The sequence below is a fragment of the Homo sapiens genome, chromosome 13, assembly GCF_000001405.40.
Source record: "Homo sapiens chromosome 13, GRCh38.p14 Primary Assembly".
NCBI classification, from domain to species: domain Eukaryota; kingdom Metazoa; phylum Chordata; class Mammalia; order Primates; family Hominidae; genus Homo; species Homo sapiens.
The window spans coordinates 20,536,907-21,112,296 of record NC_000013.11 but is presented as its reverse complement, the minus strand read 5'-3'; the positions used below and the strand labels follow the sequence as shown (position 1 = coordinate 21,112,296).

The window sequence follows — 575,390 nt, the reverse complement described above, 5'->3', positions numbered from 1 at the left end:
GAGACGGATCTTGCTGTGTTGCCCAGGCTGGAGTGTGGTGGCTATTCACAAGTGTGATCACAGCACACAGCGAACTCCTGGCCTCAAGTGGTCCTCCTGACTTAGCCTCCTGAGTAGCTGGGATGATAGGCTCATGCCACCACACCTTGTTTAGGTTAAGTGTATTAAATGCATTTTTTTTTTTTTGAGACGGAGTTTCACTCTTGTCACCCAGGCTGGAGTGTAATGGCACGATCTCAGCTCACTGCAAACTCCACCTCCTGGGTTCAAGCAATTCTCCTGCCTCAGCCTCCCAAGTAGCTGGGATTACAGGTGTGCGCCACCATGCCCAGCTAATTTTTGTATTATTATTAGAGATGGGGTTTCACCATGTTGGCCAGGCTAGTCTCAAACTCCTGACCTCAGGTGATCCGCCCGCCTCGGCCTCCCAAACTGCTGGGATTACAGGCGTGAACCACCGCGCCTGGCCTTGCAACTGGGATTCATTTGAGAATGCGTGGGGCCCCAGGACAACAGGTGTAAATGGGGCTTGTTCTATGCAAACCAGGTCCTGGTCAGGCTCTCTGGTCACCCTTGCCATAGCCTGGCTCAGGGCTCCCTCCCTCCTGCCTGGTGGACAAGTTTCCTGCCTGGCCTCCCAGGTCCCAGGTTTGCCTTCTCCCTTCCAGTCTCCACACTACAGCCCAGGCATCTGCTTAATCCATCAAGCTAATCATGGCATTCCTGGCTCCAAACCACTCGGTGCTTCTTGGTCATCTTAAACTTTCAATTACATCATTGTCATCACGTCTTAAATCATTAATTACTTTTGCTGTTTGTATTAGTCTGTTCCTGCCACTGTAACAAAATACCTGAGACTAGGTAATTTATAAACAACAGGCTGGACACGGTGGCTCACACCTGTAATCCCAGCACTTTGGGAGGCCGAGGCGGGTGGATCACCTGAGGTCAGGAGTTCAATATCAGCCTGGCCAACATGGCAAAACCTCGTCTCTACTAAAAATACAAAAATTAGCCAGGCATGGTGGCGGGCACCTGTAATCCCAGCTACTCAGGAGGTTGAGGCTGGTGAATCGCTGGAACCGGGGAGGCAGAGGCTGCAGTGAGCTGAGATCGTGCCACTGCACCCCAGCCTGGGTGACAGTGCAAAACTCCATCAAAAAAACAAAACAAAACATAAAAAACACCAGAACTTTATTTCTCACAGTTCTACTTTTTTTTTTTTAACCAATACACTTGATGTCTCAAACTCGATTTCTCACAGTTCTGTGGAGGCTGGGAGGTTAGATCAGGGTGCTGGCAGGTGTGTGGTCTCCGAGGGCGACTCTGCTCCCAGATGCCACCTTGTGGCTGCATCTTCTGGAGCAGGCGGACTCTGCGTCCTCACATGGCAGAAGGCAGAAGAGACAAGACTTGAATGCCATGTGAAACCTTTTTAATAGGGCTCTTAATCCCACTCATTAGGGAGGAGCCCTCATGGTCTAATCACCTTTTAAAAGGCCACCTCTTAATATTATCACATTGGCCATTAAATGTCAACACCTGAAGTTTGAAGGGAACACATTCAAACAGTAGCATTGTTTTAGTTTAAATTATGTGAAGTTCTTCGTGCTGTATCAGTAACCTGTGGCTTTTGGCTAGGTGTGGTGGCTCACACCTGTAATCCCAGCACTTTGGGAAGCTGAGGCAAGAGGATCACCCAAAAGTTCGAGACTAGCCTGGGTAACATAGTGAGACCCCCATCTCTACAAATACTAATAATATTAAATGTTGGCTGGGTGCAGTGGCTCACGCCTGTAATCCCAACACTTTGGGAGGCCGAGGTGAATCACCTGAGGTCAGGAGTTCGAGATCAGCCTGGCCAACATGGTGAAACTCCATCTCTACTAAAAATACAAAAATTAGCCGGGCATAGTAGTGCATGCCTGTAATCCCAGCTACTCCGGAGGCTGAGGCAGGAGAATCACTTGAATCTAGGAGGCAGAGGTTACAGTGAGCCAAGATCACACCCCTGCACTCCAGCCTGGGCAACAGAGAAAGACTCTGTCTCAAAAAAAAAAAAAAAAAAAAAAAGGCCAGGCGCCATGGCTCACGCCTGTAATCCCAGCACTTTGGGAGGCCAAGGCGGGGGGATCACGAGGTCAGGAGATCAAGACCATCCTGGCTAACACGGTGAAACACCGTCTCTACTAAAAGTAGAAAAAAAATTAGCCGGGCGTGGTGGCGGGTGCCTGTAATCCCAGCTACTCAGGAGGCTGAGGCCAGAGAATGGCGTGAACCTGGGAGGCGGAGCTTGCAGTGAGCCGAGATCACGCCACTGCACTCCAGCCTGGGCGACAGAGCCAGACTCGGTCTCAAAAAAAAAAAAAAAAAACAAAACAAAACTTAGCCGGGTGTGGTGGTATGCACCTGTAGTCCCAGCTACTTGGGAGGCTCAGATAGGAGGATATCGCTTCAGCCCAGGAATTCCAGGCTGCAGTCAGCTATGATCATGCCACTGCACTCCAGCCTGGGCAAGGGAGAGAGACCTTGTCTCTAAAAAACAAACAAAAAGACCAGAGTGGCTGCACCATTTTGCATTCCACCAGCAGTGAATGAGAGTTCCTGTTGCTGCACATCCTCTCCAGGTCATAAGTCTGTGCTCTGGATTTGGGCCATCCTAATTGGTGATGTTGATAGAATTAAACTTTGACGATGTCTCTGAAAAGCAACCTGACTCAGACTAGATAAAGGCTGGTAGAAACCTCAGAAAAGGCTGAAGGGATCCCACAGCTCAGGGAGCCCAGAGCTCCTCAGGGCACAAGGGTAGTACAGAGGCCGTGGTAGGTTGAGGCTCCCGAGCATGTGACCCGAGCAGCCTCGTGCTGTCCTGCACACCCTGCATGCCATGGGGAGAGCGCCTGAAGGAGCCTGGGCCCCGTGAAAGGCATGTGGAGGTGGCTGAGAGAGGGGCCTTACGATAGGGACAAGAAGGACTCAGAAAACAGACACTTGGCCAGAGCCCATGGTGGAGCTGGGCTTCCTCTGCTAGGGGCTAGGAACAGAACAGTGAGCAAGACTTAACTCAGGGCTGATGCCTTCTGGTCACAGGGCTGGCTGACCTCCTCAGAAGACATCAAACAAGTAGACAATTGTCATCGGGTGAAAAGCGCTATGCTAGGGAAGTTCAAAGTGTGGGGTTGGGGGAGGGGAACACCAGGGCAGCTTCATGGAATAAATGATTCTACATCGAGACTTAAAGGATAAATAGAGATTGCTGGGGGAAGGTGTGCAGGGCTGGCCTTCAGACAGAGTTGAATATATGTGCAAAGGACAGAGGATGGAATGCTTAGGGGGCTGGCTACAGAGGAGAGTTGGGGTTGGCGAGTGAGCAGGAGCCAGTTATAAAGAACATAGGAAGTCCCAGTAAGAAAGTTGTATGTTATCCCGAGGGCACCGGGAAGCACTTGAGGGATTTATCTATCATCTATTTTTTAAAGTTTCCTGGTTTATTACTTAAACCTACAATGAAACTGCCAATGAAAATTGTAAGATATAAACTAACTGTAAAAACGTGGGCCAGGCGCAGTGGCTCACGCCTGTAATCCCAGCACTTTGGGAGGCCAAGACGGGCAGATCACCTGAGGTCAGGAGTTCAAGACCAGCCTGACCAACATGGTGAAACCCCCATCTCTACTAAAAATACAAAATTAGCTGGGCGTGGTGGCACATGCCTGTAATCCCAGCTACTGGGGAGGCTAAGGCAGGAGAATCAGTTGAACCCAGGAGGCAGAGGTTGCAGTGAGCTGAGATCGCGCCACTGCACTCCAGCCTGGCCAACAAGAGTGAAACTCCATCTCAAAATAAATAAATACATAAAAATTTGCTATATCAAACACCATCAGTTTTTTTGTTTGTTTTGTTTTCTCCTTTTTTTTTTTGCAGAGATAGAGTGTCTCACTATGTTGCCGGGGCTGGTCTTGCACTCCTTGCTGAGCTCAAGCAATCCTCCCATCTCGGCCTACCAAATTGCAGTGAGCCACATGCCCAGCCAACAGCCACTTTGGAAGACAGTTGATGGTTTCTTAGAAAACTAAACATACTGTTACTATACAATCCAGCATTTGTGCTTCTTTGTATTTACCAAAATAAATTGAAAACTTATGTCCACACAAAAACCTGCACATGGAATACAGCAGCTTTATTCACAACTGCCAAAACTTGGAAGCAACCAAGATGTCCTTCTGTAGGTGAATGGATAAACTGTGGTTCATCCAGACAATGGGATGTTATTCAGTGTTAGAATGAACTGAGCTATTAAACCATAAAAAACATGGAGGAACCTCAAATGTATATTGTTAAGTGAAAGCAGCCAATCTGCAAAGGCAACATACTGTATGATTCCAACTCTGACAACCTGGAAAAGCCAAAACTATGAATCACACAGAAAAGGTCTGTAAAAAATACACAAGAAAGAGGAATCTGAGTCCCATCAACAAGGATGGAGAAAGGAGGCGAAGCTTTACCTTCTTCCCCTCTGTATTATTTGAGTTGCTTTTTACAATGGGCATGTAATATCTTTTTCCTGTTTTAATTAAAATTAAATTAAAATTACATTTGTAAGCTGATTTATTGCTTACAACATATTGTGGACATATGCATTTGTAATGGGAGCAGGGTATTTCATCCCAAGGATGTACCAAAAATATTAACTTAGACTCCATTTGATTTGTCTCTAATTTTAAAAATTTCAAATAAGGTGGGAGAAGTATTCTTTTTTTTTTTTTTGAGACAGAGTCTCGCTCTTTCGTCCAGGCTGGAATGAAGTGGTGTGATCTTGGCTCACTGCAACCTTTGTCCCCCTGGGTTCAAGTGATCCTCCTGCCTCAGCCTCCCAAGTAGCTGGGATTACAGGCATGCACCACCGTGCCTGGCTAATTTTTGTATTTTTAGTAGAGACAGGGTTTCACCATGTTGGCCAGGCTGGTCTCGAACTCCTGACCTCAGATGATACACACACCTAGGCCTCCCAGAGTGCTGGGATTACAGGTGTGAGCCACCATGCCCAGCCTGAGAAGTATTCTTTTACATAATCTCTGCATACTGAAACCTTGGTTCTTATCATGGACATTTTCAAATATATGCAAGAATAGAGAGAATAGTACTATGACCCCACAGGTATCTCATCAGGCTTCAACAAGTATCAAGTAGCGGTATGTCCTGGTTCATTTCTACCCCACCTACTTTCCCAATCCCAGATTATTTTGAAGAAATCCCAGAAATAATATACTTTTATCCATAAATATTTCAGTGTCACTAAAAGATAGGATTCTTCTAAAAACATAACCAAAATACCATTATTATACATAATTTTTTAAAACATTAATCCCTTGAGATTACCAAATTGGAAATCAGTGTTTAAATGTCCAATTGTCTCATAAAACTTTTTTAGTACATTTTTTTTTCTAATCAGGATCCAAATAAGAGCCCTATGAGTCCTGGTTGATAAGCTTCTTAATTAGTTTTTTTGTAGCAGCTTGATTGACGTATCATTTCTATTCCATAAAAGTCACCCAACTTAATTTTCTTTTAATCCATAAATTCGCCCTCTCTCTCTTTTTTTCCTCGCAAATTTTCAGATGAAGAAGCCAGGTTGTCTGTCCTGTGGAGTTTTTCGGCTCCTGGACTTTACCAACGGCAGCCTCACTTCAATGCTCACTTGGCAAGTTCCCTATATTTCCCAGAAATTGATTGAGATGCTGCGTCAGATTTAAATTTAAAACTTTTACAAAAACACTTCACCAGTGGTGGTGTGCACTTCCACACAGAACATCTGCTCGGTTTTGTGTGCTTTGTGTGTGTGTGCCATTGGGTAGATCTCACACAAGGGCGGCACGTGGTGGTACTCTCATTTTTCTGTTCTTCATTAATCAGCTGGATTACTTTGTAAATAGGAGCTGCCCCTCTGTCAGCTCTCTGATTACCCAGTAGTACAGTTCATATTGGAAGCACAGAATAAATACTTAACTGCTTTCCTTTTATTTGCTGGTTTTCAAAATTAAACGTTGGTTCCTAGCATTCTTCAAGGGTGAGCAACAAAGTTGTGGTCATCATTGTTTTTAGTCTCTTTTTGAATTCACAGATTTAGAAATTTTCAAATGTTTCCTTAGCCAGTGGCACTTTCAACTCCAGCCAGGGACTCACTGACATGGGCCTGTCAGTGTCTGATGGCTTCCCTGCCGCTTGGCACAAGGAGTTGTTCCAGGCTCATTTACACCCACTCACTCTGAACCCCAATGTGTCACAGACAAAAGAAGGCAGAGGGAAACTAATAAATAAAATTAAAAAAAAAAAAACCACAGCAGCTTAACTGGAAAAAGCACTGGAGCAGGAGTCAGAATTTCTAGGTTTAAGTTCTGACTCTCTAACCTGTTAAGTATTTCATTTTAGATAATTGGTAAACTCTCTTCCTTTTTACTTTTTTCCCATTTGTACTGTTCCAACAGCAGAAACAACACAGCAGTAATAATGATGACACCAGCCACAGTGGGGTTTTGTTGTTGTTGTTGTTGTTTTGTTTGTTTGAGACACAGCGTCTTGCTCTGTCGCCCAGGCTGGAGTGCAATGGCGTGATCTCAGCTCACTGCAACCTCTGCCTCCCGGGTTCAAGTGATTTTCCTGCCTCAGCCTCCTGAGTAGCTGGGATTACAGGCGTGTGCCACCACGCCCGGCTAATTTTTATATTTTTAGTAGAAACAGGGTTTCACCATGTTGGCCAGGCTAGTCTTGAACTCCTGACCTCAAGTGATTCGATTGTCTCGGCCTCCCAAAGTGCTGGGATTACAGGCATGAGCCACTGTGCCCGGCCCCAAATCTCCTTTTTTTTTTTTTTTTTTTTTTTGAGACAGAGTCTCGCTCTGTCCCCCAGGCTAGGTGCAGTGGCCGCGATCTCAGCTCACTGCAAGCCCCGCCTCCCGGGTTCATGCCATTCTCCTGCCTCAGCCTCCCGAGCAGCTGGGACTACAGGCGCCCGCCACCACGCCCGGCTAACTTTTTATTTTTAGTAGAGACAGGGTTTCACCGTGTTAGCCAGGATAGTCTGGATCTCCTGACCTCGTGATCCGTCCGCCTTGGCCTCCCAAAGTTCTGGGATTACAGGCGTGAGCCACTGCGCCCCGCCCAAATCTCCTTTTTAAACTATATTGGCTAGTGCCAGTGAAAATAAGACTGGTGAAGATGGATTTCTGGACATAGCACTAGAAAGCATGTAGGGAAACAGGCACACCCACAGAGTGCCGTGTGGAGGGCAAATCAGCATGACCTTCCGGAAGGTCACTAGACAACTGTAGCAAACTTTAAAAATGTACATTCTGGGCCGGGCGCTGTGGTTCATGCCTGCATCCTCTCTCTTCCTCGCACTTAAGCTACCTGGTGTGTTTGTGGATTGACTGTACTCTGTTGCCTGACTCCTCAAAGCCGAGGCCTCTGTTTGCTGCACCGCCCCTCCCTGGCCTCCAGCGCGGCACCTGCTCCATCAGAGATTTGCTGAATGGGCAAATGAGTGCACAGAGGAGTAAGTCTCTTGGTGGTAGCACCGGTGATTTTCCTTTTCTTCCTTCTAGAAGGAAGTGTGTGCTCCAGTGTGAATGTTTGTGTGACCCCAGCCCCATTCACGTGTTGAAATCCTAACCCTCAGTGTGATGGTAGCAGGAGGTGGGGCCTGTGGAAGGTGATTAGGTCATGAGGGTGGAGCCTCCATGAATAGGATTTGTGCCCTTATAAAAGAAGCCCCAAAGGGCCACAGCTTGCGAGTCGCGGCGGCAGGGTCGAGTGGGTGGCGGCAGCTGACAGGCACTCCTCTCCCGATGGCAGTGGCTGGTGCCCAGCGAGGCGGGCAGCCACCAGCTCGCGTTCCCGCGCCCCAGCTCGCGCTCCCGCGTCCCAGCCCGCGAGGCGCCAGGGCTGCGCCAGGGCATGGAAGAGGGGCTAATGGACGCGAATTAATGAGGGTACCTACCACACGTGCAGCGCTGTGTCTCGCTGAGTTTTCTGAAGTTTCCTCCAAATAGGAAGAAGACCTCGGAAGAGATATTTCAGCACCTGCAGAACATAGTGGACTTTGGCAAAAATGTCATGGAGTTTTTGGGGGAGAACTATGTTCATTGTGGGGAAGTTGTTCAGCCACCTTTAGAGTTTGTGAAACAGCTTCGTTTAAAGATACAATCTGGGCCGGGCGCGGTGGCTCACGCCTGTAATCCCAGCATTTTGGGAGGCTGAGGTGGGCGGATCACGAGGTCAGGAGTTCGAGAACAGCCTGGCCAATATGGTGAAACCCCCGCCTGTACTAAAAATATAAAAGTTAGCCGGGCGTGGTGGTGTGTGCCTGTAGTCCCAGCTACTCGGGAGGCTGAGGCAGAAGAATCGCTTGAACCCGGGAGGCAGAGATTGCAGTGAGCCGAGATTGCGCCACTGCACTCCAGCCTGGGCGACACAATGAGACTCCATCTCAAAAAAAATTAAAAAATAAAAATAAAATAAAGATACAATCTGAAAGACCAGAGTCTCACTGTGACAAGGACCTGGACACTCTCAGTGGTTACAGTATGTGCCTTCTCCATTTAACCAGACTTCAGACCTACCACTTTTCAGAGCACCATCGGCCGATTCTGTGTGTAGAGATTAAGCCAAAACGTGGGTTTATTCCTTTCTCGAGTGATGTCACGCATGACTGTCGTTACTGTGACAGACCTTTTTTTTTGGAAACCGAGTTTCGTTCTTGTTGCCCAGGTTGGAGTGCAGGCTGGAGTGCAATGGCATAATCTCGGCTCACTGCAAGCTCCGCCTCCCCAGTTCAAGCCATTCTTCTGCCTCAGCCTCCCAAGTAGCTGGGATTACAGGCACCTGCCACCACGCCCAGGTAATTTTTGTATTTTTAGTAGAGATGGGGTTTCACCATGTTGGCCAGGCTGGTCTCGAACTCCTGACCTCAAGTGATCCGCCCTCCTCGGCCTCAAGGTGCAGCAGTACTGCATCACCATGACTGCCAAGGACTGCTCCATCATGATTGCACTCTCTCCGTGTCTGCAGGATGCCAGATCTGATCAAAGGCCTGTCATCCCTTCATCAAGGCCCAGGGTTGCTTTCTCCATGTCTGTGGTGGACCTTGACCTCAAGCCCTACGAGAGCATTCCCTATCAGTATAAACTGGATGGCAAGATCATCAACTACTATTCAAAGACTGTACGTGCCAAAGACAATACCATGATGTCGACTCGGTTCAAGGAAAGTGAAGATTGCACATTAGTTCTCCACAAGATCTAACTTTTTCCCTGCAGTGTCTTTGAAACTTGAACATAGAATGTGAAGGTTGAATGATAGAGCTATTTTCTGTTGGGTTGGGTGACCTTTGGTTGTGAATGTTTTTGCTTTTAACCCCTGTTGAGGTGGGATTGCCTCTTGGAGACATGCATTTGAAGAGCACTAGAAACATCTTCCTGGAAAAGAAATGTAGGACATGAGTGCTGTGTCCCAGGAAGCTGCTCTCATTCTTAAAATGGAAGTGTCCGTTAAGCCCTGGGAAGACCTTCTGGGTAGTTCTTCCTTCCCAACCAGTGCTCGTCTCTGATTATCTAATGCGAAAAGCCTTATTCTAAGACCTAAGGTTTGATCTGCTACCACCAGACTCTTAACATAGAAAACTTGACTTGTCACATACATTTTACAGTTTGGACTTTTAAGAAAACATGGATACTACTGGAACTTTCCCCAGCTGAGTTACATGGTCACTTTTTCAGTGCAAGCCACATATCAACACAGGTTTTTAGGTGGTACCTTGCTGCAGAGCATGACCTCACAGTCATGCAGATGCCAGTTCTGAGCAATGTAGACTCAGGGTCCCTGTGGAGGTGCTGAAGCCCACAGCTCCAGGTGGGGCAGCAGGGAGTGCGAGACTCAGGTCAGGATGGACACCACTCATGCGAGCATTGACCAATTTTTTTGCTTTACGATTTTATCTTTCACATGAGGGGGAGATGAGGTGTTCTTTCCCACTGGAAATTGCTGCTGTAGAAGCTGGAGGTGGAGCTGTGACTGGCTGAGCTGCTGTGTCCGGGCAGGACAGTGTGCCCTGACAGCTCACTGCTTTCCTGACACTCCGGTGTTTGGGGTGGTTGAGGAGCTAGTTTTCTCTTCCTCCCAGACCAAGTTCCTCCCTCAGGTTTGCCTTGAAACAAGTTGCGTTTTTGGGCCCCATGGCCTCTCCCTGTCAGGCTGCCACAGGCCCTGCTTCCGGAAGGTGAACAGCTCCTGTCTGCTGCCGAGAGGTTTCTCGTTGGGGTCACCAAAGTGTGCCCGGCTGCTATGAAAAACGTTGGGAAACTTGGTTTCAGTTTTTTACTCTAGGCTAGGTTGTACAGACTGATTATTTATATCATCGTTTTGAGGGACTAGTGGAGGCTTATTGTAACATATAATATTAGTGAAACCATGGAATTATATGAAAATGATACATGAGAAATAAGGAAGCTATTTTGCTGACTGTAAATTTGGGGGGGGGGATATTTTGTGATAACTTGAGAATTATACTTGTTTGAATAAATAAAAAAAAAAAGAGGCCCCCAGAGACCCTCACTTCTTTGGCCATGTGAGGACACAGTGAGGAGAGGGCTGTCTAGGAACCAAGAAGTGGACCCTCACCAGGCATGGAATCTGCCAACCAATGCCTTGCTCTTGGACTTCCCAGCCTCCAGTAATGCCAGAAATAATTTTCTTGTGTTTATTTTGTTATAACAACCAAATGGACAAACACATACTTTCCTTCATTTTCCGAAATGTTTTACAATGATTATATATTGCCATTATAATAATTTTTTCAAGACAGAATAAAGGTACTGTTTGCCTGGGCTGCGAGAACAAAGTGCCATTGTACACGAGGTAGCTTAAACAACGTTTACTTCCCCCACAGTTCTGGAGGCTGGAAGTCCAAGATCAAAGTATGGGCAGGGTTGACTCCTGCGGCTGGGAGGGGAATCCGTTCTAGGCTTCTCCCCCAGCTTCTGGTGGTTGCTGGTAACCTTCGGTGTTGCTCAGCTTGTACAAACATCACCCTGTCTCTGCCTATCTTTGTCCAGATAGCCTCTTTTTTTTTTTTTTTTTTTTTTTTTGTTGTTGTTGTTGTTTGAGTCAGAGTCTCACTCTGTTGCCCAGGCTGGAGTGCAGTGGGGTGATCTCGGCTCACCGCAACCTCCACCCCGGGGCTCAAGCAATTCTCGTGTCTCAGCCTGCCAAGTGCGCCACCATGCCTGGCTAATTTTTTTGTATTTTTAATAGAGATGGAGTTTCACCATGTTGGTCAGGCTGGTCTCGAACTCCTGACCTCAGGTGATCTGCCTGCCTCGGCCTCCCACAGTGCTGGGATTACAGGTGTGAGCCACCGTGCCCGGCCCAAATATCCCCTTCTTATAAGGACACCAGTCATATTGGATTAACCTCATTTTTTCTTGATTACCTCTGCAAAGACCCCATTTCCAAAAGAGGTCACATTCTGAACTTACTGGACGTTAGAACTCCAACCTTTCTGGGAACACAGTTGAATCTCTAACAAAGATATTTCCTTAAATTGAGAAAAAATGATAGATTTCTGACATTTAATTGTCAGAAATGTGTGGAATTTTAACCCGTGCATGAAAATAAGACATTTCCCTGGAAACATGAACAAGTTTTCTTAAGACTGATGCTTTCACTAATGTCTAAAGCTGTCTGAGAAGATTTGGGTCACAAATTCAGGACAGCATGACAGGAAAGCACATCTTTTCAGAAGACGCTTTTCCATTTGCTTTAATTCTCCACCACTGAAGCATCCCGTGCCTGCGGGATGGGCCTCGCTTTCTCTGAGAAGAGCTGAGCCAGGTCACCACCAGAAGGGCCCTCCTGTGCCGTGGGGGCATCAAGGTGTCCAGGAAGCTGGGAGTCCTCAGCAGTCAGTACTTGTCCCTGCACCGCAGCGAGGAGAGGCTTGCTCTGGAAGAGCTACTTGACCTTATTAATGCTTTCCCAGCTAGGGCTGCTGGGAAAACTTTTCTTTTTTCCCTTAGAAGATGCTTTCATTTTCAAGAAAATGTCCTTAATATTACATATATACAGACACAGGCACACATGCCGGTATCTATCTTGAAGTTATCAATACATGCATATTATCTATTTATTTATTTTTTAGAGATGGAGTCTTCCTCTGTCACCCAGGCTGGAGTGCAGTGCCACAATCACGACACACTGTGGCTTCCAACTCCGGGGCTCAAGATCCTCCCACCTCAGCCTCCCAAGTAGCTGGGACTACTGGCACGCACCACCACGCTGGGCTTATTTTTTATTTTTATTTTTTAGACACGCGGTCTTACTTTGTTGCCAGGCTGGTCTCAAACTCTTGGCCTCAAGCAGTTCTCCCACCTCAGCCTCTCAAAGAGTTGGGTTTACAGGTATGAGCCACCGCTCGGCCTTAAATGTATAATTTTATATAATAAATAACATACATATATAACCTTTTCTACAAATATAGAATGAAACTAACTTTTGGTAATCTCCTTTTTAAAAAACTTTTCTTTTCTTTTCTTTTTTTTTGAAACGGAGTTTCGTTTTGCTGCCCAGGCTAGAGTGCAGGCAGGAGTGCAATGGCATAATCTCGGCTCACTGCAAGCTCTGCCTCCCCAGTTCAAGCCATTCTCCTGCCTCAACCTCCCAAGTAGCTGGGATTACAGGTGCCTGCCACCATGCCCAGGTAATTTTTGTATTTTTAGTAGAGATGGGGTTTCACCATGTTGGCCAGACTGGTCTTCAACTCCTGACCTCAAGTGATCTGCCCTCCTCAGCCTCCCAAAGTGCTGGGATTACAGGTGTGATTAAAAAAACTTTTCATTAGAGTATAACATACTACAAAAATAAAAATAAAAAATAAACATAATAACCTCCTTTTTACACAATATATAAAAAACATTTTGGGGGTTTTGTTTGTGTGTGTGTTTGTTTGTTTGTTTCTTTTGTTTTGTTTCAGACAGGGTCTCACTCTCACCCAGGCTGGAGTACAGTGGCACGATCTCAGCTCACTGCAACCTCCGCCTCCCACCTCAGCCTCCGGAGTAGCTGGTACCACAGGCATGCACCACCACGCCGGACTAATTTTTTGTATCTTTAGTAGAGACGGGTTTCACCATGTTGCCCAGTCTGGTATCGAACTCCTGAGCTCAAGCAATCTGCCCAACTTGGCCTCCCAAAGTGCTGGGATTACAGGCGTAAGCCACCGCACCCCTCCTAACAAGCATATTGACATGTCATTAAATCTGCTATAGCATGATGTTTTATAATTCTGTAGTATTCCACTTTGTGCACATACCACCTCTCTAGGCTTCTTCAATTGCCTAAGGTCAAACAACTTTCTGAACAGCCGCCATGAATTTCATTTCATCAGCTGGACCTGTGGCTGAAGGTCCCGTATCTTCTTCCACACCAGTGTATCCAAATTTGTGGTTCTTAGGACTACCTGTATCAGGATCACCTGGAACTCTAAACAAGCATGTAGATTTTTGGGGTTCCCACCTGAGCCTTATTGAACAAGCATGCCAGGGTTTGGGACCCAAAAATCTTTATTATAAGCAAATGTGTCTTGGAAATTCTTATGAGCATTAAAGTCCACTGGCCTTTTGGCATTTTCATGTGAGCATTCCTCCTTGGGGTCTCACCATCTGAAATGATTGAGGTGGTGTCCCACTTGCTTTCATGTTCCTCAGCAGCACCTAGATTGAAGGGTCTCTCTGTCTAATGGGAGGTTGTGTGGGAAGAGAAGCTAGGCTGTAACACCTACTGAGCATCCTTGAGCAAGCCACTTTCACGCCACAGAGCCTTAATTTTCTTATGGCAAAACCATGATGGTGAAAATAATGATCTTACAGCAATACTACAAAGACCACAGGAGAAATGTCTATGAAAGTCTCTCTGCACAACAAAACTTGCTCTAAAATATTATTCTTGTTGTTATTGTTATTACTCACAGCCCAACCCTTTCCCCTCTCCACTAAGGGGGTCCTGGTTAATGGTTGCTTCTAGACTGATGAAGTCTCATATGATAGCCACTAGCCACGTGCCACACGTGGCGTTTGTTTGCTTAAAATGTGGCTAGTCTGGATTTTATTATAGATGTGCTATAGGTTAAAATATATATCAGATTTTGAAGACTTAATACAAAAAACAGGAAGTAAATTAATACTTTTTTGGATATTGATTACATGTTGAAATGATAATTTAGGTTAAATAAAGTATATCCCTAAAATTAATCTCACTCTTTTTCTCCTTTTTAAAAAATGGCTTAATGGGCCGGGCGCAGTGGCTCACGCCTGTAATCCCAGCACTTTGGGAGGTCGAGGTGGGTGGATCACCTGAGGTCAGGAGTTCGTGACCAGCCTGGCCAACAGAGTGAAACCCCATCTCTACTAAAAATACAAAAATTTGGCTGGGCGCGGTGGCTCATGCCTGTAATCCCAGCACTTTGGGAGGCTGAGGCGAGTGGATCATTTGAGGTCAGGAGATCGAGACCAGCCTGACCAACATGGTGAAACTCCATCTCTACTAAAAATACAAAAATTAGCTGGGCATGGTGGCGGGCGCCTGTAATCCCAGCTACTCGGGAGGCTGAGGCAGGAGAATGGCTTGAACCTGGGAGGCAGAGGTTGCAGTGAGCTGAGGTCACGCCACTGCACTCCAGCCTGGGCGACAGAGCAAGACTCCGTCTCAAAAAAAAAAAAAAAAAAAAGGAGAAGGAGAAATGTGTTGACTTGAAGGAGAAATTGGTTCAAGAGAAGGAGAAATAATTGGTCCAAGAGAAAGGGTAATGTTATGATTACATGGGGAGTTTACCTAAATTTCAGGCAGCATGGCTGGCAACCCATGGAATTATAGAAAGCATTTGCCCCAAGAGTTACTAGGAGAGGGTGGAGAGAGTATACAGAGTGCCAGGCTGCATTAAGTCATTTTAAGGAAATCACAGGCTGCAGAGTAGCAAACATCACCAGGGAGCAGGGAAGGTGAGAGGCAGGCTGTGACTAAGGCCAGAGTCCAGCACATGGGCATTATCATGCCAACAGGTGTGAAGATAGCTGTAATTTACTTCATTCATTCATTCATTCATTCATTCATTCATTCAAGGCAGAGTTTCACTCTTTTGCCCAGGCTGGAGTGCAGTGGCATGATCACAGCTCACTGAAGCCTTGACCTCCTAGGTTCAAGTTATTCTCCCACCTCAGCCTCCTGAGTAGCTGGGACTACAGGCATGTACCACCATGCCTAGCTAATGTTTAAAAAATGCTTTATGGAGATGGGTCTCACTATGTTGCCCAGGATGGTCTTGAACATTTCTCCTGCCTTGGCCTCCCAAAGTGCTGGGATTATAGGAGCAAGCCACCATATCTGGCCTTGTAATTTACTTTAAAATATTTCAGTTGTCCAGGCATGGTGGCTTACTGCTGTAACCTCAACACTTTGGGAAGCTGAGGGGGGAGAATCACTTGAGCCCATAAGTTTGAGGTTACAATGAGGTATGATTGTGCTACTGCCCTCCAGCCTGGGCAACATGGCGAGACCCTGTCTTAAAAAAAAAAAAAAGGCTGGGCACGGTGGCTTATGCCTACATTCTCAGCACTTTGGGAGGCTGAGGCAGGAGGATCGCTTGAGGCAGAAGTTCAAACCTGCCATAAAGAGGTCTCTAGAATCAAAATATTTTAAAAATAAAAAACGAAATAAATAAAATACTTCAGTCAACCTTGTGATATCATGTGTGTGCCAATCGGATTCAAATTTAATTATAAGAAGTTCTAACTAACAGTGTGCTATCAGCATAAAAGGAATGAACTACAGATACACACAGTAACATGCCTGAATCTCAAAATGCAGTACGCTAAGTGAAAGAAGCTAGACCCAAAAAGCTACATGCTGTATGATTTCATTAGTATGACATTCAGGGAAAGGCAAAACTATAAAGGTAGAAAACAGATCAGTGGTTGTCAAGGGCTGAAAGTTGGGGCAGTTATTTACTACAAAGTGGCGTGATGGAACATTTTATTTATAAAGCTGTAACATTTAAATATCCTGATGACAAATGGCTTTCCAGAAAGGTAGTCCAAACCTTCAGGACTAACGTATGAGAGTGGCAGCCTCATTTGCCAGCATTAAATGTTCTTCCTTGTTTACAAAAATTACTATATTTTGTTAAATGATTCTTTTTTTTTTTTTTTTTTGAGACAGGGTCTTGTTCTGTCATCCAGGCTAGAGTACAGTGGCACTATCTTGGCTCACTGCAAGCTCTGCCTCCCAAGCTCAATCAAGTTTCCCACCTCAGCCTTCCAAGTAGCTGGGACTACAGGTGGGCATTACCACACCAGGCTGATTTCTGTATTTTTTGTAGAGATAGGGTTTCACTGTGTTGCCCAGGCTGGTCTCAAACTCCTGGGCCCAAGTGATCTGCCCACCTCGGCCTCACAAAGTACTAGGATTACAGGCATGGGACATTTTTTATCAAGGGAAATGCTGTGTGTCTTGATTTTGGTGCCTAACAGTATGTATTTGCCAAAACTCATAGAATTATATGCAAAAAAAGTGAATTTTACCATATGTAAATTATATTTCAATAAACTTTAGAAAAAGACTGCACAGTCCACTGTTAACAGATAACTTTTGGCACATTTAAATTTTAGAGTTTATTTGAGCATTCATCAATTCATGAATTGGACAGCATGAAACCATAAGCGGCTTAGCATTCCCCTGGGAGGGGTGGCAGAGGAAACCTCTATAAAGTGTTCCAGGAAGCAAGACAAAGAAAGCATATCTGATTGGTTAAAGTGTAAAGGCCCTAGTTAGAGGTTAGTTGGTGGTTTCTGATTGGTTAAGTCTCTAGTTCTCTTTCACTCTTTACATTGGGCTTCTGTTTGCTTAGTAGGAACTTAAACTGCTAAGACCCCTCCCCCCCACAATCTAATGGCCTCCCAATTAGAACATTTTTAATACCACATTTCACTGTAGGTAAATTTTACCCCAAAAAAAATCCCGGCCGGGCGCGGTGGCTCACGTCTGTAATCCCAGCACTTTGGGAGGCTGAGGCAGGTGGATCACGAGGTCAGGAGTTCAAGACCAGCCTGGCCACATGGTGAAACCCTGTCTCTACTAAAAATACAAAAATTAGCAGGGCATGATGGCGCATGCCTGTAATCCCAGCTACTCGGGAGGCTGAGGCAGGAGAATCCCTTGAACCTGGAAGGCAGAGATTGCAGTGAGCCGAGATTGCGCCACTGCACTCCAGCCTGGGCGACAAAGCAAGACTCCATCAAAAAAGAAAAAAAGACTGATGAATGGGTGGATGGAGGGATTAGTGGATAGATGTGAGATGATATAAATACAGCAAAACCAGAACCAAGGTCTGCAGTTTTCAAAGTGATGTGCAGGAACCAACAGCATCGGTATCACCTAGAAACTTACTAGAAATGCATTCTTTCCCTGCCGCTGCCGAGTCAAGCGGAGGCGGAGGCTTGGGTGAGATCAAGATTGGGCTTCACCGGTAACCCACCGCCATGGCCAAGGAAGGCATTGCTGCTGGAGGTGTAATGGACATTAATACTGCTTTACAAGAGGTGCTGAAGACCACCCTCATCCACGATGGCCTAGCACGTGGAATTCACGAAGCTGCCAAACCCTTAGACAAGGGCCAAGCCCATCTTTATGTGCTTGCATCCAACTGTGATGAGACTGTGTATGTCAAGTTGGTGGAAGCCATTTGTGCTAAACACCAAATCAACTTCATTAAGGTTGATGACAACAAGAAAGTAGGGGAATGGGTAGGTCTCTGTAAAACTGACAGAGAGGGGAAACCCCGTAAAGTGGTTGGTTGCAGTTGTGTAGTAGTTAAGGACTATGGCAAGGAATCTCAGGCCAAGGATGTCCCTCGAAGAGTACTTCAAATGCAAGAAATGAAGAAATAAATCTTTGGCTCAGAAAGAAAGAAAGAAGGAAGGAAGCTAACTAACTTACTAGAAATGCACATTTTGCCGCGTGCAGTGGCTCATTCCTCTAATCCCAGCACTTTGGGAGGCTGAGGTAGGCGGATCACTTGATCTCAGGACTTTGAAAGCAGTCTGGGCAACATGGCGAGACCCTGTCTCTACCAAAAATACAAAACATTAGCTGGGCATGGTGGTGCGGGCCTGTGGTACCAACTACTCAGGAGGCTGAGGTGGGAGGATGGCTTGAGCCTGGGGAAGCAGAGGTTGCAGGAGCCAAGATGGTGCCACTGCACTCCGGCCTGGGTGGCAGAGTGAAACTCCGTCTATCTCAAAATAATAGTAGCAATAAGAATAATAAAACTTCAAACAAAAATGCACATTTTCAGGTCAGACCCACTGAATCAGAGACTCTGGGGGAGGCCCAGCAATCTGTGTTTTGACCAGCTTTCCAGGTGATTCTGGTACTAGTTAAAATTTGAGAACTCTTGATGTAGCTGGCGGCATATTGGTGTTCATTGTCAAGTTTGCTGTTGAATTTTTGTAATAAAATGTTGGGGCAGAGAGAAGAATGCATAGTGCAGGAGTGGTCAGCTAGCATCTCATCAGAGGGAAGATCCTTTTCAGGTGGTTTTGACTGGTCCCTCTGTTCTCTGTCTCCATCAGCAACCTCAACTTCTCTAACAAGCATACTAGGTATCAAAAATGGGCTTTTATTGATGAAAATAGTGTCTTGTTATTTGGCAAGATAAATGATAGAAATAGGGCACCATTTGGTGAAATTAAAGACATTTGAGTATGGATTGGTCTCTTGCAAAGAGTGGAGAGGCCTGCAAACTGTACTTTTGGGGTCTGGCCTGAGTTGTGAGGGTTACTCAGCCCAGGGGCCAACCTTTGCATCCTAGGAATGTTGTTGCAACTACCACAGCAAGGGTCTGGACAGAGCAACAAAAGAGAGAGAGTGCTAGAACTTCTTTAAGCTTACAGAATAGGTTTTATGAACTGTTTTGTGCTTGCTTTGCTAATAAATGTCTGTCTAGTAACTATCTGTGTGTGTGTGTCTGAATTTGGGCTGAGACTTGCTTTCCTTATAAGCTGGTAGTGAGATACGGGAGAATAGGTAATCCTAATCACTTCAGAATTCTTTGGCAGTTACCATTACCTACCAAAATGAACCTAGGAGCTCTAGGATCTAGATAAGTCAATTACAACAGTAGAAAACAGATTATTTGATATCCAATTAGTTTTGGAAAATTCTTGTGGTTGCTTCACCAGAAGTTCAGCTGTTTACTGCTACTACTTTTAAAATCCGTGTTGTTGTTGTTGTTGTTGTTTTTGACACAGGGTCTCGCTCTGTCACCCAGGCTGGAGTGCAGTGGCACAATCTCAGCTCACTGCAACCTCCACCTCCTAGGCGATTCTCCTGCCTCAGCCTCCCAAGTAACTGGGATTACGGGCACCCACCACCATGCCCGGCTAATTTTTGTATTTTTAATAGAGACAGGGTCTCGCTATGTTGGCCAGGCTGGTCTCGAACTGGCCTCAAGTGATCTGCCTGCCTTGGCCTCCCAAAGTGCTGGGATTACAGGCATGAGCCACCATGCCTGTCCTAAAATCCCTTTTTAAGCATTGACTGCAAAAATATATGGCTTTGGGGGTTTTCTGTTTTGTTTTGTTTTTTTTTTAATCTGGTTAGGATTTATTAAAGCTGTCTTTTGTTAGCCAGACTTCTCCTTTTTTCCAAATTTTTGAAAAATATTTACTGATTACTCCAGAAATGTCATTGCATTTGGAAGGAAACCAAATGACCTGCCATATATTGTAATCATGCCTAATATTCACTTCTACATTAAGCCTTTTACCTTGCTGCCCCTTCATGAAAGGGACACAAGTCTAGGGATTTCTAGCTGAAATTCAGCATTCTCTTTTGTTATGAATGTAGGCAGCACATCCAAGTATATTAGCAGTACCTGTGACTTTGTCTCCCAGAGAAATCGTAGATATTTTCATATGACATTATAATTGTTGTAGTTATTCTTCAAATACCATTTATGGTTAATCTTACTTCAAAACTATGGAAGTTGCTAGATCTCCCATCAGATCCTAATGCATGAATAAAGAAATACACACACACACACATATCACTACATAACCAGATTTTTAAAATGTATGAAGATATGGTTTGGCTGTGTCCCCACCCAAATCTCATTTTGAATTGTAGTTCCCATAATCTCCATGTGTCCTGGGAGGGACCAAGTGGAGGTAATTGAATCATGGGGGTGGTTTCCCTCATTCTGTTCCTGTGATAGTGAGTTCTCACGAGATCTGATGGTTTATAAGGGGCCTCCCCCTTCGCTGGAACTCATTCTCCTTCCTGCCACCCTGTGAAGAAGGACGTTTTTTTCCCCTTTCACCGAGGTTGTAAGTTTCCTGAGGCCTCACCTGTCATGCTGAACTGTGAGTTAATTAAACCTCTTTCTTTTTTAAATTACCCAGCCTCAGGTATGTCTTTATGGGCAGCGGGAGAATGGACTAATACACATGGTCGTGGTTATTTCAATAACATTGGTTTCCTTTGTAATCATATGTATTTTATTTTATGCATTAGAAAATCTTCTGAGAAGCATCCACAGACTTCCCTGGACTGTCAAAGGGGTTCATGGCTCAGAAAAGATTCAGAATCCCTGCCTAGCCAGACTGAGAGGTGTTTTGCTGAAATTTATTTCAGAAGCATGTAAAGATTGGAAACTCCTCTTAAGGATCTGCCAGACAGACTTCAGCAATTATTTTGAATTCAGAGGAGTTGGATGAAGGGATGATGGCAAAGTGCAGGACAATGGAAAACAACAGTTGCTCAAGAAACCAGACCAGAAGAGGAGGCATCTGCCTCAGTTCTTTTCTGTCACCTCCTTCAATGTTCCACCGTGCCTCCCATCTGGACCTGGTGATTTGCTAGTATTTCGTTGTTACAGTAATATCCTTTTCTATTAAAAGAGAATAATCCTCAAATTCCTCACTTTTGGTATGAGCCTCAGTATTTTTGTGGTACCAAAACAAGAGTAGATTTTCCACAAATGTATTGCATGGTTTTCACTGAAGTTCACCTTAGCCGATCACACAGAAATGCATGATAAACTGCTCCTGGGCTGGGCAAGGTGGCTCATGCCTATAATCCCAGGTATGGGCTTCGGGAGGCCGAAGCAGGAGGGCTACTTAAGCCCAGGAGTTCCAGACCAGCTGGGGCAACATAGTGAGACCCCCATCTCATTTAATAAATAAATAAACCCTGCTTCTCCTTTGCTGGCTGTACAACCTAACTGGAAGCTTTTCCACGCTCAAGAGGAACATAATGTGTGTAATAAAAGGAAGGAGAGGGGAGGAAGAAGAGGAGAAGAAGAAGAAGGAAAGAAAAAGAGGCCGGGCGCGGTGGCTCACGCCTGTAATTCCAGCACTTTGGGAGGCCAAGGTGGGTGGATCACTTGAGATCAGGAGTTCGAGACCAGCCTGGCCAACATGGTGAAACCCCGACTCTACTAAAAATACAAAAATTAGTTGGATGTGGTGGTGGCGCCTGCAATCCCAGCTACACGGGAGGCTGAGGCAGGAGAATTGCTTGAACCTGGGAGGCAGAGGTTGCAGTGAGTCGAGATTCTGCCACTGCACTCCAGCCTGGCCGACAGAGTGAGACGCCATCTCAAAAAAAAAAAAAAAAAAAAAAAAGGGCCGGGTGCAGGGGCTCCCGCCTGTAATCCCAGCACTTTGGGAAGCCGAGGCGGGCAGATCACAAGGTCAGGAGTTCAAGACCAGCCTGGCCAAGAAACCAGCCTGGCCAATATGGTGAAACCTTGTCTCTACTAAAAATACAAAAAGTAGCCAGGAGTGGTGGTGGGCGCCTGTAATCCCAGCTACGCGGGGGGCTGAGGCAGAATTGTTTGAACTCAGGAGGCAGAGGTTGCAGTGAGTGGAGATCGCGCCGCTGCACTTCAGCCTGGGTGACAGAGTGAGATTCCAACAAAAGAAAAGAAAAGAAGAGAGAGAGAGAAAGAAAGAAAGAAAGTCCTGTTAACTTTATTAAATGCATTTTAAATTAAAGGTGCTTGCTGATTGACACCCTCTGATTAACTTTTATTTACTATAGTAAGAACATTTAACATGAGCTGTACTCTTAGCAGATTTTCAAGCATGCAATACAGTATTGTTAACCACGGGCACAATGTTGTACAGCAGATCTCTAGAACTCAGTCATCCTGCATAACTGAAACTTTATACCCTTTGAAGGGCAACTCCACATCTCCTCCTCCTGCAGCTCCTGGCAACCACCATTCTACTCTCCACTGCTTTTTTTTTTTTTGAGATGAAGTCTTGCTCTGTCACCCAGGCTGGAGTGCAGTGGCACAATCTCACCTCACTGCAACCTCCGCCTCCTGGGTTCAAGCGATTCTCCTGCCTCAGCCTCCCAAGTAGCTGGGATTACAGACACCCGCCACCGGGCCTGGCTAATTTTTATATTTTTAGTAGAGACAGGGTTTCACCATGTTGGCCAGGCTGGTCTTGAACTCCTGACCTCAGGCAATCCGCCTGCCTCCGGCTCCCAAAGTGCTGGGATTACAGGCGTGAGCCACCGTGCCCACCCCTCTACCCTCCACTTCTACAAGTTTGACCATTTTAGATCCCTCATGTTGTAGAATCATGCCACATTTATCCTTCTGTGACCAGCTTGTTTCTCTTAGCTTCATGTCCTCAAGCTTCATCCATATTGTCATACATTGCAGGATTTCCTTCTTTTTAAAGGCTGAGTGATATTGCATTGTATGTGTGGATCATACTTTATTTATCCATCCATTCATTGATGGACATCAGGTTGTTTCCACATCTTTTTGTTGTTGTTGTTTGTTTTGTTGTTTGTTTTATTTTTGAGAGAGGGGTCTTGCTATATTGCCAAGGCTGTTCTCGTCCTACTGGGTTCAAGCAATTCTCTGGTCTCAGCCTCCCGAGTAGCTGGGATGACAGGCACTGGCCACCATGCCCGGCTCTTTCTCCATCTTGGCTTTTGTGAATAGAGCTGCCATAATGTAAGAGAGCAAATATTTCTTCAAGATCCTAATTTTAACTCTTTAGGATAAATATCCAAAAGTGGAACTGCTGAGTTATATGGTGGTTCTATTTTTAATTTTTTGAGAAACTCCACATGATTTTCCATAGTGGCTACACTATTTTACATTCCCACCAAGAGTGTGGAACAGTTCCAATTTCTCCACATCCTTGCTAATACTTATCTTTTTATCTTTTAAAAAATAGACATTTTTAGCCAAGTGCTAAGGCTCAAGCCTGTAATCCCATCATTTTGCGAGGCCAAAGGAAGAGGATAGCTTGAGATCAGGAGTTCAAGATCAGCCCTGGCAACATAGTAAGACCCTGGTCTATACAAAACAAAAGAAATTAGCTGGGTGTGGTTGAGGCTGCAGTGAGCCAAGACTGCACTACTGCACTCTAGCCTGGGCAACAGAGTGAGACCCTGTCTCAAAAATTAACATAAATAAATAAATAAATAAATAAATAAATAAATAAATAATAAAATAGCCATTCTAACAGCTGCCAGGTGATATCTTACTGTAATTTTGGTTTTCATTTCCCTGATGATTAGTGATGTTGAGCATCTTTTTATGCACCTGTTGGCCATTTGTATGTCTTCTTCGGAGAAATGTCTATTCATGTTTTTCTGGCCATTTGAAAATTAGGTTATTTGTTTTTTTGTTATTGTGTTGAAGATGTTTCTTAAATATTTTTTATATTAACCCCTTATCAAATACATGGTTTGCAAATATTTTCTCCTATTCCATAGGTTGACTTTTCACTGTGTTGTTGTTGATTCCTTTGCTGCATAGAGGCTTTTTAGTTACATGTAGTTCACTTATTTAATGTTGCCTTTGTTGCCTGTGCTTTTGGTGTCATACCTCAGAAATTATTGCCAAGACCAATGTCATGAAGATTTTCCCTATGTTTTCTTCTAGAAGTTTTACAGTTTCAGGTCTAATGCTTAGTTATTTAATCCACGTTGAGTTAATATTTGTGTATGATATAAGTTAAGGGTTCAGTTTCATTCTTTTGCATGAGGATATCCAGTTTTTATAGTATCATTTATTGAAGAGACTATTATTTCCCCATTGTGTATTTTTGGCATCCTTGTTGAGAATCAGTTGATCCTATAAGGGTGGGTTTATTTACAGGCTCTCTATTCTGTTCCATTATACTATATTTATGTCACTATGCTAATACCATGCTATTTTAATAATTGTTTATCTAAAATATATTTTGAAACCAGGGAATGTGATGCCTCCAGCTTTTTTCTTCCTCAAGATTGTTTTGTCTATTCCAGATCCCTTGTGGTTTCATAGGAATTTTAGGATTTTTTTTTTCTAATTCTGTGAAAAACACTATTGGGATTTTGATAAGGATTGCATTGAATCTGTAGATTGCTTTGGGTAGTATGGACGTTTTAACAATATTAAGTCTTCTAATCCATGGTCATGAGATTTTTTTTCCCATTTATTTATGTATCCTTTAATTTCTTTAATCAATGTTTTATAGTTTTCAGTACACAAATCTTTCACCTCTTTAGTTTATTTCTATTTTATTATTTTTGATGCTATTGTAAATGGCATTGTTTTCTTAATTTCCTCTTAAAATAGATCATTGTTAGTGTATAGAAATGCAATTGATGGCCGGGTGTGGTGGCTCATGCCTATAATCCCAGCACTTTGGGAGGCCAAGGCAGGCAGATTACTTCAGGTCAGGAGTTCGAGACCAGTCTGACCAATATGGTGAAACCCCATCTCTACAAAAATACAAAAATTAGGCTGGGCATGGTGGTGTGCACCTGTAATTCCAGCTGCTCAGGAGGCTGATGCAGAAGAATCTCTTGAACTCGGCAGGCAGAGGTTGCAGGGAGCCAAGATCATGCCACTGCACTCCAGCCTGGGCGACAGAGCAAGACTATCTCAAAAAAAAATAAATGCAATTGATTCTTGTATGTCTATCTTTTATCCTTCATCTTTATAGAATTTATTAGTTCTACAGTTTTCTGTGTGTGTGTGTGTTGTGGGTGGGGGGGGGGCCTTTAGTGTTTTCTACATATAAGATTACGTCATCTGCAAACAGAGATAATTTTACCTCTTCTTTTCTAATGTGGATGCCTTTTATTTCTTTTGTGAAGTCCTAATTGCTCTGGCTAGGACTTCCAGTACTATGTTGAATAAGAGTGAGGAGAGTAGGTGTCCTTGCCTTGTGAATTTGATGTTCACTGTGGGCTTTTCATGTATGGCCATTATTATATTGAGGTAATTTCTTTTGTTCTTAATTTCTTGAAAGTGTTTATCATGAAAGGTGCTGAATTGTGGCAAATGCTTTTTCTGCCTCTGTTAAGATGACATGCGGTTTTTACTCTTCCCTCTTTTATTGTGGTATATCACATTAATTGATTTTCATGTGCTGAACTATCCTTGCATCCTAGAGACCAATTCCACTTGGTCATGGTGTATGGTCCTTTTAATGTATTGCTGTATTCAGTTTGCTAGCATTTTGTGGAGGATTTTTGCATCCCTACTCATTAGTGATATTGTTCTGTAGTTTTCTGTTTTTGTAATATCTTTGTCTGGCTTTGGTATCAGGGTAATGCTGTCCTTATAAAATGAAATTGGAAGTATTCCTTTCTCTTCAATTTTTTGGAAGAGTTTGAGAAGGTGTTTATTCTTTAAATATTTGCTAGAATTCACCAGTGAGGCCATCTGATCCAGGGCTTTACTTTGATTCCGATTCACTCTCCTTACTAGTTATAGGTCTGATCAGATTTTCTGTTTCTTCATGGTTCAGTCTTGGTAGATTGTATGTTTCTAGAAAATTCTCCACTTCTAGATTATCTAATTTGTTGGCATATAATTTTTCATAGTAGTCTCTTATGATTCTTTTCATTTCTGTGGCATCAGTTGTAATGCCTCCTCTTTCATTTCTGATTTTGAGTGTTCTCTCTTTTTTTCTAATTTAGTTTAGCTAAACATTTGTCAGTTTTGTTTACCTCTTCAAAAACCAGTTCTTAACTCTGTTATTTTTTCCATTGTTTTAAATTCTCTGTTTCATTTATTTCTGTGCTATTCTTTATTTTTGCCCTGCTTCTGACTTTGGATAGTTTGCTCTTTTTCTATTTCTTTGAGGTATAAAGTTACGTTGTTTATTTGAGATAGTTCTTCCTTTTAACATAGGCATTTATTACTAAAAACATCCCCCTTAGTACTGCTTTTGCTACATCCCATAAGTTTTGGTATGTTGTGTTTTCATTTTCTTTTTTTTTTTTTTGAGACAGAGTCTTGCCCTGTTGCCCAGGCTGGGGTGCAATGGCAGGATCTCAGCTCACTGCACCCTCTGCCTCCCAGATTCAAATGATTCTTCTGCCTCAGCCTCCTGAGTAGCTGGGATTACAGGCACGTGCCACCATGCCCAGCTAAATTTTTTTGTATTTTTAGTAGAGACAGGGTTTCACCATGTTGGCCAGGCTGGTCTTGAACTCCTGACCTCATGATCCTCCCTCCTCGGCCTCCCAAAGTGCTGGGATTATAGGCGTGAGCCACCACACCAGGCCTCATTTTTATTTGTCTCAAGATTCACCTGTTAACTTTGTGTGTCTCAAGATTAATTTTCTAATTTCCCTTTTGATTTCTTCTTTGATCCATTGGTTGTTCAGTAGTATGTTTTTGAATTTTCATACATTTGTGAATTTTCCAGTTTTCCTTTTGCTGTTGATCAATAAATCATTGTGGCTGGAAAAGATACTTGGTTTTCTTTCTTTCTTTCTTTCTTTCTTTCTTTCTTTCTTTCTTTCTTTCTTTCTTTCTTTTTCTCTTTCTTCTTCCTTCCTTCCTTTTTTCTTTTCTTTTTTTGCCAGGGTCTTGCTCTGTCTCCCAGGCTGGTGTGCAGTGGTACAATCTTGGCTCACTGCAACCTCTGCCTTCCCCACTCAAGCCATCCTCCCACCTCTGCCTCCTGAGTGGCTAGGACTACAGGTGTGTGCCACCAGGCCCATCTAATTTTTTTGTGTTTTTCATAGAGACGGGGTTTCACCATATTGATCAGGCTGGTCTTGAACTCAGGTCATCCGCCCACCTCGGCCCCCCAAAGTGCTGGGATTACAGGCATGAGCCACCACGTCCAGTCTTATTGCTATTTTTATATACTTTTTCTATACATGTTTATTCAGATCTTTATGTTTTAATTGGGTTATTTGTCTTTTTATTGTTGAGTTGTAAGATTTCTTATATATTCTGAGGACTAATCCTTACTAAATATATGATTTGCAAATATTTTCTTCCATTCTGTGCTGTCTTTGTGCTTTCTTGACACTCCTTTGATGTACAAAAGCTTTGAATTTTGATGAAGTCTAATTTATCTATGTTTTCTTTTGTTGCTTGTGCTCTTACTGTCATATCTAAGAAACATTACCAAATCCAAGATCACAAAGATTCACCCTTCTGTTTTCTTCTAAGGAGTTTTATACCTTGTGATGGTGAGTACCAAGTGCCAACTTGATTGGATTGAAGGATGCAAAGTATTGTTCCTGGGTGTGTCTGTGAAGGTGTTGCCAAAGAAGACTAACATTTGTGTCAGTGGACTGGGAAAGGCAGACCCACCCTCAATCTGGGTGGGCACAATCTAATCAGCTGCCAGCAAGGCCAGAATAAAAACAAGCAGAGGAACATGAAAAGACTAGACTGGCTTAGCCTCCCGGCCTACATCTTTCTCCCATGATGGATGCTTCCTGCCCTCGAACACTGGACTCCCAGTTCTTCAGCTTTGGAACTCAGACTGGCTTCCTTGCTCCTCAGCTTGTAGACAGCCTATTGTGAGGCCTTGTGATCGTGTGAGTTAATATTCCTTAATAAACTCCCCTGTATATATACATTTATCCTATTAGTTCTGTCCCTCTAGAGAACTCTAATACATAGCTTTAGCTCTTATGTTTAGGTCTTTGATCCATTTTGAGTTAATTTTTGTACATAGTATCAAGGAAGGATCTAACTCCATTTTTTTGCATGTGGATATGCAGTTGTCCTGGCACCATTTGTTGAAATGACTATTTTTTTCTCCAGTGAATTGTCTAGGTGCCCTTATGAAAAATCAATTGGTTGTCCAGGCACGGTGGCTCATGCCTGTAATTCCAGCACTTTGGGAGGCTGAGGCGGGCGGATCACAAAGTCAGGAGATAGAGATCATCCTGGCCAACACAGTGAAACCCCGTCTCTACTAAAAATTCACAAAATTAGCCAGGCGTGGTGGCACGCTGTAGTCCCAGCTACTCGGGAGGCTGAGGCAGGAGAACTGCTTGACCCCGGGAGGCAGAGGTTGCAGTGAGCCAAGATCACGCCACTGCACTCCAGCCTGGGCAATAGAGCAAGACTCCATCTCAAAAAAAAGAAAAATCAATTGGCAATAGATGTATGGATTTACTTGTGGACTCTTAATTTGATTCCATTGATTCTATTCTTTGTTTGTTTGTTTGTTTTTTGTTTGTTTGTTTTTTGAGACGGAGTCTTGCTTTATTGCCCAGGCTGGAGTGCAGTGGCTCGATCTCAGCTCACTGCAACCTCCATCTCCCGGGTTCAACCGATTCTCCTTGCCTCAGCCTCCCGAGTAGCTGGGATTACAGGCAGGTGCCACCACACCCGGCTAATTTTTTGTATTTTTAGCAGAGACAGGGTTTCACCCTGTTAGGCAGGATGGTCTTGATCTCCTGACCTCGTGATCTGCCCGCCTCGGCCTCCCAAAGTGATGAGATTACAGGCGTGAGCCACTGCACCTGGCCCATTGATTCTATTCTTATGCCAGTATCATACTATCTTGATTACTGTAGTTTCGTAGTAGAGTTTGAAATTAATAATTCAACTTTTTTTCTTCAAGATTGTTTTAGCTATTCTGGTCCCTTGCAATTCCATATGAATTTTAAGGCCAGCTTATCCATTTCCATAATTCAAAATTTGGAATTTTGATTGGGTTGCATTGAATCTGTAGATCAATTTTGGAATTACTTTCATTGTAACAATATTAAATTATTCAATCCATGAACAAAGATGTATTTCCATTTATTTAGGTCTATGTACTTTAATTTCTTTCAAAAACGTTTTGCAGTTTTCAGTGTACAAGTCTCATGCCTCTTGCTTTAATTTATCCCTAAGTATTTTACTCTTTTTGATGTTATCAGGTGGATTTTTTTATTAATTTTATTTTCAGATTTGCTATGGTTTGGATGTGGTTTGTCCCTACCAAAATTCATGTTGAAATTTGATTCCCAATGTGGCGATGTTGGGAGGTGAGGCCTAGTGGAAAGTGTTTAAATAATGGGGGAAGATCCCTCAGGAATAGTCTAAGGCCAGCTTATGGGAGTGAGGGAGTTCTTGCTTTCTCAGGAATGGATTCATTCTTATGAGACCAGGTTGTTATAAAATGAGGTTTCTTCTCCTGTTTGGTCCCTTTTCCATACAAACCTCCTCTCCCTTTGACTTTCTACCATGTTACGGTGCAGCAGAAAAGTCATCACAAGAAGCCAGTGCCATACCCCTGAACTTTCCAGCCTGCAGAATCATAAGCTAAATAAACCTCTTTTCTTTATAAATTACCCAGTCTCAGTTATTCTGATATAGCAACATAAAATGGACTAAGATGAGATTGCTCCACTGCTAGTGTATAGAAATACCATTGATTTTTACTTATTGCCTTTCTATCCTGCTACTGGACTCATTTATTAGGTCTAATAGTTTTGTGTGTGTACATGTGTATTATTTAGGTTTTCTATGGAGAAGATCATGTCACATGAAATCAATATAATTTTACTTCTTCCTTTCTAATCTGGATACCTTTTATTTTTTAATGTCCTTATTTTTTAGAAATAAATACTGAAATACAGACAAAAATGATATCTGAGATTTGCTTCAGAATAATGGGGCAGTGGAGGCAGGCAAGAATCATCAGTTGTTAATTGTTGAAGCAGGGTGATGGGCATGTGGGTTCATAATATTAATCTCTTTACTTTTGTGAATGCTTTGAAATTTCCACTAAAGGCCAGATGTGGTAGCTCATGCCTGTAATTCCAGCACTTTGGGAGGCTGAGGCGGGCGGATGCCCTGAGGTCAGGAGTTCGTGAGCAGCCTGGCCAATGTGGCAAAATCCCGTTTCTACTTAAAAATGCAAAAAAATTAGCCGGGCGTGGTGGTGTGCACCTGTAGTCCCAGCTACTCAGGAGGCTGAGTTAGGAGAATTGCTTGAAGCTGGGAGGCGGAGGTTGCAGTGAGCCAAGATTGCATGGCTGCACTCCAGCCTGGGCAACAGACTGAGACTCTGTCTCAAAATAAAATAAAATAAAATAAAATAAAATAAAATAAAATAAAATTTTCACTAAAAATGAAATGGACCTGTCTGGAGCCATCACATTTTTTTTTTTTTTTTTTTTTTGAGATGGAGTCTCACTCTGTCACCCAGGCTGGAGTGCAGTGGCGCAATCTCAGCTTACTGCAAGCTCCGCCTCCCGGGTTCACGCCATTCTCCTGCCTCAGCCACCCCAGTAGCTGGGACTACAGGTGCCTGCCACCAGGCCCAGCTAATTTTTTGTATTTTTACTAGAGACGGGGTTTCACCGTGTTAGCCAGGATGGTCTCGATCTCCTGACCTCATGCTCTGCCCACCTGGGCCTCCCAAAGTGCTGGGATTACAGCCATGAGCCACCGCGCCTGGCCCGAGCCATCGCAGATTTTGTACTCAGAATCTCTGAGATAAGTGATTAAGGAATGTGCTTTTTTAACAAGCTCCTCCGACTATGCCTACAGACAATACCGTTTGAAGATTCCAGCCCCAGTCTGTGAATTACAAATGAACAGAGTTTCTCTTATCCCAGTCTAGGATACAATCAAGGTTTTCACCACCCTGGTGAAAGGTGCCTTTGCTGTCTCATTTGTCAGCTCCCTTTGGGTGAACCCAGACCTGTGTTCAGGAAGTGATGATGAAGCCTTTCCCTTCACCTTCACAAAAAACTGTGATTTGGCACAGTGTTATTTACATATTAACCTATTGTATATTTTGTTTGCTGGGAATGGTAAATTTTATTAATTTACCAGTCAATAATTAGACCACTTCTACAAACAAACAAACAAGGCTGTGAGGTCAAGCATAAATCGTTGAATTGATTTTTAAATTCATATTCCACTTGTTCATACCTTCTGTCTTATCGCTATCAAATACCACAACCTTAAGTGGTAATTTGTCTTCAAACCAAATATCAGTTAACTGTGCAGTCACACAAACTGATTTTTTTTTCTTCTTACCAATAGCAGTTTAACAAAAGCATATTTTTCTTTTTAGAATTCAATAAGAAAAAATATTTATTTCTGCCTTCCAGATTTTGGGGGTGAAATAGCTAGCTCTCTGAAGCTAATTTTTGGGTTGCTATTTTAAAATTATGTTTCCAAGCCCAGGAACCATGCAAACTGTCCACCAGAGCTGCCCCTGAGTTCCTCGTTTGTGATTTCTGTACAGCTGGCCCCATTTGAACTTTAGATTCCAATGGAGCGCTGGATTTCTATATGATATCCTCTGAGCACTTAAGCCCTTGCTTTGTCAGCGTATTACATTGAGTTTCTTGTTGTTCTGTTGCTCTATAAAAGGCATCCTGTCATTACCTCTCTCCTATGGGGGGGCTCTCTCCATCAGTCTATTCTGCTCGTTCACTTCATAGTACAAAAGTGCTCAGTAGATGCTATTGGCTGACATCCAGTCCTAGACAATCTTATTAACTGGCACACCTACAGAAACTAACTATTATATTATTATGGGATCTTGAAGGCATTTTAAAGAACACAGCAACTATATGCCAAAGAGGCTAGGAGAGCTTTCACCCAAATGGCTGTTTTATTACCCCTGCGTTGCCCAGATTTATGCTCAGCATTTAGCACAGAGCAATGAACGCAACTTTAAATACGAGATTTGTTTTCAGCTGAGCAGACAAGTGTTTGTTTTCTACACAAATGAAAGCCCGTACGTCAGTGTTTTGTCATTTGTGCTTTTTTGTAGAACTCACATGTGATGACTTCATTGCAGATTAACGTCCAGCACTGCCAGGGAATTTTCAGGGCTGAGCCCCTCGAACTGTCATTTGTCCTGGGTCAGCCCACTGGCATTTGTGATAATGCCCATTAGATAGGAGGACTGTTTCCTGAAGTGAAAGAGCAAATTCCTCTGAGCATTCTCCGTGGTGTGAGGAATTGCTTCTCAAGGAAGGAATTGAAATCATTTGACCATTTCTCCTCACCCATAGTCTCAGTTTCCTGACATTCTGAGTTTTGCAGTGACACATTCTTTTGGGTATGTGAACTGACCAAACGGGATGTTGCCTCACAGAGCATGTTGCAGGGAGCTGCCTGCCTGAACCACTCTCACCTCTAATTTCCAGCGGAGAGAGAGGCCGTCGTGCACACACACACGTGTGTGTGTGTGTGTAGGTCTTCTCTTGACAAAGGATAGCATGAATTTGATCAATTCAGTTAATTACGTGATGGATGTAAAAACAAACCTCCAAAAAGGGTGAAGTGGTAACATAATACATGGGATACCAGCAAGTTCAAAGTCATCTTCTCGTATTTTCCAGTCTAACCTGTAAATCCTATGTTTCTTCTCTTTGTATGATAGCGTTAAAGAAAAACTAGGATTATCCCTGAACCAGAACCCTGAATTTCAGAGATCCTCCATAATATATTGCTCTATTCTCGCCAAACAAAACACTTTCAGGCCCTAGAATGGCTTAGAATTAATTCCACAGTTGGCAGTGGTGATGTTCAAGTTGTGGTGTTCCTTCCTAAGGTTAGGGAAATTCCATTCAAAGTCCCCAAATTCTTTTAGATTTCTGGCATGTACAGCATGCAGAATTTAATATAGCTAAGTAGTTTTATTTTAAAAACTATTCAATATCAGCGGGATGTTTGTCACAACTATGCCTTACTTAAGATCATCATAAATGCCTTTTTTTAGATGTTCTGTTCACAATCCTAGGAACGCACAGCTATGGGCTTTAATTGGCAGCATATGGTGCCATTACCTTCCGTAGAAATGCATTTCCCTCCCCAAATTTGATGTTAATAATTTGATTCACTAGACTTAAAATTCACAGAAAGGTTATTGGCTTTATCTTTCCTTCTAAAATAATCTTTTCACTCTGTTGATACTTGGTAAGCTCCAGCTCTTCCCAATTTTTCTTTGGATAAAAGGTTTATTTATTCAATGAACACCTACCACATGCCAGGCACTTCACATGTACTACCTCATTTGATCCTCGTATCACTAAGAAACAGATATAAATACCTGCTTTACAAATGAGAAAAACAAGGCTTTGACGTTTTAAGAAACTTGGTTAAGATCTCACAACCAGCGAAATGTGTTGGCTCCAAAGCCCGGGTCTTTCCCAGATGCTCAGCTGCCTCCCAGACCAGAGGCCATATGCTTGCAATATAAGATCAGGAAAGGCTTCCTGAAGGAAGTGGCAGGAATGGGAGGAGTTTTAAGACAAGAGCAATGGGAGCTTTCAGAGCAATAAGTGGGAAAACTATTAAGAATCAAAACCATCTGGAAAATAAACAGAAACACATACACAGCATTCCTGGGCAGCTGAAGGAACCATGAGTTCACGTCACTTGCCTGATTGGTTCTTTAGAAAGTCATTAATTTCAATTGTTCTATCACATTTATTGATCACCTCCTACTTGCCAGGCCCTTTTCTAGGTGCTGGGATGGAACCAAGACTAAAATAATCCCTGCCATGGAGCTGTTGTCAAGTAGGAGGTAAGGCCCTCCGTCCCTCCCCCGCTTCCTTCCCTCCCTCTTTCCTTCCTTCCTTCCTTCCTTCCGTCCTCCCTCCCTCCTTCCCTCCCTCCCTCCCTTCCTCACCTTCACTTATTAATTCATGTAGACTCCCTTTTTCAGTAACCGCAGAAGAGCGTCCTGGAGAGAAGGTTCCAGAGAAGCCTGGCGCAGGTTCCGGCCTGGCGGAGGCTCCCCGGGGTCTTGGAGCTGCGCGTGGGCATCAACACCTGGCTGTCTGTGTCTCCAGCCTGGGTCCAAGATGTGTGGGCCGGGCTTGCAGGCAGTGGTCCAGAGAGGCTGTTGGGAGATGACCATTTCCATCTGAAGGGCTTCGTAGTCTCTGAGGTACCTTTGCTTTCTCATTTGTCGGCTCCCTTTGTTCAGAGTCCGGTTGGCCCTGGGCCTCCGCCTGATGCTGGGCTCGCACGGAAAGCGCCAGCTCGCGTGTTGGTCCCCACCACTAAACCTATGCAGAGAGCACCGCACGCGAGAGGCTGGCTTACTCCTCTCCTGCGGCTGCACACAGGCCGGGGTGCAGGAGGGCTGGATCCGGTTTGAGGGAGAAGGGAGAGCTGGGCCTGGGAACCAAAGGAGGGGATGGCTAGAGAAAGTGCCAAGGCTGCATCCGGAAGACATTCAAAAGGGAAGGCGGGGCCAGGTGCGGTGGCGCGCACCTGGGATCCCAGCACTCAGGAGGCTGAGTCGGGAGTATCACTTGAGGCCAGGAGATAGAGGCTGCAGTGAGCCGAGATTGGGCCACTACACTCCAGCCTGGGCAACAGAGCAAGACCCTGTCGAAAGCGAGAGGGAGAGAAAAGAAAAAGGAAGGAAAGGGAAGAAAGGAGAAAGTTACAGGGAGAAGACAGCAACCAGCCAGCCAGGTAATGCCTGAGATGACCAGGAGACGTCAAGCTAGGAGAAAGGCCTGAAACAGATCCTCCCTCGGCCTCACAGGAGCCCAGCCTACCCACACCTTGGTTCCGGATTTCCAGCCTCCATGAGTGTGAGAGGAGTGAACTCCTGTTGTTTAGGATCCCGATGTTGGCAGAGCTTTCCCTAGCTGACTACCAGGGCCTGCCCTGAGAAGCCCTCACCCTCGGTGCTCAGCTGCCATGGGACCTCGGCTCTGTCTACTTCCGCTTGCCTCTTCCCCACAACTGCTGCTCCCACTCAGTAGCCAGAGTGCGGTTTTGGGGTGTTTTTTTTTTGCTGTTTTTTTTTTCTTTTTACAGGTTCTGGTTCTGTCGCCCAAGCTGGAGTGCAGAGCGGCAATCTCGGCTCCACTGCAGCCTCAACCTCCTAGGCTCAAGCAATCCTTCAGCCTCAGTCTCCCAAGTAGCTGGGACCGGAGGCCCGCACCATCATGCCCGGGGAATTTTTGTATTTTTTGTAGAGATGGGGTCTTGCTATGTTGCCCAGGCTGGTCTGAAATGCGTGGCCTCAAGCGATCTGCCCTCCACTGCCTCCCAAACTTCTGGGATTATGGATGTGAGCCCTGCCTCAGCGTGCTCTTTATTTTATTTATTATTAATTTATTTTTGAGGAGCTTCGCTCTTGTTGCCCAGGCTGGAGTGCAATGGCGTGATCTCAGCTCACCGCAACCTCCGCCTCCCGGGTTCAAGCGATTCTCCTGCCTGAGCCTCCTGAGTAGCTGGGATTACAGGCATGAGCCACCCTGCCCGGCTAATTTTGTATTTTTAGTAGAGACGTGGTTTCTCCACGTTGGTCAGGCTGGTCTCGAACTCCCAACCTCACGCGATCACACCGCCTTGGCCTCCCAAAGCGTTGGGATTAAAGGCGTGAGCCACCGCTCCCGGCCACAGCGTTCTCTTTATAACATCAAGTTTCGCCCCCTTAAGCCTTCCAGTGACTTCCATCCTTCCCTTCTCACAGGGCCTGGCTGGGCCGCCCCCCCACCCCCGGGCCTCCCCTCTCCTCCCTGCAGCCTCAGCCACCGCCCCTCCGCCCCTGCACTGTGCGACGACTGCAGCCTCCACGTGCCCTTCCTCCTGAAGATGTAAGTGGTTTCATGACTTAGTGTCTAAAGGCGAACATGACCCAGACTGGAGTTTTTATTATTATAGATTCAATGTTATCACATTCAATTATTTATTTTGATTTTAAAATAAATGAAAATTAAAACGTTTCCCTGGGCCGCTAGAAGCACCGCGGGCCCAGCACTGGCCTATGGGGAAGCCGCCCGGGCAGGTCCCCACCCCGGGGCGAGGCGGAGGGGTGAGGGTGGAGGAGGGGTGTGGGGAGCAGGGGCCGGAGGGGTCGTGGGGGGGCGCAGAGGGGTGGAGCAGGCGGGAGCCGGAGGGGTGAGGAGAGCGGGGGCGGGGGGAGGAAGGGTGAGAGGAGCGGGCGGGGCGGAGGGGTGAGGAGGGTGGGGGCCGGAGGGGTGAGAGGAGCGGGCGGGGCGGAGGGGTGAGGAGAGTGGGGGACGGAGGGGGGGGGGCGGGGGCCGGAGGGGTGAGGCGAGCGGGGGGCGGAGGGGTGAGGAGAGTTGGGGACGGGCTGGGTCCTCAACTCGCCTCAGCCGCGCAGCCAAGCGGGCAGCCTTGGGGAGAACGCCGCCGCCGGGTCTGCAAAGGCAGCTCGGGGCAAGTCCCCACTCCTCGTCCAACCTAATTGTGGCCCTAAATCACTCCTGCCAGAGCCACCCAGAGGGGGATTTTTGGGCTAAACTATGGGGAGCCGTCCAGCAAGAGCGGACTGGCTCAGGCGTCCACACCGCTTTTGTGAAGCTGGCGCAGGCTCCGCGCCCTGGACACCAACAGCGCGCCCCGCCCGGAGTCGCCGCACCGGCCCTCCCTACGCGCGGGGGTCTTCCGCCACAAGGCCAGTCTCTGCTAGGGGAAACAGACCGCAGGGCACTTCCTACTGCTTCGCAGCAGATATTCGTTTCTGTGATTATTTTATTAGTCTGTCTTCTTTAAACTTTAAGTTTTGTGACGACAGGGTCGTGTCTGCGTTGCCCACCACTATGGTCTCCATGGCTAGCGCTATGCCTGGAATTCAAAACATACGTATTGAATGAATGAATGAAGAAAGGAAAAAAATATACTTATAATTCCAGAAATTGCACCGGAAGAGATTCAGTCCTTTAAACCTTAAAGGCTTTATGTCTCCTGAGGTTCCCTGAAAAATACAAATACTCAGCGGTTATAGTTAAGAGAGAAAATGTTGCCCAGGATGCGGTGGGGACGTAGGAGGAAGGAGGGCTCGATCACTGTTTCCTGCGGATACCATGCCGGGCCAGCCCTGTACTGGGGATGTGGTGACATGGCCTTACCTTCCGTGAAATGATGCCAGGACACACAGGGTACCCCCCAGTCCCTGCTCTTACTTTTGACTCCTCTTGGGGACCACAAATAAAAAAGGAACTGTGCTTGGGAGACTGTGATCTTACTCTATTTTTAACTGTACTCAGTTATTAAAAAATTAAACTGGAGAAGGAAATTGAGAAATCTATTGCCAAGAACCATTCTACGGTAGCAGGGTGGGCGCCCAAAACCTACAGGCCTCTCGTCGCAGGAGCCTCCATGTTCTTTGGTTTCTTCCCCTGCTGGGAGCTCAGCGCTCTCTGCCAGCCCGTTCTGACTCCTTCTGCTCCAGCTGCACGTCTTGGCTTAGCCCTGTTTTCCTGCTTCTTCTTCCCTTCCCAGCCAGACTTCTCCAGATTTCTCCAGCTAAGTTGTGTTCAACATTTGAATAGTTGCACAGTCATTAGGGAGATCTTCAACTCATACACATTTTGAAAAATAATTAGTACACGATTTGTCAGATGGAAGGGCCATCTGCGAGTGTGATGTGGATGCTTAGAAGACAGGCTGGGAAAAACATCTATCATGTCCGATCTCCCCTTAGAAAACGAGCCTGTTAGTTTCACTCTTGAGTTGTGATTTTTAGTGTAGTTTCAGTTGTTTAAAATGTTTAACAAATATTTTCTTTTTGTCTTGACTTCTTAAAGTTCTTTTTTTTTGAGACAGGGTCTCACTCTGTCGCCCAAGTTGAAGCTCACTGCAGCCTCGACTTTCTGGGCTCAAGCAATCCTCACACCTCAGCCTCTATCCTCCCCGCACCCCATCCTCTCCAGTAGCTGGGACTACAGATGTAGGCCACCATGCCCAGTTTTTTTTTTGTTTTGTTTTTGTTTTTTTTAGTAGAGATGCGGTTTCACCATGTTGGGCAGGTTGGTCTTGACTTCCTGCCTCAAGTGATCTGCCCGCATCTGCCTCCCAAAGTGCTGGGATGACAGGCGTGAAACACGCACCCTGCCATTCTATTTATTTTATTTTTTGAGATGGGGTCTCATTCTGTTCCCAGGCTGGAGTGCAGTGGTGCCATCTTGGCTCACTACAACCTCCGCCTCTCAGGTTCAAGTGATTCTTGTGCTTCAGCCTCCTGAGTAGCTGGGATTACAGGCACCTGCCACCACAGCTGGCTAATTTTTCTATTTGTATTAGAGATGGGGTTTCACCATGTTGGCCAGGCTGGTCTCAAACTCCTGACCTCAAGTGATCCACCCACCTCGGCCTCCCAAAGTGCTGGGATAAAGGTGTGAGCCGCCATGCCCAGCCACAGGCATTCTTTTTTTTTTTGAGACAGAGTCTCGCTCTGTCACCCAGGTTGGAGTGCAATGGCTCAAACTCGGCTCACTGCAACTTCTGCCTCCCAGGTTCAAGCAATTCTCCTGCCTTAGCTTCCTGAGTAGCTGGGATTACAGGTGTGTGCCACCACGCCCGGCTAATTTTTGTATTTTTAGTAGAGATGGGGTTTCATCATGTTGGCCACGCTGGTCTCGAACTCCTGACCTCAGGTGATCCATCCGCCTCGGCCTCCTAAAGTGCTGGGATTACAAGCGTGAGCCACTGCGCCCGGCCAAGCAGGCATTCTTATTTATTATTAATTCCTTAAAGTTCTAAGGTCCTCTTCTTTGGAAACACATGAAATATAACTATGTGACAAGAATAACATTTCTTGTTAACAGGAAGTACTCAAATAATTTTGGGGCCACAGACAATAGATAGTAAAGAAATGGCTTCTAATTTCAGAGATAAAATAATAATAACTAACCTGTGGGAAAAGAGAAGAGAAAGGTTGTACCAACTATAGTTATTTTGTTTCTGCCGTGTTTATGGAGGCTTCCATTTGTCCACTTTTTTATGTAAAACACAATTTGTTGAGTGGCTTCTATGTACTAGGCAAGGGGTTGGATACTGTGGCAGCTACCATACCTGCCTACATCCTAACCTCTTACCTCAAAGAGCTAAAACTCTAATAATATGAGACAGGTCTACAAGGAATCATGACACCAGACCATTTCTCAGGGGGCAGAAGTCCCACAGAGCTCCTGGGAATTCAGGAAAAAGCAAAGGGGGCTGTTCCTGGCTAAGATCAAGAACAACTTCTCAGAGACACTGAGTGAGAAGCAGGCCATGAAGGATGGTGTAGTTGTTTCCTGTTGCTGCCGTAACAAATACAGTTTTCCTTCCTTACTTGCAGGGGATACGTTCATCCCCCTGTGGATGCCTGAAACTGCAGATAGCCCTGAACCCTATATAAACTATGTTTTTCCTATACATACATACCTATGATAATTTATAAATTAGGCACAGTAAGAGATTAACAACAATAACTGGTCGGGCACGGTGGCTCACGCCCTGTAATCCCAGCACTTTGGGAGGCCAAGATGGGCGGATCACTTGAGGTCAGGAGTTTGAGACCAGCCTGGCCAACATGGTGAAACCCCGTCTCTACTAAAAATACAAAAATTAGCTGGGCGTGGTGGCGTGCACCTGTAGTCCCAGCTACTCGGGAGGCTGAGGCAAGAGAATCATTTGAACCCAGCAGGCGAAGGCTGCAGTGAACTGAGATCGTGCCACTGGACTCTAGTCTGGGCAACAGAGTGAGACTCCATCTCAGAAAAAAAAAAAAAAGAAAAGAAAAAAAAACTAAAAATAAAATAGAACCATTAACCATTATAACAATATACTGTAATAAAAGTTATGTGAATTTGGTCTCTCTCTCTCCCAAAATATCTTACTGTATTGTACTCACCTATTTTCTGACCTTGGTTGACAGTAGGTAACTGAATCTGTGAAAAGCAAAGTCACAGGTAAGGGGGGACTACTGAACCACAAACTTAGTGGCTGAAAGCAACATAACTTGATTATCTTATAGTCCTGTAGGTCAGAAGCCCAATGTTGATCTTGTTGGACTAAAACCAAGGAGCTGGAGAGCTGCATCCCTTCCTGGAGGCTCTAGCAAAGGGGCTGTTCCTGCTAGTTGGGCTTTTAGCCTAATTCAGGTCTTTGTGGTTTTAGGACTGGGGAGTGTTTCTTGCTGGCTGTTCTCAGCTTCTGGAAGCTGCTGCATCCCTTGACTTGTGGCCTCCATCTTCAAAACTAGCAGCAGGGTCAAGTCCTTCTTTTGCTGTTGCATCTTTCTAGCCTCCCCTTCTGCCTTCTACTGCTTTTAAGGACCCATTTGACTACGCTGGGCCCCACCTGAATAATCCAGCATAGTCTCCCCCGTTTAAGGTTTGTAACCACAACCACATCTACAGCTCCCCCTTTGCCAAGTCAGGTAACACAGTCACTGGTTTCAGTCATTAAGGCATGGACATCTTTGGGGGTGGCTATTATTCTGCCTACTGCAAATGAGAAGGATTTCAACCAAAAGAGAAACTGGGGAGGGGACATCCAGGCCTGGAAAGGCACAAGCAGGGTATGGGGACAGATCCTATGCAGGAAATAGCCATTTCATTGGACCTGGGCTCAAGTGATCCTCCTGCCTCAGCCTCCCAAGTAGCTGGGACTACAGGCATGTGCCACCATGCTGGGCTCTCCGAAATAATTTTTACAGCTTACTCCCCAAGTATTTGTTTGACTGTACATAATCGCAGAGCTGTGCCATCTCATCTGTCTACTTCTTTGTTTACTTCATTTCCCTATTTCTCTAACATCTTCCCTGCTCTCTCAGAAGTCCATTATCTGCATGCCTCAAATACCAGGCTTTCTCTGTGACTTTGTTCTGTCCTTTTCTCCTTCCAAGTATCTTTACCTCAAACATTAGTTCTTCCTCCCACCAATGTCTTTCTGAAGGCTATTAGCTCTAGGACATTTTTCGAGTTCCAACCTCAAACCCAAGAACTCTTTTTGGCCTGGGGTTACCAACTATCAAATACGATCTGCAGAGACTGCATCCTGATTTGTGTAGATTTCCCTTTGCTCTCTGAAATTTGGCAGCCTCTTGGTTACTGGCCGGCTTCCACTTCTGCAGGTGAATCACCTTATCATAATCTCATCATGGTTTTCATTATCAAACCCATTTATCAAGCAGGCAAAGATAACTCATTCGGTTTTTATTTATCAGCTCTGGTTGATAAAGCAAAATACTGAGGGTTTTTTTTTTTTTTTTAGGAGACGAGTCTCACTCTTTCACCCAGGCTGGAGTGCAGTGGCATGATCTTGGCTCACTGCAGCCTCGGCCTCCCGGGTTCAGCAGTTCTCCTGCCTCAGCCTCTGGAGTAGCTGGGACTATAGGCACACACCACCACACCCGGCTAATTTTTTTTTTTGTATTTTAGTAGAGACAGGTTTCACCATGTTGCCCAGGCTGGTCTCGAACTCCTGAGCTCAGACAGTCCTCCCACCTCGGCCTCCCAAAGTGCTAGGATTACAGGCGTGAGCCACCTCGCCCGGCTGATAAAGCAAAATACTGGTCTTAAGGTCAGGCATGGTGGCTCACGCCTGTAATCTCAGCACTTTGGGAGGCCGAGGCGGGATCACAAGGTCAGGAGATCAAGAACATCCTGGCTAACACAGTGAAACCCTGTTCTCTACTAAAAATATAAAAAAAAATTAGCTGGGCGTGGTAGCGGGTGCCTGTAGTCCTAGCTACTCGGGAGGCTGAGGCAGGAGAATGGCGTGAACCCGGGAGGCAGAGCTTGCGGTGAGCTGAGATCGCACCACTGCGTTCTAGCCTGGGCAACAGAGCGAGACTCCATCTCAAAAAAAAAAAAAAAAAAATACTGGTCTTAAAAGGAGCTGTAAAATAACAACCAAAACAACATTTAGTAGTTAATTTTAAATTCAAAGTTTAAAAACATATCATGAAAATGTTTCCTTTACAGTTACACAATTAAATATGTATTGTCAATTTAGATTAACTCAGATGACTTTGAAAATATTAGTTTTGTTATGGAAATGGATTCTTGTTGAGATGAGAGTTTGGGCCTTACCCTGTTGCTCCTAAAGCAAGTTTTACCAATGTTTACTGCAAACGTTTGATAAAAAATTTAAATGGAAGGTTTTGGAGCATATAGAATTAAAACTTCACCTTTTCAATGGGATGTTTCTTTTAATTATAGACAAAGCAGCATTCTGCTCAGGTCTGCAAATGAAATGGAAGTTGCAGCCAACTGTAAACGTAATGAGAAATGAGTAAATAGTTGGTGTTGCTGTCATAGCTCACTCAGCAGACAGAGTAAGCTTTCGGGGGACGTGGTAAGAAAAAAAATTGTTTTAGCAATTCTTCTCTTACTAACGTAAGTGTCAACACAAGAATTCTGTAAATGCAGAATGTGATTTGTATCTTCATAGTGTATCTTTGAGCTTTTCTGGGAATGAATCTTCTCAAATTATTGAGCAATTCTGACTTACGCAACCACATAGTTTATTACTCATCTGAGAAGCAGAGTGGCTATTTGGAGAATGAAGCTACACTTGGAGTCTCTGGAGGTGGCTGGAAAGGGAGGTCTGCGGGGACTGGTCAGGTGGTTGCCCTGGAAAGTTGCTGGAACCCTGGGCCTTCCCTAACTATGCATTAGAGGCTGTTGCTGTATTTTCCTGGAGATTCAGTTTTCCAAAATAGCTAAAAGCAAAGCAATTAGAAATAAATTAAAATCAGAGGAAAATGTACAGTCTCATGATTTTAATATTGGAAAACATGAATAAGAATTGAAATTTAATACTGAAGATTTTCTCCCCTGGTACCCAAATTGTTTTCATAATTGTACAAAATGAGAATTTGTAATGGTTACAATGGTTAAAATGGTAAGTTTTATGTAATGTATATTTTACCACAAATTTAAAAATACGATTTAAATTAAGAAAGAAAACTAGTGGCAAAACCTATTAAATAAAGGCTTTTTAAAAATACAAAATAGGCCAGGTGCGGTGTCTCACACCTGTAATCCCAGCAATTTGGGAAGCCGAGGCGGGTGGATCACTTTGAGCTCAGAAGTTTGAGACCAACCTGGCCAACATGGCGTAACCCTGTCTTTACTAAAAATACAAAAATTAGCCGGACGTAATGGCGCAGGCCTGTGGTCCCAGCTACTCAGTAGGCTGAGGCAGGAGAATCACTTGAACATGGGAGGCAGAGGTTGCAGTGAGCTGAGATTGCACCACTACACTCCAGCCTAGGTGACAGAGTGAGATTCTGTCTCAAACAAACAATAATAATAATAATACTCGTTGGGCGAGGTGGCTCATGCCTGTAATCCTAACACCTCGAGAGGCGGAAATCACCTGAGCCCAGGAGTACGGGACCAGCCTGGACAACATAGCGAAACACAGTGTCTACAAAAAATACAAAAATTAGCCAGGCGTGGTAGCATGCGTCTGTAGTCCCAGCTGCTGGGGAGACTGAGGTAGGAGGATCCCTTGAGCCTGGGAGGTCGAGGCTGCAGTGAGCCGTGATCATGCCACTGCACTCCAGCCTGGGTGACAGACCCAGACCCTGTCTCAAAAAAGCAAAAACAAACAAAACAGTAATACTCCACTTTTCCCTAAATCTGACGTCCAATATTATAAACTCTGTGGAAAATGTCTAGGAAATGAGGGAGCAAAAGGTCTTTTGATAGTTGAAATAGCTGTCAGAAAGTTCTGGTTCTCTGCATAGAAAAAAAGGTTTTAAGGATAAGAAGTTCTATTAGTTTTTACTTTACATATAATTTTAATAAGCTAAGCAATGTTTCTTTGCTAATAGATTAAAAGTTTAAAATTAATAAGGTATGATATATTACTAAAGACTGGATTCTTAATAGCAGAGAAAAAAATAGCTGATTACCTAACAGAGACAAAACAACTCTAAAGAAAAAACCAACTGAGGCAAAAGTTTTTCCTTCTACATTCACATTCAACACTCAACACACTTCTGGTCACCAAAACGTGTGGGTTTTTCCCATCACACACCAACTGGGTGTCCTAGAATAATTCAGTTCAATTCTGACACTATCTACCTGGAGTTAGTGCAGACCCCATAGGTTAAGGGCTCAGTCCTAGAATACTGCCCCCATTTGGGATGCCAATAGTAGGTTGTCACCTAAACTGGTAATCAACTGTCTGTAAATCACTTTTCACTACCCCTTCTCAGGTTTTATTAGTTTGCTAGGATGGCTTATAAAACTCATGGAGGCCGGGTGCAGTGGCTCATGCCTTTGGGAGGCCGAGGCCAGCAGATCACTTGAGGTCAGGAATTTGAGACAGCCTGGCCAACATGGTGAAACCCCGTCTCTACTGAAAAAAAATTAAAAAACAACAAAAATTACCCAGGCATGGTGCCGCACGCCTGTAATTCCAGCTACTCGGGAGGCTGAGGCAGGAGAATCACTTGAACCCGGGAGGCGGAGTTTGCAGTGAGCTGAGATCATGCCACTGCTCTCCAGCCTGGGCGACGGAGCGAGACTCTGTCTCAAAAAAATAAATAAATAAAAATAATAAAACTCATGGAAACACCCGCATTTACAGGTTAATGACAGATACTATAAAGGATACAGATGAACAGAAGAGATACATAGGTTGAGGTCTGGAAGAGTCCTGAGTGCTGGGCTTTCTGTCCCCATGGAGCTGGAGTGTGCCACCCTCCCAGCATGCAGATATATTCATCATCCCAGAAGCTCCTGAACACTGCAGTTTATGGAGGCTTTATGATGTTGGCATGATTATTAACTCAATCACCAGCCCCTCTCCCCTTCCTGGAGGATGGGAGATAGGGCTGAAAGTTCCAAGAGTCTAATCATGACTTGGTCTTTCTGGCAACCAGTCTCCATCCAGGAGCCACCAACAGTCACCTGATTGGAACAAAGATGCTCCTATCGCCCAGGAAATTCTGAGGGATTCAGGAGCTATGTGTCAGGAATTGGGGTCAAAGACCAAATATTAGAACAGAAGATTCTCCTAGCGCCCCTACATACAAGGATATTAAGAGCTCTGTTTCAGGAACTGGAGGCACAGACTAATAGATAAACATTTCATAATAACTAACCACAACAACAACAACAATTCCTCAAAACACAGACAAAGCCTGGTGCGGTGGCTCATGCCTATAATCCCAACACTCAAGACCAGCCTGGGCAATATGGCAGAATAACATCTCTACAAAAAATACAAAAAAATTAGCCTGGTGGGATGGCATACGCCTATGTTCTCCCCCACCCAACAAAAACGAAAAACAAAAAAAAGGCCAAAAAAAAAAAAAAAAACAAAACCCAAAACTGTTAAATTGAATGTATTAAGTGCAATTTTTTTTTTTTTTGAGACAGGGCCTCTGTCACCTAGACTGGAGTGCAGTGGGAGCAATCATGGCTCACTGCAGCCTCAGCCTCCTAAATAGCTGGGACCACAGGCATGTGCCACTATGCCCAGCTAATTTATTTGTATTTTTATGTAGAGACAATGTTTTGCCATGTTGCCCAGGCTGGTCTTGAACTCCTGGACTCAAGTGATCCTCCCACCTCAGCCTCTCATAGTGCTGGGATTACAGGTGTGAACCACCACACCTGGCCTTGAATTTTACCATTAAAATGTTCTTTACATATGGTTTTTGGGGGAGAATATCTTCTCTGTTCTTAAGGAATGCATAATTTAGTTAAGGACATAAACTACTGTATATGGATATAAAACGACTCTAAAACAAATGAAACAAGTCGATGTTCCGTTTTCTTCTCGGTTGTCTGGGTCTTGCATGATCTGATCCTATTCTATTTTTATGCTACTGCCCATAGAGAACATTCTTCTGTAGTTAGGCAGATTTTATTTTATTTTATTTTGAGATAGAGTCTGGCTCTGTCGCCCAGGCTGGAGTGCAGTGGCGCCATTTCGGCTCACTGCAACCTCCACTTCCTGGGCTCAAGCGATTCTCGTGCCTCAGTCTCCTGAGTAGCTGGGATTACAGGCATGTACCCCCATGCCTGGTTAATTTTTGTATTTTTAGTAGAGAAAGGGTTCCGCTACGTTGGCCAGGCTGGTCTAGAACTCCTGGCTTCAAGGGATCCGCCCGCCTCGGCCTCCCAAAGTGCTGGGATTACAGGTGTGAGCCACCGTACCCAGCCATAGTTGATATTCTATAGGAGCCTTAGGGAGAGAACCCCTACACTATCCTGGCTTCACAACTGCAGAGGCCTCACAAGCAAGTGGATTCTCTGTGTCTGCTAGGCCTGGAATCGTTCTCTGCTTTGGTTGAGGCTGGAGACACAAGTCTCTGAGTTCCCCTCTTCCTCACTCCACAAAGTCCATTCCCCTTTCAGAGGAAGTATAAGGGAGTAATTTGTTTTCAGTTTCCTTACTTATGAGTATGTTGTAATCATGTGCCTTTTTTTTTACTTTTTTTTTGAGATGAAGTCTTGCTCTGTTGTCCAGGCTAGAGTGCAGTGGCTTGGTCTCCACTCACTGCAACCTCCACCTTCTGGGTTCAAGCAATTCTCCTACCTCAGCCTCCCGAGTAGCTGGGATTACAGGTGCCTGCCACCACGCCCAGCTAATTTTTGTATTTTTAGTAGAGACAGGGTTTCACCATTTTGGCCAGGCTAGTCCCGAACTCCTGACCTCATGATCCACCAGCCTCAGCTTCCCAAAGTGCTGGGATTACAGGCGTGAGCCACCATGCCCAGCCTCATGACTTCTTGAGATTATCTAGAGAGGGCATTATAATTCAGTGTTTCCAATCTCTGGAGTTAGATCTATGAAGGTCTGAATCTCTGCTCTTTGATCTTGGACAAGTTACTTGAGCCGTCTGCATTTCAGGATCCTTTTTTATAAAATGGGTTGAATAACATGGTCGTTTTGAGAATTAAATGATATAATATACAAATTTAGAGCAATACTTGGTATAGAATAAGGACACACACATACACATATGTATATACTATGTCAGTTAATTTATACACTCCAATTTTGTTACTACTGTCCGCTCTATGCTCAGCTGGTCTTGTGTTGTCTCTTTTTCTCCTCTTCTCAGCTAGATACATTATGTAGATGTGCTTATTTAACTGATTAACTTTAAAACATTTTCTGGACCAGGCATGGTGGCTGAAGCCTGTAATCCCAGCACTTTGGGAGGCCAAGGCAGGCAGATCACCTGAGGTCAGGATTTCGAGACCAGCCTGGCCAACATGGTGAAACCCCATCTCTACTAAAAATACAAAAATTAGCCGTGCATGGTGGAGCATGCCTATAATCTCAGCTACTCCAGAGGATGAGGCAGGAGAATTGCTTGAACCCGGGAGATGGAGGTTGCAAGGTTGCAGTGAGCTGATATCTCACCATTGCATTCCAGCCTGGGCGACAGAGCAAGACTCCATCTCAAAAAAAAAAAAAGAAAAAGAAAAAAAGAAAAAAAATTATGTTAACTATCCTACTATAGAAGTATCAGGAAGTATAAGACAAAACCATTCAGAATCACTACACTACATCCAGAGACTACCACTTTTAACATTTGGCTGTGTAATTTTCTGGGCTTTAAAAATAGTTTAAAAAATATACATGTGTACATAGTTTATTGTATATACATATAAAATAAACTTATATTGTTGCTGTTTTTCCTTTCTTTTTTTTGTTTTTAGTAGAGATGGGATCTTACTCTGTTGGCTAGGCTGGTCTCGAACTCCTGGCCTCAAGTGATCCACCCATCTCAGCTTCCCAAAGTGCTGGGATTACAGGCATGAGCCACCATGCCCAGCATGTGTTTTTCTTGAACACCTCTACCTCTACCACACTATAAACCCCATCAGGGGATAAATCTTATGGTTTTGCTTACCATGTTATCCCAAGTATGATTTATTTTAGCACATGGCTCATAGCAGGTACCAATAACAAAACAAAACAGAAACAAAACAAAACAAAAACCCAAACATGGGTTTTTTAATTTTAGCACATGGTTCATAGCAGGTACCGATAACAAAACAGAAAACAAAACAAAAACCCAAACATACAACAACAAACAAAAATGAGAAGGAATGAATGACTGCATGTTAATAAACACAAATCGTTAATCACAACATTCTTCCATGTGAGCGTGTCAGCTTTCCCAACCAAGCCCCTATCTTGGAAACTTGTTTCCAATTTGTCTGTATTCATATATATATATAAAATTTAAAATTTTTAATGTTTTTTAAAAAAGGCACAAAGAATAGTATAGCACACATTATTGAACCCAACCTCCCAGAACCAACAACTTTTAAGATTTTGAGTTTTATTTCCGTTTTTTAAATAAAAGAAAGCATTGTAAAGTTGAAGTCTTCATTTTTTTTCTCTGCTCAATTTCCCTCCTTCCCTCTAATATAAACAACAGCTGTCATGAATTTGGTGTGTGTGATATTGCATTCTATGTCTATACTTATATAAAGTATGTGATCATTTTAGGTTCTGTGGGATTTTGATTATTTATAAATATGGTATCACAGTGTATATATATAGTTCTGCAACTTGCTTTTTTTCACTCCACAGTGCTTTTGAATTCTTTCTACCATCATTTATCCTTTACAACTACAGAGCTAGTTCATTAACTTAGCTACTGTGTATATTCCATCATTTGGATATCTACCTTTCATTTTCCTACCCCTTGACTGGACATTTGGGGTTTTTCTCAATTTTTCACTACTGCAAACAATGCTGAAATGATCATTGTAACTGCAACATTTTTATTAGGTATTTTATGCACAAATTTTAAGGTCCATTAAATCTATTTTATAATATTTTTCATTCCACAAGTGTTTTAAAAATTATTTTTACATCTTTGAAGGCAGAGCAGGAGCAGGATCTTTAAACACACAACAAAAAAAGATTAGCAGCCATGTGGCTTGGGGTTGGGGTGGAGAAAGTATAGTCAGCTTAAGAGTGAAAAGAAGGCCAAGCATGGTGGTGTGCGCCTGTGTTCCCAGCTACCCTAGAGGCTGAGGCAGGAGGATGGCTTGAGCTCAGGAGTTCAAGGCTGATGTGGGCTGCAGTAAGTTATGATTGTGCCACTGCACTCCAGCGTGGGCAATGGAGTGAGACTCTGTCTCTAAGAAAAAAAGGAAAAAATGTGGAAAAGTACATAGGTAATGCCAGTAGGGCTCAATTGCAGAATATTGGCTGGAGACTTATTTTGCTCCCAGTACTGTGCAAGATATCTGGGTAGCATACAGGATACTATCGAAAAATTAAATTGAATTCTAAGCTGCACGATGATGGTTTCTTTTTTTTTTTTTTGCACACTTCTGCTGGCAGGAAGGGATTACGGTTTGATTATCAGAGCCCAAAGAAGAGAGAAAACAGAGATCTGAGAAGATTCCCTGGAAGAGCTGAGGCCTTAAGAGATTGAAAGAGAGGGAGGGGAGGAGGATGAACCAGGGACTGAAGGCTGGGTGAGACTGTCAAAATAGTGCACAGATAATGACCTTTACTACTGTTTCCCATGAGAGTAAAATTTAAAAATTTCACAAGAGTTTGTCAATTAAAGAGGAAATCGAGTTGACTTTAAACACTATATTGACCCTCAGCATCACTTGCCACAGATATAGGTGGTAGGAAGTATGATGTTAGGAGAGCCAGAAGTAGACTGAGGATTTGGCTTCCAGTCTATTATTTCTACTGTGAATCTTTGCACCATCCCTGCTTCTGTCCCTGTACCAGATCCACAGTCCTCAAATGGATAGTGAAGCTGTTCAAAACCCACGACCTCACTTGCTGGTATATACGGTACTATACTATTCCCTACACCATAAAATACTTCTCAGAAAGAAAATATACATGGGGAGGGGAGGTTGATTAAATTAAATCAGGTTAAATTTGGGTGTGCATCAGACGTTCTTTTTTTTTTTTTTTTGAGACGGAGTTTTGCTCTTCTTGCCTAGGCTGGAGTGCAATGATGCGATCTCAGGTCACCGCAACCTCCGCCTCCCGGGTTCCAGTGATTCTCTTGCCTCAGCCTCCCGAAGAGCTGGGATTACAGGCATGAGCCACCACGCCTGGCTAATTTTGTATTTTTAATAGAGACGGGGGTTTCTCCAAGTTGGTCAGGCTGGTCTCGAACTCCCGACCTCAGGTGATCCACCCGCCTAGACCTCTCAAAGTGCTGGGATTACAGGCGTGAGCCACCGCTTCTGGCAAACGTCCTTCTTAATTGTTTGATTCCACTGTCCCAATAGCCGTCTGTCCTTTTCTGCCCCTATTTTTAGTGTCCAGCCACTAGTTGGTAACTTGGTGGCTCCTTCAGGCCTGCTAACTTTTTTTTTTCTTTCACCAAGACTGGTATGAGATACTTAAGAATAGTGGCTTTAACGACAGTTACCAACTTTTAATACAAATGCAGTCGAGAGGGCAAATACTCAAGTTTGGGGGCAGATAGCAGCCAGTCAAATAGGTCCGAGAGGCCCTGGCGAGCTACCGCAGGCCAGCAGGGAGGCCGTGGGCAGGTGGCGGTCGAGGCCGGAGGCAGGAAGCACGGCCGGGCGGGGCTGGGCGGAGCGGCCGCGGAGGAGCAGGGGCCGCAGGCGCCCCGCCCGGACTGGTATGCGGCCGAGAGTGACGCGGGAGGCGGGGTCACGTGACGCCCGTGGAATGCCAACAATGTAGCGAATGTCCCACTTGGGTCTGCGCTTTGGAACCGCGGCGTGAGCGCCCCGGGAAGATGGAGCAGTCGCCGTCCACGCCACCGCCGCCGCCCGGGGCTCCCCCGTCCCTGCGGGGCCAGCAGCAGCTCCAGCCACCAGTGCCCGGTCTCCCGGCGCGAGAGGCCCGGGAGCCGCCGGCCAGGACGCCCCCGAGGGTGTAGACCGCGCCCCTGGAGGTGAGGGGGCTGGGAGCTGGGGTCGGGGCGGCAGCTCGGAGGGTGGCGAGAGTTTCCGCGAAGCGGTCGAGCCCTGCGGCTCCGCGCACCTACTGTGGTGCCGAGGCTCCGGGAAGGGCGCCCGGCGGGGCGGCCGAGGAAGTTTGTCCGGACGGAGCCCTGCGCCCTGCCCCCACGGTCCGCGCCCGCCCGGAGCCGCCCCCGCCCGGCGGCTCGTAGTCCAGGCCGTACGGAGCCCGCGGAGCCGGTTCCAGAGGAGCCGGGGAAGTTGGAGGCCGGCGTCGGGCGGGGGCAGCGGGGCTGCGCCGCTTTGTTGTGCGGCGACCGGGGCGGCCGGGATCCCGGCGGGGCAGGGGCGGCGCGGGCCGGGGGCGGTGTCCTAGACCCGAAAGGCCGTAGCGCCGGGCGCGCCTCTGCTTCCGCTGTCTCCGGGGGATCGGCTTTTCACTAGACGCCCGGCCGGGCGCCCCTGACAGCCTCGGGACCCCCGGTCCGGCGGCGCAGCGGTCCCACGGATCCGGGGCCATCCTCCCGGCCGCGCCATCGTCCCACGGGCCAATCAGTCCTTCAGAGCCCGCCCTGTTGGCCCCCGCCGGCCGCCCCGTCGTCCCGCGAGCCGACGGACCCACGGCGGTGCCGCAGTCGAGGCCGCGCCGCCCCTCAGCCCCCGGTGGCTGCGCCGCCTCACCCACTGCCGCGCGGTTCCCACCCCGTTCCCCGCGGCCGCGCCGCCGGCTCACGGGCCAGTCAGCCCCTCAGAGGCCACCGGACCCTGGGGGCGCCGTTCCTCCCGGGCTGCGGGCGGCCAGGCCCTGCTCGGCGTCTCCCGGCCGGCTGCCGCGCCAACTCTGCGAGTTTGCTCACGGTCTTGGCGGGACGCGGCCCGAGGCGCAGGAGCGCTTTCGTGGCCACGCGAACGGCGGCCGTTGCATAACACGCCATTCCCGTGCCCTAGTTTAGCGACGTGTGGGGGGTTTGGCTTTCTCTTCTGATGTAAGCTCACCTGCGCTTAGCTCCCCAGCCGGACTCTGGAGATGGGGATTCTGACATCATTCACATCTTGCCATCACATCCTTCAGCCCAACTCCAGAACTTCTGGGGAGCTTTCCCTCGGGGATGGAGTGCGGCCTGGAGCAAACCCGTTTGTGAAATGCAAGTCTCCAGTGTCCCGAGGGTTGGGAACGGGGGGCGAGGCGAGGAATGGACCCTGAAGAAGGTAAAACCCACCCGACCAGGGCGCCAAGCAGCCGGTAACAGGGTCCCGAGTTAGCTCGGCGGCTGGCGGCTGTTCTGAGGCCTTTGGATGAGAAATGCTATTTTGCGAGGATCACCATGAAAGAACTTAACTTGCAGATTTTTTTGACAAAAATGTTGTTATTTTAAGACAAGATCTCGCTCTGTCTCCCAGGCTGGAGGGGAGTGGCGCGATCTCGGCTCACTGCAACCTCCGTCTCCCAGGTTCGAGCGATTCTCCTGCCTTAGCCTCCCACGTAGCTGGGATTACAGGCCCGCGCCACCAGCCCAGCTAATTTTGTATTTTTTAGTAGAGACGGGTTTCGCCGTGTTGGCCAGGCTGGCTCTCGAACTCCTGACCTCAGGTGATCCACCTGCCTCCGTCTCCCAGAGTGCTGGGATTACAGGCGTGAGCCACCGCGCCCCACCTGACAAGAATTTTGAACAAGAACTTTTACATTTTCACGCTTCTCTAGGATGGATATGAGTGTTTTTTGTTGTTGTTGTTGTTGTTTTTTGAGACGTTGTCTTGCTCTGTCGCCCAGGCTGGAGTGCAGTGGCGCGATCTCGGCTCACTGCAACCTCGCCTCCTGGGTTCAAGCGATCTCCTACCTCAGTCTCCCGAGTAGCTGGAATTACAGGCGTGTGCCACCACGCCCGGCTAATTTTTTGTATTTTTAGTAGAGACGGGGTTTCGCTGTATTAGCCAGGATGGTCTCAATCTCCTGACCTTGTGATCCGCCCGCCTCAGCCTCCCAAACTGCTGGGATTACAGGCGTAAGCCACCGCACCCAGCCAAGAGTGTTTTTAATGTAATAGCATTAAAAAAATTATTTCACCTTAACTACTAAGCCATAGAGTATACATTTGGCCGGTAAAAAATTCAAATTAATAGCTGAACAGCTCTTTTCACAAAGTATTCAACAAATACGTACATTTTTAAAGGAAAGTTTGCCCGTATTTTAATAAGAAACAAATATACTGAAATTTGAATGGGAAATCACAAAAATGTGTGTGATCTTGCACAAGTGTTTTGCTTAAAATTTTAACTTAGAAGATGAGGGGCCTTCCCTTAATCATGGAAAAAGTAACTCATGGCTGATTATTAGGAAATTTGTGCTAAATCTTGTTGTATATTTTTGGTAAGCTGCTTTGTATGTTTTTTTTTTTTCTGTAACAACCGTTGTAATAAGGTAGTAACAGAAAAAATATTCCAAAATGAGAACGTATAAACTGTTTATGACGTCTATTTAACTGTAATTAACAAGTCAGTGTCTCACAAAATTTTGTCTCATGCAGGTATAGAAGGCACTGAATATAATAATAGTGTAATGAATATACCAGCATTCCTTTGAATATAAGTTGGTGAACATTTAATAACTTTCCAAATCTCAGGCAGTTTAAGGTATCTGAGCAGAGGCTAGCCTGTCTTGCAAAATTACCAAGGTGAATTACTAGAATCATTGAATTATAGAACTGGAAGGGATTCTTCTGGCTTCTCCATCGAGTTTGAAATAGTTTAAGTGTAAATTGGAGCTGTACATGTTCCTTAGCAAATCACAGGGTTGGTGGGAGGGGCTTTCTTTTGGTGGGAGGGGAATGATTTTACAATAAGATTCCTTGTTATTTTAAATGCTATGTTGTAAATAGCCAGCCTTGGGCTCCTAAACTCCACCAAGGGGTGGGGTAGGGTGGGGATTGAAGCTGATAAATTGACCATAAACAGAGGAAGGATTTCGGGAAGCTGGGGTTAGGGGAGAGGTGTTCTTTTTTGTATTGGAAAAACCATACCAACACCATTTTCGAAAAGCTGCTTTTGTATTTTATTTTGTAGTTAAAATCTTGTGAAACTTCTGAACAGTATTTCTTACTGACTTTTTAAAAACAGTTGGTGTGAAGAAATACAGAAGGTAAATTCAAATGCATTGACTCTGTCTTGACTAAATCTGTTCTAAAAAGTACCGAAATATTCTGATGATCAGAAAGAAGGGTAAGGCTTGATTGAAGTGACTGACTTCTAGCTCTAAACATTCTCTGAATCTTCTTCCTTTTAAAAAGTCTATTGCTTAGTAATTCCTCTAGAAGGAATCGGCCTTCAAATTACACAAGTCCAGGGGCATCGTTCCCATTGTATGCTAGGTCACTGCTGCTCTCTGTAATGGGCTTTATTACATAGAGTGCCCTGTGATGGCCCCAGTGTGAGGGCAGCCCTGCTTGGGATGTTCATTTCACTGTTAGCTGTTCTCTCAGTATTTTAAGGCTAATGTTACATAATGTTACGTGATTTTTATTTTTCATTTTTTTTTTATTTTTGAGATGGAGTCTCGCTCTGTCACCCAGGCTGGAGTGCAGTGGCACAATCTTGGCTCACTGCAAGCTCCTCCTCCTGGGTTCACACCATTCTCCTGCCTCAGCCTCCTGAGTAGCTGGGACTACAGGCGCCCGCCACCATGCCCAGCTAATTTTTTTTTTTTTTTACTTTTAGTAGAGACGGGGTTTCACCGTAGTAGCCAGGATGGTCTCGATCTCCTGACCTCGTGATCCACCCGCCTACAGGCATGAGCCACCGCGCCCGGCCTGTTACGTGATTATTAGTTTTATTTTGAAAGTATGAAAACAGCAAGGTAATATTGGAAATAAAGACATTGGTTATGATGTTAAAATTAGAATGGAAATTTGGCATTGTTTAATGTTTGCCGTTCACCCTGGGAAGACTTTGTTGGTTATCATCTAGATCATGTCAAGTTAATTGTGACAAGTGTTTTAAGTTAATTCACAAATACTTTTTGTTTGTGTGACAATATTTGACATACATGGGAATTTTTCTGGGAGAAAAATGAAAAAATCCCATATTTTGTAGCCATGGTTTGTATTTCTTGTTAACACTGATTGTTAGAATCTTGTAGTGTAGTTTAGATCCTATAGACCCTTGATCAGTTAGGATGGTAAGGATCTTAAGAATGTAAGCTGGATTTTGAAAGGAGTGGGCCTCTGTTTGGAATAGTGAGCCTCCCTGCCTCTAGGCAGTTATCTTGAGCAGGAATGCTAAGGGCCAACATGGTTCATTACTAGTTAACTCCATTCTTACTCGGGAGTCTCACTCATTTTTCTCATTAAATGTACCCGGACGACACCTGCACCCTCCCCAACATTTTTTGGCTGTTTTGTTCATCTTTCTCTCCCACGTTTGAGCCTTTTCATTGGAAGTTCCAGGCTCCAAGAATAGCTTCACACTTCCTCCATCAAATCATAGCCCTTCCAGTCTTTCTAATTTTGGTGAAACATCCCTTTCTCTAAGATACCTTCTCCAAATAATCTCAACACCTTCCTGAAGAATTGTGCTCCTCCATGGAAGTAGGCAGGGATTCTTTGGACAGTCACAGTATTTATTACTTCAGTCCATAGCAGTGATTCTCAAATGGGAGGGGTGTTCTAACTCCCTAGCTGGAGCGTATCCAAAACTTGGAGGGGTGCAGAGGAGGCAAGGCTTTCTTAACGATTGAGAACCCCTGCTGGGCTATGAAATTGAATATAAGATGGCCCATCCTGTTGGGTCGCTTGCTATTAGGAAAGCTGCAAAGAACTAATAATGTATCTGCAACTTGGTCACTCTGTTGTGATATCTTGAGTACAGACTTCTGTAGCTCAATTTTTTTATGCCATTTATATTTGCATAATGTATATCATAAAAATATAATGTACAAAGCTGTCTAATAGAGAATGTGATGGTGTCTTTTTCCCCGAGACTGTAAGCTTATGTAGAAGTGATACTCTGGCTGGGCATGGTGGCTCATGCCCGTAATTCCAGCACTTTGGGAGGCCGAGGCGGGGGGATCACTTGAGTCCAGGAATTCGAGACGAGCTTGGGTGACATGGCGAAACCCCATCTCATGGCGAAACTCCCCCTCAGATCTTGCCACTGCACTCCAGCCTGGGCAACCAGAGTGAGACCCTGCCCCCCCCACCAAAAAAAAAGACCCAATTCTACCTAGGTGAGACCTTATAGTGTCCAGCACAATGCTCAGTACACATATGGCAATGCCAAATTCTCTGAGGCCTTGTGATGATGCTGCTATTGGAGAGTGGGAATTCTTCTAAAGTGTGTTTTCCTGGATCCCCAGAGGAATGCAATCACTGCCTTCCTCAAAGACCCTCATTATGAGAGGTAGCCCTTGGCCTGTGGCTTCCTGGCTTGACAGTGCTGGTGTGGTACATCCACATAGTGGTTTATGATTCTGACATTTAGCATCTGGCTGGAGGCCTGGCCCGTCTGCCTGATTTAGTTTCAGCTTTGCTAGTTAATTATAGTAGGGATATGATTTAAATAATAGCTGGAATTTTAGGTTCAAGAAATCCTGCTTCAGAAAATGCCAACATGTGTCATTAGCGCAGGTCCCATGAGACATTGGTTTGGTTGGTTCCTTGGTTGGTGCTTGATGTGTGTTTGGCAGCCAGTGTGGGTTTGTGAAGCACTAGGATAAATTAGAATAAAAATTCTTGAACATCTGATAGCATTTTCCAGGATTGGATTGAGGGTTGGAATTGGGTTTGGTAGGACCAAATTAAAGGCATGCTTAAAATTTTGCTCTCACATTGTTTACACAGGCCACCTATATTAAGCATGGGATTTAGTAGTTGTCTCAGCTCTGGATTTAGAGAATGAGGTGTTTTTGTTTTGTGAGTTGTTATGGTTTTAAAATTCCAGTGTTTGTAGTTTGTTACTTAAAATGTGTGTGAATCAATTGGTGATGCCAAAGAAATTTCCAAAGTTAGATTTACTTTGCTTGATATCCCCATTTTTTTTAAAGTCCACATCCATGAGGGTCATATTTATAAAACTCTTGATGAAAGAAAAATTTCCCGTATGTGAAGTCTCATTAAAATGGTATAGTAATATGTCAGAGTTGTTCATTTCCAGCTGCAGTCTTGACTGATGAGTATTCTCATGAAAATTCTTTCAAAAGTTCATAATTTGGCCATGAAATCAACTGTCTTCAAACTAAAGCTTAAAATACACTGTCTGAAGCTGAAAAAATGCTTTCATTCTCTATGAAACTGAAGGAACGTTTCATCCTTTCTAAAGTACTCAGGCAAGAACACAGTTTATCCGTAGGTACTATTTTTTCATATTCACTTAAGACAGGGACAGCCCTTGTGGTATCCCTAGACTAGTGCCTCACTATGGTGGGAGATGGAGAAAAAATCAGAACAGCTTGTGGGGTCCTCCCCCTCCCTCCGTACCAAACAAAACCAGGTGGTAGGTTTAGGGATGTCACTGAATAATCCTCTCAACCTTTTTGTATGTTTGACATTTTTCATAAGCAAATGTTGAGGGGGGAATGGAAAAAGAAAGAAAAACCAGGACTCCTGATCTGGCTAGGGACACGGCCACTTAGTATTTCTTTGCTCAGGTATAAACAGACATCGACATAGAAATGTCCAGTCTCGACTGCCCTGGTTGATTTTACTATTTGAATGTTTGTGGCACCCACAGATGCTTAACACCCCAAGTGTCTCTAGGAGCGTGGCTCTGCTGTGAGTCAGTGTCCGTGTGGTGGAGGGCCAGTGGGGTGGGGAGGTGCAGCTGCCCTAGGGTTTGGACTTCACGTGGAGACTTTGCCCTGCTATATCCTACCCAGTCCCTAGGTCCAGTCTTCTCATTGTGTAGCTATGTTTATTTATTTATTTAAATTTTTTTTCTTTTTGAGGTGGAGACTTGCTCTGTTGCCTAGGCTGGAGTGCAGTGGAATGACCTCGGCTCACAGCAGCCCCCGCCTCCCAGGTTCAAGCGATTTCCAGCTAATTTTTGCATTTTTAGTAGAGACAGGGTTTTGCCATGTTGGCCAGGCTGGTCTTGAACTCCTGACCTCAAGTGATCTTCCTGCCTTCCTGCCTCCAGCTCCCAAAGTGCTAGGATTACAGGCATGAGCCACTGCACCCAGCCGTGTAGCTATGTTTAAAAAGGGAGCCATTGTTCAAACACGAGTTTGCTAAATAGGAGTAGTTAGGAGACTTTTTTCCCCATTTTTAAAAATTGAGGAAAAATATACATATTTATCCTTTTAACCATTCTTAAGTATACAGTTCAGTTAAGTGGCATTAAATGCACCATTACTGCAAACATCACCACTGTCTATACATAAGACTTTTTCATCATCCCAAACAAAAACTGTACCCCTTAAGTAAAAATTCCCTGTTCCCCTTTCTTCTGGTAATCTCTCTTCTTTCTGTCTCTATGAATTTGCCTGCTGGAGGTAACTCACATAACTGGAATCATACAATATTTCCTTTTTGTGTTTGGCTTATTTCACTTAGCATAATGTTCTTGAGGTACATCTTTATTGTTGCATATGACAGGATTTCCTTCCTTTTTATAGCTGAATAATATGCCATAGTTCTGCGACTTTTGTTCTGTGTGAACCTCCCTTGGGCCCGTTTCATTTAGACCTGCATGTTAAACTTCAGAGAAGGTGCTGCTGTTGACTGAGGCTTCGTTCTCCTTTATCACCTTAGACCTTTGGGGTGGCACTGGCAGGCTTTGTCCTCAGTGTGGAACTGAGGACGCAGATTCGGTGCTGAGTGACTACCTGTGTCTTTCAACAGATGTTGCGTGGGCCTGTGTGCACATGCCTGGGAGTAGATGGGGGTAAACCAAACAGGATGCTCCTGCCCTCGTGGTGCTATCAGATTCTTCAAGAGGAAGCACACCAGCCAGTGGTGGTGCTGTGGGAAGGGCTGGGAGTGAACATGTATGGTCCCTTAGATTGGGGAGGTCAGGAAGGTCCTTCTGTGGGAGGGGTTCTGGGCTGAGGTTTTAGGAGTAGGAGTGAGCCAGGCAGGTGGGGTTGAGTTGGGCTTTTTTTTTTTTTTTTTTTTTTTGAGACAGAGTCTCACTCTGTTGCCAAGCTGGAGTGCAGTGGCATGTTCTCGGCTCACTGCATCCTCCGCCTCCCGGGTTCAAGCGATTCTCCTGCCTCAGCCTCCCTAGTAGCTGGGACTATAGGTGCGTGCCACCACACCCAGCTAATTTTTGTATATTTGGTGGACACAGGGTTTCACCGTGTTGGCCAGGATGGTCTCGATCTCCTGACCTCGTGATCTGCCTGCCTCAGCCTCCCAAAGTGCTGGGATTACAGGCGTGAGCCACCGTGCCCGGCCCAGCGTTCGGTTTTTCTAGCTGAGAGAAAGGTTTTGCAGGTTGGGGAGGACAGGAAGCATCGGTGCCTTTGACATACACAGGATCACAGAGTCAACCCAGACCTGCTGTTTGAGCCGCAGTCAGCATCTTGAGGCTCAGATGCTGCTCAGAACTGACCAACCTGGCACCTGGCTGCAGGCACGTTTCAGAGAGGAAAGACTTAAGCTTTTCTTCTCTGTGTTTTTCTGTCTTTACAGTTAAAAGAAAGCTACTTTAACTTTCTAAGCATCATTCTCAAACACTGATTTAAAGAGGAGTCACTCGGCTGGGCATGGTAGCCCGCGCCTGTTATCCCAGCTCTTTGGGAGGCTGAGGCAGGTGGATCACTTGAGATCAGGAGTTCGAGACCAGCCTAGGCAACAGGGTGAAACCCCCATCTCTGCTAAAAATACAAAAATTAACCGAGTGTGGTGGTGCACGCCTGTAATCTCAGTTACTCGGGTGGCTGAGGCACGAGAATCACTTGAATCTACAAGGTGGAGGTTGCAGTGAGCTGAGATTGAGCCACTGCACTCCAGTCTAGGTGACAGAGTGAGACTCTCCCAAATAAATAAATAAAAAATAAAGAGGAGTCACTTGGAGCAAGCAACCTGTTTCTGTGTTCAGTTTGGTAATTTTTCCGTGGTCTTATCTCCTGGCCTCATTAAACCTTTTTTGCCTAACTTATTATAAATCTTTAATTAGTAATGGTGATAATTGATCAGTATATCATGCATTACAGATTGAGCCTGCTGTCACACACAGCACCACTGTGATCCTCAAGGCAAGCCTGTCAGGTAGACAGTAGCGGGTGTTAGACCCTTGGTACCGTGCAGGAGCTTGAAACTCAGCAAGGTTAAGTGACAGGCTCAGACCACACGCTCAGTGCCAGAGCTGGGGAAGGACCCAGGCCTCCCACCTCCAGCCACTTTAGCACTGCACACCCAGTTTTCAGTGAGCTTCCCCTCCCTGTGCTTTTTAAACAGGGTCTTGCTCTGACTCCCAGGCTGGAGTGCAGTAGTGTGACCTTGACTCACTGCAGCCTCTACTTCCTGGGTTTAAGTGATTCTCCCACCTCAGCCTCCGGAGTAGCTGGGACCATAGGTGTGCCTCCACACCTGGTTAATTATTTAATTACTTTTAGAAATGCCGTCTGCCTCTGTTGCCCAGGTTGGTCTCCAGCTCCTGGGCTCAAGCAGTCCTCCCACCTTGGCCTCCCAAAGTGCCAGGATTACATGTGTGAGCCACTGGACCCAGCCTGCCCTGTGCTTTTTCACCTTTGGTCACTGCCTTCCTCCTCCACCACTGACACTGCTCTCCTGGTGGGCCGCATTGCCCAGACAGGTGAGGTTTCCTGGCTCAGAGAATGGCACCACCACTGGCCCCATTTTTCAAACCAGAAACTTGGGCTCATCTTTCATATCAGTCCTTTCCAGTGAACATTACTTACTCCTATGGGTTCTACCTCTTAGTGCTGTTGAGTGCACCCACTTTTCTCTATCCTGTAACTGCTCTCTATTTCAGATCCCCATAATTCTTTGGGCAAACTTTCATTGTGACACATACCCTATAGTGTATTTAAATAATTGATTTTCTCCTCTGCCTTCCCATCTTGAGCTATGAGCTCCTTAAAGTCAGAGGCAAATCAGTCTTTCTGCATCCTCAGGACCAAGTAACAGGGTCACCTTGTGTGGGTGTTCAGGTTGTGCACTGCTCAAGGGCCCTACATATAAGAGGGCTTGTCTCACATCACATGTATACACATTTATATGAGGGCATGTGCAGTCTGCTTGGAGACTTTTAGCCACTCACAGAAGACCTGGGTGGCAGTAGAGACTCACCTCCCCTGACACGGCGTATGCGTCACACATCTTCTAGAGGGCAGACATGATCACCCTTCTCTGTGACTTGCACTAAGACCATTTCTTTCTCTCCTATGCCTCAGAGGTCCCGTTCACGCCTTCCATTTGACTCAGCCTTTTCCTGCCCCCCCTCACGTGGCTGTGGTATCATGGCATGTCTATGCGTGGGCCAGGGCCTCTTGCCCACAGGGCTCCAGAAAGCTCCCCAGGGAGAGTTGTTGGTGCTGTACAATAATATAGAAACAAAAAACTTCTTGAGGAAGGGGTGCCTTTTTACAGTCTCTCCAGGGGCTCTGCCAGTCGCTCTTCAGCGTATTTGGCACGGCGATGGTAAGCAAGGCCTTGAGCCGAGCACCCACGCTGCAGCTCCTCACAGCTCTGGGCCTGGAGCCATGGCAACCTGAATGGCAGTGGTGCCATTTGTAATAGCCCAGACCAGGAGTAACCTAAACGTCCATTAGGTAGAATGGATGCATAAGTTATGGTGTATTCATACAAGGGGATATTACGCAGCAATGACAACTGACAGGCTTCTGCTATATATATACTACGTGTATGAATCTGCAAATATAGTGTTGAAAGAAATGTGCTAAACTACAGAGTAGAGATTGCATAATTCCTTGGATATACAGTTCAAAAACTGGTCAGACTAATCCTTGGTGTTAGATGACATGAAGGTGGTTCCCCTTGGTCTGTGGGGGCCTGGAGGCTTCTGGGGTTGTGATAATGATACACTTCTTGATTTGGATGCTATTTACAAGAGTGTGTTCCTTGGTGAACATTTGTCAATCTTACAATCTGTGCAGTTTAAAAAATATATGTTAAATAAGTGGATTGCCCCTACCCCCTCCACCCCCAAAAGCCTTACTGTTCCTCCTGGCTTTCAGCAGCTTTCCATCTATGTATGTATGTATGTATGTATGTATCTATCTATCTATCTATCTATCTGTCTATGAGACAGAGTCTCCCTCTGTCGCCTAGGCTGGAGTGCAGTGGCACAATCTCAGCTCACTGCAAACTGCACCTCCTGGATTCAAGGGATTCTCCTGCCTCAGCCTTCCGAGTAGCTGGACTACAGGGGTGTGCTGTCACACCTGGCTAATTTTTGTATTTTTAGTAGAGACAGCGTTTCACTGTGTTGGCCAGGCTGGTCTCAAACTCCTGGCCTCAAGTGATCTGCCTGCCTCGGCATCCGAAAGAGCTGGGATTATAGGCATGAGCCACAGTGCCCGGCCAGCTTCCCTTCTTTAGAGCAGATTCCAGAGAGAGCTTTCCAGCCTCAGAGTCAACCAGGACCTCCTTCAGCCACCCCCAACTCCCTTTGCTCTGCTCATGTGATGGGGGAGAGGACATCCCTGCATCCTGGCTTTAACATGGAACTTTCTCATGGTTCTTTTTCTTCAGTCTGCAGTGTCTCTTGTGGCTCTTGTCCTTTCATAGCTGAGTGAAAAGCAGCTTGCCCCTTCTGTGCCCTGCTAATGTCACTGCTGGTAAAAAGAGACATATCACAGGTGGCTGCTCCTGTAAGGAATGTGAGTGAGCCGGGAGGGCCTCAGCCATCCACTCACCTGGTAGCTCCATTTCATGGCTGAGCAGGCAGGCCTCTGGCCGGGCAAATGTCCCATATGCAGATGCCAGCACCCCTCCCCACCATCCCCCATCTGTGCCTTTCATTCCAGACCTGAAACCCCTTCCCCTTGCTCCCCGGGGCTGCTGCTCCTCACCCAGAAGTGTTGCACTTGTCCCTTCTAAGCCCACCTTCCACTCAGGCCGTGTCACTCCTTAGCTGAACCATAGGCAGTGACTGCCCATCCTCTGCACTGAGTCCAGACTCAACATGGCTGGGAATTGAGCCTCTGGATACCTCCATGGTTTCATCCCACGAGACACCCCCACTACCCCCGAGTCCTTTGACCTCCTATGTCTCCAGGAAGAGCCTGCATTGCACAGACCTGAATGTGGTGGGTGGAGCCTAAAGGCTTCTTTGCATATGCTGTTCCCTCTAGCTGGAATTCCATTCCTCCTGACACTCAGGTCTAATTATTTCTAGAGCTCTTTCTTTTTTATTCTCCAGGCATCTCTCTTTTTTTGAAGTTGTTTATTTGCCTGCCTCACCCCAGCTTTCACTTGACAGTAAACTTGCTGAAGCCAAGATTTTGTTTTCATTTATCCTATCAGTGCCTGAGATTCAGTAGGTTTTTTTTATTTTTATTTTTATTTTTATTTTTTATTTTTTGAGACGGAGTTTCGCTCTTGTTGCCCAGGCTGGAGTGCGATGGTGCGATCTCGGCTCACTGCAACCCCCGCCTCCCTGGTTCAAGTGATTCTCCTGCCTCAGCCTCCCAAGTAGCTGGGATTATAGGCACCCGCCACCATGCCTGGCTAATTTTTTATGTTTAGTTAGTAGAGACAGGGTTTCACTATATGTTAGCCAGGCTGGTCTCGAACTCCTGACCTCAGATGATCCGCCCGCCTTGACCTCCCAAAGTGGCTGGGATTACAGACGTGAGCCACCACGTCCAGCCTTGAGTAGGTATTTAATAAATGTTTGTATGGTAGGTAGAGGGTGGATGGGCTAGATGAGTAGATGGCCGAGTGAATGTATTTTGAGCATGAAGAAACTCTCTGCGTATTGTCAGGCCCTCCCTTGCATTGATTGTTCTTGTGAAGATAGTATGGCTGTGTTTTCTCTATTTTAGTTTTCAAAGAAAGGGAAGAAAACTTAAGATTGGAAACAAAGTGATTTGTGTGAATTCCTATAGGAAAAGAAAGAACTCTACTGCCTCTTCCCAGACATACCGAGTCACTTCTAGGATCCTCCATACTGCTTGGCATCACCTTGAGAACCTCTCCGTTTTTGTCGGAATGTGAAGTTACGGTTTTACAAAGTTAGGTATTTCAAAACAGATGCTTAGAGCACAAAGTCACTGAAATGAGTGTGGCTGCAATATGCCCCATTTTACACCAATTAAGCAGAGCTCTAGGCTTCTGATATGTGGCCAGTACAGGCCCCAGGGGATCTGGGCTGTCCCTGGATCTAATAGCTCAATGTCTGCACAGTCTTACAGTCATTTCAGTGACTTTACTATATTATATTGTGTATTAAAATAGGGATTTCATGTTGAGAAATTTATTTAGTCTCTCTCTTATCTTCTAAATGGAATCTTCTCACAATTACATTGAGAAAGGGGATAGTTAAAACGCTTACAATCCCCTTCCCATCTAAGCAAGGACTAGGAATTCAAATGTCATCTCTTAGTGTTTGCTATTGCATATGGTTGTGCAATAGATCTATGTAAATTAATTCTTTGAACCGCACCTGACACATAGTAAGGCTGGGTGAATATTAGCTATCCTTTTTTTTTTTTTTAATCCACTTGAAAAAGTCTGTGAAGCAGGGTCGCGGTTTACAGTTATAAAGTTCCTTACGGAAGCTAAACATCCAGATCCCTCTGCCCATCCCCGTTTAGAGGGTACTCTTTTTGGATCAGTTGTTCTTCGTTTATTAAAACTCAAAATGATTATCCTTCGAAATCTGCTCATTGAGTTCTGTGGAGTAAGGGGGAGTGGGTGAGGGAAGGGGCAGCCACTAAGGGCTTTGGCACGGTGTGGGGTGCTGGCCCTGCCTTTCCCACCAGCGGGCACCTTCCCTGGGTTAGAGCAGCTGGTTATATAAACATTCATCACGGGGTGAAGAATAGGGAGGATGTTGTGTGTTCCAAGTACTGCAGGGCCTGGTACCCTTGTCATCTGACCCGGTGCTCACCACTGTCCTAAGCATCCGTCTCTATTACATAGCAGGGAGTGGGGCTGAGGGAGGCGAAGGGACTGGTCCAGGGTCACCCAGCCTTGTGACAAGTGACCTGTGCTGGCTGCTGAGGGCGGTGTTGACTTGGACTGGATTTTCCTTTCTGAATCAAAGAACAGCAGAGTAGGCCGTGAACGAGGCCTGGGGTAGGTAGAATTTACTATTGGAAAATGCCTTTGTGACATCGCGTTCCATGTAACGAGGCCATTTCCATGCTGCAGTTGTAGTTCTGTAGTAATAACTCTTACCCACATGATCATTTGATGTTCATGTGGCCATGGTGCACTCTGAGAAGTTGCCTACATGCTGTTACCAGTCCCCTTCCATGTCAGTATCAATTGCTACAAGAAAGATATTTTAATTTTACTATTTAGGTCAAAATGCTGGTAAGTGGCCACCTTGTAAAAAACAAAGGAAGTAGTTACCTTCAAAGTCTCATAATGTGTGTGTGGAAACTGCAATTGAAACATTTGCAACATGGGACAGTTTTAATGTGACAGGCTTTGTGGTGTCTTTTAGGAAAATTGGGAGGGTTTTATAAGGAAAAGTTCAGAAAGTTTTCTAAAGATATGGAAGGACCACATCTCATGTGAGGGGGGAGAGGTTAGTAAAGCCATGGGGATGAAGGACAAGGAGTGGATTGGTTATTAGGAACAAGCCAGAAATCCAAGATCCCATGTAGAAAATTTAAATACTCCTCAAGCTGTGGGTTTCAAAATAAAATTTTATTATAATGAAGTATTTTAAATGAGCTGTCAGTTGTTAATACTACTGTTCTTGCCCTGAGTTGAATATTTATAGCAATTTACTTTATTGCAGATTACGTATTACAGGAAGCATTTTGGGACAGCCGTAGATGTCATGTGCTCTAACCATGGTTGAACAGTATTTTTGTCATTTCTGAGAGGTGATGCGTTCTTTCTTTTCTTTCCAAGCGGTATATTTCCACGATCACTGTTTATTTCTGAAAAGTAGCATTAACGTTGCGTGAAAATGACAAATGAACATTTCTCTCCCATTTATTTTCTTTTTCAGAGAGTGATAATCTTCAAAATGAAGACTTTGGAAAATTTTAGGTTCTCTATAGGAACTACAAAAATGGAAGGAAAGAACATTTTCAAAAGGAAATTATTTTGAAAGTATGTTTACAACAAACTGATACTATTGACAGTTTTTTTTTTTAAATAATAAAACACTTTAAGAAGATTGTATTTATGGTAAAAGGAAACTGGACTAACAATGAGGCCAAAGACTTTTCCTGCCACGACTTATTCTGGAAATAGCCGGCAGCGACTGCAAGAGATTCGTGAGGGGTTAAAACAGCCATCCAAGTCTTCGGTTCAGGGGCTACCCGCAGGACCAAACAGTGACACTTCCCTGGATGCCAAAGTCCTGGGGAGCAAAGATGCCACCAGGCAGCAGCAGCAGATGAGAGCCACCCCAAAGTTCGGACCTTATCAGAAAGCCTTGAGGGAAATCAGATATTCCTTGTTGCCTTTTGCTAATGAATCGGGCACCTCTGCAGCTGCAGAAGTGAACCGGCAAATGCTGCAGGAACTGGTGAACGCAGGATGCGACCAGGTGGGTACAGACCTCTGCAGGGCCATGTGCAGAGGCAGCTATGGGACAGCTGGGGCAGTCAGAATGGTTTGGCAACTACTTGAAGGCTTTGAATTGGTTACTACTTATACAAGTGTTTCTAGGTTAAAAACCCAAGGCCCTTTTAACACATAATTGAACTCACAATTGAAGGTTCTCTACCTTCTCTCTAAAATGGTCTTTTGAGCTGCTTTTCCTTTTCAGGCAAGTTCCAGAAGTTGCTGAGGTCTCCTGAAATTGTAATGTGTATTTTCTGATCTGTTCTTGTGGAGATGAAAAGGGCTTTCGTGCTTAGCCCCTTTTTTTGGTGTTTATTCGGGTTATTCTGAGCTATCGTGGAAAGAGACTGGCTTCCCTTTTCTTGTTTTGGTTTGTGCATTTTTTTTTTCCTAGAAATGGGAGGGTTGAGCAACATGCATTGGCTATTCTCTGACTCGGTTTTCTCCTATTTAACAATTAGTGTATATGCTGTTACAGGGGGTGTAACTATTAACATGTTCAGGAAATGGGAAAAACTAGAAAGAAAAAGCTTGAGAAATCGTCAAAATTGTGGCAACACAGTCTCACTTTTCAGTTGTTTAGGATTAAAGGATACATTAGTGGAGGTGGCACCAGTTATACATTAATACACAGCTTACAGAGATGAGTGTGGTGGCTCATGCCTGTAATCCCAGCACTTTGGGAGGCCAGTCAAGAAGATCACTTGAGGCCAGGAGTTTGAGACCAGCCTGGACAACATAGCGAGACTCCCCATCTCTACAAAAAATAAAAAGCTGGACGTGGTGGTGTGCACCTTGTAGTCCCAACTACATGGGATGCTGAGGCAGGAGGGATCGCTTGAGCCTAGGAGTTTGTGGCTGCAGTGAGCTATGATAGCCACTGCACTCCAATCCTGGTTAGCTGAGCGAGACCCTATCTCTATTTAAAACACACACACACACACACACACACACACACACACACACACACACACACACCCCTACACCTCATAGCCATACATTTATGATCTCTTAGCAATTCGTATACCTGAATACAATCCAAATTGAGGGACAGGACCATATAAAATGGAACTAGTGTCCAACCAGGTAAAAATGTAATTAGTGAAATGTAACAAGTAAAACATAATTGCATTATGAAATGATTCATGAAAGCCAGTGTTTTATTACAATCTGTCATCTTAAAAATTACAGTTGCATGAAGCGGAAATAAGCTAAGTATTTTTGGTACCTTGGAAAAGTAGTAAGATTTCATGCTCAAAGCACATCAGAATGGCCTGAGCACTTCTGGTTTCTTAGAAATAACCTAATTACATACTCCTGGTGTTGCAGTCATAGGAAAAGGCTAACAGTGTTATTTGTTATTTCCAAAACCACTCTCAATCCTCTTGTAGTTTATTACCATAGACCTTAAATAGAGAATTTACATTTCTCAGAGGAGATGTTTGTGAAATGAATCCTGCTGTTTTATAGAGGGCTTCCTTGATAATTTGGGCCATACTGGGATTAACTTGTATATAGTGAGGATTGTTATGTCGAGCTGCTTTGATAAAGCACAGGGTTGTGAGTAATGTGGTGCAGAGTGTTTCAGCAGTGAAGCTGACAGCAAAGGCACAGACATTCTTATTGTGAAAGCATGAAGTTAAATATGCTGCCAAGCATTATCCCTTGACGTACAGAACCCAGCAGTTTTGAAAGTAGGGAAGGAGCAGTCCTGGGGAAATCTGGAGTAAGATTGCAGAGAAACTTTCAGGCCAACAGCAGAGCTTAAAATCTTCTCCTGTAAATCACTTGCAGACAAAGGAGGCAAACCAAGCCCCTGTGTTCTTTGCGGTTGTGTTTCAGCTGTGAGAAAAAGAAACAAGTCAAGCAAATAATCCCAAATACAGGTGGGATCTTATTAGGGTAAAATCCATTAGTGATAATTATAGTGCAAGAAGTAATAAAGCCAGTGCTGTTTCCAATACAGAAACACAAATACACTAAAAGTAAGGATCATGACACCGATGAAGTTTCCATCAACATTTAATTTATGTTAATTGCTAGCAGAAAGGCCTCCATTTACCATATTTAATGCCCTTGAAATAATTCATTCAGTTTGGTGTGTGGTGTTACTTTATAACTTAAAACAGCTGTGCCTCCACCTTTCCCCTCCAACTCACACTTTTCTTGGCCTAGATAAAAAATGTATTTGCGTTCAGAAAATTCAGGTAGGAAAGTCATTATGTGAACCCAAATAATAAGAGAAAAAGATAACCGTACCTTTAGAGTTGTATGCATCAGTTTGTTAAAAAGATGATTTGAATTCAGTATAATAGAGTTCTTTTTTTTTTTTAGACGGTGTCTTGCTCTGTTGCCCAGGCTGGAGTGTGGTGGCGTCATCTTGGCTCACTGCAACCTGGGCTCCTGGGTTCAAGTGATTCTCCTGCCTCAGCTTCCCATGTAGCTGCGATTACAGGCACGCAACACCACGCCTGGCTAATTTTTGTATTTTTAGCAGAGACGGGGTTTCACTATGTTGGCTAGGCTGGTCTCAAACTCCTGACCTCAAGTGATCTGCCTGCTTCGTTCGGCCTCCCAAGGTGCTGGGATTACAGGCGTGCGTCACCACGTCTGGCCGAGAGTTCTTATTGTTGCAGCTTTACCCCTTTCACTCCTACTGTTTTTTGTTTTTTGGTTTTTTTTTTGAGACGGAGTCTCGCTCTGTGGCCCAGGCTGGAGTGCAGTGGCGCAATCTCGGCTCACTGCAACTTCTGCCTCCCAGGTTCAAGCAATTCTCCTGCCTCAGCCTCCTGAGTAGCTGGGATTACAGGCACCCACCACCACGCCCGGCTAATTTTTTGTATTTTTAGTAGAGACGGGTTTCGTGTTAGCCAGGATGGACTCAATCTCCTGACCTTGTGATCCGCCCTCTTAGGCCTCCCAAAGTGCTGGGATTACAGGCGTGAGTTACCATGCCCAGCCACTCCTACTGTTTTGTCTGTTTAAGAGGGTTTTGCTCTGTTGTACAGTCTGGAGTGTGGTGGTGAGGTCAATGCTCACTGCAGCCTCGACCTTCCAGGCTCAAGCAATCCTCCTACCTCAGCCTCTGAAGTAGCTGGGACTACAGGCGTGCCACCACGTCTGGCCAGTTTTCAAAATTTTTTCTAGAGATGGCATCTCACTATGTTACCCAGGCTGGACTGGAACTTCCAGACTCAAGCGGCCTTAACCTCCAAAAGTGCTGGAATTATAAGTTCAAGCCACCACACCCAGCCTTAACTTTTAATTAAAGTAAAATTTACTTTAAAAGTGCACAATTTCTAAGCACACAGCATAGTGAATTTTTGCATATTAAACCCACCCATGTAACTAGCATGTTTGGGTATATTTTTAATTAAAATACTTTAAAATGGAAATTTCTGGAAAAAGTAAAAGACTCAAGGGTATTTTCTGTGTAAGGATATAATGTGTATGTCAAATGATATGTTTATTAGTCTTTTGCACATAAATTACTGAAAACTTACAAAAATTCCTGTAGAAAAAAACTAGGCCACTAGATTAATATTTCTTATGGGAGGAGCTGCTCTTTAAATATAGATTTAAGGAATTGGAAAGGTAAGTTTTTTGGTTATGAGTATCATATTTTGAGCATTGGATAGTTATTGGCATAAGTGATCATTTAAGTTTGCATTTAAATATGCAAAATATTTCTGTTCTGCGGAAGCCTGGGACTTGTTTTCTCTCTGGTTGCAGTGGGTTATAGGGGGAACATCTGCATGGTGTGGGTAGGTGGGGGTGTCGTCAGCTCACTGCACTCACTGTTCTTAATTATAGCACTCAGGATGGTGCCTATGAGTCCTGTGAGGGTGAGGTTCCAATTCAGTAACTCCCAGGGGAGGCCCATGGCCCCCTGGACCCCTTAGAATAGCAAAGCACTTTATCACATGGTGTCCCCTCTAGGAAGACTTATGTGAGAACTTTGTTTGGATGCGAGTGCTAGGAAAGGGTTCTGCTTTCCTTGAGAAACTGGCATGGGCTTTTTCTCTGTGGATGACCTGTATCCTGCCTGTCCACCCTCCCTCTGATCTGCTGAGGGGTGCCCAGTCTGTGGCTCAGCATTGATACATTTTCCTGGTCCTGAATATTGTGTCAGCTGTAATTTCCTAATCCTGATTAATCCAGTTCTTTCCCCCCACTTTATCATGTTTAAGTGATTTAAAACTTTAATGGAATGAGGTTAGGGAAGAAATGTAAACAAACAAACTGATAAACTGATTATATTAGATCAAATAAGGAAGGGCATAAAGAAGACAGCCAGTGGTCAGGATGTGCACTGAGAGGCAGCCTTCCTGAGAACAGTGTCCACACCAGCTGCTCAGTGAATCAGGGGCCATCTGCTTAATAAGAAAAGGGAGTGGGCCAGGCGCGGTGGCTCACACCTGTAATCCCAGCACTTTGGGAGGCCAAGGCGGGCAGATCATGAGGTCAGGAGGTCGAGACCATCCTGGCTAACATGGTGAAACCCTGTCTGTACTAAAAATACAAAAAATTAGCCGGGCATGGTGGCGGGCGCCTGTAGTCCCAGCTACTCTGGAGGCTGAGGCAGGAGAATGGTGTGAACCCAGGAGGCGGAGCTTGCAGTGAGCCCAGATCGTGCCACTGTACTCCAGCCTGGGCGACAGAGCGAGACTCTGCCTCAGAAAAAAAAAAAGGTGAACACATGCCTCAAGGGGGAAGTAGAATGTGATTGTTCTCTCAGTTTAATGTCTCTCTGGGCCTAATAATTTAAAAGGACTCAGATTCCTCAGATAAGAATTCTTTTCTCATTTCCATCCTCATAGGGGTTGCTTCTCCTTTCCCTCATGTCTGTGGGGCATGGAGTTTATCAGGGTCCCTCTCCCCTCCTCTCATTCCCTGGGCATCCATACATGGCTGCCCCCCACGTCCCTGGCAGCTGGCCAGCCTGACTCCCACCTTGGCTCTGCTGCAGCTCCTGGGGCCTCCCAGACCCTGGTCTTATCCTCCCCACATGCTCCCCTCTACAGAGGAGCTCTCTGCAGTGTCTCAGCCACACAGCATGGCCTCCCAGACAGCTCTTCCCGCTTGCTTACTTTGGGTCTCTCTGACATATGATTTCGTTGGTTGGAAGTATCACCACCTATCTGGATTCTAGTAGCTTCTGTGATTCCACTCAGATTCCTTTTTACACAGGCTCTTCCTGGTTCTTCCACCTGGATCGAGCTGTTCCTATTCAAACTTCCACAGCAAAGACATTTCTTTCTTTTTCTTTTTCTTTCTTTTTTTTTTTTTTTGAGACAAGGTCTGTCGCCGAGGCTGTAGTGCAGTGGCGCAATCTCGGCTCACTGTAGCCTTGACCTGGGCTCAAGCAATTCTCCGCCTCAACCTCCAAAGTAACTGAGACCACAGGCGCACATCACCATGTCTGGCTAATTTTTCTATTTTTTGTAGAGACGGGGTTTCACCATGTTGCCCACGGTGGTCTTGAACTCCTAGTCTGAAGCGATACGCCTGCCTCAGCCTCCCAAAGTACTGGGATTACTGGCGTGGGCCACCATGCCTGGTCAGAAATTTCTTTCTTTCTTTTTTTTTTTTTTGAGATGGAGTTTCGCTCTTATTGCCCAGGCTGGAATACAATGGAGCTATCTCGGCTTACTGCAACCTCTGCCTTCCGGATTCAAGTGATTCTCCTGCCTCAGCCTCCCAAGTAGCTGGGATTACAGGCATGCGCCACCACGCCCAGCTAATTTTGTATTTTTAGTAGAGATGGGATTTCACTATGTTGGTCAGGTTGGTCTCGAACTCCTGACCTCAGGGGATCCACTCACCCTCAGCTTCCTAAAGTGCTGGGATTACAGGTGTGAGCTGCCTTGCCTGGCCTCAGAAATTTATTTCTAACCCCAAGGATGCTCCATGCATTGGGCATTGTGTTGGCAGATTGTCATGTTCCCGTCTTGCTCTCCCTGTCTTAGGCAGTGTCTCTGGAGGCCTGGATCTTGGGAGTTTATCCCTCTGTGCCCACAAGGCCTCCCATGTTGCAGAGCATGTGCTCAATCAGTGCTTGCTCACCAGTGAAAGTTCTGTGTACTAGTCCAGCCAAAACCCTCACCTCAGTTGTCAGACACTGGAAAAGATGCTAACCAGAAATGCAGATCTCCTCGGGATATTTATTTGGCTTAATTCTAACAATATGCATCACCAAAAAAGCTATAGAGAAATGGTAACACTAATCTCCTAGCCCTTTGTCTTGGTGACAAGATCCTGCCACAGGATTCTTCATTGTACTAAAGATATTTTGCTAATGAAAAAGATAAAAGGAATTTAGATAACATGTACATTTCCTCTTTCTCACTTCCTCTTGAAAGGGAACCACCGTTTGGTGTTACTGAACACGCGTGCTGAAATATTAATAAGAGGAGAAGGAAGAAAGAAACACTTAAGTTTAGGAATGTCGGTCATGTAACAGGAAATTGTATTACAATGGCTTTTGGGTGTAGCAGTTCCTTGCCTTTTCCCCTTTTTTTTTCTTAGTGGCTTTCAAATTAAATTTGGCTCTTCCAGAAGGCACACCACATACCTTTTTAATGTAGGAATTTAAATTACTTTGACAAGACACAAGCAAAGCATACCCCTCTGTGTCATAATCCCCTCTCCCCTTAAGCCTTGCTCCTAGTTTTTGTTTTTGTTTTCTTGAGATGGAATCTCACTCTGTGCCTAGGCTGGAGTGCAGTGGGGTGATCTCAGCTCATTACAACCTCCGCCTCGCGGGTTCAAGCAATGCGCCATGCCTCAGCCTCCCGAGGAGCTGGGATTACAGGCATGCACCACCACGCCCGGCTAATTTTTTTGTATTTTTAATAGAGACGGGGTTTCTCCATGATGGTCAGGCTGGTCTAGAACTCCTGACCTCAGGTGATCCGCCCGCCTCGGCCACCTGGTAAGACTGCTGTTAACATGTTGGTATAAAACTGCACAACTTTTTTCTAATTACAAAAATAGATAAAGCTTTGCACAGTGGCAGTGTCATAGCCAATGAAGTTTGTCCAAGGTGCGATTATTGCTAATTGGAAACTTTCCAATACCCCACCATAACAACTTGAAATGTAGTCAGCACTGGCGATTTTTGACAGTCTCTACAGAGACTGAAAAGAAAGAGAGAGATAAAATAGGTGGGGTGCAGTGACTCACACCTGTAATCTCAACAGTCTGGTCGGCTGAGGCAGGAGGATTGCTTGAGCTTATAAGTTCAAGGCCAGCCTGGGCAACAGCAAGACCCTGTCTATTTTTTTAAATTAAAAAAAAAAGATGGAATTATATATTAAACTATATAATACATATACCACACACACACTTTTTGTGTAACAGAATTGAGGTCCTGTAGCCCATCAGATCACCCCAGTCAGTTCTCCTCGGAAGCACCTCATGCACTGGCCTCTCCTGCCCCCGGTACAGGCTCCACCTTTGCTCCTGGGATCTTGGTGGCTCCTGGTTGCCCCTTCTGCGTCTTTCTCCGGCCTTCCCTGCACAGTACCCTCCTCAGTCTGATTTGTTTTGTTTCGGTTTTTGAGACAGGGTCTTGCTTTGTCACCCAGACTGGAGTGTGGTGGCATGATCATGGCTTACTGCAGCCTCGACCTCCTGGGCTCAAGCGGTCCACCCAGGTAGCTGGGACTACAAACGTGGGCCACCGTGTCTAGCCCCCCTCATTCTGAAAAGGGAAGATTCTGTCATTTCCCTTCTGGAAACCTTTTCTCTGGCCTCAGGATGGTGCCTGGGAGTTGGCGGACAGGACCCACCTGTAGCTGCAGGATCCCAGCTGCTGGCAGGCCCACCCTGGCCCTACCCGCCCTGGTCCTGACCACCCTGGCCCTGCCCACTCTGCCTGTCTCTCAGGCTGCCCAGTGCTGGCCCTGCTGCGGGACCAGGCCCACTTCTCCCTCAGGGCTCATCTTTGGGTCTGTGATTCAGAAAAGCCTTTTCTGAGCCTCCAGTCAAAATTAGGTCCCTCGTTCTCTCCCGTGACACCATAATTTTCTCCCCCAGTGTTTATCAGAATCTGCTGTTAAGTAGTTTGTGCGTCTCCCTTTGTAGATTTTAAGGCCTGTGAGACAGTGGCTTTGTTCTAGTCGCCACTTTCTAAGACCCAGAACTGTGCAAGCTCTCAAAAACACCTAACAGAGAAGCACAGAGACAAGCATTACGTCATAAACATTTTCATTCCATTGAATAGTCTTTTAAAATATGATTTTTAAAATTATTATGATTTTTGAGATGGAGTCTTGCTGTGTTGCCCAGGCTGGAATGCAATGGCATGATCTGGCTTACTGCAACCTCCCCCTCTGGGGTTCAAGCGATTCTCCCCCGTCAGCCTCCTGAGTAGCTGGAATTACAGGCACCCACCGTCATGCCTGGCTAATTTTTGTATTTTTGTAGAGATGGGGTTTCACCATGTTGGCCAGGCTGGTCTAGAACTCCTGACCTCAGGTGATCCACATGCCTTGGCCTCCCGGAGTGCTGAGATTACAGGCCTGAGCCGCCACACCCGGTCCTAAAATATGATTTTTAACATTTGCATTGTATTCCATTGTTCAAATAGATGTCCCATAATTTATTGTAAAGAGCTGGTCATGAACATTCTTCTACACACCTTCTTATGGATATTACTGACTTCCTTAGAATACATTTTAGGAATGGAATTACTAGCGTAAATGTTGAGAGCATTTTTACCATTCTTATTTGTATTGCCAAGTGGGTTTTTAAAAATCATTCAATTGAATTTATACTTCCAACCCTGCTAACGATGAATATTATCACTACTACTACTAAAAACTAGAAGCAACTGTCAGTTTAATAGTTGGCTTTTTTGTTGTTGTTTTTTGTTGTTGTTGTTGTTGTTTTGAGACGGAGTTTTGCTCTGTCGCCCAGGCTGGAGTGCAGTGGTGCCATCTTGGCTCACTGTAACCTCCGTGTCCCAGGTTCAAGCAATTCTCCTGCTTCAGCCTCTTGAGTAGCTGGGATTACAGGCACGCGCCACCATGCCGGGCTAATTTTTGTATTTTTAGTAGAGACGGGGTTTCACCATGTTGGTGAGTCTGGTCTTGAACTCCTGACCTCGTGATCTGCCCACCTCGGCCTCCCAAAGTGCTGGGATTACAGGCGTGAGCCACCGCAAGGGCTGGGCTTTGTGTTCTTAATTGCAGTAATGGATGTGTGTGATAATAGAAAGTGGTAATAGTTCTCCACTTTTAAGTACTAGAAAGCTCTCATTTTGGCGGTGAGTAGGGAGGCTCTTATTAAGTGCCTGAGACTGGACCCACTTTCCTGTTAAAATGGGCTTTTGGCCAGGCACAGTGGCTCACACCTGTAATCCCAGCCCTTTGGGAGGTTGAGGTGGTTGGATCTTGTCAGGTCAGGAGTTTGATAATAGCCTGGCCAACATGATGAAACCCTGTCTCTACTAAAAATACAAAAATTAAGCCAGGTGCGGTGGCTCACGCCTGTAATCCCAGCACTTCGGGAGGCTGAGGGGGGTGGATCATCCGAGGTCGGGTGTTCGAGACCACTCTGGCCAACATGGTGAAACCCGTCTATTAAAAATACAAAAATTATCCAGGTGTGGTGTCACACGCTTGTAGTCCCAGCTACTCAGGAGGCTGAGGCACGAGAATCACTTGAACCTGGGAAGCAGAGGTTGCAGTGAGCCAAGATCGTGCCACTGCACTCCAGCCTGGGCGACAGAGCAAGACTCTGTTCCCCGAAAAAAGGGGAAGGGGGCTTTTGAGGAAATGCCTTTTCTCTGCTCCCTGAATGACTTACCTTTGTGAGTGGCGCAGGTCCTAGGTGGGCTCTAGGAATCACTGGCTACTTGCGTGCTGTGGTGTTGGTCCCTGCAGCCCTTTGGGAGCTGGGTCCCTCCACTGCGAGCAACCTGCTCTTCTATCCCAGTGTGCAGTACAGATATTAGCATTTTTTATGTGGGCTATAATGTGAAAAATATTGGAGATCATAAATATTGTTCACTTAATGCCTGTTGTGTCACACCAAACGTTTACTGCTGAGATTATTTGCTGTCATGTGGTTGTAGAGATCTAGGCGGGAACTCATGTACAGTCTAGATTGATGGTTTTTGTTGCCTGGAACCCCAATTTTGCCTGGCTTGATGGATGGGGCCCTGGGAGAGGGGCTCCGAGTTCTGGGTCTCCAGTCTGCATGCAATTCTGTGTGGGGGCTTCATTTAAACTGTTTCTGTCATTGCCAAACCATTTGTGGATGTAAATAGAGAAAACCAACAAGGATGTAAATAGGGGAAAAACCAACAAGGAAATAGAATGTTTTATGGCATTTAACAATGCTCTCTTTTAGAACTATTTTTACTAGGGTTATGATGAATTTCAAAATTAAAAAAAAAATGCCACATCCATTATCATAGTCACTACCCAGCTTCTCTTTATTTTGGCCTTAAAATTTACTTGCCAGAAATTCATAGCTCTTGAATTAAAGCCACATTCATCATGCAATTTTTTATATATTAGGTTTTACTCGTTTTAGATTTCTTTTCTTGCTTTTTTGTTTTGTTTTGGTTTTGTTTGGTTTGTTCTTGTCAATAGAGATGGAGTCTTGCTATGTTTCTCGGGCTGGTCTGAAACTCCTGGCCTCAAGTGATCCTCCCGCCCTGGCCTACCAAAGTGTTGGGATTACAGGCATGAACCACTGTGCTCAGCCCCATCTTAGATATATTTTGTAGTAGTGTATTTAGAGGGGAGATTTTTTTCATAGTTAAATTTTTACAATTTGTAATCTTCTATAATTGACTTATTTGTTAGCGGATGCCTTTTTTTTCCTAAGAGTTCTTGATGACTTTCCTGTACTGTGGGAAACGGCAGGAAATTCTTCTCCCCTCTGTATCCTCCCCCAGCAACGAGCCTAGCTGTGTAGGCTCGGCAGCGGCCCCAGGTGTCAGAAGCAGACAAGCACTAAATCAAGCTACTGGTAGCTGATCCCACTGCAGAGGCCTAACCCCCAGAGGCAGAGTAAGAAGGATGCTGAAGATGAGCAGGCTGTGGTGGCACGGCAGTCCACAGTGTCATCAGGAATAGGCACCTTCTCTCTCTATCTGCCACCCTTAGCAAGTGACTCCGTCTTGGCGTGCACCAGACGGCACCTCTGCAGTGGTGTTCCAGGTCTGAGCCAGGGAAGGACGTGCCGGCTCTGGCTCTGGCTCTTTTGTCAAGGAGCTTCCCCAACACCTCCCCGGTCAGGACCCAGTTACTTGGTCATGGGGGTTTAAGCAGCCTTGGAAATGTGTACTTCACCTGGGCACGTGGCCACCCCAATGCAACTGGGCACTGTCAGTAAGGAAGAAAGGGAAGCTGGACCTTGGTTAGAAAGCCATAGTGTAGCCATGTGTCACCTTGGCTGTGTCAACCAGGGCATACCATGCACCTTCTGAGCCTCAGGAGTCCTCATCCACACACTTGGGATGATAATTGCTCCTATGTTATGAGTTTTCCCGCTGACCAGAAAGAATGTAAAGTAACTGGCCCGTGGTTGGTATGCAGAGGTGGCAGTCTGACCACAATGCCATGTGTCATTAGTGCTCAGAAACTTGTAAAGTTGCTGGAGAGCTGGGCTTCCTGGTGCTGTGACGTGCTTTACTTAATAATAAGATCGTTGTCCTACCAGCCTGGGTGCGACTGGTCCCCTGTCCCACAGAAATCACATGGAGAAGATTTGCTCAAACTTGTGGAATGTGTGTGTCCTTGTGGTTTTGATATATATTTGGGTGGTTATGACATTAGAAGAATTATTAATCATGTAATAGAAATAAAGGTTGTTTTGTACAAAAGTAAATGATTAACAGTGACAAATTTCTCCAGCCAAGAAGTACACATTTAATGTAAATTGGAAGCAACTTCATTTGGCTTATAAAAGCTGTTAGTCAGCAGAGAGCTGTTGTAAAGCTAGTGGCATTTGGCATCTAGTAGGCCCAAGAATGTGGCCAAGTGTAGTGGAACAAATTGTACTCTGTGCCGTCTGTCAACCTTGGAGACGCTTACAAGAGCCTTCAGCGATACCGTGTGTGTCTGTCACCTTCTCCATGCCAAGTGGCTTAATTCAACTCTCCTGCTTTGGTGTTTCCACTATTTTTCTGGCATTTTAGGCTGGAACTGTTAGAGTAAGAAGCCCCACCCTGTGACTGGGTATTTCTGTATTGAACTCGGTGTGTTTGTTTCCAGTCTTCCCGTGCACATCTCTACCTCTCTGTCTGAGGTCACAGTAGAAAGAGAAACCAAGTCAGCAGGGACTCAGCTGACTCCTCCTTTCAGGATTTCCTTGGTAGTTTCCAAATTCTTTCCTCTACACCAGGAGCGTGTGTTCTCTCGCCCCTCTACCCCCTATTCTCTCCCATCCTCCCTGTTTCTCTTTCTTTCTCAACCAGGTCTGGTCTAACAAAGGTTCCTAGCTTACATTGTCTTTGGCTCTAGGCTCCACTTCCAGTCTTTCTGTTAATGAGTACTTTCTCCGGTGGCCTGCTATTTTTTTTTTTTCTCTTAAGTGTCTTTGCTGCTAACACCCTGCTCTACTATACCTGGATTCTCCCTGACCCAGTAATTCCCCGGGTGGACTTTTCCTGAATGGCAAGTGTCTTGGTAGCCACTGTCTTCACCATCCTCTTCCAATCTGATCTCCACTTATTTCTTGTACCGGCCCAGCCTTCCTGTTCTCATTGGGTCTGCCCTCTGCACCTCCCCTGCCACCAGGCTATGAGGTTTTCTCCCACACTGGGTTCGCTCATGCTGTCGCCCCCTGAAGTGCATTCCCCAGCCAGCCGTGGTCCACCCTTCGAGTCCCACTTCCACGACCCATCCTTGTGGCCTTCTACGGCCATTCATCCCAGTGCCCGCTAAGTTCTTTCTTTTCTGAATTCCCATTTGTGTCGGTACCATCCAGGGAACCATGGTAGGCCTCTCAGGGTCTTAGGGATTATTTAGGGGTGTCCAATCTTTTCCCTGGGCCACATTAGAAGAAGAATTGTCTTGGACCACACATAAAATGCACTAATACTAATGATAGCTGATGGGCTTAAAAAAGAACGAAAAAAAAAGGCTGGGTGCAGTGGCTCACCCCTATAATCCCAGCACTTTGGGAGGCTGAGGTGGGCGATTGCTTGAGGCCAGGAGTTCCAGACCAGCCTGGCCAACATGGCGAAAACCCGTCTCTACTAAAAATACAAAAATTAGCCAGACGTGGTGGTGGGCGCCATAATCCCAGCTACTCAGGAGGCTCAGGCAGGAGAATTGCTTGAACCCGGGGGAGGCAGAGGTTGCAGTGAGCCAAGATCGCGCCATTGCACTCCAGCCTGGGTGACAGAGCGAGACTCTGTCTCAAAAAATAAAATAAAAAGTGGTAAGCCATAAGAACAGAGTAGAAATCAGTTTGTATGTGAATTTAGTCAAATTGCAGCACATAGCTCTTACCTATAAAACAGAGTACCTAACCCATTAGAATGCAGTGTTGCTGCAACGTATTATCAACAGTATTGTTTTTATCCATCATTACTGCACATGGTAAGAAAACGGAAAGTGAAACCCTTAGGAACTAAGGCAGTCAATAGCACCAGGAGGAACCAGATGTTGGCTTTACCAGACAGCACATTTAAACAGCTATCATGAAATGGTTAAAATGACAAATTTTGTTAGTTTTTTAAACAATTTTTAAAAAGCTATTACAAATATATTCAGACAATGAAAGGGAAATGTGTCAGAATTAAGAGAAAATACAGGGTTAGTGATGCACAGACAGAAAATTTTTTTTTAGTCGAGGTCTTGCTCTGTCACCCAGGCCGGAGTGCAGTGGGTGCCATCACAGCTCACTGCAGCCTTCCCGGGCTCAAGCAATCCTCCCATCTCAGCTTCTGAAGTGGCTGTGACTACAGGCACACTTCGCCACGCTCAGCTCACTTTTTAACTTTTTTATAGAGACAGGGTCTCACTATTTTGCCCAGGCTGGTCTCGAACTCCTAGGCTCAAGTGATCCCATGCTCCCCCTCCCCAACTTCCCAAAGTGCTGGAATTACAGGCATGAGCCACCACACCCAGCCCCAGACAGGAAATCTTTACAGAGAAATGGAAACTACAAAAATGGAAACTCTAAACTGAAAAGCAAAATAGGTGAAAAAATTTTTATTGGCTACATGGTCTCAACATAACATTAGGTACGGCAGTAGAAAGAACCAGTAAACTGAAATATAAATTAGTAGAAATTACCCAATCCAAAAATCATAGAAAAAAATTGAACAGAAATCTCAGTGACTTGTGGGATGATATGAGGTTGTCCAGTATATGTGAAATTGAAATCCAAGAATAGAAAGGAAATACCTAAACATTTGACACAGTAATAGCTAAAAACTTCTCAAATGTGGTGAAAAGCATTCATGTACAGATCTAAGAAGCTTAATAAACCAAGAGCAGGATGAACACAGAGGAAACAACTCCTAGGCCTATCATATTTAAGCTAATGAAAGCCAAAGATAAAGACAAAATCTTGAAAGCACCCAGAGAAAAATGATGTTACATACAGAAGAAAGATAAGATTAAAAGCTGACTTCTCATTAGACAGTATAAATGCTGCATATATTGAAATGACACAAAGTGCTGAAGAAAAAAATACACCGAGAATTTTATATCTAGCAAACTGTCTTTCTGAAATGAAAGTGTCGTAAAGACATTTCCGGGGGAACAAAAATCTGAGAAAATTTGTTACCAGGGGACCTGTATTAAAAGAAATATTAAAGGGGTGGGTGTATGGGGGGAAAAATGCTAAAGGATATACAGGAAGGAATGAAGAGCACTAGAAACAGTAGATATCAATAAGTATAAAATACTAATTTATTTTTTATTTTCTTTCTTGTAATCTCTTTAAAAGACATCAATATTTAAAGTAAAAACAATACTTTATTGATAGGTTTATCATACCTATAGATCTGATATACAACACTATGAGTTGGGGGAGTTAAATGGAAATATATTATTGTAGAGTTCTTTTTCTTTTTTTTTTTCTTTTTTTTTTTTTTTTTTTTGAGACGGAGTCTCTCACTCTTGTCGCCCAGGCTGGAGTGCAGTGGTGTGATCTCAGCTCGCTGCAAGCTCCGCTTCCCAGGTTCACGCCATTCTCCTGCCTCAGCCTGCCGAGTAGCTGGGACTACAGGCGCCCGCCACCACGGCTGGCTAATTTTGTGCATTTTTAGTAGAGACGGGGTTTCACCGTGTTGGCCAGGATGGTCTCGATCTCCTGACCTCGTGATCCACCCGTGTCGGCCTCCCAAAGTGCTGGGATTACAGGTGTGAGCCACCACGCCCGGCCAGCAGAGTTCCTTTTCTAGTGTAACTCAAAATTAACATTTAAGTAGATTGTTGATATAGTTTGGATATTTGTCCCCACCCAAATTTCATGTTGAAATGTAATCCCCAGTGTTGGAGATAGGGTGTAGGGCATGGTGGGAGATGATTAGACCATGGGGGTGGATTTCTTTTTTCCTTTTTTTTTTTGAAGTAGAGTCTAGCTCTTTTGCCAGGCTGGGGTGCAGTGACTCAATCTCAGCTCAGTCCAACCTCCCCCTCCCAGGTTCAAGCAATTCTCCTGAGTCAGCCTCCTGAGTAGCTGGGATTACAGGTGCATGCCACCATGCCCTGCTAAGTTTTGTATTTTTAGTAGAGACAGGGTTTCACCATGTTGGCCAGGCTGGTCTTGAACCCCTGACCTCAGATGACCTGCCTGCCATCTCCTGACCTCATGATCCACCCACCCTGGCTTCCCAAAGTGCTGGGATTACAGGCGTGAGCCACTACGCCCATCCCCAATATCTTTTTTTTTCTTTTTTGAGACAGAGTGTCGCTCTGTTGCCCAGGCCACAGTGCAGTGGTGCAATCTTGGCCCACTGCAACCTCTGCCTCCCGGGTTCAAGTGATTCTCCTGCCTCAGCTTTCCGAGTAGCTGGGACTACAGGTGTGCACCACCACACCCGGCTAATTTTTGTATTTTTAGTAGCAATGGGGTTTCACCATATTGGCCAGGCTGGTCTCGAACTCCTGACCTCGTGATACGCCTGCCTTGGCCTCCCAAAGTCCTGGGATTACAGGCATGAGCCACCGCACCCGACATTCCAATATCTTTTATAAATGCAATATAAATCCAAACATCCTTACCAAAATATTAGTAAATGGCATTTGGTAAGAAGATGATACATCAGGATCAACTGGGATATATCCCAGATATACAAGGTTAAACATTAGAAAATCAATATAATTAATCATATCAACAAAATAAAGAATAAAACCATTTCATCATCTCAATAGATAGAGTAAGCATTTCAGAAAAATCCACCAGCCATTTGTACCAAAAGCTATCACCAAACTAGGAATAAAAGGCAACTTCCTCAACTTGCTGAGGGGTACCTCTGTAAAATCCACAGGTAACATCAACATGTAATGGTGAAAAACCAAATAACTTGCCTCTAAGATTAGTAATACAGTGTGATGTCCTCTTTCATCTTCTGTTGGAGGTCCTAGCTAGTGCAGTAAGGAAAGAAAAAAGAAATAAAAGTACACAGATTGGAAAAGAAGTATAACAATTTGCATTTGACATGATCCTTTTTATAGAACACCTTAAGGAATCTATTTTTAAAAGTTACCAGAACTAATAATTTCCTCTAATAATTTAGCATGGTCACAGGATACAAGGTCAGTATGCAAAAATCAGTAGTTTTTTTGTGAACTAGCAATGAACACTTGAAAGTTGAAATTTGGCCGGGTACGGTGGCTCACACCTGTAATCTCAGTACTCTGGGAGGCCAAGGCGGGTGGATCACAAGGTCAAGAGATCGAGATCATCCTGGCCAACATGGTGAAATCCCGTCTCTACTAAAATACAAAAATTAGCAGGGCGTGGTGGTGCATGCCTGTAATCCCAGCTAATTGGGAGGTTGAGGCAGGAGAATTGCTTGAACCCGGGAGGCGGAGGTTGCGGTGAGTCAAGATCGCGCTACTGCACTCCAGCCTGGTGACAGAACGAGACTCCAGAAAATTGAAATTTAAGATGCAGTTTCATTTACAGTAGTATTTAGAAATACAAAATACTTAGGGATAAATTTAACAAAATATGTGCAAGATCTGTACACTTAAAACTGCAAAGCATTGCTGATCACATTAAATATCAAAATAAATTACTGGGTATATACCCAAAGGACTATAAATCATGCTGCTATAAAGACACATGCACACATATGTTTATTGCGGCACTATTCACAATAGCAAAGACTTGGAACCAACCCAAATGTCCAACAATGATAGACTGGATTAAGAAAATGTGGCACATATACACCATGGAATACTATGCAGCCATAAAAAATGATGAGTTCATGTCCTTTGTAAGGACATGGATGAAATTGGAAATCATCATTCTCAGGAAACTATCGCAAGGACAAAAAACCAAACACCGCATGTTCTCACTCATAGATGGGAATTGAACAATGAGAACACATGGACACAGGAAGGAGAACATCACACTCTGGGGACTGTTGTGGGGTGGGGGAAGGGGGAGGGATAGCATTAGGAGATATACCTAATGCTAAATGACGAGTTAATGGGTGCAGCACACCAGCATGGCACATGTATACATATGTAACTAACCGGCACATTGTGCACATGTACCCTAAAACTTAAAAGTATAATAATAATAAAAAATAAAAAATTAATAAATAAATAAATGGAGAGAGTATGTTCACAGATCAGAAGACTCAATACTGTTAAGACGGCAGTTCTCACAGTTATCTGTGGATCCAGCAGAATCCAAATACAATCTCAGCAGGTTTATTTATTTTTTTTAATTGAAATTGACAAGCTGATTGTGAATTCATATGGCACTGCAAAGTACCTAGAATAGCAAAAGCAATGTTTTAAAAAAGAACACAGGTAGAGTCCTTAAACTACCTTACTTTCAAAACTGCTAGACCTGACTTTGGACCAGACTATTGTGGGTAGTCTCTAAAGCTAAGCAAGACAGTGTGGCATTGGCATAAGACTAGATAGACAGGTAGTGGAACAGAGTACAAAAATAGACCCACACTTACATGGGACTTACTACAATTGATTTTCAACACAAGTACCATGAAAATTCAATGAGGAAAAGGGCGGAGGTTGAGGGTTTTTGTTTGTTTTTTCAGCAAATGGTGCTGAGACAATTGGATAGTCTGATGAGTCAAAATTAACATTTACTCTGACCTCACACCATTCACAAAAATTAAGTCAAAATGGATTGTAGAACTAAATATAAAACAGCTAAAAACTTTGGGGAAAAAAGCATAGGATAAAATCTTGCAACCTTGAGAAAGGCAAAGATCTCTTAGATCCAACACAAAATTCATGGGACGTAAAAGGAAAACTGGTAGATTGGATGTTTACAAAATGAAAAGTCTTTACTCTTTAGAGGACATTAAAACAACAAAACTCAATCCACAGAATGAGAAAAAATATTACTGATACATATATCTGACAATGGACTCACATTTGGAATATATAAAGAACTAGAATTCAATAATAAAAAGGCAAACCTTTAAAAATGGGCAAAAGATTTGAGTAGACACTTCACAAAAATATAGAGGAATGTCAAATAAGCACATGAAAAGATAAGCAACATCATTCATCATCAGAGAAATGCAAATTAAAACCACAATGAGATACTACTATATACTCATTAGAAAGGCTAAAGTATAAAGGTCTGATAATACTAAGTAGTGGTGAGAATGTACAGCAATTGGAATTTTCTTAAAATTCACATAGAATTGTAAAGCAGTTTATTTACTAATGTTTTTTAAATTAAAAATTGACATGAGGTTTTGCTATGTTACCTAGGCTGGTCTCCATCTCCTGGGCTCAAACAATCCTCTTGCCTCTGTCTTCCAAAGTGCTGGGATTATAGGCATGAGCTATGGTGCCAGGGCAAAACAATTTAAGTCAAACATACCTACCGTATGTCTCAGTCATTCCTCTCCTATATATCTACTTAAGAGAAATGAAAACATGTCTACAAAAAGACTTGTACACAAATATTTATAGTAGTTTTATTTGTAATAGCAAAAAACTAAACAACCCCAGTGTCCATCAACAGTTGAATGGATGAATTTTGGCACATCCCTACAATAGAATGCTACCAACCAAAACAAAGAAACCCGAGGGACCACTTATACAACAGCATCAATGGGCTTCAAAATCATGCTGCACGAAAGATGCTGAACACAAAAAGTACATACTGCACAGTTTTATTTATTTAGTAGTTTAGAGAATGGTTAACTCATAGTGACAAAAAGTGGATAATTAGTTACTTAGGGTGGGGTGGAGGGAGGGAGTACTATAAAGGGGCACTAAGAAAATTTGGGGATTGATGGAAATATTCTGTATCTTTGGTGTGATGGTGATTTTACTGGTGTATACATCTTTCATACTTGAACGGTCCAGTTACAGTGGATGCAAATAATTCGTTTCCTTCTCTTCTTTCTTATGCCTAGAGGAGGGTGGGGCATCCGATGGGTATTCCAGGGATTGGTGTTGATTTCATGGGCAGCCCTCTTTATGGCCAGTGCTTTCAGAGGTGGCTTAAAGATGGTCAGGCTAGGTCTTGGGTGGAGAGTCTCTTGCAAAACATCAGGCAAAATCAAGGCCAAAACCAGGCTGTACTTTAAACAAACCTTATAACAGGGGTCCCTAATCTAGTCCTAGTCAGAGAGTCACGGTTGGTGAAAAAATCAACCCAGACGTACAGGGCCGTATGGCCATCAGTAGCATCTCCACAGCTCTGCTTTTTTCTAGCCTGGAACACTGAGGGGTCACAGCAATAATTTCACTTCCTCCTCCGTGCAGAGGACAGGAGACCTCACCATGTATGAACCAGCTGACCAGCATACATTTAGTATGTCCAAATAATGTTGTGAGCAGTGTCAGGCAAGATCTGAACCTGTCTGGGTCAATGAGTGCAGACCTAATGACGATGAGACAGAGTTTCATAGCATACTACCTCACGTGTCATGAAGAGGAATAAAACCTAAGTGATCCATCCTGCATGACACCAAAAGGTAGAGTTATTGAATAAGCTGGTACTGTTCCTTTCAAGAAACCCTCCACAGGTCTTCCAGAAAATGATCCCATGTCCGTGTCCGACCCCCTCAGGTGCCAACCAGAAACTCTTCCTCACTCATGACCATAATTTTTTTTTTTTTTTTTTTTTGGAGACGGAGTCTCACTCTTGTCGCCCAGGCTGGAGTGCAGTGGCATGATCTTGGCTCATTGCAACCTCTGCCTCCCGGGTTCAAGCGATTCTCCTGCCTCAGCCTCCCTAGTAGCTGGGATTATAGGTGCTTGCCACCATACCCGTCTAATTTTTGTATTTTTTTTTTTTTTTTTAGTAGAGACGGGGTTTCGCCATGTTGGCCAAGCTGGTCTCGAGCTCCTGACCTCAGGTGAGCCACCGCACCTGGCCCCGTGACCATAAATTATACCTCATTAAAGGTGTCTTACAGACTTCATGGGAGTAGCAAGTAGTAGATCAGCCATAAAGGAATACTGATTATAATTGATAGTAACCTGTTAAATATATAAAAATCAATGAATCAAAAAACAAAACCAGGCAAAAAGTTATGGGGGAAGCCTGGTCTGCAGGGCTGTACATAAATGTGCGTGTCTCTGGGCCTGGCTGAGCCTGTGGGGACAGCCCCAGGCCATGCGTGGCTTTGGAGGCCTTGAGATGGGGCTCATCTCAATTGAGGTGTGCAGTGAGTATAGGATACACACCCGATTTGGAAGACATAGTGCAAAAAAGAGAATATAAAATGTCAGTATTTCTAACATTGCTTACTTGTTGAAATGTTAATATTTGGATGTATTGGGTTGAAATATACATCTTTTAACATCAGTACTTTTTTTTTTTTTTTTAATGTGGGTATAAGACAATGGAAAATTCCACATGTGGCTCGAGTTACATTTCTGTGGGACAGCACGGTGCTGGTCAGTGATGACCGTCAAAGTGAGATGTCATCCGTGAGGCGCTATGCAGGAAGAGCTCCCGCAGGGCCATACTCAACTTTTAGATATGCCCTGGCGAGAACCGCCACTGAACCCCACTGAAAGTCCAGCCAACCTAAAAAGGGTTAACTTTTATATTATTTATTATCATTTATTATTATTATCATTCAGAGTCTCACTCTGTCGCCCAGGCTGGGGTACAGTGGCGCGATCTCGGCTCACTGCAACCTCCGCCTCCCAGGTTCAAACAATTCTCCTGCCTCAGTCTCCTCAGTAGTTGGGATTACCAGGCATGTGCTACCACACCCAGCTAATTTTTTTTTATTTTTAGTAGAGATGGGTTTCACCATGTTGGCCAGGCTGGTCTTGAACTCCTGACCTCAAGTGATCCCTCCCCCTCAGCCTCCCAAAGTGTCTGGATTACAAGTGTGAGCCACTATGCCCGGCCCATTCCTGTTATTTTTCAAGCTGTTTTTTCTTTTTCTTTTTTTTTTTTTTTTTTTTTTGCACAGCGAGACACTTTAACCTTTCTGGGGAAGGTCTGTAAACTCCCTGGGGGGCCCTTCCCGAGGATGCCTGCTTGTTTTCCAAAGCCCCCTGAGTTGTGTTTTGTTTTGTTTTTTCTTGAGAGGGAGTTTCACTCTTGTTGCCCAGGCTGGAGTGCAATGGTGCGATCTCGTCTCCCTGCTACCTCTGCCTCCTGGGTTCAAGCGATTCTCCTGCCTCAGCCTCCTGAATAGCTGAAATTATAGGCATGCGCCACCATGCCCAGCTAATTTTGTATTTTTAGTAGAGACGGGGTTTCTCCAGGTTGGTCAGGCTGGTCTTGAATTCCCGACCTCAGGTGATCCACGCGGCTCAGCCTCCCAAAGTGCTGGAATTACAGGCGTCAGCCACTGCGCCCGGCCGAGGTTTGTTTTTTTTTTTTTTTTTTTTTTTTTTTTTTTTTTTTTAAAGCCAGTCATAGAAAATGTGTCATTTGGTGGACCTCCCTCCCATCCTTTTGAAATCCTAAGACCTTGCTGTGTTATTGACCATCAATCTCAGACACTGTCTGGGCTCTCCGGCAGCGTGGAGAGTCCTGGCCCCGCCTCGAGAACAGAGGCCAAGGACGGGAAGTGCAGGGGTCCGTGTACTTGCAGTTGGGTTCTATTCTACCCACACGGTGTCTTACAAGTTTTTTAAAAATGTCTTTCCAACTTTTAAGAACCAAGAGCTTTCACACTGAAAATTGGGCCTGGAGAGGGGGCGAGCGCCTGTGGTCCCAGTGTGTCAGGAGACTGAGGCAGGAGGATGGGACGTAGTGAGACCCTATCTCTAAAAAGAAAAAAAAAAAGGAATTAAGAAAATTGGGTTTTTAGCATTCCTAGAAATGTAGAAGCCCTGAGCTGCGTCTCCTGTGTGGGAGCTGGTCCCACTCCCCGGCCTTCGGAGCCCTCGGAGCCCGGAGCCCTCGATGCAGCGCTATGGATGCCGGGAGCGATCTTTGGAAAGGAGTCCCCGGCTCGAGCGACACTGCCCCCCTGGGGCTCTGCAGGTGCATGCAGTGGGATTGCTGGGCTGGACTAGAGGGTGAGGGTGGCTTCCCCCACACCCCCTTTCCTGGCTAATCAGAGAAAATCAAAACACCCTTGCCCAAGCGTCCAGCTGGAGAGTGAAGAAGGGGAGTCTATTGCTTATTTGTATATGATGAAGATTATAGATGTGTTCTAGGAAACATGATTATTTCCTTTAAAGCAGGAAATAATCTGCAAAATCCCTTTATGAACATAATGAGGATCTTTTATTCTCTCGCAGGGTGGATAGCTCTGTTTATACCCACTCCAGTATTATAAAAACACATAAATCCCCACTCTCATATCTAAATTGGCCTTGTGTGTGTTTGCTTCATAGTCCTCATCTCTCTCCCCCTTCAGTATTACATTTCTGTGGCTCAGGCAGTAAACGCGGGATTCCTAAAAGCACTCTGACAATAAACAAAAAGCTTTCCTCTGACTTTGGTACAGTTCATTTGATCTTTTCAAACATTTTGAATGAGGGACAAGGTGTGTTTTGCGTGGTTAGAACAAGGGCCAGTGGGTCCAAGGTCCACCTGGACCAATCTTTGCAGGATACAGGAAGAACCTTCTAACCGTGCAGTACAAAAGTGAGATGTCAGGGATTTTAGGCTTTCGGGGCTAGTGGGGGTTGTGTTTGAGGAACTTGAGGCCATCTAGGTGCATGCATGGCCTTGAGCAATGGTTCTCAGTCCTGACTCAGTACATGCACTTAGGCATATACAGATATTCACACACATGCACACTCACACACACATGCACATACAAATACATGCACACGCACATATGCATACGTCCACACACATAGGCACACATGCATGCACATATTCACACACTTACGTAGTTGCACACATGTACACATGTATGCACACACAGGCATACATACACATCTGTTAGAAGTTCTGATTTAATTGGTCCAGGGTGGATTCTGGGCATTGGTATTTTTCAGAGCTCCTCCACAAGTTTGAGAACCCACGAAAATAGTCTTTTCTCCTATTTCATCTTTCTATTTCACCCAGGGCCCACTATACTTTCAGTTCAGTCACAAAAAAAAAATCAGCTCCTCTAACGAAGAAAGTGTGGAAACAGATAGTCTAAGTAAAGATTTTTGGTTTTTCTCTGTCAGAACAGCTTGAGAAGTCTGAGGAGCTTTCACCCTGTGCTGCTTGGTGACAGAACTGGTCTCTGTGGCACTGTGAAAGGTGCCCTGGGGCTCTGTGAGGGCTACAGTGCATAACTGCAGTGTGGACCCCAGGAGCAGCACTGTTCACAACAGACTGGACCAAGGGCATGCTCTTAGCCTCGCTGTTCTCTGCAGATTCACTTCATTATCTTTAAGCCACACATCAGTGGTTGGGAAGGTGTCCTCAATTCTTCAAAAATTAAGCTGCTGACCATGGGCAGCTTTGAGCAATGCTGACAAGAAACCTGAACGTCTTAACAATGTGAAATTTAAACACACTGGAGTAAGAACTTGGCAAAGGGTTTTGTTTTCTCCAGAAACTTAAACGTGCATATCAGAAATGCCTTTTACAAAGCTTTTTTTTTTTTTTTTTTTTTTTTTTTTTTGAGACAGAGTCTCACTCTGCTGCCCGGGCTCTGGAGTGCAGTGGCACAATCCCAGTTCACTACAACCTCTGCTTCCCAGGTTCAAGCAGCTCTCCTGCCTGAGACTCCTGAATAATTGGGATTACAGGCACGCACCACCACACCCGTCTAATTTTCCTATTTTTAGTAGAGACAGGGTTTCACCATGTTAGCCAGGCTGGTCTTGAACTCCTGACCTCAAGTGATCCACCTGCATCAGCCTCCCAAAGTGCTGGGATTACAGGTGTGAGCCACTGCACCTGACCAAGAAAGCTTTTAATTATGGAAAATGTTTAACATATTCACAAGTAAACAATGAAATAATGAACTCCTAGATACTCACTGACCAGTTTTGACAGTGACCCACACACGGCCTGTCTTGTTTCATCTATAACCCTCCCACCTCTCTTCCTCTCAGACTCTTAAAATAAATCCCAGACAGCATATCAGGAGATGCCTTTTGATTTTTGAAGAATCAAGGACACCTTCCCAACCACGGATGTGTGGCTTAAAGATAATAAAGTGAATTTGGAGAGAAGAGAAGGCTAAGAGTGTGTCCTTGGTCCAGTCTGGCGTGGCTACACTGCATTGTGACGTAGTAGGTGTGCTCATCTGTGCCACATGACAGCAGGGATGGAGGTGCCTTTGGGAGAGAGGCCTGCTTGCATGACGGGGTTGCCTGTTCCATGTAGGGTAGTTGTCAGCTTATGTCCCCACAGCCTTCCTAGTGGAAAAAAGCCATTTTCAACCTTTTAGCCCCTGGACAGTGTCCCTACATGGAGAGAGGCAGACCTGGCCTGGCTGTTTGATGGATGGCAGGAATTCTGACTACATGCAGGCAGTCTGAAGTCCTGTGTTTTAAGCAGGACAACATTTATGGCCATCTAGCTGTACTCGAGAGGAATTAATGTGATTTTTTTCCCTTAACATTTCCTTAGTAAGTAGATGTAAGGTCTTGTAAATTAAAAATGCTATTTTGGTTACAAAAGTTTACTTCCTGGCCTAACTTTCCTGGGTAAATTGCCCTGTGCCTAGAGGCAGTGCGGTGAGGCTTTGGCTTTCTTTCTGGTTGTATTAGGTTGGTGCAAAAGCAATTGAGGTTTTTGTCATTACTTTTAATGGCAAATAATAGGATAATAATAGAATTGTTCGTGCAAGCTCTGAAAGGGGGCGTGTACTTTCAGATATTCACTTGGCTGATGTAGTGGAGAGCTAGACTTGCTCACGTCAGAAGCTCCTTGCTTTGATGAAGAATCTTGCCAGGCTTCCCTATGTCACAGTGGGAATTGGTGTGTTTTCAGGTATATTTTATGTGAACTGACTGACTTTAGGAGCTGTCTAGAAAGGAAAGGATGTACATCCACTCTCCTTCAACCACTTTCGTAAAGTGGGGAGCCATTTGCATGAAAATGTGTTCCCTGTTCTCTAGAAAAGTATGCCAATGAGAAGACAAATGAGTTTAGGGCTTTTTTTTTTTTTTTTTAGATGGAGTCTCACTCCTGTTACGCAGGCTGGGGTGCAGTGGCACGATCTCAGCTCACTGCGAACTCCACCTCCTGGGTTCAAGCAATTCTCCTTCCTCAGCCTCCCGAGTAGCTGGGATTACAGGAGTGCACCACCACCCCCAGCTAATTTTTGTATTTTTAGTAGAGATGGGGTTTTGCCATGTTGGCCAGGCTGGTCTCGAACTCCTGACCTCAGGTGATCCACCCGCTTCGGCCTCCCAAAGTGCTAGGATTACAGGCATGAGCCACCACGCCCAGCCGCCTTTTTTTTTTTTTTTTTTTTGAGAGATTAAAAATAATAACAAATCCAGCTGGATGCGGTGGCTCACACCTATAATCCCAGCACTTTGGGAGGCTGAGGCAGGCAGATCACCTGAGGTCAGGAGTTCGAGACCAGCCTGGCCAACATGGTGAAACCCTGTCTCTACTAAAAATACAAAAATACAAAAAAAAAAAAATTAGCTGGGCGTGGTGGCGTGCACCTGTAGTTCCAGCTACTTGGGAGGCTGAGGCAGGAGAATCGCTTGAACCCGGGAGGCAGAGGTTGCAGTGAGCTGAGATTGCGCCACTGCACTCCAGCGTGGGCTACAAGAGTGAAACTCTGTCTCAAATAATAATAATAATAATAATAATAATAATAATAATAATAATAACAAATCCAAGTGAGAATACAAAGTGATTTAATATGTACAGTTCATTTTTTAAAACCTTTCAGCTGTATGTTGTGACTATATAATAGCTAACATTTACTGGGTGCCTACCAGGTAACAAGCACTGTCTTACGTGCTTAAGATGTATTAAAAATTAGGTACACGGGAGGAAATGGAAATACAGAGTAATTAGGGAACTCCCTTAGACCACATAGGGAGAAAGCAGCTGGTCCAGGATTCAAACTTAGGATGTCTGGTTCCCACGTACAGAGCTACTGGGCCATTTACAGGACAGGGGCGTGAGAGAGTGGCTGCAGAAAAGTAGAAAGGAAAATTAGTCGTAAAGAGGGACTCGGGTCCAGGCACAGTGGCTCACACCTGTAATCCCAGCACTTGGGGAGGCCAAGGCAGGCGGATTATTTGAGGTCGGGAGTTCAAGACCAGCCTGGCCAAAATGGTGAAACCCTTTCTCTACTAAAAATACAAAAATTAGCTGGGCATGGTGCTGCATGCCTATATACTCAGGAGGCTGAAGCAGGAGAATCACTTGAACCCAGGAGGTGGAGGCTGCAGTCAGCCGTGATCGAGCCACTGCACTCCAGACAGGGCGACAAAGCAAGACAACGTGTCAAAAAAAAAAGAGGGACTCTGAGAAAAGAAGGCTCGGAGAGTCTTGGTATGAAACAGCATGTCACTCTCAGGCACCTGGGTGAAGGACATCAGGGAAGCGACCACAGTCTTCCTGGACCTGCTGCGCAAGCAGGGTGTGGTCTGCCAGGGTGGTCCTGCTTGTCCTTTCATCAAAGGCCAGGTGGACCCAGCTGGAGCCAGCCCTTCCCCTTCTGAACTCTAGCTGCCTCATGCAGTACTTTTCATCTGCCCCAGGGCAGAATTTTGTTTTTCCATGTCAACCCTTGTCTCCTCATCTTGCCAGATGGACAGTAGCATGCCCCTCAGTATTGCCACATACCTCGCCCAACACCCACGTCACAAATGTCCTGTGTAGGGTAGTGTGGTCTGTCCCAAGTCTGAAGGAAACTTGCCTTCACTTATTTTCATACAGTATTTTTTAATTAAGTGTTTACTTTCTAAGTGAATTCTAAGTATTTTACACCTGCCTGAAGGAATGCCTTAGGTTTTAGAGACCTCCTTGAACTGTCAGTTTACATGTATTCTACCTAAAAGTCTCAGATCAAAACTAGCCAGTGATCCTACGTGTTACTGAAGCTGAGTGACATTGATTCAGAAGAATGAAACTAAATTGGCCTCACATTTCCCACTTCCATATGGTAGCTTTAAATTTGGAGGATATAAAGAAAACCATGGCACCTAATTGAAGGGATAGTCTCACATTATTAGTATGAAGAAATGAATCAGGCTGGACATGCTGGTTCACGCCTGTAATCCCAGCACTTTAGGAGGCCAAGGCAGGCGGATCACCTGAGGTCAGGAGTTCAAGACCAGTCTGGCCAACATGGTGAAACCCCATCTCTAGTAAAAATATAAAAATTAGTTGGGTGTGGTGGTGGGCGCCTGTAATTCTAGCTACTTGGGAGGCTGAAGCAGGAGAATCACTTGAACCCCGGAGACGGAGGTTGCAGTGAGCTGAGATGGTGCCACTAACCCCAGCCTGGGTGACAGAGTGAGACTCCATCTCAAAAACAAAAAAAAAAAAAGAAAGAAATGAGTCATCTTTTGAAGGGAAGGCACTGGTTGCTGATGACACCCAAGCATTTTTTAGTGAAGTGGTTTTCAGACTACACAGTAAGATCCTTGAGTAGATCAAATAATCAGTTTTGTGGGTTGCACATAACAATGTAAAGAATCATCCAGGTGTGGTGGCTCATGCCTGTAATCCCTGTACCTTGAGAGGCCGAGGCTGGTGGATCGCTTGAGGCCAGGAGTTTGAGACCAGCCTGGGTAACATAGCAAGACCCCATTTCTACAAAAATTAAAAACAAAAAAAAGAAAAAGGATTGCATCACCTCTATGTAAGGGAAGTGTTTTTATGAAATTGTGAGTCATAGTACAAAAGAAAAAAACTACCAAACATCAGTAAAACACAGCTCTAGATAGAATGCTAACTTTTTCTGCACAGTTGGATGATTAATGGCTATCGTCCGTTTTATTTCACTGTGCTGGCTGCCATTCAAGTGCCAGGCGCTTTGTTCATGGCTGGTCACCTCCAGTAACCACCACTGGGATGCTTCCCAGTCCTTAGAAATCTGGGTAAGAAGCACTAATGAAGATGAATTTGTTTCCGGTTCTGCCATATTTTCCTCTGTGGGAGTTGTTATGAATGTTTTTTTCTCATAAGTGATTTGATGCTGTAATCCCTCTTATGTCTGAGAACAGATGCATGGCCATGGATCGGGCAAGTTGGTTTTACTTATCTTTGGGGAACCGGACTTAACAACAGGAACAAGGTAGGCAGTTAAGGACTCTGCCGTGATAAAGAGAGTTAGTTCAGGTGTTGTGTGGAGTTTTATTAGTGAGAGGTTTTCTGATGAATTTCACAGTGGGAAATTAACAAATCAGTTGCCTGCCCTTGGTTTGGAAAAGCACTTGGTTTTTGCTCTGGGTTGCCTGAGAGGCTGCTCTTGGCGCCTTGGTATTTGCAGCAGAGAGCTGCTGTTTCCTGGGGGTTGGCTGGGGTGAAGTGTAAGAAATTTCATATCAAGTCTCTTAGAGAGCTTTCTGGCCGTTTTTAAAGGAATGAACTGGCTGAGCATGGTGGTTCATACCTGTAATTCCAGCACTTTGGGAGGCCGAGGCAGGCAGATCACTTGAGGTCAGCAGTTTGAGACCAGCTTGGCCAACATAGTGAAACCCTGTCTCTACTAAAAATACAAAAATTAGGCATGGTGGTATGTACCTATAATCCCAGTTACTCAGGAGGCTGAGGCAGGAGAATTGCTTGAACCTGGGAGGCTGAGGTTGCAGTGAGCCGAGATCACGCCACTGTACTGAGCCTGGGTGACAGAGCAAGAGTCTGTCTCAAAAAAAATAAAAATAGGCCGGGTACGCTGTCTCATGCCTGTAATCCCAGCACTTTGGGAGGCCAAGGTAGGTGAATCACCTGAAGTCAGGAGTTCAAGACCAGCCTGGCCAACATGGTGAAACCCCGTCTCTACAAAAATAAAAATTAGCTGGGCATGATGGCGAGTGCCTATAATCTCAGCTACTCGGGAGACTGAGGTGAGAGAATCGCTTGAACCCAGGAGGCGGAGGTTGCAGTGAGCCGAGATCATACCACTGCACTCCAGCCTGAGTGACAGAGTGAGAGTCTGTCTCAAAAAAATAGGCCAAGCGTGGTGGTTCACGCCTGTAATCCCAACACTTTGGGAGGCCGAGGTGGGCAAATCACCTGAGGTCAGGAGTTCAAGACCAGCCTGACCAACATGGTGAAACCCCATGTCTACAAAAATACAAAAATTAGCTGGGCATGATGCTGGGTGCCCATAATCCCAGCTACTCGGGAGGCTGAGACGAGAGAATCGCTTGAACCTGGGAGGCGGAGGTTGCAGTTAGCAGAGGTCGCGCCATTGCACTCCAGCCTGGGTGACAGAGTGAGACTCCGTCTCAAAAATAAATAAATAAATAAAATGAGGGATGAACTGATATAAAGAGGTAAATGGAGCTTTTTGCAAACTGCTGGTTGTAAAAAATCAAATTAATTTTTCACAGTTCCCCAAATCCTATTTAAAACAACTACCTAGGAAACTTTTAAAAGTTGGGCATTAGTGAAGCCAAATTATTTTGCTTATCTTCTTATGACAAGTTTATGAGTAAGTTTTCCTTGGGTTTTGTGGTGAATCAGTGTGTGTAGTATGGATAATTATACAGTTAGCTGTTCTTAACTATGTATTGGACATGTCTTTAAATACACAGCAGAAATTGTGCCACAAGGGAGTATGATGTCCAGTCCCCACTAGGGTCCTGGTCCTTCGTGTGTCTGCAGTGTGAGCCTTCTTCCAGGGCAGGATCCTGACAGTCACAACAAAACAGCCCAAATCCCACTCACACCAGAGGCTGATGGCAGAACCCTTCAGAAAAAAAGATTTGATGATGGAAGAAGAGTAAGAAAATGTGTATCTAACCATTCATGAGAAAGTACAGGATAGCTCATTTCAATAGGAATCTAAATATTACTGGACCAAGAGAGTTATACAGTTTCCCTGGAACACTGTGCATGTGACACTCAAGAAGAATTCTGTATCAGTGTTAGTCATTGCCTCAGCCCACACGTGAGTGCCAGCAGTGCCAGGCCATGTGTTGGACCCCAGGGATACGGCGGTGAGCGCACTAGGCCTGGCCTGCCCTCCCGGAGCTCACAGTTGAGGCTCATCAACCTGCCAACAAACATGCTGTCAGTACCTCCTTTCAAAACTAACGTGTCATAAAGCAGACAAGATCTTAGAATAGTTTAAATCATCCCAGCTGGAAAAAGAAGGTTGCATGGTATTTGTGAGTTTTGAGAAAGGAGTTTCCATTTGGTTGAATCTGTAAACTTAAACCACTCAACAAACATTCTTTTTTAAAAAGGTATCATATTTCTTCTTTCCTTGACCCTGTGATGTTTATTTTTGTTGCTCACATTGGACTTTCAGGCTGATGGCAGCAGTGCTGGCTGCATAAACAGATTTTTCCACTTCAGTGAAATCAGCAGAGCTTGTTTCAGTTGCTGCATGGATGGTCAGCGTCGTTCCTTCTCATGTCCTCCTAGCATCCATCCTCAGCATTGCCATAAAACCTTCCTGGTGTGTAGTTTTCTAAAAAAATATTATCTAGCATATACATTTCACTCAGAAATACTTCCTTTATGGCAGTTCCTTAGCCAAGGCCGTGCTTTATTCATACTTCAGGATCAGCTAAGCCAAACCACGGTGGCAGTGAGGAGTGGGTCCTTTGGTTTGTTGACCCTGGTTGTCAGGGCTGTCTTTGGCTCATGTGTCTCTGTATTGAGATGTGGTTTAGCCTGAGAGAGTGGCCGGCTGCAATGCTAATTGTCCTCCCTGGTTTGCTGGCATCTGTGGGAGAACAAGAAGAAAAGGCCTTGGGTTTGGGAGAGCCCTGTCATCCATCTGGAGTGACCTGGGAGTGACCTGCGCGCCTTTCCCCCTGCCCCCGACTCATATTACCCTGTTCTTGTTCTTTTTAAAAATACTTTTATCTGTTTTTCCTACATTCTTTGGCATTTTAATCTCCCTCCCTTCCTTTCCTCCTTCCTTCCTTCCCTCTCTTTGTTTCTCTCTCCTTCTTCCTCCTCCTCCTCTTCCTCCTCTTCTCTTCCTCCTCTTCTTCTTCTTCTTTCTTCTTCTTTTGTTTTCAAGTTGGGGGTCTTGCTCTGTTGCCCAGGCTGGAGTACAGTGGTGCAATCATAGCTCACTGCAGCCTCAATCTCCTGGGCTCAAGCGATCCTCCCATCTTAGCCTCTTGAGTAGCTGGGACCACAGGCATGTGTGGTCACACCTGGCTAATTCCTTTTTAAATTGTTTTGTAGAGACGGGGTCTTGCTGTGTTGCCCAGGATGGCCTCAAACTCCAGGCCTCAAGTGATCCTCCTGCCTCAGGCTCCTTAAGTGCTGGGATTGCAGGCTCGAGCCGCTGCACCTGGCCCTTATTTTATTTTTAAGTGATCTGTACAAATTTATTGGGAGGACAAGAAAAAGGACATTTCAGAGAGTAAATAAAGAGAACGTTCCAACATAAACGGGAAAGGGATGTAGATAACATGGAACTCTGTCAAGCCCTTTAAACAAAGGCCAGGACTTTCTACCTTGCTGTGTGCAGCCTTCCAAGTAACCCTACCATTGCCTTTCCTGGCCGTTTGGATCTTCTCTACAGAAAATTGGACTTTTTCCACAGACTCTGGAATCAGCAAACACTAATTTTTACTTTTATAAGGTATAATCATTAATATTCCCTCATGCACATTAGTCATAGTCCAAGAAATGAGATTATTATTAGGCATCGAGCCAGGATAAGTACTGAGCCAGGACAGCTGTCAGGTCCAATTGGGCAGAACATGCAAGGCTGTAACTGGTGAGCAGCTGTTGGTAACCTGGGAGGCAGCCTGCTTCATGGTCACCATAGCGGATGGGCCTAACTCACCTAAGCAGGCAAGCACATGAGAACCTTCATATACAAGAACCTACCCCAGCACCAGGGTGGCATGCCCATGAGCACAGGGATGTTCATCTGCTCTGTCACCACTGCATCCCCAGTGCTTAGAACAGAGCCTTACACTGCTTGGTATTCCTCAGCACTGAATGAAGGAAATATTACATCAGAGACCATGAAGTTACTGAGTTGGAAAAGGTCTCAATACCTTAACTAATTGCTTTGCAATAGAAACAAGTACTTGGAGCATTTTCTCTTCCCACCTCCTTACCTCTCCTCTTTCATCCATGTTATCTTTGTAACTTTAGGTAAAAAGCTAATCTATTTTAGCCTCAGTTTGTTCATCTTTGAAATGTGGTTAGGAACCCTTATTTCCTAGGAGGTGGGGGGGGGGTGTGATTCACCCAATCACCCACAGCTTCTCGCACAGCTCCCGCCCTGTGCTAGCGCTGTTCATTCCATCTTCCTCTCTTTCTGCTCGTTCCCTTAAAAAATCTGCAAAGCGCTTATACCATACTTGTTTACCATCCAACAAAGCCATGAATAGCATTTTCTAGGAGAAAAGAATCATAAGATAGGAACACTACTAGGTAGAAAATTTGACTAGAAAAGGTCCTAGTGAATGAAACACCTGGTAATAAATACAGTCAAGTGCCGCATAACGATGTTTCGGGCAACCACGGGCCACATGTATGATGATGGTCCCATGAGATTGTGATGGAGCTGGAAAATTCCTATTAGCTAATGGCTTTGTAGCTGTAACTTCATAGTCCAACTCTTACTTACGCATGTGTGGTTTATGTTGGTGTAAACAAACCTACAGCACTGGGCACTGCTGGTCTTTTAAAGTGTCCAGTAATGTCCTAGGCCTTGACATTCCCTCACCACTCACTCACTCACTCACCCTCCACAACTTCCAGTCCCTACAGGCTCCATTCATGTTAAGTGTCCTATATAGATATGCATTTTTTTTAATCTTTTATATGATATTTTTACATTATCTTTTCTATGTTTAGAGATGTTTAGATAAACACTATTCTGTTACAGTTGCCTACAGTATTCACTACAATCTCAGGCTGTGCAACAGGTGTTTGAATAACATGCTTCATTTAAGATCATTTTGTTATAGCGTTGATGAGAAAAAAAAATGATTCCTGGCCAGGGCCACTGTGTGGAGTTTGCACATTCTCCCTCTGTATGGTAAAATTGGTTTTGTTAGACATCATTTTGCTTAAACTTGCAGGTTTCCAAGAACATAATGATGATGTTAAGTGAGGACTGTACTGGTTTGTAGCCAGGAACAATATGCTATACCATCTAGCCTAGGTGTGTAGGGGGCTGTAGCATCTAGGTTTGTGTAAGTACACTCTATGATGTTCACACAACAACGAAATCACCTAATGATGAATTTCTCAAAAGATATCCCCATATTTAAGGAATGCATGACTGTATTAATACATTCTATCATTTTTGAAACTCTGTTAAGTCTACAACAGCCAGCTGGTATTTTGCCCCTATATTTTCCAGAGTCAGGAAAGAAGCAGAATAGATTTTTTAAATTCCTAGGCCAAGGCAAAGTCTCCACCAGTAGCATGTGATGAGAACACTGTTCAGTCATCCATCACATGGTGTCACTCAGCCATGCAAAATTACCATTTTCTCAGAGAAAGTGTTGCTGGACCTGAGGAACTGTAAAGTATATTTTCTGCTTTTTAGTTTCCTAGCTCTCTGCCACTTGTGGGTACAGTGACCAGTTTAAAAACAGGAGTTTCCTAGCATGAGAAATATATGTCTAGATCATTTGTAGCAAAGTATCAGAGTCCAGATTTCATGGAGGTCTAAGGCCTGTGGATTGGGTGGAGGGGACCTGCGGATCCCAACTTTCATCCAGAAGTTGATACATACTCACCTTCTTTAGTAGCTAGTTTCAGTTTTTGATTCAGGACAAGTGAGGAAAAGCAGGTATTTCAAAATACTGCCAAGAAAGAGATGAGAGGAGGTAGAAACGGCCATGGTCCTGATATAAGATGATTTGATGGTTAATTGGCATGCATTTCTGCAAAAATCAACATGCCACCATCACTATGAGGTAGCTACCATTACCATGTTGATATATGTGTGAACAAAAGTTTTCTGGAAAGGAATTTAAAAAGACTTTACTCCAATGAGCAGTTTGCAAACCAGGGAGCTGCAGCCTTCAATGTAAACTGAAGGTACATTCCAGAGAATCTAAGGAGTGTTTGTGTTTTATAAAGTTTCTGTCCATGTTCTCACTCAGGTCCATTTATGCAAATGAAGGAGTCAAACTTGCTTAGTTCTGATTGGTTGATGTTTGCTGAGCTCTGATTGGTCAACATAAGTCAGACCTTATGATTGGTTCAGGCAGGGTAAACAGGAACAGGCAGCTATGAAAGTCCCCAAGTTAAGCAGAGGTATGGGTTTTCCAGGAATTCAAAGTACATGTGTGACGACTAGTCAGCAAATGGCCACTTGGTTCTAATTTCAACTAAGGCCCAGTTGGCTGCTCAGGATTCATCTTGAGGGATTGGCTCTTCCAGAGTTCACAGTGTCTTTGACAGTGCTTTTTTTACTGATGTAATTTTATGAAAACACAGTCATGTTATTTGCACTATTTGATTTTTTGTTTGTTTGTTCCGGCTTTGTTTGGAAAACTTCCTTGAATATTCAGCACTCTTGGCTCTTCATGTTTGGGAGTGATGTACTAAAAGCTGATTGGAAGGACTATAGGGTGGGGCCTGTAGAGTGGGGGCTTTGCTGTAGGGTGACCAGGTGGAGGACTGGGGGTTTGTCCCTGGGGCCTTTCGGTTTTACCAGAAGAGATCTTCAGATCTGCAGGGTGTGTGGGGGTTGGCAGGGGAGGAGAGTTGAAGCCAGTGTGGTTGATTTAGTACTTCCATGCTCACTTAACTCTCTGTGTTATTCCTTTGTGGGTTTTTTGTTTGTTTGTTTGTTTGTTTTTTTGACAGAGTCTAGCTCCATGGCCTACTCTGGAGTGCAGTGGTGCGATCTTGGCTCACTGCGACCTCTGCCTCCCAGATTCAACCGATTCTCGTGCCTCAGCCTCCCGAGTAGCTGGGATTTCAGGCACACACCACCATGCCCGGCTCATTTTTGTATTTTTAGTAGAGACAGGGTTTCATCATGTTGGCCAGGCTGGTCTCGAACACCTGACCTCAGGCAGTCTGTCCACCTCGCCCTCCCAAAGTGCTGGGATTACAGGCATGAGCCACCACGCCTGGCCCTTCTGTGTTATTTCCTTGCTGTCTGCTCTCACTGTGTTGTAGTCTGATTTGGTGTTGGGGCGGGGGCCTGGGGACACCTAAGGACCCAGGTGATCTCATATAGACCTCCAGGGAGGCCTCTTTTTCCACCCATACCTCATCCTCACTGCCCTGTGGGCTCACAGCATGTACTTGGTGTATTGTCGTCTGTTATGTGGAGGTAGCAGCTGTTCCTCCATCTGGTTTCTGTATTTTAAAAGGTATTGAATTTTCTTCTTATGCTGTGATTGTTATGTAACAGCTATGATGAAAAATTAAGAATAGTAAGAGTGATTTGGTGTGGCTAATGCACCACATATACCTGGAAATCCCACATATATGTGTTTGTTACCTACATTTTTGTTGTTGTGTTTTTACTTAACAGTCTGTTAATTGTTTTAGCTTACCCTTAGGATAAGTATAAATTCCCAGACATGACTTGCTGGGCCCAAAGAGTATGGGAATTGTTTGGGACCAATGATCCAGCAGCAAATTGGAACCAGTTTGCAGGAATAGTTTCTGCAAAGCTTCTGAGAGGAGAGGAGAGGAGCAGGTGTCGGGGAGAGATGGCTGTTCAGCACTTTGCAAAGTGCTCCAAGGCTCCGGGTTGAATGTGCAGCATGCTTGCTCCTGCCTTCCAAGAGCTGACCACGTGGTGGGGGAGCCAAGGCACAAAAGAGCTGTACCTTTGCACATCTGCTTCTTTATTCATTCATTCATTTGTTCGTTTGTTCATTCATCACTCACCACACGTGACTGAGCGGTTCCTATTTGCCAGACACAGTGAATATGCACTCAGTTCTGGCCCAAATCGCTGGCAGGACAAGGGGGCAAGACTGTGAAGAAAGAGCATGGGCAGTGGGACGAACAACCTGGGCCTTGTTGTACTGTTAAAACACTATACAACGTGATTTTGCAACGTGCTTTTTTCATTCATTATGGGTTTTGTGATTTCCTGGTGATGGACATTTAGATAGTTTCCAGTTTTCCCCTACAGACATAAGTACAGTGAGTATTCTTTTTTATGTCTCCTCTTGCAAAGGTGGGGAACTTATCTAGGGGGTGGAAGTGGAATCTTGGTTGTAGGATTTCAGCATCTTTAACTTTACTAGATATGGTCAAAATATTCTCCTGTGTGATTGTACCAATTTACACACCTTTCCTCAGTTTATCAAAATGCAGCATCTCTCTAACTTTGCCAACACTTGCTGTTGTCAGATATTTAAAGTATTTGTCAATCTAATGGGTGTGAAGTGCTCTCTTATTTTTTCAGTGAAGTTCTATGATTGCTGGTGACATTGGACTTCTTGTGACTATTTAAGTTTTGAATTCAGACTTTACCACTGCCTTTATGAACTTGGGAAATGTTCATAAATGTTCATAATGTTCAGGAGACCAAACCAGTCTCCTGGTTTGGTGAAACATAAATACCTACATTTAGCGTTATTATGAGAAGGAGGGACCACACGCATGGCTCCTGGCTGTTTGTGTCTCAGTCTGAAGTCATTCTAACAACACCACCCAGCGGGCTGCCCCTCCCCACTGAGGAGACCCCACCCCACCCCACGCCCAAGGCTGTAGTCTGGAGCAGCAAGAGCCAAAGAGGTCCTGTGAGAGCAGGGGGTGCCTCTTGAGAACCCCAGCAGGAGTCCCAGGAGAGCCGCCCACCCCTGGATGCGGTGCCCGAGTGTCTGTCCTACAGTAGTAGCTGGCAATGCAGCAGCGAGCACCACTGCGCCTCTGTGCCATCCTACTGGCCTGTCAGCTCCTCGTCCACCTCTGCCCTCATACCTGGCTCCCCACGGTGGAGCCAGAGTGGGCCTTTTAAAACAGAAGTCAGGGCTGGGTACGGTGGCTCACGCCTGTGATCCCAACACTTTGGGAGGCTGAGGTCGGTGGATCACTTGAGGTCAGGAGTTTGAGACCAGCCTGGACAACATGGCAAACCCTGTCTCTACTAAAAATACAAAAATTAGTCGGTTGTGATGATTCGCATCTGTAATTCCAGCTACTCAGGAGGCTGAGGCAGGAGGATCGCTTGAACCGGGAAGGTGGAGGCTGCAGTGAGCCAAGATTGCGCCACTGCACTCCAGCCTGGGGCCACAGAGCAAGACTCCATCTCAAAAAAAAAAAAAAAATATATATATATATATATATATATACTATATATATATACTATATATATATATATATACATACTATATATATATATATACTATATATATATATACACACTATATATATATACACACACTATATATATATATATATATACACTATATATATATATACACACTATATATATATATACTATATATATATATATATATATATATATATATATATATATATACTATATATATATATCCATCCCCTACGACTAACTACTCCTTCCCTTATCCTTGGCTCTGATTGGAAGAAACCTGATTATTGGCCGAGCCTCCTTATATCTTCTCAGTGCCTGGAAAACAGGCTGTGGTCTGTAGACACAATTTTTGGCATTTAGAAAGAAAATGCCTGTTGGTTTATAATCAGTATGGAGGATGCATGTCCTGACATTCCACTGTCAGAAACATGGACTAAAAGAAGAAATTCCAATTGGTAGGGTAACAGCCAAGTTTTAAACAAAATGGTTGGATTTTAAAGCATTGTTGGAAAATGGAAACTTGTTACAGAGATTCTGAGCCTTTGGAAATATAACTTAAAAATTAAACCCATAATATGTATATATTTCAAAGTTACACTGTAACTTTTTCAGAAAAATACATAAAAACTGCATAGCCAGGGAATTTCAGTTTTTGCTACCATACTTCATAACTAAAATATTTGTATACTTTACCGAATTACCTTGTCAGTGACTCTTTGAGGGCACTTTGTGAAAGTAGCAGATTACTGTCTTCCTTCTTGGGTGAACCTATAATTTGCCAGATCTTCCAACCTACTTGACAGCATTTAAAAAATAACCACAGGGAAGCAAGCTCTGTTCAGTCTGCATCCAAATGTCCCTTTCCCTGGGCACTCACGGGCTGCCTGTCCCCAGCAGAGCGAGCTGTGGGAGGCACGGAGAGCCCCAGAGCCCCCAAACATGCACAGCTACTCTCTTAAAAAGTCCCAAACACACACAGCTACTCTCCTAAAGCCCCACAGTCGGAGACAGGTGTGTGCAGTGAGGCACGCCTATGTGCCATTGTCGAGTAAGTGGATCTTTTTGATGGAGACAGCGGCAGAATTTTCCAGGCAGCCTTTGTCTGGAAGTGAAGAGCAGAGTCTTCACACATATTCAGCCTACTTAATTTCAGGAGCCAGGAGTGGCTTGGAGCCCAAACAGAAAAAGTCTGCTCTTCCGGAGTCACATTTAATCTGTTCATGCTTCAGCTCTGATGATCTGGCTTATTTTTTGGCTATTAATGCTCAATTGTGGCACAAGTTAGTCCTTTATAAACTCAGTCTCATCATAGCATATAACTTAGGTGCCACAACGAGTCTCCGCAGGGCTAAGCTGGCTGTCTGCTCACTTTTTTAAGGGATGTACACAGTGGGCGCTGGGGACCAGGGCCAGAGAGTGGCCACCTGTTAGAGCTGCATGTGTGTCTTGGGCCTGGTCTTCTTTCTCTGCTCACTAATGACAGCTGTCCCAGCCTCTTGCAGGCTCTGGCCCACCACCTTGCTTGCTGTGATTTTTTTTTTTTTTCCTCACACATGATAAGCTGAGGCAGAAAGTGAATCCTTTCCTTTTTCCTTTTCTTTCTTTCTTTTTTTTTGAGATGCAGTTTTGCTCTTGTTGCCCAGGCTGGGGTGCAATGGCATGATATTGGCCCACCGCAACCTCTGCCTTCCGGGTTCCAGCGATTCTCCTGCCTCAGCCTCCCGAGTAGCTGGGATTACAGACATGCGCCACCACTCGATTACAGACATGCGCCACCACTCCCGGCTAATTTTGTATTTTTAGTAGAGACGGGGTTTCTCCATGTCAGTCAGGCTGGTCTTGAACTCCTGACCTCAGGTGATCCACCAACCTCGGCCTCCCAAAGTACTGGGATTAATAGGCGTAAGCCACTGCGCCTGGCCTCCGTTTTTTTTTTTTTTTTTTTTATAGAGTAGGGGTCTCACTCTGTCACCCAGGCTGGAGTGCAGTGGCACAATCATAGTTCACTGCAGCCTCCAACTCCTGGCCTCATGTGTTCCTCCTGCCTTGGCCTCCCAAAGCACTGGGATTACAGGTTTTCCTTTCCTTTATGAAGACCTTTTTCCTCCTAAGGTAGTGTTCCCAGCAAGAGTGCGAATTAAAACCCCAACTAATTCTTTTCTTAATTCTGCTGCTAGAGCTCCAGCAGACAGGGCTTTGTCTTACCCATATCTTATTACTCTTCCTGTCAGAAAAACACTGGAAGTTCAGAATGAAGCTTGCAGAGGAACTTGGCAAGCCCTTTTTTGACCCTGGACCTGAACCTACCTTGGAAGGCAGAGAAAGCCCCACTTCTGCCTGGGTCAGTGTAGCCCTGGCCAGCATGAGCCCTGCCCAGTAGGAGTGCCAGAGGCCGGCTCTGGGTCCCAGCATCCCTCTGGCTTACGCTACACCCTGTCAAGGTCAAGTGATTTTCTTTCTCTGATTTCTCTGTGTGCAATCTTTTCTGTTCACCAGACAGTTTTTCGAGCCTCCTTTTGAGTTCTACCCCAGCCCCAGCCCTGACCATCTTCAGCTCATTCTTTTAAAGTGGGTTTCTCTCTAACTTAGTGTTGGGCTGCCTTTTTTGTGTTGGGAAAACATGGGCCTCTACCTAGTCATGACACCAAGCCCTCTTGACTAATGGTTCCCAGATTTTTCCTAGAATTGCATCTTCTGTGGGACCAACATGGTCCTTCCCATGAAGTGCCCCATTCCTGTGCTCTCTGCTGAAGGCTTCCTGGCTATGCTGCTTTCCCCAGGCATTTAGAACGCCGGGGCTGGTCTCTGTCCCTTGGAGTCATGCTCATGGCCTGGCACATGATGACTCCCCCTGTGGATTTTGTGTAATTACTTATTTTCCTGGTGACTTGTACAAACCAAATTTTAGTGTACCTGTTGTCCTTAAAAACAGCAATGTCTTGGTTGGTGTAGGTTTTAGAAGGAGACAGAAAAATCTTTCCTCATGAAGCTCTTTTGCAGTCTCACATTGGGCTTGGCTCTCAGACCCCTTGGATTCGGGATACTGTTGAACAGCCCCATGGTGCTATTAGAGCAAAGCGCTTCCTGCCAAAGCAGATGTGTGCCTGCCAGGTTGGAGGCAGGGGGCCAGGAAGCCCACTGCATTGCTGGTTTCCTACGCCCAGAACAGCATGCTGTGTGCACTCGCAAGTTCATGCTGACACACACGTGTGCTGGTCAGTGCCCAGTAATGCTATACAAAACACTAGGACTGAACAGGATGTATACTGTTAAAATTTGATTCTCCCTTGCATTACAGAAGCTTTTTTTTTTTTTTTTGAGACAGTGTTTCGCTCTTGTTGCCCAGGCTAGAGTGCAATGGCGCAATCTCAGCTCACTGCAACCTCCACCTCCTGGGTTCAAGCGGTTCTCTTGCCTCAGCCTCCCGAGTAGCTGGGATTACAGGTATGCACCACCATGCCCAGCTAATTTTGTATGTTTAACAGAGACGGGGTTTCACCATGTTGGTCAGGCTGGTCTCAAATCCTGACCTCAGGTGATCCACCTGCCTTAGCTTCCCAAAGTGCTGGGTTGGTGAGGCGTGAGCCACTGCACCCAGCCACCGTTACAGAAGCATTTTAAAGTGCTTTTGAATGTTATATTCTTTTGTATGTTATATTCATTTTAAAGTTCTTTGTGTGCTGCTTTTTAAAATTGGCGTATGTTTTTCTCACAGGGAGATTTGACCTAGTAATGATAGCCATAGCTAAGAGTTTAGCACACTTTAAGAACAAAAGCATTTAAACATTAATAAAAGTAATTTTGTAGTCAAATATTAACCCAACCAATTATTTACTTTAGGGCCTTAAAAGATATAAGATTATTTAAAAAGACACTCCTGGCCAGGCGCAGTGGCTCATGCCTGTACTCCCAGCACTTTGGGAGGCTGAGATGCACAGAGTGCTTGAGCCCAGGAGAGACCAGCCTAGGCAACATGGTGAAACCCTCTCTCTACCAAAAAGACAAAAATTAGGCCTGGTATGGTGGCTCTCGCATGTAATCCCAGCACTTTGGGAGGCCGAGGTGGCTGGATCACTTGAGATCAGGAGATCAAGACCAGCCTGGTCAACATGGTGAAACCCCATCTCTACTAAAAATACAAAAATTAGCCGGGTGTGGTGGCGAGGCACCTGTAATCCCAGCTCCTTGAGAGGCTGAGGCGGGAGGACTGCTTGAGCCCAGGAGGTGGAAGTTGCATTGAGCCAAGATTGTGTCACTGCACTCCAGCCTGGGCAACAGAGCAAGACTCTGTCTTTAAAAAAAAAAAAAGGAAAAAAAAGAAAGACAGACAAAAATTAGTTGTGTGTGGTGGCGCACCTGTAGTCCCAGCTACTCAGGAGGCTGAGGTAGGAGGATCGGTTGGACCTAGGAGGCAGGGTTTGCAGTGACCAGAGATTGGGCCACTGCACTCCAGCCCGAACTCTGAGCGATAGAGCAAGACCCCTCTCAAAAATAATAATAATAAATTTAAAAATACATATTTATTTAGGTTCTCAAAATTCACTGATCACACCAGCAATCAATAATGGAACAGTCTCATTTTTTGAAGAATTATTATTTCTAAGCATTTTGTTAAATCTTTGTGTTAATTATTGTCATCTTACCTATTTGAAAATTTACCTTTTCAGAAAACTTGATGATCTTAACAGCAATTGAGTTTATTTGGACAAAAACTGAGGAGACCAAACCATTCAAATTTTAAGATAAAATAGGCCAGGTGCAGTGACTCATGCCTATAATCCCAACACTTTGGGAAGCTGAGGTGGGGAGGTTTGCTTGAGGCCAGGAGTTTGAGACCAGCCTAGGCAATATAGTGGGACCCTTTCTCTAAAAATGAAAAAGAAATTAAAGAATAAAGTTAGCCAGGTGTGATTGCCTGCACCTGTAATCCTAGCTACTTGGGAGGCCGAGGCAGGAAGTTTGAGCCCAGGAGTTAGAGGCTGGAGTGAGCTTTGATTGCACCACTGTACTTCAGCCTGGGTGACAGAGCAAGACCCTGTCTCTAAAAAATAAATTATAAATTAAAACAAAAAAATAGCCAGGCACCATGGCTCACACCTGTAATCCCAGCAGTTTGGGAGGCTGAGGCAGGCAGATTGCTTGAGCTCAGGAGTTCCAGACCATCCTGGGCAACATGGCGAAACCCCATCTCTACTAAAAAATACAGAAAATTAGCTGGGTGTGGTGGTAACGCACCTGTAGTCCCAACTACTCTGGAGGCTGAAGTGGGAGAATCACCTGAGCCTGGGAAGTCAAGGCTGCAGTGAGCTGTTTTCACACCACTGCACTCCAGCCTGTGCAACAAGAGTGAGACCCTGTCTCAAAAAAAAAAAAAAAAAGTTAATTAATTAGTTAGTTAATTTTTTAAAAGATGGGCATATTTGTCCAGATTATACATAGCAGACAGCAAAGTAGAACCAGTTATCAATTATCTACTGTTGTGTAACCAACCATCTTAGACCATCCCAGAATTTTTAGTGACTTAAAAATAATGGCTTTTTGGCCGGGCGCAGTGGCTCACACGTGTAATCCCAGCACTTTAGGAGGCCAAGGTGGGCGGATCTTGAGGTCAGGAGATCGAGACCATCTTAGCTAACATGGTGAAACCCCGTCTCTACTAAAAATACAAAAAATTAGCCAGGCATGGTGGTGGGCACCTGTGGTCCCAGCTACTCAGGAGGCTGAGGCAGGAGAATGGCGTGAACCCAGGAGGCGGAGCTTGCAGTGAGCCGAGATAGTGCCACTGCACTCCAGCCTGGGCGACAGAGCGAGACTCCGCCTCAAAAAAAAATGGATTTTTAAAATTTGTTATTATTTTATTATTACTATTTTTTTGAGACGGAGTCTCACTCTGTCGCCCAGGCTGGAGTGCAGGGGCGCTGTCTCGGCTCACCGCAACCTCCATCTGCCAGGTTCAAGCAATTCTTCTGCCTTAGCCTCTGGAGTAACTGGGACTACAGGCACATGCCAGTGAAATAATGGCTTATTATTTCTTATGGCTCTGTGGGTTGGCTGTGCTCAGCTGGGCAGTTCTTCTGCTCCAGTGGTATCTGCTGGGGTTCCATGTAGCTCATTCCACTGGGAACTCAGCTGGGGCTGAATACCCAAGAGGGCTTCACTCATGGGTTAGAACTGCAACACAGTTAACTGGATCTGTCTCCAACCATGGTGCGATCTGAGGACTGAAAATGGAAGTAGCCAGCCTTCTTGAGGGTGAGGCTCAGAACTGGCACAGCAGCACTTCTGCTCATTCCATTGATAGAGAAAATCACAGGCCAGCCAATATTCAAGGGGAGGGGAAGTAGATTCCGCTTCACACTGGGGGCTGCAGCCCGTACATACAGGGATGGGAGAAATTTTTTAGTGCCCATTTTTTGGTAGCACTGTTACACATGAATAGAAATATAGGATCCAGGACCCCTGAAACCATGCCATGTGTGTGTACTAATAGGGAACTTTGAGTATATTAAGTTTCTGTGGAATGTGCTTACCTCTGTTCACCTATCTCCATTGTGACAAAAGTCTTATTTTAGCAAACATTCCTCAAAATCCTGGAATTTTACAGATAAAAGGAACTTTGGGATTAGCTTGTATATTCTTATCTTGCCATTTTATTGGACACAACTGTGATCTGGAGAATTTTTGTGATCTGTCCACAATTATGTAGCTAGATAGTACAGGCAGTTTTGTTTTAATGGAGTCTGATACATGTGTAAGCATGTTATTGTCATGCTCTCTTTAACAAATCGAAATTACTGTTCTTTCAACATAAAATTAAGTCATACTTTAATTTTTTTCATGTTCTAATCAAGCCCTTGTTCATAGGCATAACTGATTTGTGTACATAGTTACTAAGAGACATAACATTTTATACAATCAGCATTTTTTCATGTTGTTTACACTATTGAAAGTTGCCTGTTTTGTTTTTGCTTATTTTTGCTACATACCATCTAGAACAGTGGTAGATTTGTTAGAGTTTTACTTATAGAAAGTATTATTTCTGGCTGTGGTAAGTGTATTCTAAGGACTATATTAATTATAATTATAGTTTAGTAGTGGCCATGTGGCCTCTAACTCCCATCCCACACTTTCCTATTTGAGGGGCTGATATATTATACCTAAATCTGACAGACATCATTATGGAAATCAGTTTTTTAAAACTGAATTATTTTAGCCTGAGGATAAATTTCAAGAAGTAAAATCATTAAATCGGGATAAAAAAAACTTAATAACTTTTGATAATAAATATTCACCCCTGAATATTTTTGGTTTATACATGACCAAGAATAGTTTTACCAGCACATTTATCTTTATTATTATTATTATTATTATTATGACAGAGTCTTGCTCTGTCACCCAGGCTGGAGTACAGTGGTGCAATCTCGGCTCATTGCAACCTCCACCTCCTGGGTTGAAGTGATTCTCCTGCCTCAGCCTCCTGAGTAGCTGGGGCTACAGGCGCATGCTACCACTCCCGGCTAATTTTTTATATTTTTAGTAGAGACAGGGTTTCACCATGTTAGCCAGGATGGTCTCGATCTCCTAACTTTGTGATCTGCCCGCCTCGGCTTCCCAAAGTGTTGGGATTACAGGCGTGAGCCACCACGCCCGGCCTATCTTTATAATTTTTTATTTTATTTTGGTGCTAACAATAGTTGTAAAATGCTCTTTATTTTATCAGTGTTTCTTTGTTTTGTTTTGTTTTTGATGGAGACTTGCTCTGCTGCGTGATCTTGACTCACTGCAACCTCCGCCTCCCAGGTTCAAGTCATTCTTCTGCCTCAGCCTCCCTAGTAGCTGGGACTATATAGGTGTGTGCCACCACGCCTGGCTATTTTTTTTTTTTTTTTGTATGTTTAGTAGAGATGAGGTTTCACCACATTGTCCAGGCTGGTCTCGTGATCATTGGCAAGGCCAAGGATTTTTCATGTTCATTTTATTTTATAACAAATTTAAGGCCAGGCACCCTAGCTCATGTCTGTAATCCTAGCATTTTAGGAGGCTGAGGCAGGAGGATGGCTTGGCCTCCGGAGTTTGAGACCAGCCTGGGTTACAGTGAGAGCCCATCTCTACAAAAAAATTTTTTAAAAAATTAGCCAAGCATACTGGCTCCTGACTACAGGAGGCTGAGATGGGAGGATTGCTTAAGCCGGGCAGTGCCAGGCTGCAATGAGCCCTGATCGAGCCACTGTACTCCAGCATGGGTGACAGAGCAAGACCCTGTCAAAAAAAAAGAAAAAGAAAAAGTGCTCGCTTCTGCAGCAGATATGAAAATTGGAACGATACAGAGATTAGCATGGCCCTTAAAAATACACAAAACAAAAACAAAACATTATGCCAAATTTCTTCTTCATTCGTTTCAAAAAGACGTATGGTTTGTACCTGTATGTGCCGAGCAGGTGTCTTCCGGGCGTGTGTCTGGTTTACCAAGGTTCGGGGGCCTGCGGCGCCACCAGCGGTCGGAGGCGGCCACGGCTGGGGCTGGAGCTTCTGCTGCATCCGCGCAAGGTGGCGACTCATTTTCTTCAAGCACACAGACATTTAAACTCCAAAGGCCACTACTTCCATTTGTCCTCCACCTGTTTTCCAGTCATAATTGGCTCGCACACGGCACGTGCTGCGCCTGCCCAAGGTCACCGGGGCCCCTGCCTCGCGTGGACAAGGTTGTGGACCAGGTCGCCAGAACCCCCGCCCTGCGTGCACAAGGTCGCGGGGATCCCTGTCCTGCGTGGACAAGGTCGTGGAAAAGGTCACCAGGGCCCTTGCGCCGTGTGCGCAAGGTCACCGGGACTCCTACCCTGCGTGGACAACGTCGCCAGGGCCCCCGCCCCGCGTGCACAAGGTCGTGGACAATGTCGCAGGGCCCCCACCCGGCGTGCACAATGTCGCTGCGGCCCCCGCCCCGTGTGGACAAGGTCACGGGGCTCTGCCCCACCAGCCCAAGGTTGTCGGGCCCCGCCCCGCCTCGCCCCGCATTGACAAGGCCTTGGGGCCCCACCTGCCCAAGATCGCCGGGAGCGCCGCGCTCAGGGGAGGGGCACGCAATGGTGGGGCGGTTAGAGGAGGCCTGGGCCCGGAGGGCCTCATTCTTCCAGGGGCCTTTCCGTGGGGGTGGGGTTGGAACACCCTTTGGAAATTCCAGCTCCTCGGCTCCTGTGTTCTCATAAAAAAATCTAGGCCTTTGGGTCAGAGATTCTTTTGAAGACCACCCTGCTGGCAATCCTCCAAGCAAGCACAGGATCCCGCCAGAGACAGTGCAGCCTCCTCTGCCAGCCAACTGGCCCCTCTCATCCTCTTCTCTCCCTCAGTCTTTGTTTTTTCTTAATTTAATTAATTAATTAATTTTTGTTTGTTTGTTTGAGACAGGGTCTCTTGCTCTGTCTCCCAGGCTGGAGTGCAGTGGCATGATCTCAGCTCACTGCAGCCTCCACCTCCCAGGTTCAAAGTGATTCCTGCCTCAGCCTCCCATGAAGCTGGAACTACAGGCACCCACCACCATGCCCAGCTAATTTTCTCACTTTTTACAAACATGCGGGTCTTGCCCAGGCTGGTCTTGAACTCCTGGCCTCAAGCGATCCTACCTTGGCCTCCCAAAGCCCTGGGATTACAGGCGTCAGCTACAACTTAAGTGGAAGTTACCTGAGAAAGCCTGAGAGACAGGCAGACACAGACAGAGGCCCACGCAGACACGATAGGGCCAGAGTGCTCCGTTTCTACTTTTTCAGCCAAACCTCATAGTTGGAATGTTAAAACTTTAGGATATGGTTTTGCTAAGGCTTGAAAAATGCTTCCTTACCAGGAAGGGCTGAGTGGGGGAGGATCTCCATAGGAAATTCCTTCCCTCATACATAATAATTGTCACTGCATTTAAATTACTTGCATTCACATGGCAATGCACGTGAAATACTTCTGCTGCTTAGACATTGCAAGCCCAGCTCCTGCCTTGCTAAGAGCTGAGCGGTAGATTGAAGGAGTGTCTTCCAGTTCCCACCCGTCCTCGTAAGCCCTGTGCTTAGTAGAAGGGGACCAAGCCAAGAGAGCAGAGGGTGTGTCAGGAGCCCATGCTAGGCTGTCTGGCAGCTGGTCAGCAGCTGGAGAGCTGGGTGAGGCCAGCTTCCCCGAGGGACAGCAGAGAAGATCATTAAATGGTGATGTACCTGCAACAGAGGCCTGGACCATCCCATGGGGAGGTTTGGAGCTGGGGTGTGGTCCTTGCAATTGAGAGGACCAGCCTCAAGATACTGGCAGGGCCTGATACTGGCAGGTGTCCCACCCCTCAGCCACCTCGCCGTTTTGTTAAAGTGCCTCTTTTGCAGTCCTTTCTATATCAGATAGCATATGGGCAAATCTCACATTTTCCAGGCTTCGTAGTGGTTAGGTCCAGTTTTAAGCGAACATCAATTTGTTGACAAAATGTAAGAGGAGAAATCTCTTGGGAAAGATACCTAAGGTACAGATGTTCAAAACTGCTTTATTCATGTGTAATTCACACACCTAAAGTGGAGTTTTACAAGAGCTGTCAGTAGCAGCAGTAAACCAGTGAAACCTCAGTTTGTCTTGCCCTTCTCAGTCCCTCCCCAATCTCTTAGTTTTAGCCATGAGGCAGAAAACCTCTTGAGGAGCTCTGCTTTAATGGAGTGGGAAGAATTCCTTCTATCTGGTCCAGGGCCACCACCCCAAGCTGAGACTAGCCCACTGCAGTGCATGTCACCGCTCTCCAGAAGAGACGAGGCTGCCAGGCCCCTCGGGGTGTCTGTCCTTTGTGCCATAGTATTTAGCCCTACTAGCTTCTATTCTACAGCCAATCTGACAAAATAATTTTTCATTTAATATTTATGAATCTGCAAGAATAGCCCAGAGGGTAGCAGATAAGGGCTCCAGGTAAGAGCCCGTCAGACTCTTATTTTGTAACCATTGTGGCTCCCCAAACTGTGAGGCATAGAGTTTATGCCATGTCAGGTTTTGCTGAATTTGATATGGAGTGTGAATAATAGTATCAGTTCTGCCTTCAAAGTATCCAGAATCTTCTATCAGCCCAGGCACGGTGGCTCACACCTATAATCCCAGCACCTTGGGAAGCTGAGGCAGGTGGATCACCTGAGGTCAGGAGTTCGAGACCAGCCTGGCCAACATGGCAAAACGCCACCTCTACTAAAAATACAAAAATTAGCCAGGTATGGTGGTGGTTCATGCATGTAATCCCAGCTATTCGGGAAGCTGAGGCAGGAGAATTGTTTGAATCTGGGAGATGAAATTTCAGTGAGCCAATATTACGCCACTGTACTCCACCCTGGGGGACAGAACGAGCCTCTGTCTCAAAAAAAAAAAAAAAAAAATCTTCTACCACTCTAATGTAGGTAGAAAAAAAATGCTTCTGGACTGGATGTGAGATGTGAATGAAATCTCAAAGTCAAGATGCTTCCAAGGTTGGGAGCCCTGAGAGAACTGGTAAGTTAGAGGCAGGAGATTGGGTTTTGCACATGTTGAGTCATCTTACTCTTGCAGCAGGTGGCATGGAGTGGTCACTGATGAAGGAAGTGTTGAACACTGCAGGTATCTTGTGCCAAATCTGGTGCTCATATGATGGCTTCAACTCCAGCATTGAGATCTGTCTAGAAGAGAAGGCTTAATTTATGGGCGTGGTAACCAACTTCAATGGATTAGCATCCTTTTTCTATGAGACATTAGCCCAATCCTAAATTAAGCTTTCCTAAATTAAGCTTTCTTGAGGGTTTTAGGAGAAAAATTTAGTGTGTGAGGGATTTTCTTGTTGCACGTGGCTAGGTGACTGACACAAAGTCATCAAAGTCTTGTTAGCCTACCACATTACTCTGTAAATAATTAGTAATTGGTAAATAGTGCATGATACACACATTCAAAGAGCATTAAGATTTTGTGAACTTCTGTAGAAGAGGCTGTCCTGAAGAATGGCACGTGTGCAAACTAGATAATGGAGTAAAACTTGGAAGTTGCTGCTGTTGATAATGTTGATTTGAAATTCCCTTTAGCCTGTGCCTTGGTGCATCTCTGCTGTGTACCTTATCTCCATCTTCCACACACCAGGGCAGCCTGCCCAGTGGAACAGACAGTATCTTCTTACTCCCTGCTTGCAGCTCTTTCTTCCTTTCATCTATCCTATGTCACAGTCTAACTCAGTCACTCACTCAATCATTCATTGAACAGATATCTGCTGATCTCTTTCTACACGCTAGACACCAGAACACATACCTGAACTGTCCTCGCCTTCAGTTGGCTTGCAGCTGAACTCTTGCTTTGGGGCAGGGCTGCTCACCCTTTCCACATCTTGGCATGCATAGACGTGGATAATGTTTACACAGCAGCCTGAGGTAAGCTGGAAGAGACTGGAGGTGTCTATTGAGGCTTGGGGAAAAGAACTCATTACATTTCTTTGTATAATTATTGTAAGAAGAATACACAGTAAAACATTAGAGCCATTAAATATCAAACATGCATAAAATCTACAATTACAGTTTTTATGTTTTTTTTTCCCAGAAACACATAAGATACCTTTGTGAACTGTAACAGCTAACCCTTAAGTGATGCTGATGCCCAAGCATGACATCTCCTTTCATCCCTAGAGCAACCTATTAGCCTTATTTCCCAGATGAGGAAACGGGCACTCAAAGTAAGGAAATGATTTGCTGAAAGTTACACAGCTGCTAAGCAGCAGAGGGGAGGGGTGAACCTAGGTGTGTGGCCTCCCTATCTGCGCCCTGTACCACTGCGCCATCCTGCCATCTTTTGGAATAGCCACCTACGATTCTAGATAAGGACCCTTAAATGATGATCTTTATACATTCTTCTTTTAAAAAATATTTTATTCTATTTTTTTTTTTTTGAGACACATTCTTACTTTGTTGCCCAGCCTGCCCTACTTCCTGGACTCAAGCAATCCTCCTGCCTCAACCTCTTCAGTAGCTGGGATTACAGGCATGCGCCATCAACACCCAGCTATTTTTGTGTAGAGACGGGGTCTCACTGTGTTGCCCAGTCTGGCCTCAAACTCCCGGGCTCAAGCAGTCTTCCTGCCTCAGTCTCCCAAAGTGTTGGGATTATAGGCATGAGCCACCACATCCAGCTTGGTCTCCATACATGCTTAAGAAAGGAAGGTGAGTGGCCAAGCTCCTCGGCCAGGCTTCAGCTGCATCTCTCTGACACACTCCTCCCGCATCCTGGCTCCGACCTCTTGCCATTCCCCCGACTGTGCACTTGTCTTCACTCTGTGACTCTGCATGTACTTTGTGCCCAGAGGCCATGTATTTCTGATGGATTTAGAAGTGGATTCCCATTTCCTTCAGTGTTTAAAACATAGCTCTATGTATATGTACAGTAGCATCTTCTGAGATTTAATGTACAGATAGGAAGTACTTACTTGCTAAAGAAGGGTTGATGGACAGATAACAAGGGCAAGCCTCAAAGGACATGGGTTATTTGAAGGGTTTATTTATAAACAAGCCGGCTCATGAGTACGGTTCACTTTTAGGACTTGAAACTCCCTTCTGAACATGAGTCTTCACTTGTGGTCTCCTTGCTGATTTTTCTGAGTTCCTAGATTTGATGCACAATAAACATACACATCTTGAGTAGTGGGTGCTCCATAAACAGGGAGGGAATTTGAGAACATCCACATTGACCTAGTCTGTCCTGGAGCTGTCCCTTCCTTGGCAGTCAACAGGTACTGGGTTAATGAGCACAGGCTGGTGATTCACCCTGCAGGAGACAGAGCGTTGGTCACGTTTCAGATGAAGCAATTGAACGGTTAGTGCTGATGGAAAGGCTTGTGGTTAGAGTCAGCCCCAATTGGCACATTTTTTTAATGGGCGCCAAAAGCTCCAGGGTGATCCCACAAAGATGTGGTCTTATATCGTGTCTTCCTCCAAGCTGTTGAGTCTTCGTAGACGTGATCTCATCGCATAGCTCCCGAAGTAGGCGGTGGTGGGAGTCTTATCTCCTGTCCCAGGTGGGGTCAGGAAGCACTTCCCTTCTGAACCACCGCTGCCTTCTCTCTGCAACTCTTCCAGGTTGTAAACACTTGCCCTTTCTGGTAGTCCAGGCGCCACTTTAACAAACAGGTCTGTTCTTATTACCATTTTCCAATCTGTCACTTCATGTCCCATGTCCCACATGGGCAGGCAACATGGCCTGCCCATGTGGCGGCACCTCCCCAGGCCTTCCACCTCGTGCTCCTCTGCAGCCCCTTGCCTGTCCCTGCCATCTTGCCATGCCCACGCCTGCATTGCTAAGAACACAGTTTACAGCCTGTGTTTTTTGTGCTGCCATTCTGCTGGCATATGGCCAGGACTGGAAAGCTTGATTCAGTATTAGACCATCATATATGGACAATAAGTGCTTAATTTGTTCTAGGCACTGTGTTAAGGGGGCAGAAGCAACCATGAGTAACATGGATTCAGGCCCTGCCAGGTTCTTCTTGTCCTAAGGGAACCACAGACACACAGCTGAGTGCGATTCAGATCATGGGCACCACAATGCCCTATCCAGAGGTGGGGGACACTCAGTGCTGCATCTCTCTCTGCGGAGTGGCTCTGTGACCATGGCCAGGCTTCCTGCTGCAGAGCAGCCCTGCACGGCCTCCCCCACTGTCCGGGGTCTTTCTGTATCTCCACCCCCCCATTTTTTTTTTTTTTTTTTTTTTTTTTGGAGATGGAGTCACACTTTGTCGCCAGGCTGGAGTGCAGTGGCGTGATCTCGGCTCACTGCAGCCTCCACCTCCCAGGTTTCAAGCAATTCACCTGCCTCAGCCTCCTGAGTAGCTGGAACTACAGGCACACACCACCATACCCAGCTAATTTTTGTATTTTTAGCAGAGACGGGATTTCACCATGTTGGCCAGGATGGTCTCGATCTCTTGACCTCTTGATCCACCTGCCTCGGCCTCCCAAAGTGCTGGGATTACAGGCGTGAGCCACCACGCCCAGCCATCTCCACCCCTTTCTTCTCTGCTGTCTGGGTAACTGTGGACTCCTTTCCGGAGCTCCCCGTTCTACATTTTCAGTTTCCTCCTGCCTGGTTGCCCTCCTCGTTGACCTTCAGAGTGCTCAGCCTTTCTTCTTCTGCTGAAGCCCTTTTTGTGGCCTTTGCCTGTTTTTGCCCTTGTCCCACAGCCAGCCTCAACGGTGTTCTTTTCTCTCTGCTCACCCTCCCTGTTTGCCTACAGCTCTGCGGAGCTGTCCTGAAAGGTGAAGGGGGCGCCTTCATCAGAGCCTCACCGCCCCGCGCCACTGGGCTGCATCTCTTCGGTACCCTCCTGCCTATTCTGTCTCCCCCATCTGAGTGCCTCCAGCTCTGCACCCACAGCCGCCCCCAGCCTGACCTGCTGATGCCGTATGTCCCAGTTTGAAAGCTTCCTCGAATGCCTGCAGACAGGAGCAAAACCCTGGAGAGCCTGGCCCCCATCTGTGGGTCCATCCCCCCATCTCCACCTACCCTTGCGTGCTGCTGCCATGGGCCCATCTTTCCCCAGGCTTCTGCTCTGGCTGTCCCATCTGCCAGGAATGCCTTTTCTCTCCCAGGGCTCTCCACCTGCCCAAAGTCTGGAACAGCTAGCCATGCCACCACCTCATCTTTCGGGTGGAAGGAGGCTTTCTCCTGTGGCCCTCATCCATTTTACCTGCCCTCTCCCGTGGTGGCCACCAGTCCCTGTGTTCTTCCCACAAGCAGTTTGAGCTACCTGTCCTGGACCGGTGTGGCTCCATGGGCCCCTGTTTTGTCTCCTTTCTTTCTTCTACGAGTCAGATCTCTAAGGGCCAGTCCTCCGCTGCTATAGCCAGCATGGGGCATTGTAAACAGTAGGCGTGTAATATATGACTCTTCGGCAGCTGCACCCTCTCCCTGGGGACAGGTTTCCTAGTCCCAGAGTTAGCCTGGAGGTGAGCTGAGGTTAAAGCCAGGTTCCCTGACTCCCACAGTTCTTCCCCTTAAATGTTTCTAGTTTTAGGTTCATCCTGAACTCACCAGTCCAACCACAAAAGTTTTCTGAGGAGAAGCAGAATTTAAGTCTCTTTCAGGCCCATCATCAAAATTCCCATATGTCCTTGACATAAGGCTAAATAGTCTATGGTGTGGCTTGTGCTAGGCTTTTGCCATCAGGTACCTGCAGGGCACACAGCCACCTGCACTCATTCTGAGGGTCTCCTGCAGCATATCGCAGGTTCTCAGCAGTACAGAGGCGAAGTGTCCCAGCACAGTCCAGCACGGAGTGGGGATGGGAGTCTTTGGTGGCTTTGTTTTAGGATGACATGCACTTACCTCTCCTTTACTTCCCTCCCAGGAGATGGCTGGCCGAGCTCTCAAGCAGACTGGCAGCAGGAGCATCGAGGCCGCCCTGGAGTACATCAGCAAGATGGGCTACCTGGACCCGAGGAATGAGCAGATTGTGCGGGTCATTAAGCAGACCTCCCCAGGTGAGCCCAGGCCTGCAGCATAGTGGGCAAAGATGGTTTGTGGCTTAAGGACAACAAAACCACGTGCAGAGGGGTCCAACCTGGCCTGGCCTGGCCAGAGCCAGTCTCCTGGCACATTGCCTCATTCAGTTAACAGGCAAGCTGAGCCTGCCCTGCCCTGACAGAGTCAGGCCCTGGCGGGAGCAGCCCCAAGTGGTAGACCGTGGGACACGCCTGGCGCTTGCCCCATCCAGCCTTGTCTGAAATTACCTTAGTACTTCCTACCTAGGGGAAGGTGTGTGCTTGTTTTATGAAAGATCAAAAAAGTCAGCAAAGCGGGCGTAAAAATGGTCTTTTCACTTTCTCTTGGGCCTGTGGAGGGATCTTTGACAAGGGTGGCTTCTTTCCTCAATTCTAAAACACACCTCTCTCACATCGTAGCTTCTGAGAGTGGGGGTTCAATGGCAGGCAGTGTGGGCAGAGCGCTGGGCCCCCCTCAGCATCCCCTGTGATGGGCCTGAGGCACCGCACCAAACCCCTGCTTTTTACTGGCTATGGATGAATGTTACTTTCCCAAGATGGAGCACATGGGCCCTGTGATTGGTACCTGAGGCCCCTGGGGTGTGATAAAGGATTCATGGCCAGGCGCAGTGGCTCAAGCCTGTAACCCAACACTGTGTGGCCTGGTTTTGTTTTGCTTTGTTTTGTTTTGTGTAATCCCAACTCTTTGGGAGGCTGAGGCCAGAGGATGGAGGCAGGAGTTGGAGACCAGCCTGGGCAACAGAGGGAGACCTCGTCTGTATTTAAAAAAAAAAAAAAAAAAAAAAAAAATCCTAGTAATTAGCAAGAGTTTTCCCTATTTTGTGGAAGACCTTGGATAAAACCTACTTCATGTGGGTGAGAAAAATCTCACCTTTGTAAGTTATATCTCCATTGTTAAAAGGACACACATTTTTGTTTTCTTCTTAAGAGAAGGAACTTCCTTAAATAGCCCCCAGCTGGCCATCCATGTCAGAATTCTTCCAGTTTTGAGGCCTTAGAGCACAGCTCAAAGGGAAGGCCAGGCCCATGTTCCGTGCTGATTTCCCTCTGCACTTGCCTTTGGTGTGTCTCTTCACTGACGTCTTCTGGGCCCAGGGAAAACAAAGCCTTGGTGTGCCTGTGACCTTTGTTCAGTGCCAGGCTGTCAGGGCCTTCACTCTGCCAGGTATCGGGGTGGTCTTCCTGTGGGCAAGGCCCAGCCTTTCCACCCTTCGGCACCCTCTGCTAAGCCGAGCCAAGTGGAGCAGTTGGCCTGAAGAAATGAAAGGAACCTTTGTCCTTCCTTCCGGTGTCTGTTTCAGATGAGATGTACAAAATGGAGGTCAGGATTAAGGTAGCAGCAGATGAAATCAATCTGGATATTTGTAGAGGGGTTTTGTGTGGTTTTTATTATTGTGTATATATTGCTTTGTTTTAATATAGACAAAAAAAACTAGAAAGTCTTTTAATTTGGAAAAGAGGTGAAAGAGAAGTGGAGCAGCTGCTGCACAGTGGATACAGTTCTGCCCTTTCTGTGAGGGAGCAGCGCTTTGGGAACCGTGTGTCGGTAAACTCAGCCCCCCACAATTTGGGCATGATAGGGTTTTGAAAAAGCAAAGCTGGCTATGCAGACGGCTCCCTAGCCTGACAGGAGAGTGACCCCAGTGTGGTCCCCAGGGGGCAGGGACGCACCTCGGGATGTGGACGCAGTCTTCTCTTCTGCCCTTGGCCCTCCCATGTGCCCTTCAGCTTGTCTCCACTCTGCTAACACATTAGGGCAACTGGTCCTGCTGGCAGGGCAGAGGGGAGTCCACTGACCCTGTGCTGGGCAGAATGCAGCACGTCAGGGCCCAGGGTTCAAGACCCTCAGCCCCGAGGGCAGCGCTAGAGTGGGGACCAGCCTGGAAGTGCCAGAACCCACTGATCACACCCACTCTGATGCTGTCTTCCTGTTTTTTCCACTGCAGGAAAGGGGCTCATGCCAACCCCAGTGACGCGGAGGCCCAGCTTCGAAGGAACCGGCGATTCGTTTGCGTCCTACCACCAGCTGAGCGGTACCCCCTACGAGGGCCCAAGCTTCGGCGCTGACGGCCCCACGGCGCTGGAGGAGATGCCGCGGCCGTACGTGGACTACCTTTTCCCCGGAGTCGGCCCCCACGGGCCCGGCCACCAGCACCAGCACCCACCCAAGGGCTACGGTGCCAGCGTAGAGGCAGCAGGGGCACACTTCCCGCTGCAGGGCGCGCACTACGGGCGGCCGCACCTGCTGGTGCCTGGGGAACCCCTGGGCTACGGAGTGCAGCGCAGCCCCTCCTTCCAGAGCAAGACGCCGCCGGAGACCGGGGGTTACGCCAGCCTGCCCACGAAGGGCCAGGGAGGACCGCCAGGCGCCGGCCTCGCTTTCCCACCCCCTGCCGCCGGGCTCTACGTGCCGCACCCACACCACAAGCAGGCCGGTCCCGCGGCCCACCAGCTGCATGTGCTGGGCTCCCGCAGCCAGGTGTTCGCCAGCGACAGCCCCCCGCAGAGCCTGCTCACTCCCTCGCGGAACAGCCTCAACGTGGACCTGTATGAATTGGGCAGCACCTCCGTCCAGCAGTGGCCGGCTGCCACCCTGGCCCGCCGGGACTCCCTGCAGAAGCCGGGCCTGGAGGCGCCGCCGCGCGCGCACGTGGCCTTCCGGCCTGACTGCCCAGTGCCCAGCAGGACCAACTCCTTCAACAGCCACCAGCCGCGGCCCGGTCCGCCTGGCAAGGCCGAGCCCTCCCTGCCCGCCCCCAACACCGTGACGGCTGTCACGGCCGCGCACATCTTGCACCCGGTGAAGAGCGTGCGTGTGCTGAGGCCGGAGCCGCAGACGGCTGTGGGGCCCTCGCACCCCGCCTGGGTGCCCGCGCCTGCCCCGGCCCCCGCCCCCGCCCCCGCCCCGGCTGCGGAGGGCTTGGACGCCAAGGAGGAGCATGCCCTGGCGCTGGGCGGCGCAGGCGCCTTCCCGCTGGACGTGGAGTACGGAGGCCCAGACCGGAGGTGCCCGCCTCCGCCCTACCCGAAGCACCTGCTGCTGCGCAGCAAGTCGGAGCAGTACGACCTGGACAGCCTGTGCGCAGGCATGGAGCAGAGCCTCCGTGCGGGCCCCAACGAGCCCGAGGGCGGCGACAAGAGCCGCAAAAGCGCCAAGGGGGACAAAGGCGGAAAGGATAAAAAGCAGATTCAGACCTCTCCCGTTCCCGTCCGCAAAAACAGCAGAGACGAAGAGAAGAGAGAGTCACGCATCAAGAGCTACTCGCCATACGCCTTTAAGTTCTTCATGGAGCAGCACGTGGAGAATGTCATCAAAACCTACCAGCAGAAGGTTAACCGGAGGCTGCAGCTGGAGCAAGAAATGGCCAAAGTAATTTCACACTTCATTTTTACTATTTGTTCCCGGCTCATCCCTCTACTGGCAATAGGAAGCACGCACAATCCCTTTTCTGTTTCGACTGTATACCCCTTATCATCAAAACGGCTAATGGGCGACAGTCTGGTTCTGGGGCCAACAACTTGGAGAAGTTGCAAATGGTGTGACCTCCCTTTCGCCTTTCCCCTTGACTCTTCTGAAGAATCAGAGATAGCTGTGCATAATGTAGCCAGCGTAATGTAGGTAATCTACAATTTACATTGTAGGTAAATTAGCAAATTAAGTTTTAGGGTATGTCCTCGCTTAACAAAATTCATCATGGATTAATAATAGAACATTTGAATGAGTAGAAACAAAGTTTAAGGTTTTGTAAATTGAGATTGTGGGATTTTGGAAGAAAAATGTATCTAGTAGTGATTCCATTTATTCTTTTAAGTGTTTAGTTAGTAACTAATGATTTAAATATACCTTAGTTGACACTGAAGTGCTGAAGAAGGTAATTATTGATGAAACTATTTAAATTAAAATGTAACAGATTTAAATCACACAAAGCCAATAATTCCAAAGCCTGAAAACCAGATTTGTGTTCTTTTCAGTGTCCCGTATTCACTGATTTTTTTACAGATATACTTTTCATTTGTGTTTTTTTTATTTTTATTTTTTATTTTTTAATTTATTTTTAGACGGAGTCTTGCTCTGTCACCCAGGCTGGAGCGCAATGGCGCGATCTTGGCTCGCTGCAACCTCTGCCTCCTGGGTTCAAGCGATTCTCCTGCCTCAGCTTCCCGAGTAGTTGGGGTTACAGGTGCCTACCACCACGCCTGGCCATTTTTTTGTGTTTTTAGTAGAGACGGGGGTTTCGCCATGTTGGTCAGACTGGTCTCGAACTCTTGACCTCAGGTGATCTGCCCACCTCGGCCTCCCCAAGTGCTGGAATTACACGTGTGAGCCACCACACCCAGCCGTTTATTTTTTATTTATACATAGTATTTGTAGATTTGTGGGGAACATGTGATATTTTGTTACATGCATAGGATATGTAATGATCAAGTCAAGGTATTTAGAGTATCCATTGCCTGGTGTATTTATCATTTCTGTGTTGGAAGCATTTCAAGACCTCTCTTCTAGCTATTTTGAAATATTGAATACATTTTTACTAACCATAGTCATACTAGTTAGAGTTTGTTCCTTCTATCCAGCTGTATGTTTGCACCAATTAACTTCTCATCTCCCCTCAACACACACACACCCTTTCCCACCTCTGGTAACTATCATTCTACTCTCTACCTCTATGAGATCAATTATTTTAGCTCCCACATATCAGTAACAGTGTGTGGTGTTCTAACCGAACTTCTGTTCCTGGCTTATTTCACTTAACATAATGACCTCCAGTTCCATTCATGTTGCTCCAAATGACAGGATTTCATTCTTTTTTATGGCTGAATAGTATCCCATGGTGTACACAGACCACATTTTCTTTATCTGTTCATCAGTTGATGGACACTTCAGTTGATTCCATGTTTTTACTGTTGTGAATAGTGCTGCAATAAACATGGGGTGCAGGTATCCCTTTGATATACTGATTTCCTTTCCTTTAGATAAATACCCAATAATGGGTTTGGTAGATTGTATGGTAGTTCTATTTTTAGTTTCTTTTTTTTCCTTTTTGATAATAGTCGTTCTAACTGGGGAGAGATTATATCTCATTGTGGTTTTCATTTGCATTTCCCTGATGGTTAATGAGCATCTTTCCATGCACCTCTTAGCCATTTGTGTATCTTCTTTTGACAAGTGTCTATTCAGGTCATTAGCTCACTTTTTTTTCTTTTTGAGACAGAGTTTCGCTCTTGTTGCCCAGGCTGGAGTGCAATGGCACGATCTCAGCTCACCACAACCTCCGCCTCCCGGGTTCAAGTGATTCTCCTGCCTCAGCCTACCGAGCAGCTGGGATTACAGGCATGCACCACCACGCCCAGCTAGTTTTATGTTTTTGTAGAGACAGGGTTTCACCATGTTGTTCAGGCTGGTCTCAAACTTCCGACCTCAGATGATCCACCTGTCTCAGCCTCCCAGGGTGCTGGGATTACAGGTGTGAGCCACCGCGCCTGGCCTTATTTTATTTATTTATTTTTTAATTAAGACGGAGTCTTGCTCTATTGCCCAGGCTGGAGTGCAGTGGTGAAATCTCGGCTCACTGCAACCTCTGCCTTCTGGATTCAAGCTATTCTCCTGCCTCAGCCTCCTGAGAGCTGGGACTACAGGTGTGCGACACCATGCTCAGCTAATTTTTGTATGTTTAGTAGAGACGGGGTTTCACCATGTTAGTCAGGCTGGTCTCAAACTCCTGACCTCAAGTAATCCGCCTGCCTCAGCCTCCCAAAGTGCTGGGATTACAGGCGTGAGCCACCATATCTGGCCTTTTGGCTTACTTTTTAATGGGATTATTTGATATTTTTTTTGCTGTTGAGTTGAGTTCCTTGTATATTCTGAATAATAGTCTTTTGTCAGATGAATAGTTTGTGAATATTTTCTCCTGTTCAACACAGGTATCCTCTTTACTCTGTTGTTTCCTTTGCTCTGCAGAAGCTTTTTAGCTTAATATAGTCCCATTTGTCTACTTTGGGGTTTTTTTGCCTGTGCTTTTGAGATTTTAGCCATAAAAATCTTTGCTCAAACCAATGTCCTGGAGTATATTTTCATAGCCTCTGGTCTTATTTCTAGGTCTTTAATCTGTTTTAAGTTGACATTCCTATATGGTGAGAGATTGGGGTCTAGTTTCATTCTTCTGCATATGGATATCTAGTTTTCCCAGCATGTCTCTTTTTCAGTGTACATTCTTGGCACCGTTGTCAAAAATCAGGTGGCTGTAAATACGTGGACTTATTTCTGGGTTCTCTATTCTGTTCCATTGGTCTATGTGTCTGTTTTTATACCAATACCATGCAGTTTCAGTTACTCTAGGCTTGTAACATATTTTGAAGTCAGGTAACAATTTTGTTCTTTTTGCCTAGGATTGCTTTGAGTATTTGGGCTCCCTGTGAATTTTAGTATTGTTTTTTCTAGTAATGTGAAAAATATCATTGGTATTTTGATAGGGATTGCATTTAATTGGTAGATTGATTTGGGTAGTATGGTCATTTTAACAATATTAAATCTTTCTGTCGGTGAACATGGGATCTCTTTTCATTTGTTTGTGTCCTCTTTAGTTTCTTTCTTCAGTGTTTTGTAGTTTTCTTTGTAGAGCTCTTTCACTTTTTGGTTAAATTTACTCCTAGATTTTTTTTATAGCTGTTGTAAATGGCATTCATTATTGGTGTACAGAAATCCAGATATCCATATGCAGAAGAATGAAACTAGACCCTATCTCTCACCATATACAAGTCTATCTAATGTATGCTACTGATTTTTGTATGCTGATTGTTGACTTTTCTTCCTGCTTTCCCATTTTCCCTGAGTTACTGAAAGATTAGATGGCTCTTGGAGTTCTAGGAATGCTGTGGTCCCCTTTTCCACAGATTTGTGTTAATAGAAGTTTCCCTTAGTTTTTAGAGCCAAAAGTATCCTAGAGAAAGAACTTTCTTTTTTATCTTAACTTTTCATTCCATATTCATGTCTATATATGGATATAAAAAAACAAAACTGGCCGGGCACAGTGGCTCAAGCCTGTAATCCCTGCACTTTGGGAGGCCAAGGTGGGCAGATCACCTGAGGTCAGGAGTTCAAGACCAGCCTGGCCAACATGATGAAACGCTGTTTCTACTAAAAATACAAAAATTAGCCAGGTGTCATGGTGGCGGGCACATGTAGTCCCAGCTACTCGGGAGGCTGAGACAGCAGAATCGCTGGAACCCAGGAGGCGGAGGCTGCAGTGAGCTGAGATTGTGCCACTGCACTCCAGCCTAGGCGACAGAGCGAGACTCTGTAGTATATGAGACCCATTCTTCTCTGTTCTCCTTTCTGTAAAATGAGCTAGGTTCCTCTCAGTTCCAGGGCATCCCCATCCCAGTCATTTGTTATCATGGGACTTCTCTAATGTGATTCTTCCTCCTTCCTTTTCCTTCTACACAGGCTGGACTCTGTGAAGCTGAGCAGGAGCAGATGCGGAAGATCCTCTACCAGAAAGAGTCTAATTACAACAGGTTAAAGAGGGCCAAGATGGACAAGTCTATGTTTGTCAAGATCAAAACCCTGGGGATCGGTGCCTTTGGAGAAGTGTGCCTTGCTTGTAAGGTGGACACTCACGCCCTGTACGCCATGAAGACCCTAAGGAAAAAGGATGTCCTGAACCGGAATCAGGTGGCCCACGTCAAGGCCGAGAGGGACATCCTGGCCGAGGCAGACAATGAGTGGGTGGTCAAACTCTACTACTCCTTCCAAGACAAAGACAGCCTGTACTTTGTGATGGACTACATCCCTGGTGGGGACATGATGAGCCTGCTGATCCGGATGGAGGTCTTCCCTGAGCACCTGGCCCGGTTCTACATCGCAGAGCTGACTTTGGCCATTGAGAGTGTCCACAAGATGGGCTTCATCCACCGAGACATCAAGCCTGATAACATTTTGATAGATCTGGATGGTCACATTAAACTCACAGATTTCGGCCTCTGCACTGGGTTCAGGTGGACTCACAATTCCAAATATTACCAGAAAGGTATTGTCTGAAGTGTGCCACATGCACTTTCTATGTGTAGATGTCACTAACCCCATTGCAAGCAACTAAATTTCCCATCCTAGTGGCTCCTAATCATTTTGAAATTTTTATCTGTCACTCCATTATTTTATAAATTGGTGTGACATCCTTCCCTTCCAAAAGGAATAGTGTGATATGCATTTTTTTTTAAGGTAGTGGATTTCAGGTTTACTTTTTTTTTTTTTTTTTTTTGAGACAGAGTTTCGCTCTTGTTGCCCAGGCTGGAGTGCAATGGCGTGATCTCGGCTCACTGCAACCTCTGCCTCCTGGGTTCAAGTGATTCTCCTGCCTCCAGCCTCCCGAGTAGCCGGGATTACAGTCACGCACCACCACCTCTGGCTAATTTTGTATTTTTAGTAGAGACGGGGTTTCTCCGTGTTGGTCAGGCTGGTCTCAAACTCCCAACCTCAGGTGATCCGCCTGCCTCCGCCTCCCAAAGTGCTGGGATTACAGGTGTGAGCCACCGTGCCTGGCCTACTATATTTTTAAGACAGTAGGCTACAAGGTGTCACGGGGCCTTTGTGGGGAACCATCACCTGCCTCATTAAAGCAAGCCTTAAAAAATAAAAGATTTGGCTGGGCATGGTGGCTCACGCCTGTAATCCTAGCACTTTGAAAGCCCAAGGTGGGCGGATCACCTGGGGTCAGGAGTTCGAGACCAGCCTGACCAACGTGGAGAAACCCCGTCTCTACTAAAAATAACAAAATTAGCCGGGCGTGGTGATGCATGCCAGTAATCCCAGCTACTGGGAGGCTGAGGCATGAGAATCGCTTGAACCCGGGAAGCAGAGGTTGCGGTGAGCTGAGATCGCGCCATTGCGCCCCAGCCTGGGCAACAAGAGCGAAACTCTGTCTCAAATAAAATAAAATAAATAAAAGAGTCACAGCCTCCCAAGGAGCCCTCTCTTATAGCCAACCTGCATCTATGTAGTGTATCATTGAACTCCATTTCCTATAGTTCTGCCATTTGGAAAAGCCAAAAACAGCTGATTATTATCTTCTTTATGGCTGAGATTCTTGAAGTAGTTATTTTAATATCATCACTTAGTCTTTTTTCTCTAACTCAAAACTAACTCTAAATCATTTAATTCATTCTCATTTTCTGGCATTGAAGTAACCTTTGTTCATGTTGTTTAAATCCTCCTAAGTTTTCCATGCTCATCTTAAAACATGTGTCAGGCAGTTGTTACCTTTTGATTATGGCCTAAGCGCTAGGAGTGCTGTCCCCGCAGTTCTTCCAGCCTCTCCTGCCTGCAGTGCCTTCCTGCCAGCTCAGCACGGTGCATGGTGTCCTGTGATTCTTCACCGTCATTTCTACCTTGGTGCTAGCGCCAACCTCACCACGTGTGTCTCCAAACTAGGAACAGCAGGCTGCCCCTATGGAGCAGCTCAGCGGGGATTCTCTGTCCTGATATGTCAGGAGCTGATTGGAATGACTTTGCTGTTTTAAGCTGTGGATCTGTTGAGTTATTGAAGAGTGAAAATTCACTTTATATTTTGTTCTTTTCTTTCACTATCCCTGATTCCTGGGTGAAGGGAGCCATGTCAGACAGGACAGCATGGAGCCCAGCGACCTCTGGGATGATGTGTCTAACTGTCGGTGTGGGGACAGGCTGAAGACCCTAGAGCAGAGGGCGCGGAAGCAGCACCAGAGGTGCCTGGCACATTCACTGGTGGGGACTCCAAACTACATCGCACCCGAGGTGCTCCTCCGCAAAGGTACATGCGCCATGGCCAGCCACCCCGCAGGAGGTCTCCTTCCCTTCAGACGTGAGCTGAGTCTCGCTGGCTCTAGCTTTCCAAGGACCTAATGCTTCCAGTCATATTTTTGTCCTCATAGAAGCCTGAAAGCTACTAATTTCTGCAACATACAAGCCTCCCTCCTGTCCTGGAAGTGCTCTTGCTTCAGGGGGTTGGAAGACATGCACCATTAGACCAGTGTCTGCTGGCCCTCGGGCTCTACCTAGACCCAAGGGAATGACTCCAGCCCTGATTTTCACAGTCAGATGATGGAAACCACTCTGAGGGCCACAGGACCTCTGCTCAGTCTGCCCAGACCACACATTTCCGGGCTCTAGCTTTAACTTCTGTCTCAGGCTCCTGGCTGAGTTGTGCCGTGTGCAGCTGGGTGCTTATGTGACAGCGTTGGAAGATCCTTTTTCTCTCATTCTCCCTGCTAGACCATAAGCAAAAGTGGCAGGTGCCAGTTGTGTAAAATGACTAGTGCTCATAACATTTGCCTCCTGGATGGATGCTTCATTCTGTCAAATGCAACATCTGGTTCAGTATAGGAGGAATCCTTCAGTGATCCTGCATGGTCCACAGTGACAATGGGGTGTAATTAATCCAGAGACAGGCAGCCCCTGCCATCACATGTTGTTTAAAGTCCTTTGGAGCCAGCCAGACTCAGTTCAAGTCTGGGTTTTCTTTGCTAGCTGTGGTAATCCAGCACAAGTTACTTAACTACTCAGACCACAGACATAGCAATAACGACCTTGAGAGGTTGTGAATAACCTTGGTGCCCAGTGAAGGTCTACTTCCCTCTACCACGTGCAGCATTCTCAAGAAACCATTGCTTGGGGTTTTTCTGCAGCCTCTGTTGCCAAACTTGGACAGGAAGAGGTGGGACGGAGAGATAGCAGAGGGGCCTGAGGGGGCTACCCTGGCATATGCAGCTGCAGGCACCCGCAGACTGACCTCTTAACATCCCAGTTTATACTTAGCAAGGATTAGGTGACATGAAGACGATCCTGGCTTGATGGGTCATGAGGCTCTGAAGGAAAAGTGGGAGAAAATAAGAGGTAAACGAGCCTAGCCTACAGCCTCCCAGAGGCCAGCCCTGACCCAGCACAGCTGGGAGCCCCGTGAGGAAGGCCCGGCTCCGTAGGGGCCTCACACAAGGAGTGTTTGGCTTACAGTGAATTGTCCGGTGGGTTTTGCCCACCTCCTCCTCATCTCCGTATTCTTCAGCTTCATCCAAAACTGACTTAGAAGCCTCCCTTGACCCTCACCTGACTATTCACAGGTTATAGCACTTTATGTTTTTCAGTTCTGTTATTTTAATTGGTGCCTCTGTTTGTGATCTTTAAGAACATAAAATTCTGGCTAGTAACTATTTGCTAACAATAAAAATAATCTTTTTAAATTAAAAAGTATTTTCTTATTACAATGATTAAAAATACAAAAACCTAAGCGGCCATGGCCACCGCCCCCCACCACCCCACCCAGTAGTATCCAGGTACTTACATAGGTCCATCTTGCGCACAGTGCGATGCTTCAACGCGCTTTCCCACTTAACAGGAAATCTGTATGTTCAGCATCTTAATGAAATTCACCTCGGAGGAGAATTCATGCCTGTGTAGGGATTGAGTGAACTTTGTCTTGCAGGGTACACTCAACTCTGTGACTGGTGGAGTGTTGGAGTGATTCTCTTCGAGATGCTGGTGGGGCAGCCGCCCTTTTTGGCACCTACTCCCACAGAAACCCAGCTGAAGGTAATGTGAGAGGAACCACGCATCTGCTTGCTGTAGACATCTGATTTGCTCATGTACCCATGAATCTTTGGTCAGCATTTGCCCTCTTATTCTGAGTAGGGTAGGAATGGCAGTTGTATAGGATGGGATTTTTAAAAATAATCTCATTATTTTTTAAATTATCTATTTTTAAATTTTCTATTTTGATAAGCAAAGCCATGGAATTGGACCCATTTTAATATCTGAAATTCTATTAAACCCTTGGCCATCTGCCACCTTGCTATTTCCAGGCAAGAACAGTGAGGATCAGCAAAGGTGTGCTGCTGATCCACTGTCTCCCCCACCCACACCTGCCCTGCAGAGAACACACGGAACTCCAGGAACTATAGTTCACCCCTCAGCAATGAGGGGTTTGGGGTGCCAAACCCCCTGCACAGTCAAAAATCTGCATAACTTTCAACTCCCCAAAAACTTTACTAATAGCCTGTTGACTGGAAGCCTTACCAGTAACATAGCGTCAATGAACACATATTTTGTATTTTATATGTATTAGATCCTGTATTCTTACAATAAAGCAAGCTAGAGAACAGAAAATGCTGGCCAGGCGCAGTGGCTCATGCCTGTAATCCCACTACTTTGGGAGGATCATAGGCTGGGCGCAGTGGCTCATGCCTATAATCCCACCACTTTGGAAGGCCAAGGTGGGCAGATTACCTGAGGTCAGGAGTTCAAGACCAGCCTGGGCAACATGGCGAAACCCGTCTCTACTGAAAATACAAAATATTAGTCCATCATGGTGGTGTGCACCTGTAATCCCAGCTACTCAGGAGGCTGAGGCAGGAGAACCACTTGAACCCAGGAAGCAGAGGATGCAGTGAGCCGAGATCACACCACTGCAGTCCAGCCTGGGTGACAGAGTGAGACTCTGTCTAAAGAAAAAAAATCATAAAGAAGAGAAAATAGGTTTACTATTTTAATAATTGAAAGTGGATCATCATAAAGGTCTCCATCTTTGTCATCTTCATGTGGAGTGGGCTGAGGAAGGGGAGGCATTGGCCTTGCTGTCTCAGGGATGGCAAAGGTGGAAGAAAATGCTAGTGTAAGTGACCCTCAAACTGTGTTGTTCAAGGGTCAACTGTATCTAAAGAAAGCAGTTTCTTTATTTGGATATTATATCATTGTTCGCAAACTGTCAGCTATGTGGTCAGGCTAGTTGTGCATATTCCTAATATTCATTCAAAGTAGTTAAATAATTGTCAGTCATTTAATACTAAATTATTAGTTTTAAAATGACAGCCATTTGCTTTCTGAAATGAGTTACTAAGGGTTGAACTGAGAATTGAAATTAAGAATCTGCAGTCTTCTGTGGACATACCAACTGACACACAGTCCTTGGAATTTTCACATGCCCTGGTGGTCATGTGAGCCACCAGGGCATGTGGTTATTAGGCCAGGGAGCCTAAATTAATAACTTTAATTAGAAAATCTGTCTAGTAAGGTTGGGCGTGGTGGATCATGCCTGTCATCCCAGCACTTTGGGAGGCGGAGGCGGGCAGATTACGAGGTCAGGAGATCGAGACTAGCCTGGCCAACGTAGTGAAACCCCGTCTCTACTGAAAATACAAAAAATTAGCCTGGCATGGGGGCGGGCGCCTGTAGTCTCAGCTACTTGGGAGGCTGAGGCAGGAGAATCGCTTGAACCCAGGAGGCAGAGGTTGCAGTGAGCCGAGATCACGCCACTGCACTCCAACCTGGATGACAGAGCGAGACTCTGTTTCAAAAAAAGAAAAAAGAGAAATCGAAAAACCCTAAAGTAAGGCTTAGTTTCACTCTAGGAACAGTAAAATTGGAATCTGGCATTATCTGCGCCCTAATTGAATGGCTGAGCTACTCACTAAATTGCCCACATGATAATTCAGATTTTTTTATTCTGGTAAAATATACATAACATAAAATTTACCATCTAATTATTTTAATGGTAAATTAAAATTTACCATCTAATTATTTTAATGGTAAATTAAAATTTACCATCTAATTATTTTAATGGTAAATTAAAATTTACCATCTTAATTATTTTAATTACCATTTATTTAATAATTATTTTAATTATTTACCATTTTTAATTATTTTAGTGTATAATTCAGTGACATTAAGTACATTCACAATATTGTGCAACCATCACCACCCTCTATTTTCAAATGTGTTAATCGTCCCAAACCCATTAAACAGAAACTCCCCACTCTCCTTTTCAGCACCTGCTCGCCTCTCTTCTGCTTCCTGTCTCTGTGAGTTTGGTTATGCTTAGGACTTTTTTTTTTTTTTTTTTGAGACAGGGTTTTGCTCTGTATCCCAGGCTGCAGTGCAGTGGCACAATCTTGGCTCATTGCAACCTCTGCCTTCCGGGTTCTCATGCCTCAGCCTCCCAAGCAGCTGGGATTACAGGTGCCTGCCACAACACCAGCTAATTTTTGTATTTTTAGTAGAGATGTGGCTTCATCATGTTGGTCAGGCTGGTTTCAAACTCCTGACCTCAAGTTATCCACCCACCTCAGCCTCCCAAAATGTTGGGATTATAGGTGTGAGCCACTGTGCCTGGCCTCGGGACTTCTTGTAAGTGGAGTCATGCAGTATCTGTCTTTTTGTGTCTAGTTTATTTCACTTAGCGTAATGTCCTCAGGGTTCATCCATTGTTGTAGCTTCCTTTTTAAGGTGGAATAATAATTCCACTGTATGAGTCCCTGCTTCCGGTTCTTTTGGATATAAACCAGAAAGTGGGTTTATATCCCACTGGATTATATGGTCGTTCTGTGTTTAACTTTTTGAGGAACTCCCAAACTGTTTGCCATAGTGGCTGCACCATTTTACATTCCCACCAACAGTGACTGAGTGTTCAGTTTCCCTACATCCTCAATAAGTATTTTCCTGTTTTTGTTTTTTTTAAGTAGTAGCCACCCTAGGGGATGTAAGGTGGTATCTCATTGTGGTTTTGAGTTGTATTTCCCTAGTGTTTAATTATATTGAGCTTATTTTCATGTCCTTATTGGTCATTTGTATATCTTTGGAAATATCTCCTCAAGTCCATTACCCTTTTTAAATCAACTTATTTGGTTTTGTTATTGTTGTTGAGTTGTAGGAGTTCTGTATTTTCTCTGGGTACTAACCCCTTTTCAAATACATGTTTTGAAATCTGTTCTCCCATTTTGTTGCCTTTTTGCTATCAGTAATGTCCTTCGATGCACAAAAGTTTTAAATTTTTATGCAGTCCAATTTATTTTTTCTTTTATTCCCTGTGCTTTTGGTGGCATGTCTAAGAAATCATTGCCAAACTCAGGTTCATGAAGATTTCACCCTATGTTTTCTTCTAGGAGCTCTACAGTTTTAGCTCTATGAAAACAACTACTTAGGTTCAAACCAAGCCTACCACCCACACACCCACTAACTTCCATGCCTTATCCGCTGTCCCATCACCCCAGCTGGTAGCCAGTCATGTTGGCCTTGTTTCCTCCTGATTCTAAGTGTAAACAATAAAGAAGTCCCCTAGGTTTTGTCTTCACAGTAGACACATCTCTACAACAAGTGCATTTACTGAACGTCCAGATGGCTGGTTTGTGCAGTTGAGCATGTAAGGTCACATGGGGTCAGTCAGCTTTATTCTTCCCTATGAAGTTTTTCCTGTTTGTTTTTCAAAACCCCAGTTGGCCGTTTTTTGACCGCAATAAGTATTTGAATGAGCGTCATGATGGTTTGCAGAAAGCCATTGCCATAGCTAAAGAAATAACTTTAGCTGATCACCTGAGGTCAGGAGTTCAGGACTAGCCTGGCCAACGTGGTGAAACCCTGTCTCTACTAAAAATACAAAAATCAGCCGGGTGTGGTGGCAGGCGCCTGTAATCCCAGCTACTCGGGAGGCTGAGGCAGGAGAATCGCTTGAACCCAGGAGGCGGAGGTTGCAGTGAGCCAAGATCGCACCACTGCACTCCAACCTGGGCAACACAGCGAGACTCCATCTCAAAAAAATAAAAAGAAAGAAAGAACTTGTAGACCATCATTCTCTTCATTTTTGTGGAAAGCACAAAATTCTTTGGCTAAACAGTATTTCTGATAGAAGAAAATCAGTATCTTTTTGTCTGTATTTGACTGGTCATCCTGGCCTCAGGCTGTGAGCCATCGACTGAAATGACACTGACTTTTTGTGGCTGCTGAGATCAACAACTGCTGCTTGTGTCTATTCTAACTCCTCTCCTATTGTGAAACTAAACATATTTGAAAGTCACGTCATCACACGCTGTCCCAGAACTGCCCAAGATGTGAGGAGAAACTAACCTGTTGGCTCTGTTGTTTCCTCAGGTGATCAACTGGGAGAACACGCTCCACATTCCAGCCCAGGTGAAGCTGAGCCCTGAGGCCAGGGACCTCATCACCAAGCTGTGCTGCTCCGCAGACCACCGCCTGGGGCGGAATGGGGCCGATGACCTGAAGGCCCACCCCTTCTTCAGCGCCATTGACTTCTCCAGTGACATCCGGAAGCAGCCAGCCCCCTACGTTCCCACCATCAGCCACCCCATGGACACCTCGAATTTCGACCCCGTAGATGAAGAAAGCCCTTGGAACGATGCCAGCGAAGGTAGCACCAAGGCCTGGGACACACTCACCTCGCCCAATAACAAGCATCCTGAGCACGCATTTTACGAATTCACCTTCCGAAGGTTCTTTGATGACAATGGCTACCCCTTTCGATGCCCAAAGCCTTCAGGAGCAGAAGCTTCACAGGCTGAGAGCTCAGATTTAGAAAGCTCTGATCTGGTGGATCAGACTGAAGGCTGCCAGCCTGTGTACGTGTAGATGGGGGCCAGGCACCCCCACCACTCGCTGCCTCCCAGGTCAGGGTCCCGGAGCCGGTGCCCTCACAGGCCAATAGGGAAGCCGAGGGCTGTTTTGTTTTAAATTAGTCCGTCGATTACTTCACTTGAAATTCTGCTCTTCACCAAGAAAACCCAAACAGGACACTTTTGAAAACAGGACTCAGCATCGCTTTCAATAGGCTTTTCAGGACCTTCACTGCATTAAAACAATATTTTTGAAAATTTAGTACAGTTTAGAAAGAGCACTTATTTTGTTTATATCCATTTTTTCTTACTAAATTATAGGGATTAACTTTGACAAATCATGCTGCTGTTATTTTCTACATTTGTATTTTATCCATAGCACTTATTCACATTTAGGAAAAGACATAAAAACTGAAGAACATTGATGAGAAATCTCTGTGCAATAATGTAAAAAAAAAAAAAGATAACACTCTGCTCAATGTCACGGAGACCATTTTATCCACACAATGGTTTTTGTTTTTTATTTTTTCCCATGTTTCAAAATTGTGATATAATGATATAATGTTAAAAGCTGCTTTTTTTGGCTTTTTGCATATCTAGTATAATAGGAAGTGTGAGCAAGGTGATGATGTGGCTGTGATTTCCGACGTCTGGTGTGTGGAGAGTACTGCATGAGCAGAGTTCTTCTATTATAAAATTACCATATCTTGCCATTCACAGCAGGTCCTGTGAATACGTTTTTACTGAGTGTCTTTAAATGAGGTGTTCTAGACAGTGTGCTGATAATGTATTGTGCGGGTGACCTCTTCGCTATGATTGTATCTCTTACTGTTTTGTTAAAGAAATGCAGATGTGTAACTGAGAAGTGATTTGTGTGTGTGTCTTGGTTGTGATTGGATTCTTTGGGGGGGGGGAACTGAAACATTTGTCATATACTGAACTTATATACATCAAAAGGGATTAATACAGCGATGCCAAAAAGTTTAATCACGGACACATGTCCGTTTCTGTAGTCCGTATGCTCTTTCATTCTTGGTAGAGCTGGTATGTGGAATGCCATACCTCTGACCCTACTACTTACCTTTTTACTGACAGACTGCCCACACTGAAAGCTTCAGTGAATGTTCTTAGTCCTGTTTTCTTCTGTTACTGTCAGGAAACTGAGTGATCTAATGGTTCTCTCACTTTTTTTTTGTTCTTTTAGTGTACTTTGAAGTATCAAATCTTAACTTGGTTTAAACAATACATATTCCTAACCTTTGTAAAAAAGCAAAGATTCTTCAAAATGACATTGAAATAAAAAGTAAGCCATACGTATTTTCTTAGAAGTATAGATGTATGTGCGTGTATACACACACACACACACACACAGAGATAAACACAATATTCCTTATTTCAAATTAGTATGATTCCTATTTAAAGTGATTTATATTTGAGTAAAAAGTTCAATTCTTTTTTGCTTTTTAAAAAATCTGATGCTTCATAATTTTCATTATATTATTCCACATATTTTTCCTTGAAGTTCTTAGCATAATGTATCCATTACTTAGTATATATCTAGGCAACAACACTTAGAAGTTTATCAGTGTTTAAACTAAAAAAATAAAGATTCCTGTGTACTGGTTTACATTTGTGTGAGTGGCATACTCAAGTCTGCTGTGCCTGTCGTCGTGACTGTCAGTATTCTCGCTATTTTATAGTCGTGCCATGTTGTTACTCACAGCGCTCTGACATACTTTCATGTGGTAGGTTCTTTCTCAGGAACTCAGTTTAACTATTATTTATTGATATATCATTACCTTTGAAAAGCTTCTACTGGCACAATTTATTATTAAAATTTTGAATCCAAATCCCGTAGTTGGTGTCATGTCTTACTGGAGTTTGTAAGTCCTTGCCTCTCTCAGCATGTTGTAACTCCCCCATGCTTCCCCTGTGACACATGAGCCAGGGTTGCACAGCACAGACAGGGCTGTCTCAGGAATGTCTTGGGGTGTGGAAAAGTAGGCTTTCCAGGTAGACACATGAAGTCCAAATCAGGCTGTGGTTCTGTGACCAACTTGCGTAAAATGGGAACAAAATATGCCTCATTAGGATTACTGAGTGGCTTAAGTGGGATGTCAAATAAATATGGTGGGTGATCAAGTAAATCATGAATAAGAGCTAATTCCCCAGCATAATATGTTAAACTGAGAGGACAGTTAGAGCTCCTGACCTTGCATTTTAAATTGTTGATGAGGCCTGGTGCGGTGGCTCACACCTGTAATCCCAGCACTTTGGGAAGCTGAGGCTGGTGGATCACCTGAGGTTAGGAGTTCAAGACCAACCTAGCCAACATGGCGAAACCCTGTCTCTACTAAATAACTAAATATACAAAAATTAGCTGGGTGGGGTGGTGGGTACCTGTAATCCCAGCTACTCGGGTGGCCGAGGCAGGGAGAATTGCTTGAACTTGGGAGGCAGAGGTTGCAGTGAGCTGAGATTGCACCACTGCACCCCAGCCTGGGCCACAGAGCAAGACTCCGTCTTAAAAAAATAGACTGGGTGCAGTGGCTCATGCCTGTAATCCCAGCACTTTCAGAGACCAAGGCGGGTGGATCATCTGAGGTCAGGAGTTCGAGACCAGCCTGACCAACATGGTGAAACTGTCTCTACTAAAAATACAAAAAAATTACCGGTTGTGGGTGGTGTATTCCTGTAGTCCCAGCTACTTGGGAGGCTGAGGCAGGAGAATCACTTGAACCGAGGAGGTGGAGGTTACAGTGAGCTGAGATCATGCCACTGCACTCCAGCCTGGGAAGAAGAGACAAACTCTGTCTCAAAGAAGATAGATAGATGATAAAGATTGATGGTATTAGAAATCTGGAAAATATAAGAGTTTGTATACTTTAAATAGGTACAGTCACATGGTTTAGAAATCAAAACATACTGGCCGGGCACGGTGGCTCACACCTGTAATCCCAGCACTTTGGGATGCTAAAGTGGGCAGATCACCTGAAGTCAGGAGTTTGAGATCAGCCTGGCCAAAATGGTGAAACCTCATGTCTACTAAAAATACAAAAATTAGCTGCACATGGTGGTGTGCACCTGTAATCCCAGCTACTTAGGAGGCTGAGGCAGGAAAATCGCTTGAACCCGGGCGGCAGAGGTTGCAGTGAGCTGAGATTGTGCCACTGCATTCCAGCCTGGGAGACAGCAAGACTCTGTCTCAAAAAAAAAAAAAAAAAAAAAATCAAAACATATAAAAGTGATATACAAAAAAAGTCTCCTTCACTTCCAGTCATTCAATTCACCTCCCCACAGACAACAAATGATATTATTAACAATATACTGGGCATTCTTAGAGGAATGAAAGTTTATGTACAAGAAAAAATATATATGTGTACCTTTTGCCTCTTACAGAAATGAGGGAATATTATGCATATTTTTCTGCATTTGTTTTCTTCACTTGACAATATTTCTTGGCACTCTATATAGCAGCACATAAAGAAATTTTTTTATTCTTACTGCATAGTATTCCATTGTGAGGGTATTATAATCAAACTGGTCCCATATGGCTAGACATTTAGTTGTTTCTGACCTTTTCCTATTATAAACAATGTTAGAATAAATAACCTCTTATAACCATCATTTGTGTAAGTGAAAGTAATTATGTGGGACAGATTCCTAGAGGTGCAATTCTTAGGTCAAAAGTAAGGTGTATTTGCAAGGTTTATTGCCACATTTCCCTGTGCAGATGTGAGCAGTTTCTCCCCAGCTCCCTCGTGCACACTTTGCTGAATATGCCAAGAAGGCAAGGCCTGACTGCTCTTTATCTGAGCCATTTCTCAGGATTGGATTTGTAGTGAGCAGCTTTAAGGGGTAAGATGATGTCTCTCTCCAAGACAAAGAGCAAGTTTGCTTGCTGCTTGGTATCAAAAAGATTCTCCAAGCTTAGTATACCTCAGCAGAACCCATCTGGGTCTTCCACATTGCCCCGGTGGGACTAGGGAACAAGGGGAAACTGATGCAAACATGCTGCTTGCTGTGCTATGAAAAATAAAGTCCTTTGTCTCTGATCCAGGAATCTTTGTCTTAGTCCAGCATCCATTAAAGCAGGGGTCCCCAACACCCAGGCTACTGACTGGTACCAGTCCATGGCCTGTTAGGAATGGGGCTGCACAGCAAGAGGTGAGTGGTGGGTGAGTGAGCATGACTGCCTGAGTTCCACCTCCTGTTAGATCAGCAGTGCATTAGGTTGTCATAGAAGCACAAACCCTATTGTGAACTGCACATATGAGGGATCTAGGTTGATCTCTGCACTCATGAGAATCTAATGCCTGATGATCTGAGGTGGAAGACTTTCATCCTGAAACCATCCCTTCCCCGTCCATGGAAAAATTGTCTTCCACAAAACTGGTCCCTGGTGCCAAAAAGGTTGGGGACCACTCCACTAAAGAACAGGCTAACTTATTGCCTTGTAAAAGTAGGGAAGGCCAGGCACCATGTGTCATGCCTGTAATCCCAGCACTTTGTGGGGCTGAGGCAGGCGGATCGCCTGAACCCAGGTGTTCGAGACCAGTCTGGGCAATATGGGGAAACCCCATCTCTACTAAAAATACAAAAATTAGGCCAGGCGTGTTGGCTCACACCTGTAATCCCAGCATTTTGGGAGGCCAAGGCAGGTGGATCGCCTAAGGTCAGGAGTTCAAGACCAGACTGGCCAATATGGTGAAACCCAGTCTCTACTAAAATACAAAAATTAGCTGGGTGTGGTGGCACACACCTGTAGTCTCAGCTACTTGGGAGGCTGAGGCAGGAGAATTGCTTGAACCCTGGAGGCAGAGGTTGCAGTGAGCTGAAATCGTGCCATTGCACTCCAGCCTGGGCTACAGAGTGAGACTTCGTCTAAAAAAAAAAAAATTAGCATAATAAAAAAATCTTCGATATTAAGTCAATATTCGTAAGTAGTACTCTGCTGGTTTTTTTTTTTTTTTTTTTTTTTTTTTTTGAGAGGTTCTTGCTCTGTCACCCAGGCTGCAATGCAGTAGCATGAACATGGCTCAGTGCAGCCTTGACCTCTTGGACTCAAGTGATCCTCCTACCTCAGCCTCTCAAGTAGCTGGGTAGCTGGGACTACAGGTGTGCACCGCCATATATATATATATATATATATATATATATATATATATATATATATATATATATATATTTTTTTTTTTTTTTTTTTTTTTGTAGATACAGGGACTCCCTATGTTGCCCAGGCTGGTCTTGAACTCCTGGGCTCAAGTGATCCTTATGCTGATATTATTAATCCTGTTAAATCTTTTTCCATCAGTAAAAAAAGCTTTTCCTTTGTAAGAGAATTTTCCATTTCCAGCAGAAGCCTACACTGAATGGACAAAATGAGCTTATTCACCTTAGAAAAGAAAAATCTTATTGGACACTGGGATGAAGTGCATATGGGTCATTGTGAGTTTTTTCCTAAGTTCACATCAGATGAGTCATGTGCCAATGTAACAAAGTTTGAGGGAGGCACCTCCCATATGAGTGTGAAAACCCAATGGTCATGCTTAAAAGGTACAAAATGATTGGAGGCTATTGTCACAGAGTGAAAACCACTCGAATGGTTTTCTTTTTCAGTGTTGTTCTTTTTCAGTTCACATCAGACACATAATTTTTTTGTTTTGACTATCAAACATTTAAGAAAACTCAAGAGAAGGAAGGTCTGTCATATTAACTGATATTTTTGCTTACCATGTTCTTTCTTTTCTTCCTGATGTGCTAAGGCTTTTTCTTTTTATCTTTTTCTTTCTTTTTAGAGAACCTCCTTTAGCCGTTCTTTTAAGGGAGGTCTATTGGTGACATTCTCTTAGGTTTCCTTCACCTGAAAATGTCTTCATGTCCCCTCCCTTCCTGAAGGGTATTTCCACTGGCTACAGGATTCTAGATTGATAGTTTTCTTTCAGCACTTGAAAAATGCTGTGCCACTTCCTCCTGCTCTCCGTGGTTTCTCAAGAGAATCTGTAGTCATTCTAATGATTTTCCCCTATGGATAGATAAGGTGTTTTCTCTGGCTGCTTTCAAGCTTTTCTCTTTGCATACTTTTCAGAAGTTGAATTAGGAGATTCTTGGCTTAGATTTATTTGGGTTTTTACTGTTTGTGGTTCACTCAGCTTCTTGAATCTGTAGGTTTATTTTTATGGCCAAATTTGGGATTTGGGGAGTTTTCAGGCATTATTTCCAGAGCTTTTTCATTCACACCTCTCCTTTCGAACTCTACTTCTATGACTCTACTGATACAAATACTAGATCTTTTGTTATAATTCTTACGCTTCGGCTCTCCCACCTCCACATTCCCCTCCATTTTTCTCTGTAAAAATGGATACATCTGTTTACATTGGATAATTTCTATTGTTCTAGCTTCCAGTTCACTAATTCTTTCCTTGGACCCTTTTATTCTTCTCTTGAACCCATTCACTGAGCTTTTCATTTCAGTTACTGTATCTTTTAGTTTTTTAGTTTAGTTTAGTTTTTTTTTTTTGAGATGGAGTTTCCCTCTTGTTGCCCAGGCTGGAATGCAAGGCGCAATCCCAGCTCACCGCAACCTCCACCTCCTGGGTTCAAGCTTTTCTCCTGTCTCAGCCTCCCAAGTAGCTGGGACTACAGGCACATGCCACCACACTGGCTAATTTTTTTTATTTTTAGTAGAGTTGGGGTTTCATCGTGTTGGATCAGGCTGGTCTCGAACTCCTGACCTCAGGTGATCCGCCCACCTCAGCCTCCAAAGTGCTGGGATTACAGGCATGAGCCACCATGCCCAGCAATCTTTTAGTTCTAAAGTTTCCATTTTTGGAGCCGATCGTGGTGGCTCATGCCAGTAATCCCAGTACTTTGGGAGGCTGAGGCGGGCAGATTACTTGAGGTCAAGAATTCGAGATCAGCCTGGCCAACATGATGAAACTCCATCTCTACCAAAAATACAAAACATTTGCCAGGCGTGGTGGTGCGCACCTGTAATCCCAGTTACTTGGGAGGCTGAGGCACAAGAATTGCTTGACCCAGGAGGCAGAGGTTGCAGTGAGCCAAGATGGCATCACTGCACTACAGCCTACGCGATAGAGTAAGCCTTAAAAAAAAAAAAAAAAACAAGAAGAAGCCAGAATACAGGAGTTGGGGTAGGTGGGAGGAAAAGCAGTTTTAACTGGAGAGCCAGCAAACAAAGAAGATGGCAATAGCATTCTAAAGTACCGGCTTAAATTTTAAAATTTACCACGGGGTTTTCAAAGGGAAACTTGGTATGGGAAACATGCGGGAATGGTGCAGGGTGCAGGGTCCTGTGTGTCTTGTTCTGGTGGCTATCTTGGGTAATCACCTGTCCAAAGGTATGATTGGCGTTATCTTGACTTCAGCCTGGTGATGGTGGACTAATTGTCATGACTCCCCCTAAACGGGAGGATTCTGCAGTGGGGGCTTCATGCCTGGTTTGTTTGAGATTAGCCTCTGGGATTTCTTAAGCAAGAATGTAATTAGATAAACATTCATTGCCAGAGGGGAGTGTAGAGAGGGAAGGAATGAAGGGATGAGAGGGGAAGGAAGGAAGACAAAGAAAGTGAGTGATTAAAATATATTTTTAAAACTGAGGTACTTGGTTACGGGGGATCGCTTGAGCCCAGGAGTTCAAGGCTGCAATGAGCTATGATTGCACCACTGTACTCCAGACTGGGCAACAGAGTGAGACCCTTTCTCAAAAATGAGACCCTTTCTCAAAAAAAAAAAAAAAAGTAAAATTTCCATTTATTCCTTCTTCTAGTTTCTGTTTCTTTGCTGGCACTTTTTATCTTTTGTATCAGGAGTGTTTGTAATTGCTCATTAAAGTCTTTCTGTTATGGCTGACTTTAAATTTTAGATAATTCTAACATCTCTATCATCTCAGTGTTGGCTTCTATTGGGTTTTTTTTTTTAACTTAGTTTTGAGATCTTCCTAGTTCTTGGTGTGATGGATGATTCTTGATGGAAACCTGTATATTTTTGATCTTTTGTTGTAGCTGACTTTTGTTGACATTGCTTTGGCAGGGAAAGTGGACATGCTGCCTCATTATTCCCTAGGAAGGTAAAGTCCCCACTCAGCCTCTTTGGATGTTCAGGGTCAGGGGAGGCTGCTTGTTAATGCTGAGCCAGGGTAGGAGTGCCTGCTTTCCATGCTGTGTTCACCCCATGGGGTGGCCTCATTGCCAGTGGGCAATGGTCAGTGAAGTCCTGACTCTCCTAGGCCCCCTCTGCTGCTGCCCTAGCAGTGAGTGGGAGGGGCATCTCATAGCTACCGGGTAGACTAGAAGTCCAGGCTCCCCACAGGGCAGGAAAGATATCACCAGCCAATGGGGAGGAAAATCCCAGCTCCCTACCAGGAGTTCTCTGACATCACTTAGGCAGGAACATCGGGGTGCTTCATTGTAGCCTTACAAGGATGGAATCCTACTCCTCACTCAGTCATTGCTGGCACAGGTTGGGTGGAGCCACAGTTTTCTCTGTGGTGATTGCCTGGAGTACAGTAGTAATTGTCCAAGAGCTGCCTGGCTACTCTACCTCTTTCCTCGTCCTTTGGCTAGAGAAAGTCCTTCATGGGGACATTTTTGTCTGCTTGTTGCTATCTCTGATTTTCCAGTTTCTCTATTCGAAGTCTGGGATATTGAGGTAAAAAGAAATTACACGGTGGAGAGTGTTCTAGAAGGAAAACTCTCCACCATGTACTTCCTTAGCTACTGAGGTTCCTAAATGGTCTGCCTTCTCTCCACCTTTCAGTGAGAGGTTTGTCTTATATGTAATATCCAGGAGTTTTAGTTGTACTTAGCAAGAGAAATAAGGAGCAGTACACGCACTCCATTTTCCTGGAAGTGGAAGTGGGTCTCAATTTCAATTTCAATGGCAATTATTAATAATTAAAATTCAAAATTCAGGCCAGGCATGGTGGCTCACACCTGTAATTCCAGCACTGTGGGAGACCAAGGTGGGTGGATCACTTGTGGTCAGGAGTTTGAGACCAGCCTGGTCAACATGGTGAAACCCCATCTCTACTAAAAATACAAAAATTAGCCAGGTATGGTGACGCATGCCTGTGATCCCAGCTACTCAGGAGGCAGAGGTAGCAGAATCGCTTGAACCCAGGGGGCAGAGGTTGCAGTGAGCTGAGATCACCCTCCAGCCTGGGCAACGAGCCAGACTCCATCTCAAAATAAATAAATAAATAAAATAAAGGCCAGGCATGGTGGCTTACGCCTGTAATCCCAGCATTTTGGGAGGCCAAGGCAGGTGGATCACAAGGTCAGGAGTTAGAGACCTGCCTGGCCAACATGGTGAAACCCCGTCTCTACTAAAAAATACAACAATTAGCCAGGCGTGGTGGCACTCCAGCCTGTAGTCCCAGCTACTTGGGAGGCTGAGGCAGGAGAATTGCTGGAACGCGGGAGGCAAAGGTTGCAGTGAGCCGAGATCGTGCCACTGCACTCCAGCCTGGGTGACCAAGTGAGACTCTGTCTTGAAAAAATTAATTAATTAATTAATTTAATTTAATTCAAAATTCAATTCTTCAGTCACACCAGCCACATTTTACATGCTCAGTGGCTACATGTGGTAATGGCTACCATATGGGATAGCACAGGTATGGGAGGGTAATTGTCAAGTTTTGCATGAATCCTTGCACTGACAAACATCTTGCTGAATTCTGGGACTCATGTAAGTAGTCTTCATCTCTCCCTTATGTGTCATGTTACGCTTGGGCAATGGAGAGAACACTGCATTCCTTAGGGATCAGAGTCGGCAATACCTAGGATGTGTCAAGCACTGCTGGCTCAGCAGCCTCACTGCTGTAGTCCTTTCCTGCCTCACTGCTCTGACTCTATGGTACCTACTAGAACCACCTGTTTCTGATTGTCTCTTTAGGCTGGTGACTAACGCCTCCAAAAAGATTGTCTCAGTCTGTTTCACACTGCTATAACAAAATACCACAGACGGGTCAGTTATAATGAACAGAAACTTGTTTTCTTATAGTTCTGGAGGTTGAGAAGTCCAAGATCAAGGTGCCAGCATCTTGTGAGGGCTTTGTTGCTGCATCCTCCCATGGTGGAAGGCAGAAGGGCAAAGGGGCCAAAGGAGACTGAACTTGCCCTTTCATAAAAGCATTAATCTCACCCATGAGAAAGGTGCCTTCATGGCCTAATCACCTCCCAAAGGTCCCACCTCCTAAAACTGTTACCATGGCAGTTACATTTCAACGTAAGTTTTGGAGGGAATGAACATTCAAACAAGAGTCATGACTGCTTATAGATTTAACAAGAATAGCAGATAGTGGTATGCCTGCCAAAATGCCTCCTCTCTATTAAGACAGCAGCACTCAATCAAGGCACACATTCTGGCTGAACCCAGATTCAGCCTCAAAATCTAACTCAGCACATCAAGCAGTTCTTCTCAATTGATCAAGCTGAGCATTTGAGATAAAACCTACTTGCTACTCCTGGCATAATCATGCCAACTTGTTAACTTTCTCTCTTCCTCCTGTGACCCTATTATCTCCCATTTCCTGTGAAAGCCTCAACTTCTTTTCACTTTCCCCGACTCCTACACCAATACGATCAAAGGTACCCATATTTGTCCTGTCCCTTAGTTTTCACTGACGCCTTTGTCCCCTTTGTTTTTAAATTCCTGAAGCAGAACCATATAAGAGAAAAAGTCCCGGATGAGGAATCCAGGGCCTTGATTCTAAGCCCCACTTTGCACAGGTTGAGTGCCCCTTATCCAAAATGCCTGAGACCAGGCCAGGCGTGGTGGCTCATGCCTCCCAAAGTGCTGGGGAGGCCAAGGCAGGCAGATCATTTGAGATCAGGAGTTCAACACCAGCGTGGTCAATGTGGTGAAACCCCGTCTCTACTAAAAATAGAAAAAAAATGAACCAGGCATGGTGGCGTGCGCCTGTAACCCGAGCTACTCAGGAGACTGAGGCACAAGAATCGCTTGAACCCGGGAGGCTGAGGTTGCAATGAGCCAAGATGGCGCCACTGCACTCCAGCCTGGGTGACAGAGTGAGACCCTGCCTCAAAAAAAAAAAAAAAAAGAAAAAGAAAAGAAAAGGCTGGAACCAGGAGTGTTTTGGATTTGGGCTTTTTCCCCCCAATTTTAGAATATTTGCATCATACTTGTTGAGCATCCCTAATCCAAAAATCCAAAATCCACAATGCTTCAACACTCATTTCTTTTGAGCATCATGGCTGTGCTCAAAGAGTTTCAGATTTTTGGAGCATTTCAAATTTCAGATTTTCGGATTTGGGATACTCAACCCATGTAACTTTGGGTAAGTTCAAACTCATGTTGGATTTAGTAGCTACAATGGGGGCAGAGGGAATCTGAATAGGTTAATCTTCAGAGTTGGTGGTTTCTAAGAACTTGGGGGATGCTGGGGTTGAGCTGTGCTCTTATTCTATTAATACATAGATTTTCCTGGGGGGAAAAAGCATTCCGCTAACAAAACAAGTTTGAAAACCATGGTTTTGATGATTGGTATGTCTTTTTTGTTTAAATTTTTTTTTAATTTTATAAACATAATAAATATACAGTTTTTTCAAGTTAGATTACTAAAAAAAAGTAGTCTCTGTGCATCCCTTGCCATTTCCTGCTCTGCAAACACAAACACTCTCATCTCTTCAGAGTTATTTCTTCTGGCATCTTCACTATAGGCATTTATTGATATTTCTTGATTTACTTATTTTAAATATTTTATATTATCTTCATATTGTGGTCATTCTCTTTTTTTTTTTTTTTTTTTTAATGAGACGGAGTCTCGCTCTGTCACCCAGGCTGAAGTGCAGTGGTACGATCTCCGGCTCACTGCAAGCTCCGCGTCCCGGGTTCGCGCCATTCTCCTGCCTCAGCCTCCCGAGTAGCTGGGACTACAGGCACCCACCACCACGCCCGGCTAATTTTTTGTATTTTTAGTAGAGATGGGGTTTCACCGTGTTAGCCAGGATGGTCTCGATCTTCTGACCTCATGATCCGCCTGCCTCGGCCTCCCAAAGTGCTGGGATTACAGGCGTGAGCCACCGCGCCCAGCCTGTGTTCATTCTCTTATATTCCCTGCCCCAAGTTCATTTCCCTATGTAGTTCTATCACAATTTTTAGTTAAGTCAGTTGTCAGTGTAAATATTATTGACTATGCTAAAGTACTCTTTGAGCCAAATCATAGATTGTGATTATAGTTTCTCATTTGTACAAAATTTGTTTCCTCTTGGACTTTTTACCTTATTTCTTATATATTTTTTTTTTTTTTGAGATGGTGTGTCTTGCTCTGTTGCCCAGGCTGGAGTGCAATGGCACAATCTCAGCTCACCACAACCTCCGATTCCCAGGTTCAAGGGATCCTCCTGCCTCAGACTCCCAAGTAGCTTGGATTACAGGCGCCCACCACCACGCCTAGCTAATTTTTTTGTATTTTTTAGTAGAGACAGTGTTTCTCCATGTTTGTCAGGCTGGTCTCAAGCTCCTGACCTCAGATAATCCACCTGCCTCAGCCTCCCAAAGTGCTGGGATTACAGGTGTGAGCCACTGCGCACGGCCTCCCTTATTTCTTTCATTTGCTTTGTTTTCTTTTTTTTTTTTAGAAACTGATGTTTATTTTCCATCAACCATTTTTCCATGCTGCTTAAGAGCCTATGCAAGAACAGCTTAAGACCAGTCAGTGGTTGCTCCTACCCATTCAGTGGCCTGAACAGTGGGAGCTGCAGACCAGTCTTCCGTGGCAGGCTGAGCGCTCCAGTCTTCAGTAGGGAACTGCTGAATAGGCACAGAGGGCACCTGCACACCTTCAGACCAGTCTGCAACCTCAGGCTGAGTAGCAGTGAACTCAGGAGCTGGAGCAGTCCATTCACCCTGAAATTCCTCCTTGGTCACCGCCTTTTCAGCAGCAGCCTGCTCTTCTTTTTCAATCTCTTCAGGATCTCTGTAGAAGTAGAGATCAGTCATGACCTCCCATGGGTGTTCACGAGAAATGGTGCCACGCATGCGCAGAACTTCCCGAGCCAGCATCCACCACATCAAACCCACTGAGCGAGCTCCCTTGTTGTTGCATGGGATGGCAATGTCCACATAGCGCAGAGGAGAATCTGTTACACAGAGCAATGGTAGGTAGGTTAACATAAGACGCCTCCGTGAGAGGCTGGTGGGTCAGCCCTGGGGTCAGTAACCACAAGAAGCCGTGGCTCCCGGAAGGCTGCCTGGATCTGGTTAGTGAAGGTTCCAGGAGTGAAGCGGCCAGCAATTGGAGTGGCTCCAGTGGCCGCAGCAAACTTCAGCACAGCCCTCTGGCCAGTATTCCTGGAGGATATAACACTGACATCAGCAGGGTTTTCAATGGCAACAATAGCACGAGCTGCCAGCAGAAGCTTCTCCCAGGTCTTCTTCAGATTTATGATATAGATGCCATCACTTTTCCTTTTATAGATGTACTGTTCCATCTGGAAGTCAAGATTGGTGCCACCTAAGTGGGTTCCTGCTGCAAGGAACTTAAGGACATCCTCCTCCTTCATTTGCAGGACATCAAGGGCTCCGGACATTGTGAAAGTTTCCCTTTAAGTTACGACCGGAATCCAGAACAACGCCCTATGGACCCCTCTGTAGGTAGCGCGGAAAAGCGCTTTGTTTTCTTTGAACCTACAGAGGTTTTTTTCTTTCTATTTTCTGCAGTGGATCTGTCAAACACCAGGCTGTTTGTTTCCTGGACAGCAAATGCCGTCCGCCCTCTCCTGCAGTCTGGACTGGCAGCTCTCCAAACCTGACAGACAGCTGTCACCTTGGGAGTTCTCTTTGTCACTTTCCTGTATTGGAGTGCATTTTTGTCAAATGCTGTATCTTCCTTTTTCGTGATTTGCTCTTGGAAACATTTTGAGTTCTTGCTTGTATGAAAATGTTCCTCTTCTACTTGACTGAAAATATGAGAGGGCATAAAGTTCTAGGATAAAAACTAGCCCTGCATTTTGAAGTTACCAGTGCTTTACTTACCTGCTTCCAGTGCTTCTGTGCGAGTCGAATGCTGTCCTGACTCTCAAGCCTGTGTGAGCGATCCCCCCGCTCTTTTTTTTCTAGAAGCAGTTAGGATCGTTTCTGTATACCCAGTATTGTACATTTCATGATGATGTTCCTTGATACAGTTTGTTTTCATTTATTGTACTCATCACTCTCAAAGCTTTCAACCTAGAGACTTGTGGACTTCAGTTCTGGGAAATGTTCTTCTATTACTTCTTTAACCATTTCCCCACACTGTTCTCCAATCCCTGTCGGTTATATTGGATCTCCTCAATGGACCCGCTGGTATTTGTTTATATCCTATCATCCATGTCTCTTTTTATTCCACTTTTTGGAAAGTTTCATTGACTTTTTCACTCAGGTTTTTTTTTTTTTTTTTTTTTTTTTTTTTTTTTTTTAGACAGAGTCTTGCTCTGTCACCCAGGCTGGAGGGCAGTGGCATGATGTCGGCTCACTGCAAGCTCCGCCACCCGGGTTCACACCATTCTCCCGCCTCAGCCTCCCAGTAGCTGGGATTACAGGCGCCCGCCACCATGCCCGGCTAATTTTTTTTGTATTTTTAGTAGAGACGGCGTTTCACTGTGTTAGCCAGGATGGTCTCGATCTCCTAACCTCGTGATCTGCCCGCCTCTGCCTCCCAAAGTGCTGGGATTACAGGCGTGAGCCACCGCGCCTGGCCTTCACTCAGGTTTTATATTAAACTTTTAGGTGCAGGCATTATCTTCTTAGTTCCCAAGAGCTCATTCTTGGTCTCTAATCAATCTGTTTTTTTATGTCTTCAATATTTGTCTTTATTTCTCTGAAGTTATTATTTCAAGAGTTTTTTTTCCTTCTACTTCCTAAATTGTACTTCCTCTGGATTGCTTTTTGTTATCTTTGTTTTTTCTGCTTGTTTGTTTCAGACTTTCTCTTTCATGTTGCAGGCTTTCCTTAAGTGACTCTGACCATATTTATTTATTTACTTATATAATTTTTTTTTTTTTTTTAGATGGAGTCTCGCTCTGTTGCTCCAGCTGGAGTGCAGTGGCACAATCTCTGCTCATTGTAACCTCTGCCTCCTGGGTTCAAGAGATTCTCCTGCCTCAGCCTCCAAGTAGTTGGGATTACAGGCGCCCGTCACCATGCCTGGCTAATTTTTTTTTTCTTTTTTTTGAGACGGAGTTTCACTCTTGTTGCCCAGGCTGGAGTGCAATGGTGTGATCTCGGCTCACTGCAACCTCCGCCTCCCAGGTTCAAGTGATTCTTCTGCCTCAGCCTCCTGAATAGCTGGGATTACAGGCACCCATCACCACGCCCAGCTAATTTTTTGTATTTTAGTTGAGATAGGGTTTTACCATGTTGGGCAGGCTGGTCTCTAACTCGTGATGTCAAGTGATCCGCCTGCCTCAGCCTCCCAAAGTGCTGAGATTACAGGCGTGAGCCACCGCACCCGGCTTATTTTTATTTAAATAATAGTTTTATTGATATTAATTCACATATCATAAAATTCATCCATTTAAAGTAATACAATTCAACAATTTTTAGTAAATATAGAGTTGCACAATCTAGAACAATTTTAGAACATTTTTATCACCCTGAAAGAAATTCTGTTTTTCTTTTTTCTTTTTTATTTTTAGTTATTTATTATTATTATTGTTGTTATTTTTTGAGATGGAATCTCTCTCTGTCGCCCAGCCTGGAGTGGCGTGATCTCTGCTCACTGCAACCTCCATCTCCTGGGCTCACGCCATTCTCCTGCCTCAGCCTCCCGAGTAGCTGGGACTACAGGCGCCCGCCACCACGCCCGGCTACTTTTTTTGTATTTTTAGTAGAGATAGAGTTTCATTGTGTTAGCCAGGATGGTCTCGATCTCCCGACCTCATGATCCGCCCACCTTGGCCTCCCAAAGTGCTGGGATTACAGGCGTGAGCCACCACTCCTGGCCCGAAATCCTGTTTTTCTTTAACAATCACTCCTCATTGTCCTGGCACGGTGGCTCATGCCTGTAATCTCAGCACTTTGGGAGGCCGAGGCGAGTGGATCACAAGGTCAGGAGATCAAGACCATCTGGCTAATACTGTGAAACCTCGTCTCTACTAAAAATACAAAAAATTAGCCGGGCGTGGTGGCAGGCACCTGTAATCCCAGCTACACAGGAGGCTGAGGCAGGAGAATCACTTGAATCTGGCAGGCAGAGCTTGCAATGAGCCGAGATCATGCTACTGCACTCCAGCCTGGGCAACAGAGCAAGACTCCATCTCAAAAAAAAAAAAAAAAAATCACTGTTCATTTCTTATCCCCACCCCTATTGTCCACCTTAGGCAACCAACTAGTCAATTTTCTGTCTCATATAAATAGAACCATATTCTATGTGGCCTTTTATGCCTGGCTTTTTTTTTTTTTTTTTTGAGATGGAGTCTTGCTGTCTTGCCCAGGCTGGAGTCCAGTGGCTTGGTCCTGACTTACTGCAGCCTCCGCCTCCTGGGTTCAAGCGATTCTTGTGCCTCAGCCTCCTGAGTAGCTGGGATTACAGGCGCCCCCCACCACACCCAGCTAATTTTTGTATTTTTAGTAGATGTGGGGTTTCACCAAGTTGGCCAGGCTGATCTTGAACTCCTGACCTCAAATGATCTGCCCGCCTCAGCCTCCCAAAGTGCTGGGATTACGGGCCTGAGCCACCGTGCCCAGCCTCTGAGAGGCCTGGCTTATTTCACTTAGCACAATGTTTCCAAGGCTCATCCTTGTTGCAGCATGTGCTCACACTTCATTCCTTTCATGGCCAAATAATATTCCCTTGTATGGGTATGACACGTTTTATTTGTCCATTCATCAGTTGATGGACATTTGAGTTGTTTTCACTTATTGGCTATTATATTATTTTTTGGCTATATTATTTATATGTTATATATGAGTAATATTGCTTGAGAATTCATGTCCAAGGTTTTGTATGGACATATGTTTTCATTTCTCTTCGGTATATGCCTAGTAGTGAAATTGCTGGGTCAAATGGTAACTCTATATTTAAGCTTTTGAGGAACTGCCAGACTGTTTTCCAAAGCAACTACACCATTTTACATTCCTACCAGCAGTGTATGAGGGCTTCAATTTCTCCACATCCTCACCACACTCGTTCTCTTTTTTTTTTTTTTTTTTTTTTGAGATAGAGTTTTGCTCCTGTCCTCCAGGCTGGAGTGCAATGGTGGGATCTCAGCTCACTGCAGCCTCCGTCTCCTGAATTCAAGTGATTCTCCTGGCTCAGCCCCCCTCGTAGCTGGGATTACAGGCATGCGCCACGACGCCCAGCTAATTTTTGTACTTTTAGTAGAGACAGGGTTTCACCATGTTGGCCAGGCTGGTCTCAAACTCCTGACCTCAAGTGATCCACCTGCTTTGGCCTCCCAAAATGCTAGGATTACAGGCATGAGCCACAGTGCCCGGCCATAATTTTTATATTTTTAGTAGAGGCGGGGTTTCACCATGTTGGCCAGGCTGGTCTCAAACTCCTGACCTGAAGTGATTCACCCGCCTCGGCCTTCCAAAGTGCTGGGATTACAGGCATGAGCCACCGCTCCTGGCCATCACACTTGTTCTTATCTGTCTTTTTTATTATAGACGCCCTAATGGTTGTGTAATGATATTTCATTGTGGTTTTGGTTTGCATTTCCCTAAAAGACTAATGATGTTGAGCCTATTTTCATGTGCTTATTGGCCATTTTTGTATCTTCTAAAAAAATGTCTCTTCAAATCCTTTGCCCATTTAAAAAATTGGATTATTTGTTTTTTGCTATTGAGTTGTAAAAGTTTTTGTATATATTCTGGATATAAATACCTTATCAGAAATATGGTTTGCAAATATTATCTACCATTCTTGGGGTATATTGTGTTCTCGCTGGGTTTTTTTTGTTTTTTTGTTTTTTTTTTTTTGAGACAGAGTCTCACTTTTTCACCCAGGCTGGAGTGCAGTGGTATGATCTGGGCTCACTGCAACCTCCAGCCTCCCAGGTTCAAGAATCAGAATGGCTTTATATTTAACACTACAGAACAATAAAGCAAGGCCTTAAAGATGTGTAAAGTTAATTGTTTTTGACTCAAAATTCTATACCCAGACAAGTTATTAATTAAGCGTGAAGGTAAAATAAAGACATTTTCAGACATTCCAAAATTCAAAACATTTTCAGGAAGCTATTGGAAGATGTACTCCACCAAACTAAGAGATTAAACCAAGAGGCTTTTGCAGATGCCAGCACCACCCAGAGCCCCCTGTCAGCAGTCATGGTCAACCCCACTGTGTTCTTTTTTTTTTTTTTTTTTTTTTTAAGACAGGGTCTCACTATGTTGCCCAGGCTGGTCTTGAACTCCTAGGCTCAAGTGATCCTCCCACCTTGGCCTCCCAAAATACTGGGATTAGAGGCGTGAGACACTGCACCTGGCCAACCCCACTATATTCCCAGGCATTGCTGTCAAGCCCTTGGGCCTCATTTCCTTCGAGCCGTTTGCAGACAAAGTTCCAAAGACAGCAGTTCCAATGATATAAGGAGAAAACTTTCGTGCTCTGAGCACTCGAGAGAAAGGATTTGGCTATAAGAATTCCTGCTTTCACAGAATCATTCCAGGGTTTATGTGCCAGGATTTATGACTTCACACACCATCATGACACTGCTGACAAGTCCATCTACAGGGATTTTTTTTTTTTTTTTGAGACAGAGTTTCGCTCTTTCACCCAGGCTGGAGTGGCATGATCTGGGCTCACTGCGACCTCCACCTCCCGGATCACCTGAGGTGGATGGATCACCTGAGGTGGGGAGTTCAAGACCAGCCTGACTAACGTGGAGAAACCCAGTCTCTACTAAAAATACAAAATTAGCCGGGCGTGGTGGTGCATGCCTGTCATCCCAGTTACTTGGGAGGCTGAGGCAGGAGAATCACTTGAACCTGGGAGGCGGAGGTTGCGGTGAGCTGAGATCACACCATTGCACTCCAGTCTGGGCAACAAGAGTAAAACTCTGTCTCAAAAAAAGAAAAAAAAAAAAGAAAGAAAAGCTAAATAACAATCAACAAACAAACCAAGCTGGAGGAAGACATGAGGTCCAAGAAAGAAATGGTATCCAAGAGAAGAGGAAAGCATCCCGATGGTGCTGTGGGGGCAATTCAGAATAACAGCTTTGCACCTCTGGGAGGTGGCGAGCCATTCACATACGGTGTGATGCAGGCTGTAGGAGAGAACGCTTCACCAAAAGCATTTGGTGATTTCACCAAAATTATGACAGCACTATATTAGGAAGACAGAAGGATGGGAACAGCAAGCTCGAGTACTGGGGGCAGAGGGTTTAAAAGTTAAAGTTGGCCAGGCGTGGTGGCTCATACCTGTAATCCCAACAATTTGGGAGGCTGAAGCGGCAGGATGATTTGAGCCCAGGAATTCAAGACGAGCCTAGGGAACATAGTGAGACTCTTGTCTCTACACAAAAAAAAAAAAAAAAAAAAAAATTACATGGGTGTGGTTGCATGATGTGCCTGTGGTTTCAGCTACTAGGGAGGCTAAGGTGGGAGGACTGCTTGAGCTGGGGAGGTCAAGGCTGCAGTGAGCCGTGATCACATAACTACATAACTGCACTCCAGCCTAGGTGACAGAGTGATTCCCTGTCTAAAAAAAAAAAGTTAAATTCTTTCCTCGTATAGTGGGAGACACTGTAATGAGATCATGCCTAAGATGGAAAACTCAACATGTTGCATTACCAGCATGCAAGTTGAATACAGGTTCTTCGTTAGATGCATGTTTTGAGACTATTTTATTGAATTTGCTTAATGATATCTTTTAAAGAGCAGAAGGCTTTGATTTTGAGGAAACTCAATTTATTATTTTTCTCTTTTTTATTTTTTATTTTTTATTTTTTTTGAGACGGAGTCTTGCTCTGTTGCCAGGCTGGAGTGCAGTGGCGCGATCTCAGCTCACTGCAACCTCTGCCCCCCAGGTTCAAGCGATTCCCCTGCCTCAGCCTCCTAAGTAGCTGGGACTATAAGTGCACGCCACCAAACCCGGCTAATTTTTTGTATTTTAGTAGAGACGGGGTTTCACCATGTTAGCCAGGATGCTCTCGATCTCCTGACCTGTGATCTGCCCGCCTTGGCCTCCCAAAGTGCTGGGATTACAGGCGTGAGCCACCACACCTGGCCCATTTTTCTCTTTTACAGTGAATGTTTTTGTGTTCTTGTTAAGAAATCTTTTCCTACCCTAAGATGATGAAGAAATTCTCTTGTGTTTTCTTCTAGAAGATTTTTGGCTTTTGCTTTTATATTAGATCTAAGACTCATGTCTAACAAATGGTTGTGTTTTGTGATCTTTGTTAACTGACGTGTCTTACTTCTCATCAACTCCCCAGTGCCGAGCGCATGGTAGGCACCCATAGTTTCTGCTGAATTCTGTGTTCCTCTCCATGCTCTTCGAGCCAGGCCTGTGTGTTCCAGACATTTGTTTTCTTCTCACTCTTCCCATCACTCAGCGCCCAATGCTATGTTATACATAATAATAACCCTCAGTAAACAGGTGTCCAAAGATGGCCAGGTGTAGTGGATCATGCCTGTAATCCTAGCACTTTGGGAAGCAAAGACAGGTGGATCACTTGAGGTCAGGAGTTTGAGACCAGCCTGACCAACATGGCAAAACCCCGTCTCTACTGAAAAAAAAATACAAAAATTAGCCAGGTGTGGTGGTGGGCGCCTGTAATCCCAGCTACTCGGGAGGCTGAGGCAGGAGAATTGCTTGAACCTGGGAGGTGGAGGTTGCAGTGAGCCAAGATCGCGCCACTGCACTCCAGCCTGGGCGACAGAGCAAGGTCTCCATCTCAAAACAAAAACAAAACACACACACACAACCAAAAAACAAAGAGGCTGAGAGCAAATGCCACTACCGTGTTTCCCCCTCGCGCCTGTGGAGCCAGAACGAGGCTCTCTGGACCTGGAGGTGGGTTCCTGCAGATGAAAGGAGGGCCTCGCCCTGCACTGGCGGCACGCACCGGGAGCCATGGGACGCGGGCCGACGTCAGCCTTCTGGTCCTGTCTTCCTGGGATCTTGCATATTGCCCAGAGAAACTCATTGCTGCTGTTTGTTTGGCAGGCTCTGAATTTTAAAGGCAGTTTAGCCTGTAGGCTGAGGCCATTTCTTTTCTCCCTGGGAACCCTTTGATCTTAAATCTTATCTCATAGTCGCATGGAGTGTCTTTTCAAAGTAAACACCACCTTGCTTTGGGAAGGACACACAAAGTCAATAATTAGTTGGACACAAACTTTTTTTTCCTTAATCTACCCAAATACCAGGTAAAAAATCAACTACCATCATGTGATGCAGCCGTCAGCTTCCTGCTGAGAAAAAACAAACAAACAAACAAAAAGAACACATATCCTTTGGCTCCCGTCACAGCTCAGCAAGGACAGGAATTGGAGGGACACCGAGGCGGAGCCGGGGAGCAGACACAAGCTCTGCCACACCCCTGGTGTCCTTGGGACACTGGGAACAGGGGACTCAGGCAGGCTTGCAAACCACTATGTGTCCTTGTTTGGTGCCTCTTATTTTCACCTCCTGCAAGAAGACACGACAGGAGAAACCCCAGGAAGGAGCATGGGGTCTCCACGGTGTGGGGGTGCTGGGCCGGGGGGCACTTGCTCCGGGGCCCACAGCTGCCTCCTCCACTGCAGGCCCAGCTGCGTCCCTTCTTGGGACTGTTGCCCCAAGCTGAACTCCTTTTGCATTCCTTCAGGAAACAGCTCCAACTTGGGCAAATCAGTCCCGATAGATGACTTCCGTGGGGTTCCAGCGCCTAAGAGGTCAGGGAGCAACTCCTCGGCCCCGCGTTGGTGCCCCGCGATCCTGCTCCAAGTGCCTCACCTCGGTGGCATCTGAAGCCTGAAGGTGTGTGACCTTGGGAGTTTTTCTTAACCAGAGGCTCGGTGTTCCTAATATGAAATGAAGACAGCAGGCGAGGCTCGGTGACTGACACCTGTAATCTCAGTGCTTTGGGAGGCCAAGACAGGAGGATTGTTGCCATAGCCCAGGAGTTCGAGACCAGCCTGGGCGAGACCACCTCCCCAAGCCCCGCCTCACAACTGTCTATACTAAAAATTACAAAATTAGCTGGGCTGGTGACACACACCTGTGATCCCAGCTACCAGGGGGCTGAAGCAGGAGCATTGCTTGAGCCCAGAATTTCAAGGCTGCAGTAAGCTAAGATCGTGCCACAGCATTCTCGCCAGGTGACAGAGCAAGACCCTGTCTCTGAGAGAGAGAGAAAGAGAGAGAGAGAGAGAGAGAGAGAGAGAATACAACAGAAGCATTGTGAGAATTCAATGAACAATATAGGCCAAGTGCTTGAGACATCTTAGACGCTCCACCACAGGGAGTCAGCTTCCCTCCCTTCCATCCCCTGCCCTCTCCCACACACCTGTGCTCTCGTCCATCAAAATAATTCAGCAATCCTTCAGACTCCCATTCCTCTGCATACGTTTTGCATACGTTTCCTTCACCTCAAATACTGTTCCCTCCACTTTTTCACCTTGAAAACGTCTGCATGCGCTTAGACATGCAGCTCAAGGGCTGTTTTGGAGACGAAGCCTCCCCATCCATCCATCCCTCAGAAGTCCCCCCCCGCATGCTCAGTGGCAGCACCTGCAAAACACTAGTACAGCACTAATCACATTGCATTGAAATTGAGGACAAGCCAGTTGCTCCTCCTACACTGCCAGCTCTTTGGGGGCAAACATGCAGTTCTGTTTATGTATGTCCAGGATCTAGTACAGTGTGGCAGTGGGAGGCACTTGAGAAATGTTATCTGAATAAATGAATGAAAATTAATCATTGTTAATTGCTCCTCCACCCTAGAGTCAGAGAGGAGGTCCCAGCCCTTATTAAATATAGTGTTGGCTGGGCGCGATGGCTCACTCCTATAATCCCAGCACTTTGGGAGGCCAAGGTGTGTGGATCACAAGGTCAGGAGTTCGAGAACAGCCTGGCCAGCATGATGAAACCCCATCTCTACTAAAAATACAAAAATTAGCTGGGCATGTTGGTACTTGCCTGTAATCCCAGCTACTCGGGCAGCTGAGGCAGAGAATCACTTGAACCTGGGAGACGCAGATTGCAGTGAACCGAGATCACGCCACTGCACTCCAGCCCGGGTGACAGAGCAAGACCTTATCTCGAATATATATATGTGTGTGTATATATATATATTATATGTTATATATATATATATATATATATATAATCTTAATCTCTTTGCACTTCAGTTTTGTTATCTATACAATGGAGATGATAATAGTATCTATTTCATAGGTTTTATAGGTAAGGGCTAACTGACACACTACAGGTCATGCACTCAGCCAAGTGTCTGGCTCACTGTATCCTTTTAAACTGTTAGTGATGACCGGGCATGGTGGCTCACGCCTGTAATCCCAGCACTTTAGGAGGCCGAGGCGGGCGGATCATGAGGTCAGGAGTTCAAGACCAGCCTGGCCAACATGGTGAAACCCCATCTCTACTAAAAATACAAAAAAAATTAGCCAGGCTTGGTGGCAGGCACCTGTAATCCCAGCTACTTGGGAGGCTGAGGCAGGGAGAATCACTTGAACCTGGGAGGCAGAGGTTGCAGTGGGCTGAGATCACGCCACTGCACTCCAGCCCAGGTGACAGTGCGAGACTCTGTCTCAAAAAAAAAAATTTTAAAAAGTGTTAGTGACTATTACCACCAAATCATTTTACCATGGGTAAGTCACATAACTGGTCCCACCTCAGTGTGCTCCTCTGTAAAAGGACAGAGTAGGACCAAATCACTGTGACTCTAAAGCTATTCCAGCTCTCAAGGTTTTTTGTTATAAGATTCCATGATACTCTTGAAGAGACATTTGCATACCCATGTTTATAGCAGCACTATTCATAACAGCCAAGAAGCGAAAACAACCCAAATTTCCATTGACAGACAAATGGACAAACAAAATATGGTATATACATGCAATGGAATACTTAAAAAAAGAAATCCTGTCTCATGCTACACATAGACGAAACTGAAGGACATTATGCTAAGTGAAACAAGCCACTCACAAAAACACAAATACTACATGATTCCACTTATATGAGGTTCTTAAGTTAGTCAAAATCAAAAAGACAAAATGTAGAGACAGAAAGTAGACAGTCTTCATTCAAAGCAAACTAACCAATAAGACTGGTTACCAGGGGCTGGGGAAAGGGCGGGGAAGAGGAGTTGTTTAACGGGTTCGGTTTCAGTTTTGCAAGATGAAAAAGTTCTGGAGATTGGTTGCACAACAATGTAAATATACCTAACCCTACTGAACTGTGCACTTAAAAATGGTTAAGATGGGCCAGGCGCAGTGGCTCACGCCTGTAATCCCAGCACTTTGGGAGGCCGAGGTGGGTGGATCATGAGGTCAGGAGATCAAGACCATCCTGGCTGACACGGTGAAACCACATCTCTACTAAAAATATAAAAAATAGGCTGGGCACAGTGGCTCACACCTGTAATCCCAGCACTTTGGGAGGCCGAGGTGGGCGGATCAGGAGGTCAGGAGATTGAGACCATCCTGGCTAACACGGTGAAATCCCGCTCTACTAAAAAATACAAAAAATTAGCCGGGTGTGGTGGCGGGCGCCTGTAGTCCCAGCTACTCGGGAGGCTGAGGCAGGAGAATGGTGTGAACCTGGGAGGCGGAGTTTGCAGTGAGCCGAGATCGCGCCACTGCACTCCAGCCTGGGCAACAGAGCGAGACTCCATCTCAAACCAAACCAAACCAAACAAACAAACAAACCAAACAAACAAACAAACAAGGTTAAGATGGTAAATTTTATGGTTTTTTTTTTTTTTTTTTTACCACAATAGAAAAGATTCTGGCCGGGTGCGATGGCTCACGCCTGTAATCCCAGCACTTTGGGAGACTGAGGCAGGCAGACGACGAGGTCAGGAGTTGGAAACCAGCCTGACCAACATGGTGAAACTCCATCTCTACTAAAAATACAAACAACAACAAAAAAAATAGCCAGGTATGGTGGCACGCGCCTGTAATTCCAGCTACTTGGGAGGCTGAGGCAGGAGAATTGCTTGAACCCAGGAGGCGGAGGTTGCAGTGAGCCGAGATCACGCCATTGCACTCCAGACTAGGAAATAAGAGCGAAACTCTGCCCCCCACCAAAAAAATTTTATCTTTCTGCCCGTGGATACCACCAAAGAAGCATCATGAAAGCCTCTTTTCTCCCTGCCTTCATGTCTAAGTCAGAGTCTCCTAAAGAGCCTGAACAGCTGAGGAAGCTCCTCTTTGGAGGGTTGAGCTTTGAAACAACCGATGAGAGCCTGAGGAGCCATTCTGAGCAATGAGGAACGCTCCTGGACTGTGAGGTAATGAGAGATCCAAACACCAAGCACGCCAGGGGCTTTGGGTTTGTCATCTATGCCACTGTGGAGGAGGTGGACGCAGCCACGAATGCAAGGCCACACAAGGTGGATGGAAGAGTTGTGGAACCAAAGAGAGCTGTCTCAAGAGAAGATTCTCAAAGACCAGGTGCCCACTTAACTGTGAAAAAGATATTTGTTCGCCAGGCGCAGTGGCTCATGCCTGTAATCCCAGCACTTTGTGAGGCTGAGGCGGGTGGATCACGAGGTCAGGAGATCAAGACCATTCTGGCCAACACAGTGAAACCCTGTCTCTACTAAAAAAAATACAAAAAATTAGCTGGGTGTGGTGTCGGGCGCCTGTAGTCCCAGCTACTTGGGAGGCTGAGGCAGCAGAGTGGTGTGAACCCGGGAAGCAGAGCTTGCAGTGAGCCGAGATCACACCACTGCACTCCAGCCTGGAAGACAGAGTAAGATGCTGTCTCAAAAAACAAAAGAAAAAAGAAAGAAAAGAAAAAGATATTTGTTGGTGGCATTAAAGAAGACACTGAGGAACATCCCCTCAGAGATTATTGGTTATTTGGAACAGTATGGGAAAATGGAAGTGATCGAAATCACGACTGACCGAGGCAGTGGCAAGAAAAGGGGCTTTGCTTTTATAACCTTTGATGACTATGACTCCGTGGATAAGATTGTCATTCAGAAATACCATAACGTGAATGTCCACAACTGTGAAGTTAGGAAGCCTTGTCAAAGCAAAAGATGGCGAGTGCTTCATCCAGCCAAAAAGGTCGAAGTGGTTCTGGAAACTTTGGTGGTGATCATGGTGGTGTCATGGGAATGACAACTTTGGTTGTGGAGGAAACTTCAGTGGTTGTGGTGGCTTTGGTGGCAGCCATGGTGGTGGTGGATATGGTGGCAGTGGGGATGGCTATAATGGATTTGGTAATGATGGAAGCAATTTTGGAGGTGGTGGAAGCTACAATGATTTTGGCAATTACAACAATCAGTCTTCAAATTTTGGACCCATGAAGGGAGGAAACTTTGGAGGCAGAAGCTCTGGCCCCTATGGTGATGGAGGCCAATACTTTGCCAAACCATGAAACCAAGAAAAATTGTACTCTTCAGGTGGCTATGGCGGTTCCAGTAGCAGCAGTTAGCTATGGCTGTGGCAGAATATTTTAATTAGGAAACAAAGCTTAGCAGGAGAGGAGAGCAAGAGAAGTGTCAGGGAAGCTACAGGTTACAACAGATTTGTGAACTCAGCCAAGCACAGCGGTGGCAGGGTCTAGCTGCTACAAAGAAGACATGTTTTAGACAAATACTCATGTGTATGGGCAAAAATCCTGAGGACTGTATTTGTGACTAATTGTATAACAGGTTATTTTAGTTTCTGTTCTGTGGAAAGTGTAAAGCATTCCAACAAAGGGTTTTAATGTAGATTTTTTTTTTTTGGCACGCATGCTATTGATTGCTAAATGTAATAGTCTGATTGTGACCCTGAATAAATGTGTTTTTTTTAATGTGCAAATAAAAAATTTCCTTAAATGCCTACAGAATACAGAAAACAACTTTTCAGGTATTAACCTGATATAACTGGCCATTCGCTTTTATTGCAGAGAACTTCTCCACATCTGCTTCTACCATGAATTAACCAACACAAATCATATGTTCCATTGGTCGTAATGGCTGGTCACAAAAATCATAACAGTTTTACATGAGGTGAGATTTTTCAGTTTACAAATACTTTTATGCACATGATCTCGTTTTATATTTGCCACAAACCTGAAAGATAGTAAATATTGACATCTCATTTTACAGTTGAAAAACTCAGGGCTGAGAGATTTGCCTCATAAAACTCACATGCCACCTCTATGCTCTGAACCCAAATCTTCAGATTCCTGTTCATAGCAGCATCATTCACAACAGCCAAAAGGTGGAAGCAGCACAAGTGTCCATCAGTGAATGAATTATTACACAAAATGTGGTGCATCCATACAGTGGAATATTATAGAGCCTTTAAAAAGAAGGAAATCGGCCAGGTGCAGTGGCTCATGCCTGTAATCCCAGGACTTTGGGAGGCCGAGATGGGTGGATCACGAGGTCAGAAGTTCGAGACCAGCCTGGCCAACATGGTGAAACCCCATCTCTACTAAAAACACAAAAATTAGCCAGGTGTGGTGGCAGGTGCCTGTAATCCCAGATACTTGGGAGTTGGGAGGCTGAGGCAGGAGAATGGTTTGAAACCAAGACATGGAGGTTGCAGTGAGCCAATATCATGCCATTGCACACTCCAGCCTGGGCGACAGGGCAAGACTCTGTCTCAAAAAAAAAAAAAAAAGAAGAAGAAAAGGAAATTGCCCGGCATGGTGGCTCCCACCTGTAATCCCAGCACTTTGGGAGGCCAGGGTGGGTGGATCACCTGAGGTCAAGACCAGCCTGACCAACAAGGCATAACCCCATCTCTACTGAAAATACACAAAGAAGCTGGGCATGGTGGAGCTTGCCTGTAATCCCAGCTACTCGGGAGGCTGAGGCAAAGAATCACTTGAACCCGGGAGACGGAGATTGCAGTGAACCGAGATCACGCCACTGCACTCCAGCCTGGGCGACAGAGCAAGATTCTGTCAAAAAAAAAAAAAAAAAAAAGAAGGAAATCCCATTACATGCTACAACATGGATGAACCTCCAGGCCATTATGCTGAGTGAAATAGGCCAGTCACAAAAGTACCAATACTGTGTGATTCCACTCATATGCCATATGTAAAGCAGGCGAATTCATAGACACAGAAGTGTAAGTGTGATACGGCGCTGCGGGAGTGGGAACCGGGAGTTAGTGTTGAACAGGTGGCAGCTGCTGCACAGGCCGATGAAGAGTTCTAGAGGTGGACAGTGGTGATGGCCACACAGCGATGTGAATGCTCTCGATGCCACTGAACTGTGCACTTAAAAATGGGTAAGATGGTATTTAATGTTATGTCCTTTTTACCACAATTTGAAATAAAACAAAGAGCTCTCCAGGGGCTTCAGGTGTGTGGTCACATAGCCCGGTCCCGTGTCGCTGTTACCAGGAGACTTCGGTGCGGCGAGCTCGGGTGCCAGGAACCCCGTTCCGTGTCGCCCTTTCTGTTGACCGCTAACTGCGGGGGATTTCGCCCGTCCTGCCTGCCCCGTGAACGGCCAGGCCCTTCAGGAGCTGCGGACCGCCAGGTCCTACCGCAGCGGCACGGGGCGCACTAGCCTCTTAGGCGCCGGGTGCTCCAGAGCCTCGCAGAGGACTCCCGATCTCTTCACACCCTCTCCAACTGCACTTGCAGCCACATCTCCCCCTCCCTCCCCTCCCTTTGGTCTTGTGAGAACGCAGTTTTCCGGAGCCCTCCCCGTCTCTCCACCGTTTCTCCATCCCCCCGGGGTTCCTCTAGCACGTGCTGAGCCCGCATCCTCCAGGCTAGCTCTCGTGGTGGGTGCCTGAGTGAAGAGAGCATTTCCCCTTTCTCAACAAAAGTAGTACAAAAGACGTCAAATCCAGGATGTTGTGGTTCAAATTTTAAATCTGCCACTTGGTTCTATATTCGGCAAAATCCTATTATTATCTGTGTTTTTTATTTTTATTGAGACAAGAGTCTTGCTCTGTAGCCCAGGCTGGAGTGCAGTGGCGCTATCTCGGCTCACTGCAAGCTCCGCGTCCCGGGTTCATGCCATTCTCCTGCCTCAGCCTCCCGAGTAGTTGGGACTACAGGCGCCCGCTACCACTCCCGGCTAATTTTTTCTATTTTTACTAGAGACCAGGTTTCACCTGCGTTAGCCAGGATGGTCTCGATCTCCTGACCTTGTGATCCACACGCCTCAGCCTTCCAAAGTACTGGGATTACAAGCGTGAGCCACCGCGCCCGGCCTATCTGTGTTTATTTTACGAGGTTTTGAGGATCCTGTTAAAGGGCTCAGCATTCTCAGTTCGGTTCTACAAATGTTTAATGAACACCTAATATATGACTGGCACTATCCAAGAAGAGATATCTTCTCTCCCTTCCTCTGTTCCTTCATTAAATATATTTTGTGTACCTGCTGTGTGCCAGACACTGTACTGTGTATTGGGGATACCCGTGAAGAAGGTGGACATGCTTCCTTCTGCCCAGGACTCACAGGAGGGGAAAGCATTTAGAAAATTATAATACAATAGTCTCAAAGGTATGATGGAGAAGTGGAGGAAGCTGCTGCTGGAGCACCCAGGAGAGGACGCGATCCAGACTGGGGAGGTCATGGAAGGCAGCCCAGCGGAAGTGATGCCTACCTGAAACCTACTATTAGGCAGCAGAGGCCGGAGAAGGGGCACACATGGTGTGGGGGATGTCGCCATATGTCTGGAGCTTCACAGTGCCTGAAGAAGATTTGAGGCTGGAGGCACAGGCAGGGCCCAGGTAGCGAAGGGCCGTATGAGTCTTATTAAGGAAACTGGGCAAGATTAACCAAGTTGGTTATCTGTTGCTTGCAACTAAAGAACTCAACCAGACTGAAATAGAATCACAGAATCGTGTATTTCGAGTCTCGCAAGGAACTCCAGAGACAATCTGATTTGGAAACAAACCTCTGGACAGTTAAGGATTATCAGCCCTCTCTTGTAAGTGGGGTGGATCACTCAGGTTAGGAAACAGAAGTAACCCCACAGTGTCACAGTGAATATGTGCTAGAGTGAAAACACCCACACCTCCTGTCTCTCAGGGTGGAGGGGCGCATTCCCCACCACCTCTTTGTTTATCCCACGTGGTATCTAGTATAACACCTTGCTTTGAGAGAGAACCATTTTAGTAGAGATAATAATACCCAATTTAAGCATATCAGTTAAAAACAATGAGAAGGAAAAAGCTACATTAAGCTGGTAAGAGAGTAAAGGTGCCATATAGTACTTCTTCCAGTATTCAGACCAACTCTTTTAGATTTTTTTTACCAACCTCCTATGTTAAATATACTTTTTTTTTTTTTGAGACGGAGTCTCACTCTTTCGCCCAGGCTGGAGTGCGGTGGAGCAATCTCGACTCACTGCAACCTCCGCCTCCCGAGTTCAAGCAATTCTCTGCCTCAGCCTCCTGAGCAGCTGGGATTACAGGTACCTGCTGCCATGCCCGGCTAATTTTTGTATTTTTAGTGGAGAAGGGGGTTTCACCATCTTGGCTGTGCTGGTCTCGAACTCCTGACCTCGTGTTAGACCCGCCTCGGCCTCCCAAAGTGCTGGGATTACAGGCGTGAGCCACCACGCACTGCCAGTTCTATTCTTTCTTAACTTCCCTTTTCCTTGAAATAATCCTCCCCTTACCCAACTGACTCTTTTCTCCTCTTTTTTTTTTTTTTTTTTTTTTTTTGTTGTTGTTGTTGAGATGGAGTCTTCCTCTGTCGCCCAGGCTGGAGTGCAGTGGCATGATCTCGGCTCACTGCTACCCCTGCCTTTGAGGTTCAAGCAGCTCTCCTGCCTCAGCCTCCCAAGTAGCTGGGATTACACGTGCCCGCCATTATGCCCGGCTAATTTTTGTATTTTTAGTAGAGACGGAGTTTTGCCAGGTTGGCCAGGCTGGTCTCAAACTCCTGACCTCAGTTGATCCGCCTGCGTCGGCCTCCCACAACTGACTCTTTTCTTATGTTGAACAAAATAAAGTTTCCCTGAGTGCCCTGAGCAGCTAGGGCGCCATCAAGGAATGAAGCGTCCTGAATGGATCCTTCTAGAAAAGGCTGGGGGTGGGAGCCACCTGGTGGCCAAAGCTGTGCAGACCACAGCTGTGTAATGAGGCAAGTTGGTTTAAAAAAGGAACAGGCTGCAGAGCCGAAGTATTTGTCAAAGTAATAAAAACGTTTAAATGAGTCATTTGGTTTATAGCAACTCCTAGGAAACGCTTTTCCAAACAATTTAGTCTGTTGAGCGCACACAGTACTGGTTTCCGCTAGAGTCTTGTTCATGTAATTGAGAAATTCGCAACTTAGACTTGAGCAGCAGTTCTCAAAGTGTGGTCTGTGGACTTCAGGGACACACGAAGTCCCCCTTTTCAATTGTATACCTGGGGGGTGCTGGACTTCCCCATCTACTTCAAACAAAACATATGGTAACAGGTCAAATGTGGAAGCAGAAATAAAAACTCCACCATCTGCGACCGGATGCGATGGCTCACGCCTGTAATCTCAGCATTTTGGGAGGCCGAGGTGGGCAGATCACTCGAGGTCAGGAGTTCAAGAGCAGCCTGGCCAACATGGTGAAACCCCGTCTCGACGAAAAATACAAAAAATTAGCTGGGCATGGTGGCGCACGCCTATAAATCCCAGCTACTCGGAAGCCTGAGGCGCGAGAATCGCATGAACCCGGGAGGCAGAGGTCGCAGTGAGCTGAGATTGCACCACTGCACTCCAGTCTGGGCAACAGAGCGAGACAATGTCTCAAAAAAAAAAAAAAAGAGAATTCCACTATCTGATATTAAACCCGCTATTCAAGAGGTTTGCAAAATGTAAACCAATGCCACTGATGCCACTAACTGTTATTTTGGGAAATATAGTTATTTTGCATAAAACACATTATTTGTGTTAACATGTAATTGGTTTATAATGGCCACTTTTCCATCTATAAATATTCTTTATTTTTTTCCATTTTAATTTTTAATATGATAAATATTGATAGATAGATAGATATGGATATAGATATACCTCCTTTCTGTCCCCTCACTTCATATATATGAATTTGTCTGAAGTTCTCAATAATTTTTAAGAGTATAAAGGGATCCTAAGCTCAAAAAGTTCTAGAACCACTGGACTAGAGCAATGTGTCAGCTGAGCATTAAAAACAGTACAGAATTTGACATTCCCCTGGAGGGGTTACTGTGTGATGATTTGAATCAGGTACACTTGCAGATGTGTTTCCATCAACCTCTGTATTGAAGGCCCAGTTATCTCTACTTACCTTGTTGCTCGTGTAAACACCTCTTAAGTACCACTCCAAATCTTTGGACACCGTTGGACGCTTACTCCACCCTGCTGCCACTGCAGAAACCAGCTGTCTGTGGACACTGCCAGCTCCATGTGGCATCCCAAATGGCACCCACCTCACAGGACCCCTGGCCCCTATGCTTGAGAAACCCACAATAAGTCAGAGAAAAAAGTAAGTGCAGAGAAATTGAAGCTTGTGGGGCGAATCTTCAACCAATGAGCTTAGGAGCAAACAGATAACGTTTTTTTCCTCTCCTACCTGACACAGTGTGCTGAGATCCAGGCCCCTCCAGAAACAGTCCCAGAAGCCCAAACAATCAGTTGTCAGATGCCCAATGGTGACCAGCTCCTCAGCCCAAAACTCTAGCACTCCGTAAGTTAAGGCTATGCATAGTTTACCATTTCACCATATTCTCAGCATCTACAAACTATAAACAGCCTTCAAAGAACAGTAGTAGCATTTTCATAACATTTATTTTGTGTCTAATCCGACTCTATGTCATAAGAATTAAAGAAGTAGCTTCTAAAATCTCAGTCTCCTGAAAATGAAGCTTTAGAATTGTTTCCTAAAATAACATTATTTTATATTACCCATTACCATTATTAAAAATGGTAATACTCGACCAGGCATGGTGGCTCACACCTGTAATCCCAGTACTTTGGGAGGCCGAGGCCAGTGGATCCTGAGGTAAGGAGTTCAAGGCCGGCTTGGCCAAGATGGTGAAGCCCTGTCTCTACTAAAAATACAAAAAATTAGCCGGGCGTGGTGGCAGGTGCCTGTAATCCCAGCTACTCAGGAGGCTGAGGCAGAGAATTGCTTGAACCCAGGAGGCGGAAGTTGCGGTGAGCCAAGACTACCCCACTGCATTCCAGCCTGGGCGACAGAGCCAGACTCTGCCTCAAAAAAAAAAAGTAATACTCTGATTCTAGAAAGGTTACACTGAAATAGACACTCTCATGTTGTTGATAAAAATTGTTATAACTTTTCTGGAACAAAATTTTGTTTTGTTTTGTTTTTTTGTTTGGTTTTGTTTTTTGAGATGGAGTCTCCCTCTGTTGCCTAGGCTAGAGTGCAGTGGTGAGATCTCTGCTCACTGCAACCTCTGCCTCCTGGATTCAAGCAATTCTCCTGCCTCAGCCTCCCGAGTAGCTGGGATTACAGGTACGCACCACCATGCCCAGCTAATTTTTTGTATTTTTAATAGAGAGAGGGTTTCACCATGTTGGCCAGGCTGGTCTTGAACTCCTGACATCAAGTGATCCACCCACCTCGGCCTCCCAAAGTACTGGGATTACAGGTGCGAGCCACCGCACCTGGCTGGAACAAAATTTGGCAACAATTTCTACAGAAACAATTTAAAAATGGGACAAACAGTTATGCACAAAAGTATTTCCCTTAGCACATCTATACTATAGTATCTTTAAACGCAATTACACATTCAATACTATGATGACGGTTACAAATATTTTATGACTCTATGCCATACTGTCACATTTTATGTAATCAATAAAAATTCCATATTCAAAAAGTTTTTAATAAAAAGCAAAATTATCACTATATAATGTTAAGTAAAGGGTGAAGGATACAAACTGTACGATCTCAGTTTTTTGTAGCAAGAAAAAGAAAAAAATAAATATATCAAAAATTTTACATGTCTGAAAGGAAATACGGCAAAGTTTTAAAAAATGGTGACCTCTTGTAGGTGATACAATTGTGGGTGATTTTTTTCTTCCTGATTTTTTTTTTTTTTTGAGACTGAGTCTCAGTCTGTCGCTAGGTCAGATTGCAGTGGCGCGCGCCACCACGCCCAGCTAATTTTTTGTATTTTTAGTAGAGACTGGGTTTCACCATGTTGGCCAGGCTGGTCTCGATCTCTTGACCTTGTGATCTGCCCACCTCAGCCTCCGAAAGTGCGGGGATTACAGGCATGAGCCACGGTGCCCAGCCTTTTCTTCCTAATTTTAAACATCTTCTGTATATTTCCAAATTTTCTACAGTGTAAGTGTGATATTTTACAGCACGATTATTAGAAGGTAAAAATGGGTGAGGCTCTAGGATTTCGAAGGTCACTTTCAGCTCTAAAATTCCTTAATTCACACAGCTCTTATCACTATGGTTTGTTTGTTTTTTGACTTTCCACTGATAGTAACAGAAGAGTATATTACACATTTCCTAATAGCAATGTTATGCATGTCATTGCCTGAGATTCCTAAATCTTGTGCAAGATTTCAACATTATCTGTAGAACTTAAGTGCTAGATTGTGATCTTTTATGAAGTTTTTGAGTGTTGTCAACAGACTGAGTGTTCAGATGAAAATGCCGGGAGAGGACAATACTCGTAAATGTGCATTTCTACATTTAGATATAGCACATTAGTTAGTGCTTCATCATTCAAGAGACATTTAAATTTTACTACATTATAATAACATTCTTAAGAGTTTCCTTAAGACAAGGAGATAAACTCAGTTATTGCTAAGCAAGAATCTGCTGAAACAGTAAACAAACAGGTATAAACAAGTGCATTTGAGTGTGTGGCCACATGCCTGTCACTCCCAAATTCTTGTCCTTTGTTCCCAGCTGGGGAGAAGGTAAACAGAAATGGAGAATGAGGAGTCTCAGCTCCTGGCCTCCGGCCTGCTCAAGCGAAGGGGTAGGAGATCATCCCGCCACTTGCCAGGGATATTTTGGGGATATATCTGACACTGGGTCACATGCACTAGTTGGCCTGCAACAAATCTCAGTCTCCCAGCCAGTCGGCAGCAGATCAGGCACTCCTGTCTTTGAGCCACTGTGGAAGGAACTAGCCTGGGCAGCTCCTCAAAGGGGCTCTTGCTCACATCAAAGCTGGACAGTCAGCCCCTGGTGGGCTTCAGATTCAAAGACCCCTTCTGCCCCCCATCCTTGACTGTTGCCCCTCACAGTGGTCTCACTCTTTCCTTCTTAATCAAGTATGTGGGGCCCCTTTTGGGACAAGCATCCTGGATCAGGACCCAGGCTTTTGGTGACCCAATCCAACGATTCCTGACTCATCGCCTTCTGTCCCATAGGCTTGCATTCCTCCATGAGAAATCCCCTTTGCGTCTTCTTTCAGAACTAAACTTTAGATAACTCCTTAAAACCAGAACCCAAATCTTAGCACTATCACCCACTCCCCGCAAAGGGTTACTCTCTACCCCTGAGCAAGGATGGCTTGGTCGGGGGGCATGCCCCTTGCTTTATGGTGGATTGTTACTTTTCATGCAGGGAAAAAAATAAAACGAAACATTAGTGTTTTCATTTAAAAACAAGTTGAACAGTCGTCTCCTGTAAGAGAATCCTGGAGCCCCAGACACACCTAGAAACACAAGTCTGTGCAAAAATACAATGTGTAGATTTATGGAAATGCACATGATGTGAAAAGTCCCTAACGGATGTGTATAAAAATTCGACTTTTTTTTCTTTGAGTCTCACTCTGTCACCCAGGGTGGAGTGAGTGCAGTGGGGCAATCTCGACTCACTGCAGCCTCCGCCTTGTGGGTTCACACGATTCTCTTGTCTCAGCCTCCTGAGTAGCTGGGACTACAGGCGCACGCCACCATGCTTGGCTAATTTTTATATTTTTAGTAGAGACGGGGTTTCACCATGTTGGCCAGGCTGGTCTCAAACCCCTGACCTCAGGTAATCCACCCACCTCGGCCTCCCAAAGTGTTGGGATTTACAGGCATGAGCCACCACGCCCGGCCCAAGTCTTTTTATTCAACACCTCATTTTATTCTTATGCACTGAATGCCACATTGGTTTCTTTTTTCTCTCTCTCTCTCACTCAAAGCACTATTATTAAATCCATGATGCAGCTTACTTTCAACATTATCTTCAAATTTAGGAAATACCATTGTATCATAAGCAGTGGTAATTCCCGTCTGCCAGGTGTCTACCGGGTGAAGGGGTCTTGCTCTGTGCTGGGTGCTCAGAGCCATCCCTGCCCATCTTCGTGCTAATGCCTGGAGGCAGCCACATTAGCTCCACCTCCTGGCTTGGGAGCTGAGGCTCAGAGAGGACAACTAATCAGCCCAAGGTCCCAAGCTAATATGTGGCACACGGAGATCTCAAACCCAGCATGAGGTAGGTACTGTGACCCCTATTGCACAGATGAAAAACAGACATACCGAGATGACGGGAACTCACTCAGGGCACACAAATGATAAGTGGCAGAGAAAAGATTGGAATCAAAATCCTACAAAAATCCTACAAAATTGAGGTGAGGCACAGTGGCTCACACCTGTAATCCCAGCACTTTGGGAGGCCGAGGTGTGTGGATGATCACTTGAGCCCAGAAGTTTGAGACCAGCCCGGGCAACAAAGTGAGACCCCTGTCTTTACAAAAAAATTTAAAAATTAGCCAGATGTGGTGATGTGCCTCTGTAGTCCCAGCTACTTGGGAAGCCAAGGCAGGAGAATCTCTTGAGCCAGAGAGGTCAAGGCTACAGTGAGCTATGATCACACCACTGCACTCCAGCCTGGGTGACAGAGCGAGACTCCGTCTCAAAAAAATAAAAAAAGAAAAAAATAAATAAATAATTAAAAAAAAAAAAAAAAAAAAAGTCTGGGTGCGGTGGCTCACGCTTGTAATCCCAGCACTTTGGGAGGTGGAGGCGGGCAGATCACGAGGTCAGGAGATCGAGACCATGGTGAAACCCCATCTCTACTAAAAATATAAAAAATTAGCCGGGTGTGGTGGTGGGCGCCTGTAGTCCCAGCAACTCGGAGAGGCTGAGGCAGGAGAATGGCATGAACCTGGGAGGCGGAGCTTGCAGTGAGTCGAGATCACGCCACTGCACTCCAGCCTGGGCAACAGATCGAGACTCCGTCTCAAAAAAAAAAAAAAAAAGAAAATTTAGGACACTTTGAAAACACAGTGAACAGACACCTATAGTAATCATTTTCCCTGTCACTAAAACTCATAAAACAATGGCTTTGAATGGCTATATGATATTCCATTATGATGATATAGCCCAAATTAATTAACCATTTACTTGTTATTGGAAATTTAGGTTATTTCCTATTTTAAATAATTTAAAATGTAAATATACCTTGTAAATAACATCATATTGCATATCTTTATACATGATCTTTTTCTTTTCCTTGTATAAGCTTTATCATGAGTACATAATCTTTTTCTGCATCTTTAATTATATTCTTAAGAACATTTTTAATGCTCTTGTTATATATTTCCAAATTGATTTCCAGTGTATACTCCCAGGAGAGGGTTAATTTCATGGTTCCTCTTGTGAATGTTATCTTTATTTTATTCTTTAAATATTTCTTTTCTGTATTTTGAATAAATGTACAACAGAATGTTATGTGGATTTTCTTTTTTCCCATGTTCCAGAATTGCAGCTGAAACCAAAAGCCCTGGACAAAAAATGTGAAGTGTCTGGGAACCTTAGAGACCCCTCTGGGCTTTCCGAGAAAGGCAAGATCCGCAATCAGCTCTCCAGCCTTCTCACCTCCCCAGCCAACAGAAACTCTTCTGTCTCCTGGTTGGACTTGGGCTCAGCCTCAGCTGTTGATTAGGACAACTGTGTCCCCCAAGCAGGGGAAGAAACCTTGGAAGAGATGAAGAACAGGGAGTGAGTAAGAGCGTGTCAGTTGAGTGACCGTGAAGACAGTGGGAATGGAGGCAGCTTACCCATGTCGGGCAGATCCACTCCTCCCAGAACCCTCCCAAAAGCCCCTCCACATGCACCTATGGAAGTTCCAGTATTTGAGGGGTCGCCTCACATAGCCCATGTCAGTTAGCATTAGCCACAGAGGCAGGGACACTCACAAGAACCTTGCTGCCAGCTTTGCACAGGGAACTTACCATGAGGTGATGAAGTTTAAGCTCAGTGCCCTTCACCTGGATAATCTATGTTAATACTCAAAGGTGTCCAACATTTTTTTGAGACTAAGTCTTGCTCTGTCACCCAGGCTGGAGTGCAATGGTTGTGCGATCTCAGCTAACTGCAACCTCTGCCTCCCGGGCTCAAGCAATTCTCCTGCCTCAGCCTCCCAAGTAGCTGGGATTACAGGCACCCACCACCACGCCTGGGTAATTTTTTTTTTGTATTTTTAGTAGAAATAGGGTTTCACCATGTTGGCCAGGCTGGTTTCGAACTCCTAACCTCAAATGATCCTTCCGCCTCAGCCTCCCAAAATGCTGGGATTACAGGTGTGAGCCACCATGCCCGGCCTTTTTTTTTTTTTTTTTTTTTTTTTTTGAGACAAGGTATCACTCTGCTGCCCATGCTGTAGTGCAGTGATGCGATCATAGGTCAATGTGGCCTCCACCTCCTAGCCTCAAGTGATTCTCCTGCCTCGGCCTCCCAAAGTGCTGAAATTACAGGCATGAGCCACTGTACCTGGCTATTTTTTTCACTCTCTCTATTTTTTTTTAGACAAGAGTCTTGCTCTGTTGCCCAGGCTGGAGTGCAGTGGCACGATCTCGGCTCACCGCAAGCTCCTCATCCCAGGTTCACACCATTCTTCTGCCTCAGCCTCCTGAGTAGCTGGGACTACAGGTGCCCTCCACCACGCCCGGCTAATTTTTTGTATTTTTAGTAGAGACGGGGTTTCACCATGTTAGCCAGGATGGTCTCGATCTCCTGACCTCGTGATCCACCTGCCTCGGCCTCCCAAAGTGCTGGGATTACAGGTGTGAGCCACCACGCCCGGCCCTTTTTCACTCTCTTGCCTAGGCTGGAGTGTGGTGGCACAGTCATAGCTCACTGTAACCTCAAACTCCCAGGCTCAAGTGATCCTCTTGCCTCAGCCTCCCCAGTAGCTGGGGACTACAGGTGCATGCCATAAAGTCCAGCTAATTTTTTTTAGGTTTTGTAGAGACAGGCTCTTGCTACATTGCCTGGGCTGGCCTCCAACTCCTGGCCTCAAGTGATCCGCTTGCCTTCACCTCCCAAAGTGCTGAGATTATAGGCGTGAGCCACCACTCCTGAGCCCAACATTTTATACATATTTATAAGCTTCAAGTCTGGATCTTGGATGTGCAGTTGGCAGGCAGTCACATAAGACCTCTGTCTCCCATGCTCTTATTATCATTATTCAGGGCATACATGTGCATGTTTGTTACATGGATATAACGTGGAATGGTGAGGTTTGAGTTTCTAGTGCACCCATCACTAAAATAATGAATCTTCTATGCAATAGGTCATTTTTCAACATGAAATCCCTCCCATCCTCTCCCCCTTTGGAGTCCCCCAGTGCCTATTATTTCCCTTTCCATGGTTTTTTTTTTTCTTTCTCCAATACCAGAAATGTCAGGAAAGACGGAAAAGTGAAGCTGACACCTCCATCCCCTACTGCAGATGATAAGGCACTAGTGCAAATTGCATTGAAGGTTAAAGAATCTGCAACAAAATGTCTTCAGTGGACTGGCTACGCAATGGGAAAGGGTAGTTTGGGTTTTGTTTGTTTGTTTATTTCCCCTCTGCACAGTCCACTGGAAAGGGGTACTTTGATTGTAGAACATTTTGGGACAAAATGATTGGGGGGAACTATTTATGTCATGCTTTTTCACAATGGGCTGACTCCTCAGCTAGATTCAAAAGTTATAAAAAGTTATACAGCTGAGGTTCTCAAACTGTGTGCCAGGGTGGCTTGGGAACAGCAAATTCACAGGGGCACTGTGGGCTGTTTCAAATATTTGAGGGAAACAGCTATGTCAGTTACACACCACTCTAACTACAGTATTAGCACAATTTTGACATTAGAACACACTATATCCCTTGCATTAACATATTATCTTTGCAAAGCTGGGGATAAAAAGCATTGACTGTGAAAGTCAATGTGGAATGGGAAATGAGAGGGGTGGCAGCGGCCAATTTTTTTCCAGGGTTTGAGGAGTTGTGCAGTGCCCAACAGGCACACATATCCCATTAGCAACTGTGGCTATTTAAGAATGAAATAAACTGGGCACAGTGCCTCACGCTTATAATCCCAGCACTTTGGGAGGCTGAGGCAGGCAGATCACCTAAGGTCAGGAGTTCGAGACCAGCCTGACCAACACTGTGAAACCCCGTCTCTACTAAAGATAGAAAAAAAAATTAGCCAGGCTTGGTGGTGGGCGCCTGTAATCTCAGCTACTCGGGAGGCAGAGGCAGGAGAATCCCTTGAACCCAGGAGGTGGAGGTTGCAGTGAGCCACACCACTGCACTCCAGCCTGGGTGGCAGAGCGAGACTATGTCTCAAAAAAAAAAAAAAAAGAAATAAAAATAGCATTTTTCGGCTGGGCACGGTGGCTCACGCCTGTAATCCCAACACTTTGGGAGGCCGAGGCAGGCAGATCACGAGGTCAGGAGATTGAGACCATCCTGGCCAACATGGTGAAACCCCGTCTCTACTAAAAATACAAAAATTAGCTGGTTGTGGTGGCACACGCCTGTAGTCCCAGCTACTCAGGCGGCTGAGGCAGAAGAATTGCTTGAACCTGGGAGGTGAAGGTTGTAGTGAGCTGAGACCACGCCACTGCACTCCAGCCTGGGCAACAGAGCAACACTCCATTTCAAAAAAAAAAAAAATAGCATTTTTCAATTTATATGAACTTTTAAAAATGGCTATTAGGGGCCGGGTGCAGTGGCTCACGCCTGTAATCCCAGCACTTTGGGAGGCCGAGGCGGGTGGATCATGAGATCAGGAGTTCAAGACCAGCCTGGCCAAGATGGTGAAACCCCATCTCTACTAAAAATACAAAAAAACTTAGCCAGGCGCGGTGGCAGGCGCCTGTAATCCCAGCTACTCGGGAGGCTGAGGCAGGAGAATCGCTTGAACTCGGAAGGCGGAGGTTGCAGTGAGCCCAGATCGTGCCACTGCACTCCTGCCTGGGCGACAGAGTGAGACGCCGTCTCAAAAAAACAAAAACAAACAAAAAAAATGGCTATTAGGTATTTAGACACAAATACTTAGGTTGTAGATGTTGGAACTAGCTACATAATAAATGGAATGTAATCAGGAAGGTAGTTCTTTTGGTCTGGGTGCACCAAGAAAATATGACTGAGATACTACGAGCACGTGGACTGAGAAGGTCTGGGACCCTAGAGTGTGCAGTAGTAAGCAGGACTGTATCCTCCTGTCAGGGAAAAAGTATGCTTCCCAGTAAGCCCAGAGAGGTCTTGAAGGCTCCAGAAACACAGAATGTGGAGTTCTGAATGTCTTTTTCTAGAGCTGTGTGTCTCACCCACAATTCTGGAGCACGAAAAGAAAGAACACCTGCATGAAACATGTACATTTATTCAAAGTACAGAAAGGAAATAATTAAAAAATAAAATAGGCCAGACATGCTGGTTCACACCTGTAATTCCCAGCACTTTGGGAGGCCAAGGTGGGCGGATCACCTGCAGTCAGGAGTTCCAGACTAGCCTGGCCAACATGGTGAAATCCCATCTCCACTAATACTACAAAAATTAGCCGGGCTGGGTGGTGGGCGCCTGTAATCCCAGCTACTCTGGAGGCTGAGGCAGGAGAATTGCTTGAACGCAAGAGGCAGAGGTTGTAGTGAGCCGAGATTGTGCCACTGCACTCCAGCCTGGGCAACAGAGCAAGACTCTGTTGGGAGGCCGAGGCGGGCAGATCACCTGAGGTCAGAAATTCGAGACCAGCTTAGCCAACATGGAGAAACCCCGTCTCTACTAAAAATACAAAAATTAGCTGGGCGTGGTGGCAGGCACCTGTAATCCCAGCTACTCTGGAGGCTGAGGAAGGATAATCACTTGAACCCAGGAGGCAGATGTTGCAGTTAGCCGAGATCACACCATTGCACTCCAGCCTGGGGTACAAGAGCGAGACTTCCTCTCAAAAAAAAAAAAAAAGAATAAAATAAAGATAACAGGGCTACACAGACCAGTGGCTCACGCCTGTAATCCCAGCACTTTGGGAGGCCAAGGTGGGCAGATCATGAGGTCAAGAGACCGAGACCATCCTGGCTAACACAGTGAAACCCCGTCTTTACTAAAAATATAAACAATTAGCCAGGCGTGGTGGCAGGTGCCTGTAGTCCCAGCTACTCGGGAGGCTGAGGCGGGAGAATGGCGTGAACCCAGGAGGCGGAGCTTGCAGTGAGCTGAGATGGCGTCACTGCACTCCAGCCTGGGCGACAGAGCCAGACTCCGTCTCAAAAATAAAATAAAATAAAATAAATAAAATAAAATAAAATAAAATAAAATAAAATAAAATAAAAAAGATAACATTTTTCCCCTCCACTGAGGCAATCGTAGATACTAGTTTCTTGTATGTCCTAGAAATATATATTAATAGCTAAAATTGATTGAACATTTAGTTTGTGTCAAGCACTATTCTAAGTCCTTTGTACTTAATGAATTTAATCCTGTATGATGCAGTTGCTATTATTATTCCTTCTTTGTAGACAAGTACACTGAAGGGAAGAGAGGCTAAGTAGCTGCCCCAATCCACGCAGACAGTGGTGGCTTCAGGGTCTGAGTTCTTAAACCTACTTTATATTACCTTTGTGCAGAGTTTAGATATTATCTTTATTTATTTTATTTTATTTATTTATTTTTTTGAGACAGTGTCTCACTCTGTTGTCCAGGCTGGAGTCCAGTGGCGCGATCTCAGCTCACTGTAGCCTCTGTCTCCCAGGTTCAAGCGATTCTCCTGCCTCAGCCTCCCAAGTAGCTGGGACTACAGGCATGCATCACCATGCCTGACTAATTTTTTTATGTTTAGTAGAGACAGGGTTTCACCATGTTGGATAGAATGTTCTTGAATTCCTGACCTCAGGTGACCCGCCTGCCTTGGCCTCCCAAAGTGCTAGGATTACAGGCATGAACCACCACACCCGGCCTGCCTTTATTTTTTAAAATCTTTGTGTATTTATTTTTTTAGAGCCAGCATCTCACTCTGTCACCCAGGCTGGAGTACAGTGGTGTAATCATAGCTCACTGCAACCTCAATCTCCTGGGCTCAAACCATCCTCCCACCTCAGCCTCCCGAGTAGCTGGGACTATAGGTGCAAGCCACTGTGCCCAGCTTATCTTTAAAAACATGTCAATTTGAGGCCAGGCTTGGTGGCTCACACCTGTAATCCCAGCACTTTGGGAGGCCGAGGTAGGTGGATCACCTGAGGTCAGGAGTTCAAGACCAGCCTGGACAACATGGTGAAACCCCATCTCTACAAAAATACAAAAATTAGCTGGGTATGATGACAGATGCCTGTAATCCCAGCTACTCAGGAGGCTGAGGTGGAAGAATTGCTTGAACCGGGAGGCGGAGGTTGTAGTGAGCCGAGATCGCGCCATTGCACTCCAGCCTGGGCGACAGTGAGACTCCATTTCAAAACAAACAAACAAACAAACTAAGGCCAGGCATGGTGGCTCATGCCTGTAATCCCAGCACTTTGGGAGGCCAAGACGGGCAGATCACCTGAGGTCAGGAGTTTAAGACCAGCCTGGCCAACATGGCGAAACCCCGTCTCTACTAAAAATACAAAAATTAGGTGGGATTGGTGGCACACACCTGTAATCCCAGCTACTTGGGAGGCTGAGGCAGGAGAATCACTTGAACCTGGGAGGTGGAGGTTGCAGTTAGCTGAGATCGTGCCATTGTACTCCACCCTGGGTAACAAGAGTGAAATACCATCTCAGAGAAAAAAAAAAAAAGTGAAAAAACAGCCAGACATAGTGGATCATGTCTGTAATCCCAGCACTTTGGTAGGCCAAGGCAGGCAGATCACCTGAGGTCAGGAGTTTGAGATCAGCCTGGTCAACATGGTGAAACCTCATCTCTACTAAAAATATAAAAATTAGCTGGGCGTGGTAGGACGTGGCTGTAATTCCAACTACTTGGGAGGCTGAGGCAGGAGAATCTCTTGAATCTGGGAGAAGGAAGTTGCAGTGAGCCAAAATCGCACCACTGCACTCCAGCCTGGGTGACAGAGCGAGACTCTGTCTCAAAATAAATAAATAATAAAATGTTAAAAAACAACAAATGCTGGTAAGGTTGCGAAGAAAAAGGAACACTTTTACACTGTTGGTGGGAGTGTAAATTAGTTTAACCATTGTGGAGGACACTGTGGTGATTCTTCAAAGATCTAGAGGCAGAAATACCATTTGACCCAGCAATCCCATTACTGGGTATATACCCAAAGGAACAGAAATCATTCTGTTATAAAGATACATGTATGAGTATGTTCATTGCGGCACTATTCACAATAGCAAAGACATGGAATCAACCCAAATGCCCATCAATGATAGACTGGATAAAGAAAAGGTGGTACAGGCTGGGTGTGGTGGCTCATGCCTGTAATCCCAGGATTTTGGGAGGCTGGGGCGGGTGAATCACCTGAGGTCGGGAGTTCAAGACTAGCCTGACCAAACTGGAGAAACCCCATCTCTACTAAAAATACAAAATTAGCTGAGCATGGTGGCGCATGCCTGTAATCCCAGCTACTCAGGAGGCTGTGGCAGGAGAATTGCTTGAACCTGGAAGGCGGAGGTTACGGTGAGCCCAGATCGTGCCATTGCACTCCAGCCTGGGCAACAAGAGCCCAACACGAACTCCATCTCAAAAAAAAAAAAAAAAAAGAAAAAGAAAAAGAAAGAAAAGAAAAGAAAAGAAAATGTGGTACTTACACACCATGGAATACTATGCAGCTGTAAAAAGAAATGAGATCATGTCTTTGCAGGGACATGGATGGAGCTGGAAGGCATTATCCTCAGCAAACTAATGCAGGAACAGAAAACGAAACACCACATGTTCTCACTTATAAGTGGGAACTGAATGATGAGAACACATGGACACATGGAGGGGAATAGCACATACTGGGGCCTGTCAGTGGGAAGGGGCAGAGCATCAGGAAGAATAGCTAATGAATGCTGTGCTTAATAACCAGGTGATGGGATGAACTGTGTAGCAAACCACCATGGCATGGGTTTACCTATGTAACAAACCTGCACATCCTGCACATGTACCCAGAACTTAAAATAAAAGTTGAAGAAAAAAATAAATTAATAAAAACATGTCAATTTAACAGAGAAAAATCCCAGTTGTTTGGATATTAGTGAACTTAAACATTTTTCATATGTTAATCAGTCATTTATATTTATTCTTTCTATGACTTTCCTTCTATGTGAACATTTTTCAGCTTTTAAAATGTCACCATGTTCTAAAGTTGTCTCTACAAAATTAATGTGTTAATTATTTTGAAGCATCCAGTCAGGCAGAAAGGGTAATTATTGTGCTAACTGGAATCTTCTACTCTAAATTTTAGTAGGTCTATGGGTGCGGTGGCTCACGCCTGTAAGCCCATCAATTTGGGAGGTTGAGGTGGGCAGATTGCTTGAGGTCAGGAATTCAAGACCAGCCTGGCCAACATGACGAAATCCTGTACCTGCTAAAAATACAAAAATTAGCTGGGTGTGGTGGTACGCACCTGTAATCCCAGCTACTCAGGAGGCTGAGGCAGGAGAATCACTTGAACCTGGGAGGCAGAGGTTGCCATGAGCCGAGATCATGCCACTGCACTCCAGCCTGGGAGACAGAGTGAAACTCTGTCTCAAAAAAATAAAATACAGGCCAGGCATGGTGGCTCATGCCTGTAATCCCAGGACTTTGGGAGGCCAAGGTGGGCGGATCATCTGAGGTAAGGAGTTCGAGACCAACCTGGCCAACATGGTGAAACCCCATCTCTACTAAATACAAAAAAATTAGCCAGGCATGGTGGTGGGCACCTGTAATCCCAACTACTCGGGAGGCTGAAGCAGGAGAATCGCTTGAACTGGGGAGGCGGAGTTTGCAGTGAGCCGAGATCACGCCACTGCACTCCAGCCTGGGCAACAGAGCCAGATTCTGTCTCAAAAAAATAAAATAAAATAAAATAAAATAAATACATAAGTAAATTTTAGTAGGTCAAATATATTTTTAAAACTTTATAAGTTTAGGCCAGGTGTGGTGGCTCACACCTGTAATCCCAGCACTTTGGGAAGCTGAGGTGGGAGGATCAACTGAGCCCAGGAATTCAAGACCAGCCTGGGCAATGTAGGGAGACCCCATCTCTATAAAAAATATTTTTAAAAATTAACCAGGTGTGGTGGCACACACCTATGGTCCCAGCTACTCAAGAGGCTGAAGTAGGAGGATTGCTTGCACCCAAGAGGTTGAGGCTGCAGTGAACTATGATCGCATCACTGCACTCTATCCTGAGCGACAGAGCGAGACCCTGTCTCAGGGCAGCGCAGGGCAGGGAATCAATCTCACACTTTTACCTCATCATTTATAGATGTAAATGATATTTAGGAAAAATAAAAGAGAAAAATTTCCTTAGCTCATCAAAAAGCCTTATAACGTTTAGTCCTTGGACAATCAGAGATTTCAAGTGCTATAGGAATCAATGTGATTTTTAAATTTTTAATTACATTTTAAATTTAATTAATTTTAAGTAGTTTTTAAATTTAATTAAATTTTAAATATTTTTTAAATTTAAATTTTTAAATTTAATTAAATTTTAAATTTTTCATGTGATTAAAAAAATTTTAACAACAAGTGATTGTTTTTTCAAAGTCTGAAGAAGAAGCTAATGTTATGTGACATTTTCTTGTGTAAGTTTCAATGATGTTTACAATTTGTCTTTGATGATTGTGCTTTATTTCTCCACGTGGGGATCTTGTTCCTTATCTTAGTGAACTGAAAAGAGTTTGAATTGGTATTGTCAAGGCATAGATTTAGTAAACCCCAGCTTCTCAGTTCCAGTAGAGAAAGTGAGCAAATGAGGAACTCAATAACTGGTGCTAAAGATAAAAATAATTTAAAGAAATTTCCCTCAAAACATTATTATTTTAGGCCGGGCATGGTGGCTCATGCCTGCAATCCCAGCACTTTGGGAGGCCAAAGTGTACGGATCACTGGAGCTCAGGAGACCAGCCTGGGCAACATGGTGAAACCCCATCTCTACAAAAAAAAAAAAATACAAAAAATTGGCCAGGTGCGGTGGCTCACGCCTGTAATCCCAGGACCTTGTGAGGCCGAGGTGGGTGGATCACGCAGTCAGGAGATCGAGACCATCCTGGTCAGCACAGTGAAACCCTGTCTTTACTAAAAGTTCAAAAATTAGCCAGGCGCGGTGGCGCACACCCATAGTCCCAGCTACCCAGGAGGCTGAAGCACGAGAATCATATGAACCCAGGAGGCGGATGCTGCAGTGAGTTGAGATCGCACCACTGTACTCCAGCCTGGGTGACAGAGCAAGACTCTTGTCTCAAAAAAAGAAAAAAAAAGTTAGCTGGTCATGGTGGTGCACACCTGTGGTCCCAGCTAGTGGGAAGACTGAGGTGAGGATTGTTTGAGCCCAGGAGGTAGAGGTTGCAGTGAGCCGAGATTGTGCCCCAGCCTGGCAACGAGATTGTACTCCAGCCTGGGCAACAGAGTGAGATCCTGTCTTAAAACAACAACAACCAAGAAAACACACATACATTATTATTTTAATTTTTTTTTTTTTGAGACGGAGTTTCGCTCTTGTTGCCCAGGCTGGAGTGCAATGGCATGATCTCTACTCACTGCAACCTCTGCCTCCCAGGTTCAAGCGATTCTCCTGCTTCAGCCTCCCAAGTAGCTAGGATTGCACCACCATGCCCAGCTAATTTTGTATTTTTTTTAGTAGAGACAGGGTTTCTCCATGTTGGTCAGACTGGTCTCGAACTCCCGACCTTGGGTGGTCCGCCCGCCTCAGTCTCCCAAAGTGCTGGGATTACAGGTGTGAGCCATGCCCAGCCTATTATTCATTTTTTTAAAGAGACACTGTCTTCCTGTCACCTAAGCTAGAGTATAGTGGTGCAATCATAGCTAACTGTAGCCTCAATATCTTGGGCTCACCTCAACCTCCTGAGTAGTTAGGACTACAGCTGCACCATCGTGCCTGGCTAATTTTCACATTTTTTGCTAGAGATGGGATCTTACTATGTTGTCCAGGATGGTCTCAAACTCCTGACCTCAAGTAATCCTCCTGCCTTGGCCTTCCAAAGTGCTGGGATTACAGGTATGAGCCACCACACCCAGCCAAAACATTAGTTTTAAACTATCCAGTGGATGCCCATTTTTCATATAACAGTTTCCTCTTATTATATTACTGATTAATTCAGATAACTAACCTGTAGCACTAACAATAACATAGCAGCTGTTATTGATACAGGAGCTAGAAAGAAATTATTTAGGCAGATAGTGAGGGTAAGAGTCCTCAGCAAGGCTTTCCTTTTAATGAAAAGCAGCCCCCAAATCGTTTGTTTCCTAACAAAGAGCAGCCTGTAAAATTGAGCTGCAGACATAGACAAGCAAGCTGAAAGCTTGCACAGATGAATCCCTGCAGCTGTGCTAATAGGAGAAAGCTACCTGGGGGCCAGGCATGTGCAACATGGAGGATCCATCTTCTCTTTTCTTTGTCAACCATGTGTGCAGTAAAGAAGCAGGCAACAACGTGGTGCTGGCCAGGTAGAAACCTCATCTTCATGATAAAAGATTAGGGTGAGATGGTCAGCTTCTTCACACACTATGCTGATTTAAATGATTCAGAGATCATTTCAATTTTGCAAATGGCACACCTGGTTCAAGCAATCTCTTGTGCTTATGTTTGTTTGAGACGGAGTCTCGCTTGGTCGCCCAGGCTCGAGTGCAGTGGCGCGATCTCGGCTCACTGCAACCTCCACCTCCTGGGTTCAAGCAATTCTTCTGCCTCAGCTTTCCGAGTAGGTGGGATTTCAGGCGCCTGCCACCACGCCCAGCTAATTTTTGTATTTTTAGTAAAGACAGGGTTTCACCATATTGGCCAGGCTGGTCTCGAACTCCTGACCTCGTGATCCGCCCGCCTTGGCCTCCCAAAATGTTGGGATTACAGGTGTGAGCCACCGCACTCAGCCCTCTTGTGCCTATGTAAATCAGACATTGCCTCCTCAAGCTCGTCCATAAAACCCCACACATGGCCAGCCGCGGTGGCTCCCACCTATAATCCCACACTTTGGAAGGCCGAGGCGGGCAGATCACGAGGTCAGGAGATTGAGACCATCCTGGCCAACATGGTGAAACCCAGTATCTACTGAAAATACAGAAAAAGGAAAAAAGGTTTTAGAACTCCCTGAATGGAATTTAGTTGTTCTGCTCTCTTCCATGCATATCTTTTTCAGAGATCAGTTAAATTTTGTTGAGTAGATTTTTTTGCATGTTTCTCTTCTAGGTCACGGGAGTTTATACTATATAAATGTAAATAGATAACTGTTGCAAGTCATTTCTTTGCAATAACAGGTTACATGATCATAGTTGAAACAAAAACAGATACTAAAACAATAAGAGAGCATGCAGAAATATTCTGATGCAAATGTATTTGATGATTTGATTTCCTTCACTCTGGAATATACTACAGAATGTACTAATATAAATGTGCTTGCCTATGTCTAATCTAGAATATAATTATCCTGAACTCTACATGGTATTTTAGTCTAGAAAGTACTGTAGCTTCTCTGAGTTCTAAATCAAACCAGGAAACAGCAGAGGGCGCTGGTGCTGTGCTTTTGCAAGTGAGATGTGTGCTCATTTCAAGGGTCCACAAAATTTTCTGGCATGCTGTTTCCATGGAGAGGAAAGTAGGTGTTTTCTTTTTCTTTTTTTTTTTCAGTCAAGCCACCTGCAAACTGCAATGTGTTCTTTTAGTGATTTCTTTTTATATCTATGTTTTCCAGGAAGGTTCTGTTGAGCCTACGCAGTCACTTAGAAACAAGAAATATTTGAGAAATTTCTATGAAGTCAAATATGCATTATGTCTCCCACTCTCCAAAATATAACAAAACAAAACAAAACAACTAAACACCCTTGAATGGTATGGCTTACTCTGTTCTTGAACCATATGAGCACCTACTGTTTGTTGATTCCATGTTAAACCAACAAAAAGATACTGAGCAGGCTTATGTTCAATGTATGTATTGAGCACCATTTTGCGCATATCAAATGCTTGAAACTGAAGCTTGAAATGTCAGTAAACTCCACAAGGGGTCTCTACATAAACTTTTTTTCTTTCTTTCTTTTTTTTTTTTTTCAGATGGAGTGTCGCTGTCGCCCAGGCTGGAGTGCAGTGGCACGATCTTGGCTTACTGCAAGCTCCACCTCCCGGGTTCACGCCGTTCTACTGCCTCAGCCTCCCAAGTAGCTGGGACTACAGGCGCCCGCCACCACACCCAGCTAATTTTTTGTATTTTTAGTAGAGATGGGGTTTCACTGTGTTAGCCAGGATGGTCTCGATCTCCTGACCTAGTGATCTGCCCGCCTCAGCCTCCCAAAGTGCTAGGATTACAGGCATGAGCAACCGCTCCCGGCCTGGTCTCTACATAAATTGATCACAAGTTTTTGTAGAATAACAGTATAAAAAATAGTATAAAGCACATAGGATTATCTAATTCAGTTATGTTCTACAGGTCATTATTATATACATCCATCAAACTTGAAATCTATACGATTTACCTTCCAGATTTAGAAGAATTTTTTTTTTTTTTTTTTTTGAGACAGAGTCCTGCTCTGTTGCCCAGGCTGGAGTGCAGTGGCGCAATCTCGGCTCATTGAAACCCCTGCCTCCTGGGCTCAAGAGACTCTCCCACCTCAGCTTCCCGAGTGGCTGGGACTACAGGGATGCACCACCACGCTCAGCTAATTTTTCTATTTTTTGTAGGAATGAGGTCTCACCATGCTGCCCAGGCTTGTCTTGAACTCCTGGGCTCAAGCAATCCTCCCACCTCGGCCTTCCAAAGTGCTGGGGTTACAGATGTGAGCCACCACTTACTGGCTCAGTAACAAATTATTTTAAGGCTACAGAAAGAACATGGTGTTGCTTCAAATATGACACTTCCTTTTAATTAAAAGTGTAGTAACAGAGCCAGAAGAGCTGCTAAGGGCAGTCTCTGAGAAGAGAGAGGCTTGAGCTTTGTTGGGAGAGAAATCAGATAAAAATTCTTGCAGGAGGCAGGGATGGTGTCACAGGGTGGGGGCCAGAGTGCAGCTGTTGTGTCTGGTCTCTGGGGCAGTGGAGCCAGCCCTGCTGAGGCAGTGCTTGACTTCTGTAGTTAACAAGCAAATGAACGCGCTTTTGGCAAATGCCGTGCTCCTCACTAGATGGAAGAATCAGAAGATACCCTTCCAAGTCAATGAGCCGTCTGCTACAGTGGTTCTCAAAGGTTTTGTTTTGGAACTCCTTACACTCTTAAAAAGTAATAACAAGGGACCTACTGAAAGCTGAGCCTCTTTCTCAGCCTGCAGGTTATGCTTGGAAGCCATCAGGTCAGGTGGGGAGTTTTTCCAGCTTCTGTTCTGGGGGTCTTGTGTGGATGCCCAGGGACAAGCCAGGCAAGGAGGCTGCTTTTGCCCTCGCCCTGTGGCTGCCAGACTGACTGATCCCGTTGGCATCAGATTCACACTGAAGAAACTGTGCTTTGTCCTGTGAATAGAAAGCCATGTCCAGAAGGCTCTAGTGTGTATAACCCACTTTCCCAGGAAGCACTGCAAAAGATAAAGGATGTCAGGGACAGAAGAAGAAAAAGTAGAAAGTATCAGAAAATCTCTAAGAGTTGCCTAGTAGACACGTCATACAAAAAGCCTAGTCTGGGCCAGGCGCTGTGGCTCACGCCTGTAATCCCACCACTTTGGGAGGCCAAGGCGAGTGGATTGCCTGAGGTCAGGAGTTCGAGACCAACCTGACCAATATGTTAAAACCCCATCTCTACTAAAAATACAACAACATAAATTGATCACAATTTTTTGTAGAATAACAGTATAAAAAATTATAAAAAACAGTATAAAAAAAGTTAGCCCAGCATAGTGGCTTGCACTGGGAGTCCCAGCTACTTGGGAGGCTGAGACAGGAGACTTGTTTGAACCCGGGAGGCAGAGGTTGCAGTGAGCTGAGATCACGCCACTGCACTCCAGCCTGAGCGACAGGCCATCTCAAAAAAAAAAAAAAAAAAAGTCTTGTCTGTGTTGCAGGTCTGTCTCAGTGCCTAGCTGACCCAGTGGTTTTAAAAGGACCAGAGTATTTTGGGAAATTGGATGAAATAAGTAGAGTTGCCATCAATAGTAGCACACTATGTTCAGGCTAGCTGTTGTCCCCGTGCCCATACTCACATCATCTCTAGCTCTCAGGGCCACACTGTGTGAAGACAACGTGTGGAGATGGTGGAGCACTCAGGCATTTCTAGGCTCAACAGAACCCTGCAGCTGAAGATTAAACACCACCTGCATCTACTCAACTCACAGGTCAGAATGGCCGCTTCACAAAAGAAAAATCGCTCGCAGCTGAACACCAAGAATATGAACAGCAGCTACTTCAAGAATTCTATACATTAAATCCCAATTATCTCCATCTCTCCATGGGTTTAGATGATAGGAATAAGATCCAAATGATACCACTGCAGAGCCCAACTGACAAATGGCTTTGATTCTCCCAGAGTAGGGAGGAATGACAATTTCCACAGACATCTAACAGGGACAGACCTTCACCACCCACTGGTTTGCCCAAATCCAGCCCAGTCATTCCTGTCCGTTCATCTGGTCACAGTGAACAATTGCCTTCGGAAGGGGCAGGGGCAGAGTCACAGCTACTATTCTTGGACAACCCAGCCCTGTCCTGGATCCCCATGTCATCCAAGGACTGCCCCATACCACCAGACCCAAGCACCTCCTCCATCAGTCACTTGGCACTGTCATTCTCAAGCCATTGGACTTTGGTTTTTCTCAACAGCCAGAGGATGTGCTGGGCTTTGATGTCTTCGATGCTGTTTGGAAAGCCTTAGCAGGCCTGACTGAGATGGAGCTGCCAGGCCAGGCGTGAGCCTTCCCATCCATGTCTCTTCAGCAGGTCCTCCTCACACCCCACTGCTGCCCTTGGTCCAGGCTCTGAATTGCAGCCACCTGCTGCACCAACCAATGCCCACTCTTTCCACAGCACCCCTCCAGTCTTGCCACCGAGGCCCCCTCAATTCCAGCAGCACCTCACAGTGTATGAGTCATTTTTTTTTTCCAGGCTAGGCAACTCTTAGAGATTTGTGAGAATCTGTCTCAAAAATAAAATAAAATAAAATAAAATAATTTTTAAAAATGAAAAAGACTTTGAGAATCTGTGAATAACTCACACTGCCAAGTTGTTATGCCTGCAGGATTTGTCTCAGAAATATCTTAAAAAATGAGCTTGTTTATCACAAAATCAAAAATGTTTAATTTGATGGATACCTTACATTACTGAGTTTTTTGTTTGTTTGTTTTTGTTTGTTTTTCTGTTTGTTTGTTTTCTTGTGATGGAGTCTTGCTCTGTCACTCAGGCTGGAGTGCAGTGGCACGACCTCTGCTCATTGCAACCTCCGCCTCCCAGGTTCAAGCGATTCTCCTGCCTCAGCCTCTGGAGTAGCTGGGATTACAAGCGTACACCATCATGCCTGGTTAATTTTTGTATTTTTAGTAGAGACGGGGTTTTACCATGTTGGTCAGGCTGGTCCCGAACTCCTGACCTCATGATCTTCCCACCTTGGCCTCTCAAAGTGCTGGGATTACAGGCATGAGCCACCGCGCCCAGCCAATATCGAGCTTTATAAGGAAGGTAGAGTTTCACCATATTGGCCAGGCTGGTCTCGAACTCTTGACTTCAAGTGATCTGCCCTCTTCGGCCTCCCAAAATGCTGGGATTACATGCATGAGCCACCGCCCAGCCGGCATTCCCTTCTTTTTAGCAAGGTGGATGGATAGATTAGAGATCCATCAGGATTCTTGACTCTATTTCCCTTGTGACCCACAACATTGCATTGACAAAACGAGTAGCTGGGTTTAGAGTGTGTAGATTGTGGCTATAGACACAGTGGGATTATAACACTTGCTGGAAGGCACCTGATGAGGTGATGTGCACATGGCGGGGCTCACAATCACAGTTGCAGTGCATCCGATGATGGCAGCTGGCAGCCAGTCCCAAGTGGCTTTTTCCCAGGCTTTTCCTGCACCTGGAGTGACTTTTTTTTTGTTTTCTTTTTTGAGACGGAGTTTCGCTCTCATTGCCCAGGCTGGAGTGCAATGGTGCGTTCTCGGCTCACTGCAACATCTGCCTCCGGGGTTCAAGCGATTCTCCTGTCTCAGCTTCCCAAGTAGCTTGGATTACAGGCAGGCGCCACCACGCTGGGCAAATTTTTTTGTATTTAATAGAGACAGGATTTCACCATGTTAGGCTGGTCGCAAACTCCTGACCTCAGGTGATCCAACCGCCTTGGCCTCCCAGCGTGCTGGGATTGCAGGCATGCGCCACCTTGCCTGGCTGGGATCACATTTAATGTTCAGTTCCTGTCACTCCCTTTATTTTTCAAGAGTGCATGTTTCAGTATAATGTTTTGTTTTAATCATTTGAAAATGTGGCATTTTAATTATTAGTAAGTGCATCTAATAACTAATTTCAGCATTTAAAAAATTAAAATGGGCCAGGTGCGGTGGCTCACGCCTGTAATCCTAGTACTTTGGGAGGCTGAGGTGGGTGGATCACCTGAAGTCAGGAGTTTGAGACCTGCCTGGCCAACATGGTGAAACCCCATCTCTACTAAAAATACAAAAATTAGCCAGGCGTGGTGGCGGGTGCCAATAATCCCAGCTACTCGGGAGGCTGAGGCAGGAGAATCGCTTGAACCTGGGGAGCGGAGGTTGCAGTGAGCCGAGATTGTGCCACTTCACTCCAGCCTGGGCGACAGAGCAAAACTCCATCTCAAAAAAAAAAAAAAGAAAATTATGTTCCCCTAAATATTAGGGACATTAACAATAAAACATTAAATCAACTAAAATAAAAAAAACCCTCAGACTTTATTATGACCCTAAAGACTTTAAAAACCCAAACCTTATTATTACCCTAGAAGACTTTTCTACAGCATATGTGGATTTTATTTATTCGTACTTACTGTATTAAATAAAACATTTGAAATATGTTTTAATTCATAGAGTAAAAAACTGATTACAAGTTAACATATTTTTATGAAAATAAGTATTTTTAAAACAAAAAATTAGGGCAGGCTCTGTGGCTCATGCCTGTAATCCCAGCATCTTGGGAGGCAGAAGTGGGCGGATCACCTGAGGTCAGGAGTTCAAGACCAGCCTGGCCAACATGGTGAAACCCCATCTCTACTAAAAATCATACAAAAAATTAGCCGGGTATGGTGGCGCACTCCTGTAATCCCAGCTACTCGGGAGGCAGAAGCAGGAGAATCGCTTGAATCCGGGAGGCAGAGGTTGCAGTGAGCTGAGATGGCGACATTGCACTCCAGTTTGGGCAACAAAAGCAAAACTCCATCTCAAAAAAAAAAAGAAAAGAAAAAATTAGTGAGAGGAGCGGCATTGTTTCACATTTTTACAAATTTCTTAGTTTCCTTTTCTTTTGAGACAGAGTCTTGTTATGTTGCCCAGACTGGTCTGGAACTCCTGGCCTCAAGAAGTGATCCTCCTGTCTCAGCATCTGAGTAGCTGTAATTTTAAGTGTGTGCCACTAGCCTGGCTAATTTTTACAAGTTTCTTTAATATCTGTCTTCCATTTTTTTTTTTTTTTTTTTTTTTGAGACGGAGACTAACTCTGTCGCCCAGGCTGGAGTGCAATGGCGTGATCTCGGCTCATTGCAACCTCTGTCTCCCGGGTTCAAACGATTCTCCTGCCTCAAGGAGAATCAAGCGATTCTCCTGCCTCAAGGAGAATCAAGCGATTCTCCTGCCTCAAGGAGAATCAAGCGATTCTCCTGCCTCAAGGAGAATCAAGCGATTCTTCTGAATAGCTGGGATAACGGGCGCCCACCACCATGCCTGGCTGATTTTTGTGTTTTTTAATTTTTATTTATTTTATTTTAATTTAATTTTATTATTTTTTTGAGACAGAGTCTCGCTCTGTCGCCCAGGCTGGAGTGCAGTGGCGCGATCTCGGCTCGCTGCAAGCTCCGCCTCCCGGGTTCACGCCATTCTCCTGCCTCAGCCTCCCGAGTAGTTGGGACTACAGGTGCCCGCCACCACGCCTGGCTAATTTTTTTTTTTTTTAAGTAGAGACAGGGTTTCACCGTGTTAGCCAGGATGGTCGCGATCTCATGACCTTGTGATCTGCCTGCCTCGGCCTCCCAAAGTGCTGGGATTACAGGCGTGAGCCACCGTGCCCCGCCAATTTTTGTGTTTTTAGTAGACATCGGGTTTCACTATGTTGGCCACCCTGGTCTGGAACTCCTGACCTCAGGTGATCTGTCTGCCTTGGTCTCCCAAAGTGCTGGGATTACAGGCATGAGCTACCGTGTCCGGCATAATGTCTGTCTTAACAGAATGTCACTGAATTTTCATATGTGTCTCTACATTCAATCTATTGTGATATAACATACCATGTAGCCTCTGGAAAACTCTAATATTAACTGGAGAAAGAGAATGAAAAGGCCAATATTATCTTAGATTTATTATGAAAACATATTTTTCTTTCTTAAAACAATTTCTTTTTTCTTTGAGACGGAGTCTTGCTCTGTCGCCCAGGCTGGAGTGCAATGGCCCAATCTTGGCTCACTGCAACCTCTGCCTCCTGGGTTCAAGAGATTCTCCTGCCTCAGCCTCCTGAGTAGCTGAGGCCACAGGTGTGCACCACTACACCTGGCTAAATGTTGTATGTTTAGTAGAGATGGTGTTTTACCACATTGGCCAGGCTGGTCTTGAACTCCTGACCTCAAGTGATCTGCCCGCCTCGGCCTCTCAAAGTGCTGGGATACAGGTGTGATCCATGGCTCCCAGCCAATCCCCTAAATCATTCTGAAGTATGCAGTTCAATACTGTTAAGTATATTCAAATCGTTGTGCAGCAAATCTCTAGGACTTTTTCATCTTAGAAAACTGAAATTCTGGCTGGGCGCAGTGGCTCATGCCTGCAATCCCAGCACTTTGGGAGGCTGAGGCGGGTGGATCATGAGGTCAGGAGTTCAAGACCAGCCTGGCCAAGATGGCGAAACCCCGTCTCTACTAAAAATACAAAAAATTAGCAGGGCATGATGGCAGGCGCCTGTAATCCCAGCTACTTGGGAGTCTGAGGCAGGAGAATCGCTCGAACCCAGGAGGCGGAGATTGCAGAGAGCTGAGATCGGACCACTGCACTCCAGCCTGGGTGACAGAGTGAGGCTCCATCTCAAAAAATAAAAAAGGGGGAAAAAAAAAGAAAACTGAAATTCTACATCCATTGAATAACTCCCCATCCTGTGGATGGCAACCACCTTTCTACTTTCTGTTTTTATGAGTTTGACTACTCTAAGGGCGTCATGTAAATGAATGCAGCATTTTATCTCTATGTGACTGGCTTATTTCATTTACTATAATGTTCTCAAGGTTTGCTCAGATGTAGCATATGTCATAATTTCTTTCCTTTTTAAGGCTAATATTCCACTGTATGTAGAGACCACATTTTTCTATTCATCCCTCAATGGACATTTGGGTTACTTTTGCCTTTTGGCTATTGTGAATAGTGGTGCTGTGAATGCGAGTGTACCAGTGTCCTTCCGTTCTTTTGGATATATATCCAAAAGTGGGATTGCTGGATCATATGGTCATTCTATGTTTAACTTTTTGAGGAACTGCCAAAACTGCCCAGCTATTTGCCACAGCAGCTGCACCATTTTATATTCCCACAAATGGTGTACAAGGGTTCCAATTTCTCCACATACCCATCAACACTTGTTTTTTTATTTTTTCTTTTTTTGGGGGGATGGAGTCTTGCTCTGATGCCCAGGCTGGAGTGCAGTGGCGTGATTGTGGCTCACTGCAACTTCCATCTCCCGGGTTCAAGCAATTCTCCTGCCTCAGCCTCCGAAGTAGCTGAGATTACTGGTGTGTGCCACCACACCTGGCTAATTTTTGTATTGTGCATTTTTAGTAGAGATGGGGTTTTGCCATGTTAGCCAGGCTGGTCTCGAACTCCTGACTCCAGATGATTTGCCCTCCTCAGTCTCCCAAAGTGCTGGGACTACAGGCGTGAGCCACCGCGCCCGGCCAAGACTTTTTTTTTTTCTATTTTTTTCATACTGGCCATACTAATAGGTGTGACACAATAACTCATGTGGTTTCTTTATTTTTTATTAAAAATTTTTTTTAGAGATGGGGTCTCACCTTCTGCCTCTACCTCCCAAGTAGCTTGGACTGTAGGTGCATGCCGCTCTGCTCAGCTCTCGTGGGTTCGATGTGCATTTCCCTAATGATTAGTCATGCTGAGCATCTTATCATATGCTTGTTGGCCATTTTTATATCTTCTTTGGAGGAAGGTCTATGCAAGTCCTTTGTCCTTTATTTATTTATTTAGAGACAGAGTCTCCCTCTGTCACCTATGCTGGAGTGCAGTGGTGCTATCTCAGCTCACTGTAACCTCCACCTCCTGGATTCCAGTGACTTTCCTGCCTCAGCCTCCCAAGTAGCTGGTACTACAAGTGCGTGTCACATGCCTGGTTATTTATTTATTTTTTTTGTATTTTTAGTAGAGACAAGGTTTCACCATGTTGATCTGCCCACTTCAGCCTCCTAAAGTGCTGGGATTACAGGCGTGAGCCACAATGTCCGGCCTATTTATTGATTTTTTGATACAGGGTTTCACTCTGTTGCTCAGGTTGGAGTGCAGTGGTGCGATCACGGCTCACTGCAGCCTTGACCTCCTAGGCTCAGGTGATCCTCCCACCTCAGCCTCCTGAGTAGCTGGGACTACAGGTATGCACCACCACACCCTGCTAATTTTTGTATTTTTTGTAGAGACCAAAAAAACAAAAAAGGGCTTTGCTATGTTGCTCAGGCTGGTCTTGAACTCCTAGGCTCAAGCGATCCACCCACCTAGGCCTCCCAAAGTGCCGGGATTACAGGCATGAGCCACCGTGCTCAGCCCCTTTGTCCATTTTTTAATCAGGTTATATATTTTTTGTTGAGTTGTAGGAGCTCTTTATATATTCTGAATATTAACTGCTTATCAGACATATGATTGCAGATATTTTCTCGCATTCTAGATTTTTCACTCTGTTGATTTTGTCGTTTGATGCACATTGTTTAAACTTTGATAAACTTTGATATAGTCCAATTTATCTATTCACTTTTTAATGTTTTTTTGTGTGTCTTATCTAAGAAATTATTGCCAAGTCCAAGGTCATGAAACTTTCTCCTTACGTTTTCTTCTAAGAGTTTTATAGTTTTAGATCTTAAATTTAGGTCTTTGAACCATTTTAAGTTTTGCATATGGTGTAAGGTTAAGGGTCCAACATCATTCTTTTGCATGTGGACATCCAGTTTTCCCAGTATCATTTGTTGAAAACACTGTGATTTCCCCATTGAATGGTCTTGGCACTATTGTCAAAAATCACTGGACCGCCGGGTGCGGGTGGCTCACTCCTGTAATCCCAGCACTTTGGGAGGCCGAGGCAAGCGGATGACGAGGTCAGGAGATCGAGACCATCCTGGCTAACATGGTGAAACCCCGTCTCTACTTAAAAAATACAAAAAATTAGCCAGGCGAGGTGGCGGGCGCCTGTAGTCCCAGCTACGCGGGAGGCTGAGGCAGGAGAATGGTGTGAACCCTGGGGGGCGGAGCCTGCAGTGAGCCGAGATCGTGCCACTGCACTCCAGCCTGGGCAACAGCGAGACTCCGTCTCAAAAAAAAAAAAAAAAAAATCACTGGACCATGTATGTAAGGACTCATTTCTGGGCTATTTGATTCTATTGGTCTGTCTGTCTTTATACAAATTCCCCACTTTTATTACTGTAGCTTTGTAATAAGTTTTGAAATCAGAAGGTGTGAGACCTCCAATCGTGGTCTTCTTTTTCAAGATTGTTTTAACTATTCAAGATCCCTTGAGATTCCATATGAATGACAGGATAGATTTTTCTATTTCTGCAAAAAATGCAGTTGGGATTTTGATAGCAATTGCATTTAATCTGTATATCACTCAGGTAATGTTGACATTGTAACAATATTAAGTCTTCCAATCTATTGACATGAGATATCTTTCCATTTAGTTGTGTCTTCTTTAATTTCTTCCTGCAATATTTTGTGATTTTCAGTGCATAAGTCTTCCTTGGTTAAGTTTATTCTTTTTTTTTTTTTTTTTTTTTTGAGACGGAGTCTCGCTCTGTCACCCAGGCTGGAGTACAGTGGCGCAGCCTCGGCTCACTGCAAGCTCCGCCTCCCGGGTTCACGCCATTCTCCTGCCTCAGCCTCTCCGAGTAGCTGGGACTACAGGCGCCCGCCACCACGCCCGGCTAATTTTTTTTTTATTTTTAGTAGAGACGGGGTTTCACCGTGGTCTCGATCTCCTGACCTCGTGATCCACCCGCCTCGGCCTCCCAAAGTGCTGGGATTACAAGCGTGAGCCACCGCGCCCGGCCTAAGTTTATTCTTAAGTATTTTATTTGTTCTGATGCTATTGTGAATGTAATTGCTTTCTTAATTTCTTTTTTGTATGGCTCATTGTTAGTGTATAGAAACACAACTAATTTTTGTATGTTGATTTTATATCCTGAAACTTTGCTGAATTCATTTATTTGTTCTAACAGATTTTTGTGTAGGGTTTCCTACATATAAGATCATGTCAGCCGGGTGCAGTGGCTCATGCCTATAATCCTAGCACTTTGGGAGGCCAAGGTGAGCAGATCACCTGAGGTCAGGAGTTCAAGATCAGCCTGGCCAATATGGTGAAACCCCGTCTCTACTAAAAATACAAAAATTAGCTGGGCGTGGTGGCAGGTACCTGTAATCCCAGCTACTCCGGAGGCTGATGCAGGAGAATTGCTTGAACTCGGGAGGCAGAGGTTGCAGTGAGCTGAGATTGCACCATTGCACTCTAGCCTCGGCAACAAGAGTGAAACTCCATCTCAAAAAAAAAAATCTCGTCTTCTGTGAACCGAGATACTTTTCCTTCTTCCTTTTCAATTTATTTTATTTATTTTTCTTGTCCATTTGCTCTGACTAGGACTTCCGGTACTTTGTTGGACAGAGGTAGTGAGAGTGTGCATCTTTGTCTTTCTCCTGATCTTAGAGGGGAAGCAAGCTTTCGGTCGTTTACCACTGAGTATGGGGTTAGTTGTGGGATTTTTTCATATATGGCCTTTATTATGTTAAGGTAGTTTCCTTCTGTTCTTAATTGGTTGAGTGTTTTTATCATGGAAGGACATTGAATTTTGTCAGACACTTTTTCTTCAACAATTGATGTGATCGTGTGGGTTTTTTCCCCTTCATTCTGTTAGGTAGTGCATGACATTATGTTTCAGGAATAAATTCCACTTCATCATAGCATCTTTTTAACATACTTGAGTTGTTCGCTAGAATTTTGTTGAGGATTTTTGCATCAATATTCATCAGGGAATTGGTCTATCATTTTCTTTTCTTGCACTGTCTTTGGCTTTGGTATGAGGGTAATACTGGCCTCACAGAATAAGTCTGGATATGTTCTCACTTCTTAAATTTTCAAAAGAGTTGAGGAGGCTTGGTGTTAATCCTTCTTTCTTTCTTTCTTTTTCTTTCCTTTTCTTTCTTTTTTTTTTTTTTTTTTTTTTTTTGAGAAGGAGTCTCCCTCTGTCACCCAGGCTGGTGTGCAGTGGTGCAATCTTGGCTCTCTGCAACCTCTGCCTCCCAGGTTCAAGCGATTCTCCTGCCTCAGCCTCCTGAGTAGCTGGGACTACAGGTGCCTGCCACCACGCTCAGCTAATTTTTGTATTTTTAGTACAGACGGGGTTTCACCATTTTGGCCAGGCTGGTCTTGAACACCTGACCTCAAGTGATCTGCCCGCATCGGCCTCCCAAAGTGCTAGGATTATAGGCATGAGCCACTGCACTCAGCCTCTCCTTTCTTTCTTTCTTTTTTTTTTGAGACAGAGTCTCATTCTGTCTCCCAGGCTCCAGTACAGTGGCATGATCTTGGCTCACTGCAAGCTCTGCCTCCTGGGTTCACGCCATTCTCCTGCCTCAGCCTCCCGAGTAGCTGGGACTACAGGTGCCCAACACTGCACCTGGCTAATTTTTTTGTATTTTTAGTAGAGTCGGGGTTTCACCATGTTAGCCAGGATGGTCTCGATCTCCTGACCTCGTGAGCCAGCTGCCTTGGCCTCCCAAAGTGCTGGGATTACAGGCGTGAGCCACCAGGCCCAGCCTTCTTTTTTTTTTTTTTTTTTTTTTTTTTTGACACAAGGTCTTGCTGTGTCACTCAGGCTTGAGTACAGTAGCATGATCTCAGATCACTGCAACCTCTGCCTCCTGGGCTCAAGCGATTCTCCTGCCTCAGCCTCTTCAGTAGCTGGAACTACAGGCACACATCAGCATGCCTGGCTAAATTTTGTATTTTTTGTAGAGATGGGATTTCACCATGTTGCTCAGGCTGATCTCTAACTCCTGGGCTCAAGCAATCTTCTCACCTTGGCCTCCCAAACTGCTGGGATTACAGCTGTGCGCCACCATGCCTAGCGGGGTTCTCTCTTTTATTTTTATTTATTTATTTTTTTGAGATGGTGTCTCACTCTGTCACCCAGGCTGGAGTGCAATGTCGCAGTCTCGGCTCACTGTAACCTCTGCCTCCCGAGTCCAAGCGATTCTCCCACCTCAGCCTCCCGAGTAGCTGGGACTACAGGCACCTGCCACCACACCCAGCTAATTTTGTATTTTCGGTAGAAATGGGATTTGGCCACTATGTTGGTCAGGCTGGTCTCAAACTCCTGCCTCAGCCTACCAAAGTGCTCGGATTACGGACATGAGCCACCACGCCCACCCAGCCTATCTCTTTTTTATTCTTAATCTAGTTAAGTTTGTCAATTTTGTTGATCCTTTCAAAGAACAAATTCTTGGTTTTATTGATTCTCTCTATTGGTTCCCATTCTCGATTTCATTTATCTCTGCTTAATGTTTATTTTTTTCCTTCTGCTAGCTTTAGGTTTAGTTTGTTCTTCTTCTTCTAGTTCCTTAAGGTATAATGTTAGGTTGTTGACTTGACAACTTTCTTCTTTTTAAATGTGTTTGTTGTTGCTGTGGACCCTATCCCTGTTGGACTGAACAAAGGATGACGAACTTGGGAATAAAGATAAAGGCAAAAGAGTATATTTGGAAGAAGGGGTTGGGAGGAGGCGGTCCTTGCTTCTAGTGAACAAGGGCCCTGAGCTTTAGAGCCCTTCGCATTTTATTGAGTAAAGGACACAGGGAGGAGGCAGTGGTTGGTCAGCAGCTTGATTTACAGCTGGCTTGCAAGACTGCATTCTTCAAACAATAAGCTCTAGATGTCCCAGTAGATAACCTCAATGAGCACAGCACCAGGGAGTGATTGCCCTCAGCAAACCTTCTGGCGGTAGGCACAGTCGCTGAGTCTGCCCACATCCTGCATTCATGATAAACAGTTGGCTGTTTGATCATATAGCCTCCAGTGGAATGCTGAGTTGGTCACGATCCCTTTGGTCTTTTCGGCTCCCAACATTTATAAATAAATTTCCTCTTAGTATTGCTTTTGCTGCATCCCATAACTTTTGGTATGTTGTGTTTTTATTTTGATTTATCTCAGGATATTTTCTAATTTCCCTTGTGATTTCTTCTTTGACTCTTTGGTTGTTTAAAAGTGTGTCATTTGGGAGTCTCTCAGAGTCTATTCTTGTTTGGGGGCTGCCCAAGTTTTTTCTTTTTTTTTTTTTTTGAGATGGAGTCTTGCCCTGTTGCCCAGGCTAGAGTGCAGTGGTGCGATCTCAGCTCACTGCAACCTCTGCCTCCCGGGTTCAAGCGATTCTCCTGCCTCAGCCTCTGGAGTAGCTGGGACTACAGGCCCGCGCCAACGTGCCCAGCTAACTTTTTTTGTATTTTTAGTAGAGATGAGTTTTCACCATGTTGGCCAGGCTGGTCTCAAACTCCTGACCTCAAGTGATCTGCCCATCTCGGCCTCCCAAAGTGCTGGGATTACAGGTGTGAGCCACCATGCCCGGCCAGGGACTGCCCAATAAAAAAAAAATAAAAAATAAAAAAAAAGCAAAAAAAAGGGGAAAAAATAGAAAAAAAAGTTACAGTGTGTTGTTTAATTTCCACATATGTACTAATTTTCCATTTTCCTTATGCCATTAATTTCTAGTTTTATTTCACCATGATTAGAAAAGAAATTGTGTGATTTCAAATCCCATTTCCACCGGGTGCGGTGGCTCGCGCCTGTAATCCCAGCACTTTGGGAGGCAGAGGCAGGCAGATCACGAGGTCAGAGATCAAGACCATCCTGGCTAACATGGTGAAACCCCATCTCTACTAAAAATACAAAAAATTAACTGGACATGGTGGCGGGTGCCTGTAGGCCCAGCTACTCAGGAGGCTCAGGCAGGAGAATGGCGTGAACCTGGGAGGTGGAGCTTGTAGTAAGCCGAGATCGCGCCACTGCACTCCAGCCTGGGCAACAGAACGAGACTCCGTCTCAAAAAAAAAAACAAAAAAATAACAAATCCCATTTCCACTATTTCTGAAGCAAGTTACTGAACTGTTGTACACCTAAAAGTTTTCATCTGAAATTTGGGATAAATAGTAGTATTCATCTCACAGGGTTGTTGTGAGGATTAAATAAGTTAATAGATGAAAATGTTCTTCATATGGTAGTTGTGGTGTAAACATTAACTACCATTATTGTAGTAGTCTCAAACTGATTAGACTATTTACTATTTGTATCAACTTCTTGCATATACCAACAATCCATATGTTGGTGTGTGATTCTCTAAAACAAATGAATGAGTGTCCTACAGTTCAATTCAATTCTGACACTATTCACTGTTACTGCATACCCCACAAATTAAAGAATCAGTCCCACAAGACTGTCTTCAGTTCAAATGCTAGTCACAAATCCTGGGGAACACTCATACTGCTGATCCACTGGTTATAATTTGGGGGTTTCATGATCTCCTGCTTACATTTGATAATTTGCTAGAACTCCAGAACTCAGGAAGCTTAAATTTACCAGTTTATTACAAAGAATGAACAGGCTGATGAAGTGGTACACACAGTGAGGTCCAGAAGGGTCCCAAGTGCAGAAGCCTCTATCCCCCGTATTGGGATGTGTCCCTGCACATACATGCATTCACCATCCCGGAAGCTCAGTGAATCTTGAATCTCATTGTTGCAGTTTTGAGAACTCAGTCACCAGCACCCCTGCTGCTCCCCAGAGGCCAATGGGGCAGAAAGTTCCAACCGTCTAATCACTTGTGCTTTCTGGCGACCAACCCATTCTGAGGCTATCTAGGGAACCCACCCTAAGTTACCTCATCAGCTCAGGTATGATTGAAAGTGGCTTGTTGAAACTAACAAAAAAGATTTCTACCACTCAGGAAATTCCAAGGGTTTTAGGTGTTCTGTGCCAGGAATAAGGAATCAGAGACAAAGACCAATTTTTTTTACAGTACAGTTGGAAAAAAGTGAGGGAAGTAACAGAAAATGAATTAACTGCTATTCTTTTAAATGCATTAGTCTCATCTTTTCAACTAGAACTCAAATTCTCAGGAAGCAAAGGCCATGACTTCAATTCCAGTGACTCTTATAGCATCAAACACTGTGCCAGGTAAGTACTCAATCAACTGCCACACTATCATAACAGTATTACCTTGCATTCATAGACATTACATTTTTACAAAGTTATCTCAAGTGTATTATCTACCTTGAATCTCACGCCCTTGTGATAATTTCCACTTTATACAGGGTCAAACTGAGGTCCTGAGACGTTATTTACTCAATAAACACTGTTCATAAGAAGCAGAGATGCAATACAAATCCAGTTCTTCTGATGTGAATTCCAGCCTTTGTCCACTTTACCACAAAAGATGTCTAACTGCAAGACAGGTGACTGTCTTGGTCATGGATTACTTAATTTCTCTGGGTCTTAATTTTTTCATCTGAAAAACAGAATCCTTAATGTATTTTCAGTTCCAACATCTTAAGACTGTATCAGCTCTATATCTCTTCTAGTTTTAAAGTATCACTATCTGTTATGCACAACTGTTGGCTTTTCCTTTGTACCAGTATGTCAGCAGTAACTATATTTTTGTTTTACAAAAGTTCCTGGAGAGCCACTAACTTAGGAAAAACAGATAATATAAAGTTGGTTATAAGGCAAATCCCACTGGTTTCCATTTTAAAAGACCCACAAAACCAAACAACCCTATGTTTCCAAGGAAAAATATATAATATACTCACTCAACAGATCACTTTTTGTGAAAAATAAGTAGGAATGATTTTGGAGCCCATAGCATCACAGTTGTAAAAGGAATACTCCAAAAGCAGGGGGATCTATTTGTAAGATGTTCTTGTTTCAGGAACATTTTAACCAGGCATCTACCTTTTTCTAAACTATAAACATTTCTTTCATGCCTAGTGAGAAATTATTTGAATTTGAACAACATTCTCCTCCTCTTCTATTTTAGGATCTAAAGAGCACATGGGCCAGGTGTGGTGGCTCATGCCTGTAATCTTCACTTTAGAAGGCCAAAGCAGGAGGATTGCTTGAGGCCAGGAGTTCAAGATCAGTGTTGGCAACATAGCGAGACCCCATCTTTATTTAAAAAAAAGAACATATGGGCTGGGCGCGGTGGCTCATGCCTGTAATCCCAGCACTTTGGGAGGCTGAGGCAGGCGGATCACCTGAGGTCAGGAGTTCAAGACCAGCCTGATCAATATGATGAAACCCGGTCTCTACTAAAAATACAAAAATTAGCCAGGCATGGTGGTGGGCGCCTGTAATCCCAGCTACTTGGGAGGCTGAGACAGGAGAATCGCTTGAACCCGGGAGACAGAGGTTGCAGTGAGCCAAGATCACACCATTTTACTCCAGCCTGGGCAACAAGAGCGAAACTCCATCTCAACAAACAAACAAACAAACAAACAAGCAAAAGAGCATATGGCCAGGGCGCGGTGGCTCACACCTGTAATCCCAGCACTTTGGGAGGGCGAAGTGGACAGATCACGAGGTCAGGAGATCAAGATCATCCTGGCCAACATGGTGAAACTCCATCTCTAGTAAAATACAAAAAATTAGCCAGGTGTGGTGGTGCGCGCCTGTAGTCCCAGCTACTCAGGAGGCGGAGGCAGGGGAATCGCTTGAACCCGGGTGGCGGAGGTTGCAGTGAGCCGAGACCACACCACTGCACTCCAGCCTGGGTGGCAGAGTGAGACTCCGTATCAAAAAATAAATAAATAAATAAACAAAAATTAGCCAAACGCGGTGGTATGCACCTGTAGTCCCAGCTACTTGGGAGACTGAGACAGGAGAATCACTTGACCCTGGGAGGCAGAGGTTGCAGTGAGCCAAGATTGCGCCACTGCACTCCAGCCTGGCAACAGAGGGAGATTCCGTCTCAAAAAAAAAAAAAAAAAAAAAAGCGTATGACAAGGCTGCAATTACCCTCTCCACCTCTGCCCCAGGAGAGTGTTGTTATTGAATAATAAATCAAGGAATAACAAGAGTCAGGCATTGGAGGAAAGTTAACTGATAGGCAAATTCTAGGGTGTTTTCCAACATTGAGATCCTACAATTTCAGCTCTGCCCTGAAATTCATGGCTTCATTATGTGAGATGTCTATACCTCACTTCATAAAGTCTCAAAATTCAAAATACTGTTAATTTGAAAGGAAGCAAATTAATCCTCACATTTGATAAAAATATATCCCTTCCCTTTTATTTTTATTTTCATTTATTTATTTATTTTTTGAGATGGAGTCTCTGTCGCCCAGGCTGGAGTACAGTGGTGCGATCTCGGTTCACTGCAACCTCTGCCTTCTGGGTTCAAGTGATTCTCCTGTCTCAGCCTCCCGAGTAGCTGGGACTACAGGCGCCCGCCACCACGCCTGGCTAATTTTTTAGTAGAGACGGGGTTTCACCGTGTTAGCCAGGATGGTCTTGAACTCCCAAACTCAGGTGATCCACCCGCCTCGGCCTCCCAAAGTGCTGGGATTACAGGCGTGAGCCACTGTGCCTGGCCTTTTTTTTTTTTTTTTGAGATGTAGTCTCACTCCGTCACCCAGGCTGGAGTGCAGTGGTGCAATCTCAGCTCACTACAACCTCCGCCTCCCGGGTTCAAGCGATTCTCCTGCCTCAGCCTCCTGAGTAGCTGGGATTACAGGCACGCACCACCATGCCTGGCTAAATTTTGTACTTAATAGAGATGGAGTTTTACCGCATTGGCCAGGCTGGTCTTGAACTCCTGACCTCAAGTGATCCACCTGCCTTGGCCTCCGGAAGTTCTGGGATTACAGGCACGAGCCACTGCACCTGGCCTATTTTTTGTTTGTTTGTGTTTAGAGGCAGGGTCTCACTTTGTGGTCCGGGCTGGAGTGTAGTGGCACAATCACAGCTCACTACAGCCTCTATCTCCCTGGCTCAAGTGATCCTCCCACCTCAGCCTCCTGAGTCACTGGGACCATAGGCATGCACCACCACACTTGGCAAATTTTTTAATTTTTATTGTTTTGTAGAGATGGGGTCTCGCTATGTTGCCCAGGCTGGTCTTGAACTCCTGGGCTCAAGCAATCCTCCTGCCTTAGCCTCACAAAGTGCTGGGATTACAGGCGAGAGCCACCGCATCCAACACTTCTTTCTTTTCTTTCTTTTTTTTTTTTTGAGATGGAGTCTCTCTCTGTTGCCCAGGCTGCAGTGCAGTGGCACAATCTCAGCTCACTGCAACCTCTGGCTCCCAGGTTCAAGCGATTCCCCTGCCTCAGCCTCCTGAGTAGCTGAGATTACAGTCCTGTGCCACCTCGCCTGGCTAATTTTTAGTGGAGACAGGGTTTCACCATGTTGGCCAGGCTGGTCTTGAATGCCTGCCCTCAAGTGATCTGCCTGCCTTGGCCTCCCAAAGTGTTGGGATTACAGGCATGAGCCACTGCGCCTGGCCTTCTCTTTTTTTTTGAGATGGAGTTTCACTCTTGTTGCCCAGGCTGGAGTGCAGTGGCGCGATCTTGGCTCTCCGCAACCTCCGCCTCCTGGGTTCAAGTGATTCTCCTGCCTCAGCTTCCCGAGTAGCTGGGATTACAGGCATGTGCCACCACACCTGGCTAATTTTGTATTTTTTTTTTTTTTTTTAGTAGACATGGGGTTTCTCCATGTTGGTCAAGCTGGTCTCAAACTCCTGATCTCAGGTGATCCGCCCACCTGGGCCTCCCAAAGTGCTGGGATTACACACGTAAGCCACTGCACCTGGCCCTCTTTCTTAAAACACGTGTAGTTGCAAAGTTCTAATGTAATTGCACAAAATAAATACTTTGGAACCCAAGGCCCAATCTGAAGCATTATAAGCCTCAAACATTTACTGTCACAAACTGTTTATCTACATATTTGCACAATATCATTGATCTTTGGTAATTACTCTTTGCAGCAACTAGAATCATTTTGTAATTTTCTTGTAGATTGCTATACTTGGTCAAATATTTACTGAGTGCCTACTATATGTCAGGCCCTATGATAAACACTTAGTTACTAAAAAGGACCATTAACTGCATTTTGGCTCACTTTAAACTTCAGTAATAAAATAAAACTTACTTAGTTTCTCAAGCAATACAAACCTTGTTAATTCATTTTCTCTACTTCAAGTTGCAGAGACTTCAAGTACAAGAAACAACATATTTTCCAACGGAGCTAATAATGCAGTTCCGTGTGGCCGGGCACAGTGGCTCATGCCTGTAATCCCAGCATTTTGGGAGGCTGAGGCAGCGGATCGCCTAAGGTCAGGAGTTCAAGACCAGCCTGGCTAACATGGTGAAACCCCGTCTCTGCTAAAAATACAAAAATTAGCCAGGTGTAGTGGTGCACACCTGTAATCCCAGCTACTCTGGAGGCTGAAGCACGAGAATCGTTTGAACCCAGGAGGCAGAGGTTGCAGTGAGCTGAGATGGCACCATGGCACTCCAGCCTGGGTGACAGAGAGAGACTCCATAACACACACACACACACACACACACACACACACACACACACACACACACACAGACATTCTGTTGCAGTGACATAAAACCTCAACAGTATGGCTTTCTTATAACTAGGAATAAGAAACAGGAAGATTTCAACAAAAAATAAACTTAAAAATACTGAAACGAATTTGACTGTCTGTGTTGTTTCAGAAGGCTGAATAAGCACCAAAAAGAAGTTATAGGAATGTAGACCGTAGATGTCAGCTCAAAACGAAACAAACCCCTGATCCGAACAACCTAACAGCACTGGTTTGAATACTGAAACAGCTGTCAGGACCACTTGCGTGGAATGTCCTAGAGGCAACTGGAGCACCGGAGGGAAGGTTAATTACTTGATACTCTAATATGCCTTTCAACACGGATTCCACAAACACGACAATGCTGATTTTTGTCCTTTTTTTTTTTTTTCCTGAGACAGGATCAGCCTCTCACCCAGGCTGGAGTGCCGTGGTGTGATCTCGCCCCACTGCACTCTCGACCTCCTGGGCAATCCTTCCGCTTCAGCCTCCCGAGAAGCTCGGACCACAGGCGCAAGACACCACACCGGGCTTTTTTTTTTTTTTTTTTTGGTAGAGACAGGGTCTCACGATGTTGCCCAGGCTGGTCTCGAACTCCTGAGCTAAAATGAGGCCTGCCTTGGCCTCCCAAAGTGCTGGGATTACAGGCATGAGCCACAGCGCCTGGCCGACAAAGCTCATCTTACTGCATTTGAGAAGCCAGGTAGTCAAGGTCAGGCTTTCCTGTCCCTGCTTTCTCCCTCTCCTATGTGAGCCAGCCCTTAAAGAGTGAAAACGGCAAGAGCCAAAGACGGGTTTTCCTCCTAGGGTCTCCTAGCGACCCGCTGCCCAGATACATTTGGATGATTGTCCTGCAGAAGGCCAAAGCCCTCCATTATGAAAACGAAGCGTTCGGCCGGGGGCGGTGGCTCACGCCTGTAATCCCAGAACTTTGGGAGACCGAGGCGGGCGGATCACCTGAGGTCAGGAGTTCGAGACCAGCCTGGCCAACATGGTGAAACTTCGTCTCTACTAAAAGTACAAAAATTAGCCGGGCGTGGTGGCGGGCGCCTGTAATCCCAGATACTCAGGAGGCTGAGGCAGGGGAATCGCTTGAACCCGGGAGACGGAGGTTGCAGTGAGCCGAAATAGGGCCATTGCACTCCATCCTGGGCGATAGAGTGAGACCCTGTCTCCAAAAAAAAAAAAAAAGAAAGAAAGAAAACGAAGCGTTCTATCCTGGAATGTTCTCCCATGGCAAGAAGGAACAGAGAAGCAGGAGACAGAGATACTTTGAAAGGAGGTGCGCTCTGAGGAGGGGAAAGCGGGAAGAGCGATTCCAAGTTTAGGAAATCCTGCACGGCGCTGGAGCGTGGAAGGGCAAGGAGGAGCCAGGGGAGGCGGTGTGCAGGGCTGAGAACGGAGGGAGCGAACTGGCGTCGTGGATCTGCGGGTCCCCGGGCGGGCTGTACTAGGGTAGTGGGGAGAGGGCCGGGGGCACCGCGAGGCCGGGGCGCCGGACACCACGCATGCGCGGGGCTGGGAGCTTAGCGGGGCGCGCGGCTGCAGCAGTCTGGGCAGACCGCCTCGGCCTCGCCCGGTGCCGGCTGCGGCCGCCCCCGCCCCAGCGCGGCGGCCGGGCTCACACTAGTCCCCTCCCAGCCACCCGGAACCCGGCAGCCCGGCCAGACCCGCCGAGGCCGCGACGCCGGTGTCGACAGCGGCTGCGACGGCCCTGGGAGCGCGTGAGGCTCCGGGGTCGCGGCGGCGATTGGCCGGCCGCGGCGCCCGCTCCCAGAATGCAGCGCATGGCGCGTCATTGAAGAGAGACCATGATGGCGGCGGCGCTGGGGCCCCCAGAAGTGATCGCTCAGCTGGAGAACGCGGCTAAAGTTCTGATGGTGAGGACGCCGCGCCCCTCAGACCCCGGGATTCGCGGGCCCCCGGTCGGCCCTGCCACTCCAGGCCTTGCTGCTCGCTGGGCTGGCGACTGGCAAGGGCCTGCAGGGAGCCTGGAAGTGGAGGAGGAGGTGGCGGTGGCGTGGCGCAGGATTCTTCAGCCTACTTTCCTCCTGCCGTCGTCCCCTCCTTCCAGGAGCTGTCCCCTTCCCCTGGCTGCCCAGCACCCCAGTCGGGCGTGGGAATATAGTGGTGTAGCAAAGAGAATTTCTTCACCTTACACCCTGCCCCACAGACTGGGTCGCAGAGCAAGGCGCCGGGAAGGAGTTGGGGTTATCCCCGCAGGGCTTCGGTAGGGGAAATTTGTAGGGCTGTGTGAGCGCTCTTGGGGAGTTGGTGTCGGGAGGGATTGGATGGCACAGCCTGGGTGCTGTTAGCAACCCTTGTTTCCTGTGCATTCGCATCCTCTAGCGCTTCCCTGACATGCAGCCACCTCTGGAGTAATTGCAGCCGGCAGCACGTGGAAGGGCCGGGCCGGCTGGAGGGAGGGAGGGGAATCGTTGAGACCAAGGTCATTGGGGCAAAACTTGGTCTAGTGCTAAGCTCCTTAAAGCTCCCGCGATTTGGAGAACTGAGTCTATGCTACTCTTTGACTTCATGCTTACACTACAATAAGCAGTTTGATGAGATTGTTTACTAAGGGAATTTGAGAAGGCCGAGTCAAAGGATAAAAGTATTACATGCAAGGAGGAGAAGTAAGGATAAACTACGTTCAGTTAGTAAACAGTGTTTCTATTTGCTGGCTCAGCTTTGTTTTTGCAAATTATGACTTCGGTGTTTGTAGATGTTTTGGGAAGTTAGAGGTTCATTTGATACCTGGATTGATTCAGACTTTCTAAGAATTGGATACAGCCAGCTTTGTTACCTTTTTGGACTTTTTTCCTTTTGGTTTGGTGTTAGGGTGTTTGAGCATCACATTTGAGAATATTCGAACTAATTCTAGCGTAGTTTGTAGTTCTAATATTTTACACCAGATATTTTTGTTTCTTTAGAAATCGAGAAGTCTAATAAAAGCAGGATTTACTTGCTTCATTATGAATATTAACTTAATGTACGTTTTGTCACAAAACAGACTAGTGAAGGTTTTCACACTTTTGCAAATTAAGCAGAAGTAACTAGCTAGTATTCCCCTTAATAAAAGATTCTTAAAAATCCCTGACATAGAGCGTTTTGTAAAATTCCTGAAATTTTCCTAGGAGCTAGGGGCTCCGTTTTCATTGGATTCTGGAAGGAGTATGCCACCCAAAACACGGCTGTAGTTCTTACACTGATCAGGTAAAATCAGTGTCCTTCGTCACTGGCTTAATATAAACTAGTATTTGTGTTTTCCAATATCTTCCCTCTTCCCTGGCAAAGCTGCTTTTATCCCCTATAAGGAGTAGGTGAGAAGAATAGTAGTAAGTACCGTTTATTGAGTGCTAGATATTGGGCTTGATGCTTTACATACTTTACATATTTTATTAATTCTTGCAACAGCTTTGCTTTACAAGGTTGAGAAACTGTAAGTGGCCCGGGTTACACGATTACTAAATGGCTGAATTAGGTCTTGAACTCAGTTCTGTCTGGCTCTAAAGCTGTGTGTCTTTCCACTCTACCCCATCTGTCATATGTTGTATAAATAATTTGTCTAAATGCTTTTTATCTTTTCAGAGGAGAGTAGTATTGAAAAAAGTGTCATGTTATTAAAAACAGGAAATTACAGCCGGGTGCGGTGGCTCATTCCTGTAATCCCAGCACTTTGGGAGGCCGAGGTGGGCGGATCACTAAAGATTAGGAGCCCAAGACCAGGCTGGCCAACACGGTGAAGCCCCATCTCTACTAAAAATATAAAAATTAGCCGGGCGTGATGGCTGGCACCTTTAATCTCAGCTACTCTGGAGGCGAAGACAGGAGAATCGCTTGAACCAGGAGGCAGAGGTTGGAGTGAGCCGAGATCGTGCTGCTGCACTCCAGTCTGGGCGACAGAGTGAGACTTCATCTCAAAAAAAAAAAAAGGAAATGACTTTTTGGAAATTTCCACTTAAGTATTCAGAAATTTGTACCAAAGATGTGTAGAGTAGTTATTGTATTATTTCTTAATATGAAAGCTATATTCCAAATTATTAATAGCTACCATTTATTGAGTACATACTATGTTGGAGGCGCTGTGCCAAGCCCTTTACATATATTACTTTTTATCTCCAGTAACTCTGTGAGGTAGGTATTATTACTTTCATCTTCTTTTTTTTTTGACCAAGTCTCACTCTGTTGCCCAGGCTGGAGTGCAGTGGCACGATCTTGGCTCACTGCCACCTCCGCCTCCCGGGTTCAAGCGATTCTCCTGCCTCAGCCTCCCGAGTAGCTGGGACTACAGGTATGTACCACCACACCCAGCTAATTTTGTATTTTTAATAGAGACAGGGTTTCACCATGTTGGCCAGGCTGGTCTCGAACTCCTGACCTCGTGATCCACCTGCCTCGGCCTCCCAAAGTGCTTGGATTACAGGCGTGAGCCACTGCACCTGGCGTGTTACTTTCGTTTTCATTTTACAGGCTAAGGAAACTCCAACATGTAGATGCTAAGTAATCTACACAAATTTACATAGCAAGGGGTAGAGACTCAAACTCTGGTTTGTCTGTTACCAGTCTGTGGTTCTTAAGCTGTAGGATACTGGGACCAGAAAGGAGGTAAATTAATTCATCTTTGGCTAATTAAGGTTGTTAATGCTCCGTCAATTATTAAGCATTAAGCTACATATTTTAAACAGAGTGATCTTAGCATTTATCCATCTGTGGGTCTGAATATATCTTATGGAAAATTGCTGTATTTTAACTGTTAATATGCTTTGAGATTCAAAATGCAAATAGTGATGTATTTCATAATTATTTTTGCTTAATTTTTCATTAGGTAACTCATATAGTTGTTTTATGGAAATCAGCATAGAATTTTAGAACATAGAAGAATCTTAGATCTTTTGGTACAGAAGTCTTAGGGAGTCTAGGATGAATATCAAAAGGAAATTGTAACAAATTTTTTGGTGTAAATGTACATTTTTAGTAATAGGGTCTAGAGCTTTTATCACCGTCTCTGAGAGACTAGAAACTGAAAAATAAGAATCAAGTCTAAGCATTCTCCCTTCTATGCTACAGATGGGGAAACTGAGGTTCAAAGAGGTAGAAGTGACTTGCCCAAGGTAGGTCACAGAGCAAATTCATGATATAACTGATCCAGGCTGAGATCACCAGACTCCCCTTTCAAAACCTTTACTCTTTTTTTTTTTTTTTTACTTTTTTTACTCAACCATGTTGGTTCTTAGTCAACATATACTATAAATGTTACATTTTATTACTTGATGGAAAATGTCTAAATATGGTACATCTATATTCAATCAATTTAGATTATTGGATAAGCTGCCAGATAAAGTAGTACAGTTGTCCCTCGGTGTCCATGAGAGGTTAGTTCCAGGAACCGCCTCCACCCATGGACATCAACCGTGCATTGATACTTAAGTCCCCCCGATCCCCTCCCTTTCTTTTGAGACAGGGTCTCTGTTGTCCCAGCTGGAGTGTAGTGGCATGATCATGGCTCACTGCAGCCTTGAATGGGTAATTTTTTAAAAATATTTTTTTGTAGAGAGGATCTCACTGTGTTGCCCAGGCTGGTCTTGAGCTCAAGTGATACTCTTGCCTTGGCCTCCTAAAGTGCTGGAATTATAGGCGTAAGCTACTGTGCCCAGGTGAGTTTCTTACATGATATGGTATGGTAATTGTGTATGACCTATGCACATCCTCTTGTATACTAAAATGTAGGAGGTGTTTTGATTTTAGAGACAACATTATTGAAAAGTTTAGTGTTCTTATAGTATTGATGCCACATTCATTTGCAGTCCAAAGAGCGCTTTATTTATTGTCTTGAATTTGCTTGGTTTTGTTGCCCTGTCTTCATTAGGTTGTTTTGGATTGTCCTTAGTGATTGTGTGTAGCAATAATATAAGATAGTGCAGAGCACACATATTAACTGATACATTATAGAAAAGTAATTTTCATAGGTTTTTTTTTTCCTTTTTCTTTTGAGACAGTCTTACTCTTGCCCAGGCTGGAGTGCAATGGCACAATCTCAGCTCACTGTAACCTCTGCCTCCCAGGTTCAAGTGATTGTCCTGCCTCAGCCTCCCAAGTAGTTGAGACTGCAGGTACCTGGCACCACGCCTGGGTAATTTTTGTATTTTTAGTAGAGATGAGGTTTCAACACGTTGGCCAGGCTAGTCTTGAACTCCTGACCTCAGGTTATCCTCCCACCTTGGTCTCCCAAAGTGCTGGGATTAACAGGCGTGAGCCACCGCACCCGGCCCATACATTTGTTTTTAAACCAGGATGGATTTAGTGAGTGTAAATCCAACTTTAATAAACGAGATTCATGACTGGTTTTCATAGATTTTATTATAGTGGAATCTGGTTAATATCTTCTAAAATACTTGCACATCTGTAGTCCTATAGAAAAATTTTTGTCTTCATTCTCATATCAGTCCTGTGAAGTAAATAGGATGAGATATTCCTAAACCTTATAAATGAGAAAACCTGGCCAGGCATGGTGGCTCACACCTGTAATCCTAGCACTTTGGGAGGCCAAAGTAGGTGGATCACCTGAGGTCAGGAGTTCGAGACCAGCCTGGCCAACATGGCGAAACCATGACTCTACTAAAAATACAAAAATTATCTGGGCGAGGTGGTGCATACCTATAACGTAATCCCAGCTACTTGGGAGGCTGAGGCAGGAGAATCACTTGACCCCAGGAGGCAGAGGTTGCAGAGATTGTGCCATTGCACTCCAGCCTGGGCTGTAGAGCGGGACTCTGTCTCAAAAAAATAGAATAAATAAATAAATAAATATGAAAACCTGATATTCAGAGATGGCAAATGATTTGCCTGTTGTCATGTAGCTAGTTTGGATCTGGAATCCAATTTCTGGCCATTGATTTGTTTTAGAACATTTCTTCAGTATATAGAAACACAGCATGTTAGACACTATGCTGTGTATGCTGAGGAGACAGAAGAAGCACCTTCTTTTCAAGGAGTGGAGAAAGGCAAAAATATTAGCAAATGTTGGTTGGTAAAGTTATAATAGAAGTAGGTACAAACATCTATCTCAGGCTGAGATAGGGACTGAGAAAGGGCTTCTTGGAATAGGTAACCCTTAAGCTGAATCATGAAAAATAGATTAGAGTTTTCTAGTTTGATAAGCAATATCCCAGGTGGAGATATATATTTTGGGGAATATAGTCTGAGAGAATATAGTTTGGGGAAATACAGTGAGTTTGAGGAATATTTGAGCATTTATGTAGTAGATATTTCCTGAGACCTTCAATGTGTAAGGTACACTGCCTTTATTTTTTTGTAACCACAGTACACGTCATAAAAATGAAAATTTTAATTAATTGAACCTACTTTTCTTATTTGAAAGATGCATTATAGTAAGTATGCATTTTTGTTTATTTCAGCCCTGTCTTGTAGTACCTGCGGTGGCACTAGATATTAGAAAACTGGCACAGCATTCTTTTTCTCAAAAAAGCTAATTAATAGGAAATTTATGTTTCAAATTCAGTTCAATTAAATGTGTATTTGCAGTTGGACTTGTGTCACACTAATTGGAACATAGCCAGTGATCCAGAGAAGAAATGCAAAAAGGCATTTGAAATCATCCATAGATGCCTAAAAGGCAGTTGTTAAAATTTAACAGCATTTTATGATTAAAACAATTGGATAAACTAGGAATTGAAGGGAATTCTCAATATGATAACAAATAGTTATCTGAAACCATGTATTAAATGATGATATCCTCAGAAGTAAAACGGGAGTCCTAATATAACTGTTATTTAATACCTTCTGGAGGGTCTAACTGATACAGTAATACAAAAAATGGGAATAAGTGCAGATATTGGAAAGAAAGGCCAAAAAATGATTATTTGCAGGTGATATGACATTTCGGAAAAAAAGTTTAAGCAAAATAACTAAGACTGTTGGAACCATTAGTTCTTTGGAAAGATGACCAGATGTAAGAAAAATAAATGGGTTGCAAGATTTCCTTTATATCAGCAGTGATCAGCTTAAAATTGGAAAAAAGATCCCATTCTGTTAGAAAGAAAAACTGTAGAAATAAATTATAGGGCACTGATAAGAAACATGCACCATTTTTGTGAAGAACATGATACAGCTTATTTGCAGAATATAAAAGAGCTGAATTAAATGAAGGCTATGCTCCTTGGTCTGAAAGGTCAATCCGGTTAAGGTGGCAATTTCTCCCTCATTCATCTCTAAATTGAATATAATGTCAATCAAAATCTCTCTTTCCTCCTCACCCTTTTCTGAGGTGGGAGAAAAATTAATTGATTAGAAAATATATCTGGAAGTCTGTGAAGGGTTTGGGGACTTGATGTAGCAACTATTACAATGTATTCAGAAGCTAAAGTAATTGAAACATAGCATTGGCATAGGAAAAGAATAGAAAGTTAGAATAGTCTAGAAACAGAACTAAGAATAAAATGTTATTTCACATTGTAAAGGTATAGGGAAGTATGCTACAAGTTTTCGATACAAGAGCCTTCAATATATAGCTGACCCCCAGCTATTTCACTTCTGGCCATTTATTCAGTTTATGGAAATACTTGCTTATACACAAAGAATGTTTACTGTAGTGTACTTTGCTGTAGTGAAGATTGAAACAACGTAAATGTCCAGTTACACCAAATTGATTTAATATACTGGTATTCTTTATAATGGAATTTTATGGAACTCTTAAAAAATATGGTATATCTAAAATGTGATAGCTTTTTTTTTAAATGGGAAGATCTGAATGAACATGGAAAGATACTCAAAATAAGACGAAAAATTGCAGAATAGAATATATGATCCCATTTCTGTTTTCTAGAAAAAGTTCTGTATATATTTGTATATGCATAGAAACGGAAATGGAAGGCTTATACTAAACTTCTTTTTTTTTTTTTGAGACAGAGTCTTGCTCTGTCACCCAGGCTGGAGTGCAATGGTGCGATCTCGGCTCACTGCAACTTCTGCCTCTCAGGTTCAAGTGATTCTCCTTCCTCAGCCTCCCGAGTAGCTAGGATTACAGGCATGCACCACCACACCCAGCTAATTTTTGTGTTTGTAGTAGGGACAGGGTTTCACCTTGTTGGCCAGGCTGGTTTTGAACTTCTGATCACAGGTGATCTGCCAGCTTCAGCCTCCCAAAGTGCTAGGATTACAGCTGTGAGCCACTGTGCCTGGCCTATACTAAACTTCTAAGAATGGCTGCATAGGGAATGAGATTGCACATGGGAGGAGTGCTTAATATAGTTTTAATATAGTTTGAATTTTTTACAATATAAAAATTTAGACCATAAATTAATACTCCGTTTTAGTAAATTTGAATGTTGCATGCATTTCTATTTTCTTTTCTTTGAGATGGAGTCTCACTCTGTTGCCTAGGCTGGAGTGCAGTGGCGCAATCTCGGCTCCCTGCCACCCCTGCCTCCCGGGTTCAAGCAATTATCCTGCTTCAGCCTCTAGAGTAGCTGGGACTACAGGTGCACGCCACCATGCCTGGCTAATTTTGGTGTTTTTAGTAGAGACAGTATTTTACCATGTTGACCAGGCTGTTCTCAAACTCCTGACCTCAGGTGATCCGCTCGCCTCGGCCTTCCAGAATGCTGGGATTACAGGCGTGAGATACCACACCCAGCCTGAATGTTGCATGTGTTTTAAAAAAATCTACCTTTTTTTTTTTTTTTCTTTGAGATGAAGTTTCACTCTTGTTGCCCAGGCTGGAGTGCAATGGCGCCATCTCGGCTCACTGCAACCTACACCTCCTGGGTTCAAGTGATTCTCCTGCCTTAGCCTCCCCAGTAGCTGGGATTTACAGGTGCCTGCCATGATGCCTGGCTAATTTTTTGTATTTTTAGTAGAGACGGGGTTTTACCATGTTGGCCAGGCTGGTCTTGAACTCCTGACCCTCAGGTGATCCACCTGCCTTGGCCTCCCAAAGTGCTGGGATTATAGACGTGAGCCACCACACCCGGCCAAAAAAAAAATCTACTTTTAAAATCTACTTCCTTGAATGTCCTGCAATTATTTTTATGTTGAAGAATGTTCAAAGCTGTATCATGGTTCAGACTAAGACTAGGTTTGTGGTTTTGCATTTATAGACTTATAAATGCAAATGCAGGGCATTCCATTTCCACAGATTTGTTTAATCACTGCTAAGTATAATATAACCTTGTGAATAAATAAAAGGAAAAATGTCTTTTGAGTGAGAAAGAGCTAATAGAAAACTAATAAACTTTATTCTGAAAAAGAGATAGGGATTCACTCTTTCTCTGTTTGTAATTATGGGAAAAATTAGGTCCATTGTAATTTGACAATATTTTAGAGAAGGGTTTTTCAGAGTTTAGAACATGCATAACCAATCTTAGGGTGATTATTAAAACTGCAGATTTCTGGCTGGACACCGTGGCTTACACCTGTAATCCCAGCACTTTGGGAGGCTGAGGCGGGCAGATCACCTGAGGTTGGGAGTTCGAGACCAGCCTGACCAACATGGAGAAACCCTGTCTCTACTAAAAATACAAAATTAGCTGGTGTGGTGGCGCATGCCTGTATTCCCAGCTACTCGGGAGGCTGAGGCAGGAGAATCACTTGAACCCGGGAGGCGGAGAATGCAGTGAGCCAAGATCATGCCATTGCACTCCAGCCTGGGCAACAAGAGCGAACTCTGTTTCAAAAACAAAACAAAACAAAAAACTGCAGTTTCCTTTGCCTTACCTACGGAGGTTCTAATTTAGGAGGCCATGTTTCTTTCTTTTTTTTTTTTTTTGAGACAGAGTCTCACCCTGTCAGCCAGGAGTGCAGTGGCGCAATGCACGTTTAGGCTCATTGCAACCTCCGCAACCTCCGCCTCCCAGGTTCAAGCAATTCTCCTGACTTGGCCTCCTGTGTTCCTGGGATTACAGGCACGTGCCACCATGCCCGGCTAATTTTTGTATTTTTAGTAGAGACGGGGTTTCACCATGTGAGGGAGTTTCACCATGTTGGCTAGACTGGTCTCGAACTCCTGACCTCGTGATCCTCCCACCTCGGCCTCCCAAAGTGCTGGGATTACAGGCATGAGCCACCGTGCTTGGCCATGGAGACCGTGTTTCATTCCATATCCTCATCTTTTTTGTCTTTCTTAGTGGGTCTGAAGGGTCAGTATAGTGAGTGGGTGGCCTCTGCCTTGTATCCGAGCCATAAGACTGTTTCTGTCCACTGTCTTTGTTGTCCAGCCAGGGCTACCTACATAATTTGCAGGGCCCAGTGAAAATGAAAATGTAAGGCCTCTTGTTCACAAAAAGCAGGGGAAAAGTGCCATTAAGTGTTGTGAAATATAAAGCATTTTTCTTTAAAAATGTTTGCACCTTGTGAGGCTTTGGATAAGTTACTGCCTTTCCAGCTTCTGTTGACTCTTTTCCAGTCGCTTTTTCTCTTCATCAGCCACACTAGCTTTTTTGCAACCCTTCCCACTTGTGTCCTGTGTCCTGTCACAGGGCCTCTCATATACTAGTCCTTCTGTCTGGAATGCTTTTCTTCCCTGTCACTTCATCCTTCAGTTCTCTCAGTAGTCAGTTTCTCAGGGAAGCCTTCCTTAGCCTGCCTGAAAGGTGAGATTCACCTGTCCTTTTATAACAGTGTAGTTCTTTTATTTTTTTTTTTTTATTTTTTACTTTTTGGAGTTACTCTAAAACCCAGCTGGAATGCAGTGGTGTGATCATGACTCACTGCAGCCTCAAACTCCTGGGCTGAAGCGATCCTCCCCCTTTAGCCTCCCGAGTAGGTGGGACCACAGGTGCACGCCACCACACCTGGCTATGTTACAATGTTTTTGTAGAGACGAAATCTTGCTGTATTGCCCAGGGTGGTCTCAAGTTATTGGTAGTTCTTTTATAACACCTTATTTATGTGATTGATTAATGAACGTTGGTCTCTCTTGCTGGACTCTAATGTATATTTGTTCAGGGACCCTGTTTGCTTTTCCTTGATTATGTGTGTCTAGTACAGGGCTTGGCACCTTGTTGCTCAGTAATATTTGTTGAATGAAAAAGGATGAATAAACGAGGAAGGGAGTAGTGTGAAATGAGACTAGGGAAATAGAGGCTGGGTTATCTTAAGGTTTTGTTTGCTATAATAATTAGCTTGAATTCACACAGTATAAAATTTGGCTGGGCATGGTGGCTCACACCTGTAATCCCAGCACTTTGGGAGGCTGAAGCGGGTGGATCACCTGAAGTCAGGAGTTTGAGACCAACCTGGCCAACATGGTGAAACCCCATGTCTACTAAAAATACAAAAAATTAGCCAGGCATGGTGGTGCATGTGTGTAATCCCAGCTACTCAGGAGGCTGAGACAGGAGAATCGCTTGAACCCAGGAGGTGAAGGTTGCAGTGAGCCAAGATCGTGCCACTGCACTTGCAGTGAGATTGCACCACTGTACTGCACTTGGAGTGAGCCGAGATCATGCCACTGCACTCCAGCCTAAAAGAGCAAAACTCCATCTCGAAAAAAAAAAACAAAACAAAACAAAAAAAAACTTGTCAGATTTGTGGTTTTGATGTTCGACTGGCAGCAGTGTGAAACATCCTGTCTGTAGCTCCACTTCCCTGGGTGGATAAGGCAGAATTGCTTGAGTCCAGAAGTTCAAGCCTGGGCAACATAGCAAGACCCTATCTTTTTTTTTTTTTTTGGAGATGGAGTCTTGCTCTGTCACCCAGGCTGGAGTGCTGTGGTGCGATGTCGGCTCACTGCAACCTTCACCTCCCGGGTTCAAGCAATTCTCCTGCCTCAGCCTCCCGAGTAGCTGGGACTACAGGCATACGCTGCCACGCCTGGCTATTTTTTTGTATTTTAGTAGAGACAGGGTTTCACTATGTTGCCCAGGCTGGTCTTGAACTCCTGAGCTCAGGCAGTCCGCCTGCCTCAGCCTCCCAAAGTGCTAGGATTACAGACGTGAGCCACCACGGCTGGCCCAAGAGCCCATCTTTTTTAAAAAAATAGAGAAATAATAACCACTACCTCAGGGAGTTAGTGCAAAGATAAAATGATTTAACATACATTGAAAGAAAAGTGTTTAGTATAGTGCCTGGGGTATAGTAAGTGCTCTGTAAATGTTAGCTGCTATTTTGTACTTTAATGTATCAAATAACATGGCATCAAATCAAGATAACCTTATAGTAAGCACTTGATAAATACATGTTGAGTTAATTAGATTTCTTCTAGAGTAACACTAGCTGATAGAACTTTCTGTGCTGATGGAAGTGTTCTTTATCTGCTCTCTCCAATGTGGTAGCCACTTACCACATTCGTCTTGAGCTCTTGTAACATGGTTAATGTAAGGGAGCCACTGTGGTAGTGGCTACTGTGTTAGACACCACAAGTCTAGAGTGTGGCCGTTTGTTCTTTTTTTTTTTTTTTTTTTTTTTTTTTTAAATTGAGATGGAGTTTTGCTCTTGTTGCCCAGGCTGGAGTGCAATGGCTTGATCTTGGCTTACAGCAACCTCCACCTCTCGGATTCAAGCAACTCTCCTGCCTCACCCTCCCAAGTAGCTGGGATTACAGGCGTGCACCACCATACCATGCCTGGCTAATTTTGTATTTTTAGTAGAGACGGGGTTTCTCTATGTTGGTCCGGTCAGGCTGGTCTCAAACTCCTGACCTCAGGTGACTGGCCCACCTTGGCTTCCCAAAGTGCTGAGATTACAGGCATGAGCCAATGCTCACAGCCTGCTCCTTTTTTTTTTTTTTTTTTTTTGAGGCAGGGTCTCATTCTGTTGCCCAGGCTGGAGTGCAGTTGCGCAATCTCGGCTCACGCCATCCTCTGCCTCCCAGGCTCAAGCAGTCCTCCAGCCTCAGCCCTCTGAGTAGCTGGGGGTACAGACAGACACCAACCATACCCAGCTAATTTTTGTATTTTAGTAGAGACAGGGTTTCACCATGTTATCCAGGCTGGTCTTGAACTCCTGAGCTCAAGCGATCTGCCTGCCTCAGCCTCCCTAAGCGCTGGGATTACAAGCATGAGCCACCTTGCCTGGCCATGCTCTTTGCGTATTTCTTCTGATTTGTAAATACTGATTTCAATTTCTTTATTTCTTTTTTTTTTTTAGACAGAGTCTTGCTGTGTTGCCCAGGCTGGAGTACAGCAGCACAATAGCAGCTCACTGCAACCTCCACCTCCTGGGCTCAAGCAATCCTCCCACCTCAGCCTCCCAGGTAGCTGGGACTATAAGCATGGGCCACCATGCCTGGCTAATTTTTGCATTTTTTGTAGAGACAAGGTTTGTCTGTGTTGCACAGGCTGGTCTTGAACCCTTGGGCTCAAGCGATCCTCCCACCTCAGCCTCTCCAAAGTGCTGGGATGACGGGCATAAGCCACCGTGCCCAGCTCCTGATTTAACATTTCAAATAATTCTTATAGGTTCTAGCTCATTATTTCTGGTTGTTGCATTCCCACTGTCAAAATGCAATACTGATTTTAGATATTAAATGCATCCTTAACAGGTTTCTGTCTTCTTATTACTTCTGGTTCTTTTTCTTGCTCTAGCATCAGCAAAGCACAATGCTTTTGACAACATTGGTGGCACACAATATTGGTGAAGAGAAGATGAATATTCTTTGCTTTGTAGTTATAAATCATTTTCATTTTTAGATTTATAAATGGCAATTAGAGTCATCAAAACAGTTTTTCATTAACTTTATATATACACCTACCTTTAGCATTTGCCCACTTACGAACTGTATCAAGCAAATTTTTTACACACAAATCAAAGAAGATGAAAGAATGATATCACATGTCGTTTCAGCAAAACAGATTGTTTTGGATTCTTGTCACAGAATATTGGGTAATGATGTAATTCTCGTGTAATGACTGTCAATGAGATTACCATATTTTTTTCCTTGGAAGTATGTTCGTTCATTGATTGTTGAGTTGGAGAAAATTCATTTAGGGCAGGATTTCTCAAACTTGCCATTATTAGCATTTCGGGTGGATACTTTTTGTTGCTGAGGGCTGGTTCGTGCATTGTAGGATGTTTAGCAGTGTCCCTACCCTCTATCCACTAGTTGCCATTAGTGCTCCCCAGTTGTGGCAACCAGAAATGTTTCCATACACTGCCAGATGTCCCTTGGGGGACAAAATTACCTAAATTAAGAACCACTGATATAACATCATCATCTGAAGACTCAAGGTCTGAGATGACACTTACGTGATCCATTTTACCATGATTGACAGCATCTAGAGCAGTTCAGTCTGTAGAAACTTTCTGCAGTAATAGGAATATTCTGTATTTGTGTTTTGCAATGTGATAATTACTAGCCATGCGCACATGGCACTTGAAATATCCCTAGTATATCTGAGGAGCTAAATTTTTAATTAACTTAAACTTAAACAGTCTCATGTCTAGTGGCTACCGCATTGAAGAACACAAAAAGAGTGTCTTTTTGCCGGGTGCAGTGGCTCACGCCTGTAATCCCAGCACTTTGGGAGGCCAAGGTGGGTGGATCACTTGAGGTCAGGAGTTCGAGACCAGCCTGACCAACATGGTGAAATCTCGTCTCTACTAAAAATGACAAAAAAATTAACTGGGAACTGGGCATGGTGGCACACGCCTGTGACCCCAGGTACTTGGGAGGCTGAGGCAGGAGAATCACTTGAACCCGGGAGGTGGAGGTTGCAGTGAGCCGAGATTGCACCATTGCACTCCAGCTTGGGCAACAAGAGCGAAACTGTCTCAAAAAAAAAAAAAAGTGTCTTTTTGCCTTCATCCTCTGACTTATCTCATAATTGTGAATGTGAAATGTCTTTTGTCAGTTTTCTTCTCTTTGTCATTATGATTGGGAAATGAAAAATTTCTAATTCTCAACAGTATTCAATGAAACCTTTCAAAAAAGACCACCAGACTGGGTGCAGTGGCTCATGCTTGTAATCGCAGCACTTTGAGAGGCCGAGGCAAGCAGATCACTTGAGCCCAGGAGTTTGAGACTAGAGTGGGCAACATGGCGAAACTCTGTCTCTACAAAAAATAAAAAATAAAAAATTATCCATGTGTGGAGGCCTGCACCTGTAGTCTCATCTACTCAGGAGGCTGAAGTGGGAGCATCCATTGAGTCTGGGAGGTCAAAGTTGCAGTGAGGTATGATTACAACACTGCACTCCATCCAGCCTAGGTGACAGAACAGACCCTGCCCCAAACAAAACAAAACCCCCACCAGGTTTCTTTTATATCTTCTCAAAAGATCATGCCATATACTTGGGGCAATGTAGTAAAAAAAATTGAGGGTAATGTAATAGGGTTGATTTATTTAGTTATTGCCTCTCTCTTCCATATCATTTCATCATTCATTTTCTTATTATTTTAGTCTTTTTTTTTTTTTTTTTTGAGATGGAGTTTTGCTCTTGTCGCCCAGGCTGGCATGCAATGGCACAATCTTGGCTCACTGCAACCTCTGCCTCCCAGGTTCAAGCCATTCTCCTGCCTCAGCCTCCCGAGTAGCTGGGATTACAGGCGTACACTACCATGCCTGGCTAATTTTTCTATTTTTCGTAGAGACAGGGTTTTGCCATGTTGGCCAGACTGGTCTTGATCTCCTGACCTCAAGTGATTCACCTGTCTCAGCCTCCCAAAGTGCCGGAATTACAGATAGGCGTGAGCCACTGAGCCCGACCTCTTTTTTTTTTCTTTTCCTTTCCTTTTTTGAGACAGAGTCTGACTGTCGCCCAGGCTGGAGTGCCGTGGTATGATGTTGGCTCACTGCAACCTCCACCTCCCGAATTCGAGTGATTCACCTGCCTCTGCCTCCCAAGTAGCTGGGACTACAGGTGTGCACCACCACGCCAGGCTAATTGAAATTTTTTTATTTTGAGTAGAGATGAGGTTTCACCATGTTGGCCAGGCTGGTCTCAAACTCCTGACTTCAAGCGATCCACCAGCCTCAGCCTCCCAAAGTGCTGGGATTACAGGCATGAGCCACAGTGCTCAACCTTGTTTATTTTCTAATCTTAACTCTGTTTTGCATTTCTGGGATACCTAACTTGGTCACAGTGTATATTATTATCGTCATTATTATTTTTAACATCCATTGTTGGATTTGGTTTATGAAATATCTTTTTATTAATATTTTTAATTGACATAATTGCATACGTTTGTGGGGTATAGTGTAATGTTGTAATGTTTTAATATATATATACAACGTGGAATGATTAAGTCAAGTTAATTAACATATCCATCACCTCCCTTATGTGAAGTATCTTAAGATTTCTTCTTCTGTGTTCATGAGTAGGATTGATGTATAAATTTCTTTTCCTCCACTGTCCTCATCTGGTTTTGCTATTGGCATATTTATGATGATATGCTAGGCTCTTAAAATGGCGTAAGGAGTGTTTCCTGTTTTGTAGTCTCTTGAAGAAATCTGTATAGGATTGGAATTGCTGTATTTATCACAATAAATTTGTTTGCTATCCTTTTATTTATTTATTTTTTTTTTGAGACGGAGTTTCGCTCTTGTTGCCCAGGCTGGAGTGCAATGGTGCAATCTTGGCTCACTGCAACCTCCGCCTCCCAGGTTCAAGCAATTCTGCCTCAGCCTCACGAGTAGCTAGGATTACAGGCATGCACCACCACACCTGGCTAATTTTGTATTCTTAGTAGAGACAGGGTTTCTCCATTTTGGTCAGGCTGGTCTCGAACTCCTGACCTCAGGTGATACGCCCGCCTTGGCCTCCCAAAGTGCTGGGATTACAGGCATGAGCTAACACGCCCAGCCCTGTTTGCTATCCTTTTAATGTCTTTTTATTTTCCAAGGCATCTGTAGTTGCTTTCTCTTTTAATTCTTGCTTGTTTATATATTTGTGTTTTTCCTCTCCAATTTTATTAGTTATTCCAAATAAAGAACTTTTGGCTTTTTTGTTTATTGTAAACTATAGTTTTATTTTGTTTTGTTTTGAGACAGAGTCTTGTTCTGTTGCCCAGGCTGGTGTGCAGTAGCGTGACCTCTGCAGTCTTGAACCCACCGCATCTTGGGTTCAAGGGATTCTCCTGCCTCAGCCTCCCGAGTAACTGGGATTACAGGCATGAGTCACCACTACAACTAATTTTTTATATTTTTAGTAGAGACAGGGTTTTACCATATTGGCCAGGCTGGTCTTGAACTCTCAACCTCAAGTGATCCACCCGCCTCAGCCTCCCAAAGTGCTGGGATTACAGGTGTGAGCCACGCGCCCAGCCTGGCTTATACATTTTCTGATTTCCATTATGATTTTTTTTCATCCTTGAATTTTTCTAGTTTTTGTTATTGTTATGTTAAATCAATTTCTTACTTAATTGCTCTTGGTCAGGTAATATGTCACATACATACCAGTTATTTAAAATTTGTTTGGATATGCCTTACAGTCTAGTGTGTTGTCAGTTTTTGTTCAGTATGTGTTTGAAAAGAATGTGATATTCACTTAAAGGTGCAATGTATTTATGCTATTAAATCAAATTCATTAGATACTTCTGTCTCCTAAGCTAACAGTTACTGAGAGTTACATGTTAATCTTCCACTCTAGTGTATTTGTTGGTAGTTCTGTTTTGTTTTGTACGTATAAATTGTATTGCATGCCATTGTAGTTAAACCTTTTATAATTATGAGATGGCCCAGCATCTTTTAGTAATATTTTGCCCTAAATTCTGTTTTTCTCTGATAGCTACATCAATTTCATTAACTTTATTTTGATTAGAATTTTTTTCTACTTTTGTAAACTTATTTTATTTTTTCATTGTTATTTTAAAAATTGTTTTGTAGAGACAAAGGCTTGCTTCATTAACCAGGCTGGTCTTGAGCTCCTGACCTCATGTGATCTTCCTGCCTTGGCCTCCCAAAGTGTTGGGATTACAGGCATGAGCCATTGCATGAGGACTTTTTCCATCTTTGTGCTTTCAACCTTTCCATGCCCTTGAGTTTTATATGCATTTCTTATAAACAGCATAATTTTGGATTTTCTTTTTTATCCAGTCTGTCCATCTTAGTTTTTTATGTAGAGCATTTAGTTTATTACATTTTCTTGTCATTACTGATAAATTATAACTTATTTGTTATCTTACTGTGTGTGCATGTGATTTTTTTCTTTCTTGCCTTCTTTTAGGGTTTGATAATCTTTTGTTTCTCATTCCATAGTTTGTTGTCATAAACTATGTTCTTAGTTTTAATATCTTATTGACCACAGTAAACATTTTAACATGCATATTCAATTTAGTCCAAAGATAATATGTATATTCTGTCCCAGCCAGAGTAATACAAAGACTAGCTTAAAAATACCTCTCTCCTGGCTGGGCACGGTGGCTCATACCTGCAATCTCAGCACTTTGGGAGGCCAAGGCAGGCGGATCACCTGAGGTTGGGAGTTCGAGACCAGCCTGACCAATACGGAGAAACCCCATCTCTACTAAAATACAAAATTAGCCAGCGTGGTGGCGCATGCCTGTAATCCCAGCTACCTGGGAGGCTGAGGCTTGAACCCGGGAGGTGGAGGTTGCAGTGAGCCGAGATTGCACCATTGCATTCCAGCCTGGGCAACAAGAGGGAAACTCCGTCTCAAAAAACAAACAAACAAACAAAAAAACAAACCAAAAAAACCTCTCTTTTTACTTAATGCGCTATTGCTGTCCAGAGTTTTAATTGTCTTTTTTCATTTTCTCAAACTAATCTTTACTTGTTTTTGTGTTAAGAGACAGGGTCTTGCTGTGTCACCCAGACTGAAGCACAGTGGCTTAATTAAAGTTCACTGCAGCTTCAAACGTTTGGGCTCAAGTGATCCTCCTGCCTTAACCTCCCAGGTAGAATCATTTTAAAAATACAATACTTGGCCACGTGCAGTTGCTCATGCCTCTAATCCCAGAATTTTGGGAGGCTGAGGCAGGAGAATCACTTGAGCCCAGGATTTTGAGACCAGCCTGGGTAACATGGCAAAAATCCCATCTCTATAAAAATACAAAAAAATTTAGCCAGGTGTGGTGTCATGTGCCTGTGGTCCCAGCTACTCCGGAGGCTGAGGTGGAAGGACTGCTTGAGCCTGGGAGGTTGATGCTGCAGTGAGCCGAGATTGTACTACTGCAGTATACCCTGGGTGATAGATTGGATTGGATTGGATTGGATCGGATCGGATCGGATCGGATTGGATTATATTGTATTTATTTTTAAGAGACAGGGTCTCACCCTCTTGCCCAGGCTGGAGTGCAGTAGTGTGATCTTGTCTCACTGCACCCTTTGCCTCCTGAGCTCAAGTAATCCTGCTTCAGCCTCCTGAATAGCTAAGACTACAGGTGGAGGCCATCATGCCCAGCTATTTATTTATTTGAGAGACAAATCAATTTTTGAGACTGCCTTGTTGCCCAGGGCAGTCTTGAACTCCTGGGCTTAAGCGATCCTCCTGCCTCCGCCTCCCAAAGTGCCAGGATTACAGGTGTGAGCCACCTCACCTGGCCTTAGTGAACGTATTTAACAATATGTTTGGCCGGGTGTGGTGGCTCATGCCTGTAATCGCAGCACTTCAGGAGGCTGAGGCATGCGGATCACCTGAGGTTGGGAGTTCAAGACCAGCCTGGCCAACATGGAGAAACCCCATCTCTACTAAAATACAAAATTAGCTGTGTGTGGTGGCGCATGCCTGTAATCCCAGCTACTCGGGAGGCTGAGGCAGGAGAATCGCTTGAACCCAGGAGGCGGAGGTTGCGGTGAGTGGAGATCACGCCATTGCACTCCATCCTGGGCAACAAGAGCAAAACTCTGTCTCAAAAACAAACAAAAAAACCCAATACAATACGTTTACTCCATAGTCTTTTGCATTCAAGATCATTAATTTGGATTCACTTTACTTGAAGTATTTTCTTTAGAATTTTTTTAGGGAAGAGTACTTTGGTGGTAAACTCTCTTGGTTTTTATTTGTAGGAACATGCTTTCATTATACTCTAATCCCTGAAAGATCATTTTTCTAGATAGACATTTCTAGGTTAATAGTTATTTTCTTTCAATACCCTGAAAATGTTATTCTGGTCTCTCTTGTCTGACTTAACTTATTGCTCTAAGAAATACAGTTTAGTCTGTTATGCCTTACAAATATCTTTTTTCTTTGACTGCTTTTAAGGTCTTCTCTTTGAATTCTTCAGTTTCACTGTGATATCAGTAATACGATTTTTCCTCCTTTTCATTTAGTTTGGGATTCATTGGGTTTTCTGATTTTTAGTGTTTCTCATCAATTTTGGAATGCTTCTTTTCTTTAGCTTTGAGTCTACATCTTTCCTTTCTTTCTCCTCACCCATTGAAGCTCCATGCTGTGTCAGGCAAGGCCTGCCAAGAAACACTCAAAGGTGTAATTGAAGAGAGTTAACGAAGATAACTATTGACAGAGGCTTGGGGAGGGGTAAGATGTAAGGGAACCGCAAAGGATGGTAAAGCCATTCTCAGGGCCTGCAAGGGCAGGGCGGGATAGTGGAGAATTGGAGAGAGCTGTAGTTGTAGGGGAGAGCAGCCTTAGGGAGCTGTGGCTTTTGGTGGGAAAAAGGAAGCACTGGGACAGAGTGAGGAAGCCTGAGTCATGTGGTGTCTAGAGGTCAGCCTCTCGGGGCTCTGAGTACAGCAGAGAATGGATGGTCCCTTTATTCTCTTACACTCCCTGCCTTTTTTTTTTTTTTGAGACTGAGTTTTGCTCTTTTGCCCAGGCTGGAGTGCAGTGGCTCCATCTCGGCTCACTGCAACCTCTGCCCTACTGGTTCAAGCGATTCTCTTGCCTCAGACTCTGGAGTAGTTGGATTATAGGTGCCCACCACCACACCTGGCTAATTTTTGTATTTTTAGTAGAGATGGGATTTTGCCATGTTGGCCAGGCTGGTCCCAAACTCCTGACCCCAGGTGACCCACCCACCTCGGCCTCCCAAAGGGCTAGGATTACAAGCATGAGCCACTGCGCCTGGCCAATTCTCCTAGACTCTTTATGATGTGGTTTGGATGTTTTGTCCTCTCCAAATCTCATATTGAAATGACTTCTGATGTTGGAGGTGGGCCTAGTAGGAGGTGTTTGGGTCATGAGGTGGATCCCTCATGAATGGCATGGTGCCTCCCTCTGAGTTCACCGGAGATCTGGTTTAAAAGAATGTGGCACCTCCCCCCACTTGCTTTCTTTCTTGCCATATGATATGCTGGCTCTCCCTTTGCCCTCTGCCGTGATTGAAAGCTCTTGGTCTCACCAGAAGCTGAGCAGATGTTGGTACCGTGTGTATGGCTTGCAGAAACATGAGCCAAATAAGCCTCTTTTCTTTATAAATTACCCAGTCTCAAGTATTCCTTTATAGTAATGTGAAGGGACTATCATGCTTCATGTTTGTGCCTTCCTATGTTTGTAATAATTTCCCATATCTGTCTTCAGTTTTTCCCAATTTTCTTTTCTTTCTTTCTTTTTTTTTTTTTTTTTTGAGACCGAGTCTTACTCTGTCGCCCAGGCTGGAGTGCAGTGGTGTGATCTTGGCTCACTGCAACCTCTACCTTCCAGGTTCAAGCGATTCTCCTGTCTCAGCCTCCCAAGTAGCGAGGACTACGGGCATACACTACCATGCCCAGTTAATTTTTTTGTATTTTTAGTAGAGACGGGGTTTCACCCTGTTGGCCAGACTGGTCTCAAACTCCTGACCTCAGGTAATCCACCCTCCTCAGCCTCCCAAAGTGCTGGGCTTACAGGTGTGAGCTACTGTGCCCAACCCCTAATTTTTTCCCCGATGTATCTAATCTGTTCTTTGATCTGTTTAGTGAGTTTTTAATGTATATTTTATTGAAGTATATTAACACAAGAAAATTCACAAATCTTAGGTGTCCAGTTTGATGATGATATGTGATTGTGTGTACTCCTGTAATTACCATCCAAACCAAACATAGTAAGTCTATTGATATTTATATTTCTTTTATTATATTGCTCATAAAAGTTTTCTTGTGATATCTTGCTTTTAAAAAAAATTATTGGCTGGATGTGGTGGCTCATGCCTGTAATTCCAGCACTTTGGGAGGCTGAGGCGGGGGGATCATGAGGTCAGGAGATCGAGGCCATCCTGGCTAACACAGTGAAACCCCGTCTCTACTAAAAATACCAAAAAAATTAGCTGGGCATGGTGGCGGGTGCCTGTAGTCCCAGCTGCTTGGGAAGCTGAGGCAGGAGAATGGCATGAACCCGGGAGGTGGCGCTTGCAGTGAGCCGAAATTTTGCCACTGCACTCCAGCCTGGGCGACAGAGCGAGACTCTGTTTCAAAAAAAAAAAATTATTGTAAAATTCAACATAAAATTTGCCATTCATATTGTTGTGTAACTATCACCAAAATTTATCACTATCTCCAGAACTTTTCCAAACTGGAACTATATACCCATTAAATAGCAACTTCCCATTTCCTCCTGCCTCTAATCCCTGGTAACCATGATTCCACTTTCTATGAATTTGACTATTTTAACTACCTTATATAAGTGAGATCATACAGTATTTGTCCTTTTGTGTCTGGGTTATCTTACTTGGCATAATGTTTTCAAAGTTCATCCTTGTTGTAATATATCTTAGTACTTCATTCCTTTTTTTTTTTTTTTGGAGGCAGGGTCTTGCTCTATTACCCAGGCTGAAGTGCAGTGGTGCAATCATGTCTTATTGCAGCCTTGACCTCCCAGGCTCAAGTGATCCTCCCACTTCAGCCTGCCCAGTAGGTGGGACTACAGGTGCAAGCCACCAGGCCTGGCTAACTTTTGTATGTGTTCGTAGAGATGGGGTTTCACCATGTTTCCCAGGCTGGTCTGGAACCCCGGAACTCAAGCAATCCACCCACCTCAGCCTCCCAAAGTGCTGGGATTTCAGGTGTGAGCCACTGCCCCCTACCGCTTCATTCCTTTTTATTTCTGAAGAATATTCCATTGTGTGAATATACAATGTTTTGTTTATCCATTCATTCTTTAGTGAACATTGGTACAGTCTATTAAAGCATTGCTTTCAGTTCTTTTGGATATATAGCTGGAAGTAGAATTACCGGCTTATATGATAGTTTTATCTTTGATTTTTTGAGGAACTGCCATACTATCTTCCCTAGTGGCTGTTCCTTTTTTTTTCTTTTCTTTTTTTTTTGAGACGGAGTCTCGCTCTTGTCGCCCAGGCTGGAGTGCAATGGCGCGATCTAGGCTCACCGCAACCACTACCTACTGGGTTCAAGCAATTCTCCTGCCTCAGCTTCCCGAGTAGCTGGGATTACAGGCATGTGCCACCACGCCCGGCTAATTTTTGTATTTTTAGTAGAGACGGGGTTTCACCATCTTGGCCAGGCTGGTCTTGAACTCCTGACCTCGTGATCCACCTGCCTTTGCCTCCCAAAGTGCTGGGATTACAGGCATGAGCCACCGCGCCCGTCTGTGGCTGTTCCTTTTTTTGTTTGGCTGTACCATTTCTACATTTCCACCAGCAGTGTACAAAGGTTCCAGTTTCTCCACATCCTCATCAACACTTGTTATTTTCTAATATGTCTGTTCTCATGGATGTGAGGTGATGTCTTGCAGTTTTGATTTGTATTTTCCTAATGATTTGGTATGTTGGACATCTTTTCATGTGCTTCTTGGCTATTTATGTATCTTCTTTGGAGAAATGTCTGTTAACGTCCTTTTTGTATTTTTTAATCAGGTTATTTGGTTTTTTGTCATTGAGTTGTAGGAGTTCTTTATAGATTACAGATATTAATCTTCTATCAGATAAGTAAATGATTTATAGTATTTTCTCCCATTCTGTGGATTGCCTTTTCATTCTTTTGATAATGTCATTTGATGTACAGAAGTTTTTAATTTTGGTGAAGTCTCCTTTTTACATTTTTGGTTCTTTTAAATATTTTATATTCTGTTTCTAACATTTCCAATATTTGTGAGTTTCGTTTGTCTGATTCTTTAATTTATTGTTCTGTAAACTTGTAGTGGCTTATTTCCTCGTGTGTTTAGTGAAATTTATATGTTAACTCTTGGAAATGTTTATGAAAAACTCTGAAGCCTGGATTCCTCCAAGTGCCTAGGTACATAGACAACACAGGACTACTTTAATTTTATTGGCTTCAAGTTTTTTGGACAACATGGGTCCTGTTGTGATGGGCAAGAGACCTGTCATAGGCCTGCTTGTGGGTATTCATTGTCTGAAGTAATTTACGCTCTTCCATCTATTGTTAAGGTCCAGACCGGCAAGTTAATCCTTCCCTCCCTTCTCCCTTCTTTTTCTCTTCCCTGGTCCCCCTCCTTCCGGTTTGTTTTGTTTGTTTTTTAAATAGTTTACCCTTGCGCTGAGGATCCCAGCTTTATGTGGAGGGATATCTTGTTAGATCCCTACCTGAGATGGGCCCTGGCTTTAATCTCCTGTCTTCTTTATGCTAGGCAGCTGTCAAAATGGAAGTTCAGGGTCACTAGAGGTTGGCACATGTCTCCAGGGTAAACACATGAGTGCTTGCATTCATCTTTGGATCCCTGCGTTCGCTTCTGTTTTAGCTTTTGATGATTCCTTAATTTCTTGTAAGCTCAGTGATGCACTTAAAATTTTTAAGAAATTTTGTCCACCATTTTTGTCTTGTTTTAGCAGAAGAGTTGTTTAAGGTCAGCTGTACTATCGAGAATAGAAGGCCCACTTATTTAAAGAAATGCAAGGTTTTAAATGGACAGAAAAATGCATACAGTAATATAAATTACATTCATATGCCTACCTCCTAGATTAGCAAATGTTCATATAGATGTTTTGCCTACAATCTTTTAAAAATATTAAGATATCACAGATATAATTGAAGCCCCCTTTGAGTCCTGTAGACACTGTTCCCTGCCTCGTCGACCTCATTTTCCACAGAGGCCATCATGGCTTCACAGTTGCTTATCCTTCCTTCCGTGCTTTTATACTCTTCCCGCAAATGTAAATAACATACTATTGAGTTTTAAAAATTTTATATAAATGGTGTATTGTACATGTCTTGTCATTTGCCATTTTCATTCAGAATAATTTTCAGGGTTTATCTAGGTTGGTAAATATAGCTGTAGTTCAATTTTTACTGGCTTTATAAACCAATGTATGACTATACTGCAATGTATTCTCTGTTGGTGGAAATTTAAATTGTTACTTCTTCTTTTTTTTTCTATTATAATGTTGTAGGAACATCTTTGTGGCCTTTGTATGTATGTGGGAAAGGGGAGAAGTTCTCTGGGGAATAAATGTCTAGAAGGTGGTAGAAGTGGACTTGTGCATACCTTGCTGGTTGGGACTATCAACTTTTTCTAGATAAGTCTCAATTCTAAGTGATTGTTCCATTTTATATTACCATTAGCAGTTTATAATGATACCCCAAACTTCCCCAAACACTTGTTAGTTTTTTTTTGAGGTGGCATCTGGCTCTGTCACCCAGGCTGGAGTGCCATGATGCAATCTTGGCTTCAAGTGATTCTCCCAACTTAGCTTCTTGAGTAGCTGGGACTGCAGGTGCGTGCTACCACGACTGGCTAATTTTTGTATTTTTAGTAGAGACAGAGATTTGCCATGTTACCCAGGCTGGTCTTGAGCTCCTGACCTCAAGCCATCTACCTGCCTTGGCCTCCCAAAGTGCTGGCATGAGCCACCATGCCCATCCCCAAACACTTGTTTTTGCACTTAATTTTTATCTAGCCAATGAGTCAGAAATGATAGTTCCTTGTTTTAATTTGCATTTCCATGTGTTACTAGTGAGGTTGAGTGTGTTGTCATGTTTAATATCCATTTTTACTTTCTACTCTGGATTGTCTAGCCTATTGTTCATTGGCAACATTTCTGTTGCATATTTGTTTGGATTAGGTTTGGCAGCATGTAACAAAAAACTAAAATTACAGTGTTTTTTAAAAAGATAGGTTTAGTTTTTCTCACATAAAAAGTATGGAGATAGATAGATATATATGTATATGAATGGTTTAGTGGCTGTAGGATGTCATCAGGGGCTTACAATTCTTCTGTTTTTCTGTTTTACTATTCTTAGAGGATATCTTCAATCTTTTAAGTCTTCTCATGGTCCCAGATGATTAGTAGAACTACAGCTATCATGTCTACTTCTGGGGAACAGGAAAGAAGAGTGTTTCTAGCTGAGTCATCTCCCTTTAGGGAATCCCACCTGAAACTTTGCTAATATCTTATTGGCCAGACTTAATCCCATAGATCCTCCTAGCTAGAAATGGGTCCAGGAAATGTCATTTTAGGTGGGTGGGTGCATTGCTGCTGAGCAAATAAAATTAGGGTCTTGTTACTAAGGAAGGAGAGAAGAGTGAAGGCATAGTTGTCAGTTTCTGCTATAAATTGTCTTTTACTTACTTTTGTGAATGTTGTTATGTTCTGGATATTAATCCTTTGTTAATTATGTCCAGTGCAATTATTGCCTTCTTGAGAGGGGAAGCCAGCTGGACTTCCTGGGTCGAGTGGGGGCACTTGGGGATCTTTTCTGTGTCTAGCTAAAGGATTGTAAATGCACCAATCAGCACTCTGTAAAAACGCACCAATCAGCACTCTGTGTCTAGCTAAAGGATTATATATGCACCAATCAGCACTCTGTAAAATGGACCAATCAGCAGGATGTGGGCATGGACAAATAAGGGAATAAAAGCTGGCCACCCCAGCCAGCAGCGGCAACCTGCTTGGGTCCCCTTACACGATGTGGAAGTTTTGTTCTTTCTTTCTTCACAATATATCTTGCTGCTGCTCACTCTTTGGGTTCGCACCACCTTTAAGAGCTGGAACACTCACCCTGAGGACCAGGAACCCACCAGAAAGAATAAGTTCTGGACACATTCTCATCTGTGACTAGTCTTTCACTTTACTTAATGGTGCCTTTAAATTTAGGAGGTTATGATTTTAATATAGTTCAATTTACTAATTTTTAAAAAGAATTTTTGCTTTTTATTAAGAAATTCTTCCCTACTTTGACATCATACTTTCCTATGTTTTCTTCCTATTAAAGTTTTGCTTTTCATTTTTAAATCTTAAGTTCACCTGGAATTTATTATTATGTACAATATGAGTAACTGTCTACTTTTATGTTTTTCCTTAGAAATTGCCAGTTGTTCCAGCACTATTTAAACAGACTATACAGTCTATTTTTTTTCTCATTGATTTGTCATATGTCATAGGTTTGTTGCTGGGAATTTTCCCCATTCCATTGTTTTTTCTGCTCTAATACCGTTTTTCAAAATTACTATTATGTCTTCATACGTGTTTAGATTTAGTTGGGTATTACCCCCTTCTTATTCTTTTTTTTTTTTTTTTTTTTCCGAGATGGAGTTTTGCTTTCATTGTCCAGGCTAGAGTGCAATGGCGCAATCTTGGCTCACTGCAACCTCTGCCTTCCGGATTCAAGTGATTCTCCTGTCTCAGCCTCCCAAGTAGCTGGGTTTACAGGCATGTGCCACCACCCAGCTATTTTTTTTTTTTTTTTTTTTTTGTATTTAGTAGAGATGGGGTTTCACTATGTTGGTCAGGCTGGTCTCAAACTCCTGATCTCAGGTGATCCACCTGCCTCGGCCTCCCAAAGTGCTGGGATTACAGGCGTGAGCCACCTCGCCTAGCCTCTTTTTTTTAAATTAATTTGACCCTTTTGTGCCTTTACCCTTACATGAGTTAGGATTATCTTGTCATATAAACCCTATTGGGATTTTAATTGGAATCGTATTACTTGTTATAGATTAATTTTGGGAGACCTGTATGCTAGTGCAGTTCTCCTATCAATTATGAGATGAATTCATTAGCAGCATTTTGCAGGTTTCCCAACTAGTGTGCTACAGAAATGGGATTAGAAACCAGGTCTTTCTGGTTCTGTAGCCCTGAGATTGTGTAAAGGGGTTTTTGAGATAGGGCAGGCCTGTTTGTAAACAGAAGGGACCACTGCTAAGGACAACTTTTAAGATAAGAAGGAAAGGAAAGACAAAGAAGGAACCGAGGCTTTATGTGAGAGAGGAGGACATAGATTTAAGAGGCAGTTATGGAGGAGGGAATATTTTGCAAGAAATTGGAGAAGGTGATAGAGGAAGAACATTGGGAGGAAAAGAGACTTTAAAACGGAAGATATGTAAAGGAGCTTATACTAGAAGACTCTTTTTGAAAGGACATCTTTCAAATTTGAAAGGGTAGCTTTGCTAGGGAGACAGGGATTAGGGCAGTGACTCTCAAATTTGTTTTGCTAGAAAGGCCCAAAACCTGAAATTTATAGTACTCTTTGTGGAATATTATGAAATATTGTTATGGCAAATTTAATTTAACAAAATGTTTCATTTTGTGTTAATGGATTTAAATTTAGATAGGATCACTGGTAACCTCCAAAAAGTAAGGAAAGATTATGGAGGGAAAACTGAAAGTTGAGCAAATTTTTATCACTAACTTAAAATTTTTAGTGAATGAGTCAAAGACTACCAGTATTTATGTTTTTGGTTGGTACATCTATCGTTTTCTAATTAGACTATTAAACCATCTGTCTTAGTCAATTTTCTGCTGCAATAACAGAATACTACAAACTGGGTAATTTATAAAGAACAGAATTTTTTTTTTGAGACGGAGTCTCACTTTGTCCCCCAGGCTGGAGTGCTGTGCTGCGATCTTGGCTCACTGCTACCTCCACCTCCTGGGTTTCAAGCAATTCTCCTGCCTCAGCCTCCTGAGTAGCTGGGATTATAGGCACCTGCCATCATGCCCGGCTAATTTTTGTATTTTTAGTAGAGATGGGATTTCACCATGTTGGTCAGGCTGGTCTCGAACTCCTGACCTCAGGTGATCACCCGCCTCGGCCTCCCAAAGTGCTAGGATTACAGGCGTGAGCCACCGCACCCAGCCAAGAACAGAAGTTGATTTGGTTCATGGTTCTGGAGCTGGGAAGTCCAAGAGCATGGTGCCGGCATCTGATGAGGGCCTTCTAGCCGTGTTATCCTGTTGCAGAAGGACAAGTGAGCCATGAGCAAGAAAGAGAGAGAGAAAGAGAAATAGGGCCTAATTTAACCTTTTATCAGGACCCCACTCTTGAGTTAGTTGGCATTAGTCTATTAATAAGGGCCAAACCCTCATGACCTAATCACCTAATCGTGGCCCCATCTCCCAATACTGTTACAATGGCAATTAAATTTTAACATGGGTTTTGGCGAACAGATTTGAATCATAGCACCGTCTGTCTCTGTCAAAGATAAACAAGAAATTAAACCTAAGAAATCCTTAAATGAGCTCTATGATATGAGTTGAACATGTGTTCTTTTCTAGTTTTGTAGCTTATTTCATATCTACCAGTAATGCCAGATTTTCAGTTTGACTTTAATATTCTCACATTTTCGTGTTTTTTAATGGTCCTATAAATGATATGTATAGTAAGCCAAGAATATTATTCAGATTTCTCTACTAGGTATCTGAGAGATGTTAGTCTACCCAACTGTGTGTCGCCAGCAGTAATACTTAAGGAGGTTCAAAGCATGGGCTTTAATGTCATGCAGACCTAAGGTCAAATTCTGGTTATGATACTTACTAACTTTGTCATCTTGGGCATGCAACAATTTCTGAATCCTGTTTTCTCCAGATGTAAAAGAGGGGAAATAATTCCTACAGAGATGTTTTGGGGATTAAATGAGATAATGCATGTAAAGTATTTAGCCTTCTGCCTGGCAAATAAGTAGTAGATGTTGTTGTTAATAGTAGTAAAAAAGTTACAATTTTACAATTATTGCTGCCCAGGGAAAAGAAGAATCTAAAGGTCCTGTAGAAAATTAGCTGGGCATGGTGGTGCGTGCCTGTAGTCCCAGCTACTAGACGAGCTGAGGCATGAGAATTGCTTGAACCTGGGAGGCGGAGGTTGCAGTGAACCGAGATTGTGCCACTGCACTCCAGCCTGGGTAACAGAGTGACTCTGTCTCAAAAAAAGAAAGGTGCTGTGGGATTTGTAGGATTTGACAATTGGGATTCCTGACTGTTTTGAGGAAAGGATTAGTAACACGATAGAGGAAGAAGCCAAAATGAGTCAGTGCAGGCAGAAATTATAGACTCATGAATTATTTATGTGACTGTTTAGTGCCTGTGTTTCCTAATAGAATTCCATAAGGACAGGGCTTTTTCCCTTCCTTTAGTATCCCTAGTTTCTGGCATGGTGCTTGGCATATAGTCAGCCCTGAAAAATACTCTTTGAATAGAAACCATTTAGATATTTTGGTGTCTCTCTGTCTCTCCTTGAAATATGTCAGTTAATCTATTCATTAGTAAGTAATCTTTAGAGTTCTAATTTTGGATGCCCCTAGAACAGTGATCGTGTTCTCCAGATTTTGTGAACTGAAGGCAACTGAGCTGGGCTTGGAGGGTCATGCTGAGGGTTGGGGCTAGAAACCCCAGTCTATTGAGTTAGGAATTTGTGAGCTCCAACTCTGGAAACAAATCTCAGTTTTTTCCCATCCTTGTTTTTTTTTTTTTTTGAAGATCCTTGGAATGGTCACGGGTCTCTACTACCACCTCCTATTGCTTCCAATCCTTCTGATTTATGGGATTCCATCTCTGAAGTGTGAAGCCTTTTTAAGCTTTTACTGTAGTGGCAATGATGAGAACGTAAACAGGGAATTCAAAAAGCCCCTTTATTACTCTTTGTTTACTGAAGCTTCACAGGCTATGCAGAACACTTTAATGTCTGTATTGGGTCCTGGAGGAAAACTTTTAGGGAAGATTTTTTTCTTTTCTACCAGACAGCCTTAAGAATGATGAGTCTTACATAAATTTGAGCTATGTAAGTGTAGTTTCTGTTAAGAGTTAAGACCCTGGAGTCATACTACCTGGGTTTAATTTTCAGCTCTGCTTCTTACTGATAGTGTGACGTTGGGCAAATTACTTATTCTTTACATACCTCAGTTTCCTCATCTGTAAAATGAGGATAATAATATTTCCTCCCATAGAGTTGTTAGGATTAGTGAGATTACCTTCCAACTTCCCTCCTCCTTCCTGTCTTTCTTCTTTCTTTCTTGTGTATGTATCTATCTAAAATAATGCCTCGTATCCTAAATGCTCAATAAATGTTAGTTGCTATTAAATGCCTCTCTCTTTTGTATGTGGTAGGCCCTAGGAATTTAGAGAGAAATAAAGTCACTGGTGTCAGAGAAATAATAAAAGGAAGGGTAGGGGGCAGCAAATAAAGGTTTGTAGTCCATTATGCTAAGTTGGGTAATAGAGATGGACAAGCAACGTGTTATGTGAGATGAAATAGAGATGTTAGTTGTGCTTGGACAACTGGGGAAAGGTGAGTGAAGGTTGATGAAGGAAGCAGAGACGGAAGCAGATTTTTGAAGGGTAACTTAAGATTGTTGAAGGGTAAGGAGTTTGACAGTGGGGAGTTTTATGGGTCAGTACCACTTGGGGAACTTTGAGGGAAAAATGTGTATTTTTGGTTTTGACTCCCAGCCTGTTGAATCTTTTGGGGTTGGAAATCTATTTGCCAGTTTTAAAAGGTTTCCCGGACTGTCTGGTGCAGATAGCTTGCCATTTGGAAACCATTGCCAAGTAGATTTCAAGAAGGAATTTAAAATTCTGGTTGTAGAAAAACTAAAGTGACTACCATCCTGCCATTTAATATATTGACTTGATAATTTTATTGTTTGTATGATAATATTTAACCAGGTGGTTAATATAAATCAACTTTTAGATTATACTTTACTATTTCTAAAATCTGACATAAATAGAATATCATCTTCATTATATTAATATATTCAGACCTGTTCTTTCTAGTAGATTAAGTATATGTGGATATGAGGATGTCTTTTGGATTAACTTTAGACAATTTTTGTTTGTAGAATAACTAGCATATTAATTTGCACAATTATGGATATGTTGTGCTTTTCAAGGATGATAAGAAAGAATGTATGATCCAGAAATTGCTTGAGGAACTCATAGATTCGTATTTGTAGCAGTATAACATGGGTAGTATCGTTTACTCTATGCCATACAGAGAGTCAGTAATGTCAGCAGACTTTGGGATTTTGTAATCCAGAGTGCTGGGATTACAGGCATGAGCCATGGTGTCTACCCTCTACAAAAATTTTAAAATTAGCCCTGTGTGGTGGCATGCCCCTGTAGTCCCAGTTACGGAAGAGGCAAAGGCGGGAGGATCCCTTGAGCCCAAGAGTTTGAGGTTACAGTGAACTATGATCATGCCACTGCACTCCAGCCTGGACGACAGAGTGACACTCTGTTTTAAAAAACAAAACAAAAAAGACTGGGCACGGTGGCTCATGCCTGTGATCCCAGCACTTTGGGAGGCCGAGGCGGAGGTTGCAGTGAGCTGAGATCATGCCCCTGCATTCCAGCATGGGCAACAGAGTGAGATTCCGTCTCAGGAAAACAAAACAAAGCAATAAAACAAAAACCCCACAAACTCATCTTGTTGAACTAGAAAAGGTGGTGGGAATAAAAAAATTTGAAAATTGGCCGGGCACGATGGCTTACACTCATAATCCTAGCACTTTGGGAGGCCAAGGCAGGCAGATCACTGAGGTACAGGAGTTGGAGGCCAGCCTGGGCAGCATAGTGAGACCCCATCTCTACAAAAAATACAAAAATTAGCTGGGCTTGGCGCATGCCTGTAGTCCCAGCTACTGAGGAGACTGAGGCAGGAGGATTACTTGAGCCCTGGAGGTTGAGGCTGCAGTGAGCTGTGATCATGCTACTGTACTCCAGTCTGGGCAACAGAGTGAGGCTGTCTCCAAAACAGACAAAAAACACAAAAAGCAAACAAAATAATTTGAAAATGGAAAGACAAAAATACTTCTAGAATATAGTTTGCTGTTCAGTTTTTTTTTTTTTTGAGGCAGAGTCTTACTCTGTCACCTAGGCTCTAGTGCAGTGGCGCGATCTTGACTCACTGCAACCTCTGCCTCCTGCGTTCAAGCGATTTTCTTGCCTCAGCCTCCCTAGTAGCTGGGATTACAGGCTCCTGCCACTGAGCCCGACTCATTTTTGTATTTTTAGTAGAGATGGGGTTTCACCATGTTGGCCAGGCAGGTGATCTACCCGCCTTGATCTCCCAAAGTGTTGGGATTACGGGCATGAGCCACCGCACCCAGCCCTCACAGTTTTATTAGTAAATTTTTTTTTTTTTAATTGAGATGGAGTCTGGCTTTGTTGTCCAGGCTGGTGTGCAGCAGCGGGATCTCAGCTCACTGCAACCTCTGCTGCCTGGGTTCAAGTGATTCTCGTGCTTCACCCTCCTAAGTAGCTGGGATTTACAGGTGTGCACCACCATGCCTGGCTAATTTTTTTGTATTTTTAGTAGAGACGGGGGTTTCACCATGTTGGCCAGGCTGGTCTCGAACTCCTGACCCCAGGTGACCTGTACTCTTCGGCCTTCCAAAGTGCTGGAATTACAGGTGTGAGCCACCACACTCAAAATTCTTTTTAAAGAAGTGTTAAAGAATTTAACACAATTCTTTTTTTTTTTTTTTTTTGAGACTCCTTCACCCAGGCTAGAGTGCAGTGGCGCCATATCAGCTCACTGCAACCTCTGCCTCCCGGGTTCAAGCGATTCTCATGCTTCTGCCTCTGAGTAGCTGGGAGGTGTGCACCACCACACCCGGCTAATATTTTCATATTTTTAGTAGAGACTGGGTTTCACCATGTTGCCTGGCTGGTCTCAAATTCCTGATCTCAAATTATCCTCCCGCCTTGGCCTCCCAAAGTGCTAGGATTACAGGCATGAGCGACTGGGACCAGCCAACACAGTTCTTTAATGGAAATATTTTCATTTTTATTTAGAGAACTGTAGAGGGTGCTATATGATTAGGAATAGTAGTCTGAACTGGCTTTAGCTAATTATAAGAATTCTCTGAAGCCAGAGATTCACAGTAGTTAATTTTTCCTGGGTGAATAACTTTTTTTTTTATTATTTTGACTGAAATTAGTGACTAATGTTGCATAATTGATATAATTTATAATGAGTGTTGATCTAATATAATTGATTGTAACATTTTTCATCATCTAGATTATTTAATATAATTGAAATTATGAGTTGCCCTCTTTATTCAATGGTTTGAATAATAAAGGTTTATTTTCCTGCCATCTACCTCCAGCCCCCTTTCCCAAATTAAGTATTTGTAAGTCTTAATAGGTTAAAAGTTAACTAAACCATGTAACAGGAATGTACGTTTTAGGTAGATCTGGCTCAGAAGATTATTATCTTTAGAAGAACGATTGTTAACACCAAAATGGTATTTAAAAACTTGGTCAGACTTTAGAAATTGTTTTTGTTAAGAGAGAAGTCTAGATTTTTTTGAGTGATTAATTTATTATTCAGAAATACATTTCATAAATTCCAAACTTTAACTGTTCCCAAATTTTTCTGGTTTGATAGTGATTTTAGAAAACTTGAGGTGAAATAATATTTGATCCTGTGTCTTAAAGGATTGCTTTTGGAAACTGATTTTTAGTAACTTGGATTCAATATCCCCAGTATTGAAGAATTTTGAAGTTATTTGAACTAGGTCAAGTTAGTCCAAGTGGTATATTTTGGAATAAAAGGTGATAATAAGTCAACTAATTGTTAAATCCCCCAAAAAATGTTAGATAAGTATCTGTTTTTCTAAAATGCAGGTTTTTTAAAAACCTTTAAAGGATTCTGACCCAAACCTTGCCAGGAATTTTTTCCTTTTTTCTGAAACCATGTTTTAAACATTTATTATCAAGTTTTATACTATAATTCCTTAAAAAGTTAAGCAAGAATTTGTTCCTCTTGCCCCCCAAAAGTGAAGGCATTTTCTGTTCTTGTGGGTAAAAATATTGATATTATTTAAGCTTTGTCATTAGATAAGTGTATCTGTTCTTGTCTTTAACTCTCAAGGCACCACCTTCCATGGTCAATAATGAACAACGCCAGCATGCAGAGCACATATTCTTATCATTTAGGAAATCAAAATCACCATTTGCAGTTTGCAAGCATATTTTGGGTAAGTATTCACTTAAAAAATATAAAATATTTTGGCATAATCAGATCTGGGTTTGCTGTCTTAAACATTAGCTATTTTAAATTCCTTTTTAAAAACCTGGTTTGTGTAGTTACAATTATTTAAATTAATAATCATTCTACTGGAGTAGCTTTAAAGATATTCTGTAAAGCCAGACGGGAAACTTTGTTTTTACTTTGGATTTTTCCCCCCTAGATATAGTGTTCATAATTTGTTTTATTATTGACCATAACATGAAGGCTGTTAATAGTAAAGAGAAAAATTTAGTATTTTTTCAGTTTTCAAATGTCATTTATTACAGGGTATGTACTATAGTATCTTTTAGCCCAGTCTTAGTTTTAAAATTGAGATTGTTTTTGGAGATTTCTACATTTTCTTTTAGTTGTTTTCCATAGTTTTTTTTTTTTTTAACCATTTAGTTTGTACTCAGCTTGCTTAATGAATATCAGTCATTTCTGCGTAGGGTATCACTGTATGTATCCTAAAATAAAGCACTGATTTTTACTTTTGTCAAATATGTTTTATGAGTATCTTATGTCTGACATGTACAGAAAAGATTTCTTCTAAAAGAATCACAAGAAATATAACTCTTATCCAAAGATGGCATTTTCTAAGAGTTATATATGATGTGCCATCTGTCCCTTAGATATTTTTCAATAATAGTAAGAGAGACTTCATTGGTTATTGTTATTTTATAAGCTGATTACTGCTGGCTGATTTTTTTAGTGGGAGCCATCTTTTGTAAGGCTCTAGTAGGCTACTTGAGTCATCTGTGACCATAAAATTGGTTAGTTGAGTATTAGGAACTAGAACATCTGACTTTTATTCTTGTGCTTTTAGTAAGGCTTATCTATAGCTACCAATAGGCTGGTTTCCAGATTGAAATAAACTACAATTAAAGTTATGTGTTAAAGGTGCTTTACATATAAGGACTTATGGAAGAGAGTTGTTCGATTGTAGTGGAAAGAGTGCTGATGTAGCAACTATGACATCTAGGTGCCACTGGTGCACCTTGAGGAAGTCAGTTCACCTCCCTGGGCCTCTTTTTCATCTGCCTTATGGCAATAACGATACCATTTGCCTTAATGGATTTGCTATCTTAAATTGTTTCGTGAGGTGAAAATGTAATTACTTTTCATTATGTAAAAGCACTTTGTGAACAGTGAGGTAAATGTCATGGCCATATACTTGATTTTAAACAGCTTTTAAAAAATGTAATCGGCTTTAAAAATGCTGTGTTCTGTGTTTGCAAGGAACTAGCAGCAGTGGTGAAGGTGGCTCTGTCTCATTTAGGAGTTAGGTCTTAGCAGAGGAACAGGTTCAACAACTACCTTTTAAATTCTCACTGAAGCCATTTTAATTAATTTACTTATTTCAGTGGTCAGCTTTTATAGTTGTGTGGATTCGTTTCTGGCACTAAGAAGATTTAACATATACCTGTGGAGGATATTTAACTCAATGTTAAAGGAAGCAAAACTAAACGGCATAAAGAGTTTAAGGAAGCATTAATTCATCCTTACTGCCTTGAAATTGTTCAGCATTAATAGATTTAGAAAACCGTTGTGTTAAACTATTAACCTAAAATAATTTGAGTCTGGTTTTCATGGCATATGCCTTAACGACATTGACTAGGATTCCATCAGTGTTTCATCTGACTTTCTATTGGAATTCAGTGTCATTGTACACTAGTTGGGAAATAGTTGATCTAACTTACAAGTATTTTATTAGAGTGTATTTGTTTATACCATTCTTTCCTTTTTAGAATATGTATATTTTATGAAGTATTGTTGCTTTGTTATGATTGAGCTTGTTTTGGAATACTTTTGTTTTCCTGATAAAATTTTCTAAAGAGTAGTATTGCTAGTTCTGGCCATGCTTTTAAAATGAGTTTGGGTTTTGAGACACTGACTATTTAAAAGGTGGAGTGCATGTATTACAAGCATAATCATTAATGTACTGCAAAGCCCTGTGTTACATTAATGTTTACATCTAAACTTCACAGAAAATCTTTTCACTCCTTATTCAGTTGCCACCAGCACAGAAGGGTAAATTCCTCTAAGAAGACTTCTCATACAAGTGGCAGTCAATCGCAGTTCAGAATTTTCACATTCTTGTTTAGGGATTATGTGTCATTTTTATAGAAGGTCTGGGTAATATATTCTACTAAAGGGGAGACTTTCTTTGATGCTTCCCTTTTCTGGCCTCTTAAAATTCTTCCTTCTCACTTCTAACTTGAGTTTTATATGTTGCTCATTTTTCCTCATTTCTTTCTCTTCTTATCCTTTTGTTTTCATTCTAGTTTTTATTTTCTTTGCTCTTTTCTGTGTGTGTGTGTGGTGTATCTGTGCATGCATGTGGCATGCTTGTGCATTTTGTCAGAAGAGCACTTTTAGACTTCTTCACTTCAGAAGTCTTTGGCACTTAGTAATTTAAATTTTTTAGGATCAAATGTTCCTTTAAAAAAACAAGTGAGTTCTGTTCTTGTTAAAGAAATAATCAAGAACTGTGAGGGATTGGCTTACTTCTTCTGGAGCTAACTTTGTGGCATTCTTTTACTCTTTCTCAGGGAGAAATGGATTTCTTTCACTTCTGATCTCACAAGTGCCAAAACAAAACAAAATAATAAACCACCAAAAAGTCAGTTAAACTAGTAAACTTTTACACCTCTGGAAAATTGTTTCCTTAGTAGTGCTGTCAGTCACTGGGAATTAATAAATCATCTTCCATCTGAGACTTTTTGTCATTAGTTGGTGGGCATAGGTATCACTGAGTCAAAGAGTAGACTTGGAGCTTATATTGCCTGTGCTTTGGACAGAAATACTTAAGGCCAGAGAGTTGATTGTAGTAGCTGTATATCTGTGGCTTCACTACCGGGGTTTTTTCTTTTTTAAAAAAACTTTTTGGTCAGAATGTAGTGCTTTTCCTGTATTATTAACTTTAACTTTTGTCTTCATGTTTCTGTTTAGTTTCAGATGGCTGACAAAATTCAAATGAATTTTATTTACATAATTATTATTAAAGAAAGTTACTGTGGTAGCAGATGAAAGCATTTTGCTAAAGTGACCTAAAATAATTTATTCTCTGGACAGTGTCCTAGTCAGTGGCAGATCTTCCCAGAAGTAGTTTAGAAATTCTAGATGAGGCTGGGTGTGGTGGCTCACACCTGTAATCCCAGCACTTTGGGAGGCTGAGGTGGGTGGATCACTTGAGGTTGGGAGTTTGAGACCAACCTGACCAACATGGAAAAACCCTGTCTCTACTAAAAATACAAAATTAGCCGGTGTGGTGGCACATGCCTGTATTCCCAGCTACTCGGGAGGCTGAGGCAGGAGAATCACTTGAACCCGGGAGGCAGAGGTTGTGGTGAGCCGAGATTGCGCCATTGCATTCTAGTCTCAGTAACAAGAGCAAAACTCCATCTCAAAAAAAAAAAAAAAATGCTAGATGAATTGTGAGTTCTTCATGAAAACCCTGTAGTTTCAGGCATCTTTGTAACAGAGAGCGAAAGTAAAGCTCATATGTATTTGTGAAGTTCTAATTTCATACTGGTAGGCTTCGAGAGTACCTTCTAGCATCTCTTGCATATTTCTACTATGTATAAGTTAAATTTATGACAGCTAATAATGGTTTTTATGAGAAAGGGTAATTTATTAGTTTAGGAAAATTTCTTCTTTTAAATTAGGAATTTGGCTTTTTTTTTTTTTATTCCTCCATTCTTAGAGTCAGCTTCTTATGGGAGTAGTCATTTAGAGATCATCATTTAATACCATGCAGAGGTCTAAGAAAAAGAATTAAGAAACTTTTGTGTCTTGAAAATTTTGAATATTCATCTTCTATAACTGCCCCCTCACATCCAACACCCACCCACCTCCAAAGGGCAGAAAAAGGCTTGGATGTAAAAACAAATAGTTAGGAATGTTTCAGTGATCATTAACAATGAAAGTGCTTATTCGCTCTATCTTCAGTGGCATGTGTGTTTCAGGGTAGATTAGTATTGCTCAAGGAACATTTACCAGCCATGTGACCTCAGTTTCCTCTCTATCTCTTGGGGCATCCTTCAGCTCCTGTAAAATGGAGGAATTGATTTAGATGGTCTTCAGAGTTCTATAACTAAAATTCTTAGAGTACCTTAGATTTTGCTTCATTGTTGAAATCCATGGTTAAGGATTTCCGGTTTCTTGTCCTTAAAATTTTTACTATTGCAGTAGAAAATGAAGATAGGCAAACAAACATCATTTTCTTTAAGAAGAGGTTTATAATGAGAGATTATTTGAATTACCTTTATGAGACAGTACCATATTTCTCTTTAAGTGATCTAAATAGATGGAACTGGGTCCCCCTTTTTTTTTAACTCCTAGAGTTTTAAACACATCTTTTCTAATAGGTTCACATTTTTAGAAGCTATTCCTTTATTTTAATTATTTATTATATTTTAAAGTTTCTAAATTTGTATCAATTCTGATTATCATCTCAATTAGAGTTCATGTTAAGATAGCATAGAATAATCAAAACTTTAAAAAAAGGTTCAAATTGGTTTCTCTTAGTGGTTTTGGTATGATCAAAACTCCTGTGTAGTAGTCTAATACGATAGGAATTTATATAGGGTACACCTTTTCTCATACATTTTTATAGCTAAATGTGTCAAGAACACTTGTAAGATTTTTAAATGACCTGAGCTTGAATAGGAGAGAAAATGGTGTGCTTGACTGTATATATCTTCATGCTCTTCTGATATATTCTTGAAGGTGCCAGTCTATGCCTAGAGATAATTTCTCATGGCTTTCAGATATGCATGTCCAGTGATCTTGGCAAATAATCTGGAGTCTAATCATGAGCTTTTCATGGATTTCACATGATGGTTATTTTTTAGAGCCTCAGAAAATTTCTGCTTTTTCTTGACTTCATTTCAACTGTTTCTCCCTGTTGATAATGCTGTTTGGGAAACTGATTGTAGTGGTATTGGTGAATAAAGGAAAAAATAGAAAATTAATATAAAACATTTTTAAAGTGTGTTAATTTTCTATTTTTTCTCCCCTGATTTAGATTTTAGATCAGATACTATAACTTGCTAGCTAAGGCTGGGTCTTTCTAAGTGTAGCTTTGGGATTTTACTCAGTTTGATCAGTACTGCAATCAGAAAATTCACAAGCACTTCTCACCTTGTGTAAATGTGACTTATATTGTTTTTTATATTTTGAGAAAGAAAACCTAAACATGATTGTTTTTATTTCTGAACTTGCTATTGGAGATGGGTCATCCTGCTGAAAGCTTAATACTTAAAAATGAAATATTTTAACAGCATGGCTCATCACAGGTAGTAATGTTCAATGACTAGTTTATTAAAATGTTTTTCAGATACAAAGTTCTGTTTTGCACAGGGTGAGAATCTTAGGAAATTTTCTGATTGCTTTATATTTTTATTTTTATTTTTTTTAAAGCTGTGTTATTTTTTAGTTCTTCATGCTTTGGAAGTAACAGTTGAAGAGAGGTGAGGAAAGTTTGTGAAAATTGTGATCGGTGATTAGCTGCCACCTGCCTGAGGTGTCTTCTGAGAGGAACTAACCTCTTTGTGGTGCTAGAGCAAGGTCACTGGATAAAAAAAAGAACAGGTAACCATCTTATTCCTTGTCTGAAAAGTTCTGTTTTAAAATTAATAAATGCAAAATGTGCAAGGTAAAATGAATTATTGTTTAAATAAAGTTTTTAATTTTCTCCTCAGAAACTAGTAAAGTGGACTATGTCCTCTTTCAAGCTGCCACAGCCATAATGGAAGCAGTTGTCCGAGAGTGGATTCTCTTGGAAAAAGGTAGCATCGAGTCTCTGCGAACATTCCTTTTAACCTATGTCTTACAAAGGCCCAAGTAAGTACATGGAGGGGGACTGCTGAAATACTTTTGCTGAGCTTATGTGTATCTTTTTAGAGCTTTTTTTGTTTGCATTTTAAAAACTTTTGGGTGGGTATAGTGGCTCACACCTATAATCTCCACTTTGGGAGGCTGAGAGGGAGGATCTCCTTGAGCCCAGGAGTTTGAGATCAGTCTGGGCAACATAGTGAGACCCCATCTCTACTAAGTACAAAAAAAGAAAAAAAATTTAAAAAGCTCTAGATGTTTAAGGTTAAGTTTTGTGTGGGGCTCATATTTTAAACACTTGTATACACGTGATTGTAGGTAGTTTTGGTGCTTAATGAAATAATACCTTTTATTTAAGCTTTTGGTACTATGTTTTGTTTCTTTGAAAAGGTTGTGTTGGATATTAGTTTTTTGTTGTTGTTGTTGAGTTGTGAAGAACTTAGTTATAAATAAAAGTTGACCTTAGATTAGATGAAGAACCTTTATATTTACTTGTTCTTTTGATGCTTAGTAGAGGTGAAAAATGGTAAGTATTGATATAACACAGGTGAGTATCCTAAAACAGGGGAGAGGGAAGAAGCTAAGTACCACTAACAAATCAAATGTTACATATATGTGTACATAGAAATGTGCATAGAGGGCTGGGTGTGGTGACTCACACCTGTAATCCCAGCACTTTGGGAGGCCAAGCCAGGCAGATCATGAGGTCAAGAGATCAAGACGATCCTGGCCAATATGCGGAAACGCCATCTCTACTAAAAATACAAAAATTAGCTGGGTGTGGTGGCACACGCCTCTAGTCCCAGCTACTCGGGAGTCTGAGGCAAGAGAATTGCTTTAACCTGGGAGGCAGAGGTTGCAGTGAGCCGAGATCATTGCATCACTGCACTCCAGCCTGGTGACAGAGCAAGACTCCTTCTCAAAAAAAAAAAAAAAAAAAAAAAAAAAGAGAGAAATGTGCAAGGTTCTATTAAGAAGTTCCAAAATCTTTAAGTAGCTTCCATTGAAAATAGGATGAGTTTTGAGGAATGAGGTGAAAGTAAATTTTCTTTTTATACATATCTGTATTGCTTAAACATTTTACAAAATTATGTACATTTATTTCTTGAATGATTAAAAAAAATATATGAGGCCTGATGTGGTGGCTCATGCCTATAATTCCAGCACTTTGGGAGGCTGAGGTGGGTGGCTCACTTGAGGTCAAGGGTTCAAGACCAGCCTGGCCAACATGGTGAAACCCCATCTCTACTAAAAATACAAAAATTAGTCGGGCGTGGTAGTGCATGCCTGTAGTCCCAGCTACTTGGGAGGCTGAATCAGGAGAATTACTCAAACCTGGGAGGCAGAGGTTGTGGTGAGCCAAGATCGAGCCACTGCACTCCAGCCTAGGTGGCAGAGTGGGACTCCATCTCAAAAAAAAAAAAAAAAGAGGAAAACTATCAGCTACATAACTTTTGATTTACTATTTACCTTTTTTTGTTAAGTTCCCCAAAGACCATGTATTCTTTTAAGAATAGACAATGCACTTGTATGTTTACTGTTTGTGCAATTGAATACTTTAGATGTTCATTTCCAAAGTCATTAAAGAAAAAATTTTGTTATGTAATCAGAAATGTGTGTGCTTAGGAATGGTGATTAATGGCAATAAACATACACATAAAATTTTAATTTTAGAGCATACTGTCATGCATTTGTTTCTGTTGACTGTACCCTGGCAGTCTGAGTTAATAATATTTAATAATACTGACATGACTTTAGCACTTTGTTAACTGCTAACTGCCTTACATACAAAAAAAAAAAATACAGGAGAGAACAAAGGCAAAGGTTCTGTAGCCTATTAGTGTTGCAGGTTTAGTGGATAATGTGTCCTGTAGATAAGTGGATATACATGTTTGTGAGGAGGACATGGCTAATTTTTTTCTGGTTTTCATAGAATAAGGAAGTCTTGTCCCTGGTTTGAAACCTTTCTTTTCTCTGTCATGCTGGATTGATTGATTGGTTTTTGTTTGGTGGGTCCATTTGGATGTGATACTAGTTTGCTCTTTTGTTGTTTTTATTTGACCATATTTGCTAGACCTGACAGGACTGTTTGTCTTTTGACCCCTCTGTACATAAAGAAAGGTAAGTACAGGTGAGTAGAGGTCTTGACAATGTCAGCAAGTGCTTGTTATTTTGTTTGTTGTTTTGCACACAATGTAATTCAGACACATCAAAATTTATATTATCAATTGCAACCATGGAAGAGATACGTGTTTTGTTGAATTCTAAAATGATATTTGTTTTGGTATTTTTCTTTACCCTACGAAAATATTTTGAAATCAATTATGATAGTGTGCTTGTTGTTGAACACAAGTTGAGAAAACCTTCATATTTATTTATATTTATGTAATAAAAGAAAATAAGCCTTAGGGCCTCTGTGTTTATAGAAGTTTATATGTGGGAAGGTTAAAAAAATTGTTTTTGGCCTCTAGGCCTAAAATGTTAGCGTTTTCTGAAGAGCAGTCTATTTATGTGACCTTGGGAAACTAACATAAAGTCTCTTTAATATTCTGTTTTACCTGTAGATCAGGGACTTGGTACCCATCTCATATGGTTGGTGTCAGGATTAGATGAGATTGTTCTGAGCACAGTGCCTGGTGGGGAGTAAAAGCTTTGGCTGCTGCAGCTGTCATCATCTGGACCAGACTACCTTATGGAGTCAGGGCCAGCAGGGGAGCTTCAGGTCAACTAGAGCGGTTCTTTTTTGTGGAGCTGTTTAGTTGTCATAGCCTTTTCTCCCCCTTGTCGCCATTCCCCAACCTGAGAACCACTGAACTCTGGAGACCTTGGTAGACTTAAATGTGTAGCAAATTTTCATTATGTATATGTGTCTGGCTCTTATATTATCCAAAATAATCGCATTCTTTTTTTTTCCTTTTTATTTGTTCTTTTTTTTTTTTTAATTTTTTTTGAGACAGAGCCTTGCTCTGTTGCTAGGCTGGAGTGCAGTGGCGTGATCTCTGCTCACTGCAACATCCGCCTCCTGGGTTCATGCGATTCTCCTGCCCCAGCCTCCCGAGTAGCTGGGACTAGAGGTGCGTGCCACCACACCCAGCTAATTTTTGTATTTTTTTTGGTTTGTTTTTTGAGACGGAGTCTCGGTCTGTCATCCAGGCTGGAGTGCAGTGGCGTGATCTCCGCTCACTGAAAGCTCCACCTGCTGGGTTTACGCCATTCTCCTGCCTCAGCCTCCCGAGTAGCTGGGACTACAGGTGCCCACCACCACGCCTGGCTAATTTTTTGTATTTTTAGTAGAGACGGGGTTTCACTGTGTTAGCCAGGATGGTCTCCATTTCCTGACCTCGTGATCCGCCTGCTTCAGCCTACCAAAGTGCTGGGATTACAGATATGAGCCACCGTGCCTGGCCTAATTTTTGTATTTTTAGTAGAGATGGTTTCAGCATGTTGGCCAGGATGGTCTTGATCTCTTGACCTCATGATCTTCCCATCTCGGCCTCCCAAAGTGCTGGGATTACAGGTGTGAGCCACCGTGCCCAGCCTCCTTTTCAGTTTTTTAAATTGAGACAGGGTCTTGCTGTGTTGCCCAGGCTGGTCTCTAACTCCTGAGCTCAAACAGTCCTCCTGCCTCAGTACCCCAAAGGGCTGGGATTGCAGGAATGAACCACCGTACCTGGCCCAAATTAATCTCATTTTAAAATCATTTTGATAATTTAGAAGCTAAAGTAATTAGTTTGATTGTAGAGTTGATTGTAGGGTTCCACATTGAAATAGCTCACATATATATATATATATATATATATATACACACACACATATATATATATATTTTAATTTTTTCTTTTTTTGTTTTTTCTTGAGACGAAGTCTTGCTCTGTCACCCAGGCTAGAGTGCAATGGCGCAATCTTGGCTCACTGCAACCTCTGCCTCCTGTGTTCCAGCGATTCTACTGCCTCAGCCTCTGGAGTAGCTGGGATTACAAGCATGCGCCACCATGCCCAGCTAATTTTTTGCATTTTTAGTAGAGACGGGGTTTCACCATTTTGGCCAGGCTGGTCTCGAACTCATGACCTCATGATCCGCCCTCCTTGACCTCCCTAAGTGCTAAGATTACAGGCATGAGCCACCACACCTGGCTTACATACATATTTTTTATCTCAAACATTTTTTTTAAGAGAGAGAGTCTTGCTGTGTTGCCCAGGCCAGAATGTGGTGGTAAACACACCCTTTTTCCAGTAGAGGCTCAGTTAACATTTTGTCACATTTAATTTCTCTCTTATGTATATGTACATTTTTTACCCTTAACTATTCGAGAGTGCCACAGACATCATGATACTTTAGCCTTAAAGTTCTTGAACGTGTCTCTTCTGAAAGCATAATCTCAATACTCTTGATATAATTGGCATATTTATATGATCTAACAATTCTGATTCCATATTCTGAGTTTCCCAATTGTCTGAATAATATTTACATCCTTTTTCCTTTATACTTTTTTTTTGGTATTGCAGTCTGTCACTTCAGATCTATTAATATTTGCTTTATTTAGGTACAGTAGGTTTTTTTTTAATCTAGGTGAGCCAGAGATTGTACAGTGTATTTAGTCATGTCTCTTTTAATCTAGAATAATTGTGTGCTCTTTTTTGCCTTTCATGACACAGATATTTGTATCTTGTAGAATGCCCTACAGTGTGGATTAGATTCAAGTTAAACGTTTTTGGCATACTGCATAGGTAGAATACTATAGGCTATGTAGTAGACTATTACATAAATAATGTGTACTTCCCATTACATGCACAGAATTTTTTCTTTTTTATTTTTTCCTCTTAATTGAAATAAAATTTGTATACAGTGAAATGCACAATGTCCTTTATGAAAGAGGCAAGTGTAGCATAGTGGTCAAGAAAGGGATTTGCACCCTACTTCTGCCACTTAACTCTGCAGCATTGGGCAGATTACTTCTTTGTGCATTAATTTTCTGATTTGATTTTTTTGTTTGTTTTTGAGATGGAGTCTCGCTCTGTTGCCCAGGCTGGAGTGCAGTGGCGCAGTCTCAGCTCACTGCAAGCTCCGCCTCCCGGGTTCATGCCATTCTCCTGCCTCAGCCTCCCGAGTAGTTGGGACTACAGGTGCCTGCCACCACGCCTGGCTAATTTTTTTTTTTTTTAGTAGAGACGGGGTTTCACCGTGTTAGCCAGGATGGTCTCTATCTCCTGACCTCGTAATCCGCCTGCCTTGGCCTCCCAAAGTGCTGGGATTACAGGCGTGAGCCACTGCGCCCGGCCTTCTGATTTGATTTTTAAATGGAGTGAATAATAGTAGTAGTATCATGGGGATTAGATGTGTTAATATTTGTGAAACCAGTTCATATAAATTCTTGCATATAGTAAGCATTCAATAAATGGTAGCTATTATTTATTCTAATAATAATTTTAATTCTTGCCAGTAGAGATATTTAAAACTATGTTTGTGTACATTTGTAGTCATAGTCTTCAGCTTTATGTACATTTTCTAGTAGTAGTCAGTGCCTATGAAACTATTCTGTCCCCCTAAAAGTACAGAAATTCCCTTTGGCCAACTAATATTCTTATGCATAGTAGGATCTCTGCATTTATTTGCTTAATGAGTGAAAGATAAATGGTTCAAGTGTATGTTTTGAAGGAATGTTTTTTCACTTCAGTCTTGACGATAGGGAGACATATTTATTCATCTGTATAAATATCTAATAAATGCATGTTATGCAGCAGGTAGTGTGCTTTGCATATGCTAGTGTGCATAGAGTGGGTGGCTGATCTGGGAGCTAGTGAACCAGTAGTAACAGATATGTCCTGTCATGTGAGGGTGCCGTGGGAGCCCTTAGTAATAACTTTCTGGAGAAAGTGACGTCATAATCTTGGGAGAGGGAATAGAAGTTCAGAGGCCTGGAAGTCAAAAGAGTGTGGAGTGAGGAACTGAAAGGTCAATATGTCTGCAGTTGTGCGTGTGTGTGGAAGGGCAGAAGTCAAGGAGAGGAGCAGCCACTGGTGGCTATAGGTGGGTCTCCAAACTGGGACACTTTTGAGAGTGAAATAAAGAACGACTAATAATTATTTGGGGCAACAGGTGAATTGAGGCTGTCCCAGGAAAGCTAGAATGGTTCCCACTGCTTATAAGCCATGTTAAGGGGTTTGGGTTTATTCCAGGGGCACTTGGTGGTTGTATCTTTGTGGGATTCCAGAGGCTAGATTATAAAGTTTGGGATTATGTTTTCTGATCCTTATCTTTCAGAAAAGATTGTGAAAAGTCAATTAAGTTTCTGTGCCCTTGTGGTCAAATGGGCTTGGTAAAATGCCTCCACTTGGGATGGGTGCTTCTGTCATCACATGGAGGAACAGAACCTAGATATGAACATTTTGAATGTTTGTGTGTGTGTGTTTTACAATTTTATGTTTCCATAATGATGTATCTCGGATAGCTAGTATGTTGCCTTTTCACATTAAAGGGAAATGGGATTTAGGATTAGATTAGTAGTTGTAGACGTAGGTTAGATCAGAATTTATCTCCAGACTAGTGGAATCTTAATCTTAGTGATTTTTTTCCCTACAAATATTTAACAGGGAGCTGACTTACATCTGTTGAACACTTCCTGGAGCAAATAACACTTGTATAGTGCTTAGTATGTACTGGGCACAGTTCTAGGAACATTTAACCCTTATAATAACACTAGTAGTGTTATTCTCATTTTACAGATTGAAAACCAAGGCCCTGAATGCTAACTGTCTTGCCCAGGGTCATACAGCCCGTCCACAATGGAGCCTGGGTTTGAACCCAGGCCTCCTGGCTTTGGAGTCTGTACATAACCCTTTGGCTCTTCTACTCTCACATGTAAGCAATGTTATTAGTAGCTTCAGGCATAGAGAGAAGTTTGGGAGTATTCTTGTATTAGATTTAGGTAAATTTTTCACAATGATTTTTATGTTTTACAGCCTTCAAAAGTATGTTCGGGAACAGATTCTACTAGCAGTAGCAGTAATTGTAAAAAGAGGATCATTAGATAAATCAATTGACTGCAAAAGCATTTTTCATGAAGTCAGCCAGTTGATTAGTAGTGGCAATCCCACTGTGGTAAGTGTGCTATTTGTATTTATAAATATTAACAATTTATATTTTCTGTTACACAAATAGCATTATAGCAAGAGTAATGGATATCTACATAAAAATAGTGAAAAAGCTATCAGTCAAGCAATTTTCATTTGTTCAGGTTTTCTTCTAGTCTTTTTTTTTTTTTTTCCCTTGTGACAAGAGTTTTGCTCTTGTTGCCCAGGCTGGAGTGCAATGGCATGATCTTGGCTCACCGCAACCTCTGCCTTCCGGGTTCAAGCAATTCTCTTGCCTCAGCCTCCCAAGTAGCTGGGATTACAGGCATGTGCCACCACACCTGGCTAATTTTGTATTTTTAGTAGAGACAGGGTTTCTTCATGTTGGTCAGGCTCGTCTCAAACTCCCGACCTCAGGTGATCCGCCTGCTTCTGCCTCCCGAAGTGCTGGTATTACAGGTGTGAGCCACTGCGCCTGGCCTAGTCTTTTTAAATATATATGTACATAATATAAATGCAGTGTACTTTGCTTTTTCGTTTGATTCTGTATTTTCCATGTTGCCATAAATATTCATAATCATTATTTTAATTGTTATAAAATATTATAAGTTAATATGCCATAATATTGTTAGCCGTTTCTATTGAACTTTGTTTTGCCATTTCTAATAAACCTTTGACAGCTACTAGTGAATACAGAAGTGTTTGAATAAAGTAGAAAATATCTGACATGAAAATAATTAAAAGTTGCTGTCCTAATAGGCCATGGGACTTCAGGAGTTACTGTCAACTGAACAAATTAGGGGTTATTGTTCTTGGCTGAATTAGTTTGGGAAGCATGGTTCTCCCACCCTCTCCACTCTCCTGTCCACCTTTTAGAGAGCTGGAGTTGTGCCTGGAGAGTGGCTGTTTGGTTGTAATCACTCTGTCTGAGGCAGGAGGAGTTGCGGTTGCTATTAATGATTAGCTGTGATTCTTTGTTTAACCTATCAACTTTTATCACCTGAATGATATTTAACTCATATAGAATTGAGATTGGTAATACTTGGCCATTCTGAGTCTCGGATATTATTACATCTTTAAGTATTTTGGGTAGCTTATTACCTTTACAATTTATTTAATCATTTTAAAGATATCTATGTGAGGCTATGTACCTTATAACTGTTTGTTAATTCCTTTTGTCTTCAGTGGCCCCTCAGTTAATGGATGTGATTTTAACGATGTAGTTGATGCTTTGAGGTTGAGATGCTGTGGTGTATTTTAGGAGGGCCACATACATTGTCCCTTGCTTTCCACAATATCTTGGATCTCTTCTCTTCTGCCTTCCTGTCCATCACTTTTCACCGCACACAGCTATGCGCTCAACTCACTCTCCCAGCCATCTGCCTCCACTCTGCTTAGGACCGCAGACTGATACCTCAGGAGTCTAGACCCACGGAATCTGTAAGCAAGCTGATCAGGACTTTGGAACTTACTATATATACCCTACGTGTTTTTTGTTTTCCTTAGAAATTCATCAATGGTCTTGTGTTTGTTCTTTTTTTTCCTTAACTTTATTGAGAAGTAATTTACATGCATTACTATGTCTGTCTAAAATGCACACCTCGTTAAGTTGTGACTGTTGTGTATACCAGTAAACTCCTACCATAGTCAAGATACAGAACATTTTTATTTACATCTTGATTTTTGATTGTGTGATATTAAGTTTTATGCCATTTTTGTGGCAAATTTCAAGAGTAGTGCTGTCCAGTAGAACTTACTGTGTTGAAAGAAGTGTTCTATGTCTGTGCTCCCCAATATGTAGCCACTACACTGGCCACTTGTGGCAGTTGGTGATGTGAAATGTGGCTAGGGTGACTGAAGAACTGAATTTTCTAATTTTTTAAATTTTAATTTAAATTCAAATAGCCACACATAGTTAGTGACAAACGTATTGGATAGTGTCATTCTAAAGACCGATAATTTAATTTTATGGCCCCTTTACTTAATCTTAGTATTGTGAAATTTAATTTTTGTATAAAACTAATAAATTTGAAAGTATATATGTTTGAATCTTTACATTCTATAAGTCATTTTGATTTTATGAAGTGGGAATATTTCTTGAAAGAAGGGTTCATATTAAATTTTTGAGGTGAAAATTATGGGGAGCTACTTTTTTTAAATTTAAGAGACAGGGTGTAATGCAGTGGTGCATAGCTCACTTCAGCCTCAGTCTCCTGGGCTCAGCCAATCCTCCCACCTCCCACCTCAGCCTCTCGAGTAGCTGGGATTAAGGTACAGGCTACTGTACCTGGGTAGGAAGCTATTTTTTTTTTTTTTTTGAGACAGGGTCTCACTTGCTCTGTTGCACAGTCTGTGGAGTGCAGTGATATGATTACAGCTCACTGCAGCCCCGACCTCATGGGCTCAGTCTTCCCACCTTAGTCTCTCCTGAGTAGCTGGGACTATCGGCACAAGCCACCACTCCTGGCTAATTTTTAAAGTTTTTTTGTAGCGATGAGGTTTCACTATGTTGCCTAGGCTGGTCTCGAACTCCTGGGCTCAAGTGATCTCTTGCCTCAGCCTTCCAAAATGCTGGGATTACAGATGTGAGCCACCACGGCTGGCCATGGGAAGCTATTTTTACTTAGAGTAATATAAATTGTGGTAGTAGATATAGTCTCCATTTCTGATCAGCATGTCATGAGCTTTAGATAAATCAATTGACCGCAAAAGCATTTTCCATGAAGTCAGCCAGTTGATAAGTAGTGGTAATCCCACTGTGGTTAAGTGTGCTATTTGTATTTATAAATATTAACAATTTATATTTTCTGTTACACAAATAGCATTATAGCAAGAATAATGGATATCTACATAAAAAAAGTGAAAAGGCTCTCAGTCAAGCAATTTTCATTTGTTCAGGTTTTCTTCTAGTCTTTTTTAATATATGTATATAATATAGATGTGGTGTACCTTGCTTTCTCATTTGATTCTGTATTTTCCATGTTGCCATAAATATTCATAATCATTATTTAAATGTTATAAAATATTATAATCAAATATACCATAATATTCAAATATACCAAATATAATATTACCAAATATTATAAGATTTGTTCATGAGATGCTGATGCTTCAGCAGTGTCTACACGAGTTGTATAATGGTAATCTTGTCATTTCTATGAATTTGTTCGAATTTGCTTCCAAACTAATGGCCATGTGCATTATCCAATGTTGGTCATCATCGATAGCCTGGGGAAAAAGAAGTGGTGGATATACTTAGATAAAAATAGCAGAGAAAAGGTTTGCAACTGAGGCTGCTACTTGGAAATATTATCCTTGCCCCCAATGCCCTGAATCAAGTTGCACTTCATATTTTAGATTTCACTTAAGAACATCTTGTTTCATTTTGACAGTGTGCAGTAAAGGAGTCCAGCTCCTTGTGACAGACAGGATTTAAACTTGAGGAACATTACTAGTAACTCTGAGATCTATCTATTTATGACTAATGCCTTTCCCTTGTTAGTTTGGTGATCATTCCAGCCAGGATTTTGGTATTGGGGTAGAATTTATGCGGCCTGCCCTCACCCCCTACAAGTAGCTTGTTGGCACTGGGACGGCGCAGGCGAAGGGTCAAGAGTCCCTTGCCTCTCTCAGGAATGAGCACATACTTGGGAACTGAGTTCTCTGCTTCCTTTCCCCTTGGGTAATTTGACCCAGCACAAAAACTAGTCCCACTGCAACCTGGCAATTGGATTTTTTTGGAGCCACTGAAATAACTGATCTTCTGAGAATGATTGGAACAGATATAGCTGTTCAGTTAGAGAAGATTTTGCTCTCTTCATAGTGTGTACACTTTGAGAATAGTGGATAAATGTAATATTCTCATGAAAGACTCCAAAGTTTTTTTTAAAGTCAAATTTCTGTCTTTCTTTCTTTCTTTCTTTCTTTTTTTTTTTTTTTTTTTGTGAGACCGGGTCTTGCTCTGTTGCCTCGGCTGGAGGGCAATGGTGTAGTCTTGGCCTACTGCAGCCTTGACCTCCCCATGCTCAGGTGATTCTTCTACCTTAGCCTCCTGAGTAGCTGGGACTACAGGTGCATGCCACCACACTGAGCTAATTTTTTGTATTGTTGTAGAGACAGGGTTTTGCTATGTTGCCCAAGCTGGTCTCAAACTTCCAGGCTCAAGCAATCTGCCCACCTTGGCCTCCCAAAGATTATAGGTGTGAGCCAACCATGCCTGGCCTAAAGTCAAATTTTTAATACCAGGGCTGAGAACTACTGTAATAGTAGGAAATCAGTATACTTCAGTGGGAAGTAGAATTTAATTTCAGGATTGCAGGATGAAATTTATTTTGGTGACTACATTAAAAACATTAAATGTGAAAAATATTCTCTATATGGCAGGTTAAATGCATACACTGTCCCTATTTGTCCTTGCCCAGTAGCTTGAAACTAGCTCAATAGGAAGGCCTAAAAAATGAAGTTCAGACATTTTCTTATATCATCCTCTCTTCTTCTTGGACTGTTAAGAATTTGTAAGTGGTTCAAGAATTTACTTAATGTTTTCATAGTCTCAGATATAAATGACAGTGAACAAGATGATTAAAACCTCTGTAAGAAAGGAGAATGATAACTGATCAGAACATTGATTTAGTATTGGCTATAAACTTTCTTTATAAAGGTGACTTTTAAGAGAGATTTGAAAAGTAGAAAAAATTAACTAAAGGTTTTCTGTAGATGAAGAAAGGGTTGACTTCATGAACCATTAAATTAGATAACTAATTTTCCCCTCACACCTCTTCTAGAAGGACATTTCCATCAACCTTCATTGGCCAGAAACTGTATGTAGTCTGGCTTTTCCCCCTTCGCTTTTGAAGCATATTGGTTTCATTTGTTTGTTTTGTTGTTTTAGAAACAGGGCCTCGCTCTATCGCCTGGGCTGAAGTGCAGTGACATGTTCATAACTCACTGCTGCCTCGATCACCTGGGCTCAAGTGATCCTCCCACCTCAGCTTCCTGAGTAGCTGGGACTGTTGGTACGTGCCACTGTACCTGGCTAATTTTAAAATTTTTTTGTAAAGATGGGGTCTCACTATGTTGCCCAGGTTATCTTGAGCTCCTGACCTCAAGGTGATCCTCCTGTTTCAGCCTTATAGGTGTGAGCCACCACGTCCAGCCAAGAATTGATTTTTGATGGTCCATTTCCCTGTACTAGTCTCATGTTTGCATTTATACAGGTTTAGGGGCAGTGTAGTATAATAGAACACTGATTTTGGATTCACACTTGGGTTTAAATCCCAGCTCTGCCATTTATTGCCAACCTAACTTAAATTAACTTCTCTAGGCATTAGTTCACTAATATGTAAAATAAATGTGATAATATTCACTTCTATTCAGCAAGTATTTGTGCCGTCTCCCTAGTAGTCTCTCACTGCTTTCTTCATAGAATCTCGGGAAGTGAACTATAATAAATCATGTGTTTTTCTCTCAAACAATATTTTAAGTATGGAAAAGCAGAAGAAAATGTTTATGCTATGAGTGAAACTAATCATTTGTGTGTGGTTTTTGTTGAGACAGAGTCTTGCTCTGTCGCCCAGGCTGGAGTGCATTGGCATGAACTCAGCTCACTACAACCTCCGCCTCCTGGGTTTAAGCGATTCTCATGCCTCAGCCACCCGAGTAGCTGGGACTACAGGCGCATGCCACTATGCCCGGCTAATTTTTATATTTTTAGTAGAGATGGGGTTTTGCCATGTTGGCCAGGCTGGTTTCGAACTCCTGACCTCAAGTGATCTGCCCACTTCAGCCTCCCAAAGTGCTGGGATTACAGGTGTGAGCCACCACATTCTGCCAATTTGTGTGTATTTTTAAAAAATATAGGTAACCAACACATTAGGCTTTCTTTAAAGGCTTTCAGAAGTATCTTAAAGACTTGGTTCTCTACAGATAGTTTTATGGAAAGATTATATCTAATTTGTGTAAAAAATGATGTATTCTTAGTTAATTTATGCCTGTATGATTATTAAATAATGTTATTTCAAGCTTGTGGGCAGTTATGATGTTTTCCTTCCATAATTATAAAGGTTACGTGGTTATTTCATCTCAGTTTGCAGTAGTGTCAGACCTGCTGTCAGTACTAATTTGGGAGGGATATGGAAACTTGCCTTCCTAGGAAAGTAGCAAAATTTTTTATTTTAAGCTAAAATTTTAATCTGTATTTAAACATATAATTCATATTTGTCTTATTTCCTTTGAAAGCAGTAGGCATACGTTAAATCACTTTAAAGCTGTTTAATTTAGCATTTAAGTCTCCTTTCTTCCTCTTTGCCATACTAGAGAGAAGTGGGTGAGAAATTCACTTGTCTACGGCAGCCCCTGGATGTGATAGCCAAGTTAATCTCTCTTATCATAAGTCTCATTGATGTTTGCATAGAAGAGCAGCTGGAAGTCTGCTTTATGTATGGCAACCTTTCATAAAGTTTATTCTTGGTAATAAAGCTCCTGGGGTAAGAGCCAGGCTATTATAAGAGACAATCCTCTCTCTGAACAAGAGTATTTTATTTTGTCAGCTGGAGTTAGTGTTTGAGTATCTTGGGCTTGTGACAGTAAGCTGGTGAGTAAGGCAAGCTATCTCTGAAGGGCATTTTTTCACTAGCTTGAAATTAATGGCTTTTGCTAGAAATAAATGAGAATGCTGGTCTAAGACTTTCAATGTGAAGATAAGAGTTACTTAAATTGTTAGCCAGTGAATTAACTTGTGAATTTTCAGTACTTCAATGAAAGAAGACAATTAGACTTTTTTTTATAACTTTGACACCTCATTGCATTGTCTTCTACTTGTTTGACATATTAAAATTGTCTTGTAGAAATTTATAAACAACCAAAAAATAGGGAACACATCATTTATTTTCCAACTTCTGTTATGTTAACATAGTGCTGGGCATAGAAGTAAACACTGATTCATTAATCCAAACAGCATTTACTGAACATTTACTATATTGCTTTAGTGATACAGCTTCAGTTATAGCTCTGTTTTTTAAGTGGTGTAACACATTTAGTAATTTTAATTTTGCAGAATGTAGATCATCATCAAGGAATAGAATAAAGCTGAAATAGGTGGTTGTCATTTTCTATGATAATGATAAAAAATACAGCTGCTACTTTACCTTCTTGTAACCTGGTGTAATTACATGGTATTTTTAAGCATTATGCAATTTGAGCCTTAGGACAATTATGCAAATTAGGTATGGCAGAGGGTGGTAGCCCTTACTGTAGATGAGAAAGCTGAGGTCAAGGTACATGAAGGGCTTTGACCACAGTTATTTGAAGAAGGAAATCTTGGACTGTTAGAGCCCAGATTTTCTAACTGATTCAAACAACAGGATTCTTGTATTGGACTCCTGAAAGAGTCCTGCAGAATGTTTTTATTTATCATTTATTTTAGATGTAATTTTAATAAATTTTATTTGGTTTCTAACCTGTGAGCAAATGAAAATGATCCATTTAGAACTACCTGTTAGTGGCAGTCAAATTGCCAGCAGCAGTGAATGATAGACAACAACAAAGGATGATTGAGAAAAGCTATGAAGCAGACATAAATCAACAAGCATTGGGATCTGGCACCACGTTGCCAACGGGTGGAAGGCCCCTTATGTTTTAGTAGCTTCCAAGTAGTCACTTAAGTATAATATCATATAATTGCCATAGAAATAATTCCTTAAGAAAAATTTATAGGACGTTTCATTAAAAATGTTTGCTTGCTGCATTTACAAAATTAACATATTAACTTAATTCTTCATGATCTTAGATAAGTGAAGTATTGTTGTATTAACCTCTTAGAAGTCTTAAGATTTGTATTTTATACTGGGCAAATTCCTGTGTATTTTAGTATGGCAGTCTTTTATCAATTAGTTAGTTAGTCAACTTTGATCCGAATTCACTGACATTAATTACTACAGCTTTTGTTTCCGGCTGTCTTAAGTATCAGAGCCACTGTCTCTGATATGGAAAAATATCTAGCTCTGACTTTGACAAAGGCCAGAGAGGCAGCACTTGAAGATACTGGTCAGTAGAGGGTGAGTTAGGGGGTAGTGCACTCGGAATGCCCATTGAGACCTAACAGTCTGAAGGAGGCAGATAAGAACATTCTTTAAGGGTAAGAAAAGCTGAAGCTGGTGATCTCCTTTAGGCAGATTTGATGCTTTAATTTTTTTTCTTTCCTCTCTCTTTCCTGGGAAGAAGCTGTCCTCTGTTCTCCCTTGGGAGTTTTATTTTTGGCTTGCTTCCCTAGCTATCTTCATTACAACCCACAATGTGAGAGTAACTTCATTTTAAGGGGATTTAATCCATAATTAAATATTGAAAATGAGCAAACATATTTAGAAGTGAGTCCTAGACATTTAGTGATATGTTTAATTCCCCTATGAATAGGGAGAAATACTTTGTTGATATGTGTTGAAGTACTTTGCTCTCTTAATGTATAATCAATGTTTAATTATTCATCATTCCCCAGGAGTCTCTATTCATTTGGCACCTTTGAGCCAGACTAGTGTAGTATGATTAATATTTATGATGGTAATCTCATATTCCTACAGGATTTCCAAATTAAGGAGAGCTTATACTATTTGGTATATTTTAATGATGAAAATATCCTATTGAATTTTAGTTCTTTGGAAGCTGATAATCGTAGGTACAGTTAAAGCCAGAATATTTGATTTCTTGCAATACCTCTAACAATGCTGTACAATAATTTATTTTTATGTATTTCTTAAGTCTTTAAGTGGTATATTTAAATAGAACACATTTGTTTTTAAATTTTTTTCTTTTTATTTCATAGGTATAAAGTGGAAAAGTAGAATGTAAAACTATATTTGGGTTTATATCAATGATATATAAAAATTTATATCTGTGCATCAAAAAATTGGAAAGCTATAAATGTTACAGTAATAACTCCTGGATGGTAGGATTGTAGACAATTTTATTTTCGTTGTGCTTTTCTACGATTTCTAGTTTTTCTAAGATAGAAGTATATTTTTGTAGGATGAAAAAATTATTTAAAAACGAAAGATTCTTACGTGTTCAGGGGGCTAAGTCTATAAGTGCATTTTGTTCTAAATTCTCATCGATTAAGAATGTACTTGTTTTTATGGGTGAATTTGTACTTCATTAGTGTGGAAGTTTGCTGTTTTGGAGGGATATATTCATTGCCGTAACTAAAAAGCAGTTCCATGCCACTAGGGCTCCTTGTTTTGTCTGATGAAGTTTGTAGTTGCAGGAGTAGCTTTAGCAGGGCTTTCACCTGTCGTTGCCCTGCCCCTCTCCTTCACTCATTTGTTTCTCATCTTGACCGTAAACCACATGTTATCTTGGGAAATGTTTGTTTCATGTGAAAAAGTAAAGCTTTTGTGAGTACGTATGGCTGTGATCATTAATTAGAGAGATGTTCCTGAAAACTTGAATATGGTGATAGTTTTAAAATAAGCCATTTTGTGGTGAATGCAGTAAGACACAATCTGTGGAAAGCTGTAAATTACTTGTGAAAAACTAGTATAGATTATTCATTTGTAAGAGTAAGAATTTGTTTAATGAGTGCTTCTAGGTTCTTTCAGCTTGCAGGTTTTTATGTTATGTGTCAATTCTGTTTTTAATAGGTTATCTCATCTGAGATTCAGAAATTAATTTCCTTTTTTAGTAAGACAAGTTTTCTCAAACATTTAGATGTGTTTATAATGTTTTATTGACTAGAGTCTTAGAAAGGATAAGTGAAAAGCTAAGTGTCAATGAAAAATTGTTTTCAGGATCCTAGGATCTTGGGATTCATCATTAGATCATTGTGAATTAAATTTTTTCTCTGAATCTCATTAATTTGATTTAACATCTACTTTCCCCACCAAAGCCTAGCTGTGTTTAAAAATCATGTTTATAGTTGATCCTCATGTTATTTAAATGTATCTGTCTAATGTTAATTGCTGGCACTATAATCATTAATCATTTTAAAAGAAAATTTTTGAAAATTAACAATTTTGTTAACTAAAAAAATGAAGGGATTGTACTTCCTGAATTTTGAGATCGCTTTAAACAGTAAAATGACAGAAATATGTGATCAACTGTTTTTTTCTGTGAGAGGCCTTAGTGCCTGGCTTCTTTGTCTCCAAGTGCCTGGGGCCATACAAAGGCAGTTAAATGGGTTTCTTGAAGATTTTGGGAGGAAGGGACATTTTTATATTAAGTCATGTATATTTTGAAGTAAAATTACAAAATGTGTGTGTTTATGCCAAACCAGTAACATTCAGAGAACTTTTATTGTTGCAGAAGGCATCTTTGATCATACCCCTAGATTCGCTAGAGAATTTGCATTTACTTCCAGGTGTGGAAAAGTCTGAGAAACTTCTTTAACATATGGGGTTTTGTGCCTTTCATAAATATTAGCTATATAGTCACGCTTGTTTTAGTTGAGATTAAGAGGCAAATAGGAATTTAACTTTATGTTTACTCTTTTTTCTTTGAGACTTAGTCTTACTCTGTTGCCCAGGCTGGAGTGTAGTGGCGCGATCTCGGCTCATTGCAGCCTTCGGCTCCCAGGTTCAAGCGTTCTCCTGCCTTGGTGTCCCAAGTAGCTGAGACTACAGGTGCCTGCCATCATGCCTAGCTGATTTTTTTGTATTTTTAGTAGAGACAGGGTTTCACCATGTTGGCCAGGCTGGTCTCGAACTCCTGACCTCAGGTGATTGCCTGCCTCGGCCTCCCAAAGTGTTGGGATTACAGGCATGAGCCACTGTGTCCGGCCTATGTTTACATTTTTTAAAGAAAAATTTCAGACATATACAAAATGGACAGATAGTCTATTAGTCACTCATGGAACCATCAGTCACCTCTCACCTTCAACAGATATTTCCTGCCAGTTTTTAGGAATTTAATATCATTAAGTTATTTGCTAAGATTTGCCAAGATAAGTATCTGTAAGGTCAAGGTACTGACATCAGAAGCATTTCTGAACAGAGATGTTGCAGTTGGTGGGTGGGTATGACAGTGTTCAGCTGTTGGATAAGCTTGCATAAATAGTATCATCTTGACTTTAATCTTTCGGTTGTTCAGAGGTAGTGTGCATATTTCTGTTTAACTCCTGGAAAGTTGCCAAAATAATTTGTATCCTCTTTCCATCCTTTGTACCTTGACTGTTTTAGTCTGGGAATAAAATCAATGAGTTGATATTAGGAGCCTGTTGGATAGAACCAATGAGAAGAAAAATCTTCATTTTTCTATTTAAAAAACTTTTGGGTATTACCTGGCTATAATATTTTGGACACTATAAAATCTGTTTCACTTTTCATCTATTTGGGAATGCATTTTACAAACAGAACGGGGTCAAACATGGGTTGAAATCTCAGCTGGCCTTAGATAAGTACTCCAGGTCACTTCTCTCAAATGTAAAATGAGGATATAGGTTGTTCTGCGAATTAAACAAAATAATACCTTCAACATTTATTATTTTTAAATATCATTTGAATTCCACTATTGAGTAGGAACAGTGTGTCCTGAGTTCAAGTCTTAGATGGATTTGTATAACTGCATTTGAGGAAGTACTATTAACACTGACCAGACCACTTAGAAAGGAGAGCTAATATTTATTTTGTCATATCTGATTTTCTGACTAGTTGTTATAAGATCTAAAGATACAGTGGAAGATCTAAAGTTAGGGAGAAAATGTTCTATTATGTTTGAACAAATGCATTGAAACAAAGCGTTGAAACAGTAATGCCTCACAATTATTTCTTATCAAATAATTACAGCAAACTCTGGCCTGTTCTATTCTGACTGCGCTATTGAGTGAATTTTCAAGTTCAAGTAAAACTAGCAACATTGGATTGAGCATGGAATTCCATGGTAACTGCAAAAGAGTTTTTCAGGTATTGGTAGTTTTGTTCTTGAGTTTTAATTATTGGATCATTCACTTTTTACTCAATCTATTCCTAATGACATGAGAATATTTATTTTATGTAGTTGAATGGTAGCCTGTACTTCAGGATTTGTTTTGTGATTTCAAAGGATATAGTAAAATGATAGGTTTGGTGAATGTAGTTGATGGTTTAAAATTACTTGTTTAATTCTAGTCTTAAAAACAATACTTCTATAAAGATCTTTAGTTTATTATTTATTTCTTATTGTGTTTAGATATAACTAATTCAATTGAAGGGACTCTGCTGGCCTTAAAAATAGGTCTGGAAGAATGCCAGAAGGCCGTGTATTTCAAATGTTATTGCAGATGGTGCGGGCTCTTTGTCTTGTATGTATTGTTTGGCTCTGGAGTAAAGTTATGTGAAGGCATTGGCTTAAATCCTAGGGCTCTGCACTATAGCAACTGACTCCTCTGGCTCCGCAGTAGTTGTCAAAGACTCTCTTCTCTATGGAAGTAGCATTTATATTCAAGTAAAAGTATTCCATCTGGCGTCACTTGAAAGCATACTGCGATGTAAATTACAAGTAGAGGCCTAAAAATGGAACACGTTCTTAAGGAAATGGTGTTTTCCATTGGAAATTTTAAGGTGTTTGTTTTGTTTCATGATTCTAAAAGGGGATACATTTTGAATAAATTTTTCATATAAAATATTTGTGATTTATTGACTATAGGAAGAAGACCTTCGTCAGATCTTCATGTTAACTGTTGAAGTTCTGCAGGAGTTCAGCAGGCGGGAAAACCTCAATGCTCAGATGTCTTCAGTATTTCAGCGTTACCTTGCACTCGCCAATCAAGTCTTGAGCTGGAACTTTCTTCCTCCAAATTATATCCTTTTAACAAATGAATAGTTTATCTGTGGTAATTTTCATAGGTGACTTAATTACAGCTCGGAGTCTTTCACCTCTGCAGCTTTCATAAAACATATTGAAAGAAAATAAGATTTTTTTTAAGAAATAGAATTTAATTTCTTTATAATGCCAAAAGACAGTGGATACTAGGATAATACTAGAAGATTTAAAAGTATTTACTCCTTTGTAGAAGAAGTTTGAATACATAGAAACGTGGTGGATGACGGAGCTGTTGCTAATTCAGGATTAGCATTATTCTTTGGGAAGGAAAAGGAAACAGGTAGAAATTACCTTTTAAGAAACCGAATCATTTTTTCCTTGGACAAGTAATTATGTTTGATTTTTTTGACTGACTTAAAGCTAGTTTGGAGTGCTCTAATTTAATCTTTATGGATGGTGATGTTGTTCAAGTATAGGTAATAAGTTAGTAATATGTTTACTCTTCAAGGGCCTTTACCAGTATAAAAAAATGAGAATTTTGTTTTTAGGAAATTATTCAAAAGTTTAAGTGGGTTGTATTATCAATGCATATATCTGCTTTTTAAATTAGTTACTTAAAGTAGAGAAATTTGTATTTCATAAACTTTAAGGAACTGCTGTCTCATTTACTATGCTGGGACATCTGCTGCCCGTTGATAGTAATATACAGTGACTACCCATTTGTTGTGTAAAGTCCAATAGATCTGGATTCAAGGCTCTGCTCATCTTAGGCAAATCACCTGAACCTCTCTGAGTCTCAGCTTTTCCAAATGTAAAATGGGGGTATGGATTGTTGTGTGAATTAAATGAAACAATACATTTAAAACACTCAGGAGTTAGTTACTATTTATTGAGCTCTTAATAGCCTCCGTGAATTAAATAGTTCATTATATAACTAACTGTCTTTTATACTCTTCTTTGTTGAACTAATACGCCTCTGTGTGGTATAGGAAATTTAATGCGACCTGTTCTAGATGTTTTTAATCTGAGAGTCTGTTCAGGAGAAAAAGACTGATGATAAGCAGACAGGAAATAGATGTGAAATCAGATCAGAGATCTAGTATGGGACTCATTTTTATTGTAACAAGAGCCAAGAGGAGCTACATTTACATATACAGAAACTCGCTAATTATTTGTGGCTGGTAAAATTATGACATTTAAAGGAGTGTGGTGGGGTATAACTCCTTCTTCCATTTAAACTTAGTCTATTCACGTAGTAGAATATTAACTGTGAAGGGCTCTGTCAGGTAAAGTGAGTCTGACTCGTGAGCTCTCCAGGTTTCTTTCCCAAAAGCAGTCACTGAGCTGCTGCATTATGGGGCAAAGCTTACAGTAAGGTCAGTCACTGTTTCCTTTTATTCTTATTCTGTAATCATCTTTCTCCCAATAACCAACTTTTTATCTTTAATATATTAACTTAATTCTTTTTGGTTGTCAAGAGGTGGCTACTTGCTTAGGTTTGCTTTTTAAAAAATTTCCCCTTTCAGTGTTTCAATATTTTTGTTCTAGGTTTTTTGTTTGTTTGTTTTTTTAAATAAAGTTGGTAAGGCAGGCTTTATTCAGGGGAGCCAATGGTGATAGATGTGGGGACCACCACAACAGGATCTTGCAGTTGGGGAGAGAGATTGGATTCAGCTTCTTGCTCCAGTGTTTTCAGTGGGGAAAGAAAAGATATTGAAAAACCTTGAGACATATTTTAAAATTAGCAGTCCATATGGAGCTATCAAAATATTAATTATATATGTAGGGAAAAATCAACAAAAGTTACACTGCATATATTTTAAAGTGTCTGTTTTAAGGGAAAATACAGTTGGTAGAGAGTGACTATTTTATAAAAAGAAATAGTTCTCTGGGAGTTTGGAAACAAAGCTTGTCTAAAAGATACACACACATAAAATATTTTATAAAGTACTTAGATAAAGCTTTGGAAAATCTGTCATCTGAAAATGATAAGCAATACTGCAGTGTTGCCAAAGGAAATAATTCCTTGTTTAAAGAAAGTATATCTTGGTTTTTGACTTGAGGATATTTTGCTTCATGGCTTATGAGTGAGTTCTTGTGTGACCTTTTCATATAGTGCCATTTGTTGGCTGACTGCACTACAGCTAAGTATTCTTTGAGTGGATTAGCTTTAAGTGTGGGAGAAAGAACTTGGCAGTGAGATTAAACTAAGCTACAGATTTAGCACTCATTAGGGAAATCAATTTCAAGGAACTCAATTCTGACTAATTTCTAATTTTGGAAATTACCTGGAGATCTACCATTCAATCAGTAAGGAAAAGAATGGAATAATTATGCAGCCTTGTACCATGGAGAGGGTCTAAATAATCAAATTTAACTTAGTTTAAAAGTGTTGAATTGATGCCTTTTAAAAGATGGTTTATCTGCTGGGTGCGGTGGCTCACTCTTGTAATCCCAGAACTTTGGGAGGTTGACATGGGAGGATTGCTTGAGTCTAGGAGTTCGAGACCAGCATGGGCAGCATAGCACAACCCTATCTCTACAAAAAAATACAAATATTAGCTAGGTGTGTGGTGTGTGCCTGTAGTCCCAGCTGTTCGGGAGGCTGAGGTAGGAGGATTGCTTGAGCCTGGAAGGTTGAAGCTACAGTGAGCCATGATCATGCCACTGCACTCACCCTGGGCGACAGAAGAGACCCTGTCTCAAAATAAAAATAAAATAAAATAAAATAAAAGGTGATTTGTCTCTTAGGATAGACAAATAATAAATCATGGAAAATTTGTGTATTTAGTGTTAAATATTTTGATAATTTAGAATGGTATGTTAAATGAGGCTGTGTTAAATTATCAGTAACAATCCCCCATTTATTAATTTTTTCTAATCTGCTTTCTTTTTTGTATCTATATTTTATATTGAGATAATTTTATTTTTATTTATTTATTTATTTTTGAGAAAGAATCTTGCTCTGTTGCCTAGGCTGGAGTGCAGTGACACTATCTTGGTTCACTGCAACCTCTGCCTCCTGGGTTCAAGCGATTCTCATGCCTCAGCCATCCAAGTAGCTGGGATTATAGGTGTGCACCACCACACCCAGCTTATTTTTATATTTTTAGTAGAGACAGGTTTTATCATGTTGTCCAGGCTGGTCTTGAACTCCTGACCTCAGGTTGATCCACCCACCTTGGCCTGCCAAAGTGTTGGGATTACAGGCATGAGCCACCATACCTGGCCCTGACTAATTTTTTTATTTTAATTTTTGTGGAGATGGAGTCTTGCTGTGTTGGCTAGGCTGGCCTCGAACTCCTGGCTTCAAGTGATTCTCCTCCTTCAGCCTCCCAAAGTGCTGGCATTACAGGCATGAGCCACCATGCCCAGTCTCAATAATAGTTTTATTGAGATGTAATTCACACACTATACTATATACCCATTTAGAATGTATAATTCAGTGTTTTTTAATATATTCATAGAGTTGTACAGCAATAATTGTCAGTAGTTTTAGAACATTTTCATCATCCCAAACACAAGCCCTGTGTCAATTAGCAGTTAGTCTCCATTTCCACCTTCCCCAGTCCGTAGCAACCACTTTCTGTCTATGCATTTACCTATTCTAGACATAGCGTATAAATGGAATCATATAATATGTGGTCCTTTGTGACTGGCTTCTTTTTGAGACGGAGTTTCACTCTGTTTCCCAAGGTGGAGTGCCGTGGCGCGATCTCGGCTCACTGCAACCTCTGCCTTCTGGGTGCAGGCGATTCTCCTGCCTCAGCCTCCTGAGTAGCTGGGACTATAGGCACACACCACTACGCCCTGCTAGTTTTGTATTTTTTAGTAGAGATGGAGTTTCGCCATGTTGCCCAGGCTGGTCTCGAATTCCTGTCCTCAAGTGATCTGCCTGCCTCGACCTCCCAAAGTGCTGGGATTACAGGTGTCATCCACTGCACCCATCCTTGCTTCTTTCACTTAGCATAATGTTTTCAAGATTCATCCATTTTGTAGCATGCAGCATCCATCAGTTCTTCATTCCTTTTCATTGCCATAATATTGTATGGATATACCACTTTTTTAATCCATTTATCAGTTGATGGACAGTTGGGTTGTTTCCACTTTTTGATTATTATTAACAATGCTGCTGTGAGCATTCATTTATAATTTTTGTGTGGGCTTAGGGTTTCATTTCTCTTTGGGAGGCCGAGGTGGGAAGATTGCTTGAGGCCAGGAGTTTGAAGTTGCAGTGATCTATCATCACACCACTGCACTCCAGCCTGGGCAACAGAACAAGACCAAAATGTAATTTCTTTCTTTTTTTTTTTTTTTTTTTTGAGATGGAGTCTTGCTGTGTTGCCCACGCTGGAGTGCAGTGGCATGATCTCGGCTCACTACAATCTCCACCTCCCAGGTTCACGCCATTCTCCTGCCTCAGCCTCCTGAGTAGCTGGGACCACAGGTGCCCGCCACCACGCCTGGCTAATTTTTTTGTATTTTTAGTAGAAACAGGGTTTCACCCTGTTAGCCAGGATGGTCTTGATCTCCTGACCTCGTGATCCACCCATCTCAGCCTCCCAAAGTGCTGGGATTACAGGCGTGAGCCACTGCGCCCAGCCCCAAAATGTAATTTCTTATAGAAAGTACTGTATTAATTGTGACTGTAAAATATTGGGAAAACCAGCTGAAGCTGACTGAGCAGTGGCTGTAGGATGTGCATAGAGAGATACTGACAAAATAATGCAGAGTAAATATTTAGATATTAATATTTAAGGGCATTAATGCTATCATAGTTAATAGCTTGTATTACAGTGTTCTTAGGTCAAGATTTACGCTCATGCAAAGTTTCATTAATGAAATCATAACTTGGCTGGGCGCAGTGGCTCACGCTTTTAATCCCAGTACTTTGGGAGGCCAAGGCCGGTGGATGGCTTGAGCTCAGGAGTTTGAGACTAGCCTGGGCAACATGGCAAAACCTCATGATGTGGTTTGACTCTGTGTCCCCACCCAAATCTCATCTTGAATTGTACTCCCATAATTCCCATGTGTTGTGGGAGGGACCCCGTGGGAGATAAAGTCATGGGGGCAGTTTCCTCCATACTGTTCTCGTGGTAGTGAATAAGTCTCACAAGATCTGATGGTTTTATCAGGGGTTTCCACTTTTGCATCTTCCTCATTCTCTCTTTGCCTGCTGCCATCCATGTAAGACGGGACTTGCTCTTCCTTGCCTTCTGCCATGATTGTTCCGTGTGTCCCCAGCCACGTGGAACTGTAAGTCCAATTAAATCTCTTTCTTTTGTAAATTGCTCAATCTCGGGTATGTGTTTATCAACAGCCTGAGAATGGACCAATACACCCCATCTCTTACAAAAAATTAGCCAGGCATGGTGGCACACACCTGTAGACCCAATTATTTGGGAGGCTGAGGCAGGAGAAGTGCTTGAACCCGGCGGTCAGAGGTGGCAGTGAGCTGAGATTACGCCATTGCACTCTACCTCTAGCCTGAGGGATAGAGTGAGACTCTGTCTCTAAAAAAGAAAAAAAAAGGAGAAGAAAGAAAACAAATCATAACTCTTTAACATTGATTCTCAACTAGGAACAATTTTGTATACTTGGGACATTTGGTGGTGTCTTGAGACAATTTGGATTGTCACAACTCGGGAAATGCTACTGCCATCTATTGGGTTGAGGCTACGGATGCTGCTAAACATCCTAAACATCCTACAAAGCACGGGACAGCCCCACACAAGCAATTATTGGGCCCAAAGTATCAATAGTCATCCACACAAAAACTTGTACATGAATGTTCAGAGCAGTACTATATGAATAGGCTATTCATAATACTATATGAGTAGAAACAACCCAAATGTCCATCAGCTGATGAATGGATAAATAAAATGTGGTATACCCATATAATGGGAATATTACCTGTCATAAAAAGACATGAATTACTGATACATGCTACAACATGTGTAAACTTTGAAAACATACTGAGTGAAAAAAGCCATTCACAAAAGACCACAAATTATATGATAACATATTTATGAAATGTCCAGGATGGGCAAATCTATAGAGACAGAAAGGTTAGTGGTTACCTAGAACTGGAGTGATTGGAACAAAGTAGGAGGTGACTGCTAAAGCATATGGGGTCTTTCTGGTACCATGGAAATGTTCTCAGATTAGATCATGGTCGTGGTTGCACACATCTGTGAATATGCTAAAACCATTGAGCTGTACACTCAGTGGGTAAATTGCGTAGTGTGTGAATTATGTCTTAATGAAGCCTTTAAAAATACCCATCATGTCACGGTGTAGAAACCCACTTCACACAGGTCAACTGCACCATTAGTAGAATTATAGAGGGAGATTAGGGGTGGAGATAAAGTTGTGGGAGAGTGGGGCCATTGAAGTTAAGGAAATAGGAGAGGTGGTCCAAGAAGGAGCAGAGGATCCATGTCAGGACCTTTAGGTGCATCAGTAGTGAAAAAGCAGGAAGAAGCAAAAGAAAATAAGAAAGCCAATTAAGACAAGTGGATGGGAGAACAAGGCAAGGAGTGTTTGGAAAGCAAAGATAGATGATGTTTCAAGGAATCAGGTAGTCAACATCGTCTGTTACCGATAGGTAAGATGTAGATTGTTTTTGATCTACACCGAATATCAGTTAGAACATAGTTGGTCATATGGAAGTCTGTTTATGTGAATGACAGGGGCAAAAGCCGTATCTCAGTGATCAGGTAGTAATTAGTAATTGATGAAGTATAGAGTGAAGTACAATTGACCCTTGAACAATGTGAGGGTTAGAGACACCAACCCCCATGCGGTCAAAAATTCCAGTATAACTTTTTACTCCCCAGAACGTTTTACTAATAGCTTACTGTTGCCTGGAAGACTTACTGATAACATAAACGGTCAGTTGGTACTTATTTTATGTTTTATATGTACTATAATATATTCTTAAAGTAAGTTAGAGAAAAGAAAATGTTGTTAAGACAATTATAAGGAAGATAAATGATATTTAGTGTTCATTAAGTATAAGTGGATCAATCATAAATGTCTTCATCTTCGTCTTCTAGTTGAGTAGGCTCAGGAGGAGGAGGAAGAGGAGGGGTTGGTCTTGCTGTCTCAGTGATAGTAGAGACAGAAGTGGAGGAGGTGAAGGGGAGGTAAGGAAAGGAAGGCACACTTGGTGTAACTTCTAGTGAAAGTACAAGTGGACCTGTGCAGTTCAAACCTGTGTTATTCAAGGGTCAACTGAACTATATAGATATTTCGAAGAGCATCAACTGACAGCTCAAGGGAATGGGGGTTTGTGCCAAGGAAATGTTGTTTTATGCTTTAAGCTTAGATGAACCTGTTTATTGCTTGAGGGGAGAAGTCAGGATTTCAGAAAGAAAATGTGATATTGTGGTGTTAGGCCAATGACATAGATGTTGAGATAGCCCAGGGCGTGGTTGAGGTAGGCAGCCCTGTGGTAGTGTGAACTGCCTGCCTTGATGATCCATACTTCTTAGCTATTAAGTGCTGATTTGACCAGCTTTGTCTAGGTTTCTTTCAAAATGGAGGAACACAGTGGTAGAAGTCAGCATGAGGGAATTTTATTTTATCATTATTTTTTTAAACTGATAGAATTGCAAGGAGAGTGATGGAATTTTAAAGCACATATATGTAAAGCCCTTGTGAAGTATTTTCTTCTGTCCTCTCTTTTTTTGAATAATCAGTATTTCCTCCAACTATTGTCTATTTGTACCTGGCATTGTACCCTTTAAAAAGAAAGTAGAGGCAGCACATGGTGGCTAACACCTGAATCTCAGCACTTTGGGAGGCCAAGGCAGGAGTATGGCTTGAGCTTAGGAGTTCAAAGTTACCTTGAACTATGATTGCACCACTGCACCCCAGCCTGGGCAACAGAGGAAGACCTTGTCTCTTAAAACAGAAACAAACAAAAAACTAAGTTAAGTTTTCTGATTTTTAAAAATTATTATTTATAGAGATAGGGTCTTGCTCTGTCACCCAGGCTAAGGTATAGTGGCATGATCATGGCTCACTGCAGCCTTGACCTCTGAGTTCAAGTGGTCCTCCTGCCTCAGCCTCCCAAGTAGCTAGAACCACAGGTACACATCACCACACCTGGCTAATTTTTAAATTTTTTTGTAGGGCAGGATCCCACTATGTTGCCCAGGCTGTCCTCAAACTCTCCTGGGCTCAAGTGATCCTCCCGCTTTGGCATCCAAAAGTGCTGGGATTACAGGCATGAGCCACTGGGCTTGGCCTGGATTTATTTATTAAAGGTTTTTTTTTTTTATTTCTTTCAACACTGTTTTATAGTTTCCAGAGCAAAAGATTATTAAATTTATTCTAAGTACATTTTTTTTTTGAGACTGGGTCTCGCCCTGTTGCCCAGGCTGGAGTGCAGGGGTGTAATCATGGCTCTTGGCAGCCTCGACTTCTTGGGCTCAAGCTATCCTCTCAACTTCAGCCTCTTGAGTAACTGGGACTATAGGCACGCATCATGATGCCTGGCTGATTTTTGTAGGGGTTGAGTTTCGCTGTGTTGTCCAGGCTTGTGAGTATTTTTTTATTATTCAATTGTAAATTGTTTTTTAAATTTCATTTTCACACTATATAGAGAAAAATACAAATGATTTTTGTATGTTGATCTTGTATCCTGTAATCTTGCTGAACTTGCTTATTAATGCTAATGAATTATATACATAATTGTATTATCTGCAAACCATTATATTTGTTAAGGATTATTATATGTAGCTTTTCTATGTGCAGCAGGTGATTTATGAAAGTATCCACCTACCCAGACCCAGTGGTGCAAAGTCCACAGTTTCTGTGATTTGGTAGATGTTAAAAATCACTCTGTGGCCCAGAGAGCGAATTCCTCTGCACTTTGTAGCCCCATGTTACTCTGAGACTCTGGAGACAAAATTCACTTGCTTCTCATTCTGTTTTAGATCACTGTTGTGCAAAGAAAGTGTCCTGGTCCTGTGATCCTCCATCATACCATCATCCCCATTTGATAGTGGGCGCTGGGGTCCGGGGCGGTCTCATCACCACCTCCCTCTCATAGCTCTTCTGGTAGAGCTGCACTCACAGGCCAGCTTTCCTTCTACCTTGTTCCTTGCACACACTGCTTCTCTGCCTGGGTCCTCTCTCTTTGCCTGATCACCTAATTGTACTTCAGCCTAGACCAGGTTGGCTTTCTTTTGCTATTTTCTCCCTATGCATGTTGTATATGATTTTTTCCCCATTTGGCTCCCTTCTCAGCTGTAATTTTTCATTCCTTAGATTATTTAAGTACGGTTAGCCCTCCAGGTTTGTGGGTTCCACATCCTTGGATTCAACTGAGGATCAAAAATATTATAACTAAAAAATAACAATACAACAATTAAAAAAATACAAATTTTAAAAACAGTGCAACAATGTACATAGCACTTACATGGTATTGGGTATTATAATTAATCTAGAGGTGATTTAAAGTATATGGGATGTTTATAAGTTACATGCAAATATGATGCCATTTTATATCAGAGACTCTGGATTTATATCAGAGCATCTGTGGATTTTGGTAACCATGGGAGGTCCTGGAACCAGTCCCCCTCCGGATATTGAGGGACAACAGTAGTGTCTGTTTACCTACTGCGCGAAGCTCCGTGAAAGCATGGGCCATGCTTTTGCTCACTGCATTGTTGAGCCCTAGCACAGATGCTCAGCAAATATTTATTATTATATATTTATTATTTAATTATTGAAAGAAGCCCGTTCAGAAGTATTAGCTCAGTTTTCGGATGTTTGTTCACTATAAATATAGTTCGGCTAGTAGTTCACCTGGTGTTCATAAATGCTTAAGGGTTTTGGCAATGCTAATCATAAATGACAATATCATTTTGTAACAAGAATGTTTGGCAGGTATGTGTGGTATGTTGGCTTCAGTGATACTTCTTTTTTTAGTTTGGTTACACTGCCTTTTATTGGTATTCTATTTTTGTGGATCTGATTTGGTTTTGGTAAACTTTTTTTTTTTAACTTAATCTCTTGGAGAAAGCTAACTGGATTATAGAGTAAGTAATGGGATACAGAAGCTTTCACCTAAATTGGATTTCCAGTAAAGCCAACCTTTACTATTTGGAGGCAAGGCTTGGGAAAACATTCAGGTAAGGTCACTCATGTATTTCAAAGGATTTGTGGTTGCTTGGACTGTGTTGTCTATAAGACTGGGGTTGTTGGTTCTGTGCTGTGCCAGGAGAAGTAGCAGTTTTTGTTGTTAGAAAATTTAATAATGAAAGGGATTAAATATTTAAGAAAGAAAATGGTCTTGCTGTAGCTCCTGAAACTTTGTTTTACTGATGAAGTAGGGTAAAAAATAGTATGGAAAGATGAAGGGAGTAAAGCATTTATTACTTATGTGAAATGCCCATTGTTGCTACAAGATCTTTCTATATTGTAAAGTAATTATAAGAATAGGCAAAGGAAATTTTCAGATTGTCCATATTTGCTTGAAGATAATGTGTAGCTACTGTATGCCTTATTTAATTATTTTTTTGAGTGTCATTCACAATCACAAAACGATACCCTTACTGAAAGTGTTAGTGGATAAACTTAATTGCATAATTACGGACCTGTGTATTTCCAGAGATGATGTTTTCCCCACTACATGTTAAGATGTACGTATTTAATGACAATGCTGTTTGTTGTATGAGAACTTGAGACAGAAGATTTAGTAGGATTATCCAGTGACAGTCAGTACAGGGTGCGATTAAGCTGTCCTTCTGGCTCTTGGCCTGGTATATGTTTGTCTCTGGCCATGCAGTTACAGAATAGGGCAGGTGGCATGTTTATATATGCCTTTGATTTCACAGAAGTTGGTGAGCTTTCCTAAGTGGAGAATTTTAGAGCTAGATAGGATTGTTGTGGGAGAGGGGGCAGGGAATGGAGAGTTGATTCTTCACTCTTCTGTGGTGCAGTTGAATTTACATGTAGCTGGAACTGATTTTCCAAGGGATTATGATGGCAATGAGCTTAGAAGATTGGTTGGGTTTTAGCACTTCAGAATTGGATCCCTTGCCGGAACCCTTGCTAAGAGGGAGTGGACTTGTATTTGGTACAGAGACCAAAAAAAAAAAAAAAAAAAAAAAATCACTGTACTAAATGTCCTGATTCTTTAATTTGGTGAGAACATGGATGGGAAGGTAAAGTAAGATTAGATGTGTATGATAGATTTTTTTTAAGATAAAGGGTTAGCAAAAGACTGAAAGCAGCTCTGTTTGGCTTTCTTATTGATGGAATTGTGTTTTGTTTGGTTACAAATGAATTATTCTGATAAAAATATAAATTGCATGCATTCAGTATTTATTTTAGAAAAATATATAAAGCCATAGCCCAAGAAAATTCTTGAATTACACTCTTATTTGAACTTCGGTGAAGTAATAGCTATTTAGTTCCAATCTTTTGTGACTTGTGTGTCTCATAAAATTTGACTAGCATGTAATAAAAGACAGTTTAGTAAATAATCAGTTCATTGTCAAACTGTTCTTTCGTGGTGACATATTTGTTGTAAAAGATAAAACAATGTAATGTGCAGATATTATAAAATGCTAAAGTGGTGACTATAAACCAAACTTTTGAAAGTTTTAAAAGGAAACTATTGTTTTATTAAAATTATTTTTAAATGAACATCTTGCTTTATTTAACCTTGAAATTATTTTTAAAATATTGCTTTAAGAATAGTAGTGCTAGATTTCTGAATTCTGGTGGTACTGGTTCTGTTTGTTTTTTAAGTTAAGAATTTAAGAATTATCTGGGGTAGAAATGGTATTTTTTTTGATTTCTTATAAGAATTATTAAGAATTATCTGGGGTTGAAATGGTTTTTTTTATTTCTTATACATACAGATAGAAATAGTCATTTGAGAATACCTGATTAAAAATGAATTACCTTAATTCTTTATATTATTTTGAATGTAAAGATATGGTCCAGATTTGTGTATCATTATTCTGCCCACATTGTGATATGCTCTTCACTAGTTTTGTTTTTCAAATTGAAAAGTAATGCATGTACGTGAATAATAACAATATTTTAGGTAATATTAAACATTATACAATGCATAGTAAGCCTTTCTCCCATATAAAAGCCAGCATAGTCTGTTATTCGGGGCAGCAACTTCAGCAGTTTCATGGTACAGTCTGATAACTAAAACATATTTCTTGTCAAAATAACATTGTCTTTAAACATTTGTTCTGTATAAACATTATGATGCTGTTCCATATAAACGTTTATTATACTGTTCTTTTTGTTTCATGTTTTTTATTTAAATGCTTTTGGGAATAATTAATTTTTTTTAGTAGAGTGGGATATGATTTGTAGTTACAGGATTGTAATTGTGTCCTATGAAAAGTATAATATAGTACATGTGCATTTTTATTATGGTATATAATAGTGGTATTATTAGTGGTATAACCAGGCTGGCTGATAGAAGGTAGTGAAGTCTGCAGTGTTGTAGATTAGTTTTTCAGTGGAAGGTAAGTGTAGCCTCTTTGCATGGAGCATTACAAGTGTGCATTCTTGTTAGAAGGCAAACATCATGCCAGAGATAAAAATCCTTTCCAGGTTTGGAATTGGAAAACAAAAGTAACATGGAGTTTTGTAATAATTATGGGGAAAGGTATTTTCTGATAGATATTACATACTAACTCATAAATCTCCCATGCTCGTGGCCACGTGTAAGGAATTATAATCTTAAAACTATTCTGGTTACCAACACTTGAAGGAAATTGGCCATGGAATTGGGCATCAGGGACAGTGTGCTGAAAAACAGACCATGATTAGGAGAGGCTAAACCAAGATTTTAAAAAATCAGATTTCAGGGTTATTTTGAATCTGATGTTACATGAGCCATTGCAATGAATTCCATTTTATATCTGGGAAAAACCCTTTTTAAATAAAACTCATATCCATTTTCCCTTAATGTAAATAATTGATATCCAGAAGTATTAATAGAGTATATGCTTTTTATAATTTATAAAAAGATAGAGGAGAGAATTATATGAGAATTTTGGTTTAGGTTTAATAGTTTCCTTTTGTAAGATTTCTTCCTGTATTTTCTTACTGATACTTTTGTAAGATTTATTGAATCTTTAGCTTATCATCTCCCTCTTACCAAAACACACTGTTGCCCCCCTTGCTGTATTATACCTGGAGGGCATAATTAGAATGTGAGAGACTCTCCTCATTTCCTTGGAATAGAGTTTTTCATATATCCAGAAGTAGCAAAATTTATAAATATGATTCCCTTTGCTTCTGCCACCTGTATTCTTCCTCTGTACTTGAACTGTCTGCAGCTCTTGAAGGGAGGTTTGGGCTTTCATTCTCTTGCAGTTATAGCACCTGAAGTATTTGCCTTCTTACTCTGAGGGATCACACATCTGCTAGCTACTAAAATGGTAAATGGTCAGCTTTGGGGCCAACCATTTTATTATGGTTATGTGAACCCATTTATTTGTCTCATATCCTATATAATTTAAAAATAAAATCATGACACCTTTTATAAGCATACGAAATATTACAAAATCATTATTTTCCTAGTTATATTTCATTTGTTAGATTTGGCATATTGAAAATAAAGAGAAATAAAACTGGAAAACAGTAAGTGAAATACATTTAAATTTTTATGAAGTATGAAGAATTGGCCAGGTGTGCTGGCTCATGCCTATAATCCTTGCACTTTGGGAGGCTGAGCCAGGAGGATCACTTGAGCTCAGGAGTTCAAGACTTCCCTGGGCAACATAGTGAGACCCTGTCTCATTAAAAACAAACAAACAAACAAAAAGTACACACACACACAAAACACAAAGAATTGATTGCCTTACTCAGAACATTTATTTCATATACTATAGCCTTTGGCATCCCGTTATTGTGGAAAATTTCAAAGATACACAATAGTGGAGAGAATACCCAGCTTTAAACAGCCAGTCTTGTTTCATCTGTGCTCTGCCATCCCCAGAATATTTTGAAGCAAATCCTAGGTGTCAGATAAATCAGTATATTGTAGTATTGGGTGAAGAACACAACATTGACCTTAGACCATGATCGGTGCCTCTTAAGAAAATGAACTCACTCTATATTGTTAGCTCTTAGGGTTCACGGGCTGATTTTTTCCCCCTTTTTAAATTCGGGCTTCTTTCTTTTGGCTTTTTTGGCCTTCACCTCTTTCCCTGTACCTCCACAAGGGGGCAGATAAAGGAAGAGAGAAGGGAAGTTTAAATGAACCAGATTTGAGTTTCACTTTTGTTAATCAGTCGAATAGAGTTGCAGAAGATTTTGGGGGTGACTTTTCAGAAACAAGCAGTGATTTTTCTCCTTGAAACAACTCATAGTGCCCCTCCTTGCTCTTCAGAGACAGAATAATATTAGCTATTTTAAAAGGGGTTAAGCAATTATCTTAAAAAAAAGTTTCCAGAGCATTATTACAGCCTTTAATTTTCCCTGTGAATAATAATTTTTCTGTAAAAATAACGATTTAGACTTTACTCAAAATATAGTATTTGAATTTCTATCTACTTTTTTCAGACGATAGCTCTGGGTGATTATCATTAAGATTTCTCATTGAGTGATGTGAATGTTGCATAGTCGAAGTATTTTAGCTGGGCAATTGATTACCAATGGAAGGGGCATAACCACTGTTTTTTGTTTGTTTGTTTGTTTTGAGACAGAGCCTCTCCCTGCCACCCAGGCTGGAGTGCAATGGTGTGATCTCGGCTCACTGCAACCTCTGCGGGAGAGTGTTTTCAAGCGACTCTCCCGCCTCAGCCTCCCAAATAGCTGGGATTACAGGTGCCTGCCACCATGCCCAGCTAATTTTTGTATTTTTAGTAGAGATGGGTTTCACCATGTTGGCCAGGCTGGTCTCGAACTCCTGACCTCAGGTGATCCGCCTGCCTTGGCCTCCCAAAATGTGGAGATTACAGGCGTGAGCCACCGTGACTGGCCGAGTTTTCTCATTTCTTCAAAGCCTCAGTTACTGTGGCAGTATCAATGAATCGTATTCATAAAAACCTACAAATATATGATGGTTACTTTGTTTATGGTAAAACAGTATTCTGTTTGAAGCATGTTTGAAATTGAATGCCTGAACACCATATAAATTGCTTTTTAGTCTGTGGGAATTTTAAATAAGCATCTATAAAGTTTTTTGTCAATAGATTATTTCTTTGTCTTGATATTTAGATACTGTGACCTGTGGGAGTTTTTTTTCTTTAATATTATATGTGTTTACTCTTTTTGTTCTTTTGCTTTTCCAGTGAATATATTTCTTCTGGAAAAATGCTATTTTTCCAAGTAGACTATATGAAACTCACATTTTGTATATGTGGTGTTAATTGTTGCAAGATATTGGGGGAAATGATGGGATAAACTTGCAGAAATTGATTCTTTTTACATGAATTTTGGCATATGCTTTGCAGTAAGTGTATTTCCTTCTGTTGCCACCATTAAATTCTCTGGTTCTCAAAGTTTCTGTATGCCTACAGCATGACACATAATTACAATGAAAGCATTACCTTACATTCCTGTAACATTCTTTTTTTCCCCAGGCACTTAATGCCTTCTATTCCTTAGCTTCATGGATGAATTATGTAGCATATGTGAAGAGGCTTAAACTGTTACCATTACAAATTCTTTCTAGATGGCTCCTGTTATATTTAGGATATACTTATACTTTAGACAAAGTAAGAATGTTATTGTTGTTGACCTTGACACCAAATAACTGGGCAGACATTATATAGCTATGTTTGAATCCTCGCAAAATGTGCTGTTGAAGCCAACAGAGTCCTGGCGGGAGACTCTTCTGGACAGCAGAGTTATGGAGCTTTTCTTCACAGTAAGTTTTAGTCTTCATCTCTGGTAGCAAGAGCCATAGAAAAGAGGAAATGCCTTGGCGAGTTTCTTAAGTAAAACAGAACAGATTGCTTTTCTCCCCTAAAGTCTTGTCTTCTCATCAGTATGGCTGCTTAAACAGAAATTATTTTAAAAGGTTCTTGCTAATTTATAAAAATGTCACATGGTTATGAAGGGCTTAATATCCTGCAGCAGAAGTTCTCAAACTTTTAATTTCAGGACCCCTCTATACTCTTAAAAATTTATTGAGAACTCCAAAGAGCTTTTCTTTATATAGGTTATATTTGTCCTGTTAAAAATTCAAACAAAACTTTACAAAATAATGTGCTAAAAAGTAACAGTAAGAAACGATTACATATTAACATAAGTAACATTTTAATTAACTATATTTTTGAAAACGAAGCAAGTTTAATGAGAAGAATAGCATTGTTTTGCATTTTTGTAAATCTATAATATCAGACTTAATAGAAGACAGTCAGATTATCTTACCTGCTTCTGCCTTCAGTTAGTTGCAGTATCGCACATCGTGTGGCCTCGGGGAAATTCCACTTTTTACCTGTGTGACAGTGAGAATGGGAAACGCAGATACTGTCTTCATATTATTATGCAAATAGTTTTTTTCCTCACAGGCAACCTGACAGGCTTTTAAAAAGCTTCAGGGATCCCTGGGCCATAGTTTGAGAACTGCTATTCTAGAGTGTAGGTTTTATACTTATTATATTTATGAGTCATTGGTTAAGTTGGTATTATGGAATAGCAGTTTATCTCATGTATAACTTTAGACAGTCCTCTTTATTATTGGCTAAATATCAAGATGTAAGCAGTATGTTCCCACATTGGCCAGTGTGTATCCCCAATAAAACGGTCAAAAGCTGGAAAAACAATTCATATGTGTGTGTTTATGTGTTGGATGCTAATTTGCAGTTATAGGGGGAATATACAAGTTAATTAGATATAATGACGTGGACAGAAGCCCAAGTAAAAATCAATTAAAAGTAAAAAAGCTATTTTGCTTAATCCCAATTGTTAATTTTAGTTTCTTTTCATTTGTTGTAAAAATATAGATGAGCCCTTCAACTGCCTTTTTCTGATTGAACCATTTAAAATAAAGTAGTTATGTGGTATGTATTTTAAAATATCTAGAACAAGGTTATCTATCCATGGGTATATATAAAGGATATTTTCTATAGAAATATTCAGACTGAGCATTAAATCACCTTGTGGTTTCTTTTTAAAATCAGAGAAATGATGGCTAAAACCACTATCAAGATCAAAGAGATAATTGTAACTAAATTTTAAAATTCCGTTGCCTGCCTCATCTGACAGGAATTGTTTTGATACGAATCCAAGTCCAAGTCTTTGTATTATGCACTTGACTGAAAGTAGATTCCACTCCAGCAGTTTTTGAAAAGGTGAAAAACTTGCTGGCAGTACTGGAAACAACTCTACCAGATCTGAACAGCTGTCTAGACAAACCAGACAGCTGCTCCTGTCAGCTGTGAACAACCACACGCAAATAACTTGAATTTGAAAGTTAACCCTTTTTTGCTTTATTTGAACAATTTTTGTGTTTGTAGCTATTTTCACTTAAGCAGTTTATGAACAAGTTTGTTACTTGTTTTAAAAATGACAATGGCTAATCTTTTTATTTAACTTTGGTTAAATTTAGTTTTAGTTATATGAATTTATTGCCTACTTTAAAGCACTTTTCCACTGGATATCACTTGTGCTAGATTTGGATAAGCATCAGTATACTGTTGCATAAGAGCAAGACTTTAAATATGTTAATCATAAGACTTTAAATATGTTGGAATACTTTGGGTTGCATTCTGCCCTATAGAAGTTTACAAACTTCTTGATTTTTTTTCCTTCTATAAGGTCTTGGAAAAAAAACCCACTTTCATTGTGTTTTCTTCCTACCTTTTTGACCAGAGTCTTCTTGATCTCGCTTATGGTCTCTTCCTTCTTTGCTCATCACATAAATATTGGCATTCCTATCTTAGTTCTCAACTTTGCTGACTCTGTACACTTTCCTGTGGCTCTCTCTTTGACACGTAGGACTTCAGGCACCGGTTCCCAGATGACTCCTACATCTATATTCAGCACAGCCTGCTCCAGAGTTTCAGAGCCTTATAATCCCAGTGCTTACTGGATGTTTTAATTTGGATGGCCAACAGACATCTCAGATTTAACATGTTCCAGTAGAATTCGTCATCTTCCTTACTTGCTTCTCCTTCCTTGTCTTCCTTTTCTTGATGCATATCCTTGCCATTCATCTCACTGGGCGTCCTGCTGGGCTTTGCTTTCCCTTATCCCTCTGTCCCTTTTCCATATTCAGGTGGTGATTCAGCTTTCCGTTTTATGATACAGTTTATATTGAAATACATGTTCAGATATGGAGGAACTCTTTTGTAATGATGACATTGGAAGAAAGGCAAGAATTTATATTGTATAAAAATTAAGCATTTATTATTAGTTTTATGTGGTTTATATTTCAGGTAACATAAATTAAGCTTGAACAGCACACACCGTCTCGAAAGACAGTTATTTATTTATTTTAACTTTATTTTTAGTTATTTCATTAGCTATTTCATTGAGGGTATTCTTTCTTCTGATTGCTCGCTTCGAGACCATAATGAACATTCAAGATTGTGAGATGTATTCTTATTGTCCCAGATTACATTCTATCTGTTGACAGAATATATCCCTGGATATCATGCTTAAATGCTGATTAGATTCTAAGGCATCGTGACAAAAATTTAATTACAGATTTCGGATAAAGAACTTATAAGAGTGAGTTGTGTTCAGAAGTTTATGAACTAGACAGTGTGCATATATGAATTTGTCTATTGTACTTGGAATTTACTATATAAAACTTAAAATACATTGGAATATAGTTTGAAAAATATTTGTATTTTAGACCAAGGATTTGCAGACATTTTTTGTATAGGGCCAGATAGTAAACACTTTAGGCTTTGCAGGTCATATGTTCATATTCAACACTGCCATTGTAGTACAGAAGCAGCCATAGATGATACATAAATAAGCACGGCGGTGTTCCAGTAAAGCTTATTGATGGTCATTAAAATGTGAATGTTGGCCGGGCGTGGTGGCTCATGCCTGTAATCCCAGCACTTTGGGAGGCCAAGGCCGGTGGATCACCTGAGGTCAGGAGTTTGAGACCAGCCTGGCCAACATGGCGAAACCCCGTCTCTACTAAAAATACAAAAATTAGCCAGGCGCCGTGGCACGTGCCTGTAATCCCAGCTACTCAGGAGACTGAGGCAGGAGAATTGCTTGAACCCGGGAGGCGGAGGTTGCTATGAGCTGAGATTGCACCATTGCACTCCAGCCTGGGCAACAAGAGTGAAACTCTGTTTCGGGGGAAAAAAAAAGAATTCTGTGTAATTTCCACAGGTCACAAAATATTATTTTTATTGGTTTCCCCCCAACCATACAAAAATGGAAAAAAGAAAAAAACACAACCATTCTTAGCTCACAGCCATACAAAAACAGGCGGGGGCCAAATTTGGCTTATGGGCTGTGGTTTGTTCTAGTCCAAAGAGTATAGCATATTTTAAGCATGTCAGTAAATCAACTAACTTTGTAATGTTTAGAGATTACTTAGTGTTTTAAATTTCATTACTAGAACCTTGAGAAGTTCAGAGATTAAGGATTAAGGGACTCAGTGAACAAGGATTTATTAAGTGTTCATTGTGGCCCAGCATACCAGTGAGTACTTAAATGTTCTGACCTGAAGTAATTTAGAAACAATTTGCCTAGTCAAAGTGAATATAGCCTAAAACTATGAGTTTGATGTTACACAACATTTACAAAATAGAGAGAGAACTTTGTGTGGGAAAGAAAAGGGCTAGTTAAGTACTTCGGCAAGTACAAAATGGTACATCCAACAGTAAGTGTTGGATGGATTAAGATTAATAATGATCATATTCCTTCACTAAATTTTCCTTGGCTCTAATATGTCAGATTACAGAAATGAAACCTTTAACATCTGAGAATATTAATACTATAAAACTAGGGAGCAGTATTTCAAGAGCATTCCCTTCATACAAAACACTCTACCAGGTGTTTCATGTCCGTATTGTATCACTGAAGTAAAATATAGGTTAGCTTTAAATGGATTTAAGTATAATTTACATTTGGTATTCAAAATCTTTTAGCATTTATTAATAGCAATGATGTAGGTTAAACTGAGATTCAAACAAATTGTAAGCAAACTGAGAATTAATAAAAGAACGTGCTCATTATATTTTGGTTGAATGAATGCATGAATGTCTAGGGATTCAATGGTATATTGCTTTTCTAAGTGCACAACTGTTTACTTCCACTAAAGCAGCATCTATATACTCTTTATTGAACTTGTCTGCTAAGTTTAGCAAGAAGCTGTAGCTAGGCATAGTTAGCATAATACAGATGACTGTCATTGTTGCTGTTTTTAGAAGAAGCAGTATGTCTGACTGGCTGGCATCTGTTTCTCTCTTTGTCATAACATGCTGGAGACAGATCAATTTTCAAAATGTAGGTAGCCCTCAGTTAAAAATCAATTGATATGTTTAAAATAATGACCTGTAATGTAAAGTGGACTGAGGGACAATTTTCAATTTAGTTTAATTCAGGAATTAATTTTCTAGAAATAACCAGCTACAGTGAATTTTTGTCTTACCTCATTCGGCATGGTAGACACGTGACCCTTACAAAGGAAGAATTTATATTTATGGATTAGTAATTCTTTCTAACAGGTACATCGAAAAATCAGAGAAGATTCAGATATGGCACAAGATTCTCTGCAGTGCCTTGCCCAGTTAGCTTCTCTTCATGGACCCATCTTCCCAGATGAAGGATCACAAGTTGATTATCTAGCACACTTCATTGAGGGATTACTGAATACTATCAATGGGTAGGTATACTTGCCCTTTGCAGCTGAAAAAGGAGCTCTACGTTTTGTGTTTAACAGTAGAAGAAAAAAAGAAACTAGTTATTTTTTCCCCCTTATATTTTGAAGTAAAGTCATATGGGTAATTTGAAATTAATAAACAGAGACATACCTTTTAAAATGAATCAGTAACGATATTTGCTTGTTTGGAAATGAGTTATTATATTAATAATTTTTCTTTTACTGCCACTTAATAATACTCATTCCTTGGTTTTAGAATTGAAATAGAAGATTCTGAAGCTGTGGGGATCTCCAGCATTATCAGCAACCTGATAACCGTGTTCCCACGAAATGTTTTAACTGCCATTCCAAGTGAACTTTTCTCCTCCTTTGTTAACTGCCTCACACACCTCACTTGTTCTTTTGGGCGAAGTGCTGCATTGGAAGAAGTGGTGAGTGACTATTCTAAAGTAAATTGTGTCAGTTTTCACAAGGAAATTTGCGGTGCCTTTGGAACATTTCTCATGACAAGTAATTATTTTAAGTGAGTGCTGGCTATTGTTAAAGTGACTGTTTTGTTTAGATGTGCAAATTATTTGGGAAACATGACCTTTAAAAATTTGTGGATTAAAATAGCTTTAGTTGGTGATATTTACTGGTCTTAAGCATTTAATTTTGAGATAATTTAGTACCCAAATATAAGAGATGGAATGAAATGAGCTGTGGTTTGTTCAACACAATTTTTCATGTAAAAATTATGTCGAAGGCTCTTTCTAACAGCAAAAACATTGTTTACAGGGTGTTGCTGTGGTGTGGTGTAATTACGTGTAATTTTTTTTTTTTTTGAGAATTTTTTACGTTGGACTTATTTGGCAATTATGTAAACATAATTTGGTTCAAATCATTGAAACCTTGCTTATTTTGGTTAGACTGTGCTCTCTAATTTTTTGGATGATAATGCTTTAATAGTGTATCCTGGTAGAATTTAATTTACATTGAAATTAAGACCAATAACAATACTGAAGATGTTTTTTGGTACAAATTTCCAAATGTGTATTTTCCATATTTTATATTTAAATTTAGACGTCTACTAAAACCCCTTGAGGACACAGCTGCTTTTGTAACAGTTACTCTGAATAGCTGTATTAATCATGGAAAAAAATTGATTTCATTCCACAAAGTAGTGATTAAATTGTTGAAACTAATTTTTCTTTTTATGAGTCAAAATGTGAATCTTTCTGAAAGGCTGTAAGAGGAAAAAGAATGTAGATATTTTGTTAGAATTTCATGTTAAATTGTAAGTTGTGTTGGTTAGATTCTGCCAACGTGTATGTGAGTTTTTTCGTATCCCTTCAGAGGTGTTCAGAGAATAGAGAACTCGAGAATGATTATGTTTATGTAATCGGGCACTTTCATGATTTGATGAGGAAAGGAACCAGGTCAGACAAGTGTTTATACGGTAGAGAAAATGTAGTAACAGAAAAATAGAAGTTTAAAGGCATGATATGTACAGTTGAATGTTTCAGAGGGATACTTTACATTCTAAACATAAAAATCCAGGGTAATTTTAAGTATTTAACATTTTAAGTATTTACAGTTTACTCAAACCTCTTTCAAATGATCACAGATTCTGAACTAGTCAGGTTTTATTTAACATGAATTCCTTGCACTTTCCCTCTCCACCTTGGTTTATTTTCTCTTCTAAACCAGGTGGATTAAAGAGCATGTTGATCCTATATTTAGAAACTAAGCTCCTTTTAGTTCTGTTTGTGAGTTAAGCGTGTTCCTAAACGTTTTAAAGAATTGCTGGAAGATATATGGCATCCTTGGTTTGCAAATTTTAAGTGCAGAATTTATTTGAGGACACTGACATCTTGACAATTTTTCCTTCAAGATTTGACATAGGAGTGTTGGAATATAGAAAGCCTGCATGCATTTGCAGAGAAGCAGATGTGTGTTGTGCTTATTTCACAGCAGGCGTGCTCTAGTGAAGATGAACCTAACAGGTTTCATTCAAGAAAAGTATTATTTCTTTTCATTTATTTTACTCTTTTAATTAATTTTTAATTGAGCTGTTTATGATATTTAAAAATTATTTTTTAAAATAATTGGTCACCTATTGAAAAGGACAGAGGGAAAAGATCTGTTTAAAGTTTTGCATTAGTCGTAGAAACCAGGTTGGGGATGTGTGGTGAAGTTGAGGGCTAATGGGGTGGCCCAGGCATGGTGACTTTCTTAAGAGTAAACCTCCTAAATGTCATCTCAACCTCAAGCGGTTTCCGTTGTATCTTCTGTATGCTGGGAGTAGAGGACCAGGGGAGTATACAGCTAATACCAGAAATATAGGAACAAATCCAGCCAAACCAAATTGGACCTCTGGGACAGAAACCATTTCATCTTTTGTTTTCTTGGGCACCCAGTAATTGTAGTAATAGTACATAATACGTAGTTGTCCTGAGATGGAAAAGTATATAAAGACATGATCTTTTTTTTTTTGAGATGGAGTCTCGCTCTGTCGCCCAGGCTGGACTGCGATGGCACGGTCTTGGCTCACTGCAACCTCTGCCTCACAGGTTCAAGCGATTCTTCTGCATCAGCCTCCCGAGTAGCTGGGATTACAGGCATGCGCCATCACGCCCGGCTAATTTTTGTATTTTTAGTAGAGACGGGGTTTCACCATGTTGGCCAGGCTGGTCTCAAACTCCTGACCTCGCAGTCCACCCACCCCAGCCTCCCAAAGTGCTAGGATTACAGGTGTGAGCCACCGCGCCTGGCCAAGACATGATCTTTTAAGTAAAATTTGAAAAATTGAGGCATATTAAAGATATGAGTTTGGGAGTTAACATGGGATGAAAAGATGATGAACTTTTGAGGGAGACTGCACAGTTACAGGCCAGGCAGTCATGAAGAGCAAGAGTTCAAGCAAGCTGCTTCACTTTTTTTTGGAGCATGTTAGCTTATTGGTAAAGTCAGGGTATGAATTCCTTCTACTGCTTTATGACGTGGATTAACTGCATGAAAAGTACCTGTATAGGCCGGGCTCAGTGGCTCACGCCTGTAATCCCAGTACTTTGGGAGACTGAGGCAGGCGGATTGCCTGAGGTCAGGAGTTCGAGACCAGCCTGCCAAACATGGCAAAACCCCTTCTCTACTTAAAAATATAAAAAATTAGCCGGGCATGGTGGCGGGCGCCTGTAATCCCAGCTACTTGGGAGGCTGAAGCAGGAGGATCTCTTGAACCCGAGAGGCGGAGGTTGCAGTGACCCAAGATCACACCACTGCACTCCAGCCTGGGTGACAAGAACGAAACTCCATCTCAACAAAAAAACAAAGGGGAGGGGGAGGGGGACGTGTATAGTGTACAATAATTTATTACAAGCAATAACATGTAGAATAATTTTTTAAAATGAGCCTTTAAAATAATAGCTTTTATTGAAAACCTGTGTGCACTCTTACCACATAAGAACAACTGTTGAGTTTTGTTTGGTGCAAACTAATTATAATTCTAATTTTTTAAAATTATTTTTTAAATGATTTTTATAATTGTAATTTTGTGAAATATTGAAAGCTTCTTTTTCCAGTAGGAAAACAGGTTCCACATGTAAGACTTTGTTTTACTGTGAGAATACTTTTTTCAGAGCTGTGTTTGTTTAGGAATATATACAGATTATCATCTTTTTTAATAGCAATTCATGTCTTTGATGGTGGTAACGTTGTGTAGCAAGGGAAGAAGAGCATCTTCATAGGAAGAAGCATTCTTGATACCAGTGTGTGTTTTTGAAACCCATGTCATAAAGCCACCTTGCTGGGTGGCTTTAGCATGTGAGTGAAGAGACATATTTATGAGTACTCTGACTTGCAGTTAACTGAGAGTCTGTGTTCACAAAGAGCAATTCTGGTATTCAGCCAAGTTTCTCTGTGGCTGCAGAAGTTTCTTGATATTATTTGAGACTTTTTGGAGATAAGAATTTTTTCATTATACCCAGAAATCAAATTATTATCTATTGCTGAACTGAAGAGGTAAGAATGAATGTGGAGATGAAAAAGTATTGCCTTAAAGATTAAAATCCTGCTGGGCTTGGTGGCTCACGGCCGTACCTTGGGAAGCTGAGGTAGGCAGATCACCTGAGGTCGGGTGAGGAGACCAGCCTGGCCAACACATCGAAGCTCCGTCTCTACTAAAAATACAAAAATTAGCCAGGCATGGTGGCACACTCCTGTAATCCCAGCTACTGAGGAGGCTGAGACAGGAGAATTACTTGAACCCGGGAGGCAGAGGTTGCAGTGAGCTGAGATCATGCCACTGCACTCCAGCCTGGGTAATACAGCAAGGCTTTGTCTCAAAAAAAGATTAAAATTCTATCAATAATTGTTCATATTAATACAACAGCTGTTTTATAAAAGATTTATAATAGTAGATGCATTTGAATTGTTTCAGTGAAATTCAAGGAGAATATGACTAGAACTGTATACTCTAGTTTGTTTCTTGGTTTCTTTTATAATTAACCATTTTGAGTTCAGCCAAGTAGGTGAAGCTGTGCAGTATGTTGCTACAGGAACAGAGCAGCCTTCATAGCATTGAGGTATTTTGTATATGCATTTTGATGTATGTGTTGTGTATAAGGGCAATCGTGGTAAATAACAATTTATAAAGGAAGAACCTTACATCTAGTTTTAGTATATTTGTAGCCTAATCTCAAGACCAGCAGGACAAGGTAGTAAAGAAAAAGGTACTTGATAAAGTTTTTAGGAAGTTGATTATAGAATGTAATGCAATAAAATAAATTTGCAATTTGTCAAGTGAGTGAGTGTATTTAGAGGTCAGCATTCTTGATTCAGAATTTAATTTCTCTGGCTTGTTGGGTAATTACTTTGTAGTGAGGTTATGTGACAAAAAGGAAGCCATAAATTGAAGCCAAATTACAGATTGAGAAGTGGGGAGCATAAATTTTGGGATATCTCAGTGATAAGAGGGAAAACAATACTTATTCTCTGGATGGTTGTGTCCGTACAGTGTAACTGTGTAGTCTACCTTGCACCTTCACCCATGAAAGGATGGATTGTTTGAAGATCCTTGCCAACATCCCCACCAAACGGTTCTTGTAGCTATAAAAGAATAAACTGATGATACTGGAGAGAGCAAGCTGGCTGTCCAGCGCCCCCCACCCATCAAGCACATTCATTTCCTCTGCTTAAAAGATAGAATTAAATCCATGAGTATTTTTTAAAGCTTGCACATTAAAAGTATACTTTTTAGAAATAATAACAATAGTTTTAGCTCTACCAGGATATTTGGAAGAAAACTAGTTACTATTTTACCTTAAATACAGATTCGTATTAAAAGAAGTGTTTTAAGAATTGTTTTAATGTTTTAATTCTAATTGGATGATAACCATGTAATATTTCATGACTTGTATGAGTCAGCTCTGATTGTTTAAATCTGCTTTACCAATCCTAGTGCAGAACCAGTGTTAAGTTTCACAGAATTCTTGCACCTTTAGTGCAGTGGATTTAGAATAAAGCTTACTTACTGTTATAACTATTGTTCCATATCATATTTAAGTGATCTGTCTGTAAGATTTTTCTAACAGCTGCAATACTTGTCTACTAAATCCATTTCTCTTGGGGGATTCCAGAAACCAGGAATACTGTCAGCTGCATAGGTATTCTGAAGTTAAATTAATTCTGTATTTTAAGAACTAGCTAGAAAAAATAAAAATAACTAGACGTGGATTTATTTTTCATTTGACATTCAAAGACTTCTAAATTCCTACATTTTTAAGTGGAGAGTTCATGAAGTTTTTTTTGTGACATTTGTGTCACTATATTGTTCCCATATTTGCCTTAAATGATACTTCGCTAGGAAAGAATCTACATACCAATAGCAGATGAATAACAGCATAAACTAATAGTATAGCTCTTTCAGTCTTTAATCGTTCATATGTCCTTCTTAATGTTTTACACTGTGCAGCACAAATATTATTTGTGATTTGTTGTTAGACGTGGGGATTGTGCTGATGCCTGTAAATTTTAAAGTTATTGTGAAATGTTTCATTCATATAAAGTACTAGTTTTATGTTATAAAAATATAAAGAATAATGAAATGAACGATTATGTATCAACCACGCAGATTAAGAAATAGTATAGTATATTGATGGAGCCTTTTTCTGTTGTTTTTTAACCTGTGGTTTTTTCCTTCTCCTGTTATTGCATGCAAGTGTTTGGTACATTACTTATTTCTGCCAAGTGAGTCTATAAGCAGATGCTGCTGGTGAACTTCCCAGCCAGTGTTTTGGGCACTTTTTTGCAGCTTCTACAATCTCTGATAGTTGAAGCTGTTTTCACTTCCAAACTGTTGTAAAGAATAATATAAAAGGAACTTTTTGAAGGATATTCTGTAGACATAAGATTTTCTGTGAAAATGAATTGCCCATATTCATCTCACTGCATTTTTTGTCTGTGAATCACATATCTAACACGTTATTTATGTTTACATATGAAGATAATCTTGATGATCAACAGAAAAAGCTTTCCAATTTCATTGAAAGGATTTGGAGTTGTCATGATGATTAGTTGCTGTTCACAGGAAAACAAACTAACTACCTTAGCATGAGATTTAGCTCATATTTTTACAGTACCTGATATTAGATTTATATAGATAAATATAAATATAGATAAAGACTTTTTATATTTTAGAGCAGTTCTGAGTCCACAGCAAAAATTGGGTGAAAATACAAACCCCCTCAAACATGCAGCCTCCCCACCCTCACCCATCAACATCCCACACGAGAGTGGTACATTGTTACAGCTGATGAAACGACATTGACACATCATCGCCATCCAGAGTCCATAGTGTACATAGGGTTCACTCTTGGCATTGTACATTCTATGGGTTTGGACCAGTGTGTGATGTCCATCATTAAGGTATCATACAGAGTAGTTTCACTGTGCTGAAAATCCTCTGTGTTCTGCCTATTTATCCTTCCCTGCCCCTCACAACCTCTGGCAACCACTGATCTTTCGCCTGTCTCCATAGTTTTGCCTTTTCTAGAATGTCGTGTAGTTGGAATCGTGTAGTGTTGTTAGATTTTAATCTCTGAAATTCAATTTGATGTCAAAAAGGGGACAGATTTCATATATTGAAAGTTTTCTTTTCAAAGCTTCATTTGACAGCATTTTCATAAATAAAAGTAACCACTATTTTGGAATTATGTATTCAACATAATTACCAAAACGTAAAAGATTTTTTTCTATGACTAAAGGGTTGCAAATTTATTGCTCTATATACTTCCAAGGTAATTATGGGCATTGAGAGATAAGTGCTGATATCATAATTTGATTACCTTCTCCACCCTGCATTTCCAGATGGAGTAAAGTGGGGTCAAGTAGTCTCGTAAGCTCTAAGCCCCTCTCCAAAGCCTCTCTGGCAGCAGGCCTGACAATACCAAGGGCATGAGCACATAGTGTCTAGCTTGGTCTCCTTAGTCATCTCTGTGCACGTGCTGCTGCCTTGGCTGCTGGGTTTTGGCCAGAGTGGCCATGGAGCAGGGCCAGGGTATTATGAAAAAGCGCTAGGTTAGGTTTCAGTTTTCTGTGATTAGACTGAAAGATTTAGTTGCCAATTGTCAACAACCATATTTCTCACACTTTGCTCGATGAGTTATATTATCTCCAAAAGAAACCAGAAGGCTGTTTAGAAGTCCATAGTCTTACTGTAAATTGCCATCCAATGAGTTGAGGCTCTTGCAGTCTACCTCTGATCTTCTGTTCTAATATCAGAGTGTTAATAGGAGGGATTATTGAAAACTTTTTTTAATAATAGAAAGGCATATAAGACTTTTACTTTTTAGTTATACTTTTATGTATATGAATAATTAAACCACGATAACATGTGTTAGATATGTACCTAAAAAACAACCAAGATAGGTCTTAGAAAATATCCTGCTTTTTTTTTTTTTTTTTTGGAGACTGGGTGAGTCAGAGGATGCTATTCCTAAATTCCTCTTGTGATATGTTACCAGTCTGTTTATTTTGGCAAGATAAACTGTTAAGACTTAACAAATGATGGCTGTAAAGCACATGCTTTGTTAAGTATATAAACAGGCCACAGATGTTTCTATGGAAAGAAAGTATCTTATTCATCTCCATATTCCAGTGCCTGGCTCTTAGCGTTCAATAGATTTTTTTTTTTTTTTTTTGAGACAGCGTCTTGCTCTGTCACCCAAGCTGAAGTGCAGTGGCGTAATATTGGCTCACAGCAACTTCTGCCTCCCGGGTTTAAGCGATTCTTCTGCCTCAGTCTCCTGAGTAGGTGGAACTACAGGCATGTTCCACCACGCCTGGCTAATTTTTGTATTTTTAGTAGAGACGGAGTTTCGCCATGTTGGCCAGGCTAGTCTTGAACTCCTGATTTCAGGTGATCCACCTATTTCAGCCTTCCAAAGTGCTGGGATTACAGGCATGAGCCACCATGCCTGACTGAGAGCTCTCCTAAAGTATAAACCTAGGAGTGGAATTTTTTGATCAGAGAGTATGTAAATGTTCACTTTTAGAAGATAGTAGTGTCAAATTTTTCCGAAAGTGATTGGACCAGTGTATTACGTGTATGTGAGTTCTCAATGATCCATGTTCTCACCAACATTTACTGCCAAACTAGCAGGCATAAAATATGATCTTAATTTGCTTTCCCAAGTACCAGTAACATTGAGCATCTTTTCATATATTTAAATATGTAGTTCTGTGATTCCTCTTTTGAAATGCTTGTTTGTGTCCCTTGCCCATTTTCCTAATGGGATGTTTGTCTTTTCCTTACTGATTTGTAGAAAGTCTATATATGTTCTAGAACTAGTTTCTTGTTGGTTATATGGGTTTCAGATTGAGATGGTTTGGCTCTGTGTCCCCACCCAAATCACATGTCGAATTGTAATCTTGTAATACCCACGTGCCAGGGGCGGGGACCTGGTGGGGGGTGATTGGATTATGGGGGTGGTGGTTTCCCGCATGCTGTTCTCGTGACATTGTGTGGCAGTTATCTCCTCACTGTTTCCCTCCTGCTCTGCCATGCTAAGACATGCTTGCTTCCCCTTCGCCTTCCACCATGATTGTAAGTTTCCTGAGGCCTCCCAGTCATCCTTCCTGTTAAGCCTGCGGAACTGTGAGTCAATTAAACCTCTTTTCTTCATAAATTACCCAGTCTCAAGTAATTCTTTACAGCAGTGAGATAATGAACTAATACACAGATCTATTCTTTTTTATGGCTTTTTCACTTTTTTTCTGTATTTAAAATATGGAATAATTCTGTATTTAAAATATGGAATAATTTTAGGTTTACAGAAAATTTGCAAAGACAGTACAGAGAGTTTCCATGTGCCTTGTACCCAGTTCTCTCTTAATAGTATCATCTTTTGTAGCCATGGTACATTTGTCAGAACTAAGAAATTAACTTTGGCATATTATTAGTAACTAAACTAAAGGCTTTATTGGATTTCACCAGTTTTTCCCCCAATGTCCTCTTCCTGTGCCAGGACCTAGTCCTGGATATCACATTGCATTTTGACTTCATCATATTGTTTGATGAACAAGTGTTCCTCATCTTAATGTAGTTGAAAGTTTTTTTTTTAATGATTTGTAATTTTGGTTCCAATGTAAAGACGCCTACCCTTCCTGTGTTTTCTTCTAAATTCTTTAAAATTTGCCTTTCCTGACTTTAACATCTTAGAATTTAGTCAAGTAGGGATGCAAATTTTTTTTCTCCATGTGGATAACAGGTTTTTCTGCAACATTTATTGAATAGTCCTTCATCCTCAATGATCTGCCATACTGTAGTTTTTATATAAGTGTGGGTCTCCCCTCTGCCTCCCAGGTTCAAGTGATTCTCCTGCTTCAGCCTCCCAAGTAGCTGGGATTACAGGCTCCTGCCACCATGCCCAGCTAATTTTTGTGTTTTTAGTAGAGATGGGGTTTTGTCATGTTGGCCAGGCTGGTCTTGAACCCCTGACCTCAGGTGATTCACCTACCTCAGCCTCCCAAAGTATTGGGATTACAGGCATGAGCCACCATGCCCGGCTCCTCCTTATTCTTAATCAACATCTTCTAAGTGAATGCTTCTGGGTTTTCAACTTTAAAAATAAATACTTAGGTATCTGTGTGCTGACGATGCCCTAATTTGTATTTCCGGCCGTGATCTCTTTCCTAAACTTCAGACATGTATCAAACATGTTAATAGAACATTCCCACTTGGATTCCTATTTTGGATCTAAAATTTAACATGTCCAAAAGAAGAAAGGCCAAGAGGCCTTCATCACCCTGTATGCGTCATCTCACATTGCCCTGTCCAACACCCCCATCCTTCTGTATTGTAGGAATCTTCCCAGCTGTCAGGGTAAAAACCCAGGTGCACCCCCACCACTGCCTTGTTTTCTGTCTTGCCTCAGGTCATTTTCCAGTGTCAGCCCTTTCTCCAAAATCTGTACCCAGTTTGGCTGCTTGGCATCATCTCTCCCCTGGTCCATGGCACCATTATACTTTGCAGTGTAAGCAGTCTGATTTTCCTTTAAAGAATTATATCTGGCCAGGTGCAGTGGGTTACACCTGTAATCCCAGCACTTTGGGAGACTGAGGCAGGAGGATCCCTTGAGGCCAGGAGTTCGAGACCATCCTGGCCAACATGGCAAAACCCCGTCTCTACTAAAAATACAAACATTAGCTGGGCATGATGGTGCACACTTGTAGTCCCAGCTACTCAGGAGGCTGAGGCAGGAGAATCGCTTGAACCCAGGAAGCGGACGCTGTAGTGAGCCAAGATCACACCACTGCACTCCAGCCTGGGTAACAGAGCGAGACTCCATCTCAAAAAAAAAAAAAAAAAGAAAAAAGCATTCTATCTGTTTCAAGCATTGCAGTGGCTTCTTGCTGCAATTAGAAGAAAACCTAGTGTCCTTGTCATAGCCTGTCAAGGCCTTTGATCTGTTTCTTGCCTCCCAGCCCCCATTCTCACCCCATGTTATGTCAGGACCCATCACTCTCTGCTCCAGGTCCACCGGCTCTCTCTGCGATATAAATGCCAGGCTCATTCTTGCCTCCTGACCTTTGTAGATTTTTAAACTAGAGTGACCTTTTAGCCAAATGTTAGCTCCATTCAGGGAGATCTTGGACCACAAGTAACTCTGTGAAACAGCCTGGTGGTGTGCATAGTCATCCTACCTTTTTCTCTGATAATTTTTCTCTTCTTTCTCAGTGGTGTAGTTTTGGTGTAACACTTTAATTCAGTAATAGTAGCTAAATGAAGAAGAAAGAATAGGAAAGAGGACAATTAGGATTACAAGCTAAACAATTTCACTGAGACTATCTTGAAGCGTATACAGCCTCAGGGTTTCCTTAGTGGATCTCATACAGGTCTAGTTACATCCGGTACCATGCTTGTGGAGAGAGGCCTATTTAGCCAGTCAGAGCTTTGGGCAAGAAGAAGCCTGGCTTTTCCCTAATCTTATCTACTTGTCTCTTTTTCTAAGTTTCCCACATGTGTTTCCTTTGTAAGAAGAAAAACTAACTGCAGTGAACCAAAAAGATGGAGAACCAAGAAGAGGGAGAAATTTATTTCCACATTCACAAAGTATTTGTGCTTGTTAAATTTCTGATTTTTCTCTAAGTATGGGACACTTTTGGTATTTCTCTAATAATTATGAGTTGAGTCAACGCGTATTACATTTTTTTTGAAGACAGTGCTTTTCTACTGTATGGAATTTGCTGTTCTTTTTTATTATGAGTTATTTCTTGTTAAGGAGCACTGGTGGAGTTCTCCCCACATATTCTTAAACCTGCTGATTAAGTCAGTCTGTTTTCATCCTTCAGTTTCTCTAAAACCATTTTAAAGTGCGTAGGGTGTATACATTTTTTTTTATTTTAACAATTCTCTTCTTGACTACAGAAAATGTTAATATTATTTTTATTTGAAAAATGCATGTTCCACAAAACACTAAACAGCTGGTTTTAAAAATAAACTTTAATTCCAGATTGCCTAAGACTTACTTGAACTTAGAAAGATTTTAGAAAGTTCAATAAAAACTTATCAATAATTGGGAAGCTCTGTTAAAGGAAAAATTTAAACTATTTGTATGTATTTATATGACTGTTGTTATGCCAATTGTCGTTCTCTGGACATTTGTTTTATGAGTGTTCTTTTCTTTTAGCTTGATAAAGATGACATGGTATACATGGAAGCATATGATAAATTGTTGGAGTCCTGGTTAACTTTGGTTCAAGATGACAAACATTTCCATAAAGGCTTTTTTACCCAACATGCAGTTCAAGTTTTCAATTCCTATATTCAGTGCCACCTAGCTGCTCCAGATGGCACAAGAAATTTGGTGAGTTTTAAGCAAGATGGTAATTAACAGTCTATTTCATCATAGGCTATATTTTACCATGTTACACATTATATAATGCCAGAAATTTAGGATGGGTTCCCTCAGAAGATTTGCTGGGAGCAAAAGTGGCCTTGTTCTCTGAGTTCTTATTAAAATGGGATGTTGCCTATGTATATTCCTTTTCAATTTTCAGTTACCCACCTCTTTCTGTCTAGCTGTCAAGAGATATGAATAATTTGGGCCATGGATGTCTGGTTATTTCAGTGACAGAAGTTCAATTCTCCCATATGGGAGGTGGGTTGTGGGTGTGCAGTTAGTTGTGTTGATCACCATGGAGTGATTCCTGTACTTCTTGCTCTTGTATGTTTTCCCCCTTTTGATAACTACCACGGCTGTCAGCATTGTTAGAAGGGAGTTCCTAGATAGCTGTGCTCAAAGGTCGGCTGTGTCCCCTCTCCTTTTGCTATGCAGTGCTTAGCTATCTAAGCTATGTTATGGAGCCACAGAAGTGCACGTTGAATAGGCAATGCAGTTCCTCATTGTTTATTTCTTTTACTTGCAATAGACTGCCAATGGTGTGGCCTCTCGTGAGGAGGAAGAAATAAGTGAACTTCAAGAGGATGATCGAGACCAGTTTTCTGATCAACTGGCCAGTGTAGGAATGCTAGGAAGAATTGCTGCAGAACACTGTATACCTCTTCTGACAAGGTACACACAGTCCAAAGAAACCCCATGGAGCAAATATTCTCTATTCACAATTCCCTGGAGAGCACTTAAAGTGTTTAAAGACTTTAAACACCCCCACCCCGTGTCCCAGCACACTGGAACAAATGGACAGAAACATACTCATGATTGCGTTCCTTGGCTTAGACATTTGGAGCCCAGGCACTACAGCATAGATGGCAGAGAGATTATGGAAAACATGGTATGAGAAATGATTTGACCCATATCAGTAAAAACTTGGAATAACCAGTTTTCAAATGCCTGTTGTAAACCTTGATTGTTTGTAAAGCAGTGTTTTAATTCTATGTTATAAAAAATAAATCATAATTCCTATAGTGCTATGACAACAGTTGTGTACTATAATGTTTTTGTATATGTGTTTTTACGCTAACATTCAATTCATGTTGTCTAATATATGGAAGTTGTAAGTTGTTCCATGTCTTTGCTTATTGAACTTTATGAAGCTACTGTTTTCTTCTCTTTTAGTTTATTAGAAGAAAGAGTAACAAGACTCCATGGTCAGTTACAACGACATCAGCAACAGTTACTTGCTTCACCGGGTTCAAGCACTGTTGACAACAAAATGCTTGATGATCTCTATGAAGATATTCACTGGCTTATTTTAGTTACAGGTTGGTTGGTGGTTTCTTTTTAAAATGTAATTGCCAACTGAGCAATTTAAGCCTTAAAAGAAGCTTCCTATATGAAAAACAATAGTGTATATATAATATTGGATAAAATTTGGATACAGCCATTTTCTGTCATAGAACTATGGATGCATTTTTAAAAAATACTGGCTAATATGTATGCAGTGCCTATTGCATACCAAATGTTTCATGGATCTCATTCTACCCGCTGAATTAGTATTGCTAGGTAGTATTACTATTATCATCATCATCGTCATTATCCCCAACTAATAGATGAAGAAGCTGAGACTTTGAGAGTATAAGAAACTAGCCCATTGTCACACTGCTATTAATTTTTAGAGCCAGAATGTAAATCTAGGCAGTCTGACTCTTAGGATCTTCTTTTTTGACCACCATACTATTAGTGTTTCCATATTTTAAATAATAAGCAAAAAATCTTGACTTTTGAAAATGAATTCCCTAATATTGACTTCTAATATAGATAGTAGCAAAATTTCTATTAACTTTACAGAATACAGTACTGAAAATTATTTAAGGTAGTAGATTAAAAAGCCCCTATGAATTACAAAATTGGTGAATAAAACATTTGTCCTTTTCTGTAGTTTTGAGGGTTACTTATCTGAGACATAGAAAGTTTTTTTTGCATAAACTTGAAATTAACAGGTTAACATTTATAATTTACATCAATTTATATGATGTATATAAATCAAACTGAAAACATTTATAGTACAATTTGATAAATGTAGATTTGTTAAGTGTTCATTTTTAATTTTTTTTAAACTGAAGGCTACCTCTTAGCTGATGATACTCAGGGAGAGACTCCGCTAATACCTCCAGAAATAATGGAATATTCCATTAAGCATTCATCTGAAGTTGACATTAATACAACACTTCAAATTTTGGGATCTCCAGGAGAAAAGGCTTCTTCCATCCCAGGGTACAACAGAACAGATTCTGTGATTAGGTAATATAAACTCTATAGCTGTGCTCTTGTAATTTTTATACTGTTTTATAAATTCTGAGTTGATGGGTAGATGACTGGAGTGATAGGCACGTTGTAAATCTGATACATGAAAAAAATGAAAACTTGGAGAAGCCTTGAAATACACAAGGATGGCAAGTACTCAGTATATTTAGGCAGTGCCACTCTAGTGAGAGTTGACAGCTATACCCAGTACTGAAGAAAAGTAATGTCAAATTATTCTGAATACAATGAGACTTGGAAGGGACATTGAATGTAGTTAGGAACATAACGCCTGTCCATCAGAGAGCAATACTGATGCATGCAGGCGCCCTAAATGAAGGGAACCAGATGAACGTCAACAAGTATCGTTCATAAAAGCTAAAACTACGTTTCGGTGGCTTTCTCATGGAAAATGATAGATAAAAATTTGTATCTCGTAAAATGGAAATATGTATTCTAAATGTGAAACTTAAGAGCCCTGTTATAATACAGGAGAGTGCCTCAAATGAGGTGATTCACTTTAATCTTCCTAATACTAATGGCAAAATTTTCGTTAATTCTTAATGGTGAAATTAAGGAGGGATAAGCCTGTATTAAAAATGTTCCGGCCAGGCGCAGTGGCTCACGCCTGCAATCCCAGCACTTTGGGAGACCGAGGCGGGCAGATCATGAGGTCAAGAGATTGAGACCCTCCTGGCCAACATGGTGAAACCCTGTCTCTACTAAACCTGCAAAAATTAGCTGGATGTGGTGGTGTACGCCTGTAGTCCCAGCTACTCGGGAGGCTGAAGCAGGAGAATCGCTTGAACCCAGGAGGCAGAGGTTGCAGTGAGCTCAGATTGCACCACTGCACTCCAGCCTGGCGACAGAGCAAGACTCTGTCTCAAAAAAAAAAAAAAAAAAAAAAAAAAAAAAAAGGGTCCTGAAAGTGAATTTGAAAACAACATGTGAAATTTCAGTATCTTTAACTTTATTTTAAATGTAGGTTGCAAGCAGAGATGTCAGTAATGATATTAACATTGGTTTTTGTCAGCTGCAAAACCAGTAACTCAAACAGGATGCTGTCCCCTTCATTCTTTTTAGTATGCAAAAATATATGGATATCATTTAAACATGCAATAGAAAATGTGGCTTTTTAAAAAATAGTTGAAATATTAAGCTGATAACCAAGGAAATGTTGGGGAATTTATTTCCTTTATTGTTGCATTCTCTTGTTTGAAATGAAATCATACTTTATTGAAAAAGTTATATATTCATTTTAGGATTACCTTAGTCATTAGATTTAGTGTCTCTGGAAATCAGTGCTTTGCTCTGGTTTGGTTGGTGGTGAATGTTAATTTAAAAAGCAGTTCATTTCAGGGTGCTGTCATATTATATATTCTTTGTTATATTTTTTGCTTGGGCAGTAGCATCAGGAATGCTTTCCTTGTATTTTAAGTGCTTTTTCCATTTTTGTCAGATGTTAGTGTGGGAGCAAAACATTTTGGTATCTGAGAGCACAGACTATGGAGGATTGGGACCAAAAAAAAAAAAGTCACCATGTTTTTAATCCAAAGAATTAATATGAAATTTAATGTTATATGGTAGAAACATTTCTTGTTTCACTAAAAAAGCAGCTCACATTTCTTAAAACAGGTATCATTTGAGAAATAATTATTGACTGCTGACAACGTAACAGGGAGCCTTCGGGTATTTGAACAAAACAGATAGAAGTCACTTCTCTTTTAGAACTCTTTATAAAGGAGAGAGAATAAATAAGTAAATTATGCAGTATGTTAGAAGACAGCAAATGTGACAGGTAAAAAGCTAGAGTGAGTATCAGTAGGGATTGTTGTAGTTGTCATTAGTGTGATGAGTGTTGGCTTTATCTAGAAGGTGACTTGGGAGCAGAGATGTGAGGTTGGTAAGGGAGGCCATGAAGGTGTCTGGGGGGAGAGCATTCCAAGCAAAATAAACAGTGAATGCAAAGGCCCTGGGCCTGCTTGGCATGTTCAAGAACAGCAAGAATGCCGTGGTGGGTTGAGCAGAATGAGGTGGAATTTTTTAGGAGATGGAGTTAGGAAAATAGAGGGAAAACAGAGAAGGTCTTAGGCCTTTGTAACATCTTTGGCTTTTGTTCTGAATGAAGCAGCATGCCATTGTAGGGTTTTGAGCAGAAGAGTAACTTAAATGTTAAGAAGTTTACTCTGCTGCATTAAGAGTAAATGATGGAGGCTGGGCACTGTGGCTCACACCTGTAATCCTAGCACTTTGGGAGGCCAATGTGGGCAGATTGCCTTAGCTCAGAAGTTCAAGACCAGACTGGGCAATATTGAAACCCCATCTCTACTAAATACAAAAAATTAGCCGGGCATGGTGGTGCTCGCCTCCTGTAGTCCCAGCTACTCAGGAGGCTGAGGCATGATAATCGCTTGAACCTCGGAGGCAGAGGTTGCAGTGAGCTGAGATTGCACCACTGCACTCTAGTCTGGGCGACACAGCAAGACCCTGTCTCAAAAAAAAAAACAAAATGCAAAAAAACCCGAGAGTAAATGATGGAAGCCAGGAGACCAGTTAGGAGACAAATTGTAGTAATCCAAGAGAAAGATGATGGTGGCTCAGACCTATAGTGGAGGTTGTGAGAGGTTAAAGCTCTGTTTGATTTATTGTGCTGACTTTGGATTTATGACATACAAATGTAATCTAGGATTGACTTAGAAAATATGAGAAACTGAGTGCTGTTTGAAATATATTTGTAGATATAGTGCTTTAAGGAATTGAAGTAGGAATGGGGTATTAATCTTGGAATATCAACAACTTAAAAATATTTTGGTGTTTTTATGAGTTGTATTTCAACTCCTATGCGTGCCAGCATCTGAGGATACAGTTAGAAGTGTGTAAGGGTGTTATAGGAGCTCCTGGTTCCCCTAATCTACGGGCAGAGGAGAACCAGAGGGGGCTTCTTGAAACAAGAGTACTTTAGGCAGTGACAATAGCATAAGCAGCAATGTTATAGGAAAGGGGTCCCTGAGGGTTCTTGGATCTTGCACAAGAAAGAATTCAGGGCGAGTCCATAGAGTAAAGTGAAAGCAAGTTTATTAAGAAAGTAAAGGAATAAAAGAATGGCTATTCCATAGACAGAGCAGGAAGTTCCTGAAAATAAGAAATAAGAAAATAGGAGGAACACGTCCACCATAGGCACAATGCTTGTGTGTATGTGTGTGTGTGTATATATATATATAATGTGTGTGTGTATATATATATAATGTGTGTATATATATAGATATATATAGTGTATGTATATAGTGTGTATATATATATTGTGTGTATATATATAGTGTATGTATATATAGTGTATATATATGATAAAAAAGATGGGGAGATGGGCTTTGCTACAAGGGTTTGTGATAAAGGATTACTTTTCTTAATTACTGTATTTTGCAAGAATCAATATTACTATCTTTAAAGCAAAATTAGGAATGCCTTTGTTCTCCAGATGTCAGAATATCTGGACACTCCCAAGTCTGGGTCTGTTTAGTAAATCTTATTAATTTGTTCCCTTAACTGTAAACATCTAGAGAATAGGGAATGCCTGATTTTCTGGGAATGCAGCCGTCAGGTCCCAGCATCATTTTCCTAGCCCTCACTCAAGATGGAGTCAGTCTGGTTTGATGCCTCTGACAGTAAGAGAGCCCTGCTCAAGTGAGAAGAACTTAGGTGTGGCTGGTGTGTGACCCAGGAGGGCAGGGCGATAGCTTTGGTGGGGGGATGAGGGTGGAGAGGCAGGGAGGTTGCTGTGGGTGGGGCTGATAAAGTGGGAGTAAAAATACTGACAAGGATTTACAGCAGAGAAGTGAAGTGATCAAAATATTTTAGAGATACTATTCCATGGGTGATAAATTTAAAGGGTGACAAGGCAAGTTAGGAAGCATTTTCCTACGTAGTCTTGGGAGTGAAGATGGAGAAAGGTTCTTGGGTTATGAGAGGTATTTCTGAGGTAGAAGAAAGGCCCCTGGGTGCCTCCCCTGGACCTGCCTGACTCAGGCTGAGTGGTTCTTTCATTGATGTTTCTTCCACTTTACAAAAGAAAGGCCAAAGTTTTCACTTCTACCTCTGAACATGTGGATTGGCAGGTGTGTAAAACCCCACAGAGGAGAGGGACAGTTGCAAACAGTGTGGCACTGACTAAGTGACTGAGTCACTAGTGAGTGGACAGTTAGCAGGTTTCAGTCCTTTGCATTAAATAACAAGAGGACCTAATCACATCAACCAAGAGATGATTAAAAATAATTTTTGTTGGTAGATCTCTGTGATTTTTGGTGTATAACTTGGAAGAAATTCAAATAATTGGGGTACTCTGCGATTTTAAAAATAGGTTCTACTTATATGAAGTTTTCTCAGTACTTATATCTATTAAAGGAAAAATAGGAATCAAATCATGCTCCACTTGCTCATCTGGCAATAGGTAATATTCATTCAAAGATACGTGTACTAAGTGGGGAAAGAACCCTACTAAGTTAATCACATTAAGAGATGCATACAATTTTATGTTTGTGTTTATTCATGTTTAATAATTTATTCAAATTTATATTGTTTTGCTCAGTTGTCTAGTTTTAAGTATCATAATGATAATCCAGAAGACATTTTTAAACACTTAATGGTCTTATGGTCATTGAAAATGTTTAAAAGTTATCTTTCAATATATAGACATTTGTATCAGAGTATGTAGTATGATGAACAAAATACTGGAACATAAAAATTATATTAGGATAATGTTCTATGGGAAAATGAAATTGAAATAAAAATAAGGAAAATCTGTTTATATTTTTAATGGGTGATAGTGGGTATCAGAATATTGTGATAATAAAACTCCAGTGCATAAATTTAAAGTGTTAATGTAACCATTTTCTTTTGAATTTTGTTAGGCTGGAATAGATATTTAAAATGATTTAATCTTACCAGGAATTTTGACATATCTACAACTTAAATGTATTACTGTACTGGGAGATTGTTGGGGTTTTATTTGTTTGTTTTGTTGTTGTTCATATACCCCCTAAAAAATTTTTTTAAAAAACTCAAACGAGCACTGGTGGTATAGGAAGTGTGCAGACAGTGAAGAAGGTTGGGCATGGTGGTTTATGCCTGTAATCCCAACACTTGGGGAGGCCAAGGTGGGAGGATTGCTTGAGCTCAGGAGTTCAAGACCAGCCTGGGTGACATGACGAAACCCTGTCTTTACAAAAATTTTTTAAATCGGCCTGGTGTAGTAGTGTGTGCCTGTAGTCCCAGCTACTTGGGAAACTCAGGCAGGAGGATCACTTGAACCCAAAAAGTTAAAGCTGCAGTGGACCGTGACTGTGTCTGGGCATACTGCAGCCTGGGTGACAGAGCAACTCTGTCTAAAAAAGAAAAAAAATTAGAAGAGATTCTGGGGTGGAACCTTAAAAACCTCCTGATTTAAAGAAGAAGTTCAGGAGAAGAGGATGCTGCCATGAAGACTGGGAAAGAGGAAGCAGATGGCTAGATGAAGAGAGGAAGGGCAGTGACCCCAGGGAGGCTGCAGGAAGATAAGGGCAGTGACAGTGGGCCATCCAGTGGGGTAAAGAACTGAAACACGTGTGTATGATTTCATGATGAGATCATTTCAGGCTTCCTGAGAGCACTAGTAAAGGAGCATAAGCCGAATTTGAGTGATTAGAATCCTTTTCTCAGCACTGATATTCATTAGTGTGTAATGGGGTCTTTCCATTACCTCCTTTGCTTCCTTGCCTTTTGGCTAAAGTCAGGTTAAATATATATCACTTCTGATTATGTGCCCTCCTCAACAAAGACATTTCTGTTTGTCTGCATGTCACGCTATGTGATTGACACCACACGACCATATGAATTATGTAGTGTAGGAAAGGACAATATGTGTACTTACACAGGTAATCTTTCTAGCAAGAGTTTTATTTAAAAATACCATGAAGAATCAAGTTTACTAGGAAATATTGGATTTAAACAAGGCTCAATATTCAAAACTTTCTAAATAATTCCCAGATCTTGTACTGTAACATGACCATGATATAAAAACACAAACTATACTAACCAGGGTAGTTTTAAGTAGTGATGCTAAGTAGTACATGCTAAAAGAGTTTGGCATGTACTCTGAAGATTTAATTTGATGTATTTCTCCTGAAAATCTGAAAATTTTGAATCTGAAAATTCTCTTTAGCTAGTAATGCTGATATTCACACATGTGGTTACAACTTCAGCAGAAGGACATCTCTAGTGTTGACTCTTCCTTTCCTTATCTTGTCTCCTGCTTCGTGAAAGATCAGAAATAATATGGGACAGTTGTCTAAAACTCTGTAGATGAAATGTTCAAGTATAGCCTGACCTAAATCCAGAGAACTGAAAGACAAAAAAGGACTTTTAAGGAAAAAAATATGATTAGACAGCAACTAAATAAATAAAAGAATAAATGACTTCTGTTTTATACCTACAGGCTGTTGTCTGCCATTCTCAGAGTTTCAGAAGTTGAATCTCGAGCAATAAGAGCAGATCTCACTCATCTACTAAGTCCCCAGATGGGCAAAGATATTGTTTGGTTTTTAAAACGCTGGGCAAAGACTTATCTCCTGGTGGATGAAAAACTGTATGATCAGGTCAGAATGTAAAACTTAAAACTTCATTTGGATTTATGATGATAGCAGTTATAGAAGCAGGAACATTTTTCTTGGTGGTTTTTCATCAAAATAGAACTGTTTAAGAGCAGTTTAACATTTTCTGTGTGGAAGAGAATTATGTGACTGGAATGCTGTTTTAATGTGTTTTTGAGCACATCCCTTGATATCGTTTATTTTAACTGCTGTTGAAGATACAGATTATTATTTGGGAATAGATTATGCTTTTTTGTATTTGGTTTAATACTATGTTAATTTTTTAATACTATGGGAATAATAGAAGTTGACGGGAAAATCACACTGGAAAATGTGAGTGGATTGAGGATGTCTTTTTTTTTGACCAGTGGAAATGAGTACATGTGTAAAGTTGATGTGAAGTAAGCACTACTTCAGATTAGATACTAATTTCAGTTCGATTTTTCTCTGTTTTTTTTTTCTTGAGTTGATCTTTCTTGCTTACCTTAAAAAATTTGTTTCCTCTCTTAAGATAAGTCTGCCATTCAGTACAGCGTTCGGAGCAGATACAGAGGGTTCTCAGTGGATAATTGGCTACCTCTTACAAAAAGTCATCAGTAACCTCTCAGTCTGGAGTAGTGAGCAGGACCTTGCAAATGACACTGTGCAGCTCCTTGTCACTTTGGTGGAAAGAAGAGAAAGGTTAGCCCATTGTTGGAGGCTGACTGTGTGTGTATGTGTGTGGGTGAGAAACTCTTTTTCACTTCTTAGTGTAGTCCTTTGAACTGGCAAATGGTTACACGGTCCTAATTCCAGATAGAGCCTACATTTTTGGAGTAATGGGTTTTAAAAACTATGTCACAGTACTATTACAAATGCAAATGGAGCTTTCCCATCTTATAATTGAGCATTACATTGACTCCTTCAGGATTTGGCATCAAAGCCCTATGAGTAACACATTAGTAATTTATCGTGTTGCAAACACTTTTATGTGGAATATGCTCATTTGAATTTTTAGACATCCCCATTTTAAAGATTAAATACTGATATTTAAAATTTAATGTTGGAAAGTAAAATTTTTAGTGCTTTCTACAACAATTCTAGAAATGTTTTCGTTGTTCTTACTGTATAGGAGTATCATTGTTATTATTACCATTGTCATTGTCTGGTTTATTGAATTCTTATAATTTACTATGTACTCTTCTAAGCATGTCATAGGTAGTATCTCATTTAATCATTATATCAGTCTCAGCCCCAGGAGACTGTTATTATTCCTATTTTGCAGATTATAGAGAAGTGATGATTGATAGAGGTTAAATAAATTTTACATCACCAGACAACTAGTGGGATTTGAATGTAAGCCTGTGACTTCAAAGTCTATACTAAGTTTACTGTACTTTGCTTTAACAGTAATTAAATCTAGTTATTTTTTATTTTTGTTTTCTTTGTGTGTATATGTGTATGTGTGTATGTATATACATAGTAATACATCTTATGTTTTGTTATTTCTACCTGTAGGGCAAACTTAGTAATTCAATGTGAGAACTGGTGGAATTTAGCTAAGCAGTTTGCAAGCCGAAGCCCACCTCTTAATTTCTTGTCAAGTCCTGTGCAGAGGACATTGATGAAGGCTCTAGTCTTAGGAGGTTTTGCACATATGGACACAGAAACCAAACAGCAGTATTGGACAGAGGTAACAGTGCTGTCTATTTTGATTGCACCCTTTTGTGTAACTCTGTAGTTCCTTTATCTATGCGTTGCCGTAAGAGTCTCTGGAGACATAAATGTATCAGTCATAGCTTTTCTTTCTTTCTTTCTTTCTTTTTTTTTTTTTTCTGAGATAGGGTCTTACTCTGTTGCCCAGGCTGGAGTACAGTGGTGCAGTCTCAGCTCATTGCAGCCTCTACCTCCCAGGTTCAAGCGATTCTCCTGCCTCAGCCTCCCAAGTGGCTGGGACTACAGACTCATGCCACCATACCCAGCTAATTTTTGTTTTTTTTAGTAGAGACGGGCTTTTGCCATGTTGGCCAGGCTGGTCTCGAACTCCTGGCCTCAAGCAATCTGCCCGCCTTGGCCTCCCAAAGTGCTGGGATTACAGATGTGACCAGCCACTGTGCCCGGCCCAGTCATAGCTTTTCTGATATTTTTTCTCCTAATGAATGGGTTGAAGCTTCTTATTTTACAAATGTTGTCTTATAATTTTTCTGTACCTGCCTGTGTGTGATGACATTGAATATTATCAAGTGTTCTGCATTTTAGGCACATTTTTCACAACTCAGTCGAGAGCATGGACTGGCTTATTAAATTTTCATTAGGGATCAGGGAAATATTCTCCTGTCTTGAATAAGATGCAGATTAACCATGATATTCATTTCCTAGGGCTGCTCTAACAAAATACCACAACAGAAATTTGTTTTCTCCTACTTCTGGAGGCTAGAAGTCCAAGCTATAAGGTGTCCATGGGATTTGTTCTTTCTGAAGGCTATGAGGGAAAATCTGTAGCCTCTGGTAGCTTGCTGGCAGTCTTTGGCATTCCTTGATTTGTAAACGCATCACCCTGATCCCTGCCTTCATCTTCACATGCTCCCCCTGTGTGTGTCTGCATCCACACTTCCCCTTTCTATATCAGTTATATTGAACTAGGGGCCCACCCTATTCCGGTATGACCTCATCTGAACTAATTACATCTATGACAACCCTATTTTCTTTTTTTTTGAGACGGAGTCTTGCTCTGTCACTCAGGCTGGAGTGCAGTGGTGTGATCTTGGCTCACTGCAACCTCCACCTCCTGGGTCAAGCGACTCTCCTGTCTCAGCCTCCTAAGTAGGTGGGATTACAGGTGCGCACCACCATGCCTGGCTAATTTTTGTATTTTTAGTAGAGACGGGGTTTTGCCATGTTGGCCAGGCTGGTCTCCTGACCTCAAGTGATCCGCCCACCTCAGCCTTCCAAAACGTTGGGATTACAGGTGTGAGCCACTGCATCCGGCCAACTCTATTATCAAATAAGTTCATATCCTGGGGTTTGGATTTCCACATATGAGTTTTTGAGGAACACAGTTTGACCCATAACAACAACCATGGGCACATTATTTAATAGGCTTTAAATCAAGGGCCAAGAGTTGCCAGTGTGTGTAGGTTGCCAGCCTGCAGTCCTTGTCTAGAGGGCCCTTAGTGTTTGAGAAGGGGCACAGTAATGGAATTAGGCAGTTGTTTGTGACTTCAAATCCAGGGGAAACCAGACTGACTAAGTATTTTTATTTTAAACAATTGTATTATCATATGGACAACTTAAAGTCGAATTAAGATACTGTCCTCTTGAATATGAGTACTCTTATATACAGGGCAGGACTGATTATCTGAAGTTACGTTCTGTGCCAAGAGGAATTAGGTAAAGGAAAAAGGAAAAAAACAGACAAGAACTTTGAATTGGGCTTCACTCTGTAGAGGTCGGCAAGCTGCAGCCCATGGGCCAAATGTGGCTTACTGTCTGATTTTGTAAACAAAGTTTTTTTTCCTTTTTGACTCATTACTTGGAAAGAGATGGAGGGAAATGGCAGAATTCTTTGAATGGCAGGGAGACAGTTATGTCCCATGCTTTGGGTGTTCTGGCTTTACATGAGCGGAAAGTTAGGATGACCCTCAAAATGGGGAGTGTAAAGTCTGGTTTAGATATTCTTTGTTATGTGCTTGTCCTGCCTCCAACAATTAGAAATGTTTTGGAAAGTGAATATGTATCCAAGCAGAGGAAATAAAGCATGAGAACTGAGCTTTAAGAAAATTCCTGGTTTATTTTTATAGGTTCTTCAGCCACTTCAGCAGCGATTCTTAAGAGTGATAAACCAAGAAAACTTCCAGCAGATGTGTCAGCAAGAGGAAGTCAAGCAGGAAATCACTGCCACACTAGAGGCCCTGTGTGGCATTGCTGAGGCTACCCAGATTGACAACGTAGCAATCCTGTTTAATTTTTTAATGGACTTCCTTACCAATTGCATTGGATTGATGGAAGTTTACAAGAATACCCCAGAGACTGTCAATCTCATTATAGAAGTTTTTGTTGAAGTTGCACATAAACAGATATGCTATCTTGGAGAGGTAAGCACTTTCTAATTTTATCCCCTCAGGATTAAAACTCTTTGAAGCTGTAATAAAATAATAGATCTTTGCTTAAAATTTGATTAGTATTATCTTAAATAATATTTTTATTCCTTCAAAAGATTTTTAAAAAAGATTTTTGAAAAGAACTTATAATTTAGAGAAAGTCATGTTGAATGAATGTAAATTTTTTTTTTAATTTCTTCTAAAAGGAAACAGGATACATATACAGAACGTTCAGATTTGTTACATAGGTATATGTATGCCATGGTGGTTTGCTGCACCTGAATATAAATTCTTGTCCTAAAATTTTGTTAGAAAAGGGGTAAAATTAAAAAAAATATACTCTTAATATATGCTTTCTAGAAATTATTGTTTTAATGTAGTTTAAAGCAAGAATTATTGCTACTGTTGGAATTCGGAGTTAATTTATATAGATTATATTTTAAAATTTTTTTAATGTCAGTGTACCAAGTAGCATAATTTGTGCATTTTTTTTTTTTTCAGTCCAAAGCTATGAACTTATATGAAGCCTGCCTTACTTTGTTGCAAGTGTATTCTAAGAATAATTTAGGGCGGCAAAGAATAGATGTTACAGCAGAAGAAGAGCAATACCAAGACCTGCTTCTCATTATGGAACTTCTTACTAACCTGCTGTCAAAAGAATTCATAGATTTCAGTGATACAGGTAAAATGTAACGTGATGGTTTTTAAACTTTGTTGTTATCCTCCTTTTTATTAAATCAAAGGATTGTTTTCTGTAAGAGACATCTCATGAGGAAATTCAATTTATGGAATAAATGAAAGAAGATCTTTGTGGTCAAAGTGAGGGTGAGGACCAGTGGCCCTCCTGCTTGCCTTTCCTCTTGTAAGAATAATAGAAATAGTATCTCTCATTCATTGAGATCTTACTAAATGCCATGCACTGTTCTTACCTCTCACAATGGTATGAAGTCAATCCCATTGTTATTCTCACTTTATAGATGAGGAAACAGAAGCACAGAGAGCTTAAGTCACTTGGCCACAGATACTTAGCCAGGACTGGGATTCAAATCCCAGCCTGTGACTCCAGATGCCAGTCTCTTCAGAGTTACACTTCCTGACTAATCACTTCTCCATGTTCCTCACGGTGGCCACCCCAGAAACCCTAGCACTTTCCAGAGTGTGGCTTGGAAAGCCCTGTTGGTGTAGGAAGCACTCTCTCTGGAGTTAACAGCCCACACTTTGAAGACCTAGCCTAGTGTCTCACCTACAGTATGATGTGAGGGGAGTTGATTAGCCTACCTGTGTCTTTACTAGCTGGTCAAATGGGTATGATAATAAATACCTTTCAGTGTGTTTGAAGGATCAGCTGTAAAGTGTCTTTGGTGCCTAGCATTGTGTCTGACAATCAGTAGGTAAAAGATAGTTGCTGTTACAGGCAAGAACCTGATCAGTAATTTAAACCTCATATATGTGTATAGTTTTCAGTGCTGTAGAGTTCACTCCCCTCCTATCTCACTGCCAACCTTGACTTCAAACAAAATGGATCCTGTTTCATGACAGAAAAATGAATCATATCTAGCCTCTCCTATTATATGTTGTGCAGACACGTGTGGTAGTGGACATTTTTGGCTTCTTCCTTGTAAGATTCTCTTTCTAAGTTGGGTGCTATAATATCCACTTGACTTATTTATCCCAATCCTTGAGATTGTTCTGTTTCCTTAATTTTTTCGTATTCCTTATTCACTGGACCATGTCTTTTTTTTTTTTTTTTAAATTCTTGGGCAACGGTTTTTCCAATATCTGCCCTGAGCTAGGTACCATCAACTTCACAGTGTAGAAGGTTTACTCTTTATTTTTTTTGCAGTTAACTAGGGGTACCAAGGTGAGATAGTCTGAAAAGCACTGTACAAATTCACTTTTCCTCAGTGAATTCTTTCTGGTCTGTTTTTAGGCCCAGCCTTTCACCCAAGTTTTCTAACTTTCTTCAGGTCAGTTCTGCTTAATCCAGGAGTTCTTAACTTTTTCTTTCTTTCCTTGTTGTTGTTTGAGAGGCAGGGTCTCCCTCTGTCATCCAGGCTAGAGTGCAGTCGCATGGTCACAGCTCTGTGCAGCCTCAACCTCAGGCTTAAACTATTCTCCCACCTTAACCTCCCAGAGTGCTGGGATTACAGGTGTGAGCCACTGTGCCCAGCATTCTTAACCTCTTACTAATACAGTATTAGTTGGTTCATGGACTCCTGGAAACTCTTCTATACATTTTCCAGGTGTGTCAGGAACCCAGGTTAAGAATCTTGTCCCCAGAGGAATCTGTAACTAAATGTTAGGACCCAGAGCTAAAACATGTATATGTTTAGATGATTTACTGTCATGATTACTCTGTGTATCATAAATCAGCTCATTGTTTCAATTTTTTCATTTCTAGAAATAGTATCATCATTTTCTTGGATTCTTATTCTATGCCCCCACTCAGGCCCCATCGCAGACCTACTAACTCTAGAAATCTATATTTTGACTAAGTTTCCTAGTTGTTTCTGACATACTACCAGATTTGTCTTATTTTCAGAATAATTTTCCTAAAATAGTGATTCCATCGTGTTTCCTACCTACTTAAGTACTACAGTAGATCCCAGCGCTGGGCAGCGTTAATAAGAGAAAGGAGAAGGGACAGTCCACATTTCTAGAATATTCTATAATCCTATCAAAAAAGGAAGGATTATAATAGAAGTAAACATTTAGAGAAATGATTGTGGAGCTGTGGCCAGTTTTTAGAATCTTCCATCTTCTTCCTACCTTGAAGGCCCCTTTAGGAAATCAGAACTGCCTCTCTGCTTCCTTACTGGACTCTAGATGGAGGATCCTCCCCCAGCACAGCCTTCCTGAGTTTTTCTTTGAGTAACATAATTTCTGTACGACTTGCCCTGGACCCAGTAGGACTTGTACCAACAATAAGGGATAGCCATTAATATTTTTGGAATATTTTTTCACCTGGGAGTCTTCTTTGGTTAAGGGTGAAATGTTTCAGATCATTTACATTGAAAGGGCAGGGGATAAAAAATTAGCCAGGCATGGTGGTGGTGGGCACCTGTAGTCCCAGCTACTCTGGAGGCTGAGGCAGGAGAATGGCGTGAACCAGGGAGGCGGAGCTTGCAGTGAGCCGAGATTGTGCTACAGCACTCCAGCCTGAGTGACAGAGCCAGACTCTGTTTCAATCAATCAGTCAATCAGTCAATAAGAAAGGGCAGGGGGGCTATTAAGGTGTTTGAAGACAATCTCCCAGGTTTATGGTGCAGCTGCACTTCCTCCCATCTGCCATTCTAAGAACAAATTGTAGAGCAAACAATAAAGCTAAGCATTTGAAGGAGAGATTTTCAAAATAAAAGCAGCGAAAAGATTAAAGTCATAATAAGGTTAAGAAAAGAAATTGATGCTATAATGCTCAGGCTAGACAAAACAAAATAGGGGTAAAAAGAATAAAACGAGTATGTAGGGTTGAAATTCAGAAGAAACAAAAATGAAGGCAAAGTAGAAAATTATAAGGAAACATCTTTGGCACATCAGGCAAATGGATGGTAAAAAGGAAGAGAATATTTTATTTAAAAATAAAGATAATAGCTGAAACAAAATATAAAATATTCTAAATATTGTAAAACAAAGTTAATGGACTAGGTGAGATATTAAAAGCATAACTGCGCCGGGTGTGGTGGCTCACGCCTGTAATCCCAGCACTTTGGGAGGCTGAGGCGGGTGGATCACCTAAGGTCAAGAGTTTGAGACTAGCCAGGCCAACATGGAGAAACCCCGTCTCTACTAAAAATACAAAAAAATTAGCCGGGCATGGTGGTGCATGCCTGTAATCCCAGCTACTCAGGAAGCTAAGGCAGGAGAATCGCTTGAACCTGGGAAGAGAGGAGGTTGCAGTGAGCTGAGATTGTGCCATTGCACTCCAGCCTGGGCAACAAGAGCGGAACTCCAGCTCAAAAAATATTAATAATAATTAATAAATAATAAAAGCATAACTGGAAACTGGCATCTGACTTTTTTTTTTTTTTTTTTTTGTGAGACAGAGTTTTACTTTTGTTGCCCAGGCTGGAGTGCAATGGCGCGACCTTGGCTCACAGCAGCCTCCACCTCAGCCTTACGAGTAGCTGGGATTATAGGAACCCGCCACCAGGCCTGGCTAATTTGTTTGTTTATTTGTTTGTTTGTTTTTGAGACAGCGTCTCGCTCTGTCACCCAGGCTGGACTGCGGTGGCGCCATCTTGGCTCACTGCAACCTCTGCCTCCTCGGTTCAAGTGATTTTCCTCCCTCAGCCTCCCAAGTACCTGGGACTATAGGTGCCCGCCTTTTTTAGCAGATACTATGTTTCACTATGTTGGCCAGGCTGGTCTTAAACTCCTGACCTCGTGATCCGCCTGTCTCACCCTCCCAGAGTGCTGAGATTACAGGAGTGAGCCACCGTGCCCAGCCCAGGCCTGGCTAATTTTTTGTATTTTTAGTAGAGATGGGGTTTTGCCATGTTGGCCGGGCTGGTCTCGAACTCCTGGCCTCAGGGGATCTGCCCACCTCAGCCTCCCGAAGTGCTGGGATTACTGCGCCTGGCCTTGACATTCTTTAACGTGGTATCCGACCTGCTTTCTTGACTCCTTAGCAGAGCACATGGTTAGAGACTGAGCCCTCTTGGAGCCCATGATGGGTCAGCCTTTGCCGGCTCTGAGAGACGTGTCTTCTTGGCAGATACCTGGAGCAGGGAGTCAAGCTCTAGTACCAGCCTTCTGCTCCAGAGCAGGCTGGGGTTCCTTGGGTAGAATCCAGGCTTACCAGTATGATGTGCAGGGAACATTTGGTGACTCCTGCTTTAACACAGGAGATTCTTCCAACCAGAACAAAGATTCCAGGGGAGAAGTTCAGCGTTAGGCTTAACAAGTGGATTTTAAGTAGACACATATCCCTCATTTGATCTTTTTGTTGTTATAAGAAATATGCCCTTAATAGAAAAAAATTGTAAATATAGAGACAGAAAAATCATGCTTACTTTTGGACACCATCCAGAGTCAACTATACATTGCATTTTAGGAATTTCTGTTTTTGTTATTTTTGTCCAATTTTCTTTGTGATCGTGCTCTAAATACAAGTTTGTTTTTATTTTGCTTTTACTCCTGGCAAGCTGCGAACTAAATTCAATTTTATATTCTGTCGTTTTGTTTAATGTAGTGTTAACCTTTCCCTTGTCATTAGAATCTGTGATGATATTTTTAATGGTTATGTGGCATTCCACATTTTGGAATTTAGCCTGTTTCCTAATATTGGACATCTGGAATGTTTACCTTTTTCCTCTTATAAATGGTGATGCAGTGATCATTTCTGTGGACAAGGCTGTCTGAATTTCTGATTATATCCTTAATAGATAGAATTCTCAAAATGGTCTTAATATATTGCTTTTGAGGTTAACCACATTTCATCCTTACTGGCAATGAAATGTTATCATTTTTACAAATTATTTTTAATGTAATGAATCAGAAGTAGTATCTTTTTAAAATTTGTATTGCTTGATTAATAGTTGGAATGGACTGTTTTCCTTTAGAGTCAGACTTTGATAAACGTTTGTTTAGAGATGTTAATTTATCTGTTTAGGTCTTAGTATTCTCATTAATTTATATATATATATAATTCATATGTATTAAGAATGATAACCCTTTGTCATATTGGTTGTTCTTTTTTAAACTACTTTCTTTTTTATGTAACATTTTAATTTCTGTATTTCTCGCATTCCTTTTAAGCTTAGAAATATTATACACACTTGAAATCAAATGGATATTTCTATAGAAATTGTTTAACTCATTATGGCTAGTATGCCAGTAGATTTTATATTTCAAAACATTGATTAAGCATTAGTTTTATTTCTAGACTGTCCCCTGCTCTTAACCTCCCCAATACTTCTGTATCAAGTACTCATATCCCCTAATAAAACTCAAAAGGATGACACAGGGCTGGGGTCTCAGATCTTTTTTTCACCCCTGGATGTGCTGTCTCCTCCATCCCCTCACCAGAGACCAGGCAGGACGAGGTCAGATTCTTTATTATTCACTCATTGATTTATTTAGCCTCTAGGGGTGAGTTTATTTTCATAAGGGTAGAATACACACTTGGAAGATTTATTGATGTTACCACCATAAGCCTGCATCCTTTTATTTTAATAGATGAAGTGTTTAGAGGACATGAGCCAGGTCAAGCAGCAAACAGATCTGTGTCAGCAGCGGATGTTGTGTTGTATGGAGTAAACCTAATTCTGCCCTTGATGTCACAGGATCTCTTGAAGGTAATTAATGAAATTGAATGTGAACATACCACTATGTGTAACTGAAGTTCAAAGATACTTTAGACAAGAATATATCTGTGATTTAATTTAGTAGTTGTATCTGCTAAGTGCACATGAAGATACAATTTTTGTATTTTCATTAACGGTTACTTGTGCATGCTTCTCAGTAACATGGGCCCTTACTTAGTCTCTGTTTCTGCCCCAAAGTCCTGCAGGCACCCATACATTAGTGACTCGTTTTGTCAGGGAGTGCTACAGAAAGGAGCCTGTCCTTTTAGAAAGTACATTCTGTTAGCAGTTTTGATTACCTCATAATTTGTCACTAAGGGAATAAAGTAAGTTAAAAGTTTCAGTGTTTTCCTCTGATACTTTCTGAACATCATTCTCAAGTTAAGGGATTGAGCAAAGGAAGGCATTTTCCAAGGGGCACCATGTAAAAATGGGATGGTATGCTTCCAAGACTGATGCTGTTTTAAAGTTTTTGCACATTCTGACTACATTATGCCTTGGTTTTGTCAGTTAATATTGAGGGTGTGGTGGCGGTGAGGCAACTTTTTTCTACCATCCGTAAGTACCACAGAGGGAGGTCTCTTGTCATGAGTTGTCATAGCAGGATAAGGGTGGGGATGAGGACATGGGTGGAAAGGAAAGGAGGAGTTTGTGTGTGTATGTGCACATGTGCATGCATGCATGCGTGTGCACACACACACGAGATAAAGACAAGGAGTAGGAGGAAGTAAGATAGTAGAGGCTGGGCCGGGCGCAGTGGCTCACGCTTGTAATCCCAGCACTTTTGGAGGCCGAGGTGGGTGGATCACGAAGTCAGGAGATCGAGACCATCCTGGCTAACATGGTGAAACCCCGCCTCTACTAAAAATACACACACACACACACAAAAAAAAAGCCGGGTGTGGTGGTGGGCGCCTGTAGTCCCAGCTACTCAGGAGGCTGAGGCAGGAGAATGGCGTGAACCCGGGAGGCGGAGCTTGCAGTGAGCCAAGATTGTGCCACTGCACTGCAGCCTAGGTGACAGAGCGAGACTCTGTCTCAAAAAAAAAAAAAAAAAGTAGAGGCTGAGAAGTGTCCAGAAGGTGAGTACATACGAGAAGAATGAGTCCTGTTTGATTGCCAGCATAGCAGGATCTAACCGTGTGCTTCCCCCTCCTTGAGAGCGTCTCTAACTATTGGAAACAATGTTGATGACCCATGGCATTCACACAGCAGCCAGCCAGCAGGATGAGGAAGTTTAGTCAACTCTCCATATTGATTTGCATTTAGGGTTTGTTTAAACAAATAAGCCATTAAACATTTAAGTGTGTATTTTTCTTAAGTGTGGTTAAACCAGATTACTTACTTTTACCTCAGTTCTCTAGGATAGTACAACTGGAAAAATGTTTTTGGAAGTGTAAAGACCGAATACTCTGCTCTGTGCATAGTCTTAACAATTTGTATTAACCTTCTTGAATTTTTTCAGCATGCTTGAATGGAAATACATTTACAAAAAGGTTTTACTCCTAAGTTATTTAATAATTTTAAATCTGGCTGCCTTGTTTACTTTTTCCGGGTAAACACAGAATATCAGGAATTGACCTTAGATTTTATTAACTATCTAGAAGATAATTGTTTTGACTGTCTGTTACTTTGTTTCATAGTAGTTACTAAAATATGCCCTTTATTTGTACCTGTTTTTACATTTAATTTGGTCTTCATGTTTTCTATATCTTGTACATGTTTTAAAGAAATCATTATATTTAGAAGCTTGTCAGTTACTTTATTTTATTGCATTGATGAAAATAGAAATTGGATACTAATGAGCATCCAAATAATTGAATATTTCTTTTTCAGTTTCCAACCCTTTGTAATCAGTACTACAAATTAATCACATTTATCTGTGAGATTTTTCCTGAAAAAATACCACAGCTTCCTGAGGATCTGTTTAAAAGTCTGATGTACTCCCTAGAATTAGGAATGACATCATATCCTTTAAATGAACATCACTGTTACTTGTTACTTGGGGAAAAAGATCTTCCTTTAAAGAAAAGTTTTTTAAGTTTACATTTTTCATTTTTCTTTTATGGTTCAATTTTATTTCTTAAAAAACCCTGGGCCAGGCACGGTGGCTCACACCTGTAATTCCAGCACTTTGGGAGGCCGAGGCGGGTGGATCACCTGAGGTCAGGAGTTCGAGACCAGCCTGGCCAACACAGTGAAACCCTGTCTCTAATAAAAGTACAAAAAATTAGCTGGGCGTGGTGGCAGGTGCCTGTGATCCTAGCTACTCGGGAGGCTGAGGCAGGAGTATCGCTTGAACCCGGGAGGCGGAGGTGGCAGTGAGCCGAGATTGCGCCATTGCACTCCAGCCTGGGCAACAAGAGTGAAACTCCATCTCAAAAAAAAAAAAAAACAAAAAAACAAAAAACTGTCACCTCTGTAACTGCTCTATTTCTGTGTTTCTTTCGTTAGTTTGCCTCGTCCTGTCCTCCTTTCATAGATCTCTGAGGCATTCAGTCCCTGGTTCCAGAAGTTACCCCTTCATCAGGGTCCCATTAGTAATGTTGAGCTGGGTCTCTGGTCTTAGCTCTGATTGTAGAGAATAATATGACTTTTTAATAAGTTGTATGTATCGTAAACTGAAACAAGCTATACATCACCAGGCTCAAACCCAAAAACCTTATAGGCAATCTGAAAAACACTGGAAATCTTCTTTCCTTATATAACTCAGTGAAGATATTGCCCATGAGTCTACTTGTGTATCTGTATTCATTTCTAGAAACACTCATCCATTTAATACTAGCTATAATTTTTTTATCTTTTATAAATCGAATATATCCAATCTAGTTTGTTCTTTGACCTTCATGATCAGAATGAGTTCGGAGGTTTGCCAGCTTTGCCTGGAGGCCTTGACACCGTTAGCTGAACAGTGTGCAAAAGCACAAGAAACAGACTCACCACTTTTTCTAGCAACACGGCACTTTCTTAAGGTAAGATGTCTGTGCGGTAGGTCAGAAAATCAGCTACTTTCAAAAGTGTGGTCGGTGCACATAATTCTGCATTCAAATGAGGAAATGCTTCCATTCTTTCGGGGGCAAGGAAACCATGACTTCCTGTTCACTGTTTTTTTCTGGAGATCAGCTCTTCATGGACACATTCTCATCCTCTATTTTTTGTGTTCTTGGAAATTGATGTGGTACACATTGAGGGAATTTGATATTGTTGATTATTCAGATACCACAGCAAGTAGCAATATCTGTAAGGTATTTTTTTTAAAACATTAAGGAAAATTTCAGATTGATTTAATAAATAGAATAACAACCAACCCTCTCTTCTTCTTTTTTGGACTGGGGAGGGACTGGAGGATATATGATCATCCTATGTTTTTATTTAGAAGTCTTATGTAATTTCAGCTGGTTTTTGATATGCTGGTTTTGCAAAAGCACAACACAGAGATGACCACTGCGGCTGGCGAAGCTTTCTACACGTTGGTGTGTTTGCACCAGGTACTGGACATGCCTCTTTTCAGGGGACTCTTCTCATTCTATTTTGCAAAGAGATTGTTGAGATAGATGGTGGGTCATTAATCCCCCCTTATAGGATCTGTGACTCAGTGCTTCAGTTCTGTTTCAGTGAGGAAGTATTTCTTAGCTTCTTTATTAGCTTTCACATGTCAGTTTGTGTTTATCTGACAGCTGTTTGTCAGTTCAAAGCATTTATTTTTTGTCCTCCACCATTATGAACCATCCTTTGCAATGGTCACTGCCCCAAAGCCTGTCCTTAAACAACTGTGCTAGGAATGAGGAATACATAATGGGTGTGTGAAGAACTCATGGTTTTTTGTAAGGGAGACAGGATGGCAGACAAGGAAGAGTCTGCCTTCAGACAGTATGGAAGACAGTATTTTATTGCATATTATAGAAAACAGTATATTATTTCATTTTGTTGATCTTTTAAAGATTCTGAAGCATCACTGATAATGGGGTTAATAGAAGAGTTAGGCTAGCTTACCTGTCTCCCCACTTCTGATCGAATAGGTGCCTGTGAAATTTATGAAAAGGACCGTATTGAACAGTTTGCTGCCTCTGTTTCCCCTTTTCCTCTCCCATGCATATATATACACACATATATATGTAAGGTACATATATATATATATATATATACACACACACGTATATATATATATACCTCCCAGCATGGCCAAGAAGCTTTGGCGTTTTATTTCCATCTTTAAAAAAGGGTTTAGAGGAGGTCTTCCATACTATTTAAAGACCTCCTTTCTCTAGACTTCCCGTAACATCTGTGCCCTAAGCTGAAGGTGCCCTGGGGCTTCATTTCTTGCTCTCTGCCCTAGGCTGCCACTTCCTGCAGGTGGTACCTGCTCTCAAATCTGTGCCCTTTCTCTGTCATTTGTCTTACTTGTTGCTTACTAGCAAGGTAGTCGTCTTGTCTGATCCTTCCTTCCTTCCTTCCTTCCTTCCTTCCTTCCTTCCTCTCTTTTTCTTTTCTTTTTTCTATCTTTTTCTTTCATTTTTCTTTTCTTTCCTTTCTTCCTTCCTTCCTCCCTCCTCTTTCTTTCTTTCTCCCTCCCTCCCTCCCTCCTTTCCTCCCCCGTTCCCTTCCACCCTCTTGTCTCTTCCTCCCTTCCTTTCTTCCTTCCTTCCTTCTCTTCCTTTATTTCTCTCTCTCCCTCTCTTTTAACATATTTACACACTGCAGGAAAGAGCAGGTTTCAGGAATGGCCAGTATGATACTTGCTGCCTGGCCCCAGAGGCTCTACTATCTCGCTTTTTTTTTTTTTCTGAGACAGGGTCTCACTTTATTATTACCCAGGCTGGAGTGCAGTGGTGCAATTACTGCTAACTCCTGCCTCGGCCTCCTGGCCTCAAGCAATCCTCCCGCCTCAGCTCCCCAAGTAGCTGGGACTACAGGTGTGCACCACCACACCTGGCTTATTTTTTGTAGAGACGGAGTTTCACCATGTTGCCCAGGCTTGTATCGAACTCCTGAACTTAAGCAATCCACTCGCCTCGGCCTCCCAAAGTGCCTAGGATTACAGGTGTGAGCCACCATGCCTTGCCACCTCTACCATTTCTCATGAGTAGGGAAATGATAGGAGATTATACTTGGTCCCCTGTGAACAGGACTGTCCCTTTGATAAGGCAATTAGGGGAGCCACTCTGGCTCCATGGTTGGGGATTGGGATGCTGCACCTTATCCTTCTTTTCCAAATGTAATTAACATTTGGTTTCACCATTTTGGTCTATCATGATATCCCAAGAAGCCAATGAAAAATTACAGCATGCCAGGTGCAGTGGCTCATGCTTGTAATTTTTGCACTTTGGGAGACCAAGGTGGGTGGATTGATTGAGGCTGGGAGCTTGAGACCAGCCTGCTCAACATTGCAGAACCCTGTCCCTACTAAAAATTCAAAAATTAGCCAGGGATGGTGGTGCATGCCTGTAGTCCCAGGCTCTTAGGAGGCTGAGGTAGGAGGATCACTTGAACCCAGGAAACAGAGGTTGCAGTGAGACAGGATCTCACTCTGTTGCCCAGGCTGGAGTGCAGTGGAGCAACCATGGCTCACTGCAGCCTCAACCTCTTGGGCTCAAGCGATCTCCCATCTCAGCCTCCCAAGTAGCTGGGACTACAGCTGTGCACCACCACAACTGCCTAATTTTTAAATTTTTTGTAGAGGTGGGATCTCACTGTGTTGCTCAGGCTGGTCTCAAATTCCCGGGCTCAAACAGTCATCCCTCCTCAGCCTCCCAAAGTGCTGGCATTAAAGGCCTGAGCCACTATGCTTGGCCAGGCCAGCTTTTTTTGAGAGCTTACCTCTGTCCTGGTTGAATTTCCCTTAAGCCCACACCTTCTTCCACTTTCCTTTATAAGGCTTTATAATAGAGTATTAAAAACAGAAAATTTCCCATATTCCTATATTTACTAAAGTCCTCTTCCTGCCCTTTCTCTAAGAGCTGCTGGGCACAGTGCTGGTTTGGAGCTTTCAGAGTGCCCTGCTCCACTTGGAGAAGGCACTGGAATATATTTCTCCGCCCCGTCCTCCCAAAAGACTCCTGCCTGTCCTGTCTTTGTGCACATTGCTGTCCTCAGAACTGGGTGGACCAGATATCTCTATTAACCTCTGGGGAACTATTGCAGACTTAGATTATGTGTCAAACGCAACATAAATAGGAATAATGTGCTTTGAAGAGGCAGCACAACAAAGTTGATTATCACATGGGTCTTGGGGCTAGATTGGTGGACTCTTGCTTGATCTGGGCCATATCACTTCACCTCACTGAGTGTCGAAACCTTCACCTCTGGAATGGGAATAGAAACAGTACCTGTCTCGAAGCATTGTTGTAAATGATAGATGAATTAATCCATGTAAAAGGTTTTCAAACAGTAGTACTTAAATGCTGAATTATTCTAAATGTTAACTCTTAAAAATGTGTCCCTGCCTTTTAGAACCCCACAGTCCAGTAACTGATAAGATCTACTTGTATGATATTCTAAGGAGGATACTTGTGTATACTTTATCTCTTCAATAGGCTGAATATTCTGAACTGGTCGAAACATTACTATCAAGTCAGCAAGACCCAGTTATTTACCAGAGATTAGCAGATGCCTTCAACAAGCTCACTGCAAGCAGCACTCCTCCTACGCTGGATCGGAAGCAGAAGATGGCCTTCTTAAAGAGTTTAGAAGAATTTATGGCAAATGTTGGTGGTCTCCTTTGTGTAAAATAAACAACAGAACTTTATGCTTAATTTAGATCCTTTCTGCAAAGTGCACTGAATTGCTGAAAGTTGACTTGAGTCTTGTCCTATTCCTCAGTTCATTTGGCCATTTTGGATTTTGGAGAGCCTGAAACTTTGATATGTATGTAATACAGTGAAACAGGAGAGGTCAACTTGGCATCAGCTTCTGCTGTTAAGTGTTAGCCACAATCTGTCATATATATGTCTTTTAGATTCTGAATGGTGATTTAAAATTTTCAAAATGAAATTCCATATATGTGCAAACAGATATGGGCACCACGAAATACATATGCAGTGCCTTTTTTCCTTTTAACATAGGTGGCTAGCCAAAGTTTAGAATTTTTGTCATTAAATATGAAATGGATATATGCTAGGCAGTGTTTCTCAAAATCTCCATAGATCGCCTGCATCACTTGAGGAGCTGGTGAAAAGGCAGATTCTTAGGCCCAACTGTAGACCTTCAGAGTCAGAATGTCTGGTTGTTGGGCCCAGGAGTCTTCATGTTAATAAGCTTCTCCCTTTCGTCACCCCAAAAGTTTTGAATCAATGAAAGAGACATTGAAAACTCTTAAGAGGTTTTGTGCTTTCTAGCTTTTCCTCCCTTTGATGATTGGGTTTTATAATTCAGCAGGAAGGGGAAACATCACCAGGGGTTTGTTGGCTTTTTCTTAGCTTGCTTTCTTGCTTGCTTGCTTTCTTGCTTTTCTTGCTTTCTGTCTCTCTCTTTCTTTTCTCTCTCTCTCTCACATCAACCCAGTGCTGCAGGTTTTGTGTAATACAAGTCACTAATCATACTCTGATGCCTGAACTTGAGGAGGAAAATACATGTATATTTTTGTTCCGTAAAAATAACCTTAGGAACTGTAGCCATTTCATTGCCTTAATTTTAAGAGGAAAATACAAAAACAGCTGATTTGTTTTAGTAAGAAACCACGTCTTGATGCTTCAGAGTTGGTTTAGGGTGTTAGCTGCTATGAACCTGTTGCCCCTTTCGATCGTGTATTTATGTAGGTTTATCAGTGAAATGAAAGGCTTGTTTCCGTCTAGTCTAACTTTTTGAGTGTGTTTCTATCCAGCCACATAGCCCATATCTACTCTAAATGGCTTGCTTAAGCAATAATTATTTTAAAGGATGTGAATCACTGATTCACACAGACTATTGCACGTTGGGGCATTAGGGGCAATAATTCTTATCCAGACATGGGAGCCAGTGAATTTAATTTCAGAGATTAAAAATTCACTTTAGATCCTCTAGTTTGATCTCTTAATCAGGATTTTTATACAGCTGCCAGGCTCCCCTAATTCAGTGTGCCAGCTTACAATGTGGAAATGAAAGCTAATTTATACACAGCAGGCATATGAAACTCCACTCATTGCAGTACTTTCACAGCACAGTGACAGGTAGAGGACTCTGGCACAGGTGCACTCATGAAACTCTGCTTCCACCATGTTCCTGACACCTATCTATTAAACCATTCTGCAAATACGGTTTTTCTACCTGATTGCATATAGCATATGTGTCATTACATGTGATGCTGTGCAAAACTTTGTATAATTCTGTGTTATTAACAGTTAACAAAACTGGAGCATCTGAATTACATCCAACCTGTGCATGTGATGTTAGGTAGATGTGAATGCAGGGCCTTGGGCCATAACTTACATTTCTCTCAATTTGATTAGCTTTGAGTCACAATTAAGGGGAAGCAAAAACATCTTGAAAAGACTGCTAGGAAGGAAATTAATATCAGTCATCCAGAAGTACACGTTTCTGTATTTTAAAAAATACTTTGATGCATTTATTTTTAGGTGTTTTTTTTTTCCCCTTAAAAAACTTGAAGTGATATGCAGCAGTAATCTATTTGTTTTGCATTGTTCTTGGTGTTTTGTGTTTCCCAGATCCCTCAAGCTTTCTCAGCTGTTGTGAATTATGTGTATCTGTGTGTGTGCTAAGTACAGTCTCTTTACCAAAGGGCACTGAAACACACAATTGACTGGACAGGTCCACGCGCCATGACAAAACTATAATCAAGTTATTAAAACTAAAGAGGAGTGGGAAAGGAATGCCTTGGTAAGTAAAAAGGCATCTATATTTAATAACTTTTATCCAGATGGCAACATATTTGCAAAATTTGCCCAGATCCTATTACAATACTAAAAATAGAAAATTTCACCTCCATATTCCTGAGGTGTAATTTCATTAGACTAGTTTTAGTTTAAAAAGACCTTCTTCAGATTGGACCAAATAATACTTATAAGATCAGCAGAATGTTGAATATTAGCTCACTGGGGTGGGGAGAAGCCACTACCATTTTTTAGGTGATGGGGATGCCACTGAGTTGCAACGGCTAGACCTTTTCAGGGTGGTTGTGTCCATGTTTGCCTGATTGGATGCTTATTCACTTTGTGTTTTCTTTTGTTTTATTTTGTCCAATTTTGTCTTTAGCTGTGTTTATTAACTTCTCCGGTCTTGTTTTGTTTTAATGCTCTTGGCCCAGTGGGTGTCAAGAACACTGGCTTAATTCAAGTCAGTTGATTTTTTTTCTATTAAAACTGTTGTTAAAATATTTTTTAAAACAAAAACATTATTTGTGCCCTCTTTTATATATGTCAAAGGGACACTGTCAAGTATTTCATTTTTAGATTTTTGTTTTATAAAATTTCTGTTGTTCATATAGTATCCTTTAACCTCTAGTTTTCCATACATCCTTTGTTTGTTTCTCATTTTATTTTCCTTGACCCATTTATTTCCCAAGGCACAATCACTAAAGACTTTGTACTTTCACAGTCTGTTAATGTGGTAGCACCTGTAACTGTGTTCTTGTTCTGTTAAAAGGATTGATTTGCTTTTATAGTCCTTGTGCTGGATGAGTGGCTGCCTCAGTAGCAAAACTACCTGACAGTATTTGACAGTGTCCTTTCCAGCACCATTATTTGGGTCTTTCAGGGTGGCCATCTCTGTTAGAAGACAGTAGCATGTTAACATCACTGCATTGAGTTTTTGTCTGGTGTAAAGTATGACTTTTAATGTAAACAAACTGCAGGTTTTTTTCAAACTAATTTTAAGAATTTAGTCTTATTTCGTTGTAAACTGTGTATCTAATTATATTACATTACTCTGTTCAGATGGGATGGTTACTACCACTTGTCCATGATTTTCATTTGAAAAGCAAGTATCTATATCATTTCCCCCCAGTCAGCATTATTTAACACTCCCCTTAACTGTCTTTGAACTTTCTCTTTTAACAAAAATGTCAAGTCTTTATAGTTGTAATATCACCATGTTTCCCATTTCTGTTAATACTTCTATGAACCCCTAAAGTATTGAAGGGAACTAGCTGTCAGTTTCAAGGATTACAAGTTTGAGTCTCCTAGTATTCAACATCATTCTGAACCCTGAAATAATATTTTTCTCTGTTAAACAATTTTTATCTGTTTGCCACCTCTGTTGTTAGAGGTGGTTGTCAATTGACCTTACTAAGTTAGCTGTCTTTGATGAGGAATTATTGTTATTGGTTCCTGAATAAAACATTAACCTTTTAAGTCAGAAGGAACCTCGGTACTTCTTAAGGTTTGTTTGTGTTTTCTAAAACCAGAGAATAAGGAACTGATTTGGCTATGAGGTTTAACATTATAATTTTCTGTAAGCTTTCCCACAAAAAAACATTGTTGATTTGAGGATATAATAATGTTTTAATCTTTTTAAAATATAAGTGGTTATTCTCTGACTTGGTAACTATGTTCTGAAAACACTGCATTTAAGAATTTTTAAAAATTGGTTTTCTAAAATTAAAATGTCCAAATTAGGCATATTGCTGAGCTCAAATTGATGTGAAATGCCATGGTTCCAGTTGAATTTTAAGCATATTTTCATTTAGATATAAAATATATGAAGTATGCTTTGTTGATTATAGTGAGAACCCATGACATAGTTAACCAAAGAATATGTTTGGTTCAAATAAAAATAGAAGCTTAATACTGGGCATTCATACTTTTTAAAGAGAATGAATGAAGAAATCGGTTTCCTGCTGTAGTTCTCTATGGGTAAGTCTTAGTAAAGACGAGAATGCTGAAGTCGGCCGTGGCGATTCCCTCCTAGGAACTGGGAGGTGTGGCTTGCCCATTACCCGCTTGAAGCTCACATCTTTACCCTCCTCTCCCACTGTGGTTTGATCTTCACCTATTCCCAGGCCCTCCCAGCAATTGGAGAGGTGTCTTTTTTTTTGGTTTTGGTTTTTTTTCTCCCCGTCTGCATTCTTAGGCCTCTTAGCTATTAGGAACTGTCAGATACATACTAGTAGCTAATTTTCCTAGCCTGAAATTATATACTGCATCTGCACTATGTACCTACTAGGGATCTGACCTCAAGTGTTTTCTGAGCCCAGGCTTCCTGGTGTGGTGTCTTTTACCACATAAAATTATTACAAATTGCAAATGTTGGTATTGTGATTTGATTATCTGTACAAAGAAAGAAGCTCTATGCAGTGAGTTTGTGGTTTAATGGTCACAAAAATGTTAGCACTGCTACCACTCAGCACGTGTAAAATTTTTTAAATTTATAAATATTAAAATTTTAAACTTACACTAAGACTTTTCAGTTTTATTTAAAGACCCAGGGATGAGTGTACTGTTTAAATATTTACCTCTATTAACATAACTAATGAAGGTATAAAATTGCATTTAGTTTTTCAGAAGATGCTGCAATATGATTTTAGGAAATAAGGCTATGTATTGAGCCAGTTATAGGCTGAATATCAGGTTGATAAAATTTTATTTGTATTTTTAAAATTCATAAATGGGAGTTAAAATGTGTCTTTTCACTAAATATTTTTATTACATTTTTGTTTTGACCATGTGTGATTTGTTCATGGGTATTTAGCTAGACTCTTTTATGAAATGCATTGAAATGGTGCTAGTTTGTTTACCATTATAGGAAGATTGACACTGGGGACATTACACGGTCCTAAAATAATTTTAAATTTAAAAAAATGAAGACATCTGTACAGATAAAAATCAAGATTTGCATCACCTTCTGGGAGAACCCGTGGTACTCACAGAATATCCAGTATTAGAAATATAAAAATTTTGTCTATATTTTATAATATTTATCTCAGCCCACAGTCTTAGAAACAGTTTCACAGTTACTAGTTAAGTCATTATCTTTGGTGCATATTTAGTAAATACTTTTAGCAAGTCATTCTTTTTGGCCTTTCAGGGAAAGTGGTGAATTACCATATTACTGTGTGCTAGATAGATCCACCCTTTGCCCAGTGTTAAATCTTGTAAACATATGAAGTGAAAAGTTAATTTTTAAAGAAAATGCATCTTTAAAATGTTCATTTTTAACCTGAATTTGCTTTGAATATTCTTTGATTTGTAATGTTGTTATTTAGCTTATATTGAGATTTATTCCACTCCAAAGGTGGATAAAGAAAAGTTGTTTAAGAAAACCAATTAGAGTGTATTTTGAATTTTTGTTTCTTTCATTACCAAGTGTGGGGCCATACACACAGGCTAATCATCTGTCATTTGAGACCCACAGATGATTTCAAAGGTCCCAAATAAATACACATCTATAACTGTTTTTTAAAAGACATCTTTAATGGTGCTCTCCAAAAATACAATTCGGTTGCTTATGAGTGATGCCTTTGACAGGCTGATTAGATTATAAAACAGTTTTGTTTTTTTAAACATAGGGTCTCAGATTGAGTCTTGTGCATTCTATGTAATCTCAAATGGCAGTTCAGTTTGACTTTCTTTTAAAACTAAGTGGAAATGGTATATTTGGTGAAACTAATGAAAGAATCTTTTGCTGGGAAATTCCATACAGCACCCCCAGCAGCATCCTGTCTCAGTCTGGCGTATAATTCAACCTCCTACTGAGTGTCCCTGTAAATTATTTTTAATATATAGCATGAGAGTGAACTGAGGTAAGTCATTGATGTTTCCCAGAGATGATGAATGAACAAAAGCAAATAGGATCTGCTAAACATTTTTATTCCCACAGTAGTGAGCAGTTTTGTTCTTGTTTTGATAATGTTCATTTCTGCCTAATCTTAGGCTTCAAATACACCTTTAAGAAAGCCCAAGATGTATTGAGTAGTAGAACTTCTTATTTGTACACCTGTTTATAACTGCACTGCCCTGGATGTTATGGTTATTTCTAAGGACTGACCTGGTAAAGCTACTTGAACTGGTAGACTGCAGGGTAGAGGCAGACCTAGATTCAATGTCTAACTAAGCTGCTTAGGGCTTACATTAATTTCCACAGGTCTGTTATCCATATCATGAGTTTATAAGTGTTCCTCCCAAAGAAAAAATTTAAAAGTGATGGATGAAATATAATAGTAGATGCTCAATAAATTCCATTGTATTTAAAGATTATTTCTGAAAACAGATTTCATTTCATTAGACAAATGTATCATAACACTAAGTCTGATACCTAATAGTCAATTGCTTTTAAATACATGCTGTAATATCTTCATATTGATACTACGTTATAGCCCTAACCACAACCACCCTAGGGATATTGGGGTAGACTTCACCATATTATTTACTGTACTTTTTTTTAAAAAATGAGAAAATGGATCTATTTATGTTAACTATCTTAGTCTGTTCTATTTAATTCAACTATCTTACTCTGTGCTATTAGAATACCTGAGACTGAAGAACAGAAACTTACTTCTTTCATTTCTGGAGGCTGCCCTTTGACTTCCATCATGTGGAAGAGGCAAGCAAGCCATCACCAGATGGTGGCGAGAGAGAATCAACTCCCTCCTTCAAGCCCCTTTGTAATGGGACCTAATTTTATTCATTAGGGAGGAACTCTCTTGGCCTAATCACCTCTTAAAGGCCCCACCTCTTCATACTGGCACATTGGCAACAATTGAATTTTGCAAGGGAGCTATTCAAACCACAGCAACAAGGATTTTATTTTCTGCTGAATAGGCACCTATTATTTCTACAACAATGAAAAAATCCTGGCCGGGCGCGCGGTGGCTGACGCCTGTAATCCCAGCACTTTGGGAGGCTGAGGCGGGCGGATCACGAGGTCAGGAGATCGAGACCACCCTAGCTAACACGGTGAAACCCTGTCTCTACTAAAAATACAAAAAAAAAAAACAAAAAGCTGGGCGTGGTGGCGGGCAGCTGTGGTCCCAGCTACTCGGGAGGCTGAGGCAGGAAAATGGCGTGAACCCGGGAGGCGGAGCTTGCAGTGAGCCGAGATCGCGCCACTGCACTCCAGCCTGGGCGACAGAGCGAGACTCCGTCTCAAAAAAAAAAAAAAAAAAAAATCCTAACGGTGATTCCCAAAGTGAGTTTAATTAGTAATTTTTTAAAATAATTGTTGTTAAATAGTTTTGATAAATAAAACAGGTTTCTTTAGTGCATTAAGTTGAAGGCTTTAATACATTAATGCCTATGGTGAAACTCAGAAGAAGAGTTTAATCAGATTTTCCTCATTTTACTTTATACAGTCTTTTCTCAAAGTACCTTACAGGACTAGAAATCTAAGGAATGTCCTTTGCAACATGCTTAGGATAATTCGAATAACTCTGTGATAAAGCACTCAATGGAAGAAAAACAAACACCTGAATCTGTTTTTGTACTTACAGGTAATTTGTTGTTGTTTTAAGAAAAACTGAGTCTAGTGTGGTTTGTTTTGTTTTGTTTTTTTGAGACAGAGGCTCCCTCTGTCACCCAGGCTGGAGTGCAATGGCGTGATCTTGACTCACTGCAACCTCCACCTCCCGGGTGTAAGCGATTCTCCTGCCTCAGCCTCCCAGGTAGCTGGGAATACAGGCGTGTGCCACCACACCGGGCTAATTTTTGTATTTTTAGTAGAGATGGAGTTCCGCCATGTTGACCAGGCTGGTCTCAAACTCCTGACCTCAGGTGATCTGCCCACCTTGGCCTCCCAAAGTACTGGCGTGAGCCCTGCACCTGGTCCCAAGTCTGGTTTACTTTCTTTTTTACACCATTTCTGAAGAGAAGCAAGACGAACAAAAATCACTGGTGAATACACAAAAGGAATAATTCCTGAATTGAAGACATCCTTCATATCCAATTTAACTGGACAAGTAATTTCCCCTTTAATGAGAATAAGTACTCCTTTGATATTTTACATGTTTATGATTTGCAAAAACCATTAAATTACAGTGCATAGGTTTCACCAGGAAAATATGAATCTTACTGTATTACTCTCATGCTGTCTGAGCAATCAGGTCTAGTGAAGGTACAAAAAACTCTGACATCTGTGGTCACTTTCATAGTAAAAATAGTATATAGTAAAATACATGAAGATAACATGTCTTACATGCTATTAAAGCAATGTCAGCTTTGAAAGAAAATGATCTACTGTTTCAGACTCAATTTGACTGAATGTAAACTTCTGTTAAAGTAGTTATAAGCTAGGGCAGTCTTATTTACTGAACACCACCTCCATAAAAAATGCACTCATAAAAGTTGGTTATTGTTTCTCAGTTTGTGTTAAATTTCTTTTAGTTTTTTAAATATATTTTCTTCCTGTTCCTTTTCCAGAATACACCTGATCTTGAAATATTTGGTTAATAGACTTGTCATCAATTCAAAACAAAGTCAAAATGTAGCATGGGTTATTATAAACTGGAAACAGTTCTTAAAATAGAAATTATAGTACACCCAATGTTATAAACCTGTTTCATTAACTACTTACTGAATAGCATCATTTGCCAGCTGAACAGTTTATATCCTTACCTTATACCAGAAAGGATTTTCACATTGCTCAGCAGAATATATAAAATTTAGCAAGATCATGAAATTGGTAAAGAAAATGGAGGAAAGAGAGGGTAGAAGCATAATACAGATTGATTTCTTGGGGAATTGGAAACAAATACTTTGTATCACTTATAATTTGGTAGCTGCTAAAACGTAAGGGAACCTTTCAATAATCAGTGCCTGTATGTGCAAGATAATTAAGGTGTTGTTGACAAAAATCATACATACTTACGGCGCTTGATGTCTAAATACATATATTGACCAACTCATTCAAAACTGAAGACTCTGAAAGACTAACAAGTTTTAAAGGTTCCCCCCCGCTACCGCCAATCCTGTCAATTTTACCAAAGCCTCAATTTGATGTCAACATTTAAAGTCAACGATTTGATTTAAAAAGACTGAGCAGACAATCGACCAATGAAGCCTTGACTTTGAAAATCTACGTGACTCAGTGCAAAATAGTGGGTTTAACTTTAATTAGGATCTTAATTTTTTTTTTTTTAGATGTTGCCTTGCTCTGTCGCCCAGGCTGGAGTAGCTGTGGTGCGATCTCGGCTCATTGTAGCCTCTGCCTCCCGGGTTCCAGCGAGTCTCCTGCCTCAGCCTCCTGGGTAGCTGGGATTACAGGCGCACGCGACCACGGCCAGCTAATTTTTGTATTTTTTAGTAGAGACGAGGTTTCACCATGTTGGTAAGGCTGGTCTCGAACTCCTGACCTCAGGTGATCCGCCCGCCTCGGCCTCCCAAAGTGTTGGGATTACAGGCGTGAGCCACCGCGCCCTGCCAGGGCCTTCATTTTTTTTGTTGTTGTTGTTTTTTTGCTACCATTCTTGGGGGCGGCTGATGAGACAAGCGAAGGAACGACTCCAGGCTGGAGACGGCCCTCAGTGTTGTAAACGCGGGATTGAGACGCTGCGGGGAGATGGCCTGCCTTGCGCAAGGGCCTGGGCGGGAGGGCCTGCGCCTGCGCTAGCGAGACTGGCTAGCCACTCCCACTGCACACGGCGAGTCTGGGCGACTGCGCACGCGCGGCTGGTGAGTGGCGGGTTCGGGCGCAGCTGTAGGGTTGGCTGCGCGCCGCCGAGGCGTTTTGGACTGGGTTAGGTGCCTTTTGTGTGTTTGTTTCTCACCTTTTTTCCAGGGTGGTAGTGGTGGAAGAGTTTAATTAGCAGTGGCTGGCGGATTCCTGAGGGAAGGAGCTGGCGCCGGCCTGAGAGTGGATCCTGGTTGCTGTGTTAGGCGCTGTTGGGCCTCGCGTCCCGGTCGCCGGAAGGCGCCGCGTCCTGTGCCGCGCACGTTGGCGCCCGGGCCTTAGGCAGCCTTGGTGCTGACGGGGAAATTAACCCCCAGGCTACGGCAGCGCGTGGAGGCCTCCCTTCCCTCCGAGTAGAAACAGGACTCGGCCTGCTGTCCTTTTCATCTTTGCCCTCAGAAGTTCGCTGATGGAGTTTGCGAAATGCCCAGGCCTGACTGTCCGCTCCTGGAGGGCGGGCACCCGCGGCGCCTGTCGCTGGGGCTTCTGAGGCAGGTCCCTTGCAGGATGCGGGTGCTGCGAGGTGGAGTAGACTAGGACGCGGGCGGCTTTACTGCGAAACGGGCAGTAGCTTCGGAGGTGCAGAAGAAGTGCTGGGACGATAGCGGGTCCCTACCGGGAGGGAGCCACATGTCAGACAGGAAGGCCTTCCTTATAGGGGTTGTGGTTACATGGGGCGTACATCACAACGTCGCACTGCACACGTACGACCTGCATTTCATTGTAAGCATTACCTCCTTTTTAAAGTTAATTTAAAAACAGGATAAATAGAATTCTGGAAAGCAAGAAGGAAGGAACTGTTTGAGGCAGGGGGACTCAAAGATGAAAACAGAATGAAAACCTTTGGCCCTTTTCTGGACGTAAATTGGATTAAGGGGAGAATCATCCAGCAATTTATAAAAAGTATTTGGAGAATATCTAGGCCTTACCCATTCATAGAGGGAGCCTTGCTCTCCTGCGGTTTACTGGAGTCTGGGATGGCTCCTAGGTTAATGCTCTTTGCTCTGAATCACACTATCTTAACCTAATTTCACACAAGAATGAATGTTGAAATTACAGTATGGTGGTTTTGCCCTAAGTAAATTTGATAACATGGAAATTGAGTAATTTTATCCAAAAAGAGACTAACCACAGCCCCTGAGAAGCCAGCTAATCCCTGCTTATGCTGCAAGCTAACGTGTCCGCCCCTTTGCTCATGCTGTTCCATCTTTCTGAAGTCTTCACTCTTCATCCTTACCTTTTCCTGAGGCCGAGTTGAAGCTCCACCTGCTCTTTCACTCCTCTCCCCACTCAGGCCCTCCACTCTGATCCCATGGCGTGAATGGTGCTTCTCTATAGAGGGCCTCCACCTTACCGTTGGTGTTCGCCATGTGTCTGCCTAACCTAGAATTTCTCAACTGCAGCTTGTAGGGCGGGATACTTCTTTAATGTGGAGGGCTGTCCTGTGAATTTTAAGTTCAGCAGCCTCTACCCACCTGATGCCAGTAGCACCCTCCTTCCCATTTACGGCAACCAAAAATGTCTCTAGGCATTGCCAGATGTTCCCCTTAGCGACAAAAGGGCTCCTCATTCTGTGAGAACTGCTGATTTAGAGTCTGAGCCACATAAGGTCCAAGGTCAGCTTAATAATAATATAATTTCAATATAATCCATAGGTACAAGTTTTAAAATCTAAAGAAAAAAATTTTTTTTACTGCCACTTGTGGGGCAGGGCCAGCCATAGACAGTGTGCCCAGAGTAGCCAGAAAAAATTTAAAAATAATAATAATATAACACAGTACTTCCCAGCTCTTTTGGATTTGAAAAATCTCATAAACCCCCTTAGAAATTTTAAAAACAATAAAGATATGATAAAATAGTGATTTAAAAAATAGTTAAAAATAGGTTCATTTAATTTAATTTTTTTTTTTTGAAATGTAGTCTCACTCCTGTCATTCAGGCTGGAGTGCAATGGCGAGATCTCAGCTGACTGCAACCTCCATCTCCTGGGTTCAAGCGATTCTCCTGTCTCAGCCTCCTGAGTAGCTGGCGCTATAGGTGCCTGCCACCACACCTGGGTAATTTTTGTATTTTTAGTAGAGACAGGGTTTCACCATGTTGGCCAGGCTGATCCCGAATTCTTTACCTAAGGTGATCTGCCCGCCTCGATCTCCCAAAGTGCTTGGATTACAGGCGTGAGCCACCACTCCCGGCCATTTCATTTAATCTTTGATGTTTATCTTGCTAACAGATTTCAGTTTTCCTCATTAGAAGAAGTGATGCACTTTTGAACTCACTTTAACAATGTAGGAAACTTCTACGATTCCTAAAATTGCAGCCCCCTATGCTCTCCATGTGTTCCTCCATTAATCTTATTGTCATCTAACATTTATTTCATATGTATTGTTTTAGTCTGTCTTTTCCTCTCTAGAATGTAAGCTCCAAGAGAATAAGGACTTTGAGACTCATCACCAAGAACAGTGCTTTCTACAGGGTAGAAAATGATTATCAAAGGAATGGATTTGGTACTCTTTATACTTTCATTTTGGGATCAAATTCTTATATAGATTGGAATTTAATTGCCTTTTACAGCTATGAAAGGCGACAATTTTATTAAATTGCTCTTTGGAATTCCTTGTTTTGCATTTATAGTCAACTGGTTCCTTTTTGGTTTTCATGTTTTATTTCTAAGTGATTAACAAGTTACAGGCTGTTATTTAAAAGCCCTTCTTCAGTGACGCAGCTGTGGAAAGTACTAATAAAAATGGAATTGGCTGGGCATAATGGCTCATGTTTGTAATCTTAGCACTTTGGGAGAACAAGGTGGGTAGATCACTTGAATCGAGGAGTTCAGGACCAGCCTGGGCAACATGACGAGACCCCCGTCTCTACAAAAATTAGCTGGACATGGTAGTGTGCATCTGTAGTCCCAGCTACTCAGGAGGCTGAGCTGGGGTAATTGCTTGAGCTGGGGAATTTGAGGCTGCAGGGAGCCACAATCGCACCACTGCACTCCAGCCTGGGCAGCAGAGTGAAACCCTGTCTCAAAAAAAAAAAAAAATTTATATGTCAAGGATAAATATATATGCATATGTGTGTATGTATGTGTCTGCATATGTATATGGACACACTCATATACACACACAAACACACTTTTATTTTTCTTTCAGTTCTAGGCAGTATTGTGGTGCAGCCTTTTTTAAGGAACTTGTACTCTTCGATTTTGCCAGGCAATATTGGCTTTTACTAGTTGCCTGATTTTTCTCCTGAATGAAAAGAACTCACAGTTCTGAAATACCAAATTGAAACCTTTTAGTTGTTTGCAGATCATTTTGCCATGTTTTCTCAGTTCAGCATGCACACAAGCTAATCTTTGGAATTTTTACTTGGAAATTTTCCGGCCTGTTGGGTTCTGGTATGCTTTCCTGAAAATGTGTTTTTGTGCTTATGCTTATTGCAGTAAACTAGAACTATTCATTTCAAGCATTTGTACCATTCTTTGGTGGGACTTCTATAGACAACCCCGTGTTGACTGAAATTATTTTTAGTTCTAAGTATAAAAACCTTAAAAGTAGATAATCCATCACTTTTCATCTTATAAAACTGAACAGTACACCCATTAAACCCTATTCTCCCCTCCCCCCAGCCCCTAGCAACCACAATTCTACTTTCTGCCTCTCTGATTTTGACTACTCTAGATACTTCATATAAATGGAGTTATGCAGTATTTTTTTAAATGACTGGCTTATTTCACGTAGCATAATGTCCTGAAGGTTTATCCACATTGTAGCATATATCAGAATTTCCTTCTTTTCCAAGGGAATCATATTCCATTGTATGTATTTATTTCATTTTCCTATATTCATGCTTGCTGATTCTCTTCTGCCTGCTCAAAACTGCTTTTAATTCCTCTAGTTAGTTTTTCATTTCATTATTGTATTTTTCAGCTCCAGAATTTCTACTTAGTCTCCTTTTATGTTTTCTGTCTCTCTATTTATATTTCCATTTTGTTCATATGTCATTTTCCTCACTTTCTCTACACCTTTCTTTAGTTATCTGAGAATCTTTAAGATAGTTATTTTAAAGTCTTTGTCTATGAGGCCCACCATCTAGTCTTTCTCAGGGATGGTTTCTCTTTTATTTTTTTTTTCCTTTGAATGGGCTGTACTTTCCTGTTTCTTTGTGTGCCTTGTAATTTTTATGTTGAAAAATAAGTCATTTGAGTAATAATGTGATAACTCTGGAAGCCATATTGTTCTCCCTTCACCAGATTTTGCTGGGTTTTTGTTATGTTTTTTTGATTTTGTAGGCTGTCTTTTGCTGGGGATCAGCACGAGTTGTAAACTTAAGATCTTCTCAGGTATTTTCTGAGCCCATGCCTTTCCCTGGGAATGTGTAATGGCTTTCTAAATTCCCCTGTATATGCAGTTGTGTTTGAATGTCTCAGTCCTTAGATATCTGGCTTCCCGAAGGGATAAAAGAAAAGTAGAAGCATGGGGGAAAGGTGCTGGCCCTTTAAATCTGCTGGAGGTCACTTTAGCCAGAGGGAGAGGGGCTTGCAACAATGGCTGCCACCTGCATCTTTGGCTTTCTTATCAGAAGCAGCAAAGGGAGTCAGAACAGATTATTCCAATGTTTGAAAGACAGGTGGTTCCTGTAAGTTTTATGCAAGGTGTTTCCTGAATGTGTGCATAGCCAAGCTGCTCCTGGAACTATTCTGTGTTTACTTAGATTTTGTGTTTGCCTATTTGACATATATTAAGTACAGGGACAAACTAAAGGCTAAAGTTGTTTACATCATCCTTTTAAGCCCTCTCTCGTGGGTGCACAAAACTCATATCACAGACTTCCCAGTGACAACCATAGAATGTCTGTTTTTGCTTTATGCCCAACAGGGGACATCCCCACCTAGATCCATCCCACTGACTTAGCAATAAAGGCATAGTCTCAGGTCCTCTCTCTGCTTTGTGGTCTCTGCTTGTGACAGAGTTTCACGTGGCCCCCTGTGGCATGCCATGACCCTCATTTCTGGGGAGAATTGTAACATTAAACTTTCTTTTCAATGGCATTGATCTCTCCATGTCCTCTCTGTCACCTTTATAAATTAAGATTTAAAACAAGAATGCATGCATAGCTGCTTGTCAGGGGGCTGGAGGGTGAGAATGGGTAGCTGCTGCTGATCAGAGAGCTGAAATTCGCTGAAATTAAACACTATTTACCATCTAAGCCTTCCAGTAGACCCTTCAAAAGATTGAGGTGTCCAATCTTTTGGCTTCCCTGGGCCACATTGGAAGAAGAATTGTCTTGGGCCACACATAAAATACCCTAACAATAGCTGAGAATCTGGGTAGGCCAAGATGGCTAGAGTGGAAGGCTGAGTACCAGAGAGAATAGAGAAAGAACTCCAGGTATCTGCAGAGGGACCTCCTTGAGAAACTACTGGAAGATAGGGAAATAAACATCTGAAAAGATTTGAAGGAACAATACCTGACTCATTCAAGACCAAGAATAGTGTCTTTCTACCAGCTGGACTGGAAAACCTCATAATTTATGGGGCATTGGATAGAGTACTTCAAAGGGTTTTGCCTCCGTAGTGGGGTGTAATCAGTCTAGACTAAGTGCTGCTCTGCTCTTATCTAACAGTCTTAAAAATGAGACCTGAAAAGATCAAATTGTTTCCAAGTAATTAACCTGTGTTTCAGGAATACTTACATAGGAATACAGAAATATACAGATACAAGTTAAAATCCACAATGTCTGGCATTCCATAAAAAAACTATCAGACATGTGAAAAAGCAAGAAAATACAATCCATAATGGGAAAATCAGTCCACTGAAACTGACCCAGAATAGATATATGTTAGAAGTAGTGGACAAGGATGCTAAAATAAATTTATATCCTGTACTTTCAAAAAGCTAGAGGAAAATTGAACATGTGAACTGGAAATATGCAAATAAAGACTCATGTAACTTTTGGAGATAGGTCTGAGATGAAATGTCTGTGGTGAAAATTACACTGTATGGGATTAATAGATTAGACATAGAAGAATAGAAGATTAGTAAACTTGAACACTAGAAATAGAAGCTATCACAAATGAAATACAAAGAGAAAGAAGTTTAAAATGAAGAAAGCATCAGAGAGTTGTGGTACAATATGAAGCTACTAAATATATGTATAATTGGAGTCCCTGAAAGGGAAGGGCAGCAGAAGATTACTTGGGAAATAATGGTCAGAGTTTTTCCAAATTTAAGAAGCTCAATAAACACAAAATACAAGAAACGTGTAAAAAACCACACCAAGGCACATCATAATCAAATACCCAAAACCAGTAATAAAGAGAAAAACCTTAAAAACCATTAGAAAAGAAAGACATGAAGAAAAATAAGAATTACAGCAGATTTTATGTGTGGAAACAATGCAGTGAACAGACAGTGGAGGACTATCTTTAAAATACCAAAAGAAAACTTGTCAACCTCAAATTCTATACCCACAGTTAAACAGACATTATCAGAAACAAAAGCTGAGAGAATGCATCACCAGCAGAATTATACTACAAGGAATGTTCAACGAAGTCATTCAAGCAGAAGGAAAATGACACCAGCTGGAAATATCTTTTTTTTTTTTTTTTTTTTTTTTTTGAGACAGAATCTCGCTTTGTCGCCCAGGCAGGAGTGCAGTGGCAAGATCTAGGCTCGCTGCAAGCTCCGCCTCCCGGGTTCATGCCATTCTCCTGCCTCAGCCTCCCGAGTAGCTGGGACTACAGGTGCTTGCCACAACGCCCGGCTAATTTTTTGTATTTTTAGTGGAGACGGGGTTTCACCGTGTTAGCCAGGATGGTCTCGATCTCCTGACCTCGTGATCCGCCCACCTCAGCCTCCCAAAGTGCTGGGATTACAGGTGTGAGTCACCGCGCCTGGCCCACCATCTGGAAATATCTATACAACAGAATGAGGAGTTAAATATATGTATGAGTTTTTAATTTAACAATGTAGTGTGGCATTTATAACAAATGTAAAAGTAAAATGTATGACAACAATAACACAAAGGTTTGGAGAAGAGAAATGGATTTATGTATACTATTCTAAGCTTCTGTTTTTTTCTTTTTCTTTTTTTGTTTTTTTTGAGATGGAGTCTTGCTCTGTCGCCCAGGCTGGAGTGCAGTGGTGTGATCTTGGCTCGCTGCAACCTCTGCCTCATAGGTTCAAGCAATTCTCTTGTCTCAGCCTCCTGAGTAGCTGGGACTACAGGCGCCTGCCATCACACCTGGCTAATTTTTGTATTTTTAGTTGAGACAGGATTTCACCATATTGGTCAGGCTAGTCTCAAACTCCTGACTTCAGGTGATCCACCTGCCTTGGCCTCCCAAAGTGCTGGGATTACAGACGTGAGCCACCGCACCCAGCCATGTACCATAATTCTTAAGCAACCTCTTAAATAACAGAGTCACAGCTAGTAAGCTAGCAATGGAGAAAGAAATAGATTCATAAAATGTTTTCACTGCTATGTAGTGAATATATTTATACTGTAGGAATATACAACATTATATACTGTCTAATGGTTGGACATTTCAGTTGAGTTTAATTTTTTCTATTACATGTTTCTTTTTTTCTTTTTCTTTTCTTTCTTTCTTTTTTTTTTTTTTTTTGAGATGGAGTCTCACTGTGTCACCCAGGCTGGAGTGCAGTGTTGTGATCTCTGCCCACTGCAACCTCCTCCTCCCAGGTTCAAGTGATTCTCCTGCCTCAGCCTCCTAAATAGCTGAGATTACAGGCAGTGCCAACATGCCCAGCTAATTTTTTTGTATTTTTAGTAGAGATGGGGTTTCACCATGTTGGCCAGGCTGGTCTTGAACTCCTAACCTCATGATCTGCCCACCTTGGCCTCCCAAAGTGCTGGGATTACAGGTTTGAGCCACCACGCCCAGCCTCTATTGCATATTTCTATTTTGAGCATCTTTTCATATATGCCTACTTGATGTTAGACTTCTTAATTGCGGTCAATCTGGTAGGTGTATAGTGGTATCTCATTATGATTATAATTTGCATTCCCTCATGACAAGGTTGAATACCTTGTCATATGATGTTTGATTATCTGTATGTCATCTTTTATAAAGTGCCTGTTGAAATGTTTTTCCTATTTTGTCTTTTGGTATAAAAGAATTCTAAAAAAAAAAAAATTCAAGAAACATATATGAAAGCTAGAAAAGGAAACAAGAATTAAAACCAAGAGAAGAGGCCAGACGCAGTGGCTCATGCCTGTAATCCCAGCACTTTGGGAGCCCAAGGCAGGTGGATCACGAGGTCAGGAGTTCGAGACCAGCCTGGCCAACATGGTGAATCCCATCTCTACTAAAAGATACAAAAAATAGCCAGGTGTGGTGGCCGGCGCTTGTAATCGCAGCCACTGGGGAGGCTGAGGCAGGGGAATCGTGTGAAACTAGAAGGCGGAGGTTGCAGTGAGCTGAGATTGCACCACTGCACTCCAGCCTGGGCGAAAGAGTGAAACTCTATCTCAAAAAAAAAAAAAAAAAAAAAAAAACCCAAGGGAAGAAACAGAAAGCAAATAATGAAATAGGCTTAAGCACAATATATCAATAATAACATTAAGTGTAAAAGGTCCAGATGCACCAATAAAGGAGCTTATCAGTAAGGATTTAGTTTTTATTTTTATTTTATTTTATTTTCGAGTTGGAGTCTTGCACTGTTGCCTGGGCTGGAGTGCAGTGGCACGATCTCGCTCACTGTAACCTCTGCCTCCCGGGTTCAAGCGATTTTCCTGCCTCAGCCTCCCGAGTAGCTGGGATTACAGGTGCCCTCCACCATGCCCGGCTAGTTTTTTGTATTTTTAGTAGAGACGGGGTTTCGTTATGTTGACCAGGCTGGTCTCAAACTCCTGACCTCGTGATCCACCCGCCTCAGCCTCTCAAAGTGCTGGGATAACAGGCGTGAGCCACTGTGCCTGGCCAGGATTTTTTTTTTAGACGAAAACTATATGCTGCCCACAAGAAACTCACTTCAAAATTAGGGTGTGTGTGTGTGTGTGTGTGTGTGTGTGTGTGTGTGTTGAAAGTGAAAGGAAGGGGAAAATATATGCCATAGAAGCTTTTTTTTAAAAGCATGAGCACTTTTATTGATAGCAGGTAAAGTAGACTTATAAGAGTAAAGAAGTCACTAGGAACAACAACAGAATTACATAATGATAAAAAGAGTGAATTCATCAAGAACAAACAACAGTTCTAAGTATGTACGCACCAAACGAGAACAATTTAAATTACATGAAGCATGAAATAAAAACTGATAGAACTGAAAGGAAACAGACAAATCCACAATTACAGCTGGGTACTTCCATTCCCTCTCAGCAATCGATAGAACTACTAGATGGGAAACCAGCAAGGATACAGGGGACTTAATAACACCATTAACCAAAAGGATCTATTCACATTTATATAACCTTCACCCAACAACATCAAAATACACATTGTTTTCAAGTATTCATGGAATATTTCACCAACATAGACCATATCCATAGCTATTACACAAACTTCAGCATTTTTAAAAAGTGTTGAAATTATACATGCTAGAAAACCTAATAGGAAAATCTCCAAACACTTGGAAATTAAACAGTGTCCTTCTAAATATATGGGCCAGAGAGAAATTTAAAAGTACACTGAACTGAATGAAAATGGGTGAAAAAGGACAAAAATTTGCTGGGATGTTGCTAAAAGGGAATTTAAAGCACTGAACACTTAAATTAGAAGAAAGGTCTCAAAACAGTGTTCTAAACTCCCAGAACAAAAAGGTAGTTTAAAACAAATGCAAAGCAAGTAGAAGGAAGGAAATGAAAGGCAGAAATCAATGAAATTGAAAATAAAGTCAATGATGCAAAAACTTATTTTTTAAAAGAGATCAATAAAATTGATGAACCTTTAGTAAGAAAAAAGAGAAAACAGAAATTACTGACATTAGGAATGAAATGGGGGATATCAGTACAGATCCTAAAGACATTAGAAATAATTGAGGACTGCTATAAACATCTCTATCCAGATAAATTTTAACAACTTAGATGAAGCAGACCAATTCGTTGAAACTACAAACTACGAGAACTCACCCCATATGAAACTGATAATGTGAATAGCCGTGTAAGTATTAAATTGAATTTGCAGTTAAAGGCCTCTCATACAAGAAATTTTCAGGCCAGGCATGGTGGCTCATGCCTGTAATCTCAGCAGTTTGGGAGACCTAGGCGGGCAGATCACCAGAGGTCAGGAGTTTGAGACTGGCCTGGCCAACATGGTGAAACTCCATCTCTACTAAAAATGCAAAAATTAGCCAGGGTGGGTGGTAGGCACCTGTAATCCCAGCTATTTGGGAGGCTGAGGCTGGAAAATCGCTTGAACCCAGGAGGCGGAGGTTGCCGTGAGCTGAGATCGAGCCATTGCACTCCAGCCTGGGCGACAATAGCAAAATTCTGTTTCAAAAAAAAAAAACAAAAATTTCGGGCCTTAAATGCTAGGGATGCTATAACAAAATACCGTAGACTGGGTGGCTAAAAGTAATGGCAGAAACAGCAATTACCTTTGCACCAACCTAGCATCTCCAGATATAATTACAATGAGGGTTAAGGCTTTAACATATAAATGGGGTGCAGGGTGGGAGGGGGGTGGTGTGTCAATTGAATCCATAGCACATGATTTCACTGAAAAAAATTACCAAATGTTTATTGCGTTAGCACTGATTGTACACAGTCTTTTCCAGAAAATAGAAGAGGAGACATTTCTAGTTTATTTGATGAGACCAATATTACCTTGTTACCAAAACCAAAGACAATACAAAGACCGAAAACAATAGACAAATATACCTCATGAAGATAGGTGACGAAATCCTCAGCAAAATATTAGTAAATATGATTTAGCAATACATAAGAAGAATCAGTTAAGTGGAACCTATTCCAGGAATGTGAGACTGGTTTAATAGATAATCAGTTTAATTTATATCATGAGGTTAAAGAAAAATCACATGATCGTATAAGTTGATATCAAAAAGTTATTTGAAAATTCAACACCCATTCATGATGAAACTTGGCAAACTACTAATAAAGGGAATGTCCTCATCTTAACATAGAACATCTACACCCTGGGTGTAGTGACTCACACCTGTAATCCCAGCACTTTCGGAGGCTGAGGCAGGAGGAACACTTGAGCTCAGGAGTTTGAGACCAGCCTGGGCACCAGAGTGGGACCCCATCTCTACAAAAAATAAAAATGTTAGCCGGGCATGGTGGCGCATGCCTGTAGTCCCAGCTGCTTGGGAGGCTGAGGTGGAAAGATCACTTGAGCCCAGAAGGTTGTGGCTGCATCATATTTAATGGTGAAAGATTGAATGCTTTCCCACTTAAAATCTGGGACAAGTGTAGGATATCTGCTCTTATCACTCCTATTCAGCTCACTAGAAGTCCTGGCCAGGCACGATGGTTCATGCCTGTAATCCCAGCACTTTGGGAGGCCGAGGTGGGCGGATCACTTGAGGTTAGGAGTTCGAAACTAGCCTGGCCAACATGTGAAACCCCATCTCTACTAAAAATGCAAAAAAATTTAGCTGGGCGTGGTGGCAGGTGCCTGTAATCCCAGCTACTGGGGATGCTGCTGAAGCAGGGAGAATCGCTTGAACCCAGGAGGTGGAGGTTGCAGTGAGCCAAGAATGCACCACTGCACTCCAGCCTGGGCAACAGAGCAAGACTCTGCCTCAAATTAAAAAAAAAAAAAAAAAAAAGACTGATGAAATACATCAAAGATGAACTAAATAAATGGAGAGATGTGCCATGTTTTATGGATTGGAAGACCCCGAAAAATAAAGGTTCTCGTTCTGTTACCCAGGCTGAAATACAGTGGTATGATCTTGGCTCACTGCATCCTATGCCTCCAGACTCAAGTGATCCTCCCACCACAGCCTCCCATGTAGCTGGGTCTACAGGCACATGCCATCACACTCAGCTAATTTTTAAAAACATTTTTGTAGAGACAAGGTCTCACTGTATTGCCCAGGCTGCTCCTAGGCTCAAGTGATCCTCCTGTCTCAGCCTCCCACATTCCACCTGAATTATACACTTTAAATAGATGAATTGTATGGTATATGAATTAGATCTCAATACAAATGTTTTAAAATTTGCACATTTCACTTCAATAGGCATTTCAAAAACAACTACATGACTGCAAAGAGAATCCTGACTTCTCTGGCCACAGTAAACCTCATAGTACAGGGATTCAGTTCTTCATTTGATGAAACCCTCTTATAATGTATCATCATGAAATAAATTTTTTGATGTCCTCAAAATAAACACACTCTAACCATAAAATCCAACATCATACTCTTGAGCATTTATCCAGAGAAATGAAAATGAAAATTCCTATACATTTTACAGGAATGTTCACAACAGCTCTATTTGTAATACCTTAAAATTGGAAACAACCCAAATGTTTTAGTGGGTGAATGGTTAAGTGTGGCCATACTATGGATTACTACTCAGCAATAAAAAGGAATAAACTATTGATACACAGAACAACCTGGGTAAATTTTAAACCATGCTGAGTGAAAATGACAATCTCAAGTTATATAATGTATGATTCCATTTATCTAAAGTGACAAAATTATTGAAACGGAGAACAAATGCTTTCCAGGGGTTAAGAATGGAGATTGAGGTGGGAGAGGATGGGAATGACTTTAAAAAGGTAGTACAACTCATCTCTTTGGTGCTGGAATATTCTGTCTCTTATCCATGGAAGTGTTTTCATGAATCTACACGTGATATCATTATATAAAACTATACACATGTGCATACGCCTGCAAATAAATGTGTGTAAAACTGGTGAACTGCACGAGCTCTGTGGATTGTACTGTTCATTTCCTGGTTTGACAATGCACTGTAGTTATATAAGTTACTACCATTGTGGAAAAATAGGTGGAAGGATACATGGGATGGACCTTCATTATTTTTGCACATTCCTGTGAATCTGTGATTATTTCAGAGTAGAAAGCTTAGGAATGAGAATTGGTGTAGAAAAATAGAAATATTTATGTCCAAATTATCAGATTCTTTTCCAAAAGATTATGCCAATTTAAATTGTTATCTAAATTAGAGAGTATACCAATATCACTACCTTCTCATCAGCATTAAGTGTGTCCATTATTTTGATGTTTTATCTGTGTATTCTTTTTAATTTTTTAGAGTATGTATATTTTTAAATTTTAAAACATATTTTATTTTTAATTTTAGATTCAGGGCATACATGTGCAGGGTATATTGGGTGATACTGGAGTTTGGGTTTCTAGTGAACCCATCACCCAATATTGAACATAATATCTGATAGGGTAGTTTTTTTCAATCCTTCCCCCACTCTTCCCGGCTCCTCTCTTGGAGTCCCTAGTATCTATTATTTCTGTCTTTATGTCCACCTGTACCCATTGTTTAGCTCCCGTCTACAAGTGAGAGCATGTGGTATTTGGTTTTCTGTTTCTCTTTTAATTCACGTAGGATAATAGCCTCTAGCTGCATCCATGTTGCTGCAAAGGACATGATTTCACTCTTTTTTATGGCTGTGTACTATTCCATGGTGTATATGTAGCACATTTTCTTTATCCAGCCCATCTTTGATAGGACGCTTAGGTTGATTCCATGGCTTTACTATTGTGAATAGTCCTGCAATAAACAGCCTAGTACAGGGGTCTTTTTGTTTTACATAGGATTAGCTAACTTACATTCATACCCGCAGTGTATAAGCATTCCCTTTTCTCATATCCTTGCCCACATCTGTTATTTTTTGACTTTTTTTTTTTTTTTTTTTTTGAGACAGAGTCTCGCTCTGTTCCCCAGGCTGGGGTGCAGTGGCGCAATCTCAGCTCACTGCAAGCTCCGCCTCCCGGGTTCGCGCCATTCTCCTGCCTCAGCCTCCCGAGTAGCTGGGACTACAGGTGCCCGCCACCACACCCGGCTAATTTTTTTGTATGTTTAGTAGAGACAGGGTTTGACTGTGTTAGCTAGGATGGTTTCAATCTCCTGACCTCGTGATCCACTGGCCTTGGCCTCCCAAAGTGCTGGGATTACAGGCATGAGCCACTGTGCCCGTCCTATTTTTTGACTTTTTAATAATAGCCATTCCGACTGGTGTGAGATGGCATCTCATTGTGATTTTAATTTGCACTTCTCTGATAATTAGTGATGCTGAGCATTTTTTCATGTTTCTTGGCCACTTGTATGCCTTCTATTAATCATGTACTTTGCCCACTTTTTAATGCAATTCCTTTTTTTTCTTGTTGATTTAATTCAGTTTCTTTTTTTTTTTGTTTCGTTTTTTGTTTGTTTTTTGTTTTTGAGACGGAGTCTTGCTCTGTCACCCAGGCTGGAGTGCAGTAGCGCCATCTCGGCTTACTGCAAGCTCCGCCTCCCAGGTTCACGCCATTCTCCTGCCTCAGCCTCCCGGGTAGCTGGGACTACAGATGCCCGCCACCATGCCTGGCGAATTGTTTGTATTTTTTAGTAGAGACGGGGTTTCACTGTGTTAGCCAGGATGGTCTCGATCTCCTGACCTCATGATCCACCCGCCTCCATCTCCCAAAGTGCTGCGATTACAGGCGTGAGCCACGGCGCCCGGCCGATTTAAGTTTCTTATAGATTCTGCATATTACTCCTTTGTTGGATGCATAGTTTGCAAATATTTTTTCTGATTCTGTAGGTTGTCTGTTTACTTTGTTGATTGTTGCTTTTGCTGTGCAGAGCTTTACCATTGGTCAATTTTTGATTTTGTTGCAATTACTTTTGAGGTCTGTCATAAATTCTTTGCCTAAGCCAATGTCCAAAGAGTTTTTTCTTAAGTTTTCTCCTTGAGTTTTTATAGTTTCAGGTGTGACATTTCAGTCTTTAATACATCTTGAGTTAATGTTTCTATCTGGTGAGAGGTAGGCGTCCAGTTTTACTCTTCTGCAAATGGCTAGCTAGTTTTCCCAGCACCATTTATTGAATAGAATATCCTTTCCCCATTGTTTATTTTTGTTGACTTGATCGAAGACCAGTTGATTGTACGTGTGTGGCTTTATTTCTGGGTTCTCTATTGTATTCCATTGATTATGTATCTGTTTTTTTATCTGTACCATGCTGTTTTGGTTATTATAGCCTTGTAGTATAGTTTGAAGTCAGGTAGTGGGATGCTTCTAGCTTTGTTCTTTTTGCTTAGGATTGCTTTGGCTATTCATTCTCTTTTTTAGTTCCATATGAATTTTAGAATTTTTTTTAATTCTGTGAAAAATGATGTTTGTAATTTGTTAGGAATTGTATTGAATCTGTAGATTGCTTTGGGCAGTATGATCTACTCTTATGTCGACCATCTGTTTTTCATACTGAGGATATATAAGCTAGCCAAAATACTGATACTTGATTTATATGCCATAATTTGTTTATTGTATGTATATAAATAAAATTATTCAGAAGAAATTGGCTTTATATATTTTAAGGAGACATAAGACATCAATCAGTACATGTAAGGCATATATTGGTTTGGTCCAGAAAGGCAGGACAACTGGAAGTGGAGGGCTTCCTGGTCATAGGTAGATTCAAAAATTGTTTTGATTGGCAGTTGGTTGAAAGAGTTAAGTTATTATCTTGGAATCAATGGAAAGGAGTGTCTGGATTAAGATAAGGGGTTCTGGAGACCAAGGTTCTTATTATTATGTAGATGAAACCTGCAGGCAGCAGGCTTCAGAGAGAATAGATGCTAAAATGCCTCTATCAGACCGAAAAAGGTGCCAGACTCTTAATTAATTTCTCCTGGGTCAGGAGAAGACCTGGAAAGGGAAGGGGATTATCTGCAGTTTGTAGATTTTCTCCACAGGAGACAGCTTTGCAGGGCCATTTCAAAATATGTCAAAAAATATATTTGGGGATAAAATACTTCAACTTCTTTCGGGGCCTGTTACCTGTTGTGTGTACTATACTAGAGTCAGATTGGAATTTGATATCTTATTGCTACAAAGAGTCTGTTTTGTCACTCTTAAGATCTCTGTTTTAATGTTTATACTGGTCAGTTGTGTCTGAATTACAAAGGAAGGAGAGTATAATGAGACATGTCCTTCCCATCGTGGCCTGGTTTTTCAGGTTTACTTGGCCACAGAAGAGGGATTTATTCAGTTGGCTGGGGGGCTTAGAATTTTATTTTTGGTTTACTTGTATAAAACTCACTTCAGTTTGGATCCTTGCTGTTAAATAAAAATTTTTAAAAATTATTACTGGCTGGGAAGGGGAAACAAAATCTGCACAGAACATTTATTTCTTGATCTGCAGGTTATAAACAACTTGTGAAATGAGTGATTTGGAAGATGATGAGACACCCCAGCTTTCTGCCCATGCCTTAGCAGCTCTCCAGGAATTTTATGCTGAGCAAAAGCAACAAATTGAGCCAGGCGAGGATGATAAATATAACATTGGAATAATAGAAGAGAATTGGGTAAGTAAATGCATTTCACAGCCATCAGGAAGTATTGATGTGGAACCTACTCTGTGCATTAGTCCAGTGTTTGTCTGTCTCACCTAAAACCGGAATCTCTGTCACCTGTCATTTGGGATCTGAACTTCTCTATGGGGAGCTAAGACAGAAAGCAGTCAGTGAACATTTTAGAACAGTGTAACAGCTTTTCTTGAACAGCTGTTCTTGATTCTGACTATCAGGCTGGTTGGTGATCAGAAGATGGGGTTTTTCAGATAAGGAGATAATGATGCAGGATTTCTCCTCTTGGTCACTTTGCAAGCCGGGGACCCTCAGCTGGCAACACCCCTCCTGGGCCTTGCTCGGCCACGCTGGTGTGCCCCAGCTTGGCTGTGTTATAGCTCGTACCCACGTTCGGCGGTTCCCAAGTTCTTCTACTGCGTCCAAGAAGAATGAGGATATGAGGGACATTGGAGGGTGAAGAGGGTGGGGAAGAATGTTAATGAGTGATGAAAACTGCTTTCAGCAGAGACGGGATGCAGGTTTAGGGGATGGTTACCCCATGTGGTTGGGTCTGGGGCCCTTTATGGACTCAGAATGGGGAGTGTGTGCTGTTGGTTTGTGAGTATGCAAAAAAGGTAAAGGTGAAGGCACCACTCAAAGGTGGGCACAACAGTGTAGAAAAAACAAGTAGGAAAGGGTAAGTATATGTAAAATAGGTAAAGGGTGGAGAACAATCAGAGGAAAGTGTGCAAACAGGAAGACAAGTTCTCAATCTGGTCCAAGGATTTAACTTGTAGCTTGGCTTTCAGGCTTTAAACTGTCTTCATCTTGGAGGCGGGGTTTTACTGGGGACCCACCCCATCTGCCTAGGCATTTGTCTGCCTCTGTCAATAATACGTTATTACATCCAATACAAACTTCTGCTTCATTTTTGGCTACAGATACACCCCACCGGTTTTTATGGACCCCAGAAATCCTGGTGGAAAGAGAAAATATTATCATTGCCGGAAATTGGGGAACTGAACTTAAACATGTATTGAAAAATTGATGAGAAGGAAATTTAAAGAAGATACTAATAGTTTCTGGTGTATAATGTATATTTCAATTATATTTTTATCATCTGAATTACAATAGGGATTAGAAAAAAATGAGTTGAAGGAAACTCCTAACATGACCTGGAACCTATAATTTTTTTTTTTAAAGGAAATAGTTGGGAAACAGAAAAGGCTTGAAGTTTGTCTGTGACTACCCCTTGATAATAGGTGTATCTTCAACACTTTGCAACTGGAAGGAAGCTTCTGTATGCTTATCATTTTTTGATAGTCTTTAATATTTTTGTGTCTAGTTTGGATCTCTGAGTTATATAAACTTTTCCTATTTACCCTGTTTGAAACTAACTGTGATAAACATTTTTATTTCCATTTATTCCACATGTTCCACTTATTCTAAAGCCTCTTTCTCACTGTTTCCCTTCTTTATGTCTGTTTACCTTCTAGCTTGATGCTTCTGTAACTAACAAATATAGGAAATTTGAAGTACTGCATTATTCTTGAGGTGGTCTGTCTTTTTCTTTTTTCCTTCTGCTTAATTTTTAAAATACTATGTACTTTTTTTCTAATTATGAAAACTAGTCCAATCCCACTGCTTAGAATTAACACCTTTTCTAATTTTGAAACTTTGGTTTGATTATAAAATTGAGGAAATATAGAAAGCATAAAAATTGACAGACAAGATTTAGCCATGATGTCTGACTAGAGGTATTGGGTACTTGCCTCCTCCACAAATAAGAACCAAAATATTGAGCCAATAATCTCACTTCAAATAGACTACCTTAGAGAGAATGCTGGAATTCAACAGGGAAGTGACAGGAAACACCTAAGGTGAGGAAGGAGAGGAAGTGAGGCAGCCTGCTTGACAGGGATCAATTAGGATCCTGGAGAGGCTCCCCATTGTGGGGAAAGGCTAAGTGAGTGACTTCTAGCAGTTTATATTCCCACCAAGGATTCTGCAGTTCTAGCCACAGAAGAGCCCTTTTGGCCCATGAAGGCCCTGAGGCAAACATAGGGAACTGCCTGGAGACCACGTGATGGCTTTGCTCCAGATAGGGAGCACATGCCAAGTCCCACACAAGGCACCATTTTGAAAGCCCAGCTCCCACAAGACTGCATCCTGCCATGACACCCAGCAGCCCCTGCATCTCCACATCTCTGGAGCCCCATTGACTTCCCCCAGACTCAGCTGAGGTTGCTGTGGTCTGCTGCCACCAGGGCTGAAGTGTGAGCCATTGGCAGCAAAGCAACCCCACTGCCAGTAGTAGCAGGATCACTGCACAATTAAAAGTTCCCCTAGGAAAAGCTACCCTGCTTATAGCCATGACTAGAGCCAAAGTGTGCACTTCCCAACCTCCTGTTTATGGCTGCTGCCACTGAAAGCCACACCACCCTCCCTAAGAATAGCACAGCTACTGCTGTTCCCACCTGGAATCCTGAGTACAGGCCTGCTCAGCCTGGCTCCATCTTCCCCTACATGACGTAAAGGAAAACCATAAGTGGCCAATTTTTTTTTTTAATTTTCTTTTTCTCCGAGGCGGAGTCCCACTCTGTCACCCAGGCTGGAGTGCAGTGGTGCCATCTCGGCTCACTGCAACCTCTGCCTCCCTGGTTCAAGCGATTCTTGTGCCTACAGGCATGTGCCACTACACCTAGTGATTTTTTTTTTTTTTTTTTTTTTTGTATTTTTGGTAGAGACAGGGTTTTACCATGTTGGCCAGGCTGGCCTTGAAATGATCTGCCTGCCTTGGCCTCCCAAAGTACTGGGATTACAGGCAGGAGCTACTGTGCCCGGCTTTTAAAAATTTTTCAGGGTCCCAGAAGGCAAAGAGAAGACAAAAGAGATCGAAAACCTATTTCATGGAATAATAGCTGAAAACTTCCCAAGTCTAGCAAGAGATTAACACATCCAGATACAGGAAGCTTAGAGATTCCCAAACAGATTAAATTCAAAAAAGCATTCTTCATGCCACATTATTGTCAAACTGTCAGAAGTCAAAAGTCAAAGAGAGAATTCTAAAAACAGCAAGACAAAAGTGACTAGTCACTTAAAAGGGAAACTTCATCAGACTAACAGCATATTCTCAGCAGAAATCTTACATGCCAGGAGGGAATGGGGTGATATATTCAAAATATTGAAAGAAAAAAAAAGAAAAAAAAACTGCCAACAAAAGATTCTATACCCAGCAAAATTATTCTTCATAAATGAAGGAGAAATCAAGACTCCCAGACAAGTAAAAGCTGAGGAAATTCATCACCTCTAGACCAGCCCTGCAAGAAATACTTAAAGGAGTCCTATGCATTGAAGCAAAAGGATGAAATCTACCATCATGGAAATACACTAAAGTATAAAACCCACTGGTAAAGCAAACACAGAAAACCACCAAACCATAATGACAAACAATAAGAGAGAAAGAAAGGAACAAAGGATATACAAGGTAACCAGAAATAAATTAATAGAATGATAGGAATAAGCCCTCACATATCAACAACAACCTTGAATGTAAATGGATTACACTTTCCTCTTAGAAGATAGAGACTGCCTGAACAGATTTAAAGAAAAAAAAACCTGATCCACCTATATGCTGCCTACAAGAAACTCATCTCACCTGTAAAGACATACAGACTGAAAGTAAAGGGATGGAAAAAAAAAGATATTCCATGCACAAGGAAGCCAAAAACAAGCAGGACTAGCTGTGCTTATATCAGATAAAGCAGATTTTAAGTAAAAAAACAGTACAAAGAAACAAGGTTATCATATAATGATAAAGGGATCAATTCAGCTAGAGTAAACAATGATTCCAAACATATATGGACCCAACACTGGAGCATCTGAGGTATAAAGCAGATCTTATTACATCTAAAAGGAGAGATAGGCACGAATACAGTAATAGCTGGATACTCCAACATTAGATAGATCATCTACATAGAAAATTAACAAAGAAACATTGTATTTAAACTGCACTTTAGACCAATGGACTTAAGAGACGTTTGTAGAACATAGCATCCAACAGCTACAGAATATGCATTCTTCTCATCATCACATGGAACCTTCTCCAGTTCCATGTGGTTATGTTTGGACAGAAAACAAGTCTCAACAATTTTTGAAAAATTGAAATGTCAGATATCTTCTCAGGTCATAACACAATAAAACTAGAAATCAATAACAGGAGAAACTTTGGAAACTAAAAATACAGGGAATTTAAATATGCTCCTGAATGATCATTAGGTCAGGGATGAAATTAAAGAGGAAGTCCAAAAATTTCCTGAAACAATGGAAAATCAAAACACAACATACCGAAATCTATGGAATACAGCAAAAACAGTGCTAAGAGTGAAGTTTATAGCAATAAAAATCTACATCTAGAAAGTAGGAAGGTTTCAAATAAATAATCTAACAATGCACCTTAAGAAACTAGAAAAGCAAGAACAAACCAGTCCCAAAATGAGTAGAAGGAAAGAAATAATGAAGAGCAGACAGAACCAAACAAAATGCAGAATAAAAAATATTCAATGGATCAATGAAAAGTTGGCTTTTTGAAAACATAGGGAAAACCAGTAAACTACTAGCTAGACTAACCAAGAAAAAAAAACAAAAGACAAAAATAAATAAAATCAGAAATAAAGGGGACATTACAACTGAAGTCCAGGACCAGATGACTTTACTGCTGAATTCTACCAAACTTAAAAAGAATAATCAATACCAATTATCTTTAAATTATTCCAGAAGTTTGAAGTGGAGAGAATTCTCCCTAATTCATTCTATGAGGCCAGCATTATCCTGACACCAAAACCAGACAATAATGTAAGAAATAAAGAAAATTACAGGCCAGTATCCCAGATGAATATAGACACAAAAGTCCTCAACAAAATACTAGTAAATAGAACCCAATAGTACATCAAAAAAAATTACACCATGATTAAGTGGGATTTATCCTGGAGATTCAAGGAAGGTTCAACACCTGCAAATCAACAAACATAATACACCACATCAACAGACTGAAGGACAAATGTTATATGATCATCTCAATAGCTGCAGAAAAAGCATTTTAAAAAATTCAACATCCCTTCATGATAAAAACTCTCAACAAACTAGGCATAAAGGAACATACCTCATCATAATAAAGGCTATATATGATAAACCCACAGCTAACATCATACTGAATGGGGAAAAGCTGAAAGTCTTTCCTCTAAGATCAGGAATAAGATAAGCATGCCCACTTCCACCACTGCTATTTAACATAGTACTGGAAGTCCTAACTAGGACAATCGGGCAACAAAAAGAAATAAAAAGCATCTAAATTGGAAAAGAGGAAGTCAAATTGTCCCTCTTTATAGATGACATGACATGATCTTACACCTAGAGAAACCTAAAGACTCCAGGAAAAAACTTTTAGATCTTATAAATTCAATAAGATTGCAGGATACAAAATCAACATACAAAAATCAGTAGCATTTCCATACACCAGTAATGAACTAGCTGAGAAAGAAATCGAGAAGGCAATCCTGTTTACAATAGCTACAAAAAAAAGAAATACCTAGTAATAAATTTAACCAAGGAGGTGAAAGGTGTCTACAAGGAAGACTACAAAACTCTGAGGAAAGAAATTGAAGACACCAACAAATGGAAAGACATCCCGTGCTCACGGATTGAAAGAATAATCGTAGTTAAAATGATTATACCCAAAGCAATGTATATATCCAGTACAATCCCTATCAATACTAATGTCATTTTTCACAGAAAAAAAAAAGTCCTGAAATTCCTGTGGAACCCAAAAACAGCCTGAATGGCCAAAGCAATCCTGAGCGAATAGAACAAGGGTGGAGGCATCACACTACCTGAGTTCAAATGATGTTACAAGGCTGTAGTAACCAAAACAGCATGGTATCGGTATTACAACAGACACATAGACCAATGGAACAGAATAGAGAACCCAGAAATTAATCCACATATCTATAGCCAACTGATTTTTGACAAAGGTGCCAAGGGGAAAGGACACCTCTTCAATAAATGGTGCTAGAAATATTAGATATCCATATGCAGAAGAATGAAACAGGACCCCTATCTCTCACCATATGCAAAAGTCAACTCAAGATGGATTAGACGTAAGCATATATCCTGAAACTATAAAACTTCTAGACAAAAACATAAGGGACACACTTCAGAACGTTGGTCTAGGCAAAGATTTCATGGCTAAGACCTCAAAAGCACAAGAAACAAAAATAGACAAATGGGACTCTATGATATTTAAATGCTTCTACACAGCAAAGGAAACAATCAGCAGAATGGAGAGGCAACCCATTGAGATGTGTAAAATATTTGAAAACTATTCATCTGACAAGGGACTCGTATCTAGAATATATAAGAAACTCAACTAAAATTTCAAAACCAAATAATCCCATTAAAATGGGCAAAGGACCTGAATAGACATTTCTCAAAAGAAGACATACAAATGGCCAACTGGTATATGAGGAAGAGCTCAACATTACTAATCATTAAAGTTATGCAAATCAAAACCACAGTGAGATGTAATGTTATCCCAGAATGGCTATTGTTAAAAAGATTAAAAATACCAGGTACTGGTAAGGGTGTGGAGGAAAGGGAACTCTTATACACCGTTGGTGGGAATGTAAATTACTATAGCTACTGTGGAAAACAGTATGGTGATTTCTCAAAAAACTAAAACCAGAATTACCATATGACCTAGCAGTCTCACTACTGAACATTTATTCAAAGGAAAAGAAATTAGTATATCAAAAACGTACCTGCTCCTCATGTTTCTTGCAGCACTATTCACAATAACAAGGATAGGAATCAACCTGTCCGTCAATAAATTAATGGATAAAGAAAATGTGGTGTATATACACAATGGAATACTGTTTAGCCATAAAAAGTAGTGAAATTATGTCATTTGCAGCAAAGTGGATGGAACGGGAGGTCATTATGTTAAGTGAAATAAGCCAGGCACAGAAAGACAAATATTGCATGTTCTTATATGCGAAGGCTAAAAATGTTGATGTCATGGAGATAGAGAATAGAATGATAGATACCAGAGGCTGGGAAGGTGGGGTGGGGGTGATGAAAAGAGATTGGTAAATGAGTACAACCATATAGCTAAATAGAAGGAATAAGATCTGATGTTCTATAGCACAGTAGGGTGACTATAGTTAACAATTAGTGTATTGTATATTGCAATATAGCTAGCAGAGAGGACTTGAAATGTTCCCAACAGGTGATAAATACTCAAGGTGATGGATACCCTAAGTACCCTGACTTGATCATTACACATTCTGTGCATGTAACAAAATATCACATGTATCCCATAAATATGTACAAATAGGAAAGAAGACATTGGAAAACTAGCAGATAAATCCAGGAGGCTCAATATTCAACAAATAAGATTCCAGAAAAACAGAACAAAAAATGAAGAGGGAAGGAAAGCTTTAAAGAATATTAGAAATTTCCCAGAACTGAAGACCCTCATTAAGATACATGATTATGATGATTATGAAAATTCTGGATACAGATGACAAAGAACATCCTAGAGCCTTCCAGAAGAAAAACGGTCTCCTACAAAGTCTTCGGACTATGAGTTACATTGCACTTCTCAATAGCTTTATTAGAAACTTTTAAAAATAGAGTGATACATTCAATATTTTGAGTGAAAATTTTGTTCACCCTAGAATTATTTTTCCTTTTCTTTTCTTTCTTTTTTTGAAATGGAGTCTCACTATGTTGCCCAGGCTAGTCTCAAACTCCTGGGCTCAAGCAATCCTCAACTCAGCTTCCTGAGTAGCTGGGATTATACACATACTACCACACCCAACTGTAGCCTAGAATTCTATACCCAGCTAAACTATTACTCGTGTGAGGATAAAATAAAAACATTTTAGATATGACAAGTCTCATTACATTGACCTCTTGTGTACTTCTCAAGAGCTGCAGGAGGGTTTGCTGCAAGTGAGAAGAAAGAAGACATGAGCTCCAAGGAATAGGAAATCTGATGCATATAGTAGGAGAGGGAATTCCCAGGATGATGGTGACACAGAATGTCCCAGTGTAATGGTTGTGCTGCAAGTCTGGAGAGCAGCCAATCTACATTGTAGTAGGAGGATGGTGTGTTCCAGGACAGAGATCTTCAGGGGAAATACAAAAGTGATAGGATATCCAATATGTAGAAAATTGTATTGAAAGGCCAATAGAGGATGTTAGAAGAATTAGGGATAAATATAAACTAACCAAGCAAATGAAACAGTCATGCATTTACTTACTCTAGGAAAAACAAAAAGGAATTCTACTGAAAGGAAAAGCAATTATAGTATACCACTTGGCTCAATAATGAACACTGACACTTAATTCTAACTAACCAAAACTTGCTTTAAAACTACATTGGGGCTGGGCACGATGGCTCACGCCTGTAATTCTACCCACTTTGAGAGGCCTAGCGGGGTAGATCTCCTGAGGTCAGGAGTTTGAGACCATCCTGGCCAACATGGCAAATCCCATGTCTACTCAAAATACAAAAATTAGCCAGGTATGGTGGCGCGTGCCTGTAGTCCCAGCTACTTGGGAGCCTGAGGTGGGAGGATCATTTGAGCCTGGGAGGCAGAGGTTGCAGTGAGCCGAGATCATGCCACTGCATGCCAGCCTGGGTGACAGAGTGAGACTCTGTCTCAAAAAAAAAAAAAAAAAAAAACCAAAAAAAAACAACTATACATTAGGAGGGTGAAGAAAAGGCAAATGATGTGTATGAGAGAGCAAAAATCCTCATCTATCATAATAAATCCATAGTATATATAGGTGGATTATCAAGGGATAGCATTTAAAACGTAGTATTTAGAGATGTGGCAATAAATGATCAGAGAAAGAGCCAAGAATTGAAAATGGTTGCTTCTGAGGAGTGAGGCTCAATGGCAGGGGGTCATGGGATAGAAGACTATTGTTTTTCTTTATAAGCCTAGTAGTGCTTTTGACTTTTTTTTTTTTTTTGGACGGAGTCTAGCTCTGTCGCCCAGGTTGGAGTGCAGTGGCGCGATCTCGCCTCACTGCAAGCTCCGCCTCCTGGGTTCACGCCATTCTCCTGCCTCACCTCCTGAGTAGCTGGGACTACAGGCGCCCGCCACCATGCCCGGCTAATTTCTTTGTATTTTTAGTAGAGACGGGGTTTCACCATGTTAGCCAGATGGTCTCAATCTCCTGACCTCATGGTCCGCCCGCCTCGGCCTCCCAAAGTGCTGGGATTACAGGCGTGAGCCACTGCGCCCGGCCTGCTTTTGACTTTTAAAGCCATGTTCATGTAACATATTAAGGGCAGGGTTCTCCTCAGTTGGACAGGCACAAAGACGATTCTGGAAGGAACATCATGATGACTGCCCAAGGAGAGTCCCAAGTCCAGTTCAAACTTGTATTGGTTGGTGATGGTGGTACTGGAAAAACTAGATTTATGAAATGTCAGTTGGTGAATTTGAGACGTACATAGCTACCTTGGGTATTGAGGTTCATTGCCTTGTGTTGCACACCAACAGAGGACCCATTCATTGTATGGGATACAGCTGGCCAGAAGAAATTTGGTGGAGTGAGAGATGGCTATTATATCCAAGCCCAGCATGCCATTATAATGTTTGATGTGATATCGAGAGTTACTTACAAGAATGTGCCGAGATCCTGTGGTGGCTCACGCCTGTAATCCCAGCACTTTGGGAGGCCGAGGTGGGCAGATCACCTGAGGTCAGGAGTTTAAGACCAGCCTGGCCAACATGGTGAAACCCCGTCTCTACAAAAATAGAAAAATTAGCCAGGCATGGTGGCATGTGCCTGTAATCCCAGCTACTTGGGAGGCTGAGGCAGAAGAATCTCTTGAACCCGGGAGGTGGAGGCTGCAGTGAGCTGAGATCGTGCCATTGCACTCCAGCCTGGGTGACAGAGAGACACTCCATCTCAAAAAAAAAAAAAAAAAAAAAGAATGTGCCTAACTGGCACAGAGATCTGGTACGTTTATGTGAAAACATCCCCATTGTGTTGAGGGCAACTGAGTGGGTATAAAGGACAGGAAAGTGAAGGCAAAATCCGTTCTCTTCCACCAAAAGAAGAATCTTCAGTACTATGACATTTCTGCCAAAAGTTACTGCAACTTTGAAAAGCTCTTCCTCTGGCTTGCTAGGAAGCTTATTGGAGACCCTAACTTGGAGTTTGTTGCCATACCTGCCCTTGCCCCATCAGAGGCTGTCATGGACTCAGCATCAACAGTGCAATATGAGCACGATTTAAATAGAAGTTGTTCAGAGATCATCATCTCCCTGATGAGGGTGATAACCTGTGAGAATGAAGCTGGAGCCTAGCATCAGAAGTCTAGTTTTATTTGTCCTGTGATATCAGCAGTGCAACATTTATTATGTAGGTAACAAATGTGCCCATTTATTATGTAGGTAAGTGGAACGTGTGCTTCATCTGTGGGATGCTGGAGATGAATGGGCTTCAAAGTAAATGTCACCATTTTAAAAATACCTTAATTGTTCAGACTTGCATATTTAGCTGTTTTGGAATGCAGTTGATTCCTTCTTGAGTTTCAAATACAAGACTGCTACAATCACATCACAATGCTCAGTGGTGAAATCTTGTTTGTTACTGTCATTCTTATTCCTTTTCATTTAGAATCAGAATAAGGTTGTATTTCAGATATCTTAAAAAATGGAGTGGGACTCTTTATCTTTATGGAATGATATGAGGAGAGCCAAAATCTATCATTGTGCCCTGATGGTGTTGGAGTGAGGAAGAAGGGCAGTTCAGTAGTAAACCAGCAGACAACTCTTACCACTTACGGTGCATGATAGCAGATACTGTCTGCCACCTCCGAAATCAAGTGAACTCAAAGCCCTTCCATTCTCTGTATGCTAGGGGCTTTCTTCCAGATGTCCTTTGCAGAGGTAGAGGTCAGAGCTGCCATTTTTCCTGTAGATAAGAATGGATAGACATGGCCAGGCACGGTGCCTCATGCCTCTAATCCCAGCACTTTGGGAAGCCAAGGCAGGTGGATCACAAGGTCAGGAGTTCGAGACCAGCCTGACCAACATGGTGAAACCCCGTCTCTACTAAAAATACAAAAAATAGCCAGGTGTGGTGGCATGGACTTGTAATCCCAGCTACTTGGGAGGCTGAGGCAGGAGAATCACTTGAACCTGGGAAGTGGAGGCTGCAGTGAGCCGACATTGTGCCATTGCACTCCAGCCTGGGTGACAAGAGTGAGACTCTGTCTAAAAAAAAAAAATAATGGATAGACAGATGTAGATATGAATTAATACATATACCCACATGTATATATGTATATTTGTCTTTGGAAATATTTTAAACGTGGACTTATGAGTGAATATTCAATAAATAGCATGCAGACATCCAGATGGGAAATATTTGAAGCAATTCTCTTTTTCATTATATTCAGTAAATATTTATTGGTTTAAAGATGTGTTATTAATGTTTTCATTCATACCACGTGCCACTTTGAATTGTACCTTGTTTTAATTGTTATAGTCATTTTGAATGCCATCTTGTTTTATTTTTATTTTTATTTTTATTTTTTTCGAGATGTAGTCTCGCTCTGTCACCCAGGCTGGAGTGCAGTGGCACAATCTCGGCTTACTGCAACCTCTGCCTCCCAGGTTCAAGCAGTTCTCTGCCTCAGCCTCCCAAGTAGCTGGGATTACAGGCTCCTGCCACCATGCCCAGCTAATTTTTGTATTTTTAGAAGAGATGGGGTTTCACCATCTTGACCAAGCTGGTCTTGAACTCCTGACCTCATGATCCACCCACTTCAGCCTCCCAAAGTGCTGGGATTACAGGCGTAAGCCACCGTGCCTGGCCTGCCATCTTGTTTTGAGTGATTTAGAACCATTCCATATTAGTAAGACCATCCAGATAAACCTTTTAAAAGGTCCAATAATAGACAAGCAGAGAGCCAAATCATGAGTGAACTCCCATTCACAGTTGCTACAAAGAGAAGAAAATACCTAGGAATACAACTTACAAGGGACGTGAAGGACCCTCTTCAAGGAGAACTACAAACTACTGCTCAAGGAAATAAGAGAGAACATAAACAAATGGAAAAAAATTCCATGCCCTTGGATAGGAAGAATCAATATTTTGAAAATGGCCATACTGCCCAAAGTAATTTATAGATTCTATGCTATTCCCATCAAGCTACCATTGACTTTCTTTGCAGAATTAGAAAAACCTACTTTAAATTTCATATGGAAAGAAAAAAGAGCCCGTATAGCCAAGACAATCCTAAGCAAAAAGAACAAAGCTGGAGGCATCCACTACCTGACTTCAAACTATACTACAAGGCTAGTAACCAAAACAGCATGGCACTGTTGCCAAAACAGATATATAGACCAATGGAACAGAACAGAGATCTCAGAAATAACACCACATATCTACAACCATCTGATCTTTGACAAACCTGACAAAAACAAGCAATGGGGAAAGGATTCCCTATTTAATAAAGGATGCTGGGAAAACTGGCTAGCCATATGCAGAAAAGAGAAACTGGGCCCCTTCCTTACACCTTATAAAAAAATTAACTGAAGATGAATTAAAGACTTAAATGTAAAACCCCCAAATCATAAAAACCCTAGAGGAAAACCTAGGCAATACCATTCAGGACATAGGCATGGGCAAAGACTTCATGACTAAAACACCAAAAGCAATGGCAACAAAAGCCAAAATTGGCAAATGGGATCTAATTAAACTAAAGAGCTTCTGCAGAGCAAAAGAAACTATCGTCAGAGTGAACAGCAGCCTACAGAATGGGAGAAAATTTTTGCAATCTACTCATCTGACAAAGGTCTAATATCCAGAATCTATAAGGAACATAAACAAATTTACAAGAAAAAAACAGCCCCATCAAAAAGTGGGCAAAGGATGTGAACAGACACTTCTCGAAAGGAAAGAAGACATTTATGTGACTGATAAACATATGAACAAAAGCTCAACGTCACTGGTCATTAGAGAAATGCAAATCAAAACCACAACGAGATACCATCTCACTCCAGTTAGAATGGTGATTATTAAAAAGTCAGGAAACAACAGGCTGGCACAGCTGTGGAGAAATAGGAATGCTTTTACACTGTTGGTGGGAGTGTAAATTAGTTCAACCATTGTGGAAAACAGTGTGGCGATTCCTCAAGGCTCTAGAACGAGAAATACCATTTGACTCATTACTAGGCATATACCCAAAGGATTATGTCATTCTGCTATAAAGACACATGCACACATATGTTTATTGCAGCACTGTTTACAGTAGCAAAGACTTGGAACCAACCCAAATGCCCATCAGTGACAGACTGGATTAAGACAATGTGGCACATATATACCATGGAATACTATGCAGCCATAAAAAAGGATGAGTTCATGTCCTTTGCAGGGATATGGATGAAGGTGGAAGCCATCATTCTCAGCAAGCTAACACAGGAACAGAAAACCAAACACCGCTTGTTCTCACTCATAAGTGGGAATTGAACAATGAGAACACATGGCATGGACATAGGGAGGGGAACATCACACAGTGGGGCCTGTCAGGGGGTGGGGGACAAGGGAAGGGAGAGCATTAGGACAAATACCTCATGCATGTGGGGCTTAAAACCTACATGATGGGTTGATTAGTGCCCCAAACCACCATGGCATATGTATACCTATGCAACAAACCTGCACATTCTGCACATGTATCCCAGAACTTAAAGTAAAATAAAAATACGAGAAAAAAAAAAAAAAAGCACAAGGTCAAGTGTAGTGTAACAATAAATAAAACACTGCCCTTGCTCTCAAGCAAACTATTCTAAGACAAAAGTGATGATTGGAGCAAAATGGGGAGCAAAATGCAAGACACCTCCCCAGACTTTTGAGGTGGAGGGGAAGTCAAGGAAACCCACTGAGAGAAAGTGACAGATGTAAATTGAGTCCTGATGCATCCTAGATTTGGAAAAAAAAATTCAATCTTTATAATCCACACACAAAATTAAAGTCAAGGTGGATTAAAAAGCTAAACATAAAAATAATAAAAGTATTAGCCAGGCACGTTGGCTCACGCTTATAATCCCAGCACTTTGGGAGGCCAAGGCAGGCAGATCACTTGAGGTCAGGAGTTTGAGAGCAGCCTGGTTAACATGGTGAAACCTCCTCTCTACTAAAAATACAAAAATTAGCCAGGCCCAGTAATGGACACCTGTAATCCCAGCTACTTGGGAGGCTGAGGCAGGAGAATCGCTTCAATTTCGGAGGTGGAGGTTGTAGTGAGCTGAGATTGCGCCACTGCACTCCAGGCTGGGCAACAGAGTGAGACTCTGTCTCAATAAAAGTAAATAATAAAAGTATTAAAAGAAAATATAGGATAATATTTTATGATCTAAGGTAGAAAAACAACTCAAAACTAAGAATCATAAAGGAGAAGATTGATAACATTGACAAAATAAACGTATTGATAACAGAAGATACCATAAACAAGTTTAAGAGACAAGAGAAAGACGAGGAGAAAATATTTGTCTCATGCATGAGAGCAAAGGATTAATATCCAGATGTCCATGCCCACCAGCCAAAGATACCAGGAAACACACCTGTAGGCAAACAGAGTGGGGTCTGTTACTTGTTGCAACAAGAGAGGCTGAGGACCATGGGCAGCCTGTGGGACAGCTCAGTAAGAGGCAGCTAAGAGGAGATTATTCTGTGAGTTTGGCTTGCGTTAGGTGTTGGAGCAACTTTGTCAGAAAGCCAGAATAATTATTATGTAGGAGGTGGGAGGAATCAAATGGAGTTAAAGGTGTAATTGGTAAAGTATCAGCAGGCACTCATGTTACCTGGGAAAGAGACATTCATGGTCATTTTTGTGATTTGCACAGTGTTCTTGTTTTATCTGTACTCAGATGTGATTACAGAATGGTCATATTTTTATCTTGCCCCATCACAGGAATAACTCAGTCTGATGTTGGTGTTCTTTGAAATAGTTTCTGTTAAGTAGGGAACATCTGGGCCTAGGTCCTAGTTGCAAGCTAGTTCTATTTGACACCTGTCATTTTTTTTTTCTCAAAGACTGTATAAAGATCTTCTACAAATCAATAATAAAACAGTAAACCCAGTGGAAAATTAGGGAATGCTAGCAACAATTGACAAAATAAAAATAAAAATAAAAATTAAATATAGGAAAAGATACTCAACTGTACAACAGGGAAATGCAAATTAAGAGTAAAATGTTAGTAGTCATTTTAATTGGTCCAACCTTTTTGGAGGGCAATTTGGCAATATCTACCAAAATATTAACTGTATATGCCCTTCAACCACGAATTCCATTTCTAAAAATCTCTACACAGAGATTTTTATATGCACATGTATACAAAAAGGAATATTTAGAATACTCATTGTAGCATGTTTGTAACAGGAATAATTAAATCACTATCAAAAGGGAAATAAACTCTGGAAGGGTCAAGTGTAAGTTTCTTAGTTTTATTTAAGAAACTCAGCTATGATGTCTTACAATGTTAGGTTACAAAGTTAAGTCTGAAGAGGTAAAATTTGTGTACTAAGTAAGATTGTTACCTTCTGACTCAAGATGGTAGACTGGTCATATGAATGATCACTTTTCTCTTTCATTGAATGAAGAGTAAAGATGTTTTTAAAAAGTAATTACAGGCTGGGCGCGGTGGCTCACCCCTGTAATCCCAGCACTTTGGGAGGCTGAGGAGGCAGATCACGAAGTCAAGAGATTGAGACCATCTTGGCCAACATGATGAGACCCCATCTCTACTAAAAATACAAAAATTAGCTGGGTGTGGTGGTGTGCACCTGTAATCCCAGCTACTCGGGAGGCTGAGGCAGGAGAACTGCTTGAATCCGGGAGATGGAGGTTGCAGTGAGCTGAGATTGCACCACTGTACTCCAGCCTGGCGACAGAGCAAGACTCCATCTCAAAAAAAAAAAAAAAAAAAGTAATTACAATGTTAAAAAACAACAAACAAACAAAGGATGCTATTGACAGAAATTTCAGTAAATTTCTGGAAAAAAGAAAGAAAGTGGGTGTAAGATGGTCTATGGAACAGCAGAGAAAACTACCAGCCTCTCTGGGAACTGGAGCAAAGATGAGAGTCTGTCTTCCAGAAAAGAAACAGAGACTCTGGGTTCCAAACTCAGAACCTGTGAACATAAGTGGTAAAAGTGGCTCATGGGCCGATTTCTGCTTGAGTAATTAAAGGATGGCCTGCTGGCATCTTTGGGCCAGTTGGTCTCTTCCCCTTCTTCTGATCATATCCAGAAGGCATACATAGAATCCGAGGTACTCACCTCCAGGCTGAATCTCTGAGGATTTTTCACTAAACAAACTGGAGAATCTGCTTTGGGATGCCCTAATTTGGGTAGGAAAGCCAGAAAGAGACACAGAATAGAATCTAAGATAACTCCAGAGCTCCACCATAGCATAGAAAGAAGGAAAAAGGCAGCTCCATTCAGGAAGGAAGTACACAAAAGTCCTCCATACTCTGAGTAAAGCTCTCCTTATTTAAGCAGATCTCAGTTTTGTTGAGATATAATTCACATACCATAAATTCACCTTTTAAAAGTGTAGAAGTCAATGGTTTTTTTGTTTTGAGACTGAGTCTCCCTCTGTCGCCCAGGCTGGAGTGCAATGGTGCAATCTTGGCTTACTGCAACCTCCGCCTCCCAGGTTCAAGCGATTCTCCTGCCTCAGTCTCCCGAGTAGCTGGGATTACAGGCACATGCTACCACACCTGGCTAATATTTTGTATTTTTAGTAGAAGCAGGGTCTCACCATGTTGACTGGGCTGGCTCCAACTCCTGGCCTCAGGACCCTCCCGCCTTGGCCTCCCAAAGTGCTGGGATTACAGGCGTGAGCCACCACACCCGGCAAGTCAGTGGTTTTTAGTAAATTCACAGATAGGTCCAACTGAGAGGTGACAGTGTGCTGGTAGCCCTCGCTTGCTCTTGGCACCTCCTCGGCCTCAGCGCCCACTCTGGCCACTGTTGAGGAGCCCTTCAGCCTGCTGCTGCACTGTGGGAGCCCCTCTCTGAGGTGGCCGAGGCCGAAGCCGGCTCCCTCCGCTTGCAGGGAGGTGTGGAGGGAGAGACGTGGGCGGAAACTGGGGCTGTGCGTGGCACTCGCAGTCCAGCACGAGTTCCAGGTGGGTGCGGGCTTGGCAGGCCCCGCACTCGGAGCAGCCGGCTGGCACCGCTGGCCCCCAGGCAGTGAGGGACTTAGCACCTAGGCCAGCAACTGCAGAGGGTGCGCCGGATCCCAGCACTACCGGCCCACCTGCGCTGTGCTTGAATTCTCGCCGGCCCTCAGCTGTCTCCCCGCAGGGCAGGGCTCAGGACCTACAACCCACCATGCCCGAGCCTCCTCCCCCACCATGGGCTCCCGCGCAGCCTGAGCCTCCCTGACGGGTGCCGCCCCTTCTCTGCGGGGCCCAGTCGCATCAACTGCCCAAGGGCTGAGAAGCACTGGCACATGGCATGGGACTGGTGGGCAGCTCTGCCTGTGGCCCCAGTGCTGGATCCACTAGGTGAAGCCAGCTGGGCTCCTGAGTCAGGTGGGGACTTGGAAAATTTTTATGTCTAGCTAGAGGATTGTAAATGCACCAATCAGCACTCTGTATCTAGCTAAAAGATTGTAAACACACCAATCAGTGCTCTGTGTCTAGCAAATCTAGTGGGGACTTGGAGAACTTTTGTGTCTAGCTAAAGGATTGTAAACTCACCAATCAGCACTCTGTGCCTAGTTCAAGGTTTGTAAATGCACCAATCAGTGCTCTGTGTCTAGCTAATCTGGTGGGGACTTGGAGAACTTTTACGTCTAGCTAGAGGATTGTAAATGCACCAATCAGCACTCTGTGTCTAGCTCAAGGTTTGTAAATGCACCAATCAGCACCCTGTCAAAACAGACCAATCAGCTCTCTATAAAATGGGCCAATCAGCTCTCTGTAAAACAGACCAATCAGCTCTCTGTAAAATGGACCAATCAGCAGGATGTGGGTGGGGTCAGATAAGGGAATAAAAGCAGGCTGCCCCTGCTTAGCGGCGGCAACCCTCTTGGGTTGCCTTCCATGCTGTGGAAGGTTTGTTCTTTTGCTCCTCACAATAAATGTTACTGCTGCTCACTGTTTGGGTCTGCGTTGCCTTTATGAGCTGTAACACTCACCGTGAAGGTCTCCAGCTTCACTCCTGAAACCAGCGAAGTTACCAACCCACTGGGAGCAAAGAACAACTTCGGATGGGAGGAACTACCAACTCCAGATGTGCCATCTTAGGAGTTGTAATCCTCTTGGCGAAGGTCTGCAGCTTCACTCCTGAAGCCAGCGAGACCACGACCCCCCCAGGAGGAAGAAACTTTGAATACGTCTGAACATCAGAAGGAAGGAACTCTGGGCACACTATCTTTAAGAACTGTCACACTCATCGTGAGGGTCCACAGCTTCATTCTTGAAGTCAGTGAGACCAAGAACCCACCAATTCCGGACACACAACTATCACCACAGTCAATTTTAGAACATTTTCGTTGCGTCTAAAAGAAACCATATGTTTTTCAGCTGTCACCTCCTAATCCCTCAATCCTCCCAACACCTGGCAACCACTAATCTACTGTCTTTGTAGACTTGCTACTCGGGACATTTCATATAAACAGAATTACACAGTATGTGGCCTTTGGTGTCTGATTTCTTTCGTTCAGTGTAATGTTTCCAAGACTCATCCATGTAGCATATATCAGTACCCTGTTCCTTTTTATGGCCAAATAATATTTCATTGTAGGGGTGTACCACATTTTTTCTATCCATTAGTTGATGGGCACTTGAGTTGTTTCCACACAGGGCAGATTTTTAAAGCAGAGAACCCCCCAGTTGGCATGCCCCATGCAACTGGCTGCCCCGAGCCTGCCATTCAGGGAAGAGAGGCCTGTTGGAGAAATAGGTTTGTAGGATTGCAGAGGAAAACCATGCTACTTCTTCCATTAAACTCCTGCTTAATTTATAACTATGAATAGATAAAGATCACTAGAAATTTTTTAAAAATCACCAATCAGCATGAAGCAGAAGGAGCAAGATGAAAAACAAACTTGCCCCCAAGGGAAAAACAAGTAATTGAGGAAACATGCATAAGGTAAGATGAGGCTGTGGGCAAGGAGCACAGTCTGGATTTTGCTGATTGCATCCTCTGGTGTTAGTGAACTCATTCTTCCATCCTCTGTGTTTGTAATTCTCTTCATTGCTGGTTGAACCTAGAAGCTTAATCAGATTCAAGGTCTATTTTATTTTTTTGGCAAAACTCACACAAAGGTAGGGGTATGTTCTATCGGGAAAAACATTGGTTGTCTCCTTTTGTGGTGGTAATAGCCGTTGATACTCAGTGCCTAGATTTCATTAATTCATTAGGGGCTTGTATTAATTTAAAGTAATTTCGAAGAAAAATTAATTTTCAAAAGAAAAACTTTTTAAAAATATCTGTCCACTGGTATAGATTATATATAAATTAAAAGAACAAAATATCTGTCCACTGGTATAGATTATATATAAATTAAAAGAACAAAGCTTATGCCAGTTCTAAAATGCTATCAACCTATTTCTCGGTTACAGCAACTGAGCCAGTTTTGGTATAGTCAGGAAACTGCTCTGCAGCTGGCACAGGAGGCAATTGCAGCTGTAGGAGAAGGTGGCAGGTGAGATTCAAATTTTCTCTTTTTGGCATCTAATGTAATATTTTGAATGTCTTTCCTGGATGACAGATGGTTTGTAAGAAGTCTGAACTATAATCTGTAAATATTGTAGATCATGGTTTGCAGCATATGACAGATTAAGACCAGCTTCAACACTGAGTTTAGAGACCCACTCAGAAACCTATTCATTGTGGAATGTCTTATCTCTTCCTTTTAACATTTTCTAACCTGTTTCTTATCTTTATAGTTATAGAGCTCAGTTCAAAAGAGAATATCTTACCTTTTTGAAGTTTTAAGAATATAGATTTTCTTTTTTGTTAATTTGATATGTATATATGTATGTATGTATTTATTTATTTTGAGACGGAGTCTCACTCTGTTGCCCAGGCTGGAGTGCAGAGTGGTGCGATCTTGGCTAACTGCAACCTCCGCCTCCCAGATTCAAGCAATTCTCTTGCCTCAGCCTCCCAGGCAGCTGGGACTACAGGCACACACCACCATGCCCACCTAATTTTTGTATTTTTAGTAGAGATGGGATTTCACCATATTAACCAGGCTGGTCTCGAACTCCTGACCTTGTGATCCACCTGCCTCAGGCTCCCAAAGTGCTGGGATTACAGGCATGAGCCACCGTGCCTGGCCTGGTTTTTATTTTTATCAGAACCTTGCATGCATATAAATAGTCAAATGGTGACTGGGCGTGGTGGCTCATGCTTGAAATCCCAGCACTTTGGGAGGCCAAGGCGGGCGGATCACCTGAGGTTCGGAGTTTGAGACCAGCCTGGACAACATGGTGAAACCCTTTCTCTATGAAATACAAAATTAGCTGGGCGTGGTGGTGCATCCTGTAATCCCAGCTACTCAAGAGGCTGAGGCAGGAGAATTGCTTGAACGTGGGAGGCAGAGGTTGCAGTGTGCCAAGATCACACCACTGCACTCCAGCCTGGGAGACAGAGTGAGACTCTGTCTCAAAAAAAAAAAAAAAAAAAAAAGTCAAATGGTTCTAAAAGGCTTAATGTATTCTATATCCGTATCCCTGATTAACCCCCAAACTCTCTTGTCTAAATATCCTATCAGTAAGTTCAAACATATTTCAACTTCTTTTTTAAAAAAACCCTATTCCCAGGGCTCTGCAACCTGTCCCAGTGTGCATGGTCTTGCGCTGGTTTTACGACACCTCTTTTCTTGGTATCGCCCTTCATCATCATGCTGGAGTCCTTATACCTGTCTTTTGTTCTAGATTCCCTATTTCCTGTACTCCGATCCTTAGTTTACAGCCTTACCATGGTGGCATACCTCCTCCGATAGCTGCTACAGAAAAGGCACGTAGGAGGGAAGTTTTTAGAACCTTTCGTGTTTGAAAATGCTTTTTTCCTACCCTTCCTCTTGATTGTGATGGTTTTGTTGGACAGCACATTCCAGGTTTTGAAGGCGTTGCTCCATTGTCTCCAAACTTCCATACATGCTGCTGACAAATCCAGTATCATTCTGATTTCTTATAGGAAACTTGCTTTTTTCTAACCATGCCCACAGCAAGCTTAGGATTTTCTCTTAATCCCCGGTATTCAATGTGCCTCGCTGTGGAGTTTTTATCTATTGTCCTGGGTCCTAGAGGGCCCATTCATCCTCAACACACATGTCCTTCAGTTTAAGAAAATTATCTTAAATTATTTCTTTCCCCACTTTTTTTTTCTGTTCCTATTTTTGGAACTTCTATTCTTTGAATATTGGACCTGATCTTCTAATTTTCTTCTTTTTCTATTCATTGTCTACTTTCTGGGAGAATTCCTCCACTTTATCTTCTAAACTTTCTACTGAGTTTACCATATCTGCTTCCATGCTTGGAATTGTCTGCAGCTCTTTTTTTGGTCTTTGAGTATTTCTTTATTATTGTGTCTTGTTCATCCTTTTGAGGATATTATAGAATTTTTTAAAGTTCTCTTCTCCCTCCATAGTCTCTATTTACTCCAAAATGCTTTTTCTGTTTGTTAATTTCATATGATATATTTATCTAATCTATGTTCCTTAAATGTCTGTGGACATTGAAGGGTGGGGCACTCGAAAACTGGGAGCCTCATCTGCTTTGATCTCTACAGTTGGAGCATCTGAATGAGCCGTTCTCCTAGGGAACCCCCGTGTCTAAGACTTTTCTTGTAGTTTTGTCAGTGGTCCAGGGAAGATTCTCCTAATTCCTGACTGGAAGTTATACATCTAGTGGGCATCATCCTTGGAGGCATGTGACTGAAAGCCTGGAAGTTTCATCATCCAATGCGTTTAACTTAATCCTCCTAATTTCCACATGGTACATCATCAACCGCTGTGCCTGGCATCTTCCTTCCAAGCATCCCCCCCATCCAGACAACACTCCTCCAGTTTTCTGCCACAGTCATGGTGGGGGGCAGGCTTTGGGATATAGCAGAGAATCCTGAGAATGAATTGCTTCTTAAAATAGGCCTTTCAGTAAAACCTCCCAGTTTTGGCCCCACCTTCACCTCTGCTTCTTGAGTTACCGGGTTCTGTCGCATCCTGAGCCCTCGGGTATGCCACCACGTGAACCAGGGCGCTTCTCAGCTTTCCAACTGCCAGTGTAGGATTCGGCCATTGCAGGTCTGCCGAGCCCCACTACCCACCCATCTGCTGTTCCGCTTGCTCAGTGTGATTTCCTTAGTCTCCGCTGACATGCCCTTTGGTTTTTGCTCTTGTATTCCTAAATAAGACAACATGAAATTGCACTCTTGTTTTTAGTGGGCTTTCATGAGGGAGCAAATGTAAATGAATGTGTTCAATCTGCCATCTTTAGTGGGAAATCTTCCATTTTTCTTTTAACTGTTCTTTTTCTTTTTTTGATTATATGTAGTGGTTTAGTAGGTTTTTCTTAGTGACACTGCTTTTAGATATACTTTCTTTTTTGCCACTAATATGAGGGCCTTGGAAGCAACTTTTAACCTCCTTTGAAAGTCAACTTCAGTATTCATAGGAACTAAGTCATCATTTAAAGATGATACTCGGGAGGCTGAGGCAGGAGAATGGCGTGAACCCGGGAGGCGGAGCTTGTAGTGAGCCAAGATCCCGCCACCGCACTCCAGCCTGAGCGTGAGCGCGAGACTCCGTCTCAAATAAATAAATAAATAAATAAATAAATAAATAATAAAATAAAGATGAATGAGAACCGCATTTATTGAGTGCTTACTGTGTGCCCTCTCCTGTTGTAAGTGCGTTGTCAGGGTCATCTCATTCTATCCTCGTATCTCTGTGCAATAGTTCCTCTTACACGCTCTAGTTTAAAGACAGACACTGAGACCAGAAGTTCAGCCACTTGCAGAAGGTCACCCAGTGGGAAGTGGCAAAGCTAGGCTTTCAACACAGGTTCTCTGATCCCACTGCTGCCTGGTAACCACCACCATCCCCACCAGACCCACCGGTCTTTCTGCTCCCATCCCTTCTTGCATCCTGGACCACTGTCCTACCTGAAGTACATCCTTCAGGTGGATTTCTCAGGGAATGCCTGCTGGAGGCAATTTTGTTGTCTGAAAATATCTTTATTTCACCTTTTTTATCGGAAGATGTTTTCATAGTGTGCATATATAATCTTTGGTTGCAGTTCATTCTCTGTCAGCACAGTGAGGCTATAATCCCACTGTACTCCAGCTTCTTTTCCCCCTCCTACCGCCCTGATCTAGAGCTGCTGTGCAGGGAGAGTTGTGTCCTGCCAGCAGGGAAACACATGTTTCCAAAGAAACATTATGCGATGTCACGGGTTCTATTATCTGTTGCAGTGTCTTTGGGCTGAGAAGCCTGCTTAGCCCGGCATGGGTACCTAAGTAAGACGGGTAACACTGTCTCTGTTGGAAATGCGTCACACATTTTTAAAGCTGAGCGTAATTTTTAAATTAGGTCCTTTTTTGAATGACAGTGTATGCACATATAAAAATCCAAACGTGACAAAGGAATTGTGAGAAAAGGTCACTCTCTTCTCTATTGTATCCAGGTCCCCCAGGCACTCTCCCATGAGGCAGTCATGGTCACTGTCTCTTGGACACCTTCTAGAGGTCACCTGTACATCTATATGCATATATTCCCACTCCCATGAAAGCATACTTCACACTGTTCTGTTCCTTGAATAGATCTCAGAGATCATTCCTTATCAGCATAGAGAGGGCTGCTTCAGCCTTTTTTAAATGGCCACAGAACTTTCCATTGTAATAGGCATACCAGCTGGGCACAGTGGCTCACGCCTCCTTTAGGAGGTCAAGGCAGGCAGATGTTGAGCTCTGGAGTTTGAGACCAGCCTGGGTAAAGTGGCAAAACCCTGTCTCTATAAAAATAATTAGTGGCCAGGCACGGTGGCTCACACCTGTAATCTCAGTACTTTGGGAGGCCAAGGCAGGTGGATCATGAAGTCAGGAGTTCAAGACCAGCCTGGCCAAGATGGTGAAACCCCGTCTCTGCTAAAATTACAAAAATTAGCCAGGCGTGGTGGCGGGTGCCTGTAATCCCAGCTACTCAGGAGGCTGAGGCAGGAGAATCGCTTGAACCCGGAAGGCAGAGGTTTCAGTGAGCCGAAGTCATGCCACTGCACTCCAGCCTGGGCAACAGAGTGAGACCCTGTCTCAAAAAAAAAAAAAAAAAAAGTGTATCACAGTCAACTCAATAATTCCGTATTTAGGTTACTTCTAGCTTTTTGGCAGTTGGTTTTAACAGTTAACTCTTAAAACACTACCCATTCATAAACTGGGCTGCTGTAATGAGATAGATACTTTAATTTCCTTATACAAAAAAGAAGCAAAGCAGAAATTCAGAATAGCTTGTCTGCAGTGAGAGCACATTTTAATGTATCTTTATGGAAAACTGGAGTGAGTTGGGGAGTTATTTGGGTTTATCTTTCAAGATCATGAATATTACAAAATGACTTTATAGTATTTAGTTGGGACAAAAAGTATTTAAAATAAATATCAAAGGCCTAGCATGAAAATAATAGGTAAATTTAGGCTTTGGGCTAACTACATCTAAATTTTGTCATAATGTGTTCCTGATATTTTACATTTTTCACTATAAAAACTATAGCCTTTCATACCTCAAAATTATAAGCTATAGGCCAGGCGCGGTAGCTCATGCCTGTAATCCCAGCACTTTGGGAGGCCGAGGCAGGCTGATCACCTGAGGTCAGGAGTTCAAGACCAGCCTAGCCAACATGATGAAACCCCATTTCTACTAAAAATACAAAAAAATTAGCCAGGCGCAGTGGCGCGTGCCTGTAATCCCAGCTACTTGGGAGGAATAGCAGGAGAATAGCTTGAACCCAGGAGGCAGAGGTTGCAGTGAGCCGAGATCACGCCACTTCCCTCCAGCCTTGGCAACAGAGTGAGACTCCATCTCAAAAAAAAAGAAAAAAAATTATAAGTTACAGACTTTTAAGTACCAGATTCCTTAAAAGTGAGACACTATAAAGTTTTTTCTCAACATTAACTATTACACTAGTTTGCATTATTGTTTCCTGTAAGAAACTCTGAGCACTCGGACCCATGTATTGTTTAGTGAAGAAGTTGTTAACACCGTAATCTCTCTGTTAAGGATGTTTCATGGTGTGTTCATTTTGTCTCCTAGAATCGCATGTGTGAGTGCCCCTAGTGTTTACCAGAAACTCAGAGAGCTGTGCAGAGAAAACTTTTCGATATACATCTTTGAATATGACAAAAGATTTGCCATGTATGGAGAGGAGTTTATTTTCTATGATTACAATAATCCATTGGACTTACCCGAAAGAATTGCTGCACATAGTTTTGACATCGTAATAGCAGATCCTCCCTATCTTTCGGAGGAATGTCTCAGAAAAACATCGGAAACCGTCAAGTACCTGACGCGGGGCAAGATTCTGCTGTGCACAGGTAGGTGCTGCATTTCATATCTCATCAAAGTCACTGACAGTGGCTATTCAGGTCTTCAGGGTCAAGAAAAAATCCTGAGTCCACCACTTCCTGTGTGACTTGTGAACAAGTTATTTAACTCTTTGTGCCCTGGATTCCTTATCTGTAAACTAGGACTGATAATACTCTGCCATTAAGGGTCCTAAAGAATTAAGTGACACAAAGTACCCAACACTGGGTCTGGTGCATGGTGACTACTTGATGAATGTCAGCTGTTACTTTTACATACCATCATCAATACTATCGGTATCTTATCCAGCCTCTACCCTTTATCAAAGAGAAATTTGGAATCTATAGAGTTTAAGTGAATTGCCTGAGGTTACAGAGTAGACATTAGATTGGGTTAATGTAGAAGAGTTTTCTTACTGGCGAGATCGTTATACTTTTTTTCTCTCTGTAACCTCAAACCATTGGGCTAAGCCGTCCTCCCACCTCAGCCTCCCAAGTAGCTGGAACTTACAGGTGTGTGCCACCAAGCTGGGTTTGATACACTTAAGGCAGATATGGTAAAATTCAATAGAGTAAATCTGAGAACTTCAAGGTGGGAGGATTACTTGAGGCAAGGAGTTCTAGACCAGGCTGGGCAACACAGCAAGACTCCATCTCTACAAAAATTTTAAACATTAGCCAGGTGTGGTTGCATGGGCCTCCCCGCCATTTGGGAGATGGAGGTGGTGTGTCTGCAGTTTCTTCCTTCTGATCGGTTCTTGGTCTCACTGACTTGAAGAATGAAGCCACAGACCTCGTGGTGTTACAGCTCTTAAAGGCGGCACCTCCGGAATTGTTTTTTCTTCCTGGTGGGTTCGTGGTCTCGCTGACTTCAGGAAAGAAGCGGCAGACCCTTGCGGTATGTGTTACAGACCTTAAAGTTGGTGTGGACCCAAAGAGTGAGCAACAGCAAGCTTTATTATGAAGAGCAAAAAACAAACCTTCCACACCATGGAAGAGGACAACACCTGGTTGCACTGCTGGCTGCGGGGTGGCCAGCTTTTATTCCCTCGTTTGTCCCTGCCCACGTCCTGCTTATTGGTCCATTCTACAGAGTGCTGATTGGTCCATTTTTCAGAGAGTGCTGATTGGTCCATTTTACAGAGTGCTGATTGGTGTGTTTACAATCCTCTAGCTAGACAGAAAAGTTCTCCAAGTCCCCACTAGACCCAGGAAGTCCAGCTGGCTTCACCTCTCAGTGGGATGATTGCTTGATCTCTGAAGGTCGAGACTACAGTGAGCTCTGATGGTGCCACTGCACTTCAGCCTGGGCAGGGAGCAAGATTGTCTCAAAGAAAAAAAAATTCTGAGAACTGAAACCTTACCAACTGACCCGTCTCTTTATTTCTGGGTACCTGTGGTGTCCACACCCTTGAGTGCTGTTGTGGACGCTATACCCCAGTCCCTCCGGGCCGCGCTTGTCCCCTGGGCACCCTGCTGGGAACAGGGCTGGGCCAGGAGTGGAGCCACGGGAAGCTGTTCTGGTGTTGCAGAGCTGCGTGTGTGGGAAGGGGCGCTCTGTTCGCACAGATGCCGTGGTTGCCTGCACGCTTATTCACTCCGTTGCTTCCTTGAGCTCTCTGCAGTGCTCTGTGCACCAGCAGGCAGCGCTCTGGCCTCATGGAGTGTGCATTTTAGTTTCAGGGGATACTTTTAAAAAATAATAATAAAATAGACTAAAGGCTGGAAGCACTAACTCTGAGAAGAGTAACAGAGACCCAGGGATCTGCACTTTGCCCCAGGGACCTGAGGGGTCAGGAGCCACGGCCACAGCGGCCCGGGAGGGCAGAGTCGGGGCAGGAGGCCCCCAGTGCCTAACAGGGGACCGTGGGCATTGGGGTTTTCTTCAGAAGCCCAAGGCGACGGGACGCAACTTGTCTGAAGACGTAAGACGTTCGCTTTAACTTGACCGAGGTTTTGGGGCACGTGGACCTGGGCACCGCGGGCTGTTGCTGCACCCCAGGGAGGGCGGTGGCCTGCAAGGAGGGCAGGGCAGGGGCGTCAAAGAGATACTTTGAAGATGAAGTTGAGAGAGCTTGCTGTATTTGAGTGTGGAGGGGAAGAGAGGAGAGGAATCAGGGCTGTGGATGCCACCTCCTGTGGGGATGTCGCAGGGGAGCTGGCTGTGCGCTGTGGGCCCAGGGCGGGGAGAAATTGGGAGCAGATGGCAAAAGGGAGTGGCAATACATTCGCACCTGTGTTTGCAAGATTGGATATTACTGAAAAAGGCTCTTGGCTCAACGTTGGGAAATGTAGTTTTTAGTAATTATTTTTGCTTTCCATATGTGTGTATATATATATAGTACGTGTGTGTGTGTGTGTGTGTATAATCTGCTTCTAAATTTCTAAGTGTCTCGGCTTTGCAGAGGTAGGAAAATAATTCATTCAATAAAAAAGACATGGAAAAAAGTTGGTAAATTGCAAAAATATTGGAGAAGGTGAAAGGGAATGTAAAGAACACTCGCTCCCTCCCCCCACTTGTGAATTGTCAACTAATTGCCACCGGTGGTCCGCCTAGAGCCCCTCTCACAGCTCAGGACGCACTGAGCTCCGGCTGGGTTGTCACTCTCTGGATTCATTTGCTTTGTTCTCTTCAGGTGCCATCATGGAAGAACAGGCAGCAGAACTCCTTGGAGTGAAGATGTGCACGTTTGTTCCAAGACACACCCGGAACTTGGCAAATGAGTTTCGCTGTTATGTGAATTATGATTCTGGGCTGGACTGTGGGATCTGATTACAGACGGTGACATAACACAGGAAGGAACCCTGTCACATTCCTCTTTTTGTATTTTCGTAGTAGATTTAAAAGTTATAATCTCTTCCCCTCCCCCCAAACTGGAGCTGTCCCTGGCCTGGTTTTCAAAATAAAGTGTGCGATCTTCATTATTGTTTCCTTAGGGAGGGCGTCCCTAGAGCTCAGTCTTCTGCCAACCTGAATCCATGGAATTCGAGTTGGAAGAAACCTTAGAATCTGCCTGATCTTCTCTCCTCATTTAACATGTGTAAAAACAGAAGAACAGTTGTGTGGCTTGCCCAAGGGCTCCTGAATGAGACAGGACCTTGGCCTCTGCCTCGGGCCAGAGCAGTCTGGTAGCATCCTAGGGCTTGTGAGGAACCCCACCCCCATGTCCCACCCCAGCCCTCCAAGGAGACAGACTTGCCTCCATGCAAAAAGGCAATAATCCAGTAACTAGCGTCTGAATGCCTCTTAGAGCTCTCCTCCTCCTCCAGGTTCTAGGTGGGCTGCGAGGGATGACAGGTGCCCAGGTGCCCTCCCTGCGTGGCTCAGACTCAGCACCCTCCCTCTGAACTGCCTGAGAAAATGAAAGACCCATCTGTAAACCAAACACCAGGACCAAAAAATGGAGCTGGGACGAGTGTGCTAGATTCTCACCGTTCAGAAAATATTCCTCTGTACATACCCCAGAGGATGTCTCAACAATCAGAAGTGAACACACAGCATGGCTGGGTCTCGAGGGCATCACGCTGAGTGAAAAAGCCGCTCCGCAGAGGTCACACACTGGATGTTTCTAGGTATGACAGTCCCAGGGAGGAGAGATTCGTGGGTGCAGGGGGAGCATCAGGATGGGGCGAAGGGGATGGGCGGGCCACAAAGGGGAGTTCTCCTTGGTGGTAGCTTGTTCTTTATCTTGTCTGTGGTGGTGGCTTCATGAATCTGCATGTGGCAGCATTGCATAGAACCACACACACACAGAGATGAGCTCGCGTGAAACTGGTGAACTTGGAATGGGATCTGTGGGTTGAGCCAGTGTCCATTTTCTGATTGTGACACTGCACTATAATTATGTAAGATGTTACCATTAGATAAACTGGGTGTAGGGCATAAGACCTCTCAGTATATTTTTGCAATTTCCTGGGAATCTACAATCATTTCGAAATAAAAACTTTCCAAAAAATTAATGTCCTCCTTCTAGGAAAGGATTATACTTCCCCACCTCATAAGACTTGCTTTGGCCAACAAAATGTGAAAGGAGGCAGGGTGCTGTGGTTCATGCCTGTAATCCCAACACTTTGGGAGGCCAAGGCAAGCATGGATCACTTGAGTCCAGGAGTTCGGGACCAGCCTGGGCAACATGGTAAAACTTTGTCTCTACCAAAAATACAAAAAAAAAAAAAATTAGCTGGGCATGGTGGCACACTCCTGTAGTCCCAGCCACTTGGGAGGCTGAGGTGGGAAGATCACCTGAGCCCAAGAGGGCGAGGCTGCCGTGAACCGTGATGTGCCACCGCACTCCAGCCTGAACGACAGAGCCAGACCCTGTCTCAAAAACAAGAACAACAAAATCCCAAAATGTGAAAGGAAGTGATGTGTCATTTCCAACCTCTGGCTGTGAGTGGAGCAGGGCCACTGCCCATCTACCAGGGATGCGAGGAGAGCCAGGAATGAGCCTGTGTCATTGAACCATGGGCTCATTACCCACTGGAGCAAAACCCAGTTTGTCCTGACCGAGCCAGAGAGGAGGCCTGGGTCAGGGAAGCCTGGAGGACAGGCCTGGTCTTTCTTGCTGTTTCTTAGCCCTCGGCTGCCCGACTTCTGGACAACTTTTAATTTACTTTAAAAATCACTCTTTTCGGCGTGGTGGCTCACACCTGTAATCCCAGCACTCTGGGAGGCTGAGGTGGGCGGATTACCTGAGGTCAGGAGTTCAAGACCAGCCTGGCCAACGTGGTGAAACCCTGTCTCTACTGAAAACACAAAAATTAGTTGGGCATGGTGTTGGGCGCCTGTAATCCCAGCTACTCGGGAGGCTGGAGCAGGAGAATCACTTGAACCTCAGAGGCAGAGGTTGCAGTGAGCTGAGATTGTGCCATTGCACTCCAGCCTGGGCAACAAAAGCAAAACTCAATCTCAAAAAAAAGAAAAAAAAATCACTCTTTTTATGAGACATTGGTATTTTTATCAGTGTACAAGCACCTGGCCTTTGTTAAGTTTTCAATAAGTGTTCTTTAAAAAATAACCCCTACCTTATTATTTCCATATGTGGTTTGCTCTGTATGTAATTTGTTACATTGTAGTAACAAGTTATGTACAGAAATGCCATGTTTGACTTAGGACCTGTGGGAGAGTGGTAGTCTAGAAATGACAGACTTGTAGTTGTCCTATGAATCCAGCGGTTAGTTAAAGAGAAACCTTATTTTTTCACAGGAGGTGAGGGAGAGAAGGGACAAAGTTGGATTCCTCTCAAAAAATGTACAAACATTGTAAGTTAGGAGGCTTAAGCAATGAGGTGAAGGCATTTTTTGTTTAATAAGCAGCCAACGTGTTTCATGGCTTTGGACCCTGGTGTGATTTTGATTTTAGCAAACCTGTGTTCATATATGATCCACTTCTAGGTTTCATAAAAGGCCATCTATACCTCTGCAGCCTTATATTTTAAAAAACACACTAGGTCTGGTATATTCCTTTGGGCAGTTAATGAGGTGGGAGGCGTCGGGGCTGGGTGATACCCACGGTCAGTCATGCCGTCTGGAACCCCCAAGGCTCCCTCACCTCCTGTACCTTAGTAAAGCACTGCAGAGGTTAAAAGGAATGTTTTAATCCACGTCTTTTTAAGTCCCTCCTGATTAGTGGGAAGGGGTAGAAGAGTAATTTCTGTTTTGCTAACAAAATTCCAGCACTTCTCAGAAACTCTTCAGATGCGTGTCTGGGGTGAGGAGGGCCTGAACAGCAAGAAGAGATGAAAGGCAGGGGGAACTTTAAGACCCCATTTCAGATGGGGGTTCTGTACTCTTTCTCCTTTCATTCCTTCCTAAAATCAGAGCTGGCACCAGTTACTAAAAATGACCATTTCCCCCCTTTGCCCTGCTGGAAGAGATGCGGTAAGACATAATGAGATAACTGGCCCCTGACTGTGGAACTGTTGGTATTTGCAGAGTGTTTTTGGATTTCTGTTCCCAAATGATTCCATTTTTGTAGAACAAGTATATAATTGAAATACTGTCAGTTGGAAACGATCTTCAGTAACCAGCAAAGCACCTCCATTCCAAAGGTTGCCACAGAATCCTCCAGGTAGAATTCATGTGAAGGAAACATGCACTTTTCTGGGAGGAGGGGAAGAAGCTCTGAAATGTACAATATCATGTGTTGCCCCTCCACAAATCCTGGGAATGAAAGGCATGGAGGGAAATGTGTGAAATAAACCAAGTGGATCTGGGAGCAGGGAGGGAGATGTCACTGAACTTTGGCTGGCACAGTTTATCTAGCCAGTAAACCTCCTTATTTGTTTGATAAAACACAATACCAACCTCCCATCTCTGCAACACCCCCCCCCCCACCAAAAAAAACCCTTCAGTTTTAGCAAGAGAAAAAAATTTTGTCCCAAGAAGATCTTGTTATTCATTGAAACAGTACCTTCCCAAGCTTAGCCACCACCTCTAATTTCAACATACTGTATTTAAATGCTGCTGCCCAGTTAAAGTTCTAGATTTTGTTTTATTTGTTTATTATTTTACTTGTCAGTTATTATTATTATTATTTGAGATGGAGTCTTGCTCTGTCACCCAGGCTGGAGTGCAGTGGCACGATCTCAGCTCACTGCAATCCCCGCCTCCTGGGTTCAAGCGATTCTCCTGTCTCACTCAGCCTCCTGAGTAGCTGGGATTACAGGCGCCCACCACTGCGCCTGCTAATTTTTGTATTTTTAGTAGAGACAGGGTTTTTGTATTTTTAGTAGAGACCATCTTGGCCAGGCTGGTCTCAAACTCCTGACCTCGTGATCCACCCGCCTTGGCCTCCCAAAGTGCTGGGATTACAGGCGTGAGCCACCGTGCCCAGCCTTTTTTTTTTTTTTTTTGAGATGGAGTTTCACTCTTGTTTTCCAGGCTGGAGTGCAATGGCATGATCTCGGCTCACTGCAACCTCTGCCTCCTGGGTTCAAGTGATTCTCCTGCCTCAGCCTCCCAAGTAGCTGGGATTACAGTTGCGCGCCACCACGCCCAGCTAATTTTTTTGTATTTTTGGTAGAGATGGGGTTTCACCATGTTGGTCAGGCTGGTCTCCAACTCCTGACCTCAGGTGATCCACCCACCTCAGCCTCCCAAAGTGCTGGGGTTACAGGTATAAGCCACTGCACCCGGCCCAGCGATTTCATTTTAAACTTACCTTTCATACAAAAAAAAAAGTCACTTGTAAGTGACAGATGCCTCCTAAAGCGACATAACAAGTGACTTTTTTTTGGTATAAAAGATAAGTTTAAAATGCAGAAGGCTTAGCTTGATGTTTATTTTCAATGTGGCTTATGAATGACTGCAGTGCAATGATGTGTCCCTGTCCACACGTGTTCATGTGTGCCAGGCACTGTGCCAGGCACTTTACCAACAGTGTTGAATCCTCACAGGGTGGGCGCTGTGACCTCATTTCACACGGAAGGAAAATGAAGCTTAGTGAGGTGAAGGGAGCAGGTTCATAGAGCGGCACTCAGGTGCGAGGCGCTTGAGCAGCTTTGCCATTTCATCATTTTAGTGGAGGAGGGAGGCTGTCTCGCTTACTGCCGCCTTGCAGGAGCTGGGTGACTAGAACCAGGCAGGTGCCCAGTAGATAGTCACTAAGCGGATGAATGTACGGTACAGAGAAAAAACACAGGCTGCCTTTCTCGATCTTCAAATGGAAAGCTCATTTCTTCTGTTAGGAATGTGCTACCTTTTAGCAAGCTGAGGTTAAACTAATAATTAATGCAGTGAATAAAATCATGACATTTTCCCCATGCAGATAGTTTCCTCTCCTTGTGTGCCCTTCCTCCAACGCTTGCACTGTTTATATTTGAGGAGTGACCTGGAAAGTGTTACACAACAGCAGCGATGACGGAAAACACACCTAAGTTGCTGCTTTAAAAGGCAGTTCTGGGCCAGGCGCGGTGGCTCACGCCTGTAATCCCAGCACTCTGGGAGGCCGAGGCGGGCGGATCACGAGGTCAGGAGATCGAGACCATCCTGGCTAACACGGTGAAACCCCGTCTCTACTAAAAATACAAAAAACTAGCCGGGCGAGGTGGCGGGCGCCTGTAGTCCCAGCTACTCGGGAGGCTGAGGCAGCAGAATGGCATGAACCCGGGAGGCGGAGCTTGCAGTGAGCCGAGATCGCGCCACTGCACTCCAGCCTGGGCAACAGAGTGAGACTCCGACTCAAAAAAAAAAAAAAAAAAAAAGGCAGTCCTTTTTAATGTATGGATTTGTGTTGTTGTTGCTGTGGACCTTCTGGTTCCTGGACAGGAATGTGTTCTAGACTTACCACCACCAGAGGATCCCTTTTCTTCCCCCAGAGGTTGAATGGGGAAGTGTAGTCTGTGGAGCTATTCATAGCTACTGCTTTCCATTTTGAATTTTTTATTTGGACAGTGTGGATTTGCTCAGTGATGTGTTTTTCATGCACAATTTCTGTCCATTTTAGTGGGAGCTGAAAGTCTCTGAGTGACCCATTCATCTGGATCAGACCAAGGCTGCCAGTCGGTCTTTCTGTGGTAGCTGAAATTTGGGAGTGAAATGCATGTGAATAAAGGACATTTCCTGGTCTTGGGGGTGTCACAAAAGATCCAAGACATTGACCTTACCTGACTAGTTGATCTTTCTAAGACCAAATCAAATCTCGATGAATTTAAACCTCAAGATAAAGTGAAGACCTTAGGTAACATATGATTTCCTCTAACAATTAGTCTGGCCCATCAAGCAGAATTGAGATAAATACACACAGCCAGTGTATCCTTCAGCAAGCCTCTTTTAATGATTTAAAAAAGAACTACTAACTTTTACAAATAATTGTGTTCAGAGACAGACTTTCAATCTAAAGAAAAGATCAAGGACCTAGCTCTCGTGGCAGAATGCAGAAACAGAAGCCTCCAGATTGATCTCTGCAGATGCTAACGTGGCCCACTTTGTCCTCATATTCAGCCTGATCCTAAAGCCCTTACAACTAAGCCAATACCTGCTTGGATTCTTCTGACAACTGGCAAAGATGTCACGTTCCACTTCTTATCTCACCACCTCTTAACCACAAATTGGCCCCAGTGGCTTTCAAAAGGGGGAAAAAATTGTGCGAGTTTGAGACTGTTTATGTATTCATGACTAAAACCAAATCTGAGATCTTTGGAACTCTTAGCTGGCCCTGGGGCATGCGAGCCGCCTGTGCATCCCTTTGGTCCACCTGGAGGCCCGTGAAGACCTTCAGTGGAAGGAAGAGTGGGTCAGATGAGACGTGTCCATTTCATCAGTCAGCCATCGGTGACAGGCTGAATTCAGAGACCCAGGCCAGAGTGTACCAGCTACAAAATTTATCCAAGGATTCCAATTATGCTTTAAAAAATTCTACCAGAAGAAGTAAAAAACGATGTTTATATGTTAAGAAATGTAACAGAGTAGCTCTCATTTGATAATATAAAATAGCTCTGCCTCTATTCAAAACAGTTGATTTTAAAAGTAGGTATATAGTCGCTATACTTATTATTATTTTTAGATTGCTTTAAAAAGCATATGCGTCCCTATCTCTTTGGCAAGCACCCAGCGGTGAGTCACGCCCTGCACCCGCAGCAGCCGATCTGAGAGGCTCCTCAGGGAGCCTCCGTGAACTTTTCCAAACCCTCCATGCGGGCCGCACACAGGATGCCCGTGCCGGGTCGTTTCCCATCAGCTTCCAGCCACGCTGCTTGCTTGTAGCTAAAAGCAAGCCAGGGATGCCCGTGTCAGATGAAGCTGCTTACGAGTCTCCATGGAAAGGCGGCGCTGGTGCTCCGGCACTTGGTTTGCTCGGTGCACTCTCTTCAGAGGTCGCCGACCGAGCCCTCCAGGCGGCTCCAGCTTGGGCGCCTCGGGATGCGGGCCGGGGAGACCTCCCGGGGCAGGACCGGCCTCAGGGGCCAGCGGGCGCGTCGTTGGGGCCCAGCAGGAGCTTGGCGCCCTGTTTGTCGATGCTGGAGTTGATGCTGTCTGCGTCCTTCTCCGGCTCGGGGACGCAGGTGCAGCCCACGGGGATGGTGACGTAGGCCTCGGTGTAGACGGAACGGCCGCCGGCGCAGGCGGGGGTGCGGCGCAGGACGACGGTGGGCATGTAGACAGGGGCGCTGCGGAAGCGCACGTCCTCCTCGCCGAACAGCCCGGTCAGGCAGCCCCGGCACAGGCAGTAGGCTTCAGGCAGGTACCTGGGGTACCTCGCCGGGTCGTAGGAGATTCTGCAGGGAGAGAGCACGGGTGAGGTCACGCCTGGGGGCAGCCCCGCGCCGCGCGCTGAAATCCCTGGTTAGAGTCACCGGGGAGGGCCTCGGGGACTGTCCTGTCCTCCGCCTGCGGGCGCGTGCGTGCGAGGCCCCCCGCCGACAACAGATCTGCCCGGCGCTTCCTTACATTTGAAATGACGGCACATCTAGCCAGCCCTGAGCCAGGCCGGAAAACTACTTCCAGAGTCTGGGCTAATGTGCGCAGAAAAATAAAATCTATGCCGCCTGCACGGGTGCCCACAGGTGCCACCAGAACAGAATGAGGCGCCCTGTCTGCCTAGGGCCCCGGAGCCGCTGCTTCCCGCCGGCAAGGCTCTGCAGACCCCGAGGGGAGCGTCCACCTGGGGCCTAGGCTGGGGGCAGGTAGGGCGGGTTTCAAGGACAGGCTTGGGGCAGGTCTAGAGAAAGAGGGGCTGGGGGCGGACAGTGCTGACTGGGCCGGGAGCCAGAGGCCTGCAGGGCTCCCACGGGAGTGAAGGACAAGAGCTTTCTCCATCAGGGAGATTTGGTGCCAAGTGCCAGCTCTCAGTGGCCTGTGAGGTTCGGGGGCTCAGGAAGGCATAGGATCCTCTTCTTCCGTTTGTGTCTGAGGGACTAGAGCACGCCTGGGAGGTGAAGAGTCTAGAAATGGTGTGTTCTCGCCATTGGAAATGGATCCAGTGCCACCTCCGTGCCAGGACCTAAGGAGGGAGTCTGCCGGGGGAGGGGGGGGGGGGTTGGGAGGGAGGTGGTCTGGTGTAGGAAGAGCCCGAGGCCACCGGCCAAGCTGCCATCAGAGGAAGCCGGTGACTGACACAGGACTGCACCCAGCCACCTCTTGTGCTTGCGGAACCCCAGAGGGACATTTCCAAGCACTAGTCCACTGTTTGAATGTGGGGGATGAGGTCGGACAGAAAGTCAGCAATGACTCCAAGGCTTCCAGTCGGGGTGGCCAGAGGATGGGGCAGCGCAGGGATCAGGAGCTTGGCCAGGTGGCCTTGCTGGCAGTGGAGCCGCAGAGGTGGGAGCCCAGGGTGAAGGCACCGGAGAGGGCAGTGGGGACCGCCTGCAAAATGAACAAGTTGTCTCTGAAGCAAAAACAAAAAAGCACAATCTGACTTCATTTATTCATGCTTCCCTCCAACATACCAAATAGTTGTAGAATTTTTTTCCACAGGTCTCATGTCAAAGCATAGGGTCAAGGGACAGTCACCACTAGGAAGTACAACGAGAAAGAGTGTCCCTCAGATGGAATTTTAGAAAGATCCCTCAGACTATTGGGGGGAAGATGGGCTGGAGCCGCAGAGGGAGCTCTTGGCTGAAGGCAGAGTTTTAAGTTGTCCACCGATAGATGGTGGTTAAATAAGATGATAGTCTCCGGGGGCACATGGAGGGAGAACAAATAGAGGCAGAGGAGAGCAGAGTACACCGACTTCCCGGGGAGAAGGCTGATGGTGGAGACTGGGTGCATCCTCAGTCCACGAAGGGCAGAGGCTTGAGGGGGCTGGGTCAAACCTGAACTTGAACCTGATGGAGCCAGGCTACCAGAAATAGAGAGAAATGACACTATGAGGACGTGACCAACAAAGGACGGAATGTAGGAAACTTGATATATCCCGTGTTGTTCCAGGAGAAAAACAAGAGGGAGGGAACCTACACGAGCGCCTTGAGTAGAGGAACACAAGCCGGGGGTGTCCTGGCTGGGCCCACACCTGCCGTCCTGGCGCAGTGACATGAAGCCAGCCACTTCCACTCCCAGTATCACCACCTGCACAATCATTTATCAAACACATGCAACCCAAACTCGGGGACATTCCACAAAACGAGTGGCTGCTGGAGGTTGGATCCTAGGGCAGAAAGGGGCATTTGTGGACCCCCTAAAGAAGGCCTGCGGGGCAGATAATAGTGTCGTGTCTGTTCATTTTCCGATCTCAGCATTTTGCTGAGTGATGATGCTGACATTTGGGGAACCCAGGTAAATGGTATATGGGAACTCGTCCTAATTTCACAATAGTTGTGTTAGTTTGAAATTATTTCAAAATGAAGTATTAGAAAATAGAGAAAATCATTTATGGGACAATACAGAAATTTGACCGTGAACATGAGTGTGAGCATGTGTGTATGGCAGGTGTGTGGGTGTGTGTGGGCAGGTGTGTGTGAGCGAGGCAAGTGGGTGTGGTCAGGTGTGAGTGTGGGAAGCTGTGAGCATGGGCAGGTGTGTGGGCAGATGGGTGAGCGTGGGCATGTGTGTGAGTATGGGCAGGTGTGTGTGGGTGAGTGTGGGCATCTGAGTATGGGCAGGTGTGAGTGTGGGCAGGTGTCTGAGCGTGGGCAGGTGTGGGGGTGTGTGTGGGCATGTTTGGGCAGGTGCGTGTAAGCATGGGCGTGTGTGGTGAGTGGGCAGGTGTGGGTGTGGGCATCTGTGAGTGTAGGCAGGCGTGCGTGATGGGCAGGTGTGCGTAAGTGTGGATAGGTGTGTGGATGAGTGTGGGCAGGTGTGCGAGCATGGGCAGGTGTGAGCATGGGTAGTTGTGTGTCAGCATGGGCAGGTGTGTGTGGGCCAGGTGTGTGAGCACGGGTGTCTGTGTGGGCATGTGTGAGCATGGGCATGTGTGGGTGTGTGAGTGGGCAGGTGTGTCTGAGCGTGGGCAGGTGTGTGGAGGCAGGTGTGAGCGTGGGCAGGTGTGTGTTGGTGTGTGAGCATGGGCGGGTGTGTGAGCACGGGCAGGTGTGTGTGAGTGTGGGCATGTGTGTGGGTGAGGGGGCAGGTGTGTCTGAGTGTGGGCAGGTGTGTGTGGGCAGGGGTGAGCGTGGGCAGGTGTGTGTGGGTGTGTGAGCATGGGCGGGTGTGTGAGCACAGGCAGGTGTGTGTGAGCGTAGCCATGTGTGTAAGTGGGCAGGTGTGTGTGAGCGTGGGCGTGTAAGTGGGCAGGTGTGTGTGAGCGTGGGCATGTAAGTGGGCAGGTGTGTGAGCGTGGGCCTGTGTGTGGGGGGCAGGTGTGTCTGAGTGTGGGCAGGTGTGTGGGGGCAGGTGTGAGCATGGGCAGGTATGTGTGGGTGTGTGAGCATGGGCGGGTGTGTGGGTGGGGGGTAAGTGTGTCTGAGTGTGGGCAGGTGTGTGGGGGCAGGTGTGAGCGTGGGCAGGTGTGTGTGGGTGTGTGAGCATGGGCGGGTGTGTGAGCACGGGCACGTATGTGTGTGAGCGTTGGCGTGTGTGTGTAAGTGGGCAGGTGCGTGTGAGCGTGGGCATCTGTGGGCGTGTGTGTAAGCATGGACAGGTTGCGTGCTCACACGCACGCGGCATGCAGCAGGCTGGAGTCATGGTGAGCTATTCGAGAGGTGCACAGGAGCCCTGGAGACCACAGCAGTTAGTCTGTATGTGATCTTGCTCCTGGAAACTCATGAAGGGCACCGGGCAGCTGCACACACGTGAGATGTGGTTTTGGAAAGGCTGTCAGAACAGTACCGAGGATGTGCCGCAGGAAAACCAAAGGCGGGCGGGCGGGTCAGGCATTCCTCTGTGGACTCAGTCTCTTCACGGGTGGGGTGAGTGACGTGAGGGCATCGCCCGGCCCTCTGAGTTCTCGTCACCTGGGACTGGTCTTTCCGTGCCCTCGGTATGTAGGTAACTGCTCATATTTCACCATCGTTTGGGTTCTTCATGAACAACTGTCACTCAGGCGTCACCCCCGGTAGTTTTGTAGGTGATAACTGACAGTCACTTGGATGCGGTGAGGGTCAGAGTTTCATCCGCCTAAAAATATACAGCGCAGCCCTGCACTGGACTTGGGACTGAAATTGCCCCCGCCGCTGGGATGCCTCTGGGCTAAGTAAGGCCTCTGACAAGACACCTCCCCCCATGGCTGCGTGGGCCATGGGAGATCAGAGGCATGAACAGGGGCGGGTTTCAGGCAGTTCTCTCACAATGGGAAGGTGCCGCTAAGGGGGGTGCCGCGCATCTACCATGCCCTGCTGCCCAGGGCGCGGGGGCTTGAGGCCTGCAGTCCCAGAGAAGCAGAAAGACAAGGCCTGTGCCTTTGGAAGGATCCAGCGGGGGCCTGGGAAAGAGGTCATGAGAGAAGCCCTAGGGCCCTCGCTGGCACAGACTCAGAGCTGAAGTCCCTCACCCCAGCCTCCTGCCTGCAGTCTGGGGACATCAACAGCTAGGTGTGCTTTTCGGTTAAGGAAAGCTGCCACCAAAAAGAAACAGCAAGAAACTGCAACGGGAGCCTTTTCTCTTACCAAACACGGACAAGCAACCGAGCAGAGTTCTGCCCTGTGCCGCGCCTCCTGTGGGCAGTCATTCTTTTGTCTTCACATTTTCTGCGTGCTGCTCTGCAGAAGCTTGGCACCAGGGCATTCTTGAAACACATCAAGTTTTCCCCTCTGATGGGATCGCAGAAGTGTCCCTGGCCACGTGGGAAGCTTGGCTTGAGCGAGTGACAGGTGGCCCGGCTTAATCCAGGAACAAAGGACGAGTCCTCCAGGGATGATTAGAGGTGATGGAAACTGAGCTGGGAGAGGAATGTAAGTGACAGCAGAGACAGAAAAAGAGCCCTGCCCCTGGGGCCGGACGCGGTAGGAAACAATTTGAAGCGGCTCCGGAGCTCTGAAAACAATGAACACATTCCGAGGGAGGATCGGGCCACCTGATGTGTCCTCTAACTGATGCCCAAGGATAGCTGGGGCGCTGGTTGGCACACGCGCCTTGATGTGGCTCACCCTCCCACCTTGCAAAACATGAAATGATTTCAGAGCAGCAGGGGCTCAGGATGACTGTTTATCTCACAGCAGTTGAAAGACCCCATCCCAGGAACAAAGTGGGGGCAATGCCTTCTCCAATCTTGGCTAGAACCCACAAGCACCGAAATGTGTCCGTGGAGACAGCCTGCCTCGGTAGCGTGGCTCGCCAGATCCGAAGGTCAATGAGTTCAACCCAGCAGACTCTCTTAAAAGGGGAGGATGCAGCCATTAAGAGTCTGGGACCTAAAACTGTAGCCCAACTTAGTCACCACCCAGTAACCTTGGGCAGAGAACTCCACCTTGCCTGGTTCTTTGCAAAGTGAAGGAGATGGATTTGATGAGCACTTCCCACAATTTCCTAACGGCAGGACTGATCATGTGACATTTTCACCAATGTTTTATGCTTAGAAAAGACACTGGCAATACATTGAGTCTCTAAGGTCTTGGAAAATTCCAATTAATCTATAAAGTCAGTGCAATTCTAACGAAATCCCAGAAAGATTTCTCTGAGAACTTGGCAAGCTGATCCTAAAATTCATAGAGAGAGAAGAAAAGGGCCAAGAATACTCAAGACAATTTTGAAAAAGAAATGAGGGGGCAGACTCACGCCAGCAGATCTCAAGACGTTATACAACCATGGTAATACCAAGACATCCGCCGTCCTCTGGGGACACTGAGGGACATGTAGCATCCCTCTCCAAGAGCTGAGAGTCCTGTGAAAAACACTAACCTTTGCAAGAGATAAGAAGGCGGCATAAACAAGATTTCCAAAATGTGGTTTTCAGACCACCGGCATGAGGCCTATATGGGACTCCTGTTAAAAGTGTCGATTCTGGCCGGGCGCGGTGGCTCATGCCTGTAATCGCAGCACTTTGGGAGGCCTCTTGAGCTCAGGAGTTTGAGACCAGCCTGGGCAACAGTGAGACTCTATCTCTACAAAAAATACGTAAAAGAATAAAAATGAGCCAGGCGTCGTGGTGCGTGTCTGTAGTCCTAGTTCCTTAGGCTGAGATGGGAGGATCCCTTGAGCCTGGGAGGTCGAGGCTGCAGTGAGCCATGATCACGCCACTGCACTCCAGTCTGGGTGACAGAGTGTAACTCTGTCTCAAAAAAATAAAAACAAAAAAAGATGTATAGATATATCTATATTTCAAAATAAAACTTTTAAGTTAAAAAAAATTTTTAATGCAAATTCTCAGACTTAACACTACATCCAAGGAGTCGGAAGCTCTCCACACTAACAAGCTGTCCAAGTGATCTGTTTCACTCATTTAAGCTGGGGAGTCACTGATTCAAATGAATCAGCAGAAACCCATTTCTGGCTGCACAGTCAACAACGTAAGCGCTATCCCTAAAGGCTAGCTAGCCATTGGCTAAGCTCGGATCTATCTATCGATTTGCAGCTGATGGCAAACAACTGGATGATTGCATTTCCCAAGTGGGTGTGAATTTCATGACCATACCGGCCCAGGACTTCTACATTTCCTCTAATGAGTACATAAGGTCATTATTAACCCAGTAAGCAATCAGTGTTGCCAATGGGATGGCTTCCCTGGAGGCACACAAATGAGCTTATAAAAAATAGTAATCAGTGTCCCCCCCACCCCCAGAGATTCTGATTCAATTGCTCTAGAGTGGAGCGGGGGGCTGGTCTTTTTTAAAACCTCCCCAGATAATTCTAATAGACAGCCCTGGTATAGACCAGTTGGTCTCTATGTTTAAGAGAAGTAATGAGTCACGAAGACAGGTTTGTGTTAGCCTTCCGATCTCTCACTTTCCCTTTGGAGCAAGCCCAGCAGCTGGGAGGGGGAATGGTTTTGAGACCACAGGGGAAGGAAGGGGCAGGACCACCACATTGGAAGCACTATGTGCAGCCAGGACGGCTGTGGGGCCAGGGCCGGGTATAGTAGGGCTCTGGTGGCTGGCCAGGGAGTAACTGGAGACCACAAACAGCTTCCCTGTTGCCAAGCCATGGCCAGCAGACCCATCAGCTCCACCCTCCTTCCATGAGCTAAGGCCCCAGGGAGCCAAAGATCTTCAATATGTGCTGCCAAGAAGCTCTGAAAAATGCTTTTCTGGCCCCCACAAGAAAACATCAGTCGTGCATTTCTCATGAAACAGGACATGGAAAAATCAGCCTGGGATAGCAATGAGGTCTGCCCAGGGCACGGATCCCCACTGGCTTCCCCAGGCCAAGGAGAACTAGCGGTCAGTCCTGCCCTGTCTGGGTACTGAGGTTGACTTTGGTGCAATCCTGAACTTAACATCAAGGTCAGGGCTCCAGAATGAACCCGGCTCCTCTGCCAACTGAGCTGGCTCAGGGCTATTAGGAAAAAGAAGGCTTAGCCTGCCCACCCTCTCCTCTCACTCGTGAGGAAACTGAGGCACCAACAGAGTAGCGGACTTGTCCAAAGTCTTCCAGCTCTCCTGGGTTAGCCCAGCCGCCCGCACTGCCCCCCACAGCCAAGCTGCCTAAGCCTCACGGTAATAACAGATGCGGTGTGCGGTTTGTGGCTATTTAGCAGCCAGCCAGGCACTTGGTAAACAGTGAGGCTACAACAAGGAAATCCATTTATTCTGGGGAAATTCGTTCATCTGGGAGGTAGGGGAAGAGGAGAGAAAGACTAATGTTTTGGAAAAGAATTTGGAAGATAATTCAGAAAAAAAAGTTTTACAGAGGGAAAGGGAGAAAAAGAAATGAGAATGAGAACCCACATTTCTTGAAGGGTTTTATTTTGTCATGGCAAATGCCACACATTCATTGCAGCTGGGAAACATCTCTTCAAAGGAAAAACACGACTCATGCCCACGGGGTGGCTTAACTCTCCGCCCGGGGGAAGCTGCAGAATCTGGGTTCAGAGCCATCTTTGAAGTGTCTGTCCTTGGGGCAGGCGCCTGTGCGCACCAAGGGGGGAGTCCACCCGACCGCCAGTGAGTCAGTTGTCGCCACAACACTGGTTATGAGGAATAATCACTATCACAACATGAGCCTGGACTCTTTAATTCCGGAAGAGTTTCCGGTAGATTCTTTTCTCTTTGGCCTCTTATTTAGTGAGCAGTGTGCTCATTGCCAGTTTTTCATGTGTCACTTCTGGAAGACAGACACCATGAGGAATTTCACTTCATGGCATGTGGGGAACTTCCTGAATTTGCCCAAATCATTCTGTTGGCATTAGGGCACATGCATTTTATTCAGGTGAGGAGCATTGCAAGAGGCGCTGATGGAATGAAATATTATCATCATCCCTGGTTACTCTAAGAATGCTAAAGTAAAACCCAGGCAGTAAGGGGAAAATAACTATCAAAGCAAAACGAACATACCTATTTTCAGAACGAGAGACTTTAATCCCATAACAATGCTCCTGACAATGCTTTTATTTTTACCCTGTGAAACAGTGATAGGTGCAGTAGAGCCTGCTGTATTTTAAGAAGCTGGGGCAAGGGGGGAGTAGCGGGGTCTGTGCTGTACCTTGGCCAGTTCAAGGTCATTTAAGCATACAAACATTTTAGGGGGAAAATACCAACATTTCTTAAATAAGCTGCTTTAAACAATGAGTTTCTCTTTTTCTCCAAGAATGAATGAGGATGAACAATGTCCCGCCGGCCGTCTCACAGGCTGTGACTGAGACCTTCCCAGCCAGGCAGCAGAGCCCTCTGTCCTTCACTCTTCCTTTCTCTAACGCCCTCGTTTTCTCAACAAAGCGTTGTCATTAGAGGATGGCGGCGAAAGGACACTGCACCTGTGCTCATGTACTATGTGCAGAGACTCCGTGAAGGCGTGGCTTAGTTTGCTTTAAGACATTAGAAAATAACCCACAGTTTGGAAGCAGGGACCCAAGGAAAAACGTTATAAAAAAGAAAGAGGGAGGGAGGGAGGAAGGAAGGAAGGAAAGAAGGGAGGGAGGGAGAGAGGAAGGAAAGAAGGGAGGGAGGAAGGAAGGAAAGAAAAGAAAGGAAAAAAGAAAAAAGAGAAAGAAAGAGAAGAAAGAAAAGCACCTCCCATCCCCAAATTCCACAGACCACGCGGTGGGCCGGCCCGGGCAGCCAGTGCGCTGGGCGAGGACGCTGGCGCCGTGCTGCCCCCTGTCGGCCAGAGACGCCGCTGCAGACACCTTCGCCAGCCGGTGCTCAAGACAGTGGGGACGCGCGTACCACAGGGGTCTCAGCCTGCAGGGTGGGGTTTTTTTTTTTTTTTAGCGTCGGCACACACATTTGAAAGTGCATAAAAGAGAGACATGCATTTGTTAAAGGGGTAGAGGATAAATGGGAGTTTGTTTTTGAGACGTAGTTTTGCTCTGTCACCCAGGCTGGAGTGCAACGGCGCGATCTCGGCTCACCGCAACCTCCGCCTTCCGGGTTCAAGCGATTCTCTTGGCCTTAGCCTCCTGAGTAGCTGGGATTACAGGTGTGCGCCACCACACCCGGCTAATTTTGTATTTTTAGTAGAGATGGGGGTTTCACCATGTTGGTCAGGCTGGTCTTGAACTCCTGACCTCATATGATCCACCCGCCTTGGCCTCCCAAAGTGCTGGGATTACAGGCATGAGCCACTGCACCCGGCCTGGTGTCTTAACAAGAAGGATAGCTGTAGTGAGGATAACTTTCTCTAACATTATACTCCTAATCTTTCTCTAATGTTATAACCCCTTAGATAAATTTTTTAAAAAAGATTTGATGGAGAGAAAGTGATGCGAACAGTACCTTGTGACTGCAGGAGGAGTGTCAGGGTCTGTGGTTCCTGGCTGTATTCCAGGGGGCCTGCCCACCAGCCCCTAGACAATATTTGATGAATGAATGTGACCCTGGGTTTCAATATCGGTCAAGTGGAATAATTAATGGACAGCCCACATGGGAAACAGGTCGCAGTGAATGGGCCATTGCTGAACTGCCCACAGGTAACTGGAAGCTGAACTTGGGCACATTTAGTAAGTAGGGGATATCCTTAGGTACACTGAGAGCCGCCAGTCTTCACAGCTGTATAGCATTTTATCTGACTAGCTGCCTATAGGCGGTCATTCAGGTGACTTCCAGTCTGTATCCCACATCTGTATCCCAAGGTGGCGCTTTTCAAATGAAATCCCTGAAGGGAATTTATTTTCTTGTGATTTCCCCTCTTCCCCAATGTCATCTGCTGAAATTCTGGTACTTGGGTTCTCCACAGGAAAATACCGGCTTCCTTCAGCCGGGGTACCTGAACCGTACCTGCACTGGGCTGCTGGGGAGGGTCTCATGGCCTCTTCGAATGCCGTTGGTGACCTAGGGTGTCTATTTGAAAGTTACTTGACCTCCTGTCCCCTGTTCTCCCTACTCTCCTTTACTCTCTGCTATGGTCTGTGTCCCTCCAACAGCTCATGTGTTAAAAACTCAGTTGCCATGGTAACAGTGTGGGAGGCGGGGCCTTGAAGAGGTGACTGGGTCAGGAGGGCTCTGCCATCCTTGGAGGGGTTCCTGGTAAAAGGATGAGTTCCGCCCTTCCCTCTCTGTCACTTGCTTCCACCTTCCAGCGTGGGACGACTCTCACCAGATGCCAGCACCAGACCCTTGGGCTTTCCAGCCTCCAGAGCCATGAGCCAAATCAACTTGTACTTTTTTTTTTCTTTTTTTGAGACAGAGTTTCACTCTTGTTGCTCAGACTGGAGTGCAATGGCATGATCTCAGCTCACTGCAACCTCCACCTCCCCAGTTCAAGTGATTCTCCTGCCTCAGCCTCCCGAGTAGCTGGGATTACAGGTGTGTGCCACCACGCTCAGCTAATTTTGTATTTGTAGTAGAGCTGGGGTTTCTCCGTGTTGGTCAGGCTGGTCTTGAATTCCTGACCTCAAATGATCCACCCACCTCAGCCTCCCAAAGTGCTGGGATTACAGGCGTGAGCCACCACGCCTGGCCAACTTGTACTCTTTATAAATTACCCGCTCTGTGGTATCTGTGATGGCAGCAGAAAATAGCCTAGGACACTCCTTGTCCTTTTCTTTGTTTACCTCCCGACTACAGCTATCCATAGAGTTGTTTACTGTAAAATAAATTAGGTGTAGTTTCTTAAATTGTCCAGAGGAAAGGAGTTAAAGAAGAAAGTAACAAGGCCTAAAAATAAATTATTGCACATTATTCATAACCTAGAGAAAAGTTATCTTTAGACGACTACCAAAAATTGGAAAACATAAGCTGTTAAAAAATATTCAGAGTACTGTACTGGTAGGTGTTTATCTTTGGGGTTTCTTTTTTTTTTTTTTTTTTTTTTTTAGACAGAGTTTTGCTTTTGTTGCCCAGGCTGGAGTGCAGTGGCGCGATCTCAGCTCACCGCAACCTCCGCCTCCCAGGTTCAAGTGATTCTCCTGCCTCAGCCTCCCAAGTAGCTGGGATTACAGGCATGTGCCACCATGCCCGGCTAATTTCGTATTTTTTTTTTTTTTTTTTTTTAGTAGAGATGGGGTTTCTCCATGTTGCTCAGGCTGGTCTTGAACTCCTGACCTCAGGTGATCCACCCACCTCGGCCTCCCAAAGCGCTGGGATTACAGGTGTGAGCCACTGCGCCCAGCCTGTCTTTGGGGTTTCATCATAAATGAATGACGTATATCTTAAACTTCAATAAACCTCAGTGTTCTTACAACATATTTCTTAATATATCAATCTGACTTTTAAAAACTTGCTGAGCAACCCAATTGACTTTATTTTTGGCATTTTTGTTTTTAAAGCTAAAGAGAAACAAACATTATGCCACAAAGTAAGTGAAAAAATATTTTTGTATTCTGGAAGCTGAATGTTGTTTTCTAACAGCACACTGGGTGGGACTTGGGCTAGACGGAACCAGAGAGGTCCAGGATGACTCCTGGCTCTACTATTTCCTGTCTGTCACCTGGGGCCAATACCTTCATCTTTCCAGGTCTGGGCTCCTCACCAGGAGCACAAACCAGCCATGGAGTCGCAGGAACTCTGAAAATCCATCCAGATGTCTGCAGTGCCTCTTCAGGAAGCCCCAGAGCCTTTAAGAGCAAACGGTGCCCTTCAACCAATGCCCTTGGTATGTCCCAGGCTGTTGTTTGTGCTGAAGCTTCATTTCCTCAGTATCTGCTTTTTTCTCGTGGTTGGAGAAATTCCCTTTCTGCTCTCAACTTAAAAACTAACATGTCTTTGAAATAAGGAATATGTGCACATGGCAGAAAACTTTAACAGATACAAGAGTAAAAAGTAGGTCTCCTCCCCAACTCCAGCCTCCAGAGACCCTCATAAGACGCACACAGAACCCACGTTCTAAGGATGCCTGTGTGCGTGTATGTGTAGGCGCTGAACACAGAATGTGTCATATGTACATATTACGTCATATTTTCCCTTTTAACGTAGAAATGGCAGCATGCTATATACCCCTTTCCCCGCTTTGTATTGGTGAGTGATTGATCCACTTATGACTTTTAGAGCTGCCTCATTCTTCCTTATAGTGTATAATATCTAACTCGGTGCCTGTTGGTGGATGTTTAGGTAGCTTCCAATCTCTTGCCATTGCAGCAGTGAACACATATCCTTGTACACATATCATTTGGCACGTGGGCAAGTGTGTCTGAAGGGGAAATGCTAAGTTAAAGGGTGTGTGAATTTAAAATCTTGATATTTAACACCAAATCGCCCTCCATAAAAGCTGTGCTGATTCATACCCCTGTACTTGGATGAGAATGCCTTTCCTTCACAACCTTGCCAACGTAGCCTGCTGGGTGCCAGGAAAAAAAAAAAAAAAAAGGGCTTCTTAGTATAGTCTCCACATGCACTTCACTGATGCCTGATGCTAGCGTTGCTTTCTGTGTCAAGCGTTTGAGTCATTTGACCTTCCTTCCCCGGGAACAGTCCCGATCTTTGCTCATCTTTCCATGATGTCACTGGTCCTTTTCTTTTCTTTCTTTCTTTTTTTTTTTTTTTTTTGAGACAGAGTCTCGCTCTGTCATCCAGGCTGGAGTGCAGTGGTACAATCTCAGCTCACTGCAAGCTCTGCCTCCTGGTGCCCACCACCACTCCTGGCTAATTTTTTTTTTTTTTTTTGTATTTTTAGTAGAGATGGGGTTTCACCATGTTAGCCAGGATGGTCTCGATCTCCTGACCTCATGATCCTCCTGCCTCGGCCTCCCAAAGTGCTGGGATTACAGGCGTGAGCCACCGCACCCGGCCGTCACTGGTCCTTTTCTTACTGATTTGTGGGAGCTCTTTAGGAATGAGCTCTTTGTGACTTGGGTTGCAAACATTTTTTCCCAGTTTGCCCTTGTATTTTTCTTATTTTACTTTACCAAGAAGAAATGGTGTGTAATTATGTAACTTCATTTCTCAATCTTGTCTTCTGTGACTTTTGGGGACTGTGAGCAGCTAAATAGGGCCTCCTCCACTCCAAGATTATAAATATAATTGCTTGTGTTTTTCTCTGCTTTTGTGGTTTTTTTACATTTAAATGTTTGATTCATCTGGAATTCATTTTCACAGAGGAGTGAGGCCCAGGCTGTCCCAACACCATTTACTGAATGACCCAGGTCTCCATTCCATCCGTATGGAAAGCCACCTTCCAAATGCCTATTGTAAAACTTATCCACCTAAAGTGATCCTTGCTGTGCCCATCAGTACTCCTGACGTTCAGTCCATCTCCCTATCTGTCTTTCTCAGCATTCTCTCTGACTGCTGTGCCTTTAGGGCGTGGTGGCTTGGGCCTGTAATCCCAGCACTTTAGGAAGCCAAGGCAGGCAGATCACTTGAGGCCAGGAGTTCGAGACCAGCCTGGCCAACATGGCGAAACCCTGTCTCTACTAAAAATACAAAAATTAGCTGGGCGTGGTGGCATGCACCTGTAATCCCAGCTACTCCAGAAGCTGAGACAGGAGAATTGCTTGAACCCAGGAGATGGAGGTTGTAGTCTGCCAAGATCATGCCACTGCATTCCAGCCTGGGTGACAGAGCAAAACCCTGTCTCAAAAGAAAGAAAGAAAGAAATACCACCTGACCCTGTGCCCAGCCTGCAGGTGGGCACTCCTCTACCCAGGCCCCACCCTCAGACACTCCACCAAGGAACAAGCCCTGGCCTGGCACCATGGCTTACGCCTGTAATCCCAGCACTATGAGAGGCTGAGACAGGAGGGTCACTGGAGCCCAGGACTTCAAGACGAACCTGGGCAACAAAGTGAGGCCCCCATCTCTAAAAAACAAAACAAAAAAACTAGCTGCATGTGGTGGTGCGCACCTGTGGTCTCAGCTACATGGGAGGCTGAGGTAGGAGGATCCCTTGAGCCTAGAAGGTCAAGGCTGCATTGATCTGTCTGTGTCACTGCACTCCAGGCTGGGTGGCAGAGCGAGATTCTGTCTAAAAGAAAAAACCTGTCCTTCCACAACATCTTTTAGTAGAGGCTCCACACTTCCATTGGCTCACTATTTCTTTTCCTTTTTTTTTTTTTTTTTTTTTTTTTGAGACAAGTTCTCACTCTGTTGCCCAGGCCGGAGTGCAGAGGCACAATCATAGTTCACTACAGCCTCAGCCTCCCTGGCTCAAACTTCCCAAGTAGCTGGGACCACAGGCAAACATGACCACACCTGGCTGTTTTTTTTGTAGTGATAAGTCTCATACTATGTTGCCCAGGCTGGTCTCAAACTCCTGGGCTCAAGTGATCCTCCCACCTCCGCCTCCTGAGTAGCCGGGGATTTACAGGTGAGCCACTGGGCCTGGCTGGGTCTCACTTTTTCTAATCTTCCCAATAACCCAAAAGATGGTGAGAGGTGATTGGAGGGAGGAGGGCAGAGAGGGCTCTCCTGGCAGGAAAATGCAGGAGCAGCTTTGGCAGTCAGCAATCTGGAGTCCCAGCCCAGCAGCCATCCCCTGAAGACTGTCCTTCCTTCAGCAAATATAAGCCACCCACCTCCGTTTGCCCATGGGGAGTGATCTCATCACTGTTGCTAAATAATATGAAAAATGATGCACATGACACCTTCAGCCACCCTGCTGCAGCTGCCACTCCTGCTCCTGGGACCACCCAGCACTGAGGTTCCACATGTGGGCAGATCTGGGTGGCCCAGACCACGATCCCCGAACCCTGTGTGTCATTCTCATCCATAACCTCCCTCGGCTCCCAGATCCTGCCTGGGGCGACATAGGTGTCATCTGTAGCAAGGGCAACTCAATTTAACTTCCCACACACAGAATGCCAGTGCTGCTAACTCTCCATGTGTCCTCCAGCCCTGCTCTGTCTCCTGAGCTCCAACCAGTCATTGTCACCTGTACGCCTTTCAGGCAGGCAAAACTCAACAGGCTTGTTACTAAATTCATTATTTCCTCCCACAACACTTGTTCCTAAGTGTATTTTCTCATTTTGCTCAAATACCATCAACAACCCAAGCCAGAAACATGAGAGACATGCCTTTGGGAGGCTATATACTACTCTTAGGCCCTTGGCCCAGCCTGTGGGGAGCCACGGGTTTGCCTGAGAGTTCGAATCTGCTATAGAAAGCAGGGCCAGCAGCTTCTGTCCAGAGAAGTTAATCTCTGGTTCTGAGAGATTCCTTATGTGGCTTTAATCCTATTTGGTATATCAGAAGCATAACACGAGGTTAGAGAAAGAAGAATGCCGTAGTCCATCCCTTCAGGTCCTGGAAATGGAGGAAGAGAGAGGAAAAGCAAGAGCACCAAGATACCAGAATGAATGGCGCCATGTGTGTGCCCTGCAGGCTCCAGCTGAAGGACAGGAGTGAGAAGGGCGGGAGGGGTCCCACCCAACTTCCCCGTGGGCAGGGGCTCTGAGGGGGCTCTGCCACAGTGAGCTTGGTCCTCTGCAGAGTAGCCAGGAGGCAGGAGGCCCTAAAACTTGGCTTCCCAGGACAGCATAGGGGTCCTGTGTGTTGTTGAGTAAAAGGAAATCTCCCTACCCAGCAGCCGGCAGGGAGAGGCTCCAGGAAAGCCCAGATGCGTTTTAGACAAAATCATCACATTTCCTCTGACTCTCCACAGCACTTGTCTTCTTTAATGAGCATCTTTCACGCTGATCCTAGTCTCCCCTTCCCACCGCGCTGCCTGAGTGAAGCCCTAGATCCTTTGGATGGAAGTGCTGGAGAGCATTGTCCAATCCATGCCCCATTGGGACACCCTCCTAAACCAGAGTGGCTGTATGGCTTCCTCCATCTCAAGTGTCAAGACTTTTTTTCTCTTTAATTTTTATTTTAGAGACGGGGTCTCGCTTTGTCACGCAGGTTGGAAGGCAGTGGCGCCACCACAGCTCACTGCAGCCTGAACCTCCCGGGCTCAATCTATCCTCCCACTTAAGCCTCTGGAGTAGCTGGGACCACAGGCACGTGCCACCACACTTCGCTAATCCTTAAAAATTGTTTGCAGAAATGGGATCTCGCTATGTTTCCCAGGCTGGTCTCGAACTCCTGGACTTAAATCCTCCTGCCTCGGCCTCCCAAAGTGCTGGGATTCCAGGCGTGAGGGTGAAGCTCTGCACTGCTGACAAGGCGGGGATCCAGCTCCTGCACCTGTCTCCAGCCTTACATCGATGCCCACCCCACAGGCAAACACCTCGCCTACGCCCCCCCACCCCCACCGCCCCCGCTCGCCTTGTGGCTCTCCCCATTTTCCAAGCGCTTTGTTCCCGCTTGCTATCAGCTGTCCCTTCCCTCAGCACTGCCTTTGTAGGCGACTTGCTCTCCTCCATCAAGACTCAGCTCTTTCACGAAGCCTTTCTTGACCTCTGTGGCCCTGGGAGGCCTTGCCCCCTAGGGCAGCTCCTCCTGCTCCAGCTAGAGGGAAGACGGTCACAGGTGCCTGCTGAGGACACTGCGGCACCCTGCCTACACGCCCCCAACTTCTCCAGCCTTCCCCTTCTGCAGGCTGTCCCTTTCTTCTGAAATGACCTCTGTTCCAAGACCAAAATACTCTCGAAACTGTTCATGTCACTTCATGCACTGCCTGATGGTGTGGTTTCTTTCCCAATTATCCCCACTCCTTCCTTAGGCTATTAAACTAGAGGGGCTCAGAGGGCGCTTCCCAGGGCTCCACTCCAGCAGCCTCTGGACCACAGGGGCACTCAGGAAATATGTGGATAGTACCGCGCACCCCCCAGCAGCACCTCCCCGGGCCCCCTGTGCAGAGTACGGTCCACATCACTGTGTCCACATCACGGAAGGGTCCCCAGCTAGTGCCTTGCGGACCCATCCAACCTGGAGGAGATGAGGTGTTCAAGAGATACGTGTTGCATAGGAAATACTGGAGGGTAAAGAGAGGAAGCAGGACTCCTTCAAGGGAGGTGGTGGGGGTGGGCCTTCGCAGTTTAGGAATTGCCCCCCAGTGCTCCAACTGCCCCGCCCCACCCCGCCTCATCGCAGCGCCCCTCGCACCCCACCCCACCCTACCGTACCCTACCCTGTCTCGCCCCGCACCACCCCACCCCTACCTGCTCCGCCTCGCCCCGCGTGCCACGCCCCCTCCGCGTCGCCCCGCCCCAACCACCTCCCCTTCCCCGCCCCACCCTCCCCGCCTGCCCGGCCTCGGCCCGGCCCCACCCACTCTCCCCGCCCAGCCCTGCCCTCCCCACCTGCCGGGCCCCGCCAGGACGCGCCCGCGGCTCACCTGTAGGCCCAGGGCGACACGCTGCGCAGGTTGGTGGGCGGCCGGAAGCGGCGGTCGGCGGGCCTGCCCCCTGCCGGGCAGCTCGCGTTGCGCGCCTGCTCACGCGGCCCCAGCTGCAGCGTGTGGTGGAAGGCACTGAGCACGCCGGCCGCCAGGCGCCCGTACAGCTGCTCCAGTAGCTCCTCCGGCCGGTCCGCGCAGCCCCGCGGCCGCGCGGGGCGCCTGCCCGCCCTCGGGGCGCCCGCGGCCCAGCTCGGCGGCAGCGCCAGCAGGAAGCCGGCTACCAGCATCCAGACCTGAGGGACAGGCCACGCTCAGCGTCCGCACGCGCCGGAGGAGCCCGCCTGCGCCCCGCGCCCGTGTCCCGCCCGCGGCGCCCGGAGCCGGCGGGCGCCTCCCCTCGCCCCGCGGAGCCAGAGGCCGGCCCGGAGGATGGGAGCCGCGCGGGCGGGCCCCAGAGCGCCCTCCCCGCCTGCCCGCCGCCCGCGGGGTCCCCGGGGCCCAGCCCGGCGCCGGCCCGCGCGCCCCCGGCCCCCGCCGCCGCCGCCGCCCCGAGCCGGGGGCCGCACGGGGGGCGGGTGCGGGGCGCGCGTGCACGTGTGCGTGTGCCTGCCGGGTTGCTGCGCCGCGGGCTGCGAGTGCTTGTGACCCGCCGCACCCTCACCCCCGGGCGCGCCATCCCTGCTCCGCCGCCAGCGAGGGAGCCCCGGAGCCTAAGACGCCCGGACCCGCCGCCTCGCAGACCCACCCTTGCCCCTGCGCCTCGTCATCCGCCCGCCCCAGCCAGCCCGCGCAGGGTCCGCGGCCCGCTTTTCCGCGAGAAGCCCCCTGTGGTCTTTCCTCGTACCCGGGGACTCGGACCGAGAAGCCGACTGAGCGAGGTCGCCGCCCGGCCTCACGGACACAGAGCGACTCTGCACCTTTCGCCTCCAGGAGCTGAAAACATTTTGTCACTTGTGCAGTGTACTCACCAGTGCCCCCAACATCTTCTCCCCCGAAAGCGCTTTCAGATTCGCGCCGAGATGGGGCGACGCGGCGGCTCTTGAGCGGAATAACCCGAAGGGCCACGCAAACTGGGGCTTCCAGCCGCGAGCATGCGGCGGGGCGCCCAGGGCCTGGGGTCGCGCGCTCAGGGCCTGTGCTGCGCCACGCAGGAGGAGGAGAGGGCTGGCCCTGCCGGGCGCGGGTGCGGGCCCGACTGGCTGAAGGAGGAGTGGGGACTGGCTTGGAAGTCTCCGAAGCAGAAAAGTGGGGCCGACAGGATGGAATTGGGGGAGGCCGATTTTGGCTCAGAGAGATTTCTCTATTAAGGAAAGCAGTCCAAGAATAGGCCCCCTGGAAGAGGAATGCGCTCAAACCCAGAGGGATTCTCCTTAGAGCTACCTCTTGAGATTCTGTACTTCGAGGAAATTAGAGGTTTTTTTAAATCTCTATTTTTAATAAGGTGGGAGGAGGCTGTTGCTCCTTTCTCCTCAACAACATGAAATGATCCTGTGCCTCTATCCAACAACTCTACAACAAAGCACTGAATACTTCCCTGACTGGCACTTTCATGGCTGTTCATGGGCATCTCTTGGTCTATGACGACGATGTTGGAGAGTTCCTACTCCGTGATAACTCAGTTCTAAGTGCAAGCAGTCACGTGAAATGAGCCTGATAGTCTGCGAATGAAGAAACTAAAACGAACTATATTATATACTTCATAACACAAGACAACGTGCTCGTTTGTTCATTCTGCAAGTAAATGCTTAATGCTTCCTAGGTGGCAGGCTAAAGAATATGATCATTTTAAAGCAGTCATGCTTTGAAAATAAACAACCCATCCCAGCTGTAAGCTTTTTGAAAGTGTACAAAATATGTAATTGATGACTCCCTAAATGGTTTGCAGCTTTGGTATTTGACTGAATTGTAAACCATTAGTTAAACTACATTTCAGTTATGCTTTGTAGGAAAAACACTTTCCTATGCATTGAATGTTCTATAACTAAGGAGCTTAGTAATCTACTGCTAAAAATCTCACTGAAATCTCCAGTTTAAGCGATTTAAGCAATTTACAGCTCTTGGCAAATATTTGTTTTGGGTTATAAAACACTTTTTTTCTGACTAGTAAATTGTTCATGTTCTTTGTTTCCAGTAAAATGGGAATAAAGGTTTCAGTACTCAAATACTGCTTATTTTTTATTGGAAAAAAGGAAGCGTGGGAGGCTTTTAAGAGAGTATCATTATGAGGGTTTCATAGAAATACTCAGTCTGTCTCATTTCAGCATCCATTCCTATATGAGGTGACATGGTACCAGACTTAGTTCTGTATGTTATTCAACAAAGTATTTTCCACTGTCTGGTAACATGGCAGCTTCTCTCTTCCTCACCACCCCCCCGGATTACCTTGGAAGTGGGAAGGAAAATATTTACTTTCCAGCAGTTTTCATTTTGTGAAAGATCACAAATGACTGAAAATGCTCACCTATTTGGCAGAACAAATTTGATATTTGTGAGACTAATCAGTTGAGAGTCATAAATAGGTGCAAATGTTTATGAGTTCCCCTCAAATTTCAACATATTTGTGAAGATGCAAAATAAGCATGTTAGTAAGTTCAAACCTAAGACATACAAGTGAAAAAAAGGGAACAACATACTCAAAAGCAGGCTCATCGTGTTCCCTTAAAACCAACATATCTGTAATGTGGCCACGCAAGCTTCATTTGAAGCCTCTCCAGTCCCTCATCCCCTGGTTTACTCAGCACACCCAATACCAGCACAGCTGCAAGACTGCTTAGCATGGGGCAAGCTGTTGGGGAAAATCTTTTAAATCATCCTTAGGCACCGTAACTCCAAAAGCCGGTGTGTGGTTGGCTCCTTCCATACTAATAATCTTGGGTTACTGATGTTCGTATCTACCCAAACCTCTTTCTCTTCCTTAAAGAGCTGTCCTTGAGGCCGGGCATGGTGGCTCACGCCTGTAATCCCAGCACTTTGGGAGGCTTAGGCGGGCGGATAACGAGGTCAGGAGTTCGAGATCAGCCCGCCCAACATGGTGAAACCGGGTCTCTACTAAAAAAAAATACAAAAAGCCGGGTGTGGTAGCGCATGCCTGTAATCCCAGCTACTCAGGAGGCTGAGGCAGAAGAATCGCTTGGACCCGGGAGGTGGAGGTTGCATTGAGCCGAGATTGCACCACTGCACTCCAGCCTGGGCAACAGAGCTAGACTTCGTCTCAAAAAAAAAAAAAAAAAAAAACTGTGCTTGGATGTTCCTACTGATAGCGCTCTCATTGCTGTCACCTTGCTGGTCACTCCCTTGATTCACTGATTTTAGCACCTGGGTCTACCACTATTCCTGCTGATCATTCCTGGCACCTTAACCTCCACAGAGACAATTTAACATGCTGATTTCCAAGTGACTACGTTAGCCCCAATTGTCTTTATTTCCCATCTCATCTCAACTGTCAAGTCATAGGGTCATATCCAAGGTTTCGTCATCACCAATAACTGCAATACAGCCAAACATCTGATTTCAAATATCCTATTCCTTGACATAGGTGCCTTCTGTTTTCGCCCACTCCTGCAGTTTTCTGCCGTCATCCAGCCTTCTCCCACTTCTCACTAACCGTTCCACCCTTGAGTCCTTATGTCCTTTCTTGTCTAGTTTAGATTCACAGTTCGACACTGTCGCCACGCCCTTGCAAACACCCTTAATCCCTTTCTCCTTTTTTCTCTGTTGTAATTGCCTAGAATCCCAACTCTTAAAAATCATACAACTGAGCTGAGTAGACTCAGTTCTGAGTTATGACCACAAATCTCAGATTAACATTCAACATAAGTATCGTATTACACCTCTGCAGTTATGGTCTTCTTCCAGTATCACTAATCTACATATTCTCTTTCCTCAAGTCTCTACTGCCCAATTCGTTCCTCACACCTTCCACAGACCACAGATGAGAGCTTTTACATTTCTTCCAACCAGCAAATGCACTGACTTACTCCCACCCAGTCTGATGTCTCCCACCTTCTTTCCTGATGCATTTGATAAACCCTTTCTTGACCCCAGGTCCCACTTGACTCCCCTTTACAGCAAAGGTTCTGAATTTTTATTTTGTTTTATTTTTGAGGTGAAGTTTAACTCATTGCCCAGGCTGGAGTGCAGTGGTGTGATCTCGGCTCACTGCAACCCCTGCCTCCCGGGTTAAAGCTATTCTCCTGCCTCAGCCTCTCGAGTAACTGGGAATATAGACACGTGCCACCATGCTGGGCTAATTTTTGAATTTTTAGTAGAGACAGGGAGGGTTTCACCATGTTGACTGGGCTGGTCTCAAACTCCTGACCTCAGGCGATCCACCGGCCTTGGCCTCCCAAAGTGCTGGGATTACAGGAGTGAGTCACCACGTCCGGCCTTGATGAGCATTCTTTTTCTATCCTTTCTTTTTCAACCTATCTGTGCCTTTAGACAGTCACATGTCTTTTACCAACAGGGATGCATTCTGAGAAATGTAAGGTGATTTCGTTGCTGTGTGAACACCCTAGGTTGTATTTAAACTGAGTATAGCCTACTATACAACTCGGCTCTGTGGGGTGTAGTTTAGGCTACAACACATCTAGGCTACAAACTTGTACAGCATGTTACTGTACTGCATAATGTAGGCAATTGTAACACAATAGTAAGTATTTGTGTATCTAAATATAGAAAAGGTACAGTAAAAATTTGGTATTATAATCGTATGGGGCCACCATCATATATGTGGTCTGTTTTTGACTGAAATGATGTCATGTGGTGCAGGACTGCATTTAAAATGTGTCTCTTGTAAGTAACATATAGTTGAGTCTTGTTTTTTAATAGTCTGATAATCTTTGTCACTTAACTGGAATATTCTATTTACATTTGCTGTATTTTTAAACATAACTAGCATTTACTAATTATTAATGTAATTGAGTTTGCATTTTTATAATTACTAATGTAACGTAATTACTAATATAAATAGGTTTAAGTCCTGTCTTGTTGCTTGTTTTCTCTTTGTTCATCTGCTCTTTATTCCTTTATTTCTCCTTTACCTGCCTTTCTTTGCATTAATCAAGTATTTTTCATCATTACATTTTGTCCTCCATTAGCTTTTTTATTTTTATTTATTATTTTTAGGCACGGGGTCTTGCTCTGTCACCAAGGCTGGAGTGCAGTGGTGCTATCATAGCCCACTATAACCTGGAGCCCCTGGACTCAAGCCATCATCCTGCCTCAGCTTCTTGAGTAGCTAGGACTACAGGTGTACACCACCACACCCAGCTACATTAGCTTTAAAAAAAACTTTTATTTTGAAATAATTTCAGACTTATAGAAAAGTTGTAAGAAGAATATGAAGGAACTCCACATACCCTTCACTCAGTTCCACTATTTGTTCACATTTCTCCACATTGCTTTTTCACTGTGCTTTCTTCTGGACCACTGAGCCATCGAGTTGCAGAAATCAGGACCCTTTGTCCCACAGCACCTCAGTGTGTATTTCTCAGGAACAAAGACATTCACTTATGTAACCGTAGTGCAATTCTAAAAATTAAGACATTTTACAAATACTTATCTAATGTAGATGGTCTCCAGCTTATGATTGTTCAATTATGATTGTTCGACTTTGTGATAGGCTTATTGGGACATAACCCTATGGTAAGTCGAGGAGCATCTGGATTTAATGATAGTTCAAGCTATGATTTTTCATCTTTATGACTGGTATAACAGAGTAATAAATGTATTTTCAACGTGTGGTGTTTTTTAACAATGGGTTTATCAGGACACAGCCCCATCATAAGTTGAGGAGCATCTGTACATTCCTATTCCCATTTCACCAGCTGTCTCTTTAATGTCCCTTAAAGCAAAATTCCCCCAGTCCAGGATCTCATCAAGGATCATGCATTACATTTTGTTGACATGTCTCTTTAGTCTTCCTTCCTCTCCCCTCCCCTCCCCTTCTCTCCCCTTCCGTCCCCTCCTCTTCCCTCCCCTCCCCCCTTCCTTCCTTCCTTCTTTCTCTCTTTCTCTCTTCTCTCCTTCCTTCCTTCCTTCCTTCCCTCCTTCCGTCCTTCCCTCCCTCCCTCCCTCCTTCCTTCCTTCCTTTTTTGTTTTTTTGACAGAGTCTCACTCTGTTGCCCAGGCTGGAGTGCAGTGGTGCAATCTTGGCTCATTGCAATCTCCACCTCCTGGATTAAACTGATTCTCGTTCTTCAGCCTCCCAAGAAGCTGGCACTACAGGCATGCACCACCAGGCCCAGCTAATTTTTTGTATTTTTAGTAGAGATGGGGGTTCCCGCTATGTTGGCCAGGCTGGTCTTGAACTCCTATCCTCAAGCGATCCAGCCGCCTTGGCCTCCCAAAATCCTGAGATTACAGGTGTGAGTCACTGAACCCAGCCTGCTTTAGTCTTCCTTAATCTGGAACAGTTCCTCAGACATTTTTTTGTCTTTCATGGCCTTGACATTTTTGAAAAGTAGAGGCTAGTTATTTTGTCAAATGTTCTTCAGTTTATGGTATTTCTTCATGATTCGGTTCAGGTTAGTTTTTTTGGCAGGAATATTGGCTACGTAATCTCATATCTTTTCAGTGTCTCACATCAGGGGCATAAGGATTTTATTCATCCCATTATTGGCTGTGTTCACTTTGGTCATGATTAAGGTAGCACCAGGTTTCTCCAGTATAAAATTTTTCTTCCTCTTATAATTAATAAGTAATTCATGGGGGAAAACTTTGGGGCTATGTAAATACGCTATTCTCATCAAACTTTCCTTCACTTGCTTTAGCAATCGGTGATGATTCTTGCTTGGATTAATTTTGTGGTGGTTGCAAAGTGGTGATTTTCATTTTATTTATTTATCTATTAGTTATTATTTATCTATTTATTTTTAGAGATAGTGTCACGCTCTGCCACTCAGACTGGAGTACAGTGGTGCCATCATAGCTCACTGTAGCCTCAAACTCTTGGGCTCAAGTGATCCTCCCACCTCAGCCTCCTAAATAGCTGGGACCATAGGCACTTGCCACTGTGCCTGGCTTATTTTTTAATTTTTTGTAGAGACAGTGTCTTGCTTTGTTGCCCAGGCTGGTCTCAAACTCCTGCCTTCAAGCAATCCTTCTGCCTCGGCCTCTCAATGTGCTGGGATTACAGGCATGAGCCACTGCACCTGGCTGATTTTATCATTCTTTCCATATTCATTAGTTGTACCATTACTCTTTTAATTGTACATTCTGCAAAATACTCCTCATTATGGTCTAGCACTGTCTGAATGATATAAGAAACTTCATTTAATACCCAGTCCCAATCTTTGGACTAGTATTGTCATTATTTTATTTCTATGTATCTTAAAATTCCACAAGGCATTATTATTGTTGTTTTAAATAGTGAATATTCTTTCTTTTATATATCCCCATACCTTTCTGGTGCTTTTCATTATTTTTCAACTTTGTGATCAGTTTCTGTCATTTCATGCTTCTTTCTAGGATCATCTTCCTTTAGCCTGTAGGACTTTTTCTGTGGACCTAGTCTTCTGGTAATTAATTTTCTCAAATTTTATTTGTCTGAAAAATTTTTTTTTTTTTTGAGACGGAGTCTTGCTCTGTCGCCCAGGCTGCAGTGCAGTGGTGCGGTCTCAGCTCACTGCAACCTCCGCCTCCCAGCTTCAAGTGATTCTCCTGCCTCAGTAGTTGGGATTACAGGTGCCTGCCACCACACCTGGCTAATGTTTGTATTTTTTAGTAGAGACGGGGTTTCACCATGTTGGCAAGGCTGGTCTTGAACTCCTGACTTCAGGCGATCCACCCTCCTCGGCCTCCCAAAGTGCTGAGATTACAGGCATGGGCCACTGCGCCCGGCCTGAAAACTCTTTAACTTTAAAGTTTATAGGATATATTCACTGGAATATAAATCTAGGTTGGCAGACTTTTAATTTGTTTTTCAGCACCTTAAGGATACCATTTTATTGTCTTCTGGTTCCTTAGTTTTATTGAAAAGTTAGCCATAAATCTTATTAATGTTCCTCTGAAAGTACTGTGTCCTTGTAATTCTGCTTATCTTAAGGAAGTCGTGGGTTTTAGCAGTTTGAGCACAATGTAACCACAGCGTGGTCTTCTTTGTATCTCCTTGGTGCTCACTGAACTTCCTAAATCTGTGGCTTTATGTCTTTTTCAATTTGGGGAGATTGTAGACATTATCTCTTCTAATGTTAATTCTACCCTATTCTCTCTTCCACTCCTTCCGGGATTCCCATTATAATTATTTAAACTCTTGACTGTGTCCCAAGTGTCTCTTGTCAGCTGCTTTATTTTGCCAGTCTTATTTCTCTTTGCTTTAGTTTGGATATTTTTCTATTGACCTACTCACTAATCCTGACATCTGCTGTGTCTGGTACATTGTTCAATCCATCCAAGTAAGTTCATTTCAGATATTGTGTCTTTCAGTTTTAAGTTATTTGACTCTTTTTCACAGATTCCAACATTCAATTGAAATTTTCCATCTTTTTATCCATTTTATTAACTTAACACACTAGTCACAAAGTCCTTGTTTGTTAAATCCATTATCTGGATTTTCTAGAGGACTGCTTCTATTTATACTTTCTCTTGATTGCTGGTCATATTTTCTTGACTCCTTGCATTCTAGTAATTTTTTTTTTCTTGAGACAGAGTCTCGCTCTGTCGCCCAGGCTGGAGTGCAGTGGCGCGATCTCTGCTCACTGCAAGCTCCACCTCCTGGGTTCACGCCATTCTCCTGCCTCAGCCTCCCGAGTAGCTGGGACTACCGGTGCCTGCCATCACGCCTGGCTAATTTTTTGTATTTTTTAGTAGAGACGGGGTTTCACCATGTTGGTCAGGATGGTCTTGATCTCCTGACCTCGTGATCTGCCCGCCTTGACCTCCCAAAGTCCTGGGATTACACGCATGAGCCACTGCGCCCAGCCACAGTAATTTTATTACATGCCAAGCATTGTATATATAAGAACCGTAGAGACTGCAAATGATATTCTTACCATAGAAAGGTCCTCTTTCCTCTCTTAGGCAGAGAGAATTCAGGACTAATTACTTCAATCCAGTCAAGGATTGAGTTGAGTTGCAGGGTCTCCTTCTGTTGCCCAGGCTGGAGTGCAATCACAGCTCACTGTAACCTTGAAGTCCTGGTCTCGAGTGATCCTCCTGCCTCAGCCTCTCGAATAGTGGGGACTATAGGTGCATGCCACCATGCCCCGGCTAATTTTTTTATTTTTTGTAGAGACAGGGTCTCACTATGTTGCCCAGGCTGGCCTTGAACTCCTGGCCTCAAGCAATCCTCTTGCCTCAACCTCCAGAAGCACTGGGATTACAGGCATGAGCCACCTCACCCAGCCTGGGCTGCAGTTTTTGTATAAGGGTCAGTCCACCGTTGATTCATGTTTGTCCTTCTAGGCTTTTGATTAGGAGCCTAGATTTGTCTCCTCAGCTGAGAAAGATGGAAAAAGAGTCAAGTTGGTCCCTCCAGGTTTTGACTTTAGATTGTTAGCCTCCTGCCCCCATGCAGATTCAAAAAATAGCAAATATCTTTTTTTTTTTTCTTCAAGACGGAGTCTTGCTCTGTTGCTCAGGCTGGAGTGCAGTGGCGCAGTCTTGACTCACTGCAACCCCTGCCTCCTGTGTTAAAGAGATTCTCCTGCCTCAGCCTCCCAAGTAGCTGGAATTACAAACGAGCACTATGCCCAGCTAAATTTTGTATTTTTAGTAGAGACAGGTTTTTGCCATATTGACCAGGCTGGTCTCAAACCCCTGACCTCAAGTGATCCATCCGCCTCATCCCAAAGTGCTGGGATTACAGGTGTGAGCCAGTATGCCCGGCCCCCAAAATAGCAATTATCTTGAGGGTAGACTAAATAGCAAATATCTTGTGGAAAGCCTTTCCCCCTAGCAGGACATCGTCCCCTAAGAACTATGGGAGATTTAAGCCCTTAAAACCTCCATCCCAGTTCCCTAGCCTCCAGCATTACCCCAGCTGAAGCAGCACTCCAGCAAATGCCCCATGGTGGAAAGCCAGCCATACATTTGGGGCTTCTCTAAGTTTCCAGTTTGTCATGCCAACCCCAAATGACCACCTTAAAAGCTCTGTTAGTTTCTCTAGATGACGCCTTTTCCCTGAGGAAAGTGCAGTTCTTAGCCCATGCCTAGAACTGGTGAATGTCTCCAGAAAAACAGGCAGGATCAGCAGTTCATTTAGAAATGGCTCTTTTGGGCTGGGCGCAGTGGCTCACGCCTGTAATCCCAGCACTTTGGGAGGCCGAGGCGGGTAGATCACGAGGTCAGGAGTTCAAGTCCACCCTCTGGCCAAGATGGTGAAACCCCGTCTCTACTAAAAATATAAATATTAGCCAGGCATGGTGGCAGGTACCTGTAATCCCAGCTACTTGGGAGGCTGAGGCAGAGAATTGCTTGAACCCAGAGAATTGGGAGGCAGAGGTTGCAGTGAGCCGAGATCACGCCACTGCACTCCAGCCTGGGCGACAGAGGTTGCAGTGAGCCGAGATTGTGCCACTGCACTCCAGCCTGGGCGACAGAGCAAGACTCTGTCTCAAAAAAAAAAAAAAAAAAAAAAGGCTCTTTCCTCTCTGCAATTTTTAGTTTTATTGATTCCACAGATCTCCAGAGACTTTGAAGACATGATTTTTGCAATGATTTGTTTTTTTTTCCCAGCTGCTACGGAGGGCTTCCATGACCTACTGCATCCTTCTCAGAACTGGAAGTTTGAATCCTGAAACCTCCTACATCACTTGTTGCTCTTCTCAGTCTCTTCTGCTGAGCCATCCTTTTTCTCTGGTACTCACAAGCACATTGCTTATACTTCTTCTCTAGCCTCACTCTCAGACCTAATTGATCTCATTCAGTTTCATGGTTTTAAGTACGAAGTGTACATAGATGGATCCCACATCTCTACCTGTAGCCCTCACTTCTGTGACCTCCAGATTTTAAAGATTAACTGCATTCTTCGCATCTCAAATTGAATGCTTGAGACAAATTTAACATGGGTAAAACACATCTACTTATTCCCCCCCAAATCTATCTTACTAAAAAGACAACACTAGCCACTCCGTTCCTTAGCCACAAATTTTGGCATCATCTTTTCCTCTCTTTCCCTCACAATCCACATCCAATCCATTAGTAAGTCTCAGCTCTGCCTCCAAATATATGCTGAATCTGACCACTTCTCACAATTTTCTATTGCTAAAAACCTGTCTCAATTGCTTTCATCTCTTACCCAGGCTACTGCTAGTAGTTTCCACTCTTCCCTTCCATCCCACTTGCCCACTTCATCTTCATGGCGACCAGTGTGATGACTGGTTTCTAAAGGTTAAATGAAAGCACTTCACTCACCCCCCTTGCATGAAACCTTCTAGCAGGTGTTCTATAGTAACTAGAATAAGATCCAAACTGTCTTTATAAGGCTGTACATGCTCTGAACCCTGCCTACCTTTTGGATCTCATCTCCTTTCCCTTTCCTGCCCATGTAGCACACCACCCACACTGCTGGATCCCAAACCCTCTCACTATCACTGTAGCTCAATAACCCTGTGACACATCCAGATCATTCATTTTTCAGTGTGCGGCACTTGCTGCTCCTTCTGCTCAGAACACTGCTTTCTTCTCACCATTCTAGTGTTATTACCAAGGCCACCTCTTAGAGTCCCTCCTCTATAATCACTACCTATTGCATTACTCCATTTTGTTCTCTTAACTGTAATTAACAATATCTAGAGTCCTTTAAAAACATATTTTCTGGCCAGGCACGCTGGCTCATGCCTGTAATCCCAGCTCTGGGAGGCCAAGGTGGGTGGATCATGAGGTCAAGAATTCGAGACCAGCCTGGCCAACATGGTGAAACCCCGTCTGACTAAAAATACAAAAATTAGCCAGGTGTGGTGGTGCGTGCCTGTAATCCCAGCAACTCAGGAGGCTGAGGCAGGAGCATTGCTTGAAACCAGGAGGTGGACGTTACAGTGAGCCAACATTGCACCACTGCACTCCAGCCTGGGCGACAGAGTGAGATTCCATCTCAAAAAAAACCCAAACAAACAAACAAAATATATTTTCCATCTCCCCACCAGAATTTAAGCTTCTTGAGGGCAAGGTATAGTTCTTTTTCACTACTGTATCCCCCAAATTTTAATGAATTCTCTGCACATACTGGATGTTTACTGTATTTGTTGGCTGTCTCATCAATTAGAGCATAACCTACTTTGGGAGCAAGGAATGTGGTCTAGTTTTGGTTTTCCTCCCTCGCATCTAACAGTAGCATGCACGTTGCAGAGACAATGGTAAGTAAGATTGAGGGGTCCATTCTCTTTGGTATAGTGTTAGAGATAAGCCACTGCTTCTGACATCCTCGTCATTATAATTCCTCTGGAGACTCTAGACCAGCCAAACACATTGTTAAAGAAAAATGCAGGCAGTCCTGCCCCCAACCCACTAAGTCACAAATGGGAAAAGCCATCTTAGAGTTGTTACTGCTCTGTGCTATTGGTGCACACCCCCGGGCTGAAGTAGAAAGGAACTTCGGAAAGGAGCACTAGGGTTATGGTTTGGTATTTAATCCCATTACCCTTTATACTGCTTCCAAAACATAATTGTTTTAATAGTGTTTCTAATCCCCACAAGGCAAATCTTCCAAAGAATTTCCAAACTCCAAGCAATTTAAGTATGAATAGAAATTGTGCCTATGTCCACACAGCATTTTTCAATCTGCAAGCCATGAAATCAATGTAGTGGCTTCACTACTAGCACTTTGTTTGAATGAAACTATAGAAAATATTAGCATGTATTGCAATAATAAGGGTAAATTTTTATGACTACATACACATATATGTACTAGGTTGTGTTATGAAATTTATTTCTTCCTGTGTGTCAATGTTTTCAAAAAGCTAAGGAAGTCACTGGCCTAAAGTATTAGTTTTACCTGTTTTTATTCCTTAAAAGAAAAAAACAACTTAAATGCATACATACAGAATAGAATACACTTACTTAAGTTTTGACAGTGAAAAAAAATAATTACAGGTTAGATATTTAATCCAAGGTTTAACATGAGGATGATCTCATAAGGCAATTTCTTTCCTTTAATAAATATTAAAGTGAATATTATTCTGGAAGCAAATCATCTCCTAATTCTTCATCAGCAAAATCATCCTCATCGATCCTTTTCTTGGCTGCAGTTTTTGGTCGTTCTATTTGAGGGCCAAGTGGGTCCACATAGGAGGCATCTAGGTTTCGAAGAGATTGTCACGTTAGAGTTATGTAAACAAACAAAACAAATGTGAAACCAATCAGGCTCATAGTCAAAATGAATAACTCAGAGTGAACAGAAATGGTCTCCCAAGTCATTTTAAATTTTATCTGTAAATATCAAATTCTTAAGAATTCCCAGCAACACCTTTTGGCCATCTCACCATTCTTCTTCAGACCTGCTATGCCTGGAGGAACTGGGTGGAGAGTACTTGCCTATTTCTTTGTTACTGCTACTTTCATAAGGTTCATTTGTCCCAGGTAAAGCTCTGAGTCTGGCACTTAGTCGTTCACCTTTACTACTGGCACTATAGTTCTGGCCACTATCTGAAAACACGAAAATAAAAATGCATTTGTTTAATATGTTGAGAAAACATAAAACTACATTATGCATCTTAAAGCATACTTATTTGCCAAGAAACAAGCAGGTTGTTTAATTTGGAAGCCAGCTTCTTAGGGATATAATTCTTGTTTTCTGAAATTTAAAAGAAATATCTTGTGGGAATCTATAATATAGATAAAACATCACTTAAGAGTAGTCTGTATATGTATTCTTTCAAATGTGTGCTTACTTATAGGTTTCAATTTTATGGAAGAACTTAAGAGAAAGTAAGAGATCACCCTGACTCTTATAATTGCCCAAATAGGCAATGGCTGCCTTAGGAAAAAATGTAATATGTATCACTGAGGATTTTCAGATAAAACTGAACACTAACATTAGTAGGAAATGTTAGTAGTACTTTTTAACCAGAAATTTCTGTGATATTTTCTAAAAGTACTCCTCTAGCCCCACAGTTTTCCTTTCTTCCCCTTAGAATTCCTAGAGTGATATTTTTTCTATTATGTAAGCCTCACTTTTAATGAGAGTAGTCCACTGATAAACACACTGACCATTTCGTTTTTGAATATAGTTTGTCTTTTAGTTTACTGATAATGTCTCTGGGAATAAATCAGAACAAGATGGTCTTTAAAATCCCCACATTTTAAGATTGGCCAACTGACCCAAAATAGTAAGTCTTCTCTAAGGTTCTTATCCAAAACCTTACCATTTCCCCTACCACTGATGTTACGGGAAAATAAAGCTCTTTAGTGTACTGAATATGTCTACACACTTTAGTATATTTTACATTATTTTGTCCCTCTCTTTTTGTTAAAACAAAAGTTAATTTTTTCCATGCAGAAATGTATACGGGTGTCTTTTAAACTGCCTGAGTGAGCTCAAGTCAATAAAGTTTGAAAAACATTGCTCTAGGGATATTTCTTTTACTTTTTTTTTTCTGAATAATGTATATCCTACCTGTCTCCAAAAAGGTTTAAGATAAGCCACCAAATATATACACAATAACTATATAGCAATCTTTTAAAAGATGAATGAGTATGTGAGAAGAAAAGTTTGGGTGAGAAACATAAAACAAAGTTGGCAGGGAGTGGTCCAAACAGGCCTTCTTGCCTTAGGGTTTGCAGTCAACGAAGGGCAAGGGCATACACAGTTCTTTGACTCATGGGTACATAAGATATGACAACCAATGTCTCCACAAAAATGTAGGTGTTCTCATTACAGAGATAAGATGGAAATGCCTCACAGAACTGCTCACTGAGGAATACTGTGGAATGTCAGAAACACATCCTCATTAGTAAATACGACAACGTTATTTCACTTTTTACACAGATGTAAATTACCAACAAAACCCTGATAGCTCCCTCAGGCACCCAAAACCCTTCTGAAATCCAAATCCAAATTCCTAGCCTGAAAGATTCAAATTTTGTGGAAAAAGCAAACCTTTAAAAAATAAAACCTGGGGCCGGGCACGGTGACTCACGCCTGTAATCCCAGCACTTTGGGAGGCCAAGGCAGGCAGATCACGAGGTCAGGAGCTCGGGGCCAGACTGAGCAACATGGTGAAACCCCGTCTCTACTAAAAATACAAAAATTAGCCGGGCGTGGTGGTGCACACCTGTAATCCCAGCTACTCAGGAGGCTGAGGCAGAAGAATTGCTTGAGCCTGGGAGGCAGAGGCTACAGTGAGCCAGATCGTGCCACTGCATTCCAGCCTGGGCTACAGGGTGAGATTCTGTCTCAATAAATAAATAAATTAATTAATTAAATAAAAATAAAGTGCTTATATAAAAAATAAAACTTGGCTGGGCAGAGTGGCATGCACCTATTATCCCAGCTGCTTGTGGGGATGAGATGGGAGGATCACTTGAGCCCTGAAGTCCAATGCTGCAATGAGCTATGACAGCACCACTGCACTCAGCCTGGGTGATACAGCAAGACCCCATCTCTAATATAAATAAATAATAATTACAATATTTGTAGTCTTTGAAGATTGGACTCTATAGTTTCTGTTGTTGCTTACTCTTAGTGACTTATTTCCTCATGCATGCATACTTTTTCTTAACTGTAGGTTCTTATTCTTTGGAACTTAAAAGTGCATTCCTCCAAGGAGGATTTAAGTTTATTTCTTGTAGGCACCTTGTAGCCTCACCAACTGAAGTCCACTTTAAATCAAATTTTCAGCTTGGTGTTCTTCAGAACACACAGATATAATATGTATTCTAGCTCCAAAACTATGTGAGTGAAGGCTTACTTATGGTTAGGAATTATCAAAAGAGCTCTTCTTGTTTTCTACATTAGAACCAAGGTGAAAATCCATCATCTGTAGGGTGGCCTCTTTTCTTTTGAGATGGAGTTTCGCTCTTGTTGCCCAAGCTGGAGTGCGATGGTGTGATCTTGTCTCACTGCAACCTCCACCTCCCGGGTTCAATCGATTCTTCTGCCTCAGCCTCTCGAGTAGCTGGGATTACAGGCATGCGCTACCACGCCCGGCTAATTTTTTTGTTGTTGTTGTATTTTTAGTAGAGACGGGGTTTCACCTTGTTTGCCAGGCTGGTCTCAAACTCCTGACCTCAGGTGATGCGCCTGCCTCGGCCTCCCAAAGTGCTGGGATTACAGGCTTCAGCCACCGTGCCCGGCCAGAGTGGCCTCTTTCCGACTTGGCCTACTCAGAGTATTGCCAGTGAGAAGTCCTAGCTTTGTGACAGGGATTCTTTGATCCGACCTCTGCTCTGGCCTTTTTGAGGCCCCAGGCCTTATCTCTTGGTCCCCATGAGTGTCTATAATCTGAGGTTCTCAATCATGAGGGATTAGCTAGGCAATGCCAGCTCCTGCACATTGGATTTAAACTTTCTAGATCTTTTTGGCCTCCAAAGAATTTCCTTCTTTGCTACCAACTCAGCCGTGCATTTTTGAAGTTTTTTTCATTTTATTTTTTCCTCCCCCTTCTTCTTTTCTTTTTTTTCTTTTTTTAACACGCAACATATCATTTTTAGGAGAGCTATACTTGGAGTTTTCCTGAATATTTAGACTATCTTACCGTCAGACATAGATATTTGTAATAATTTTATAGCCAGTAGAAATATACAAAAATGTCATTTAAAAGGCTAAGTCTAACCCCTTTATTTTTCAGATGAGAAAACAGGCTTAGGATAGTGAAGTGAAGTGACTTGTTCAAGAGTGCATAGTTGGTGACAAGATCAGCACCAAAACCCAGCCTTCCTGACTGCCAGCCTGGTCCTTGCCTGTTAGACAAATAGTGCCTCTTTAGCAAAGGATCTGTGTGTAAAGTGTGGCACCTGGGCCTTATTCATATTCAGATTCCAAGCATATGCTATTCCAAGCTCAGCAGTTTGGCTCGCCCCACAAAATGTGGCTGTCTTAATAATGACAGTTAAGCATTTAAAGGAAACTCACAATCTCTAATCTCTTTTCACTACCCTGTATTTTAGACCCTTCTGCTGGCCCCAGAACAACCTGACCCCCTCCTTGCCTTATTAAGCAAGTCTGCAAAAAAAATCTTAACACATTTCTAGTTGGTGGCCGACTACATCCCGACTTGACCAATGTTTTTACAAGGCAATGCATACTAAGAAGATGACCTATTTGTAACATTTTAGAGTGACGTAGTTTTTAAATATGAGGTTTTTTTTTTTTTTTTTTTTTTTTTTTGGTAAGAAAGTGACTTTTAAGCTGGGTGTGGTGGCCTGAGCCTGTAATCTCAGCTACTCAGGAAGCTGAGGCAGGAGGAGAATTTGAGGCCAGGAGTTCAAGAAAGTGAGTCTTATAAAAGGCTCTATTCACAGAATAAATTAAGTAAGGTTAAGGGGCTAACTACATAAACTTTGGTGAAAATTTCTCTCCAAATAAAAATGAATTGTTTCCAAGGAAAGACAGTCTTTACTAATTTAGAAAGAATATGGTTATGAGCATAAAAATAATTTATAGCAGTAATAAACTTAAGATAGAAAAAATAACTGTACAGGGAAGATGAAAAGCAATGTCCTTCATTTTTGCTAATTTTCTAAACAGGTTGCGGCAGAGATTTTTATCATATTTAAATACAATGATTTTGTGAAACTGAGTACATAATACATTTATATAAGTAATGAAAATAAGAAAAAATGTATCAATTTCTTTATCTTTAACACCACCGATGCTATTTTAAATTCTGATGAGTGTTAACTGTGCTCCTGCTCAGTACCTTATGCTGTTCACACCCAGCAGAGGCAAAAGGAGATGCAGCCACTGCCTTCAGGAACTTTACAATCTGTGGGTGACTTTTACCTTAAGCATTCACTATAAATAATTTCCATGATGTCATACCTATAACACATTTTAAAGATCCAATAAAAGTACTTGCCTTTCCTGCATTTTTATTTTACTGATTTCTGTATGAACATTATTTTGCTTAGAGAAAAGTAAAAAGGAAACTACATTGTGTGATGATTATTATTCACTGCACTCCAGCTGCAAATAAGATTGTCTCTAGAAGTTATATCATCTCTCAAAGCTGTTAAGTGATCCAAGTCTATGGAGCTCCCAATGGCAACAGCATCCCCCTTAAAGATCAGCCAAGGAAGCTCGATGTGGGATCTCACCACAGTGGGGAAGAAGGGGCCTGTAATAACTGCTCCAGGGTGACACAACTGTGAAGAACATAATTCAACTTGGAATTATTTCCAGTTGAACATTTGGTTTATTCCCAATGTTTCTACCATAAATAATGTGATCAATATGTGTGTACAAAATTATTTCTTTAAAGTAAGTTCCTATCAAAGGTTATGGGCATTTTAATTAATTTATTTATTTTTTGAGATGGAGTCTTGTTTTGTCTCCCAGGCTAGAGCGCAGTGGCGCAATCTCGGCTCACTGCAACCTCTGCCTCCCGGGTTCAAACAATTCTCCTGCTTCAGTCTCCTGAGTAGCTGGAACTACAAGTGTGTGCCACCATGCCCGGTTAATTTCTGTATTTTTAGTAGAGTCAGGGTCTCACCATGTTGGCTAGGCTGGTCTCGAACTCTTGACCTTAAGTGATCCAAGTGATCTGCCTGCCTTGGCCTCCCAAAGTGCTGGGATTACAGGCGTGAGCCACCATGCCCGGCTGGGTACGGGCATTTTAAAGGGCTTGATGAATATTTCCAAACATTCCCAGCAGGGTGTGCCACTTAGAACTCCCCCCAGCAGAATTTAGTTAATAAACAGTGCTCATCTCATCTCATCCTTGCTACCCTTGGGAATTACCTTTTAAAAAATTCATTGCTAATTTTATAGGTTAGTTTGTGCTGGTAGCAAGCCCTAAGCCTGTCATAAACAGGCCTTAAAGAAACTGGCCATAAAAAGGATTTCTGCAGCAATGTGGCATGCTCGTGATGGCTATCACACACACTGCTAGAAGTCGTTGGTTTACTGGAGCAGGGCAAGGAAAACCTGGCCCCCCCACCCCCGGGAGCGGAAAACTGCTCTAGCCATAAACAATAGCAGGAGCAGCCTGTGTCTTAACAACGTGTTTTTGCTGCAGATAATCAGCCAGGGCCTGTTTCTCTGCTCCTCGCTAAAATTGCTTTGTTTCCCATAAGGAATGCTTCTAGCTAATCTATAATCTATAGAAGCAATGCTTAGCACTGGCTTACTGTCAATAATATGTGGGTCAGATTCCGTTTGTGGCTCTCAGCTCTGACGGCTGTCAGCCCCCTGATCCCACTCTGCACTCTATTTCTGTGTCTGTGTCTTTAATTCCTCTAGTGCTGCTGGGTTAGGGTCTCCACGACCGAGCTGGTCTCGGCAAGCGGTGCCCAACATGGGGGCTTGAACCCGGGTCGAAGGGTCGCCCCGAAGCGACAGTTGGAGAACGTGGAACTACGCTGGGGAACACCCGAGTACTCTTAAGCAATCCCTGTGGTGAGTAAGAAGGGGAGCTCGGAAGCATCAGGGTAACAATGGGACAAGGGTCGAGCAGGCACGAGGCTTGAGTCTGCTTCGGCATCTCCTCAGAAAAGGAGTGAAGGTTAGCACCAGCTGACTTATGCAACTTTTTAGTGTGGTAGAGAAATACTGCCCCTGGTTTCAGGACCGAGGAACTATGAATGTAGAGGTCTGGGAAAAGGTAGGCAGCACACTGAAAAAGGCATACAACGATGGTGCTGAGGATATTCCTGTAACTCTCTGGTCAGTGTGGATTGTGGTTTGTTCCACCTTGGAGCCTTTCTATATAGATGACAAGGAGGAGGAATCAGAGGAAGAAGGAGAGTGTAACGAAGTAACTAACAGAAGAGATGACAGAGCAGGTTTGCTTGCCAGCTAAAGAGACAAAGGAGGGAGAGGTTTGTCCCTACCCCTCTATACCCCCTCATTATTTTGAAGAAAAAGAGTGGCCTGACTCTCCAAATCTCTCTTTTCCAGAGGACACTGGGCAAAAAGTAGCTGCCCCAGTGACTGTTCCAGCAGTGCCTCGAGCGACCGCTCTCAGTTCCATTTAGGCAGGAATCCAGCAAGCTAGATGAGAAGGTGATATGGATGCTTGGCAGTTCTCTGTTAGAATATACTCACCTGATCAACAGGGGAATATTATGGCTACATTTGAGCCTTTTCCTTTTAAATTCCTCAAAGAATTTAAACCAGCTATTAATCAATATGGACCAGGTTCTCCTTTTGTAATGAGACTGTTAAAGAATGTTGCTGTCTCCAGTCAGATGATGCCAGTGGGGACGGTAGGATTACTTCTAGGTAGGTCTAGTTTAAATTTAAAAGGAGTGCAAGTACATACAGGAGTCACTGATTCAGATTACAATGGGGAAATTCAAATTGTTATATCTACTTCTGTTCCCTGGAAAGCAGAGCCAGGAGAGCGTATAGCACAGCTCCTGACTGTGCTGTATGTGGGAATGGGAAAAAGTGAAATTAATCAAACAGGAGGATTTGGAAGCACAAATAAACAAGGCAAAGCAGCTTATTGGGTGAATCAAATTACTGATAAATGTCCTACCTGTGAAATAACCATTCAAGGAAAAAAATGAATGAAAGGATTGGTAGATACAGGAGCGGACATTTCCATCATTTCTCTACAGCACTGGCCATCCGCATGGCCAATTCAACCCACTCAATTTAACAGAGTTGGAGTTGGTAAAACCCCTGAAGTATATCAAAGCAGTTATATTTTGCATTGTGAAGGACTCGATGGACAACCTGGGACTATCCAGTCAATTATAACTTCTGTACCTATAAATTTATAGGGGAGAGATTTATTACAGCAATGGGGAGCACAAGTTCTAATTCCTGAGCAACTATATAGCCCTCAAAGTCAGCATATGATACAAGAGATGGGGTACGTGCCTGGCATGGGATTAGGAAAAAATTTACAAGGGTTAAAGAAACTGCTTCAAGCGGAAGGACAGAATTCTCATCAGGGTTTAGATCATTTTTGATGGCGGTCATTGTTAAGCCTCCAGAACCTATACCTTTAAAATGGTTAACAGGTAAGCCAATTTGGATAGAGCAGTGGCCGCTGAGTAAAGAGAAACTGGAGGCTTTAGAGGACTTAGTTACTGAACAATTAGAAAAAGGACACATAGCTCCAACATTTTCTCCCTGGAATTCTCCAGTCTTTGTTATTAAGAAAAAATCAGGTAAATGGAGAATGTTGACAGATCTTAGAGCCATTAATTCAGTTATACAACTTATGAGGGCACTGCAGCCAGGATTGCCTTCTCCTACTATGATTCCTAAAAATTGGCCTTTAATAGTCATAGATTTAAAAAACTGTTTCTTTACTATCCCCTTAGCTGAGCAAGACTGTGAACGGTTTGCATTTACAATTCCTGTGGTAAACAACCTGCAGCCTGCTAAGCGTTTTCACTGGGAAGTGCTCCCACAAGGCATGTTAAGCAGTCCAACAATTTGTCACTTATATAGGACAAGCAATTGAACCTACTTGTAAAAAATTTTCACAGTGTTACATTATTCATTATATAGATGATATTCTTTGTGCTGCCCCGACTTGGGAAATATTACTCCAATGTTATGATCACTTACAAAACTCGATTTCTCGAGCCGGTTTAATTATAGGTCCTGACAAAATTCAGACTGCTCCTCCTCACTCCTACTTGGGGACCTTAGTAAATGTCACTACAGTAGTGCCACAGAAAGTAACCATAAGTAGGGATCAATTGAAAACACTGAATGACTTTCAAAAATTACCAGGGGACATTAATTGGATACAACCTGCTCTAGGCATTCCTACCTATGCCATGAGTAATCTATTTTCTATCCTTAGAGGAGATCCTAGTCTCACTAGCCCTTGTCAATTAACAAAGGAAGCTGAGGCAGATTTACAGCTGATTGAGAAGCAAGTGCATACAACTCAAATAAATAGAATAGATCCAACAAAGACTTTAGACTTGCTGATTTTTCCGACACAGCATTCACCTACTGGTGTTATTGTCCAAGAGCAGGACTTGGTAGAATGGCTTTTTCTTCCACATGCTAATTCACAGACTCTAATTCCTTATTTGGATCAAATTGCTACTCTGGTAGGAAATGGGAGAACCCAAACTGTTAAATTGCATGCATATGACCCTGGAAAAATTATTGTCCCTCTTACAAAAACACTAACACAACAGGACTTTATAAATAGTCTTGGCAAACCCATTTAGCTGATTTCGTAGGTGTTCTTGATAATCACTTTCCGAAAACAAAATTATTTCAACTTTTAAAATTAACTAATTGGATTCTCCCTGGAATAACTAAATCTAAACCAGCTGTAGGTGCTGAAAATGTTTTTACAGATGGGTCTAGTAATGGTAAAGCTTCTTATTCAAAACGTAAAGTTTTCCAGACGCCCTATACTTCAGCTCAAAAAGCGGAGCTTGTAGCTGTAATTGAGGTGCTGACTGCTTTTGAGATGCCTGCCAATGTAATTTCTGATTCTTCATATGTGGTTCATTCCACACAGTTAGTTGAAAATGCTCAGCTACAATTCCACACAGATGAACAACTGATGACTTTATTTACCCAATTACAAACCACAGTTAGGAACAGAATGCACTCTTTTTACATTACTCATATTGGAGCTCATACAACTCTTCCAGGACTTTTGACTCCAAGGAATCAAATGGCTGATTGCCTAGCTGCTACTGAAATATCTAACGCTAGACACTTTCACAATTTAACCCATGTTAATGCCTCTGGTCTCAAACGCAGATACAGCATTACCTGGAAAGAAGCTAAAGCTATTATCCAGCGATGCCCAACTTGTCAAATGGTGCATTCCTCATCTTTTACAGGAGAAGTTAATCCTCGAGGATCGGAACCTAATTCTCTTTGGCAAATGGGTGCCACCCATGTTCCCTCGTTTAGGAGACTAGCTTATGTGCATGTATGTGTAGATACATTTTTCTCACTTTGTTTGGGCTACCTGTCAAACAGGAGAATCTTCTGCCTGTATTAAACGGCATCTTCTGCAACGCTTCACGGTCATGTGCATTCCAGCTTCTGTTAAAACGGACAATGTCCCAGGCTATACTAGCCAAGCTCTAGCTACATTTTTCTCTATATGGAATATTAAACACATTACTGGCATCCCATATAATTCACAAGGACAAGCCATTGTGGAACGAATGAATCTCTCCCTAAAATGACAATTGCAAAAGCAGAAGGGGGAAACAGGGACAGTGATTATAGGACTCCACACATGCAACTGAATCTAGCATTACTGACTTTAAATTTTTTGAGCCTATCTAAAGGCCAGATGCTATCAGCAGCTGAACGGCATCTACCAAAACCAGCTGCAAAGATAGAAGCGGAACAACTGGTTTGGTGGAGAGATTCGATAACAACGAGTTGGGAAATAGGTAAAATAATAACATGGGGTAGAGGTTATGCTTGTGTTCTCCAGGCCAAAACCAGCAGCTGATTTGGATACCATCAAGATACCTGAAAACTTATCATCAGCCAGATGCCAAGGAAGAGATTTTGGGAGGAACCCGAGGACCCCCCGGTTGCAGCCATGTTGAGACTGACAATAAGGAAGACACAAGTGCTGGCGAGCAACACTGGTCGGGCACAGCCACCCCCCTGGGGCCAGATCAAGAAGTTGACACAGATGGCGGAAGAAAATCTGAAGAAGGCAGGACAACCAGTTACAATGAGTAATCTAATGGTAGCTATGATGGCTGTGCTCACCATCGCCATGAGTATTCCCCCAGTGACTGCTGAAACAAAAGACAATTATACTTATTGGGCATATATTCCTTTTCCACCACTTCTACAGCCAGAAACATGGTTAGACCCCCCAGTGGAGGTATACACTAACGAAAGTTTTTAGATGCCTAGTTCTATAGATGATAGAGGCCCGTCTAAGCCCTAAGAGGAAGGAACTATTATGAATATCTTGTTGGGATTTGAGGATTTACCTATTTGTTTGGGAAAAGCCAATAGGTGTTTAGCTCCCAGTCATCAATCCTGGCTGGCGATAGTGCCTGAATGTAACATCTCCATGACACAATTACATATGCTTTCTGGTCTTAGTATTTATCACAATTATTATGCTCCTGTAACCGAAGTTTACCACCCTCAAAAACCTATCTGTAAACTGGATTGGACATGGTCAGCAAAAATGAAGGTATTTGCTTGGGAAGATTGTGTCGCAAGGCAGGCAGAGGTGTTGTGTAATGATTCATATGGAGTCATTATTGATTGGTCCCCTAAAGGGGCATTTATGAGGCTCACCTCTCAATCTGTAGCTAATGGTCACCCTGCATATAAACAAAATAATCAGATGGTGGACACTATAAGAAGTACAGCAAGAGTTCCTATTATTTGGGCATATGGTGGTATAGTGGTACCTCAACCCCAAATGATATGACCTGATGTAAGAGCTAAACATAAGGAGTTATGGAAAATATTAATGGCACTGAAAAAGATAAAGATTTGGGAAGGAAAATATACTAAGCCAACCCAATATAATCCTAATTACATGTTAGAATTGGCTCACAACAGTTCAGTCTGGATACATAGTTGTGTCTGTCCGCCTTTCCTGTTTGTAGTGGGTGATTTAAAACTTGATCTCCCTAATCATCATATGACTTGTCAAGAATATAGATTGTTTTCTTGTGTGAATTCTTCCTTGTATAATACTGATCATTCTATTTTAGTAGTAAGAGCCCGAGAAGGCGTATGGATACCTGTAAAGCTTTCCCATCCTTGGGAAGCCTCTCCTTCTGCGCATATTATTACTGAAATTCTTCGATAGATTTTGAGGCACTCTCGGCGTTTAATTGCCACTTTAATTTTAATCATTACGGGATTGACTGCTGTCACAGCTACTGCCGTGGTAGCTGGAGTTGCTCTGCATTCCACAGTACAAACAGCAGACTATGTAAATAATTGGCAGAAAAATTCTACTCTGCTGTGGAATTCCCAAACTAATATAGACCAGAAACTAGCTAATCAAATCAATGATCTCCGACAAACTGTAATGTGGCTAGGAGATTGAGTAGTTAGTCTAAAATACAGAATGCAGTTACAATGTGATTGGAATACTTCTGATTTTTGCATTACTCCTCATCTGTATAATGAAACAGAGCACGAGTGGGAAAGAGTTAGGAGACATTTAAAGGGTCATACTGGAAATTTATCTTTAGATATTGTAAAACTGAAGAAACAAGTATTTCAAGCCTCTCAGGCACATCTGACGCTAATGCCAGGAACTGAAGTGCTTGAAGGAGCTGCAGATGGATTAGCAGCTATTAACCCATTAAAGTGGATCAAGACACTTGGAGGCTCTGTGATTTCAATGATGATTGTGCTTTTAATCTGTGTTGTCTGTCTTTGTGTAGTCTGCCGATGCAGATCCCAAATCTTGCGAGAAGTAGCCCACCGTGACAAAGCTGCCTTTGTCTTTATCGCTTTGCAAAAACGAAAAGGGAGACATGCTGGTAGCAAGCCCTAAGCCTGTCATAAACAGGCCTTAAAGAAACTGGTCATAAACAGGATTTCTGCAGCAATGTGACATGCTCGTGATGGCTATCACACACACTGCTAGAAGTTGTTGGTTCACACTGCTAGAAGTTGTTGGTTTACTGGAGCAGGGCAAGGAAAACCTGGCCCCTCCGGAGCGGAAAACTGCTCAAGCCACAAACAATAGCACGAGCAGCCTGTGCCTTAACAACATGCTTTTGCTGCAGATAATCAGCCAGGGCCTGTTTCTCTGCTCCTTGCTAAAAATGCTTTGTTTCCTATAAGGAATGCTTCTAGCTAATCTATAATCTATAGAAGCAATGCTTAGCACTGGCTTACTGTCAATAATATGTGGGTCAGACTCTGTTCATGGCTCTCAGCTCTGACGGCTGTCAGCCCCCTGGTCCCACTCTGCACCCTATTTCTGTGTCTGTGTCTTTAATTCCTCTAGCACTGCTGGGTTAGGGTCTCCATAACTGAGCTGGTCTTGGCAAGTATGCATTGTTTTAGTTATTGGTGAGGCTGTATATTTCACCACCATGTGTGAGAGAATAGTTTATATCCTCTTCTCTACCTCCCTGCAACTCATTCACTTCTTAAATCATTAGAATCTGACTTTTACCTCTAACAGTACACTGAGACTGCTTTCTTTAAGGCTATCAAAACTATCTTAGTTGAAAAATCTAATGGCCCTCTGTAGTCTTCAAGGCCCAATTATAATACGTATATAATCATTTTTCAACATTCCCCTTCCCTTAAGCTAGGAAGTCTATCAACTGCCCCTATTAGTTTCTTATTTTTTGAAAGTACTATCTAAAATGAAACTTTCTAAAAAATTCTGCCCATTCCTTTGAATGTGTTATGAATATAGTGGTTCTTACTTTTTCAAATCTCTTCTTAAATAACTCTCTTTTGGTGAGCTATAAATTGATTTCATTATCCATTAGACACTTTGTAAAAGCTTTTTGGTCTGTCTCTCTCTTCTATTTTTAAGAAGATGATATTCAATTTAGCCTCTATTAAGATGCAATAATTAAGATCTATTCTCACTCCTTAAGTATGAGGAAGTATTTGTTTATATCTAGAAACACTGAAGAGCATCAGACAATAACTTTGGGACCTTTAGGAGGCCTTTACTGACCAATTTACTTCTAGGTGCTCTGTAATCTGACTTGCAAATGGCCTATCCTCTTATTACCAGGAAGCTGATCTTCCTTTGCTCCTGTCCCTTTCCAAAGTTAAGAGGCAGCGCACCACAGCTAGGGATCCAAAGTACTTTCCCAACCAACAGTCCAAGAAAGTAATGACCTTATCAGCTCAGATGACATAATACTCTGATAATTTTACAAGGACCATTGCTTGGACCTAGCCTTACTCTGAGAATTTCAGCTCATTCTTACATTGTTACAGCTGCAATTCTCAGTTTGATTTCAACCCTCACCCCCTACTTCTATTGATCCCATTACATTATTACCCAACAAAACCTAACAGGAATATATTAAAATTGTAAAAATGAACGCCGATAGCTACTGTATAGGCAATACTCAAGTGAGGAGAGGGAGACTCTGGAGGGACTCAGTGAAGAGAACAAAGGAGGTAACATTATATATTTGTTATGTGGCAAACTTAAATACTTAATACCTAGCATATAAAGAGGATATGAGAGGTGAAGCTGGAAGAATGTTGGTATTTACTGAGTACTTATTATGGCTAGAAAACGTGAGAAAATGCTTATCTGTAGATAAAACAGCAGAAAGGTAGGAAGGGAAAGAGGGTAAAAACTCATAAAATGTGTGTTTGTATGTATGAGCACACACGTATATATAAAATACATGTGTATATATTTTACAGATAGGATATATGCATGCATATATATGTGTGTATGCATATATATGTATGTATGTGCATATGTATTTTGTAAAAGTTTTGGATTCAATTTCCTGTGCTTTTTGTAACTTGCCTCTGCAGGCAATTATAAAAAAGGAGTTTCACAAATGTTTTGATTAACAGCAGCATTACTGAAGTAAATATTCAGCTTTCCAAATTGGTAACTTCAAGAACCAACATTTATTTTTATTTATAAGCACTAGTAATTCTTGTTTAAAAAAACAAAATTCAACTCAACAGTGAGACAGGGGTACACTTGGTTACACTGCATGGATAAACATGACCCTCTTGTGTTAGGGAGAAACTGAGGCTCTCACACTCAGAGGTCACACACTGGCAGTGGTGAGAACATGGGCGCTGGCAGTGCAGTGGACACTGGTATTCCAGGCCCTGCCCATGCACTCCCTTTGTCAGGCGGGAGTCACAGTAGCCATGCTCACCCTTGCACATGCTTGCCCTTATCAGGAGTTTCTCTAAGAGCTTTCCACATGAGCCCATTTCCTCCTCAGCAACCCTATCAGGAAGGTACTGTTTTCAGTCTCATTTTACTGATGAGGAAACTGTGACAAAGAGATTTAAGTAACTTGTTCACATAAGATGTGATGAGTTCAGGAAGGTGGTCCATGGATGTTGAATGAATGCCAGGAATGGGATTATGACAAGGACTGAAAACTCAGGGCAACAGGCTAAGGGCGAGAGTTAAGGAGCATGTTCTGTTGAAGATACAAAATCTCATCATATGCTCTGTGATGTGTGTTGACTTAGTAAGGTGGGTGAGTTGTAAACAACTAAGGTGGTTTTAAGAGAAGTTCACTGATACAGACTTTTACTGTTCAAGCTGTATACCAGGATGAAATGGCTTCAAGCAGTGCTTTGATCAAAAGGATAATTCCCAGGCCCCACCTGTCATTACCAAAAGTATTCATGGAGACTTTGGCTTAGAGCAGGGATTAGCAAACTACAGTGTGTGGGCCAAATCTGGCCCACCCTATTTTTGTCTATCCAGCAAGCTAATGATTTGTACATTTTAAAATGGTTAGGAAGAAAAGCAAACAATAATAATATTTTGTGACATATAAAACTCATATAACATTCTAACTTCAGTGTCCAAGAATTAAGTTTTATAGAACACTATCACATTTATTCACTTACACGCTGTGTACAGCTGCTTTCAATACACAACAGCAGAGTGGAATATTCTCGGTAGATGAGACTTGGCCTGCAAGCCTAAACTATTTACTACCTGGCCCTTTACAGAAAAAGTCTGCACACCCCAAATTACTGAGAATTACTGTATCAGAACACAGACGACACATTGGCAGGTTACACCAGCTGGGTATACTGGCATAGGCAAACTTTTTCTGGAACTGTAACACTGAGACTACTTTGGTGCTCTGGTGCTGTTCACTATCTTCTAATACTTATTATTCATCAAGATTCCTTTGTGATACATACCGTATACAAAGTGGGCTGGATACTCGGGTATCCTGCAAAACTGTGGTCTAGATTTATGGGGTAAAGGGACATGCAAGTTGGGACTGAGGCTGACAGGCATGATCCTTAGAGAAGTGACAGCACCCGCCCCCCGGCCTCTCAAGACTCCCTCCCCACATAGATGTCCAGCAATTCCTTCTGTAATTGGCTGACTTGTGTCGGCCTGTCCTCTACATTTAGGCCTATGCACCTCCTCAGAGCGTACACTCCTTGTCTCGTCCTCCCTTGTGGGCACTGAGCATGACTTGTTCATTCTCTGCTTGTGACACCATCAGGCCCCAGCAAAACTGTGGAAAGGTGTTAATTAGCCATGCTCAAACTTGGACTAGAATATTAAAATATAACTGGCCAGGCGCGGTGGCTCAAGCCTGTAATCCCAGCACTTTGGGAGGCTGAGGCGGGTGGATCACGAGGTCAGGAGATCGAGACCATCCCGGCTAACATGGTGAAACCCCATCTCTACTAAAAATACCCAAAATTAGCCGGGCGTGGTGGTGGGTGCCTGTAGTCCCAGCTACTTGGGAGGCTGAGGGAGGAGAATGGTGTGAACCCGGGAGGTGGAGCTTGCAGTGAGCAGAGATCACGCCACTGCACTCCAGCAAGACTCTGTCTCAAAAAAAAAAAAAAAAAAAAATATATATATATATATATATATAAAACTTCAGTTTTTTTAAATAAAATATGTTTACAATGTGCTTTATAAAAGATACCATAAAGTGAATTTCTGTTCACTGAATCTTATCCTGATTTTCATTATAAAATTATTTTCAGTCTAAAATTGATCCATTTTCATTGGAAAAGTTTATATCCAAGACATAAAAATCAAACTAAAAAATGCAGAAAGCCATTAAAAATCACACAGGGTAAACCAAAAAGCACTTTAAAAATGAAAGCTTAATAACACCATACTCAAAATAAGTCACAAAATGCCACTATCATGCAAAAATAGAAAATGCCATCTAAGAAGGAATTCTTGTGTCTTGAGGACAGCTACACATGAGAAGCAGATGTGTTCTGTCAATTTCTCAACCTTTAACAAAATTCAACCAAAACAATGGACAGAATATAGTTATTCCCCTCATCAGTTTATCTGCAGAGAATATAAATACTGTTAACTATTAAGACTTTGAAATCAAAAGGAAGGAGAAAGGGAGAGAAGCCTCACAGCCTGGGTTTGTTCCGACTTCACAGCCAGGGCCAGCCTTGGAGTGTGGCCTGTGCTGAGAACTGGAGAAGGCGGACAGAAAACACGATTCCTGCAAAAGTGTCAGCGTGGAACCAGCTCAGCCACAGAAAGCAGCATTCAAACTGGGCTCCAGGATGAAATGAAAAAGTCTGGGATGATGCATAACTCGAGATGTCAGAAAATAAGGAACGAAAAGGCAAATGATGGGGGAAAGCACCCTAGGAAGGGACTGATGAGTGCTTTAAATTTGTGCCAGAAGAACCTAGTAACACGCAACCCTGCTTGTAAAATGCCTTGAGAGCACAGAGTTTGTATGCCAAAAGTCTCTCATGTGAGAATAAAGCTTATTTGTGCACTAGAACTGACTATTTGTGTTGGACTGAAATGGACTGGAAGAAAGAAAGGAAAATAGATTAAAAAAGAAAAAGCAGCAGTGGGAGGCCAGGACCAGAAGGGAACTCTTCAAGAGGAAGGCCTCTCTTTTATAGCACACAGGTATCAGATCTGGGGTGGCCCTACCTCTCTTCATTGTCAGTCCCTTCTTCCCTGACCGTGGAGGAGGTCCCTGGCCGAGTGAAGCCCTCTCTGTGCTCTAATGCCAGCATGACTGAAAGAGGGCTATGGGAAAGGTCACCAGGGAGGCTGGGCAATTCTTCATGTCAAAGGATCTGAACCTGCGGTGGCCTGAGGCACACTGATCAATCTGTTTCCGAGAGGCAGCTGTCAGTCTTCCTGGGGTTACTTTCTCAGGGGTGGGACCCCAGACACTGTCCCCTGGGCTCTGGGGAAGCACCACACCATTCAGCAGTTTTTCGGGTGTTCTATCACATCCCATTAGGAGGTACTGATGTTTCTGAGGCAGATTTTCAAAGTGATGGCATCTGGGAAACTAAGGCTTAAGTTAAGGGGAGAGATTTTATAAACTTACGAATTACCAGGGAAGGGTCAGAGAACTTAACATAAGGTTGTTGATGTTTAGAAGGAACTGGTTGGTTATTCTGAACTTAAGATTTTCAGAGAGAAATGCAGAATCCTTAGGGGATGGTGAATCCGGCCCTAGAATTTTAATACTTAATACTTCCTTAGGGGTTACTCAAGACAATTACTCCTTAAAGGGACAGTTATTTCCAAGAGAGCTGATATCACGTACTTCCTGCTTCCTAGGAGCAAGGATGAACAAGCAGCACTGTGCTGGTCTGGGGAGCTGTCTAGAGTTGCTTTTGACTGTTGCACAATGCCTAGTCTGTGGACTTCTTGGCTGTTAAGAACATTTTTGGTACACATCCATGACCCTCCATCTACAATTCCAAATTCCAAAGAGCTCTGAAAGCCAACTCTTCAGGTGGCAATATATAAACTTCTTGGGTATAGAACTTGACTTGATTTGAGGCTATTCATAGTCTTTATTTATCCTTAGTGTGAATATTCATGTTTCACTGAATTAATATGTCTGAGGTGCTCTCCTTGGGTAGTATGTGATACATGGCTAATACATCTTGCTTTCTAAACTCCAAAAGGTTCTGAATTCCACAACACACCTGGCCCCAGGGGTTTTGGGTAAGGAGCTGTGGGCTTATGGCTGCCTCTGGCTTAAGAACTGCTGGGCCAGATCTCTCTGACTAAATCCAACCCCAGATAGTCACACGGATCCATTAAAGTGGAGTGTGTGAGATATCTGGGGCTAGGGAAGAGCAAGGAGACAGGAGTAGCCATCAGGACCATGGTGGCTGAAGAGATGGAAGTGGCTACTCTTTGATGTGACAGACTGCCTTTGGTACTCTTGAGGCTTGGGCTCAATGCTGCTTTTACTGATTTCTCCAGCTCTGGGTAATGGCTCCTGAAGATAAACAGGCCAGCACCATGAGGTTTAGCTGGAGACGCTGGACTGACTCTTGGGGAATCAAGTGGCCTGGCTAGAACCCGATGCCACTGATGGCTGTAACTGCCTACTAAGTTATAAATTGAATTTGACTGCAATTGGGACGAAGACTCCTTGAATTTCAAAGCACAGCTCTGAATTCAAGGAGTCTTTGTCCCAACTGCAGTTTCTATCCCTAGGAAAGTTTGAAAACTCATGTACATTTCTCTACCATGGCAGCATCCACAGCACCATTAGAAGCTGTGTGTCTTTCCAACTAGATTCTAACTTCTTTGAGCATGGGGACCACGTCTTATTTGTTCCCATGTCCTTGGCTCTTAGCACAGTGTTTGGCACACAGTATGCATCCAATAAACACTGTGAATGGATGAAAGGCCTGCCTAACTAAGAGCTACATTTGTCTTTGTCCTGACTCCTACATCACAAACAGATATGACAGAATGCAGCTGGATAGTTACATGGAGCTAGGTCATATATGCATGAGAGTGCTGAGTATGGATAGGAGAGAATGTAGGTATATTTATAGACCCCAATTCGACATTTATTTTTAAAATTAGCTTCTTTAAAATCACCAAATTTGTACTAAGTTTAACTTACACTGCCTGCCTGAAGTAGAGAAAGAAGGTAGATTGTTGATGGGAAGAAGGGGTGGAAAACTCAATAAAATGTCTTATTATGTAATGATGTCACAAGGAGTAAAAGAATTTTAGAGATGCAAAGAACTTCAGAAATCACCAAAAGCCTATAGCATTTATGTGGTTGGTCCAAAGACATATATACATCGTCACGATCAAGACTGGGACTCACACTATGTCTCCTAATTCCTAGCTTGTCACTAATTCTACACTAAAAGTCAGACTAAAGATTTAGGGCTGTCAGCATTCCATAGGACCATCCTCCTTCTCGTGGCACTTCCTTCAAATGGAAATTTTAAAAATGTAACACAGCAAAACCTCATAAGTACGCCCATCTATGATAATCTGTCCAACCTGAGAGATTAATAAATGAAAAACTTGTTTATTAATCAACTAGCAAAAACAAGCATGGTTATTTAAGAAAATCTGTTAGCATTTACAAATACTCATTTACATATCAGACTGACTGCTTACCAAATTAATTAATGTGAAGTTTCACTGTGTATAGAACAAACCGACAGACACATAAGAACACTTTAGATTATTGCAAGATGTTTCCAGAAGCCCACATACTAGAAATGTGGAAACCAAGTTTTTCAGGGAAAGAGAAAATACTTACCACCGCTAGCACTTCCTTCTCTTTTGCCACGGGAGCCCCCACTGCCATCTCTGCCTGACTTTATGCGCTAGAGCAAAGAGAAGACAAGTTTAAAAGAATAAGTGCTATTCCTTCAAAGTTGAATATAGATAAAGGTGGATTTTAAAATTAACATTACTACATTACCCTTAGGACTAACCCATCATACCTGAGAGTTGATTCTATAGAAAAAAAAAAAAAGCCTGAGTTGTTTTGTAAGTGGAGGGTTCAAGCCTTCCCCTCTAAGGCTCTTGAGAAAACTCGTATAGCACTTTAATTCAAAAGTGCAGCGTAACCTTGGCTTACACAAACAACTCAAAACTAAACAGTATTTTCTTGATGTGAACATTCAGGGCTTAAACATGATCTTTAGTTTAAGGGAGGGATGGGTGAGGAGGGGATAAGAATCTACAAAAGGGCCATTTCTTGCCATTAGTCCTCATATACAATGGTTGGACCTGAACTATTTGAGGGTAAAAAAAAAAAAAAAAAAAAAAAGGTAAGCTGAGTTTTGAAATTCAATTTATAAAATAAAAGTATGATTAAAACCTCACAAAAGACCTAAGATCTGTCCAACAGTCTACTTTCTTAGATACAGACTCGCCTTCAAAGCCTAAGAAGTATCTCCACACTGTGGCATTGTTAGGTTTCTTTCTACATTTTATGGTTCTGTTTTGCCTAAGTATTAGAATTTTTGTATTAACATTGAATCTGCCTCAAGTCACACTATCAAATTTTCATATGTATAATGGTTCATTTACACAGCTACAGGATGATTAGTGAACAGAGACAGATGGCTTTTTATGTTTATAATTGAATTAAACTTCTTAACATGGGTGGATATTTTATTTAGATCTTTAATAATATAAACATAAGACATAAACATAATTTCATATTTAATTCAAAAGACAAATTATTTAACTCCTTAACCCTGACAACTTCCCAAATATTTATAAATTGTCAGGTCATGGATAAAGTTATTGTCTGTGGTTTGCTAGGAAGAAAGAAATTCTTTTCAATAATTAACTCATTTCTGTAAGATGAAATACTCTCTTAAAACTCAGGACTTCCAAATGTTTCATAAACATATCCAATTTTTTTTCCATTAAAAGGAAAAGCACTTCCCTTGAAATATCAACTTTCTCCTTGCCTTCATAGATGAAAGAAAATCTTAAAAAGATGTAGCAAAGTAAGAATTTAAACATCCATAATCTGACTTTATTTCAAAACTTGATTTTCATCCAACCACAGATGGATCATCTCCAGCATACCAAAAAGACCTCTAAATGCTGAAAATAGGCCCGGTGTGGTGGCTCACGCCTGTAATCCTAGCACTTTGGGAGGCCGAGGCGGGTGGATTACCTGAGGTCAGGAGTTCAAGACCAGCCTGGTCAACATGGCAAAACCCCGTCTCTACTAAAAATATAAAAATTAGCCGGGTGTGGTGGCAGGCGCCTGTAATCTCAGCTACTCTGGAGGCTGAGGCAGAAGAATCGCTTGAACCTGGGAGGTGGGGGTTGCAGTGAGCCGAGATCACACCATTGTATGCCAGCCTGGGCGACAGAGAGAGGGACTCCGTCTCAAAAAAAAAAAAAAATGCTGAAAATAAATTCATCAAGACAAATGTCCACATAGCTTGACAGTTTTTAAAACCACATGTGAAAACTTGTATCCTGTTTAAGTGACTAGAGGTTCAGAACAGGATATGCGAAGGTAAGTAAGCACTTCCATAATCACTACACTCTTTATTGCCTGACACCTGTTCCCTGCACTCATCTAGAATTTTCCAGTCCTCTGGCTCTCATCACTCTTCTCTTTTTAAACTCTTTAAATTCCTACTTTCTGTCCAGCCTAGAATCAAGGCCTACCACGTGCCATGACGCCACATTGGAACTATGGTCCTTGCCTCCTTCTTGTCTTTCTGCTTCACTCATCAAGAGAAACCTAAGCCTCGGTTGGTTCAGTGCCTTCCCTTTTTCCTCTCCTACTCCCAGGACACTGTGCTGGGGAAACAGCTCCATCAGTACAAAAACCAGGCAAGCCTCAGGGCTCCCCACTGCTCACTTAGATCCTCCCGTGTGCCCCATGCAGGCCATCTCACTTCTCGTAGACACCACTTTTTGTCCTCATCACTTTTGGAACTGACTGTCCTGCCTGCTTAGAGAATAAAAGGAAAACAGCATCTCCTTGGATATGCCAGCTGGCATGGACCCTGCATGGATGGGTCCGCTAATCCCTGTCTGCCTGCCCTCCCTCATCTTTTCAGCTATTTCCTCCTCCCTCATCTCCTCAGGAGACCCCCTGTGTGTCCCCTGGTCGGGACTGGCTCCATGTGCTCTCATTATGCTCAGGGTCCGACTCTACCGGTTTGTCTTTCTCCTTCATCATCCTCCTGTGCACAGAGAATGTGGTGTTTTTTTCCAACTGAATGCCTATTTGCAGTTGAGAATCAGTGAACTCCACCATAAGGAGTCTTGTGTACTAACCATTGTAATAGCTGTACCATTGTAATAGCTGTAGCAAGGATTTCTTGTGGAAGTTACAGAGAAGGCAACTTCAAAAGTAAAACCAAAACATTTATCAAAACCTTAGTTTGATAAAGTTCTAAGTTCAAAGAACTCTCTAAGAATGTGCCTATTATGTAAGAAAAAAAAAAAGAAATCTCAACTGTCAAGACTCAGTTAACTGCACATCTCTCATACCATTCACACAACAGAGCTCTGCTCAGTAGTGTTTTCAGGCATGATCTAAGTGCTTCCTTCGGAGATGCAAAGTAAACACCCAAGAGACAGAGCTGCTGCAGACAGCAATCCCACCAGGCAACAGGACAGACTCTGTGATGCCCCACCGGGTATTCCAGGGCTGGCCCAGCAGCTGACCTTGCCCTTTAAGAGTGTGATGGAGGTAAAGTGGCCTCAGTGCAGTGCAAAGGAACTGAAGGAAGCCAGGAGGGGTGTGTCACAAACGCCACATATACAGAGCTGCTGCTAAGTCAGGCAGACGGAAAGTTAAGAGTGTCCATCATATTGACTGCTATGTAAGTGACTAATCTTAGTGAGGGTAGTTTTAGCTGTGTGAATGGAAGCAGTCAAGGTTAGACTGATTTGAAGAGCACCTGGGAAGTGAGAAAATAAAGATCAAGTATAGATAAAGCACACTGTTCTTTGGCTGGAAGGATAAAGAATGGTGACAGTGGGGCAGATCCAGAATGTGTGGGGCCAGAAGCTTATACAGCTTGGGGGAAACTTTCTGAGAAAGAGGATATAAAACTGTGAAAATGGGCTGGGCGCGGTGGCTCACACCTGTAATCCCAGCACTTTGGGAGGCCGAGGTGGGCGGATCACAAGGTCAGGAGTTCAAGACCAGCCTGACCAACATGGTGAAACCCTGCCTCTACTAAAAAAAAAAAAAATACAAAAAAGAAAACAAAAACAAAAAACTGTGAAAATGAAATGAATGCAAAAATAAAAATTTATTAGAGGCAATGCAAATGAGGGCCTGCAGCTTAAGCTCCCCAACTCCACGGGGAACACCCTGGGCTGTGGGCACTGCTGCTCCTCAGGGACACTGGGCAGGGAATTCCTGCCCACACTCTCAGGGGCCCGAGGGTCCTGTCTCACACAGACTCATCTGACATGCAACCCACCTCAGATCTAGCACAGGCATGGGTACATTTTAGGAGCACAGTAAACACTTGTAAACATAGTGAAGACGACATTCTCATCATATGGTATATGAGGGCTCAAGTAGGAGACACACTTTTCAGAATTATTCCCCTCATCCTTCCAGAGTTTTAACACTTCATAAAGTTCACAGAAATTCTTATCACTTTGGAGTGGATGTGAGATAAGGCCTCATGGTAGGTAAGAGAGGAAGCATTTAAACAATGATTGACATAAATGATTCTTATCACTTCAACGCTAAGATGTGCAGGAAACAGCCATGTAACAAAATATGGAGCACAAAGTGACGGAAATCTGTATTTACTGACATGGGAAGTGGTCCATGTTATTCTGCGAAGTGGGTGGGAGAGGTTATAAAACAGTATTTTTTGTAAAAATCTCATTTGTGTTTTAAAAAAAGTCCCATTTAAAAATATATGTGTTGATATATGTTTGTATATATTTGTAAAAATGCCTGGGAAAGGGGAATGATAACAGTGATGTCTAAGTGGTGGGATAGGTGATTTTCACTTTTTTCTTTATATATTTTTGTTTGGATTAAAAATTATTTACAAAAGCAATTTTCCTGCATTTTTAAAAGAACATTTATTGTTTTCATAATAGGGAAAAAAGATGGGATTCCTAACCTGGAAAAAATATTATGTCATTCCCACTCTGGAAAAAAAATGAGAGAAGGCACAGAATAGAGGAGCAAAGTAGCCACAAATAAAATAAGTGAACAAATTAAGTGAATAAATGCTGGAAGAGAGAAAATAAACATTTTTTCCCTTTAAACCTACTCTTTATTATGAATCTGTGACCATAAACTCGCATGCTACTCTTCCGGGGACTGGAAGAACCATTATGAGCTGGTGGGTCCTATGGGTTATCCAGGATGGGCCACCCAGAGTGGGGTCTGGAAACCACTGATGGCCCACAAACTGCCACCTGTCCTCAATGAGATGAACAGAGGGCAAGTGCTTACAAACTTGCACAGCATCAAAATGTTGCTGGATGTCGGACCCTGCTGACATCCAAGTGCAGGATCATTTTTCTAGTAATGTCAGTGACAGACTGGCAAAAAATAATTTCACCACAGATAGTTTGAGAAGTTCAAAGCTAGAACGCTATCCTCATTTTACAGCTGATAAGAATGAAGTCCAGAAAGGTAAACATCCATTCCAGATCACACGGTTGACCAATGGTCATGTCAGGAAAAAAGTACGGGGTTCTGTCCACCATACTACGCATTTACTTCCTAAGAATTGGGTTTCGGTTCTATGGAACAAGGAGCAGTTACTTGTTACGTAGTTAAGGGTTCTTAAGAAGACTGGCTGACCGTAAATTCAAGAGAAAACAAAATTAAAAACATTCCTTAGTGGCTTCAATTCCAAAGGACCCATAAACGTGGCCTTAACTTCCTGTCCTCAGACCTCTGCCCACATTTTTTTCTCTCCACCCCAAACTCCAAGTGTCCAATCATGCCCACTCCAAACACAAGCCCGTCTGGGAACTGCCTCTGAGTACCTCCTCTCGGAGCAAAGACCTTCCCCTCTCGGTCCCACAGCTCTGCCTAGAGTGCCTCAGGCACCAGGGCCAACTCTTGTCCCTCACTGTGTCCTCCATATGCACGGCAGATCATAATCAATGTTTTCTGAGCGAAACAACAGAGAGGCTAACACAGGGCAATGCATGAGAGTATCTGAAATCAATGGCCTTAAAGAAATGACTGGTGATCTTAACCTAGAAAATGTAATCAACATGCAAATCACCATCAGTTTTGTACTAAGGATATATTCTGTTCAGTAGTTTTGTTGACTTTTGTCAATAATATATAAATTGTACAAGACATTCTTAAAGCCATTATTACACATATAGAATTTTTTAAAAATTGCATTTTTTAGTTTGGTTAATTTTAAAGCTAAATATGGGATCTTAATACTGGATCTCTCTCCTTTTAAGAAATATAACCAAAAGGGTTTCTGCTCAACTTGACTATACATTTATTTTCATTGCATTTTGGTAATAACTGGAAATTTGGGTATATGTACCAATGATATATTAATTTTGAATGTCACATGCTATTTTGTCAATCTGGCCAAAAGAAAGCATTTCTTGGCATTGTTTCCTGATTACTTTGGGGGAAAACTGGCAAATATTGAAACAGCATTTCTGTATTTGAATAGTCTGAAAATTTAGAAATTTGATTTAAAAATTGAATATATTTTTATCTTTAGACTAGCAATGAAAATATTCTGCATTTTTGTCTTTTTTTTTTTTTGAGACGGAGTGTCGCTCTGTTGCCCAGGCTGGAGTGCAGTGGCAGGATCTCAGCTCACTGCAAGCTCCGCCTCCCAGGTTCATGCCATTCTCCTGCCTCAGCCTCCCAAGTAGCTGGGACTACAGGTGCCCTCCACCACGCCTGGCTAATTTTTTGTATTTTTAGTAGAGACAGAGTTTCAGTGTGTTAGCCAGGATGGTCTCGATCTCCTGACCTCGTGATCTGCCCACCTTGGCCTCCCAAAGTGCTGGGATTATAGGCGTGAGCCACCGTGCCCAGTCTCTATTATTTCTTTATTTTCTTTTTCTTCTTAATAGTTTACCTTTATTCTCCAACCTTTTTGGTGTTTTGGCTGTTTTTCTCTTCCTTTTTCATATTTAAAATATTCATTCCTCAAGCCCTGCTCTTCCCATTTTGCTCTATTCCAAACATACACTCTTGCTTTGACAGACCTCTTTGTTTGTCTGCTAATGTTTTTCATGTTCAGTGAAGCAGAAAAGCAAAACATCTTTTAAAAAACAGCACTGCTACATGGCTTACAGTTTCCAGGGGCTGGTCCACACCATTATGGGGCTCACAGTGTTCAGGAATGGAGGGCTGAGAGTGAGTCTGTCTTGCCTGGCCAACAACCCAGTGCCACAATTGCTTCTTGCTGGCACTAATGAATGTACAATGTACAATGTACAATGTTTTCTTCTTACCCAAAAATGTGGATTCCCCCAAGCACAAAAAAGAGAACAGTCTTCCTTTCCATAATAGTTCCAGAAAGAGGACTAGTTTCTCTGAAAAATCATTTTAGATAAAACTTCTAGTTTTAACATTTTAAAACAGGAGTTAGGGAATCAGCAAGAGAAATTACCCTGACCCACATAAACCTGAATTGGTTTATGTTCCTCTCTTAAGTTTATACAAATCTTTTTCCATTTTAAAACAATTTAAGAAAATCCACTGCCTGATATATTTTATGTCTACTTTTTCACCTCTTAAATTAGCTTCTATATCCTGAGTTGGTATTTGATCAAGGTAACCCTTCAAGGAGCATAAAGCCTGAGTGCTTCTCAAACTTTGGCGACAATAAAAATCACCTAGAAAACTTGTTAAAGCACACACTCACAGATTCCATTGTTGCAGAGAAGTAACTGTCTCTCATGGTCCACAGGACTTTCCAATTAAAATTATGTCTTCAAATTAACCTGTAAGCTATTTCATGTTGTGGAAAATTATAATTATTTGTCTGTTAGTAGCTATCCACTAAGATAATATGAAATCTATTGCACTTCCTCTCCCTGGGAATCCACTTTTGCCAGAATTTTATCCTCAAACTAGAGTTTTAGTTATTCCTCCTATTATGTCAGAGCAGAAAAAAATTTCAACTCTGTTTTCTTATAGAAGCTCCTAACATCACACATTTGAGCTATAGAAGGCTGACATTCTAAAAATTAACAGACTGCAGTTTGGGGCCCATATGAGATACCTGTTCCCTTATTTCTTTCATTTTTTCCAACCTCTTCAGTTTTCTGGCATATTCTTGAGCATCTTTTAATCCAAGATCTGTGCAGAGACGAACTAAGAAACGCAGACCTAAATTGTAAAATATACATTTAGGAAAGAATATAGGCACAGTATATTTGTTAAAAGCTCAATAAATCAGTGAACTCAGTCTTTTGGGATACAGGTAGGAATGATGCTTACAAATAGTATTTTTCTCCTGAAAAATAATTACACTTTGCAATCTCTGGACCAGGGAGAACTGACTTCCTTGGAAGGAGGTTTAAAGGGTCTCTCTCCATGTGTCCTGTCCTCACGCTGCCAGAACCTAGAAGGAACATGGCACAGGACACTGCTGGCAGAGAACTTAGAAGGCAAATGTAACATTTGTTAATGTTCTATAGCAGTTTCATAAATACATATAAAGAGCTATAAGAGAGACTAGGCTAAAAAGTGTAGACAGTTTATACATATAATAATCATTACTAATGTTATTACTGTCAGTAAATTCATTTTTAAATTAAGTATTATTCACACTGTGCAAAGCACTAGGAAGATAAAAAAGATGTATTTTACAGTGGCTGGTCTTACAGTTGACATCAAATATATACAAAATAATCACAATAAAAAGTTTTGTGTTAATCATGTCTTGTATACAATAACAACAACAAAATCTTCGATCACTTTATACATATCACCAGATGACATATTGTTTAGTTCTGCTTGCTATTGGGTCTTATAAAAATGGTATTGTTCTGTATACAGTCTCCTGGAATTTGCTTTTTCATTCAAGCTTGTGTTTCTAAAATTAGCAACATTTTAAAAACATGCAATAGATGCTAAAAAACACAATAATTTTGTCTTTACATTTGTAAGAATGGCCTTTGCCATTTGTGGTCTAAATTACTTTAAAATATTTTTATTATCTCATTTAAAAATAATATTTTCCTTCAATACAACTGCAATGCAGGTCATTATAGAGAATTTGTAAAACATACAAAGGTAAAAAACAAAAAATAAAAGTTACTCATTACTCATCCTTCCAGAGACATAGATGTTCATCAGGGATATTGGTCTAAAATTCTCTTTTTTTGTTGTGTCTCTGTGTGGCTTTGGTATCAGGATGATGCTGGCCTCATAAAATGAGTTAGGGAGTATTCCCTCTTTTTCTATTGACTGGAATAGTTTCAGAAGGAATGGTACCAGCTCCTCTTTGCACCTCTGGTAGAATTTGGCTGTGAATCTGTCTGGTCCTGGACTTTTTTTGGTCGGTAGGCCTTTTTTTTTTGTGGGTATCCTTTTTGTTGATGTTGATGCTATTCCTTTCTGTTTTTTAGTCTTCCTTCTAACAGACAAGCCCCTCAGCTGCAGGTCTGTTAGAGTTTGCTGGAGGTCTACTCCAGAACCTGTTTGCCTGGGTATCACCAGCAGAGGCTGCAGAACAGCAAATATTGCTGCCTGATCCTTCTTCTGGAAGCTTCGTCCCAGAATTAATCATTTTGGCTCTATTAAATATCTTTCAAATACATCTCCCGACATCATCCACCAACAACATCATTGCATTCTGCCTAAATTCCTGCTGTACGATTTAGGTAGGGCATTTGAAAATCTAGCTGTATCACATCCAGACTTGCAGCCAACCCTCCTGTTTTCAGAAGCAGCCAGCACCCCTCCCATTTTCTGATGCCTCCAATTCCCGGGATTTCCTGGGGTTCTATGTCAAGAATTGTTTTGCTTCTGCTGACGTCTCCACTACCTACATACCTCTGCAGTTCTTCTAATCTGCTAAGCAGAAAACATTCCTAAAATTTAATTATCTCTTTGTTCTTGTACATTTATAATTTTTTTTTTTTTTTAAGATGGAGTCTTGCTCTGTCACCTGGGCTGGAGTGCACTGGCGCAATATCAGCTCACTGCAACCTCTGCCTCCTGGGTTCAAGCAATTCTCCTGCCTCAGCCTCCTGAGTAGCTGGGATCACAGGTGCCCACCACTATGCCCAGCTAATTTTTTGTATTTTTAGTAGAGACAAGGGTTTCCTCATGTTGGTCAGGCTGGTCTTGAACTCCTGGCTCGTGATTCGCCCGTCTTGGCCTCCCAAAGTGCTGGGATTACAGGCGTGTGCCACCGCACCCAGCCGCATTTATAGTTTTTATAAACTGTCTTTTTTTGGTTTGTAGTATAAGAAAACACATCTTCAATCTGCTACATTTTCCACAATAGACTACCTTTTGAAATAGACTCTGCATCCCTCTAACTCTGCCCTTACTAATGCTACTGTCTACCTGCAGTGCCTGTTCCTGCCTTTCCTTCCTGGTAAAACCCTCCGTACCCTTCAAGGCCACTTCAAATGTTACTTCCTCTGTAAAACCTAATTATGTCAATCGTCCCCTAGTTTGGGCAGAGTTAAGAGATCCTCTGTATTTTGACAGCACTTTGCACATTTTTCAGTTATCTCATTTATTAACCTATATCAGTTAACTATTTGTGAGTCCTAGGAGGCAGAAATCAAGTTGATATATCTGTTGTATCCCCAGCACATAAAAAATAGTTGGTAAAAGTTCTGGGGAACAAATGAATGGATAAAGAAACAGGAAAGTCTTAAAGCTAGTGAACACTCCATTTTTTCAAAAGTATTACTGATAATATATATAATAACAGAGCACAAAAATATGTGCTAAATATACTGAAATAAATTTATATGAAGATGGCCCCCAACTTCTCCCTAAGTGCCTATTTAATACATCCTCTTGGACATCGAAAAGGTAGCTCAAACACAACATATCTAAAAAAAGGTTTTGATTTTTCCCTCCAAAAGCTGCTTCTTCCCCAGTTTCCTACATCTCAGTGGATGGCATCCTTCCAGCTCCCAGAGCTATATTTGTGCAATTACCCTTGACACTCTCTCCCTCAAGTCTCACATCTAAATGGCCAGCAAGTGCTGGCACTGATACCTTTGATACATATTCAGAATCCATCCTGCCCACCTCCACTGCTAAATCATTAGTCCAAGTGAATACTGTGATTTTGCATTTCGGTACTGCCCACTCCAGCTTATTCTCCATACAGCAGCCAAAACAATCTTTTGATTTGGACCTCAGGTACAGAAGCTTGAGTTAATCACACTTTAGAACCTTTTGAAAACATATGTCAAATTGTATTATTCTTCCACACAAAATCCTCCAATGGCTCATCATCTCCCCAGAAATATAATTTGAAGCCCTGACCTAAGGCCTGTGAGGATCCACAGGTCCTGGCCCACCCACTCTGCCTCTCTCTCCCCATCACATCGTCCACTGTGCTTCAACCACATTGACCTCCATATCGTCATGGCTTGCTTCTGTCTATTCTTTCAGGTCTCTGCTCAAATGCTAATTTAACAGAAAGCCGTTCCATGACAACCCTGTCTCAAATACCAGCCCCTCCCACATTCTCTAGCTCCTTACCTGTTTTGCCTTCATAGCACTTATAACTACTGACATTATTTGTTTATTGTCTTTTCCCACTAGAAACAAGTTCCACGACATCAAGGATTTTGGTCTCTTTTGTTTTCTGCTACATCCACAGTGCTAGAACAACGTCTGGAACAGAATAGTCACTCCACTCCACAATAATTTGTAAATATACCAGCAATTTAAGACCATTAAAGTAGACCAGGCGCGGTGGCTCACGCCTGTAATCCCAGCACTTTGGGAGGCTGAGGCGGGCAGATCATGAGGTCAGGAGTTCAAGACCAGCCTGGCCAAGATGGTGAAACCCCATCCCTACTAAAACTACAAAAATTAGCTGGGCATGGTGGCAGGCACCTGTAATCCCAGCTACTTGGGAGGCTGAGGCAGGAGAATCACTTGAACCTGGACAGCAGAGGTTGCAGTGAGCCGAGATCGCACCACTGCACTCTAGCCTGGGTGACAGAGTGAGACTGTGTCTCAAAAAAAAAAAAAGACCATAAAGTATTGTAAAAGTTAATAGTATAAAGTAACTTAAAATGTCACACATTACTATAAAAATTGCATTTGCATATACATTTATATTAATAATTCAGAATAAGAAGGTAATTTGTACTTTCTGCAAATAAAGATTGGCTTAGGAATTTTTTTTTTTTAAGAGATTTAGAGATGCCCAGGCTGGAGTGCACTGGCACAATCACAGCTCACTGCAGTTTGGAACTCCTGGGTTCAAGCGATCCTTCCATCTCAGCCTCCCGAGCAGGTGGAACTATAGATGCACACCACCATGCCCTGATATTTTTTTCATATTTAGAAGAGTTGAGGTCTTGCCATGTTTCCCAGGCTGTTCTTGAATTCCTGGGCTCAAGCAATCCTCCGGCCTTGGTGTCCCAAAGTGTGGAGATTACAGACATGAGCCATCACGCACAGCCAGAAACACTTAATGTAAAGTAAAAATCATTATTTTTGGTGGATGTTCTCTGAAATTTAGTACATCATCTGTAACTCTGTAAAGCAGGTCAATTTTTGGTGAAGAATATGTTTTAAAACTAAATTATCCTGCTAGTTTTATCCAGAAAACTAGTCTTCTTAAAACAGCACATTCCATGGGTGTAAATGTTTTTTCTACAACTACAGTTAAGGTAGACTATTGATTACATTTGTTTTGAAAATTAAATAGGCCAAAGTTATCTTAGACACCCTCTATGGCATAGACAATCATTCATTTGATTCTTAGAGTGACTCATACTCTAAAGAAAAAAACCTGGCCTTCCTTGAAGACATTCGCTTTTCCGGTCCGGTGCAGAGGTGCTATGGTTACTTCAAGAGTTCTCAACTGGCATCAATTTTGCACCCCCAAGGGACACTGGCAATGTCTAGAGACATTTCTGGTTTTCATATCTAGGGGTGAGAGAGCTACTAGCTAATCTATTGGACAGAGGCCAGGGATTTTACCAAACATTCCATAATCCCCTGGATGGCCTCCCACAATGTGGAATTGCACAATCCCAAATGTCAAAGGTGCCAAGGCCGAGAAACTCTTGCCTAGCAGACTTTTGGGTTGTTCCACTTTCAAGAAAAGTTATTACTGCTATCTCTCATTTAATCTCTAAAGCACTAGTTCTCTAATGTGACTGAGATTAAGAATCACATAGAAAGTTCTTTAAACAGAAATAGGAAAAAACAGACGCCTGCATCCACTGTAAATCTAAATGAAAATCTTTCTAGGTAGGGCTAGAAATTTGTACTTTAAAAAAGTTCTAGGCCGGGCATGGTGGCTCACACCTGCAATCCTAGCAATTTGGGAGGCTGAAGCAAGAGAATCGCTTGAAGAGTGATTTTGTTTTTAGTAGAGCCCCCGTCTCTACTAAAAACAAAAATTAGTTGGGCATGGTGGCGTGTGCCTGTAATCCCAACTACTAGGGACACTGAAGCAGGAGAATCTCTTCAACCCAGGAGGCAGAGGTTGCAGTGAGCCAAGATGGCGCCACCGCACTCCAGCCTAGGAGACAAGAAGAAAACTCCATCTCAAAAAAAAAAAAAAATTCTAGAATTAATTCCCATGTAGCCTATTTCCTGACTGGTATTTGTGAAAACTACTGCTGTTAAGTTAATGAGTCTACTTCTAATCAGCATTGGAGAACACCCTGCTCCTACACTCCTACCAAAGACCATAACTGAGCTAACTGCTGTTGAGCTTTTTTAGAAAGCCAAATGGAGAAATATATTAATGAAGAAACACGTAGTACATCTAATCCTTGGCCATTAGAAAACTTGGCTCAGAAAAGATTTGTTTTTACTAAATTGTAATGCATTCTTTTGTGTTCATTGTCATTGAAGAACAAATTTATTTATTTATTTATTTATTTATTTATTTATTTTGAGACAGAATCTCGCTCTATTGGCCAGGCTGGTCTTCAACTCCTGACCTCAGGTGATCTGCCCACCTCAGCCTCCCAAAGTGCTGGGATTACAGGCGTGAGCCACTGTGCCCAGCCTTGAAGAACAAATTTTAACATGGTCGTTTCCAGCATATTATTTTATTTGCTATAGGGATGTTATTTAAGAAAGTATCTACTGTGTCTTTCAATGATTTTATCTACTGTATCTCTCAATGTCTAAACAGAAGTGAATTAAGAGTTGAAGAGATACTTCTTCTTCCCAATAAATTGCTTTATATTTCCACATAAAACAGTAAAAATTGTACAACTGCTTGTAACTTTTCTCTTTCCTTTGGCTGCAAGGCTATTCAGGGACAAATTTATAGTTTAGTGAGAACATGTGGCATATGACTGTGCTTACTTTATGTTTTTCTTGATTTTGTTGTTACTGCCATAATACTTCACATTATTACTGTAAGTTGCATCAATCCACTGTGCAACAAGATAGTAAATAAATGAATATCTTCTACAAAGATAACTTTACAACTGAGTACGCAGCATATTAACATAATGTTTTAAAATTGAAGTAACATTAAAAATTATTTGCCGCCAGGAGCAGTGGCTCACGCCTGTAATCCCAGCACTTTGGGAAGCCAAGGTAGGCGGATCACAACGTCAGGAGTTTGAGAACAGCCTGGCCAACATAGTAAAACCCGTCTCTACTAAAAATACAAAAATTAGCCAGGCACGGTGGTGCGCGCCTAGAGTCCCAGCTACTAGGGAGGCTGAGGCAGGAGAATCACTTGAACTCAGGAGGTGGAGGTTGTGGTGAGCTGAGATCACACCACTGCACTCTAGCCTGGGCAACAGAGCAAGACTCTGTCTAAAAAAAAATTATTTGCTATTGTATCAGCAAGATTATTAATGTTCAGTTTTTATAAACCCTAAAATTATTTTCTCAACCTTTAGAAGTTGTTTACTAAAATGGACAGTTAAAAATGTCTTTCCTATAAAATACCACAGGTTTACAAACTTTGAAAAATCAACCATAGGCCAAAATGCTTTCTTAAAATTCTATAGAACTCTGAAATATGTATTTTTTTAGTATTAAAGAAAATTCTGTGGTATATTTAAATCCATCAACAATTAGTTACATAAAAATATGTACTTGCATAGTCAAATTTTCTGATGCTATAAAAATATTTAAAATATGTATCACAAATTATAGGTTGGTATTTACGTATACAATTACTGTAGCAAAGGTAATTATATATTAGAACATAAAATATGAGAACTTATCACTTCAAAGTTACATTATGTAATGCCACTTACATTCGACATTTTCTGGAAATTTTCTGTGAGTATCTTTGTAAGTATCTAATGCTTTTTGGTAGTTACCTATAAACAAACAAGAGAAAAATATATTAGCAAATTATAGAAACTAACAGGATTCAGAAAAATATTAATTTTAACTGATATACTGGCTATTTAATGGTTTAATAGAAAGGTTTCATGTTTTATATACCACTTAATATAACTTTTAGAAGAAAATGTATAGATAAAATAAATTTGAAATAAGGCTGAAAGCAGAAGTAAATGGGTGATAGCTGAAATTTAGCTTCTTCCTTTTTTTTTTTTTTAAAGAGACGAGGTCTCACTCTGTTGCCCAGGCTGGAGTACAGTGGCTATTCACAGGCACAACCATTAAGTACTACAGCCTATAAACTCCTGAGCTGAAACAATCCTCGTGTCTTAGCCTCCAGAGTAGCTGGGACTATAGACGCACATTGCTGAGCCTGGTTCACTTTAAATATTTTAGTGGCAAAAATTAAGATCCATTCAATTTTCTAAAAAAGATTATTCCAGATGAACTGACAAATTTAAAAATAATCTAAGTTATATACTTACAGTAATGTCAATGTCATTCATTTAGTTGGAAAATATTTAAGATGTTTTTATAGTTTTTTTGGGCTGGGCGTGGTGGCTCACTCCTTTAATCCCAGCATTTTGGGAGGCTGAGGTGGGTGGACCACTTGAGGCCAGGAGTTTGAGACCAGCCTGGGCAACATGGTGAAACCCCTTCTCTACTAAAAATACAAAAATTAACTGGCCATGGTGGCACACACCTATAAACCCAGCTACTGGGGAGGCTGATACAGGAGAATCGCTTGAACCCAGGAGGTGGAAGTTGCAGTGAGCTGTGATTAGTGCCACTGCAGGCCAGCCTGGGTGACAGAGTAAAACTCTGTCTCAAAATGAATGAATGAATGAATGGATAAATAAATAAATAAATGTGTGGTTTTTTTTGTTTTTTTTTTTTTGAGATGGAGTCTTGTTCTGTCACCAGGCTGGAGTGAGTGCAGTGGCGCAATCTCGGCTCACTGCAACCTCCAACCTTCGCCTCCTGGCTTCAAGTGATTCTCCTGCCTCAGCCTCCCGAGTAGATGGGACTACAGGCGTGCACCACCAAGCCCAGCTAATTTTTGTATTATTAGTAGAGATGGGGTTTCACCATGTTGGCCAGGATGGTCTCGATCTCTTGACCTCGTGATCTGCCAGCCTCAGCCTCCCAAAGTGCTGGAATTACAGGCGTGAGCCACTGTGTCCGGCCTTTACAGTTTTTTAAACATTAGAAAGTTTATAGAAAGCAATTTATTTTATAACAAAATAATTTAGCTTCATGTAGCAGCCAAAATAGGAAAAACGAATTTGGGTCAAAGATCTTTCCTAAAATCTTAGCAAATGAGTTATAAATCTCTCTGGGCCTCTCTCTACAAGAGGGATGAAATAGAGACAGGAAGCATCTGACCCAAAGCCAGTTCTCAATGCTAGCTGCTGCTTCTATCCTGTACTTCCATAACTGAAGCAGGCTATGTCTTTAAATCATTTAGAATAGTTCATATGTATATATATACTTTCTATATGACTGACGTTGAAATGAACATAGGCAATTGAGAACTCATGTTGATATAAATTGAATGTATATAGTATAGTCATGTTGTACATTCAATAGGAATTACAGATCCCCCCTAAAATGATTTGAGGAATACACTGAGTTATGTATTAAAACATTTCTGATGCCATTCTGAAGGTGCTCACAGAGATAAAGAAGGAAACCTCCCCCGAAACTGGGTGAGAACAAACTGCCAACACTTTCAAAACTTGTGCTTCCCTCTTCCCTTAGATTGAATACTTTCTTTTCCTGGGTCATTTTTATGCTCTACAAGAGGGATTATAAATTTGTTCACATTTCTCTCCCAGCTTGATCTTTGATATTTTATGCATATTATTCACTTCACAGTTAGCCTAAAACTAATAGCATCTCTATCCTTCAGGATATGTGTCATCAGCAAGAATTTAATAAAAGCAGTAACAAAAACACAAACCAAGATAGCCAGTGATCTTTGGTATAAAAAACATATAGTCACACTTGTCTCAGTGTGAGCTTTTCTCAGGCTTCTCAAGTGTCATAAATTTGGCCGAGCACACAGGACATTTAGAATTAACTGAGTAGAAAATGGAAATATAATGTATACAGTATGCCTATTTTTTTCTGTGGCTAACTTGTGAAAATGATTACATGTTAACTTTGAGAAATAACAAATCTGTTTTTAAGACAAGTATTGGAATACATGATTAATACCCATTTTGTAAGCATAACTTTTTTGTATGTAGTAATTATTGTGTTTTTCATACAATGCTTTGAATTATGTACAGTTATAAAAAGTTAGTATTTTAATAAACAGATATGCAACTGGATCACATTTATATGCATAATTACCTAAAAGGAAAGAAGCAAAATATCTATAAAATGAATAAAACTAAAGCATTTACCACTTCTTCTGAAACAACTAGCTACCATCAGCTGCCATTTCACTTGTGTAGGCCTATAAAATAAATAAATGAGATGAAATTAGAGATAAAAAAATCTGTGATGCTCAGTTTTATAAAGCTATGTATCTACTATTTTACAATTACTTTTTGACCTTTTGTTAGATAATTTTTATTATTGAGAACAGCAGATATATAATTTCCCTCAGTATTGCTTGTCATATTTATATCAGGACATATAAATTTAAGTGTTCTTCAAAGTTCCTCTAGTTCATACCTTTATTTAGATATTCATATGAGAACCACTTAACCTGTTTGGTTAAAACCCACTGCATTCTACTTTAAACTTAAAGGATCATTACTTTTGCTATAATCTTTTATCATAATACTTACACTTGCTTGCAAATTTAGTACCTGAGAAGCGATTTTTGATCTAGTGTTTGAAGAATCAGGCTTCGACTAAACAGAGAGTAAAAAAAATTCTACTAATCCCTTTTTGTCCATTAAAAAGAAATCAAATTCTTTTCTAAAATAAATAACCAAAACCAGGATTTCTAAATACTTCTATTAAAAATATCTCAGGATGGCAAGATATGAAGGAAGAAACACCTAGGGAACAATTTATGCTCGCCTCATTTTTTTGAATCTCCTTTCTAAGTAGAAGCCTGATGGCTTCAAAGAAAACCTCAGTTCCTACTCGATTTGATGGCAAACCTACCTACTGGAATCAGATAGATCTGGCTTTAAATCACAGCCCTGCTACTGGGGCAAGTTACTTAACTTCAAATCCATTGCCTACACGGCCACCCACTGTGATCTAAATAAAATACACATCTAACCACATTACTTCCCTCCTTAAAACCTGTTACCTCCCTTCCACCTACATGCTAAATCCAAGATTCTAACCCAGTTTATCTACTTTCTAGATCTTTTCTGCTTCTCCAACTCATCTCCCACCGTGCCTTGCTTAACATTTCATGTTACAGCAAATTCACACAGGAGCACGGACTTCCCTGTATCCCCTGCATTTGCTAGACTTCTGGCTTTTGTATACACCACCATGTCTGCTTAGAGGCGCATTCCAACCTCTTTACTCTCTGCTAATGCCACATGGATAGACTGTTCCATATGCTCTCCTAACACCCTAGAATCACTTAGTGTTGCATTTACCATGTGGTATTATTATTTATGTTTCTGAATACATTACCTTCCTTCCTCTATAAAGGTAAGTATAATGACTTCTAATACTGTCAATCTAGCCTGTTTTTGAACTTTAAATGAATACAATCATATAGTATGTAACTTTTTTTTTTTTTCAGACAGGGTCCCAGTCTGTCACCCAGATTGAAGTGCAGTGGCATGATCTCAGCTCACTGTAACCTCCCCTTCCCGGGCTCAGCCTCCCAAGTAGCTGGGACCACTGGCACACACTGCCATGGCAGGCTAGTTTTTATTTTTTTTTAAAGAGAGTTTTGCCATGTTGCCCAGGCTAGTTTCAAACTCTTGAGGTCAAGCGATCCGCCTGTCTCATCCTCCCAAAGTGCTGGAATTACAGGCATGAGCCACTGCACCTGGCAGTATGTATCCTTTTATTAAGAGCTGAATTACTGAGATAGTCTTCATATACCATACAATTTACCTACTTAAAGGACACAATACAATGGTTTTAGTGTATTAATTCTTTAAAATTATGATAAAATATATACAACATAACATTTGCCAAAATTTACCATTCTTGGGTGTACAATTCAGTGGCATTTATCACATTCACAATGTTGTGCAACCATCACCACGATCTCCAAAACATTTTATGACACCAAACAGAAACACTCTGCAACCATTAAACAGTAACTCTTAATTCCCTTCCCCACAATCCCCAATAACTTCTGATCTACTTTCTATCTCTACAAATTTGCCCATTTTAGACACTTCATGTAAGTGGAGTATTTGTTCTTTTGTGTCTGGCTTCTTTCACTTAGCTAATGTTTTTAAAGTCCTTCCATGTTGTAGCATGTAACAGAACTTCCTTTGTATAGTGGAATAATATTCCATTTTATTTATATACTGTGGTCCCCCCTTATCTGTGGTGAGTATGTTCCAAGATCACCAGTGGATACCTGAAACTACAAATACTACTGAACCCTATATATACTATTTTTTTTCCTATACAAACATACCTATGATAAAGTTCAATTTATACCTTAGGCATGGTAAGAGGTTAATAATAATAACTAATAAAATAAAGCAATATACTATAATAGAATTATGTAGATGCGGTCTGTCTCTCTCAAAATGTCTTATTGTACTTTACTGAGGGTAACTGAAACCGTGGACAGCAAAACATTGTATAAAGGTGGACTACTGTACCATGTTTTGTTTATTCATTGTTGATGGACACCTAGGTTGTTTCTACCTTTTCGCTACTATAAATAATGCTGAGGCTACTTTTGACTATCATAAACTGAAAGCTGAGGCTCAAACAGATCAGATACTTACACAAACATGTGTAAGTATCTGATCTGTTTGAGCCTCAGCTTTCAATTCCTTTGGGTATATACTTACTATACACTGAAAACTATACAACATTGTTGAAATAAATTAAAGAAGACATAGATGGAGAGGCATGTGTGTGCTTGAATTGGAAGACTTAATATTTTTAAGAAAACAATACTACTCAAAGTGATCTATAACGTCAATGCAATCCCTATCAAAATCCCAATGGTGTTTTTGCAAAAATAGGAAAATTCACCCTAATATTCATGTGGAATCTCAAGGAACCATGAATAGCCAAAACAATTTGAAAAAGAAAAAAGTTGAAGAACTCATGCTTCCTGATTTTAAAATTTGCTTTAATGCTACAATAATCGAAACAGTGTGGTACTGCTGCAGAAGGACAGATATATACACCAACACAATAGAATCTAGAATCCAGAAATAAATCCTCATATATATGGTAAATTGATTTCCAACAAAGGTGCCAAAAGGTGCCAAGACCACTCAAGGGAAAAGGGACACTCTCTTGCCTTCATGGCTAAATTAATCGCTAATTATTTTATTCTTTTTGATACCATTGCAAATGCAATTTTTTTCTCAATTTCCTTTTTGGATTTTTCATTGCAAATACATAGAAATACAACTAGTTTTGTGGGTTAATTTTATATCCTGCAACTTTGCTGAATTCATTTATTATATCTAAGATTTTTATGTGGATTCCTTAGGGATTTCTACATATAAGATCATGTCATCTGTGAACAGGGTTAATTTTTACTTCATCTCTTCCCATGTAGATGCATTTTATTTCTTTTTCTTGCCTACCTGCTCTGGCTAGAACTTCCAGTACCATGTTGATCAGAAGCAGTGGAAGTGGGCATCCTTGTTTCTGATCTTAAGAAAGCAAGCTTTTGGTCTTTCACCATTCAGTATCCTGTTAGCTGTGAGTTTCCATACAATACTTTAACACGTTAAGGAAGTTCTTTCTATTCCTGATTGGAGTATTTTTATCACAAAGCGGTGTTGAATTTTGTCATACGCCTTTTCCGCATTAATTGAGCTGATCACGTGGGTTTTTTCTTCATTCTATTAATGTGAAGTATTAAATTGACTGATCTTCATATGTTGAACTATCTTTGCATTCTAGGAGTAAATACCACTTGCGAATGATGTACTTCTTTTAATATGTGGCTAAATTTGGTTTGCTAGTATTTTGTTGAGTATTTTTGCATTTACATTCACAAAAGATATTGGTCTGTAGTTTTCTTGTAGTGTCTTTGTTTACCTTTAGGATAAGGATAATGCTGGCCTCACTGACTGAGTTAGGAAGTGTTTACCTTCTCTTCAATATTTAGGAGAGTTTGAAAAAAAATGGTGTGAATTTTTCTTGAAATGTCTGGCAGAATTCACCAGTGAATCCATGTAGCCCATGGCTTTTCTTTCTTGGAATATTTTTTATTACTGATTTAATTTCCTTACTGGTTATAGGTCTATGCAGATTTTTATTTCTTCTTGAGTTGGGTTTGGTTGATTGTGTTTCTACAAATTTGACCATTTTATCTAGGTTATCTAATTTGTTGAGGCAAGGTTGTTTTCTTATAACTTTTTATTTACGTAAAATTGGTAGTGAGGCCTCTACTTGCATTTCTAATCTTAGTAATTAAGTCCTCTTTTTTTTGTTAGTCCTTCTAGCTAGAGATTTGTCAATTTTGTTGAGCTTTTCAAAGAATCAATTTTTGGTTTTGTTGATTTTCTCTACAGCTTTTCTATTCTCTATTTTATTTATCTCTGCTCTAACCTTTATTATTTCCTTCCTGCTGCTATCTTTGGGTTTAAAGTGCTCTTCCTTTTCTAATTCCTTAAGGTGTTTAGTTAGGTTACTAACTTGGGATCTTTCTTCTTCTTTAATGTACTTACAGATATAAATTTCCCTCTTAGGGATGCTTTTGCAGCATCTTGTAAGTTTTAGTACATTGTGTTTCATTTTCACTTGTCTCAGTTACTTTCTAACTTCCCTGGTGATTTCATATTTGATCCACTAGTTAAGAGTGTGTTCTTTAATTCCACATACTTGTGAATTTTCCAGTTTTCCTTCTGTTATTAATTTCTAGTTTCATTACATTATGACAGAAAAAGATAATTTGTATGAGTTCAATCTTTTCAATTTATTAAGTTGTGGCCTAACCTATGGTTTATCCTGGAGAACGTTCCATGTACACTTAAGAATGTACAATCTCCTGTTGTTGGGTTCAGTGTCTTGTGTATGACTGTTAGGTCTACCTGGTTTATACATTGCTTAAGTCTTAATTTTCTTATTTATCTTCCGTGTGAGGTTCACAGACGGTAACACACATTTTTAAAAGTATTAAGTCTCAAACTAATATGAGGTCTATTTCACCCTTTAATTATATCAATTTTTGCTTCATATATTTTGGGGCTCCTCTGTTGGGTTTTTAAGTGTTGTACATTCTTGCAGTAACGAACCTTTTACCAATATATAGCATCATTCTTTGGCTCTTGTAACCTTTTGTGACTTAAAGCCTGTTTTGTCTGACAATAATAAAGCCTCCCAACTCTCTTCTGGTTACCATTAATATTTGTTTGGAATATCTTTTTCAATCCTTTTGCTTTCAACCTCTTTTGTGTCCTTGTATCTAAAGTGCATCTCTTGTAGACAGTATATAAATAGACCCTGATTTTCTTATTCAATCTGCTAAGTTTTTCTTTTAATGGGAAAGTTTAATAAATTTATATTTAATGTGATTATTGACACAGAAGGATTTGCTTCTGCTATTTGTTTTCTGCATGTGTTATATGTTTTTTCTTCCTCAATTCTTCCATTACTACTCTTTTTTGGTATTTTGTTGATTTTTTTTAGTGTACTATTTCGATTTTTAGTTATTTTCCTAATACTTTTTTATAGTGTACTATTTGATTTCTTAGTTATTTTCCTAATGATTACCTTGGGTATTATAATTAACATCTGAAACTTATAACAATCTCACTTGAACAATACAAACTTATTTTATTTATTTATTTACTTATTGAGATGGAGTCTCGCTCTGTCACCCAGGCTGGAGTGCAGTGGTGCGATCTCTGCTCACTGCAACCTCCGCCTCCCGGGTTCAAGCGATTCTCATGCCTCAGCCTCCTGAGTAGCTGGGACTATAGGCACCTGCCACCACACCCAGCTAATTTTTGTATTTTCAGTAGAGACAGAGCTTGGCCATGATGGACAGGCTGGTCTTGAACTCCTGACCTCAGGTGATCTGCCTGCCTGGGCCTCCAAAGTGCTGGGATTACAGGTATAAGCCATCACGCTTGGCCAGGATACAGAATCCTTGGTTGACAGTTTGTGTTTTGTTTGTTTGTTTGTTTGCTTTTAAATTTCAGGACTTTACATCATTCCATTGCTTTCTGGCCTCCAAGGTTTCTGGTGAGAAATCTACTAATAATCTTACTGAGGGTCCCTGTATGTGATAAGCCACTTTTCTCTTGTTGCTGTCGAGATTCTCTCTTTGTTTTTGGACAGTTTGATCATAATGTGTCTCATTGTGGATCTTTTAGTGTTTTTCCTACATAGAATTCACTGGCCTGTGCAGACTTCTGGATTCATGTCTTTCCTCAAATTTGGGAAGTATGGCAATAATTTCTTCAAATAGTCTCTCTCCTCCCTTTTCCTCTCTCTTCCCCTTTTGGAATTCCCATAATGCATATATTGGTCCACTTGATGGTGTCTTATAATAACCATCATCACAATCAATATTAAAGAACATTACCTAATGCTGCTGAAGAATGGAATTACATTAAGTGGACCAGTCAGAACTAGGGTTTCTTGATATTTTAAGACATGATTTATGAATGTAAAGAAAATAAAACAACAGTTTATGCTTAAACCAATTGCCAAAACATCATATTATTAAAAACCATAAAAATCTAAGAGATACAGCAAGGCAAGGAGTTTCTATGGTAAAGAAATTTAATTTAATTCAACTATATGCCAAGTTGACATGTAAAGAATATTTAAAGAATATGTAAAGAACTATGTGACATAAGAACTAATACTCTCACTTCTCAAAAAGCCTACATTTTTATTGTAGAGGTAGAACTTACAGAACAAATCAAAGCTTAGCATGTAAAAAAGAGAAAATGTGAAAAATTAAGATATATGGTATAGAAAACAAATGCTCAAAAGAGATGTAATATAATGAATGTATATTGAATAAGTTTCTGTCACTGAGAAGGAGATAACAGCAGGTGCAAGTGGAAGTAAGTTTATAGAAAAGTAGAGAGAAATGTTAGGAAGGTTTCTAAAAAAGGCTTCTATATTCTGGGAAACCGAGGCATAAAATACATAGGGGAATTGAAGAGATCAGAGAAACAGGAGGGAGAGAAATACTTAAGACTGATGAGCAGTGCTCATATCACACAGATTTGTGTAGCATCAATTCACCTGGTTACATAATTTACCTTTGACAGTATTTCACAGCCTGTGTAAAGGAATGGAATCAATGGCTGGAATAACCTAAGAACTGAAATCTCTTGGAATAAATGGGGTAGTAAAGCGAGAGAGAGAGAGAAAAAAAAAAACAGGAATGTTAGCAAGAAAGGGAAAAGATGTGACCAATTAAGCAATCTAGTATGGATAAGCTCAGAATTAAAGTCAGAAGGAGGCTGAGACTGCAAGATAAGGGGAAGGTCAAGAGGGGAGGTCTCAATATCACCAAAGAAAAATGCACTGGAAAATAGGGAGTATGGAAGTTGGAAAGGTAAGAGGTTATGTTCAGACAGCTGGACATTGTAACTTAAGATTTTATTGGTGTAGGCTGGGCGTGGTGTCTCACGCCTGTAATCCCAGCACTTTGGGAGGCTGAGGCGAATGGATCACTTGAGGTCAGGAGTTCAAGACCAGCCTCACCAACATGGTGAAACTCCGTTTCTACTAAAACAAAAACAAAAACAAAAACAAAAATTAGCCGGGTGCAGTGGCATGTGCCTGTAATCCCAGCTACTCTGGAGGCTGAGGCAGGAGAATCGCTTAAACCTGGGAAGCAGAGGTTGCAGTGAGCCGGGATCACGCCACTGCACTCCAGCCTGGGCGACAAAGCAAGACTCCGTCCTCTGTCTCAAAAAAAAAAAAAAAAAGATTTTATTGGTGTAAATGTGTTAGTGATAATCACAATCAGATGAGTCAGGTGACTGAACTACAGAGAGGGTAAAGATCAATGGAGTTAGGGAGGTCAAAACTTGTGGGACTAGAATAGTGATGGAAAGAAAAGGAAGAATATAAGCTAGACTAGGTAAGGTAAGGGACTGACTGTTAATCAACATCTGACATTTACAAATAGGAGTTAAAAATGGAACAGTGGCGGACTGAGCCTCAAAGAAGGAAGAGTGTTGCATGAGCTAATGGCTAATGTTAGAGTAGTATTAAGTGTAATTAAAAAGCTTACAGTGTATTACTGAAATAGCTTTAATCTTAAAGATATAATTAAACTAAAACTATCTCCTCATCCTTGGTAATTAATTTTATAATTCTCAAAAGAAATTTATGTGAAATAAATATCACAAAATGAATTGCCTAATAGAAATTCCAAACAGAAATCATTTCACTTATTAAGCATTTCTTTATCATTCAAATTATTCTAAGGGGCATTTGTTCTTAAAATTCAATATGGCCAAATACAAAGCAGAAGATGATGTATTCCAATTATTTTTGAATTGTTTTGAATCAGATATGTATAACACATTCTGATACGAACTTAAAGACACTGAAAACATTTTAATTTTTCATATATATTAATTATAAATTGAAACCAACAAAACTGTCTTGTATTAAGACTCTTTTAGAGATGAAACTTTGTCCTAGGACTGAGATAAGTCATTTTCTGATTGATAAAGGAACAATAATTGTTTGCTGAGGTGTAAGAAAAATACATAAAGAAAAGTATCTTAAAGAGGATATTTAAAAAATTCTATGCAAAGGGAAATATATTTATCACAATAAAGACCAAGTAAAATGGAATAAAATATAAGAAAATAAAAATAATTTGGCTGGGCGCGGTGGCTCATGCCTGTAATCCCAGCACTTTGGGAGGCTGAGGCAGGTGGATCACCTGAGGTCAGGAGTTCGAGACCAGCCTGGCCAACATGGTGTAACCCTGTCTTTACTTAAATACAAAAAATTAGCCAGGCATGGTGGTGCGTGACTGTAATCCCAGCTACTCGGGAGGCTGAGGCAGGAGAATCGCTTGAACCTGGGAGGCGGAGGTTGCAGTGAGCCGAGATCACGCCATTGCACTTCAACCTGGGCAACAAGAGCGAAACTCCGTCTCAAACAAACAACAAACAAACAAAAATAATTTATGAATGTCCATCAACATCTGTTCTTGAATTTACTAGGTCTATCAGATACTAATTCTAGGGATTAAAAAAACTCAAGACATGACATTAACTAAACATAAAATCCTAATGATTACTTACTGTATAAGAGAAGCTCTTTCAAAGTACTGAATAGCTTTTTCCCAAAATTGGGTGTCAATGTAATAGGCTCCAAGCCACTCAATGACTTCAATATTACAAGGAAAATACCTATATGACTGTAAAACAAATATGGAATGTAACAATACAACTTCAATGGCAACATATAATTTACTTCTTGAATACTTTACCTATTGAATAAATTTATCCAATATGGAATTTCTTAATAAAGGAGTATGAACTGTCCTAAGTACTTTGTAAATTCTGAAACTATATAATATTTAGAAAACCTAAGCTTTGCTTGACACACTTTTCAATTATCTATACTTTTGATATAACAATATATGAGCTGAGTCCAATTTAAATATTTAAAAGAATAAAAAAGAGATGCAAATCGTGCCTCAAGAGAAAAATGAACTGGTACTTCTTTTTATTATTAATATTATTAATTATTATTATTTTAAGACAGTCTCGCTCTGTCACCCAGCCTGGAGTGTAGTAAATGCGATCTTGGCTCACTACAACCTCTGCCTCCCAGGTTCAGGCAATTCTCGTGCCTTAGTCTCCTAAGTAGCTAGGATTACAGGCATGCCACAACCACATTTGGCTAATTTTTGTGTTTTTAGTAGAGAGGGGGTTTCCTCATGTTGGCCAGGCTGGTCACATACTCCTGGCCTCAAGTAATCTGCCTTCCTTGGCCTCCCAAAGTGCTGGGATTAAAGGTATGGGCCACCAGGACTGTCCTTTTATTATTATTTGTAGAGATGGGGTCTTGTTATGTTGCCTAGGCTGTTCTTCATCTCTTGGTCTTAAGCAATCCTCTCACTCTGGTCTCCCAAAGTGCTGGGATTATAGACGTGAGCCACCATGCCCAGCCCTATTTCATTTTTTCATTAAAACAAGTAAAAAACTAACTTCAGGCCTGGCGTGGTAGTAATCCCAGCACTTTGGGAGGCTGAGGCAGGCAGATCACCTGAGGTCAGGAGTTCGAGACTGGCCTGGCCAAGATGGCAAAACACCCCTCTACTAAAAATACAAAAATTAGCTGCACGTGGTGGCAGGCGCCTGTAATCCCAGCTACTCGGAAGGCTGAGGCAAGAGAATTGCTTAAACCCAGGAGGAGGAGGCTGCAGTGAGCCGAGACTGCACCACTGTGCAGCAGCCTGGGCGACAGAGCAAGACTCTATCTCAAAACAAAACAAAACAAAAACTAACTTCATTTTCCAAGAATGCTTTATTTTAAATAAATCATTTTAAAACTGGTAAGATCTTCTAAAATTTTAAAGCCTTGCTGCCTTCTTTATAACAATTCATAAAATGCTAAAACACAGAAGGAAATTAAGATAACACACCTACCTCATAGTAATATTGAAATGCTTGAGATTTATCTCCTTCACGATCATATAATTCTCCTAGCTTAGATAAAACTTGAGGATCGGTTGGAATAACACTGACCACCTGCATTAGCCATTCAATAGCTTGACTGGGATTTTCCATTAATTCATATCTTATGCAATGTCAGTTAAGGAAAACATGTTTTCTAAATTCATTAAGCAATAAGCAAACTTAAAAAACATTACAGTAACAATATTTCTTAGCCTACAGTAATGTGCTATTGTATACTGTTTCCTCTGGATATCTCAGGGGTGGAGATGGAATGCAGCAGTACTGTGGAGGTAACACTCTTGCTCCCTATGTATATAGCCTGCTTTCCCTTTTCCTCCATTACTATCCACTAAGATCAACTCCCAAATTTCTGGTAGAATTATTCAAAGTATTGTCCAAAAATTGTCCTTAATAAAAATGTCCTGAATGTTGCATCCAGTTATTCTTTTTCTTAACATGTTCAGCATATTAAGGAAATTATTTCCATGTGTTTTTCCTGTGAGTTTTCCCTAATTAGATTATAAACCCAAGGACAGTGTTGTTTTTTTTTTTTTTTGTAGCTTCCTTTTAGTACCTACTAAGTCTTCGGTGTATATACAAATAATTTATTCATATCAGTACTTTTTGATTAATTACTATTTATTTTATACATATTAGATATCTCAGTGAAATGAAAATATTCCAATTCAAAGTTTATTGAAAAAGAAGCATTGTTTTCAATGGTGACAAGAGTGACACCAGAAGATCTACTGTTTTTAACGATGACAAGTGTGATACCACAAGAAAAAAAAAAAAGAAAATGTACTCAAACAGTCTCAAATACATCAGTTGCTTGACTGGATCCAAGCTGATCATGAACTGGGTGGTAAAAGATAATGACACTGGCAGTTTCAGAGAAATTAAATGAACAAAACAGAACAAAAAGACTAACAGGAGTAACTATGATGCTATCTGCTCTAAAACTAATTTTTTTTTGAGATAGTCTAGCTCTGCACCTAGGCTGGAGTACAGTGGCACTATCTTGGCTCACTGCAACCTCTGCCTCCCAGGTTCAAGTGATTCTCCTGCCTCAGCCTCGGGAGTAACTGGGATTACAGGTGCCTGCCACAACACCCGGCTAATTTTTGTATTTTTAGTAGAGATGGGGTTTCACCATGATGGCCAGGCTGGTCTCGAACTCCTGACTTCAAATGATCCGCCTGCCTTGGCCTCCCAAAGTGCTGGGATTACAGGTGTGAGCTACTGTGCCTGGCCTAAAACTAAAATTTTTCAATAAAATTCTTTATCAAAAGTACAGCAGATAGTACTTAAAATTATTAATGGTACACCTCACAACATATAAAATTTTCTAAACATATTTGTATAAAATTTAAACCAAGATAACAGTAAGTTGAAAATCTACCTAAGATGTTTAACTCTTCCCAATGTTGTGGCCAAAGCTTACCAAAATAAGGAGAGAAATTAAAAGTGCTTTTCAAATAGCATGAAAAGCATTAAAAACATTAACACATTTCTGCTTTTCTAACCAAGAGCAGGGCTTATTAAGAAAGCTAAGTGTTGTGGAAGAAACTGATATTAGCGCAACATTTTGTAGTTCTACATTCCCCTGAGTTTGAAACATAATACTGATACACATAGTATACATTCAATAAATGACTATTAAATGAACAGAATGAATGAGTTCATATGAAGAATTACATAATTTTAGAGGGTAACAGTCTTTGGAGACCTCATTATATCTACAGGCCAGCTAAAAAAGTAAGAAAAATTATCCAAATTCAATCAATAGTAATCAGTAATAAACAGTATTTTATTTAGTAAGTTAGTGCTTCAATGATACCCTACAAGCTTCAGAATTAATACAACGTTCTAAAGCACCAAATTGACTTTCAATGAATGGCTTATATGTACCGAAAATGTCCTAATTACTTCAGTTATTTTCAAAATTTAATAAATAATAGTTTTAACCATTAATTCCTCTTTCGATGCAAACTACATCTTAAAATAGGATTACTCAAATGATATTTATCACACAATAATCTGCCAGATTATCCTCATCACTTACTTCAAATATTATCCTCATCAATTACTTCATTAGTTAAACTTATTTAATAATTGATCTTCAATCACCAATTGAGAGAATTAATAACTGTCCCTAAGGTTTTCAAATAAGATACATATTTGCTATCTGGTAAAGAACTTCGGCACTGTTTCGTAGGATTGCGTGAAGTTTCAGGAAACAGTCCAAAGCCTCATCTAGCCGATTTAGTTTCTCATAGGTAAGGCCTTAAAAAAAGAAGAAAAAAAAGAAAATCTATAAGTATCATTATTGGTATTAATTTATTTAACATAACAGAATAAATCTCAAAATATATGAAAATATTTATCCAGAAGAGAAAATGAAGATGAACTCAGGTTTTTGTTTTTTGATACAGGGTCTCACTCCTGCTGCCCACACTGGAGTGTAGTGGCACAAACATGGCTCACAGCAGCCTCGACCTCCCAGGCTCAGGTGATTCTCCCACCTCAGCCTCTCAAGTAGCTAGGATTATATGCACGTGCTACCACGCCCAGCTAATTTTTTGTATTTTTAGTAGAGACGGGATTTTGCCATGTTGCTCAGGCTGGTCTGGAACTCCTGGCCTCAAGCGATCCACCTGCCTCAGCCTCCCAAAGTACTGGGATTACAGGTATGAGCCACCACACCCGGCCAACTGAGGATTTTTTTAAAGAATAATGTTAGGGTGGGGATTCTCCACTGGCAGACACCAAAAGATGCTACAAAGCTTCAGTGATTTTAAAAGTGTGGTAGGGGGCAGGAATAGACAAACAGACCAATAGAACAGAATAAACAGTTCAGAAATGCACTCAACTATAGAGTTTAGTTAAAGACATTTAAAATCAGTGGGGAGGAAAGTGCTAGTAATAAGTGGTGCCAGAACAACTGACTATACATTAATTTGTATTTATTTATTTATTTATTTATTTATTTATTTATTTATTTTGAGACGGAGTCGCTCTGTCGCCCAGGCTGGAGTGCAGTGGCACAATCTCGGCTCACTGCAAGCTCCGCCTCCTGGGTTCATGCCATTCTCCTGCCTCAGCCTCCTGAGTAGCTGGGACTACAGGCGCCCGCCATCACGCCTGGCTAATTTTTTATATTTTTAGTAGAGACGGGGTTTCACTGTGTTAGCCAGGATGGTCTCGATCTCCTGACCTCATGATCCGCCTGCCTTGGCCCTCCCAAAGTGCTGGGATTACAGGCATGAGCCACCACACCTGGCCATTAATTTTTTTAAATGTAGATTCTTATTTCATAAAAAATGAACTCAAAATTTTGAAACTCAACAGAAAAAACAAAGCTATAAGAAGAGTATGAAAAGAAAATACAGAAAAATGATTTATAATCTTGAGTTAAGAAGGGCTTCATAAAGCAATAAACAAATGAATAAAGCAATAACCACAATTATTTAAAAAGACAAATTTGGCCAGGCGTGGTGGCCCATGCCTGTAATCCCATCACTTTGGGAGGCTGAGGCAGGTGGATCACTTGAGGTCAGGAGTTCCAGACCAGCCTGGTCAACATGGTGAAACCCCATCTCTACTAAAAATGCAAAAAATTAGACGGGCGTAGTGGAGCGCACCTGTGGTTCCAGCTACTTGGAAGGCTACGGCAGGAGAATCACTTGAACCTGGAAGGTGGAGGTTGCAGTGAGCTGAGATCATGCCACTGCACACCAGCCTAGACGACAGAGCAAGACTCAGTCTCAAAAAAAAAAAAAAAAAAAAGACAAATTTTACTATATCAATAATAAAACAATTCTCTGATAAAAGAAATTAGAAACAAAGTTAAAATAGAAGCAATTGGGAAAGGAGAAATATTTAATAGTTACAAAACAAATAAATAAGGATATATCTAGGAAGCAAGCTCCTGCATGAAGACCTTTGTGCCTCTCTTCAATGCTCTCTTCCCAGATACCCAAGTGGTCATAGCCTCCCTTCCTTCTATGACTTGAAACATACATTCTCAATGAGGCTCTCCCAGACTCCACCTAAAATGGCTAATTCCTTCTTGCCTCCCCTATTCTTCAAGGTTGGCAGTAGGCCTTCCCTCCTCCTTCAGGCAGGAGATTAAAGAGTCTTTTCTGGGAGGAAAGATCCAATTGACTTATGGACAGGTCTCCAACTAAACAGACCAGACCAGACAGATGCCCTATAGCAGAGTGCCAACCCATCAATCTCTCTCATGGACTTAGAGACTCCACTCAGTTTTTAGCCACAAACTCCTGAATACCAGGAGACAGCCCAAAATCATTAGACATCTAAGTAAAGTCCATAACATGGAAAAGAGAATAAAATAAGCAAACCAAAGAAAGCAAAAAATACCTAGGCAGGGAGAAGAAAACTTCAGAAGAAAAGTTATTAATAATCCAAGAGACAAGACCCAGTACTGCATGGACATGTGTTTGCAATACTGAAAATTCATGCCCAGGGGTGATGATGCCCATTTCAGGCAACCGCTGAAAGGCAGGGAAGAGAATGTGATGGTGGTGAGACTTCATGGCTTGTAGTATTTGGCTTATTAAAAACAAAATCTGAAGTAAAGATGGCAAAATGTGAAAATGTGTCAAACTGGGGTGATAGGTACATGGGTACTTATTTCTTGTGTGTACTTTTGTGCATGTTTGAAATTGTTCATAATTAAAAAGAAAGCAAATGGGATTTTTTCCCATCTATGAACTTGGCAAAAGTTAAAAAGAATGATAATATCCAGTATTAGCAGAAATTTGGGAAATTAGTATTATACACTGTGATGGAAAAGCCTTTTTGGAGGGCAGTATGGCAAGCCTGATCCAAATTTTGCATGTGCATAGCTTCTGAATCATTAATTCCATTTAAAATAATCTATAATCTGAGAGGCAGTAGTCTTCAATTTTCCGTTAGAAGGAAGTCAACTCCTCCTCCTAATGTGTTAGAGCTCTTTAAGCAAAACAAAACAAAAACAAATACAAAGCAAATAAATAATTTAAAAAGCAATTTCCCCTTGTTTCACTTACCAATATTATAAAGTGCTTCAGTACAAGAAGAATCATTTCTTAGAGCCTCTTTATAGAATTCAGCGGCCTTCTCATAATCACCATTTGCAAAAACTGTATTCCCTTTATTAGTAAGAGCTGCTGGATTATATCTATCAGAGTTCACAGCTATATCTGCATAGCTGCTGGCTTGTGCAAAATCCTTTCCCTAAGTAAAATACATATACAAATTATTTGAATTTCATGAAATACCTTTTCTGACTGTTCTGAGATTACAGACATAATAAATAGACTTTCTGAGATTATAAATGTAATGAACAAAAATATTTTACATATCTTGGTCTTGATAGTCTGATTCTACATAGAGTTTTACTTATCAGGCTGAACCACCCAAGTTTCTTGTGATTGACTTCTCCACAGTCTCATGGTTAGAATAACAACACTATTTATATGTAGGTGGTTCCATACTCAACGCCCAAATTGCATGTCATCATTTGCTGCAGCACTCCCCCTCCCACTTGAAGCCCTGAAATAGCTGTCACAAAAGCACTACCCTTCTTGCCCCTAGCACACTGGCTGCGTCACCTACTAGGTCTCTGCACTTCTAGCAATCCATTGTTTTTTTCCGTCTCCATGCCAAATGCTCGGTCAGGGCCTTGCCATCATTCACGTGAGCTACAGGAACCTCTCTGTTCTTAAATATTGTGACCATCTGTGCCAGGTCAGCTTGGTTAAGCCAGGAACTACATTTCCAAGAAGCTCCTTCACTATTAGCCTCTTGTCTAGACTTGGCCAAAAGAGGAACTTGTGTGACATCTGGAATGCAGACCTGAAGCAGTGGCCTTTAGTCTCAGAAAGCCTTTTTCTTGTCATCAGATGCAGGTCTGACACAGAAGTGTCCATGGGTACCAGCTTCTCCTCACTTACTCCACTCCAAGGGCAGCTCTTCTTCCTGACTATGCTGTCCCTGCTCCAAGATAGGGTTTGGCTGTGGTCCCCAGAGGAGGCAGCTGCACAGAGGCATCTGCTTCCCACAGAACTCCCCATGAAGGCCCTCTGGGTTCTACTGTGGCAGCTAGATATGTGTGGCCACTCACTGACTGATGGTTACTCCTCCTCAGATCTCCAGCTCCCCTTCTGCACCTTCACCGCCATGGCTCCTTCACAACTGTATAACATTAAATTCCCATGCCCCTTTTCCCATAACACTCACAGTGACCGTCCCTCGTTAAACTTTTTAAAAAGTTTAGATATAACTTATATATAATAAACCTGACCCCTTTAAAATGTAGAATTCTGTGGCATTTAGTAGGTTCACAAAGTTGTGCAACCATTGCCAATATCTACTTCCACCCTCAAAAGAAACCCTGTACCCATCAATAGTCACTTCCCATCCTCCTCTTCCCCCAGCCCCTGGCAACCACTAATCTGTTTTCTGTCTCCTTGCCTATTCTGGACACTGAATATAAATAGAATCATAAAATATGCAGTCTTTTGTGTCTGACTTCTTTCACTTAGCATAATATTTTTAAGGTTCGTCCATGTTTTAGCATGCATCTGTGCTGCAATCCTTTTAAAGGCTGAATAATGTCCCGCTGTATGGGTAGACCACATTTCATTTATCCATTCATTGTTGATGGACACTTGGGTTGCTTCCAGGCACCTTTATGGTTACTATGAATAATGCTGCCATGAACATTCATGTGCAAGTTTTTATGTGAACTCTGAAACAAAAATTGGTACCGACAAGTGAGGTGCTGCTGCTTAAAAACTAAAACATGTAACATTGTCTTTTGGACTACGTAGCAGGCAAAACTGAGAAAAGCTGTGAGGGCCTGTGTTGGGGACTGGAGAGATGGTGAAGCATGAGTGAGCCTGCAAAGGCAGAAGGAATCATCAGAGGCTGGATAAAGTGCAAACCACACTGTCACCATGAAGCACTGACACAAGTGGCACCCACAGAGTGGGATGGAGGATAGGAAGTGCACCTCATAAATATGCAACATGTGGCCAAGGGGATTTCTAGGTAGGATGCTGAAGGGCCAATGAACTTATTTTAACTGGGTATGATTGATCAGGTATAGGAAGAGAAAAATGAGCTAAGGAGAGAACTGTTTAGTTTGCAGGTAGAATTTAGAGAAAATATAGAAGAACCAGGACTTGCTAAGGTAGAAAATAAAATTACTTCATGTCTCCAGTTTCTTGTGGTGGCACAAGATTCTCAGATGGTGGCAGGTTAGGGAACAATTCAAAGGTGTGGCTGTAACACCTTTTGTAAACATCTCACAAAGATTTAAGGTCATACCTAGCAGACCTTCTCTCCCAGGTAGCGAAGTGGGCTTCTAAGACACTTCAAGGCTCTGTTCCATAGCAGCCTACACACCTAGTGGGAAGGGGTCTGTCCTGAAAAGAATTATGGATGCAGCTGTTGAGACATGTGGGAAAGCCCAACAAGATTTAGAGAAAACCCTCCAAGTTTTTAGGGGAGTTGTGCTGACTGTTGCTAGTTTGGATTAAAGGGACAGATATAGTCCAAAATGAAAAAAGCCCTCTATGCCCCAAATGTCTCAGGGCAGAACACAGGCTGAGAAAGTTAATCAGCTGCAAACACAGGCTATTTCTTTCCTTTTTTTTTTATTTTTTACTTTAGGTTAAAAACAAACATGGGATACATGTGCAGAATGTGCAGGTTTGTTACATAGGTATACACGTCCCATGGTGGTTTGCTGGACCTATCAACCTGTCATCTAGGTTTTAAGCCCTGTATGCATTAGGTATTGGTCCTAATGCTCTCCCTTCCCTTGCCTTCCACTCCCCGACAGGCCCCGGTGTATGATGCTCTCCTCCCTGTGTCCATGTGTTCTCATTGTTCAACTCTCACTTATGAATGAGAACATGCGGTGTTTGGTTTTCTGTTCCTGAAACATAGGCTATTTCTTATACAAAAGGAAGATGCTCTCAGAAGGCCGAGCCAAGAGCCACAGAGGACAAAGAATTAGGGGGCCACTCCGAGGGAGCAGAGCTGGGCCCTAATCAAGGAATATTCGTTTTTCTCAGACTAGGGAGCACTGGCCACACCTGCTTTGCTAGGTTTCAGAATCATTAAGGATAGTGACTGTGATGTGCCTCCATCCCTCCCCTTGGGGATGAGTGTCTTACAGTTATCCTGTCTTTATATCTCCATGGTATGTTGCATGTATGATGGGACAGGTGCCATGTCTTTTCATTCAGAAATTTTTGGATCCAAGTCCTTGCTATTGTGAATAGTGCCACAATAAACATATGTGTGCATGTGTCTTTTGCAGCATGTTTTATAATCCTTTGGAACAAATGTCCAACAATGATAGAATGGATTAAGAAAATGTGGCACATACACACCATGGAATACTATGCAGCCATAAAAAATGATGAATTCATGTCCTTTGTAGGGACATGGATGAAGCTGGAAACCATCATTCTCAGCAAACTATTGCCAGGACAAAAAACCAAACACTGCATGTTCTCACTCATAGGTGGGAATTGAACAATGAGAACACATGGACACAGGAAGGCGAACATCACACACCGGGGCCTGTTGTGGGGTGGGGGGAGGGGGGAGGGATAGCATTAGGACATATACCTAATGTTAAATGAAGAGTTAACAGGTGCAGCACACCAACATGGCACATGTATACATATGTAACAAACCTGCACGTTGTACACATGTACCCTAAAACTTAAAGTATAAAAAAAAAAAATAAAGAAATCTTTGGATCAAGAAGAAATTGTTCCTGAGAAAGCTCCATTTCTTCTTTTTTTTTTTTTGTTTGTTTGAGATGGAGTCTCGTTCTGTCGCCCAGGCTGGAATGCAGTGGCACGATCTTGGCTCACTGCAACCTCTGCCCTCCCAAGTTCAAGCAATTCTCATGCCTCAGCCTCCCGAGTAGCTGGGACTACAGGTATGCACCACCATGCCTGGCTAATTTTTTATATTTTTGGTAGAGACGGGGTTTCACCATGTTTAGTAGAGACGAGGTTTCACCATGTTGGCTAGGCTTGAACTCCTGGCCTCAAGTGATCCACCTGCCTCAGCCTCCCAAAGTGCTGGGATTACAGGCATGAGCCACCATACCCAGCTAGAAAGCCCCATTTCTATCCAGACCTGATGTAGATCCTGGCCTTTGAGCCTGATGCTGTGGTGGAATGAGACTCAGAGTCTTGGGAGGGATATGAATAACTGGGGTCTCAGTGCAGGCAGTGGTAGATTATTACAATAATGACTCCAGTGGATCACACCTCCCAGGATTCACGTACGACTCATTCAGGTATGATTCTCTCTCATGTTTGTTTTGTTCAACAAAATAATAACAAACTCAATGCGCACAAGAACCTAATACTCACCTGTGTACTGGGGTTTGCTCTCATGGAACCCAGTCCCACCTGAGAAGGCTGGGATCCCCTGCTGGGGATGCTCTGAGGGAAGACTGAGTTGCCCTGGACAACAGTTCAGCTAAGTGACAGGCATGAGGTAGGAATTTGGAACATCCAGTCTCAGTCATGCCTCAGAGGATGTCAGCTGCATGAGTAAGGCCAGGCAAGCCCAGTAAAAGAAGCATCCAGGTGAACCCAGCTCACTGGGTAGAATGTAAGCATATACCTGGTGATTTCAAGCCACTACGGTTTGGGGCAGTTCATTACACAGCAAGAGAAAACAGATACAACTATATGCCGGATACCAGCAATATATTTTCAACTACATATCATATAAAACTACATAGCAGACTCATCACTTGGCCTCAAAACATTCTTGATTACAACCATTTTCTTCAGAACCAAGTATAAGAAATTGCTGATGAGATGCTCTAATAGCTCTGCTTGGTTGATTAAATCTAACAATTCTCTTTGCTTCTTTAAATTTTCTATTGGTCTCCTCCTGCACAGTCGTCAAACTTGGTATAAAGATTTGGTGACGAATTGGGTCAAAAAATTCATTAGTGATTTTCTAAATTCAAAATTTAATGGCCATGATAGACACCATGCTTCACGCCATGGACTTGCCCGTCAGAGGTGCTGGAGGTGCTACTGGCCACCAGCCTCAGCAGGCAGCCCTCTCTGGAAACTGGGTGGAAGACAGAGGCACCTTGTCCCCCTTCCTAGAGGTGACCCTTTTTTGGGAGGCAGGCCACATCCAATGGCTGGCTGGGGTGGGGGTACAAAGGCCCACCCTCTCTCTTTTCCTGCCTCCTTGTGAAGAAGGTGCTTGCTTCTCCTTCACCTTCTGCTATGATTATAAGTTTCCTGAGGTTTCCCTAGCCATACAAAAATGTGAGTCAATTAAACCTCTTTCCTTGATAAATTACCCAGTCTCGGTTATTTCTTTATAGCAGTGTGAGAACGGACTAATACACCTTCTGTCTACTTGCTTCCATCATTACAAAAAATGTTTAAATATATTTAAAAAGAAACACAACATCTTTTCCCCCAATCAGCACCCTCCTCTAGACATGCAACTAACTGGTACCACTCTCCTACCAGTAGATTGAAGCACTGGAGTCATTCTTCAACCAGGGGTTTGGATCTCTTTCTTCATCTTTACATATATGAGGGATATGATACCTTTCCACTAGCAACAGCAATTCAGCACAGCAGTGCTTCTCAATGGTGCACAGATCAGAAGCTCTAAGAGGGACTAGAAACTTGGTTTAACAAAATAATATGACTTTTTTTCTCATTTGTTAGTAAAGAAGTGTTTAATAAGCACCTGTCATCAACAGGGCACTGTGCACAACACAAAGCTGAAGCTGATGGTCTAATGAAGAAGAATCACATATAAACCATTAAAATACAATGCTGTAAGTACAAACAAAATATTCTAGGAGCACAAAGGAAGGTGAGACTATCTGCCAAGGAGAGTCAGGAAGGCTTCATATTTCAGTTGGGTCAGGACAGTAAATTTAAACAAGGGGTTGGATAATGCAATATTCTTACAATAAGGGCAGTTCTTGGAAATCTGTTAAAGACCATTCCCACGCCATTATTCTGAGCAAAACGTAAGCAAAACCCAAGACGCTGGAAATTCGAGTTAGTGGCTAAGGCAGAGTTAAGGAGTTGTGGTAGCCTTATAATAGTTTACCACCCTGGTAGATGGTGAGGTCTGGGTTCCATGCCTTCATCTGGGCCCTTCCTTGGCCCTGCAACCTCAGCATGAACAGTTATTCCTAAGGAAAGCTCTTATAGGCTTCTTCTACATGCAGGACAGAATTAAATCTCGGATCATTTCCTCTAAGAATCATAGAATGACAGAATTGAAAAGGATACTGAAAAATCACACAGATCAGTTGTTTCTAACTTCCAGCCCTTAAAATCGTATGGGTTCTCAAAGTGGCAAATGAAAATCTACAATTTTTTTTTTTTTTTTTTTGGAGACAAGGTATCTGTCACCAAACAGGAGTACAATGGCACGATAATGGCTCACAACAGCCTTGACCTCCCCAGCTCAGGTGATCCTCCCACCTCAGCCTTCCGAGTAGCTGGGACTATAGGCATGCACCATCATGCCCAGCTAATTTTTTGAACTTTTTGTAGAGACAGGCACTGTGTTGCCCAGGCTGGTCTCAAACTCCTGGGCTCAAGTGATTCACACACCTCAGCCTCCCAAAGTGCTGGGATTATAGGCTTGAGGCACCACACCTACCTATAATCAATTTTCAATATTCAGAAAAAGCCTACCAGAAATTCTGTATTTTCTGGTGAAAAGAAATGACTCTTATACACACTTCCCTCCCAGCAGTTCCTTGCCTCTGTACTTCTGTTTCGTCCCCTTCTCCCTACAAATGCCCCTTTCTATATTCTGACCTGAAAGATCCAACTCTCTATGAAATCTTTCCTGAAAGTCCTAAATTAAAATGTTATTTGCCTCCTCTGAATTTCTGAAGCACTTATTATCTGCATTCGTTTATTGTTCTCTACTTTAAACCTTCCTTCCTAGTCTACCTCCTTTGTTCCAAAGACAAGAACGCTCCCCTTTAGGGAGCTTTTAGACTTTTGGTATTCCCATGACTGGCATCCAGTGAGATGCTCAATAAATGCTTGTTAGAGTTGATACTCTGTAACCTTACATAAATCTTTTAACCTAAGATGTCACTTTCTTTACCAATAACACAAAGGAGTTGAAATACATCTCTAGCTCTTCCAGCTGTATGTTGCATAATCTATGATGCGATGCTTATCACTACAATTTTTCTTCCTCCCTTCTCCTTCAGAGATGGTGTTCTCACTCATGTCTGCCAACTCAGCCCCTGGCCTGGCACTTGTCAGGATCAGATCCTCTATACTCCTCAGTCCACTTACCATTCTCCACCAATATTCTTTGGACCTCTCCCTAGGCATGATCCTTGGGCAGAAATTTAGCAATATAAAAATAGCATATGATTAACTCTTAGTAGTAAAAAAACTTACCATATAATACAGGGCTGAGAGATTGGTTGCAGCTGCACTTTTCACTCTACTGTCCTTTTTTTCCAACACTTTTAAGATCTCTACAGCCTAGAAATGGAATATCTGAAGGTTACTACCACTGTAATATGACAGTACTCAAGCTTATGGTCGGGGAAAAGATCAGTGTTCCTGAAGGGTAAGACCAGGGAAGGGCACAAAAGGGGTGGATTAAGATGTTCAAGAAAACAGATTACAAGAAGATAATTTCATTTGAGAATTAGAATTTATAAAAAAGAATAAAATGGAAATTCTGGAATTAAAAATATAATTAAGAAAACATAGATGTTCTAACAGCAGATTAGATACAGCTGAAGAGAGACCTGGTGACTGGAAGAAAGGTCAGTAGTAAATAATGAGCCTTGGAAGGCTGGGCATGGTGGCTCATGCCTATAATCTCAGCACTTTGGGAGGCCACGGCAGGAGAATTGCTTGAGGTCAGGAGTTTGAGACTAGACTGGGCATAGGCGTGAGACTCTCTCTAAAAAAATAAAAATATGATGATAATAATAATGATCCTTGGGAGTCATGTGATGCAGCTGAGTGTTTATTCTGCATAATGGGGTGGGCAGTGAGGCCTTGAAAGGTTTTGCCTAAGAGATGTGATCAAATTTGATCTTTACAAAATAATTCTTAGGTTTCTGCTTCTGGCCATGACTGACTAGCCTATAGAAGACCATTCTTTGACAGAGAACAACTAGAAAGATTATAGAAAATACTAAAAATATTTTTTGAAGGCACTGTAGAGCTAGCAAAGCAAACAGGACTTTAAGGCCAAGGTCCCAGAAAATGTTCAGACTAAATGAAACATGGCAAAATAGATGGCTAAAAAATGTTCCTAGAAAAGAACACAAGAGACTTACGGGAGCATAATGAAAAGGTCTAATAGAAATGTAATTGGAGTTTCAGAAGGCCAAGAAGGAAAAATGGCACAGAATTTTTCAAAACCAGTAACAGAAAATAATTCTGGGAGTGTTACAAAAAGTGATCTAAAGTAGATCCAAATATAATTACATTTTTAAATCATGAGAAATGAAAGTATGTTTTTAACTACCTGGCAGGTCTGAGATAATCCTAACCAAGTAAGATGTGTGGAACGGTCAGACACTTTACATGAAAGGTGAATGAGTATTCAACCTAGAAATTGCTACAGAATATTAGAAAGAAAAAAACAAGGGTAGAGAAAGGCACTGGGTTTTCCTTCCTTCCTTCTTTTAAAATATATTTACTGATTAGAAGATGCTTGACTCTTGGTGCCTCCTGCTCCTAGAAAGCAGTTATGTAGAAGCAAAAGTAACTGTGTTAGCTTTTATAATGGTTGTCAGCTACAGTTGTTGCAAATCTCTGACAGATTCTGAGATGTGGGCTGTGCAGTGTTTGACCTCAAATGAAATACCAGTAGGCAAACTGACTCAATTTTTTTGAAGGACAGAAGATTTTAAAATACTCAATTTCAGATACTTTGGTTAGAATATGAGTAAACTGTTATTCTTTTATTTATTATTATTTGCACAATAAAGTTGCCAAGCAAATTATTCTTTTAAAGGGTTTTTGATGACTTCAAAGAAAACTGATGGAAGTTTCTAGGTCAGTAGTTTACAAAGTAAACACTGGAAAAGAAAAACCCAAACATCATATCCTCACTTTCAAGATTCTATCATTTACTTTCTTGGAAAGATCTTATAACATTGCCACAAGTTCCTTAAATTTACCTCAAAAATGATTGCTGCTAATATTGCTTATCCTATAGAAACTACCTCATTGATGCTTTATACAACCTCCATAGCTATTAATATAAAAGCCACCACTGTTTTGAATCTCTAGGTTTTATAAGCTGCATTTCACTTTAAATAAGAATTGAGATAGTCTAATCTTCACTTTTAGACTGTGTCATAATAAATGGTGTATTACTTTAAAATATAAGGCACTTGAATAGGTGTAACTCATACAACCATTAAACTCTCCAAAGTGTACAGGAAAAGAAAGCTATTCTCTAATGTTTACAACATCCATAAAACAATACAAAAAGAATGCTAACAAGCAATAACAACAATTTTTTTTTAAAAAAAGGAGTGTTATAGTCCCTTGTATCATTCCTTTTAGAAGCGGCCATTTACATTATAGTCAAGGAAATGTGTTAAATTTTTAAATTTTGATATATACATTGTAACTCATTAATAACAATACTTTAAGGCTATATTTAACATCAAATCTATTTTCTCCCAAAATGGTTATTATGAATCCAAAAAGCAGTGCAATCCAAAACCATTACTTAAAAAACTTGGCAAAGGTATTTACAACTTAAAACATCCTAAATGGGTATCACTTGACAAAGTAATAACACTTCATATTATACGTTTCTAAACTATGATCTATTCTAAAAAGGCTACATAATTATTCTAATAAAAGGAACACTCGGGTATTTTTTCGCTCAAGTTTTTGTTTTGAAATAGGCTGTTTTCATAACTGTTCTCTACATGTCCATAAATCTACATAAAATATGTTTTTAAAAGTAAAATATTGTAAGTTTATTTATAAATGGAACTGATAAAAGTTCAGTCAAAATTAAATTTCATTCTAAATGGCAAAACAAAAAATAAAAATAAACAATGTTAGCTTGTTTGTTTCCCTGAAAACAATGAGGAAAAGGGATCTATGTCTGTCCTGGTCTCCTTTCCCAGCTGATGCCATCTAGCTCCTGGCTTCAGCATTCCGCTGAGCCTCCAGGCCAATGGCTTCATTTCATCCACTTTGGGCTTTTTGGCAGAGTCTATTTTTTCTATTACAAAAGTGGCTACAAACACCATCATTATCAAAAAGACCCATACTCTGTGATTTCAGCATCTTTTTCTTGGAAAAAAAAAAAGTATTTAGAGCTAACTCCAGAACTATATCCTCACAGAAGGCATAAATTTTTCTTTTTCACTTTGAATTGTAAATAAAGTAGTTGCCATCAAATGATTATTATGAGATACGTCAACCCAATCCTTTTTCACTTAATAATATTTCTTTCAAACTAAGATTGTATTATACCTACCTCATAATACTTACAATATACAAACAAAAGAAAGACAGAGTGAAAGCAGCAATGATGAAAAGAAAGCAGAAATGGCATTTTAAAAAAATCAGTAAACCAATTGATATTAAAAACTTGAAAATGCAAATGGAACAGAAGATATTTTGAACAAGAAGAGCTAGGAAAGCACAGATAGTAAGATCTGAGTTCAACAGGTTTTAACATTAAAAAATTAGAGTGTTTATTGCTTAATGAACATAGTTTTAAAACATGAGCCATGGCAATGCATTCTTAACCTTTTTTTTTTTTTTTTTTTTTTTGAGATGAAGTCTCGCTCTGTCACTCAGGCCAGAGTGCAGTGGTGGGATCTCAGCTCATTGCAACTTCTGCCTCCTGGGTTCAAGCAATTCTCCTGTCTCAGCCTCCCGAGTAGCTGGGACTACAGGCGCATGCCACCACGCCCGGCTAATTTTTGTATTTTCAGTAGAGACAGGGTTTCACCATATTGGTTAGGCTGGTCTCAAAACTCTTGACCTCAGGTGATCCACCTGCCTCGGCCTCCCAAAGTGCTGAGATTACAGGTGTGAGCCACCACGCCCGGCCTCTTAACCCTTTCTAAAAAGATCATTTAAAAATAAAATGTCAAAGGAAAACTAGCAGACATGGTTTTCTCCATTTTGTCATCCATAACAGTACATGTCACACACAAAATTATTCTTGTCCATATAGCACTTTAGCAAGATAATAAAAACCAATTTGATTCACGTCACTTCCATGTAAAAAGCATTACAACAATGTTGGAGAGTCATTGGTGGCATTTTTCATGACCAAGGATGTGATGATTAAATGACAGGATAGATACTTTGAAAAGTCTTTTTCAAATGTTTTGTAAATGCTCAAAAAATTAAGCATAGTAAATTAACATATGCAATGGAACCACCCCATGGTACTACATTAATTATATGTATTTATTTCGTGAACACTGGGGTTGCTTTTTTCTACTCTCATATTCTTTAGTAGATAATGTTCTCCCCACTTCCTTTGTTAGTCCTTTCTGTTGTCTCCCAGAGCAAAAAGTTCTCTAAATAGGAAGATAAACTGAAAGCATAGGCTTGGGAGAGGATGTGGGAAAGATGCTATAGCTTTCTCTGGTCCTTGCTCTCTGGATCTAACTGGGAAGAGCTGAGTTTTCTAGTTGCTGACATATAATGACACTAACCACTGGTGTTACAGACTAGGACATCACGTCATTCTGTTTACTCTCTTTGGTTATCCCTCTTTCTTACACCTGTCTAAGCCTCCTGATTGTGTGTCAGCTCTGTCCTAATTGAGAGACTGCTGAAGGGGGAGCACCCACTCTACCCCCCACCCAAGCTAGCAAGAGAGCAGCAGTGCCAGTGAGAGATCTGCGGGGTTCTAAAACCCCATACAGCCATGAGACCCTTCCAATCCCAATGCAGTGTCAATGAGGAAACCAAACACATAAAACAGACTACAAGGAAGCTGCTCTGGTGAGGATGGCAGACTCCTGGCTTCCCATGCTCCCTAGCACAATCAGTGTTCCTAAAAACTTTATGCTTTGGGGAACACTTTGAAAACCTCTAGGGGAAAGTTAATCTCCGGAATAGAATATGGTTTATAATTTAGCAACCATGCTATACAAAGAAAGTATTTACATTTTAAGAAACAACAGCTGGGCGCGGTGGCTCACACCTGTAATCCCAGCACTTTGGGAGGCCGAGGCGGGCGGATCACAAGGTCAGGAGATCGAGACCATCCTGGCTAACACGGTGAAACCCCATCTGTATTAAAAATACAAAAAATTATCCAGGCATGGTGGTGGGTGCTTATAGTCCCAGCTACTCGGGAGGCTGAGGCAGAAGAATGGTGTGAACCCGGGAGGCAGAGCTTGCAGTGAGTGTAGATCACGCCACTGCACTCTAGCCTAGGCAACAGAGCGAGACTCCATCTCAAAAAAAAAAAAAAAAAAAAAAAAAAAAAAAAAAAGAAACGACAAACAGGCAAAAATTAATAAAAGTTTAAAACTATTTTAATGAAAATTAACATAAAATAGAAATAAAAATATTATTCAACTTCAGAATAATCACAGATAACATTATTCTAGAAAGGAGTTTACCTGTTTTTAATGCTTTGACCAATTAAGATATGGAATTCCATCTAAAATTTTTTTTAAAACTTACTTGGTTATAGTCTTTTTGTCTCAAGTATGTAACTGCTTTGTTTATTTCCAGATCATTGGCTAGCTCTACATATTGAGAAGCTTTCACCACTTCCACGCACCTATAAGGGAAAGCATAAAAAACCTTACTTGATTTTGTTTTAGTATATTGATGCTGTTGGTTTTCTTAAATGTGGCTTTTCAAAGATTTTTTAAAGGGTCCCTAGTACTCTGTAAAGGTAAGCACTCGATTTGCTCCAACACAGGTTTTCAGTTACTGAAGTGTTCAGTTCTAAATTACTTTTCTTATCCAATTTATCATTAGCCTATTTTAATGTCTAATCATTTTAAGTAAAAATTGGACTGATACCTACATTCTCATTTTTGAATTAACTATTATAACAATTTGTAACAGACGACAGTTTCCACATATTTTTCCATATTAAATGCTCTCAGGGTGAGAAAAATTCTACAGAACTTGTAGAATATATTTAATTTTTTGTGTCCCAACTTAAATAGATCTCTTTATAAAAGCACAAAATATTTGCTGTTTACTCTATAACAGGGGCAGTGCTAATTGCTCTACAAGCATTAATACGTTTAACCCTCACAACAACCCTAAAAGGATTATTTTTATTTTATAGATAGGAAAATGGAAGATCTGAGATCACAAAGGTAGAAAATGAGTGTCAACTAAGAATTTGAACCCAATTCTTGTTGATACCAAACTCACTGCATCAAGACTGGCATTTTTCATACTGAGTTATTGAAATCAATTTAGTGGGTCACGACTCTTACTTCAATAACAGAAGAGATAGGGGGTGGTGGGACTGGGAAGACATTGGTCAAAGAACACAACATTTCAGTTAGACGAAGGAATAAGTTGAAGAGATCTATTGTACATCAAGGGAATTATGGTTAATAATATATTATATACTTAAAATTTGCTAAGAGTAGATTTTAAGTGTTTTCACTACAAAAAATAACAAGTATGTGTGGTAATGCATAGGATTTAGCAATTCCACAATGTGTACATGTATCAAAACATCATTTTGTATACCATAAATATATATCATTTTATATCACTGCACTCCAGCCTGAGCAAGTGTAAGGAAACCTGCAAAACTGAGTGGCCTCCTCCTGGAAGACATTCACACAGTATGATGGACTGAACTAATTATTAATGTGTGTGTTGTGTGTGAGAGAGAGAGAATTTATATAAAGGATCCATGGTTGAAAATCAGGGGGTGGCCTGTGGTGTTATGATATATATATAGGTTTTCATCCATGGTTCCTGCTCATAATTCCCATAGCCTTTATTAGAGTCTTCTGGTATAATGGGGATGTTAGGCCTCAAGTGCAGGCCTCTGACCTTCCCCTGCCTTTCTGTTTGTGGCCCTCACATGAGAGTCTCACCCAAAACCCTGGTGGAAGGAATGCTGAAGTCACTAGCCTTCCTTTTACCCAAGAGGACAGGGTTCGGGGAGCTTCCGGATAGCTGAACACGTGTAGGTTCCTAGAGGGTGGCGCCCAGGGAGGAAATGGCAGCTCCATGCCCCTTCTCTCATAGTTCACCTTATGCATCCCTGCATCACTATCCTTTGCAAAATCCTTTATTATAACAAACTGGTAAATGTAAGAAAAAAAAAGAGGTCTGAACAAAACATTAAGAAACTTGACATGACATACACAGGATGTTATCCCCAACAACAGCAGAATACATGTTCTTTTCAAGTCCATTTGGATTGCGTACCAAGCTGCAACAAATTTCAGAGTTGAAATTATTCAATGAATATCTTCTACCACAATAAAATTAAACTAGAAATCAAAAAAGGAAAAGATAATAAGAAATGCCTAACTTGCTGGAAATTAAGCAATGTAGCAGGATACAAAATCCACACACAAAATTCACTTCCATTTATCTATACACTAAAAACAAACAACTTGGAAAGGATATTAAGAGTACAATTCCATCGACAACAGTGCCAAAAAGAATACAATACTTAGGAATAAGGATAACCAAGGAGGTTAAAGACTTGAACATGGAACACTATAAAACATTGCCGAGAGAAATTTTTTAAAACATAAATAAATGGAGGCTGGGTGTGGTGGCTCACGCCTGTAATCCCAGCACTTTGGGAGGCTGAGGTGGGAGGATCACGAGGTCAGGAGATTGAGACCATCCTGGCTAACACAGTGAAACCCATCTCTACTAAAAATACAAAAAAAATTAGCTGGGCATGGTGGTGGGTGCCCGTAGTCCCAGCTACTTGGGAGGCTGAGGCAGGAGAATGGCGTGAACCCGGGAGGCGGAGCTTGCAGTGAGCCGAGATCACGACACTTCACTCCAGCCTGGGCGACAGAGCAAAACTCCATCTCAAAACAAAACAAAACAAAAACATCAATAAATGGAAACATGTCCCATGTTTATGGACCAGAAGACTTACTACATTTAAGATATCAATACTACTCAAAGCAATCTATGAATTCAATGCAATCTCTACCAAAATGTCCATGGCTTATTTTTCCAGATACAGAAAAATCCATCCTGAAATTCATACGCAATTTCAAGGGACTCCAAATAGCCAAAACAATCTTGAAAAAGAAAAGCAAAGCTGAAGGACTCACATTTTCTGATTTCAAAGTAATTACAAAGCTACAGTAATCAAAACAGTGTGGTACTGGCAGGAAGACAGACATGTAGACCAATAGCATAGAGTAGTGAGCCCGAAAACAAACCACCACATATACAGTCAAATGCTTTTTGACAAGGATGCCAACGCTATTCAGTGAGAAAAGGACAGTCTTTAACAAACAATGCCAGGAAAACTATGCATAAGTAATGAAGTTGCACCCTTACCTAACACTATGTACAAAAATTAACTCAAAATGAATCAAAGACCTCCCTGTAAAATCTAAAACTAAAAAAACTGTTAGAAGAAAACACAAAGCAAAAGCTTCATGACATTAGATTTGACAATTTATTGGATGTGACACCAAAGTCACAGGAAACAAAAGAAAAAATAGACAAAGTGGACCTCATGAAAATTTAAGAAGTTTTTGCCTCAAAGAAATATCAACAGAGTAAAAAGGTAATCCACAGAATGGGAGAAAATATTTGCAAATCATGCATCTGATAATGGATTAATATCCAGAATGTATAGAAAACTCCTAAAACTCCAAAACAAAAACCAAACCACCCAATTCAAAAATGTTAAAGGACCTGAACAAACACTTCTCCAAATAAGGTATACAAATAGCTAATAAGTACATGAAAAGATGCTCGACATCATATGTCATTAGGGAATTGCAAATTAAAACAACAATGGGACGCCACCATACGCTTATTAGAAAGGCCAAAATTGAAACACTGACATTACCAAATGTTGGTGAGGATGTGGCACCCCAGAAATTCTCATCTATTGCTAATGGGAATGCAAAATGGTACAGCAACTTTGAAAGAGTTTGGCAGTTTCTCACAAAACCAAATATATACTTACTGTAATTTCCAATAATCACGCTCCTTGGTATTTATCCAAAGAGGGGAAACTGTATGTTCACACAAAAACCTACACAATGGATGTTTTATTCAAAATTGCCAAACTGTGGAAGCCACCAAGATGTCTTTCAATAGGTGAATGAATAAACATCCATACAACAGAATCTGAAACTTTTTGAGCACAGACATAATATGATGCTCAAAGAAAATGCTCATTGGAGGATTACAGACTCTGGATTTGGGATGCTCAATTGGTAAACAGAAATATTCAAAAATCCAAGAAACCTCAAAATCCAAAACACTTCTGGTCCCAAGCATTGTGGATAAGGGATACTCAAGAGATACCACTAAATGAAAGAAGCCAATCAGCAAAGCCAACATACTAAATGATTCCAACCCTGTGATATTCTGGAAAAGCCAAAACTATGGAGACAGTAAAAAGATCAGTGGTTGCTAAGGGTTTGGGAGAGGGAGGGATGAATAGGTACAACACAGGAGATTTTTAGGGCAGTGAAGCTATTCTATACAATACTACAATGGTGGGTACAGGACATCATGTATTTGTCAAAACCCCCAGAATTAAAACACAAAGAATCCTAACATAAACTATGGACTTCACATGGTAATACTATGTGAATATTGGTTCATTGATTGTAACAAATGTACCATACTGGGATGGCATATTGGTGAGGGAGGCTCTGGGTAGGAAGTGGGGAAAATATATGGAAACTCTGTACATTCTGTTCAATTATGCTAAGAAACTAAAACTGTTCTAAAAAAAAAGTCTTTGGATTTTTTACTTTTTTAAAAAAGTCTTTTTTTTTTTTTTTTTTTTTTTTTTTTTTTATCTCAGCAGGTTTTGGGAAAATTGACAAGTTGGTTTTAAAATATATGTGGAAATGACAAGGACCAAGAATACTCAAGGTAATCCTCAACAACAAAGCTGGAGGACTTATACTGCCTGCTCTAGTTTGTGCAGGCTGCTATAATGAAATACCATAAACTCGGCCGGGCATGGTGGCTCACGCCTGTAATCCCAGTAGTTTGGGAGGCTGAGGTGGGCAGATCACTTGAGGCCAGAAGTTTGAGACCAGGCTGGCCAGTATGGCTAAATCCTGTCTCTACTAAAAATACAAAACTTTGCTAGGTGTGGTGGTGTGTGCCTTTAGTCCCAGATACTTGGGAGGCTGAGGTACGAGAATTTCTTGAAACTAGGGAGGTGGAGGTTGCGGTGAGCAGAGATTGCGCCACTGCACTCCAGCCTGGGTGACAGAGCAAGACTCTGTCAAACAAAACAAAACAAAACAAAAAAAACACCAAACCATAAGCTAGGTAGCCTAAACAAAGACATTTATTTTTCACAGTTACGAAGACTGAGAAGTCCAAGAACAAGGCGCCAGCAGGCTGGCTGTCTGGTGAGTGACCACTTCCTGCTTCATAGAATGCTGTCTTTTTGCTGTGTCCTCACATAATAGTAGGGGCTAGCTAGCTCTCCAGAGTCTCTTTTTATAAGGGCACTAATTCCATTCAAAAAGTGTCCTACCAGCTGGATGTGGTGACTCACGTCTATCATCCCAGCACTTTGGGAGGCCGAGCCAGGCTAACATGGTGAAACCCCATCTCTACTAAACCACAAAAAATTAGCCAGGCGTGGTGGCAGGCGCCTGTAGTCCCAGCTACTCAGGAGGCTGAGGCAGGGAAATTGCCTGAACCCGGGAGGTGGAGGTTGCAGTGAGCCGAGATCGCGCCACTGCACTCCAGCCTGGCGACAGAGTAAGACTCCGTCTCAAAAAACAAAAATAAAAATAAAGTGTCCTACCTTTATGTCCTAATCACCTTGAAAAGGACGACCTCCTAATACTACCACCTTGGGGGTTAGGTTTCAACATATGAATTTTGGGGGAACACAAATATTCAGATCATAGCACTACCAGATATCAAGTGTTACTATAAACTATAGAAATGTAGGCAATGTGGTTTGACGACAAGAGTAGATAAATGGACCAAAGGGATTGAATAAAGATTCTACAAACAGACCAATATATAGTCACTTGGTATATGTCAAAGGTGACATTACAGTGCAGTGGAAAAAGTAAACTATTTTCCATAAATCATGCTGGGTTAACTGGATAGCCCTACTACAGAAAAGAAAAGAGAGAGAAAAGAAAAAAAAAATCTTGACCTTACTTCACACTACACACAAAAATCAATTCCATATAGATCCTGTATCTAAATGTGAAAGGTAAAACCTCTAGAAGAAAACATAGGAAAATATTTTCATGAAGTTGGGGTATGCAAAAGTTGCCTTAAAAGGACACAAAAAGAACTAACCAAAGAAATAGAAACAAGGGCAAAAGTCTTGAACGGGCACTTCTCAAAAAATAATATTCATATGGTAAATAAACATATAAAATCTGCTGAGAGTGAAATGCAAATTAAAACTACAATGAGATGCCACAGTATGGCTGGCTAAAATGAAAAAATACAAAATACACCAAGTATTTGTAAGCTATTCGAATTTTCATGCACTGTTGGTGGGGGTGTAAACAAGTACAGGAACTTTGGAAAACTGTTTAGCGGTATCTATTAAAGCTGAACATATACACACCATAGGATCAAGCCATTTCACTCATAGGTATGTATCTAACAGAAATATCGGCACCACCCACCAAGAGATGTGCACAACTGTACCATAATATTGATAGGAGCATTTACAACAGGTTCAAACTGCAAATCACAACACCCAGTCACATTGAAATGGATACATTTTTACATATTAATACCATGAACTACTAGATAGCAATGAAAATGAACAAACCACAGCTACATGCGAGGACATGGACAACACTAACAAACACAGAGTAAAAGAAGTCATATGCAAAAGAATATGTACGGTATGATTCCATTTATATGATGCTTTTAAAACCTGGAAAAACTAAATTATGGATGCCTGCTTAGATGGTTAAAGAATGAAGAAAAGCAAGGAAGTTATCATCATCAAAGTCACTCTTCAGGGACATCAGTCACTCTTCAGAGCTGGGTAGCCAGTGATTAGGATTGGCATTTTGTAATGTGCTAACAATGTTCTATTCTTTAAATTTTATTTATTAGGGTATGCAATGGCTAAATGTTTGTTTGTTTTGTGATGTATCGTTGAGCTGAGTTACCATTTCGGATAATTTTTTGTATGTTTATATTTAACAAACATAAACAATTCCAGAAAAAAGGTTAAAAATAATTTAATCTCCCAGCACTTTGGGAGGCCGAGGCAGGTGGATCACGAGGTCAGGAGATCGAGACCATCCTGGCTAACACGGTGAAACCCCATCTCAACTAAAAATACAAAAAATTGGCCGGGCGTGGCAATGTGCGCCTGTAGTCCCAGCTACTTAGGAGGCTGAGGCAGGAGAATAGCGTGGACTCAGGAGGTGGAGCTTGTAGTGAGCCGAGATTGCACCACTGCACTCCAGCCTGGGTGACAAGAGTGAGACTCCATCTCAAAAAAAAAAAAGGGAAAAAAAAATAATTTAATCATATACAAAGAAGTTAACAGAAATATAGTAAGAATGCCAGAAGAATTCATAGTAAAAATTGCAAATAATTGCAGAACTAAGTTTTCTCTTCTGTTTTTCAGTAGAACAGTTGAATTATGCGTAATTTCCATTACACATGACAACTACCTGGAGAGCATTAAAAAAATATAGATGTTCTATCCCATTTAAGACCAACTGAATCTCTACTTTTAATGAGCTCCTCAGTCAGTGGCATTCAAGAACTATTTGCATAGTATAGAGCTGTATGTGGGATTTATATCACAGAACCCCCTAGGCGGCTTTATAAATACTGATCCCTCTGTCCCAACACCCAGAAATTCTGATTCAACTAGTCTACCACGCAGCCTGTGTGTTGGGACTATTTAAAATCCCCTGATTTTAATATGCAGTCATACCACTGGTAAAGAGTTACAGTATAGTAGGTATCAGAATCACTTGGGGAGGCTTGACACAAATGTAAATACTCACTCCAGACCTCAGAACCCTGACTCAGATCTACAGAGAAAGATGTGGGGAGCCAGATTATCCGCACTTTTAACAAGTAACCAGGGCAATTCCAATGAACAACGATCATGTGCTACATAAAAAAGTTTTGATCCGGCCAGGCGCAGTGGCTCACGACCATAATCCCAGCGCTTTGGGAGGCCAAGGCGAGCGGATCACGAGGTCAGGAGATTGAGACCATCCTGGCTAACATGGTGAAACCCCGTCTCTACTAAAAATACAAAAAAATTAGCTGGGCTTCACGGTGGCTTTCGCCTGTAATCCCAACACTTTGGGAGGCCAGGACAGATCACTTGAGGTCAGGAGTTCGAGACCAGCCCAGCCAACACGGCGAAACCCTGTCTCTACTAAAAATACAAAAATTATGGTGACGCCTGCCTGTAGTCTCAGCTACTCGGGAGGCTGAGGCAGGAGGATCACTTGAACCCAGGAAGTGGAGATTGCAGTGAGCCGAGATCACACTACTGCGCTCCAGCCTGGTTGACAGAGTGAGACTCAATCTCAAGAAAAAATAAAATAAAAATAAAGTTGTTCTCTGAAGAGCATTCCAGTCTGCATTCTCTGAAGTCTCATTCCAGTAATGACCCACTCAGCAGGAATATGGTGGAGTTCAGTCCAATTCAGGTCAGCCATATCCAAAAGACTACAAGTCATTACTAAGTTGAGCAAAAGAGTTTTTACGTATTAGCAGAAAGGGCCTCTCTGGCAACAGAGATGAAAAATTGGCCCAACTTCATTTCCATCCTTCAGGGAATAGCAAATTGAAGATTTACTTATCTAGGACTTGAATTCCTTCTTTGGGTCCAAGTTAATAAAAGACCAAGAAACTCCTGATTAAACTGGATAATGAAGGATTCTATAGACAGGGCTGCACGTATCGGCTTTGTTTGACTTCTCTTTTCTCAGTTAACATCTCAGAGATGGAACATTCCACATTCCCCAGCAGCGTGTGGGGGCCAACTAAAGTTTACAATTCCGACTAAAAATCACCCTGCTTCTGGCTTATCTGAATCCCTTACCCACCCCACCCCACCAACCCACTCCTACTTATTCAGCACCACACTACCCAGGAAACACACTAGCAAATTGTGCAATGGAATAAAATCCACACTTTTCTTTAGATTCTTGCAACTGTATCATATGTAATAGTATCACTTTTTCTACATTTTGGTCAAATAAATTTTTACATAAACTGAAAAAAAAATTAGCTGGGCTTGGTGGCGGGCGCCTGTAGTCCCAGCTACTTGGGAGGCTGAGGCAGGAGAATGGCGAGAACCCAGGAGGTGGAGCTTGCAGTGAGCCGAGATTGCGCCACTGCACTCCAGCCTGGGAGGCAGAACAAGACTCTGTCTCAAAACAACAACAACAACAAAAAAAAACCAAAAAAAAGTTTTGGTCCAGGACCAACCACATAGACAACAGTGGTCCCATAAGATAATGGTGCTAAAAAATTCCTATTGCCAAGTGACATCCTAGGTGCTGTAATGCTGTATCACACCTCATGTGTTTGTGGTGATGTTGGTGTAAACAAACCTGCACTGTGTCAGTCTTATGAAAGCACAGCACATACAATTATGTACAGTACATAATACTTGATAATAAACAATTATGTTACTGGTTTATGTATTTACTGTACAGTAAGGCATCGCTTGATGATGGGGATATGTTCTGAGAATTATGTCATTAGGCAATTTCATCATTGTGCAAATATCATAGGGTGTACTTACACAAACCTATATGGCATGGCCTACAACACACCTAGGCTATATGGTATAGCCTAATGCTCCTAGTCTACAAACCTCTACAGCATGTTACTGTATTGAATACTACAAGAAAATATAACACAATGGTAAGTATTTGTATATCTAAATCTATCTAAACATAGAAAAGGTACAATTAAAATATGGTATAAAAGATTTTTAAAATGTCATGCCTGTGCAGGGTGCTTACCATGAATGGAGCTTCCAGGACTGGAAGTTGCTTTGGATGAGTCACAAAATAAACTCTGAGTGAATGTGAAGGCCTAGGATATTACTGTACACTTTTATACAACTGGCAGCATAGGTTTGTTTATATCAGCATCACCACAAACAAGTGAATAATGCATCATGCTACAATTTCGAGACAGCTACAACGTCACTAGTGATAGGAATTTTTCAGCTTCCTATCTTACCAGACCACTGTCATATATGTGGTCCATTGTTGACTGAAATGTGTTATATAACTACTTGATTTACAAAATAACATGAGTAATAAGTATCTTATTAATAACTTTTATAATAGCCTATATTAATCTGAACATACAATATTATCTGCTTGATAAATATGAATCAACATTCATATCCACTTTTCTAATGACAATATTAATTTAAATTTAAAAGTATAAATTATGAAAAAAACCACATCTATGCAGTATTATAGACTTTCTCTCTTACCAATCATAACCTGCAGCAAAAGATGTTTCAATTACAGGAGCAATGAGTTTTGCAGATGTCATAATATATTTTTCTGCCATGGCTTTCCTATATCAAATAAACCAAAAAGTTGTATTTAGAGATACAGTATAAAATAGTTTGGATTTCCTAAAATTTAAGTGTAAACATTATCTATCAAAACTAACATACCACAAAAGCCTACTAAACAATGGACAGGTACCATAGAAATCTATTTACGATTCAGGTTTAAAACCATGACTAGGAAACGTAATTAGCAAGCCATGATTGCCTGCCGGGTCAACGGTGTTCATTTCTTTTCTTTTTCTGCTTTATGATGCCTTCTGACAAACTGAAGAGATACTGGAGAAACACAAGGCCCTGCAGCGGAACTTACGTAGCCTACACTGCAGACACGAAAGTAAAGGGTGAAATTACCACTGAAGAAATTGTGTGTGGTAAAGAGTAAAACTGAATTACTATTTGTTGCTTTTGTGTGCATATATGTGTATCTGTATCCGTGTGTGTATATGTATATGTACACGTACGTACATATATAAAATGTGTTATCGTCAAGGTTACTGGAAAATTTCCAAGTGCTTTTCAAAGTGGATATACCAATTTATAGTGGTGGGTAAAAGTTCTCTTAGTCATTTCTTCTTGAATTTATATATAAGTAGTGGTTTTTAAAATGGACTCAAAATGTATATACTATTCTATAACTTGTTCTTTATACTATGCTGTATTAATATAGAAATAATCTTTCCAGGACGGGCGCAGTGGCTCATGCCTGTAATCCCAGCACTTTGGGAGGCCAAGGCAGGTGGATCACAAGGTCAGGAGATCGAGACCATCCTGGCTAACATGGTGAAACCCCGTCTCTACTAAAAATACAAAAAATTAGCCAGGTGTGGCGGCAGGCGCCTGTAGTCCCAGCTACTAAGGAGGCTGAGGCAGGAGAATGGCATGAACCTGGGATGCGGAGCTTGCGGTGAGCGGAGATCGGGCCACTGCACTCCAGCCTGGGTGATAGAGTGAGACTCCGTCTCAAAAAAAAAAAAAAAAGAAAAGAAATAATCTTTCCAAATCATTCAACATTCATCTTGTTATTCTTTCTTTTGAACTTTATTTTGAGACAACTGTAGATTCACATGCATTTGTAAAACATAAGAGATTCCATGTACCCTTTACCCAGTTTCCTCCAACAGTAACATCTTTCAAGTATCACAACCAGATTACTGTCATTGATAACAGTCAAGAAACAGAATATTCCCACTATATTTCCATTCCTTTGTTTTCCTCCAACTCCCACCCCTTCTTCATCTCTCCTAACAACCATTAATCTGATCTCCAGTTCTACAATTTTATCATTTTAAGAGTGTTATATATAAAGAATAAGGTTATATATAATCTTCCAGAATTGGCTATTTTTGCACAGTATACTTCCCTTCAGATCTATCCAATTTGTTGCGTATATCAATATTCATTCCTTTTTGTTGCTGAGTAATATCCATGTTATATGTCAACTGTTACAGAAAAAGCATGTGACAAAATTCAACACTCATTCATCACAAAAACATACGAAATAAGAGACAGCTTTCTCAACATTACTGAATCGTGATTTTTTCCTTAGTTTGTTAGTATGGTGAATTACATTGATTGATTTAAAAATAATGAAGCAACCTTGCAGCCTTCGAATTAATCCTACTTGGTCATGGCGTGTAATTTTAAAAACATATTTCTGAATTTTTAAAAAACAGCTTTATAGGGAGATAACTCATATACCATACAGCTCACCCAATATAAAGTCTACAATGCAATGGTTTAGGTATAGTCACAGATTTGTGCAACAAGCACCACAATCACTTTTGAAACATTTTCATCATCCCAAAAAGAAACATAATATCCATTAGCAGACACTCCCTGGCAAATCTTTATAGATTTGCCTAATTTATACCTTTCATATAAACAGAATCATAAAACGTGGTCTTTTGTGACTGGCTTCTTTCATTTATCATGTTTTCAAGGTTCATCTGTATTGTATTGGTTGGTGCAAAAGCAATTGCATTCAATGGGAAAAATCGCAATTACTTTTGCACCAACCTAACAGCACGTATCAGTACTTCATTCCTTTGTATGGCTGAATCACATCCCATATTATGGATAGACCATATATTATTTATACCTTCATTAATTGTTGCACATTTGGATTATTTCTATTTTTCGATATTATGAATAATATCACTAAGAAAATCTGTATACAAGTTGTCATGTGGACATATACTCTGATTACTTTTGGGTAAATATCTAGACGTAAAATTGCTGGGTTATATGGTAAGTCTATGCTTAACCTTTTGGGGCACTTGTATGCTGTTTTACAAAGCACCATTTTATACTCCTACCATCAGCATTTAAGAGTTCCAATTTCTCCACACTCTTACCAATACTTGTTATTTTCTTTTTTATTATAGCATACTAGTAGGTGTGAAGTAGTATCTCACTGCAGTTTTCAGCTGCATTTCCCTAGCAATTACTGAAGTTCAGCATCTTTTCATGTGTGTATTGGGCATCTGTGTATCTATTTTGAAGAAATATCTATTCATATCTTTTGCACATTTTTAATTGGGCTATTGGCCTTTTTATTATTGAGTTGGACATTACTTATATAGTCTAGAAATAAGTCCCCTCTCAGATACATCATTTGCAAATATTTTCTCCCATTCAGTAGGTCATTTTTTCACTCTCTGGATAGCGTCCTCTGAAGTACATAAGTTTTTAATTTTGATAACGTCCAATTTATCTATTTTTTTCTTATGTCACTTGTGCTTTTGGTGTCATATCTACAAAACCTTTGCTTAACCGACAGTCAATGATATTTCTCTTCTTTTTCTAACAATTTTATAGTTTTAGCTCTTACATTTAGGTCTATAGTTCATTTTAGTTAATTTTTGTGTATGGTGTGAAAGAGATGTACAACTTCATTCTTTTGCAAGAGAATATCCACTTTTCCCAGCACAATTTGTTGAAAAGACTCTCCTTTCTTCTCTTAAATTTTCCTGGCACCTCCACTGGCTATAAACGTAAGAGTTTTTTCCTTGTCTCTCAATTCCATTCCATTCATTTATGCCTCTGTCTTCACAGTGTCTTCATCAATGTTGCTTTCTAGTTTGAGTCCCAACTTTGCTTTTCTTTTTCAACACTGTTTGGGCCATTCTGGTTCCCTTCCATTTCCATATGAGTTTTAGGATCAATTTGTCACTTTCTGTAAAAATGTTGCTGGAATTTTGACAAGGGTGGCACTGAATCTGTACATTAATTTGGGGAGCACTGCCATTTTAATAACATTAAGTGCCTATCCATAAAAATACGACATAATTTATTTAGTATCTTTATATTCTTCCCATGTTTTATGGTTTTCAGAGTTTAGGTTTTGCATTTCTTTCATTAAATTTATTCCTAATAATTTTTATGCAATTATAAATGTTAATTTCATTTTTGGGATAATTCATGGGTAGTGTATAGTGTATTTCTTCTTTTCTTCCTGAGGGGGTGCACAGTTCCTGGAGTTACTGCACTACCAGGTCAATGCATACAGCAGATGGAGCAAGGTCCTATTCAATCTCCCTGCTCCAAAAATCCATTTAACAGATTGTCCTTGGATAGCGGAAGCATCAGATATACAAATACTACACTTCATCTCAGCCACACGGCTGAGAAGATATTAATATATTTCTGCACTACACTATTGATTTTTGTATATTGATTTTTTTTTACTCTACAACCTCATTTATTCTAACAGTTTTAAAGTTGATTCCTTAGGATTTTCTATGTACAAGATCATGTCATCTGAAAAAAGATGGTTTAAACTGTTCCTTTCTAATCTGGATGTCTTTAACTCCAGTTTTAAGTTTATTTGTTTTGCAAACTGCCAAAGATAGAATCTTCCAGTTCAATGATGAACAGAACTGGTGAAAGTGGGCCGGGTGCGGTGGCTCATGCCTGTAATCCCAGCAATTTGGGAGGCCAAGGTGGGTGGATCACCTGAGGTCAGGAGTTCAAGACCAGCCTGGCCAACACGGTGAAACCTTATGTCTACTAAAAATACAAAAAATTAGCCGGGCATGGTGGCAGGCGCCTGTAGTCCCAGCTACTCAGGAGGCTGAGGCAGGGGAATCGCTCGAACCCAGGAGGCGGAGGTTGCAGTGAGCTGAGATTGTGCCATTGCACTCCAGCCTGGGCAACAGAGCAAGATTCCATCTCAGAAAACAAAACAAAACAAAAAACTGGTAAAAGTCGGATATCCCTATCTTGTTCCTGATCTTAGGTGCAAAGCATTCAGTCTTTTTTTTTTTTTTTTTTTTTTTTTTTGAGACTGGGTCATGCTCTGTCTCCCAGGCTGGGGTGCAGTGGCACAATTTTGGCTCACTGCAACCTCCACCTCCCAGGCTCAAGCAATTCTCCCAAATAACTGGGACTACAGTGCATATCACCATGTCTGACTAATTTTTGTATTTTTTTGTAGAGACAGAGTTTTGCCATGTTGCCCAGGCTAGCATTTAGTCTCTTTCCATTAAGTATGATGTTAGCCGTGAGTTTGTCACAGATGTACTTTATCAAATTGGGGAACTTCCTTTCTACTTGTTTCTTGTTGGACTTTTTGTTTTTAATCTTGAAAACATTTTGAATTTTGTGAAAAAATTTTCCTGGTTTCTACTGAGATGGTTGTGTAGTTTTCATCCTTCATTCCACTGATATCCTATATATTATTATTATTAATTATTATTATTATTTGAGATGGGGTCTCACTCTGTCACCCAGGCTGGTGTGCAGTGGCATGATCACGGCTCACTGCAGACTCAACCTCCCCAGGTTCAGGTGATCCTCCACCTCAGTTTTTGTTATTTTTAGTAGAGCCAGGGCTTCACCATGTTGCCCAGGCTGGTCTCAAACCCCTGGGATCAAGTGATCCACCCACCTCGGTACCACAAAGTGCTAGGATTACAGGCAAGAGCCACCACGCTTGGCCACCTGTATAATATTAATTGATTTTTACATGTTAAACCAGTTTCACATTCCTGGGACAAATCCCATTTGGTCCAGATGCATAATTCTTTTTAAATTTTGTTAATATTTCAATTTGCTTTTGAGTCTATGTTCATATATTCGTATGATATTAATCTGTAGTTTTCTTCTTTTTTTTTTTGGTACTGTCTGATTTTGGTAGTAGGGTACTTCTACATTCATAAAGGAAAGTAGGTTCTGAAAGAAATGTAGAACTGATGTTCATTCCTTTTTTTTTTTTCCAGTAACATCAGAGATTTCATTAAACCTGGAGGTTGAATTCATTTCGGAGTTCAATGATATGTCCAAAGAATCAGGTACTATAATCGTATAGACAACTCCTGTAATATATCCACAGTGCAAAATTATCCCCGTTTCCTGTCATTCCCTAGTGAGAAAAATCCAACTGCAGACTTGACTGCCTTCGGTGAAGGCACACGGCAAATTCTTCTGAAAAATAATACCCTTCAAGATTGACTCTTCCCGTTTTACACAGCAATTGTCTCAGCTTGGGACCAAAGTATTTACAAAGCAAGCAAACAACAGACTAGCGAACAGGGACACTTCTGAAGCTGGTGATGCAGAAATCCACTGCCAAGCAGGGTGGGGGGCCAGTCACCTCTCCTGGAATGTTCCATATGTAAGCTGACACAACTTAACATCTTAAATACAGAATTCCAATCAAAAGAAAAGCAAACAAAAGACAAAAAAAAAAAACAGCAGTCAAGCATAAGCAGTGTTACTTCCTCTCTGAACAGGGAAGCATCTTGCTCACTGGGAGATAAAGGGTGAACCTCTTATCTGCTGCTGTCTCCTCGCAAATGCCAGCAAGAAGCTGGGTGTGGTGATGAAGAAAGATGGCAGTCATCACCAAGACCCCACAAGCCAAGCCATGGTCCCCTCCCTGAGGGCACAGTCCTTTCATGAAGCCATAAAAGACTGAGACCTCAGCTCAGACCTGAGCACTCAGGGTTACCTACTGGGGTCGTGTAATATTCCTGATGTGATTTCTGCCAAAACCCAAACTGGTTCTTTGTTTTTTGTTTTTTGTTTTTTTTCTGTTTGTTTGTTTGTTTTTGAGACAGAGTCTCACTCTATTGGCCAGGCTGAAGTGTAGTGGCATGATCTCGGCTCACTGCAACCTCCACCTCCTGGGTTCAAGTGATTCTTCTGCCTCAGCCTCCCAAGTAGCTAGGACTACAGGCATGTGCCACCATGCCCAGCTAATTTTTGCATCTTTTTAGTAGAGACAGATTTCACCACATTGGCCAGGCTGGTCTCTAGTGATGCACCTGCCTCAGCCTCCCGAAGGGCTGGGATTACAGGGTTGAACCACCGCACCCAGCCCTAAACTGACTCTTGACCAAAGAATCTGATTTGGCAAACCAAATCTTAGTGCAGTGTTCGCTCCTCCTCTCCTTACCCAGAACATGATTCAGATCCTAACATAAACACAAAACAGGTCAGGGAACCAAAACGCCGTGGTCTTGTCTATTATGCAAAACATTGAGATAATGTTCATGATTCATTCTGTTTTCAGCAATTGTGTCCATTTTGAAGCTTCTCTCGAAGCTTTGAAACACTGCATTGTTTCCTACTAAATACCCAAATGTGTCACACAGGCATCACCAGTGGGAATTTTGTTTTTAAACATTTAGAAATAAAACAGTTTTTGACCCATAAGCCAGTCCTAACGCATAGGGTAATGGGGATCGAGGCTAAACACACACACAACTACAAAATATTCCCTAGAAAAATGCAACATCCTCAGAAAATCAAGATCTCCCTACCAAACAACCTACCAAGTCATCACTGAAGAGGTGAAGACTCCTCTCAAAAGATAAGTGCCATAGAAATAGAGCTTGAAATACTGAACATGATTTCTCGAAGATCCTTTTTGTTACCCCAAGAGAAGTGGAGGCAGAGGAGAGAGAGAGAGCAGTTTCCCTTTCCTCTGGATCCAGCCGGATGCCAACTCTGACATGCAGGGCAGAGCACCAGGCTGCAAGGCTGCAAGAATTGGATGCTAATTGCAATCGCTTTTCACTTTGGAACCTTTGCCAGGAACTTCAAACTATTAAGGGGATGACTGGGAAACGGGATCCATCTCTGTGGCTGGGGATGTTTTTGAATGATTCTCACAGGCTCCTTGTCTGCTCAGTGACCCTGTTGGTCCTATGCATATCTCAGCCGGGGAATTAAAATGGCCAGTCTGACGTTCTCAAGCACCGCCCTGGACACCCCCACTGCCAGCCCATGGTCTACAGCCACAGCGATCCCAGCTTTCCAGACAGGGTCCTGAATGTTATCTGGAATGCAGACACAAGTGTTTTGAGATACACCGTTTGGGGAATAATTCCACATGGAAAGGTACAACGTGGCCAAGATCTCGGCAGGGACCCGGCCCTCAGATGACAGTCTCCAGAAAGAAAGAGCATGAGACACCAGTGTCTGTTTAGGTTTGCCCAGAGCCCACAGCCGTCTGTGCTGCAGGCAACGCATCCTCCTGTGGCTCATGGGGCGCCAGGAACCCCGGTGCTTCTGATGAAGAGTTACACACCATTCCCTCGGCTGGGTTGTACATTCACTGGATGTCAGAAGTTTCTGAAACTGCTGTGGGGGCAGGGGAAGCCGTCGCAGAACAGTCTGGTCCTGTCCTCTGGACTCTACAAGTCATAGTGGTTCAAACTAAGAGTTTGGGTAGCTCTGCCAGCTGTACTGGAAGTGGTCTGTTAAGATATTGTTGCAGCCATGATAGTCCCCGTGCTGGGGGAAGAGGAGGCCATTGGTGGGGCTTCTCCAGTGGGCTCTGGTGATGTTCCTTGCTGCTCAGGTCCACTGTGGTGCCAGGAGGAGGTGCTTCCTGACTTGCTGGTTTGCATCTTACTTGGTCTTGTAGAGGAAGACCCCGAGGATGGCAGTCATTATGCCCAGGACATTGGTGCTGGTGACTGGGTTGGGCAGCATGATCAGGGACACTGTGATGACCATGATTCTCTTGGTGGCATTGACAACTGAATAGCTCAGAGAGCTGACGAGGTTGAGGATGCTGAAGGCAATGACATTCTAGGCAAAGTTACAGAAGCCGCTGACAGCCAGAAGCAGGAGCATCCAGGGCCACTGTGAGACGTAGTCAAGTCGCTGCTGACCAGGAAAGCTGAGAGGTCCACCAGAACCCAGGTGGGGATCATAAAAAAACAGCGTGGCAGCCCAAGATGTTGAGCAGCGGGAGATGGTGGATCCGCAAATCTCTCAAGATCTTTTTGGAGAAAATGTTCTGAAACAAGAAGCACAGCGTGGCGGCCTCCCCACATGTCAAAAGACAACTTGGTGACCGTGGCCATCAGGACGCCGCTGATGATGGGGATGAGTGACAAGTACACCTTGTTGCTCTGCTTCTTTATAATGATCTGGGACAGGAGGACCACCCAAATGGGCATGGTGGCCTTAATGGTGTGTGCATAGGACATGGGCACCTTCCAGAAGCTGACGTGCACTGACAGGGATGCGAAGTACTTGCCGAAGGTGAGTGGCAGCACGCAGTACGGGTAGAAGTGCTGCGGCAGCAGCAGGCCAGGGGACGAATGCAGACTGGGCCCGGGGCCTGAGATGGGCGGTGCAGGGGGCAAGCGCCAGGCGTGCAGCAGCAGCAGGAGCCCCACGTACAGTACCAGGATGTGGCACAAGGACACAGTCACCGGGAACAGGAAGGCACTCAGGATCACCTAGTTGACCACATTGCCCACTGTAGCCGCCGCCATCCTGCCCAAGTGGCTGCCCCTTCCTGCCCCTGATATAAATTCTTAATAGAATTCTCCAGTAAAACCCATCTGGGCCTAGAGATAGGTTTCTTTTTTCAGAGTTTTAAAAGCATCATTCAATGTCCTTAAGATTTATAGGGCTATTCACACTATTTTATTTATTTATTTATTTTATTTTTTGAGATGGAGTCCTGCTCTGTCACCCAGCCTGGAGTGCAGTAGCACTATCTTAGCACTCACTGCAACCTCCGCCTCCTGGGTTCAAGCAATTCTCCTGTCCCAGCCTCTTGAGTAGCTGGGACTACATGCACATGCCACCATGCCTGGCTAATTTTTGTATTTTTAGTAAAGATGAGGTTTCACCATATTGGTCAGGCTGGTCTCGAACTTTTGACCTCAGGTTATCTACCCGGCTCAGCCTCCCAAAGTGCTGGGACTACAGGCGTGAGCCACCGTGCCCAGCAAACAATGATTCTTAATGAACACTTGGACATTTCTGAATTATGAGACCCTGGATTTTAAGTATCGTTTTAGCTGGCTTTCTGGATACCACTCCAGCAGAGGAAGGAGACACTCCACCTTGCCACTGCCAGGTGAAGGTGGAAATCCAGCCCCTGCCACATGGCCTCCGTTGACACCCAGAATAGGCAGAGGGGTCCTTGTATCTATTGGGCAGGGTGGGAGTTCTTGCTTCCCAAATAGTCCGTCCTACTAACATCATGATAGGAGGGCTTTGTTACAACTGGGTGACAGTTAAAGCCCTGACGCTCCACTAAGCCTCCTCTGACACTACCCAAGGAGAAAGGGTTGGGGGATGCTTCAGTACTGCTGGGTAGGGGTGGAATTCCAGGCTCCCCACGTGTCATCCACTGACATCAGAGGAATGGAACAGGCTTTAGGGGTTAAAGTCTTAGCTCCCCACTTGGCCTTTTCTGACACCACCCCAGTTGTACTTTTAATTCCACCCTCAATCTCCAGCGAAGGGAGAAAGGCTGCAGACTGAGTTCAATCACCAATGGCCAATGATAAAAATCATGCCTACATCATGAAACCTACATATAAACCCTAAATGACACAGTTCAGAGAGTTTCCAGGTTGATGAACACACGGAGGTGCTGGGAGGGTGGTGCACCCAGAAAGTCAACAGAGGCTCTGCACTACTTCCCCCATATTCTGCCCTATGCAGCTCTTCCATTTGGTTGTCTCTGAGTTGTATCCTTTATAATAACGTGGTAAGTACAAATAAAGTATTTTCCTGAGTTTTGTGAGCTCTCCTAGAAAACTACTGACCCTGAGGAGGGGGTAGTGGGAGCCTTCCATTCATAGCAGGTCAGTCAGGAGTTCAGGAGGCCCAGGCTTACAGGCTTACAACTGGCATCTGTAGTGAGGAACAGGGTAGTAGTCTTGTGGGACTAAGCCCTTGGTGTCCAGGGAGATGGATAATTGGTTGTTGGTGTGAGAAAAACCACACATTTGGTGTCAGAAGTGTTGTAAGTAGAAACAAGTTGTAGTACCATATTAGAGGAAGGAAGAAATGAAATAAATAGAATTTTGTCTCTGAGAGCTGATCCTTAATTGTGAGGCAGGATAAAAAAACATAAAGACGTCATTTTTGAAATAAAGGTAAGATAAACAAAGTTCCAATAATGTACCAAATGCAGAGGGAAACAACTGACAGAATAACTGAGATTGAGTAATTGAGATTAGCATGAGCACTGAGATTATTCTGAATGAGAAAAGAGAACCAGTAAGTATAAAAATGGTGAAATAATAGCACTATTCAAGAAATATATTGAATATAACAAGTTCTGTAAGAAACAGAATGCACATTCAACCCTTTTATAAAAATTAAAACTAAATTATTTTAAGTTTCAAATATTAAGTATCTTAATACTAAACATTAAATATTTTAAATAATGTAATTAATAACTACGTTATTAAGTTTAAAATATTACCTTTCACGTTCCATTTGCCTGAGGTGATCATTTTTTATAGCTTCAGTTACTAAGTTAGTATGAGGATCATCCTGGTAAAATAAAATGGAAGAAAAAAAGAATAATTCAGAAGTAAACAGCAAGAACTTAATTTTTGTTTTGTTTTGTTTTGAGATACAGCCTCACTCTATTGCCCAGGCTGCAGTGCAGTGGCATGATCATGGCTCACTGCAGCCTCCACCTCCCTGGGCTCAGGTGATCCTCCCACCTCAGCCTCCCAAGTAGCTGGGACTACAGGGGCATGCCATGATGCCTGGCTAATTTTTGTATTTTTTGTAGAGATGAGGTTTCACCATTTTGCCCAGGCTGGTCTTCAATTCCTTGGCTCAAGCAATTTGCTCACCTCAGCCTTTCAAAGTATTGGGACTATAGGCATAAGCCATCATGTCCAGCCACGAACTTGAATTTCCAATAAGCCTCCCTACTAATTAGTTTTAAAAAAGGGAGAGTAAATTAATCCTTCTATTTTCCCTTATGTAAATTAGAACTTTCTTTTTCATATTTCTGATTACCAATCACATTCTCCATTGAACTAACCTATTCTAAGAAGCTGATAAAAGGATCAGGATGGAAAGATTAGGACCAAGTACACAGAAGCTGGGGTTGTTAGTACAAATATGTAATACTTTAATTCTAAACTCAAATATAAATGCTTCAATCATCAATTACTTAGTATGATCCATATCTCTACTCCCCATTAAAAACACAGATGATTTTACAACATATATTATTTTTTCTCAATATGAAAATAATATATAATAATTAACATTTGCCCAGCACTTAACTATCTTTCACATACATTTTTTTTGTTTGGTTAGTTTTGTTTTGAGACAGAGTCTTGCTCTGTTGCCCAGACTGGAGCACTGTGGCATGATCATGGGTCACTGCAGTCTCAACTTCTGGGCTCAAGCCATCTTCCCACTCAGCTTCTCGAGTAGGTGGGACTACAGACATGTGCCACCATGCCTGGCTAATATATATTTTTTTTATTTGTTATTTTACTTTTGAGACAAGGTCTCACTCTGTCATCCAGGCTGGAGAGCAATGTTGTGATCACAACTCACTAAACCCTTGACCTCCCCGGGCTTAGATGATCCTCCCACCTCAGCCTCCAGAGTAGCTGGGACTACAGGTGCACACCACCAGGCTGGCTAATTTTTTATTTTTTTGAGACAAGGTCTTACTCTGTCACCCAAGCTAGTGTGCAGGGGTGTGATCACGGCTCACTGCAGCCTTGACCTCCTCGGGCTCAGGTGATCCTCCCACCTCAGCCTCCCAAGTAGCTGGGACTACAGGTGTGCAACATCAAGCCTGGCTAATTTTCGTATTTTTTTGTAGAGATGGAGTTTCGCCATGTTGCGCAGGCTGATCTTGAACTCTCAGGCTCAAGCAATCCTCCCACCTCGGCCTCCCAAAGTGCTGGGATTACAGGTGTGAGCCACTGTGCCCAGCTGCCAGGTACTATTTTAAGCATTTCACATGCATTAACTCATTTAATCCTCACCTATAATCCTCACCTTAACCCTGTAAGATAGGTTATAATAGTTAATCCCATTACATATATAAAAGAACTGAGACACAGGGAGAGTAAGAGCTGAGTAGGAGAGCCAAGGCATCTGGCTTCAGAGCCTATACTCTGCTATGCTACAGTACTCTTATAATCTTTTTTTTTTTTTTTTTGAGATGGAGTTTTGCTCTTGTCACCCAGGCTGGAGTGAATAGTGCGATCTCGGCTCCTGCAACCTCCACCTTCCGGGTTCAAGTGATTCTCCTGCCTCAGCCTCCCTAGTAACTGGGATTACAGGCACCCGCCACCATGCCCAGCTAATATAATCTGTTAAGAAAATCTATTAAAAGTTCAACTCTGTGAAATTGAAAATGTACCATTTTTATCTACAAATAGAGGCAATTTTCCTTAAACTAATATACAGTATGCCAATATTTTATTTGTAAAAATCTGGAAAATATTTCAAAAGCATTTACAATCTCATAGCTCAGAAACTACTGTTTTATATTGGTGTCAATTCTTCCAGTTTATGTTCATGTATAAGTGTGCATAGCTGTATGTTTTCACTTAACATTATATAATATTTCTCTAGGTGTTTGAAAATATGACTTTTGATAACTGCATTATGTTCCACTCTATGAGTAAGGATAAGGAATTTATTTCACTTTTTTTTTTTCAAGACAGAGTCTTGCTCTGTCACCCAGGATGGAGTGCAGTGGCACAATCTTGGCTCACTGCAACCTCCACCTCCCAAGTTCAAGCAATTCTCCTGCCTCAGCCTCCCAAGTAGCTGGGATTACAGGCGCCCACCACCATACCCAGCTAATTTTTGTATTTTCGGTAGAGACAGCATTTCGCCCTGTTGGTCAGGCTGGTCTCAAACTACTGACCTCGCAATCTGCCCACCTCAGCCTCCCAAAGTGCTGGAATTACAGGTGTGAGCCACTGCGCCCAGCCTTCGCTCTTGAGATATTTATACACAGTTGAGGTTCCCTCTGCTCCACAATGGCTCTTAATAGGTGAAATAAGGATTTGGAGGTTTCTTGGTCAAGATATTACCCTTGGCCAGGCTCATACCTGTAATCCCAGCACTTTGGAAAGTGGAGGCAGGTGGATCACATGAGGCCAGGAGTTCAAGACCAGCCTGGGCAACATGGCAAAACCCCTTCTCTACTAAAAATAAAAAACTTAGCCGGGCATGGTGGCGCATGCCTGTAATCCCAGCTACTCAGGAGGCTGAGGCATGAGAATTGCCAGAGCCTGGGAGGCAGAGATTGCAGTGAGCTGAGACTGCACCACTGCACTCCAGCCTGGAAGGCAGGCTCTCTGTCTCAAAAAAAAAAAAAAAAAAAAGATATTATGCTTAATGAATGACATGGAATCTTATTTTTAATGATTTTTTTACTAAAATTGTGCAGTCTGTTTTAACCATAATCTCTACCCCATTTCAATAGAGTCTCATTCTCAACCCAATTTAAATAAAAAATGAAATACATCAATAATAAAACACATTGATACAGGCCTGGGAAAAACCCAAGAAGTCATCTATTCTGGCTTTCTCATTCTGAAAACAGAAAAGCACAGATAAGTGGGAAGTGGCTACAGAAATGTCTTTTTCATACTCACACTTGGTGAAATATATTTATCTTCATCAATTTCTAATGGAACAGTAATCAATTTTTGGAATGCCTTCTTCATTTTTTCTCGGTCTCCAATAGCAAAATAACAGATAGTTAGGTTGTAGCCTGCCTTCAGATTTGGTGCCATGCTCATTATGTGCTCATATGAATTAATAGCATCTGAATACTGACCAGCCTGAATAAATGTAACTCCAATATTCTGCATTATTTTAATCCTAAAAGAAAAAGACATGGATTAGCTTTAAAATTCTGAACTCTTTAGTATGGCATTCAAACCATTCACAAATAGTTTTCTTTTTTCGTCTCCCACTTTACTTCGTTTTTGTTTTGTTAAAGCTTTATTGATAAAAGCTTTATATAAATACCATAAAATTCACTCATTTTAAGTATATGATTCGATAATTATTGCTGTATTTATATAGTTGTGGAACTATAACCACATCCTTATTTTAATTCATTTCCATTACCCTAAAAATAAAACCTGTGCTCATTAACAGTCATTCCCCATTCTTATTCCCAGCCCTAGGTAACCATTAGTCTTTTTTTTTTTTTTTCAGACAGGGTCTCTCTCTGTTGCTCAGGCTGGAATGCAGTGGCATGATGTCTGCTCACTGGAACCTCTGCCTCCTGGGTTCAAGCAATTCTCCCACCTCAGCCTCCTGAATAGCTGGGATTATAGGCACATGCCACCACGCCGGGCTAATTTTTGTATGTTTAGTAGAGACGGGGTTTCACCATACTGGTCAGGCTGGTCTGGAACTCCTGACTTCAGGTGATTCGCCCGCCTCGGCCTCCCAAAGTGCTGGGATTACAGGCATGAGGCACCGTGCCCGGCCCATTAGTCTATTTTCTGTCTCTCTGTCTCTTCTAGGCATTGTACATAAATGGAGTCATACAATTTGTGATATTTTGTCTTGCTTCTTTCACTTGGCATAATTTTTTGAGATTCTTCCATTTTGTAGCATGTATCAGTACTTCATTCCTTTTTTTGTCAAATAGCATTTCATAGTATGAATACATACCATATTTTATTTATACATTGCCTACTTGGTAGACATTCGTCTTGTTTCTACTTTTTGGCTATTATGAATAATTGTTATGAATGTTTGTGTAAAAGCCTTTGTGACGATCTATATTTTCATTTCTCTTGGGTATATACCTAAAAGCAGAATTGCTGGTCACATGGTAAATTTGTGTTTTAACTTTTTTAGCTAACTGCCTGTTTTCCGAAGTAGCTGCACCATTTGACATCTCAGTGAATGAGGTTTCTAATTTCTCTAAATACTCACCAAAACTTATTGTTTCTTTGATTGGAGCCATTCTAATGGATGTGATCCCACCTTATTTCTAAACACTCCTCAATATAATCCCTCTATTTCAACTCAATTAGTTTATTCATAATTCTCTGATCAGATCATAAAGACTATTATTTCCCTGACTGGTCTCAGGTGTTGCCTTTTTCTCAGATGTTATCCCTTCTCTCCTCCTAAAGAGTCAATATCAAGTATGCCTCCTTCATAAAGCCTTTCTTGATCATTCTTGTTCTCAATAATGATTTCTTCCACTGAATTATTATAGCACCCATTGTCTTGATTATTGATTATGAAGCACTTAATATATGTTACTCAATACAATTTTTTTTCTAAAATGCTCAAATTCTTGGTCTCACCTGGCTTAAAAGTACTTCAAGGGCATTGTGTTCTGTAAGTTAGATAATATTTGCTAATGATAATGAGATATTATGTAAAATTCAAAAACGAATGATCTTAAAAGATGGTATTGCAAATAAATTAACTTTCACAGAGAAACTGTACTGTGCCTAGGGGAAATTATGATCAGTAAATATCTTGGAAACTTCCTATGTCCCCACAGTTATCACTAGACCATAAGAGAACTTACTGTTTCTGCTCCTGAATATTATAATAGAAAATATCCCAGCTTCCCCCTCTTCTAAGACTCAGAAGTAATCCTTTTCTCTATTTCATTCTCAAGCTACAGCAAGAACGTAAGGGGAGCTTAATTTCTAGCCTTGTATTGATATGTTCTGGAGGACTGCTATTATGATTTTGTGTCCGCATTAAGTTATATCAGGGTAGTAATGGCCTTCAGGGTTAACCCCTTTATTGGTCACTTAGTTTTATTTCATATGATCATATACAATGCTTTAACCTTTAACTTGTCATTATAAAAATGTGTACAAGTAGTAAGAAGGGAACAGATCAAAATACTACACGTATAAATCTCATGTACAAACACTTTGAAATGTTCAACCCACTGAAAACAGGTCAGAAGAGTTATCTTGTTTCAGAAAAACACTTAAATTTTACAATTATTATCTATTGTTATAAACTTACCTCATTTGCTTATTGACACTTGGAACTTGGTCTAATGCCATTCGGTAGAATTTAATGGCTTTGGAATAATTTCTTTGCTTTAAATAGATATTTCCCATATTCATTTTCAATATTCCTAATTTAAAAAAATTTAATGAATGTATAATACTCTCATTTTTCCACTCTTTGATATTTTAGATGACTTTTAATTCATATTCTCTGAAGCATTTCTCAGTTATGAAGTCTCAGATATTATCTAAAATTCTAACTTTAAAACAGTTATACTTTTCAAACTTACCTCCTGTGAAGAAATGGAACTTAAGACAGATTCCTGAAACTATGGCTAGAAAACAACTGATTTACATTATTGTGCTTTACATTATTGTGCGTTCTTCTAAGAAAACATGGAACTTAAAGACATTTAAAAGTTAGACTCAAGAATGCCACATACATTTTAATAATATTAAAGGAAACGACATTCTGATAAACATTAATACTGCTACCAAAAAATTACACAATATAAATGCTAAATATAAACTATAATCTCTTGGGGATAAATTTATATAAGGAAAAGCACATTCTATGAGGATGTCATGGCTCATTCTACTTGTGATAACAGGATACTATTAGGCAATATACCTCATACTAACTATATTTCTTCATCTGTAAGGATTTTTATATAAATAGTATGTTTAAGCAGGATACCCCTATCATAAATACTGATTTGTTTAGAGCATAGATCATTTCATTTTAAGGAAGCATAAAATGAAGAGACATAAATTAACACTACGAAAGAATTACATCTATTGGAAAAACTGATTATGTACACTTACCTGCATTGCTAAACATCTTATTTTTGACTATAACTTGATAAGTGTTAAGTGCTTCGGCATACATTTCATTAACTGAATACTGACTGGCCAAATTGAAAAGAACCTAAGGAAGAAAATATTATAGAAAAGACACATAAGACCACTTTAGGCCCCTTTCACCTATAATCTTTCTAGAGATTAAAATCCTATAACAAAGTTAGCTACTTATATCAAGATACTCAGCCAATTATGAAATTAAGTAAACAAAAGAATTATCTTGCATTACAAATGAACATTAAGAAAAGAAGACCTGTCCTCTAAATTTCACCTTAATTTTCTATGTATTCTATTTAATTTAGTAGTATTTGCCATCTATTAATCTCTGGAGGACCTACAAAGAATAAATGTGTATCATTAATGCTGCTGGTGATCAAAGAAATAAGCAAGATCGTGAACTAAATATAAATTAAACGTGGAAATATCTTAAACCTTAAAGTCTATCAGAAGAATCTGTATAGTAAGCTCTATATACTAAATTACAATTTAAGTAATTAATTTATAGTAAATTATGTTCCTAAAGGTAAAAAATGATCATCATAAATTATCCCTGAAAGATTTCATGGAATCGTAGAGTATCAGCTATAAACAGTAAGCATCTAACACTTCAAAATTTCAAACGCCCTTTTTTTCCTATGTGTTTAGCATATGAAACCTTTACCCACTGAAAATACACCCTTTTAAACAGAAGTGCAAACATTATGGAGGTGTCTTTTCAGAATTAAATAAATGTTGCTAGAAATTAGAGGCATTAGTTTTTTTTCCCCACTACCCTCATAGAACATTATTTTATATGCCTAAAGTTCTTGAAAATCACTGACCGAAAAGTCTACATTACAATCTCATCAAAATAACCACCTTGATAGAGCATTAAAATTAGTGCTCTTCAAGAAATAGAGCCATTGCATGGTAGGTTTGCAGGTACTTACCAAGTTATCAAAAAAAAAATATATATATATATATTTTTTTTTTGAGACGGAGTCTCGCTCTGTCGCCCAGGCTCTGGAGTGTGGTGGCAAGATCTTGGCTCGCCGCAAGCTCCGCCTCCCGGGTTCACGCCATTCTCCTGCTCCAGCCTCCCAAGTAGCTGGGACTACAGGCGCCCGCCACCACACCCGGCTAATTTTTTGTATTTTTAGTAGAGATGGGGTTTCACCATGTTAGCCAGGATGGTCTCGATTTCCTGACCTTGTGATCTGCCCGCCTCGGCCTCCCAAAGTGCTGGGATTACAGGCGTGAGCCACGGCACCCGGCTACATATTTTTTAATAAATAGAGACGAGGTCTCACTATGTTGCCCAGGCTGGTCGCAAACTTCTGAGCTCACTCAGTAATCCTCCCACCTTGACCTCCCAAGGTGTTAGGATTACAGGCGTGAGTCACTGCACCCAGCCTAAAATAACTAGTTAAATAACTAAAGAAAAGAGCTCTTTGCACAAAACAAAGACAAGAGTGTTTTATGAACTAAAGATTATTATTAATCTAATTGTGAGCACCTGAAGACCAGTAAGATTTTAAAAATAAAAGAAAAAAGACTCTGGAACCCATTAACCCTAGTCAAAATTTTATTTAAAAATTGTGTTATATTTCAATACTTACTGAGTAAGTTAAATCCAAATTGATATTTTCTGGAGTTGTAACTTGTTCTCGCTGTCTCACCAGGACTCTCTCTTTTCTTCCTGCATCTTTTGCCTTTTCTAAGGCCTGAAATCAGATTTATACCTTGTAACTTCCTTTGAGTGTTCATCAACTTTTATGCATTTGAGAAATATCTACATGAAGGTTGGATGAATTCATTTTCTATCCTCAGATTCCTCAAGACACCCCTGTGTGCTCTTACCAGAAACTTCCCTTGGAAAGGGACTTTTTGTTTTTTAGAATGACAAAAAAAGCCCCAGTTCTATGAGTAGTAAAAGCAGCTTTTTAAAGTGAACATTTCTTTCTAATGGTATTCATTAATCCAATAACTCACAGAAATTATATTTATATGATATGACAATCAAAGTAACATGAACAAAGCAAATTAAAAGTAAAGATTGATATTTAAAAAGCCAAGTTAGATTCCCAAAAAGCAAACTAATTTTTTAGTTTACTTAGGAAAAAATATTTGATAGTAGAGAGACTTCAAGAAGAAAACAGCCCTTAGTACTGTGTGTGGCTCATGGTAGCTACACCTTTCAGCAGCATATTGCTATCTAATCCAATAGTCCACCAGGCTGCCAAGTTAAGTATACAAATACATTAGAATTTTTTTCCCTACTGAAAAGGCCAATGTCAAAAATTACAAAACCAGCCAATTATTCTGACATTCAAATTTATGAAACTGAGTTACAATTCCTGGTTCTCAAAATAATTGCTTCTTATCCTAAGACCAGTCAACGGCAAACAAAAATATTTGTCTATACATACGGTGTATGTATAAAAGCAGACATACATCTATAAATGCTTCATAATTTTGAATCTTGTTTATGAACTTACCAATTTTAAGTCTCCACAACTATTGGCAATACAGCTTTCTTCTACCAACTCATTTACTTCCTTCTCTAATTGCTTTATTTTTTCCTCTGGGCTATTAAAGACAAAAGCAGGTACAATTTAAATCATTCAACCTCTAAAAATCTATACTAAAATTTATTTTATTTTATTTTATTTTATTTTATTTTACAGACAAGGTCTTACTTGGTTGCCCAGGACGGAGTGCAGTGGCACAATCATAGCTCACTGCAGCCTGTAGTCTTGACTCCTGGGCTCAGGTCATCTCCTCCCACCTCAGCCTCTCAAGTAGCTAGGACTACAGGTGCATGCCACCATACATGAATAATTTTGTTTTTGTTTTTTGTAGTGACAGAGTCTCCTCATCTTGCCCAGGGAGGCTGGTCTTAAACTCCAGGCCTCAAGCGATCCTCCCTCCTCAGCCTCCCAAAGTGCTGGGATTACAGGTGTGAGCCACAACACCCAGCCTAATTTACTTTCAACATTGAACAATGTGCATTTAAACTTCAAGAATAGTTATAGATAAGACAAATGTATACATGGTATTAAAGAGCAAATGTAGTACTGTTTTTAACAACTACATCATGTAATTATTCATAATAGTAAAATAATAACAACAGTCAAGGTAGGTAACATGGCCAGGCGTGGTGGCTCCTGCCTGTAATCCCAGCACTTTGGGAGGCTGAGGCAGGTAGATCACTTGAGGTCAGGAGTTTGAGACCAGCATGGCCAACATGGTGAAACCCTGCCTCTACTAAAAATACAAAAATTAGCCAGGTGTTGGGGCAGGCACCTATAATCCCAGCTACTTGGGAGGCTGAGGCAGGAGAATATTGCTTGAACCTGGGAGACAGAGGTTGCAGTGAGTGATATTGCGCCACTGCACTCCATACTCCAGCCTGGGTGACAGAGCAAGACTCTGCCTCAAAAAAATAAAAAAAAATAAAAATAAACGACAGGTTCTTGCTATGTTGCCCAGGCTAGAGTGCAGTGGCTATTTACAGGCACAATCATAATGCACTACGGCTTGAACTCTTGGGCTTAAGCGATCTTTCTGCCTCAGCCTCCTGAGTAGTTGACACTATAGGCGTGCACCACCATGCCTGGCCATAGAGAAAGTTTCTAATGAGGTGAAGAAGTTTAAAAATCCTGGCTCTATTAATAGCAAATCAAGTATTCCCAAATCAGTTACCTTTCAAAATAACAGTAATGTTGTTTTGCTACCACTTTCTTTTGGCAAAATACAACAATACTCTGAATACACATCAATGCCTAAATAAAATTTTACTACTGCTATATCAGAATAGATAGTAGTTCTCTTAATTCTCTACAAATGGATTTTATAAAAGTATATAGAAATAAATTGAGCAGCATAACTTTTTCTATAAAATTATATTCTTTGAGGAAACCTGGGACTAAGACTACAAAGTTTATTAGTTTATAAAGATCTGTAAAATTCTAACTGAGCAGTAAGCATAATAGATGGTAGTTTTATGAAGGTTACATGAAGTATAGAATTCTATTTTCTAGTTGTCTGAAACACTTGAATGTATGTCTTAAATGTTGCTTACAGATTTTATTATTAAATTCAAAATATCAACATAGAATTTTAAACTTAAAAATCTGTAAGAGAACTTTATGAAGACACTGAAAGTAACTTACCCTGTCCCTATCAAATGCAAAAAAAATGCAATCTATATTCAGGCACTGTTGGCTACCTACCCACACAGAGCCTGCCACCCGCCCTTCTTCTTTGCATGCAGAATCTAAGCAAGTCAAGAGAATCTCATTCTCTTTGCCAAGTGTTTGGTTCAGCCACGAGCATTTGATGCATTCCACACTGAGAAATGAAGGCATATCTGCTTCAGGTACAGGGCTGCTAGAAAGATCTTCTTGGCTTTTTAAGAGACCTAAGACTAGGAACATTCTGCCTCTAGACTATATCAGTTACATGGAGATTTTGAACTCTCAACACTCTCTTGGCATCATAATGATCGGCAGGCGCTTGGGGAAAGCCAAGGGAAACAAAGAGAAGCTGGACCAGGGATGATGTTACTGAGCAGTTAAATTAACCATCCCCAGAACTTCCCTTCCTCCAGACTTCCTATTATGTGAGATAATAAATTTTCTTGTTAATTATGTATATGTCTTTTTTTTTTTTTTAAGTCTTTCTTTGAGACAGGGTCTCGCTCTGTCACCCAGGCTGTGGTGCAGTGGTATGATTACAGCTCACTGCAGCTACCACCTCCTGGGCTCAAGCCATCCTCCCACCTCAGCCTTCTGAGTAGCTGGAGCTACAGGTGTGTGCCACCATACCCAGCTAATTTTTTAATTTTTTTGTAGAGACGGGGTCTCGCTATGTTGCCCAGGCTAGTCTTGAACTCCTGGGCTCAAGTGATCCTCTCACCTTGGCCTCCCAAAAGGCTGAGATTATAGGCATGAGCCACCACGCCCGGCCTGTGTCCTTACTTTTTTTTAAACATGTTTTCTGTTATTAGCAGCCAAAAGGACCATGAATGACATAATATTTAAATAAAAAATGCTTTTATTAGCTAATGTGCTGTCATTAATTAAGATAAAAAATAACATGATTTTCTATAGAGGTTCCTTGCTAGTCAAAAATGGAAATTATGTAATTTACACGAAAGCCTAAATACTGGGTTTAAGAATTACAATTTAAATAAAAAAAAGAAACAAAAAAAAAGAATTACAATTTAAAAACATATATTCTATAGAAGCAAAACAGTATAGTGACTAATTCCAGTTCTAGTTCCAGAGCCCAAGCTCTGGAACTAGAAAAACTGGGTTTGAATCTAAGCCTTGTCATTTACTAGCCTTAGAAAGTTAAGATAGCTGGGCTTCAGCTCCCCTCTTTATAAACTAGTGAGAATAATAGCTCTGTTTTCATAGGGAAAGTACTTGGAAAAGTGCCTGGCACACAGCAAGGACTCAGTTAATGTTAGCTTTTATTACTATTTGTAAAATGTATACATCAAGGTACTTGGATACCAGCAGATGTATATAATTAAATGTATACCATAGCTTTTTGGCTACTGTCTAGCCACTAGCACTAAATTAAGTTTGTTCTATAAAAAATTAAATTTCTCAATAATATGACACATTAATTTCATATGTGTTCTCTTAATTTTTTCCCTTGAAATGTCCTCTCAAGATAATCATATCTTACAACATTTACAACCCCATTTGGCTGTCAGGAGACTCAATACTGGCCCTGATAAAAAATTAGACCATATCTTCAAGTCATATAATATCACAATAAAATTGCACAGAATACATATGGCTATTCTTAATTTTGTTAGTTCTGGCAACTAGGGATGATTTTTTGTTTACTACTCTGCTGACACAAACTTTTTAAAGATTAAGAATTATGTAATTCTTATGGAATTCACATAATTATGTAATTCTTATGGAAGTCACATAATTATGTAATTATGTGAGCTGGTGTGGTGGCTCACGCCTGTAATGCCAACACTTTGGGAGGCTGAGGTCGGCAGATCATTTGAGATTGGGAGTTCGAGACCAGCCTAGCCAGCATGGCAAAACCCCATCTCTACCAAAAATACAAAAATTATCTGGATGTAGTCGCAGGCACCTGTAATCCCAGCTACTCAGGAGGCTAAGACAGAAGAATCGCTTGAACCTGGGAGATGAAGGTTGCAGTGAGCCAAGATCGCATCACTGCACTCCAGCCTGGGCAACAGAGTGAGATATCATCTCAAAAAAAAAAATTGTGTATTTGGAAAATAAAAATTTAAAATATGCAGCAACAACAACAAACAACAACATAAGGACTTACATACCTATCTTTTTTCTTGGCTTCCAAAGGGGAAGCAGGGCCCCTTGACTGACTAAGGGGGTCAAATGCAGAGCCTGAGACACAATTCAAGAGTTAATATTCAATTTGTAACTCAGCAAAATCGAAGAATATATGAAAATATAAAACCTCGCATAAGCTATTTCATTTACCTCTTTATTAAATGGTTTCAATTATCTATTTATTAAATGGAGATAACATTGTGTCTACATAAACATTTCATATACTGGGAAATTGGTAAGATTTTTAACACACATAAAGCTATGTAAATAATACGTGTGTTAAACTTAAAAACAAAAATAAGATATTCTCAGCATTTACTTTCTCTTCCACAGTGATCTATCTCTATTATCAACTCTAAATTATCAGTCACATGTCTTATAACCTGCTATTGGCTTTTTAATTTTCCTTATTGGCATACCAAACATTAATTTTTGTTATAATTTTATTTTTAAATTATCATTTAACTTTTTACATATTATTTCAATGCATTTTGACAAATTACACCATGGTTTAATTACCACCCCAACAGATATGTAGAAGGTTTTCATCATCCTTTTCCTTTCTTAATGGTACCTAAAATATCAGTGCATCTTATAATCAATGGCATTGTTAGATTTTATTTAAAATGACAGTAATATTTATATCACAAAATGATAAAAGATTAAAAGATCCAAAAAAGATTATTAGTAGAGACAGTGTAACAAACCTCTCAAAGCTGCTTTGGTAAAACCAGCTGCTCTCACTGCTGTCATGGGTCTAGTAACTCCATCCTTTAAAGAGAATGGGAATCATTTATTCTTAAATAAGATCTATCTCCTATGTACAGTTCTGCACATTACACACACCTTAATATAGCCCTATTTAAAAAAATGCTGATTTTCAATCACTATACGTTTACTCCTTACTTCTACCTCCTCATGTATCAATCATGTCCTCTCTCACCTTTACAATTTCAATTCTTTGATGTAATTGGGCTATAGTTTTAAAAAAAATTAATCAGCTTATTAGCCAGCTACTCTCTTACTTTTGGTTGGTCTCTTACATGCCTATGAGAGAAACCACAGAAATTGTTGTAAATGGTAACAGGAAAAATGGGCCCCAGAATACATCATATAAGCAATTATCAGTTCTATGTCCACACCCCAATGGGAATTCATTTGATACCTGAGTAAATAAATCTAAAGAGACTTCGCCTTCAAAGATTTACAACAGTGTAGACTTTAGCCCACAATTTAAAGAATCTGGGTCACTATATAAGTAATATCTTCTTTAACATTTTAAAATAATATAATAAAGTAAAAAAACTTTGGTAGTAAATTCCAAGTCACAAGAAAGGCACAAAATGAACATGCATCCAATAGAGATACCTGAATAGCCCCTGTCATTGGTCTTCCTATTGATGATGCCAGAGATGTCTTGGACTAGTAAACAGAAAAGTTAAGTTAAAAAGATTCCTAAAAATATCTGCCTTAAATGTTTAAACCAAGTTATAGAAGTTTTCTTCATTCTATCGGCAAATAAACAAACATAATTTATTCCTTGTACCTCCTGGGCGTATAGGGTAAAACCATAAAACTATAAAACAGGGAGCAGCAAACTACAACCCATGGTCTTTGTAAATAAAGTTTTACTGGAACATAGCCATGCCCCATTCCTTTGCACATTGCCTGTGGCTGCTTTTGCTTTACAAATGCAGAGTTGGATAGTAGCAACAGAGAACATATGATCTGCAAAGCCTAAAATATCTAGCCCTTCATGGAAAAAGTTTGCTCTTTTTCTGAAACACCACCAAAAATCAAATTTATGAGTAATACACACTCAGGCTAACTAATAAAAGCATGTTTAATATGACACACGTTTATATTATGTACAAGGCTACTTTCTTCACTCATATAAAGGAACATTATAAAGGCAAGTGCCCTGGACCTCTAGGTTCTGAAGATATTTTTTTGACTAAGAAAAGCTATTCCACCTAATTCTTCCATTTTTCTCATTCCTGTTATTTCATATAAGCTAAAACATCCAAATTACAGGTAATTTGAACAAGATTAAAAAGTTTATAACTTTTATAGAGTTTGATATATCTTTCCTCCAAAGGCTTCTAATATAAGACCCAAATACACACTTCTGAAACACTTTTCTTACATTTTATATTTGTTAATTAGTAAATGTTTCCCAATTATATACACTATTACATTTATGTAAAATCTAACTTCACATAAAATATATGAATGGAATACACGAGACTTGGTTGTATCATGTAGAAAATGAAAGGACGTCAACGAACACAGGGTTTACAAATGGAAAAAGGTTAATAAAATATTTTCCAATACTTACAAATCAAAATGACAATATTCAAATTTATTAATCACACTAGACTTGTATAATGTTTGTAAGTATCCAAAATAGAAAATATATTTGGATTATGACCTAAGATATAATAAAATTATTCAGAACTGCCTAAAGTGAACTATTGTATGAGAAAAAGCATCTTAATATTTTCAGCTTACAAAAACCTACCCCATATCCAGTAGCTATAGGTCTAGTAACTGCCGTGCTTGATATTTTAGCAGTTATCTTGGGGAGGAAAAAGAACATAGTTAACAGGATTCAGACTGAGCTATATAATAGAAAACTGGAAAAGAAATAGAAAATATAGACTCATAAATAAAGAAATATTTATATAATACTTAGAATGATTTCTTTTAAATTATCTTAAATATTAGGGAGCTCAGGTATTTTAATTATGTGAGAAGGAGACTCATTCTGGAATTCATTTTAAAGGAGAAAGGGGACTTTTGAACGATCTGAGGTGCCGATAAGAAAGATTTGTTTTCATGCTTGCAACCATCACGAATTAAACATTTTATTGCATAATTATTACTGCTAGCCACTAGGCCAAACAATAGACACAAGATTTGGGGTCTGAGAACTTGGGTTTGAATCTCAGCTATCCCTATAACAGATACCTTTATTTAATCTCTTTGAACCTACAGTTTTCTCATCTTTTAAATAAGAATACAAAGTATACGGATCACAAAATTGTAGTTAGAATCAAATAGGAGCACATCGATGAAAGTATACTAAAAATGTTAGTTGTTAGGCAGAACTGTTAGAAATATTTATTAAATATCACTCACAGAGGAATTCTACTTTCAGCTATGATGGACTGTTTTTAAAAACCTTCTCATTAAGAACTATTAAAAAATATACATGGGGTCAAAATATTTTTTTTTAAGTGTGAATACATTAGAGACCCAACAAGACAGTGAAGAATTACAAGGTCTGAAAATAACGAAGAGATGGGAAGGCTAGAGAGGTGAGCCCACATTTAGGCCTGCTTTCCTCCTAGAGGCATCTGTTAATTCCAAAGACAAGTCTGAGACACTGGACACAGCTTTTGAGACTCACAGCCTGAAGGGATAAACACTGGTGATGAGGGCCTGCCAAGAACGCAGCCCCGGTAATCCTCCAGGCTTCAGATTGTGATCTCAAAAGGCTACACCCTAAGACTAAAAGGTAAATAATAGTATACTAGCCCTCATAAGGGCTGACATCCAATTCAGAATCATCTCAAACCCGACTGGATTAAGGTGACCATGGATTCCTACTGCTGCTAGTACCATAAGTAAAAGTAAATTCTCTCCAGTGAAAGATAAGATCCTCTAGCACTGTGCTATCCAATAAACTTTCTGTAGTGATGTAAAAGTTCTATATCTGCCCTTTCTGATAAGACAGCCATTGGCCACACAAGGCTGTTAAACATATGAAATGTAAGTAGTACAACAAGAATTTATTTATTTTAGTTTTAAATAATGTAAATGTAAATAGTTTCATGTGGCTAGTGTCTCTCATACTGAGTAGTGCAGACATAGAGCCATAAAGTATCTCTAAAATTTTTCATTTATAATGTCTCTCAATTAAAACCAACCAGACATACAAGAGGCAAGACTACCTAACCAAAAGCCAAGATAAACAAAAGAATAGAAAGAAACTCAGAAGTGGGTACATATAATGCAAATATCACACATAGACTTTAACATAACTATGCTTAACATGATCAATAAATTAAAAGATTAGTAATAGCAACGGAAAATGAACTAAAAACTATAAAAAAGGAATATACATGGAAATTCTAGAACTGAAAAATAGCTAAAAATAATATAAAATCCTGGCACTGTCCAGGCAGTAGTAAAACTGTTAATTTATACTAGACTTTAAAAAGTTAGAGATGAGTATCATAATATTTAGGGAAACACTAAAAGAATAGTCAGAGAACGTAAACTACCAAGATAACAGAAAAAGAAAATGGAATAATAAAAAACAAGCAAAAAAGAAGGCAAGTAAGGAGAGAAAATGAAATATACAAGAGCCAGGAAAAAAAAAAAAAAGCAAATAGTAAGATAGCAAATTTAAAGGAAATCAGTAACTTCATTAAATGTAAGTGGAATAAATACTTAACTAAAATAATAAGATTGTTAGACTATTAAAAAAATAAAAACCAATCACACGCTGCTAATAAGAATTACATTTTAAATAAATTGATACGGAAAAGTTGGAAGTAAAAAGACAGGAAAGACATACAATAAAAATGCTAGACAAAGAGCTTGTATAGCTATAACAACATATTAATATCTTACAAACAGACAAAAAGCATTACTAGAGATAGAGGCATACTTCATAACAATATAAGGCTCAGTTTACTATGAAAATATAGCAATTCTAAATATCTTTGCTCCATATATATAAAGCAAAAACCTAAAAAAAATACAAACCCACAACGAGAGTACAAGAATTGATCACGCTTTCTCATTAAAAATAGAACCAGTAGGCCAGACGCAGTGGCTCATGCTTGTAATCCCAGCACTTTGGGACACTGAGGTGGGTGGATCACCTGAGGTCAGGAATTCAAGACCAGCCTGACTAACATGGTGAAACTCCGTCTTTACTAAAAATACAAAAATTAGCCAGGTGTGGTGGCTCACGCCTGTAGTCTCAGCTACTCAGGAGGCTGAGGCCCGAGAATTGCTTGAACCCAGGAGGTGGACGTTGCAGTGAGCCAAGGTCATGCCACTGTACTCCAGCCTGGGCAAAAGAGTGAGACTTGGTCTCAGAAAGAAAGAAAAAAAAAAAGCAGTAGGCAAACAAAATATCAGTAAAAATATTGAACATCTAAACAAAACCATTAACACACTTTACCTAATTGACATATTACACTGTACCCATCGTGGAACATATATATTCTTCAAGAATGCATTTGGGACATTAACAGATTTCAAAAAATTGAAAGCATACAGATTATGTTCCCTATCTAAGAATAAAACTAGAAATCAGTAACACAGAGATAACTAGAAAAATGTATTGTTTGGAAATTAAATATACTTCTAAATAACCCACAGGTCAAAGAAGAAATACCCATGGAAATTAGAAAATATTTTGAACTAAATCATAAGGAAAATGTAATTAGAGGTTAAAAAAAATGGGAAAAAACATACATATATGTTAATTCTGTAGGAAAACAAATGTCTGAATTGTAGGTGATAACATATAAAGTTGTTAGGTGAACTTTAGACATTGGAAGGTATTTTAATTTGTATACATGTTTCAGGGCTTAAACTCATGCTTGATAAGATTGGCTCCAGGTCTTAAGAAAAAACTGAAAAGGAAGGATATGGGTCTCTGCAACTTCTTCCATGAGAACCAACTGAGGGGAAGACCATTATTTTTTTAACTACTGCCTAATGACTAAATCTCATTTTTGTGTTTTGTTGTTAGCATTGGGCAGCTCCTACACTCTCTTCCCTCATTCATCTTGTACCCTTATCTGCAATGCCCTTTTCTCCTGATCTCAAGGTCAATCTCAATTCTACATATCCCGTAATAATCAACTCTTAATTTATCTTCTAAGCAATCTCTTCTGACTTTCCCAACTAGTGGTAAATAACCTCTCTTTTAAATTCCACAGCAATTTATACTCTTTTATTATAATTTATTACTTCATGCCTTGTAATATCTAAGTGTGTCCATTTAATTTGCCTTCTGAAGACTGTAAGCTCCTTAGGAGCAACCTAGAATTTTGTCCTCTTAAGTGAACCTGTAAGATGTTTCATATGACAAGTATAAAACTTTTTCCCATGTAATATAACAAGTAGGATGTGATGAAAATATCATTCAACAGAGGATCAAATGACCCACACACTATCCCAGTTACAGATAACTGTGAGACCTTGGCTTTTCTAGGCTTCAGTTTCCTCATCTATAAAATAAGAATCTCCAAAGTCATTTCTAAAGATCTTTTGAAGGCCCACCTGGCAAAATTATCACCTGTTACGTGATCCCTGAAATCACTTAATTAAAGACAAAGTTCACTGATTTACTAAGTTAGTCAATAAAGATGTATGGAACACTTAAGTAGACAAGCAAAAGAATGATGAATAAGATAATCTGCCTCTTTGAAAAGCTTACAGTCTAATCACTAGCCTAGTGCAAGGACTCAGAGCCTATGGTTTTTCTTCCCGTAATGAAGGTAACTTCAAAATTAAAATATGGGTTGTAAAAGAATTAAACAAATAAATAAAATATGGGTTTTAGAATGTGTAGTGAAGAATTAACTTTACTCAAAGAGAGGTCTGGCCTCTGTTGTTGGCTCCTAGGAAATGATTTCTACACCCCTGAAATGCTCTGCCTGACGGGAGTGTCTTTGTTTGCCCTGGCTTTGGCCACTGGTCAGTCTATCAATGTGATTCACAATGGGAGCTTTGGGACACATCAGCTTCTGGAGTTACTAGCCTGAACCTCCGGGACTAGAGACTAAAGGTTGGCCTGGTGGGTGGTATGTGATCAAGCCTCAGTAAAAACTCTGAATGCCAAAGTCTAGAGTAGGATTCCCTGGTTGGCAATACTCTTCAAGTACTGTCACACTGTGGTTAGGAAAAGGTACTGCCATGTCTTGCTCCACAGGGAGAGGACAATCAGAAGCTCTCTGTTTGGACCACTCCTAGGCCCTGCTCTATGCATCTCTTCCCTTGGTGGATTTTAATTTGTATCTTTCCCATGATTAAACTGTAAGTATAGGAGATTTCAGTGAGTTCTTTGAGTCTTTCCAGAGAATTATCAAGCCTGAGGATGGTTCTGGGAACCATGAACTTGCAGTTGGTGTCAGAAGTGGGAGTGGTCTTGTGGAGGACTGACTGTGTCCTCTACCTGTGCAGTGATTTAGCCAAACTCATTGCAAGGAACCACACTAAATGCATTTACCCCAAATGAGATGGGCAAGCTACTCACAATGATTTATTTTTGCTAGATAAGTACGTAGGACAGGGAGGACGGGAGAACATGACAAAGTGAGGGAAGATAACAGCAGAAGGACACTTCATCTAAAGCAAAGGAGTTTCGGCTGGATAGCTCTTTATTACCGGGGGCTGCCCTATGCATTGTAGAATGGTTAGCAGCATCTCTGGCTGCTACCCACTAGGTGCCAGTAGCACCCACTCAAGTTGTGACAACTGAAAATATCTCTCCAAGCATTGCTCAATGTCCCTGGTGGGGGGGCACAAGTGCCCCCCGCTGAGAGCCACTGCTGTATAGTATTAGATAGGTAGGGAGAAGCAGCATTCCAAAAAGGAATATTAGACATAGAACATTAGGGATAGAACTTTCTCTACTTCACTACTGAGTGTCAACCTTGTTTATTTTCAACTACAAACAAAGCTTGGCAGATTTCATGCACTGTGAAAGGCAGATGTCTATGCTTTGTATGACACATACAAAAACCTTAATACTAATACTGAAAAAAACTACTCTAGCAATTCATGTACTCGTAGAAAATTAATTGAGTATTAATTAATATTAATACAAGGAAGGGTAATCTGTAAATTAAGCCCCAATGTTTTGAGGGATCAATATTTATGCCACTTTAAAAATTAGAAAAGCAAATATTTTTAAAACAATGAATTTTTAGGTAAACAATATTCTGATGCCTAATAAAAATATTTAGTTTGAATAACATAAGAAATCATTTGATCTCAAATACTTTAAAATTCACTTACTAGATACACTGAAAACTACAAAACATTGATGAATTAAAGAAGACATAAACAAATGGAAAGGCATCCTGTGTTCATAGGTTCATAGACTGAAAGACTTAATATTGTTAAGATGTCCATACCACCCAGTGTATTCAATACAATCCTTATCAAATCCTTACTATCCAAATGACATTTTTTTTTTTTACAGAAATAGAGATTCATCCTAAAATTCATATGGAATATCAAGGGACCCCAAGTAGCTAAAACAACTGTGAAAAAGAACAAAGTTGGAAGGTTCACATTTCCTGATTTTAAAACATATTATAAAGCTACACTAATCAAAACAGTGTGGTTACTGGCATAAAGGCAGACAAATAGACCAATAGAACAGCATAGAAAGCCCAGAAACAAACCCTTACATATATGGTTAAATGATCTTCAACAATGGTACCAAGACCATTCAACAGGGAAGGGACGGTCTGTACAGCAAATAGTGTTGGGAGAACTAAATATCCATGTGCAAAATAATGAATTTGGACCTTTATCTTATACCATATATAAAAATGAACACAAAATGGATTAAACATCTAAAGGTAAGACCTAAAACTACAAAAAATGCTAGAAGAAAACATAGGGGAAAAGCTTCATGACATTGTTCTTGGCAATTATTTCTTGAATATGACACCAAAAGCACAAGCAACACAAGTAAAGATGGACAATTGGGACTACATCAAACTAAAAAACTTTGGTGTATCAAAGGACACATCAGTGTGAAAAGCAATCTACAAAATGAAAGAAAATATTTGCAAATCAGACATCTGATAAGACATTAATATCCAGAATATATAGAGAACTCCTACAACTGAATAACAAAAATGAACAAGTGTTCATTGACAGATGAATGAATAAACAAAATGTGGTATAAACATACAATGGAATACTATTCAAACTTAAAAAGGAAGGAGATTCTGTCACATGCTACAACATGGATGAACCTTGAGGACATTATACTAAGTGAATAAGCCAGTCACAAAAAGACAAATACTCTGAGACTCCACTTATGTAAGGTATCTAAATTAGTCAAATTCATAGAAATAGAAAGTAGAATGGTAGTTACAGGAGCTTTGGAAGTAGGAGAAAATGGGAAGTTTTTGTTTAATGGATACAGACTTTCATATATACAAGATGAAAAACTTCTGAAGATCTGTTTCACTACCATCTAAACTTAATGATGGTTATAATCTTTAACACTACAGGAATATACAGGTGAAAATGGTTAATCTGGTAAATTTCATGTTATGTATTTTTTACCACAATTTAAAAAAAATTTTTTTCACTTACTGGAGGTCTTCTGCCATGACTAGTCCTCACAGCTTGCTGAAAAGCTGCATCATTCTCCAATTCCTAAAATGAAAACGCAAATTTAACATTCAACACAGAGTAAGAATTGGGGGAAAAAATAAGTTTAAACTGCTGTTTGGTACTCAAGAGCCTCTATAACTCATCTATTGCCAACTGTTGACATCTAGGACTCCTACCTCAAATCTCCCCACTTCACACTACCCAGAATAGCAAACCTCCTTCCTCTCCCAGAATGAGGAGTACCGGTCATGTTAGTCAATTTTATGGACATCTTATTGGCTACAGTTTTAATGAGTGGTATCACAGTGCCGGGTTGAAACATCAAGTATACAAGGATGTGGCCTTTCTTCTGTTTCTTTTTTCCTGGTGGCTTGGAATTGGAGATTTACATCTCTCTTTCTCTCTCTCTCCCCACCATCCCCCTGTCTTTCTCCTCTTCTCCCACCCTACCTCAGGATAGAAAAGGCCATATTTTCTACAAGCAGGGGGCACTCTCTTTGGTGCCATTTCCATCTGCCCAAATGAAAAGGATTTTTCATCTCACTGGAGAGGTCAAGTCTGAGACGCAGACTGGAGCTAATCTAAGCAAATGGGGGGGCTCAACAAGTCCAACCTGCACTGCCATTTGGAATCAACATCTCAGTAGAAATAAAATGTTATTTTGCTTTGCTGATTCCTGAAATGTACTTACATTCCCCTTCAGGAAATTTGAGGAAAAGAACAGTAATCAAGGGCAGGATATAAGGGTTCCTGTGTTTCCTGAACAAAATACCATTTTTATAGTCTCTCAAAAGCACCCAGTCTCACCAACAGTCAATCTTCCAACCATCCCGTATTTCCTACTTCCCCTTCTCTAACACACACTCCGGCTTTAACCCTTCAGACACATTAAATGCAGTTCTCATCCTTGCCTCTGATTTATTTCAATCTACTTCCCACAAAAATACACACTTGTCAATTATTTTAAAAATAAACAATACAAAAAAAAATAAAGTCACTATCAATTAACTTTTTAAAAATTTGAAAATAATCAAAATAAAATGTTTATATTACCAGGATGCTAATACAGTGCTTTTAAAACACAGTTTTATTGCATACAAGTCTTCTTAATTTTTACTTTAAATTATCTTTTTTTTTTTTTTTTTTGAGACAGGGTTTCACTCCAACCTCCAAGCTGGAGTACAGTGGTGCGATCACAGCTCACCGCAGCCTCAACTTCCCAGGCTCAGGTGATTGTCCCACCTCAGTCTCCCTAGGAGCTGGGACTACAGGCACACACTACCACAACCTGCTAATTTTTGTATTTTTTTAGAGACAGGATTTTGCCGTGTTACCCAGGCTGGTCTCAAACTGAGCTCAAGTGATCCACCCCTGAGCCTCCTAAAGGGATTACAGGCATAAGCCGCTGTGCCCAGCCTAAATTATCCTTGTAACCTTCCATATCAACTACATAAAATTACACGATTCTCAGTTACCCATAGAAACTAAAGACTTTTGAATGAAGTATAAATCCAAAGGTAACCTTCAACATAATTTATTATACTTCTACTTTAGCAGATCTTTGGGTAAAAAAATTTCCCTTAAGATTCCTAAATTATTAGTAAAATTTGGTTAATCAGCTCAGTAAATCCTAACTAAATGACAAACTAAAAAGGACAGTCAACAAATTCTCCAATTACAAACACCAAACTTATACAACTTTTGGAACTCTTTGCCACTTTGTTAACAAATTGCATCTTCTATGAATATCTTAAGCCACTGCTGCAAGTAATTCATTTATTTATTGAACTTGTTATTATTACAGTTAAGATCAAAGAAAACCAAGCATAAGCCAAAAATTATTTTTACTTCACTGTCTAATTTATTTTTGGGTCTGATATTCTGAGTATTCACTTCACATTAAATTATGCAGCCACAGTGCAACAACCTGAGGAGGTAGGAAGTGTCCCTGGTGCTTTAAAAATAATAATCTTCAGGCCGGGGCGGTGGCTCATGCCTGTAATCCCAGAACTTTGGGAGGCTGAGGTGGGCGGATCATGAAGTCAGGAGATCGAGACCATCCTGGCTAACACGGTGAAACCTCATCTCTACTAAAAATACAAAAAATTAGCCAGGCGTGGTGGCGGGCGCCTGTAGTCCCAGCTACTCAGGAGGCTGAGGCAGGAGAATGGCATGAACCTGGGAGGCGGAGCTTACAATGAGCAGAGGTCGCGCCAATGCACTCCACCCTGGGCTACAGAGCGAGACTCCATCTCAAAAAAAAAAAAAAAAAAAGAAAAAAGAAAATCTTCATGATCCATGATCCATTAATTCCATTTCTGGGACTCTATCCCAGGTAGTGTTTGATCAAAACATAGAAAATTATTTATGCATAAATTTTTTCACTACAATGTTATCTACAATAGCAGAAAACAGGAAAAAATATCCTATCATGAGAAAATACTTCTTTAGGTTTTTTTATTTTTTTTGAGAGGGACTCTTGCTCTGTTGTGCAATGGCGTGATCTTGGCTCATTGTGCAATGGCGTGATCTTGGCTCACTGCCACCTCCACCTGCTGGGTTCAAGCTATTCTCCTGCCTCAGCCTTCCAAGCAGCTGAGATTACAGGTGCCCGCCACCACGGCTGGCTAATTTTTGTATTTTAGTAGAGACAGAACTTCACCATGTTGGTCAGGCTGGTCTTGAACTCCGGACCTCAGATGATCTGCCCACCTCAGCCTCCCAAAATGCTGGGATTATAGGTGTGAGTCCCCGCGTCTGGCAGAGAAAATACTTCTAATCACCTATATATTTTCAATATTATGTAGTCATTAAAGTAATATTCAAATATTTAGTATCATGAGACACTGCTTATGATGTAGTTGAATGTAAAAAAGTAAACAGAAAAGTAATTACTAGTTCAATTCCAAACATACTAAAAGAAAATTGTGTATGTATACATGAAGGAAAGACAAAGCACAAAAATGTTTAAAATGTTGACAGTAGTTATTTCTTGAGTGATGGGATTACTAGTTTTTGTTTCCATAAGCATTTCTTAATTTTATAATTGGGAGAATGAGGAGGTTTCAATGGTTTTCCTGATTTATACTAAATTCCCTTGAAGGAAAGAACCCAGCCATGGCAGGATTCGTCACTGCTGAATAAAGGGCCCTTGGGTCCTGAATAATCAGCAGCAATAACCAGGTAGTACATACAGTGGGACTTGGGTGAGACTCTGAGATCTACTGGTTTCAGGTGTGACCCAGCACATTCACAGCTGTGGTGGCTACAAAGAGAGACTGCTTCTGTTTGAGATGAGAAGAGGGGAGAGTAAAGGGGACTTTGTCTTGCAACTTAGGTATCAGCTCAGCCACAGTGGGTTAGAGCATCAAGTGGGTTCTTAGGGTCCCTGATTCCAGGCCTTGGCTCTTGGGTAGCATTTCTGGACCTACCCTGAGCCAGAGGGACACCCACTGCCTTGAAGGGTGAGTCCCAGGCCTGGCAGAATTCACCAAAACCTGAAGGAATAGCCCTTGGGCCTTAAGTAAACATTGGCGATACCCTGGTAGTACTCTCTGCGGGTCTGTTGTGGTGACAGACACAGGAGAGAATCTGCTGCCTGGGGAAAAGGGTGGAAAGAGTGGAAAGGACTTTGTCTTACGGTTCAGTGCCAGCTCAGCAGCAGCAGAAGAATAGAGCACCAAGCAAATTTCTAAGGATTCTGACTCCAGGCCCTGGCTCCCAGACAGCATCTCTGGACCCACCCAGGGCCCAGGGGAACTGGTTGACTTAAGGGAAGGATACAAGCCTGGCTGGTTTCACCAAAAGCTGTGGGATACAGTGAAAACAGTATTAAGAGAGAAGTTTATAGTTATAAGTGTTTACATCAAAAAAGAAGAAAAACTTCAAATAACCTAATGATGCATCTCGAACTAGAAAAGCAAAGCAAACCAAACCCAAAGAAAATAATAAATATCAGAGCAGAATAAATGAAAATGAATCAAAGACAACAATACAAAAGATCAACAAAACAAAAAGTTGGTTTTGTGAAAAGATAAAATTGACAAACCGTTAGCCAGACTAACTACAAAGAAAGAGAGAAGACCAAAATAAGTAAAATCAGAGATAAAAAAGGGACATTACAACTGATACCATAGAAATGTGAAGGATCGGCTGGATGCGGTGGCTCACACCTGTAATCCCAGCACTTTGGGAGGCCTAGGCAGGCAGATCTTCTGAGGTCAGCAGTTCAAGACCAGCCGAACCAACATGGTAAAACCTCATCTCTACTAAAAATACATCATTAGCCGGGCGTGGTGGCACATGCCTGTAATCCCAGCTACTTGGGAGGCTGAGGCAGGAGAATCACTTGAACCCAGGAAGCAGAGGTTGCAGTGAGCTGAGATTGCACCATTTCACTCCAGCCTGGGCAACCAGAGCGAGACTCTGTCTCAAACAACAACAACTACAACAAAACCAGAAATTTGAAGGATCATTAGAAGCTACTATGAGCACCTATATACCAATAAATTGAAAACCTAGAAGAAAGAGATAAATTCCTAGACATATACAACCTACCAAGATTGAACCATGAAGAAATCCAAAACCTGAACAGACCAATAAGAAGTAACAAGACTGAAAAAAAAAAAAAAAAAAAAAAAGTAACAAGACTGGGCCAGGCTCAATGACTCACGCCTGTAATCCCAGCACTTTGGGAGGCCGAGGCGGGCTGATCATGAGGTCAGGAGATCGAGACCATCCTGGCTAACACGGTGAAACTCTGTCTCTACTAAAAAAAATACAAAAAATTAGCCAGGCGTGGTGGCAGGCACCTGTGGTCCCAGCTACTCGGGAGGCTGAGGCAAGAGGATGGCGTGAACCTGGGAGGCAGAGCTTGCAGTGAGCTGAGATTGCACCACTGCACTCCAGCCTGGGCTACAGAGTGAGACTCCATCTGAAAAAAAAAAAAAAAAAAAAAAAAAAAAGAAGTAACAAGACTGAAGCCACAATAAAAAGTCTCCCAGCAAAGAAAAGCTCGGCACCTGATGGCTTCACTGCTGAATTTTACCAGACATTTAAAGAAGAACTAATATAAATCCTACTCAAATTACTCCAAAAAACAGAGAAAGAGGAAATACTTCCAAACTCATTCTATAAGGCCAGTATTACCGATACCAAAACCTGACAAAGATGCATCAAAGAAAGAAAATTATAGACCAACATCCCTGATGAACATTGATGCAAAAATCCTCAATAAAACACTAGCAAACCAAATCCAACAATACATTAGAAAGATCATTCATCATCACCAAGTGGGATTTAGCCCAGGGATGCAAGGATGGTTCAACTTATGCAAATCAATCAATGTAATACATCATATCGACAGAATAAAGAACAAAAACCACATGATCATTTCAACTGATGCTGAAAAAGCATTAGGTAAAATTCAACATCCCTTCATAAAAACCCTAAAAAAAAACTGTGTATAGAAGAAACATACCTCAACGTGAAAAAAGTCATGTAACAGACTCACAACTAATATACTGAATGAAAAAAAACTGAAAGCCTTTCCTTTAAGATCTGGAACATGCCAAGGATGACCACTGTCACCACTGTTATTCAACATAGTACTGGAAATCCTAGCTAGTGCAATCAGGCAAGAGAAAGAAATAAAGGGCATCCAAACCAGAAAGGAAAAAGTCAAATTACCCTAGTTTATAGATGATATGATCTTATATTTGGAAAAACATAAAGACTCCACCAAAAAACTATTAGAACTGATAAATTCAGTAAGGTTGCAGGATACAAAATCAACCTACAAAAATCAGTAGCATTTCTATATGTCAAAAGTGAACAATCTGGAAAATAAATCACGAAAGTAATCCCATTTAGAATATCTACGAATAAAATTAAATATCTAGAAATTAACTTAACCAAAGAAGTGAAAATATCTACAATGAAACCTATAAAACATTGGTGCAAGAAACTGAAGAGGACATAAGAAAATGGAAAGATGTTTCATGTTCATAGATTGGAAAAACCAATATTGTTAAAATGTCCATACTACCCAAAGTAATCTACAGATTCGGTGCAACACCTATCAAAATACCAATGTCATTATTCACAGAAACAGAAGAAAACATCCTAAAGTCTATATAGAACTACAAAAGACCCAGAATAGCCAAAGCTGTCCTGAGCAAAAAGAACAAAACTGAAGAATTACATTACCTGACTTCAAATTACACTATAGAGCTATAGTAACCAAAACAGCATGATACTGGCATAAAAACAGACAGACTAATGGAACAGAATAGAGAACCCAGAAACAAATCTAGACATCTACAGTGAACTCATTTTTGACAAAGGTGCCAGAAACATACATTAGGGAAAAGACATTCTCTTCAATAAATGGTGCTGAGAAAATTGAATATCCACATGCAGAAGAATGAAACTAGACCCTTATCTCTCACCATATGCAAAAATCAAATAAAAATGGATGAAGGACTTAGAAATCTAAGACCTCAAACTATGAAACTACTAAAAGAAAACACTAGGGAAACTCTCCAGGACACTGGACTGGGCAAAGATTTATTGAGTAATACCCCACAAGCACAGGCAATCAAAGCAAAAATGGACAAATGAGATCACATCAAGTTAAAAAGCTTCTGCACGACAAAGGAAACAATGAAGTGAAGAGACAACCCACAGAATGGGAGAAAATATTTATAAACTATCCCTCTGACAAGGGATTAATAACCAGAATATGTAAGGAACTCAAACAACTCTGTAGGAAAAAATCTAATAATCTGATTTAAAAATGGGCAAAAGATCTGAATAGATATTTCTAAAAAGAAGACATACAAATGGCAAGCATGTATATGAAAAAGTGCTCAACATTATTGACCATCAGAGAAATGGAAATCAAAACTACAACGAGATGTCATCTCATTCCAGTTAAAATGGCTTTTATCCAAAAGACAGGTAATAACAAATGGTGGTGAGAATGTGGAGAAAAGGGAACCCTCATATACTGTTAGTGAGAATGTAAATTAGTACAACTACTATGGAGAACAGTTTAGAGGTTCCTCAAAAAACTAAAAATAGATCTATCATATGATCCAACAATCCCACTGCTAGGAATATACTCAAACGAAAAGAAATCAGTATGTACCAGGCCGTTCTTGCATTGCTATTAGGTTGGCGCCAAAGTAATTGCAGTTTTGCAATTAAAATGGCAAAAACTGCAGTTACTTTTGCACCAGAGAATGCTTGAGATTGGGTAATTTATAAAGAAAAGAGGTTTGATTGGCTCATCGTTCTGCAGGCTGTACAAGCATGATATCAGTATCTGCTCAGTTTCTGGGGAGGCCTCAGGGAGCTTTCACTCATGACAGAAGGCAAAATGGGAGCAGTCACATCACATGGGGTGAGGATGGCACCAAGAAGATCATGCTAAACCATTCATGAGAAATCCACTCTCATGATCCTATCGCCTCCCACCAGGTCTCACCTCCAATGCTGGGTATTACAATTCAACATGAGATGTGCGTGGGGATAAATATACAAACTCTATCACAGTATATCAAAAAGATATCTGCACTCCCATGTTTGCTGCAGCAGTATTCACAATAGCCAAGATTTGGAAGCAACCTAAGTGTCTGTCAACAGACAAATGGATAAAGAAAATGTACATATATACAATGGAAAACTAGCCATAAAAAAGAATGAGATCCTGTCATTTGCAATAATGTGGATGGAACTGGAGGCCATTCTATTAAGTGAAATAAGCCAGGCACAGAAAGACAAACATCGCATGTTTTCACTTATTTCTGGGATCTAAAAATTAAAACAACTGAACTCAAGGAGATAAAGAATAGAAGGATGATTACCAGAGGCTGGGAAGGGTAGTGGCAGGGGAGGGGGTGAGAATGGTTAATAGGTACAAAAAAAAAAACAAAAAGAAAGCGTAAGATCTAGTATTTGATAGCAAAATGGGGTGACTATAGTCAATAATTTAATTGTACATTTAAAAATAACTAAAAGAATATAATCGGATTGTTTGGAACACAAAGGATAAATGCTTGATGTAACAGAAACCCTATTTACCCTTATGTGATTATTACACATTGTATGCCTGTATCAAAATATCCCATATTCCCCATAAATATATGCACCTACTATGTACTCACAAAAATTAAAACCAAAAAACAAGACATTTCAACTTTAAAATTTTTCTTAAAACCCTAATTTTAAATACTTTCAGGTGATCTAAGTCTTTTACACATTTGGATAGCTAGTGCTGAAGAATACAAGTATATATAATTCACCTTAATTCATTTTTGTAACCTGTCTCATGATCTTTCCTTCTGCTGCAATTATTATTTTTGGTGGAAGTCAGTAGAGTCTTCTGTAATAGCACTTTTCTAGGTTTTTGAATCAGCTTATTTAATCTAAAGCATAATAAAGTAGAACTCTCAAATCCACAGTCTTCATAAACCAGCTGGTTAACCAAGACCAATGTAAAAAACAACTAGCTTTTGTTACCTCGATATCATAGATTGGATTGTAGTCATTATAGCCGGAATAAAGATCATCTTCATCTGTCTCTGGAGCCAGGTGCACATTTTGCATCATTTGTACCTAGGAAAAACTGGCAGTGTAAATATGTTCTTGGTATAAGAAATATATATATATATTTTTTGAGATATGTCTTGCTCTGTTGCCCAGGCTGGAATGCAGTAGCACAATCACGGCTCACTATAGCCTTGATCTCTCTGGCACAAGTGATCCTCCCACCTCAGCCTCCCTGGTACTATAGGCTTGTGCCACCACACCCAACTAAGTTTGAAATTTTTTGTAAAGATGGGATCTCCCTATGTTGCCCAGGCTGGACTCAATTTCTTGAGCTCAAGTGATCCTCTCACTTTGGCCTCCCAAAATGCTGGGATTACCAGCATGAGCCACCACGCCAGGCCAGAAATAATTCTTAATTCCAATAAAGTATAACTATTTAATGACATTTGTGGTCAAATTTATCTATATATATTTTCATGGCTTCAATTTTTTTCACATCAAATTCCCAAAACTAGATGTCAAAACATTAAGTTATTGTCCTCATTTCACATTTATTTCACAACTACGACACTGAAAGAACAGTGACAGGCACTAGAGGGGGTACAATTGATTGTCCTGATTTTCATGGAAGCTTAGTATCAAGTGCAGAAGAAAGGTATGCAACAGTCAATTAAAATGCAAGGCAGAAGCCACCACATACCCATCAGAATGTGTAAAATTAAAAAGACCAACAACACATAATGTCAGCAAAAATGTGGAGCAACCAGAGTATTCACACGTTGCTGATGGGAGTGTAAAATGATACACTTTGGGAGAAAAGTCTTGCAGTTTCATAAAATTAACTTTTATTAAAAGTACCTTTTATCACCCAGCAATTCCACTCAAAAATATTTACTCAAGAGGAATGAAAACATATGTCTACAAAAAGATTTGTATAAGAATGTTCATAGTAGCTGTCGACCTAAAGAAAGGAATTGAGGCATAAAATACAATTCTAAAAAGTTTACTTGAGCCAAAATGAGGACGGCTGCCTGCCCAGAACACTCAGACTTCATGTAACCTTGGACAGGCGCTCCATTTGGCCTTTGTTTCAAGCAGATCTTTAAAGGCAAAAAAGTGGGGCAGGGAGTGGGCTGATACAAAGCTGTCTGTCAGAAATTCTCACTGGTTTAAAAAAATAACGTTGATTAGTGATTGGCTACATTGTATGGGTTATAGTATCCAGACAGTGCCATTGTTAGATTAATTTATAGCTACTTATGGCAATAGCAAGCAAGTTTCAAGACATGATTACTTAGCCCAAGAAGGTAAAGGAGATGTGACTGCTGTTTCACTCCCACGCCTCTCTGGACCTGGTAATTTAGAGGAGAGTCTCATTCTTCAAATTAAACCTTTCTTTTCTTTGTCATAGCTTTATTCATAATACTGAAAAATCAGAAACAAACCAGATACCCATCAGTAAAATGGACAAGCAAAATGTGGCATACTTACGCAATGAAGTACTATCCAGCAATAAAAAAGAATCCCAATTATGCTGAGTGAAAGAAGCCTTACATAGAGTGTACATTATGCACTGTTTCCTTTATATGAAGTTCTCAAACAGGCAAAGCTAATTTGCGGTAGAAAACCATCAGAACTGAGATCGCTTCTTGGGGATGGGGGTTAGGGATTGAATGGAAAGGGACATGAGAGAATTTTCTGGGGTGATGATAAATGTTCTGTATCTTGGCAGGGGTTTGAGTCGCACAAGTGTATGCATTTGTGAAAACTCAGCAAATATACACTGCGATTTCTGCTTTGTAAATTTTACCTCAAAAGTAAGAACTATAAACAAATATTGAACTATATAATTGATACGCATGCTGTTATTTCAGGGAACATGTAATAGCTGTAATTTAGCTTAAAATACATAAAATAAGACAGCTTAGGCCGGGCGCCGTAGCTCATGCCTGTAATTTCAGGACTTTGGAGGGCCAAGACGGGTGGATTACTTGAGGTCAGGAGTTTGAGACCAGCTTGGTCAAGATGGTGAAACCCCATCGCTACTAAAAATACAAAAACTAGCCGGGCATGGTGGTGCACATCTGTAATTCCAGCTATTTGGGAGGCTGAGGCACGAGAATCGCTTGAACCCAGGAGGCAGAGGTTGCAGTGAGCTGAGATCATGCCACTGCACTCCAACCTGGGTGACAGAGTGAGACTCTGTCTCTAAAAAAAAAGATGGCTTGATAGATGGATTGAGAGATAGGTAAATGGATAAGTACATGATAAAGCAGCTATAGAAAAAGGTTAATGGTGGAATCTAGGTAGCAGGAGTAACATTCAACATAAAATTCTTTAAACCTTGCTGCATGTTTGAAAATTTTCATAATGAAATGTTGAGGGAAAAAATGCAAGACAGAAAAAAAGATATCAAAGCAAAATGAAACAGAAGAGTGAAAGCTGATCATACAAATTTGAGTCATTCTTGTCATACCCAACTAAAACAGAGTCAAGAAGCTGGGGTGTGTTGGTGGGGAGGCACTCAGGACACATAACATTGCTTGAAGAATGGAATTCTCTGCAAGTCTGGCTGCTGAAACTGGCTGCTAAAACCTGAGGCCAATTTTATTTATAGCTGCTGAGATAACTTGCTGCAAATATAGGACTAATTGTGCCCACCACAGCTACCCACCAATTAGAACTTGCCAGCTTCCCAGAACCTCACTAGTTCCAGTGAACTTTCTCAAAGAGCACTACATGACACTTCTCCTTTTGATAAACCTCCAACCTTCTCTTTGTTCTTTGGACATACCAAAGACCACCTGGTCCTCAAACTGCAATTCTTTCTTCCCAAATAAAAATGTAAAATTTCAAGATTCATCTCTACATTTTGACTTGGACAGAAGCATGGGAGAAATGAAATTACCATATAGATATACTGTAAATCTAATAATTACTAAAGAATCTGGCAAGGATTCCTGGAAGTATCATTCAAATCAAGTCAATATTTTAGGCAATTTGAGGGGTGGGAGGTGGAGGAAGGCTAATTACCCAAGAAATGTAGTATTGCTAGTATTCAAGAAATGTATTTTCTTTAAAGCAAATACATATTTTCTTAAGGCCTGTACATTTTAAGTGCACCAGCAAATTCCTAAGAAATTTTCAGCTTAGGCTGGGCGCAGTGGCTCACGCCTATAATCCCAGCACTTTGGGAGGCCGAGGCAGGCAGATCACGAGGTCAGGAGATCGAGACCATCCTGGCTAATATGGTGAAACCCCGTCTCTACTAAAAATACAAAAAAATTAGCCGGGCATGATAGCAGGCACCTGTAATCCCAGGTACTCAGGAGGCTGAGGCAGGAGAATGGCCTGAACCTGGGAGGCGGAGGTTGCAGTGGGCCGAGATTGTGCCACCACACCCCTGCCTAGGCGACAGAGCCAGACTCTGTCTCAAAAAATAAATAAATAATAAAAATAAATAAATAAAAAATAAATTTTCAGCTTAATCTTTTTCTCAGCATAATACCACATATATGTGGCTTCTCATAACCTTTAAAAATTATTTATATATTTTAAATACTAACAAAATTATTAGTTTTTGAACTATAATTCATATACCATACAATTTAACTTTTCAAGGTGCAGTGGTTTTTAGTATATTCACAAGGTTGTGCAACCATCCCCAGTATGTAATTCCAGAACACTTTCATCATCCCATAAAGAAATATGGGGCCTGTTAGCAGCTCTCCATGCCTCCCTTCCCTTTCCCCAGTCCCTGGCAACCATTTTCTGTCTCTATGGATTTGCCAATTCTGGACATTTCATATTAAGGAAATTACACAATATGTAGCCTTTTGTGTCTGGTCTCTTTCACTTAGCATAATGCTTCCAAGGTTCATCCACGCAGTAGTATGTATCAATATTTCATTACTTTTTATGGCTAAATACATCTGCAACATTTTGCTTATCCATTCATTAGTTAATGGACATTTGAATTGTTTCCACTTTTTGACTTTTATGAATAACATCACTATGAATGTGTGTGTACAAGTTTTAGCATGCATATATAGGTCCAATTCTATTGGGAATATATCTAGTAAAGGAATTGCTGGATCATATAGTAACTCTATGTTTAACTTTTGGAGGAACAGCTAGACTGTTTTCCAAAGTGGCTGCACTATTTTACATCCCACCTGCAATGCATGAAGTTTCCAATTTATCCATGTCCTAGCCAACATCTGTTACTGTTCCTGTTTTTGATTATTGCAATTCTAGTGAGTATGAAATGGTATCTCATTGTAGTATTGACTTGCATTCCCCTGATGACTAATGATGTTGAGTATCTTTTCATCTGCTTATTATCCATTTCTATATCTCTTTGGAGAAATGTCTGTTCAGATCTTTTGCTCATTTTTTTTTTTTTTTGAGACGGAATCTTGCTCTGTCGCCTAGGCTAGAGGGCAGTGGCGCGGCTCACTGCAAGCTCCGCCTCCCAGTTTCACGCCATTCTCCTGCCTCAGCCTCTCGAGTAGCTGGGACTACAGGCACCCGCCACCAAGCCCGGCTAATTTTTTTATTTTTATTTTTATTTTTATTTTTAGTAGAGATGGGGTTTCACCGTATTAGCCGGTATGGTCTCGATCTCCTGACCTTGTGATCCGCCCACCTCGGCCTCCCAGAGTGCTGGGATTACAGGCGTGAACCACCGCGCCCGGCCAGCTCATTCCCAAAAATCAGGTTATCACATGAATTATAAGGATCCTGTATATATTCCTGATACTAAACATTATATAAATGATTTACAAATACTTTCTCCCATTCTGTACATCATTTTACATTCTTTGTACTATCCTCTGAAGCACAAAAGTTTAAAAAAATTTTTTTTTTTTTTGGGACGGAGTCTCGCTCTGTCACCCAGGCTGGAGTGCAGTGGCGCGATCTCGGCTCACTGAAAGCTCCGCCTCCCGAGTTCACGCCATTCTCCTGCCTCAGCCTCTCCAGCAGCTGGGACTACAGGCGCCCGCCACCACGCCCGGCTAATTTTTTGTATTTTTAGTAGAGACGGGGTTTCACCGTGTTAGCCAGGATGGTCTCGATCTCCTGACCTCGTGATCCGCCCGGCTCGGCCTCCCAAAGTGCTGGGATTACAGGCGTGAGCCACCACGCCTGGCCAAAAGTTTTAAATTTTGATGATATACAATTTATTTTTCCTTTGGTTGCACGTACTTTTGGTATCATATCTAAGAAAGAACTGCCTAATCTAAGGTCAAGAATATTTATACCTATGCTTTTTTTCTAACAGTTTTAGCTCTTATATTTAGGTCATTGATCCATTTTGAGTTAATTTCTCATTACTTTTTGAAGATGAAAATTAACTACTATGAGGGCAAATGTCACCCACATAGAAATGGCATTCCAAAATAGCTTCAAAAGGTTATTAAAAGGGCCAGGCGTCGTGGCTCACGCTTGTAATCCCAACACTCTGGGAGGCCGAGGCGGGCGGATCACGAGGTCAGGAGATCGAGACCATCCTGGCTAACACGGTGAAACCCCGTCTCTACTAAAAATACAAAAAATTAGCTGGGCATGGTGGCGGGCGCCTGTAGTCCCAGCTACTCGGGAGGCTGAGGCAGGAGAATGGCATGAACCCGGGAGGCGGAGCTTGCAGTAAACCGAGATTGCCGCCACTGCACTCCAGCCTGGGCAACAGAGCGTGCGACTCCGTCTCAAAAAGAAAAAAAAAGGTATTAAAAGTCACTGGTAAAAGATATATAAAATATTTTTAATTAAAAGCTTTAGCTCAGATAATACTAAACCAGTGGTTCTTAAACCCAAGTGATGCTGAGGCTACTGGTCTGGGGACCACTTTGAGAACCACTATTCTGAACCATAATTTCTGATTATGAACCCTATTTAAGTCAGCTTAGTTGACACATAAGTTATAGAAGGAAGCAACTTTTAGAATGAGAAATCCTTTCTGCTAGGTTGTAACCAGATTTTTAAAAGGTTTGACTTGAGACTTTAGTTGAATAGACATCTTGTGGAACATACAAATATTAAAAGATGTGGAAAGTGAGGCCAGGAAAGTTGAAGGGAATCAAGCATGGCTAATAGCTATGGGTGGCAGAACAACTGTTGTTATACAACCCAGGGTTTCTGGATTCTCCAGGCAATTTCCAAAGCAGCTTATACATGTAACAAACTTTTCCATGTTGAAATAATCTGGGGATGATGCCACCTATGTTTAATATAAATCAAATGCTGGCAAAACCTTTTTTTTTTTTAAGTGAAAGGTATGTTTTTTAATACTCTTCTACTGACTATGGACAGTCTACTTCAAGCTTTTCCAACCCCGGCCCGCACGTGGCACAGGACGGCTTTGAATGTGGCCCAACACAAATTCGTAAACTTTCTGGAAGCATTATGAGATTCTTTTTTGCGATTTTTTTTAAAGCTCATCGGCTACCTTAGTGTTTGTGAATTTCATGTGTGGCCCAAGACAATTCTTCTTCCGATGTGGCCCAGGGAAGCCAAAGATTGGACACCCTTGGTCTACTTCCAAGAAGCCTACTGCAGTTTCTCGAAAAAAAAAAAACAAACAAAAAAAACTCACAACCAGAAAATCGGACTAGTAAAAGTGTAATTTTAGGCTTAGAAAGAATCTTGGGACAACAGTACTTCACGTTTTTGGAATGTTTCCATCTTTGTGAGGCTAAGTACCGCTTTCTGCATTGTTGTGTACTTTTATCTTCATTCCTGATTCAACTTTCATCAGGCAATTTGAAGTGCTTCACCTAACAAGAAAATTAAAGAGCGATGTGCACCATCTCTGCTGTGCGATTCCAGAGCTGGCGCAGTAATCTAACTGGGTTTTAAGTTTCCCCGTCAGGCGTGACTGGGACTTGGGACATCGCCAAGCGGTCAGCGACGCCCGTCCCAGTTCAGAGGAGCAAGAAAAGCCTGTGAGCTGGGGACACCGATGTGAGAAACAACGCCCGCGTTTCTGAGTAGACAACTCGGGAGCCTGAGGAAGAAAAGCAGGGGCAGGCCGAGTCCATCTGGGGCCCCGCCTCAGACCGCCCCGGGGCCGACAGGGGCGGGCAGGAGACGGGCGAAGAGGCCCTCGGCGGGATGCGCCACACAGGACGCCGCAGGGGCACGGCTGCCAGGGGCCCTGAGGCACTAGGCCCCAGCGCCCTTCTCCTACCTCACGCTGAGGGAAGCGGGCGACAGTTATTCGGGCCCAGGGACGACGCAGCGGTTGGCCAAAGCGCGACGCCGAGCCGTTGCCAAGCGCGGAATCCAAGGAAGCCGCTCCCACAGTCCTCCGCGCGGGGGCGGGCGGGGCCGGAAGCGCGGGGGCGGGAGAGAGCGCGGCGGGAAGGGGGTGGTGCGGGAGGCCTGGGGAAGTGGGTGGGGGCGGAGAACGGCGGGTCAGAGAGAAGGCAGCCCGGTCCCCCTCAGTGGAAGGGAGTGGCGGTGGGCGGAGGGTGTTGAGGGGACGGTGCCAGCGGCTTGCGGGAAGCCGGGCGATGCGGGTAGAACGGTGGAGGAGAGGGCAGGGAGGCCGGGGCCTCCCGTGGAACGGAACCGGGGGGTTGGGAGGCTGGGGGCGGCCTGTGTGAAGGGGGCGGGGAGGGAAAGGCTCGCGGCCAGTAGATGCAGGAGGGAGGAGGGCCTAGAGGGGCTCCGGGCTGGCGGCCTCTGTGAGGAAGGGGAAGGATATGGAACCAAGATCCTTTAAATCCTGATGAACTCATCCGTAAAGCAGATGCCCAAAGGATGATAGTAAGCTTACTGTGACATAACTCCCGGAGCCGCAGCACGAGCCTTGTGAACCTTGGAAGCCCGTTTTCCGCGCAGTCACTAACTCGCTTAGTCACCCTGTGTAAAAGTTATTCTGGGATGACACCTGCCTGGGAAGTCTCACCTTTCCCCCCACCTCCTCCTGTCTGCGTATTGTTCTGTAGCACCCCGTGCGCACCTTGATTGTAGCGCTTAAGGTGTCCGTTTTATTTACTAGACAGGGATTGAACCATTGTGTCCCAACCACCTAGAACCTGGGTCATAGTGTAAAGCTTAATCAATGTAATATAAATGGGGGAATTAAATTCATAATTGTTTAATGTTTAAGTTTTGTCTTAAATTTTAAAAGTAAATGTTGGGGATGGAGGGGAGGGACAGAGGGAGTCTAAAGACACCAGTAATTAATGAGTTTTTATAAAATAAGTAGTGTTGGCCGGGCGCAGTGGCTCATGCCTATAATCCCAGCACTTTGGGAGGCTGAGGCTGGCGGATCACCTGAGGTGAGGAGTTGGAGACCAGCCTGGCCAACGTGGTGAAACCCTGTCTCTACTAAAAATACAAAAATTAGCCCGGCGAGGTGGCAGGCGCCTGTAATAAATCCCAGCTACTCAGGAGGCTAAGGCAGGAGAATCTCTTGAACCCAGGAGGTAGAGGTTGCAGTGAGCCAAGATGGTGGTATTGCACTCCAGCCTGGGTGACAAGAGCGAAACTCCATCCAAAAAAAGAAAAAACATAGTGTTGGGGGACAATTCTCCATGGGTCACCTGCACTTTCCCGTGTTTTGTGAGCAGAGACACTGACTGCCTTTGTTCTGGAGTACTATGATAGCTGGTATTTTTTAAGATGTGATTAACAGTTAAATTAGACTTGAGTAAAGCAGTTGGTCCTCCACAAGGTGGGTTGGCCTCATCCCGTCAAGGGAAGGTCATAAGAGAAAAGACTAAGGTCCTCTGAGGAAGAAGGAATCCTGCCCCCAGACTGCCTTCAGCTCTTTCCTGGGTCTCTAACTTGACCTACAAATTTTAGGCTTGCCAGCATTATAAATAAAGTTTTGGTGCCGCAAAAGAAATAGCACTCAACTATAAAATTTTCTTTTTTCCTTCTCAGCAAGGCAATTTACTTCTATAGAAGGGTGCGCCCTCACAGATGGAGCAATGGTGAGCACACACCTGGACAAGGGAGGCGAAGGGGTTTTTATTCCTGACGCTTGTGGCACCTGCTGCTGTGTCCTTCCCCTGTTGGCTAAGGTTAGACGGCACAGGCTAAACTAATTCTGATTGACTAATTTAAAGAGAGTGACCGGGTAAGTGGTTTGGTGGGAAAAATAGTTATGGCAGAGCAGGAAATCGGAATGAGTCAGGGTGGAGAATGAGTCAGGGCAGAGCAGGTAATCAGAATGAGTCAGGGTGGAGCAGGTAGTTGAAAAAGATTGCTTTACGAGGAAGTTAAGCTTTTTTTGTTTTGTTTTGTTTTTTTTAATTGAGACAGAGTCTCGCTCTATAGCCTAGACTGGAGTGCAGTGGCGGCATCTCGGCTCACTGCAAGCTCTGCCTCCTGGGTTTGCTCCATTCTCCTGCCTAAGCCTCCCGAGTAGCTGGGACTACAGGTGCCCGCCACCACACCCGGCTTATTTTTTGTATTTTTAGTAGAGATGGATTTCACCGTGTTAGGATGGCCTCCATCTCCTGACTTCATGATCTTCCCGCCTCGGCCTCCTGGGATTACAGGTGTGAGCCACCGCATCTGGCCAGAAGTTAAGTTTAAAAGTAGAAGACAAAGAATTGAACATACTGACATTGATTCTTCGAAGAGAAATTTAGAACTCATATCTAACACCAGCCTCCAATTGATTGAGCCAATTCCTTCAAATAAATCTCTCTCTGCAATATGCATCCTATTGGATCTGTTTCTGTAGGGAATTCTGATTAATATACCCTTTCAAGGAACAGCTTTGGAAGATTAAGATAATTGTCTGCTTCTGGAACAAAAGACAGGTTTGTTGCTGTTCAGTTTAATAAAGAGAGTGTCACCTTCTGGGGCAAAGGCTGAGCATGTTGGCTTGCAGTTCACTGTTCAAGACTGGGCTTTCCTAAACTTGGTGTACCTGGGCGGTAAAACCAATCACATGTGCAGCATCCACCTGGACTGTCCCCATGGGACTTGGAAGGGAAAGGGGAACCGAAGGGAATATGAAGCCCAGGCTACTGGCTGTGCTGTGAAAAATAAAGCCCTTTCTCTCTGACTCAGGTGTTTTCTGCCATCATTTGTGGAGCTGTTAGATGAGCTTGTTAGCTTGCAAGTAGGGTAAAATCTAACATGATTCTGAATAGTATCTAGCCATACTATACCCAGCTCATAGCAGTTGTTCCAAGAAATATTTGTTGAATTAATTAGTGAATACCGGGGAGCCTTATTTCAAGTTACTGTCCCTCTATAGACACAATTTCCATTATCTCTGGATCTCCAAACTGTAAATTTTCAGTCTCCTCAAAAAAATCTTTTTAATTAGAAACAAATTCAAGTTACTTCAACTTGGTTACTTTTTTTTTTTTTTTTTTGAGACAGAGTCTCACTCTGTAACCCAGGCTGGAGTGCACTGGCACCATCTCAGCTCACTGCAACCTCTGCCTCCCGGGTACAAATGATTCTCCTGCCTCAGCCTCCTGAGTAGCTGGGACTACAGGCATAAGCCAGCACACCCAGCTATTGTTTGTATTTTTAGTAGAAATGGGGTTTCACCATGTTGGCCAGGCTGGTCTCGAACTCCTGACCTCTTGTGATCTGCCCGCCTCTGCCTCCCAAAGTGCTGAGGTTACAGGCGTGAGCCACCGCACCCGGCCTCAACTTGGTTGCTCTTTGGGTGTGATACAGTTACTTGCCCAGGGAGTGCTCATTCACCTTCATTTTAAACATCATTATGTAGCTAGCATTTAATGAACACACCTATTATTGCCAGGCAAAATGTTAGGGTCACCTAGCTTATATTACTGAAATTCAAGCTCCACAGAGAATGGGCGTTTTTGTCTTTTTTGTTCTAGACTGTATCTCCAGTACTTAGAAAAGTGCCTGGAACTAGTTGACTCTCAATAATTGTTAATCGAATGAATTGTCAGGACTTGTAATTAATTATATAGAGAGTTGGGGGTGAATGGGTAGTAAGCAGCAAGCATGAATCCCAAGTTTGGCATGAGTAATGGGATGAATGCTAGCACCATGTATTACCATGGAGAATACTGGAGGAGATGCAAGTTTGAGAGAGAAAATGAGTTTAGTTTTGAATATGTTGAGTTTCAGATGCCTGTAAAATATGCAAATAGAGATGTTGACTAGGCAGCTGCTGAGTATATACAATTGTATTAATAAAGCTCAGAGAAAAGATCCTCAGGCCTGGTATGGTGGCTCACATCTGTACCTGCACTTCGGTGCCAAGGTGGGAGGATTGCTTGAGGCCAGGAGTCCAAGACCAGCCTGGGCAGCATAGCAAGACCCTGTCTCTACATATAAATAAAAATGAGCCAGGTGTGATGGTCCACACCTGTAGTCTTAGCTACTCAGGAGGCTGAGGCAGGAGGATCCCTTGAGCCCAGGAGTTTGGAAGCTGTGTTGAGCCATGATCATGCCACTGCACTCCAGCCTGGACAACAGAGTGAGACTCTATCTCTTAAAAAGAAAAAGAGGCCAGGTGCGGTGGCTGACACCTGTAATCCCAGCACTTTGGGAGGCCGAGGTGGGCGGATCATGAGGTCAGGAGTTTGAGACCAGCTTGGCCCACAAGGTAAAACCCCATGCCTACTAAAAATACAAAAATTAGCCAGGCATGGTGGCACATGCCTGTAGTCCCAGCTACTCAGAAGGTTGAGGCAGAAGAATCACTGGAACCTGGGAAGTTGCAGTGAGCCAAGATCGCGCCACTGCACTCTAGCCTGGGCAACAGAGCGAGACTCTGTCTAAAAAAAAAAAAAAAGAAAAAAGAAAAAGAAAGATCCTGTCTAGAGATACACACTTGTTATCCACTAGCTCCTAAAACATGGATTTAAGCGTAGGAGTGAGTGAGATTGCTTACAGTGAAGGAGGATATAGAGGAGAGTCTAAAATTGAGTAATGAAAAAGTAATATTTAAAGATTTTGTAGGCCGGGCGCGGTGGCTCACACCTGTAATCCCAGCACTTTGGGAGGCCGAGGCAGGCGGATCATGAGGTCAGGAGATCAGACCATCCTGGCTAACATGGTGAAACCCCATCTCTACTAAAAATACAAAAAATTAGCCAGGCATGGTGGTGCGCGCCTGTAGTCCCAGCTACTCGGGAGGCTGAGGCAGGAGAATCATGTGAACCCGGGAGGCGGAGGTTGCAGTGAGCTGATATTGTGTGACTGCTCTCCAGCCTGGGCAACAGAGTGAGACTCCGACTCAAAAAAAAAAGAAAAAAAAGATTTTGTAGAAGAGGAGCCCCTAATGATTCTGTTTAATGGTCAGACATATTTGAGCAAAACCAGGAAAGTGAAGGTAATGGAAGCTAAAGGAAGAAAATGTGTCATTTGAATTCTGGCACTCTGAATTAGAAAACAAAAAAGTCAAAAAGGAGGGAGTGACGACCGTGTTGTATGCCCAGGAAAGGTCAAGTAAGTTGAACCAAAGACATTTCATGTTCTTTAGCCATATGAAGGTCACTGTTCATTTAACAAGAGCTCTTTCAATGAAACAGTGATGTATACGCCTGACTTCACAGAGTTGCATGGGTAATTGGTGATGAAGTAGTAGCTGGACACTGAAACTCAAGAAGGCTGACTGTGAATGAGAAGAAAGAGATAAGGCACTGGTAGATGGCAAACGAGCCCAAGGAGAGTTTCTGTTGGTTTGTTTTAAAAGATAGAAGATAATTAGAGCACGTTTTAATTAATACTCATGGAAATAATCCAGTTGAAAGAGTTCGAAGGTACAGGGGAGACGGCTAAGAGGGAGGAGAATGGAAGAGGTTCCAAGGTTGAAAAAAGGTGAAGAAGGTCTAGAATAAGCAGAGAAGAGGAGAGATGTTAACTAGAGAAATACACTAACATTGCTTGGTAAGTTTAGGTGCTCAATTGACACCAACAATTGTGAGTTTATAGTGAAGCCTTTTCTGATACTCTCGTAACCCCATTTTTTCCACTGATCTTCATCAGGTACAGACATGGAAAAGGCAGATGGGAAAATGTACCCAAGGTTGAAATTTGTTGGGCAGTTGCCAAGAAAGGACTCTTATCATCATAGACATGAAATTTAATATAAATAACAATTTATATTAAATTTATTGTATTATTTATATTAATTTAATATAAATATAAGAAATGAGTGGGGCTAATGAATAGGAAGAAAGTGGAGGAGTTAGATTAGAGGTCCTGATGAAGTTAGAACAGTTGCAGTAGAGTTACTTCAGCTTTTTGAATTAGTGATCATGGAAGTGGAACAGTTTTTTGTTTGTTTGTTTGTTTGTTTGTTTGTTTTTGAGACGGAGTCTCACTCTGTCACCCCAGCTGGAGTGCAGTGGCTCGATCTCGGCTCACTGCCAGCTCTGCCTCCCGGGTTCATGCCATTCTCCTGCCTCAGCCTCCCAAGTAGCTGGGACTACAGGCACCCGCCACCACGCCCAGCTAATTTTTTTTTGCATTTTTAGTAGAGACGGGGTTTCACCATGTTAGCCAGGATGGTCTCAATCTCCTGACCTCATGATCTGCCTGCCTCGGCCTCCCAAAGTGCTGGGATTACAGGCGTGAGCCACTGCGCCCGGCCGGAAGTAGAACAGTTTTGAGTTGGTAACAAGGTTCAGGGTTTGATGAAGGGTGTGGTCTGGAGGAAGCCATTTGAGATAAGGAGTCCAAGGTTTGAAGCCACTGGAATAAGTGGAGAGGTCGCTGTGAGCCAGGCGGCAAAGACTGAGGGAAAGCAAACAGGAAGCTGGAAGAGATTTGGAAAAGGGTATACCAGGTGGCCTAAGATTCACAGCAGCAGATCTGCAAGAGGGTGGAAAAACCAAGGAGAAACCACCAACCCTGCCTTCTGACTCAGACATCCCTGAGCTGTGAAAGAATAAATAACCTTCACCTGATAGGGCTCCAAGGGAAACAGTATCCTCAAAAGACTACCAGTTTTCTGTGAAAGCAGAAGTGAGGAGAATATTGGGAAAATAAGTGGAAGATATGGGGCATCTGCTAATCACAAAACAGAAATTCCAGTGGGCTTGAGGGGAGATTGGACCAGGATATGTTGCTGACCAGAATGACCTGTAGTCTGGGTGGTGACCAAGGACAACAGAGGTGTGAGAGGAGGTGGATTTAGACCTGACATACACTTCTAACAGAATTTGGCTATGGCCTGCAAGTGAGGCTCAGTGGCTCTGGCAAGAGGCTTGTTACTCTTCCTTTTTCACCCAGGTCAGCTGGTGATGCAGTTGCAGCCAGGAATGAGTGAGCACCAGCCTGGGAACATTTATTCAGCGAAGGTGGTGGAGGATGGGCCCCTGCAGGCTGGTTTCCTACGTGAGGCTGATGCTGTCATGGTTTCCCTGAGGTCAGTGGGAGGTCAGTGTTTTTGGTTCTTGGCTGTCTGACATTCATCAATAATTTGAACCGACCTGCTGCATTTCTCTCCAATCATTGCACCTCTCTCCTTCCCCCTACAACCTAGAGGGTCCAGGCAGCCTCTTCTCTCACCTGCCTTGTTACCACAGCCTTTTCTCCCTGCTTTCTCTCTACTCTTCTGTCTTCCAGCTTGCTCTCACTCAATGGATTCTCCACACGGTCCCCACTCCCCGCGACACCTTGACTTTTGGACCAAGTCTAAACTCCATAGTGTGGCTTAGAAGGCCCTTCACAGGATGACTGACCCCTGTGGAACTACTCAGGATTCTTTGTTGCAGCCAAGAAAAGCCAATTCTTGTTGATTAAGCAGAAAAGGAGTCTTTTTGGAAAGATATCAAGTAACTCATAGAATTGTCCAGAAGGCTAAGGAACTGGCTTGGAAAAACAACAGAAGCTCAGGGAGGTAAGGCACAGTCAAAACCCTAACACAGGGACCATCTGCTTATGTGACAGAGACCAATCCTCCCAGTTTCCTCAGGACAAGTTGGTCACCCCACTTAGTCAGAGGTTGTGGGCAGGATCTCCACTTGACACCTGCCATCTTGCCATTGGACACTGGTTGCCACACAGCTGCACTCTTCTTTTGGGCACTTTCTGCCCCACTGGACACAGGGATCTCCCACAGGCTCTGTGAACCATTTTTAACCATCCTCCCCTTTATCTGCCTACCTCCCAAGTCAGAGTCCTGGATAGGAACACAAGTTGGCTGTGTGTAGGTCAGTGTACCGTGTTGTAGCTGCCAGGAGCTCAAAGATGGGGTATCTGCTCACTTTAACCCTCCTCCCACCTATTTAGGGATTCTCATAAAGTGGAAAGTGTGTTCAGATGTTGGGCAGCCAAAAATGACAGCTACCCATTGAAGTTTCACTGTCCATGGTATCTCCCTTCGCCTCCTCTCTTATTTATTATGCTCCAGCCATACTTAGCGTGTTTCAAGTCACTGCAAGGTACCATAACCTCTCTCACCTCTAGGCCTTCACACATGCTATTCTCTTGTCCTAAAATGGGCTTTCCTACAGTCATCTTAGCCTGGCCATTCCTTTCTCTAGGAGGCTTTCCCTAGTCCCTGGTATATGAGTTTTCTAGGGCTGCCATAACAAAACACCACACAATGGTGGTCTTTTTTTTTTTTTGAGATGGATGCCAGCACTTTGGGAGGCCGAGGTGGGTGGATCACTTGAGGTCAGGAGTTCAAGACCAGCCATGGCCAACATGGTGAAACCCCTTCTTTACTAAAAAGCAAAAATTAGCCGAGCGTGGTGGCAGGTGCCTGTAATCCCAACTACTCGGGAGGCTGAGGCACGAGAATCGCTTGAACCTGGGAGGTGGAGGTTGCAGTGAGCTAAGATCATGCCATTGCACTCCAGCCTGGGTGACAAGAATGAGACTGTCTCAAAAAAAAAAAAAAAGTAAGAAAGACAATAGGTAGGCCCAATTTCACATATTCTGCCTCAAATGTACTGTACTCTCTCCCTTAAGAGTCACCTAAGTGAGACCCATATTCTTTTTTTTTTTTTTTTTTGAGACTGAGTCTCACTCTTGTCACCCAGGCTGGAATGTGATGGTGTGATCTCGGCTCACTGCAAGCTCCGCCTCCTGGCCTCACGCCGTTCTCCTGCCTTAGCCTCCCGAATAGTTGGAATTACAGGCGCCCGCCACCATGCCCGGCTAATTTTTTGTATTTTTAGTAGAGACGGGGTTTTACCATGTTGGCCAGGATGGTTTCAATCTCCTGACCTCGTGATCTGCCTGCCTCGGCCTCCCAAAGTGTTGGGATTACAGGCATGAGCCACCGCGCCTGGCCGAGACCCATATTCTTTAATATGAAAAACACTGTTTTTCTAACTGTCACCAATCAAGTCCAGGGAAATCATACTCATGGCCTTTGGACAGGATCTTTAGATCCTAAATTGTGACTACACAGTGTACTCACACTTTAACCCAAAATCAGACTTTGAAACCAGGCTTGCAAGATTTCTTACTTGCAAATTACAAATTAACTTTAGCCTGCCAGCAATTTCAGTCTGTTCTAAAACAAATGGACATTGGACTATAAATTACCCTGATGAAAGAGTCCTATGTCCACTCACACCACAAAAACCGCAGCCTTTAGCAAGTCGGAATTAGTATGTAGCATACAGGAAACCATGGGGCATTTCAAGTTGTGTCCCTACTATCACAGGCCCTAATGGCAGCATATAAACTAAAGCGCAGTTTATCTAAGGAAGCCTTTTTTTGTTGTTTTTTTTTTTGAGGCGGAGTCTCACTCTGTCGCCCAGGGTGGAGCGCAGTGGCACGATCTCGGCTCACTGCAAGCTCCGCCTCCCGAGTTCACGCCATTCTCCTGCCTCAACCTCCCGGGTAGCTGAAACTACAGGCGCCCGCCACCACGTCCGGCTAATTTTTTTGTATTTTTAGTAGAGACGGGGTTTCACTGTGTTAGCCAGGATGGTCTCCATCTCCTGACCTCGTGATCCGCCCCTCTCGGCCTCCCAAAGTGCTGGGATTACAGGCGTGAGCCACTGCGCCCGGCCCTAAGGAAGTCTATTTTTAAAGAAAGGACTACTCACTAAAGTCCGACTGTTAATTTCATAGCATATTGTTTGTCAGAGAGGAACTAGGTAAGATAGATAATGACTTAGCACCATTCGTGACTTAAAGGATGAAAAAGCCAAGCTCCTGGCCTTCTAATGGTAAAGTAACGCAGTCATACAGTTAGTGCAAAGCAGTTGGTTGCTTTTGCCTCTTCTTTCTTTGTTTAATCTTGATTTTTGTCTTGGATCATTCTTTCCACTTAAATCTGGTTTTAAAATGCCACAGTCATGCTCCCAGCCTTATTACTACTGAAAATTCTTAATGTCTACAACAAAGAATAACCCAATAGTTTAGTTGACTTATGTAAACATTTAGAATTATCCACATACTTGTTATGTCTTCCATTTTCTTTTTAATTTTCCATGCAGAGATGATGATTCAGTAAAAAACAAGTCTCTCAGTTGGGTGGGCATAGTAGCTCATGTCTATAATCCCAGTGCTTTGGGAGGCCGAGGCAAGAGAATTGCTTGAGCTCAGGAATTCAAGACCAGCCTGGACAACATAGGAAAACCCTGTCTCTACAAAAAAATAAACAAAATTAAAAATTAAAAAATTAGCTGAGGCCAGGTGTGGTGGCTCACGCCTATAATCCTACCTTTGGGAGGCTGAGACGGGTGGATCACTTGAGGTCAGGAGTTTGAGACAAGCCTGGGCAACATGATGAAACCCCGTCTCTACTAAAAATACCCAAAAAATTAGCCAGGTGCGGTAGTGGACGCCTGTAATCCCAGCTACTCGGGAGGCTGAGGCTAAAGAATTGCTTCAACCTGGGAAGTGGAGGCTGCAGTAAGCCAAGATCATGCCACTGCACTCCAGCCTGGGCGACAGAGCAAGACTGTCTCAAAAAAAAAAAAAATTAGCTAAGTTTGGTGGTGTGCAACTGCGGTACCAGCTACTAGGGAGGCTGAGGCAGGGGGGATCACTTGAACCCAGGAGTATGAAGCTGCAGTGACCTATAATCACACCACTCCACTCCGGCCTGGGTGACAGAGCAAGACCTTGCCTCTAAAAAAATTTTTTTAAACAGGATATTTCAGAGGAATTTCTAACAATTGTGTTGAGTTTACTGTTTTTTGGGTATAAGCAAACTTCAGTTTCTATTCCTATCAGTTTTGCCATGATTTTGCAGCTACTTACCTGCATTCAAACTCTCCATATCGTGAACCTCCCCTGCCTTTTTTTTTTTTTTTTTTTTTTTTTTTTTGAGACAGAGTCTCGCTCTGTCACCCAGGCTGGAGTGCAATGGCTTACTGCAACCTCTGCCTCCTGGGTTAAAGCAATTCTCCCATCTCAGCCTCCCGAGTAGCTGGGACTACAGGCGTGTGCCACCATGGCCGGTTAATTGTTGTATTTTTAGTAGAGATGGGGTTTCACCACGTTGGCTAGACTGCTCTCGAACTCCTGACCTCAAATGATCTGCCCGTCTCGGCCTCCCAAGAACTTCGCCTGCCTTTCTAACCTTATTTTCTTCTGTTAAGGAGAGATAAAGACTTTGGGAGCAAAGATGAGGTTCGGAGAAAGGTTTACTGTCAAGCAAGGAATCTGATCTGACCCAGAGAACTTCAGTTCTGGGGATGAGGCCCTAAGAATCCGGTCTCCGTCAGGAAAGCAGTCTGTGGGCTCTGGAGCGACCTGGGATCTGGAGTGTAAGTGTATCTCTATGGTTTGTCAAGAGGCGGTCTTCTCTGTGAGTGTGAAGTGCTTATTTCAGTGTAATGGCACCTCCGTGGTTTCCACTTATTCCCGATTATGGTACCCTCACAATCATTTTAGAAAGACTCAAGTCTGCATTGCCTCCCACCTCTTGGATGACATCGCTACTGTCATCATTATCATAATCACTAATATTATCATTGTAAGGTTTTGGAGACAGGGGTCATGCCTTATATTTCTTGCATTCCCCCATGGATGTGTAGAATACATTTTCTCTCTGGTCTTAGATGTTTTAATAATAAAAAGAAGGGCCGGGTGTGGTGAGTCACACCTGTAATCTCAGCACTTTGGGAGGCCAAGACGGGCAGATTGCCTGAGCTCAGGAGTTCGAGACCAGCCTGGGCAACATGACGAAAACCTGTCTCTACCAAAAAATACAAAAATTAGCCAGGCATGGTGGCGAATGCCTATAGTTTCAGCTGCTCAGGAGGCTGAGGCAGAAGAATCGCTTGAATCCAGGAGGCAGAGGTTGCAGTCAGCCGAGACTGGGCCACTGCACTCCAGCCTGGGCGACAGAGTGAGACTCCATCTCAAAAAAGAAAGAAAGAAAGAAAGAAAATGGGGAGGGGGGGACATGGATTTAAAAACTAACTAGTGGGTACTGTGCTCACTACCTGGGTGACAGGATCAGCTGTACCCCAAACCTCAGCATGATGCAATATACTCACATCACAAACCTGCATACGTACCCACTGAATCTAAAATAAAAGTTGAAATTATTTAAAAAATAATAAATAAATTATAAAACTTCTAACAACAACAAAAACAAAATAGGCAGATTTTAAAAACACTGTTATCAGTGAAATACTAAGTTTGGAAGAGGTCTCCTGACCCAAGAAGGGAAACACGTTCATCCTCCTTCACCACAGGGCTTTTTTAGTGGGAAAACCTGAGGACCAAGGCCAAGGAAAGCTTACCTTTCTCAGTCAGGGACTCTGACTCTTCCTCTGATATGGCTACTGAATTATTGCGTGACTTTGGGCAGGTCCCTTCTCTAGGACTGTGTCTTGTCACCTGCAAAAGGAGGGGGTGGGCATAGCCTTTCCCACTGTAGCTGCTTTTGAGTCCTTGACCTCATCTACCTTCTTTTGGGTCCTTGACCTCATCTACCTTCTTTTGAGTCCTTGACCTCATCTACTTTCTTTTGGGTACTACACCCTAGCGGTTTTTTTTTTTTCTTTTCTTTTCTTTTTTTTGGGGGAGGGGGGAACGGAGTCTCACTCTGTTGCCCAGGCTGGAGTGCAGTGGCATGATTTCAGCTCACTGCAAGCTCTGCCTCCCAGGTTCACACCATTCTCCTGCCTCAGCCTCCCAAGTAACTGGGACTACAGGGTAACCCGCCACCACGCCCAGCTAATTTTTTGTATTTTTAGTAGAGATGGGGTTTCACCATGTTAGCCAGGATGGTCTCAATCTCCTGACCTTGTGATCCACCCACCCCGGCCTCCCAAAGTGCTGGGATTACAGGCGTGAGCCACCGCACCTGGCCCACCCTAGCGTTTTATTGCCTGCTAGTTTGACAATGTTCACAATGAATGGAATCTTAACTATTGTTAAGGGGGAGCTCCTTAGTATTTATTTATATTTTAGTTCAGGTTCAAAAGTAAGATTTCTCTTCACACAAACGTCTCACTTTTTTTTTTTTTGAGACAGAGTCTCGCTCTGTCGCCCAGGCTGGAGTGCAATGGTGTGATCTCAGCTCACTGCAAACTTCACCTCCTAGGTTCAAGAGATTCTCCTGCTTCGGCCTCCTGAAGATGGGACTACAGGCGTGCACTACCATGCCCAGCTAATTTTTCTATTTTTAGTAGAGACAGGGTTTCACCATGTTGGCCAGGATGGTCTCAATCTCTTGACCTTGTGATCCATCCGCCTCGGCCTCCCAAAGTGCTGGGATTACAGGCGTGAGCCACCGTGCCCAGTCACGTCTCACTTTTAAGAATCAGTAGAATACTCTAGATTTAAGGTAGTCTGTATTCAGAGATCACTGATTAAAACAGAAGGGAGTGGAGCAGAGGGAAGAAAGAAAAGTGGAAAAATACTCTAATAAACATACAAGCCGCTTTTATGGATGGAAAATAGTAAAAAGCTGGCCTGTGGCATGCTCTAATTGCAGCCCACATGACCCTGCTTGTGCCTGGAGCAAAGTGGGGCCCTGTGAAAGGTTTCCTTACAAAGCAGCACAGGCTGGCTGGTTCATGAACTCACACACTGCGCTGTTGTTACAGCCAGGCTTTCATGCACACCAAAGCTGATTTCTAAAAGGGCGTTTGTGCAGTCTGTGTGCAAAGTAAATTTCCATCACTTTGGCTTTTCTTTTGCTGCTTTCAGAAGAGCTGGCTTATAAAAAGCCTTATTCCATAGTATAACATGTCATTTTTTCTACTTGCTTGAGTCAGTAATTAAATTGGTTTCATAATAACAGATATGAATTTAGCTTTTCAACTTGAAAGTAGGATCAGTGAAGGCTGGAATGTGGCTTGAAAAGAAACCAGTAAGTTCTTTCCAACCCAAAGTCAACTCTCCCTTGTTCAGCATCCAAAATCACTAAAAAACAAGCACTCAAGTAAACCAAATAAATATTGTACAAAGATATTTGATGACAAGAAACAGTGAAATTAAGTGCATTATGTTTTCAGCATTAATTATCTTTGTTGATCCACGTCAGCTCTATACAGGGTCTAACAGTAACAAGTTCACTCATTCCTTCATCCATCCATTCATTTGTAGGAGTTTCACAAATGGATAAGCCAGAAGGAAGGCATTCCTGGCAGATACGAGAGCATATGCAAGCTGCGCACCTAACACAGTAGCCACTAGCCGTGGCTGTTTAAAATTAAATGGAAGGCCAGGTGTGGTGGCTTATGCCTGTAATTCCAGCATTTTGAGTAGCTGAGGCAGGAGGATCACTTGAGGCCGGGAGTTGGAGACCAGCCTGAACAACATAGTGAGATCTGTCTCTATAAAAAAATTAATGTAAATTAAATTAAAAATAATTCTGATTAATGTTATACTTATGTGTGCTTTTCAAAATTAAATCAAATTAAAACTTCAGGCCGAGAATGGTGGCTCACACCTGTAATCCCAGCACTTTGGGAGGCCAAGGCAGGTGGATCACCTGAGGTCAGGAGTTTGAGATCAGCCTGGCCAACAGAGTGAAACCTCATCTCTATCAAAAATATAAAAATTAGCCAGGCGTGGTGGTGGATGCCTGTAATCCCAGCTACTCAGGAGGCTGAGGCAGGAGAATCGCTTTAACCCAGGAGGCGTAGGCTGCAGTGAGCCAAGATCACACCACTGCACTCCAGCCTGGGCAACAGAGTGAGACTCTGTCTAAATAATAATAATAATAATAATAATAATAATAATAATAATAATAATTCATTTCTTCAGTCACACTAGCCACATCCAGGTGCTCAACTGCCACACAGGAATAGTGGCTACTGTGTTGGAGAATGTGACATAGAACATTTCCTTTATTGCAGACAGTTCTGTTGGACAGTGCTGCAAGGATGGAGAGACTATTAAGATCACCTGACTACACCATTTAAAAAATTTTTTGAATGAACTATCTTTGTTTGTAAGCCCCAAAACATGGTCTGAAGACTCATTAGTGACCTGATCATACAGCTGACCTCTGAACAACATGAGTTTGAACTGCGTGCGGGTCACTTATAGGCAAGTGTTCAACTGCACGGGGCAGGAGCAGTTGGTGCCCAATCTGCTAATTGTTCAAAGGTAGAGTGTAGTTTTTAAAGACAAGTGAGGTAATTTCTTTTAAATCTCTAGGCTACTACAATACAGAATGCTGGGAAATGAATTAATGTTATGCTTACGTGTGCTTTTCAAAATTCCCCTTGTGACTAATGGGATGTCACTCTGCAAAAACATTGTTAGTTTCCCATTGATTCCACTGGTTTGAGTGTGTTTAATGCCGAGGAAAGTGAGAGTTCTTTCGGAAGATGGTAGGTTTTTGTCTTTTTGAGGTGGTTCATTTACTTTGAGAATCATCATTTTGTATTTTTAAAACCAAGTCTTATATGCAAAATTATTGAACTGTGAGAAGAAAAGGCAAATAAAATCTTTCTTTTTCATTGCAAATGTGTCTTTATCCAGTAATGACTTTGAAACGGGCATCTAAATACTTTCTCTGAAACCCCAGTGAAGAAAGTCAAGGGGTCATCCAGGGTGAAGATCTTAATTGGCCTGTTTCCTTCAGCAAGTCTACATGCTTGTTGATTTAGCTTCTCAGCTTCTAATTTTTGTAGATTTCTCAAATTCAGGATCTCCATCTCCCTTCCTCTTACTCATCCTCCTACCACCCCTAGAATCCTGAATCTAGACAAAGATAAAATCCATAAGTGACATTTTCTGTAAGTGAAGTTGGAAGTAATTTGGGAAAAAGCTACAGTAATTATAAGTGGTTATGAAACCCTAATTTTCTGACAAGAACCTACTATCTCTCTGGACATAGTTATACTCAAGCACATCAGTTTCCCTAGACAATATCATACACATCATAGCCTCTGTGACATATGGTTGTATAGGTTGTGGGTTGTGCACTGCACAAGGACACATTTAAGGAGGTGTTGCTCACATTATATACATCACAGATTTGGTACTTATAACAAAAATAAAAACAATTTTCCAGAAGATGGCAGTAAAGTTGTTGGAGGCTGAAAGAATGAGGGTCGTGGTCAACTCAGTGCACCACTGGCGGCTATATGAGCAAACAGCAAACTGTTCTCGTGAAAGCAGGATGTTGGTAAACTGACAAACTGTGCCTGCCGCCCAGTAGGAATGCTGAGGGCAGTCACAACCCAGGCACGAGTGTTTCTTGTGATTAGGCACAACTGAATCCTGTTAGCAATAATGTGAACCTGTGATCAATTAAGCAGCTGACCAATCTACCTCCTCCTCCCTGCTCTTTATACCCAATAAATATGAAGGGCTGAAGAAGCTCGAGGCTGCCTTTGCTCACTAGAAGCAGGGAGCTCTCTTCTTCTTCCCCTGGACCCTTCCTTTAAAACAGTTACTTTTGTCTTAAGTTTTCATTTCCACGTTCATCCCTTCTTTCAGTCTCATAAAGACGGTCTCAAGTAGTAACAGTAGTAACTGTCTCAAGTAGTAACAGTAGTAACTGTCTCAAGTAGTAACAGTAGTAACTGTCTCAAGTAGTAACAGTAGTAACTGTTGTAGCGATGGTCTCAAGTAGTAACTGTGGCAGTCTCCCACACAAAGTATCTTGTTCTTAAAAAAAATCAAGGGGCCAGGCCAGGTGGCTCACACCTGTAATCCCAGCACTTTGGGAGGCTGAGGTGGGCAGATCACGAGGTCAAGAGATCGAGACCATCCTGGCCAACCAACATGGTGAAACCCCATCTCTACTAAAAATAGAAAAATTAGCCGGGTGTGGTGACGCACGCCTGTAGTCCTAGCTACTTGGGAGGCTGAGGCAGGAGAATCGCTTGAACCCAGGAGGCAGAGGTTGCAGTGAGTTGAGATCGTACCACTGCACTCCAGCCTGGTGACAGAGCAAGACTCTGTCTCAAAAAAAAAAACCAAAAAACAATACATTATGACAATTTTCTGTAGAGGAGAGTACAATGTCTTGATGAAGAAGTACCTTTCTCTGATTTACACAAAGGTATGAAATGGACTACCATTGGCTCTAGGGCTGTATAAAATCAAATCCAGACTATTAGTGAAAGTGAACCAATGCAGTTTAATAAGTAAAGAAAAAAAAAGAATGATCAATAATATATATTGAGCCAGGCACAGTGGCTCACGCCTGTAATCCCAGCACTTTGGGAGGCCAAGGTGGGCTGATTTCTTTGAGCTGAGTTTGAGACCAGCCTGGGCAACATGGCAAAACCCTGCCTCTACTAAAAATACAAAAATTGGTGGCGGGGGGCAGGGTGTGCGGTGTGGTGGTGCATGCCTGTGGTCCCAGCTTCTCCAGGGATGAGGCTGGAGAATCGCTTGAACCCGAGAGGTAGAGGCTGCAATGAGCCAAGATCGTGCCACTGCACTCCAGCCTGGGTGACAGAGTAAGACCCTGTCTTAAAATAATAAGTATTGAAATTCTGGCTTCCAAAATACTTGTTCTTTGTTCATATATTATATTACATGTGCAATATAGTGTCTTCGTTCATTCTGGCCGCTATAACAGAATGCTGTAGACTGAGCGGAGCATGGTGGTATGTATGCATCTGTTGTCCTAGATACTTGGGAAGCTGAGGTAGGAGGACACTTGAGTCCAGGAGTTTCAGTCCAGCTTGAGTAACATAGCAAGACCCCTCTCTAAAAAACAAAAATGCTATAGACTGGGTGGCTTATAATAACAGACATTTATTTCTCACAGTTCTGGAGGCTGAGGGGTCCAAGATCAAGGCATTGGCAGTTTCAGTGTCTGGACAGGGCCCACTTCCAGGTTCATAGACAGCCATCTTCTCATGGTCTCCTCACATACTGAAAGGGATGAGGGGTTTCTCGGGCCACTCTCATAAGGGCACTAATCCTGGGCATGAGGGCTCTGCCCCATGACCTAACACAACCCAGAGGCCTTGCTTTCTGATAACATCACGGTGGGGGTAGGGATTCCAATGTATGAATTTGGGGAGACATAAACATTCAGTCTAATATGTGTAGTATAAATAAGATAGTGTAATACATGCTTCCCTAGGCCTCATGGAACCACAGGTACAAATGTGATTAATATATATGGGGAGGAATTCTTCAGTTTTAGGAACATCTTTCTGTCACCCCAAAAGTCTCCCACACACATACACACTGTCTTCCATCTTTGGATCCCCCGAAAAGTAATGTATCAAAAGTACTGTGATGTTAAGGAGGAAAGGGTTTTAGAGAAAAAATAAATTCCTGATTCACTTTGTGACATGTTTAAATTATTTTGTTCCTTGTTCAGGACTATGAGCTTTCTGGCTTGGGCAACTACAGCTGAAAAATGCAACACCCTTTTCTTGTGGAGCAGTTTTACCAAAGTAACGTTTCTCTTATGTTTTGTTCATTTCAGAAATTGTCATCTTCCTTTCCCCCTCTCTTCTTTTCTCTCTCCCTTCCTCCCTCCCTCCCTCCCTTTCTTTTTTCTTTCTTTTTTTTGCAGGGGTGGGAATAAGGTTTCACTCTGTTGCTCAGGCTAGAGTGAAGTGGCACAATCAAACCTCACTGCCATCTTGACCTGCTGGGCTCAAGCAATCCTCCTACCTCAGCCTCCCTAGTAGCTGTGACCACAGGCACATAGCACCATGTTTGGATAATTAAAAAAAAAATTTTTTTTTCATAGATATAGGATCTTGACATACTGCCCAGGCTGATCTCGAACTCCTGGGCTCAAGCAATCCTGCCTCAGCCTCCCAAAGTGCTGGGATTACAGGCGTGAGCCACCTTGCCCGACCTTCCTTTCTAAGCAAAATAAATATAGGCAAGGGATGGATGATCAGAAAGCATTTGTAAAGTGCAGTATTAATGTAAGCTATTACTTGTGATATTTTAAAGGATGTCAGAAGTGGACAGGAGGAGAAGGACCTATGACCAGTGTGTTTAGACAGGGGATAGGAACAGACATAAGCAGCGACGTGTGCACTGGTTTTATGAACTAGTTTGCTATGACCCTGCAATGCCTTTGCATGTTCCTGGAGACTATGCCTGAGTTTTCAAATTCATCTTTTGTAAAACACTGTTCAAGTTTAGGATAAATATATAATTCAAGACATTTTGACTAGAAAGGAAAGATCTGGTCTGAGATGGACCTGCTAAGTGGCCTGGAAGTCTTGGGGCTGTCACCTGTAGAATGGTGGGGCTGGAATCTGCTTTACATATGCCAGGGAGGTGCCAGGGAGGGCCAAGTGAGAGTATGTGTAAGGAAGAGCTGCTGCGTGATACTACAGAGGACACAGAATGATCCAACACTGGCCATGTGCCAAGCACATTTTAGAATGGATTCTATCAGTTAATCATTAACAATAACCCTTTAAGAGGGAACCTCTATTATGACCATTGTACTGCTGAAAAGGCTGAGTTTTGAGGAACTAACTTGTCTAAAATCATGCAACTAGCCAAGCACGGTGGCCCACATCTGTAATCCTAGCACTTTGGGAGGCCAAGATGGGCGGATTGCCTGAGCTCAGGAGTTCAAGACTAGTCTGGGCAACATATTGAAACCCTGTCTCTACTAAAATACAAAACATTAGCCAGGCATAGCAGTGTGCGCCTGTAGTCCCAGCTACTTGGGAGGCTGAGGCAGGAGAATTGCTTGAACCCGGGAGGTGGAGGTTGCAGTGAGGAGATCAAGCCATTGCACTCCAGCCTGGGCGACAGAGCAAGACTCCATCTCCAGAAAAAATAAATAAAAATAAAAATAAAATCATGCAAGTAGCAAAATATGAATTTGAGATTCAGACCCTGGCAATCTGACTCCAGAGCTCACACTTTTAACCACCGCACAGTTTTGCCTTTCTGATATTGACTTGTATACTGTTACCTATGTAGCAACACGTTAAGTTGGGGATTACGGCTGATGCCCTAAGATAACAGATCACAGATGTAAAAATGAATTGCCAGACCAATGTGCATTTTTTCAAAGTAGGTGGTCCAGAATGTTTTGGAACTTTTTGATCTCTTACTAGTATTGGGGTAAAGGATGGAGAGTTGGGATTTCACCTTCAAAGTGTTCCTCTGCGACTGGTCCCAGCTGGCAAGAGGGGAGATTTAATGACCTAATTAAGACTGTATTTGCAACTTAAATTACCCTTAGGCTTTTATTTCCCCAAAGTGATCAGAAAAATCAGGGCCCCACCTAAGTTTTAAAAGGGGAAAGGGAGACAAAAATAAAGTTGGGCTTGAATTACATCCCATGAGTTGTTCTAGTTCAGTGAATCTAGTTCAATTACACATGCTGTACAGAGTTCTTTTTACTACTTTAAGCAGTTAATTTCTATTATGGGTGGAGTAGCCACAGCTTCAGAGAGGAAGCAGGGCTGGGCTATGTAAAAGAAGAGGAAGTTTCAGATAATTTGTGGTGAAGAGAGCATAGGATTTGGCATTGCTCTAGGTCTGTAGAGCTATTTGAGCGCTTGAAACCTCACTGCCCAGGAGAGGTTTTCTTCACCATTGATTCCCAAAACCATCTTCCTCACTTCCATCATCCTTAATCCCCTTGACCTCTTTATTTCCTACATAACACTTATCATGACCTGCATTATTATTCTCTTACACATACATTTATTTCCTTATCTACCTGTTCAGTTTCTGTCTTTCACTAGAATAACAGTTCCATGAGACTAGACGTCTGTCTATCTTGGTCACCACTTTGTTCCCAGTGCTTTGAACTGAGCTGTCTAATGGGGTAGCCACTAGTTACATGTGGCTATTTAATTAAAATGAGTTAATTAAAACAATTTTTTTTTGAGATGGATTCTCGCTCTGTCACCAGGCTGGAGTGCAGTGGCGTGATCTCTGCTCACTGCAGCCTCCGCCTCCCGGGTTCAAGTGATTCTCCTGCCTCAGCCTCCCGAGTAGCTGGGATTACAGGCACGCGCCATCATGCCCAGCTAATTTTTGTGTTTTTAGTAGAGACGGGTTTTCACCATGTTGGCCAGGATGGTCTTGATCTCTTGACCTTGTTATTCACCTGCTTTGGCCTCCCAAAGTGCTGGGATTACCGGCGTGAGCCACTGTGCCCGGCCTAAAATAAAATTTTTAAAAATTTATTTCCTCAGCCCCTTCAGCCATATTTCATGCCAATAGGCATATGTGGTTGGTGACTACCATATTGGACAGTGTAGATGTTGAACATTTCCACTACTGCAGAAAGTTCTCTTGGGCAGTACTGATTTAGAATAGTGATGGGCACATAGGAAGTGCTCAACAAAGATTTAATGAATGAGTATTAAATAAATGAAAGTTGTTGAACTTGCCCTCTTTGAAGACAATTAAGAGATCCTGGGGATTTGCTGAGATAACGAAGCAAAATTACTCCTGTACACTAGAAACATGACACTAATGTGAGCTATTATTATTGTAATTCAAGCTTCCCTGGGCTTCATGAGCTGCAGGTACAAATGTGATTATGTAAAAAGGAAGGACTCAGATTTCACTGGCTCTTGCCCTGGCCCACATAACACACATGGGTTATCTTATGAGACCCTTTCTTGATGTCTGCCCTTGGGGTTGGGAGAGCTCTTTACTGGCCATTCCTGCCAGCGACTAGCTTGCCAATATTGATAATCAGGCCATAGATCCGTTTCCAGAAGTATTCAATTCACAATCAGAAAAAACAAATTAGCTGGGTGCAGTGGCTAATGCTTATAATCCTAGCACTTTGAGAGACTGAGATGGGAGGATCACTTGAGCTCAGGAGTTGGAGACCAGCCTAAGCAACATAGGGAGACCGCATCCCTACAAAAATAAATTAGCCCAGCGTGATGGTGCACACATATAGTCCTAGCTACTCAGGAGGCTGAGTTGAGAGGATCACTTGAGCCTAGGAAGTCAAGGAGGCAGTGAACCATGACTGTGCCACTGCACTCCAGCCTGGGCAAAGGAGCAAGGCCCTGTCTCAAATAAATAAATAAAAACAATTAAAAAAAATTTAAATTAAAAAAATCTGCAGGTCAACAGGTTCAGCCAACATCAAAGTGTCTATGACCTCCCAGAAGCCCTCAGGGACCCAAAGCAATGCTCGATTATCCAGCCTTCTTGGTGCCACACACCAGGTGGAAGGCACACGCCCCTGCCCAAGTCCTCTGTTTTTTAAACTTTGTCACGTAGGCACCAAAGCCCAGCTGCTGTGTAGCCCTTTGTCCCATGGAATTCACAAGAGCACCCCTCCCTCAGCTTCTCCCTGCAGCTCTTGTCGACAAGACCCAGGCCAGATGAGAGGTCAGGGAACAAGAGTCACCAAGGACCCTCAGAAATCCCCTTGATGTTCCCCTTTGCCTATGCAAATTATTCACAGACAGAGGTATTTACAGGCTGCAGACCCAGTCATCATCAGACACAGCTGAAGCAATGGCTTCAGTAACAGCTCATTTCACCTGGACCACCAGTATACTACCGTCTTATCCTCACCCAGGAGTAACTTTTCGGAGGGTACAGAAGTGGACAGCTGTTGGCTGATTTCTTCAGAGCTTTGTCGTGGGCTCCATTTCCTGGTGTGCTGGTTCACAAGACTGTGTGATGCTGGGCCACATGGACTTCTCCCTGATGTCCTGGAGCTGCGGGGGCCGCCTGGACCCTGGCTCAAGTTCTCCACCCTGCCTACAAGGTCCTGACTCTGACTTGGCCTTTTCTGCCCAGCTCTGCTTTCTTCAGGCTGGAGGGCTGGGCTGGAAGCAGCACTTCCTTTTTCTTCAAGCACTTTATGATCAAGAAGACTTACGGCTGTCTTCATCTCACAGGCATTCCTCAGGGCTTAAGGCCCTCTCTTTGGGAAGTATCCTAGTTTTCCACCACTGATAGGAGTTTGGAGTTGTTTTAGTATATTAAAAAGATGATTCAGGGGTTTACTTTTTATTTAAATGATTAATATTCAATTTATTAAAGTTACAATATCAAAGTTTTTCCTTAGATTTTGAAGATTATTGACAAATCACATTTTTCTTTTTTAAAGTATATTAATTTTTTTTTGGAGACAAAATTTTGCTCTTGTTGCCCAGGCTGGAGTGCAATGGTGCCATCTTGGCTAACTGCAACCTCCGCCTCCTGGGTTCAAGCGATTCTCCTGTTTCAGCCTCCTGAGTAGCTGGGATTACAGGCATGCGCCACCACACCCAGCTAATTTTTTTGTATTTTTTTTAGTAGAGATGGGGTTCTTCATGTTGGTCATGTTGCAGGATTATTAAGTAATCAGAGAGACCAGTGGGGTTCAGGAGGATATTTATTAATCATTTAGGTGCACCAGCCCAGTCGGATTAATACCCAAAGGATTGAGCCCTGAACAAAGAGTTAAGTTACCTTTTACACATTTTGTGGGGCGGAGGGAGATCTGTGCAGGGGGAAGCATACTACCAAAGGCAGTTATTCAATTAATTGAGACATGCATTACATCATTTCTTACTTTTCAAGGAAAAACATGTTTTGTGACTTGAGTTTATCTGTCTAGTGCCCTTGCAGCTGCACAGCTAGGGAATCAGGGTCTTTCCAATACCTGGGAAAGGAGGAGAGATGAGGCTCACTAGCCACAGAAAAATAGGCAGTTAATTTTTAAAGGACTCCAGCTCTTTCTCTTTCTCAGCGGGGAATTGGGTTTTCTTACATACAACTGAATTTCTGTTTACACACTCTTTAATTTCTTTTAATTCCTGTTCCAGTCAGGCTGGTCTCGAACTCCGGACCTCAGGTGATCCGCCCACCTTGGCCTCCCAAAGTGCTGGGATTACAGGAGTGAGTCACTATGCCCGGCCTAAAGTACATTAAAATTTTTTAACGATCACTTATAGGGGCTGTTGAATTTACTGAGGTGATTAAATACTTTTGCAGCATTTAAAAACTGCTTTTAGGCTGGGTGCAGTGGCTCACGCCTATAATCCCAGCACTTTGGGAGGCTGAGGTGGGTGGATCATGGGGTCAGGAGATCGAGACCATCCTGGCTAACACAGTGAAACCCCATCTCTACTAAAAATACAAAAAAAAATTAGCTGGGTGTGGTGGCGGGTGCTTGTAGTCCCAGCTACTCCGGAGGCTGAGGCAGGAGAATGGTGTGAACCTGGAGGCAGAGATTGCAGCGAGCTGAGATCGCCACTGCACTCCAGCCTGGGTGACAGAGCGAGACTCCGTCTCAAAACAAAACAAAACAAAAAACTGCATTTAAATGCCAGGCGCAGTGACTCATGCCTGTAATCCCAGCACTTTGGGAGGCCGAGGCGGGCAGATCACCTGCGGTCAGGAGTTCAAGACCAGCCTGACCAATATGGAGAATCCCTGTCTCTACTAAAAATACAAAATTAGCCTGGCGTGGTGGTGCATGCCTTTAATCCTAAGCTGAGGCAGGAGAATCCCTTGAACCCAGGAGGCGGAGGTTGCAGTGAGCCGAGACTGCGCCATTGCACTCCATCCAGCATGGGCAACAAGAGCGAAACTCCGTCTCAAAAAAAATAAAACAACCCCCCCACCTTTATAAATGTACTGTATTTGATTTCCTTTTTGTATATTTCAACAGATCTGACTTAACAAAACTCCCCCAAATACAAAACAAGTCTTATAAATGTAATAAAAAAAACTTATAAATGATCCTAAAGTGATTCTAAAGTTCTCTTAGATGTTCTAAAACTATGCAAGAAATTAGGAAGTTTTCATTTTAAAATATCGTCTGAAGCAGTTTATTTTAAATAGCAGTTACAAGGCTGTCTCTGAGACTGAATTTCTCAAAAATTAAACATTACTAACTCAAAAACATAAATACCCTTATTTCTTCTCTTAAACCCTTACATACTTCATTCTTAAAAGATACATATGACCACATTGAGGTCACCTAAGAGCAGAGCATTTGGCCAGGTATTCTGAGTAAATCTCCTCACTGCCACCATCCTGCAGGCTGAGTCTTCAGTCCCTTTGGTGTCTTGCCATTAATCTCTGCAAGGTTTCTTGCCTTTGGGAACAGAAGTGTCCCAGACCAGCCTTGTACCCTTCCTTCCCTGAACACAGTCAATCATTTCTCTAAGCAATTCTGGTTCCTTCTAGTGAAAAAATGGCAAGATTTGGGCATTGGGGTTTCAGGTCAGATTTGAAATACCAGCGGCATTAATCCAAGGCCATTTCAGAGGGCAGAGCTGGAAAATATTCTTTTTTATTTTTGAGAGACAGGATCTCAGTCTGTCACCCAGGCTGGCATGCAATGGCAGGATTATAGTTCACTGCAGCCTTGAACTCTTAGGATTAAAGGATCCTCCTACCTCAGCCTCCTGAGTAGTTGGGACTACAGGTATGTGCCATTACACCTGGCTAGTTCTTTAAAAAAATTTTTTTCTTTTTTTTTTGAGACGGAGTTTCATTCTTGTTGCCTAGGCTGGAGTGAAATGGCGCAATCGGCTCATTGCAACCTCCACCTCCTGGGTTCAAACAATTCTCCTGCCTCAGCCTCCTGAGTAGCTGGGGTTACAAGCATGCACTACCACGCCTGGCTAATTTTGTATTTTTATTAGAGATGGGGTTTTGCCATGTCGGTCAGGCTGGTCTTGAACTCCTGACCTCAGGTATCCACCCACCTCGGCCTCCCAAAGTGCTTGAATTACAGGCATAAACCATTTTGCCCAGCCCCCAAATTTTTATTTGTAGAAATCGGGTCTTGCTATGTTGCCTAGGCTGGTCTCAAACTCCTGGCTTCTAGCCATCCTCCCACCTTGGCCTCCCAAAGTGCTGGGATTATTACAGGTGGGAGCCACTGTGCTCAGCCATTTTTATTTATTTATTTTTTTTGAGACAGAGTCTCGCTCTGTCGCCCTGGCTGGAGTGCAGTGGCGCCATCTCGGCTTACTGCCAGCTCCGCCTCCTGGGTTCACGCCATTCTCCTGCCTCAGCCTCCCGAGTAGCTGGGACTACAGGCACCCGCCACCATGCCTGGCTAATTTTTTGTATTTTTAGTAGAGACGGGGTTTCACCGTGTTAGCCAGGATGGTCTCGATCTCCTGACCTCATGATCTGCCCGCCTCCGCCTCCCAAAGTGCTGGGATTACAGGCATGAACCAAGTGCCTGGCCTTTTTTTTTTTTTTTTAAGCGTCAGCTCATATGAATATTTTTGATTCAATTCTAACATCATTGTGTTTCTCTTCAAACTTTTTGTTTATATCATTAAACCTTATGTTCTCTTACGGTAAAATTTTGGTGCCAAACAAAATCAAATTTATTTTTGGCTTGACAGAAATACAAAAAAAAAAAAGTAAAAGATAGTAATACCTGTATTGGCTTGAAAAATAAAACTACCAAGTGAAGTTCAAGATTTTCTTTATAGTCCTTTTTGTCGTGAGACTATATCTCAGTAAGAGTGGTTTCTGGAATTACTTGTGATTCTCGTGTCATACGGTTACCTGAGAACATTTCCAATTTGAAGTGTTGGCATTGAGGCTGTGAGTTCTTAAAAGCTGGCAACTTTGGTCTATTTGTCTTCTCTTGGTGGTAATATTGAGCTACTAAAGGAGTGCAGAAATTAATCTTACCTGACTTTATGAAACAGTGGAAAAACATAAGAAATTCAGCCTCTGAAGTCTGTCTTGTTTAATTTTACCATCATCTGGCCCAACTGCAGCAGCTGAATACTTGGTTATATGTGCAATATTTATTTATTTATTTATTTATTTATTTATTTATTATTATTTTTTTTGAGATGGAGTCTCACTCTGTCACCCAGGCTGGAGTCCAGTGGCCTGGTCTCTGCTCACTGCAAGCTCCGCCTCCCGGGTTCATGCCTCAGCCTCCCAAGTAGCTGGGACTACAGGCACCTGCCACTGAGAGGTGAAGCCAGCAGGGCTTTTGGGTGGGGTGGGGACTTAGAGAACTTTTCTGTCTAGCTAGAGGATTGTAAATGCACCAATCAGCCCACTGTGTCTAGCTAGAGGATTGTAAATGGACCAATCTGCACTCTATAAAATGGACCAATCAGCACTCTGTAAAATGGACCAATCAGCAGGATGTGGGTGGGGACAGATAAGGGAATAAACGCTGGCCACACCAGCCAGCGTTGGCAAACCGCTTGGGTCCCTTTCTATTTTGTGGAAGCGTTGTTCTTTTACTCTTCATAATAAATCTTTCTGCTGCTCACTCTTTGGGTCCGCACCACCTTTAAGAGCTGTAACACTCCCTGTGAGGGTCTGAGGCCTCACTCCAGAAGTCAGCGAGACCATGAGCCCACTGGAAGGAACAAACTCCCCACCGGAAGGAACAAACTCCAGACACACCACCTTTAAGAGCTGTAACACTCACCGTGAGTTCCACGGCCTTATTCTTCAGTCTTCAAGTCAGCGAGACCCAAGAACCCACCAGAAGGAATAAGTTCCGGACACACCACCAAGCCTGGCTAATTTTTTGTGTTTTTAGTAAAGATGGGGTTTCACCGTGTTAGCCAGGTTGGTCTCGATCTCCTGACCTCGTGATTCCCCCCATCTCGGCCTCCTAAAGTTGTGGGATTACTGGTGCGAGCCACCGCGCTTGGCCCTATATGTGCAATATTTGTAATAGGGGGATTTTGGCTGTGCAAACTCATTCTGCCTAAAAATATTCCATTTCTAATTATGTTAGAATCTACTTGTTTTCATGTACTTGATTCAATTTTAACTTTTCCAAGTTAAAGTCTTCCTTTTCTGAACCACAGTCTTTTTCTTTCATGCGTTAGTCTCATGCTACACAAATTCAACTTTCAAGGACTAATCAGAATCTCAGAAAACATAACCAAGGTATATTAAAATCAAGTTAATTTTTTAAAAAGAAAAGAAAATATGCCAGAGAATACTCATTTAAATTTTTGCCATTCACATGAAACCTAGTTATAAACTCATGTATATTTTCAGACTATCTGGGTTCCATTAGAATCAACTCATAAAATACACCAGTTTTTAACATTATAGAAGTCAAAAGTGCTTAAAACAGAAACCACACTGGACATTTCAACATGGAGAATTTAATATGGAGGATCAGCTCAATATCAATAGGTGTGTGAGGACTGGAAAGTAGCAAGAGTGAATGGGGAGGTCACAGCAATGTCAGGAAGTGGCACTACCCCAGGACTGGGGGAATGAGGGAAGATTTGGGGAAGACCTGAGGCTTAGACGAGGGGTCTCGTGAACTGAGGCTTAACCCCCAGTGGAGATGGCTGGGCTGGTCCTCTGAGCAGGGGTGAGAGGAGGTGTTTGGAAGGGCCAAAAGGATCAGGAAGCAGAGCAAGTGGCAGTCACTGGTGCAATTGCTGGGGTGACGCTAACAGCAGGCGTGAGTCATCATACTCTGTCACCAGGCTGGAGTGCAATGGTGCAGTCTCGGCTCACTGCAACCTCTGCCTCGTGGGTTCAAGCAATTCTGCTGCCTCAGCCTCCTGAGTAGCTGGGACTACAGGCGCGTGCCAACATGCCCAGCTAATTTTTGTATTTTTAGTAGAGACGGGGTTTCACCATGTTGGCCAGGATGGTCTTGATCTCTTGACCTCATGATCCGCCTGCCTTGGCCTCCCAATTTAATTGGGTTTTTAAAAATTATTATTGAGTTGCAATATTTCTTTATAGTATCTTAAATAGATATATGTTTCACCAATAGTTTCTCCCAGTGTGTGGCTGATATTTTTATTTTTCTTAACAGTGTCATTTGAAGACATATTTCTGGTTTTAACAGAATCCAATTTGTTCTATTTTTTTTTTTTAATTTTTGAGACAGTTTCACTCCATCACCCAGGCTGAATGCAGTAGTGTGATCATGGCTTACTGCAGCTTCGACCTCCTGGGCTCAAGGGATCCTCCCATCTCAGCCTCCTGAGTAGCTGGGACTACAGGTACATGCCACCACACCTAACTAATTTTTTATGTTTTGTTATAGAGACAGGATCTTGCTATGTTGCCCAGGTGGGTCTTGAACTCCTAGGCTCAAGTGATCCTCCCACCTCAGCCTCCCAAAGTGCTGGGATTATAGATATGGGCCACTATGCCCGACCAAAATCCAATTTATTAATGTTTACTTTTATGACTCATGTTTTTTGTGTTCTATCTAGAAAACTTTTGCCTAATTCAAGGTCACAAACATTTTCTTCCATGTTTTTTTCCTCCACATTTTCTAATGTTAGGTCATAGATGCAGGTCTAAAATTTATTTTGAGTTAATTTTTGCATATGGTATGAGTAAATATTTTTGCATATGGATATTGAGTTTTTTCAGCACCCTTTTTTGAAAGGGCTGTACTTTCTCCATTGAATTACTTTGGCTTGTTTATAAAAATGAATTGACAAATATACATGGGCCTAATTTTGGGTTCTCTTTTCTGCCATATATCTTAATAACTGTAGCTTTAGAGTAAAAGCTTCCAAATTCTGTCATTTCCATATAAATTTTAGAACTAACTTTTAAATTTCTATAAATAAAAGCCTTATGAATATTTGGGAATGCATTGAATCTCTAGCTTATTTTGAGGCTAATTGAAATCTTAAGTCTTTAGATCTGTGATGGCTATATCTCTCCAATTGTTTACATCTTCTTTAATTTATCTTGGCAAAGGTTGGTAGTTTTTGGTAAGGTATTGCATATATTTTATTAAATGAATTCATACATATTTAAACTTTCATTTGTTATTGTAAGTGACATTTGTCACTTATTATTATTTTAAAACACGTATTGTAAGTGTTTTAAAATTTTGAGCTCTAATTATTCATTCCTATTATATATAAATACAACTGATTTGTGGGGATTGACCTTGAATCTATGCATGCTTTAAACTAACTTATGAGTTCTATTAGCCATTTTTAAAGATTCCTTAGGAGTTTCTAAATACATAATCATGTCACTTGTGAATAAACATAGTATTATTATTTCTTACCCAATCTTTGTGCCTTTTATTTCTTTTTCTTGTCTAATTGCATTGGATAGGACTTCTAATACAATGTTGAATAAAAAATGTAAGAAAGAATATTCTTGCCTATTCCCAATATTAGGGGGAAAATATTGTCTTTCACTATTAAGAATAATATTAGATAGACAAATGGATAAATATACAAAATGAAATATCATTTAGCCTTAAATAAGAAGATTTTGTCATTTGACACAACATGGATGGGTCTGAAGGACATTATGTTAAGTGAAATAAACCAGACACAGAAATAAAAATATTGCACGATGTCA

General features: G+C 42.2%; 5 protein-coding genes, 4 long non-coding RNA genes, 1 other non-coding gene and 10 pseudogenes across 102 annotated transcripts, besides 30 other annotated features; 12 read left to right on the top strand and 8 right to left on the bottom strand.

The window, feature by feature from the left end:
* Positions 1,255-1,464: an enhancer, noted in NCBI's record as "active region_7429". NCBI's record gives its function as "activates an Ori minimal core promoter by ATAC-STARR-seq in GM12878 lymphoblastoid cells {active_cell/tissue: GM12878}" and the evidence as "EXISTENCE:reporter gene assay evidence [ECO:0000049][PMID:35858748]".
* Positions 7,790-9,591, top strand: IPPKP1 (inositol 1,3,4,5,6-pentakisphosphate 2-kinase pseudogene 1; annotated as a pseudogene).
* Positions 10,084-10,251: a silencer, noted in NCBI's record as "fragment chr13:21676185-21676352 (GRCh37/hg19 assembly coordinates)". NCBI's record gives its function as "represses an EF-1alpha promoter that drives an FKBP-Casp9 reporter gene in an ReSE screen in phorbol 12-myristate 13-acetate-treated (for megakaryocytic differentiation) K562 erythroleukemia cells {active_cell/tissue: K562(+PMA)}" and the evidence as "EXISTENCE:reporter gene assay evidence [ECO:0000049][PMID:32094911]".
* On the top strand, positions 17,502-18,002 carry RPS12P23 (ribosomal protein S12 pseudogene 23; annotated as a pseudogene).
* Positions 36,197-36,697: an enhancer, noted in NCBI's record as "H3K27ac hESC enhancer chr13:21649739-21650239 (GRCh37/hg19 assembly coordinates)". NCBI's record gives its function as "activates a minimal SCP1, AML or CMV promoter by ChIP-STARR-seq in naive H9 embryonic stem cells {active_cell/tissue: H9 hESC(naive)}" and the evidence as "EXISTENCE:reporter gene assay evidence [ECO:0000049][PMID:30033119]".
* LOC105370104 (uncharacterized) lies at positions 36,674-44,765 on the bottom strand. Of its 2 annotated transcripts, XR_941728.1 has the most exons (4): positions 44,700-44,765; positions 42,240-42,321; positions 39,957-39,993; positions 36,674-36,904 (listed from the first exon to the last, which is right to left on the bottom strand). It is a non-coding gene; the product is annotated as an uncharacterized LOC105370104 (long non-coding RNA). The 2 variants fall into 2 exon arrangements; XR_007063712.1 differs by lacking the exon at positions 44,700-44,765 and having other exon boundaries at positions 42,240-42,983.
* Positions 36,698-37,198: an enhancer, noted in NCBI's record as "H3K27ac hESC enhancer chr13:21649238-21649738 (GRCh37/hg19 assembly coordinates)". NCBI's record gives its function as "activates a minimal SCP1, AML or CMV promoter by ChIP-STARR-seq in naive H9 embryonic stem cells {active_cell/tissue: H9 hESC(naive)}" and the evidence as "EXISTENCE:reporter gene assay evidence [ECO:0000049][PMID:30033119]".
* Positions 50,497-51,296: a silencer, noted in NCBI's record as "silent region_5160". NCBI's record gives its function as "represses an Ori minimal core promoter by ATAC-STARR-seq in GM12878 lymphoblastoid cells {active_cell/tissue: GM12878}" and the evidence as "EXISTENCE:reporter gene assay evidence [ECO:0000049][PMID:35858748]".
* On the top strand, positions 50,711-139,261 carry LATS2 (large tumor suppressor kinase 2). 7 transcript variants are annotated; one of them, XM_047430266.1, is made up of 9 exons: positions 51,892-52,167; positions 65,851-65,938; positions 66,067-66,612; positions 120,893-121,025; positions 122,993-124,416; positions 128,491-129,073; positions 130,649-130,831; positions 132,500-132,606; positions 136,933-139,261. In XM_047430266.1, exons 3-9 carry the CDS (start codon positions 66,271-66,273, stop codon positions 137,425-137,427), a joined length of 3,267 nt encoding a protein of 1,088 aa, XP_047286222.1. In that variant the 5' UTR covers positions 51,892-52,167; positions 65,851-65,938; positions 66,067-66,270; the 3' UTR covers positions 137,428-139,261. The 7 variants fall into 7 exon arrangements, with proteins under 7 accessions (NP_055387.2, XP_016876031.1, XP_047286222.1 ...); NM_014572.3 differs by lacking the exons at positions 51,892-52,167; positions 65,851-65,938 and adding an exon at positions 50,711-50,951; XM_005266342.1 differs by lacking the exon at positions 65,851-65,938.
* Positions 51,352-52,244: an enhancer, noted in NCBI's record as "NANOG-H3K27ac-H3K4me1 hESC enhancer chr13:21634192-21635084 (GRCh37/hg19 assembly coordinates)". NCBI's record gives its function as "activates a minimal SCP1, AML or CMV promoter by ChIP-STARR-seq in naive H9 embryonic stem cells {active_cell/tissue: H9 hESC(naive)}" and the evidence as "EXISTENCE:reporter gene assay evidence [ECO:0000049][PMID:30033119]".
* Positions 51,437-51,846: a silencer, noted in NCBI's record as "silent region_5159". NCBI's record gives its function as "represses an Ori minimal core promoter by ATAC-STARR-seq in GM12878 lymphoblastoid cells {active_cell/tissue: GM12878}" and the evidence as "EXISTENCE:reporter gene assay evidence [ECO:0000049][PMID:35858748]".
* Positions 59,290-59,791: an enhancer, noted in NCBI's record as "H3K4me1 hESC enhancer chr13:21626645-21627146 (GRCh37/hg19 assembly coordinates)". NCBI's record gives its function as "activates a minimal SCP1, AML or CMV promoter by ChIP-STARR-seq in primed H9 embryonic stem cells {active_cell/tissue: H9 hESC(primed)}" and the evidence as "EXISTENCE:reporter gene assay evidence [ECO:0000049][PMID:30033119]".
* Positions 61,080-61,579: an enhancer, noted in NCBI's record as "H3K4me1 hESC enhancer chr13:21624857-21625356 (GRCh37/hg19 assembly coordinates)". NCBI's record gives its function as "activates a minimal SCP1, AML or CMV promoter by ChIP-STARR-seq in primed H9 embryonic stem cells {active_cell/tissue: H9 hESC(primed)}" and the evidence as "EXISTENCE:reporter gene assay evidence [ECO:0000049][PMID:30033119]".
* RNU4-9P (RNA, U4 small nuclear 9, pseudogene) lies at positions 73,630-73,768 on the top strand (annotated as a pseudogene).
* Positions 73,905-74,893: an enhancer, noted in NCBI's record as "H3K27ac-H3K4me1 hESC enhancer chr13:21611543-21612531 (GRCh37/hg19 assembly coordinates)". NCBI's record gives its function as "activates a minimal SCP1, AML or CMV promoter by ChIP-STARR-seq in primed H9 embryonic stem cells {active_cell/tissue: H9 hESC(primed)}" and the evidence as "EXISTENCE:reporter gene assay evidence [ECO:0000049][PMID:30033119]".
* Positions 75,985-76,809: an enhancer, noted in NCBI's record as "H3K27ac-H3K4me1 hESC enhancer chr13:21609627-21610451 (GRCh37/hg19 assembly coordinates)". NCBI's record gives its function as "activates a minimal SCP1, AML or CMV promoter by ChIP-STARR-seq in naive H9 embryonic stem cells {active_cell/tissue: H9 hESC(naive)}" and the evidence as "EXISTENCE:reporter gene assay evidence [ECO:0000049][PMID:30033119]".
* Positions 77,810-78,310: an enhancer, noted in NCBI's record as "H3K4me1 hESC enhancer chr13:21608126-21608626 (GRCh37/hg19 assembly coordinates)". NCBI's record gives its function as "activates a minimal SCP1, AML or CMV promoter by ChIP-STARR-seq in naive H9 embryonic stem cells {active_cell/tissue: H9 hESC(naive)}" and the evidence as "EXISTENCE:reporter gene assay evidence [ECO:0000049][PMID:30033119]".
* Positions 94,594-94,733: an enhancer, noted in NCBI's record as "active region_7428". NCBI's record gives its function as "activates an Ori minimal core promoter by ATAC-STARR-seq in GM12878 lymphoblastoid cells {active_cell/tissue: GM12878}" and the evidence as "EXISTENCE:reporter gene assay evidence [ECO:0000049][PMID:35858748]".
* Positions 113,360-113,896: an enhancer, noted in NCBI's record as "H3K27ac-H3K4me1 hESC enhancer chr13:21572540-21573076 (GRCh37/hg19 assembly coordinates)". NCBI's record gives its function as "activates a minimal SCP1, AML or CMV promoter by ChIP-STARR-seq in naive and primed H9 embryonic stem cells {active_cell/tissue: H9 hESC(naive and primed)}" and the evidence as "EXISTENCE:reporter gene assay evidence [ECO:0000049][PMID:30033119]".
* Positions 114,678-115,217: an enhancer, noted in NCBI's record as "H3K27ac-H3K4me1 hESC enhancer chr13:21571219-21571758 (GRCh37/hg19 assembly coordinates)". NCBI's record gives its function as "activates a minimal SCP1, AML or CMV promoter by ChIP-STARR-seq in naive H9 embryonic stem cells {active_cell/tissue: H9 hESC(naive)}" and the evidence as "EXISTENCE:reporter gene assay evidence [ECO:0000049][PMID:30033119]".
* Positions 136,174-136,675: an enhancer, noted in NCBI's record as "H3K27ac hESC enhancer chr13:21549761-21550262 (GRCh37/hg19 assembly coordinates)". NCBI's record gives its function as "activates a minimal SCP1, AML or CMV promoter by ChIP-STARR-seq in naive H9 embryonic stem cells {active_cell/tissue: H9 hESC(naive)}" and the evidence as "EXISTENCE:reporter gene assay evidence [ECO:0000049][PMID:30033119]".
* Positions 139,262-142,880: 3,619 nt separating the features above from the next.
* LOC124903269 (small nucleolar RNA U13) lies at positions 142,881-142,979 on the bottom strand. Its single transcript, XR_007063968.1, has one exon. It is a non-coding gene; the product is annotated as a small nucleolar RNA U13 (small nucleolar RNA).
* On the bottom strand, positions 150,029-151,063 carry RPSAP54 (ribosomal protein SA pseudogene 54; annotated as a pseudogene).
* Positions 155,860-156,121, top strand: PPIAP27 (peptidylprolyl isomerase A pseudogene 27; annotated as a pseudogene).
* HNRNPA1P30 (heterogeneous nuclear ribonucleoprotein A1 pseudogene 30) lies at positions 162,638-164,351 on the top strand (annotated as a pseudogene).
* Positions 162,869-173,733, top strand: LINC00367 (long intergenic non-protein coding RNA 367). The gene is made up of 6 exons (NR_104058.1): positions 162,869-162,992; positions 164,443-164,545; positions 169,697-169,955; positions 170,052-170,156; positions 172,362-172,434; positions 173,647-173,733. It is a non-coding gene; the product is annotated as a long intergenic non-protein coding RNA 367 (long non-coding RNA).
* Positions 168,227-168,803: an enhancer, noted in NCBI's record as "OCT4-NANOG hESC enhancer chr13:21517633-21518209 (GRCh37/hg19 assembly coordinates)". NCBI's record gives its function as "activates a minimal SCP1, AML or CMV promoter by ChIP-STARR-seq in primed H9 embryonic stem cells {active_cell/tissue: H9 hESC(primed)}" and the evidence as "EXISTENCE:reporter gene assay evidence [ECO:0000049][PMID:30033119]".
* Positions 172,198-172,697: an enhancer, noted in NCBI's record as "H3K27ac hESC enhancer chr13:21513739-21514238 (GRCh37/hg19 assembly coordinates)". NCBI's record gives its function as "activates a minimal SCP1, AML or CMV promoter by ChIP-STARR-seq in naive H9 embryonic stem cells {active_cell/tissue: H9 hESC(naive)}" and the evidence as "EXISTENCE:reporter gene assay evidence [ECO:0000049][PMID:30033119]".
* On the top strand, positions 189,064-190,633 carry CNOT4P1 (CCR4-NOT transcription complex subunit 4 pseudogene 1; annotated as a pseudogene).
* Positions 209,149-209,528: a silencer, noted in NCBI's record as "silent region_5158". NCBI's record gives its function as "represses an Ori minimal core promoter by ATAC-STARR-seq in GM12878 lymphoblastoid cells {active_cell/tissue: GM12878}" and the evidence as "EXISTENCE:reporter gene assay evidence [ECO:0000049][PMID:35858748]".
* Positions 209,523-334,968, top strand: XPO4 (exportin 4). 13 transcript variants are annotated; one of them, XM_047430537.1, is made up of 24 exons: positions 209,523-209,627; positions 230,579-230,643; positions 243,596-243,701; positions 249,439-249,580; positions 256,532-256,670; positions 268,411-268,527; positions 269,249-269,402; positions 285,118-285,230; positions 290,008-290,165; positions 290,419-290,593; positions 302,330-302,506; positions 303,072-303,214; positions 303,716-303,861; positions 304,663-304,840; positions 311,307-311,466; positions 311,972-312,141; positions 312,958-313,132; positions 315,240-315,533; positions 316,041-316,221; positions 321,717-321,835; positions 323,681-323,811; positions 324,699-324,816; positions 325,240-325,332; positions 328,378-334,968. In XM_047430537.1, the coding sequence occupies exons 3-24, from the start codon at positions 243,608-243,610 to the stop codon at positions 328,573-328,575; spliced, it is 3,375 nt and encodes a 1,124-aa protein (XP_047286493.1). In that variant the 5' UTR covers positions 209,523-209,627; positions 230,579-230,643; positions 243,596-243,607; the 3' UTR covers positions 328,576-334,968. The 13 variants fall into 13 exon arrangements, with proteins under 13 accessions (XP_047286493.1, NP_001358990.1, XP_047286497.1 ...); NM_022459.5 differs by lacking the exon at positions 230,579-230,643 and having other exon boundaries at positions 209,551-209,627; XM_024449394.2 differs by lacking the exons at positions 209,523-209,627; positions 230,579-230,643; positions 243,596-243,701 and adding an exon at positions 249,266-249,328.
* Positions 209,739-209,788: an enhancer, noted in NCBI's record as "active region_7427". NCBI's record gives its function as "activates an Ori minimal core promoter by ATAC-STARR-seq in GM12878 lymphoblastoid cells {active_cell/tissue: GM12878}" and the evidence as "EXISTENCE:reporter gene assay evidence [ECO:0000049][PMID:35858748]".
* LOC124903129 (uncharacterized) lies at positions 285,443-287,353 on the bottom strand. Its single transcript, XR_007063711.1, has 2 exons — positions 287,168-287,353; positions 285,443-285,803 (listed from the first exon to the last, which is right to left on the bottom strand). It is a non-coding gene; the product is annotated as an uncharacterized LOC124903129 (long non-coding RNA).
* Positions 334,969-338,335: 3,367 nt separating the features above from the next.
* Positions 338,336-383,566, top strand: EEF1AKMT1 (EEF1A lysine methyltransferase 1). 4 transcript variants are annotated; one of them, NM_001318939.2, is made up of 5 exons: positions 338,336-338,376; positions 354,680-354,842; positions 374,492-374,574; positions 380,176-380,456; positions 383,081-383,566. In NM_001318939.2, the coding sequence occupies exons 2-5, from the start codon at positions 354,699-354,701 to the stop codon at positions 383,215-383,217; spliced, it is 645 nt and encodes a 214-aa protein (NP_001305868.1). In that variant the 5' UTR covers positions 338,336-338,376; positions 354,680-354,698; the 3' UTR covers positions 383,218-383,566. The 4 variants fall into 4 exon arrangements, 3 of the variants coding, with proteins under 3 accessions (NP_001305868.1, NP_777588.1, XP_016875921.1); NM_174928.3 differs by having other exon boundaries at positions 338,336-338,440; XM_017020432.2 differs by lacking the exon at positions 338,336-338,376 and adding an exon at positions 340,294-340,431.
* Positions 338,762-338,981: an enhancer, noted in NCBI's record as "active region_7426". NCBI's record gives its function as "activates an Ori minimal core promoter by ATAC-STARR-seq in GM12878 lymphoblastoid cells {active_cell/tissue: GM12878}" and the evidence as "EXISTENCE:reporter gene assay evidence [ECO:0000049][PMID:35858748]".
* Positions 364,195-364,532, top strand: RANP8 (RAN pseudogene 8; annotated as a pseudogene).
* Positions 381,654-382,180: an enhancer, noted in NCBI's record as "H3K27ac-H3K4me1 hESC enhancer chr13:21304256-21304782 (GRCh37/hg19 assembly coordinates)". NCBI's record gives its function as "activates a minimal SCP1, AML or CMV promoter by ChIP-STARR-seq in naive H9 embryonic stem cells {active_cell/tissue: H9 hESC(naive)}" and the evidence as "EXISTENCE:reporter gene assay evidence [ECO:0000049][PMID:30033119]".
* Positions 382,181-382,708: an enhancer, noted in NCBI's record as "H3K27ac-H3K4me1 hESC enhancer chr13:21303728-21304255 (GRCh37/hg19 assembly coordinates)". NCBI's record gives its function as "activates a minimal SCP1, AML or CMV promoter by ChIP-STARR-seq in primed H9 embryonic stem cells {active_cell/tissue: H9 hESC(primed)}" and the evidence as "EXISTENCE:reporter gene assay evidence [ECO:0000049][PMID:30033119]".
* Positions 383,567-389,198: 5,632 nt separating the features above from the next.
* Positions 389,199-410,784, bottom strand: IL17D (interleukin 17D). Of its 9 annotated transcripts, NR_169591.1 has the most exons (4): positions 408,670-408,954; positions 408,006-408,301; positions 394,928-395,199; positions 389,199-390,661 (listed from the first exon to the last, which is right to left on the bottom strand). NR_169591.1 is itself a non-coding variant. In NM_001385221.1 (3 exons), exons 1-3 carry the CDS (start codon positions 408,989-408,991, stop codon positions 390,343-390,345), a joined length of 630 nt encoding a protein of 209 aa, NP_001372150.1. In that variant the 5' UTR covers positions 408,992-409,205; the 3' UTR covers positions 389,199-390,342. The 9 variants fall into 9 exon arrangements, 7 of the variants coding, with proteins under 7 accessions (NP_001372150.1, NP_001372151.1, NP_001372152.1 ...); NM_001385221.1 differs by lacking the exons at positions 394,928-395,199; positions 408,670-408,954 and adding an exon at positions 408,977-409,205; NM_001385222.1 differs by lacking the exon at positions 394,928-395,199.
* Positions 394,453-394,747: a silencer, noted in NCBI's record as "tiled region #1468; K562 Repressive non-DNase unmatched - State 23:Low". NCBI's record gives its function as "represses a minimal TATA promoter and a strong SV40 promoter by Sharpr-MPRA in K562 cells {active_cell/tissue: K562}" and the evidence as "EXISTENCE:reporter gene assay evidence [ECO:0000049][PMID:27701403]".
* Positions 394,858-395,572: an enhancer, noted in NCBI's record as "NANOG-H3K4me1 hESC enhancer chr13:21290864-21291578 (GRCh37/hg19 assembly coordinates)". NCBI's record gives its function as "activates a minimal SCP1, AML or CMV promoter by ChIP-STARR-seq in naive H9 embryonic stem cells {active_cell/tissue: H9 hESC(naive)}" and the evidence as "EXISTENCE:reporter gene assay evidence [ECO:0000049][PMID:30033119]".
* Positions 407,777-408,286: a silencer, noted in NCBI's record as "silent region_5157". NCBI's record gives its function as "represses an Ori minimal core promoter by ATAC-STARR-seq in GM12878 lymphoblastoid cells {active_cell/tissue: GM12878}" and the evidence as "EXISTENCE:reporter gene assay evidence [ECO:0000049][PMID:35858748]".
* Positions 408,577-408,716: a silencer, noted in NCBI's record as "silent region_5156". NCBI's record gives its function as "represses an Ori minimal core promoter by ATAC-STARR-seq in GM12878 lymphoblastoid cells {active_cell/tissue: GM12878}" and the evidence as "EXISTENCE:reporter gene assay evidence [ECO:0000049][PMID:35858748]".
* Positions 409,137-409,216: a silencer, noted in NCBI's record as "silent region_5155". NCBI's record gives its function as "represses an Ori minimal core promoter by ATAC-STARR-seq in GM12878 lymphoblastoid cells {active_cell/tissue: GM12878}" and the evidence as "EXISTENCE:reporter gene assay evidence [ECO:0000049][PMID:35858748]".
* Positions 410,785-420,852: 10,068 nt separating the features above from the next.
* Positions 420,853-545,140, bottom strand: IFT88 (intraflagellar transport 88). 58 transcript variants are annotated; one of them, NR_148462.2, is made up of 29 exons: positions 545,041-545,140; positions 544,512-544,627; positions 544,300-544,412; positions 537,822-537,917; positions 529,278-529,340; positions 522,430-522,486; positions 521,277-521,330; positions 520,616-520,679; positions 519,893-519,962; positions 516,057-516,147; positions 515,178-515,282; positions 513,544-513,646; positions 512,732-512,846; positions 510,364-510,592; positions 507,192-507,262; positions 496,418-496,504; positions 486,448-486,547; positions 481,195-481,281; positions 473,779-473,965; positions 470,899-471,007; positions 468,692-468,842; positions 467,339-467,454; positions 458,369-458,421; positions 455,867-455,932; positions 448,911-449,072; positions 448,693-448,799; positions 441,258-441,324; positions 421,482-421,592; positions 420,853-421,243 (listed from the first exon to the last, which is right to left on the bottom strand). NR_148462.2 is itself a non-coding variant. In NM_001353568.2 (29 exons), the coding sequence occupies exons 5-29, from the start codon at positions 537,909-537,911 to the stop codon at positions 421,122-421,124; spliced, it is 2,475 nt and encodes an 824-aa protein (NP_001340497.1). In that variant the 5' UTR covers positions 537,912-537,917; positions 539,146-539,276; positions 544,300-544,412; positions 544,512-544,627; positions 545,041-545,140; the 3' UTR covers positions 420,853-421,121. The 58 variants fall into 58 exon arrangements, 52 of the variants coding, with proteins under 52 accessions (NP_001340497.1, NP_001340499.1, XP_047286617.1 ...); NR_148463.2 differs by lacking the exon at positions 522,430-522,486 and adding an exon at positions 476,063-476,160 and having other exon boundaries at positions 448,911-449,034; positions 544,300-544,403; NM_001353568.2 differs by lacking the exon at positions 448,911-449,072 and adding an exon at positions 539,146-539,276.
* Positions 499,959-500,136, bottom strand: RNU2-7P (RNA, U2 small nuclear 7, pseudogene; annotated as a pseudogene).
* Positions 501,715-505,265, bottom strand: SLC35E1P1 (solute carrier family 35 member E1 pseudogene 1; annotated as a pseudogene).
* Positions 544,747-544,935: a silencer, noted in NCBI's record as "fragment chr13:21141501-21141689 (GRCh37/hg19 assembly coordinates)". NCBI's record gives its function as "represses an EF-1alpha promoter that drives an FKBP-Casp9 reporter gene in an ReSE screen in K562 erythroleukemia cells {active_cell/tissue: K562}" and the evidence as "EXISTENCE:reporter gene assay evidence [ECO:0000049][PMID:32094911]".
* Positions 545,031-545,440: a silencer, noted in NCBI's record as "silent region_5154". NCBI's record gives its function as "represses an Ori minimal core promoter by ATAC-STARR-seq in GM12878 lymphoblastoid cells {active_cell/tissue: GM12878}" and the evidence as "EXISTENCE:reporter gene assay evidence [ECO:0000049][PMID:35858748]".
* Positions 545,268-560,663, top strand: LOC105370103 (uncharacterized). 6 transcript variants are annotated; one of them, XR_941725.3, is made up of 6 exons: positions 545,268-545,621; positions 546,747-546,796; positions 552,048-552,194; positions 552,384-552,657; positions 556,328-556,495; positions 560,048-560,663. It is a non-coding gene; the product is annotated as an uncharacterized LOC105370103 (long non-coding RNA). The 6 variants fall into 6 exon arrangements; XR_941724.4 differs by having other exon boundaries at positions 545,268-545,836; positions 552,048-552,183; XR_941722.4 differs by having other exon boundaries at positions 545,268-545,836; positions 560,052-560,663.
* Positions 560,664-575,390: the final 14,727 nt, after the last annotated feature.

What these genes read in the sequence shown, in the direction of transcription:
- LATS2 (NM_014572.3), top strand. Translation starts at nt 66,271, where the DNA reads ATGAGGCCAAAGACTTTTCCTGCCACGACTTATTCTGGAAATAGCCGG. An exon ending in TTCCAAATATTACCAGAAAG is followed by an intron (nt 129,074 to 130,648) that starts GTATTGTCTGAA and finishes TCCTGGGTGAAG; the next exon opens with GGAGCCATGTCAGACAGGAC. An exon ending in CGAGGTGCTCCTCCGCAAAG is followed by an intron (nt 130,832 to 132,499) that starts GTACATGCGCCA and finishes TTTGTCTTGCAG; the next exon opens with GGTACACTCAACTCTGTGAC.
- XPO4 (NM_022459.5), top strand. Translation starts at nt 209,559, where the DNA reads ATGATGGCGGCGGCGCTGGGGCCCCCAGAAGTGATCGCTCAGCTGGAG. An exon ending in TTACTGAATACTATCAATGG is followed by an intron (nt 290,166 to 290,418) that starts GTAGGTATACTT and finishes CCTTGGTTTTAG; the next exon opens with AATTGAAATAGAAGATTCTG. An exon ending in TTGGTGGAAAGAAGAGAAAG is followed by an intron (nt 312,142 to 312,957) that starts GTTAGCCCATTG and finishes TTCTACCTGTAG; the next exon opens with GGCAAACTTAGTAATTCAAT.
- EEF1AKMT1 (NM_001318939.2), top strand. Translation starts at nt 354,699, where the DNA reads ATGAGTGATTTGGAAGATGATGAGACACCCCAGCTTTCTGCCCATGCC. An exon ending in GAATAATAGAAGAGAATTGG is followed by an intron (nt 354,843 to 374,491) that starts GTAAGTAAATGC and finishes TCTCGGTTACAG; the next exon opens with CAACTGAGCCAGTTTTGGTA. An exon ending in CAAGATTCTGCTGTGCACAG is followed by an intron (nt 380,457 to 383,080) that starts GTAGGTGCTGCA and finishes TGTTCTCTTCAG; the next exon opens with GTGCCATCATGGAAGAACAG.
- IL17D (NM_001385221.1), bottom strand. An exon ending in GTGTCGCCCTGGGCCTACAG is followed by an intron (nt 390,662 to 408,005) that starts GTGAGCCGCGGG and finishes CTCTCCCTGCAG; the next exon opens with AATCTCCTACGACCCGGCGA.
- IFT88 (NM_001318493.2), bottom strand. Translation starts at nt 544,320, where the DNA reads ATGAAATTCACAAACACTAAG. An exon ending in GTTGTGGAGACTTAAAATTG is followed by an intron (nt 515,283 to 516,056) that starts GTAAGTTCATAA and finishes ATCTGATTTCAG; the next exon opens with GCCTTAGAAAAGGCAAAAGA. An exon ending in AGAAGGAAGTGCTAGCGGTG is followed by an intron (nt 421,593 to 441,257) that starts GTAAGTATTTTC and finishes TCGTGTTTTCAG; the next exon opens with ATAGTGGCCAGAACTATAGT.